The 576,716-nt window shown below is 44.1% G+C and overlaps 2 protein-coding genes and 1 long non-coding RNA gene across 8 annotated transcripts; 2 read left to right on the top strand and 1 right to left on the bottom strand.

The window, feature by feature from the left end:
* The first annotated feature begins 110,513 nt into the window (after window positions 1-110,513).
* Window positions 110,514-347,724, top strand: TP63 (tumor protein p63). 5 transcript variants are annotated; one of them, XM_007502469.3, is made up of 14 exons: window positions 110,544-110,917; window positions 174,860-174,988; window positions 184,646-184,778; window positions 263,622-263,876; window positions 307,593-307,779; window positions 309,414-309,529; window positions 311,197-311,306; window positions 312,217-312,341; window positions 316,361-316,443; window positions 318,767-318,903; window positions 336,004-336,161; window positions 338,304-338,448; window positions 339,879-339,972; window positions 344,197-347,724. In XM_007502469.3, exons 1-14 carry the CDS (start codon window positions 110,643-110,645, stop codon window positions 344,491-344,493), a joined length of 2,244 nt encoding a protein of 747 aa, XP_007502531.1. In that variant the 5' UTR covers window positions 110,544-110,642; the 3' UTR covers window positions 344,494-347,724. The 5 variants fall into 5 exon arrangements, with proteins under 5 accessions (XP_007502534.1, XP_007502531.1, XP_056663485.1 ...); XM_056807507.1 differs by having other exon boundaries at window positions 110,553-110,917; window positions 312,217-312,353; XM_007502470.3 differs by lacking the exon at window positions 339,879-339,972 and having other exon boundaries at window positions 110,562-110,917; window positions 312,217-312,353; window positions 344,197-344,340.
* Window positions 347,725-428,761: 81,037 nt separating this feature from the next.
* On the bottom strand, window positions 428,762-564,278 carry P3H2 (prolyl 3-hydroxylase 2). Of its 2 annotated transcripts, none has more exons than XM_007502466.3 (15): window positions 563,566-564,278; window positions 456,654-456,797; window positions 454,831-455,020; window positions 452,480-452,611; window positions 451,302-451,444; window positions 449,495-449,584; window positions 448,589-448,629; window positions 447,848-447,942; window positions 444,041-444,168; window positions 443,103-443,198; window positions 442,232-442,382; window positions 439,334-439,448; window positions 438,222-438,297; window positions 434,067-434,207; window positions 428,762-429,579 (listed from the first exon to the last, which is right to left on the bottom strand). In XM_007502466.3, the coding sequence occupies exons 1-15, from the start codon at window positions 564,061-564,063 to the stop codon at window positions 429,505-429,507; spliced, it is 2,115 nt and encodes a 704-aa protein (XP_007502528.2). In that variant the 5' UTR covers window positions 564,064-564,278; the 3' UTR covers window positions 428,762-429,504. The 2 variants fall into 2 exon arrangements, with proteins under 2 accessions (XP_007502528.2, XP_056663739.1); XM_056807761.1 differs by lacking the exon at window positions 563,566-564,278 and adding an exon at window positions 533,755-533,931 and having other exon boundaries at window positions 428,764-429,579.
* LOC130455870 (uncharacterized) lies at window positions 534,206-546,962 on the top strand. Its single transcript, XR_008914067.1, has 3 exons — window positions 534,206-536,900; window positions 543,001-543,111; window positions 544,665-546,962. It is a non-coding gene; the product is annotated as an uncharacterized LOC130455870 (long non-coding RNA).
* Window positions 564,279-576,716: the final 12,438 nt, after the last annotated feature.

The raw sequence follows: 576,716 nt of genomic DNA, 5'->3' as shown, positions 1-576,716 counted from the left end.
TCTTGCCTTCTCTCTACTACTAACATCTTTCCTCAGAGAGAGAGAGAGAGAGAGTTACCCTCCCCCCTCAAGCTAGAACTGGTTTCCACTCACACTAGAGTCAGTTGGGGAAAGACAACCAACTTTATTCTAACTGATTAATTTGGGAATAACACAGGGAAATGGCTGTGGGAAGAGTTTTGTGAAGAAAGAAGGAAAGGTGCCCCTATTCTAGCTATCCTTACCTCCCACCTCAAGTTGGGGAACCCAGGCCTTGGCAGACTTGGAACCCTGAGAGATGCAGGCTTGCATGGCCCTGGTCTTGGGCCCCTGGGCACTGTCCAGACCCAGAGCACCAGGAGCTGTGAGTATTGTCAGCTCCTTCCTGTCTTCTCCACTGGCCACTTCAGTTGGGAATCAATAGGGGGTAAGGGTGTCCAATCACCAGGAGAATGATATAAGTCTTTCCTCAGGAGCAGTCTCGACCAGATCTTTCCTTAGGCTGTCTCAGGATTGAGGGAGAACTAGCTGCTTCTCTCTGACAGAAACTCTTGCTCTCCCAAGATTCCAGAACATCTCTTGGAGCACCTCCCCCACTGTGGCTGAGGCTCCATCAATTTCCCAGACTGTAACTCCAGTTCTAGGGTTTGAAACCTCTATCACAAGGGGAATGATAACAGAGAACAGATTAAAGGAGGCAAGGGTTAAAAGAAAAATAGATTTTTGAGACAGGACAAGTATAAAGATAGAGAGATGAGGCAGAAAAAAAGCATGTGAGATAGGGGCAGCTAAGGGACTCAGTAGATAGAAAGCCAGGCCTAGAGATGAGAGGTCCTGGCTTTAAATCTGGCCTCAGACACTTCTTAGCTTTGTAATCCTAGGCAAGTCACCCCAATTACCTAGCCCTATTACTCTTCTGCCTTGAAACTAATACTTAGTATTGATTCTAAGATGGAAGGTAAATGATTTAATAAAAAAAATATGGAATAGAGGAAAAATGTAATTAGTGATTATAAATGTTAATGTGATGAGTTCATCATCAAAATGGAATTAGAAAGCAGAATGAATTAGAAAACAGAATCCAATAATATGTTGTTTGCAAGAGACACACTTAAAACAGAAAGATACATAGAGAAAGAAAACAAAAGACTGGAGTAGAATGTAATAAATCTCAGTTAAAAACAAAAAACAAAAAAACAAAAACAAAAACAAACAGGGTTAGCAACCATGATCTCAGATAGGCAAAAGCAAAAACAGAGCTAATTAAATGGGATAATCAGGAAAACCACATTTTACTAAAACGGACCACCTTGAGAAATAAAGGATTATCAATTTTTAAACAAGTTTCTCTGATGAAGATGTTATTTCTCAAATGTATACTGACTATAGAACTTTCAAATTTCAAAAACTAAGAGTCATTCCCTATATATAAATGATCAAAGGGTATAAACATGAAGTTTTCTGAAGAAATCAAAGCTATCTGCAGTGATATAAAATACTCTAAATACCTGCTGATTAGAGAAAAGAAAATTAAAGCAACTCTGAGGTACCATCTCACACCTATCAGAAATGATAAATAATATAAAAGATGAGGGAAAAATAGGTACATTAATAAACTCTTGGTGGAGTAGTGAACTGGTCTTTTGCCATTCTGGAGAACAATTTGCAACTAGACACAAAAGGCTATAAAATTATGCATATCCTTTAATCTAGTAATGCCTCTACTAAGTGTGTATCCAAAAGAAAAGAAAGAAAAAGTAAAAGGAAGTATATTGACAAAATATTTCTAGCAGTTTTTTGCATGGAGCAAAGAATTGGAAACTGAACTGATGCTTATCAGTTGGGGAAAGGCTGATTGTGATGGAATTTATTGTGCTTTGGGAAATAATTAGGGGAGAGTGGTATCAGAAAAACATAGCAAATTTATATGAACTGATGCAAAGAGAAGTGAGAAAAACCACGAGTTTAGTTTACACAGTAATAGCGATGGTGGAATGCTGATCAACATGAAAGACTTGGCTACTCATATCAGTATAATAATCCAAATGATCCCAAAGGACTCATGAAAAAAATGATATTCACCTCTAGAGAGAAGAGAGGTGATACCTTCTGAGTGCCAACTGAAAGACAATTCTTTCTTTTTTCTTGAAGTATGGCTCATATGGAAATATGTTTTACATCATTACACATGTCATTTTGATATCATATTGCTTGATTTCTCAGTTGGTTTGGGAGGAAGGGAGAAAATTTGGAACTCAAAATTGAAAAAAGAATGCTAAAATAAATTAAATATACATATATAAACTTACACATATATACAGACATACATATCTATATGTACATGATTTAAAAAGTTTTAGAAACCATAAAAGTCTATATAAATTATTATTATTTGAGGAGGAGGAGGAGGAGTCATATTTTAGCTCTAAGGTCTCTTCTAACTCTAAATATTTAATACACTTAGCCATTAAATACAAGATAAATGGAAAGAAGTTTTCTGTTCTGAAGGAATTCACTTCAGGCACTCAGAAATGAACATGTATTTCCAATGTAGTCTAGACAGAGCTCAGTGGGTGTATGCCTCTGTTGATCAGAAAACAATATATAACCAAATAGAGTGGTATGGGCCACCTTCCAGCAAGTACTTGTGATAAGGTAGAGCCCACGCATAGAATACATGGGCCAGATGGATTCTTCCTCTGTCTGAATGGGGTATTGTGAAGGGGGATGATGTAACAAGACTACTGGCCTCTCTGAAAAAAGACCCAAGATAAAAGATGTTATCACCTACCAGCTGGGATTTCCCTTAGGGTGAAAGGGGAGGAATAAAGGTGATTTCTGAAACCTCTCCACATAGATAGATGTCCATCTACCCAATTCATGGATGTGGAAATATCCGTTCTTCACTGTCCCCCCCCAAAAAATTTGTTGACTTAAAAACTAGGATCTAGGGCAAAACCCTATATATTTATGACTATGCAGATGAATCTTGGAAAATAATCACTCCCAATGAGATACCCCCAATGGGTAACTGTCTAACGTTTTCCATGATTGAGGCCCAATACATACAGTCAAAGAAGATGATTCATTTATGGGGAAAAAAATCTAAGAGAAGCTTAGAGAGAAGAGGGGGGAAACAACATCTCAATGCTCAACAACAAATATGGAAAGTGTAGCTTTCTCACTTTCAGGCCTCTCTCCAAGTAAGAATGCCATAGGTCAATGAACAATGGGGAAAGAAAGGGAGTAAAGTCTCACTACTGACAAAAGACACAGTGTTCATCATTTGACATCACTGCTGGAATGACCTACAGGGGTCAATTATCTGTGCCTTTAACTCCTAGTAATTGCTCAGACCCCCCTCCCTATTTATGAGGCTGGGGCAAGACTGAACCCATAAAATATCAGGATAAAGAAGAACCTCATACTTTAGTTAGAGAAATGGGGAAGAAAGAGTCTACGACAATTGAGCATCAGTTTTTGATCTGAGCTCTCACATCTGGAGGAAACCTTCCCTCTCCCCCAACTATCTAGGCAGCCTCTTCCATGTTACGACCAAGCTCGTATAGTTAAGAAAAATTCACCTGAACAAATTTTCAAATACCTAAATGGACTCGTCATGAAATAGATGTGGATGCTACCTCTGCCCATGCCACTCACTATTAATTCATTCTTTCCCTTCTTATAATTCTCCTTTCTGTTTTTCTTTTAAGTTCTCCACAAGGATCTCACTCCACCCCCCATAGCATGTGAAAGTCTTCCTCACTTCCTCTTGAAATCACAAACAATCATATGTGTTTCTCTGACATTTCTTGTAAATAGCATATTGTAGGATTCTGGTTTTGACTCCTTTTGGCTATCCATTTCTCTTTTATAAGTGAGTTCATCCCATTCATCTGCAGCAGGGAGGCATACACAGAATAAAGGTAAGAAAGGGGTTGAAGTAGAGACATGTAGATATGTCAGATGAAGTAAAACAAAGCAGAGTTAGCAAACATGAGTTCAGAGACAGAGAAAGCAAAAATATATCTAGCTAAAAGAGATAAAGCAGGAAACTCTATCTTTCTAAAAGGTACCATAGACAAGTCATATCAGCACTACACATACATGTACCAAAAGGTATAGTATTCAAATTTTGAAAGGATGAATTAAATGAGTAACATGAGGAATGAGTAAAACTACAATAGTAGGGAATTTCAGCATTCCCTTCTCGGAACTAGGTAAATCTAACTATATATGAAAGAAGTTAAGGAGTTGAACAAAGTTTTTTTAAAAGTTAGGAATGATAAACATTTGGAGAAAACTGAATGTGAATAGAAAAAATACACCTTTTTGGCAGTACTTTACAACTACACAAAAAATTGATCATGCATTTAGATATAAAAACCCACAGCAAAATTCAGAAAGGTAGAAATATTGAATGCATCCTTTTCAGTTAATAATAGTGCAATAAAATTAAATTCAATAAACATCTTTGAAAATATACATTAAAATTAATTGGAAACCAAATAATCTAACCATAAAAAGTATGAGTGACTCAAAGAACAAATCATAGAAACAATCAATAATTTCACTGAAAAGAATGACAAGTGAGAAAATATACCAAACTTTAGGAGATACTGTCAAAAAAGTACTTAGAGGGTATTTCATATCTCTGAGTGCTTACATCAATAAAATAGAGAAAGAGTAGATCACTGAATTAGATCTTTAGATAAAAAAAATAAAAACTTAGAAAAAAGAAAAATTATGAAGCCCCAAATAAACACCAAATTGGAAAGTCCTGAAAGTCAAAGGACATATTAATAAAATCATTGAACAATTACATAAAACTGAATGTTGGTTATATGAGGAATAAAATAAAATAAACCATTGGCCATTTGATTTAAGAAAGGAAAGAAGAAAACCAAATTACTAGTATCAAAAATGAAAAAAGTGAATATACAACAATGACGAGGAAATTAAAATATTAATGAGGAGCTATTGTGTCCAATTATATGCCAATAAATCTTACAATCTAAGTTAAATGGATAAATATTTACAAAATAATACATTTCCCAAATTAACATAAAGGGAAATAGAATATTTCAGGGGAAAAAAGATGATTTGAACAAGCCATAAATTAGATCCCTAAGAAAAAATTCCCAGGGCCAAATGGATTTACAAGTGAATTCTACCAAAAAATATATATATATTTAATCTATCCAATTGTATATAAACTATTTTTGGAAAAAAAGGTGAAGAAATAGTCATATCAAATTACTTTTATGACAAAAATATAGTACTGACACCCAAAACAGAAAGACTCAAAACAAAGAAAACTATAGATCAATTTTCCTAAAGAGTATTGATAGTAAATTTTAAGCAAAATACTAGCAAGGATTGAATGGCAATATATCACAAGAACCATACATTGTGACCAGATGGACTTATACCAGGAATGTAAGGCTAATTAAATGTTAGGAAAATATCAGCAGAACTGAACATATCAATAACAAGATCAATAGAAATTATATTATTAGATGAATAAATACAGAAAAATCCTTTAAAAAATACAACATATTAAAAACACTAAAGAGCGTAGGCATAATCACAAAACACTTTTTTCACACAGTCAAATCTAAGCGATTGGAAAAATATCAACTGCTCATGAGTAGACTGAGACAATATCAAAAAGTTACAATTTTACTTATTTTAATTTGCTTATTTAGTGTCATACTAATCAAACTATAAAAAATGAAGAATTAACAACAAAATTCACCTAGAAGAACAAAATGTCAAGAATATCAAAGTGATGAATGGGGGGAAATGGTGAAGGAAGATGAACTCGCCATGCCAGACCTCAAACTATAATATTAATTTTAATTATCAAAATAATCTGGTGCTGTCTATGAAATAGAATGGTGGATCAATGGAATAGAATAAGTATACCATATTTGGTAAACTACCATAGTAATTTAGTGTTTGAATGACCAAAGATTCAGTCTATGGATATAAGAATTCACTATTTGGCAAAAACTACTGGGAAAACTGGACAACAGAATGGCAGAAACTAGATATAGACAAACATCTCACACTGTATTCCAATATAAGGTCAAAATGACCTTTTTGGATACATGATTTAGATGTAAAGGATGATATCATAAGTAATTTATGGGAGTATGAAATAGTTTGCCTCTGAGATCTATGGATAAAAAATATATGACAAAACCAGAGATAGGAACATTATGAAATATAAAATAGACCATTTTGATTAAATTAATCTAAAAAAAGTTTTGATGAAGCAAAATCAATTCAATCAAGGTTATAAGGAAAGCAGAAAATTGGGGGAAATGTCCATCAAGTGTTTCTGAAAGAGGCATCATTTCTCAAATATATTGAGAACTGAGTCAAATTTATGGGAACAAAAGTCATTTCTTAACTAATAAATGATCAAAGGATGCGAACAAGAAGCAGAACTATCTATATTCATATGAAAAATGCACCAAATCAATCTTGATTAGAGAAATGCAAACAAAAACAAATCTGAGATACTTCTACTAGCAGATTGGTTACTATGACAGAAAAGAGAAATGGTAAATATTGGAGAGGAAGTGGGAAAATTGGTACACATGTACTGTTGGTGGAGTTGTGAACTAATCCAATCATTCTCGAGAACAGTTTGGAACTATGATCAAAGTGTGATATAATCATGCATATTGATCCAGTAATACTACTACTAAATCTTTATGCTAAGGAGATTAGAAAAGGAGGGGAATGGACTTATTTATATTAAATACATATGTATATATTTATTTATTTATAATAGCTCTTTTTGTGGTGGCAAATAATTGGAAATTAAAGGGATGCTTATCAATTATGGAATGGCTAAGTATGATTATAATTGAATACTATTGTGCTATAAGAAATGACCAGCAGGATTCTCTAAGGAAAACCTAGAAATATTTAAATGAATTGATGCAGAGTAAACTGAGCAAAACCAGAAGAACGTTGTACAAAGTAACAGAAATATTTTTTGATGAATAACTGTGAATGACCTAGCTATTCTCAGCAACATCATGATCCAAAACAATCCAAAAGGAATCAAGATAAAACAATGCCATCTGCTCTAAAGAAAGAACCAGTGGATTTTGAATGGAGAATGAAGCATACTATTTTTACTTTATTTCATTTTTTCTTGCACATAATGATGAATATGAAAATGTTTTATATTTTTAAATATGTATAACCTATATCAATTTTTTAGCATCTCAGGGAGGGATATGGGGAAGGAGAGAATTTGGAGCTTAACATTTTTTAAAAAGTAAATGTGGGGGCAGCTGGGTAGCTCAGTGGATTGAGAAATAGGCCTAGAGACAGGAGGTCCTAGGTTCAAATCTGGCCTCAGACACTTCCTAGCTGTATGACCCTGGGCAAGTCACACGACCCTCATTGCCTAGCCCTGACCACTCTTCTGCCTTGGAACCAATACACACAGTATTGACTCCAAGACAGAAGGTAAGAGTTTTAAAAAAAAAAGTAAATGTAAAAAATTATTTTACATGTAGTTGGTGAAAATAAACCATTATTAACACACACACACACACACACACACACACACACACACACACATATATACATTTATATATACACACAAAAAAAGTAAACTGGGATGGTGAAGGACCATGAGATTCAATTTGAGAAATCAACTGTGTTTAATATAGGAAAAAATATACCCATATTCAGGATTTGGTATAATGCCTGTCTTCAAATATCTGAAGGATTATGGGTATTAGACTTGTTTTATTTGCTACTAAAAGACTAAACCAGGAACAGCATCAAATTTAAGCTTGATATTAGGAAAATAACAACAAAACCCTTCCTTCTAATTGGAGTTGTCCCTAAGTAAAATGGGATTCCAATTGAACTGGTGGGTTCCTTCTGCTTGGAAGTCCTCAAACCTAGATTGGGCCACACTGTTTCAGGCAGTCTAATAAGGTTTCCTTTCAAAATATTTTGAAACAGATGGCCATTAGATTCCCTTCCAAGTCTCCGGTTCTATGATAAGTGAAATATCTGCCACCCTCAAGGAGCAGTACCAGGGTTTATGCACAAATATCCATAATGCCAAAGTTATCAGATAAATTAAATCAAGTGACCAGAAAGTACTCTACATAATATCTGAAGAGAAAGGTCCTTATTCTCCAGAAAAGAGTGGAACTGTCAGGGAAGGCTTCCTATAGCAGGTCCAGCTGGAATTGGATTTCCTTTCTTTTTTTTTTAAGTTTAGCAATCTGGGACAATTTCCCATGATCCAGAAGGATTTCTTTGGGAGTCACACTGATAGGATATTCCCCATAATGGCAACCCAGTGACAAGGAGGTTGTTGTTCCCATTAGCTCCAATCCATATGTCTTTGAGGTCTAAATTCTTTTCCACTATGACATTAGAAATGGATGAGGCTAACATGTACTGAGAGTTATTGTGAGATCCATTGCTCTCTGTAAACTCAAGAGAATGCACAGGACCCTGGCTCCCTACTCTGGACACAGGACCCCTGGGGACATCCAAGTAGATCATCCTTACCATTGGTTGGACACACTATTTTCCATTTTTATCCCACTCTTCTAAGAAGAGGGATCCAGAAGGAGATGGAAGCAGAAGTAGCCATAGCTCCAGCTGAGTGACCACAGACAGCATAGCAGATGACAAACAGATGACAGATAAGAGGAAGGGCAGTGATGAACTGGCCTCAGAAGCTAGGAAGGTGACAACTAGAACAGGTGCTGGCCTACTTACATAGGCAAAGCTGCTTTGGGGGGTAGGGTGGGCCAAGGTACAGATGGGTGGGAACAGACTACAGCAGGTGTCAGGCCTGAGGGGATCTGGGGTAAAAAATGGAAAGGGGCTGCAAAGCCCAGATGAGCCATGTATATCTACTTCCAGGCACCAAAGCCTTGGCAGAAAGGCAGGCACACCATGATCTGAGCTCAGGCAGCCTGAAGGTGGAGTGAAAGTTGATTTATAAAACTCAAATTCCATGTGATACCACATTGAGGATTCACCAGTATTCAAGGTCTTTGTGTCACCTAACTAATGCTATTCAGGACATGCACTCTTGAATATTCAGCATCTACAGTTATTTCCCTTCATTTTACTCCAGTCATTTCCCTTAAATGCTGATCCGATCTTGTAGCTCTCCTACTTCAAAAATGCTGTGGCTCCCATAGAATTAAATATAAACACTTCATTTGAAACCCTTTCCAACCTGGCCCCCACCTGCCTTTCTAGCCTCATTCTATAGGTTCCTTTAATTTTTAATCCCTCCTGTTCTCCACATAGAACAAACCAACATGTGTCTACTTTGTTTTGTCCTGGCCATCCCTCACCCCCTCCCAACCTGCCTGGAATTTCCTTGTAATCTGATTTTCCAAATTCCTCATTTTCAAGATGTAATCTTAGCACTAACAACTCCAAGAAATGGTCTCTGCTCTCCCCATCCTCCCATCTGCATTGTAGGACCTTTCATTTTAACCTTGTTCTGATTTTGGCTGTACTTATATGTGTGTCTGTATGATTTCATCTGATATAACATATCCTCCTGGAGGTTAGAGACTATTTCATTTTTCTCCTCATTTCCCCAGACCCTAAAACTGTACCTTGTAAATAGTATATTATTGAAAAATGCTGTTGTGTATAATCAATATCAAAGTGCTTGCCTTCTTAAGAGGAGGGAGATTTTGGAAGTCTCAGCTTCATAAAATGAATTTTAAGACATTTTTATATTAGAAAAATAAATAAACATCAATTTAATTTTTAATTGGTTGTTTGACTGGCTAATTAATTCAGAGCCAATGATGAAGGAGTCCTAGATGCTCAGTAATCATTAGAATCTTTACTAACTCATGTATTTTCCATTTTTGTTTTGCCCATAAGATCTTAGTTGACACATGTCTACCTACAACTTTTTTAAAAATTCTATTCATGTTGCATCGAGATCTACATAAGCTCACTTGACCCACTGATGACTAGGAGCTTTAGAGATGATGGCTTGTCAAGGCCAAATCCAACTCCCATATTTGTGCCCTTGATTCCTTCCTCTCCCATCTGCTTTGAGAATGTCCCTTCATTCATTCCCTCTCTGTCTAATTGTCAATCTCTCTTTATCCTCTAGCTCCTTTTCTGATGCCTGTAGATAATCTCGGATCTCCCCTACCATTAATAAAAGCAATACTCAACCTTTCCACCCCCTCAAGCTATTATCCTAAGTCTTTATTTTTATAGTCAAACTCCTAGAAAATGTTATCTACATCTGTAGTCTCAGCGTCCATTTTCTTACTTTCTATTCATTCATCAGTGACTTACAATCTGATATCCATCCCCACTCCACAACTGAAATGGTCCAAGGTTACCAAAGACCACTTTATGCTAAGTACTGTGGCCTTTTTTCCCCTATGATCATCCTTCCTGACCCCACTATAGTTTTTGATCTTGATGATCTCTCCTTCTAGTCATTCCCTCTTCCCCTGGGTCTCATAATGCTAACATACCATAGTTTACTTTCTACATGCCTGACTAATAATTCCCCAGGCTTCTTGGATGGCACCATGACTTTTCATGTTCCTACAATATCCATGGGCTGATCCCCAAACTATCCCTGAATACCTTTTTTTCTTTATTCGATAATTTCATCAGTTCTTTGAACACAGCTATTATCTCTTTGAAGATCTACAACTCCAGCTCTTTCCTCTATCCTGAATTTCAGTCTTATAACCCCAACTCCCCAATGAAGGTACCAGGGGTAACTTAGCTGAACATGTCTAAAACCAAATTCACTAGCTTTTCCCTTTCATCCATCCTTCTCCCCGCTTTCCCTATTTCTTTTGAGGTAACTATTTTTGTTTAGTCACTTGTGTGTGCAACCTTAAATTCTTTACATGTCTGAATGCACACAAACATATGCACATACCTATATCCAATCAGTTGACATATTTTGCAAACTTTTCAACCATTCTGAAATTTCTCCCCTTTCCCTTAATTACACTTTAGGCGTTTTGGTTCAGAATCTCCTTACTTTTTGCTTGGGGTATTCCAATATCCTTCCAATACTTCTCCCTACATTCATCACTGCAAATTCTATATTCCTGAAGTTTAAGCCTTACCATGTGATTTGCTTGCTCAAGAAGATTCAGTGGCTCCCTGTATTCTCATAAATAAAGACTCCCTTGTTTAGCATTTTACACTTTTCTCCATCTGACTCACCTTAAATCTTACTAAGAGGATTGCACATCCCTCACCATCCCTCACCCTACATTCTAACCAAACTGGAATGCTTGCAGTTCATCGCTCCTTTATTCCATCTCTTATCTCTGAGCTTTTGAACAGACTCTCCTCCAAACCTGTAATGTCCACCCTCCTCTCCTCAATCCTGGCAATGTCTCACTCTTTTCAAGCCTCAGCCAAGGTGCCTCCCCTTCAAGAGACCTTTGGTCATGTCCCTCAGTTATGGTTCAGTCCATCCCCATTATTGTGTATATACTCTCAACATACTTCTCTGAGGAAGAGGATATGTACGATGCAGAATGGAAATTCCACTTTTCTATTCATGTTGCCAGTGTCTACCAATAGTGCCTCTGACTGTCAGTTAGAGGTTAAACCACTCTACCAGTTATAATAAACACGTATGGAATTCCACGTCTAATGCACTTAAATGTATCCCATGTACACAGATGTAGGACACAGTAAAAAATAGCAGAAGTTAGAAAAGAAGTAAATACCAAGAATATTGGGCATTTACAAGAAGGACTGGCCATTTCTGTCTAGTAGTAAGAGAACAAATGCTTCAAAGGAACAGCATTTTCTTGGGCCTTGAAGAAGAGAAAGAGTTTCCAAGATATGAAGATGGTGGACCTGACCAAGAGGAGGAAAATACGGAGGTGGGAAAATCTAGGGTGTGCTCAAAGAACTTTGACTGCTTCTATAGAATAAATCTGCAAAAGTCTGGCTCCTGAAACCCTGAGGTTGGAACAACAGAAGCAAACTTCCCATTTAAGAAATGGGAGCTTCTGCCTTGGAACAAGTTCTACTGGTTTCAGGGTTGAGAAGGGATGGGTGTATTCTCCAAGTGATTTCTCCTCCTTGTGAGATGAAAGCTTCTTACTAATTGGGTCACAAAGAAAAGACAACTCAATTTAACTAAATTGTTGGATCCAGTACCCACCACCCAGACTCAAAGTTAACATAATTCTACCCTGATTCATATAATGCTGTTCCAAACAGCTATCCCCTTTCCCCCTCCTGGATCTTTCTCCAGATTTCACCTCTTTCTGCCCGTCTCTGTAATCAGATCGAATCCAGTAACTGTCCCTTCAGTCTTCTTTTTCATAATTTATAATTCATGTGCTCAGCATTCTGTTTCTGTACAAAGTTTACCCCTAGATGTTGCCACATCAGGTTCCCACCTGCCACAGTCTCCTTCTTTCCCTGGGGCTCCCTAGAGCCAAGACATTCCATGCCAGCTATGTAAACTGAGATCCCTAACGTGAGGCAGCCAGTACTTCTGTGGTTAAACCACTGGACCACCTTGAGATTCTTTTGGTTTGCGGGAGTATGTGTGGGTTCCAGATTTTTCTGTGTCAGGTTTAGGGTTTGGTTTTGCTTCTTGGTTGGTAGATATCCACACACACACCCCCCCTTTGGTTCTTTTTTTTGGAAATGTGTAACTGGATAGTCTTCTTCTGTGCTTTTTGGTAGTGGCTGAGGAAGAAGCAGAGCATGGACTGATGATTATTTTCTTTCAGGTGAGCCTAATGCTGGTAAAACAGGACAGATTTCTTTCCAGAAAGATGTCTGTGCATTCCTATTCTGGACTGTCTAAAGATTTCTTAAGTTATTCATCTGAGCAAAAATTTGGTTCAGGTTTTGAGTCTTCCTTGAGGCACAGAAATTTCAGATTCTTTGCAACTTCATGTGTTGAGAAGAGAATGGGGTTCATTGGGAATTCTGGGATCAATCAGAGTTATTGCTTAATTTTTGGTTTCCTGGGCTGTACTTGATGACTCAAGGTCATAAGGAAATTTGGAGTTCTCCTCCCCTACTTCAAAAAACTTCTTCCTGGAATTGAGGGATGCTCTAGGGGACATGTGGGCTGCCATTGCCTAAAATGATACCTCTTAAACCACACCCAGCATTGAGAACTGAGCCTGAAGATGTTTTTTTTGTTTGTTTTGTTTTGTATTTTACATAATAGAGATAGATTTGCACCAATCCATTCACAAGCTCTCATTTGTAAGAGTTGTCTGAGTTAGAGAGGAACCAGGAACATTGAACCAAGCAAAATTCATTCATATGGTTTTGTCATATTTTCATCTAGTCCTGTGGATGTTCTCTTCCAATGAAAAGTAGCCAGGTGGAATAATGTATGCAGTACTAGACTTGGAATTAAGAAGATCTGAATTCAAAACCTGCCTCACAATTCCCTTATTAGTATGATGCTGAGCAAGTCATTTAACCTGAGTTTTTCTAATTTGGAAAATAGGGTTAATAATAACATTTACCTCTTCCTCACTAGATTGTCATAAGAACCAAATGAGATAACGTAAGAAATACACTTTGCAAGTCTTCAATTTCTACAAAATGCTCATTGTTGTTGTTATTGTTATTAATACAGCATCTTTACCACCACCATTACCACTACCACCATCCTCATCCTCATCCTCATCATCTTACCAAATTGCCAGCATAGGACAGAGAGAAGGATGGAAACCAAGTTTCCCTAATCCCCAAAGTGGCAATCTCTCTGCTCTCTCTCACTGCCTCTCTCCATGAATTAAACCTGATTAAATGTATCTCACCTCCTTAAATATGTCTCCATATGGTGTTGAAGTTTAAGTCTATGGAGTAAAACAGTACAAAGCAAAACAAAATAATCTCTTTGGAGTTGGAAAACCTCAGTTTAAATTTTTCCTTTCCTCTTTGCAAACTGTAAAATGTGGGATGAGTTCCTGACCTTCTCTGGGCTCCAGTTTTCACAGCTGTAGAATAAAGGGATTAGATTCAGTGACCTCCAAGTCCCTGCAAACTGCAGAGCAATGAATATTCTAAGTCTCTCTAGGAACTAAGTATTTTCCTTTAACCTCTGTCTTACCAATATTAAGCTCTTTATGCTTGAGATTCAGGTCTTTCCTTCAGTCCAAGGGAATTTTTCTTTTCTTTTCTTTTTCTAAAGCCTGAAACCAAAGAAGCTTCACTCTGGATTTTTTGGTCATTTTTTGGTCAATCTCGTGCCCTGTGATATTTCAGAGCCTCCAAGATGAGTGGGTCTATTGGACAACCCCCCTCTCTCCCCAAAGAGTTTGTAGCCTCTATACGACCTTGTAAATGAATTCCAAGAAATAATGTGTCCATGGCATTCATGGTCCCACATGTAGGCTAGAGATGTGTAACTCCCCTGGGAGTGAAGCTCCTTCTCAGGTAGTAGACAAACCATTCCTCCCTGATGCTGGCATCAATGCCTTCCCGGTTGGTTGGATATGAACGAGTTGTAATTTTCTGGCTTTAATACCCAGGCCTATGTTCATGGCAGAAGGAGAAATTAATAGATATCTCTCAATGGAGTAAGTTCCCCAGAGCGGGAGGGATAACCTCAGTGGCTACTTCCTGCCTCCCATCCTTTCCTCATGTGTGCAAATCTGATCAGTGTTAGTATTTTGTGATTGTGTCTGTGTGGGCCACGGCATCTTCTGTAGGACCTTGGATTTCTCCACTCAGCTTCTTTTCTCTGTGATCTCATCTCATTCCTTCCTTCTCAGCATCTTCTCTGGGAGGAGGCGATCAAGGATGCCTTTCTTTCATTTCCATCTCACTCTTGCCATCATCAAATGTCATTTCATGGAAACCCTAGAGGTGACAAGAAAGGTTTGGGGGCCCAAACTATTCTATGAGCAACAAGTTCCATGACTTCTGGGAGCTTTGCTTTCTCTTCCTAAAGCCCTACCCTACAGAGTTATTGTTCACATCAAATCAAGTCAAAGGGTTTGAGACACTCTACAGAGATGAGTTGCAAACTTTGACCCTTTCCTGTCTTATATGTATGTATGGATGTATGAATCTATAGACATATATATGCCTGTCTTCATGCACATACACACGTGTGGATAAACATTGCTCTTCACAGATGCCTAGCTGAAAGGCAGCTTAGAGAACATGCACTGCAAACTTGTCACTTCTTCTCTGAAAAAACTGAAAGCCAAGGAGGTGACTTGCAACTTTCCCAAGGAACTGGAAGGAGCTAGAGGTCAAACCTCTAAATTAATAAAAGGGAGGGGGGCACAGAGAAGTGAAACCATTTCCCCAGTTTCACAGAAGCAACACACATTGGGAATTTGAACCCAAGACATTTTAGGTTTTGTTTCCAAATATAAAGCATTAATTTCCTTTCTCAACCCTTTCCCCCATCTACAAGGGAGGGGTGAAAGACAGACGGAAAGGAAAACCCAAAAGGAAGTCAAGCAAAATCACATACAAAACATATTTCCAGTTCTGCATATTCACCTCACCAGTTCTCTATCAGGAGGTGAGCGGCATTGTTCTTCCTCTGGTCTCTGGTGTCATGGTTGAACACCAAGTATCATATTTCTTAGGTAGTGAAGGATTTTTCATTTTTACAATGTTGTTATTGCATTAATTGTTGGCCAGTTACTACTCATTTCACTCTTCATCAGTTCACAGAATTCTTTGGCTATCTCTTTGAAATCATCTTTTTCTCCTCAATTTACAGGGTAGAGTATATTTCATTCTTATAACAGTATACTTCACTACATTCATATGCAAATTGGTCAATCATTGCCCAATAGATTGGCTCTCCATTAATTTTCTTCCCTTCCCTTGCTCTTTCCTTCCTTCTTTCTTGCTTCCTCACCTCCTTCCTTCCTCTCCTCTTTTTCCTTCCTTCCTCCTTCTCTCTCTCTCTCTCTCTCTCTCTCTCTCTCTCTCTCTCTCTCTCTCTCTCTCTCTCTCTGTCTCTGTCTCTCTGTGTCTCTCTATCTCTCTCTATCTGTCTCTGTCTCTCTGTCTCTCTCTCTCTCTCTCTGTTTGTCTCTCTCTCTCTCTCTCCCTCTCCCTCCCCCCCCCCTCTCTCTCCTTCCTTGCCCAGATACCTTTTTCTAACATACTATAATGAACCAGCTCAATCCAACTTTTCCTTCCTTAGTTGCTTGCCACCAGCAGAAGAGATACCATATATATTGGTGTCATAGGGGCTATGCTACAGGATTATCTGGGAAACAAATTCTGCGGAAGTTTCTCCATAATATGATACTTTTATGGATCCATGAGCTCATCTGTGTGGATTAAAATGTCCAGCCCAGCATCTGGGTGTCCAATCCCACACTTTGTGCCACTCTTGCTCATGTCCTTCCATGAGGCCTCACAGGGGAACTAGCCAACATGCTAGAGGTTATACTTAAAATTTTTGTGAATTCCCTCACATCCCTACTTGCTCCATAGGGAATCCTTTGCTTTTCAGCTGCAGAGTTCATAGACAGGCATTCCTGGCTGTGAATCTGACTGATGGGCATCTGACTGGAGACACAAATGAGACTAGAGTGAGGTACTGTAGCAAGGATTTATTGGAAGGAAGAGCAAGGTGGGTGCCAGTCGAGGTGGCTGTAGAATCCCAGGAGTGGAGGGAAAGGAGAGGCAAGGGGGAACCCAACAACAGCAAAGATGGTTGCTAAATCTCCACCTGAGTGGAGAAGGGTGTAACCATTTATAGCCTAGGAGGAATTGGGGTTGTCAGGGATGAGATAACCTGGGTTGCCTCTATTGGCTGTCTCTGGTCAAGGTGAGCTACCTGGATTAGGTTCATTGGATGTCCCTGAGGAGGTAGGGATTCTCAGTCTCTGGGGTTGGGGGCTGGTTCTCAGGTTGATGCTGAGCCAAGCAGGACCAGCAAAATTAACAAAGTCTTGGGGCTCTGCCAGGTTTTGCTGGGGCTTTGTCTCATGGTTTGGGCAGTTGCTGGGGATGGGGGAGGCTATTGGTTTTGGTAGATGTTGGGGGGCTTTCTGTTCTGAGGCCTGTCATCCCCATCTTTTGCTCTAGTGCACCCTTCCTATTCTTCTGTCTCCTTTCATTATGCCTTATGAAATTTCTTTTCCATTTTATCAAAACATCCTTCACAAAAGGCCTGTTCCAAGGAAATTGCTTTGAATTTTCATACATATATCCATGCACACACTAACACATAGGCACAGACATGTGTATATTTAAGTGCATGTATATGTGTACAGATATAGCTATATAGAGAAAAAAAGATCCAAATATCTCTCTCTATACACAGGTTCACACACATATAGACAGTTTACATTCTGTTATTCTTTGTGCTGGTTATTTTGCTTCATCGAATATCTAGATTCCACATGTATCCCCTTCAGAACCATTACTTCTCCAAGCAACTAGGTGGTATGGTAATGAGAGCACTGACTAGAAATAGGAAGACCTTAGTTCAAGCATAACCTCACTTACTAGCTCTGTGATGCCAGAGTCACATAAAATTTGTCTGCCTCAATTTCCTCAAATGTAAAATGGTGATGATAATAATATCTACTTCCTGAGGTTTGTGAAGATCAAATGAGATAATATTTGTAAAGCTCTTCGCACAGCATCATAACAGATGCTTAATAAATACTGTTTCTTTCCTCCCTTCCTTCCTTCCTTCCCCAGATACCCTTTCTCACATACCTGGACTACCCAACCCAATCCTCCCTCTCCATCTCCATTGTTCACTTCTTTTACCTGCCTCTACCACGAGAACCACCATTTAGATGAAAACCAATTCTCCTTTTTCCTCAAGTTCTTTGCACACTCCTTCCACTCATCATAGCCTGAAGTCTGGCTTTCTCCTGACGACAGTTCATTTCATAGCACAGCTCCAGGGTGAACTGTCTTTCATCTTCTTAGCCCACAAGATTAAGGGAGGAAGCCTTGCTCTCTGTTGCTATTTCCAAATTGGTCCTCAGACCTCTTTACTCAATAACTCTTCTTGGTCCAGGTGGGCCTCGTCCAGTTTCATTGGCCTATCCTCATCCTTCTCTTCATCATTTAGCAATTTCAAAGACACTCTCATACCTTCAGCACAGTGCTTGCAGCGGATTCCTTCCTCTTCATCCCCAAATAATTTGGAATGAGAAGACAACTGGCTGTATAGTCAAGACTGGTTGGAATCCAAGTTTATTCTTTTACCATCTGGGTGAACTTAGGACAATCCCAAACCTCCTGAACCATTAGTCTTCTCAGGGGAAAGTTGAGAAATTGGTACTAAAAAGTCTTTCATCCCTTGTAGTTCTAAGTTTCAGATACTTGGTTACCTGAATCTTCATTTACAGCCTTTTGACAACCCTCCTTCATGGAACTTTTCGAAAGGTAAGTGCTCTATGGCTTTTCCCCTTTTTGTCTATGCTGGTTAACTCTACCTTTTTCACAGTGAGAAGTGACTTCATTCCTGTTTTTTAGAATGCAGTATGACCCCAAAAGATTCCAGAGGACTGAGGCAGTAGCACACTACCAACCTCTGATCAGTTGAGGTTCACATTGTGGCCTACATTTTGTAGCTGGACAACATAGGAATTTGTTTTGCTCGATGACGTCTATGTTATCAGTTCCATTTTTCTCTTTTACTTTTTGAAATTGTGAGCACTTACTAATTAAAGAAAAAAACATAACTTGAAAAGAAAATATTGAATACTAAAATAGGCTGCCTCCTCATCAGTCTCTCAGCTCTTAGGATCTCAGCCACCCATAGGGATGGCCATGCCTTTGGTGTATCCATCCTCAGAGACAGCTATACCTTCTAATTACCAAAATGCTGTCTTGGGCCATATTGTTCTTTTACCTACTTATTCCTTTTAAACTCTGCTTTGTTCTTGTTATGGCCTCTATTTCCTAGACTCTTCTCCTCCAAGTTTTATCACACTCCTGATTTTATTTTTTCCCATTTTAAACCTGATCCTATTAAGCCACTTTGATAAAGCAAGGTCCTAAATAAATTCCATCCTTTAAAATCCTTTGGCCATACCTGATAATTTTTTAATTACAAGTCACTCCTATTTCACTGCTCTAGGGAATTCATTTTGGGAGGGGTGGATCTCTGATTTTCTCTGTGTTCTCTAATCCTAACTTCTTTGACTAGTAAGTCTTTTCTCCTCTTGTCACTCACCAAAATCAACCTTTACTCCTTGCTCTTCCATAAATGAACTTATGTCTGACTTCACTTAGAAGACTGAGGCCATTAATGCACTCACTTCACCCTCTCTACTCCTCAAAATCCATCTAGCCTGGGGGAAACTGGGTTGCTCAGTGGATTGAGAGCCAGGCCTAGAGATGGGAGGCTCTAGGTTCAAATTTGGCCTCAGACACTTCCCAGTTGTGTGACCCTGGACAAGTCACTTAACCCCATTGCTTAGCCCTTACCGCTTTTCTGCCTTGGAACTAAAACACAGTGTTGATTCCAAGACAGAAGGTAAGGGTTTAAAAAAAAACAACACATAATCCATCTAGCCTATGTCTTATCCAAGGTTCATGAATCTCATTCTAAGTATTGAAGAGGCAAGGCTACCTTCACAGGGACCTTCCTTCCTTCTATTTGATCTCAAGATGAAGTGTGCTAAAATCCTCCTAATCACCCCACTTTCTCTCCTTGTCAGTCTTGCCTTTAGTACTGGCTCATTCCCTTCTATAATCAGGATCAAGTCTCTGTTTTCCAAAAATAAAACAAAACAAAAAACAAATCTTGACTCTGCTACTTTGCTTAAACTATTTTCTATATTTCTTCTACCATTCTCTGTCCACATTTACATTCATTGCTTTAATTTTTGAATTTCTTAAACAAATTGTGTCCTATCCCCACCACTTGATGGAAACTATTCTTTCAATAGTTTTCAACTCAGCCCAGTATTTAATCCTTCTGCAGCATCAGGCATTGTTGTCCAACCCCTCTCTTTATTTGGCTATTCTCCTTTGGCATCTATGACATGGCTCTCTTTTGCTTCTCCTTTTATTTGTCTCACTGTTCTCTCAGTCCACTTGGATGGGTAATCATCCATACTCTATCATCTGTACTCATCCCTCTTATTTCCTACTTTTGCCCATTAGTGATCTCAAAAGCTCCTGTGTTTTCAATCATCTCTTCTACACAGATAATTTCTAAAGTGGCATATTTGACCCATTTTCTCTTATGTGTTCTCATATTTTATTTCCATGTACCTATGGAGTTCTTCTCCAAGATGCCTTCACAGCTCTTGAACGTGACATATTCAACATTAAATTAGAATCTTCCTTTCAAAACCAACTCTTCTTCCATACTCCTTTACTCCTATTAAATGCACCTAAATGCTCCCAGCTACCACATTTCAAACTCTAGAATCTTTACTGGTCCTTCCCACACCAGAATTAATTGTTAAGTCATATAATTCTAGCAGTGAAATATTTCTGGAATGTGTTCCTTCCTTTCTAACCAAATGGCCTGCAGGCTAGTTTCACCTTTCATCTTCTTACACCCTGAATAGTAAAATTGTTTGTTAAATATCTCCTCTTTTACTGTAGGTCTAATCACTCTATTCCCATGATCCAAATTGATGTTCAATGACCCATTATGACTTTCAGCTAAAATCCCAACCCATAGCCCTGACATCTAATCTCCACAATATAACTGAAACTTACCTTCTCAATTTTATTTTATACTACTCATCTTCAGCACATTAATCAAATAGGACTGCAGACTATTCCCAGTCTTCTCCTGTCATCTCTCTTCTCTCTGTACAAAGAACTTGCCCTCCTACAATCTTCTGGAGTACATTCCTTCTTCTATTTCGGTTGGAGTCTCTTCCATTATTCCATAGATTCTTCTCTGATAGACACAGCTAAAAGTTATTCCCCACCATCTCATGTTTCTTAGTATATTATTTGGATCTTTCTCTTGTCCTTATTTCATTAAACTAAGTATCTTAAAAACTCGTAGCCACCTTTTAGGAAAGGAACTATGTCCCATTGCATATGGTTAACAGGACATTCATTTAGAGTTGCATAGTCCATTAAGGTTCATCTGGGCCAACTTTCTGTCTTCGGACAAAAATTAAGCTATCCTGAATCCTAGTATCTAAAAGAGAGAACTTTAATGAATGCTTCTTGAATTTAATTTAGAGTATTTGGTTAAGTTATAGGCACTGCATTCAAAGAATGATAGGAATTTTCTAGAAGGTCTCTAGAGTATAGTGTTCAAGGTAAAGAAGGACCTCCTGGTGATTTCTACTGAGATCTGTATCTGATGGGGATGGAATACTATTGTGTTGAAAGCAATGATGAACTAGAGGAATTCCATGTAAACTGGAAAGACCTCCAGGAACTGATGCAGAGTGAAAGAAACAGAACCAAGAGAACATTGTATACAGAGACTGATATACTGTGGCACAATCGAATGTAACTAACACTGATACTAACAGCAATGCAATGACCCAGGACAATTCAGAGAGATTTAAGAGAAAGAATATATCCACATCCATAGAAAGAACCGTGGGAGCAGAAACGCAAAAGAAAAACATCATGGTTTGATGGGGATAGGATTGGGGATTTGGCTTTAAAAGATTACTCTACTACAAATATTAATAACATGGACATAGGCTTTGAACAACGATATATGTATAACCCAGTGGAACTGCTTGTCAGCTCTGGGAGGGGGGAGGGGAGAGGGGTGGGAAAGAACATGAATCATGTAACCATTAAAGCAATATTCTAAATAAATAAATTTTAAAAAATTCTAGCTTTCCTTACAAAAATCTTTGGGTCTATAAAAACATCAAAGTTAAAACTCAATGAATGGTATTAAGTGGAGTAGGATGCATTTCTTCACAAGTTTTCAATTTCTCAGGCATTCAGCCCAGTGGGGATAGATTGTCTCTAAAGCACTTGCCCAGAGGGTCAACACCGGTCCATCATTCTGATTCACTCAGACTTTGATTCCCTGGTTCAAATATCAAGAAAGATTTGATGATGAGGACACCTGTCCCTTGGGATCAGAATCAGGGTTCCTGGCCAAATCCTGTCATATCAGGAACAGTAACTTGGAGTCCCTACCTATTTGGGATAGATTCAAACAGGTGTCCTCGAGATGAAAGGCCCAGGATCATATTACCAAATCCCAGTACTTGAGTTGATATCTGTCACTCATGTACCTCTCAAGTCAGTTTGTGGGACACAGAAAGATTTTTCTTCCACCAGATATCTGGACAATATAAAAAGTTCTACTTTCTCCATTAACCCCCTGAATTTCATCATAATTGTTCATTAAGGAATAAATAGAAGTCCAGTTTTCTAGGCTAAAGGAGGCAAGATGGCCTCCCCATTCTGGGTCACAGTTCAGCAAAAGATGAAATGCTGCAAGACAGATTTCTAGAGGATCACCCTTTTCTCTCTTTTGGAAGAATGGGAAACATATAAGAACATGGATACTTCATTTGTCTGGTCACCCAGGAGTTGTGGAATTTCCTGGTATTGCTGCAGTTTGAATATAGTGATACCTTGTTAGGAAAGAAAAGAATCAATCTGAAGTTGTGTAATACATATTTCTGTATACTGAATCATATTTCACATCTGATCTCAATACTCACCAATTCCCATTTTCACATCTGAATCTCCTTTGTTTTGTGGTAGTAGATACATTCCCAGATCTGAAGTCAGGAAGACTTATCTTCCTGAGTTCAAATCTGGCTTTAGGCATTTCCTAATTGTATGATCCTGGACAAGTCACTTAATCCTATTTATCTCAGCTCCTCCTCAGTACTATGAGTTGTAGAATGACACAGCAAATCATTTTAGTCTCCTTGCCAAGAAAATCCCAAATGGTGCCACAAAGAGTCAATCAAAACTGAACCACATTTGTTTTACTTACAAACATCCAGGGAGACAGACCTGATCTTTCTCAAGGCAGCTCTAGCTGAAATCTTAGGAAGGATTTTCTTGACATAAAGCCTTCCTTGGCTTCCTTGAAACTTCCCTGACTTCCTGGCTCTGCCTGATGGGGTCAAGCACAGTAAATCACATCCCTCTTCCAGTCTCATATTTATACTAGATGTTTATCTATCTTCAATTCATCTTCACGATATGAACTTTGAAGTCCCTTAACCTTTCTCATTGCACCCCTTTGGGTGTCTTCCTCCTTCATCATCTCTGACCAATCCAAATCTACCCATCAATGGTTCAAGTCAAATTTCCCTTGCCCTCTATCATCTTCCCTGTCTACTCCATTCTGAGTGCTCTCTTCTCAGAATTCCAGTGTACTATAGTGTACCATTTCATTTTTCTCCAACTTAACATGGTTGTTAATGTTTTCCCCTTAAGGATATTGTGACAGGTATACACAGATAGACTAACAATTCACGTGTTCTTGTTCTCCATGGATTTTAAGATGACTACACAGAGGTCTCCCACATCAGAAGACGGGTATGCCATAAAGGATGTGAGAGAGAGAGCCTAGCTAAGATTTCCAAAAGATGAAGCAGTATGGCTATAACACATGAAGGAGAAAAAGAATTATTCCCGAAACTGTAAGCTCACTGAGGATAGCATTAAAGTCATCTGTCCACTTCCCCTGCCTTTTAATGGAATTTAGCACAGAATTGCAAACAAATAATAAGGAAAAAATTCACTAGGGAGCTTCTTAATGAATCCATACCAAAATCCAAAGATTACTGTGCAAAATGATGACTCCCCCTGATTATTTCTCTTTTATCCATTTAGCTTTGTACCTCATGACCTCAGGAGGAGGTTCTGCATCCCCACTTGGTCCCTGGCTGCCATTCCCTTCTTCACCCTCCTCCTGCTTCCCCATAGCCACTGGCTTGTAATAAAGTAAACACTTCCCAGCTTGTTTGTTTTCTCTCAGAGTTGGCAGAAAGCAGCATTTTAATCTGAGTCCTCCATCTCTTATTCTATTGATCTGGCTCCAAATTTATTGACAAAGAAAGGCTGTCTCTATATCTCAGTAAGAGATGAGAGTGGCCCATTAATTGTTGACTCAGAGATTGCTGATTTCTTTAACAACTTGTCAACAAATCAGCTTCCACTTCAATGCCCAGTGTTTTTCTTTGGCAAACATCAAATTGGAATTTGTTTTTAAAAAAAGAGTATGCTAGGCCAATGAGTGGCTGTGAGAACTGAATGTCACATTGGAACAGTGTCATGTGGCTTCCTTTCTCCCCCAGACTGGAGGAAATGTGGCTTCTTTCAGATCATGAAAGTCAAATTGAAACCATGGCTTCTTCTTGGCTTCCTTGTTTCTTCTATGGGATTAATTCAGCCAATATTATTCAGCAGAATATTAAGTGAATCTTTCTTTTAAATCAATCATCATACACTATATTAGTTTATTATATTCTTCACTGGATAGACAGATAGATGCTAGCTATATTAACAAAGGCCAGAAGAAAATGAGTATCTTGCAAGATGCAACCAATAAAACTACCAATTTGAATACTAATAAGGGAGGGACCTTAGAAATGTTCACATCTCCAGTTAGGCCCCTGATTTTGCAGAACAGAAAATTGAGTTCTGGTAAAGGTATGACTTATTCATACAGCATATTGGCTACCAAGTCAGTCATGGAACCCAGGGCTTGGGATTCCTAATCTGATATTTTTCCCCAAACAAAACAACGATTGCTTGTTTCCTAAAGTGATCAAGGAAAAGGAAAATAATCCATACGTTCTGAAATACTTAAAACAGTACATTCTGTGGTGGCATGGAACTACAAATTGAAGGGGATGCCCATCAGCTGGGGGTTAAGCAAATTAAGACATTCGATTGCGTTAGCATACTGTGCCATAAGAAATGGTGAACAGGTTAATTTTGGAGGGAAAAAACATGGAAAAACCTACATGAAATTATGAAGAGTTAAATATGTAGAACCAATAGGAAATTATATATAGAAACAGAAATATTGTTTGAAGAATAACTTGTATATATTCCTCTGGAGAAATAATTGATCAATAGAAACAAGCAAGATATAGTTTTGTATATACACATATCTTGTTGTTAAATGATAACTTCTCTAGTGCAGGGAGAGCAGAGAGGGAGATACCTGGAAACTTAAATGTGATAAATTAATTAATTAAAATGTGAAATTATATATATATATATATATACATATATATATATATATATATATCCACAATACCGTGTTTTCCTCACTGACTTCTCTTTGATTTTCTCCAATATGAAAATACTGTAGTGGTGAATGAAATGGTACCTCCTGGCCATCAAGTGAAGAGTCATGTTTTTCTCCTCCAACATGGCATCTCATAAAACCGTCCAACTAATCTAGCGTGGCAATCAGCATCAGTGGAGAAAATTCCCACAGGGATGATCATCAAATCATGAATGTGTTTGGTATTTGTGTGGTACTTACTATTGTACAAAGCACTGGGCTAAGAACCCCAGTTCTAAGAATGGTTAAGGAAGATAGTCTACACTCCCAAAGAGCTCACATTCTGAGGAGAGAGACAACATATAGGGAAAGTTTCTGCTACAAATCAGATGAGAAGGTCCCATAGTCCTCTGGACACAGAAGAGAAGCAGAAGCTCTGATCTCTTCATTTACATCATTAGCTCTGCCCAATCACATTAGTCTCTGAGGCTGTAGTTACAGAAACTTTTTTTTTCCCTAAGTCTTTAGTAACTAAAGCTATAGCACCTGCAAGAATAAGTCTAGGCTGCATCTCCACATGGACTACTTCCCAAGCAGATACTTAAGAACACTGGTCTCAAAGCCTGGATATTCCCAAGGTTCTTAGGACCAGCATCTTGGGCACTTCCCTTTAGGCTCCAAGGGGAAATGAAAAACAATGGATCTTTGATAGCATGTAAACTTTAGCCTCCTCTCAAGTCTCCCTCCAGTGTTCCATGGTGGTATGGAAATGCTCTCAGCTCTCAAAGACTACAGCGTAGCTCAAACTATTGGGCCCTACAAAACTGGAAAGACTCTAAGTAGAAGCCAGGCAACAGAATGTGTGTCTATTATCTAAATAGTCATAAAGGTACCTTTATGGGCAGCTAAAAACTGTGACAAATATATAGTTGAGAAGGTTGTGTATGTGTGTTAAAGATTGGAAGATTTGGTGAGGGTCTACTGGGGGAACAAAGTAAACTCATGAGAAATAGATCTAATCTCGGGTTGTTTTTGTTTGTTTTTGCTCGTGCAGGACTTCAAGCACAGCGAATACTATCTGAATCTCAGTGTGCTGGGTAAAAGCACACTTGGGTGGCCATATCTTAGGTATATTCCCTAATGTCCACAGACTGGCCTATTTAAATTCAGAAAAGTTATCACCAGGTTACCCAGAGGATGGATTCCTCATCCACACAGCCTATGAAGCCAGGCTGCCAAGGGGCAAGGGAATTGTAGACAGCTTCCACAGAGAGAAGAACCCAAATTTCATGATGAAAGCCATCATACTTAGTCTCTGTCTGTCTTGACCTTTCAGTAAGTGTTCTGAATGGCAAGGAAGACTCACTTTCCTTGGTTTTCCAGGAATTCTTCTGTACAAAACCTGTTGACAGCCCTAATACCAGACCAAAAACAAACAAACCTTTCCTGTCCCCACTGCTACAATGGCCCAATGGACATAAGTTCATAGTGCATGTTGCTGGTCTGAGGACGAAATCTCTTACCTCCAAATCTCCAAATCTCTTACCCTAACCCTTTAGAAGCTCCCATATCTGGTAGCAGCCAGAGATCCCCTGGGCTAGCTTTGAAATCCCCTCTCCACTTTACTCTTCCTGCACACTTTTACCACACGCCCTCTCCATAGCCATCCTCCTTTGCGGCACAGAAGCTGGACAACACAGGAAAGGAAGAGAAAGGACACATTCACCACCACTTCCATGCACCTATCTACACAGCCAAAAAGAGCCTCCCTCTGAAAGAAGACGACAAAACCAGTAAATTCCCCTACTAGAACCCTGAGCCTTTGCCCATGGAAAGACTCTTATGCATGATGATTTTGCACCATGGAACAGAATTCTTCTTTCACAACATCATGGTGTTGGGGGAAGCAGGAGGGTCCTTAATAGAATAGGGGCCATTTGCTAGTGGAAGGAATGCTGAATTCATAATAATCAGAGTAATGTTGTGTCTAGTTCTAAGATGGCAACTTTGACCATATTGGCAAAGCATTTCCTTTCTCTGCACTTCAGTTTCTCCGTCTCTAAAGGGAGGATGTTAGACCCAGTGATCTCTAAGGTCAGTCCCAGTCCTCCGGTGCTCTGAGACTCTGAGATTCCAGAGGAATACTGATTACTGACTTCTGGCCTTCTTGCTCTCTTCCTCCATTTGGACACGATTCTATAGTTAATCATTCATTCACTCATGCATTCATTCAACAAGTGAATATTATTATGTACCAGGCACTGTGCTAGATGCTGCTGATATTAAGCCAGAGATGAAGTAGCCCATGCTTTGAACAGCTTACAGTTTCACTGCATGAGTGCTGGAGTGCCTTTATCTGACGGGACAGGGATGAAACCTGCTCCTCTAACTGGCACTCCACAAAAGCAGCCATTCTTGTCTATTGACACCTCTTCAGGCTAGAAGAAAAACTAAAGTACGAGCACTGTTTTCAGTGACATTCTCTGAGTTCTCAGTAAGTTGTTTTCAAAAGAAAATCACCCAACGTACCCGCAGAAAATTACCCCTCCTCCTCCTCCCCCCAATATTAATGCTTTCTCAGATACTTGGGAAGGTCAACTTTTCAATTTTCTTTTCTAGACATTCAGGTATTTTAGTAACATCAGATTTTCTCCTCTGACTTGACTATGTCTCTGCTTATATAAGCAAAATCTGTTTTGAAAAAAGAAGGTGCAGAGGAAGAATTGACATTTTGGTTCATTCAAACAACTGGTTAGTTTCTAAATATAAAATAAGAGCTGGCAGTTTGAACTTTTTAATTCAGTTAAATTATTTCTTTCTTTTGGACATTTGCCTTGTGCCTGTGAGTATAAGGTAAATCCATGAATTCCTGTCATTTTTCCCATAAAGAAGTTCTAAATCTCAATCATTCTTCTAAGTTATTGGTTACTCCCTTAGGCTTCATCAGTCAGCACCATGTCCATTCCCATTACAGGGTACAGAATCCTTTCGGTGGGGCTATGAAGAGATGGGGGCCCTTCATCATATTTCAGGTTGGGAAGGGATTTATTCACCCAACCCGCACTCTCATACACTTAGAATCATTTGAAGATCTTCATTCCAAAAGGTCATGGAAGTCTGTCTGTTCTCCAATTTCTAGTCAGAAAATTAAGTCAACTCTTCTGGTCCATTCTTTTAAAGGAGATTAATAAGAATTAGAGCTCGGTGAGATATTTGGAATTGTCCAAACCATTTCTTTTATAGATGAGAAAACCAAGACCAAGAGAAGAGAATTAATTTGCCTAAAATAACATCATTTGAAACATGGGATTTGACTATAGGTCCTCTGACCTGAGACCTAGGGCACTTTGCCACTCACCACATCTGGGTGCCTTTTGGGGAAAACATTTTCATTCATTCTTATTTCTCCTCTTGATTAGGATGTGTTTGAGAGTCAAAACTCAGACACATGTCTTATTTGGTACGTTATCACTGGCTGGAATCTGGAGCGATTTTTTAAATTGCCGAATATGATGGCCCTTTTCAGTCTTTTCCTTTTTTAATTTAAGATTTTTGCTCCATATCTCTTCTGGTATATAACCTGTAATGGATTTTCATGACATTGTATTCTCTGTATCTCCTTCTTACTCCTCTGATTTCTCCTTAAATCTTCCTTGTTGGCTCTTCATCCAGTTCACCTTCCTCCTCTGTAGGTGGTTCCCAAACATTCTGCCCAATACTCCCTTCTCTGTCCCCTCTATCATCTCTCCTTTAGCTATCTCTTCAGCTTCCATGAGTCTAAAAGTAATTTCTGTATCGATGACTTCCAGAACTATACACCTAAGCTATCTATTTTATGATCTTTAATCTCCCATCTCCAGGTTCCTATTAGGTATTTCAAATTAATGTCCCCGAGGCCTCTCAAACTGAAGACATACAGGACAGAGCTCATTGTTTTTCCTGCCAAAACCAGCTCTCTTCCAAACCTTTCTATTCATGTCAAAGGCACCATCATTCTTTAAGCCTGCCTCACTGGGTCATTATGAGGATCAAATGAGATCATATTCATAATAGTGCTTAGCTCAGTGCCGGCCTATGGGGGTGCTTAGTACATGCTTATTCCATCCCTTTTCTTCTGATGTTTGCAACCATAGGATGATCTGATATGTACAATCCACCTCAACTAAGAGATCTGGCCATTAAAAGTTGTGCTATTTCTGCCTTCACGACATCTATAACAACTAACCTCTTTCCCTTGAACAGTTACTCTCTCAGTTCAGGCACTCATCCCTTCTAACACCATTATTGAAACATTCCGCGCGCTCTTTCTGACTAAAGTCTCTTCCCAGTCCAATCTATCCTCCATCCTGTTGCTAAAGACATTTTCTCTAAGTGTAGGACTGATGTCTAATTCCCTTGCTTAGAAAACTAAAATGGCTTCACAAGATCTCCAGAATCCAATATAAATTCCTCTCTTTAGAGTTTAACAACCTGGCCTCTATTTCTCTTTCAGTCTTTTGGATATATTGCTTGCTTTCCTGATTGCAGGATGTTTCCGGTAAACATTTCTTCTCTCTCTTTGCCATAGAATACTTCTTTTTTAATAACGTCAGTAATGTTTTATTTTTCCCAATTACATAGAAAATATTTTTGCATTCATTTTTTTAACTTTTTGAGTTATAAATTCGCCTCCTCTCTACCAAACCGGATATGTTAAACAATGTAATATGGGTTATACATGTGCTATTACACAAAACATTTCATATCCATCATTTTGCAAAGAAGACATATTAAATATATTTTAAAAATAAAATGAAAAATGGCATGATTTATTCTGCACTTAGACTCCACCAATTCTTTCTTTGAAAGTGGATAGTATTTTCCATGAGCCCTTTGAGTTTGCCTTGGATCACTCACTGTATTGCTGAGAATAGCTAATGCATTCACAGTTGTTCAGTATACAGTATTACTGTTACGGTGTGCAGTGTTCTCCTGGTTCTTCTCATTTCATTCTTCATGAGATCATTGAAGTGTTTCTAGGACTTTCTGAACCTCTCTTGCTCATCATTTCTTAAAACACAATATTACTGCATTATAATCATATAACCCAAGTTGTTCAGCCATTTCATTCTCAATGATCTCTCAACTTCCAATTATTCGCCACCACAGAAAGAACTACTATAAATATTTTGTCCAAGTAAGTCTTTTTTTAAATCTGTTTGAAATATAGACCTAGTCATGGTATTGCTGAAACAAAGAGAATACAAAGTTTTATGGGTCATTGGGCATAGTTACCAATTGCTCTCTAGAATGGTTAGATTAGTACATAATCCCACCAACTCTGCATTAATAAACCAATTTTCTCACGTGCTCCCCACTATTTATTATTTTCCTTCTTTATCATATTAGCCAATTTTCTAGGTATGAGGTAGTTAATACCTCAGAATTGCTTTAATTTGTTTTTCTCTAATCATTAGTGATTTTGTACTTTTTTTTTTCCTTTGTGACTATAGATAGTTTTGATTTCTTCATCTGAAAACTGCCTGCTGATATCATTAAACCATTTATCAATTAGGGAATGATTTGTATTCTTATAAATTTGACTAAGTTCTTTATATATTTTAGTAAATAGGGATTTGTCAGAGACATTTGCTGTAACATTTCCCCCTACCCCAGTTTTCTCTTTTCCTTCTAACTTTGGTTGCATTAGCTTTGTTTGTGCAACAAACATTAAAAAAAAATTTTTTTTATGTAATCACAATTGTGCATTTTACATCTCCTAATGTTCTCTATCTCTTATTTAGTCATACATTTTTCCTTTATCCCAAGGCCTGAAAGATAGATTTTTTTTTCTATGCTCCCTTTATTTGTTTATGTTCCCACCCTTTATGACTAAATCAAGTACCCATTTTGACCTCTGGGTATACAGTGTGAGATATTGGTCTATACCTAGTTTCTGATATCCTGTTTTCCAGTTTTCTCAGCAGTTTTTCTCAAATACTTAGTTTTTGCCCCCAAAACTGAAATATTTCAGTTTATCAAACACAGTTGCTATAGTTATTTTCTACCATGTATTGTGTATCCAATTTATTCAATAAATACACGACTCTATTTCTTGGTCAATACCAGATCTTTTTGATATTACCATTTAAGAGTATGGTTTGAGATCTGGTACTGCTAGGCCTCATTCTTTAACCTTTTAAAAAATAATTATTCTCTTTATATTCTTGACCATTTGATCTTGCAGGTGAATTTTCTATCTCTATTAATTTTTTTTTTCTGTACTTTGATTGGTATGGTATTTTAAGTAAATCAATTTATGTAGAATTGTTACTTTTATTTTGACTCAGTCTATCCATAAGGAATTAATGTGTTTTTAGATATGACTTTATTCATGTGAAATTGGTTTTACAATTGTGTTTATATATTTCCTGGATTTTTCTTGGCAGGTAGACCTACCATATATTTTATATTGTCTAGTTATCTTAAATGGAATTTCTCTTTCTATCTCTTGGTAATTGATTTTGTTTGTAACATATAGAAATGTTGCTGATTTTTGTTTTATACTCTAACTTTGCTCTAGGTCTCAATTATTTCAATTATTTTAAAATTTTATTCTATAGGTTTTTCTAACTATAAAATCAAAGTGATGGTTGTGTTTTCCATTGTCTATGCTAATTCCTTCAATTGTTTTTCTTATTGCTGTAGCTAACATTTCTAAGAAAATATTGAATATAAATGGTGATAACAGGCATCTTTGTTTTACCCCCAATTTTATTGGGAAAGCTTCTAGCTTATCACCATTATAGATACTTATCATTTGAAGAAATGCCTCATTTACTAATATGCTCATAAAAAATTTTCACTTTTATCTTTATGCAGATTGTCCTCCACACCTTCTTTACCCCTGGTTTAAAAGGAAAAAAAAGAAAAAACATTCCTTCCCCTTTAAGACAAAGCTTCAGTACTACCTTCTTCATTAAACCTTTTCTGATCATTCTCTCCTCCCACCCTGCTTATGCTTATTCTCCCAAATTACCTACAGTTTTATTTATTTGCAATTACTTACTTTATACTGATTATATATATATATATATATATATATGTATGTATATACACATACATATGTGTTTCATTTGCTTAATTTGGAATGTAAGTCCCTACCTTCTGAGTAGAGATTTAGTCACTCTTTATACTTATATTTCCAGACTAGCACATTCATCTTGAATTTTGTCTTCTCACTGGGCTTCAATTCCTCTGGAAGAGAGAGTGAGGCTCATGATTTTGCAAAACTGTGCAAAGCCAGGGATTGTGAATTCAAGTCCCATCTGGGGTGCCATCTGTATTATAAGGGGAGGTTAAGTTGTAACATAGGGGGTTTGGCCTTTCAATATTTAGAGGGGGAAAGAGAGGAGACCCCCCTTCTCAAAATGGGGTTTAAGGGAGACAGCTTAAGATTGGCTCAGAGAGAGGAGAGGGGTGTAGTCGAGGCATTGCCGTAAAGGCAGAACCATGAGGGTTAAAAGCCTCCTCTTCCTCCCCAGTTGGGCTGCATAGTCGTGGTTGTGGGTTGAACTGTGTACAACCTGCACAGCTATGTGCTCAAGGTTGGAATAGCAGCGGGGGGGAGGATTGATAACGTCTGTGAGAAAGAAACTGTAAGGTTGGAGTAGCCAGCAGAAGACTGATAAGGGTTGTGAGAAATTATGAGAGGCTGTGGGAAAGTTACTTCTCTGTCTTTGTTTGGAATCTTCTCGGTTCTTCCCTGTGCCTGGCAGGTAATGTCATGAATTCCTATGAATATGCCCAATTATTGGTTCCTGCTGTTGCTGGGCGGTAACATTATATCTTCCTGTGTGTTAACCTATATATTGCTTTGTTTGAACTCAATAAAGGGTCGTTATACATTTTCTGTTAGCGTCCATTCGTCACTTTGTATGTTCGTTACCCCACGCAAGGTCGCACGAAGGTTGGCCACCTTTCAGATGAGCCTCGCAGAGGGGGTTTGAAGATTTTCCTCCTTCTGCCTTCCCTCCTTAGCAAAAGCTAAGGATTCACTCCCAGATTCACTCTTGTCCCTCTTGCCCCCCGCTCCACTAATTGAGACCAAAGTGTCTCCCCTTGATCTGCTCACTCACACTCAGCTTGGGGAAAAGTTAACTATTTTTAATGTCAACTCAATCAAGGTAATACAAAGGAATAACTAGCATGGAAATAATGGGAAAGGGAAGTGGGGAAAAGAGGTCCCTGTCTCTAAACCCTATCCCCTCCCTCTTTGAGTTTGGGGGGAACTCAGGCCTTGGCAGCCTGAGCCCCCTGAGAGAAAGTCAGGTTGACTCACCCCTGGGCAACAGGAGTTGAGGTAAAATCTGCCCAAGTTTCTCTTCAGAAAGTCTCTTCTATTGGAAAGTGTTGGGGGGAAAGATTTCCAGTCACCAGCAGGAAAAGTGGGTAACCCTCAGGATAAAGTCTTTTCTTTTTTACCCTCTCCCTTCAGCTTCTCAAGACTGAGAACAACTCCCTTACTAACTAGAGTCTTTTCCTCCTCAAGATTCCAATCCCTTGGAGCCCCTTCCCCATCGAGGTGATCAATTTCACATACTCTTCAGTCTGGCACTTTTTCTTTAGTGCCAACCTCTGTCACACTGTGCCTCACTAAAATTAAATTTCTGTAATGATCAAGACATCTCTTATCAAGTCATTGGTCTTCTTCAAAGAGGAAGGAACAAGAACAAGAAACAAGAACTCCTAGCCTAGCAGAGAACTAAATCTTATTTACTTGTTTATTTATTTATTTTGACTTAGAATTTTTTTTCTCTTTTTTCTAATAGTTCCAACTCTTTTCTATGCTCTGTAGTGTTTTGGTGGAAAGAGACTAGATAATATTGTTATTCTAGTCATGAGATCTTCCATATGACCATATGGCTTCAATTTTAGGATTCATATTTGTAGACTTGGAAGGGGACTCAGAGCCTATGTAGTCAAACTTCTTTTGCAGACAAGAAAACTTGAACCCCCAATGGTGAAGTATATTGGGAGAACCCAGATTTGATCTAACCCCTAGTGACAGATGAAAAAGAGAGAGAGGGAAGGGGGCAGGGGGAAAGGAAAGACTCAGACATAGAGAAACAGATACAGAGAAGGATCAAGGGGAAGATATACAAGCCTAGATCACTTTAAAGTTTCTAAATTACTCTTCAAACTTTGTTCCATTTAAAGCTTACTACAATTTTGTGAGCAAGGACTTTAGCTATTTCCCTTGTTCTTTGAATAGAAAAATGAGGCAGAGAAAGTCTAAATTATCCACTTAGTCACTCAGCTAGCGAATATCAGAGTTAGGATTTGAACCCAGGACTCTCATGACATATCCAGAAAAATCACACTGACTCTAATCTTATATACACACTGAATCTACCTCATATTTATTTGCTTAGGCTTCTTTTTTCAGACTTTCTATTTCTTATTTCAGCTCATAAAATAGCCTAGGCCCATTGCTTCCAAAAAAAGTATTCCTGACTATAAGTCATTTAAGGCAAAGTAACAATTTGCCAGTCTTACATATGAGCTGTGGGAAGGGCCAGCCTCCCACAGGGAATGGGGTTTTGGAGGTGGGATGGTGTCAGAAAAATGATGGATGGGACACAGCTTTCACATTTAACCCACAGCACAGGTATCATAGGATAAACTGTTCTGCCTTGGCCATAGTCTGTATGTTGAGAATGAAACTGTGTGCCAAGTAGATGTGTGATCATGAGGGTATAAAATAAAGCCAGAGCGCAGATTTGCCAGAAGTTTTTATGCCTAGAAAAGAGGGTCCTATCTATCTAAGTGGGTATATAAGAATCCTTAAGTTTAATTTTGTAAGTGGGCTCTCCTGGTAATATCCTAGGGGGACAGGGTGGGACATCTGTATTAACCCTGCAAGCATGTTGCTCTCATCTATTTTTCCTGGGGCTAAGTAATAATAATAATAATAGAAATTCCAATAATAAAGGGATGTTAATAAGGAAAGTCACTTAAGAGGGTTTCAGTGGGTGTTTCCATCCTTCCTGGGGGCTGCTTTGCAGTCCCTGGTTCCCATGTAGACCGTATCAAACAGTGTGGTCTTTGATGGCTCCCAGCACATATGTATCATTTGTTGTGATTCTTGTGAATTGGGATGGGGCAATGATGATTCCATAGTTTGGTTGTTTGATTGAATGATCATGGCCCTTCCCTTGCTCCTACTGATAGGGGATAGGGGGATGGCCATTGTCATCAGGGCTTCCTCAGCATCAGGGAAGAACCTCCCCAACTGTAGGACAGGAGGTGGTACTACCCTCATCTTTCCAGTCCTCATTGATAATCTTAGGTGATTCAGAGAGCCTCTAAACATTATACTTTTTTAATTTAAAACAGGATCATTTCTGTTTATGAAACCATTTTCAAGCAAATTGGAATTGTTATTCTACATGATAAACATAATCTACTAGGTCAGCCCACATGAATAGAGGGGAATTCATTGTGTTTGCTGTTTTCTAAATGCACAAAGACCATGCCAACCTGAGTTGGGAGTAGCTGTCCTCATTACTTTTATGCCAGTGTATGGGACACAATCCCTTTACTGGGGATATTCTTGAGGGTTCAGATACCTAGAAGCATCTCCAACATAACTGATAAGCTCAGGAAGCTGACATCCTTAAGGAGGCTTTTCCAACCCATGTTATAAGCTTGAGGGACAGCCCTTGAGACTCCCCTTTCACTGGATCTGTTTACAAGTTGACCTGAGGAAACTTGGACCTCCCATAAAATTAAATCTCCATATTCTTCTACTACCCAATTCAAAAGAATGTTTAGATCGGAAGCAAATCAAAGGTCAAACAAGTTTCTAACTTTAAAAATACATTTTCTAAAATCCCAGTTGCTGGGTGGCTCAGTGGATGGAGAACCAGGTCCAGTGATGGGAGACCCTAAGTTCAAATCTTGCCTCAGTTACTACTTTGCTGTGTGACCCTGGGCAAGTCACTTGACCCCCATTGCCTAGCCCTTACCACTCTTCTGCCTTAGAACCAATAAATTCCAGTTGTTGGAATGGTATCTTCTTAGCTTCCAGTTATCCTGGAATGTTTTCTCTTCCCACATGCCCTCTATGATCCTCTTGATGTTGCCATTGGGTGGATAGTGCTGGAAAATGTAAGCCACTTTTCATTTTTCCCTCAATAGCTGTTCAACATGTTCAGGTAGGCAGCAGGCAGCACAGGGGAAAGAATGCTAAACTTCCAGTAAAAAAGACTTGAGTTCTTGAACCCACTCATTCTTTAAGACCCAGAAATACCCATATTGCTTTCCTAAGATGATGAGGGGAAAAGGAAAATAATCTATATGTTCTGAAATATATATAGTAGCTTTCTTTGTGGTGCCAACGAATTGGACCTCGAGGTGACGTCCATCAATCAGAGAATGGCTAAACAGGCTGTGGCATATGATTGTGATGGGTACAACTGCACCATAGTGACGATGAGCACATTAACTCTAGGGGGAAAAATGGATGAAGAGCAAAACAATAAGAACCAAGAGAACACTGTGTGCCACAAAACAGATATTACTTGAAGAATTTCTTGTGTATCTCTATCTCCAGAGAAAGAATCCATAAACAGAAAGAAGCAAGACGTAGTGTTTTATACACACACACACACACACACACACACACACACACACACACACACATAACTTTTTTGTCAAATGATGCCTTCCCATTGTGGAGAGATATGGGAGGGTGGGAGGTATCTGGTAATTTCAGCATAATAAACAAACTAATTAGTTGAAAGAACCTGAATTCAAATCTTGTTTTTAGTTCACTAGCTTTGTGACCATGGGCAAACCATATAACCTCTCAGCCTTAGTTTTGTTATCTATAAAAGAAGGGTAATAATTGTTTCCACTGTCTAGGCTTGTTGTAAGTATCAAATTAGTTTATAAGTGTGTTTTGTGTGTATAGGAATGTTTAAACTTTAAAGAACTTAATTCGAGTATTATTTTTTTAATCTTTACCTTCCATCTTAGAATCAATACTGTGCGTTGATTACAAGGCAGAAGAATAGGAAGGGCTAGGCAGTGGGGGGTAAGTGACTTGCCCAGGGTCACACAACTAGAAAGTGTCTGAGGCCAGATCTGGACCAAGGACCTCCCATTTCTAGGCCTGAGTCTAAATCCACTGAGTCACCTAGCTGTTCCTTCTAGGGATTATTGTTGATCTTACAATTACTAGATTGTGACCCTAGGAAAGTCAATGAACTTTTCTTTCCATTGTTTTTTTCACCTGTAAAATGGAGATGAAAATAGTAGGTATCTCAAAGGGATGTTATGAGGCTCAGAAAAGATGACATGTGCAAAGTGTTTTCTGAAGTGTTATATGAATGCTAATTACTATTATTTGATTCGGAGTTTGTTATGAATCATTATCATTATTCAGTCTTACATTTATTTTTTTTTCTTTCATTGGCTTTCTTCACAATGCCTTCTTCTTCATGTAAGGTATTGAAAACCTGATCACATCTACTCTCCTATAGACCTTGACATCTTGAAGCATAATTAATCACAGGGCCTCTACTATACTACTGCTGACTGAAAACCATTCCTTAATTTCCTCCCAAGTACTAGCACTAGAGATACAAGGACCAAAGTGGAAGAGTCCCTGACCTCCGGGGGATTACTTCTAACAGCAGATGGATATAGTTATATTAAACATAGATATACAAGGTGGTGGTAAAGACATCAGAGATATCTTAGCCATTGATGTTTCAAACATACTACCATTTCCACTGACTTCTGAATGTTAAGGGTTCAAGAAGTCAATTCCATCTCTAGATATTCAGTTGTACTGTCTTATAGAACTACTCTAAACTGGATACATTGCCTTCCAATATTTCAATTATCTAATAACACATTTAATGAAGAGGAAATAAGGAGAAAATATCTATCTGCATATTCCCTTCTACAGAACAATTTTCAGCTTACCAAATCTCTCTCTGACTCTCTCTCTCTCTTTCTGTCTGACTCTCTCTCTCTCTCTCTCTCTCTCTCTCTCTCTCTCTCTCTCTCTCTCTCTCTCTCTCTCTCTTCTCTCTCTCTCTGCTCCCTTCCCTGTTTTCCTTGCACATGTGCATGCACACACACACACACACACACACACACACACATATGCACCCATGCACCACAAATGATACCAGGGAAGAGATGTTACATCTATCATCTCTATTTTATAGGATCTAGGGCAGGAAGGGGACTGTAAGGGATAAATTTAGGGGTTTTGACTAATATACTAATAGTCACCAGGGATTTAATTCAATCCCAATAAAAGTATTCAAGTCAGTTTTGGAATTTCATGGTGGTTTAATTAATATAGAGGGAAGGAATTAAGAAGAGAGAGAGAAAGAGGTGTAAGATTTCACCAGTCTAGCCTAAGCCAAGGGAAGTTCAGAGAACTCAGGAACGAGACCTCCTCTGAAGATAAAAAACTAGCTTGGCTTCATAAGAGGATAGTGTTTTTGGAAAGGTAAAGGGAAAAAAAAACACAAATTAGCCTAAACTCTGAGAGAACTCAGGGAAGACACCTCACTTAACCCACGCTTCTGAACTTCTCCCAGTCACCTCACTAAGGATGCTCACTGCCAAACCAGGACAAGAGCTGCAGGCACGCCAAGAGGCCAAGACACCAAAATGCCAAAACACTACCCAGCACAAAGAGCCAGATCCATGTACATCTCCTCAAAACACCCAGAGAGAGACCCACAGATCAACACCTCTACCACCAAAGAGAGACCAGCAAGAGGAAGTGACCTGAATATATAGACTTTTTTTTTACATCACTTCCTGCGTCTCACATGTACCAATGGTAGCTTAAGCTTGACTTAGGACAGCCCAGGGGGTCTTTCAGTTATTTCTGATTTGTCACTTGCTAGCACATGTCTGTCATAGACCATCCTCCTCAACACTGAATCCTTCAGTAGGTGTGTAGACATTCCTGTTTGTTAGGATTTTTAAAACTAAACAGGGCGTAGAAAATCTAAAATTCACAAGCCTTAGGAATGAACAAGTTAATCCCATAATGTTATAATATTTTATTTATTACCAGCATTATTTGGACAATAAGGAAATTTAAGACCATAGAAAGATAGTGACTTGTCCAAGGACATAAAGCTTAGCAAGAACTGGAGTCATGATTTGTCTCTTTGACTCTATGAATTGGTTCAGATGAAGGATCTGAAATTTAGTGAATTAGATTATTTTAATAAGGTCATAAAAGAAATAAAGATTCAAGATTGCAACCTATGTCTTTGGGCTCCAAGAACAGAGCTTATTGGATATACCAAGTAATCTCTCCATCTGGTAAAGAAGGCCATTAAATACCTGCCCCACCTTCAGTTGTATCCAACAACTATTAGCGAGCACCTCTTATGAAGCAGACATTCACTGAGTCTCAGCAACATTGCATTGATGTGAGCCATTATTTACTGCAATAAAACAGAAAACAGACATAGATGGGATTTGCTCAAGGCCACCTCTGGCTGATTGATGGGAGAGGCACTGCTTAGACATTAGGCCTCTGCTGAAAGACTCTCATTCTGGGATCGTTCCCTTCTACTCTCTCCTTGGCCCCTCCCTGACTCCTGCTCTATATACCATAGAACACCCAACTAATGGTGGGAATTATGGGAAATTTTACATTTATACCTTTCCTAGTCACTGAGAGCCAAGCTGAAACAGAGACGATATTCAAGATGAAAAGTGAAGAGTGAGGGAAACTGAGAGTTGACTGAATTGTCCTACCCTGCTGCAAAAAAAAAAAAAAGTTCACTTGTATATTTTTTCATATTTATGTGGGCTTTTTGTGAGTCAGCTCAGTTGTCCCAACATGTTTCAGAGTCCTACTTACCATTTTCAAGATACTGCTAGCCCCTAGACATCGACAAGAAGATGCTCTCCACTGCCAAAAAATCCCCATGTAAAAAGATCAGTAAATGACAAGAGTTGGAGAAATACAGTGACACTTCATTTATGCTAAGTGAACACATGTGAATTCAGGTATATGTGATTGGCCATCAAGAAATGTAGCTAGAGAAATAAAGAAGAGAAAACTTTATTGTTATGCACTAGATCCAGGCCATTTTCCCAGGCAACTTGGAGTCTCCCAGCAGTGCCCCCAAACACCCTTGTCGCTCTGAGAGGCATTGGTTGACTCATTGCATTGTTTTGAGCAGCCATGGCTCCAGCATCAGTCTTTGTCCAACATTCTCACTTGTAGGAGGTGTTGTCTGAGTCAGAGCAGTGTTTCTTCTTTGTTTCATTGCATCTGTGTGATTATTAGTGGCAGCCCTAAGGTGCAAGTGTGGTGATGCTGGTGGCTCTGATAAGCTATGGGAAGGTTCTGAAGTCCCTGATTAGTCAAGAAATATTTGTTGAAGGAAGGGATCCCCTATTATGCATGATTTTCAACTTGTGCAAGGGGTCATGGATCATATTGGTGGCTGAAGACAAGGTCCTACTGTATTACCAATCAATTCAGCTGTGGTATGAGGGCAATGGGATTGGAGCAAAGAGATCTTGGAAGAAGCTGCCCCTAAGATGACCCATAATGGACAACAGGGTTGGGACCAATTGGATGGTTGGCTGGGCTTACAAGTTTGGATCCTCTGTAGATCAGAATATCTGCTCCAGCTCACAATCCAAGAAGAGAAATCATCACTGCTCTACATGCTAACAAGAATCCCCTTTGCAGCCGAGAAACAGTGAATGGGGACCAGAGGGGGGTTATTGAAAGGGAGTCTGCTCCAACTCTTTCTCTACAGATGAGTGAATAGAGGCCAGAGGTGGGAAGTGTTTTAAGGGATCAGTAAGGACAGTGAGAAGTGAGGTATCGGGATAACTTCTTTCATCTACTTACATCAGACAGTCTGGCAGGTCTTTGTAAATATCTGTTTCATATCATAGAATCTTAGCATTAGAAGGGACCTTAGTTCTTCTGGGAACTTCCATTCAAAGACAGTGTCCAGGTCAGATAAGTCCTCATTCCTCCTTGGGCCCCACTCCTGACTTCCTGACCCTTCATGCCCTGTGCCTGGTATCACATCTCTCCATTGCCCCTTCGAAATCATTCCCCCAGATTTCAGGTTGTTTTGATGTTATGTCTTCCCTCCTTAGAATGTAAGCATCTTGAGGGCAGGGACTATCATCTTGTATTTGTAATTTCCTGGCTTAGCACAATGCCTAGCACATAGTAAGACGTTATTAAATGTTTATTGATTTGACTTGATCTGACCTCAGGCATCATCTTATTCAACACCATTTGACAGATGAGGTAACTGAGTTTCAAAGACAGTAAATGGTTTCCCAAATTCACAAGCCAAATAGAAAACAATGAATAGACTTAACCTTTGACTCCAAATCTCGCCTTTTTCACTATAACTTTTTGCTTCCTGCAGTTTTGTTGGTTTATTTATTTATTTTGGGGCTTTGCCTAATTCCTTCCTGTTCTCATTCTTTCAGGCCACACACTACTATGGAAGACATTTTTGGAGTCAAGAAAAGCTCCATTTGAACCCTTCCTCAGATACTTACTAGGCAAGACACTCAACCTCTGGCTGCCTCAGGTTCCCCAACTGTAAAATGAGGATTATTTAATGATCAAATAAGTTACATAAAGTTCTTTGCAAATCTTACAATACAAGATCAATTCTAGAAAATGTCATTAGTAATTTGGTAGAGAACTACAAAAGAACAGTCCAGCTTCTATAAAAGGAATCCATTGATTCCTCCTTGGAATGCTTGAGAGAGCCAACCCAGCCTAGAGAGCATGGGCCACAAGGGGCTTGGTAGTCTGTCCCTTGGTGTTCTTTCCATGCCTTTTATTTGGTTCCCAAGCAGCATTTCCATGGGGAACTTCCTGCAAAGGCTTACAAAAGTCCTTTCAGACCAGTCACAGTTGCATTTTGCTAGAGTCTTCCTGGGCCAGTATCAAAATGGTGGTGGTTTCCAGAAAGGATCTGGAAGACACAGATACCATGCATGTCATCCACTTTCAGCCTCTACCTTTAATGCTGAGAATAGGGCTGGTCTTTTGAAGAAAACTCAGGTAGGTGAGATTTCCTCTGGGAATCTGCATCAGATAGTGCCAGCCTGCAAAATCCATTAGCCACCAGTCTGTGCCATCCCCCTGACCCCCACCCATCAGTGAGCCACATTCACATTCTGGAGCAGGGTAGCTTGCAGCAATGAGCTGACTCAGATGTGGTTTTTTAATTGGAGTTAAATAGCAGGATTCTTTAGTGAGGGTAGGAGCTAATTAAGCTTTTCAGTCATCGTTTGTGGAAACGTTGCTAGATTCCCATCAAGTGCTGAATAGCCCCCAAATTAGTTTGAGGGGCATATATGTGAGGTGGGGGCAGGTGAGGTTCTTTTTGAAAAAAAAAATTAAATTATTTTCCCTTCTTCTCTTCTCTTGTTAGGAATATTTGAGCAAAAGGTTTTTTGTTGTTGATGATGATGTTATTCAGAGATAACTGACTCTTCACGACTCCTTGGACCAAAGCTATCAAGAGATTTTCTGTGGAAGTATATTGATTTGTCATTTCCTTCTCCAATGGATGCAGTGGATCTTTTGCAGTCAATTGTGGTTTGTCCAGCATCAAGTGTTTGAGGTCAGATTTGAACTCAGGTCTTCCTGACTGTAGGTCCAAAACATTATTCACTGAGCCACCAGGTGCTTTTCTAGTCAGACAGAGGTTAAGTGACTTGCCAAAGGTCATGAAGAAGGAGGTGTCTGAGTCTGAATTTGAAGATCTGAGGCTTTCTGACTCCAGGTCCAGTGCTCTTAATCATGAAGTTACAGGTTAATATTTAGAAGCATAGATTTGTCAAATCATGGAACTAAGAGTGGTCTCCTTCCTTAACTAATCAATCGCTGTCCTTTACAGATAAAGAAACTGAAACGAAGAAAACTTATGTGACTCACTGCAGACACAATCTGGTTAATTGCAGAACTGGGAGCTGAAGCATCATGGGCCAGTTGGTCCAGGGCTGAATTCACAGTGCAGACTATTTATCAAAACAAAAGTTGTTGAATCATAAATGTTGAGCTTTCAAACACAACACCATCCAATTCTTCATTTTTCAGAGGGGAAAAGGAGGCCTATGCAAGGAACTTGACTTGCTCGAGATCATACACATAGGAAGTCTGAGTTAGACCTTCCAGTTTCTAAGCCAGCTGCCTTTTCACTCCATTGCTTCTTCTCCAGAACCTCTGAGGGTTTTACTTCCTAAAGACCCATTGCTTACCAGACAATGTCAAGAATTTTTTAAATTTGGAAAGTTTAATGAATTCCCTTCCTCTCTCCTCATAAAGTTTGGATTCGGCTAAAGGAATATGGCCTTTATCCAGACATACTGAGTGCATTCTGGGTACATCCCAAGGAAAGCAAACAAAGCTGGGTTTGTTCACTAGATGGGGATAGGACAGCCGGTGCTAGGTGCCAGGCTTGTCCTCTTTGCCCTACCCCCTAACTGATACCAGTAAGGATCTTTCTGGGTATTCCCAAGTCTGGAATAAGATATGATAGTGTAGATATCTACAGGCCACTTCATTTAAAAAATTATGAAGAAAGGCAGTTTCTCCCCTTATTTTTTGTACATGAGAAAGACCAAACTGATCTAATAGGTAGTACTGCTATGGAGGAAATAATAATAACAATAATTAATAATAATAATATTGATGATAGTTATAACTAGCATTGATATAACACTATATGGTTTGCAAAGTACTTTACAAATATTATCTCAGTCAATATTATATCTAATGTATTTACTATTATTATCCATTTTTTTCAGATGAGGAAACTGAAGTGAAATGATTTGCCTTGGGTCACAAGACTACCAAGTCTTTGGGGACAGATTTAAACTCAGACCTTCCTTTTCTGGCTCTAGGTCTTAAGATCTTTCAACTGTCAACTTTCAACAGTAGACTGTCAAGGAAAACAAGAATAACTTACCCATCTAGCCTTGTCTCTCTCTGACCCCTCCCTTCACTGTGCTAAACAGGCCAGTTATCTTTCAGCTCCAAGTTCACTTTCCCACAAAACCTCCCCATAATAACTTGACACAATAGTACAGTGTCCTGGATTGGTCCCTCATCACTCATCAATCATCCCTTCATCACTCAGCATCACACTATTTCTCTGTCACCTTAAAATTCTTTTTTTAAGTGATCCTTTCATTTGCTTTCTTCTTCTTCATCTTCTTCTTCTTCCTCCTCCTCCTCCTCTTCCTCCTCCTCCTCCCCTTCCTCCTCTTCTTCCTTCTTCCTCTTCTTCCTTCTTCTTCTTCTTCTTCTCCTTCTCCTTCTCCTTCTCCTTCTTCTTCTTCTTCTTCTTCTTCTTCTTCTTCTTCTTCTTCTTCTTCTTCTTCTTCTTCTTCTTCTTCTTCTTCTTCTTCTTCTTCTTCTTCTTCTTCTTCTTCTTCTTCTTCTTCTTCTTCTTCTTCTTCTTCCTCCTCCTCCTCCTCTTCTTCCTCCTCTTCCTCCTCTTCTTCCTTCTTCTTCTTCTTCTTCTTCTTCTTCTTCTTCTTCTTCTTCTTCTTCTTCTTCTTCTTCTTCTTCTTCTTCTTCCTCCTCCTTCTCCTCCTCCTCCTCCTCCTCCTCTTCTTCTTTCTCCAGAAATCATCATTATTTTTCATTTATCTTGTTTTTCCTTCCACTTTGACTTCTCCCCATCTGACTAAACAAAAGAGGTTTCATAGGATAGTGCTTCCAACTAGTGGAGGCAGAGTACAAATTCCACCTCATCCTAATTGCTGTGTGATTTCTTTGGGGCCGAGTTTCCTTCTCATAAAATGAGGATGTTGAATTAGATTTGCTAAAAACAAAACAAGGAAATAACCCTGCTTTGACAATTCCATTCATTCTATTGATTATCCCATTCATCTCCTTTTTTTCTAAGAGTAGATTATATCAGATTCTTCCTTTCCCCACTCCACATTTTTTTCCTTTACTTCTTTCATTTTAGTTTCTGCCATCATCATCCTGCCAAAAGAATGTTCTCCTTGGTCATGATAACCTCATAATCTCCAAATCTGACATTTTTCCAATTCTCCTGAGTCTCTTTGAAGCATTAGAAAATACTGATTTAACTCCTTTTATGGATCTTCCTTCTTCTCTTATCTGCTAGGACACATATATCTAGGTTTAGTTCTACCTCTTTTACCATGATTCTCTTGTCTTCTACCCTAGTTCTTCATCTTTAATCCCACTTCTTCAGATGAATGCCTCCCAAAGCTCTATCTCTAATCTCTTTTGACACTATTTTCAAATTCTGTTTCCTCTCTTTTGTCTATTCCATTTATTTCTGACTTTAACTATTAAATGCATGCAGATATCACTTTGAACTATTTCTTTAACTCTGCCTTCTTTTCTAAGATATAAAGTTATGTCTCCATTTATCCTCTAGACATTTTGATCTGAATGTCCCATCAGTGATTCAAACTCAACATTTCTCAAACTCAGTAAACCTAGAGATGTTGTTATTATTAGCTTTTCTGGGTGGTATGTCAAACTGTTGACTCATTCTGTCCAACTTGTGTCAACAATGTGACATGGCAGCCAGAAAAAAAAAAGTTACTCTATTGTCAGTTGCCTTAGCAGTGCTAGGTAGAGTGTCCAAGTTAGTGAAGCTAAAGTGATATTGGACTCAAGCCTAATATGAGCACAGATGGAGGACAATGTTTAAAGGAAGAGCACTGAGAATATGGACAGTATCCAGACTAGAAGTGATAAAAGGACTAGAGATGTGACGTATATGGACCTCTGGAAGTAAATAGGGACATGGAACTTAGGGACAGAAAATAAAATGTGGATGCAGGAGTGGATAGGTGATGTCTTCCCTTTCATATATGAAGAGCTTTCATATGAAGGAAAGATGATTAAAATTATGCCTTTGTTCTAATGGATGGAGAAAACCTACCCTCAATATCTGGAGATACTCCCTAATAAAATGATCCATGCCAAAGTGGAATGGGTTTCCTCAGGAGGTAGGATATACCTCCTACTAGAGGTCTAGATGGACACTTATTAGACATGTTGGAGAAGACATGTTTCATCAGGTAACAGTTGTTAGACAATGAAGAGAGACCTTCTGCCTGGATCTGTCCTGTTTTGTCCTACAGAGGATTTCACTGTTCCTATTAGTGTCACCAACTGTTGCCCAGTTGCTCATTTTTGAAGCCTTGATGTTAACTCAAAGTCTCTCCTCTACCTTAATTCTGAAATTTCATTAGTTATCAATTCCTGCCAATCCTCTGCCACCAGCCTAATACAGAACCTCAAAACCACCAGCCTCAACCATTGGAATAACTTCCTCAGTTTTCTCTGCCTCTCTCTCTGTTCTCTCCATCTCTTTCTCTACATGTTCCCATCTCTGTTTCAATCCCTCTTTGTCTTTGTTCTTCTCTTTCTGTCTCTCTCTCTCCTCCTTCCATCTTTCCTCCCCCATATTCTCCCTTCAAACCATTGTTGAATTAATTTTCCCTCTACTACTCAGAGACTATCAATTGTTCTCTCTTTCCTGGAGAGTAAAGGTCCTATTCATTTGCCTTTTGTATAAAGTCTTCCCCAGTCTGTTGCCATGGTGTCATTTCTATTCATGCTGTGTACCACATTCTGACACATACCCTATAGGTCAGTTAATAGAGACCATTTTTTGCTCTTCAGACATACCCTAGACCTGTGGTGGTTAACCTATGGCATGTGTGCCACAGACTGCACTCAGAGTCCTCTCTGTGGGTACACTATTGCCCACTAGAGTTCATTACTAGAAAGGCAGAGGGACTTGGGCAGAACTGCTCCCTTCTCCCTCTCCACCTCACCTGAGGACATTTTTTTCACTTTAACTGCCCCTTTGCCAAGCAGCCCAGTGGGAGAACTTCCTCCCCTGTTTGGGGTAAGACAGCAGGGGAGAGCAGGTGTGATGCAGCACACAATCAGGGGGGCATGGCACTTGGTCTCTAAAGGGTTCACCACCACTGCCTTAGACCTTCATACCTCTAGACTTTTTGAATCTTGAGATATAACTAGTATTTCATTTTTCACTTGAACATGAATATATGAGTTGGGAGGCAATGGCACAGAATATAGTTCGATAGGAGGAAGATCCTACATTGGCTCTACCCTAGTATAGATCTGTCGATTGGCAGCTTTAGTGGGAAGAAATACCATTTCCTTAAGCATGAGTACACCTAGAGATGTCAGCAACATATGGTAAAACTTAAATTATTAACATTTATTGATTTATTCTTACTATTACTTATTCCTAGAATGTTCTTCTTTCTGCTTACAGACAAAGGCCTGTGGGGTTTGTAGCCATCATTTAAAGTCCAATTCAAATGGCAGCAGCTCCAAGGAGCCTTTTTTTAATAATTCTCTTCTTATATAACCTTTTTCTTTCTTAAATGTTATATAGCAAAGTGTTTCACACTTATATATCAACTTATCTTATGTTAATTTGTATTCTAAATACCTTTGCCTTCCAAATTGCCTAGGGGTGTGTGTGTGTGTGTGTCTGTCTGTGTCTGTGTCTGTGTCTGTGTCTGTGTCTGTGTCTGTGTCTGTGTGTCTGTGTGTGATCATAGATGGTGATGTACAGTGGACCAGGTCATTTCTGCCCTTGGAGTCCTCCATGCAGGGAAAAGTCACACATCCTGTACATGAAGATAGGTGATGTGTGGTTTGTGTCCCCATATTGGTAGTAAACTCTTTTGAGGAGAGGATCATAATGTGATCTGAACTTTGAATGTTCCCCCAGAACCCAGCACGTCAGTATTTCATATTTTTTTTGTAATTCAATTGAACATTGGAAGAACTTAGACTTAATGTCATTAGGAAGGATCTAATTATCCTCGAACAGCATCAATGAAAAATGCATTAGCACATGCATCAGCTTTGAAAAGTCAGCCTTTTTGTTAGGAGATAGTTGTTTGGCAGCTACCGATGGTCAAACTGACCATTTGTGGGGGGGGGGGGTTAGAAAGAGTATAGGGAGGAGGACGAATGGGGAAATAATCCAGTTGAACCCCAGAGTTAAAGGGGATCATTGGAGACAATGGGTCATAAGGCTACCAGTCTGGTGTTCCCACTGCTAAATTTGGAGCCCCAGAACCTGTGTTGGAGTCCCATCTCTTCTACTTAACCTGTGTGATCTCGAAAGAGTCATTTCCTCATCTTCTTGGACTCAATTCTAAAAGGAGGGGGTTGGGCAAGATGATATTTCCAGTCTGCTCCCACTCGAGGTTGGTGATTCCTGACTCCTGAGGGCAGGATGGTTGCCCAGTGCCCTGAAGGTTCTCACAACACTTTCTTAAGCAGCTACTTCAGGACGGTAACTGGCTTTGTAATGTTATCTGGGAAGACTCTGGGTGTGGCAAATCAGGGTCAGGGTCACCTCACTGTGCCAGTGATGGGCTAGAAAAATGATCGATGTTCTTCATTGAAGGTGTCAGCTTCCTGGGCGTTGTGATATTTGTGTTATAGGACAGGCTCTGAAAGTAGGTCAATCTGCCCTGCTAAATACCTGGCTCCTTTGAGGAATCCATTCACAACCCCCACCCCTGGCCCTTTATACACACACCCATCTCTATTTTGAGTTCACTGGGAGTTAGGACCCATTTATCAGAGCTACAACATGCCCAGCTCACTTTGCCGTGGAGTCAGTGACTGATTATACATGATCACTAGCTGAGAAAAGATGAGGCCAAGCCATACCATGAGATGCATATGGAGACAGGCTCCTTTATGCCTTTATATCAGGGCATGATATGGTAGCTTAAAGGAAGTCATGACTTTTGGCTACTGACGCACTCAACATTGTATAGCTTTTCCATTGTCTCCAAGCTCCAGGAATGGGTCCCAATCCCCTGTCAGGGAGGGGTTGAGTTAGGTACTATTTGACCAAGTGGCTGATCCACTATGGGCTTGGGGAGTGGTTTGGCATAGTCAGGGAAGGTGAACCTCAGTGAACCCAGGGGACGGTCTGATCAAGAAGGATAGATATTAGCAAATGTGCCTCAAGGGCCATTTCAAAAATTCAAGAATGGGCCACAGACTGATTACCGGCAAGATGTAGAAACAAGCAAGGACAAAGCTGGAGGGAGGAAAAAATTACTGCTCATCTTGGGAAGAAGCTCTGTTCAACTAGCAGATATGTGTGGGGAGGTGGGGCACAGCCTAGTTCCTGGAAGAGAAGAATGGTGTGAATCTGTGTTTCCTCCAATGGTTCAGCCAGGGAGCTTTGCCAGGAAATGAGGCAAGGACTCTGTTTGGTCTCAGTAAAGGATGATGCAATCAGTTGTAGCTGATCTCTGACCTTCCAGATCTCACCTTCCCTCCTATAGTTCAGATTCTATAAAGAGAAGGTTTTACACTGGCTTCACTTGCTTTCCCTTCCTTGCCTTCTTTCCTGTCTTCCCCATGTTTCTCCCAATCTCTATTGCCATATACTTCAGCAATGCTGAGATATACACTCCACTCTAGTAGAGCTGAGTAGATTTCTCTTCACATAGTTGAATATTATTCACAATTGGTTGACTACAAAACCTTGAATGAAACAAAAGGAAGAATCTGAGACATTCACTCCATTTCAGTGGAGTAAAACTCTAATAATCAATCTGGGCCGACTCCCACAGTGCACACTAGTATTCTCACAGAGTCTCTGGGGGATGAGTTATTAGAATTCCCTCAGAGTTCTAAGGATCACCCTAAGGGAGGGGATTTCTAGCACTATTACTCAAGAGCCCCCACTAGTGTGCTTCCTACTAATTATTAACCCTTAAGTTCAATAACTTTTAGGAAAGGTATTTTGGAAGGATGCATATCTAGCAAGGAGAATGTTAAAAATAATCACATCCCACATCAAAGCAGAGAAAATTATCTTCTTGCTTCAAAAGGTTGTGATGAGAATGGACTCAAGCATGGTAGTGGGAGGAACTCATGTGCCAAAGGTGTAAATTATAACTTTTGGTTTCTAGAAATCCTTTGGTTCCTTTGTGAAGACCTCATGAAATTGTACTTCGGAGTAGTTCTCATCTCCATTAAACTGTGTTTTCTTTGAGAATGTGGGGTGCTGATTTTTTTTTTATTTTGTGCCCCCTTATTTGTATCCTAAGCACTTGACACAGTATTTGTCACATAGTAGGTGCTTAACACTTACATCTCTCTACTGATGATTCTCACATTTACTTATTTGGTCCTAATCGTTTACTCAGCCCCCAGATTCACATATCAAACTGTCTTTTATATATCTCAAACTCATTGTTCTGTAGACATCTCCACATGAGCAAAACTAAATTCATTATGTTCACCTCCAAGCCCGCTCCCCTTCCAAATGTCAATACTACTGGTGAGTCCCCCAGCTTCCTCACCTCTGCTCCTCATTCTCTCATTTTTCCCATATTCAAAGTTTTGCTAAGTCCTTTCAATTTCTCACTACAACTTCTCTCACATATGCCTTCTTCTCACTGTCATTATCCTGGTGTAGACTTTCATCACTTCACACCTAAGATATTGGAAGAAACCACTCATTGGTCTCCCTATCTTAATTCTTCCTATTCCAGTTCTCCTCCACTGAAGTATAAGTTAATAGAGCATAGAGCCAATTGTTGTGTACTATTCCATCACCTGTAGTGGTTTGCTATCAACTGATCAGATACAAAATTCTCTGGCATTCAGAGATCTTCACAACCTGGCTCCCTCCTACCTTGTCAGTCTTCTCACCCCTTGCTCTTCACTCCACCTACATATGCTGAGATCCAGTGACACTGGTCTCCTTGTTCATTGAACAATATGCTTCACCTCCCAACTCTGGACATTTTCACTGACTGTTTCACCTTCCTGGGATAGTCTTCTCCTTCTCTATGCCTCTTGGGTTCTTTGACTTTCTTCCTTTTTGGAGAAAAACTTTCCCTGATCTCTCTTAATGTTACAGTCTTTCCTCTATTGCTTCTGTCCAGTTAATGCTTCTATATTTTGTTTATACAGAATCATTTAGACTTGTCTCCCCAATGAGATTAGAATTCTTAAGTGCAAGAATTGCCTTTTTTCTTTCTTTGCTTCCCTGGCTCTTGGCATAGTGCTTGGCATATAGGGAATGTTTTGCAAATGCGTTTGACAGATAACAATGACAACAACAATGATAAACATTTATGCAGTGTTTTAAAGTACAAAGTACATTTTATACACATTGTTTCATTTAAGACTCATGGAAACTGAGGCTCTGAAAAACTTATGATTAATGCAAGGTCACATAGCTATCAGGTGCCACAAAATCTGACGACATGCCATCCTTCATGAATTCTTCTGTCTCTCCTGCATCTTTCAGTGCCTTGTGCAGAGTTGGATACATTCAATTCAGATAAACAACAATTTTAGCACCACCTACAATACAAAAGGAGAGATGCTAGACTTGTGATGGTGAACGTATGGCACATGTGCCAGAGGGGGCACTCAGAGCCCTCTCTATGGGCATGCACACTGTTGCCCCAGCACAGAGTTTGACAGAGTTTGTTAGTAGAAATTCAGATGGATGTGGGGCTGGCCTGTTCCCCTCCTCTTTTCCACAGGTGCCTGAGGACATTTCTCATATCACCCTCCCCTCTAAAAGGTTCACCATCATTGTGCTAGGAACTGGGGATATGAAGTCAGCAATGACCTAGCTTCACAGAGTTTTGATCTGCATGGGGTTAAAGAAGATCGTCCAATGTGTACTTTCTTATAAGCAAATAGAGATTTGAGTGACCAGAAAAGAATCTCCTGGAGAACCAGTGGAGGAATGACTGTCAGCTGAGGAAAATGAAGAAAAAAACCTACAAGAGAAGGATATTGCAGAATTGAGCCTTAAAGGAAGCAGAGGATCCTTATGGTTAGAGATGAGGAGAGATTTCACTCCAAGAATTGAAGAGGATTTTCTTAAGTTTATGTAAATGGGAGGAAATCCTTTGGGTTGCAAAAATAGCAAATAAGGAGGTTTGGACAAAATGTTGATTGTGATAACAACAACAACTTGAAATAAATCTATGAAAGTTAGTGTGAGCTACATGAAAGAGGACCTTGAATGCAAATTGTATTTAATCTTGAGACAATAGAGAGTCACTGAAAGTTTTGGTCATAGAATTATAATTTAAGCCTATCATGAATGCCTACTATTGTTATTATAGGCTGGCTGGGGGGGGGAGGGGTGAGAGTGAATAAACCTAAGCCAAATTTTCCAATGCTTTGCTTACCTTTTATTGATGAAGGTAAAAATGTCTCTTTTTGCATGATACATTTGATTATCTCATGCTATTGTGATGTGAGACTATTGGATCATCTCTGCTCAGGCATCTTATGTAGGGATGTTATTAACTCCGAGCCCCCTATTCACATCTCTCATGCTGGCATGTAGTCATATTTTAGAGAAATATAAAAGGGAGGACTTCTAGGGACAGGTAGCTCTCCATGCTTTGGAGATGACCAAAATATTCCAAATCTATCAAAATATTTTCTTTGTATACTCTGTCACCCAGGGCAAATAGATTTGGGGTCTTCTGCAGGTATAATGATAATAATAACTAGAATCTATATAGTTCCTTAAGGTTTACAGACTACTGCACATATATTATCTAGTTTGATCCCCACAACAATAGAGGTTATCATCTCCATTATTAGATGAGGCAGAGAAGTATTAAGTAACTTACACAAGTTCACACAGTTAATAAGTCTTGGAGGCTGAATTTGACTATATCCTGCATTCTTATCCTCTTCATCATTTAGCTTCTATTTGATATTTAATGATATAAAGGACTTAATTGTTCTATCTCTCTAGAAGTGTGAAATTCTTAGCCTCACCAACACTATCAAATTAATAACATTAAAAATTTCAAGACATTTTATTTATTTATGATCATTTATTCTTTACAGCAGCTTTATAAAGCTTACAGTAGATAATCAAGACATTTCTACTTCCATTTTACAGATAAGGAAACTGAGGCTCAGAATCATTATCCATCTAGTAAATATCACAGACAGGGCTAGTACTCAGGTCTTCTTAGAATATGGTCCAGGTACTAAGTTACTAGGCAAAGGTCTTCGTTGTCCAGGAGAATTCTGGAACCATTTCAGGAAATTCTTGTCAGGATTATCTCCCCACACCCTTTGGAGTCTTCCAACAAGAAGATTAATGCTCAGGGAAAAGAAGGAGGCTTCTTCAGCTCAGGCTAATTCTCTCACAGCCGGCCCACGTTGTGGAGGCTTTCCATTCTGGATGGTGCCAACCCAATTTGAGGCAGGGAGGAAAACAGGGTAAGTGGGAGGCTGAACTAGCTGCTCACAAAATGCTATTGTTTTCTATTGTTAGTGTTCCCTCCTATTGTTTTGCTTATTCAAATGAATTAATTGCTTCAGCAAATTACTCAATTCAGGAATTGTGGCTTTAATTTCCTAGAGTCAAGTGTTCAATTCTAATAAATTATCAGTTCCTGTTGATACTATAATAGTATATATAGTATCAGTTTAAGAATGGTTACTGCTATTTGATACTATAGCTGTTTGTTTCTAGAATGTATCTAATCACCCCACATATATGGGAAACCCAAAAAGGGAAGAAACAATGTTTTAGTCATCTCTAAATGTTCTCTGTGATTATTGCTAACATCCATTATTTTTTTTAAACCCTCACCCTCCCTATTGGAGTCAATACTCTATTGGTTCCAAGGCAGAAGAGCCGTAAGGGTTAAGCAATGGGGGTTAAGTGACTTGCCCAGGGTCACACAGCTGGGAAGTGTCTGAGGTCTAACATCCATTACTAATAAATGAATAAAAATGCCTGAAGGAGACCTCTAAGCCCCCATAGTTTGCAATGTATAAATAACTAGCTTTTCATTAGCTCTGATTTCTTCTAGGCATAAACAAATGAGCAGTATTACCCAACAGGCAGTAGGAGGTGGTGGAAGAAGCTTGGGCCTGGGAATCAGGAGCCATGATTTCCAGACCAAACTCAGTCACTTGTAATTGCCTTCTCCCTCTGTGCCTGTTCTCCAACCTGTCAAATGTAGGAGTTTAACTAGATAAGCTCCACGTTCCCATCTAGTTCCCAATCCTTTATGTACTGTTTCTCTCATACCCAACATGCTTTGATTCTCTAGAAATTAATGAGGGCAGGAAAACTGTGAGGATGACAGAGAGAAGAAAAGAAAATGTCAATTTCTCTTTTGGCTTCCCAGAAGGACTCACTATTTCCCCAATGGCGATGGAATAGAGAGGACACAGGGCTATGTATGCAATGAAGAGACTCGGGATGGGAAGTGAACCCGTTCACTTACTGACATGGCCCGGTGCTACCTTGGCAGGAAGAGTGACAAATTTAGAATCTGACCACCTGAATTTTAATCCTGGTTCTTTTATTTGAGCAACTGTAGTTTATAATTTCTCCTCATTAAAGCTCACTTTCCTTCTCCATAAAATGAGGCACTTGGACAACACAATTACTTTTTCTAATTAACTAATTTCTTTGTTTCATAAAAATATCCAGGCAGCCCCCTCCCTCCTTTCCCTCTCCCCATTAAAGATACATCATTTGACCAAAAAGAAGAAGAAAAAGACATTTGTTTATATAAAATTCTGACATTGATTTTTATTTATCAGTTGTTTTTTCCCCTCTGGAGGTGGTCATACACAAGTCCTTCTTCAAACAATATTTTTCTTTTAGTTCTCATTTGACTCTTCATAACATCCTATAGATCTTTTCATGTTTATTTTTTCTTCAAAATTAGCTTGTTCATCATTTCTCAGGATAGAGGAGTATTCCATTACCATCATATGCCCAAACTGGTTAGCAGTTCCCCAACTGATAGACACCACTTCAGTTTCTAGTTCTTTCCCATCACAAAGAGAGCAGCTACTATTAATATTTTGGAACATAGAGGTTCTGGTTTTCTTTTTCCCTTATCTCCTTAGGAAATAAACCTAATAGTATTATTGCTGGGTCAAAATATATACACAGTTTTATAACTCTATGAGCATTATTCCAGATTGCTTTCCAAAATGGTTGAATCATTTCAAAATCCACTAGCAGTGTATTAGGGTCCCTATTTTACACACTCCTTCCTATGTTTATTCTTTGATTCTTTTTTTTTTCATTTTAGTCAATCTAAAATGAGATGATATCTCAAAGTTGTTTTGATTTTCATTTCTCTTAATAATAATGACTTAGATGATTTTTATATTATTATATATAGCTTTGATTTTTTATCCAAAAACTATCCATTTATATCTTTTGATCATTTATCAATTGAAGATGGCTTATGTTCTTAAGTATTCAACAACATTCTCTGTATATTTTAGATATGAAAACTCTACCCAAGAAACTGTCTATATTTTTACTTCCCAACTTCACTTCGTTCCTTCTAATCTTGGTCCCATTATTTTTATTTGTACAAAACTTTCTGAATTAATGTGTTCAAAATTCTCCATTTTCCAATTTATACTGCTTCTATCTCTTGTTTATCCATAAATTATTCTCCTTTCCATAAAGCTGATAGTAATATGTTCCAGACCTGGTTCTATGGTCTGACAATGTAGTCTGTATATACATATAAATCTTTTGTCTTTTTTTAATTAACAAATTTTAATTGTCACTTTTTTTCCTTTTACTCTGAGAGACTAAGAAAGAGGAAAGACAGAGACAGAGAGACAGAGAGAGATTTGTAACAAAGTCAAATAAAACAAGACTTCCATTAACTCTATCTATAACTTTATGTCTCATCCTTCACCCTCAATCCATCGCCTCTTTTTCAGGAAGAAGGCAGAATGCTTCACTGTCATATCTCTACAATTATGATTGGTCTTTGAATTTATCAGAATTGTTAAAACTTTGCTTCAAATAAAACATGAATGGTTTTGTCCATACCCTTATTTTAACTCTGTGTGAATTCTTTTTAAGTGTGTTTCTTGTAATTAACATATTGTTGAATACTGCTTTCTATTTCATTCTGCTTACTGCTCCCCATTTTACGTGTTTTCATTTCCATTCCCATTCATAATTATGATCATTAATTATGTATTTCTTTCCATAATGCTCCCACTTAGTTTTCCTTCTATTTCCTTCTTCCTTTTAATAAAGAAGAGAGTGGTGATCTAGGAGTGAGCTCAGCAGGAATGCTTTAGGCTTGGTGCAATCTGCTTCTGTTCCTCTTTCCCTCACCCACAACCCAGTAATAGGTTCTTGTCCTTCCTTTTCTGTCAGACATTTCTTTCCTTTCCACACTCCTTTGCTAGAGTTTATTTTGCTTAGAAATAACTAAGTATTCCCTTAACTGGCTCTTTTTATCCCCATTCTCTGCTTCTTCTGCCAAATTTCCTCATTAATCGAAATGTATTTCTATAGTAAATTGTGTATGTGTTCTTCTTTCCATTGACCAATTAAGATGAAAGAGATGTTCATGTTACACATTCTCCACACCCCAACTTCATTGTGCACCCCATTTAGGGAAATTGATTTGCCCCATTATACTTCTTCCCCCCCAATGGAGTATTCCTTTCCCCCTCCTTTCCAATTATACTTTTAAGAGTATCAAACAATAATAAATCATTTTTATTCCCTCTGCCTTATTATATTCTCTATAAAAACTGGATATGATAAGAGTTCTAAGGGGATATACATATCGTGTTCTTATAGGGTGTAGGGGCTGTCCAGGGAAAACTAGGATCTATGGTTTGAGGGCCTGTTGAGCTTTTTTCAGGGAGTCTGCTCATCTATCTTTTGTAGCAGTTAAAATTAGTTTCTCTGCTACAAGTATGATATTTTTAGAGGTTTATTAAAGATTAAGAATTAAAAGAAAATACAAAATAAGAAAACACGAATCTAGGCCCAGAGAGCCAATTCACAATCACTCACATCTTGCCTGCTAGGTAGAGAGCCACGTGTGCTCCAAAGCGGAAGTAGGAAGAGATAGACAGTAGGCTTTACTGCCAATTTAAATAGAAATTTTGATCTTGCCCAGGTGAGGATCTCAGTGAGATTAGAGGGCATCCTGGGAAATAGATCATGGACTTCTGGGGATTGAAGTCCGGGGTTCAAATCTCCATTTTTACACTTTGTTATCCATCCTTCATCCAAATCTTTCCTGTGATTCCAGGAATCTGTAGCATGTGCAGTGGTCATGTGATGGTAAAACCATCTAATAGGCTAAACCAGATGCAGGGCTTCATACCTATCAGTGAATTATACGGGATGTCAATCCCAAGCATGTGAAGATTTCCTGGAGAAGAATGGGCAGATGAGAAAAATTTGTTCCAGTGACCATGAGGGCTTAGAGCTCAATCAGACATTGAAGATGCCAGTCATATATTGCATACAACCCCATAGACAGTTATTCTAACCTGCCTTGTCCCCGGACTTTGATGACTCTGAAAAAGAGATTGAGACTGTGCAGCTCTACCTCATTTAAATACAATGTATGCCCAAGTCAAGACATCAACTCAAGATGCCATTGCTCCTCTTTGGAAAGGAAAGAAAGACAACCAACATCGCTATTCTCATATTAATAGGTAAGCATTTAATTTTGTTCTGTCCTTTATAACTACTTATGTTCAATTTTGATCTTTCTCTCTATACTTCTGCTTGAATTCTAAGTTTTTTGCGTAGCTCTGATCTTTTAGTCAGGAATGCTTGGAAGTTCATTATTTTGTTAAAGATCCATTTCCACCCCTTCTGCACTCACCATATCTGCCCTGGATTCATAGTACTACTCTGGTTAAGTTATTCTTGATTTTAAGTCTGTGCCTTCTGGAATATCATATTCTAAACTCTCAATTTCTTTATAGTGGTGGATATTAAATCTTGTGCAATACTGACTGTGACTCCTTTGTACTTGAATCCCTTCTTTCTGGCTACTTGCAATATTATTGTTATTTTCCTGGAAGCTCTTGATTTGGACTACAATGTCCCTGAGAATTTTGAGGTTTCTTTTAGGAGGGTTCTTTTAGTGGATTCTTTTGATTTTTTATTTGCCCTCTGATTCTAAGTGGTTTAATTTTATGATTTCTTGAAATATGATGTCTAGATGCTTTAACATTATGCCTTTCAGTTAGTACAATAATTTTTACATCGACTCTCCTTGATCTGTTTTCTAGGTCAGTTTGTTGATGTTAAACAATATCTTATATTTTCTACTATTTTTCAATCTTTTGATTTTTTTCATATTTCTTCTTCTCTCTTAATATTCTAGACCTTTCTTTCTATTTCCCTATACTGGTTTGGATTGCAAAAAAAAAAAAGTGACTTCTAAAAAATTGCCCAGTCTTGTTTTTGTCTGACACATTTTCTAGATCTTTGTGTTAGATTGTGGGAGTAAGCCCACTTCTTCCTGAAGCTATGCCATCTTAGCTCCTCTCCTATAGGGTGGTTTTCAGCTAAGACTGGTTAGACCAGATTGCTTAATAAAAAAAAAAATCACTCCCTCCCCCCTCCCATGCTGCCTTGTGGATGCTCAGCTGAACCACTAACCTTTTTTCTGACAATTGACTTTTCCATAACTGATGGAGAATTCTGACTCTGACTTCTCCCTTAGAAATATTCATTTGGGAGCTATGTCTCTAGAAGAGATGTTCTTAAACTGGGGTTCATGAATACCCGAAAAGTTCATAAAGAGATTATAATGACTCTTTGAATTTGTATGGTGAGAAATATATCTTTATTTTCACTAACCTCTAATGGATGTTTAGCATTTGCTTCATATTAAAAAAAAAAAGCTATTTTGTAAGATAGTCCTTTGACTTTACCAGACTACCAAAAAGGATCAAAACACACACACACACACACACACACACACACACACACACACACACCAATCTTTGCTCTGCAGAAAGCAGTAGTAAGTGTGGATATTTTCCACTCTGGCTTACTGAGGTGAATGGAATTTCCAGATTTTTATTTTAAACAGATAAATGTTTAAGGTCCTATGTAAGTTTTCAATGAGTCAAATTATTGCAAAGTAGGTAGATGAGTATTGTGGGCAATCATGTGCAAAATCCTAACCACTCTGCTTCTCTTCTCCTTCCAACTGCCCCAGGCATTAGGGAGGGGAGATTGGAAGACAGAGAGATTCCAAACACTTTGGTGGTAGCAGGCCAGCATCTGCCAGGGAAAGGTCCTCCAAGGCAAGGATTCTTCATCTTTTATGTGTCATGCATTTCTGTGCCAGTCTGGGATGCCCAAGGACTCCTCTCAAGGAGATCTTAGAACATTCATAATTGAATAAAGTGCCAATTTTCAGTTAGAGGTTAGTGAAAATAAATTATTTATTTCCCACCATGCAAGTTCATGATTCCACTGTAGTCTATTCAGGTAATGGTCAGGTTAAGAAGACCTGCTCTAGGAGATTCAGAAGGAAATGGAGCTTGGAGAAAAGGCCACAATAAAATAGAAATCCTGAGTCCAAAGTGATGAAGACTTTGGAAATCGGAATGCTTGAGTATGCTGGGAAAGGCTTATTTGTATGTAAAATATCAGTAGCAATGAGGTCTAAGTCATGAGTTTAGGTGATACATACCCAGAATTTCTTAATTAGAGGGGAATACAGGAGCCATTTTATATGCCTCTCCTGAAATTGAATTCCCTTTATAAAATGTCCCACTAGCAGTCCTCTCACTCTGATTAAATACCCTCTAATGATCAGGGCTCCAATGATAACCCATTCTACTTTGGGACAGCTTGTAAATGTTTTTCCCCTTTAATTAGGTCTAAATTCATATTCATGTATTTTTACTTTGCTCACCTCTTTAGGAACTAACATAATAACCTGAATTTCTTTTCGGCTCCACATCCTTTAAAACATGAAGCCAGCCATCAAGTCTCCCAAGTCTTCTCTCCCAAAAGCCATTTCTTCTAAGCAATCCACAAATGTCATACACTCAAGATTTGCTACCATCTAGGTTGTCTTCCCCTGGAAGTTTTCCAACTTACCAATGACCTCCAATGATGCTGTATACAAAATTGAGCACAACACTTTAGTGAAGAGTGACTAGGGGAGTGTAATGAGTATTGAATTCAAGACAGTTTTATTAAGCTTCTAATCTATATCATGCACTGGAGTAGATATGGTGGCCAAAAGACCCCACCTTTCAGGACTTAAATATATATATGTATATATTTATTTATTATATTATTAATTATTATAATATTATAAAATAATATAATTATATATTAATTATTAATATTATATGTTATATATACATATAAAGAGAGAGATCATATATCCAAATGAGTAGAATTTTAAAGAAGATATTTAAACTATATATTATTAAAATTATCAAGGCATTTATCAGCCTCTGGCATTGACTCTTGGCTCTGATTTATTTCCTATTGATTAATGACTTAAACTAATGAAAAAAATCAGATTTGTTAATGGCCCGAAGTTGAGAGGGACAGCTATCTAACTCCCCCCCCAAATATTTTCTGCCTTGACTACTGAAGAAGTCTAATGGAATTCAAAACTTTTGAGTTCTCCTATAACTATATATTTGTAAAGAACAGAAAGAAAGAGATTAGAAGAGTCAGTAGTTTCTTTAGGGGGCAAAAAAAAAAGATCTGGAGGTTTTGATGGTTGACAATGCTTAATGTGAGGCAATATGGCAAGGAAAAGAATAATGTTATTCTAGGTGATATTAAAACAAACATAATGGCCTACGAGGCTCATCTCTGCCCTCAGTTATCTGGGAGTCTGGATCTACCTGTGTCTCGAGGTGGGTACATAAGCTAAGAATGCCTTGAGAGCCATTCCAATGCTTTATTTCCCATCTTGCATTTTCTTTTAATGTTCATTCCCAGCTAAGCATTTTGATATTTGATTCAAGGTTCATACCTGGTCTGATCGTAGATTACACTGAACGGGGGCCTGAGCCAAATGTAATCTTATTTTTAACCCAAGTGAGAGGAATCTCAATTATATGATGTGTGAAAAGGGATTTGCAAATCTTAAGCAATTCATGAATATTATTTTTTATTCTCACATACCACTGGGAGTCTGGCTTTCAGCTGCCCCATAAATGACCCCACTCCATCCACCAAGAAGGAAAAGAAAAATGACCTCTAGCTGTCTTGCTGGATTGGGTGAAGAAGCCATAATTTCCAATGAGCCCCAGGGCTTCCTGGCTCCTCATTCTTGGCTTCAGCAGCACCTCTCTCTGTGAGGAGCCCCACCCCTGAGGCACAGGACAGGATGCTCTTTGTGACACTATCATGTCATATAAGGCAATTAGTCTCTTAATGGAGTAGTTGTCTTTCACTATTAATCTCCATCTGGCAGGTTATATACATCAGACTATGCTCTGTACAAAAAAAAAATGGACTTTGAAGAGATTTTTGTTTCTTTCTCCAATCTGGGAATTCCATGAATTCTTAAGATCTGAGGGCAAACAGTGAAGTCTTGTCTTTTGGAGACTGTAAGGACCCAAATCTGGATAATGACTCTCCTGCCAGAGTGATAATAGATTTATTCCATTGTCACGCTCTGTTTGGGCTATATAAAGCCCCAATTTGACTAAACCTATCCATAGTGTTTCCCTACATCCACGTTAGTTATACCCAGATATTCAGTTAAATTCATGTAGTATTGGGAGAAGATAGACAGGGAAGGATATGTGAATGATGATAGATCCAAACGATTCTCCCATGGGACTTCCCCAAACATTCAATTCCCAAATTTCTACTTCATAATTTCTCTCCTTATTCTAATCCCTTTAGACATCAACCTAGAGAGTGATGTGTAATAGATTTTGAAGTAGATCCTGCCGGTGGTGGTACTTGCCATCTAATATCATTATCAATGACTTAAGTAAAAGCTTAGATGACAATTTTTAAAGTAAAAGAGTTATATTGATTTGGATAGCTCCCATGATGGATGACAGAGGGAACCAGAAGACTGGGGAAACCAGTTAAGAGCCCTTTGCCTTAATTTCCTCAACTGTAAAATAGGATAATAACAACACCTCCCTGGTAGGGTTGTTGGGTTGTTGTCAGTATCATCTGAGATGATAGCCATAAAATGCTTTGCACGGTACCTGACACATACGGGGGGAGTTACAAATGCTTATTCCCTTTCTCCCTCTTCACAGAGACAGCATCGGAAATGATCTTAAGAGGTTATAATGTTAAAACCAAACAAAGATTAAACTGAGAGTGTATAAATAAATATAGTTTTAAATTAAGATTTAAAAAAGAAACAGCAGAAGTATCCGTTAGGAAAGCATGGCTAAATAGCAGAATACATGGAAATTATCCATGGACTATAGTGATCTCATTAAGTCATCAATCTGATATAATAGTCCATACACCAAATGCTATCTTAGGCTGGCACTTGGTTAGAGAACAAGGAATATTGTTGCCCTCTTAGTCTCAGTCAATCAGTCAAGAAAAATTGAGAGTAGGGACAGTTTTTCACCTTCTTGTAACCCATGCTTAGCACAATGCCTGGAAGAGAGTAGGTACTTAATAAATTATTTCTGAAATGAAAATTGAATTAGAATACGCATTTATTATGTGCCAGGTTCTTTGAAAATTGCCAGAGATCAAGAAAGAGGCAAAACATGGCCCTTATTCTCAAGAAATATATGTTTAATGGGGGAGATAATATGCAAAGAATAATGTATATACAAGATATATTTGAAATTGAAGAAAGGTTATTTCCAAGGAGAAAATATTGGGTGACTAAAGGTCTGGGGGACTGGAACACTATGAAAGGCCCATGGTAAATGGTAACATTTGAGCTGAATATTTAAAGGAACCTGAAATTCAAGACATAGATTGAGATGAGAAAGCATTCTAGCCATGGAAGATAGTCAATACAAACAGATGGAGATGGAAGATGTAGTGTCATTTTGGAGTTATTGCCAGAATTTCTGGATCATAGAAGAAATAGATGAGTCAAGTGTAAGAAACTTAGAAAGTAAGAAAGAGATCAGGTTGTGAAGAACTTTTAATTTCCTAAATATTTGATTCCACCCTGATCTTACAATAGTTAGAATATTGGGCACATCACTGAATCCTCCGTTTCTCTGCTGTGAAATGAGAGATAATTCATTTTCTCCACAGGCTAATTGTTTTTGTTTTGATTTTTTCCCTATCACTAAGTTTTACATTGTTTTAGAAATCTTTTAAATATGTGGTTTTATGTCAATAAACAGATAAAAAAAGTATTCTAAATCTCTCATACTTAGAAAAATGCTAATTAAAAAATCTCTGAGGTACCACCTTACACCTAGCAGACTCACCAATATGGCAGCAATGGAATGTGATAAATGTTGGAGGGGATGTGGCAAAATTGAAACCCTAATACACTGCTGGTGGAGTTGTGAATTGGTCCAACCATTCTGGAAAGCAATTTGGAACTATATCCAAAGGGCTTTAAAACACTGCCTGCCTGTTGATCCAACCATACCACTCCTGGGTTTGTACCCCAAAGAAATAATAAGGAAAATGACTTGTATAAAAAAATATTCATAGCCTCACTCTTTGTGGTAGCAAAAATTGGAAAATGAGGGGATACCCTTCGTTTGGAGAATGGCTGAACACATTGTGGTATCTGTTGGTGATGGAATACTATTATGCTCAAAGGAATAATGAACTGGAGGGATTCCATGTGTACTAGAAAGACCTCCAGGAAGTGATGCAGAGCGAAAGGAGCAGAACCAGAAGACCATTGTACAAAGAGACTGATACATTGTAGCACAATTGAATGTAACTGACTTCTCTACTAGTAGCAAAGCAATGAACCAGGACAATCTGGAGAGACTTATGAGATGGAACATTATCCACAGCCAGAGAAAGAACTATAGGAACAGAAAGGCAGAAGAAAAACATTTGTTCGATCACATGACTCGATGGGGATATGATTGGGGTTCTGATGTTAAAAGATCATTCTACTGCAAATATGAATAACATGGGGATAGGTTTTGAGCATTGCTACCTGTATAACCAGTGGAACTACTTTTCAACTTTGAGAGGTGAAAGGAAAGAGTTGGGGGGGGGGGAACGCAGTGGGGATCATGAATCATGTAACCATGGAAAAATATTCTAAATTTAAAAAGGGGGGGGAAATGTTATTTTGGCACTAAACATGCCATTCTCTTCCTTCAGTTCGTTTCACTGCATCCACTAATGAAAACGTTTCCACATTTCTTTGAATTTCTCATTAATTAATTTTCATTGCACAATATTATCCCATTACTTTTATATTCCAAAAGGTCTTGCCATTCTCTAATTGATGGGCAACCACTGAATTTACAACTCCTTCAAAGTGCAGAGTTCTGCTATGAAAAGTTTTTCATATGATGGAACATTTTTGTTTGTTTATTTTTGTTTTTCCCTATTTTGAATTTCCTTTTAATTTAATCCAAATAGCAGCATCATTTTGACAAAAAATATTGGCAATTCTGCCACATTCTTTTTTATACAGTTTTACATTTGTATAAAAAAACAATCCCCAGTTCTACCAAAATGCATTATGGGTATGCCTGTATTACTACAGCTCCTCCAATACTGACTTCCTCTTAGTAAGCATTTTTGCCAGTTTCTATACTACCAGGTAAAACCTCAAAGGTTTCTTAATTTACATTTCTTTCAGAAACATCATTAGAATCTACTATTATAATAATTCTTCATTTATAATTCTTCAGAAAACATTTCCAAATCTTTCACAACTTAAATACTGGAGAATGACTGTTGACATTCTATACTTTTATCAATTCCCTGTAAAGCTTAGAGATAAGATTTTTACCTGTGATATTAGTTGCTAGATAGAGAATTTGTTAAACATTTACCAAAAGCTAACCTCCATACTGAGAACTGATGATACAAATGCATGTGAGCAAGACTGTCTTGCCTCCAAGGGTTTACATTCTAATATGGAAAGGCAAAAAAGAAATGCTAAAATGCCAAATTTTCCCCTCTATAGTTTCTCTTGTCATTCTGTCACCATGGATTTTATTTGTGAAAAACTAATATTTTTTTACTGAGCATAGATTTCTATTTTTTTCTTATGATCTCCTCTGTTTCTTACATAGTTAAAAATTTTCTGCCTTTCTGTAGTTGCAAAAGATATTTTATTTTGTCTATATTTTTTAAAATATGACAGATTATATCAAGATATACATTTTGAGCTTATAGGAATATATGGTGTCAATTATTGCTCTAAATCTAATTTCTATCCAATTATTTTACAGTTTTTCATGTACTTCTGAAAACAATGTTCTATTCTTGTGTTTACTCCTGTGGTTTGGATTGTTCCTGTTTCATGCTTACTTAGTCCAAGTTACTTTTCCCTCCATATTTAAATCAGGGCCAAATAGTTTTTTTTTGTTGTTGTTGTTGTTGTTTCCTGCTTGATTAGAGGTCTAGAGCTACTGCTTTCAAACTTTTTCCATCATTTCAGTGTCTGATAGAAGTTTGGTCCTTGCCTAGACCAAACAAAATGATGTCATGGCAAACATGGGAAGGCTGATTGTAGAAGACTGACATATGTGTATCCATTCTTTTTGGCCTACCAGGTGGTTGGGAGGAAATTTTTTTCCCATTAGCTACATTCTTGGAACTGGCTGCATCTTGAAAACTGCCTGATTGAGGCGGAGTCAAGATGGAGGCTTAAAGGCAGTGAAATTTCAGACCTCTGAAGGCCCTTCCATACCGATTAATAACTAAATGCCCCTAGGGGGCTGAAAAACAGACCTAACAACAAGACAGAGCCAAGGAACCCTCCTGCTGGACTCAACTTAAAAGGTATGCCCCCAAAAAGCCTGAATTTGAGAACACTCGGGTTTAAGGGGAAGGATGAAGGAAGATCCCAGGACCCCTTCCCCACCTACAGCACTAAGCTTCCAGTGGTGGCTAGAACCTCTGGGCAGGCAAGGGTGCTGATCTGGAGGGAGTACCTTGTGAGCAAAGCTGTGCCAGGCTCAGAGTGTTGAACACAGGTGGTGGGGAAGCAGTTGGAGAAGAAGCGCAGAGCAGGCAGCCTAGTTGAAGCAACAGAGAAACTCTATATCCCCCCCCCCCCCTCCCTGAGGTTTTAACCTCAGGGCACATCCAGCTCCACAAGTTCAACTCAGCTGGACTTAATCTCATCTAGCCCTCAGAGGGCAGGGAAGCTCAAGCTCCAACACCCCTCCCCTACAGAGTGTGCTGAGAGATTTGATGACTAATATCCAAGGGTGAAGGCTGACAGAAAAGCCAAAAACACATAATGAGAGGAGCACGAGTGCAGGCAACTATAGGGGGTAAAGAAGGAGTACATATGAGCAAACAACAGAAAAAGAAAAAAGAAATTACAACTGACAGCTTCTATCCAGACAATGAACAAAGAGCAAATGGAACAGAGAAGTATGAAAGAACATCAAGCAAAAAAAAACAGAAACTCCAACAAATTGGACACAGGCTTTGGAAGAACTCAAAATACAATTAAAAACACAATTAAGAGAGGCTGAAGACAACTGGGAAAAGAACTTAAAAAGCAAGATAAATCATCTGGAAACAAAAAACAGTGTCTTGAACATCAAAATTAATTAGCCTGAAAATGAGGCAAAGGAGATTACCTCCAAAGAGAATCAGACCAGAAGGAGAAGGATGACCAAAAAGCCAGGGATGAAATCCAGTCTTGAAAAACTAGAATACAACAATTAGAAGCAAATGACTTCACAAGACAGCAGGACACTATGAAACAAAGTGAAAAAAAAAAACTGCCTGCTTGATCACCATTAGGACTTTTCTTGTATTCCTTTCTGAGAGTAAAGGACATGACATCATGTGCTAAAGGAGAAAGAGTATCTCCTTCTCCCCCTACTTTAAGACTTGCATCCCTTAGAAATGGGCCTGAGATTTTGACTGTTTCCTTCAACAATTTCTACTCTTTTTATAAAAGCTGAATTCTAGATTATTGTCTATTCTAGATTAATAGAGCCATGAGGAACCAGGAATCCAGAAATCAAAACCAGACATTGTAGCTAATTCCACAGTGAACATGGGAAGGCACTAACAGTGCAACTTTGGACTTGAACTTGGTGGGATAATACTATATAGGAGTCAAGACAAATTGACATTCTAATCCCTTCTTCCCTGACCAAGAAATGGTGGTGGTGTGTGTGTGTTGGGTGGAATTATAATTACTTTTATGTAGAGGGATGATTATATGTTTGTTCTTATATTTTTAAATAAATGGAATTGGGGTCCTAATTACTGGACCTCTAAAATGAGAAGACACAACCAATGAGTACTCAAACCCATGGAACAGAAGAGATAGGCAGTAGCATGTTCAGAATACTGGAAAACCCAGGATTGGAGAATTAAAATGTAATCTAACATGACTAATCCTGAGGCAGTAGGTGTAGAGTCATAAAACATGTTACTTCAGAATTACAGAATTTAATACTTGGAAGGGTCTATAGTTTCTTTTTAGTATAAGCAGTGCATGAAAGGAATTTCCAATATAACATTTGGGATAAGTGGTTGTTTGGCCCCTGCTAGTAAGACTTCCTAGAAAAAAAATGCACCATGTCTTGAAGAAAAGCTTTCTACTTTGTATAGCTTGATTTCTTAGGATTACTTTTCCTAACATCAAAACTTAATCTACCTCTTTTCAATTTTTCCCTATTGTGCTTGGTTCTGGAGTAGTGACAAACAAGTTCCATTCTTCCTCCATATTTGAAGAAAATTTTTATGGCTTCCAAGGTCTTCTCTTCTACAGGCTGAACAGGCCCAATTCAGCCAATCAATTCATGTGACACTTATGTTGGTCAATACTTGTATTTCTTAAACAATAGTACCTAGAACTGCACCCATTATTCGAGGTGATCTCTGACAAGATTAAGTTCATTGAGCTAGAATGTGTAGGCTACTGTCTTCATTCCTTTTTCTTTTAGTTTGAAAATCGTAGGTCTTAATCAATGATACTAGTAAAACCTAGTTCAATTGCACATTGGCTACAGGAGGGGGAAGAAGAAGGGGAGGGAAAGAATATGAATTTTAACCATGGAAAAATATTATAAATTGATTAATTAAATAAAAATAAATGAATAAATAAAAAATTGTTTCTCCATAATCAAGGGAGCATGATAGATTATGTCTTGATTTGTTTTCTGTTTCTATCATAAACAGAAAGAGGAAGCTGTAATTTCTTTAGAGGAGATTCCCCTCTTCCATCATTTCTAACTCAGGAACCACTTCTTCTAACCTAGTGAGAGTCATTTTCAAAATAGAATCCCTTCCCATTTCATGGACATAAGTAGGGTTGAAGTTATCAATGAGAGAAATTATTAGCTGCTCTGATTTGGGCAGAAGAGAGACCTGGGAATTGCTTGGACAGTTTAAATTCTCCATCAATGCTCTAAGCATAATTTCATGACTAAGCCAACTTTGAGGTCTTTTTCCTCAAACTTCTCATCTATTTGGACTTTATCTTTAGATGGTTCGTAGTATAATCGAGCTCCAAAATAATTTTGTTTTGCCCTTTATTGTCTTTTACTCTAGTCTTTCTCCTTCTGGCTCCCAGACAATCTGCTGAAGACACACAAGTATTGCTGCTCCTCCTTACTTCTCTTCTTTCTTTGGAATAAAAGCTACCCATTCAGATCAAGATATAATCCTGGACTTTATTCTATCCAGTCCAATATTACCTGTGAGATCAATTTACCTCAATTATCAAGTGACCATTTTATTATGCATCATTGTGTCATCACCGATAATTACTATTGTTTATTGACTGTATTTTGAGCATCTGTGTATACACATTGGAAGTCAGAGGTTTTACTTTCTCATTTCTTCGATTTTTTAACTCCTGCAAACGTATACATCTATCAAGAGCTAATCTTCATCCTTCTTCCTATCTACTCTTAATGACACCTAACTTGGAGGATATGCTTGGGTAGTGCCTTTCCTCAATCATATTTTTAGTTCAATTTGTTTTCTTCTTTTTGTATTACTTTGTCAGGACGCTAAGCAAATACATTCTTACCAGCCTACATTAGGTGCATTGCCTCCCTGCTCAAGAATCTGTCATCCCTGTATTTTAAGTCATGCTTCTGAAGTCCAAGTCCCATTCGTGAACACCACCTCCTTAGACAGCTGTTCATTTCCAAAATTAATTTTTCTCTTATGCATTCCTTGCCATCAATGGGCAAAAGTAAGTAAAACACAACCTGTGGCCATCTAGTCTTCACCCATTTGCCCAATTCTTTGTCATCGTTGGCAATGCTTTTCAGTTTCCTTCTGGCGTTGACCTAGTACCCACAGGGATCGCTAGAAGTAGGAAGCCGTCATATTGATTAATCTCAGGAAACTGTGTTACATCATAGGGATGAATGCACAGCTCCTTTTCTGGGACTCCACGAGGAAAACGGGTCTCCCTACTCTCCCTAAGCTCAGGTCAATGATAGCTGCCTCAGTGTCCATGAACTGGGAATCATTGACTATTCCTTCTTTATTCTTCTGTTATGGGATAGTCTCACACATATAAGCCATGACTCTACTCTAGGTGGCTTGTACTTTGATCGACAAGTACCTGGAGAATCTTTAACTCCTTCTTCAGAAAGAGCATCACATCACTTTGGAAATGCTTTCTTTACAATTCTCTTTTTCCTTCTCTTTCTCCTCTTTCTAATTCGGTTTTACCTCCAAACCCCTGAGAAAGATCAACATTTTCCCTCTTCCACCTCACAGGCTTTATGGATTTTGTCTTTAAACCTCTGCTCGCTTTCCTTCAGGAACATCTCATTCTTGCTCAGTAAGAGGGTCGAGGTAATCACAAGTCCTCTCACTGTCTGCTCCAGGAAGGATTCAGACTACACTGGGAACCTCAAGAGAATGGATTTCTCAGTCATATACAGAGCCTTTCTAATGGAATTTTCCTGTGTGGAAAGGCTAGGGAAGCCACCCTACCAAATCCCACATCTGACCAATCATAATTCCATCCTGATGATGTGTAACAAGAGAGCCCTGGAGAATTAGATGCAGAGACACTCTGGAACTTCGTCCTGACTGCTAACTACACGGCTAGAGAAAGCACTTCTTATTTGACTATATACCTGCAACTGGTAGGAGTGTCTTCATAAAAGTTCCAGTCCAACTTGGTCTATTGTCTTCCTTTCTCTCCACTTTGACTTGATTTCTTCACTGATAGATGTGGGTAAGAAAAAATGCTTTGCAAAAGAGAAGTTGGGGGTCCCCCTCTTCAGGGATCTGTGAAATATCTCTATATTCTTGGTCTTGGTCACCCCATTTGTTCTTTGTCATTTAGGTGAAGGAGAGAATGAGCCAAAGGAATCAGTAAGTAAGAATCCACTGAGAGGTGTGTAGCCAATGTAGCTATGATGTCTCAAGGAATAAAGAGAAACCTTCAAGAATCACCATGAAGACCAGGCCAGTGTTTTCAGAAAGACAAGGAAAAATTGGGTGTTGGTGCTTGATTTTGACATGAACTTGATGGGGATATATAAAAAAAATCAGCTAAGTGGGGGCAGCTAGATCGCTTAGTATTTAGAGAGACTGGCCTGGAAATAGGAGGTTCTGGGTTCAAATCAGGATTTGGGCAATTCCTAGCTGTATAACCCATGACAAGTCATTTGACCCACATTAAACCAATCCAAAGTATTGAGTCTAATATGGAAGGTGAGGGTTATAAAAAAAAAAAAGAAAAAGAAATGAACTAAGTCTGAGCCTAGTCATCCCAGTGAATACATATACCCAAAATACTGGGTTTAAATAATAGCATTACACAGCCACATATACATACACACACAACATTACCTTGTAAAAGCCACTCACTATTTAATGATTAAATGGAACTAGGGCAGTACTCACTGGCATCTAACAATAGAAGAAGTGGGCAAACATGGTCACTGTGGGCTGGAGCTAATTGCGTTGGAGAAAGGACACCACAAGTCTTCAGGCAACCCTACAGGTATATGTATTAATTGCTCCATAATAATAATGGTCTTTATTTATTAAATGTATCCATTTAATTTCAATTTATTTTAACATAATAAATTGAATTAAGTAGTTATTATCATTATCATCTTCATCATCATTTACATAGTTCTTAATACAGAAGTTCTTGACAAATTTGATCTTCACAACAAGTATGGGGGATAGGTATTATTATTACCCACATATTAAAGAGGAATAAACCAAAACAGATAGAAGTTAAGTGACTTACCTAAGGTCACACAACTAGTAAGTGTTGCAGACAGAATTTTATCTCAGGCCTTCTTCACTCTTAGTCTAGTGTTCCATCCACTAAAGGTTATATAGATTCAGTTTTTCTTTTCCTTTTTTGTAAACCCTTCTCTTCTGTTTTAGAATCAATACTGTGTATTGTTTCCAGGAAGAAGACTGGTAATGATTAGGCAATTGAGGTTAAGTGACTTGCCCAGAGTCATACAGCTAGGAAGTGTCTGAGGTCAGATTTGAACTTGGGACTTTCTATCTCTAGACCTACCTCTTAATCCACTGAGCCATCCAGCTGCCTTTAATATTTAACCTTTAAATATCTCCAACCTTAATATGTGAGAATTTCCACAACTACCACGACTTTTGGAAATTCATTCATGACTTGCTCAATTTCTTTCTTTCTAGGAATTATATCTCAATTATGCAACAAGATGACATGAAAATTCATAACAGAAAGACTTAGTGGATAAAGAATATCTGCTGTCCAAATTTCAAACCTTTTCAGAAGGGACCACCTATAGATTTTCTACATTAGTGAGGATATATTAAACAGATAGTCCATATGACCAATGAGTTGGAACGAGTCTTCAACAGGAACATCAGTTACATTCGATTGTGCCACAGTGTATTAGTCTCTGTGTATAATGTTCTCCTGTTTCTGCTCCTCTCGCTCTGCATCACTTCCTGGAGGTTGTTCCAGTCTCCATGGAATTCCTCCACTTTATTATTCCTTTGAGCACAATAGTATTCCATCACCAACATACACCACAACTTGTTCAGCCATTCCCCAATAGAAGGGCAGCCCCTCGTTTTCCAGGTTTTGGCCACCACAAAGAGCGCAGCTATGAATATTCTTGTACATGTTAAATAAAACATTTCTTTATTTCTCTTGAGACAGTCATGTTTTTTAATCATTGCTTTATCTGCAACCATAAACATGATTTATTATTTTTAATTACAAAGTTTAGAATTCCTTCCAACCATTTTCACTTTGTATCTATGTGTTTTAAATGTTTATATATGCACCAAATTGTTGTGCCATTTTTAAATGCTTAGTTCTCTTTATTTTTATTGTGTAATTTAATCCTTTCACATTTAGCGTCAATCATTACATTTCTGTTTTCTTCTGTGAATATATGCATTCTCTTTCTTTTATCACCAATAATGCCTCCTCCCCCATTACCCAAATTAATCCTCAGTACCTTGGGTTTACTTTACTATCATCTCTATTTTCCTCATCTTATGTTTTTATTTCTCAGCTCACATATAAACATAGTACCTATGCTCTCCAGGTTATCATCTCTATCCTCATTTCATCATATTTGATTCCATTAATTTATAATTCTTCTTTCAAAGAACAAAAGTAATAGTAACTATTAGAATTATTATTGTTATTAAGACTCATCATTCCCCCATTTTTTACTCCTTTCCACTTCTAGGATGCTCTACACTTTATTATTCTGGATGGAGATATCAAGATGCATAAATATTCTAAAATCATAATCAGGAAACCTGATCTCATTTATTTATTTATTTAGGTTTGCTTTGGTTTTTACCTCCTGAGGAGAAAAACTTGAACAGATGAAAAAATGTCATTATATATTTAAAATGAAAACCAACTCATTTCAGAGAAGAGGGAAGATGAGAAGGGAAAGGGAATCAGCATTTATGAACCACCAGGCATTGTGCTAAGGGGCTTTACAAATATGATCTCCTTAGAAGCTGATTGACCATGGAGTGGTGGGCAACAAAGAGGGAAGAGCAGCTGAAACTTGAGAAGAGTTAGGGATTTTATGAGGCAGATGTGAGAAAGGTGTGAATACTAGGCATGATGAATAATTTGTACAGAGCCTGGGAGGTAGGAGGTGGAATTTGGGGAATAGGGAAGAGAAGTGTTTTGAGTGAGGAGAGTCCTTACCTTCCATCTGTGCTAATACATTTTCTTTCCAGAAAGTAAATATTCTTTAACTTTACTGTCTTTAATCTGTAAATTTCATAATTTTTTCACTATTTAATAAAGTTAGAAATTAAGTAATGAAAAAGGGTATGGTGCCCGAGTCCTATAATTGGCTTAAAGAACAAGGATTGATACTTTTACAGTAAAGATATGCTTAAATGAGCACCTCTCTGGGCATAAATCCCTTTTATAAAGTTGCTGGACCTTTGAGTGGGAGGGGGTGGTGTAGGGGTAGGTTATAGAAACAAGTGATTGAGCATGTTCTAGAAAAAGTGGACAGCATAATGGAAATGGTTCTAATGGTAGCTTTGGGAGAGAAGGCATTTATGTCGCAATAATTCCATTTTAGAGTTGAGTAATTGGAGATCAGAAAGGAAAGATGACTTACTAAGCACGTAGCTAGTATGGAATAGAACCATCACTCAAAATCAAACTGGAGATTCCATCGCCAGTGTCTTTCTCTCTGTGACACTGGCAAAGATCAGAATATAGTTACTGACCACCAAGTGGTCTTCTAAGTGCCAAAGTACCCCATCAGAGTTGAGCTGCTAGTCTCTGAAGACTCAGCTCTATTCCTTAGACTTGGCCAAGACCACAATAATACCTTTTGAATCACCTGGATTCATTGCTGAGTAGAGACCGCTATAAACTCTAGATAAGAGCCTAGGTTCCAATTCCCTTTTTAACTTTCTTTTAGAGTTGGCATAAATAGCAAAGGGTTGGGGGGGGGTGCGTGGTCCTGAGATAAGCTGAAATCTATCCAATCTTCCACATTTATCAGGACTCTCTCAACCCCTTCCCCATCTATAGACAGCTGCCCTTGTTAGAGAGCATAATAAGGTCTCAAAGAACATTGGCATGCATTGATTGTGAGAGGTGCCTACTTATGGCCTTTTGACTTCAGATTTATAGTAATTCATCATAGCATCACATGTCTCATTGTTGACCTAGGAAAAAGCCAAAAACTCATGGTTTTCTTTTATTAGAATCTGGAGGGTTTCTACCTAAAATGGTCCTGAATGTGCCCTGGCTGTAAATGAGGATTCAGAAGGAATAAGACCATAGGGATGTTGGCAATTTAGGGTTTTATGAAAGGCAAAGTGTCAAATAAATAAACCAATCCTTCAAAAATAGCTACGTTCAATTCATCCTCTCTCCTAATCCAGTACCCTAAAGGTATCTACTAATATACCAGACACAGCCCATATGTAAGAACATTGCTGTCCTCACTGAGTCCTTCTTCAGGAATTTGGCAGATCATTAGGAATGTGTCTAGAACCTAGGATCCATCAGTTCTAGTACTGAGTTCCAGGTGAAGCCATGTCACTGAATTAGAGAATTTTGGAAGGGGAACATAATTTAGTGGCCAACTGCCCAACCTAGACCCCCAATAATGACCTTGACAGTGCTTCAGAGAAATAGCTTCCAGCTTCTGATAGTTTCCTTCAAAACTCAGTCTTCCTTAATCTTCCATCCATTAGTCCTTTCCCCTCAAATTATATTATCTGTTATCTATTATATTATTCACAAAATATATATGTGTGTGAGTGTATAGAGTTGTTGTTCAGTTTTTTCAGTTATGTTGACTTTCATGTTGCCATTTGGAGTTTTCTTGGCAAAGAAACTGGAGTGATTTGCCATTTTTTTCCCTCTAGCTTAAATGACTTATCCAGGGTCACAAAGCTAATCACTGCCTGAGACCAGCTTTTAATAGCCTTCAATAGATGATTAATAAAGGTTCATTGACTAACATACGGGTTGATTGACTTTTTGAATTACAGTGATTGGGAAATTACTACCTACCAAGTAAACCTTTCTATGGTAGGATCATTCTCATTATTAGAAATTTTTCCTCATATTGATAGGGATATAGACAAGGTCTATGATTCCACTGGATTAGACAGCACACAGGTGAGAAATCACCCTTTGACAATACACCTTCTGTGCTACCTAATGTCTTAAAGAGTAGCCTGGAGAACTAAAAGGTAGAGTGATTCACTCAGGGTCACACAGCCAGTATGTGGCAGAAGTCTTTCTGACTTAGAAGAAAGTTCTATAGCCAATATACCATTTTCACATAGCAAACCTAAATTTGCCTTTCCATGCATTTCCTTAAATTCTACCTTCTGGATGCCCTTCAATTGAGGAATGGCTGAACAAATTGTGGTATATGTTGGTGATGGAATACTATTGTGCTAAAAGGAATAATAAAGTGGAGGAATTCCATGGGGACTGGAACAACCTCCAGGAAGTGATGCAGAGCGAAAGGAGCAGAACCAGGAAAACATTGTTCACAGAGACTGATACATTGTGGTACAATCAAAGGTGATGGACTTCTCCATTAGTGTCAATGCAATGTCCCTGAACAATCTGCAGGGATCTAGGAGAAAAGAAACTATCCACAAGCAGAGGACAAACTGTGGGAGTAAAAACACCAATGAAAAGCAACTGCTTGACTACAGGGGCTGAGAGGAAATGACTGAGGAGAGACTCTAAATAAACACTCTAATGCAAATACCAACAACATGGAAATGGGTTTGAATCAACAACACTTGTGATACCCAGTGGAATCGTGCATCAGCTATGGGATAGGTTGGGGGGTGGCGGGGAGAAAATGATCTTTGTCTCCAATGAATAATGCTCAGAAATGATCAAATAAAATAATGTTTAAAAAATAATAATAATAAATTCTACCTTCTGAGACTAAAACAGACCAGTTTTAATCTCTTCTCCTTCCTAGGTTTTCAAATATCTGAAAACATTTACAACATTCATCTTGAATGATCATTTTCTAGATTAAATATCCCTAGTTCATTTCAATAACACTCACATGGCTGTTCCCCACTAGATTCTCCCCACTTATAAATGACATCCTAAATATATGGTACCCCAGACTGAATATAGGACTCTAAATGTGAGCTGATGAGAACAGATGGACTCTCTTTTTCTTTTTCTTGGAAACTATCATTCTCTTCATGAAGCCCAGATTGCACTAGGTTTTGGTGGCAGTGGTGATGATGTTGGTGTTGTTATTGCCAATCTACCTTGGTAATTTATACTTATCTTTGAGTCTAACTCAAGAACTTTTTTTTGTATAAGTCATGATCTGACCATATTTTCCCCATTTCATAGCTATGAATCCTATTTTTAACTTAAGGGAAAGATTGATAGTTATACATATTAGCTTTATTAAATTTGACCAACTGTTCTATCCTGGAATTTGAAGGGTTACATTTTGTGATTTGCCTCTATAATCCGGTGTATAATTTATTCTCCCAAACTTTGTATCACCTGGAAATTCAATAAGAATGCCACATGTGCTTATATCTAAATTATTCAGAATGTTGAACATCACAGACACAAAGGTAGATTCCTTAGATACACCATTGAAGACCTTCTAAGTTAATAAATTTTCTGATGATTTTCTTTGGGTCTGGTCACCCAGCCTAATCCAAATTATTTTAATTATACTGTCTTCTATAAATAACACTCTCCTTTTCCATGAGAACGCCATGAAGCATATTACCAAATACTTTGCTAAAATCTAGGTAAAATATATTTATTGAATTTTGTAGAACATTCAGTTCTCTATTTTAAATTAGTGTATTTATGCCTTTGAAAAATAAGAAAAAAAAATAATCTTGAATGATGTTGGCTTGCTGGAGTAAAGCTCTGAGTTTAACACCCACCTCCAGGACATTCCTAAGATAAGGACAGAGGAGAATGGTATTTTAGGCCCTTCATCTTATTACTTTAATTTATGTAAGTGGAAAGGGTGTGTGTGTGTGTGTGTGTGTGTGTGTGTGTGTGTGCAGAATTGAATCATTGAATCATCTGAACCTAATTAAAATTATAATGACAGCCTTAATCAAGTGATAATACTTCAATTCATCTGAAGTTTTTCATTGCAATGTATTTTCATATCATCTCAAGGTGGTTGTGCTGGGTTTTTTTTGAATAGTACTTAGCCATGTTTGATTTTTAATAATTCCAGTTGGAGTTTTCTTGACAAGAGAATGACAATAATGAGACATCCTATCAAAATCTATAGGATGCAGCCAAAGCAGTACTCATGGGAAATTTATATTCTTGAGTGTATGTATTAACAAATTAGGGAGGGTAGAGGTTAATGAATTGGACATACAAATTTAAAAAAAAAAGCTAGAAAGTGAAAAAATTAAAAATCCCCAGATGAAAACAAAATTAGAGATCCTACAAATTAAAGGAGAAATTAATAAAATTGAAAGTAGAAGAACTATTGAAATAATAAATAAGATGAGAAGCTGGTACTTTGATAAAAAATAAAATAGACAAAATACTGGTCAATCTAATGAAAAAAAAAGGAAAGAAGAAAACCAAATTAACAGTATCAAAGATGGAGTTTTATTGACAAAGTTACTGGAGTGGTTTACTATTTCTTTCTGCAACACATTTGACAGATGAAGAAACTAAAGGAAACAGATTTAAATGGCTTGGCTACTGTCCCATAGCTAGTGTCAGGGTAGGATTTGAACTCAGGAAGAGGATGAGTCTTCCTAATTCAAAGCCCAGTGCTCTATCCACTGCTCCACCTACAGGCTAAAAGAAGTATTATTAGCTCCTTGAAGGAAGAGCTTGGTTTTGTTTGTTTTTTTTGTCTTTCAATCCCTAGTACCCAGTCTATAACATAGTAGATACTTATTGAGTGTTTCTCATTTAACCACCATCCACTCTTTTTTCTTCTCCTTTTTTGTCTTATCTTCCCCCATTAAATTCAAGTTACTTGAGGGCAGGAATTATCTTGCTTTTTGCTCATATTGATATTTCTCTAGATTTAGCACAGAGCCTGAAACACAAGAAAAGTTTAATAAGTACTTAATTCCTTGTTTTGATTAATTTCCATGTTACAGATGAGGACACTAGCATTCAAGAAGATCAAGTGACTTTGCCAGTCATGCAGATTATCAGAATCAGAGCTGTAATTAAAACCTGGATCTTCTGCCTAGTGGAAGCTCATACCACACCACTGACTCTCCTGAGGAGTACTGCTATTATTTTTTGGTTTCCTGAAATATAGTACATATTTAAATGCTTGGGGATTGATTGATACACAAATATTATCAGTTGGACTCTAGCCTGGACCTGCAATGCCAGCTTCAGAACTGGGGCATACTCAAAGGGAACCAAAGACACTGTACCATTACACTCCCAGGCACATAGCCCAGAATACCTCATTGTTGTTGCTCACTCAAGCTTCCAAATCTGGGCATTTTCACTAACTGGTCCCTATTCCTGGATTGCTGTCTATCCTCATCTCTGCTTGCTGTCTTCCTTGACTTCCTTTCAGCATCAGTTAAAGTCCATCATCTTTCAAAAAGCCTTTCACAGTCCTCCTTGGTCCAGTGCCTCCCCTGAGATTATCTCCAGCTTCCTCTGTCTATATCTTGTTTCTTTGTACATAGTTGTTCACATGGTATCTTCCCCATTTGACTATGAACTCCTTGAGCCCAAAGATTGTCTTGTATTTCTTTGTATTCTCAACAGTTAACACAGTGTCGAGACCTTTAATGAAATTTCTTGTCTCATTTAATGGATGCTGAAAGAGAGGAAGGCATAGAGAAGAAAGGATGTAGCATCAGATGGGAACAAGGTGAGGAATGCATTGGGTTAAAGATTTCTTTCTCAGCAAATACCATTTCAAGTCAGCCTATACATAGAGGGTGTACATAATCCTTCCCTCAGACTCTGAGAAGCAATGGCAAGTACTAAATAATGTTGGCTATTTCTATTGAATTCTATGTTTACAAAATGTTTCATATACATGATTTGAGATGAAGCTCGGAGTGGTGGAAAGAGTACTGGATTTAAAGATATAGGACCTGAGTTTGAATCTCAGTGTGGTTATATGATAGGAACCAATACATCATTAGTGTTGAATGAACTTCAGTAACCATCTACTTTGACCCTTTTGTTTTTAAATAAAAAACAAGGCCCTGAGGGGTTAAGAGACTTGACTAAGGCCATACCGCTGGAATCATACTGACCTCAGAAGCCATATCACCCAATCTTTCATCTTATGGATGAAGGAACTGAAGCCTGGAGAGATGAAGCAACTTCTCTGAGGGAGGCCACACAATACAAATCAGAGGTGAGATTCAAATCTAGTTCCTCCACCTCCAAAGTCTGTTAGGAACACTATATCTCATCAGCTCCTGTGTGATATCGGCAAGTCCATTTACCTCTTTGGGCCTCAGCTTCCTTCTTGGGGAAGGAGTCATCAGGGATCTTATTTGAAGCTCACATGCCAGTTAAACGGCTGGGTATAATCTCAATAGATTCTAAGTCCTTATAAAGTCTACTTAGAGAATGAAGGTTTGCTCAGTTTCTGGCTTATGAAAAGTATCTAATAAGTAATTGATGGTGGTAAAGGAAATGGATACTCAAAGAAATTAAATGACTTGCTCAAGATCATACAAGCAAGAAATGGTCAATGAATTGGGATCAGAATCTTGGTCTTTTAGACTAAGTGTAAGACTCTTCCCTGCAAACTATACTTCCAGTTCTCTTAGTGGCAAGATATAAAAGGAGAAAAAATAGCAGAGCAATAAGGGGTGGGAAGGGAGGAGGGTTGGTGTTGACTCACTTTGGCATAGAAAGGAGGGAAACGTGTCTAAACAGAATTAGGAGGCTAGCCGTCCACGCTGGGGGGTTCTACACTCAAGGCCTTTCATGGGGCTGGATCAATGCAGGAAATGACTTTCTCAGACTCCTGAGGGAACCTTTGGAAGGAGAACCTGCTAGCCAAGATTGGGGCTCAGTGCCCGGAGCACCGCCAGGGCCAAACCCCTCAGATCCCTGCTCTTGATGAAATGGTGCAATGCTCGGGGCAGTGAGCTCTATAATTAGGGAGTGGAGCCCAGAGCAGCAGATGACTACAGCTCAGTTATAATTACAGTACAATGCACTGCACTGTGAAATAACCTCTGCAGCCAATGATTCATCAGGCCCACAAGGAGTGAATCTACACCACCAGGGCTGGGTTGGGCGGCCTCCTCATCAGGCTGCAGGGATGGGCGGTGGGCGGCCTCAGCTCTCTGGCTTCCCAGTCCAGTTCTGCTGGCCCAGTGTTCTCTTGGCATGCTCCTTCCTGATGGCGGAGTATTCGATTATAGACCCCACATTGTCTTCTGTGGACTCACGTAGATTTGGCTGCTAAGCCGGCACCTGAGCAATATTACCAGGCCAGAGCCTGGACGCTGGGAAGGGCTTCCTCACAGGCTGAGAATGTATGGCTCGACTTCTGGACTATCTAGAAAGAAAGGAAGGAAAGAAGGCCTGAAGCTTTTGTTAAGCACCTACCAGGCGCCGCCAGGGACTGTTGTTAAGCACTTTCCACATATATAGTATCTCATTTTATCCACATGACCCTGGGCTATTACATCATTCCCATTTTACAATTAAGGAAAGTGAGGCAGAGGTTCAGAGATTTGTTCAAGGTCGCCTAGCAGTAAGTGATTGAGGCTGGATTTGAAATCAGGTCTCCCTGACTATAGCCCCCCCCCCACTCTCCACTGCACCCACTAGCTGCTAGGAAATGCATTGTCTAGAGTAATGCTGTACACAGATAATGATGCAACTGTATTTAGAAGCCAGAAGGATTGGAAAGTCCCATATCCCGGGTCAGGCTGAAAGGCCGGCCACAAGCTGGTCCCTGAAGCCATTCCAGCAGAGAAGTACAATACTGAGACAAAGCTCATCACGGAGCCCCAAGCGGCTGCAGCATCCCAGCCCCATCGCTTACAAAGCAAACAGCCTTGGCTTCTCTGCCTGGTTTCAGGCTAGCCTCTCCGGCCTTAGCTTAGTCCATTAACAATCATTCCCTTCGTGGAGATGGGGAGTCACAAGCTTATCAAATGGAGGATCAACAGGGGATGGAATTGTGCCACCCTCTTGTTGTACACAGAAAGAAACAAAGGCCCTCCGTGGGAGACCCTGATGTGGCTCAATGGATAGTGCCAGGCTTAGAGCTGAATACCATATTCCACTCCTCGATCCCCCTACTTATGCCCAAAGTGGAGGGAGAACTGTACTGCCCCTTGGAAACAAGCCTTGGAAAGTTACCATGACATCACCCTCGCTTAGAGAGAGCAGTCTGGTGCCATAGTCTTAAGTCAGAAGACTGAAATCACGTACTACTTTTTTCAACCCTCACCTTCCGTCTCGGAGTCAATACTATATATTGGTTCCAAGGCAGAAGAGTGGTAAGGGCTAGGCAATGGGGGTGAAGTGACTGTCCCAGGGTCATACAGCTGGGAAGTCTCTGAGGCCAGATTTGAACTCAGGACCTCCCATCTCCAGACCTGGCTCTCTATCCACTGAACTACCCAGCTCCCCCTTCATACTATGTCTAATAGATATTCTTTCTGAGACTATGAGTGATCCCTTTAGCCTCTAAACTTGTTTTCTTAACTACAGGATAAGGATTGGAATGGGGCATGTGATTCCATTGGACCAGGACAGTCCCAGGGGAGGGAAGGCCCTTTACCAATTCAGATGGGCACTTCTTTGCTATTTAGAGAGTTTACAAAATACTTATTGGGTCAATGAGCTGCCTGGGGTGACACAGCCAGTATGGCCCAGAAGGAAGATGACTTTCTGGCGGTGAGGTCCTCTCTATGTCCATTATACCATCTGGGTCTCCTTCTGCAGAATGGGAAAATTCGAAGGCATGTGAGATATGTGCATAGGGTGCTTTGCAAACTCTAGGCATGCCAGAAATGCCAAATGCTTGTTAATATTATTGACTAAGGACCTCGATTGAGTGGGGAAGGAGATGAACTTGGGGCCCGAAAGCACAGAGGTCACTGAAGTCCCAGCTGTGCAGATGCTGGCTCTGGAACTGAGGCCATATTCCTTAATCTCTGCTCTAACACTAGGGAGAGTTCCCGAAGGGGTGCAAACCTGGATGGGTGGAAAGTATTTCCTTTCTGAAAGCTTCCAATACTGGTCAAATCACAGGTCTGACATAAAAATTAATAAATTCTTAAAAATGCTTTGAGAAGTATGACCCAAAGGAGCTCAAAGTTAGAGTTGAAAGGCACCTCACAGACGATCTAGTTTGATTACCTCATCTGTCAAATGCAGAAACTGAGTCAGAAAGTTTAAAGAACTTTTCCAAGCTCACACAGCTTATATCAGAGGCAGAATTTGAAATGGCCTCTTCCTGACCACACAAGTCCAGAATTCTATCCACCATGTCACACTTCTTCTAGTTAAATAATTTGGCCAGACTTCAAAATGGGAGGTCCTGGGTTCAAATCTAGATTCTGATATGTCTCACCTGTGTGATCCTGGGCAAGTCACTTAGTCCCCAGTGCCTAACCTGTCCTTCTATTATCTTTTAGAAGCAATATACATTACTGATTTTAAGACGGAAGGCAAAATTTTGGGGGAAAAAATTGGCACTATCTGCCCTAGTAGAACCAAAATATGGGGGACTTGAGTGAACTACAAACTCAGTACGAGTCAACAATGTGATATGACAGTCATAAAGTAGGGTGGGGATAATTCCTGGTCACCATATCCTGGTTTGATATAACCTGGGGTATGGCATTCAGATGTAGGCATGACTTTGTAGCAATGACAGTAATAAAAGTGGTGAGCATCCCAAGAAATGTGCCAGAAGAGACAGGTAGGTGACTCAGTGGATAGAAATGGGAGGTCCTGGTTTCATATATGGCTTCCTAGCTGTATGACCTTGGGCAAGTCATTTAACCCTCAATGCCTAATCGTTACTGCTCTTCTGCCTTGTAATCAATACATAATATTGTTTCTAAGGATTAAGGTAAGTGTTTTGATTTTTTCTTTTAAGAAAGGTGATGAAGTTTTGGTGGGTTAAGGACATCTTGCCAATTATATCCTGCCCATAGGAATGGCTTTACATCAGTCAGGACATTTTCCATGGGAATGCCTTACAACCTGTAGGTAGGGGCTTTTATCATCAATATTCTTGTAGACTCCTCCAGCTCCTTTACCCCAGATATCTAATCAATTGCCAAATTGTCATTTTTCCTTGAAAACAGCTCTAATATCCATTGCCTCTTCCGTATTCTCACAACTACCACTTTATTTGAGACCCTATTCTTATCAACTCTCACTCGAACGATTCCATTGGACTCATCACTCTTCTCAGTTATCTTCCAATAAAATCCATCTTCCATATAGCTTTGAAAGTGATTTTCCTAAAGTGAAAGTTGCACCATACCATTCCTTTTCTTCCTCGATAAACTTCAATAGTTTCTCATTGTCTCTGGAATAAAACCTAATCCTCTTTGTGACTTTCAAAGACCTCCAACTACTTCTTCTCAACCACTCTCTCCAGTCTCAGCACAAATTGTTCCAATACCACATACTATGGAACAATCAGAATGACTTGGGTTCACTCATAACCATCCATTTCTCCTTTCTCTGCTCTTGGGTTGGCCATCTCCCATGATGGAAGTCAATCCCTTCCTCCCTTTGGAGAATCTCTTACTATCTCTCCAACAGCCTAACCCCTGTGTTCTACAGTAAGCCCTACCTCATTCCCCCAGCTCTTAGCATTATTCCTTGCTCAAGTACTCTGTTTATTCTCTATGTGCATCTGTTCCTTCACTGGAGGATGCACACACATATGGAAGTTGTCCACATGTGTGTATGTATTAATCTATATTTTACAGATGATAGAAAGGGAGGCGGAAAAGAAAAACACTTTGATCAACATTTATTGATTGATTAAGTACCTACTGTGTGCCAGGCATTGGGCTAAGCACTTTGTAAACATTCCATTTGAGTAGAAGGAAACTGAGATTCTAAAAGCCCAAATGAATTTCCAAGTATGACCCAAATGGTAAGAGTTTGGATGTGAGCCCACGTCCAGCACTCACAATTCTCCCAGGCTGCCTCTCAAAAGCTCTAGGTGTTGATGCCCCGGAGAAGAGCAAATCCAAGGGGCCAGGCTTGAGCAACCTCTTTCTGATTCTGAAGGCTTGTTGTTTGAGAAAGGATCCTGACTTGTACTTGATCCCAAAGGGGGTAGAACTGAGAACAAAGGCTTCATGAGGAAGGTCCAAGATGTTAAGGACACTCAAACAAGACAAGCATACTTGATGTTCCCCAAAACTCGAGCAGTCCCTGAGCAGGACAGGCTGAGTCAGGGGGTAGCTGGCCCCTCTCAAATGAAGACTGGCTTAGGAAGCCTTGATCAGACTCAGGTGTTTCCTGTCATCTGAGATTTCCTCAAAGGTGATGCCATAAAGTGTCTGCAGTCTGCTTTTCTCATACATAAACTGGATGACATTCATGCAAGACAAGCTTCAACACTGGCAACTCTTTCATCATTTTAGTCCTCCCAATCCTCCTGGACATCAGAACATCTGGACCCCTGAATTTTAACAGCTAAAGGAGGGGCTAATGCAGCTCTCCCCGTCTTCTAACCGACTTGCCCCTTAGCCCTGTAATTATCCCCCCTTTATGGGACTGCAGGAAGACTGCAAATCTATAAAGAGAACAAAGTCAGTGTTCTCTGGTCTTCATTTTCTGGGAAAACAGAGGTTTCATCTTAGGCTCCCTGAGGCAAAAGGAAACCCAGGTAACCTTCAAACATAAGCTCAGGAGGCTGGTCCAATCACTGAAGTGCTTATTCACACTTGCTCTGGTGTTCTAGAGCCCAACCCAAAAGGGTTCTGTTTAATAAGGCAGACGACGGGAACAAAGCATGACAACAGAGGCTCTGCCCAAGTCCTGGGAAGTAAATGAAACCAAACTACAACCAGAAAGTGAGCTGACTTCATCAAGGCAAAGTTGGTGCTCTCATGTCTCTTGTTTTACACTCTTGGCTGGCCTATCTCTTGATGGGTGTTTTGCTAAAATTCATCCCTGGGGGGCCTGCAGAGAGGGTGGACAGCACAGCAGATCAACATGTCCATGATATCTTCATGAGAAGCGGGAGTCAGCCGAGTTCCATTTCTTGAGAGGCAGGGCAAGACTCGAACCCAAGAAATCCTGCATTGAGATCCCAAATTTAAAATCAACCATGTGACCATGCACAAGTCTCTCAGAGTCTCAGGCTTCTCCTCCCTAAAATGATTGCAAAAATAACTGTGTTTTCTGCCTTACAGGACTCTTGGTATGACCAAATGAAATAATGTCATCCAAGTGCTTTAGTGTACCTCAGTTATCACTCACTGGTGTCTTACTCAGCTTCCAGAGCTTGTTGGCTGGGCAGGCTTACAGTTTCCAGCGATGGTCATCTGAAATCCACAAGGAACTAGCCTCTGAGGCTACGGCCATGTCAGTTCTATGAAAGCTAACCTCAGGTCTTTTGATCAGGTGCCAGGATGTTGGTCTTATCTGATTGATCATGCCAGTGGCAATTGCTCACCTCAAAGATTAAGCCATCCATAGCACACACTGGCCATCTCAGGGAATCCATAAATGGTAGCATGAAGCAGTCCAGCAGGTAAGGATTTGTGATTAGAGGACCCAGGTTCAAATCCTAGCTCCATTCACTACCTGTGTACCCTGAGACCAACCCGTTCTCCTCTCTGGGCCTCAGCTGACTCCCCTGTTTTATTTATTTGTTTGTTTTTATTTGTCACATTAAAATTTTCAGACATCTCCCTCCTTCCCTCTCTTCCTTCCTTTTTCTTCTTTAGTCACCCCCCCCCCAGAGGTGGACATACACAAGTCATTCTTCCTACAATATTCCTATTGCTATATATAATGTCCTCTTGGTTCTTCTCATTTTCCATTTTTCCATTTTTCTAAAATTCATCTAATTCTGCTAATCATTTCTTCGGGCAGAATAATATTCCATCACATCATATGCCAAAGTTCATTTAATCATTTCCCAATTGATGGACATCACTTTAATTTCCAGTTCTTTGTCACCACAAAGAGAACTGCCATGAATATTTTAGAACATCTAGATTATTTTCTTTTCTCCCCTATCCCCTTAGGAAATCAATATAATAGTGCTATTACTGGATCAAAAGATGTGCACAGTTTTACAACTCCTTAAGCATAATTCTAGATAGCTCTCCAAGCAGTTGGTGCAGTTTACAGTTCCACCAGCAGTGTATTAGAGCTTCCAGTGTCATTTTGCACCTTTGTCATTTTAGACAATCTGATAGGAGTGAGATGATATCCTGGAATTGTTCAGATTTGAATTTATCTGATCAACAATGATCTAGAGTTATTTATCATCTTAATTTCTTTATCCGCAACTGCCTATTACTATCTTTTGACCATTTATCAATTAGGAGCTAGCTCTTTTTCTTATAATTTTGACAAAGTTCCCTGCATATTTTAGATCTCAGAAACTTTCTATACATTTTCCCTAATTTTTTGCTTTCTTTCTAATCTTGGCTACATTAGTTTTATTTGTGCAAAACTTTTTTAATGCATTTCATTCAAAATATCCATTTTCCATCTCACCATGCCTTCTCTCTCTTTTGTTTATTCACAGATTCTTCTTGTATCCCTAAATCCACATTCCCTATTGTTCTAATTTGTTCTGATATCCCCCTTTATGTCTAGATCATGTATCCATTTTCATCTTCCCCTGGATATTGGACTGTATCTAGTTTCTGTCAGACTGTTTTCTAGTTACGTTGAAGAGGTATATATTGCGTGTCTTTTATATTCCTTTTTCCCCCTTTTAGCTCCATTTTGTGTTCTGGAGTCTTGGTCGGTCGTGCTTCTTGCACATTCAGTGGGTGTAGGGCATGGATGTAAGAAAGAGGAAATAACAAGGATCAAACCCTGCTTCTAACACCTCTTCACCAAAGGCTGAGTCCTTGTCCAACAAAGTCATATTTAACCTTTCTGTGCCTCAGACTTTTCACTTGTAAAATGGAGTTGATCATAATAGTACCTCGATGGCTTACTTCACAAGGGTACTGTGAAAAGCAAAGTAAATAACAGACTTCACATGTTCTATAGGCACTAACTTAGCTGCTTAGTAGGGTGATGTGTGTTGTCAGAAACGTCAAAAGTCCCAAGTCATATCTGAGCCAGTACTTCTAAGAAAGGAACACTCCACTAGTGGCCCAAATGGTACTTCAGAGGGGGAGGTGGATCTTTCTGGAAAGGTGGGACCATTAAGCATTCATGAAGTACCTACTATGTTCCAGGGCTGTGTGAGGCACTGGGGATAAAAAGACAAGAGTAAGACAATCCCTACCCTCAAGGAGCTGACATTCTGACTGGAAAAAAGGGAAAGAACCTCTGTCTTCTGAAATACTGGAAACAGAGTAGATATAATATGGATACAATTAGATAGATCAGGATCAGATAACTGAGCCAGAATACTAGGAACCATAATGTATATTTTTGTAGCACTTTAAAATATACAATGTGTCAGCACCATGAGGCAGTATTATGCTATGGAAAGACTTCTATCTTCCTAATTAGAGGACCTGATTTCAAATCCTGAGTTCACCATTTACCATGTGACCTTGGAAAAGTCACTTAATTTCCATTTACCTCAGTCTCCTCATTTGGAAAATGAGGAAGTTGGACTAGAAGACCTCTGAGTTCCTTTTCAACTTGATGTAATTGACCTTAAGTCTCTGAGTGCTGAAAGGCTCATCCCTGGCCATGTAGCTAGAATGAATCTAATCTGGGATTCTTGGATCTTCCATCTAAAGCTTTCAGAGAGGATGAGGGGGATGAGCACCAGAGAAATGGCTCTTCAGTTTGGCAATTAAAAACTCTTTAGTGGATTTTGAGGAGGGTGGCTTTAGTTAGATGTTGAGAGAAGAAGACATTGTTGTGGGTTTTGAAGAAGATGAGAAGACAAGCAATTGAGGGAGCCTGTATAAATAGATCTTTCAAGGAGTATAGTAGAGAAAGGAAAGAAAATTGAAGAAGCAAAGAAGATGGTTGGCTTAATGAGGGTTTTGGTTTGGTTTTCTAGAATGGGTGAGGCATCAACTCATTTATAAGCATCAAAGAAAAGGCAAATAGATATGGTGAGATTTCAGGTTTTAGAAAGTATAGATAAAAGTGGGGTGACCGGTTGATTGTAGGGTCCAGGGATGAATACAATCAAAGGAAAAAGTTAAGGTGGCTGGCTTTGGCAAGAGAAGACTGGCATCTTCTCTAGGGACTGGACTGAATGAGGAAATAGAAAATTATTGTACTTGGGTTAGGTGTGGTAAGGTAAAAGAGAGAAGAGTTGAATGGCTAACTTCAATTTTTCCCATGGAGTATGAGATCAGCTTTTCAGCTAGGATAGTAGGGTGAGTGTATACCAAGGAAGGATTGAAAGAAGGTGAGATGGCTTGGGCCAGTAGCTATGGATATTGGAGTAGAAACTGAAGTAGAAAGATGCAAAAGGATAACCTTGACAAAATGAGAAGGTCATCCAAGGTATGTCCCTCTGCTGTCTTTGTATTATGGTTCGCCCAGAGAAAAGTTCTTCACATCTTAAAAAAATGATTACCACTAAATATCAATATTATCATTGGGCAGTGAGGTGGCACAGTGGATTGAGAACCTGTTCTGGAGTCAGGAAGACCTGATTTCAAATTCAGCCTGAAACTTAATAGCTGTGGGATCTTGGTCAAGTCACTTAAATGTGTTTAACTCAGTTTCCTCATTGGTAAAATCAACTGGATAAGAAAATGGTAAGTTACTCCAATGTGTGCCTAGAAAACCATAAATGAGGGCCAAATGTAACATATATGCCTGAAAACACCTAACCAGCAAAAGTCTTCTTAGGACACTCATGAGGTCGCCTTACCCTAAAAATGGAAATTCTAAATTATTTTTGAGAGTTCTAGATGTAATCTACACGATGATAGGCGTATCTTCCCAGACAGAGCTTTTGTCCCAAGTGTCCCAGCCATAGTCCCAAACCCTAAAATGTTATGATGATCATGAGTAGGTATCATTATATTTAGTAGAATGAAAACTCCAAAACTCCATTGCCCTCCTGGAGGAAAACTGAATGCAGAGTAAGTGATACATATCATCGACGTGCTTCTCTCTGTTCCTTGCGTTCAATCGATCTCGAACAATGAAGAAATCATTATTAAGGCCCTACTATGAGCCAAGCACTGGGCCACTGTGAGGAGAACAAGTTTAACAAATGCACTTATCACTTCTCCCTATAAGCTTACATAAAACTCAAATAAAATGTTAGAATGTGTATGTTTTTGCAGAGCTGTTTTAATGTCAAGTTTAATCTAGAGGAGATCAGCAGAGCAGCAGTGGCCATTTTATATACCTCAGCAGTATTCCCTGAACATTAAACAGAAAGAAGAAAAGAGTATGACTGATCAGTGTCCCCTAAACGCCATCAAATAATTGAGAATGAAGTCCACAGGGACAATCATTATAACTCAATTATTGGGGTTGGGTGGGCAATACTTTATTGGGTCTTTGTAGGAGAGCTCAAAAAATCCCTACCCAACTAGAGAAGGGTCTTCCCAATCAAGTCTTTTCACTATTTACCTCTTAGTTGAAGGGGTCTTGGAAATACAAGAATGTAGGGCTGGGTTGAGTTCTCTGAAAAAGGTCTTCCCCTCCCAGTGCAGGGCAGAGCCATCCCTAGGCTCTTGGGAACAGCTGTGGGATTCTCAAGTGGAAATGAAGATGCTTCACATGGATTGGACAGGATGGATGGCTTAGAAGGCAAGCACCCTTGGGGGTGCGGCAAGAGGGAGCACCATAGAGCCCAGAGAGCTATAAGCATACTAGGGGTCAAGGGTTGGGGGTGGTATTTGGGGAATGATGTTAGCCCTTGTCAGACACTAGAATGCCAGCTGTGAAAGGGAGGCAGTAACTACAGCCACCTACACACACTTTTCCTACTTTGATTCACAACATAAACCAGTCCCTTTGTGGGGTGATGGTTCACTGGTCTTCTCTTGGCTGGGTCAGATCTTTCTGAATGCACTCGTTCTTTGCAGTCTTGTACTCATCTTCCAACAGTTTCCCAGAACAGCCATTTTTCTTTCTTGAAATCATTTTGAAGGTTGAGGAAAGCACAGATTGATGACTGTTTGTTGCCAGGGTGGCCAAACCCCATGTGACACTACCATTGACTCCTTTCCAACTTCTGCAGGTGAATTTCCTGCATTCGTTTTCTTGCATCGCCTGCTGAATCATGCTTATTTTAGAAGAAGTAAAGTGACTGACCCCTCACTTCTTATTACATATCAGTATCAGAATCAGTAAATCAGAAATCAGGGATTAGATGATATCTCATAAAATTAATAATTAAAACAATAATAATAACTAACACTTATATAGTGCTCACCATGTGCCAGGCACTGCGTTAAGCATTTTTCAACTATATTTCATTTGATATTGTTGTTCTTATCCCCATTTTATAGGTGAGGAAACTGAAGCAGAAAGAGTTTATGGGATTGACTCAGGGTCGCACAACTAGCATCTGAGGCTAGATTTGAACTCAAGGATTTCCTGATTCTAGACCCAGAGTTCTATGGACTATGCCATCTAGAGGTCCAGCCCAACCTATCACTAAGAAAGAAACTTCTCAATAGGGAGTCCTCTGGACCCGTGGCCTCCTAATGGAGCCCATTCTAGTTTGGGAGTGGTTTGCGGGCTTGTTTCACTCTGATATGAAGTTTGTAGAGAAGCTAATGTAGACTGCTCCTAGGTCACTCCTCTGGGGAGAGAGAGTGGGAAAGAGTGAGTGGACCTTGTTGCTGGACATGAGCAGGGTCAGCTTTCTCTCTCTCAAAAAAAAAAATATATATATAACTAATAACTAACCAACTAACTATTACAGTTAGGTAGTTAGTTGGTTGGTTAGCTAGTTAGTTAGTTAGTTAGTTAGTTAGTTAGTTAGATCCCTTCTGTCTAACTTCCATATAACACCTTACTCAGGCTCCCATCCTAGATTGCTCCCTCATCCTCACTCCACGGATCCAACTCCTTGCCACATCTGCCTTGACTTTTTAGCTCCATGATGTCTCTTGCCAATGTGCCCCCTTCCTTCCCTCTCACAGCCATGCCTTGGGACAGGCTTTCATCTCAATAGCCTCTTAACTGCTCTGCCTGCCTCAGGTTGCCCCCCACTCCAACCTCCCCTCAGCTGCCCAGATGATTCTTCAGAGGTGTAGGTGGGCTCCGCATGTTCCCAGGTATCTCCTAGATCCATTAGTATGGCCTCTGTTTGGCCCTGGAAGCCCAGGCTCCTTTCTACCTCGCCAGTCATTTGCTACCTTCCCCTCTTCACTCTAGCACCCAGAGAGTGACCTACTTGCAGTTGTGCAAACTTAACACTCCATCTGCTTGTTCCCGCCTCTGCCCACTCTGGCCCCCTGGTCTGATCTTCTCTTCGCCCTCAGCTGTACCTCTTGGTTTCTCTGGCTTCCTTCAAGGCTCTGTGCTAATTCCCCCTGCAGGAAGCCTTTTCTGAGTCCTCTCCCCTCTGGACACCTTCCCCTCTCATGTTACTTTGGGCTGGTTGGTTGTCGTCCTTTGCAGTTGAAGAGGGCCAGCTGGGCTCAACACCCAGTGTGTCCAACTGGAGCTGATCAGACTGACGCGGACGAGGCCCAGAGAGCCCACCTTCCTTGTATTCCCTCTGTAGTTATCTCGTATGGATCCTGTTGTCTCCTTCGCAGGAACATGGGAGCTTTGGGAGCAGAACTGGGCTCTGGTAGTCTTCCTTTCCTTCTGTCCTGCAATCTCAGCCTAGTGCCTGGCACATAGAGGAAATGCGGAACAAATGCCAGTTGACTGACTGAAATGCATCCTCAGAAATCTCTTCCGGCTCCAAATCTAGGATTTTGTCGTCCCACAATCCTGTTGAAGGTCCTCGAATTCATGCCTCTTGAAGACTAGATTTAGGAACTCAGGAGATTTAAGCTGGAAAAGACTCAAGAGAGACCTGACAACTGTTTCCAAGCATGTGGAAGAGGGGTTGGGAGCCCTTCTCGGCATATTCCTTCCTAAACTGTAGCCTGAAGAGGTGCTCTGGACATGCCAGAAGTGAGGAAGATGCTCTTTTTGCAGCTCAAGGATCCAGGAGCTCCCGAGGCTTTGATGGTGTCAGGTTGTTTATTGTTGTTCTCCATGAGATAATCTTCCATTTGATCCAGAGAGTGTCAACATATTCCCTAAAATGATTCTTTCCAGGGTATAATTTTTCTCACCTCATGGTATACTCCAATAACAATATTTTTGGAACCCTTGCCTTCCATCTAAGAATCCATACTAAGGATTGGTTCCAAGGCAGAAGAATGCAGGTTAAGTGACTCCCCCAGGGCCACACAGCTAGGAGTTGTCTGAAACCACATTTGAACCCAGGACTTTACATCTTAAAACCTGGCTCTCTATCCATTCCAAAAACAATAATTTACATCAGCCTAGGAAGGGCTATACAAACCCAGTAGATCCCATGATCTCACTTCCCATGCTTAATGTCACCCTCACTGGGTGGGTCAAGGTTTCCCATAAAGCACCGAATTCTGTGATTCATTGCCCTCATTTAGGTCATTTGTTTGGCCTCAGGTTGAAAAAGAAAAAAGAAAAAGAAAAAGATCTTGTTGGGTTACCTTTCCCAGCCCCGCCACTTGCTGCTTCTGTGTACCCAGACCTGAAATATTATCTGGAGAAACAGGCTTTTCTGTGAAGTGCTTTGTGGGTTATCTGAAAATCTTGCTCTATGAATCCAAAGGTCCCCCTATCTTGTGGCCATTATTCTTATGAGAATTTTCTTCATCATTTGGAACTTGACAAATATCCAAAAATGTAAACATGGATTGATTCAAGAAGAGCAAAAGAAACGTGCTTAGGAACCCAGGGGCTCAACTGGCTGGAACTGAGATGTTTTTAAACATATATTTATTTTTTAAACATATATTTAAAATTTAACATGGTAAATCCAGCCCCACCCAGCTTGTCTGGGTCTCCTCCTAAACTTCCTTTGTGTATTTCTTTAAGATTCATTGGCTCTACTTTCTTTTTTTAACCTTGTTTATTAATTAATTCGTTTTACTTGAGGTTAACCAGATCCATGTTTAGCTAGATGGTGCAGTGGAGAAATGTTAAAGTCAAAGAGTCCTGAGTTCAAATCTGACTTAGGTTTACTAGCTATGTTACGCTGAACAAGTCATTTCACTTCTGTTTCCTTCAGTTTCCTCGTCAGTAAAATAGGGATAATAAAAGGGCCTAGCTCCCAGGGGTGTTAGAAGCAAATAAGATAATTATTATGTATTTAATACAGTGGCAGAGACAAAGCAGGTGCTAAAGAAATGTTAGCTATCATTGTAATTATTGTTGCTGTTTGCCATTCACCACAGCGAGATGATCTAGGGAAAAGAAGTCTGAGTGATGGAGGGAAGGGGCTTTATCCCCTGAAATGCCCATCATTCAAAATGGAATTGCCCTTACTAGGGCACAGAAAGGATGCTTCCATGACTCCCAAACATGGCCTCTGATGGCTCATGTTAGTAGAGCAGCATCAGGGTCCCTAAATGGCCTGGACCACTCCCCCTTTCTTCCCTCCAGCGCCAAGAGGTCTGTCCACACTGGAAAGGTGTTAGGATGGGCCCCTTAGAGCTTACAGATAATTGGGAGCACCTGGAACTCGATGAGTCTGGCATGCCTATTCCTTTGAAGAATCCCCTGGGCAACTGTGGAGAGTTTGGAGTAGAGTCTGACTGGAGACAAGGAGACCAGCTAGGAGGCCACTGCAATCAACAGCAGGAAGAGGTGCTGAAGGCTTATCCTAGGCTGGTGGTTGGGAGAGTGGAGAAAGGGGAAGACGTTAACAAGGGATGTTGTGAAGCTCAAATGGACCAGAGGTGGCAAGAGGTTGGCTAGGTGGAGTGAGGATGAGTGATAAATCAAGGCTGAAAGTGAGGTTAAGAACCTGAGTAACTGGAGAGATAGTGCCACTCTCAACAGTATTAATGACACACTCTTTTTCTGAGGATAAACTGAGGCACAGAGACTTGATACCAGAATGGCTACCAGGACAGGCCCTCAAAGATCCAAAGAAAGATGGGGATTGACCCTGGTGGATGGAGGAGCCACTCCAATTAGATCAGAATTTGGGAGCACTCTGGCATCATAGATGGAACATAAATATCTCCAAGGGTTCAAAACCCACTATTGATATTTACTATATGTGTGATCTTGGGCAAGTCTCTTAACTAATCTTGGGCTTAGTTTCCTCATCTATAAAATGGGAGGATTTTACCAAATGACCTTTGAGGCCCCTTCCAGGTCTAAATCTCTGATTCTTTGATTAATGGCATTTCCCCTAGGCTTGCTGATGGAGCCTTGCTCCTTTTAAAAATAAGAAAAATGAGAGCCAGAGAAGACTTTACCTAAAGAGCTGGGATTCCAGCCAAAATCAGCCTCACTAGAGAACTCAGATGGCCCTGAATTCAGGGACTTGGGCTTGAGGGATACTTCATTTACTTAGCTAGAAATTCCTTTAAATTATCCTCAAAGGAAGTTGACTTTCTGTTTCTTGTTCTAGAAAAGTTTTGAATCTCTCCTCTTCTCCCTAGGCAGAATGTCACCACCCTGTTTGAGCTCTTGTCTCCATTCACCAAGACCTTTGGAATCTCACCCTAACTTCTATCCCTCTCCCCTCAGTGTCTTAGGATATTCTTGCCTTCATCACCTCTGGCCAGATGTACTACTGATATTTATTCAGTTCATGAAGTTTTGAACACTGCTTTGTATGTATTGTGAAACACATTGTAGACACCCCTAAGTGCCCCCACACACACCCTTCCAGAATTTCCCCTCCACATACCTATCAAATAAATATCCTGAGAGTACATTTTGGACCACATCACTCCTCTACACCAAAAAAACCACGTGGCTCTCTCTTCCGCCTCTACAAAAGCCTTTCAAGACCATCTCTGTGGCCCCAACCTCATTTTCCCGGACGATAATTCATTATTTCCTAAAAATAGTTCGCCTAACTTTCAGCCACCTTCTCCTATGTATTGCTCTCCACAGATGATGTTCTCTCCCCATTTCTGTGGCTCTAAACAGGCTGAACCTCAGCCTCTTCCACTCTGTTGCTTGGAATGCCAGTTCCCTTTTGAAGCTCAGAACTAAAACTCCATTACTGAAGCCTGGAGCTATTTATGGTCCTTCTGAAAAAAAAATAAAAAACCTTGTATTGATTTTATAGATCTTAAGGTATCGAGCCATCTGTTTACCTTTCATCCCAGCTGTAATTCCCTCTAGAGCAGGGGCTACTTGGTGATTTGGTTTTTATACCTAGTTCCCAGCCTAGTACCTGGCATGGATTCAATTCTTTTAAAAAATGCTCAGTGAAATGCTTTGGGCATTTTCTAGCAAAAAGGAGCTCAAATAGAGACCACAGAGTTCTAAATGTGTGTGTGAAGGAGAGGCTCAGCCCCAGCTGTCTCCCATAGATCTCAGACAAACCACAGGGAGAATGGGACAAGGAAGGAGGATGCCCTGCATTCTATCCCCCACCTCCTCACATGCTTCCCCAAGATTCCTAACAATATTCTTATTTCATTGGCATTCATCAGGCACCAGACACTCCCAGACGAAAACCTACTGTCCAGACAGGTTGTCGTTAGCCTGTCTCCATTCTTATGTCTGGGCTTCATACTAGGGAAGAACAGAAGAGACTCTTCAGCACCTGTTCTGTTGTGATGTGCCAAGAACAACCTGGCAGGTGGCAAAGGGGTGATGGAGAGAGTATACATTTCAGCCAATGGAAATTGGGTTATGATGTAAAGAACTCTTGGTTTGATGAAGGAATCTGGGCTTTGTCACTTCCAACCTATGTGGTACTGGGAAATTAGTGCATTGACCAAACTACCGAGTTACTACTAAGTACCTCCTCTGCCAGGCACTGTGCTAAGAACTGAGCCCACAGAGGCAGAGGCAAAAGTGAAAGAGCACCTGTCCTCAAAGAGCTTATGGTCTAATGAAAAATTTAATGTGTATACATTTGGGCATTCATATAATCAACACCTTGAAAAAATTTTGATGCAACCGTGGCAAGGGAGAAGGAATCAGAAATGGAGGAACCAGGAATTCCAAAAGGTAGAAGTTAGGAGGGAGTGCAAAGATCTGGAGAGAGGAAATGGGATCTTTTGTGTGCGGGAGTATAGAAACAAGGAGAATGGAAAGATAGGAGGGACTTGATTGGGAGGGAATTTAATTCCCAAATAATAGGCATTCCACATAGTACTGACCAGCATATGGGAAGAGGAAGACATGCCCCCAGAACTCAGAGATGCCTCCATCGTAGCCCTATACAAGAACAAAGGCTCACAAGCAGCCTCTGACAACTACAGAGGCATCTCACTACTCTCCACTGCCGGAAAGATCCTCGCCTGTGTTATACTCAACAGACTCCTGTCATCTGTTTCAGAGCAGAACCTGCCTGAATCACAATGTGGCTTCTGACCAGATTGCAGCACAATCAACATGGTCTTCACGGTGAGGCAAATGCAGGAAAAATGCCTTGAGCAGAACCTGAGTCTCTACATTGTCTTCATAGACCTGACAAAGGCGTTCGACACAGTGAACAGGGATGCATTGTGGGTGATCCTCAGCAAGCTCGGCTGCCCAGCAAAATTCATCAAACTGATCCAGCTCTTTCATGTCGACATGACAGGGGAAGTCCTATCTGGTGGAGAGACTTCCAGCCGCTTCAACATCTCCAATGGCGTGAAACAAGGCTGTGTCCTCGCTCCGGTACTATTCAACCTATTTTTCACCCAAGTATTACGACATGCTGTGATGGATCTAGACCTGGGCGTCTACATCAAATACCGACTGGATGGCTCGCTATTCGACCTTCGCCGCCTGACTGCAAAAACAAAGACAACAGAGAGACTCATCCTGGAAGCTCTCTTCGCAGATGACTGTGCTCTCATGGCCCACCAAGAAAATCATCTCCAAACCATTGTGGACAGGTTCTCCACCGCAACAAAACTGTTTGGCCTGACTATCAGCCTCAGCAAAACAGAGGTGCTGCTCCAACCCACACCAGGGAGGCCAACGAACCAGCCGTGCATTACAATCGACGGCACGCAGCTTTCTAACGTCAACACTTTTAAGTACCTGAGCAGCACCATCGCCAACGACGGGTCCCTAGACCACAAGATTAATGCCAGGATCCAAGAGGCCAGCCAGGCACCCGGGCAGCTGCTCTCCAAAGTCCTCCAACACAGAGGTGTAAGCACTGCAATGAAGCTCAAAGTGTACAACGCAGCGGTCCTCGTCTCGCTCCTGTACGGTTGTGAGACATGGACACTATACCGGAAGCACATGAAACAGCTGGAGCAATTCCACCAACGCTCCCTCCGGTCAATCATGAGGATCCAATGGCAGGACCGAATCACCAATCAGGAAGTCCTCGACAGAGCCAACTCCACCAGCATCGAAGTCCTGGTCCTCAAAGCCCAGCTACAATGGTCTGGACACGTCCTCCGCATGGACCCACAGCGAATACCAAGACAGGTATTCTACGGTGAACTGTCAGCTGGACTCAGGAAACAAGGCCGGCCAAAGAAAAGATTCAAGGATCAGCTAAAGTCCAACTTGAAGTGGGCTGGCATGACACCAAAGCAACTAGGACTCGCTGTCTCTGACAGAAGCAGCTGGCAAGCCCACATTAACCATGCTGCCATCACCTTTGAAGATGAGCGACGTCGACGTCTTGCCGCTGCGCGTGAATGCCGACACCAGGCCACAACCACACCTCCCGTAAGAACTGGCGTCCCATGCCCCATGTGCCACAAACTGTGTGCCTCAGCCTTTGGACTCCAAAGCCACATGAGGGTACATCAATAGATGAAACTGCACAAAGACAATAGTCATTCTCGATCACCGAGAGACTACTATATATATATTTGATCCTGTAAGTAATAAAGAGCCAGTCAAGGTTATCAAGTGGGAAGTGGGAAGCAGTACGATCAGACCTGGGCATTAGGAACATCCATTAGTCTGCAATATGTGGCATAGATTTGGATAGGGAGAGACTGAAATCAAGGAGAAGAATGAGGAGATCAGAAGACCTGATTTGGAGAGACAGAGCAGTGTCTGAATGGTAAGAAAGAGTATAGATGATGTTTGGGGGAAGTGGAAATGATCAGTTTGGCAACTGACTGGATATATGGGATGAGTGAAAGGACGATGCCAGGTTTGTAAACCTAGGTAAGTGAGAGTGAAATGATTCCCCCCTAGAATAATTGGTTTTGATTTGAGAAATTTTATTTAATTAATTGATTTAGAATATTTTTCCATGGTTACATGATTCATGTTCTTTCTCTCCCCTTCTCCCTCCCCACTCCCATAGCAAATGAGCAGTTCCACCGGGTTTTACATGTGTCATTGATCAAGATCTATTTCCATATTATTAATATTTGCAATAGAGTGATCATTTGAAGTCTACATCCCCAATGATATCCCCACTGAACCATGTGATCAAGCAGTTGTTTTTATTCTGTGTTTCTGCTCCCACAGTTCTTCTTCGGGATGTGGAGAGCTTCTTTCTCATAAGTCCCTCAGAAATGTCCTGGGTCATTGCATTGCTGCTAGTAGAGAAGTCCATTATGTTCAATTGTGTCTCAGTGTATCTGATATCTCTGTGTACAAGATTCTCCTGGTTCTCTTCCTTTCGCTCTGCATCACTTGCTAGAGGTTGTGCCAGTCCCCATGGAATTCCTCCACTTTATTATTTCTTTGAGCACAATAGTATTCCATCACCAACAAACACCACAATGTGTTCAGCCATTCCCCAATTGAAGGGCATCCCCTCATTTTCCAATTTTTGGCCACCACAAAGAGTGCAGCTATGAATATTCTTGTACAAGTCTTTTTCTCCATTATCTCTTTGGGGTACAGACCCAGCAGTGCTATGGCTGGATCAAAGGGCAGACGGTCTTTTATCGCCCTTTGGGCAGAGTTCCAAATTGCCCTCCAGAATGGTTGGATCAATTCACAACTCTACCAGCAATGCATCATCAAGACCAATCTTTCAAGAGTAATTGGGACAGTTAGGTGGCTCAGTGGATTGAGAGCCAGGTCCTGACATAAAAGATCCTGCGTTCAAATCCTACCTTAGACATTTCCTAGCTGTGTAACACTAGGAAGAACTGAGTTCAAATCTAGCTTTCTAATTTAGGCTTAGACCATGTATTAGCTACTCATATCAACTGTAAAATGGGGCTAAACAATAGCATACCCCTCTCAAGGTTTCTGGGAAGTTCAAATGAGTTAATATTTATAAAACAGTCAGCACCATGCCTCGTGCATGGCAGGCCCTCAGTAAATCCATGTCTACTCCCATCTTCACTGCTACAAAACCTAAACTTGGCTCACTATATAGGAACTCACCTCCATTCACTTCAACCCCTCCAGTGATCTGAACTTTCTTTATGGGATCTCACCGCACTTTACTTCGCCTTATCTCCATTCATGCCAGCAATGACTGATGAATGGTGTTCTGTGCCAAGTGCTGTTCATGTTCCCGGAGCTTACGAAGGGGGAAATCAAGTAGCTCCAGCTCTCAGGGAGCTGACATTTCATTAAGAGATAACACATATACAACAACCACCCCAATGACAGCAGCAGCAGCAATGATTGACTTCGATAGCACGCTCAACTTTGCGAGGCGCTTCATAGGCCTGCCCTCACTGGAGTCTCCCAACATCTCTAGGAAGCATGTGATCCAGGAATCATTGACCCTATTTTATAGATTATGAAACTAAGTCTCCGGGACACAAGTCCTCATCCATGGTGTCAAAGTAAGAGTCAGATGGAATGTGGCTTCTTGGCTATTTATCCAACAAGTAATAGGTGCCCCGTTCGGAGGTAGTCACAGTGCGATGAGGTTCCTTCCAGCTGGGGAAAGCCTTATCACAGGCTGCTGGCAGGTTTCTGAGACTGCAGGAGTCTATCTTTGGCTTTATCTTATTGATGTGGGAATAGAAAGGCAGGCCCTGACTGGGATATGGGAACAATAAAAGCAGAGCCCACTCCTGCTGTGGAGAAGCTGACCACGACCACATATGGACTTCCTGGGGTTCTGTTTTCATCCCCCATGAATTTGAGATTTGATGAAAGAAGGAACAGAGAAAGGAGCTAGGAGTGTCCCGTGAACAGCTGCTGGTGTGTTCTGGGCCATCAGCCCCCACACTGTGCTTGAGGACAAGCTGTCATTAACAGGGTCTTGGGTTCATCTGGCTCTGATGGAGAGTCTCTCGCCATGCTCCAAACTCTTAGAGTCCTTCGGCTTTTTTTGGTCCCATCTACTCATCAAATGGATTCCTTCCTTTGGGATATATATGGAGCGTTCTCATTGCCGCTCAGTATAGGAATAGCCATCGTGGGTTAGTGGAAAAGTTATGGACTCAAAGGCAAAGCTTCTTGAGTCAAATCATGACGCCAACATTTAACACGTTGAGCAACTTTAGCCAAGTCACATATCTCTAAGCCTCAGTTTCTCCATCTATAGTATGAGGTATCTGGACTATACGATTGATGTCCCTGGTACCTTTAAATCTAATTATCTGAAATAGGAATGTGGACGGAGGCAGGGAGGAATTTCCTGACCTAATCACCCACCTCTCACTGTTCCCGTTTTACTTGATGCCTTAGCTTTAAGTTTCTTTCCACGAACATCCACATCAGTATTGTGGAAAATGTCACCCAGAAGTTCTTGGACAATAGGGAATGGGGCCATGACCAAAACCAGTGCTTGGAACATCAAACCATTGCCAGTATAGGCTAAAAAGTCCAGCCTCCACACATACCCAGCTAGCGGAGGGTACCCTGAAAATGGCATATGGAAGTTAGAATACCTCAGGGTGATCAGAGAGTGCAGAGATGGGGACTTTGAATAGCTCAGGGAATAACACTAACTACTGGAACACTTTTGGGAGACTGGAACAGTCCAGATTTCCAGAAGTTCCAAGGTCTGTCCCATTCGGTCCTGAAATGCCTCATAAGGCATGAAGATTTAGGACAGTAAAACTCAAACATCGATGAGCGGTAGGAATTTCATCCCCAGGAAGTTCAACACAGAAATGCAGGGGACCCAGGGTGATAGAAAAAGAGCCAACATCCCCACCCAAAAACACAAGAAGGAGCAGAGCCTGCCTGCCTGGACCCAAAGCTGCAATTCATCACTTAAGAGGAAAAATAATTTTGCATTAGGACTACATAAATACCTAGAATTCATGAAGCAATAATTAAAATTGATGAATAAATGATAGACAGATACAGAAAAGTAGACAGAATCCTTCCTGGATTCCTGGAAGAAAGAATTGGAGGGATAAATAGGTCAGAAGAGAAAGTGACAAACTAATCAATTAAAAGACGTCCTTAAAACTAGAAGAGACCAAAGAGCAATCAATGACCAACTGTTGAGAAAGCAAGCAAGAAAATATATATGTATATTTTAAGTTAAATAAAATGTAAAATCTCATTTTTAAAGAGAGTTGTAAAATAGATCAAAGAAAGATAAATGAAGAATTATTTTCCTTGAAAACTGGTATTAAAAAAATCCCTAAATACTCTTTTTTTAAGGAATCGTATAAAAACTCCCTACATCTATTAAACCATAAATGAGAGTTCTTAGGTTGCAATATTCCAGAAAGCAAAAGCTATAGGTTTACAAAACAAAATAGGTGATCATATGAAGCTAGGTATATTCCAACAGAGAGAAAAAATGGTTTTTAATAGAATAGAGAACTTTCAGACATTGTTTTAGTAAAATACCAGAACAGCAAAGGAATATTGAAATTCAAACACATGAGTAAAGAGAAACCTACTAAAGTGTTTTTGAGTTATTTATTTTTAAATATGATATGTAACCTATCATTCATATATATGATTTATCAGTATATACTAAATTATAAGAAATATGCTTTTTCAAAGGAAACAGATTCTCACATTAACTATGTCCAAAAATCTGTCTCGTTCTTTTTCCTCTCCCTCCTTCTCCTCCATTTCCTACTCAAGAACATAGGTAATATGATATTTCTCTGTTCACTGTGTTGTGAAATGACACATATTGCTTACACTAGAAAAACATTTATGGAGGAAATAAAGGGAAGAATGTTATGTTTCTATCCACATTTGGACTCCTTCTATGGTAGTGGATACCCTTTTTTCATCATAAATCTCTAAAGTTGTCTTGGATCTTTGCTTTGTTTGATAATAGTTAAGAGATTCAAAATTGATCATTATAAGTTCTTGTCATTTCTGTGTACAATTTTCTCCTGGTTCTACTCACTTCACTTTACATCTCTTCATATAAGTCTTTCTGGGTCTTCTGTGATCATCTTGTTTGTTATTTCTTATGACATAATAGTATTCCTTTACTTTCATTTATCACAACTTTTTCAGCCATTCTCCCATTGAGGAACATCCCTTCAGTTTCCAATTCTTTGCCACCAAAAAAGGACTGCTACAAATATTTTGAAAATACGTCGTTTCTTTTCCTTTTTCCTCAATCACTTTAGGAAATAAACTAAATAATGGTATTAGTGGGTAAAAAGGCATTCAGAATTTTGTAACTTTTTAAGTATAATTCTAGATATTGTTTAAAGGGCTCTGTGATGATGTGGTCCTAACATTTTAGTAAGAAGAGAAAATATGTATAACTTCATTATTTTAATTCATTAAAGGAATATTAAATTTCAATAAGAAAAATGGTTGTCCTAGGGGTAGGTTCTGTTCTGAAGCTTTTGAGAGAGGAAAGAGAAAGAAGGGTGAAAGAAATACACTTGTGTGGAAAGAAGGAAGGGATGCAACTCCATATTTCTAATCATCAGAGTTCATGAGAATATACAAACATGGAGATAGAGGTAAATGCTGTAGGCATTAGATGAACTACACTCTCATCCTTATTTGACAAGTGAGGGTTGAACACACGATTTAGTAAAGAAATACAAGTCTAAAAAATGGAAAACAGGTAACGATAAAGGTGGGATTAATAAGGAAGATAATATAAGGGATGACAACTGCAAGGAAAACCAACATTTTGATCATAAGGGATATTAAAGGAGAATAAAAATATTATAATTTTAAGGAGGGCCCCAAAACAGTGGAATGCCTAGGTAAATTGTGGTATTTTAATGAAAGGAAACATTATTGTGAACATAAGCAATGGTGAAACCGATAATTTCAGAGAATATTGGGTAGTGCAAACTGATGTAAAATAATCAGAAAAAGAACAATTTGCATAAGTACAACAACAGTGAATAAAAAAGTCAATAAAAAGAACAAAAAAACTTTGAAATCCTTAAGAGTTATGATCAATGGAAGGCAACTAGATGGCTCAGTGGATAGAGATGCAGAATTGGAGAAGGTGGGGCCTAGGTTCAAATGTGACCTCAAATACTTGCTAGCTGAGTAGCCCTAGACAAGTCATTTAGTCCCAATTGCTTAGCTAGCCCTTACCTCTCTTCTGCTTTAGAAATGATATAATTCTAATACAAGGTAAGTTGTTTTTTTTTCCTTTTAAACATTATTTTATTTTGTCACTTTCAAACAGTATTCATTGGAAACAAAGATCATTTTCTTCCCCCCTCCTCCACCACCCCTCCCATAGCCAACGCACATCCTTGATTCAAACTCATTTCCATGTTGTTGTTCATTTAGAGTCTCTCCTCAGTCTTATCTCCTCCAACCCTGTAGTCAAGCAGTTGCTTTTCCTCGGTGTTTTTACTCCCACAGTTTGTCCTCTGCTTGTGGATAGTGTTTTTCTCTTAGATCCCTGCAGATTGTTCAGGGACATTGCATTGCCACTAATGGAGAAGTCCATCACCTTTGATTGTACCACAGTGTATCAGTCTCTGTGTACAATGTTCTCCTGGTTCTGCTCCTCTCACTCTGCATCACTTCCTGGAGGTTGTTCCAGTCTCCATGGAACTCCTCCACTTTATTATTCCTTTTAGCACAATAGTATTCCGTCACCAACATACACCACAATTTGTTCAGCCATTCCCCAATTGAAGGGCATCCGCTCATTTTCCAATTTTTGGCTACCACAAAGAGTGCAGCTATGAATGTTCTTGTACGTGTCTTTTTTCCTTATTATCTCTTTGGGGTACAAAACCAGCAGTGCTATGGCTGGATCAAAGGACAAACAGTCTTTTAGCCCTTTGGGCATAGATCCAAATTGCCCTCCAGAATGGTTGGATCAGTTCACAACTCCACCAGCAATGAATTACTGTCCCCACTTTGCCACATCCCTCCAGCATTCATTACTTTCCATTGCTGTCATGTTAGCCAATCTGCTAGGTGTGAAGTGATACCTCAGAGTTGTTTTGATTTGTATCTCTCTGATTATCAGAGATTTAGAGCACTTTTTATGTGCTTATTAATAGTTTTGATTTCTTTGTCTAAAAACTGCCTGTTCATGTCCCTTGCCCATTTATCAATTGGAAAATGGCTTGATTTTTTATACAATTGATTTAGCTCTTTATAGATTTGAGTAATTCGACCTTTGTCAGAGGTTTCTGTTATGAAGATTGTTTCCCAATTTGTTGCTTCCCTTCTAATTTTGGTTACATTGGTTTTGTTTGTATAAAAACTTTATAGTTTGATGTAATCAAAACTGTTCACTTTACATTTTGTGACTCTTTCTATGTCTTGCTTGGTTTTAAAGTCTTTCCCCTCCCAAAGGTCTGACATGTATACTATTCTGTGTTTACCCAATTTACTTATAGTTTCCTTCTTTATGTTCAAGTAATTCACCCATTCTGAGTTTATCTTGGTGTAGGGTGTGAGGTGTTGATCCAAACCTAATCTCTCCCACATTGTCTTCCAGTTTTCCCAGCAGTTTTTGTCAAATAGTGGATTTTTGTCCCAAAAGCTGGGATCTTTGGGTTTGTCATAGACTGTCTTGCTGGGGTCTCTTACCCCAAGTTTATTCCACTGATCCTCCTTTCTGTCTCTTAGCCAGTACCAAATTGTTTTGATGACCACCACTTTGTAATATAGTTTGAGATCTGGGACTACAAGGTCACCTTCCTTTGTATTTTTTTTTCATTATTTCCCTGGATATCATTGATCCTTTGTTCTTCCAAATGAACTTTGTTATGGATTTTTTCTAAATCAGTAAAAAACTTTTTTGGAAGTTCCATGGGTATGGCACTAAATAGATAGATAAATTTGGGTAGGATGGTCATTTTTATTATATTGGCTCGTCCTACCCATGAGCAATTAATGTTTTTCCACTTGCTCAAGTCTAGTTTTAGTTGTGTGAAGAGTGTTTCGTAGTTGTGTTCATATAGTTCCTGTGTTTGTCTCAGGAGATAGATTCCTAAGTATTTTATTTTGTCTAGAGTGATTTTGAATGGGATTTCTCTTTCTAATTCTTGCTGCTGAGGTGCATTGGAGATATAGAGAAATGCTGATGACTTATGCGGGTTTATTTTGTATCCTGCAACTTTGCTAAAGTTGTTGATTATTTCAACTAGCTTTTTTGTTGATTCTCTAGGATAAGTTTTTTTTAATAAATTAATAACTCTGATCAATGCATGGATCAACCATATCTCCAAAGGATCTAGAGTGAAATATATTACTTCCTGGTAGGGGTAGTAATCTCAAGGTGTAGAAAGTGACATAGATTTATGGGCCAGACAATTATGCAGAATCTTGTTGCTGAATTATTCTCATTCATTGCAAGTATTTCATTATGATTTTTCTTTTACTTTTTTATTAGAGGATATCAGTAGTTATGCTAAAAATATTTTGTAAACACTCACCTTCTCTCTTAGAATCAATATTAGGTATTAGTTTCAAGGTAGAAGAGTGATAATAACTAAGGAATTTGCAGTTAAATGACTTGCCCAGGGTCACACTGCTGGAAAGCATCTAAGACCTGAAAAAATATTTTACTGCAAAGGAAACAGAAGGAAGTTCAAAAAGAACTATACATCATTATTATTATTTCAAAAGTAGAATGTAAGATTTGTTGCATATTTTTTAAAAACTGTTAAGAAATAGCAACTCATGGTTTCAAAATAATCTTTTTGTTTGTTTGTTTTCTGCCATGTTCATGGAAATAAACTTTTGGGTCAAATGTCTATATATATATATATATATATATATATATATATATATATATATATATATATATATATATATATATGAAGATATATTGATGTCTATTTATGTGCTCACCTGATCCTACTGCTTTCTCAAACTCTGGTCTTGTATCTCTTTTCCCTTTTATAGTCAAACTCCTAGAAGAAAAGTTGCTTGCCTTTTGTTCTCCTGGTCCCAGTTACTTCTCAGTCCTTGCTTTGGCTTGTGAGCTCATTGCTCAACAAAACATGCTCTTCAAAGGTACTAATGAAGATTTTTCAAATATCAAACTTATTGTCCTTTTATCAGTCTTCATCCTTCAAAGCACTGTACTCAATTGGCCACGCTCTCCTCCGAAACTATCCCCTATTCTCTGGGATTCCGAGGCATTATTTTCTCTCTCTCTCTCTCTCTCTCTCTCTCTCTCTCTCTCTCTCTCTCTCTCTCTCTCTCTCTCTCTCTCTCTCTCTCTCTCTCTCTCTCTCTCCCTCTCTCCCTCTCTCTCTTCTCTTCCTATGGGAGTATTTTTCTCTCTTCTCTACTTTATTATCATCCATATTCTACCTCTTCACCATGCATCTCTCTTGCCTCCATTTTTTGTACTTGGTGACCTCATACACCCTCTAAATTTAATTCTCAGCTCTGTGCAGATGGCTCCCAGCTCCCTATATCCAGGCCTATTCTTTCCCCTGATCTCCAGTTCTGCATTAGCACAACTTGGTTTACTGAAAAAGTTCAATGGGGCAGGTAGGCAGCTCAATGTATTAATACACAGGCATAGAGAGAAGAGGTTCTGAATTTAAATTTGACCTCAGACACTTCCTACTTGCATGACCCTGGGTGAGTCACTTAATCCCCATTGCCTAGCCCTTACTGCCTTTCTGTCTTAGAATTGATTCTGAAAGAAAGTGAATGTTTCAATAAAACAAACAAAAACAACCAATATGGAAAGCCCTATGTGAAATTATGGAGCACAATATAAGCAGAGAACATTGGGGATTTTAATGTAACAAATACATTAATCAATTTTAAAATTAAAAATATCTTTAAAAAAGACAGACAGAAACATACGTACACTGGCAAAGAAATCCCAGAAGGAAAATAAGTGCCAGCAGAGACTAATAACTCAGACACCTGCTGATATTTCGATCAGAGCTCTCTATTGTTTCCAATTGGATGTCTCAAGACTTGTGTAACTCAACATATCCAAAACAGGACTCATCACTTCATCCAAATCTGGCCTCTTTCAAATATCCTTCTTTTCTGTGATACCATCTTCCTCCAGGTCATCCTCAGAGTCTTCCTCCACTCTTCTATCTCTTCTTCCCACATATCTAAACACTTGTCAGGCTTCAGCCATTCTACCTCCATGGCATGTCTCCCATCTCTCTCCTCTTCTTCCACATGGTCATTGTCCAGTTCAAGCCCTCATGAAGTCTTGTCTAGACTACAACTAGTCCTCCAGTCCATTAGTATATCCCTTCTCTAGTCCATTCTCCATTAAACTTTGAAAACCATCCCAAACTGAAGACATCAATCCCTTGACCAAAAGCCTTTTGTCTCTGCCTATTGCCTCTCCAATAAAATACTTTGTCAGCATTTCCTTTAAAGTCCTGGACAATGTGACTGGAGCCTACCTTTACTCACTTTAGCCAAACTAATATTCTTTGAGAAACTCCGACCTCTGAAGTCCTGCCTTTGAGTTTTTCCACAAACTTCCTCCATTTCTTGGTTCATTCCCTCGTTTCTTCTGCCTTTAAAAATCTCCAGCTTCCTTCAAAAAAACAGCTCACATTTCACTTTGGGAAACTTTCCTTTATCCCCGTAGTGGTTGGCATTCTGTCCCTTTGTCAAAATAGCATGCGTGAGTTAGTACTCTGTCTTCCACAGCAGAATGTAAGCTTCTTGTGGTCAGGACCACTTGTTTTGTGTCCTTGTATATCCTCTAGGCTTAGAACAGTTGCCCAAATATTTGCTTAATTTCCTGTTTTCGGTGCAAAGAGCTAAAGGAAGGTGGAATCATTGGAGAAAAATCTTAGGTCTTTTTTCTTTTTTTCTGCAAATTGTCAGCACCTGACATGCTACACAGCATATAGTAAGTATGTGGTGAGTACTTATTTAGAGTGGGTTGACTTGGATTGGGCTGGCCCCCCTGAAATAATAGATCTTTGCCCATTTGATCTGTGCATAGGGAGCAATTCGCTAACCATGCATGTTAGTTTGAGGTCCTCAGGAGGAAGAGTAAGTCCTCTCTCAACTCTGCACCACCTCAAATCGCTCTTTTTTCCCTTCCAGGTTTCCTAACTGCCAAATTAGGAGGCTGCACTAAATGTGCTCCCAGATCATTTCCATCTCTAAATTCTTCGCTCCTGTATTCCTATGGCTCATCTAATTATCGAGGATCCCCTCTCCTCTGCTATGGGAGCTCCCCATTACCATGGTGCCCACTGGAATGGTCCAATAACACACTGAGATGAGTTTTGTTTGGCTTCATATTGAATGACTTCTCATTGGCGTGCACTTGCCCCCAGATTATTTCTAGGGCACAGTTAGTAGAAAAGGTCCGTCAATGGACACTATTTTGAAGGAAAGGGAAAAAGATTGGAACTGGATCCCTTAAGGGTTTTTTTTTCCCTTTTTCTCCTCTTCATGAAGACTGACCTGCTCCTGGGAATTCTCTTTCTCTAGCCTCTGGAATCCCAGGCTGTAACTTGAGATCCATCAGCTCCTATGTATTCAAAGCCCTGTCATCTATCGCCTGCCACTAAGTCGTCAATATTTGCCAAGTAGAAAAACAAAAAGAAGGAAAGGAAAGCGACTTTAATGCCAATTAACAAATCTATAATTAATTAGGAAAATGATCTTCCCTACAAGTTCTGCATATTGTAGTGCAAGCTGTTGAATTTGGCGCTGGCTCAGGCCTGCCAGTTTGTGGGATTCACAATTCACAGATGTTAAGAGCTATCAGGCTGAGCGTGGGAGGAGAGTGTCAAGCTTTAAATAGTTTTTCCCTGCCATCCTGGCTGAAGGAGCAAAGAAAATGTTTCCCTGTGGCACCTTCCAAGCCCAAATTTCCTCTAAGGAAACTTCTCCTTTTTCCAGGGAGGTTGCCCACCCGCCCGCCTGCCTGGCTTAGAAGGTTGGCATTTGCTGAGGTCAGCAGGCTCCCAGGTGCACCCTGGGGAGGGAGGGACAAGCAGCGGGGCCCGGAACTGGGACACTGGTGACACTCAGTCACTCCAACTCTATTTTCTTCTGGTGGAGTCAGTTTTAATTTAGCTCCTGATTCATATTTCATTCACTCCCCAAAACCACAAACCCAGAATAGGTCTGCCGAAGTCGCACACGGAGTAAGAGTGACAAGGTTACTTGGACTGCTCATTTCCTTATGGTAAATGTTCCCACATGGGGCAATATTTTGGGGTTCCTCTCTGCGGACCAAGAACTCACTTCAGAGACAGTCCCGTTGGTTTTGTTTTATTTTTAACCACATGTAGGCATTTGCCCTTTCAGAAATTTGGGGAGATTTTTCCTGAACTTCCAAGGCTTAGTGATTGATATATAGACTTGGCCACTTCTGTAGCCCTGGTGGAATTTTGTCGCTTCAGAGTGGGAGAGAGGATTTCAAACACTTTGGTATCTTTGTCTTTTTTTTTTTGGAAAGAGATGGGAGCAAGGAGCCAACTACCCAAAAGGCGAGAATTAAGAAGCTAAGGGTAGATTTTTTTTTCCACTTGTGTTCCTAGAGGATAATCATGGCTTCTATATTTAATGCGATCAAGGAATTTTCCAGTCTTTGCCATTTGAGATTGTGACCACAACACACGTTTGGCTGAAGGGGAAAAAAAAGACTGAAGGAGAAAAGAAAGTGGGGAAAACAAAGAAAGCTAGACTTCTGTAAGTGACTCCATTTGAAGCCCAGATGCAGCCCCAACAGGACGCTCGCTGAGGCTGAATCTAATCAGCAAGAGGCAAAAGCAGGTCATCTGGAGCGGAGTGGACACAGCAAGCTGCCCCGTTCCAAAAGTCCGAGCTGCTGAAATTAAACTCTGATGCCATTCCAGCAGCCAGCCAATCCCCAGAGAGATCAGAAGTTCAGAGATGCCACCAAGTTCCCCAGAGCAAATGTGGCTTCTCTACGTCAAGGGCTGGAGAGAAGATGTAGAGACAGGAGGAAAACAACACTGCAGAGGATGCCCAGCTGGTAAGAGAAGGCTGTTTGTGATGCTTGAGTCACCTGATGAATCTCATTGGCCATGGCCAAAGGCAGCCCCACCTCTTGGCACATGTAGGACAAGGGGGCCCGAAAGTTCTCTATCTCATAGCAGTTGACCTGCTTGCCTTGAGCCTTCTGGCTTTATCTCTCTATATATATGTGCATATATCTCCTAGGCATATGTGTGTATATCATCTCTCTTTCCCTGCTTGTCTACGCCCAAGAGAGCTGGAAGAAATGAATGTTGACCCTTCACCGTATCCCACCTTACCGTGCTGTCCTGAACCCTTCATCCAGCGGTGAGTTTCAGAGTATTGGAGGAGCTTTTAGTAGAGTTCCAGTGGAATGCCTTGTGACGGGATGAGCATTTCTTCTGCTTGGGGGAGGGGGGACAAAACCAAACAGGACAGAGCAGAAAGCCTGCCCCTTCTGGCCCAAAGCAGTGATGTGCTCCGGGCTTTCTAGCTTACTTGTATTCTGTCGTGGGCATCCTTTGTGGTTTCCTTTTCCGGGAAACCTCCAGAGGGAACAAGTGGTGATGGGTACAAATGAGATGGCCTTCTGCGCTGGCTTCATTAATTAGAATCGAGTTTGGAGGGATCATCGTTGGGTTTTTTTTCCCCTTGATTTCTCCCCTTCTCCCCAAAGCTCTTAATTCCCCAAGTAAAGTAGATCCTGTTGCCCGGGGTGGAAACCCTGAGGATCATATTCTCAGTGCAGTCGTCAAGTCAGAGACCTGGAGTCTCATCTGCAGGGGAACTGGTGAAGTGTGATTTAGCCATGGTTCCCCAGAGCATGCTTTGCTTTATCCTTTGGGCTGAGGCACTTGAAGCAGTAGCCTGCCCTCCTTTTCTTGGGTGGCAGACATTAGCTTTGTAAGCAGCCCGAGGCTTACACCTTATTATCTGCCTGTGACTCTCCCATGTCCATAGGCAGGGATCTGCTTAGAACTGAAAGGGAAGCATGCAGGATTCTCTCTCTCCCTCCCTCTCTCTCCCTCTCTCTCTCCCTCGCTTTCTCTCTCTCTTTCTCTCTCCTCTCTCTCTCTCTCTCTCTCTCTCTCTCTCTCTCTCTCTCTCTCTCTCTCTCTCTCTCTCTCTCTCGTTTCGAATTGAACTTGGCTATTTTTAAACTTGCAAATGTAATCTGAACAGTGTTTTTCCAGTCATAAAGTTACAGGGAGATATTCAGGTCCTAGATGGCAGGGCCGAAAACTGAATTGGAGTTAGAGGGAAGGTTGGGTTTAGAGTGAGGCTGGACTGAAGACGGGCTGGGCTGTTTCCCCCAAAATAACTTCCTGAAAGCAGGCTGAAGCAGGGGAAGAGCCAGGCTGAGGAAGGGCGACTTGTCATTCATCAGTACTTCCCCCCGGAGCCTCTGGCCCAAGCTCGGAGTGGGAGAGCCTGGAGCCCGCGTCCAGGCAGGGCTTAGTTTCTGTCACCCAGGCTGCCAGCTTAGGGCAGCGCTGTGATCATCTTCCCCAAGTTTAATTTGTCACCATGTTTGACACTAACGAGGCCTCAGCTGCTCTTCCTGGTCCACCCAGGCTTGGTGAGGGAAGCTGTGGGAGTGGAGAGGCAGGCCTGGAAAGGGGGCCTGGCAGAGGCCATCCTGCTTGGGAATAGCAAGGAGTGTTCATTTCTCCCCTGCCATCCACTGCAAAGACGGATAGCAAACTTGGGCTTGAAAATCCCCCCCAAAATTTCCTGGTGCTCTCTAAAGTGGATGAAGTCAGAGGGGAAAGAGAGAGGGGAGAGATCATCCCTATGTTCCTCTCTCTCATCCCAGTCTCACTCTATCATTCGGCTGGCTCTACTGAGATAAACTCCCCAACATCGGCCCCACCAGTAAGAATCCTGCACGGAGCTTGTCATCAGTTATCCCCAGCTCGTCCTCAGAAGAGCCCTGGGGAGTACATCCAAATATTGTCTCCATTTTACAGATGAGAAAAACGATAGAAGGTCAAGTGGTGGCACAGCTAGTGTCTGGGGCAACACACGGAGCTGCCACAAAGAGAGTAGCTTGGGTGGGAGGTGTGCTTCTCTGAGCATCTCAACACCTTCCTGCCTTCCTTAGCCCATGGTCTGGTGAGGAATAGCCCTGTCTGGCAATTGTTGTTCAAGTGACCAAAAGGAGCAAAGAAGTGCATTAACAAGGGGCTTGGCCTCAAGAGGAAGGAGGGTATCCATTCAGGAGTCCTCACTGCCTCTGAGTCTTCATTTCAGGATTTCAGACCCATCCAGAAATGAGCCAGGCCCCTCTCACCATTGATATCCCAAAGGTTACAATTAGTTAGAAATGATGATGAGGGGGCAGCTGGGTAGCTCAGTGGATTGAGAGCCAGGCCCAGAGACAGGAAGTCCTAGGTTCAAATCTGACCTCAGACTCTTCCCAGCGGTGTGACCTTGGGCAAGTCACTTGACCCACATTGCCTAGCCCTGACCACTCTTCTGCCTAGGAGCCAATACACAGTACTGACTCCAAGATGGAAGGTGAGGATTAAAAAAAAAAAGAAATGATGATGATTTCAGGATGATCAGAGAAATCTGCTGGATCTGGAGGAGTTTAGGGTCAGGGAGAGCGCAGAAGTATTTGTCTTCTCCTGAAAGCAGATTCTTCCCCCTTTCCAGGAAAATGATTTTGTGTGACTCAAAGAAAGAACAGCGAAACAATGGAGGACTAAAGTAAAAGTACATCATTCTAGGAGTGAGTAAAATGTCTCCTGAAGCTAGGAGGCCATCTCTTTGAAATGGTGCTCAATAAATACTCAGGGATCCATTGATGCTCTGTTTCATGTGATCAGTATCTCTATGGCAAATCATCTGAGATTTGCCATATGTTCTCCTTTAATGGTCAGATGAATGATTTGGTATTTGGGGCCAGAAACTGCTAGTTTGGCCTTGTTTTAAGGGTCCTGTGAAATGTCCCCAGCAGAGACATTTCTGATATGCTGGTCTGTCTGGGATGCTGAAGGAGTGAATGAATTGGAGCTGGTCATTCCCATCAGCCAGAGGCTGCAGTTCTCAGTTTACAAGACCTATTTTAGGAGAGACCATGTTGAATCACTTCACAGCCACAGTCACCTACAGTGTCAGATTTGTCTTTTCCTGACCTTGGCTTGATAAAGAATATTGAAAAGGAAGAATGGAAAACCCAGGGTGTTCTACTGCTCCTCGGACCCCATGTGCTTCTCCTCCCTCTGGGAAGGGCCACTGGGGGAGCTGTCTGGGGCCAATGATTAGGAAGGGTGGGTTGTCATGTCTCCAAACAAGGCCACTTAAATGTACATGGCTGAAAAACAATGAATTTTAGCCCCCACATATTGGAAGTCAGAGGGAAGGTCTCGCGACAGGCTCTGCTTATGGTGGTCTATGGTGTCCCATGACCATCCTTAGCAACTTTGATGAGAACATGGTGAAGAGGATGGTGTGCTTTTACCTATCAGAAAACTCCTTAAAAACCAGAAAGGCAAATAGGAGTAAGGAGCCGGGGTCTACTTACTCCTCCTGCAGACCAACAACAGTGAGCAGTAGAGGAAGAGACTCCGAAGAAAAGATGGTATAAGAACATTTCAGATAAGGAAACAATTTCAGTCCATCAAAGCTCTCCCCAGCTTGGGCATCAACTCTTGAAATGGCCTTCTGACTGCTCAAGTGGCCTTTCATCTGCTTCGGATCCACTCACAGGGGGTCGTGGGGCTCCACCCTATCGCTCCTTAGGATCAGGAATGATTTTTGGTTTGCCCTTCTATCTCCAGCACCAAATGGGATTTCATAATCATGGGATGATTAACTGCATGTGAGTGGCTGGGACCGATTTCCCAAGTAGGGTTTTACTAAAGGGAATCTGGGTCATGGTGGGAAGCATACTGGATGTGGGGTCCAGGGACCTGTGTTGCAAGCCAGTTCTGTTCCTTACTCTCTGTGTAACCTGGAGCACGTTAGCTAACTTACTTCTCTAGGACTCAGTTTCCCACCTGTAGAATGAGGGGGTTGAATGAGATGCCCCCCCCCAGGAGGTTTCCAGCTCAAAACTGATGATCTGCCATTTAATTATTTTTGAGCATGGTGTGTCCCTGGAGTAGAATACCAGCTCTTCAAGGACAGCGTCTGTCTCCACCCCCATCCCCACCCCCATAGCTCTAGATCCTCAGGCCAGGATCTCCTCATGGAGGCCTTGATGTGATCATGAGTGCTTAGAGACTCTGGCACAGGAGCACTAGCTCAAGCAGATTCTAGCAAAGCATAAAGGGTTCAAGAGTGAGTGCCATGACGGAGTGCAGGTGCCCTGATGAATCGTAAATCCTTTGACTGAGGCCAGGGGCAACTCATCACCAGGCTGGCTTCAGGGGAAGGATTGGGCTTAGCCAGAGCTCACCTCTAGGAATCTGCAGGAAGGATAAAGAATATCAATGGCTTTCAGTAATGGGAGGAGGAGCATTGATGAAATCATAGACCCAACAGTGCCACCAGGGTACTCAACACACAGGATCCATTGACTGTCCGGGTGTGTATCCCAATGTCTATGCAGTCTGCTTTTCCATTTGGCACTGCTTTAGTGGAATGAAGCCAGAGCTCCTCCTCTTCCTTCTTCCTCTCATTTCATGTCTAATATATGCAGAAACTGGGCAGACTGAGACACAGTGCTTCTTGTCAGAGCATTCAAGTTTCTTAATTCATGGTAATGATCAGAATATTCAATGACTGAGTGACTTTGGAGATCGTTCTGGAATCCAAATGAACAGAGCAGCCAGACCTACCTGAGGCTTGTGAAGGTCAATGTCATCCTCAGTATTCTTGGCAAAATATATGAAAATGACTTAAGTTGAAGTCCTTCGGGAAACCAAAAATGGTTATGGCTAAATGGATGGAATAATCAGTCTAGGGGAAAACAAGGCATCCTGACTTTCACCTTTGTTGGGCGGGATCATGCCAGACAAGCATGCAGCCCTCTGGGACGTGGGTAACAGTAAAGACTTGTCTTTCAGAAACAGTTAGGAGAGCACTACAAAGATTATAGCAAATAATAATAATTGAAGGAATAAAAAGTGAAGTTTCAGAGGGGAGAGAACTGCACTTGTGGACAAGAAGACTTAAGCTGAAATCTTGTCTCCTGTGTTTACAAGCTGTGCAATTGTAGACAAGGAATTAAACCTCGCTCAGCCTCAGTTTCCACATCCTGTAAAAATGAGAAGAATAACAGCATTTAATAGGGGATTTTTTCTGAGACTTGAATAAGATAAAACAGATTAAATGCTTTTTAAATCTTCAAACCCCGGTCTTCCAAACCCTGGAACCAGCTCCCTATCTACTAAGTATCTGCCTCTCTTGATTTTTCTCTATGGTGAATATTTTAAAAAATGATTTGTGATATAAGTTCCCAACACTTTGAAGCAAACCTGATTCAAATAGGTCCCTTGGCTATAAGACCCAATAGCTTATTTTGTTTCCCAGGGGCAATCATGCAATCCCTTGGAAGATGGTGGTTGTTGTGAGCCATGAATTAAGGGAGGAAATCAGCCACACAAAAATCAGCCAGACAAAAAGTAACTCAAATCCAAGATGCCATCCTTACTCAGTTCTGCCCAACTCATGGATGATTTCCAGGAACATTTCATTTTCAATATGTTGGTAAAGGTATCATGGTGTAATAGAAAGCATACTTCAGTTTTTGTCTAAAGGACCTGAGTCTGCAATCTCTTAGTAATGACTCAATGTGTGATCTTGAGCAAGTCATTCGATCTCTCTGTACCTTGACTTCCCTATTTGGAAGGGAAGGAGGGAGAGAGAAGGATTAAGGAAAAAAGGAAGGGAATATAAGGGAAGGAAGGAAGGAAGGAAGGAAGGAAGGAAGGAAGGAAGGAAGGAAGGAAGGAAGGAAGGAAGGAAGGAAGGAAGGAAGGAAGGAAGGAAGGAAGGAAGGAAGGACAGTAATGGAAGGACAGTAATGGAAGGACAGTAATGGAAGGATGGGAATGGGAAGGAAATATTGAAGGAAGAAAGGAAAGGAAAAAGGATGGAAAAAAGGACAGTGATGGAAGAATGGGAATGGAAGAAAGAAAGAAAGAAAGAAAGAAAGAAAGAAAGAAAGAAAGAAAGAAAGAGAGAGAGAGAGAGAGAGAGAGAGAGAGAGAGAGAGAGAGAGAGAGAGAGAGAGAGGGAGGGAGGGAGGGAGGGAGGGAGGAAGGAAGGAAGGAAGGAAGGAAGGAAGGAAGGAAGGAAGGAAGGAAGGAAGGAAGGAAGGAAGGAAGGAAGGAAGGAAAGAAGGAAGGAAGGGAGGGAGGAAGGAAGGAAGGGAGGGAGGGAGGGAGGGAGGGAGGGAGGGAGGGAGGAAGAGAAAAGAGGCTAGTTCTGTGTATTAATTGATATAGGAAACTTTCAGGTGAGGAAATTCCTTCTAAAAATGAAGGTAGGTATATTCTTTGTAACATTTAGTCTCAGAGAATTTTTTAGAAGTGACTTGCCCAGAGTTATACATTTTGGGAGCATAAGAGATGGAGCTTGGGTACACAGTCAGCAATTGGTCTCCTTTGTCATTCTCCCTCTGTAGGAAACTGTGGTGCTTCCATTTTTATGGGTTGAAGTCATGTCCAGGTGACCTTTGGCAATAGTTTTGTCTGAAATGAAATTGTGGCTTCAGGACTGTTTATCTATCTAACTCTCAAGCATATTTGGGAGTCTGTGTTTGTGGGGTAATGAGAATGTATGAAGATTAAGCTTTTTGGTCTGAAAGGCACCATCAATATTAGCACCTCCAAAAATAATTAGGGAGGCAGGCAAATAGAAAGTTAGATAGATAGATAGATAGATAGATAGATAGATAGATAGATAGATAGATAGAAAGATGGATAGACAGACAAGTTCACATGTATGTGCATGTCAGTGTGAACATGTGTGTGCTTTGGGTCAGTGATTTGCCTATAGTAGCAGCATACTTTCAGTATCAGAGAAAGAATGCAAACTCGCACTTTAGTGTCTGTTGTTTTACCCTCTAACCACTATTGGACCCTGCCAAAAGAGAGAATATTTTGTTTGCTGATCATCAAAAGGGCAGAAGTCACTTCAGACTCATTTGTCCATATTCCATCATCACACTGAGCATTTAAAACATCACTTTGCATCCCTCCCCTCAAAAAGAATGGGAAGTTTATTATGTCAACATGATACCTATTTTGAGTGTCTCAAAATTCAGTTTCAATGAAATCTGACCATACGTGTAGAGAACCACCAAAAATAGATTCCAAAAAAGTTTCCTTTGGTCACCAGTTTAGGAGAATGGACCCTTTGAACCTAAAATGCAGATTAGTATTAAGAATGTGTCAAACTGTCAAGTTGATACAGAGAGAATTGATCAAAAGAAAACCTCATTAGAAATCCACTCCTTTGTCATAATTGAAGCATATTGGAGTCTATAGGTGGGGACAAAGGGCCTAGGCTTATCATGACCCCCCTCCCATCAGGATGTTAGCTTCTGAGTAGGAACAAAGCCAAATATGCCAATGCTCCCCCCCTCAAAAGTTCAGCCATCTCTGCAATGTGAAATTGGGTAGCCTCCTTTACTTACAAGACAAATGAATCTTGAAGTGACAGCTGCCCTTCCTGAGCTGGCTTTTAAGTGAAGATTCACATCTCTGAGCAGCCACAGCTTTTACAACTCTGAGTGGTCCTGATGGGGGTTAGGCCTCCTAGAAAGCATCTGCCAAGGAGTAGTCCCAAACAACAAAGGTAAGATGAAAAAAACAACAACAACACTGTAATTATCATCAAAGGCCAATGACTCTGGTGTATATAATTAGCCACTTCCCCAACCACAAAAGTTACTTTGTTCAGTTGAAACCAGACAGAGGATGGACAAGAGGATATTTACATATGGCATCACTAGATTTCAATAGGAAATGGTGATCATTGACATTTATGTTTAACCTCAAAGCTCTGACATCTTGTGGACCATCACAGTGGGATCATCATTTATTGCTAAAACATTATTAAAACTCTGTCCAGCTTTGTGGGATTTCCATTCTCATGGTCTGATCCTCACTTATTGCTTTGAAATCTGTATGTGTGTGTGTCTTATTTGCTTTCTCTTTCTTTTTCTACCTGCCTCTGTCTCTGTCTCTATCTGTCTCTATCTCCCTCTCAGTCTCTGTTTCTGTCTCTTTCTCTGACTTTTTGTAGTTCAGAACAAATTCATTATATATAATATACATATAATAAATATATAATAAACAATATAATATAATAATATATATAATAAATAAAAGAAATATTCGATCTCCACTTTCACTTTTCCTGTCTGCCTCCCCTATTCAATTCTGATGAATGAACTAAATCTGCCTGCCCTGAACAGCTATCAGCTAGAAATCTTATTAGTTGTCAATAGCTTCCTCACACTAAGAGTTCAAGGTGGCACCTAATGTCATGAGAAACCTGAAAAGGCATTGCAAGCCAGGAGAGCTGGGATGTCACCTTTTTGATGGACTAAGATTCCCTTATCAGTGTAGCAATGCTGGCAATGCTGTGTGTTGAATAAGTAGTCACACAGTCTGAAACCATCTTCAAAATGTATCATGTAAGGAAAACTGCATAGTGGACAGAGGCCTGGATTTGGAGTCAGGGTGGCCTGGGTTCTAATCCTGCCATAGGTGTATAGTAGTTGTATCACCTCTTGAAAGTCACTCACCCTGTCAGTGCCCCATAGACCTTCTAAGACAATGTGAGAGGTAAACGGCTCACCTTCATTGATGATAGGAACTTCTACATTTGAGGCTTCCATCCACATTCAATCCATCTACACATCATATCACAAGGACCGCAACCTTCCTCCTTTCCAACTCTCTGAAGGTACTGTTTTCCTCCATTATAATGCTCATTGAGGGGACAGATAGTCTGGTTGGAATATAGGAAACATGTAAGAAAAGCAATAGATAGATAGATAGATAGATAGATAGATAGATAGATAGATAGATAGATGGATGGATGGATGGATGGATGGATAGATGGATGGATGGATGGATGGATGGATGGATAGATAGATAGATAGATAGATAGATAGATAGATAGATAGATAGATAGATAGATAGATAGATGGATGGATGGATGGATGGATAGATAGATGGATGGATGGATGGATGGATAGATAGATAGATAGATAGATAGATAGATAGATAGATAGATAGATAGATAGATGGATGGATGGATGGATAGATAGATGGATGGATGGATGGATGGATGGATAGATAGATAGATAGATAGATAGATAGATAGATAGATAGATAGATAGATGGATGGATAGGTAGATAGATAGATAGATAGATAGATAGATAGATAGATAGATAGATAGATAGATGGATAGATAGATAGATAGATAGATAGATAGATAGATAGATAGATAGATAGATAGATAGATGGATAGGTAGGTAGATAGATAGATAGATAGATAGATAGATAGATAGATAGATAGATAGATGGATAGATAGATAGATAGATAGATAGATAGATAGATAGATAGATAGATAGATAGAGACAGATAGATAAGTAGATAGGTAGAGAGATGAAATAATAATTCTATCCTCCTACATTCTCCCCATTGCTGTAAATTTTATAATTGCTGATACATGTATAGCATTTAAAGGTTTTCAGTGCCTTTCACCTAGTACTAATCTGGTCCTTAACATGACCCTATGAATTGTGTCCTTCACTGATAGCTATTTTGCAGTGAAAAAATTGTCAAAGGTTTAATGACTTGCACACAATAACACAGCCATTAAGTGTCTGAGGCAGAATTTGAACTCCTGTCTTCCTGACTCCAAGTCCTTTGTTCTACCTAAAGCACATCATTTCTCTAGCAACTCAAGATAGCTGATGCTTCAAGGAAGCTAAGCACTCAAGATTTTTTCCTCATAGAAATAAAAATGAGAAGCAACATGCCTAACTCATGTCTTTGAAGGGCAACCTGTTTCTAGGATTGTTTTAAAATAATATTTAAAAAACCTTTTAGTATCTTTGGAGTGAAATGATGGCTTTTCGAAGTATCCTCATGAATGTCAAATTTCACTCCCTCATTTGCCTCTGGTCACCATCATGAATGCCCTCTTTTAGAAAGGCACCCTTTCATCTCCAACAGAAATTTTTGAAACTTTCTCCCAGTACTCTCCATTCTGCTAGAAGAATAATGTGATAGGAAGCAGAAACTGTATCTTCATGTTTTCCCTTCAAAATACTTCCTATTATATTTGACTAAAAATAAGGTTTCTTCTGCAAAGAGTTAGTCTTCAATAACTAAATAAAAAAGAAAATGTCCAGAATCCAGAATATTCCTATCTACTCTATAGAAATGGAAACCACATGACTTTCTCGCTAACACCCAAATTGTAGTTGTAGGAAGAACAGCTGCCATAATGTAAACAGCATTTCTTTTGGCATCTACAGTCCTAGGTTCAAACTCCTATTTTCATATTTGTTATTTACTCAAACTTTGGCTTTGAGCCAGTCAGTTGACCTTTCTTGGACTCAGTATCCCCATCTAGAAAATAAGGAGGTTGGTTTCAACAGGTAAAGATCCTTAAAGCACGAAAAAGGCAAGCCTATGACATCTTCACAATGTACTCAGTCACCACTGCACTCTCTCTTGGGCTCTCTATTATCGCTGCTCCTTGGTCTGTGGTTTTTAATTTCCTAAAATTATGTAGCTTTTGATGAGCATGTCAGAAGGTGGACAGCTTGGGTGTGAGGGCTGAGCTTCTAATTTAATGAGACATTTGCGTGAGAAGGGAAAGCTTCATTTGGGTATGGTGAAACAGCAAGTCTTATTTAGAAAATATCAGATAACTTGGATCCATTGAAGAGGTGTGAGTCTTCCAGCAGAAGGGAATTCTGGTAAATTGTCTCTTCTCTGCTGAATTATTAGTATGGATTCTTGTCACCCTGGGGGTGGAGAATGCTGCCTTCTAACTCTCATTTTAGGTCAAGTATAAATATTTATGGATTATTGTTTATCTACTACCATCTTAAGCCTTCCAGTAAGGTTCTCCTTGCAAGCTTTATTTATCTTCATTTTTATTATTTATTTTTAATTTAATTTTTTATACTTTCAGGGGGGAAAATTCCATCTTTCCTTTGTTTTTAGGAAAGAAGGAAGTACCACTCCTTGTCCCCGACATTTAACAAGGACTTTCAAAGATCTTGTTGTTTTGTTTTGGTTTGTTTTTCCATTGAATCTGGTTTTAAGCTATTTTCCTGAAACCAATAGAAAAAGTTTTATGACTGATTGCTATATTCAATTGGAAGGGGAAACCTTGAGAGGAGTGGACTCATCCCACCTAAGGTCTTCAGGCTCTGGGAGAGCTCTTGGACTAACTCCATATCCCTGGGCTTATATTCCTAAGAGGGGCTGGCTCATTCCAGCTGGACCTGCTCCCCAGAGCCTCAGTGTTTGATTTATTGTTTTGTAGATTATCTCTGGACTTAGGAATATAATGGAGAAAAGATTACTAATATAGATTAAAGTGAGAAGTGTATTAGGGGTCTTATGAGAAGTTTATGTGCATGTATGTATATGTGTATGTATGCAACAGCCAGTTAAACATTCACCAGAACAGCCTAACTCTTGAGCTTATGCTTAATGTGAGGTAGAAGAGATTCAGGGTGATGGGTGGCCTCTTCCAGCTCAGATGTGATGAGTCTGCAAAAATTGAATGATTGTTCTCATCTTGTAATTCCTCCCAATGAGGAAACTTTTTCTATTTTTGTAAACTGAGGTACCTGCTCCTTGGTCTTATACTACTTCCTGAAACACTGAATGGTTTAGGAACTTGCTCAGTATCACAGAGCCAGTATGAGGAAAAGTTGGGATTGAAACTTCAGACTTTCTTCCACTTTGTGGCTCTCTGTCTTTAAGCCACTTTACTCTGAAAATCAAAATAAAGGAAAAAAGTAGAACCACTCAACAGTCCCATGTTACTATTCAGTAACAGAATGATCAAGACAAAACTCTGTTCTGGCTAGTCTATTTCCTTCCAATTAAAAAAATAAAAATTAAAAGATTCCTATCTTGTATTCCATGAATTATTAAAGGTAGATAGATAGATAGACAGACAGACAGTTAGAGAGAGAGAGAGAGAGAGAGAGAGAGAGAGAGAGAGAGAGAGAGAGAGAGAGAGAGAGGGAGGGAGGGAGGGAGGGAGAGAGAGAGAGAGAGAGAGAGAGAGAGAGAGAGAGAGAGAGAGAGATAGATAGATAGATAGATAGATAGATAGATAGATAGATTATAGATAGATGGAGATAGATGGATGGATGGATAGATGATAGATAGATAGACAGACAGTTAGATAGATAGATAGATAGAAAGATAGATAGATAGATAGATAGATAGGAAGATAGATATATGATAGATAGATAGATGATAGATAGATAGATAGATAGATAGATAGATAGATAGATAGATAGATAGATAGGAAGATAGATATATGATAGATAGATAGATGATAGATAGATAGATAGATAGATGGACAGATAGATGGATAGATAGATAGATGGATAGATAGATGGATAGATAGATAGATGGATAGATAGATGGATAGATAGAGCATATATCAATATAACTAGCTTTGTCAACCATGTATTTTATTTTATACATTTAAAAATATTATTCTGAAAAGGGATCTAGAAGCTTCTCCAGACTGCTGCCAAAGGGGTCTATCACACACACACACACACACACACACACACACACACACACACACACACACAAAATGGGAAGGACCCCTCTTTCTAATTATGATTAATTTGAATAGTTCTAGATTTTTCTAAGGCATTTTCATGATGGAGATGTCAACTTGTGATTCCAAATTTCAAAATATAGGGTGTCATGAAAAATACTGCCTTATCTTCCTTTATTTTCTTTGGTATCATTGTTTTTATTCCTAATAAATTGTACTGACAATTCATCTCTTCTCTTCTCTTTTCTTCTCTTCATGTCTTTTTCTCTCTGACCATCTCTCTCCATCTCTTTCTCTTTATATCTGTTCCTTTATTTGTCTCTATCTATGTTCTCTGCTTCTCACTTCTCCCATAGATCATATATTTTTAACATTTTGTTTATACTTTTTGCTTTTACATTATAGTCACACTAAACAGCCATCCTTTCCTCCAATTGAAGCCTCCCTTAAAATAAGAGTCAAGATGACATTTAAGCACGATTATCTGCCATCACAACCCAAGTCTGACAGTTCATCCATACCACATTCTAAATCCATAATTCCCCAAACCAAGACCTTTGATGGTCCTCTTGTTACATGCTGGGGGGGGGGGGGGGGAAGGGGCAGGCAGTGGTATTTCTGTCCTTCCTAAAAATAAAAAAGAGGATGGAGCTTTCCTGAAGGCATATAAATGAAGGGAAATGATGCTTACAAAGGCTATCTTGCTCAAAGTTTCAAGTACTTAGTAGATAGGAGAAAATCCCCAAGTATTTCTATGTAATAAAAATGAGAGTTTAAAGACAGCATTTTCCCATAGTGACAATAATTCAGCAGGTAGAAAACAGGGACAATTCACCAGAACTCCCTTCCGCTGGAAGTCACATCTCTTCCCTGGATCTAAGGTATCTGCTCTTTCCAAATAAGAGTTTCCATTTCATCATACCCAAATGAAGCTTTCCCTTCTCACACAAATGTCTGAGGCTGTCCACCTTTTGAAGCTCTCATCAGAAGCCACATAATTTTAGGGAATTAAAACACCATAAACCAAGGAGCATCAATAATAGAGAGCCCATGAGAGAATGCAGGGATTACTGAGGACATTGTGAAGATGTGATAGGGTGACTACTGAGTCATCACTATTGAGTCCAATGTCCTTATAGTGAAAGATACACCATACAGGTATCTCCATACAGGTATCTCCATACACCATGCAGGACTGAAGAGAATCCCTGGGGAGAAGCAGAAATCTATTGATTTTCCCATTATTGACAATTGTGTTGCTGTGTCCAGTGTAGGCTTTTTGAATTCTGCTTAATTAGTTTTGGGTCATGTCCTATGTCTTTGCACAGTCCAGGGAATTTTTCTCCATTTTTGTTATCCTCTATTTGGATGCACATGTCCCTCCTCTATAGTTTATTCTCAAGTTTCTTCCTTATTCAAACTTTCTATTTTATTTCCTAACACACACACACACACACACACACACACACACGTGCTTACAAATGACTCTTTCCCTAATTACTTCTTAGGTCAGTAATGGAATCACAAGGTCAAAAGCAATGGATTCTTTTGGGACTTTTTAATATAATTTTCCAAATTAGTGCATTTCACAGATCCACCCTCACCACATTAGTAACCCTGTCTTCCTACAGCTTCTCCGGCAGTACGCTGCTAAGGTAGCCTGTAATCTGCCACATTTAAAGGCATGACACAAAATCGTAGCTATTTTAATTTACATTTCTCTGGGAGTCATTTAGAGAAACCTTCCAAAGGCTCAGTTTAATGGAAGTTATTGTCAAGGCATATCTGAGAGTCCTAGGACTGAAAGCCTAATCTATGTCGTTTTCCATTCCAGACCCAAAGTTTTGTCTAGATGTGTCAAATGTTTCAAAACAATCTTCTGATGGATTGACTTTATTTCTTCTTCCCTCCCATCCCTTATAACCCTGTGAGCTGGAGAAGCTGCTAAATATAAGTCTGAGTGGGAACTTAGCTCTTCCTCAGAAACATTTCCTCAAGAATACAGGGAAAAAAGAACATTGGCCAGGAGATTGAAAATTGGGGTGAATATTCTAAAAGGGCTCTTTTTTGGCTTGACAGTAAAGATGGTACCGCCTGCATACATCAATTCCCTGTTGAAACACTTTTCACCACCCGCATAGCTGAAATTGCCATCCTGAGTCCCAGAGGAACTGTGGTTTATTTGGGTTCAAGCAATAAGAACCCTAAAATTAAATCACCCAGCTGGGCTGCTAATGCTGCTCATAGCTTAAACCTTTTGTTTCCTTTTCTTTATTAGGGCTTGGGCCAAGAGGAACTCTAAATAACAGTATTTGCCCAGTGTTCAGTGTCTTCTATGAGGGCTAGCAATAATATGCCCGAAGTGTTGAGGTGGGAGTCAAAGAGACTGAGTTCAAAGCTTGGCTCTGCCACTATTCACCTGGGTGATAACAGGCAAGTCACTTGCCCTCCCTTTTCTGATCAGCCAAATGAAGGGGATGGGTTTAATGGACCCTAACCAATCCTAGTCCACGCTGAGATTTAAAGTAGGATCCCATGTTCCCAAGTCAGGAAGCACAGAGTCATCCAAGGCTATGTTCAAATGGCCAAAGATACATGTATCCAACTTGTACTTTCTGCCTTCAGACATGAACTACTCTTCATATTCATGCATCCCTTTCTAGAGCAAAGCAGACTCCTGCCCAGGAGAGGCTCTCTGAAATCACTGATTTCCCCCAAAGTAACCTGGATAGTTTCAGGCTTGAGCTTATTACTACATATATTCAGAGGATCCTCGCAAGAGGCCATCAAGTTCAGCCACTTTCATTTTACTAATAAGGAAACTGAGACAGAGAGGCATTAAATGACATTTCTCTAGTCACACAGCTAGTTAAGTGTCAACAACTAGTTAAATGTTGAAAGCTGAAATTTGAACTGAAATCTTTGTGACTCCAAGTCCATTGTACTCTCCACTATCCCACAATACCTCTCCATGGACCTTCTCAATGCGTATTTGAGGAATATCCTCTATAATCTGCTTTGCCAGGATGAGTTTTACCCAAAGTCGACACTGAATACTCACTCCTTAGATTTGGATTCTAATCACAGTATGCTAACATGCCAAGTTCTAAAACTAAGTGTCTTATTTTATTTACTCAGAACTGAGCAGAAAACTTTTTGCCTTCTCCCTTTGTCTGAGAAGTATGTCCTCTTAACATGATTAGTATAGCAGAGGAAATCTAGTACGATATAGTACAAAATATAGTACAACCCTTTCACAATCTTCTAGGGTCTAAATGTATAGTCTGGGGTAAGAGAAAGGGAGGAAGGGTAGACTGATGTTGGAGATGCTGAACATGGGATGATCATTCCCTGTCCATGGTATCCCCCCAAAGCAACTGTGCATATGAGAGTAGGTGAGAGACTTGGCATCACAGAAGCTTACAAAAGTTAGAAGTGATAAAACCATGAGACCTCAGAATGATCTGGTTCAGTACCTTTATTTGACCACTGAAGAAAATGAAGTCTCTGGGGGAAGGAGACGTTTCTAAGGTCATATATGTTATAATTAGCAGAAACATTATTTGAATTTTGGACCTCTGGCTCCAAAGTCTGGGCACTTTCCACTGTACCACAGAACCCCTGGGTGAGCTCCTGCCTATACAGAAATCTCTGAATGGCAATAGAGCTCTAGTGTTAAAGAAACTCATTATTTCCTACGTCAGTTCATCACATCTGCTGTTCATTGTCATTGTTAAGAATTATTTCCTTGACACCGATCTCTCTGAAAATTTCGTTAAACCTTCCTACATCTGACCTCCAGGATGAGCAAAACAATCCCAATCTCTTTTCCACAAGATAACATTTCATGTACTAGAAGACAGTTTTCAAGGACCTTGACACTTCTCAATACTGAATGTCATCAACTGCTGTTATACATCCTCCGCAGGATGTGTTTTAGATGTCCCATCATTATAGCCATGCTCACTGTTCTTCCTCAAATGTGTCACCAAACCTGAATACTGTATAGATTTGGGCATGCCCACAGTCAACATGGAGATTATTGGTGGAGCTGTGAGAATTCATGAAGTTAGATCTAGTAATGGGGAAATTGGAGAAAGAAACATCATTCTGGGGCTCACTGAACAAAAAGATGGAACCTTAACCATAAGGATAACTCTGGAAATGGCCAAAGATTTTTTTGGTTTGGGGAACTACCAGTAAAGACACTCATTCTACCATTATGAATACTGTACACGGTAGCTTTGGTTATCCACCATCCAACCTAAGTCTTGGATAACTTTGGCCTTCTCTTTTCTAGGGCACTTGAACAGCCCCCCCCCCCCCCCACAATAGAGATTCATAAATTTGGCTCTCTCTTGTCTTAGGTTCTTAATAGATAAAATGCTCAAAGAGGGCATGGACTATGTTTTGTTTATCTCTCTATTCCTGAAGGGAACCATTATTAACCTGCATCTTGAAATAAAAGGGTCTCAGGAAGGCTATTGAGTACTAGGCATATTTTACTACGTATTATTGTTTTAAAAGTGACCCAGAAACAAAGAATCCGCCTGAGGATTCACTTGGTCCTGCCTAAAGTCAGCTTGGCACAGCTCTGTTTGATCTGAGGCAGTCATGATTTTAAGATTTGTAAATATTCTGCAAGACTCCCCATGTGCCTGATTTTCCCAAAGGTTTTTTTTTCTTCATAAACCATGTTTAATTTATAATCAGATGTCTGTCTGGATGGCTATAACCTTTATGTTTTTTAGGGGATTAAACCTAAATGGAATTTTAGCCTCTGTTGTTTTAGCTCCAGAAGGAAAGAAGAGTCTCAGGTCTTTCATGTGGTCCTTTGTGCTTGGGGGAGAAAATGGTTGAATTGCAGCCCACCCTCCACTCAGGCTGGAGAGATTAAAGAATCAAACGATGATTAGCTTGTCTATTTGGATGTGTTTATGTTATTCTCGGTAAATGCCATATCACTAATCTCCCATTTATTTGTGTGGACAACTTCATGCCTTTCAGCTCCTAGTACGGAAGACCTATTATCCTTCTGCCAGCAAAATGACTTGCAGCCCCAGACCTGTTGAAGTCTCCCACCAAATGTGGGCAATAAATATTTACCTAAGTTGAAGGAATGTTAATACTAAGCTTTGAGCTCCCACTACACCCCCCTACACTTTTTAATTTAGCTCAATCATCCTAAGGAAGAAAGATCTGACAGTTGCAGGCCTTGGTAACAGTGGAATTAAAAATAATGGGGATAAGGAACTTAAAGATTTAGTGGCTAAATAGAGGATGATGACATGGGGGACTTCTTTGTCACTGGATGTTGGACAAAAAGTAGAGCAGGAATGGGATCTCCCAAATCCCAGGAATGAGGATTTTGCATTGGCTCAAGCCAAACTCAATAGAAGATGTCTAGGAATTTTTTGTTGTCTAAGAATATCCTGATTTTCCATCTGTATTCCTAGATTTGGACCCAGGGAATAGATAAAAATGAAAATCACAATAGTGGGTAGAATTAACCTTTTGTTATGTCTGAGTGTTAATGAGAGAGAGGTGCTCTTAGAAGCCTGGACTCCTCACCTGGAAGCTCATCTCTGATGATTATAATTTCCTTCACTTCTTTATGGACATTAAGCTGGTGCCTCCCTGGAATGGCCATTCAAAGTGAAGGGCAGCTATCCCTTGTTAGGCAGAAGTACTTTGCTAGAATGGTTCCTGAGCCATGGCTACTAATTGTCAAGAAAAATTAAGAAAGAATCTCTAGAAGTTCCTTTGAAAATCAGGATGACAGGAGGCAGCAAGGTGGCTAAATGGATAGAGCACCGGGCCCAGAGATAAGCATTTCTAGGTTTAAATCTGGCCTGAGAAACTTTTGAGCCATGTAATCCTGGGCAAGTCACTTAACTCCCATTGCCTAGACTTTACCACTCTTCTTCCTTGGAACCAATACTTAGTATTGATTGTAAGACAGAAGGATCATTTTTTGTTTGTTTGTTTAAATGAGAGAAGTTTTGTATACTAGTAAAGATATAAACTTTTTTACAGACAGTGATGAATTGGATTCATATGTTCATCTATCCATCCATATTCTCATTTATCCTTCCTTCTATCCATTGACCCATTCATCTCTCTGCCAATCTGACTCATCTATCTATACATCTGCCCACTCATTTATCACTCTGTTCATCTATTAATCTCTCCTCTATTAATGCATGCAATCATCTCTTTGTCAATATAGTCATCCATCCATTCATTTATTTATCCATCAATCAACAAATATTATGAAGTATCTTCTATCTGTCAGACCCTCTACTTACATGCTAATGGAGACTCAACAAGAAGAAACACATGTAGTAAGAAAAAAATATATACATAGAAAAAAATCTCTTTAGTAGCTCAGTCCAAGGTAAATTGGGTACTAACTGTTGGTAGGAAAGATCAGGAGAGTCTTCTTGCAAAGGTCATGCCTGAACTGTTTCTTGAGGAAATAAAGGGATTCTGGCATGTGGAGATGAGGAGGCAATGTCTTCCTCATCCATCCCTCTTTCTACTAGTCAATCTACTCATCCATCCACCATTTAAATTAACTATATGTCAGGACATGCATTAGAGTAAATAAGCATGGAAGATACAGAGAAAGACAAAATGGACAGTTCCCGTTCTCAAGAACAATTTGCTCTAATGGGGACACAACAGGCAAATAAATGTAGAAATATCTTTCAATCAATAGATAGATATAAACATATCAGTGCATAGTCACATAAAATATGTGTGTACATATATGCAAACATACAGATTTGTCCACATGGATACATAGATGTATAAATATATCCAATTATGTAGTTGGGGTGGGAAAGAGGTATGAAGAACAGAGAAAATACCATTCTTTCTCTCAAATAGTAGACAATCAAATGAGGGGGAAGAAATGGAGTAAAATTAAATTAATTAATTAAAGGAAGGAAGAAAAGAAGAAAGGAAAGAAGGAAGGAAGAAAGGAAGGAAGGAAGAAAGGAAGGAAGGAAGGAAGGAAGGAAGGAAGGAAGGAAGGAAGGAAGGAAGGAAGGAAGGAAGGAAGGAAGGAAGGAAGGAAGGAAGGAAGGAAGGAAGGAAGGGAGGGAGGGAGGAAGGAAGGGAGGGAGGGAGGAAGGGAGGAAGGGAGGAAGGGAGAAGGTATAAACAGTACAAGTTTGAAGACAAGGGACCTCAATTCAAGTCTTGACTTGCTACATTGATATATGTTACTAATTTTCAAGTCATACTTATTTATTAGTCTGCATGATCATGGAGAGCTGTCTAACTACCTTAGGCACAATTTCTTCATCTATGAAATGAGATAGTTGAACTCAATTACCTCTGGCTTCCAAGAGCCCTTCCAGTTCCAAATATATGGATCTCAGAGGAGATGTAGAAGAAGGACGTCGCCTGATGACAGAATTAAAAGAGAGATGGAGTTTAGAGGAGATTGGCTTGGAATGTCCTCCATAGTATAACCAGCCTGCATCCTTGCCACTTATAGTAGAATATATGAGTGCATCAAGGCCCAGTCACATAGGGGTCACAAAGCCACTGGTTTTTGATAGGCTACACAAGAAGAGTTGCTGACTCAATTGATCTTTAAAGGAAGTGATCCATATCCAGTTTCTTTCTTCTCTTATCTGCTAGACTAGGACCTAGCCCTAATGAAGTTGGGTGTGAGAGATGATAAAGCCAAAGTAAGCCTGACCTTTGGGTCACTGGCTGACTCCTCTCTTTTGTGTGTTTCTTGAATAGAGAAGACTAAATCACAGTCACTGCCAGATATGTACAGTCATCGTGAGCTGGAGAAGTCAGAGCTCTTGGGTCCCTTGTTTGTTGCTGGCTAGTTTCAAGGATGTTTTCTGAACTAGATAGGATGACTGCCAACAGGATAAGAGCTCAACTTCTGTCCTGGCTTGCCAGATAAGGACATGTAAGAATAAATCTGGATATTCCAGAACTGAGGCTGAATGTGAAAATTACCAATTTACCAACCTAGCAAACTGTTTCATTCTCTGATATTAATATCACAAAGTACTACGAGGGTATAATAGCAATGATAATCATTGTGTTCAGTTTTTCCTTAATTACACAGTGCTTTTAGATGAGAGTCTTCTAAATTAAACAATATGATTCTCCAAAACCAGCTAGTTAAAGAACAAATGGTAGAAGCAATTAATAACTTCATTGAAGAAAATGACAATGGTGAGACATCCTTTCAAAACCTATGGGATGCAGCCAAAGCAGTACTCAGGGGGAAATTTATATCCTTGAGTTCATATATAAACAAATTAAGAAGGGTAGAGGTCAGTGAATTGGGCATGCAAATTAAAAAACTAGAAAGTGAACAAATTAAAAACCCTCAGATGAAGACTAAATTAGAGAGATCCTAAAAATCAAAGGAGAAATTAATAAAATTGAAAGTCAAAGAAGTATTGATTAGATGGGAGCCTTCTGTAGCTAGAATTTCTTCTATGTAGAGAGAAAAAAAATAGCCTTCCTATACCTGGTTCATCTTATATATAAAGTACCTTATTATTTTCCCCTGTGGAAAGATCCTAGAAAGGAGTTAAAATCGAAGCTTTAGGTTTTTTCTCCAGTACTCCATGATGAATGTATAATGAGCCAAAGACTGTAAAAAAAAAAAACAAAGTTTAAACTTTCTCTTAAGAATCCAAACTCTCTTAGCACTGAAACTGGATCATATGTATGGAGCCAGAATGTGGGGGTCCTTTATTGGAAAGAGTGTCAAGTGTCCTCGGCCACTTTAGGTTTTATAGCCATTCTAAGATTTTCAATGGGGCCCTTGCCCAGTTGGAATCCAATCAGTCCCAAGAGCTTAATCCCTTCGGGAAGCTCTACACCTGTTTAGAGCTCATTTGCTTTGCTTATGAATTAAGCTTGCTTGTCCTATCTCAGGTAAGAATGGAACTCAATGTATTTACATTGGGCAGGCACCATTAGGAAAATGGATGGGGACCCAGAAGACTCTCACTGTTTGGGTTTATATTCATCAGCATATGTTCTCTGTTGGCATATCTTCTATGCCAACTAGATTACAAAATCCTAGAGGAAAGAAACTGAGCTTTTGGAGGCTAGTAACGTGTCCATGTGAATATAATGATAATATGAATATATCCTTAGAGATCTCATTTAGTGCTAAGAAGGCTGCAGCCTTCCAGCTGGGCAAGGGCCCCTAAAGAAACACAAATCCTCTGCCCAAAGGACTCCCATTCACTGTATCCACTGACAAAAAATAGCAACTAACTCCGAATGTCAGTAAAATCATCTAAAGCAGACTCAAATATTTCTATGTCTGGAGAACTGGGCCCTTTAAGGGGGGAGGGGGTCATCGCCATACAGACTGCGGAAACATCCTCAGACCTTTACACATTTAAGGAACTGCATACATTAAGCTTAAATCAGACCAGACACCAGACAACTAAAATAGCTAAGAGGCTGCTGACTTGGGAGAATCTTGAATAAGATTTTAATTTCAAATTATCTATATTTTCTGCATTCTGTACTTCATGGTAAACACTTGGTGAAGAAGGAATAAAGATTAAATTCAAGCTAAAAACCACCTCCTACCTATTCACAGCTCTCTACAAAATGACTTTAGGTTTTCGATTGGTTTGGCATATACTGATAAGCTTACTTATTGTTTTTACCCACAAGAATAGAAGTTTCTTGAGGGCAGAGACTGTATCATTTCTGTTCTTATATTCCCAGTCCCCTAGGACAATGGAATTTTAAGCAATCGGTGTTTGTAGTTGTCAGGGGAAAACCTATTGGTTTTGAAGTTAGAAGTCCTGGGTTCAAATTCTGACTGATATTACTACCTATAGGGTATCACTATGTTTCTTTGGATACTTGCTATTTTCTGGCAAATGGAAAATGAAAAGGTTGAACAAAATAGCCCCCAAGATCCTTTCCATCTCTAAATCTATGTTCTCGTTAGCTGTGCTCCTAAAATGGAGGTAGTACCGCTTTCTTTTTAACTTGACTTCCCTTCTTTTGCTTTTAAGGAAAAAAAATCTTAGTTAGAAATATCTTTTCTTCTGTCATCCATGTTGGTTTATTCCAACTGAACCTCTGCCCCAATTTTCTGGTTCTCATCTGAGGTTGGACAGAAAATTTCAGTATTCTGGAAACTACTTGAGGGTAGGTATTATTTCTTTTTGTCTCCATATCACAGTGTCTAGCACAATGTTAGCACTTAAAAATTGTTTGTTGACTGGATGATTCAAAAGAGGGATCGATATACTAAGTCCTCTAGTTTTTAAAATCTCATCCTCATGAGAAAGCCAATTTCTGTATGCCTGTAATATCAGCTCCATGCATTATGCACTCTCCTTCTTTTAGGGAGTGGCTCTTGTAATGTGGGAGACCCCTGGAAAACTCCCTACATCTAGACCACTTCCCCCCCCATCCCAATTCACCATCTTAGAGATTTACCTGAGGCTCTGAAATGTTAAGTAATTTGTCTGTTTCAGAGGCAGAACTTGAAACCAGATCCCCTTTTTCCACAGCGATGTGACCTCTTCACTTCCAGCCCATTGGGCATTCTATCCACTGGTCAACACCGCCTGTGTCTTTAACATCAACTGATCACAGTTGTACATTGACTGGGGCTAAGAAGCAGCATGCTCCCATATCTTCTTTCCAAAAGAATGTTCAGAATCTCTTATTTCAAAGGCAGAGCACTGTCGGATTGCCCCCAGCTCATGTTGCTTGGATTGAATGAACACCCCATGGAGATGTGGACTGTTTTAGTTCCCAAGCAGGACCCATGAGAGGATATCACTTGCTGGCTCCCTTTGGGATGTGGGTCTTCTCTTTATACTTGAACATGAGGTCATCCCTCCAGTCTGGCCATTGGACCCCCTTGCTCACTGCAACTGAATTTAGAGAATTTCTGTCTTGTATGACCTGAGATCGCAACCACTCCGCACCTGCTTGGAAAGAGTTAGAGCATCTAGTGTTCTCACCAGGGTGAAATGTTCAGAACTTCAGCCATGCCACTTCAGAAGGGAGAAATAGGCTGTAAATAAGGTTTTCTATTAAAGGCTTAGAATCTATTACGTTCTGAACATCTGCAACTACAGCAGCTGGAGCAAGAGCAGCAGTTGTTGAAATGCCCAAATTGCTCATGACGTCATTGGTAGCAGTTCCTTCAGTGTGGAAGAATCTTTGGGTACTCCTTCATTTTCTTTAGAGATGACTCTGCTTCCCCTAAAAGGGCTGCTCCTGGGTATGGACAATGCAACTGGTGCTGTTAAAGACCAGTTTATGGGAGATGATGACCAACTGGGAAAAGGTTTGATTTTGGCTTTGGTTCACAGTGAGCACCCAAAGGCCACAGGATCTTCCACAGGAAAGTCTTTGGAAACAACAAATATTGCCCCTTTGTTTCTCTAAATCATTCAGGTATGACAAAATTGTGTGTGTGTGTGTGTGTGTGTGTGTGTGTGTGTGTGTGTGTGTGTAAGAGACAGAGAGAGAGAATGAGTGAAGAATAGCAAGATCTCTTCAAAAATTCCTGAGGATAATGGAATTGGAATTGGAAGAGGGAAAATTTAAGATTTATCAAATCCAACACCTTCATTTTAGAGTTGAGGAATTTGAGGCACCAAAAGTGCTTAAGAGAATTGCCCAGAGGGGGCAGCTGGGTAGCTCAGTGGATTAAGAGCCAGTCCTAGAGACGGGAGGTCCTAGGTTCAAATCTGGCCTCAGCCACTTCCTAGCTGTGTGACCCTGGGCAAGTCACTTGACCCCCATTGCCTAGCCCTTACCACTCTTCTGCCTTGGAGCCAATACACAGTATTGACTCTAAGAGGGAAGATAAAGGTTTAAAAAAAAAAAGAGAATTGCCCAGAATCAGAGAGTTCCAAGTGTCTGAGGCAGGTTTTGAATGCAATTTTCCCAGGATTCCATCTCCACTAGACCATGCTTTCTTGGTGGGAAGTGGAATTGAAGCCAAATCTACACTCCATCAGCATGTGCCAAAGGGAGAGGGCAGTGGACAGGAAATGCATTTCTTAAGAACTAGAAAAAAGCATTTTTCTAAGAATTTGGTTTAAAACCAAAGCCCAGAGGAAATGAGAACAGGGTCAGAGTGATACAAGTCATAGCTTGAAGAATATGAAGTTGGAAAGTAGCTCAGAGACCATCTAATCCAAACCCTTTACAGATGTGGAAACTGAGACCCAGAGATGTTTGAGCAGTGATTAAGTGTTGGCGATGTGTTTGATAAAATAGTAAACAGTATAAATGAAGTGACCCTGCCCCCAAGGCACTTAGATTCTACAGGAGTAACAACATGGAAGCATAAAAAGAGATTCATCATATTTTTGGCCAGGACCTGGGATTTCCCTGATTTCACTTTAGACAAAACTTCTAGTGAGAAAGTTCCCTCTCTCCAGGGAGGTGAGCAGCTACTTCACAATTTCTAGTCACTGAGAGATTCATGGGGGCAATGGAAGGAAAAAAGACTTTCCCAGAGTCACAATCAGGGCTGCCAGAAGGACTTACTTGAATTCAAGCCTTCCTGCTCTCAGGCTTGCTTCTCTATCCGGGAAAAAACACTGCCTCTCTTTTACAAATTTATAATAAAAACAAGGTCATCTTGATAGACATTCAGATGTATCCAAAACTGACCGTGATACCAACAGGTAGTGAGCAACCCAGGAAGGACTGTAACTAAACTTGACTATTTCCAAATCTAGTGTGCCAGAAAAGGAAACTCTGAAAGTGGGAATGACTGAGGACAAAACAAAAATTATAGGCAGCAAGATGGCCTAGTGAGTGGAGCGCTGGATCTGAAGTCAGGAAGAACCAAATGTAAATCTTACCTCCCATCATGACAAGTCACTTTTATTTTATTCCCTATCTATAAAGTTGAAATAATAATAACACCCACCTCCCAGACCCATTAGGAAATTAGGTGGTACAGTAGATCGAATGCCAGGCCTGGAGTCAGGAAGACTTCTTCCTGAGTTCACATCTTGCCTCACACATTTACTAGCTCTGTGACTTTTTGCCTCAGTTTCCTTGTCTGTAAAAGGAGATGGAGAAGGAAATGGAAAATCACTCCAGTATTTCTGCCAAATGGGGTCATGAAGAGTCAAGCAGAATTCAAAAGCAACTGAACAACTCAGGTCCTTTGTGAGGATAGGATGAGAGAATGTTTTTGAAGTGCTATATTAAATGCTTGCTCTTTATATGAATTAGTCAGGAAAAAGGAGATATGGTAAACTCCTGGCATGAGATTGTACAAGCAATAAGATGTTCTGTTTATAAGCAAAAGAAATGAAATCAGCCAAAGAAGGGAATGGAAAAGAATAATCATCTCCAGGAATAGGAAGAAAGAGAAAAAATGGAAGGAGGAGAGAGATCTTGAAAGAAGTAAACATGGAAAGACCAACCTGAGTGGCCCAAGAAAGAGTGAAGGGTTTCTAACTCAGTGACTGTTCTAGAATCTCAGTGGCTTCTGTGTCACATGTGAAAGTTGGATCTGACAGCTCCTTTCCTGGCTTTTATCTGTGAGGTCAGCCAGTTATTAAAATTAAAAAAAAGAACTGTAAAAGGCTCTTGCCAAGTGTAGGGTAGACGAATGATGGAAGAGAGCGACAGAGGGTAGATAGAAATGCTCAAAGAAAGAGATAGGGAGACAGAAGATAAATGATAGGTAAAGAAGTGACAGGTGATGAATTATACATTGATATATAGTAAATGATAGCTAGAGAAAATAGACACAAGATTGAGAGATACCAAGTTAGAAGATAGATGGATGTTAAATAATTGATCAATAATATGTAGATGATAAATATAAATAATAGACAAAAGTTAGACAATAAAAGATAGATACATGGCAGAGAGATGATAAAGAGATAGAAGATAGAAAGGTAGATAGATAGCTAGATAGATGATAGATAGATACCGCCTTTTGAAAGTACTTGCTATATATCAGGAATTTTGTACATAGGATCTCAGTTCTAGCTGGAGAAGGTGTTATAGGTCAGCCAACCCAGCCCTTTTCCATTAGTGATGAAGTTTCACCCCATAGAAGTAAAGGAAGTTGCCCAAGGACCCCCAGGTAGTAGATGGCAGAGCTGGATTTGAAACCAGGTCCTTGGACTTCCGAATGAGGGCTTGTCCCTGTTGGCCCTTTCCCCTTCCATAACTGTATAATTTTAAAGATTACAAAGCAGAAAGAAAGGGCAGAATTTATCAGGAAAGAAATTTAAAAACAGCCCAGATATCAAGAGAATTCTGGATTTGGTGGCAGGAAAACTGAAGTTCAGTCATGTCTCAGATGATCAATAATCATGCAACACCATGAAGGTTATCCCAATAGCTCCAATTCTCAGTTTCCCCATTTGTCAAATGAAAAGCAGAAGAGACTCTTGAGAATCAAGTGAAATTATTTGTGTAAAGCATTCCATATGGAAAAGCCTTTCCTTTTGTCAACAGGGGACCTGGAGCCCTGAGAAGTTAAGTCCAGGGATAAAGGCAAGTGCAGTGGCTTCTGAGGTTCTTCCCTCATCCCCATCCCCAATGCTATGTCTCTGAATCTACAGGGATTCGTCCCCATTGGCCTCATTTCTTCAGTAAATTACCAAATGATCTCCAAGGGATCTTTTGGTTCCAAATGTAGGATAAAAGCATAAATGAGTGGGGTGTGTGTGTGTGTGTGTGTGTGTGTGTGTGTGTGTGTGTGTGGTTGGAAAATTAACAAATAATTTTGAGTCAAGGAAGAAATTCAATCGGTGCAGGGAAAAGTCCAGGCAAAATGGGCTATTTCTCCCTCCCGGGATTTTCCTCCTTCAGCCAGCCCTTCTCAGCCCTCCCTAATAAGTGCTTTAACCAGCACCTCCCCCTGGGTTCCCTGCCCTCCAGACAGGGCTAGCTCCCCTCCTTAGAATGATTTCCCCACCTTCCCTTTTGTCCTAGAATATGACATTTCAAGATTAATTCCTGTGATTGACTTTCCTGTCCCTGGAAGCACAATCAATTAAGGTGTATTTAAGTCAACCCAACTCAGCCTTTGAAGGAATGTATTTGATGCTGCACTGAGAGAATTGTGGAGTGAATTGAGGGAGGGAGAGAGAGAGAGAGAGCAAGCTCTCTGGAGTGACTCAGGAGAGGAGGGAAGAGTCATCATCACCTGGGGGCTGGGGGCGGGAGGCCACAGGAAGGGGGACAGAGGGTGGGGGAGATTCCAAAAGCTTTAAATTATCCTTTTGTTGTTGATGGGTTTGTTTTTGGAGGGGAGCAGCTATGGTAGGTCTTGATTTTCAGCAGACCTCTGTGAGGCAGATCTTACCATTATTGATCCCATCGTGTGGATCAAGAAACAGAGTCAAAGAGGTTAAATTGTTCAGGAGTCAAAGGGCTAGTGAGGAAGAGAAAAGCAGGATTTGAATGCAAGTTCACCAGAATTCAGGGTTGGTGATGGAGCTCGGTGGACACTTTTTAGGATCAAGAGAAAGAAAACATGTTTCTTTCAGCCTAACTCATTTTTTGCCCTTTGCTCCTGTGACAGAGTTATACGTGACTATCGGTGGTGCAGGGTTGAGGGTGGGCTCTAGTTCAGGAAGGCGTGGATTCAAGCCCTGAATTGGACACATATTAAGGACCCACTATGTGCCCGGCACAGGGATAAGTACTCTGTGATCCTGATGATGGTGCCTCTTAGTGACCCAAGTCACTTTCTAACATGCTAAGTAGCTGCATAGGGATTGACTTCCATCACTGAAAGGAGTCTGTCCCAGGCAGGATCCATGATATGGTCCCGAACCTCAAACAGCCAACAGTAAAGGACTTTCTGATACTAACCAGTCATGGTGAATTCTGACCCAATTTCCTTAGAGTTGACCCTCCTCTAAAGGCTAATGAGAGAACCCAGAGATGAGGCCCTTGGCAAAGACCCAAAGGGACAGCAACCAAAAGGACGTTTCCCTCCTACTGCTGGGTTACAAATTCTCAGCAAACAACAGGGAAACGTGTCTTCTGGAAAGGTGCACAGCTAGGCTGATGAAGAAACGAAAACATGATGGAAAATGTTCTCTGCCCCCTCCCATTCAGTCCTCAAAGCATCCCCGTGGAGCAGAACTGGAACTAGGGCAGTACATAGGGCCTTTGTATAGGCCAACGAAATTGAGAGGGCAGAGTTCACAATTCCTCTCCTTCATCAACATTTAGATTGGGAAGAGCCCTCAGAAGTGATCTAACTCAACTTTTCTCATTTGACAGAGGAGGAAACTGAGGCCCAGAGGGGGGAAGTACTTTGTGGAACATAACAGATGAATAATAGTAAAGCCTGGATTCAAATCTTCATATTCCATATCACTTTTGCCCCTGTATTACCCTGACTCACTGGTTCTGATTCTCCCAAACTCTCATCCCTTTGTTCTGTTTTTGTTTGGCCTTCCTCCTTCTCTTCTGCCCACTCTCCTACAGGCAAAAAGCAGAATTACATGTATGTGGTCAGGACCCTTCACTGACCTTCTGAGCTCTTTGAGGAAGCTGCACTTGCACTCACCATACGCTAGGCTGCGTATGAGGACAGAACTCGGCCTCCTCATCATAGCTGGTACCGGAATGCTCTAGGGTCACTAATGGCCAGTGCTACCTTGGAAGGAGGTCTCCAGTGCAGTGCCTCAGGGATCAGTTCTCTTCTACTTAACAGTGATGCATGACTGGCATAAAAGGATCACATGGTCGACGTTTCAAAGCATGTCGACTTCAAAGGGACAATTGATGTTCTTCGATGAGACAGTCAGGATGTCCAGGCATCTCAAATCTTAGAAGAAGGGGCCAAAGCTCCTAAGATGAACTGGAATGGCCATTTATTGTTCCATTCGGCTCCATAAATCGCCTTTGAGTAGGCAAGATGGACAACAGTTTCTGGACAGATGTTCTCAGTCTTCCTAGACCACTATCTCAATGTGAATCAGCCATGTGACATATTTTTGTGATGGGGTGAATGAGCGTGATTTTTCAGCTGCTATAAGAAACTTCAGAGCTCTCTGAGCTTTAGGGAAGGCACTGACAAGCTGGACAGCATCCAGAGAAAAGAGATCCAAAGGCTAAAGACTTGTCAGGCCACACCCTATTCAGAAGAAAGCCTAGAGCAATATGGAAGCATCACTAGATTGTTCACCCAAGACCATGCATGGGCCCAAATTCCAGCTCTATGACTTACTCCATGGGAGACCTTAGGCAAAGCTCTTCCTCTCTCTGGGCTTAGATTTCCTTACAATTAAGATAAGGAGACTGGACTAAAGGATGGCTGGGGTCACGTTTAGGTCTATGCGTTGTTCACGCCTTCCAGAACCTTGAACATGTTTAGTCTGGAGAAAAGATGACCGAGGCAAAGCCTGAGAGCTCTCTCATGGAACTGGGAAGATTAGAGCATGGAAGAGGATTAGGTGAGCCTGCGCCCAGAGGGCAGTGAAGAAAATCTCAAGTGTTAGAGCTGTCCCAGAGTAGAATGAAAAATCTGGGGATAGAACAGATTTCCCCTCCCTGGAGGTCTTCAAGCAAACAACTTGGGGAGGGGAACATTTAGAGGGGATTCTACTGCTACAGGGTACTCAAGAGCACCTAAAGGACCTGCCAACTTGGAGATTCTATGTACCACCACAGTGGTAACATGTATCTTTTCACTCTGAAAGAATTCGGCTGAAAAGCCTCCTTTCCCTCCCCACTCACTCCCATTGCCCTGGATGGCAAGTCTTTGTTCCAAGGAGGCCAGCTACCATGGCTTCCCCACTGCATCTTGGGTAAGTGGAGCTCCTGTGACAGAAGCCAACTCATGAGTCTGTCTGGGGCCACAATGGAGGAGAGAAAACCCCTTAAGGAAGAAGCAGCCCATTCCTAAACTGGTTGCCTTCTTTAGGCTTTGTCTGCCTTCCCATTAAATTCAACTTCTAGTTACTTCCTGCATTTGACCTGCTGTCCTCTGTCACCCTACAGACTGAGTTCAAATCATATCCCTCCTTTTTTCCTCATCCCTCCCAACCTTTCATCAATCTGTCAGTCAATGAATCAGTCAGCAAGCATTTATTAAGGGCTGGGATGCAAAGAACAAAGCAGTAACAGCCTTTGCCAACAAGTAACTAAACAACTGAAAACCGGCAGATCCATTGGCAGAAGCAAGACATATGCAGGTCAGAGACAGTGCAAGAGAAACTTGGGGGTCAAGGAAAGCAAAGAAATTGAGGGGGGGAGAGAGAGTGAACCAGGAAAGACTTCCCTCTACAGGAAGCAGTGATGTGCTCAATTCTGAAGGGCAGGGAGGTAAAGAAGGACAGAAAGCTTGGATCCCTCATGGGAGAACATGGCATATAACTCTTTCCCACTGTGACGCCAATCCCAGTTGAATTCTAGATCCTTGAAGGCAGGCCTTTTAGAACTTCACCCCAGTACTACAACTTATATAATCTCAAGTGCCTAATAAGTCACCTTTTTTTTTAATTGAATTGGGTAAAAAAAGAGAAGAGGAAAATATTTTGGAAGGAAGCAAACAATAATGCTAGGTATGATCCAAAGCCACCAAGGGGATTCTTGAGACTTGGATCTCACTGTTGGAAAACATCCTTGCAATGTCCTTGCAAGGAGAAATTCTATCCCAGGAGGTAGGCAGAGGGCAAAGTTTGTGTCTTTCCTAGATAGGGAAGAGTCATTCCAGAGACTTGGTTCCTGAAATCTTCTTGATACTCCAATGTCATATATCCTTGACTAAGGAGAAGTAGCCACCTACCCTTGAGGTAGTAAGAGATCAGCCACTAAAGCCAGGAAGGAGAGGCTGGTATCTTTTGGAGTGCTGGCTGACTCCTTCTGGATACCCAGGAAGGACTCGAGTGACTGTAGAAATTTTCTCCAACTATCACTTATGATGCTGTGGGAAGTCCTTCTTTCTCCCCACCCCTAACTTCACTCAAAGGGATACTCATGAGCTGATTCAAGGCATGATGGTTGTCAACACACTTCACAGTAGACACTCTGGAACTCAGGAGTGGCAAAAAAATAAAGCAGCCATGATGGAGGAAAGTGACCCTTAGCAGCTGGCTCTGGCTGGGATTCTAGTTAAAGAAGAAAACTGCGTGCTATAAAAGGTATCATCTGCCCTAGTATTCCTCCTTCGTTGATCCCTAATTCAGGCCTTCTTTTGTTATAACCAAAATAGTTATTCTCTTGAAATAGTCACAGGCTTGAAAACTATCCAGAGGAAGCTTGGTCAGGGCAGTGCAAGATGAATTTGGAGAAGAAACTGGAGATGTTGAACCTGGAGAAGTGAAGATGTTTGGAGGGGCATGGTTACAGTTTTGAGTGTCTGACGAGTTGCCATTTGGAAAAGAGATCTGATTTCATGCGCTTTTGTCCCAGAGATAGTCCTAGAACTAATTGTGGGGAAGTGTGGTACAAAGATAGATTTCCCATCAATGCAGAGAAAGAGTTGCTAACAATTAGAGCTGTCTAAAAGTTAATGGATGTCTCAGGAGGAAATGGGTTATCCCCAAATTGGAGGCATCAAGGAAAGGCGAGAGACGCCATGTCTTTAGATTGTAGAAGATATAGAATAGATTCTTGCTCAGTTATGGTTTGGACTAGATGGACTCTAACAGACTATATAATGGAATGTATTTTCCCTCCCCCTTATTCTTCCCCTTCCAACAACCCCAGATCTATCTCTCTATTGAAGCCCCATTTCTACATGTGTGAGGTACAATTATGTTTTCATGGATAGACAATGAGGTTAGTTTATTCCCACAGAAATGAAATCAAGATGTTAAATTCCCTCTTCCTAGAGGCTCCCTCCCTTCCTTTCTTTCCAAATTCACCGGTCAGACCTTAACTCGCACCCATCATATGGCAAATACACCCCCCTCCATTACACTAAGTTCAAAACTCTATAACATTTAGTCAAGGAAAGAAACCCAGAGGTCAAGCTTGACCCTGATAGCATTATACTGTCAGAGGAAGATCCAGGTTGCCAGGACCCTTAGAAATCATAGAGAAGAGCCCCTCCCCACCTAAGTTTGGTCTCATTGCTTTGAGTAAGGGGGTATCAGTGAAGGCAGCTGATTTTAAGACTTGGTAAAAATATAAAGACTTTCCAGCCCACCTATACTTTGTTTTTCCTGACTTGTTTTCATTTGGTTAGGGATGACAAGTCAGTCATTCTAATCCAGATTCCATATGTCAGTGTTTTTTCTGGAAAATGGCCATTATTATAATTATATTAAAGGTATTTTTAATCTATCCTGTGACTGCTATTACTGTCACCTAGAGTTGAGTCAAACTTTCCAGTGCTTGAGATTGATTACAAGACTTCTAAAGAAATATATGCATCTTCTATTGTTCTCAGAAATGGTACCTGTTGCAGAGTTGTTGTTTTAAAGATGGGTTGTTGCAAGAGAATGATGACTGCCATGTTGGCTCTTGATTTCAGTGGCCTGGGTTCTACTTTTCCTCTCGCCATTGTAGATCACAGTCCTGATAGGCATTTTCACTATTTTCTAGTCTACCTCTTACTAGTTCTCATAGAAGACTCTTCTCCAGTCAGTTCTTCCTGTATCTCGAGGAAACTTGCATAATACTCAGGTTACCTACCTGTTCCCTTATTTTCATACCTGACCTATTTCCCTTCAGATTCTATGTGATTTCGCTCTTTAGAACTCTTTTGTTGGTGTGTGCCATCAGTGGAGGATCCCTTCATCTATGGATTGGACAAGAGCACTGCTGCAGGGTCTTCAAATCCTCCAAATGCTCTGATTCTACCATGGCCTTTACTTATTGGATGGACCCGGTGCAAACTAGAGGCCATTTGATGCCAGAAATTGTTCTGCTCAGTGCTCTTTGAGTTGTTTGGGATGGAAATATGACTCGATCAATGTTTGTCTGACAAGGATCTGAGGGCAATCCCAGACTGAAAGCTCAACATAATTAAACCAGTGCAACCAATGGTATGGAAACCAAGGGAGCAAAAGGGACCTGGGATCAAGTTCTTTCATTCAGTGCGAAAAGGGGATCTTACATCACAAGGAGCATAGATCCTGAGACCTTTGCCTATATCAGATGATAACTGGATATATTATGCTCTCATCTGGGCACCACAGGTTAGGAATTCATGGAGGAACTGAAGTTTGCAGAAGAAGATGACTGAGATGATGGAGAAGAGCCTTGAGTCCATGCCATATTCAGGTTGGTGGGAAGAGCTGGGCATATTTGACCTGGGGAAGAAAAGACTGAGGATACCCGAGAGCTGCCTTCAAGCACATGAAAGGGCTTCATTTGGAAGACAAGTTAAACTGACTGTGTTTGACTGACTCCAGGGGGCGGGGGGGAATCAAGCAAAGAGGTAAAAGTTTCAAAGAGGTCAATTTTCATTCACTTTGAGGATAAAACTAAGTGGCACAATAAATACATTACCGGGCCTGGAGTTGGGAAGACTTGAACTCAAATCTGGCCTCAGGCATACTGTGAAACCCTGGTAAAATTACTTCTCTCAATTTGTCTCAGGTTCTCATTTACAAAATAAATTGGAGAAGGAAATGGCAAACAATTAGAGAATCTTTGCCAAGAAATCCTTGAGTGGGATTACAAAGAGTCAGATACAACCAAATCAACTGAAACACAGCATAGGACAAAACTTCCTAAAAATCAAGAGTCAAGAAAGCAGAATGGGCAACCCTGAAGGTAGTGGGGTCCTTCCTGTAGAGACATGCATGCAGATTCTGGAGGCCACTTGCTGGACACAAAGCAATCTACTACAAATGTGGGTTGATGTAACTGGACTCAGAGGGTCCATGCAGCTCAGAGATTCTGTGTGTCTGTGATTCTGAATGTCTTTAGTTCATCATGCTGCAGCAATGAGATGGAACATCTCCCAAGGACCATGCGGTTGTTTACTTCTTGGTTTTCCTACCTCTATAGCCCCAAGTACTTCTGCCACAGTCTTCATCCTACCCAAGCACAGTGTGGAGATAACCATGGGTTCTTGAAGACTCTGCTGGTGGAACATGATCTGACCGCACCAAGATGGATGGGCTTCCAGTGCAGGCTTGGTGGTCTAGTGAACTCCATCTCATGCTAATGAGGGTTTCTACATTGTCTTTGTATCCCCAGAGCATGAGCCAATGTTAGTCAATTAGTCAACTAGCTTTTAATGTCCACTATCTGCCAGGAATTATGCTAAGCTGTGGGGACACAAAGAAAAGCCAAAAGCAATCCCTATTCTCAGGGAATATACTATAGGTGCTTAATAATTGCATATTTGTTGAATGATTGATTGATCACCACCAGCTCAAGTCCTAGTGCATGAATCAGGAGGGAAGGGAGAATGCCACTACTGATGGAGAAGGTATGATGAATATCAGAGGATAGAAGAAGGAAGCATGCACAATTGCAGTGGCTACTCAGTACCCATTTTTATCATTCCTTTTTGTTTTTGAAAGAGAAACCTCAGCTACAAAATAGCTTCTATTTTGGCGGGGAGGTTTCACTGGCATCTGGGTCAATCAGGGAAGCCCTCATGTAGGGAGTGGTGACTAAGTCAAACTTTGAAGAAAAGTAGAGGCAGAGATGAGGAGTGAGCCCTTCCCAGGCCCTGAAGCAACCTATGGAAAGATAGAGAAAAGAAATGGAAGATTTTGTGGGAAGGGCAGCAAGAAGCCCAGTGGCATTAAACTGGAGGGTACCTAAAGGGGCATAATGTATAAGAACATCAGAAAAGTAGTTTAGAAGCAGGCAGGAAAGGTCTTTACCAAATCTGAATTTCTTAAAGGTAATAAGTGTCCCCTGGAATGTTTTGAGTAATTAACTGACATAGGTCAGACCATGCTTTAGGAAAATCACTCAAACAGCTGTGGGGATGTGAGGAACCAAGCTGGGTGTGGAGAAAGACTTGGGTCAGGAAAATAGCTAGGAGGCTGGTGAGTAAGGAAGGGTCCAGGCTTGATGTGATGGGAAGCTGACCTAGGGTGGTATTCCCATGAGGAAAAGGGAACAGAGAGGAGAGAGGTTCCTAATGTGGATTCTTCCTCAGTAAAAATGAGGCAATCAGACAAGGTCTCTTCTGAGGACGTTTCCAGCCCTGGATCTGCACCCTCCCATGATGTGAGAGGGTCATTCATCTTCTCTGCTTTTATCACAAAAATCCAAGCCAGGCGACTCTTTTCTTGTTGTCTAGCTGAGGCTGTGGGTCATTATTTCTGGGTTTAGAAGATGTGGGGTTACACAATAATGTCTTGAGTTCTAGGGATATAGACACCTATGGTAGCCTTCAGTAGATGAGGTCTTTGGAAGCAGCAGAAGAGAGTGGAAAAAGAAGGGAGTTATCTTCCAGGCTGGTCTTCTGGAGTGTTTTCATTTCTGGGCCTCCATTTTCTTTTTCCTTACATGGCTTTTTGTCATATTTTCTCCTTGGTCTTCAAGCTTTCCCTCTAGGAGTTAAATGTTTCAAGCTAACATGGAGAAGTCACTGGACACTGGAGGGAAGATTGATTAGCCCTGTAGCTCAGCTCGCCAAAGTTTCATTTGAATCCAGCTTCTTTTGAAGTCCCAACAATTGCATCCTGTAACCCCTGGGGTTCTCTTGGGGTGCTGGGATGAATCATGTCCTAATGTTTTAGTCTCTTATTGAGCTTAGGAGTAGGAGTTGAATATAGCAAGCTGGAATAAGTCCAAGGCCTGAAATGTTTGTCTTATTCCAAAGATGAGCAGAGGTCAGAAGAATGGGACCGTGCAAGAAAATGAAGGGTTCAAGGGGAAAACAGTGGCTTCTTTGCTACTCTGTGCCCCTCCAGATGTTCCAGACTAATTTATAGGCCTTCCTATCAATAGGATAGGATAGGATAGGATAGGATAGGATAGGATAGGATAGGATAGGATAGGATATATATAGGATCATAGGGAGAGGATGCTGTTTGCCCTCAAGAGGGAGGATGGTTTAGGAACAAATCCTGTGGCAGGGAGGGAATTAGAAACAAGGCAGAGGCCTCTAGAACTTTAAAATCATCACCCCAATTCCAAGGAATAATCCTAGGATGAATGAATTAAAGCTTGGGATGTATCACTTAGGAGCTATCTAAACCTTCCCCCTCCTTTGACAAGGCAGGAAAGTGAATCTCTGAACAGTTAAGAGGCAAAGCAGGAAAGGTAGCTGGAAGAGCTCAATTCGCACTTTTGTCATAATTTCGCAGCTCCAGAATTTCTCTCTAGTATCAGATCCAGCCACCTGTACTACACAAGTCACTGGAAGTCTGCTCTCACAGTAGAGTGTGGTCTGGAGAAGATCCAGGAGAAGGATGGAGTTTTGCGACTATGTGTGCATGAGACCCACTCTAATTAGACAGGAGGGAGACCAGATCACTAGAATAAAGGATGGCTACCATCTATGAGACTTAGAGCAAATCATTGGCCTTCTTTCTCTAGGCTTCCATGAAATGAAAAACTGGCTTTGATGACTATGTGGTCTTGGTAGATCAAGGCAGAAAATTGATGTGGTGCAAAGATCATTGGACTTGAAGTCTGGAGGACCTGGGTTCAAATTTCTCCATAAGTTGCATAATTCTGGGAATTACCCCACCACCTTCAGTTTCAATTAATTCATATGGGAATCAACAGAGCAATGAAACAATATGCATTATGAGATTTTCACATTTTTTCAAAAGTCTCTAGCATAGTGCCAAGAAGAGCCCATGTGGAGTTGGCATTAAGTCTTGCCAACCATCTCTAGACTCTACTAAATCAACATCAAGAAGGAGAATGGAAGTGATTTGTTCTGGATCCCATACCTTGTAGATATTGAAATCATGTGTCTTGAAACTCTGTCCAACACTGTCCACTGTGCCTTTCTGCCTCTTGTTCACTTGGGTGGCTGACAGCTTGCCTCACTGGTAGACATCAAAGAATCACTGACACCTCTCAAGGGCCATTGAATGATGCTGCTGCTGCTGCTGTTGATCTAAGAAAGGTATCTACTGTAGGGGACAGACCTCTGGACTTATTGTCAGAAACACAAGGCAGTAAGTCCTTCTGGCTTGGACTAGCTATAAGGCTGAGCAAATCAATTTGCCCCTCTGGGCATCATTATCTCTTTTAAGAAAATGGAAATAACCGCTTCTTCTAGTTCCCATCCTAAAAAGTTGTACATACAAATAAGAGAAGTGAGAGCCAAATTTGATCATTTGTGTAAAGTCCAATAAAAATTTTAGCTAATGTGATTTGACACACATTTTTCATTTAAAACATAGTGTCCAATATTTTTCATTCACAGTTAACTCAGAAAAGTAAAGTAACAGGGGCAGCTGGGTAGCTCAGTGGATTGAGAGCCAGACCTAGAGATGGGAGGTCCTAGGTTCAAATCTGGCCTCAGACACTTCCCAGCTGTGTGACCCTGGGCAAGTCACTTGACCCCCATTGCCTAGCCCTGACCACTCTTCTGCCTTAGAACCAATACACAGGATTGACTCCAAGATGGAAGGTAAGGGTTTAAAAAAAAAAAGTAAAATAACACCAGAATCCTCAGTCATCTATTGTGATCCTTTCTGGGCATTCTCTCAAAGAATGGAAAAGCAATGGGAAGTGATGAGAAAACAGGGTCAAGGGATCTGAGTTTGAATTCTGCCATGGCCACTTACTGGTATTGTTACTTTAGACAAGTTACTTACTCCTACTGGTTCTCCTTTTTCTAGTCTGTAAAATGAGGAAATAGGACTCAAGAAGAGCAATCATACACACCCACCAAAATTGTGACACTCCAAATTATAACAGGCTAGATCAAATTAAAATTAAAATGCATTGGAAAACAAAATAAAAATACAGTAGAACATAGATAATGCTACTATGTGGTTTTCTAAGTCAATGTGCAATTTCTACTTGAGTTTGACATCATTAGACTAGAGGGTCTCAGAGGACACTTCCAGCTGTAAATTTGAAATATTCTTGTGGAAATTGTCCACAAAACCAACTAATTTGGAGGGACCATCTGCTAGCCCCAATCCCAGTGAACACCAGTAGTCCTTATAATGAAGTCCCTGAGAGAGTTAGGGAAACTCATAATAGAGACCCCTGTTTGGAATTATTTTATATGTCAAAGGATGCTTCTGTTTAACTTCATAGTAGAAATGTTAGAAGGATGTGCTTTCCCCCCATCTGTCTTGCTTTACTCCATTTCAATATCTAAACTGTTTTAAAAGCACAGGTTGTAAAGAGGAGTCCCTTTTACCTGTCCAGATCTGAGAGACAAGTCCCTGGAGTCTATGACCTAGCAGTGCTAGAAGGGTCTCTCTCTAGTGACGGGCTCACAAAGGTTCTCACTTAATTGTGATTTTTTCCCTTTTTCTTGTTTTCATGGTTTCTCTCAGCAGATCAATGTCACACTAACTAGATGAAATGTAGACGCAGAAGTAAAATCTTCAAGCTTTGCCCATGCTCCTGGAGCAATCCCTAGACCAGGATCATGCTGCCACATTCTTTGTGGTCATGTAGGAAATTACATAGGCAAACCTCATCAGCGAGGACTTGAATAATGGATTCATTATTTCCTGGCATCGGAGAGTCACAAGGGACCTCAGACCATTGAGTTCAGTGACTAAATTGTTGTAGGAAACATCTCTATGACATCTTTGTCAGGTGGTGGCTCATCCATCACCTGGGTGAATGCCATCCGTAACAGGAAACAGACTCTTTCAGGGATTATTGTTGGACAGCTCTGACTGCTGGAAAGTCTTTCCTGAAATCATACCCCAAAGGGTACCCTCATATTTCAGGTCTCCTAAATGGTCTCTTCCTCCAGGCTCTCCAAGTTCCTATTCCTATGTCACCAGTGTGACTAGGCCTGCTATTGTCCCACTCCAGCAGTTCCTTTAACTTTTACTTATCTCTAAAATGAAATATAATGCGTCCAAAGGGGGCTGAGAGCCTTTCACAGTCTTTCTCTGGACCACCTTTCCAGACTTCTTGGGAGTTCTTCTCTTTCATGTAGCCTATGGCCTCCTCAAACTGGCCTGCTTCCTGTTCCCCATACATGATGTTCCATCTCTCTCAACTATCCTTTCGCCCAGTGGAGTCTCTCAGGACAGGAACATGCTCCTTCTTCCTCTGTTCCTTGTAGGCTCTCCAGTTCCCTTCAAAGCAGAGACCAACTGTGCTTCTTATATGACATATATCTTAGTTGCTAGTGATTCTTCTCCAATTCTCCATCTGTGGATTTAACCTGTACAATTTTGCAAGGTTTACATATTCCTTTTTCCTAACAATTTCACTTCTTTGAAGCCCAGGCTGCTTGCTTTGATCTTTGATATCTCAGTCACAAGTCAGCATTCAACTTACTAAAATGGTTTTGACATGGAAGAACACCTTGCTGAAATTTGAATATACCATCTCTATTCTGATAGTTTGAGATGATTAACAATTTAACTTGGCCTGTGATCCTTTTTAATTTGGAAAAGCAAATACTCTTTGATGCCCAGCTCCTCTCCTTTGTACCTGCACCAATAGTTGTCATATTTGTAACCTTCTCCCTACTTCTGGAGCCACCAACTTTGCTCAGATCTTCATCAATTATTTCAAATTCAAACTACTAGCCACTGACTGTTCTCTTTCCTTTCTCTTCCATTTGAGAATCATCATTAATAGAGCAGTCAAACAATTACCCTAAAGTACTCCTCTCAAAAACTCTAAATGACTCTAGGATGAAAGAGAAATGTCTTAATTTGGTCTAAAGTGCCCAAAACACTATGGCTCCCATCTCCTGTACCAGTCTGATTTCCCACTGGTTCTCTTCATCCATGCTGAGCCTCAGGGAAATCAAGCTACTATCTATTCCCCAAACTTGACATTCCATTGGCCTTCTCATAAGCGCCCCCCCCTCCATGCTCCGAGTATACTCACGTATTACCTTCACCTTTCAGAATCTTTGTCAACCTAGAAGACTCAGCCAAGGCACCAACATGTGCTTAGCATCCTACTTCTTCATCCCATCCCTAGAAGTGACAGTGCTGTCCTCCATTTTCCTAGACCACTTTCCATGATCTCTATTATACCTCCAACTGCTGTCTACATATTTATGGATGTATTGGCATCTCCCACAATCAGGTGGATAATTCTTTGAGGGAAGGATACTCCATTTTATATGTTTTGTTCCCAGCCTCTAGCAAAGGACCTTGTAGAAAGCAGGTGTAAATAAATGCTTGGTGAATAGCTTGGGGTGTTCTTTAGAGAGAGTGTTTGGGCTGGGAGAGACCTTGGAGATTATATAGTCTACACCCTTCATTTTCCAAAGGAGAATAGTGAGCCTCAGAGAGGAAAAGACTTGACAAAGGTCACACAGCATTTTAGTGCACTGAGAAACGGTGCTAGAATTCTTGTTCTAGTGTTTATCCTTCCAACTGCACTGTACTCCCTTTGCCTAAAATGTGCAAGTTGAACAAGGCATTTTAAAGGCATTTCACATATTTTGCTTCAACGGAAGACAAATGTCTATAGCTAATGACAAGAGAGAGACACTCATTTCATTAGAAAGTCCCTGAACAATCAGAAATCTTTGGGAAGAGTCTGTCAGTGGAAAGATTGCCTCACTCTAGAAACTGTCTCAATTTTATTAAGTTGTGTATAGAAAGGGCATGCATATGTGTACACACATATTAGTGATCAGATAACTTGGTAGGTATACGGGTATTACACTTGTGTGAGCATATGTGCAAAATCTTGATTCCCTGGGAATTCCAAAAGGTTAAGTTGTTATTGATGGCTGTAGTGCTAGTGGTAGGAGTGGTGGTCAATTATTTCAGTCTCATCATGACCCCATTTGGGGTTTTCTTGGTGGAGATACTAGAGTGGTTAGCCATTTCCTACCTTGCCTCACTTGACAGATGAGGAAACTGAGGCAAGCAAGGTTAAGTGACTTGCCCAGAATCACAAAGCTAGTAAGTGTCTGAGTCCAGATTTGTAATTGGGTCTTCCCTACTCCAGGTCCAGTTCTCTATCCACTGTGCCACCTCATTGCCCAAAGGTAGAAAAGTGACACTGATAGTTGGTAAAATTATAATAGGATCACTATGGCAGAGAAAAGTCACATAGTATATGCGGACTAGATTTAGGGCATTATACAAGCTAGCATCCTTGGCTCTTCAAAGTCTGGGTCTCAATGCTCTTAATTTTATAATCATCTGGTTACAGACGTGCTTCTTTCACCCACATTGAGAATCCAACTTACCTTTGTGACCAATATTGAGATTAAACAGCTAATGTTTATAATAACCACGATTTCAGTTTTAGCCCAATTTTGCCTTCTGTATACAGACACCATTTTGCTTTCTGAGATGAAATAGCTGGTTTGTTTCAATAGATGTTACACCTGGGGGCAGCTGGGTTGCTCAGTGGTTTGAGAGTCAAGCCTAGAAATGGGAGGTCCTGGGTTCATATCTGGCCTTAGACACTTCCCAGCTGTGTGACCCTGTACAAGTCACTTGACTCCCATTGCCTAGCCCTTACCACTCTTCTGCCTTGGAGCCAATACACAGTATTGACTTCAAGATGGAAGGTAAAGGTTTAAAAAAAAAATAGATGTTGCCCCCATGTGGCTGTCTCGTAGTCCAATAGGTGAGCAGATCTGTTCGTTTTCTGAGCTACTTCACGTGTAAGTATTTGGTTTCTATCATAATTTCCTAGGCGCCTTCTGGATCGTGATCAGATAGAGCAACCCGCATTCAGGTCTCATTTACCATTTGCCATTCTTTTAATCATTTTGCCATGTACTGGCGTGGCCAAAGCAGAGGTCCTACATTGGTCCACCTTCCGCTGCTAGCCTTGCCATATGTAAGAGTGGCCATGCCTCAGCTAGCACCATAAGCCATCCATTCAGTCCCAGTGAGGAAGAAGCAGGTAAAATGACAGCATGATAAGATTTTCCCTAATTCGGTAATAGCATCTAGCTTAAGAGTTGAAAGGGACCTCAGGGGCTTCACTCATTCCCATTCTACAATGAGCAACTGAGCTCCCAAGTCACATGGGGAGCAAGCATTCAAAGGGAAGCTTGGCCCCAGGTCTTTTCACTGCTCTAATCATGTTCACTTCAAGTGACACAAATGGCCTTTGTGTTATTCAACTGATATTTTAAGAGTCCCGTGAGTCTGCAATGCTCGATGACTTCTTTCCTCCTAAAATGTAGGATGAAAGCCCTTCACCAGATTATTCCTTTGCAATCTCATGTGTGTTTTACGGCACCTTCACCAAGAAGCTGGTCTACCCAGTGGACACTTCTTCCTAGAACAGAGGCTCTTCTTCAGTTTTGCCAGACTCTTTGGTAGTCGTAATTAACCCTTTATGGACCCTTTATGGCATCACGTTTTCAAATCATTGAAGAAAGAACAAATCTCAAAGTGAGTTTTGTGGAAACAAAGATTTATGTGTTTCTCATCGAAGTCCACAGACCCCCTGAAATCTATCCAGGTACCCTTTGAAGATCCTGGGACCTCCAGGCTAAGAAACTCCACTGCAGAGGGTTGAGTGTGTCTCAGATACCCATGTGGCACTAAGAATCTCTGTCCTCCGTTCTATTTGTTGGAGGCTCGCTCCCCCTGCTTTTCTGATCACAATTATCTTTTATGAAGGCCAACCTCCCTGAGCAGAGGCCATCACTGGAAAAATGCTACCTCCTGGCTTTGGGTCACCCACAATTATGATACCTCACAAACAAGGAAGTCCCATGATTCTACAAGCAAATCCTCGACAAGCACTGCTATCCCAAAGATGCCAAGATTTGCCTTTGTTTTTACAATCAGCTTGGGGTTATTCAAAGCTCAGCCTGATTTCAAGTGAAACAAAGCCACCCAAGAGGACATGGCCCCCCATTGTGTGTGGCCCCCTTCCCATTTCTAGGGTCTCTCCTGGGATGACAGAACAGGGAGTAGACACGGCTAGGCACCCAGCTCTCTGTGGATCAGCAAGCTCAGTCAGGAACTAGCACCCTCTCCATTATCCCAGAAGGAACTGGCAGGAGTGAGCACCAACCTCCTAACTGCTCCTTGGAGCCCAAATCCATCCTGTCGATACATCGTGCTCTAGCGGCGACCTGCCAGTCACTCTGGGTTGGGGTTGGCATGTTTTGGTTAATGATAATGAAATTAAGCCTAGTAATGAGGACGTGGATGGGTGGCTTACCTGAGGCAAGACCTACTAATTAGCAGGTTGTTCTGGGGGAGGGTGGCAGGCACACTCTCTTCTGACAGGTGAGGCTTTTCACTCCTGTAATTGTATGACTTTTCAAGGGTTTTGCTATTCAAATTGGGCAGACATCTCTGTGGGGAGCCTTCAGAAGCAGGGATGGCATTTCCCCCCAACCATCTCATCGTTCAGATGAGTCTCATTAGTGAACTTCATCGAATATCACTCCATTCAAATCTTCACCGTGTCTGATAATAGCAACCAGATTATTGTCTTGTTCTATTAGAACTTAATATATAATAAAGCCATAGAAATAGGAAGCCTCCAAGGATGGGAAGCAGGAAGCTGCCTGGGTTGATCCAGGGTCACTACGCATTTGAGGTATAACCAAGCGTGAAGAACACCAAAAAAGAAGGGGAGGGGATATTGAGGCAATGAACCCCAACAGCAAGCCCCATGGTCCCAGAGAGCCCCATCCTATGGCTCAAAGAAGCCCTTTACAACCAGGATTTGGAGTGGTGGCGGCTTAATGAGCCATGGAGGGAGGCTGATGTGACGTTTCAGATATCACTAAGTTGGTGGAATGGGCCTCCTGCCTGAAATGCCCCATTTGAAGAGAGCAGCTTCGATAACAAAGTGGGAAGCAGGAGGACCTCCGAGGCCAAGCCTTCACTGAACAGGCAGGTCCACGGAGGGGAAGTGACTTACCCAGGTTTCTACAGCTACTAAGTATCTGAGGCAGGATCCAAGCCCAGGTCTTCCTGAGCCAAATCTAGCTCTCTCCTACTTTGCCATGTGTAGAAATCCCAGGATCTAAAGAGAGGGAACGGGTAAAAACAATCAGAAGGGGCTTCAGGGACCTCCATGAACAGTTTACGTCACCATTGTGATAAAGCAGCAGACAAATAATGCTTGTTCGTGATAATCATGCTGTTGTGAGCATATTAAGAGAAGGGGAGGAAAGAGTCCAAGTCTCTCACTTTGACATCGGCAGCCTCTGGGATAAGAACAATAGAGAATTTAGACGAGTTGAGAGATTCACAAGCACTGTATAGCTATTATCTCATTTTATCTCCCAACACGTAGGTGACAGGGCTCTTTTCTGCTGTGATATCACTCTGTGCGCTCATGCATGCAGGTCACTGAGGTCCCAGTGACTTGTCCAGATTCAGTGAGCAAGTATCTGGGAAGAATTGGAACTCAGGTCTTCACACGTGAAAGTCCAGCTTCCGATCCACTGTATTGCCTTGCTGCCTCTGGGTGCTACGGTGTTCAGTTCTGGGCACCATATTATGGGGAAGACAAAGATCAGGTAGAGCGTGGCTAGATAAGGGAGCCTGGAATGGGAGAGAAATGGCGACTACAACCTCCAACGATTAGCTGCAGGGACTGGCGCACCATTGTGTTTTGCCTGAAAGAGAAAAGATTTGGCAGCTCAGTGTTGGGCATCTGTGAGCCCTGTGAGCATCTGTGGGCCCTCATGGGGAAGAGAAATGACCCTCGCTCCCTTCGGCCTCCAAGGGAAGAATTGGACCAAAAAGGAGAGTCTGAAGGGGGACAAGTTCTGACTTGCTGGTAGTAAATCCCATTCTTACAATCAAGCTGTCTGGAAGTGAACTGAGTTCCCTTGGGCACCGAAGGGCACCTTTTCACTGGAGGGCTTCAGGCATGAGAGAGTAGACCAATCAGCCCATCAGTCATTCGTGTTTGTTAAGTAGCTCCCATATTCCAGGCCACAACAGGCTGCTGGGGACCCAAAGCCAATCTCCCTCTTTGGAGAGTTTCCATTCTTGTCTGTGTACGATACAAGGGCATTGCGACCAGCTCCCGACTTGACTTGTGTCCTTGAAGGTTCCTGAGGTTCTTTGAAATGGAACTTGGTGGGGATTGGGAGAAAGAGAAGGAGCTATGATTTCTGTTTCCATGTGCTGATAACATTTTAATTACTGATAACATTTTTTCAAATGTTTACCTTCCATCTTACAATCAATACTGCCTACTGGTTCCAAGGCAGAAGAGTACTAAGAGCTAGGCAATGGAGGTTAAGTGACTTGCCCAGGGTCACACAGCCAGGAAGTATCCACAGTTAGATTTGAACCCGGGACTTCTAGTCTCTAGGCCTGGCTTTCAATTCACTGAGCTGCCTAGCTGCCCCTGTATTGATAGCATCTTTAAATCATTGCAGGGAACAAGCTATTCAATCCTCCCCAAACTTTTTTGAAGCACTATTTATGGAGGTAAAAAAAAATTACTAGGGCAACTCAGCCATTGATAACCATAAACTAACCTGATACAGAAAGAAATCTGGAGTGCTAATCTGCTACTTAAAGTCCTTGAGCATTTATCAGGCTCTTACTACATCTGAGCACTACGGGTTTGTTCTTATTAAGTAGTTTCAGTCATGTTGGCTCTTTGTTACACAAGGTGGGGATTTATGGCAAAGATACTGGAGTGGTTTGCCATTTCCTTCTCCAACTCATTTTGCAGATGAGGAAACTGAGGCAAACAAGGTCAAGTGTTTTGCCCAGGAGCATCCAGCTAATTGTCAGAGGCCAGCTGTGAACTCAGGGGGATGAGTCCAGGCCTGGTGCTCTATCCACTGGGCCACTTAACTGTCTTTTGCATAGCAGTAGAAATATGAATACAAGCAGAAAGATACTCCCTGCCCTCAGAGAGCTTACACTCTAGTTGGAAGAGAAAGCATATAAAACAGAGAAGAAAAGTGAGAAAGTACCCGTGAGGGCTGCAGTGTAGAAACTCCAGAATCTGGAGTGGAGCCTAGAGAGAAATGCAGCTTTGGCTGACCTAGGCACTTGCTTAAAATGGAGGGATTTTTTTTTAATTCATAGGCTTTATATATTTATAGGTTATATAGGTTTTAAAATTTAATAATAATGGATATTAGATTTAAAATTATATGTACTATTCATTTATTTTCTGGGAGAATTGTTGAACATTTATAATCACACCTCATATTGCACTGTATTATCACATGAGCTCAACAAGAATGCAGTAGAAGGTTCAAGGAATTACCATTATTACTACTACCACCAACACCACTACTACTACTACTATTACTAAAACTACTACTACTACTACTACTACTACTACTACTACTACTACTACTACTATTCCTATTACTACTCCCTGGCATTTAAAATTTGCAAAGGTCTTTATGTTCATTCTTTCCTTTTTGCCACAGAGCATCCTGTTTTAATTCTATATTCACCTATTAAACTTTTGATACTTCTTTAAATATCTAAAAAGAATCCCTTATTGGCAAAATGGAGAGTGATTTTAGGCTATATTTAATACTTATAAGGTTTTTTTCCTATTTTATTAAATAATTAATTAATTACGACTATTTATCCATGGTTACATGATCCATGTTCTTTTCCTCCCCTCCTCTCTCCCCCATCCCAGAGGTGACAAGCAATTCCACTGGGTTATACATGTGTCATTGATCAAATTCTATTGCCATATTATTAATATTTGCAATAGAGTGATCAATTAAAGCCAAAATCCCAATCATATTCCCATCGAACCACATGATTGATCCTATGTTTTCCTTCTGCGTTTCTGCTCCCACAGTTCTTTCTCTGGATGTGGATACATTCTTTCTCATAAGTCTTCAGAATTGTCCTGGGTCACTGCATTGCTGCTAGTAGAGAAGTCAGTTACATTCAATTGTGCTACAATGTATCCATTTCTGTGTACAATGTTGTCCTGGTTCTGCTCCTCTCACTCTGCATCACATGGAAGTTCTTCTAGTTCACATGGAATCCCTCCAGTTCATCATTCCTTTCAGCACAATAGTATTCCATCCCCATCAAATACCAGAATTTGTTCAAACATTCCCCAAACGAGGGATCTTTTGCCACCACAAAGAGCACAACAATAAATATTTTTGTACAAGTATTTTTCCTTATTTTGCTTTTGAGTTATAAACCCAGCAGTGCTATGGCTGGATCAAAGGGCAGACAGTCTTTTAGCGCCCTTTGGACATAGTTCCAAATTGCCCTCCAGAATGGTTGGATCCATTCACAACTCCACCAGCAATGCATTAATGCCCCAACTTTGGCACATCCCCTCCAATGTCCATTACTTTCCTTTGCTGTCATGTTAGCCAATCTGCTAGGTGTGAGGTGGTACCTTAGGGTTGTTTTGATGTGCATTTATCTAATTATAAGAGATTTAGAACACTTCTTCATGTGCTTATTTATGTCCCTTGACTAAAGAGGAGGTTTTAGAGGGAGTTGATCTAGCAGAGGAATCGTCCTTAATGCCCGTTCTGTGAAAGCATGAAAATTGGGTTAAATACTGTGCAACATTGCTCATACTGTCTTCTCAGAGATGTTCCTTTTTTGGATTCCTCAGAGTCACTGAACTTTTACTATGGCTCATGGGACAGGATCCTCAAGGTTAACCATCTAACTCTTTGTTTATCATCTTTTGGCCCCAAGCAGAAATATAGAGAGCTGACCCTGCCAATAGACAAAAAAAATAAAATCAGAGTTGTTTGAATCTTCCATCCTTGGTGATATTTAAAGAATCAAAGGATAGAATTTAACTCCATGAAGAAATATAGGATTTTTAATTGTTTGCTTATTTATTTTTACTATGTAAGAGAAATTTCCTATTTCCTTAATTTCCAAAAATGGAATTTTATTTTTTCACATTAGAGAAATGATAGAAATAGGTGTGTTTTTGTGCTGTAGGAGGAATTTAAATATGCTCAATAGTAAATCCTGGAATTTTTCTTCCTTTAAAATCCCCTAAATAATGTTATTCCAAGTCCTCTCCCAATATAAGACTATTCATGAACATGTTTCATCTTTGCCTTGATATGTTTTGATAAATACCTAAGTTGTGAGAACATTTCTCTTCCTTTCTTCCCATTTCCACTTCCATTTCCTCTCTTCCTTACTCTATCCTTTAACAGGACAGAGTACATAGATGAAATAATTTGTAAAGGTATTTAATAAAGAATTATCTTCTCTCACCAAAAATTTTATGGTAGAAGAATAGTCAATTTATAATTCTGATGCTTAAAAACAGAGACTTTAAAAAATTGTTTTAACATGTTATAAAACGAAACTTTTCACATAAATATTTTTTTCCCTCTAGGCCATTGACCCTAGAGAGAGAAAACATTCTCCTTCCTTTCCTATGGCAAAAATTAGAAACAAGATAATTACCGACTCTTCTGGCTTATAACCCCCAAAGGGAAGATTTCAGGAGGCACAGAGATGAGTTTGCATGACCTGGGGATGGGGACAAGAATGGATTTTCAGTTTAGAGTCATAGATCCCATCCCACCTCCACTCATGACTCACCTCAAGACCTTTGTCAACTCACTGAAACTGATTGCTTGTTTTCTCCATTCATGAGATGGGCATGCGTGACTGCTCTGTCTTAAGGAAGTAACGTGGGGTCCTAAGAGAAATTCCTGATGATGAGTTTCATCTGCTACCCAGTCACTGTGTGTAGCACTTTGCAGAAAACCCAGCACACTTTCTAAATGTTGTTTGATGAACTCAAGTCAATGGACAGCTCTGAGCCTCAGTTTACTCATCTATAAAATGGGAAAAATATCACTTTTACTGCATGTTTTCCCAGGTGCTTATAAAGTCATTGGAGGAAATGTTTTTCTGACCTTTGTAACTTTTAATTGTTGTGTGTGCCAAACTTACCCTCCTTCCATCATTTTCAATCAATTAAGAGCATTTATGAAATATTTGCTGTGTTCTAGGAATGGTGCCAAGCTCTGGGAAAAAAGAAAAAGAAAAAGAAAGTGAATACAGTCCTACCTTCATCCTTTCATCTCCAAAAGGGATGATAACACAAATATTATACTTATAAAAATAATAAATACAAAATTAGCATAATATAGTGTGATGGAACTAGTCAATGGGGCTGGGGAGGAACAGGGGAGAAAACTTCAGGAAAGTCTCCATGTAGAAGCTGGACCTGAATCTGAGTCTTGAAGGAAACCACACATTCCAGTACACAAAGGTCAAGTCTTTCAACTTACTGAGCTTAGCGTGGGCTATCGCCGAGGCAAAGGCCTGGAGATGGGAAATGGAGTATGTTGCATGTAGAATAGCAGGTCTGTCTTCATGGCTGGATTATACAGTTCATAGAAGATGGGAGGAGGAAGGAAACCAAGCATGTGTCCATAAGTGTTTTGATAGGCAGGACAGTCAGATTAGTACAGCAAATGTCTCCGTGAAATAGGTCTTCTCCGGCAGTCAGGAGTTCCAGGGCATAGTGGCACTTAGCACAGTTTCAAAATGAGAAGAGCCTTCCTACTCAAAGGGGCAACGTAGGGCATGGCTTGGGTTGGACTTTCAGCTAGACGAGGGCAGGGAAGAATCTGGGGGAAGAGAATGAACCCAAATACTTTCAGAGCTCCCCAGTTATTTCCATGAGCATTTCAGATGACAAGTTCTAAAGCCCTTCTGAAGTCATTTAGCTGCCTCCTTCCCCAGCTACTACAAAGTCCTTGGGCTACGATGATGAGTGAGAACAAAGGGCAGACATTGATGGGGGCTGTTTACATGGGCTCAGGATTTCCAAGATTTCAAAGTGTGACACCAGGCTGGAGGAGAGGAGGGAGATTGCGGAGAGGGAGGAGGTCCAACAGAGCCAGGGGAATTCCAGATGACAGTATGGCCCAATCTCTTGCTTGTCCCCTTCTGCCAAACTCCTCCTCCTTCTCCTCCCGCACAGCTGTGGGCTTCATTAAATAGTGATGCCCACAAATCACAGCAGTGTGCAAATGTAGAGCAGGGGGAATTCCAGTCTCCTTCACTTTGCCAAGTTCCTAGAGTTTTAACCGTGTACTCAAACTGCTCCCCCTCTCCTCCCCTCCCCAAACTATAAATATCTTCAATATATCGAGACTTTGATTTTCCCACATAATAGTATTTGTTCTCTTGGTTGGCTAAGATACCGCGAGAATATAAGGGAGGATGGCCTAGGAAAATGGGACCTTGGGCTAAGGGATTGCAGAGGGGAGGAGGAGGAGGAGGAGGGTTTGGATAGAGTCTAGTTCTTGGCTCTGCTGCCCCCCTGGGTGACTCAGGGCAACTTGCTTATCCCTCATAAAGCCTGCATTTTCCAGCTGTATCTGGTGTTAGCACTTCTCATCAATCCTGCTCACACGATGGCTATCCAGTGCCCACACAGGCAGAGGGCACTTAATTGTATTTGTCAAATAGAATCAAACTGAGGCTCGTGGCTGATAGACAAGGTGTCTGCTGCCTGGAGGGGAGGGGGGTAGAATCAGAATCTCCCTCAGAACTCATGAATGGAAGAGAACCTGACTGTGCTTTAAGCAAAAAGGACCATAGTGGCTAGACAGGAGCATGGGAAGGCTTATGGGACCCACTGCAAAGAAGGGTAGGGCAGGGCCAGGCTCATAATGAACCCAATGGCACATTCATGGCAAGGGAAAGAGCAATCAATCTGCCATTCTGGAGACATTGTGATGGTTTCACTGAAAAGATGGAGAATCTAAAAGCCTCCGGTCTTATGAAATTCTAACGCCTCCTCCACTTAAGAGAAATAAGGAAAATGTTACACACACACACACACACACACACACACACACACACACACACACACACACATACAGAGCTAGATGTGTGTGTGTGTGTGTGTGTGTGTGTGTGTACAGAGAGAGAGAGAGCACTCTTTTTTCAGTAACAAATTTATTGGGAAAAGAGATAGACAGATGACTGAACAAATAGATAAAAAGAGATGGATAGATAAATAGATATATCAATAGATAAAAAGAAAGAGGTGGATACATAGATAAATGGGTGGATAGATAAAAAGAGAGAGATAAATAGATTAAAAAGAGATGGATAGATAGATAGATGGATACATAGATAAAAAGAGAGATGAATAGATAGAGAGATGGATAGAGAGAGAAATGGATGGATAGATAGATAAATACATAGACATAGAGAAATGGATGGATAGATAGATTAATAGATCAATAGAGAGATAAAGACAAATGCCCAAAGCATATATAAGTATCCCTTCCACATCATGGGGTTTAGGGGTCCAGTGTCCCCATGATCTGGAAAATCCATGTAAAATTTTTCTGACTTTTGCAATCTTTCCACAAACTTTATCTTTTTACTTATTTTAACTTTAAAGGATAAATTGTGTCTTTATGGTAGTAAAAGATAAAAAATGTTGCCTTTACCCAATACTATACATATATTTCATGGACTTCTGAGCTTCTGGACTTTCTCTGTGGTGTCTGCTGTCCTTCCATGTCATCTGTGTCTTCTCCATAACCCTCCCCAAATTTCCACTTAATTTCTTATGCCAACTCAAGATAGATATATCAAAATCACAATGTGACAGAAATACTTGTATATTTGAATATGTGGGAATTATCGATACAATTATCCACACGTGTTTTCTTGTATTTACATCTGTTAATCCAAAGAGACAGGCTGTATGGTAAAATATAAAGGACAATAATTTTCAAAGTAAAAATACCTCCAACACCTATATGCAAAAGTGCAAGGTACATAGGTAATAATATTCAAGGTGAACTAGACCATCAAATAAGTACATATGGGTATTTGTGGATATGTATGGATATGCATCTATATACTATATGTTGACATACATGTGTGTTCATTCATTCATTTATGTATGTACACATATTATTTTAATTCTCTCTCTCTCTCACACACACACACACACTTCCCATCAGTCCTTAGATATAGTCCATTCCTTGGCAAGAATTTATCATTTCATTATCTGAAGCAAGTATTGGTCTAGAAATAAGAAATCCATTCTTCAAGATCGTCTCCTTAGCCCAATGTTCACTTCTCCAATACTCCATTGCATCCTGAACCCCCACTTTAAGTTGACAGCATTCATGAAAGCACCTCTTGTGCCTTTGCATTGTTAAGCATTTTCCCCAGGGTTTTATACTTCCTAGCAATCTTTTCTGGGTTCTTCCTGTTCATGTCATGTGTCTTCACATGGATAACCAGAAGTCGGTACTAATCATTAGGTCTGACAATTCTCATGAGGCTTTCTGTCTTGCCCCGGGTACACACACACACACCCTGGAAAGACAGCATGCCTCCTGGTTATTCCTATCTGGATGACAGGATGCTTTGTTACTTCTCATTACGGTGTCATCAACCACCAAAACTCATTCTTTTTCTCAGTAGCAATATTTGATGTCTTCTCTTTGACCTCACTTATGGATTCTTGTTACCAACCCATGCAACATGGCAGCCAGCTTTCTTCCTAAAGGTCTAGCACCATCTCCAAGAAGCAAAAGTGTCCTATCACTTAGTTTAGCCGCAAGGATACCATGTTCCTTCATCCTGTCCTTCTCTGTCACATTCTTCCACCCTACAACTTCCTGACACAGGCTAGATATTCTGCTCTTCTCCATTGAAAGTTTTTCCTCATTATTTTACTCTTAAAGCAGAGTTTCTGTTCTTTCTAAGAATGGCAGAGTTTCTTCTACTCCTTTCACTTACTCCTGGAGGGATAAGAAGATTTACACCTTCCATATGTAGTATTTACTTGGCACTGGAAGAAACAAACCCAGATTAGACTCTATAGATCAGAGACCAGGGAGAGTGAGCCTCAGTGCTCTCTGACAAACTCCTTGATACAACTCCAGAAGCAGACAAGATGGTGGATGGATGATATTCTCCTTTTCAGTCTGTTTTTGATTCCCCCTTTAATGTTTCTACTTTGAGCTTTATTCATTCCATGTCACTTGGACACAGGCAACATTTGCTATGCTGATGGAAAATAAAGGATTCTCTAATTTTAATTGGAACCAAGTGTAAGAGAAGTCTGTCAATGGCAGATATTCCAAAGCAATGTAACACTTCAACAAAGTGGAGAGAGAACTATCCAATAGAGACAGGAACATTAAGAAATTACATTCTGTAGTTCTGGGGGGTGAAGGACAATGATTCTTTTGGGGTAGGGTTTATTTGTGAAATTTTGCAGGCTTTTTGGAGTTCTATAATTGAAGGATGGCAATTTGTCCTCCAAACAAGCAAGTCTTCCTTGCTATTCTTTGTATGATCTGTCTGGATCAATATGTTCATGTTCCCTAAAGAGCATCCTGCCGCAATTTCTGGTGGTGACGACCTGATCCTAAGTTGTCGTCATTCTTCCTCCCTTTACTAAAAGCAAATTGGAATGATTAAATCATTTAGGAAAAATAAATTCAGGTTGGAATCCATTGAAATACAGCAGAGGAGACCTTAATAGTTCCATCAAGTTAGTCATTAACAACCACAGAATTAAGTTCCTCATTACAAGTAATGGGATGTTTCCTAGTTTGGTTCACCTGACAAACATTTTTCTTCAAATTCTGTTTCTATAGAATGGCATTGAGCCATCCGATGAATGTGACTATTTGACAGTTTGCATTTCTTTGTCCCTACCGAGGAGGAACATGAGGGCATTGGTTTCGAAATAGAAGGGATCTGAGAGGCCATCTGGTCCAATCTCCTCATTTTATAGATGAGAAGGGAAGTGACTTACTTGCCTAAGGTCACACTGATTGTAGCTGTAGTGTTAAGTTGGGTCCTGTGGACCCATAAGAGGCAGAAGAAAGAGTTCCCTTAAGAGCTGCCCTCCTACATTTCTCCAATCCAATAAACCTTTATTGAGGACCTAGTTTGAGTCTGATGCTATGCAAGATACAAAGAAAACATGAAAAATTGACCCTTCCTTCAAGGGGATTTTATTTAAGTACTTTCTGGAAGGGTAAGCATATACTTCATCACCTGAGGAAGGGATCAGGCAAATATTTTGTAGGAGGCACCCGCGGGTTGATTGTGGAAGGCAGCTGAGAACTGTAAAAGGCAGAAATGAGAAGCACATTCACAGCATGCAGGAGCAGCCTTTGCATAGGTTGGAATGTAAGAGATGAAATGTGGATGTACATGGAACAGCCACTGAAGTCATGTCTGAAATATGTGACTGGGGATTAATATGAAATAACCCAGGAAGAGAGATGGCTATCAGAATGGAAAGGGATGGAAATACCAACCTGAGTTCACTTTTTTTTAATTCTCTGTGGTACTCTTAATGGTTAGGGTTAGGGTTAGGGTTAGGGTTAGTCCTCGTAGCTCTCCAGCTAGCCTGCCCTTGAGGATAGAGACTGTGACTTAATCAACTTACCCTATAATCCCCAGCAAAGCATCTAGAATAGAACAGTACATATGCTACCTAAAATATAACAGGTAGTCATTAAATACCAGTCCATTTACTGGATAGCATCTTTACTAAGAGGTTTATTCTGTTCTCCAAGTTATACATGTCTAAAATCTGGGACTTCACATTCAGTAAAACTGCCAAATCTGAAATGTTTTCTATTGAGTTTAAATCAGATGAAGAATGTTGATACACTCTTTCTCCTGTCCTCTCTCCCTCCCTCCCTCCTTTCCTTCCTTCTTTCCTTTCTTCTTCTCTCCCTCTGTCCCTCCCTTGCTCCTTCCCTCCTTCCTTTTTCTTTCCTTCCTTTCTTCTCTCCTTCCTTCCTTCTTTCCTTCCTACCTTTTTGTTTAATTGAATAGAGATCAGTCAACAGAATTAGCATTAAAATATTAGAAAACACTAAACACAGTGCAACTGTTACAAGAAAACAATAGATAGCACACTAGCCAGGGAGAAAGGAAGAACTAAGTTCAAAATCCTGTACTTAACAATTACTAGCTGTGTGGCATTGGGCAAGCATTTAACCTATTTTAGCCTCAGTTTCCTTATCTTTAAAATGGGGATAATAGCAACACCCACCTCAGAGATTTTTTATGAACATCAAATGAGATAATACTTGTAAAGCATTTTGCAAACATTAAAGTACTCCATAAATACAGGCAATTATTATGATAAATGCAAGACTAGAATTAGCAAAGAGCTTCTTATAGAATAAAAAGCAGAGAGTTTTTCATTTCAAATGAAGGGGGATAAGAAAAAAATGAAGAGAGACAGTGAAAAGCACAGAGGAGAGCCATATTTTTGTATACATTCTTTCATGTCAGCAGTTTCTGCAATGTGATGCATAGAAATGAATAGACTGACTGAAAAGAATGTCTGTCAATTGCCCAGGATTGCTGAGAAGAATGGAACCTGCTAACTATTCGGTGATTTTAAAATTCATAAGTCTCTCCAATGTTTACTTCAGAAGAGGACATGCTTTTCAGTTAAACAATGCCATTGAGGACATAATGAAATGGGCGATATTTTAAAACACACTTCAAAGTCCTTGGGTAAAGATTGATTGGGGTTTTTTTTCCCTTTCAATGTGAATTTGTGAAGGTAGGAGCTTGAGCAATCCCAAAAAGAAGGCTTGTTGGCATTCCCACATTGGGAAAGCTTCCCATTGTTACTCTACAGGGGAATATAGAAGTAAAGTGAAGAAAGAGAGCTCACCTCCAAGCATCCAGACATTGGGAGCCCAGCCTTCAAGTCTCCATCAGTATACAGGTTACTGGACTTAAGTCAATCAGCTAGCATGTGGAAACGTGTGTGTGATAGAAACTGTGTGAAGCTGTAGGAGTACAGAGAAGAGAGAGAGAAGAGAAGAGAAGAGAAGAGAAGAGAAGAGAAGAGAAGAGAAGAGAAGAGAAGAGAAGAGAAGAGGAGAGAAGAGGAGAGGAGAGGAGAGGAGAGGAGAGGAGAGGAGAGGAGAGGAGAGGAGAGGAGAGGAGAGGAGAGGAGAGGAGAGGAGAGGAGAGGGGAGGAGAGGGAGGAGAGGAGAGGAGAGGAGAGGAGAGGAGAGGAGAGGAGAGGAGAGGAGAGGAGAGGAGAGGAGAGGAGAGGAGAGGAGAGGAGAGGAGAGGAGAGGAGAGGTGAGGAGAGGAGAGGAGAGGAGAGGAGAGGAGAGGAGAGGAGAGGAGAGGAGAGGAGAGGAGAGGAGAGGAGAGGAGAGGAGAGGAGAGGAGAGGAGAGGGGAGGAGAGGAGAGGGGAGGAGAGGGGAGGAGAGGAGAGGGGAGGAGAGGGGAGGAGAGAAAAGTTCTTGTTCTCAAGGAGCTCTAAGACTAATATCTTGAGCATTGGTTCCCCAGCATTTGGAACAAGCCTATGGGCTCCAGGAGGGTGAGGGTTGTGGGGCATCAAAAGTGGGGGCATGTCTTTGGGGAAGAGTTTGACAGAAAGTCAGAGTCGCTCAAAGCAAAGGGACATGTCTTTGTAGACTGCCAAAGTTGGTCAGAAAATCAGGACCTGACAGGATCAGGAAGGGAGAGAGAAATTTTGAGCTATGGATGAAAGCAGAGAATCAAGAAGAAAGGAAATAAAAGAGTCCAAGAAAGCAGGACCAAGCAGTCTCAAAAAGCTGGCTCCAATTTCATCTATGAGTTAGAAAGCTCTGGAGATGTTTAACCAAGAGAGCCTACTGTATTTTGTGGAAGGTCATGAAAACACTGGGTGTGATTTGTCTCATTTTACCTTGGATGCAGCTCTAGTAGAACTGAAACTGGTCAGGAATGTCTCTTGAGATATTAGTTTTCTGCTACTGTCTCTTTAATAGAGACAGTTTAAAGGCAAAAACATTATACTATAATTCATAGGAAGCTTGGGGAACACAATCTCTGGTGATCAGGTTCCAAATATATATTCTGAGACTGATCAACTCAAGCTTTTCTCCTGAAATTAGTCTCTTGGCTACTCAGTCCTTGTCTCATTCACTCAAAAAAATATTGATTGAACCCCTACTGTGTGAAAATAGACAACATTCCTCAAGATAACAGAACCTTCTTCTTTCCACTCCTATCATGACCAAAGGGGAGTAAAGGACCACGGTGGAGAGGAATGAAAGAATTGTAGTTTTTAAAGCATCTAATAGCTCTGGGACTCCAACTTCCTTCCCAGGGCAATCTGAGGACAGTTGAGGCCTCAGGCCTTGGGTTTCTCAAACATTCTGTGTTGATTCCAAGTTTCTATCTCCATTCTACCACAAACTTCTCTCCCTGCAGTGCTGTGGGGCCCTGATTAGCTGACGCCTTGATGGATTCCCTTGCTCCATTTAACTAGGTTTCTCTCCCTCCAGACAAAACAACACCCATTTCTAAGAATAACAGAATGTCAGAGAGGAAAAAGACTGTGGAAGTCATCTGGTCACCTTGTTTCTAAAAGATGAGGAAAGAGATGGGAGTTTGGTAAAGTGGTAAAATGCCCACATGTTAAAAAAAAATGAAACGATCAGAAAGACCAAGAACTGCTTTTCAGGCGCTGAAGAAAGCATCAAAGGATCTCAACAAGCTGTTCCTAACACAACCAACCAAACAACCAAACAAACAACTCTCAGGGACCATGTGGAAGATCGCTGCCAGTGACTCCAATAAGAGGAATTGATGCTCAGAAAGCTTGTGCATTTCAGCTTCCAAACCAGGAAACTGCCAGGGATGTCCATAATGGGCAAATGGCTGGAAAAGCTATGAGAAAGTGGGGATCCTACATAGACATACATACATACATACAAGGGAGAGACAGAGACAGAGAGAGAGTCAATTGAGGGGAAAGCTCTGAATTTGGTTCAGCCATCATGGGAGGAACATGGATTTCTCTAAGAAAAGTCCCCTAAGAATTCATATGCTTTGACTGAGCAATTCCATTGTTGGGCACGTACCTCACGAAGGTCAAAGGCAGACGTGCCCTCGATGCATGAACATACACATAGCAGGACTTTGTTGTAGTTACCCAAAAAAGAACACAGGAAGCAAAGGAAGAGCCCGCCCCTTGAAGGCTGGCTGCCCACCCTGGAATGTGAATGTAAGCAGTACGGCATCATAAGCTATGATGAATAAGAAGAGTCTGAGAAATATGGGAAGATTTACATGAACTGATGCAAAGTAGACACAAACATATCAATACGGATTGTGACCGAACGAATGCAAATGAAAAGGAAAACTAAGGTGAGCCCTCTACAGATGTACTAACCGATATTGGGACCATAGAAAAGCCAAGGAGTGTGGCTCTCCTCTCTCCTGCGTGACCCAGGCAACTGTGGGTTCAGAGATTCTCTCTGACTCACAGAATGGTTGCCTATAGGTTGGTTTTGCTTATAAAGAAAAGTTGAAAAGCAGAGGGGAAAGGCTACAAAAGGCTGTGAGTATGACTTTTTTTTTTTTAAAGCATCAATAAAATGGCCATTAGAAGGGAAAAGGAAAGATGATGTCATCATTTTTAACTGATCTTTTTAAAACATTTATTGAGAACATTTTCCCATGGTGACATGATTCATGACTTTTTCCCACCCCTCTTGGCTCCCCCCTTCCCAGAGCTGACAAACAATTCTACTGGGCTTTACATATAGCCTTGTTCAAACTTCTTTGCGTTATTCATATTTTCACACATGTGAAGTCATCCATCAGCACACACATGAACACTCACACATGTATGTACATGCTGCATATAAATAATGAGCTGGGTCCAGAAGTGCCTGGAGGTCTTTCCTGAGATGGGACAGTACCGTGTTCTTTTAGGGATCCCAAGCTTTGCCCTAAAACTGAGGACCATGTATTTGAATGAATGAATGAATGAATGCCCATTTCTTAAGGACTTGCTATGGGCCAGATGTGGTGAGAAGCTCTGGGGATAGAAAAGTCCCTTAAAGGCCTTGCCCAGCCCTTCCCAGTCCTTTGCCTGAGTTGAATCCACAATATTGATTCTACAATGGAAGATACAGGTGGGGGGGGGGGGGCACATGTGGACTCAGTTTAGTGGGAAGAGACAATAGGTACAATCAGGGAAGCAGAGGGAGGCAGGCAGAGAAGGGAGGGCAGCACCTCATGGAAGGGGGCTTCTGAGCAGTCTAGACTCTAACTTGTGAGCAGAACCCTTGGACAGTAGAGGCTGGATTTGAGTTGGAGTCAAGTGAGATGGGACAAGGGGAGTGTTTGCTGCTCTGGTAGGAAGCATCAGCCGTTGGGGATACGGTATGTCTGCACAGGAGAGCCAGTCCTGCCTTCAGGGCAGCAAGAGGCTCTGGGGAGCTCTGCCAGCTCCCATCATTAGTCCTGATGAGGGTAATGATGATAATGACCTCTAATGGCTTCACCTGAAACTCCAGCAAGCACCCAGTCTGGCTCTGCCCCCACTGGAGAAGGGCTTCCCAGCATGGCTCAGGTCAGCCCCATCGTCCATCTGGGGGAGACCTCCAGTGGTCCCCCAGGGGTCGGCTCCAGACGGGCCAGAGCCATTCTCTCCATGTGGGCTCCCTCCAGGGCTTCTCTGTTTTCTTGGGCCATCTGAGGAGGCTTCAGAGGCCCTCCAGGAGGCCCCTCTGGGACAGTGTCTGGAGAAGAGTTGGAAGGACCTTCCAAAATGAGAACGTCCCCTCTTGTAGGAACGACATCCTGGACACAATGCCATCATGGCCAGCTTCATGAGGCCCTGGAAAAGGAGGGAGGAAGGGAGAAAGGAAGGAAGGAAGGAAGGAAGGAAGGAAGGAAGGAAGGAAGGAAGGAAGGAAGGAAGGAAGGAAGGAAGGAAGGAAGGAAGGAAGGAAGGAAGGAAGGAAGGAAGGAAGGAAGGAAGGAAGGAAGGAAGGAAGGAAGGAAGGGAGGGAGGGAGGAAGGAAGGAGGGAAGGAGGGAAGGGAGGGAGGGAGGGAGGAAGGAAGGAAGGAAGGAAGGGAAAGAATGGAGGGAAGGAAAGAAAAAAGAAAGAATCAAGAGGAGAGGATGCAGTCAGGGGGTGAAGAGCTTGGCCTAGAGACAGGATTCTGGTCCTGGGTTCAAATCTGTCCTCAGACACTTCCTAGCTGTGTCAGCCTCAGACCCTTCCCCCCCATTGTCTACCCTTTATCATTCTGCCTTGGAACCCACATACAGCAGTGCTTCTACCCAAGCACACGTCACTCATTCAGGTCTCGCTAAAAATCTGAAACCATGAAAAAGATCCCTCTGGAGGACTTCTATGCAGGCCTTCCTCAGCCCAGTGAGTGCCCTGATGGGGGGGTGGGGGGCTTTGGATGGGGGACACCTGAGGTGAGTCAGGCCTTCCTGCCCCTCCCCAGCCCAGTGACTGATCTCCCACCATTGGCTTCCTCTGAAAGCTGGCGGAGTCCAGAGATGCTGGACTTGGTGCTCTCTTGTTAGGTGGGCCGGTGCTGGGGAGAGTGGCTGATGGCCCACTAGACATCAAAGTACAAAGTGCAGCCCACAAAGCAGAGGCAGAGAGAGAGCCAGAACTGGGCACTGAATCCCCTGCAGAATCCAGCCTGGACACCTGGGTCTTCCAGCCACTGTGTGACTCTGTGTCCATCACTTCCTCTCTCTGGGCCTCAGTCTTCCATCAGTGATTCTGTGGGACTCTGCACCCATTGCTTCCTCTCTCTGGGCCTCAGTCTACTCACTTGTCAATGGAGAAGTTGGTTTCTCTTGCTAAACCTCTGAGATTCTACATTGGGTGGATCTGCTTGCTTGGGCTTGGGGAGCCGAATTGCACATTGAGGTAACAGGCTAGGGGAGGCCCGATTTTCCAGAGCACCTTCCAGAGGAATAAATGAGGTGGGCTTGGTTTTATCTTTGGCCCTGCTGGCTCAGTCCCTTCCGCCAAACGTGCCCACGAGCCTGGCACAGCTGAGTTTTAAGATCAGAATTAGAGCAGAAGCCACTTGTGCAGAACACAAGAAGGGCCCCGACGTCATCAGAGGCAGCCCCCTCCTTTTACAGATGGAGAAACTGAGGCACGGCGCTCTTCCCTCAGTCACGGGGTGCAGCTCCCTGAGCCCCCGCTAGAAAGGCTGCCCTCTTCCGCCTGGCTCTGGAGCTCCTGCTGCCCTCCTTCAGCTCCGCTCCTGAGAGGCCCGGCTGGACCACGATCCCCGCCCCCCGCCCCAAGCCGGGCCATTGCCCTAGGCTGATGGCTGGAGGGGCCCAGCCTGGGGTCGGCTTGCCTTGGGGAAGGTGGGACCGGCTGCGCCCAGTCCCCCGGCAGGGCCGCCCCCTCGGGGTCGCTTCACGGGCTGAGCCAGGAGGCTGGTCCGAGGGGAGGGCAGGTGCGGCTCCGGATCGGGGCTGGGAGGCCGCAGGTGCTGCCAGTTCAGCGGCGGAGGCGGAGCAGAAGGGGAAGGAGCTGCTGCGGCCGGCCGGGGCGCCCCGTGAGTGCCCGGCATTGGGCCTCTCAGCCAAGGTGAGTGCAGAGTGCCGGCGAAGGGGCCACAGCTGGGCCAGAGGGAGGAAAGAGGGCCAGAGCCCGCGGGCCGGGCCGGGGCACCGCGAAGGACAGGGTGGGGCTGGGGCCCGTCGAAGCAGGCGTTGTGTCGGCGCGGACCTGTAACCAATGTGATGGCTCACAGTCGCTGCATCGGGGAGGCAGGAGCACGTGGGAAAACCCATTTCCCAGAAAAGGAGACTGAGGCTTGGGAAGAGTCAGCCGGGGAAAGCGGGACGGCCGGGTGGCCCTCTGGCCTTCTCACACGGGGGGTCATGAACGGGCAAAGCCTGGACTCCTGCTTGGGATGAGCTGAGTCCTGGGGGGGTGGGGGGAGGGGGCGAGAGGGCCGGAGCAGTGCCTCAGCTGCCTGACTAGCTGTGATCAGGCCCTCCGGCAGTCCGCTCATCCATCAAGTGGGGCCCAGCGTCCCTGGAGCTGCTCCTCTGGGGGCCGTCCTAGGCCTCGGGGGAGAGGCTGCTTGTGAAGGTCTTGAGAACAGTGAAACCCTCTTGATGGAGGACTCGCCATTGTCCGGCAGGTCCAGGGCTGGGTTCTTAGCAGGAGTTGGAGATGGGGGGGGGGGGTGTCTGCTCTTTGTCCCGTTCTAGACTCTGCCCGGAACCCAGACAAGGCGGGGTTCCAAGCTCTGAGACCTGGGGCTGCGGGGCAGAGAACATCCCGGAGACGGGCAATGGAGAGCCGGAAGGGGCCGCAGAGGCCTTCCGAGAGTCGGGCCCTCTCCCATTCCGAGGTGCTGAGCGGCCCACAGGAGGAGTTTCATGGCTCCGGCCAGAAGCTCGGGTCCAGGGCCTCCCCGGCCTCAGGCTCCAAAGGGAGAAGCTGCAGAGCCTCCCCTTGGACCCAAGGTGACTCCCTTAGCATGGATTCTGCCTCTGCCGGACTTTCCCATCCCAGAGGAAGGCAGGAAGCCAAGCCTGGTCTTCCCCCACCAGATCATCCCCAAAGGTCAGACCGGCTGAGGTTTCCCCCTCTAGAGCAGCCTCCCCTCCGGAGAACTTCTGTTCCTCCCCCCTCCCCACCCAGAAGGTCTCCTGTTCCAGCTCCAGCCCTACATGGATCCCGCCCTGCGTTGCTGTGGGTGTCTCTGAGGAAACAGACCCACCCGGGTGGGCTTGTTGGCCCCAAATTGGCCTGGAACCTGGGAAGCAGGTTTGGCCTCCAGACTTTGTGGAACCACCAGGAGGGGAGGTCCAGGCTCCTCTCTGCGCCTCCGGGTCCTTCCCTGGGGATGGGAAATGGCCCACCTAGTCCAGAGCTTCCTGGGGGAGGCAGCACTGGAGCACCTCCCAATGGCGGCCATAGCAGACATGGCCAAGGTGGTGATGGGGGAGCTCATTCCAGACTAGGAGGAGGAAATGGAACTGCACTAAAGGGAAGGGCAGGAAAAAGGCTGGAAAAGAGCATAGGAGAGAAGAGAGAACATGCAATCTGAAGAGCAAGAAAGGTTGCCCCAGGGGAGGGGCCCCAGAGGCAGTGGGGAAAGGGGAAGAGTCTCCAGCAGGAACAAAGATCTAGCAGCGAGGTGTGGGGAAGGGAAAGCACTGGATTCAATGTTTAGTCCTGGCTAATGGTAGAGGCAAGAGAGCCCTGGGGGATGGAGGGGGAGAGGGAGGTTGAGGCAGATTCTCCCGGCCCCTTTCAAGTATTGCACAAGCCCGGGACTTAATAGGTGTTTGTCTAATTGAATTTATGACGATAGCAGCAATGGTGGAACGTGTCACTAACACGACATCGGTCAGCTCCTGGCACGGGCCATCGAGGGACATCGGATGGGCGGGATCCCCTGGGCGGCATTGTAGACAGGATCCTTGTTCAGGGAACCTACTAGTTCCTTCCAGCTTTCTGCTTCTGTCATGCTTTATCTTTGTCCATTGGTTTCACCAGCATATACAGCCTCTTGTCCTAGTCTTAGTAACTTCTGGTCCTGAAGACCTTCTGGGACCCCTGAGGAGCCAAGTGATGGCTCCCCCAACGTGTCCAAGGTAGAAGGGGAGGCTGGGGCTCCTTGCCTCCAAGGGCCGCCCCTTCCCCTGACCAGTTCAATGTTTTTCATCATGAGCCAGTTGTACTTTGCAAAGTCTGATCTGCATTCAGTCTCGCGACACTCGGGTGTAACCCTCCTTGGCTTTGGTTTCTCTTGAAGGTTTGTGGACACGCCTGCCCATTTCTCCTGGAAAGAGAGTTACTACAGGTCCACCATGTCCCAGAGTTCACAGACGAGCGAATTCCTCAGTCCGGGGGTCTTCCAGCACATTTGGGACTTCCTGGATCAGTAAGTACTAGAGAAATAAGACAAAACATGGGTCAGACCCCCGACAGGGCCCCAAATGTCCGCCATTTAGGACACGTTCCAACCACTTGGGGTTACCAGATGAAAGGCCGATTTTCTTCCAAGTAAGAGATCGTCCTTGTTCAACAGGAGATTGTCTCCATGACCGCAGGGCTGTTAACAGTTGAGCAGCCAGAGTATAATCTCCCAGAGGACAGGAACTGGTTATTGTTTGTCTGTCCCTGGCTTAATACTTGAGACGCTTAAGAATATAACAAACCAAGGAGAACTCAATTCCCTCTGACAAGGTATTTAGGTATTTCCTCCACTAGCACAGCTTGTCCAATAGTAATTGTCCTGAGTAGTTTTGTTGCAAGAATTCGAAAAGCCTGTGGCCAAGCCTCTCACTCCTGAACTAGGCCAGTGCCCAGGTAAAGGACACACTGTCCATCCCTGACTGGACTGAACCCGTCTTCAGCGTGGTGCAGGGCCTTCTGGGGTCCCTTGGGAGCCATAAAGTGTCTGTCAGTGCCAATGTCCTGGAGAGGACTCCAGTGGGAGCAGTCAGGTTTCAGATGATCGATGATAATGCCTTAAAACAGGCAGACTCCCTCTCCAACTTCATGGCCTTCTGATCAGCAAGGGTTCTCGTCCCTAGTTTCCAGAAGGAAATTTCCTCTGAGACCCAATAGGACCAATTGGAAAAGAGAAAATGGAGGGCAGAAATGGAAACATCAACTCTAAACTGGCTCTTAGTGTATCACCAAACGCATAGTACCTCCATCTTTTCCCGGACCTGTTGTGATCCCCAGTGCCCCTCCACATCTCCCATTCCCCTTCTAGACCTAACTTCTGCTCTTTTTGGAAATGCCTCTCCTACCTTACTAATGTAAATGGGTGAATGAATGAATGAATGGCCCTGGTTGAGCTCCATGAATAGTCAGTTACCTATGTGCCTGGGGACCATGTGACGCCATTTTTAGGGAGCCTCCAAGATCACTCCCCACTCTGACTCTTGAGGTTAGAGCAATCAGTTTCATTCTTTTGGCTTAACATTGCTTATCTCAGGTAAAAATCAAATTAGACCTGGGATTCATGAAAATGCCCCCCAAGACACACATCCACACTCCCCATGGTAGTTGAGGGTTTCTTGTGTATTGTGCAGAGGGCAGATTCGATGGGGGAAAGGGCTAGTGGCTGGCAAAGGATGGAGTGGGCATGATCTTGGAGGGGGTAGTAAGAGGTGCAGAAAGGGGGGAGTCTGAGTCCTTCCTTATTTGGCCTAGTAAGGAGCCAGTGCTTGGATCTGGGTGGACGATGGAAAATTCACGTCCGGTGCTGCTGCTGACAATTCTATTGAGAGATCTGACCTCTCTACCTCTGCCTCCCTTGGTCATGAGATGGCCCCATGGATGAGCTCACCTTCCTTGGGTCAGCGGGAAAACATGTACAATCCCAATGTGCTAATGGAGGGCTTGGCCTCTGCCTTCTCTGCCATGTTGGTGATCAGGCTGACTCCATAGTTAATACTAGGAACATCTGCAAACAATGACAAAATCTCCCCATTTCAGGTCAGACGGTGGCCATTTTAGGATTTCTCCCTGACATTGTCTTTCTTGTCTGGACTTCTAGTGTCCTCGTATGTAAGTCAGAGTGAAAAGGAGTCCATAAACCTCTTTGAAGTTCTAGAAAACAATGTGACAAGGAAGAAGCAATATGCTGTATCACATGACCAGAATACCATACGATGTACTGTTGGTTCTAGAGCTGGAAGGGATTCCGGACGTCTAGGCTAACTCAAACCCCATTTTACAGATGAGGAAACTGAGGCTCAAGAAGATTATACCTTAGCTAGGATTTCAAACAAACAAAGAAAGGCCAGTATATCAGCCAATAAGGGCTTGGACCCATTGTCAGTGAAGCTCCTTTCCCTGGACCTCACAGTTCCCCTTGCTCTTGAAGGGAGATCCTTCAGAAAAGGTACTTTCCTTGATCCTTTTCCTGAGCAAAACTTAATGAGTGGCAGAGAAGGAGTGAGAAGGAGACGAAAGCCGATGCCCAACCCCAACATTGGGGCTGATGTGCATCTAGTCAGGAGCCCAATTTCATCCTTGTTATTTTTAAGATAATGACGGCTACATCTTCTCCACGGTGGCCAGACTTCTGATCATCTCCAGAAGGGAGGAGCTGAGGGCCCTCAAAGCCTGGAAGGCCAGGGAAGACCAGCATAAACATAGCAAAGGAGGCAACTTTCCAAGCCTACGAGCTACAGAGACAAGTAGGCAGAGCTCCTCCCCTGGAGTTCCCTATCCATGGGAAATCATAAGTCCAGTCTATATCCTATTAGCTAAGGGTGGGAATAACCTAGAAAATAACTGTGACCTACAGCCCAGTGAACTACAAAGTGTGTCCTGCTGACACTGAGCCTGGTGGCAGGAACGCATTCTCACAAAGCCCTGCCTCAGATGACAGAAAGACAGCCATGTGAAAGGATGCTTAGCCGTTTTCTATTTGGCCCCAGACGGCCCAACTGAGAAGAGAAGGAAGTTACAAAGAAGGCAGATTAGGCTCTCAGAAAATCAGAAATTCCTCCAATGAAGGCCGTGGCAGAGGGCCTGCAAGTCCTCTTTTCTCGGGAGAGATGACAATGCATTGGTGTCTGTCCATTCTTGATGAGTCTTTTGGCCTTCCTCCTCCTCCCTGTCTTCTTTCCTGTAGGTCACAATTGCATCGGCCTCAACCATATCCATCTGTTTTCCCTCACTTTTAAAAACTCCATGACTAGCTGCTTCCTTTGAAAACTCCATTTTCTAGGTGTCGTCCCTTGTGCCTTCAAACATTAGCCATCATCAGAAATGTTCTGTAGCCTGCTTAGATCCATCTTTGCCCATCAGGTCACCTACAGATAAGGAAACTAAGGCTTCTCGCAGGTGACAGCTACAACTGTGTCGTCACTGAGATCTGAGACTCAAACTCGGGCCTTGGTTCTCTAAAACATGGCCACTCTTCCTCTTTGGGAGGGAGTATTTCCTGACATCATATCTAAAATTTGCCTCTTTGGAACTGTCAGTCATTGGCCCTCTGGGACCAAAAACAATAGATTGACTCCCTCTCCCCATCTGACTGTCCTTCCCATTACTGATGCACAGTCACCATGGCCTTTGGCAAAAGAGACCTTCCCATGCTCAACATCCTCCGTTCCTTCTACCCATCCTCAGATGACACACCAAAGAGATTAGTAAATAGCCAAGCATGGTCTGGACCCCAGATTCTTTGCTAGAACTTAAAGTTGAGGAATTCCTAAGAAAGGAGCGAGTGTCATGTGACACCTCACCTTAGTCTCCCCACCTTCTCATCACTGGAAGAGTCCACATTCCATTTGAGCCTCTTCCTGGAGCTAGCCATCCCACTGACTGGCATGGCACCTCTTGTGCTTTCCCTGGTCCCATGGTCCAGTGTGCTGCCCCAAGGATGGAGGACCTGCTCTTCCTTCTGGCTACCCACACATCATAACCTCAGGGTTGCCTCTGATGGCTTGGTTTGTCAGGTCTCCAGATTTTAGATGTCATAGCATGTCCAGGGAGCCCCACCCAGCCCCACCCTGCTGCTGCATGGAATTTTCTATTTTGGTCCCAAGTCTTCGTAGAGACCAATTAGAATTATAGTCTACCCGAGACTCTGGTCCCCTTGCAGCAGTATCCCTTGGGAGCTCCTTTCTCCTTGCCATGTGGTCCCACTTTGACTTCTACCGTGTAGAAGTATTTTATGAAGTCAAACCAAAGGTTTTTTCTTCCTCTTATCCCTCTTCTCTCTTTGAGTCAAGTAGCCTTTGTTCCTACAGAGAGTAGAGAGGGCAGAAGTCTGGTTGCTCTTTGCTAAAAGAGAAGGGAAGGGACCCTCTAGGTAAGTGATGATTTGGTTTGGATCTCAAACACAGCAGTCATTAAAATAGATCCAGTCCAGCAGAAATCAGAGTGATGAAGCATCTGTGGGCAGGAAGTCAGAATGAAATCATCCCAGAATCCGGAAAGGAACCTTGAGCACCTTGAGTGATTCTAGCCTACTTGGCCAAGGCTCCTCTTGAAGGCAGCCCCCAAATGTGTAAGCCAACTTCTGGCTGCAGACCTCTCCGGAGAGAGTCTCTGCTATTTCAGCAACATTCCTTCCTCTTTTGGCCAGCTCTGAATGTTCAAAAGCGTTTCTCTCCCTCCAGTCTAAATGCCCTCTTTGCCCAGGACTCCTGGTTCCACCCCCATTTGCTCCTTTCTGAAATTGGAAGTGCACAACTGAACGAGGCTAGAAGCCCTCTGAGGTCCCTTCCTGCTGGCTGCAGATTAGTGGACCGACAGACATATGCAGAGTTGGAGAAGTCACTTCCTTTTCTTGGCCTCCTCTTCCTTCTCTGTAAAATGATGAGGCTGCATGACATCTGAGGTCTCGTCTAGTAAATAATCATCAACTCCCCTCTGTAGGCCTCAGTTTATTCTTCAATGAAAGGAAGAGTTTGGAGCAGATGGCCCATGACATCCCCTCCAGCTCTAAGTCTAGAAACCTCTTCCCAATCCCTGATGCAGACTTAGGAAGTGGGGTGGGAGTCAAAGAATTTCGACTCATCGTAGCTCTATGTGGTAGATAGTACCTATTTTCCAGGTGAGGAAACCGAGGCTTAGGTAAGTTAACTGACTAGTTCCATGGCCAGAAGACCAAGACCCAGCCCCAGTTTGTTTTCTTTATGGTCCATCTTCTGCTCAGTTTACAGTGATTGAGTGGGCTCTTGGACCTCTAGCATTACTTGCAGATCTTTCAACTTCCAATCACAGAAGATATTCAATTGCTTAGTCTCTCTTTCTCTGCCCCACAAGGCCAGTGCAATAATTCCCTGAGATAATGATAAGCAGAATAACTCACATTTCCCCAGCACCTACTCTGGGCCGGGCTCTGTGCTAAGCACATCACAATTCGTATTTCTTGATCTTCCCAACATCCCTGGGAGGTGGGGGCTGTCAATGTTCTTATTTCATAGATGAGACAAACTGAGATGAATCGATTTGCCCAGGGTGACATAGCTAGGGAGTGTCCGAGGCTGAATTTGAATTCAGGTCTTCCTAGCTCCAGGCCTGCTACTTAGATCATTAGAGGTATCTATTCTACCTAAGTGACTTAATGCCAGCAAGAGTGGAGGCTACCCTAAAGTTTATTGTGAGGATCAAATGAGATAATATTATTAAAGCGTCCTGGGTTAATGCTTTTCCTCTCATTGGAATTGGTCTGGAAGGTGTCCTAGAGATCAAGTCTAACCCCAGTCACTTACTAACAATGTGAACTTGAGCAAATCCCTTAACTGCCATCTGCCTCAGTTTACTCAACTATAAAATGGGGATCATCACAGCACCTACCTATCAGAATTGTTCTGAGCATCATCAAAAGAGGCAATATTGGTAACGTTCTTAGCACACAGTAAGTGATTAATAAATCTTTATTCCCTTCTCTTCTCCCTTCCCATCCTCTCATCCCAACCCTTCATTTTGTAAACAGGAAAACTGAGGCCAAAAGATTAGGCATGAATCATAGCACTAGAGAATCTGAGTGTTAGAAAGCACCTGAGACTATATCTAGGCCATACCCTTCTTAAAGGAATATCCAGTAAGACATACCTGAAGTGGTCCTCTAGTCTCTACCTGATTGGCAGTTTCCAAGGACAGGACACTCAGTACCTCCCATGACAACCTAAGCCGCTTTGTTACAGCTCTCAGTGCCAAGCAAGCTTTCCCTTTCCCTGATTTCACATTTAAATTTCCATCTTTACAACGTTTGTCCATTGGCCCATGCATTCCTCTGCCATGTGATAGCCACTCCCACTGCTGGGACACAGCCCCCATTTCCCATGGCAAGGTGGTTTTTCTCTAAAATAGATATTCCCCACTCCTTTTACCCTTCCTCATATAACCTGCCAGAGAGATAATTCCAAGCCTGGGATTAGAACCCAGGTCTTTGGACTTCAAATCTAGCTATTCTTCTGCCCTACACCCTGCAGGCCAGGGTGGAAGCTGTATCAATGCAGTGTGGCATAGCTTTCCTTTGGAGGGTGAATATTATGCTGGGGTAGGAGGAGGGACACTTCTGATGTTTTTCTCCGGGTCCCTGGAATACAAAGTCAGTTTCTCCAATGATCAGTGGTATTCATGAAGCATCTACTCTGTGTGAGGCTCTATGATGGGTGCTTAATAAAGACCCAGTTCCCTGTGGACCTTGGTAATGACCTAGAGACTAGAGATTCAGAGTGTCTCTGTTACCTGGCCACAAGGAAGACTCAAGAGACCACTCCATTCAGTTCCTTCCTTTCACTTTAGAATAGTGAACACTAAAGCTGCAAGATGGGCTGTGCCTTGCTGGGTTCACAAGTGTCTGAAGTTGAATTTGAACCCAGGTCCTTTGACTCCAAAGTCCTCACTCTTTCCATGCCCCTCATCTATCCGCATGGACGTGGATCCTTTTTTCTCTTTCCATTCCTGAAGAGCCTCCATGTTTCTCCTGGAGAACCACACAAAGGGATGAGCCTATTGCTAGAACGTCATCATTAAGATAGTAGTGATAGCAAGCATCTTAGAAGTTTGAGTCCATCACCCACCTTTGACAGAAGAGAAAAGCAAAGCCCAGAGAGAGGATGTGACTTGCTCCAAACTCCCCAGGCCCAAGATTTGAAACCTGCCACTAACAGACATTTTCCAATGGGTTTCTTGGCTATAAAAATGGTGTTATGACATCATTTCTTATAGCTCAGCTTTCTTTCTGCGTCATCGATGAGCTCCTGGAGTGTAATTCTGCTTCTTGTACTTCCTCCTTATCCAAAGATTGAATATTTAGATCAGGAAAAGACCTTTAAGGTCAGAAAACCCAATATTTGACAGATGAGGAAACTGAGGTCCAGAGAGGTCAATGACTTGCCACTTGCCAATGGTCATGTGGCTAGTGAGTAGACAGGTTGGAATCCGTGCTCAAGCACCACATGGCTGCCCTTGCCTATGGAAGCACACAACATCAGATTTCTATTCAGTAGAATTCAGAGGGAGGAATATAGAGGAGTAGAGACTGGAAAACAGAGCCAATGTAGCAAGGAAAGGAAGATGGCAGGGCAGCCTCATGGGAAAGAAGCTCTGGGGCTGGGCTTCGATCTCAGGCCTCTCATTCCTTCCCCTCAGACAGCTTGGTCAAGTCACGAGTTTGTCTATCTGTCTAGAGAGTGAGCTGCCCCTGCCAGGATGCTGCAAAGGCAGAGTCCCTTTTCCTCCCAGCCTTGGATCTCCGGCATCCATGCTGGGAACGTGGTGGCCGAGCCTGTAGTTCAAGAGCCTCCTGAGGCCAGGGCCACCCATTTCAGCTGGGACACCGCCCCCCCTCCCCCGCCCCATCAGTCCTGGGATCTCTCATCAGCTCTGATGCCAAACTCAAACACTTTCTCCGTTGTTGTTTTTAATGATACTCATCCTGATCTGATTAAACTGTTTAGCTGTGGCCGGGAAGGTATGGATGAGTCAAACCCTGGATGTGGGGAGAACGGGAGTGGCCTGTAGGTGGGGACAGCTGCTGAGTGACACACACTCCTGGCCAAAAGAGCATGAAATACAACACACCCCTCACTGGTGTTGTGTGTGTGTGTGAGAGAGAGAGAGAGAGAGGGAGAGAGAGACAGAGAGGGAGAGAGAGAGAGAGACAGAGACAGAGAGACAGAGAGAGAGAGAGACAGAGAGGGAGAGAGAGAGACAGAGAGACAGAGAGACAGAGAGAGAGAGAGACAGAGAGACAGAGAGAGAGAGAGAGAGAGAGAGAGAGAGAGAGAAGAGAGAGAGGGGGAGACAGAGAGACAGAGAGGGAGACAGAGAGAGAGAGAGAGAGAGAGAGACAGAGAGAGACAGAGAGAGAGAGAGTGTGTGTGTGTGTGTGTGTGTGTATGTGTGTGATGGACGGGCATCCGCCCTTACTGGACAAAGAATCCATTGGGTACATTAGCAGCTTCTCTCCGATATCAAGTCCAAATCTTCTCTGTAGCTTTGACCCATCACTCCTAATTCTGCCAAGCAAACCTATTTACTTCCTCTACCTGTTTATACTGGGCAGCTAGCTGAGGCAGTAGAAAGAGTGCTGGGCTTAGAGCCTGAAAGACCTGAGTTCAAATGAGGCATGGAGACCTTAGTGGTGTGACCTTGGGTAAATCATTGAACCTTATTTGCTTCAATCTCCTTCTCTGTAAAATGAGCTGGAGAAGAAAATGGTGAACAGTTCTAGTATCTCCAACAACAACAACAACAACAACAAACCAACCAACCCAAATGAGGTCAGGAAGAGGTAGAGAGGACTGAACAGCAGCAACAACTCCTCATTTCCTGGGTCATCTTGCACCCCCAGTTTTTCCTTCTCTCATCTAAACAAATCCACTTTAAAATGGAAAGGCTTTTGTTGATGGTTTCCAAAGGCCTCCCTGCCAAAGCAGCTTGGTCACGGGTTCAAGTGTCCTGGGGCCACTCTGAACTGTTACAGCTGACAGTAGCCCAGAAAAAATTGGCCAAGTCAATGAGTCAGTGAGCATTTATCATGCAACAACTCTACTCCAGACACTGCTAAGTGCTGGGCAAAGACGGGGCCTGCCCTCTGACAGCTAGCAATCTAAGGGAGAGAAGTAGATGGGCCCAAACTTGGTAGGCTCCTTCCTTCCAGTCATTTCCCGAAGCACAGCTTGGAGTTCCACTGAATTACAGCCAAGGTGCATTATTTCTTTCCAAGGAAGAACTTTCTGAGAATGTAGGATCATTTGTTCATCAGAAAAAAAGAAAGGGGGAAAAAAGAATTGGAAAAGGAAATGAAAATTCTTTAGGGAACTCAATGGTTTACTCCACAGCCCGTGTGTGTGATTCATTAACAACCCTGATCTCTGAATTAGGCTTTAAAAAACACATATGTTGGTTAGTAATGGTCCTGGACTTGGGTACTCGTCTGACTATACATAGACATGCAATTAAACTAACAGAGACAAGGAGAGCAAGAGACAGAGGCAGAGGCAGAGAGATTTTCTTCCAAGCATGATTCTAGCAATTGCTTTTCTAAGGAAGCTTCTATCCAAATACAACAAGGTTCACGAAGAGTGAGCCAGTCATTCTGTGAAATCTTTGCCCTTTAAATGATCGATGAATTAGATCATGGTATAATGAGATTTTCAGTCTTCCATAGCTCCCTTCTGCTCTAGGAGAGATTAGCATGGCGGAGAGCTAGAAATAGACAAAGAGGGAAGCAGGAACAAGAATTGTACTAGGTTGGGCCAACATGAGTCTTATTGGAGGGAATATTTAAATGGATGCAACCCCTGCTCCATCTGGATATTTTTAGCACATTTTAATGCATTTCCTCGACTCTAAACTCTAGCGGGGAACATTTCCTTTTTGGCTCAGTGTCTTGCACACAGTGGCTGTTTGGCGACCTCCCTTCCAAATCTCAATGCTAGATGATGTAACTTTTTTTTTTCTTTTTCGTCAACATAGGAGGTAAGTCACATGGAAAATTTACATTAAATACGGTTCTGCTTGTGCTTGAACTCATGAGACATCATGAGAATTTCATGGTTTTCTCTGTGTGTTCTCTCATTTTTATTTTCTTTCCATTTCTCTCTAGGCCAATATGCTCTGTACAACCCATTGATCTGAACTTCATGGATGAGCCAACAGCCAATGGCACCACCAACAAGATTGAGATCAGCATGAATTGTATCCGGATGCAGGATTCGGATCTGAGTGACCCAATGTGGGTGAGTGGTAGAGAGGGATGGGTCCTTTCTGTGCACTCTTCAGTTCTAGTCATCCAACCGTGACCTCTGTGAGAGGGGGCAGATGACTCGGGAAGGGGAGTACTATTCCTAATAATGAACATTTCTATAGTGATTTAAGGGTGGCAGAGCTTGGCATTGACCTTCTCTCATTGAGCCTCAGAATAATCCTAGGAAACAGAGTCTACAGCTTTCATAACCCCCATTCTATAGAAGAAGAAATGGAGGCTAACAAAGAGGAAGTTATTTGCCTGTCCTCCCGGCTAGTAAGTGTCAGAAGAGGGATTATAATTGAGGTCTTCCTGACTTTGAATCCAGCACATCCCACCCCTCCTACGGACCTGTTTTCCAACTGTAAATGAATTGTACCAAAGGTAGGATGCAGGGTTTAAAGAGGCCTCATAGATGATCTGGTCCACCCCCTCCAAAGCCAAGTACTAGAAAAGCACAAACAATAAATAGCAGAGTCTAAATCTGCACCCAGGTTCTCTGACTCCAAATCAGTGCCTTTCAGGTCCTGAAGGAAGCTCAAACTTCAATTCAAAAGAAGCAATATTGTGAGGCTCAAATGAGATCATGTGGGTAAACATTAAACTGACATAGAAAAATGAGTTTATATCATCATAATTGATCGTGACACCTAATGAAAGATAAAATACAATATGGAGAATCTGTTCAAGAGTAATTTATGGGGGGCATTGAGTTCCCCACACTGAGAAAGCAGACTCCCTACTTTTGACTCCCTCCAGTCAGTTACCAGGAATGTGTCTCCTTCTTGAAGATGTTTTCTTTCCCATGCTCCTCCTCTGCTGGTTGCCCCCTTTTCAAGTCAACATTTCTGAATTTCTGGTGGTTGATCCTTGCCTCCACCAGTAGTTACATATTGGCTGAAGGAAGTCATTTTTTGTGATTTAGGATTATTTTTGCTTGCTGTTTATTAAAAAAGCTAGAGATGGTGTGTGAAGGAGGGTATGTAGGTCTGTGCTTCCCAGACAGCTACCACACTTTCCACAGCCTGTGCCCAGAAGGGTTAAAGGAGGTATCCAGGAAATGGGTACCAAGTTACCCAATCTGTGGTGCCATTGAGGATTTTATGTCATATTGACTTCCTTTCATATGTGATGGTCAAGTTCCTTCATTCCAGTTACTTATGTGTTAGTCCCAGTGCTTAAAGGTTCGGTCACTTCCCTCATTATTGTTCATTTCATGCTTCTTGATTGGTTGAATGTTTGTAGTATCAGGGCTGTGAATGGGCATTTGACTTCGATTCGAACTCACATTTCAGGAAAGTGGTAGTGGTGGTTGTAACTAATCATCATAATCACAGAAAGGAAGACCACTATTTCATTGGAATCTTGTCTATTTTGCAATATTGTGAATACATGTACGGGTCATCTCCGGAACAATGTGCTGTGTCCTTTTTTCAAAACTTAGTGCAAACATTGCCTCTGCTAAGAAGGCCTCCTCAGATTTCCTTTGGAAAGTAGAACCATTGATTGAGAAGTGATTGGAGATGTTATGTAATTTAACTAACTCATTTTACAGAAAAGGAAATTGAGGCATAGAGAGAAAAATGACTTAGACTCACAGGATCAACAGCTCTGGAGTTGCAAGGGACGTGAGAGGGTATCTAGACCAACTTCCTTATTTTATAAATGAAGAAGCTGAGGTTCAGACACAATAAAGGATTTTCTTAAGGTTGCATAAGTAGTAAATGGGTAAAGCTAAGACTTGAACCCTGGATCACTGACACCAGTTAACACTCCTCTCTTCTATTTCTCCCAGGACTGGGTGTGCACTTGAATTGTCCTCATTTGTACTCATGTCTTAGCCTTGTGATTAGACTATAAACTCCTTAAGAACATAGTCCGGCTCATTTTTCATCTTCATAGCTCCACCTCCAAATAGGGATTATGTATTTAATAAATGTCAACAGAAAAGAACCCAGGTTGGCATGTCCCTTGGAAGAAAGAGCCCCAACTCTTCAAACAAAAGGTCTAGAATGAAATTCTGCTTCTGATGATACTGTTTGTGACATTGGGGAAAAACCACTCTCCTCTCTGGGTCTCAGTTTCCCCATCTATAAAACCATGTGGCTGACCTGGCTGGTCTCTGAAGTCCTTCCTACTCTCAAGATGATAATCCAGTGATGTTTTCAGAATAGGATTAGATCTGTCCAAATGTGCTTTTATTGACCATCTTCTTTGGGAAAAGGCATTCTTCTCCAGAAAGTCTCTTTACTGGCTGGCTGACATTCTCCTCTAGGTCCTGCCTCGTCCTTTTGTTTACTGGGGCAAAGAGCCTCCACTTCTCTGCCTTTGTTCCCTCTCATGCCATACAGGTCAGCTCCCCAATGTTTTTTTTTCTTTCTGGTGAGAGGAATAGGAGGGGGGTAATTCCTGTTTGACAAAGCATGACCATTGGATGTCTTCTGTGTGTGTCAGAGACTCACAGCTTAAGCTGCCTTCCTTCCTCCCCCAGCTTTCTTTGGAAATACCCAGATTTGCCATTTTGAGGTCCATGTTTTACTCCTATTAAAAAAAAATACAATGATATCCAGAGGAAACCTAGTGAAAAGATCAGGACTTCCCTCAGATCAGGGCCTGAAGAGTCTCTCCACCATGATGCTTGGGGACAAATGTGACAGCAGAGGGCACAGCATAACCAGAGGGAGCCGAAAGGAGAAGACAAGGGAGGTGGCTAGCAGTGCAGGCTTTGCTCCATGTGAACTTCCTAGCCAATGAAGGCAGATATGAGCCTCAGACTCTGGGCTGCCCTATTGCCCAAAGACTTTCTTACCCACAAGACATCTGGCTACATACATGTCAAACTACTCGCCTCCTACACACTCAATGATCTGCTACTCCCTGCCCATCCCATTCCTCCACCTTTCATGAATGGATTGCTTAAAGATTCAATTAGTTGGCTTGGGGTTGGCCATGTTAAGTTTATAGTACTTTGGCTGGTAGGTGGCTAGCGGACTAATCTCAGAAGTACTAATGATGAGGCCATTCGACGCTGATAATGATGGAAGCTCTCTGGCTAAATGAATCTCTCAAAGCACCCGGCCTTTGTGTTTGATGTATGTTGAGGGGGGGAGGGAAGGAGGAAAGGAGGGGACCGGGCACTAGGTGACCACCAGATGTGGTACGGGTTTATATTTTTTGTGGAGGAGAATAGAAGATCTTTTATCTTCACGTTTCTACCTTGGGGTCCTGCTCCAGGGGGGAAAGCATGACATTTGGAGTCAGAAGATCTGAATTCTGAAGCCTCTGTCACATGCTGCATGTGTGACCTTGAGCAAGTCCTTTAAATTAGGTTTTGATGAGTGACCTTGAAGGATCATCCTCACTCTGAATCCATGGTCCTTTGACTAAGACAATGAAGGTTATAAAGCTAATACATACATATATATATATATATGTAGCCAATGAAGGCAGATATGAACCTGAGACTCATGTTATTTCTGGGTACCAACATGGTATTTTACCCATAATACCTTCCCTAGAACTGCAAATTGGATCTCAAACTAGCCATTAAGTCACTAACAGGGCCCTGAGGGAATAAGAGCCAGGGTTAACACTCTCTCTTTGGGGGGAAGATGGATGCTAGTAAAGGGTTCCTAAGTCGGGGCTGTGTTCAGCCGGATGTTCTGGGGAGGTAGGAAAAAGGGGGTAGATGAAACCTTACTCCAGACCTCTTGGCCTACTCCTCAGTTTTGCCTAGAGCTGCCCCCTTGCATCTGTCTGTCTCTGCCCCGGCCCCATGGAGTGCTATCTCTTCCTCAACGAGGCCTTCGCTAAGCTTTGGGACCAGCCTACTCGCCCAGGACCAGTAAACTCTGGGTGAATCAGTGGGCTCAGTTTCTGCATCCTTTCTGCTGGGATGGCAGTGTGATGGCAGGGCTGGTGCTCAAGCTGGCAGGGAATGGACCGGACTTGAACCAAGCAAATGAGAACCATCCTTTATGTGTAATCACTAACAACCCTGCCTGGGACTGCGGCTTTTTAGTGACAAGGGCGGGGACAATTGCTCCTTCTCCATGGACAATTTACCTGAGAACAAGAGGTGTCTAGCTCATGTTGAAATCACCTATGTTCCCACACAAGATCCACAGCCCATAATTCACTGGGATCCTCTCCAGGCAGGAGGCTGCTGTCCTCTGGGACTCTCCTGTGCTCCCAGATTTCTCAAAGCTTCTCGCCATCTTAGGATGCAGTAGGAATGTTCTTCGTTTTCAAAAACCAGTGAAAGCTCAGCCCAAGCAGTTAGATGGGCCCGGAAACTGTGCAGTCTCAAATCTAAGAACTAAATTCTGTTTAGCTTCTGTATAATGTGCAAAAATTGGGAACCCAGCCAAGCTTTTGCCCAATTTTCCAGAAATATGATTCTGTAGGCACCGCGAGGCATGTCAGAAATTTTAAGAGAGGGGAAAGAAAATTGTGAAGCTGAGAAAATGATTTCTCATTTTAACGAACTTGTGACATAGCTTTCCCCTCTAGAAACTAGGCACAAAATTAATGGCTTGGCCATGCTTTGCTGCCATTAATGATAACAGTGATGGCACAGCAAATGGATTCCCCATATTTCTCTGTCCCATGCATTGGTATTAATACTCTGGAGTCATCAATGAGGCAAGGGGAAGGGGACAGGAAGCAGGGCTTGGCCAGAGCCCCTGCAGATTTTAGATGCTTCAGCCTAGAGTCTTAGAGGCTACAGGAATGAGTACTAACTCCCTCGCCTCTGGGGGAGATCTCAAGTTCCTTTTCCTCCCTCTTAAGCATGATTTCAAGACTCCTCAGCATCTTCCTTCCTCCCTGATTAAGCAGGCACTTAAATCTGACAATGACTCCCTTAAAGTGATCAGCCCAGAAGGGAATGCGGTACACCAGGCAGAAGCTGGCTTGTGCTGCGTCCAATGGAAATCCCATCTCCCCTTGTCAGGACACTCTATTTCTGCTAAAACACGATAAAATCTGCTTTGAACAGCAGCCATATCCATATCACACTGTGGACTCAGATCGAGGTCGTAGTCTGCTCATTCTCTTTGGTAGTTTTCCCGTGAGCTCTGGCTAAACCCATCCTTCATCTAGTGGGTGATGTGGGAGTTGGTGAAGGACGACACATTACCGAGGAAGAAGCGGGATTCCGCTGGGCTCTCCCTTCTGATCTCTTTCTCGACTCCTGGTGCTGTTACCCATCCATTCTCTCTAGCTCTGCTTTGGGTCACCTGGACAGTTGGTAAAGATGTCTTCCATGTATCCGTTCAAAGTCTTTGTGCCCATTTGGACTTTTGACCAAACTGGTAGGGGATCTTGCTGAGTCCAGAAGCGGACAGAAAGCTAAGGAGGACCCGGGTTCAGCCTTGCAGAACTTATGCCCAAATGGAGGCAGAAGATGGATGAAGGCCTTGGGAGTTAAGACGAGAGCTGTCCTCGGTCACTTAAACCATTGCCTTGTGGAAGAAGGTTCAGATTTGTCCTTTCAGGGCCAAGAAAGCAGAGGGAAGTAGGATAGGGGAAACCAGACTTGGTCCACAGTATGGCTGCCGATGGTGTTTTCTCCATCAAAGGGCCATACCATTTGCCCCTGGACTATATCACATGTCTTATAGCACCAAGGCCTTCAGGACCATGAAAATCTCAATGTAGGCCCCCCTCCCATCCCCAGTCCTTGGCCCAGGTACAAGAATCCAGTTATACCTCCCATTGGGAGGAGGAGAAAGGTCTTAACAACAGAGGCAGACGAATTCCAGATAGAGTAAGAAATTTCCAGATCCAGCTCAGATATACACATATGTATGGGTTTGTGTATGTTCACACACACACAACTAATCTTTCCACTAAGGTCAAATCAACTGCTTTTTAGAAATAACAGCTAACAATAATAGGGAACATATAGTGTGTTTAAGGAATATGATTTACAAATGGTATTCCTTCACAACAACTCTGAGATGCAAGTGACATGATTCTCCCTATTTTTATTGCTGAATAAACTGTGGCAGAGGCTATGTGACTTACCTAGGGTCACACAGCTAGGTAAGTATCTAAGGCAGGACCCAAGTCCAGGTTTTCCTGATTCTATGTCCAACACTTTGTCCACGGCATCACCTAACTGCTTCATCTCAATCTGGGTTCTCCATAGGCATCTCGAGCTCAAAATAGCCTAAAAGGGTTCACTAACTTCCGCCAGTCCCTCAGACCCCCACTGAAAACAGACAAGAACCCTTTCCAAGAACATCTTTCTTCTCATTTTCAAGGACATCAACATTCTAACTTCACTAGCACCTGCCCTATGACAGCTAAAGCATCATGCATTTAGAAGAAGGGAAAGAAGGGAGAGAGGGAAGGAGAGAGAAAGGGAGGAAAGGAAGGGGGGGAGGAAGGAAGCATCTACGGCGTCTGGCACTGCAGAAAGCATCTCATTTAATCTTCACAACCCTGGGAGGTAGGGTAGGTGCTATCGTTTTTGCTATTTTACCATTGAAGAAACTGAGACAAGCAGAGGTTATGTGACTTGTCCCAGATCACATGGCCTCTAAATGTCAGTCCAGATGAGTTTAGGTTCTCAGAGACTATCTAATCTGCTTCCTTCATTTTACAAGTAAAGATGGGGAGTGAGTTGTCTAAAGTCGCCCACGTAATAAATGGCAGGGTTTGAACCCAAGTCATCTGGCTCTTTCCCCTTTCCCAGGCTTCCTTCCACTTGAATAGATTTACCAACTTACAGTCTCCTTATTGAACCTTTCTCTGACTGTCTATCAGAGAGTTACACGTACCTCCTTTAGCCATTGATTCCTATGTCCTCATCTGCCAGGAGAGAGCCAAGGGCCGGGGAGGAGAAATGACCCGGCCATTATTTCAGAAAGATGGAAAATGGGATTTGAACCCAGACCTTAGATCCTAGAGCCCTGATCACAAATGAAATCTACGTGCCCCAAGATTAAAGGCGCCCTGACCTGACCTGGGGCTCTGCATCATTATCTAGGATGGGGTTTCTCTTTAAACGTCCTGGGCCTTCGGCCTGTGTTTGTGTGCCTGAGCACAGGCTGACCTCTGAAGATAACCCAGATAACACTCGGGCAGCTGCTGGCCGATGCTTAGTGCTCCGCAGGGAGAGGCGCTCCTAAGTATGGAGAGGAGCTGCGTAATTACAAAGCAGCCCAGACACAGCTCCACAGCAGAGCTTTCAAGGCTCTAATCTGCCCGCTAGACTGGGGTGTCCATGGAAATGGAGGGGGGGGAGCCTCAGTAAAGGTGCCACTTTGGGGCTGGCTGCAATGTAAACACCCAAAGGAGGCCAAACAAGAGCCCATCTCAGAAGCCCAAAGCCTTGCCCTGTGGCTGCAGGAACCTTGCTCAGGCCCTCTCCGGATCTGAACCGTGGCCTCGGGCAGCACCCAGAATGCGGTGAGCCCTCCCCAGCGTGGCCTCTTCTGACCGCTCCCCTTCACCTCAATTTTAGACAGTCAGGTTGGCACGTGCCCTGCCTTTCCTGTGCCCGAGCAGAAAGAGCCAGGCCCCTCTGCCAGAGCTGGCCAATCCCCACTCCCTGAGCCAGAGGATGGCTTTGTTGGGTTTCCTTTGAAAGAAATGGGCGTGAAGTCATGGCACAGCTGGATTTATCACGCAGCGGAAGGAGGAGTCTCGAAGAGGCTGGCAGCCCCTCGGCTGACCACACGTCCTTCTGGCCAAAGCTGCCCTCTCCTTGGAGGCCACCATGCTTTACAGAGTGTTTCCTATTTCCCAAGAACTCTTCCAGGGCACAAGAAGGAGATGCAGGGCAGCTCTCTGCACTCTGAACGATTCCTTCCACCAGAGCCATGAGCAACTCTGGTAACTTGTTCTTGTAAAAGGTTCCCTCGCACTAGAGAGCACACTTGCCCAAGCGCTCTGTGCCAGTCACTGAACCCTGTTCAACATACCCCTAGGAAGGCCCTTGTCCGGAGAAGGAGCCAGGGTGCCCAGGAGTTAGAGAACCAGGCTTGGCATGAGGAAGATTCATCTTTATACATTCAAGTCTAGTCTCAGACACATCTTAGCTGTATGACCCTGGCTCAGTCACTTAGCTGGGTCTCCCTCAGTGTCCTCCATTGTAAAGGAGCTGCAGAAAGAAAGGACAAACCCGTCCAGCATCTCTGCCAAGGAAACCCCGAATGGGCTCATGGAGCCTTGGCCACGATGCCCTGAGTGTGGCTATGGAGGCCGCAGTTGTGTCCAGGACCACAGAACCCTTCCTGTTCTCATAGCTCATCAGCTTTCAGGAAGAAGAATCACCACCAGGGCCATCTCGGAGAGCCTGCGGTGACGGACACCAGACAGGTAGAGGGGAGAAGGAAGGGCCCAAAGGCTGACTCCTGCCTGGGGAACCCGGGGAGGCAGGGATCAGAGGTGGCCTCACGGAGGAAGCACTTGGGAGGTGAGCCTTGTAGCCTTGACAGGAAGGAAGAACCGGTGGGCAGAAAGGCTGGCGAAGTCCCTCATTTTGCAGAACCCAGAGGGCAGCCCGGTGGCCCAGTGGATAGGCCAGGAAGGCCCGGCTCCAATCCACCCTGTGACCCCCCCCCCCCCCAAGTGCTTTCATCGTGTATGCCTCAGTCTGTTCCTGGAAGAAATGAGCAGAGAAGGCAAAGGCAAACCACTGAAGGGGAGGCCAAATGGGGCCCTGAGGCGTTGAGCCCCGAAGAATGACCAGAAAAGGGTGCTCCATGAGGACACTAGTGGCCAGCAAGTTAAGGGACTTGCCCAGGGTCTCACAGCCAGAAAGGATTTGACTGCATGTTCCTGCCCAAGTCCCAGAGCCCAAGGCCAGCTTTCCGTCTACTTTACGCCATCTCTCCGGCTCACAGAGGACGCCACTCCCTGCCTCTGGCTTGGCAAAGGTGATGGAAAGTGCGCTTTTGTGGGTGGAAGACACAAGGGGTGGCAGTTCGCTATGAAAGTCACTCGGGTGTCCCTCTTTTCCTGGCTGGCTACAGTTTGGCCATCGCCTTCCTTCCATCCCCATCATGGAGCCAAAGGGACTGGAAAGCCAAGCCAAGGCTTTGTTCCCCACGCGGGACCTCACCTGAAGCTGAGTATGCATTTCAGACCTTGAACAAACAGCTCGTTTCATAGAAAGAAGCAGAAGACCCTCCCTAACCCCCCCCCCCCATTTTTTCTTCCTTCTGGAAATTCACAAACATCACTTGACATCCCTCTCCAGGGAGGGGCTGTTTGCCTTTTGCTTTGGAGTTGGCTGGTGGGGAATGCGCTGCCTCGGGGCAGGTGTCTGCCTCCTCTGAAAAGAAGTCCTCTGGGGAAAGTGGGGAGGGGGCGGGTTCTGGGAAATGGGAGCCCCGGGGCTGCGCTGCCTCACACCTGTCTTTAGTCCAACCTGGGGGAGGCTGCCCAAGACTGTGTGCTCCCTGGGGTGGGCTGGCCAGCCCAGGGTCCAGGAGAAGCCCGGGAACTTGACTGCGAGAGCACAGCCAGGCCGCCTTGGCCCCTTCCCCCCTGTGGCTCCTTCTCGCCACAGTCAGTCCTTCCGACCCCAAATTCCCTCCAATAAGCGTCTAAAATAACCGCGACCAGGTCCGTGTTTCTATCGGCCAGCCGGGAAATCTCTCGTGGGCTCCCAGCAGCCTCCTTTCCACGGGGCCGAAATGGCCACGTGCTGTGTGCCAGGCACAGTGCTCAGCTCATTGCAGGGGACGGGAAGGGTGGCCGAAGCCAGCCCTCGCCCTCCAGGAACTCCACTGATCAACAAAGGCATTCTGTGGGGTGAATGGCCACCTCCAGGCAAGAGGCAGAGGTGGAGGGAGGAAATGGCCTGAGGAGGGCCATTATCTTCCTGGGGGCAGGGGGTGCTTTCCACAATACTCCCTGATAAAACGTGTGGGAGGGGGCCTCAGAGCTGGAGCTCTTATGCTTCCCCATAAAGGCCCTTCCACCACAGACTGGCCTTTTGGCTCTGCGGAAGATTCCACTCCAATTCCAGCCCTCCTGTGCAGGGATTCTTTCATCCTCTCCTGTAGGTACTCTGTAGCTATGCCGTCGTTGGCATTTTTCTCTTCCTGGAGGGCTGGGACTGTGTTTTCTCCTTTTGGTGTCCCAGCCCTGGGCCCCCTGCCTGACGCATAGTAGGCGCCTTAGAAATGCTTTTGAATTGACCTGGCAGTGTCAGAAAGGGGGGCACTTTGGCTGGCACTTTCTACCTGGCAGAGTTCGTGAATGGATGCTCCCACATGGGAGAAGCTCCTCTCCTGGCTACGGCTTCCCCTGGCCGGCTGCCATCAGTTAGGCTGGCAGGACCTCTAGGGCTTCACCAGCCTCTCTTCGCCAGCCCTGCAGTTCGAGGCAGCCTGGCCTAGGCATGGCTGGGTAGAGACTTGAGAGCAGGACCCCGGGTTCCTGGAATGGGGCCATTCCTAACCCCCAGGGTGTGTCAGGCTGACAGTTTTCTCCTCCATCCCATCCCCTGCTCCCTGGCCTTTCGTTTTCGTGGCGTTGTTGTTGTTCTGGTGGATACAACCACGGCACCACAGACTTCTGTCTGAGAAGAGCATGTCTGCACTGCCGCCTGGTTGGACACAGGCTGTGTGTTAGGATGGCTGAGCCCAAGTACCCCTGCCTGGCCTCCATTGTCTGCGAATGGCCTCCTAGTCTTGGATGAAACAGAATTCCTTAACAGTCTACAGTAGCAGCTTCTACTGCTTTCTCTTGGTAAACAAGCCTTCTACACAGGTGAAAGCTGATGATCACAAGGTCCGTTTTTGTCCACCACACCCTGGTAAAGTAGAGAGTAGGATACTGTATATTATAATGTTTATTATCTTCCTGTCACAAATGGGGAAACTGAGGCACAACTTAATGAGCCGAAACTCAGGAAAGAAATCCTCCATTTTACCTCCCAGTTGCATGCTTTAGATTCCTATTAAGCCAGGCAACTTGCTATATTATTTTTTTTTTAATTAGCACTATATGACCTTATAAAATTGGCCTTTAAAAAATTACCTTTTTTGTGGGTGGATGGGTGGGGTGTCATGGGATTTTCCACCACTCCAGCTTTATTGGCACATCATGAATTCTATTTCCTGATGACAGGAATAGAAGACTCCTCTTTCCTGCTTTCTATATTTTTGGTGTGAAGGGGAAAATAGCTAGCAAGAGAGACTTCTTTCATTCTAATGACTCCCCCAAATTTGCTTAAATGTTCTTTCTGTTTCCCCCACTCCCTTCCTTCTTTCCTTTCTGAAGTCCTTCATTCACTTCAGCAAACATTTATTAAGGGAGTACCTACTACGTGCAAGTCAGTGATCTGCAGGTACCAGAGAAAAGCAAATATTCCATTTGGTCACAGGACCCTAAATGCTGAGCTCAGGTTAATTCCCAGCCAAGGCTTCCTTTGACTCTTGAAGTACCATGCTGCAGGGCTCCCTGGTCTAGAATATCCAGGGTTCCCACCCTCTGTGCCATTCATATGCACTCAAATCTTCCAGAACACAAAGTGACTCACAGAGCTCTTTGGGAAGCTGGCTCAGGGCTCACTACATAGAACCCAACTTGTTCTTTGGAGACCAAAGACTTTTGATTTTCTTCCTAATTATCCAAAAGGTACATTTGGATCTTCTTTTATGTGACTGTTTTCTCCACTCCCTTTTGGAGGGAAAAGACACACACACACCCAGCGGTGGATTTTTCAATCAAGGAGATGAATACTTCCTAATCAGGGTTTTCCACTGAGGAAAGGGACCAAGAAAGATGAGTCATCGCTGAGGTGAATACTGTCTGGGCTGCTGAAAGGAGAGGGGGCCACTGGTCCTGTCCTCCCCCTCTCTCTTCCAATAGGCTGTGCCCACATCTGCCCCAAATGTCCCCGAGGCACTCTTCTTCCAAACAATTTCTCGTCTAACCAGTTTGTAGGAATGTCTTTCCACAGACTGTCTCCTAATTCAGATTTCTTTTGAAAATTAACCTTTCCTAAAAATGCATAAATCATTTTTTAAAAGAAGAAACCCATTGTGAATGATTTCCTCCCAGCTTCACATTCATGGAGAAAGTGAAAGAAGAAAAAAGACACTTGAAATAAACAAAAAGCCCCCACAAAAAGAGAATCTCCCTTTCTTTTAATTTTTGCAGAGCTAAGATGCTGTTCCTTGTCTAAATATATGTCTAGGGCTTATAGAGATTCTGCTCGTCCCTCAGAGATATATGCCCTCCAGATACTGTCCTGTCTCTATCACTTCCATCCCCCCCTTAAAAAAACCAAAGCAAACCAAACAGTAATTTGAGGATAATAGAGGACATGGATGATTTTCCTTTAAAGCAAAGGTTCTTAAACTATTTCATGTGATGGATCCCTCTGGCAATCTTGGAAAATCAATGGGGCCCCTTCTCAGAACACTGAATTTAAAAGCATAAAAGAAAATACATAGAATGAAACAGGAAACGATTATGTTAAAATAAAGTTATCGAAATGGTAAAAAAAAATTTTTTTAAGAAGTTTATGGAAGGAAAATTAAGAACTCCTTTAAAGGGATGAAGTAGAGTCTAGAGCTTTGGCTTCTCTCAAGTCTACACCACAATCTTAAAACAGATACTGAGTCCTTATTTGAGAGGGTCATGATCATAATAGAAATGGAGGGGAAACATGGCAAACCCTTCCCCCTACACACATTTTTTTTTTGTATTTTTAGAGGAGGAGGACTTTTCTGATCTGCTTGATCCTCAATAGCCCTACCCTAATGCACCCACACCCCAGGTAATGAGTCATGTTAATACTTTATTCAGAAAGGGCTTCATTTCAAAATATCAAAAAGAAATCTGAATTGGATTAGAACCTGGAACACAACTTGAGCCAAAGTTAGGTTGTTTTTTTTTTCCTACATTAAGTAAAGAGTGAGATCTTTCCAATGTTTTATAGGGTATCAGAATGTTGCCTTTTCTAGTTAAAACTTATTTTAAAGAGTATCCTTGTTCATTTTTCAGCCAGTCTTTGGTTTCGTAAAGAAGTCAAGGATCAGAGGATTTGGAGATGAAAGAAGACCAGATCATATGGTCTACCTGTTTCATTTAGTGCCAGTCCTCTAGTAAAAACAGAGAAACTGAGTCCCAAAGGAAGATATCAGGCTTCTAGGGTTCAAGTCATCAAAAAATCTCATGTGATCCCTTGGGCATCAGAGATTCTTGCTGGAGAAAAGCATTAAAAGCTACCAGATTGAGGCAGCTAATTGGCTCAGTAGAGAGGCAGACCTGGAGATAGGAAGTTCTGGGTTTAAATCTGGCCTTAGATGTTTCCTAGCTGTGTGACCCTGGGTGAGTCACCAAATTCTAATTATCTAGCCATTACCACTCGTCTGCCTTGGAACCAATAAGTAATATAGATTCTAAGACAGAAGGGAAGCATAAATAAAATTTTTTAAAAGTACAACGTCAACAAATAATACTTAATGATTCTCTCTCCCTTTCCCTCTCCCTACCATTCCCTCCCTCCCTTCTGCCTCTATTGTTGTGTGTGTGCTCTATTCTAAACTAAGCTACATTGTTCGTCTTACCCATTTGAATGTAAGTTTATTCAAAGCAGGGCCTGGGCCATCTATTTGTCTTTGTGTCTCTAGGACCTGACCCAGAAGAGGTGCTTCTGCAGAATGCTTATTGAATTGGTACATTTGTGGGTGTGTGGTTACTGGCAACTTTAACCCTTAAAACATAAAACTCCTCTGTATGTAAACCAAAGTAGAAGACATAGAAGATGGAGGGGAATTGGCTGGATCCCAATCAGAACTAACAAAACAGTGGGGGGGGGGGGGGGGGGGGGGGGGCAGTCTACCAGCATAAGGTCAGTTGGTCAGTGTTTCCTGTGATCCAGGCTTGGAATACAAAGAGACATATACAAGTCCCAGCCCTCAAAGAGCTCCCGTTATTATGGGGAAGACAAACATGGAAATAATGAGGTCCATAGTAAATAAGTAAAGAATGGTTGGAAGAAAATCCCAGAAGGGGACACATTATTAGCTGGAGGGCCAGAGAGATCCTGTGCCAAAAGAGAAGTCTGTGATGGGTCTTGAGGAGAGGGAAGCTCAGAGAACAGAGACTGGTGTGCTTGTTGGCAGTCCCCCCTAAGAGTCTTCCACTTTTTCCAAAGGCAGAGCTGTAACTAGTCCTAGGTGACTAACACTTTGACCTAGGAGACTAACAAAGGAGGAAAATGCTCCTTTCCTCAATTCTGTGTGCTTCCTGTCAAAGTCATCCACTGGCCTACACCCCTGGCTCTACCCTTTGAACAATGTTTATGAGGGGACAAGAATCAGTCTGTCTTCCAAAAAGGTGGGTCACCCCTGCCCCAATAGGGCTGTATTGTTCTCTGCATTCTTGTCATACCCAACAGGGCAAGTAAAATTGCACAGCAATTTCTAGTATAGAAGACTGTACATAAGTCCCTTGTTGAAGGGCTAATGTAGTCACTGAATAAGAAAGATACTCCATGCAAGACAATATTAAAAATAACGTCTCATGTAAAGTCATCAAGTCACATCATCACTTCCCATATGGAAGGAGTGATGGTCCTAAGTTCTGGAAATGCACCCCCAAGCAGAAAGAATACCAATCCTCTCCTGCAAGGAGTTTATGTTCTAATTAGAGAAGACAGTCCATAAAAGGGAGCTGAAGGAAAGAACTACATATTGGATCAGAGTACAGAACATTTGGAGAGTGCAGAGGGTAGTCAAGAAAGGAATGGAAATGTGGCTGGTTTGGGAATTCTCTTCCTAGCACAGTTTCTGGGAGGTCCCAACTCCATTCATTGGTATCTGGTAAAGGAAAGCAATTTATTTGCTGCAAGGTCTATTCACTCAAATGAAATACAATCCATTGGGGACATAGTCTAGTCTTTCTGGATTTGGAATACACTGAGAAATTCAAATTCATTTTGGATTAAAGTGTTCATTTATTTATACTAGATCTATGATCTCCTTAGTGGAGGAAACTTCCAGTGAGAAAACTCCCTTCACCAGTACATATCCACACCCATACACTATTCTAGGTGCTTCAATATAGCACCATCAATGTGGAGGACTGTCCTTATTCTCCAGAAATGACTTAGTAATGGTCAAAGAGAAAAAAACTCCTTCCAAGTCATAGAATCTCAGCAAATGAAGAGTCTTCAAAGTAATTAGTCTTCTTTTTAGCTAAAAAATTCCTTTTTTCATTTAGAGGAGAAAAGGCAGAGAGAGAACCAAGCATTTATTAAATGCCTGCTATATACTTTGCTAAGAACTGTACAAATATTTCATTTGATCTTGACAACAATCCTAGGAAGTAGATAATTAATATCTTCATTTTACTATTAAAAAACCTGAAAAAGAGTTTAAGTTATTTGGCCAAGGTCACATAGCTAATAAATATCTGAAGGACTGAATTCAAGACTGTTTGACCCTCAACCCAATGCTCTATTATTCATACAAGATCAGAAAAACCTCCAAAGTGAAAAAACCCATGACCTCTTGAAGCATTTGAATCCATGATGGGATAAAAAATAGTCAATAGCTGTTCTGTTTTTCCCTGACATCTGGGAATTTATTGCAGGAGGTGATCTGCAGATTCTTTCAATTTCTATTTTACCCTCTTGTTCAAGAATAACATGTCAGTTTTCTTTTATAGTTTCTTGTAATGGGATGTCTAGGTGTTTTTTGTTGTTGTTTTTTGTTTGTTTACATCATGACTTTCAGGTAGTCCAATAATTCTTAGATTTTCTCCCCTGGATCTATTTTCCAGGTCAGTTGTTTTTTTTTTTTTCAATGAGATATTTCTTATTTTCTTCTTTTTTTTTTAATTTTTTTTCCATTGTGTTTTATTATATCTTGGTGTCTTGTGAAGTCATTAGCTTCTGTATGCCCAGCTTGATTTTTTTTAAAAAACCCTTAGCTTCCATCTTGGAGTCAATACTGTGTATTGGCTCCAAGGCAGAAGAGTGGTAAGGGCTAGGCAATGGGGGTCAAGTGACTTGCCCAGGGTCACACAGCTGGGAAGTGTCTTTGGCCAGATTTGAACCTAGGAAGTCCCGTCTCTAGGGCTGGTTCTCAATCCACTGAGCTACCCAGCTGCCCCCTCAGCTTGAATTTTTAAAGACTAATTTTCTTCCATGAGACATGTGGTCCTCCATTTCCATTTAGTCGATACTATTTTTCATGGGACTCTTTTCTTCATTGGATTTTTGTCTTTTTTTTTTTCACTTGAATAATTGTGCTTTTTAATCTAGTTTTTTCACATTACTTTCATTTCTTTTCCCCATTTTTCTTCCGCTTCTTATTTGTCTTTTGACTTACTTTTTAAGCTTTCCCAGTGCCTAAGACAAATTCTTGTTTTTCTTTGAAGTTTTGTTTGTAGTTAATTTGTGTTCACTGTTGCCCATTGAATCAGTGCCTTGCTCTTCTTTGTCTCCATAATTTTTTTTTTAATGATTAGGGGTTTCTTTTGTTGTTTGCTCATTTTCCTTGTCTTTTGTTGTTCCTGTTGTTGTTGTTTGTGGACTGGGAGTTCTGAAAGCTGCTGACTTTGTCTCCTCTGCTGATAGCTTGCTGGACTCAGAGCATTGTGAACCATTTTGCCCTGGTACTAGGGATTTCACCACAGCCTGGAAAAAGCCAAGTATTGTGAACTTTGAGGCCTCACTTCAGGCTGTTGCAAGGGCTTGTAACTTCAAGGGATAGGTGTTGGGTGCTCTGCTGTTGGCTTAGGGAGGGTCCTGCAATCTCAAAGTTGACTTGTTCCTAGGCTTGGCACAGTAGGTAGGGGAGTGGTCAGCTCCACTCCTCTGCATACTGTTTCATTTCCAGTCCCCCCTTATCCCATGAAAATCAACACTCTCTGTTTATGTTTCAAGTTGTTTTCCACAAGAGAACCCCCTCACTCCATCTCCTTGTTAGTTTTGTGACTCCTGTCATTTTGAGGCACCATTTTAAGGTTGGTTTGAGAGTATTCTCAGAGTGGTTCCACCTTTCACTGATATTAAGCCACCATCTTGGCTCTACCCTCAGTTTTCCTTGACATCAAGCCCAGTTTTATCCCTTTACAATTTTCAATCATTCCTCTTACCTCTTGCTATTGATTCCAAGAACAAATTGAATGCTTTTTCCATATGACTATTAGTCAAATCCTTCAAGATAGCAAGAAGCTTCACTCACCTCCTACTCCCAGCCCTTCACTCTACCAGTTTTAGCAACCTTCAACAAATCCTCAGATAATGTCATCTCTAGGTCTTTCCCCAAGAAGATTGCCTATCTCTGGATCTCCTCTATCTTGTCTTTATCCTTAAAATATGATGCCCATAGATGGGCATAGTAGTCTTGAAGTTGTTTGATAAGTGCAGGGTATAGTAGGACTATGGCCTCTCTTCTCTGATATGTCATATCTTCTTGATGCATTAACTTGGGTGGGGAGGAATGGGGGTAGAAGCTAGGTGACTCAGTGGATGGAGAGCCAGGCCTATAGATGGGAGGTCCAAATCTTTCCCAGACACTTTCTAGCTATGTCACCCTGGCCAAGTCACTTTATCCACATTGCCCAGTCCTTATTTTTTTCTTCCTTGGAACCCATACACAATATTGATTCTAAGACAGAAGACAGGGTATTTTAAAGCTCATTAGCTTTTGGATACTGCCAGCTAACACTTTAGAATGAATTCTGGAGAATTAAATCTCTTGTGTTGTCACAAACTGTTGTCTAGAAATGCCTTTGCATATTGGTATTTTGAACCTGCATAAAATTTGACATTTATTGCTATTCAGTTTCATCCTCTTAACTTTGGCACACGTTAATAACTGATGTTTTTCATAACAATAGCTGGCATTTATGTAGTTAATGTTTTCCATTTTGCAAAGATTCTGAATACATTACCTGATTTTTGCCTCCTGAATCTGTCAACTCTTGTGTGAGCTTCATGCCAGATACATGTAGATTTTATTAAATAATCCTTCCTTTAAATCAATTGTTAAAATGTTGAAGAGCTCAATTCCAAAAAGCAGGCTGATTCCTAGATCACGACACCAGAGATCTCCTTCATGCTGACACCAAAACCTTAATGACCATTCTGGAGTCCAGCCCTTGGACCTGTTTGAGAGCCACTTGGCCATGTTATCATCTAGTCCACATCTCTCAGTCTTATCCCAATGACAGCATGAAAGCTACTGTCAAATTAAGTCCATAGATAATATTTCTCCAGCATCCCCCTTAGCTACAGAAAATGAGTTTAGGCTGCCATGACATGTTCTAGGTCAAGCTATGATAGACTTTCAGTGATCATCAATTTCTTGCTGAGAATGTTCACAACCCATTGCCCTTTAATGACATAGTCTAGGAAGTTGTTTGTTTGTTTGTTTGTTTGTTTGTTTTTAATAAAAGTTAGTCTTATGGAATCCTATTTTAACAGCCACTTTTTTCTCTGTTTTAAAAATTAGAACTTTAAACTCTCTTCAGTCCTTACTGTGGTTCTCTCATTTTTCTTCTTATTAACAGAAACCAAAAAACTTCTGTTTTCATATCATACGTATTCACCTTGATGAAGCATGTTGTAGTGGTTAAACAGGCAGTCTCAGAGACAGGAAGGTCTAAGTTCAAAAGCTACTTCTGACACAGATTGAGTATGTGACCACAGGAAAATCCCTTACCCTCTCAGGGACCCAGATAACCCTGCAGTGAACTAAGTTATAGAATGGTTGATTCTTTGCATAGGTAGGAAAAAAAAACTAATAGGGAATTTTGCATGTTATTGGCATCACAGCTCCAGAAGAAGAAGAAAAAAAAACTATCTGACCTTCACCTTCATCCTGATCTGGATCCTCCTTTATCAGAAATGGAGCATATGTTCTGGAATTATTTTCCCAGCTCCCGTTTGTACTGTCCAGTCTGGTCTCCAGATCTTGGCCACCACAATTCTCCTTAGGGTTCTAGGGATAGCCTTGAGGGATTGGACATGATCTTTCTGGTACTCAGTTCATGAGCCTTCATAATGGTATCAGTTGATATCAATTAGTTAGCCAGAATCTATTAGATTTTAGAAATGAATATTTATAATGTTAGTAGAGTTGTATAAAGCATCATCTCAAAAATCTGTGACACCCTAGACTCAAAGAGAGTCCAGAAGAAAGTGAACTCAAGATTTAGAGACCATAAGTGAACAAAGGGGCAACAGCTTCTGGTTACTGTTAGTTCTCATCCCTCCTTCATGGGGATCTCTATGAGGTTCCCATTTGATATGATGTAAACTATTCTAGTAGATTCCTTTTAGAGTCTCATATCCATCTTTCCATTTCCAATCTGTTCTATGTTCCCAGTGAAAGTGCTATCACCTGGGCTCAGCAAGGTGGCTCAGAAGATTGAGTGCTAGGCCTAGAGATAGGAGGTCCTTGGTTCAAATTTGCCCTTAGACACTTCCTAGCTGTGTGAGCCTGGACAAGTCACTTAATCCCCATTGCCTAATTCTTCACACTCTTCTGCCTTGGAACCAATACACATTATTAATTCCAAGATGAAAGTCGAAGGGTTAAAAAAAATGTACTGTCACCAGCTACCACTGGACTAGAGATGGCAGGATACCAATAGGAAAAGTCCAAGTCCTTTATTATCTTTGACACTTATACAATGTCCCCTTTTGACTTTGAAAAATATATTCCTTCAAGTTTCTCTTGGTGACATCTACTATCCACCCCCTTTTTCTTTTTTTTTTTTGCATATCATTTTAGACCTTATTACCCCAACCTCTACCTATGAATTACTATAATAGTTAATATAAATTTTGAGAGTTACAAATAACATTTTTCCATATATGAATATGAACAATTTGATCATATTGCAGCCCTTGAAGAAGAAAACTTATTATTTTTTCTTTCCCCTCCCTTTCTTGTTTATCTTTTCATGTTTCTCTTGATTTTTGTGTTTGGATATCAAACTCTCCACTTAGTTCTGGTCTTTTCTTTACAAATGCTTGAAAATCTTCTATTTTCTTGAATGCTCATACTTTCTCCTGGAAATATATATTCAATTTTGATGGGTAGGTGATCCTTGGTTGAAGACCCAATTCTCTTGCCTTTCTGAATATTATATTCCAAGCCTTGCAGTCCTTTAATGTGGAAGCTGTGAGATTTTGTGTAATCCTAGTTGTTGATCCTTGGTATCTGAATTGTCTCTTTCTGATTTCTTGTAAGATTTTCTCCTTAGCTTGGAAGCTCTTGAATTTGGCAATTACATTCCTGAGGGTTGTCTTTTGAGGATTCAGTATAAAGGGTGTTCTATGAACTCTTTCAATGCCTATTTTTCCCTCTTGTTCATGAACTTCAGGTCAATTTTCTTGGATAATTTCTTTTAGTATGATGTCAAGATTTCTGTTTATTTCTTGGTTTTCAGGTAGACTAATGATTCTCAAATTTTCTTTTCTAGACTGATTTTCAGGGTCCATCATCTTGTCAGTGAGATATTTCATGTTTCCTTCTATTTTGTCAGTCTTTTAATTTTGCTTTAATAATTCTTGCTGTTTTGCAAGATCATTGGCTTCCAGTTGCCCAATTCTGGTCTTTAAAGACTGATTTTCCACTATAATCTTCTGGTTTTCCTTTTCTGTTTGATCTATCATGTTTTTCATGGCTTCCAGCTGTTTAATTTTAGTCTCTAATTTATTTATCATTTCATTTGATTTCTGGGCTTCTCACTCCAGTTGGGAGTTCCTGTCTTTTAGACTGTTATTTTCTTTTTGAACTATTTCCCAGTTTTCTTGCCAAATCACTTCCTTCATTCTCAAAATCTCAGATTTAAATTCTTCCAGTGCTTGTGGCCAATTTCCATGTCTTTTTTTTGAAAGTTTGGATGTATGTACTTGTTTGTCATCCTCTGCTCGTTCCTCTGTAGTCTGGATTTTTTTTCCATAAAAATTATCCAGGGTCAATACCTTCTTCTTATTCGTCTTGGTGGTTGGAAGTTGTATTTTCTGGGCATTGATTGCCATTACTATGCTGGTTTTTTCCTTCCCTTTCCAGTCAGAAGTCTGAGTGAGGAGGGCAAGGCTTTCTGTGTATGGAGCTAAGGAACTTGGTTTTTGCTTCATGCCACCTCTTGAATCTCCATGGCTTCTACTGTGTGCCACACTCTTCCACCTCTTTGGGGTCTCAACTCTAGCTGGTCTCTGGAGTAAGTCTTTGATGGTCTTAGTCAGCTGCCAAGGACCTAGAGGTGGCCCTTGCTTGCTCACTGATTCTAGCCCACTGACTCTGACTCTGGCTCCATAGGAGAGGTGGGGGAGAGTTAATCAGCTCTCATTTTGGCGGGAGCTATTTCACTCCCTTATTGCATGGAAATACCCAAATCCCACATACTTTCAATGCTGCACCCTACTATGAAGTCCCTTTGTTCATCTGAATTTGTTTTTCTTTTGGGGTTTTTTTTTTGGCCTTTTGAGGTAGTCTATATTGGTAGGTGGTAAGGAGAGGAAGAGTCCTGTTTCTACACTGTAGCCATGTTAACCAGGAAGTTGACTTAGAAAAATATAAAAAGGACAAGTACTCTCTTCTTCCTCCCCCAAAGTGATTCCTTTTGGAATTTCCTGGAAGGCTTCCATCATAAACTGCTAGGACTCAAATCTCTCCTTTTTGATATAGGACCCCAAAATCATGACTAGATTTCCTCAAACAATAATGCAACATTACACATATTCAGGGCACAAAATCTTATCACTTGAATAATTAAGAGGGGCAGGAAAATTGATCAACTAACTCAATAATACTAAAACTTAAAAAGAAAAAAATAGTCAGGCAAAACCAACAAATACATCTATAATGGATCCAGTACTGGTCATTATGAGTTCAGTGGCTCTTAGAGAACTTTTTTTTAACATTATTATCATATTTATGTGTATTGGCCTCCTGGTTCTGCCTATCTTTGCTTGAATCAGTTCATATAAGTCTTCATCTAATAAACACAATTATCTATTTTTTCTAAAAGTATTGATTCTGTCTCTGCAATTATTCCTCCCTCTTCTCTCTCTTCCTTGCTTTCTTTTTCCTTTCAATACAATTAGTCCATAATTATCTACTGAGAACAAACACCTACATGGTAGCCAAAGTTGGCACTGATTGGTCCATTTCTCCACTGTACTGTAGGTTGAAGGGCCCCAAATAAAATTTCTTAGAGAGATTAGATCACAGGTCACAGATATCAAATTATATGCCTATGTACATATAAACAAATATAAATTTGTATATAGAATAGCTAATAATGGATATAATATAGATATTTTATTATTTATTATATATATAGGTATTTACATACAATAAGCTTATAATTACAATGTAGGTATTATAAATGAAAGGCACATTACATATACAACTATAGGATTATATCTGAATACAAAATTGTTATTAGATAATATATGATAGACACATATATATATTGAAATGTCCATAAATATCTTACAACTTTACTCATACAGATGATAAACCAATGTTTTAACTAGCCTTGTCATGACTGAGCTCCAGCATCCATAGGGCCAATTCTGAGGGGTCAGCTTCCTTCATAATGGTTTGAAATGTCTGCCCCAAATGTTCTGTCTATAGTCTGAGCTATATATTTATAGGATCACAAATTGAGAGCTTTAAAATGCACATTTAGGCATGTACACACACACACACACAAACATCTGGATGTGTCAAATGAGAGAATTTGCTTTGTTAGATTATACCGGTTTGTAATAGTTTTGTTTTGTTTTGTTTTTGTTTTTGTGGATTTTCTCAATGTAGGGAAAAGGTATGTGAAAAAAAAAATGTAATTGAAAATTTTTTATTTAATTTAAACTATTTTTCCATGGTTCCATGATTCATATTCTTTCCCTCCCCTCCCCCCATAGTCAACGAGCAATTCCACTGCGTTTTACATGTGTCATTGATCAAGATCCATTTCCATATTATTGATAATTGCATTAGGGTGATTGCTTAGAGTCTACATCCCCAATCCTATCCTCATTGACCCATGTGATCAAGCAGCTGCTTTTCTTCTCTATTTCTACTCCCACAGTTCTTTCTCTGGATGTGGATACATTCTTTCTCATGAGTCCTCAGAATGTCCTGGATCATTGCATTGCTGCTAGTAAAGAAGTCAGTTACATTCTCTTGTGCTACAGTGTATCAGTGTCTGTGTACAATGTTCTCCTGGTTCTGCTCCTTTCACTTTGCATCAATTCCCAGAGGTCCTTCCAGTTCACGTGGAATCCCTCCAATTCATCATTCCTTTGAGCACAATAATGTCTCATCACCAACATATACCACAATGTGTTCAGCCATTCCCTAATCGAAGGGCATCCCCTCATTTTTCAATTTTTGGCCACCACAAAGAGTGCGGCTCTAATTATTTTTGTACAAGTCTTTTTCCTTAGGATCTCTTTGGGGTATAAGATTAGCAGTGGTTTGGCTGGATCAAAAGGCAGACAATATAAGTGAAAATTTAGAGCTGAAAATTGAAGAATAATATTTTTTTTATTTTAAAAATTTTTCAGAAAAAAAAAAAGATCCTGAGAGGTCATTGACCTCAAACTCATCCCTTTCCAGAGGAGTAAATAGAGGCTCAGAATAGTAGTTTCTTGCCTGTGATCACAGTTATCGGCACATTGCTGCTTCTTTTACAAACCAGTGTCCATTAATATCAAAAAAATTAATATATGGGACAATATCCCTTTGCCAGAGTTTTTGTCCTTATGGTAATCCTAATGGTGTCTTTTAATGGCGGCTCTTTTTCTGAGCAGGAGTGAGAAGCCATCAGACGCCCTGCCTAGATAGAACAGCAAGCAGATGAGTCACCAGAGGCCTGTTGGACTAATAGGGATTCTTCAAACAATCCTGCTATGCTAAGAACAGCTAATGAGGACAATAATTATCATAATTGCTTACAGTTAAATAGTGCTTTAAGGTGACAAAGTGCTCTGCCCTGTGCATTGTCCCATTGATTCTCACCAGGACTCTGGGAGGCAGACAGTCTGCTTTTATTTCAGGTCCATTTAGGAAGAGGGAAAACTGAGGGAGTAAAACCAAAGGATGAGTGAGACAGTCCATAAAGGGAAGAAGCTTGCTCAAGGTTACCTGGTTATGAGAGGATGGAGCCTGTGTTTGAACTAGAGTGAGGACACACTCAGTGCAGAGCTCTCTTCCCAAGGCTTTGCTGCTTCTCACTTAAATAAACAGGCAATTAGGTTGAGAATCCAAGTGTCAGTCGACTTTGCATTCCACCAATAGCGAGTGTCTTGCTCCTGGCCTCAAAGGGAGCCCCATTTGGGTTTAGCTGAAAACCTGCTTGGTCTGGTTTTTCCCCCATGCTTACAACACACCCCACCCGCTCCTTGTGTGGAGAAAGGTGCTGCCGAAATACCTCCTTGGCTCTCTCCCAACTCCGGGTTGCATCAGTCTATTGACACGCCATACACTGGAGCATGGAAAACTTGTTCCAGACCAAAAGGCCAGTGATTAAATGGTGGGTCACTGGCCATGAGTGTGGTGGGGACTCGGGAGCTGAGCTTGGAGAGGAGGTCAAACCCTGCTTCTAACACAGTCGGTTAGAATTTGGTAAATGCCTGCTATGTGCCGCATTTGCAGGGAGACATAAACATGCAAACACGTAAACAAAGAAAACGTGTGAAAAGAGCAAAAGGCAGATCTGGCTGAGAAAGGTCATATGAGTACAGACTTTATCCAACAGGCTTATCAGAGAGGGGCCCCAATTTGGGGGGGGGGAGGGGGATCTCGAGACTTGTATTTCAATATAACTAATGTTCCGTGTAATCAGATGAATTTTGTTTTGTACATTTAGAAAATGGATTCGAAGAAGGGATCCATAGTCTTCCCCAGACTGAACCCAAAGGGATCTATGACATGAAGGCTAGGGACCACTAATAGGGGAGGGAGTACTTATGCCTTGAAGGCAGAGCTGAGGAGGGAGGGGACTGTGCAACCCTGCACACATCTCTTGGCCTTCTTGAGCCTGTCTCATCTGAAAAATAAGGGCAATAATCGTACGCCCTATTGGTTATCCATGGGAGATCGTCTCACGGGCTCATTGGGAAGTTCACCATCACCATGGCAGTGCCATATAAAAATGAACTGTCGTTGGGGTGTTACAAGAGTCAGGAAGAGCAGAGTGATCTGGGAGCTAGAGAGCTGACCTGGAGGCCTGTCCTTCTTGATTCTCATGCCTTCTTCCTTTGGACTGTTGGCAGTCCATCCTTTCCATAGCTTGTTCTTGGGTGAACATGATGTCATGCTTCTTCCTCCCTGAGACCATAAGGTCCTGGGCCCCACAGGGGGGTCTTTAATCTTTCTTTAAGGTTAAAGGGCACATAGTAGGTGCCTTGTCGGTGCTGGAGGACTGACTAAGACTAGGCTGAATTCCTGCCTCTGACAACCCCTGGCTGTGTGATGGTGGAACAGTCCCTTAATTTCTCAGTGCCCTGGGCCCCTCTTCAGAATGGCAAGTCTCCTCCTCTGGGACCTCTGTGCTCTGTGACAAACTCAGAGGCCCAGAAAAAACAACTATGAGTGGTTCAAATAGAATCATGAGAATTGCTACGTCCATGCGCACACTTTTTCTACCTACCTGGGCATTCCCAAAGAGAATTTCCTGGCCCCCAGGCTATGAGAGCCATGGCTAAGTATGGTCTGGCAGGGCCCCATGGCCAAAAGGGAGGCAGAATCTCCTGCTTCCTGACCCAAACTGGCTCATGTGGCTCCTGGTCACTGCCCCCTCCCCGGCTCATCCTGTGCTGAAGCCTGATAGGCTTGAGGAGGTGGCAGGGGGGAATGGCGTGGGGGGGAGTGTCACTGCTCCTGGGACCTTGAGAAGGTCTAGCTGGCTTGGCAGTGTCACCCATCAGGATTTCTATCAAGGCTAGGTGGATAATGCAGGGCCTTTCATCTAGTCCCTGACAGCAGCTGGGCTGCCCTCCCCCTTACCACAAGGAAGCCCCCTGAGCTGGGAGGTTGCTCCTGAGAAGGCCAGAGCCAACAGGCAGGCAGGCAGGAGGGACTTGCTGCTGGCCCCCCACCCCCTGGGAGGGTCCCTCCCTCCCCACTTATCTTGATCTTAATGCACTGGGCCTTGGGTACACTTTCCCCCACTGTGAGTGTTTGCATCTGAGAGAAGAAAGAGATTTCTACTGTACTTAGTCAGGCATTTACTGTCTTTTAAAAAGTCTCTCCTGGCGTGGCCAACTCCCTCCCTTTGAGTAAACCTCATTCTTGGGTTTATTTTGAGAGACAGAGACAGAGAGACAGAGACAGAGAGAAATTGTTCTTCTAAAGCTCATGGGAGATCAGGCCCAGAAACAGTAAATGCTTCAGACAACTTTGAATTATTAGGGCTCCCAGGCCAGGGACACAAGTGGGCTGGAGCTGCCCAGGCTGGCTTGCTTTTCCCTCCATTCAGTGGAACTTGCGCTTGTTAATTCAACCAGTCCAGCCACATTGGCAATCCGGGATTCTGACTGCAGAAGCCATCCATGTCTCAGGAGATGCACTGAGGAAGAGAAGGGCTGTGCTGTCTGCAAGGATGCTCAGGAGCAAGTCCGGTCGCAGGGACAGATAGACCCCAGGATGCTGAGATCGGCTGAGAGAATGCCATGCAATCATGGTTATTGATCCTGCAAGTTCCCCCTAGACCAGGGGAACATGGCCAGACTAGTCATGCCAGGTGCAATGAAGAGTCAGAGGCCCTGAGTTCAAGTCCAAAGGCTGCTACATAGAATTTATGTGACTTTTACCTCTCATTTATGAAAGGAGATGACCTCTGAGATCCCTTTCAGATTGTTCTGGGTGTGAGTATTCCAATGGGAAAGGGGGAAAGTGTGGCCAAGGATGGTGGTGTAAGTGTGCTCCCTTCACATGTTAGTACCTGAAAAGGGGGAGTCCCTCCTCCCCAGATGTCTAGATCTGGCTCAATGTCCTATTTACCACATACTAATGCTAGCCTGGTTTGTCAGAGATCCATTGCATAAATGTTCTGACCTCTTTGTGAGAACCTGGAAAGATATTCTGGACCTAGAACCCCTTCCTTTCCCAAGAAGTCCAGTGGAATAGGAAATTTGCCAAGCTCTCCACGTGCCTAATGAAGCAAGCCTTCCGCAATCTCCCTTCTCTCCCTTGGCTCTGTTATATCCTGTGATACTTCCCTCTATGGTTGTGATCTCTAGATCTTGAAGGCACTAATAGAAGGAAAATGAAGCCAATCAGTGTCCACTGTAAATTGGAAGAGGCTCATAGTCTGTAAATTCAGCAAATGCTAATGAATTCATGGTTGAATGCCTAAGATTGCTTGGCTCCTCGGTAGAAAAATTGGCTTTCTCCTAACCAAATAACATTTCTTTTCAAACCTGATTTCTAATGCTTGGCAGAAGATAAAAAGAGGGGCAGTGCATGCAAGAGTACATCCTCAATTGCTCTGCGACAGAACGCTTTTTTTTTTGTGGGCTTCCTTTGATGTTCTTAAGTTAAGGGAATTAAAGGTAGAGTGTGAAAGGGAAGGAGGAATGGAATGTAGCTCAATTCTCAGCAATCCTGGGATTACCATCATTTGGTCAAGTGAACCAGCCCTGGAAGCATTAGAAAATCCCTGCACCCTTTGACAAGGACATTCCTGTTCCTTCTCAAAGGATCTTGGGCTTCAGAGTAAGTCAAGACCTCAGTTGCCATCTGGGCCAGCCCCAGTCAGCCCCCCAGGGAACCCCAGGCCACATTTTCAGACCCACAACCTTAAAACATATTGTATGATCTTGAATTCTTCCCTCTCAGCCACTCCTCCCACACTCTTGATGTGCCAAATCCCTATAGAGTTCCACCAGCAAAATCTCTCAGACTTCCTCTTGACTTCCCCGGCCATGACCTTACATCAGACTTCTTTCATCTCTAGGCTCAGCTGTTGAAAATTCTTCCCAATCAGTCTTCCTCATCCCCACTTCCTTTCCTTCTTTTATTCATTTCATCTTTTGCACAAGTCATACAGGAATCTTCCTGATGTCTGGAGGTAATTGTATTATTGTCTTGCTCAGACTCGGAAATGAATTACACACTCCTTATCATGGCATTCAAGACCTGCTTAAATAGGGCACCCCTGGAACTTTCCAGGCTTCTTTCACATTATGCCTCCTTGTGAGTCCTGTGTTCAGCTCAAATCACAGCAGCCTCATTCTTTGATCGCATCTCCTACCCTCGTCCACTTTCATGTCTTGGAGCACACTATCCTCTCGATCTAAACTGGAAACCGCTCTGCTTTCACCAAGAATCGACATCCCTTCCCTCCTTCACAGCCCAACACCTGCATCCCTTGCCATGATCCTCTCCTTAACTATGCAGCTAGACCTGACGTCTCCTTGGAATTGGCTGGCTGAGGCCAGGATCTCTAGACACAAATGGAATAATCTTCTAACTTGCAGGGTGGTTATTTGTCTACCAGCCTCTCATCAGCCACTGACTGGATTATAATTTTGAAAACAGGTGGTAAAGAAACCTTAGAAAGAGGATCATGGGGAAGTTTAAAAGTCACCTCAGGGGTCATCTATCCAAACCCCAAATTTTATATGGGAGGAAACAGCAAGAAAAAAAAAAAGAAACTTGTCCAAAGTCTCATACTTAGTATCAAAGATGGGATTTGAAACAAGGTCCCCTGACCCTGAGCTCACTGTTATTTTGGCTAAGTGGTACAAGTAGCAGCGAGGTGACTCAGTGTTCTCGAGAAAGCATCAGATTTGGAGTCAGGAAGACCTGACTTCAAGTCCTGCCTCAGGAGGCTTAATGTGACCTTGGGTAAGACATAACCTCTATTTGCCTCAGTTTCTCCATCTGACAAATAGGGATAATCCTGAACACCCAACTCTGAGGGTTGTTATGAAATGAAAAAGACATCATGTATGTAAAGTGCTTCAAAAATCTTAAAGCACTATTATTAGTATTACTTTATAGTATGAGATTGCCTTTCTGTGTTACTCTAGTTGAATTGATTCATCACACATATTCAAAAATGAATGATGGTAGTGTACCTCAGTTTAACTATAGATATTATCGAAGGAAGGAAGGAAGGAAGAGAAAAGAAATACATTTTCATTCTACCATGGCAAGTCTTTATTCTAATATCAAGGATCCCATCTCATATCTGGTTAGTTATTATTTCTTAATATGACTTCTTAATATGACTATCATCATCATCATCATTACTTTTTTCCCTCTTTATGCTTAATAGAGCTAGGAACATGCTACTGTCCTGTTACATATCTTTTATATAGGTCCTTTGATGAATTTTTTATGTGGGTAGAGATAATATAATTAAAATATTGGTTTATAAATTCATCCCCTATAGACTAACAGCATAATTGGGATAACTCGAATAACCAACAGGATGATGGGAGTTCTATGTATTTCAACCCAGCCCAGTATGTTTTTTCCCCCATTGGATCTCTAGAGTTTGAATGATTTTGTATAATGTTTGGAGATTATAAATAACTGTCATGGCAAAATCTGTTAAAGATGTCATTTAATTTCTGTGAATCAATGCTATGCCTGGAAAATTGTGGATAAAATTTTTATTTATAAGACTTTCTGAGTACAGTGCAGTAAATTGTTCAAATCTCAAAGATACTTTGGGCCTTATATTGATAATATAAATATTATTCATTTGTTCATTTATAGAAATAGAGAAGGGGGCAACTGGCTGGCTCAGTGGATTGAGAATCATGCCCATAGATTGGAGGTCCTGAGTTCAAATCTAGTCTCAGATACTTCCTAGCTGTGTGACCCTGGGCAAGTTACTTAACCCCCATTGCCTAGCCCTTACCACTCTTGTACCTTAGAATCAATACTATGTATTGGTTCTAAGACAGAGGGTAAGGGTTTATAAAACAAAATAAATGAAAAAATAAAAACCAAGAAGTTCTGATGTGTAATTGTACCTAGTTTATGATGCCTTTCTTGGCATTTTATAGTAATGAGGCCACCAAAAGTCAGAGACAGTTGTTAGCTCATGGACACAGAGTTATCAAGTGTCAGAGTCAGGATTTGAACTCAAATATTTTAACTATTAGCCTAGTACTCTTTCTTTCCTTTAAATATGTCATGCTTCCCATTTGGAGTTATTGGGATTTTTTAAACCAAGAATCCTTTAAACCCAGCCAAGAGACCACCAAAGGGAGAAGGTTCCCAGATGTTTGTCCTGTGATTGCAATTACTGCCTCCCTTTCAAAGGATCCCAGCATTCTTCTCCGGAGACTTTGACACTAAAACATTGGACATATCCCATCTCAGGCTCTTCTTGCCTACACTGAGTCTGCTATCCACCATAGCGGCATCCCAGCATCTCACTGGAAGACGTCTTAGGCCCCATAAATTCTGCGGATAAAGTGATTCTCAAGGTACACAGTTGATTCCTTGGATCCAGTTTTGCTCAAGTTAACACAATGAGCAACAGGGAATAGGAGGAGGTAAGAAGTCCACTCTAATTTCCCTAAGGCAAAAATCACAGGATTGCTGCTTCCCCTAAATCTCCGAGACATGGGCTTTACTTGGTAGGTTCCTGAGGCAAATCATCTGATCTCTCTGACTTCAGTTTCTTCATCTGCAAGATGGGGAAGTTGGACTCGATAATTTCCAGGTTCCTTCCAGTTCTGAATCAGATGATGCTACAAATGATCACAGTTTCAAACTGGTGAGGACACCTAGCCCAGCCCTCTCATCAGACTCATCAAGAACCTGTGATGTCCTTAAGCACCCATGCTCAAACAAGACCCTCAGGCTTCTGGCTCCAACCCCAGGGCTTTCTCCACTGCCTTCCCATCCTCAGGGTTTCAAGACGTGTGTGTGTGTGTGTGTGTGTGTGTGTGTGTGTGTGTGTGTGTGTGTGTGTGTGTGTGTGTTTTCAAGGAATGGAAACACCTTTCAGCAAGACAATTCACAATCCCTCTGGTTTGTCCCTGAAGGGCTTGGAGAGTGACTCTAGACTTAGCAAGGCTGGTGCACTTACAATAGGCGCATAGACTCCTGTTGTGCCCATGGTCGATGTCTTTTCAGCCTGGAAAGACCTGCTACAGCCTTAGCTATGTAAGCCCCAGAGCTGATCTCCTCCTTCCCCTCTCCTCAATGCCCTTTCCCTTGCTGTCCTTCCTGATGACAAGGCCACAAAGAGCTGTAATGGAAAAATCACTTTCTCTTTCCCTGCCAACATTAAGTCCTCAAGACGCTAATTGGTGGAGAGTTTATCATCCCTAGATCTTATCTCTTCATCCCCAGAGAGCAAGAATGCCAAGCCCCTCCCATCAAATTCTACACTTAGAGTCAAGAAGACTTCAGTTCCAATCCTGCCTTGGACTCTTAGCTGCATGATCTGGGGTAATTTGCTTAAACTCTTAAATTAGCACCTTCCTTCTAGGGTTTTTGTTATGATCAAATGAGATAATGAGTATGTGACACTCGGCAAAGGTTAAAGTTCCTTTGTAAAAGTTGCCACCATCATCCCCATCAACATTATTATCTGACACCAAAGTTAAAAGAAACATGGACAGTTATTTGATAGAGTGGAAGAAGATTGAATTTGGAGGTAGATATTTGGGATTCTCTTGCCCAGCTCTGCTCCTTATTTGGTGTGGAACCTTAGGTGGCTCATTCAATCACCTTTGACTACCATTTCCACATTTATGAAGTGAGAAGTTTAAAGAGTAGCAGAATGGAACAGTAGAAAGATCCCTGACTCTGGAGTCTGAGGTCCTGGATTCAAAAGTTGCCTCTCCTCTATACAGCCTGTGTTACCTTGGTCAAGTCATATATCCTCCTGAAGCCTCAGTATCCTCATCTGTAAAGTGGCAGGGTTGGACTAGATGATTTCTAGGGTTTCTGCTAGCTGGGTTCTCCAAGATGACTCTAGGCTAATAAGCCCTTAAAGTGCCTCCTAATTCTGAATCAGTGAATCTATTTTGTAAATGGCCCCCAGCATGAAATTTGACCATGTTGAAAAAGGCTCTGACCATGGGCACAACATGGCCTTGCTAAGTCTCCAGTCAAAGACCTTCTGGACCATGCCAGAGCAATGGCAATCTGCCTCGATGAAACTTTGCTCATCTTGAAGTCCTGAGATGTTTTGGTCATCGGGAAGTAAACAGGTGACAGTGCTGAAAGAAATATGCTCTTTAGTTGGTTGGCTTGGGGATAACAGTGTTAAGGGAGAGACGAATGAAGTTCTGAATGTCCCAAATCCCACTAGACCCCCGAACCATCCTCCCCATATGAGACCCTCACTGAGTTCTTCTCTCACCAGAATATTGGAATGCTAGTTCTTTGCCTGGCATCTTGCTCAGTAACGGGCAGAAATGGAAGCTCCCTTTGTCTACTGTGGCAATACACACGTGTTAGACCAAGTGGATGTTGGCAAGTGCCTGAGAAAGGACTAATCTGCAAATGTGAGTGTGCAGGGGGGAGGGAGAAGAGTGAAAACATGCAGCTGTGATGAGTGGCTTAAGGAAGACAGCTAAGATTTAGGCAGAGCCAGAAAGGAAAGGCAAGATTCCAGCAGCAGCACATTAGCGTGGAAAGAAGGCCTAGGGGTCTCCAGAATGACATGAACAGAGGTCCAGAGATGGTCACAATTGACAAGAGAAATGGCAACTGATTTCACTTTGCTAGACTGGAGAGGAGCACTCGGAGGAGTCTAGGAAAGAACTGTGAGCAGGGAAAGTGGGCCTTTTGAATTTATTCATGAATAAAAAGTAGCAGTGGCTTCTGGGAAAGAAAACATGGACAATCATTTATTAGGTTATTTTCCACTTGTTTTTTCTATATTTATTTTTATATCTTTTCTATTCTGAGTTGTTTGTAGATTGAAAGTTATTTGTGGAGGGGTAGGATCTAGGAGGTCAAGAAGGATGGGAAGAAATGAACAAAGTCTCTGTTTCCTCTCTTCTTCTAAAGAGTAGGAATTCCAGGGCAGCTGGGTAGCTCTGTGGGTGGAGAGCCAGGCCTAGAGATGGGAGATCCTGGGTTCAAATCTGGCCTCAGGTACTTCCTAGCTGTGTGACCCTGGGCAAGTCACTTAACCCCCATGGTCTAGCCCTTACCACACTTCTACCTTGGAACCAATACATAGTATTGATTCCCAAGATGGAAGGTAAAGGTTTTGATTAAAATAATAATAATAATAAAAGAATAGGAATTCCCTCACCCATGGTGCTAGAATTCCAGGCCTTTTTTCAAAATTGGTGGCCAGTCCTCTGGGAATATCCCTTTCCGAATTTCCCCAGGCAGGTCCTCAGATGCTAGATTTACTGTATATTGTCAGACATGCCTTCCTGTGAGTCTTCCCTCTTTGTGGATCTCCCGGACCTTGTAATTCTCAAGCCCAGCATGGTGGAATCAGGAATGACCATTGGAGACAGCTAGGTGGCTCAGTAGATTGAGAGCAAGATCTAGAGACTTGAAGTCCTGGGTTCAAATCTAGCCTCCATCACTTCTTCCTAGTTTTGTGACTCTGAATAAATCATTTAACCTCACTTGCCTGGCCTGTATCATGCTTCTGCCTTGAAACCAATACTTAGTATTATTTCAAGTTTTTTGATTTGCATGTCTAATTCATTGACCTCTGCTCTCCCTAATTTGTTAATATATGAACTCAAGGATATAAATTTTCCCCTGAGTACTGCTTTGGCTGCATTCCATAGATTTTGAAAGGATGTCTCATCATTGTCATTTTCTTCAAGGAAATTATTATTGTTTCTATGATTTGTTCTCTAACACCAATTTCGGAGAATCATATTATTTAATTTCCAATTAATTTTTTCATTTGACTCTCCATGTACCTTTACTGATCATTATTTTTATTGCATTATGGTCTGAAAAGTTTGTATTTATTATTTCTGCTTTTCTGCATTTGTTTGCCCCCTTCCATGTGCTGCTGAAAAGAAGGTGTATTTCTTTTTGTCCCTATTTCTTTTTCTCCATATATATATTAACTCTAATTTTTCTAAGATTTCATTCACATCTTTTACCTCTTTCTTATTTATTTTTTTATTTGATTTATCTAAATTTGATAGTGGTAGGTTCAGGTCTCCCACTAGTGTAGTTTTACTATCTATTTCCTCCTTCAATTCTACTACTTTCTCCTTTAGAAATTTGCATGCTATACTTATTATTGATTCTAAGACAGAAAATAAGATTTTACAAGTGACATTCTAAAAATATAATGACCTATACAACCTACCAGTCAGGTGACCCAGTGACTCCCTTCTGAGGCAACCCAGTCTACCTTGGATAGTCCTGAATCCTTTTTTTTTTTTTACTGAAATCAGGCCTGAAGTTGCAAATGTTTTTGTTTTATTGCACATTCAAGGGATCTGGGTTCAAATACTACCTAAGTGATCATAGATAAGTTCCTTTTCCATCTCTAAACCTCAGTCTCCACATCTGAAAAGTGAGGAAGCTGGCCTTTGAGGTTCCATCTAGCATTAGTCCTGAGATCCTATAATCATCACATCCCATTGGCTTTTTGCTCCCTCAGAAGACCCTCAAGTTCAACCTGGGTCTGATTTCAAATGTCTGTGATAAAGAGGAGATTCTAGATTCCTTCACATACCAGGAGGAGGTGTTGTTTCTTCTCAGCCTTTTAGGATGGGGAATATTATGCCAAAGGACATGAGGAGGAAGACATTCTAGGTATTGGGGCTGGTATAACAAAAACCTGGGAGGCAGAAATAGCCCGAGTTCCATCTGATTTCAGTGAAACATATTTGGAAGAAGTAAGCAGTGTGAGCTGAGACTGGAAGGAAGGAGGGATGCCATAGTTAGGGGCCCTGAAAGCCCGCTGAAGATATGAGTGTGTTTCCCAGGGTGTGCTACTCCCTGGAGATGAGAATGAGGCAATCCATGCCCTCTGGAAACCAGTGGACTAGATGGTGGTTAAAATGCTTTCCAGGCTTCTATCTGCAGGAAGCCTCCCTAGAGTGTGCCTTGAGGCCTGGTCTGGGGGCCAAGTGGAGTAGGAACCATCAGATTCTTCCTCGTGGGAGCAGGTGATAGAAATGAGGAGGAGTTCACCAAAGAATTGATGAGAAGAGAGGGCCTGGCTAAGTGTGAAGAAGCATCTGAGCTATGCAGCTTTCCTTGGTGCATCTTGGCGGAACCCTGGACTGAGGAAAATGGTGGCTCATTGACCCGAGTGGAAATGGTTTGTGATTGTCCATGCAGGCCTTTCAGTTCTAGAGATGGAGAACTGAGAAAGAAGAGGTGAGGGCCATCCTCAGGAACACTGAAAGATGCTGAGGCTGATGCCATGGGTCAGAGGTTCTCACAAGTCAAGGTAGGAGGGTTCTCCCCAGGGTCTTAGTCAACTCTTTTGCTTTACAGGTGAGAGATTAAAATGTTGTGACTTGCCCAAGGTTCTACAGCTAATAAGCACCCAAGATGGGATTTGTAGCATTTGAACTCAAGTCCTCAGACTACATAGTCAATATCTTTTTACCCCTTTCTGCTAAAGTGAAGGAGTGTGAGGCAGGAGTTCAAGTCTACCAAGGAAGGTGACCAAGAGTCATAGAGGTAAAGGGGTAGCCATTCAAGGATGCAGTCATACAATTCTCTGTTGTGTAAAGAAGGAAACTGAGTCTTAGGTGAAGGGACATTCTCAAGGCTATATGGCTAAATTAAATATGGGTCATGGTGAGGTCTTGACCCTGGATCTGACCCGAACCCAGCCTCTCTTTATTCCACCATGATCCCTTTCAGCAGTCAAAGATAACATATCTTTGCCTCTAATTGCACAGGGTGTTAAACAGCAGGTAAGGGAGGAAATCTGTCCTTGCCAGAAATGCTAATTGTCTGACCCCCTGAGTCTGAGCTCGGCCTCTGTCTCCCTTGTGATGCTGACCAGATCCCTGAGCTGCCCCTGACAGGCCACACCACAAACCATTTCATTTGCCAGGCAGGGAGTGGCCATCCAGCCGACCCATAGGGAGGCCTTTCTTGGTTCAGGGCATCTTTAAGGGAGAAGATGGGATGAGCAGGGTGTGGGGTTCACTATTCTCATTTTGAAGGGATGCTTCCCTTAGCACTGGTCAGAATGAGCTGGAAATGACCCAGGTCAGCCTCTGACCCTTCTCTACCCTCCCATCCCAAGATGGCACCCTCCCATCCCCCAGGACTTTAGAGAGAGTCCATGAGAATTCCATTTCCTTCAGCCTTTTCCCAGGGAAATGAAAGGCACATTCTAACTCCAGGGAGGGACTCAGAAGGGATCCCCCAGAGTCCTGAGACCTGGGGCTTGTCTCTGGAGCTATTTTCCCCCTTGGTGAAGGCCTCTGCAGGGCTGTCAGTTGAATGATCTCTGTAGATAATGGTGTCTTACAAAATCAAACCCAGGGCCTCCGTGGGCCAGAAGTTCTGGCTGAGCCACCTTCTACCCTAGGCCCGCCTCCTCAGTTACACCACTCTTTAATCAGCCTGTGAATCAGGCTTGGGAAGCTGGGCTGGAGTCAGGTCATCTTGTCTGTATCAGTAGCAGCCTTGCTGAGCTCAAAAACGTTGTTGGTTTTTTCCCTGCTAATGGGAAACGTGGATCTCCTGGTGAAGTTTGTAGGTAAACCAGCCCCCTTCCCCCCAATTCCTCCTTTCTAGTGCTGGTGCATGTGAGCAGACACACAGGCCCAAACAGACACACACCAACTACGACAAAACCACAGAGCCACAAAGAGTGCATTCCCAAAGGGTGGACTGTTAGACAAGCCGAGCCGACCTCCCCTGTGCACGAATGCCCAGGATAGGATAGGCTTTCAGAGGGCCACCGATTTCCATCTCCCCATTTTATCACACACTGAGGCTCCTTAGTCAGGAAGTAGTGTTGCCACATGGGGCTCCTAAGCTGTTACTTATTGCCAATTGTGTTCTGAGCTTTGGGGGAACAGGGGTTGGAGTAACCTCTGGCTGAATACCTCATTCCTCTGCAGTCTTGAGCTTGAGCTCAATAGCATCGTTGGGTTAAGGAGATAAGAGAGGTCTAGTTCTGGAAGGGTTCTCATTCCCCAACAGTTCTAAAGCCCTTTGTTTACCAATGAAGACAATAAGGCCCAAGGAGGTTAAGTGTTAGATTTTCTCAAAGGGTTAAGTTTGCCCAGTCACACTTAAAGGACAGAGGGGAGGGGAGATTTGAATCCAAGCCTTCACAAGGCATCTTTTCCATCACTTGGCTTCCAAACTGGAACTTAATTTGACTTTGCTTTATATATCTAGGTCCTGACTAGGGCAAATAATGAACCCCTCGAAGTGGTCACATTATTCAGATCCATACTATACATTTCCATTGGGCTGGAATCAATGCACATATTTTACATAATTATAGATTTGAATATTATATATTAAATATGTTCATCCTCAACAGAGTAGATGACATGTATCCTTGTATCACCAGAGCATGGCACACAGTAGGTCCTGAATGATCCTTGAATGAACTGGATGGGATACATTCTTTTTTTCTTACTGAAAGTAGGGAAGAAAAGGTCAGAGCAGCCTTGCCTCTGCGGTTGTTAGAACAGGGATTTCTTTCTATCAGGTTCAAAATGGGCCATGAAGTCCTTGGCAAGATTGCCCTGATTTCCCTGCCCCACCTATGTCCTCAATTCTAACGCCTGGCAAGGGCCGGAAGGTTTCTGCCAAACAGTTAGGTGTTACTGGTTTCCATTTTCGCCTGTTGCTGACAAACTGTCGCTATCTTTTTGTTCTGACTTTGGGACTACCTGTAATTTTCTGTGTTGCTCAGCCAAAGGAAGATCTTGCCTAACACTCCCCTTTCCCACCAGCTAAACCAGCTACTGTAGGAAAGGATGTCTATTAGGGGCTCGGAGAGGTTTAGCACAGTGTATAGAGAGCAATCTGGGGTTGGGAGGACCTGAGTTTAAATCTGGCCTCTGATACTTCCTAGCTATGTGATCCTGGCCAAGTCACTTAACCCCCATTGTGTAGCCCTTACTGCTCTTGTGTCTTAGAACTGCCATCACTTCTAAGACAGAAGGTGAGAATTAAAAAGTGACCGGAAGCCTAGCTGGGGAGTGCAAGCAGGGATAGACCAGCAATACCACAGGAGAAACTAGCGCACTTCAGGACAGGAAAACAATGGCAGTATGTGACCAGCTTCTCATCTCAGCTCTCTGAAGAGCATTAGGGTGGCCAGAACCCAGGTGTGAAAGGAAGTGGGTAGCCTGCCTGCCTGCACAGGCCACGTGGTTAGGCTCTTGGGGCCTCTGCTTTGGTTCTCTCCAAGGCTAGTGGAAGCCTCCTGGTCGCTCAGGCCACCCCCTCCATCCTGTCACCTGTAGCAGAGTGGCAGCTGCCTCGGGGCATGAAATGCACTGCCTGGTGATTAGTGCCAGGTAACGCCACATACTTGCTGAGACCAGAAAGAAGAGAAGAATGTAGACTGTAATGGAAAGTCCGTGTTAAAAGGAGGCAAAGGGTAATTTCTTATTGGCTCCCAGCCAGGACTCCAGCATGAAAGTTCCTCTGGTCTATTTTGCCTTGGGATTCTTGGAAAGGGGGTTAAGGGAGGGAAGGGCTGGAGAGGATTTATGTAAGAAAGCTGAGTTGCCTCCAAAACTAGCCTACAGACACAGCAGGGTCGCCCCCACTCAACTTCCCATCAGTGCCATGGAAAGAGAAGGATAGCAACTGGGAAAATAAAGCCCCATTCCCAGGGGTCCAGAGACCTACAAAACCCCTGGTTCAAGCCTGAGAAGAGTCAGCTGGCAGGGCTTGGGAAGAAGAGGGATTTGTTTCCCCCTTTGCCAACAGCAGAAAACAAATTGCTATTGTATAGACAGACACGGGCACCGAGAAGATTGTGCTTTGCTCAGGAGGGAAGGAATGTTCCTTTGAGACATCTGTCATCAAAGTCATCCTCTTCCCTCACCCTCACACCCTCCATCCCCTCGCTTGCCAAGTCTCCTGGATTCTCTCACCATCACATCACCCAAATCCATCCCCTTCTTTCCACTCACACGGCCACCACCCTGGTTAAGCCCTCATCACCTCCTGCCAGAACTCCTGCCCAAGCTTCTTATTGGTCTCCCCACCATGGCCCCCAGGCTCCCTCTCTACATATTACACCAAACACACATGCACATATATGTGCACACAAACACACATGCATAGTGTGTGTATATACACAAACCACATGTGTGCAGATGTTCATGCACAGAACTTGTGCATGCATATATCCATGTATGCACACAAAGACATATATACACATATTGTGTGTATACACCTATAGGCACATACATATATGCATGTACTTGCTCTTATTGCATGTCCATACAAACATACACAGGTACATGCATACACATTCAGAAAAACAGTCACACATATACACAAATACATATGTACATATGCACATGCGTATACACTAACACACACAGGCACACATGCACCCACCCACAGCCTCTCTCTTCTGACCCTCTCTCAACTGTCATATTCCTATATTCTCAAAGTGGAACCTGATTGAGTCCCCTGCCCTTGCTCCAAACCCTCTAGTGGTCTCAGGTATGGAAGCCCCTTGAACCAAGAGAGATGCAGCCCAGCTAGGACTCAATAGAAATGCTCAGATGTTCACTAGCTGTGAGAGTCTGGACAAGCTGCTTAATTCTCTGAACCTTAGTTCTCACATCTGTTCACTGGGAATAATGCACACTTACATTGTGTTAGCACGGTGACTTAGAGCAGGGCTCCTTAACGGTTTTTGTGCTTTGGACCTATCAGGCAGTCAGGCAATGCCTAGGAGCTTTCTCCTCAGAATAATGGTTTAAATGCTTCAAATAAAACCACAAGATTATAAAGCAAGGCAAAAGTTGGTGAAGATAATGGTCTTTGGGGGGCAAATGGTGGCTCGGTGGATGGAGAGTCGAGCGATCCTATATTCAACTCCGGCCCAGACACTTCCTAGCTGTGTGATCCTGGACAAGTCACCTAATCCCCATTGCCTAGCCTTTACCCCTCTTCTGCTTTGGAACCAAAATACAATAGTAAGGGGTTAAAAAAAATAGAATTGAAGAAAAGAATGGACATCCTCCCCCATCCAAGTTCAGGGACCCCTAAAAATTAGCCAGAGACTCCTTTTGGGCTCCAACTGATTTTGATGGGTTTCCAGGTAGAAAGGACAAAATGGCAGAATGGGAATCAGAAGGAGCTAGATTTGAATCCAGCCTCATCTACTAGCTGTGTGACTAGTAAATCACTAAATGTCAGCCTCAACTTCCCAATATTGTTGTGAGGATTAAATGGGCTAATGCTAATATACATAAAATGCTGTAGCATTGAATGTTTATTGTCATTGTTGTTTTATACTTTGGCAAATGTGAAGGCGCTATATGAGAGTCACTTGATGATGGTGTCCTCCAAACCTTCTTGCTTCTCTTCCATCAGATTAATCCAGCATGATGTACAGTTAGTAATATGCTGGGTTCACCGTTGCTTAGACTTGGGTTCCAATTTCATCACCTCTGTCATTTGTGAGCTTGCTGGCCTTGGACAAGTCACCTAACCTCTAAGGGATCCAGTAGCTCTCTGGAATTTCTGTTAGGCTTGGAGGGAATCTGGTCATCTTTAGAGAAAGGAAGTTCACATGCTGAAGTTCCCTAGTCCTTCCTTTATGGACATCTTCAGTCCTCTGCCAGGAATCTCTCAGGGGAGTATCCGCCTCCTGACCCTCAGGCCTAAGCCATGAGGGACAAAGAGCTCAAGCTGCTGAGCTGGCAGGTCCTTCCTTAGGCTTTGGGGGACTAAATGGAGCAGGCCAGGGTGCTAGACTATAAGTAGACCAAAGGACAGTGGATTGGAGGAGAGAGCCCTGAGCAGTCAATATGGCCAGATTTAGAGTCAATGTTTGAGGTCTCATTTGGGAGGAGAACATATAGGGAATGACTCTGCATTCCTTGTATGTGAATGGATGGGAGCCATTTCTCTAAGCTTTTCTGTCCTCCAGATCATGCCCCCCCCTTAGAACTCCTCCCCAATGATCACTCCTGCTGAGATAAAAGAACTCTGTTTGCAAGGTGAGAACAATTAGCCGAGGGTTTCGAACCCTGAGACCTGAGATCAGAAATCTTGAGAAGGTTCATTAGAGTCGTGGGTTGGGATTCCACTGATAGCTGCTTTGTTTCCTTAGGTAGCTCACTTTTAGGGGTCTCACTTGTTCCTCTGTAAACTGAGGGGGAAGCACTCCATCCTAGGATCCTAGATTTTCAGACAGAAGTGACCTTAATCAATCATGGAACATCTACCATAGGCCTGGAGATTCAGAGACAAAGCCTGAAACAATCCAGATCACAAGAAGCTGCCATTCCAGTCCAGCCCCTCACTGGATCTAGATTACAAGATCAGAGTATTTTAGGGAAAGCAGGAACTTTCTATTTTACAAATGAACAAACCGAGGCCTTGAGAGGCAAAGACACTGAGCCAAATTTGTAGAGGCTAGCCAATTGAACCTCAATTCCAAATTCAAACCCAGCTCTCCCATTCTCCAGTGCTCCCAGGGAGGTCTCTTCTGGCCCTGGCATTGCCCATTCTCCATTGGAAGGGTTCTTCAAAGTTTAAAACTCTTGAAGTCAATGACCCTCTTGGCCTTCTCCATTCCACTGCAGCCTGCTCTGCAGTATGGTGGATTGGGTAGGTGTTGCCTCTGGCTGCCTCTAGCTTTAGATGTGGCATCCTATGGCCTCAGAGTATGTCTTGGTTTTATCATTATGTCTCCTGAGGATGCTTTCATTCTCACTTTTTGAAGAAGGAACCAGGATGTAGAGCCTGTCTACATCAAAACTCTCACCATCTGTAGGACATCTTAGAAGGTAACTCAGCTGTCCCTGAGGCATGACCCTGCTCTAACACAACTCCTCTGTCTGGCTCCAAGTGATGGCATACCTCTAAAGCTGGGCTCCCCTGGGGCACATTACCCTGACTTCATGCCTTGCACACAGTAGGTACTCACTAAATGTTTGCTGAAGTTGCATGTAAACAGACATCTTTTGAAGCACAGATTGCATCTTTAAAGAAATCACTGAAAAGAAAATGAGATGATGTATTTGATAGATTCCGTTAACGGATCATTTTTCCTTCCTGCAAATCCAACTTCTACTTGAATCAGAGTCTGGGGGAGGGTGGAATGGAAGGGAACTCTTAACCTGAGAGAGATCAGGGCTTTGAAAGCTGAATGAATTCTGTTGATCTTCCATTAGCTTAATAATAGATGGCTTTTAAAATGCTTAATTGAACTTGTCTTGCAACAAACTGGAAAGTCCCCATATTTCTTCACTTTCACATGGGATCTGCAATCTCCAAATCCTGTTCTTGCCATAGTGAGATTGTCAGACTGGCAAATTTCCTATTTGACTGTTAGTTATTATGGATTTCAGATAGTTAGCTTGGAGTAAAAGGCTTCATTTTTCTCTCTTCCATTGCTTCTAGGTAGAGATTATACTAGATTTATTATTATCTTTTTTTTTTACAGGAAATGCCTACTGAAATGTAACTTCTTGTGAATGTCTTAAAATTACTCTGATCTTAAGTGGAATTAAGGAAAGTTTAGTGTCCAGAATTAGGCTGGTGAAATCCCTGTTGTCCTCTGCCATGCTGAAGCCACATACAGAACAGGGTATCGAGATCAGAAAGATCTGAATTTAAATCCAACTTCAGACACATACTAGCTGTGTGATCCTGGGCAAGTCACTTAACCCTGTTTGCCTCAGTTTCCTCATCTATAAAGTAAACTGCCTAAGGGAATGGAAAATCACTCCAGTATCTCTGCCAGAAAGACCCCAAACTGGTTCACAAAGAGGCAGGCATGACTGAAATGCCTGAAAAACAACAGTGATGTAGGTGTTACATGTTGGAATGGCCATTGACAAGACAGAGTATCCAAAGGAATGTAACCAAAATAAAGAAGGCTGCTCAAAACCATGCCATTGATGGGATTGACTCAAAGAACTGGAACGATTTAGCACTGTAAAGAGGAGGCAAAGGAGGGGCATAATAGCTTATTTCAAGTATCTGGAAGACTATCTCACAGAGAAGATCCATATTTATTCTCTTTGTCCTCAATAGACAGAAGAACCACTGATCAAAGCTATAGAAAGGTCCCTTTAGACTCTGTTCAAGGAGTAACATTCTTCACCAGGCTAACTATGGATAAAGGAAATGGATCATCCATAAAGGGAGTGAATTGCCCATCACTGGAAGCCATTGAGTAGTCTGGAGACCACTTATTAGAAATGTTGGGGAGGAGATTCTTATTCAAATAAGGAATTCTTCATTGAGAAGATGAACAAAGGGGGCTAAAGGGGCTCCAAAGTCCATTCCAGTTCTGACATTCTGGGATTCTATGCTTCTCTATTCTTGATTTTAATGAAGGGTCACGTTTCCCATTTCTGGAAGACAGTCTATTGCTCATTGCTCTTCCAAAGTGACTCCCTTCAAATTGTTTTCTGAATGGTGCATCCATCCATGGATGCAGTGAGATTAGGAACTATGTTCTAGAATATGGCTGATAGCTAGGAAAGTGAGTCAAGCTTTTGTTAAAACCTGGGGGCTTCTTTTCTTCCTATGCTCTAATGGAATCTACCACTCCTCCTTCTGAATCCATGTCCTAACTCCATTCAACAGGCCCCAACCCTGATCCCCAACACTCAGCCGTCTAGAGGAACCTACTGAAAGTAGCCTCTGCCCTCTCTCCCATTTATAGCAGCAAAGCACCAAAGGACGACCTGATTTGAGCCCAGCCACATGGTTAGATAGTATCAGAGAGAGGATTTGAAAGTCGCAACGGGATAGAAGTTGCTTGAGGAAAGAAATCATTTTCCCATTTTTCTTTGTGTTTGCCTAAAACTTCTTCTAGAACTCAAGGCCCAGGCATAGAATGCCTTGAGTGATTCCTTGGTGGAGAAGTGTGACGAAGTTATAGATATCATGGGCCATTGGTCTGGAACTGGGAGAGGCCTAAGAGATCATTGAATTCAACACACTTCCTTTACAAAGGAGGACATTGAGGTCCATGATGTTTAAATGACTGCCCAGCTACTAAGTGTTACAGGGAGGGTTGGAACTCAGTTGGTATCCTGCCTACTGTAAAGGACTCAGTCTACCTCCATTAGCACCAGCAGTTTTTTTGGCAGTATCAGCTGCCAAGTTTTGAGTAAGGAACACTCATCCCCAGCTCTCCTTTCCCTTTTCCCACTTCTTGCGGTCACCAGGGTTATAGCCAGAAATGAGATCCTGTTCTGTTTTGCCCATGAAAGACCCACTGGTTTCTTCTTGGGGCTCCTAGGGATAGAGATTACTGACTCATTGGGGTCTTGGAGAAATATTGGATTGAATGGCATATAAGCTGTCTCCAAGCTCTAAATCTGTAGCCCTAGCCAATGAGACTTTGGTTTTGAACCAGGGTACAGATCTGAGACTTCTGCCATTTAAGCTTGTAGCTCTGGGCAAATCTTTTAGCATCTGTGCATTCATTTGTCTGTAAAATGGGTACAAATGCTCTTCTGACTCACCCAGTTGTCAAGAACATGAAAATGCCTTGTTAAAACTTGAAGATCCACTGAGATGTGTTTGCAGAGAAGGAAGGTACCACACTAGGTTGTTGACTCCATCGCTGGTCTTTCCTAAATGCCCAGGGACTTCACATTTAACATTACATCTGAAAATGTTTTATGGCTGGAAGGAAAATAGCCACATTGCAGTGCATAGTAATCCTAACCCCAGAAAGGGAGCAGAACATGTGGGTTATTACTATTTCTTAAATAAATGCTTCCTGGCAAGGCAGATGTCAGGCTGCAAACCTCTCTTGAATCCCTACTGTGTTCTAGATATTAAGCTAAGCCCTGGGGCTATGAAGAAAGACAAAAGACATTTCTAAGAGGTCACAGTCTAGTGGGGAAGCCAATGAACAAATGAGGGGGACATGGTACACTGGACTCAGACCCGTAATCAGGAAGACCTGAGTTCAGAACCAATCTCAAACACTTCTAAAAGTATGACCCTGGTTGAGGCACTTAGTTTCTGTTTGCCTCAGTTTCTTCATCTGTAAAAGGGGGATAATAACCACACCTGCCTCCCAGGGTTGTTGTGCAGACCAAATGAGATAGTCATTGTAAAGATCTTGGCACACAGTAGATACTATAGAATTGTTAGCTATTGTTGTACAGGATACAGGGGAATAATCAGCCAAAGGAGGCTATCCCAAAAAGGGGAGATTGAGAAAAACTTCCCATAGACGATGAGATTTTGGCTGAGACTTTAAGGGAAGCCAAGAGGAAACGCCGAGGAGGGGAGCATCCCCAGGTATGGGGAACAACAGACAGGAGAGATGTCCCGAGGTGGAGAGGGAGTGATTCATCAGAGAAAAAGCAGAAAGGCCAGGGGCACTGGACCAAAGAGTCCAGGGGGTGAAGACATCTAAGGAACTGGAAAGGGCTGGGGAGGGGAGAGGGCGCTTGGTTATGAAACACACTGGGCACCAGACAGGGAATCTTTATGTTTGATCCTGGGTGTGTGAGAGAGACAGAGACAGAGACCAAAGGCAGAGAAGGTGAGAGAGACAGACAGAGATGGTGAGATCTGAGCTTTAAGAAGAGAACTTTGACAGTTCTGTGGAGGGCACATAGTAGTAGACCAGAGTAGAGACCCTTGAGATGAGTGGCCCCAAATAGCGAGGAGAGCCAGTATCAGGAAGATGGCATGTCAGAGAGACAGAGAACACATAAGAGGCATTATGAAGGAGGGCAAATTTACAGATTGGATGGAGCAGGTCAGGCGTAGTGAATGAGAAGTCAAGGACTACACCCAGTTGCAAATCTGGGTGACTGGGAGGATGGTTGGTGTCCTTGAAAGTAATAAGCAATGAGAAAACTAGATGGCCAATCCTTGAACTGAGAGGTCTTGGGTTCAAATATAACCTCCAACACTTCCCAGCTGTGTGATCCTGGGCAAGTCACTTAATCCCTGTTGCCCAGCTCTCAGTGTTCTTCCACCTTGAAATGAATAGGCAGTATTGATTCTAAGATGGAAGGTGAGCTTCTTAATGTTGATGTTGGGGGTGGATTTAGGCGAGTTAGGAAGAGGATTGGGTTTGGTGGAAGACAGTGGGTTCTGGTAAGTTTAAGATGTCTACAGAACACTGAGTTCAAAATGTCCAATTGAGCTGGAGTAAGAGAGTGGAGGTCACAATGTGGGTTGGGGCTGGAGAAAAAGATTGAAGAATCATCAGCTTAAGGATGGTCATTGAATCCATGAGAGCTGATGAACCCAAGTGAAATTGTATAGAGGGAGGAGAGAAGAGGGCCAAGACTGAGACTGGTGAGACCCAATGGGTGGAGATTGACCTGGATGGAGATCCCCATGGTTTGGGTCTAGAGAATATTGTCACTCCCTTCATCTTCTTTGAGGGTGTTTGTACATTGCCCATAGGTCATTTCGGGCAGCTAGGTAATGCCATGCTTGGCCTGATGTCAGGGAGACTCATCTGCCTAGTTCAATCTGGCCCCCTAAGTAGGTGACCCTGGCTAAGTCACTTACCCCCATTGTCTAGCCCTTACCATTCTTTTGGCTTGGAATCAATACAAAGTATGAATTCTAAGATGAGAGGGAAGCATTTTAATGTATGTGCATATGTATTCAGAAAAATTGAGAGAGAAATGTTTTATATATATGAACATCTATAAAATCTATACACACCCACACATGGGCTCCATGAGGTGAGGAGACCCCTACCTGTTCTCCATCCCTGTTCCTCTACAAGAGAGGCCTGACTAACATCCACAGGGCGCTACTACAACACGATGTCATCCTTCCCATTCCCTACATTTTCCCATCCTGCATCTCTGCTTTGGGCTTTACAAGACCTCAGAGACACGTCAATGGAGCTCAAGGATGTCGTGCATTCCCTGCCCACCCCTGATTCTCCCTGGGTGCTTGACCCGTGTCGGGCTGAGCTTGCATCCCCTCATCAGTAAGATCTGTAACAGGTAAACCGTGAAGCTTCAATCACGAAACAGATGTCAAAGCACTTAGCAGACTTGAAAGTCCCCTAGAAATGTCCCTCAGTTTTACTGCTGGGGCTACGGAGCCATACTGTTCAATAGAAGTGAGTCCAGTCGCATATGTTGGGTAATTCCCTCTCTAGTTCCTCACCCTAAATTCAGGGCAAGGAATCCTTCCTCTCCCAAGGACTTCAAGAGCCTCTTGCTCTGCCCTTTGGTTTTACACCTGGTTAATCTGTGGCTTCCAGAGAGAGGGTCAGTGACTCACTCAAGGTCATATAACCAGCATGTCAACAGAAGACTGCTTGATTCTGGGACTAATAGTCAAATCCAGAGCTGGGAGGGAGGCCAGGCAGAGTGAGGATCTCACCTGGAGCACCAGAAGTATATCCTGGAAGACATAAAGGTTACCGAAGGACTGGCAGCTGCTCTGAGGGAGGGGAGGTGGTCTGGAAGGGCAGAGGAAGAAGAGTGAATACTAGAAGAAAGGAAGGTTCCCAGGACAAGACCCCAGTCAGTCCCCAAACACTGGAGGGAAAGACTTTAATGTGGAGTGTGGCATCTGATGGCAGAATTCCATCTCCATATATCACAGCACCCTGAGCCAAAGTCACAGCTGTCCAGCCCTAGTTACATCTCTGTCTACCAGCATAGATTTCTTTCAGTAGCAAATGATTTCAAAGTGATACCAATCCTGCCTGGATGTGATTGACTTCCAGGTGATTATGCAAGAGGTCATCAGTCATTCTTCTTCCAGCCCCTTCCAACCCTCAGAGATGGTCTTGAAACCTGTCCTCTATGTGGTGTCTCCCTTTAGGATGTGAGCTCCTCAAGAACAGAGACTGGCTTCCTTTTCACTCTGTATCCCCAGCAAGCCATAGTCAAGGGCTTTGCACATAAGACATGTACAATGATGCTTTCTTCATTCATTCATTCATTCATGCATTCATTCATTCATTCTTTCAAAAATAAAAGAAAATGGAATTAAATAGGACATAGTTTTAGATAGACAGATGTCTTCTTGTCACATGATGCCTTCTCTGGTGGGCAGAGGAGAGGGAAGGAGGCAGCTAACTGGGTGTTTTAATATAATAAAAAAAATAATTGTTTTTAATCCGCTGGCAGTCCATAGTTCACTGAGGATCCTCTCTCTGAGCTTGCCCTTGAATGAGTGCCACGTGGGGCGACGCAGACTCAACTGTCCTTTTTCTCAGGTTAGAGGAATTTCTAGAGCTCCCTCTCCAAACTGACATGGTCATCGTTGACCAGAGTGGCCTCCCCCATGCACTGACATCAATGGAGGATAATCTATGCATTGCCCAGTAAATGTCCCTTTCTGTCACTGGACCAGCATCTCCCAAGGAAGTCATTTTGGGAGCAACACTGAGCACAGCCTTTACAAGAGGAAGTATCTTGACTTCATGGTTTATCTTGCTGCTCTTCCTGGGTGCAGGACATACTGGAAGCTATGAATCATCCCGCCCTCAAGTTTTGTGGTTGATTTGACTTCTGTGTCTCACATCCTAGGCATATTTCAGGAGTGACACGGAACAATTCCTGGTGGAAAGAAGAGTGGACTTGGGTTCCGTGTTGGACCAGTCGCTTCCACTGTTGGATGTGTCAGTTAGGAATCGCCATTGTCCCTGCACTCTCTAGCTCCCAGATTGCTGGAAGGGGCCTGAGGAGGTCATTCCTGGTGGATTGTCACCAAACCAGTGTTCATCAAGTGGCTGCCATGAGCCAGGCGTGGTTGGGGAATTCAGAGACAATCACTGCCTTGACTTCCTCTGCTCGCACACTCCTTAACTCTTCCAAAGCTGTCTGGCTTCTACCCTCATCACTTCATTGAAAGCCTCTCCCAGGTTCCCCATGGCTTCTCCATTGCCAGATCGGAGGGTCTTTCCTCAGTGGCAATTTTTGGTTAGCCTGAGCTAACTGGTGAGTCTGACAGGTGACAGTGTGGACTATCGTCTCTGGGGCTTTTTCACCCTTCCTCCTGATTCCATTCCTCTCCCCTTTGCTGGCTGCCTGTGTTTGCCAAGGGCCTATCCTAGGGGCCTTTTCTCCTTCTGTTCTTCTGTTTCAGTAACTTCATCAGTTCTCGTGGATGTGTGCGTGAACATAGAGCCCTTTCCCTCCACTTACCCAGCTACCATCTTGGTTCAAACCCTCATCACCTGCAGGCCAGGGCCAGGGTGAGGCAGAGATTTGGATTTCTGACTTAACTTCCCCTTATTCCTCTTTGGCCTATTCTGGCTTCATTGATATGGAGGCACAATTCAGTTATGGGGAACATTGGGGTAAGGAAGCAACAGCATCTATTGCAGTCCTTGCTACTAGATGGCTCTTGGGAGGGGAAGAGCCTTTTCTTGGACTTGACTTCCCTCCATTGGTGAGAAGGTGGTAGGTCCAATGGTGATGTCCGCCCAAGTCTTCTGCCTCCCATGTGTTGGGTGGATGATCCTCCTCTGCTCTCCCCCTTCTCCGCCATTTTTCCTTTCTCCTTTCACTGGTCGCCCCTGGTTTTTCAGCCTCAATTCTAGCCCCACTTCTTCATCTCAGCTGCCAGAGCTTTCAAAAATGCTGTAGTTTGGAGCTAGCCCCATTTCCCAGCTAGCCAGACTCCTCCAATCAGCAGAGACTTCCTGTGCCCCTAACTAAAAAGGCTTGGATTCCAGAAGCGGATGTCCAGGTCTTGATCCAGCCTGGTGGACAGCACTCTCCACCTGAAATTTAGAATTTCTCTGTAAGAATTGAAGAGTATTCAGCGAGGAGGGCAGAGATTCCTCCAGCCTGGCAAAGGGCTCCTGCAGTACCTGGACCCAGCCAGGCACACACATAGCCATTAGCAGGTGCTCTAGGATACAAGAGCCACACCCAAGCTACTCCTGCAGCCTCCTTGGGGATTCCTCTCCATTTCACTCGCTGAAATGGCCTTCCCTTGGGTCCCCCCAAAGGACACTCAGGATCGTCTCTTTTCAGCTGGCCATCGCCCGTGCATTCCCCTCGTATGTCTGCCCTTTAGAGTCTTCTCTTCTTTGAAGGTGCCACTCGAGCACCATCTGCAAGAAACCTTTCCTGGAAGCCCCAACTGCTCCCAAAGGACCTTGGAATTAGACAATTTGCAGGTACCATCCGGAGTAGGGAAGACTCATGTTCCAATTCCAACTCAGACATTCACCGTCTGCCTCAGTTCCTTCAACTTAAAAATGGAGACAATATTTAGACCTGTCAAGAGGATCAAATGAGATATTTATTAAGTACAAAGTGCAGTGTCTGACACATAGGAGATGCTATATAAATGCTAGGTATCAGTATTATTTTTAAACCCTTACCTTCCATCTTAGCTTCAATATTATGTATTGGTTTCAACACAGAAGAGTCATAAGGGCTAGGCAATGGGGGTTAAGTGACTTGCCCAGGATCACACAGCTAGGAAGTGTCTGAGGCCGGATTTGAACCCAGGACCTCCCATCTCCAGGCCTGGTTTGCCATCCATTGAGGAGCCTCCTCGCTGCCCCATGTAGCTTCACTTTTTATCCCTGCATCTCTAGTGCCTAGCTAGCCCAGGGCTCCCTCATCTGTAGCAGACATTGACTAAATGCTTTGGGGTTGGGGTTGATGGATAGAGAAGCACACACAGTATCTACGCCATGAAAAGGACAGTCTGTGTGAAGGGGGTGACCAGCTGGAGGTGGGGATGCAAATAGGGCTCCTAGAGGGGGCACCCCATGAACTATCTCAAAAGAAACTAATGATTCCAAGAGTTAGAGGAGAGGAGAGGACAGCCCAAGAAAAGCATGGCGCTAGGGGATGAAGCTGTGGTTGGATCACTTAGTGGCAAGATGGCCTAATAGAAGGTGCCATGCCTCTTTGACTTTAAGCCACTGGCAAAGGGCATTTGAGGTGCTAAGATATCATTATCTCTATAGCATGATGAGGAAATGGAGGCTCGCAGGGAAGCAAGGAGGTTGGTCCATTTTCACACACCTGGTGAGCCCCCAGCCCACTCCTAATTCTAAACTGAGCCCTTGTTTTTGATAGGCTTGTTTGATTGTTTTTAAATCCTTACTTTGTCCTAGTATCAATTCTGAGACAGAAAGGCAAGGACTAGGCAAAAGGGGGTAAGTGACTTCCTCAGGGTCACATAGCTAAGAAATGTCTGTATTCAAATTTGAACCCAGGACCTCCTGTCTCTGGGTCTGATATTCTATCAACTGAGTCACCTTTCCATGCTTGAAGAGCTATGTTGACTTTCCTGTGCTTACTGCATGGTCTTGGACAAGTCACTTCCCTGCCAGCTTTTCTATGCTTGGAATGATTTCTCTCCTTAATTTATCCCCTTTAAGACCCAAGTGTTCTTCAAACCCAGATCAAGTGGTACCTCCTTCAGGATGCTTTGGCTTATCACCCTTCCCTCCAACTGCCAGTGCCTCCCTTCCAGCCTGAAATGACCTATAGGTTGCCCATAGAATCCCCATTACAAACTGCTAAGGGATTGGGGCTAATGTGGAGCATCTCCTGTGCCTAGCAAAAAAGCCATGCGGATACCAAGGGTGGAATAAGTTCCTGTTAATAGATGGCAACCTCTTAGACTTGGTTTTCTTATCTCTAGAATGGGGTCAAGCTCCCTGAGCACTCATTATCTCACCTGGTTGTCTGTGATGATGAAATAGGATAATGGACGTGCTTTAGAAACAGCACACATGGCAGATCCCTTGGTTCTTTTTTATTTTAGCCCTTGAATCATTTTTTTTCATAGTCTGTGGCTTAGGGGTAACATAGTTAGCCTAAATCAATTAAGTCCCTGGGGAAAGAAATCTGGAACTTCTTCTGGAATTCCTAATCTTATTGTCCAAAGAGCAAGTCATTGTATAGAGGGACTTTTTGGTAATTAGAAACATTCTTATAAATGAGAAAAAATAATATAAAGCACATTTCATATAAAAAATGCAGAACTTTGTATTTGAAGTCCTGGGGTCTGGGTTCAAATCCTGAACCTTCAACTTCCTCTTTAAGCACAAAGAAGTTGCCTAACCTCTGCATTTCAGTTTCCTCAAATGCCAAATAGACAAGTCTGCCTAATCTTCAGAATGACTTAACAGTTGGAATTGAAGAGAGAGAAAAGTAGAAGCCAATGCATGCAAAGCCTAAAATTCTCTAGAGCATTCTGGGTAAATGTGGAGCCCTTGACTGGCAGCTCCCTGGAAAAGCTTTGCAGCTTGCTTTCACTCCCAAGTATGTTGGAGGAAGTTTTTTCCTATTTTCAGGAACTCTGGGGAAAACCTTCCACTGGGTGCACTGTGGACTTTGTCTAAACATGGCCAGGTGGAATTTTACTCTGAGACCATGTAACATGGTGGCAGGGGCAGAGGAGAGAAAGCAGGGGCTGAGCTAGACATCTTAGAGAATTACAGCAAACACTTGGAGATCACGGAAGGCATTTAATGAGACCATGTGGTCATCAGTCACTCAACTCAAAGCCCAGGGCAATGCCCCTGCGTACCTGGGGAGGCACATTTACAGGACCCCATTGGTCTCCCAGCTCTTCCTACTCATCCTTGCAACCCCTGGCATGCCAGCACATTGTGGTGGCTGACCCCATGGCACAGAGTGCTTTCCATTGGGGGGTGGGGAGGGCACTAGGAAAACCTGATCGTGGAATAATAGAGGCAAGAGATATTCAGAGAAATAAAAACCAAGTCTGGCTGGGGGCTTCTGGGGGGCGCTCACTCCTGAGGGAGGGACTGATCCCCCCCAACTCGGACCTACTTTCCCTATTCCCTCTGAGTGGGTCTGTTCAGATTGAAGCAACAGGCTGTAGTTCTCTGCTCTATGCTGGAAATCTCCCCAGCACTTCATGGAATCTGTGGTGGAACCGCCGGCTGGCCAGAAGAGTCAATGGCTGGGGTTACCATGGAGCCAGGAAATTGTAGTCAAGATGTGTCCCCTGGCCCTGAACACCCGGCAGCTGTCCAAAGTGGGGGCAGCTTCAGTCCGAGGACGATGCTATAGGCAGAAAGGCAGGAGCTTTCCTTTTTGCTTTGGGTACCTGTATGTGGAGATTTCCTTTAGTCATTCACTTTCACGGATGCCTGCCACTGGCAAAACTTTCTGGTTTTTCTTAGTTTCTTTTCTTAAGTTTGTACTAACTTTCACAAATCCCTCAGATGAATTAGTGGTGATTTTCCTTCCTTCCTTCCTTCCTTCCTTCCTTCCTTCCTTCCTTCCTTCCTTCCTTCCTTCCTTCCTTTCTCTTTCTCTCTCCCTACCTCTCTCCCCCTTCCCCCTTTCTCTCTTTCTCTCCTTCTCACTATCCTCTCACCTATCTCTCTATCTGTCTCTCTCTCCTCTCTTCTTCTCTCTTTCTCCCTCCTCTCTTCTTCTTTCTCTCTCTCCTCTCATCTTCTCTCTCCTCTTTGTCTCTGTCTGTCTCTTTCTCTCTGTCTCTCTCACTCTTTCTCCCTCTCTCCCTCACCCCAAGCAAGTGAAAGTTACACCTCTCTCTTTCTCTCTCTCTCTCTCTCTCTCTCTCTCTCTCTCTCTCTCTCTCTCTCTCTCTCTCTCTCTGTGTGTGTGTGTGTGTGTGTGTGTGTGTGTCTGTTTCTCTCTCTCTCTCTCTCTGTCTCCTTCTTGTTGTTGTTTTTTTCTTCTTTTTAAAGATTGGTGATAAGGAATTCTAACCACTTAATGAGATGGGAGAGGCCTCACTCCATTGGAGTGGAGGAGTCCAGGTGGAAGTTTGATGGATTGGACAGGTAAAGTGAACAGTCCCGCCCCTTCATGCCTATAGTTGGGTATATATAAGGAAACCTTAAATTATGCAGGAGATTGAGAGCAAGCCTTGAGTCCTGTTATCTTCCAAGGAGAATCCTACTTCCAGGGTCTCAGAGGGGGTGGGGGGGTTGCCAAAATCCTGGAGCCAGAAGAGCGGACAGCGACATTGATCAACCTCCCTGCTAACATGCTGTACCTGGAGAACAATGCTCAGACTCAGTACAGTGAGGTAAGGGGGTGCTGGGGCTTTAGCATCCAATGGAGAGATGCTCTCCGAGTTGGATTTCTCCATGTATGTGTCCTCCATATCTCTCTGCCTAGCTAGAGAGACCGAGAGCAGCACTCGGGACTCTTGTTCACCCCAATCACAATTGGAGAAAGTTGCTTCTGGAAATTTCCCTTTGGAGAAGGCTTCCTGGCTTAGATGGAGCCTTTTTAACCTGGGAAGTTGAGGAGGAATAGGATTGAGTCGGTATTTGTAGAGAAACAGATTGCTGGTTTCCCTGGGCTGCGTTTTTCTACTCTCTTTATGAGAAGGAGCTGAGCAGTCAGAACTTCTTTGGCCCCAAATGTGCCCAAAGCACCCAGGTAGAACAGCTGTCACCCACCCCTGCACCCACCGACACGGGTGTGATTCCCAGACTCAATGCTCTCACCGCACCTTAGGCATGTGAAAAGCAATCAGATTGGCGAATCCATTGCAAAGTGGTGAAAGTGTGGAAGGCGATCTCATCTGTTCTAGTTGATTCGGATCCCGGCCCCGCTTTGTCCCAGAGGACTTGGGATCTAGCACCGACGTTACCTGGTGGCGGCTCGGAATTCCACAGGGCAGTGACAGTCAAGACGGATGCCTGTCTATTGATTGAGATCAAACGTTAGAGTCGTGCTTGTGGAGAGATAAAGAATGACCCGCTTGTATCTATCATCTAGCCCAGCACCAGTAACATCCGTTAAATAGTTGTGGATTAAAATGATTGGGAGGGAGGGCTGGAGGAGCCCCCCAACACACACACACACACACACACACACACACACACACACACACACACACACACACGCACACACACCTCAAGGGCTTGGAGGAAGCCTCCTGGGGTGGAGGGAGGTCTCACAACAAGATTAGTTTACATTCCACAGAATAGAGCAGCTGTGTTGACATTAATCAGATTTTTTTGTTGGGGAGGGGGGGCTGGAGAAAGAGTTCAGGGTTTCAGACAAAAATGCTGAATGCTCCATGGTGGCAGACAGACAGGCCTGGCCACTTCCATCAAAATAAAACATTCTGGGCTACTTGGGGGGAGGGAGAGAGAAAGCCAAAGTTGGCACGGCTGGCCGGGGAGGGCTCATTGTTTGGGCTGCCGCACGGACACCTGAGTTCTGGAAACTCGATCGGGGACATATTGAGCGAGTGAGACACGGACTTGGGAGCTCTGCTTCTCCTTCTTAGTATGGCCTTGAGAAGCTGACTCTCTTCTTCCTTCCCCGGGCGGGAGAAACACCATCCATTGGTTGGCTCCAATTTTGATGGTCATTTGAAGTCTAATAGCTGATGGTTTTGAAAAGGAATTCAGCTCCCCGTGATCAAGCACTCCTGGCTGACCAAGTCTGTCCCTCCTGCTTAGCAATTAAGTCGATCCACACCCGGGCAAAAGGAGGCCAAAGTTGCCGTTTGTATCTTTTCTGAGACCGTCTGACCCCCAGTAAGATGTTGTCAGGTTATTGTTCACGCATGGTCACACATGCAGTATTTATAGCCCCCAAACCCACGGCTTTCCCTTTTTTAGGTTGGATGTGTGTGGTGTGTGCTGAGATGGGGGGGGGGGGAGGATGGACATGACTTGCGTAGAGCTTTCTTGAAGAAAATAAAAATGATTTTTGGAATCTCTAGTGACAGTTTCCATCATTATCACTGTCGAGGATTAGGTAAGATCAGGGGAAATCGAGATCAGATCACTGGGAAGTTAAATATTAAATTCATGAGAGAGACAGAGAGAAAGAGGGAGAGAGGAAGAAAGAGGGAGAGAGGCAGAAAGAGGGAGAGAGACAGAGAGAAAGAGGGAGAGAGACAGAGAGAAAGAGGGAGAGAGACAGAGAGAGAGAAAGAGGGAGAGAGGAAGAAAGAGGGAGAGAGACAGAAAGAGGGAGAGAGGCAGAAAGAGGGAGAGAGACAGAAAGAGGGAGAAAGATCAGGGAAATCCATCAGCTCAGTGAACAAAGTGGATCTAGAGGCATTGTTCCCTTCCACAGGGTTGAGCATGGTCATAACATCAAGGGAATTAGAGGCAAGCCTTCTGAACGTCCCGCTTGCTTGTAAAAATGCCATTATGGGGCTCGCTTTATGGGACTGGACTCAGAGAGGGAGCCCCCATCAGCCTTCAGGGAAATTCTCGGGATCCGCCCAGAGCATTGCTAGGTCTGAGCTGGCTTTGGAAAGGGCTTTGTCTTGGCCCTTCTCTTTTGGAGGGTGTCTGAAAGAGGACGTTGGGGTACATCGTGCTCTCTAGGCTGTGGTGCTGCCCAGCTCTGAAGAGCAAGCTTTTAGGCAAAGATTTTCTTCAATAAAGGACTTTTGCCAATAGCAATGAGCCCAATGTCTGTCTCTGCAGTGGGCGGCGAGTCACCAATTTCACCCGGGTGCGATTAGCGCGCTGAGAGCCGACTTAGCTCACAAACCAAAGGTGGCAGTTACAAAATTCCCTGGGACCCGTTTCGAGGTCATGGCTGATGTTGGGAAGCCCAGAGCCAGGCATCCAGAGAAACTGGCCTTGTCTTCAGGAGGTGGCATGAGAAATAGGCTGAATAGTGGACAGAAAGGCCACGGGCTTCGATAGGGGTTAGACTCTGGACCCCATCGCTTCAGTGAAGCTACGTGACCTTGAGATATGCCGGCCTCAATTTTCCCATTTGTTAAATGGACGTTTGCTACAGCCCAGGTGTGTTGCCAAGAAAGTGCTCTGTCCACTTTGGGGGCCTCAACAAAGGGGACGTTACATCAGGAAATCAATAGACTTCCTAATGCACATCATCTCTTTCAATGACTCTGCAGGAGCTTATAGTTTAGGAGTTTTGTTCGGTTGTTTCATCCCTACACATACATGAATTTAAATTTGAGAAAAGAATAGCCAGATAAGGACTCGCCTTAGAAATGTGTTCATGCTGTCCCCACTGAAACTCCTGGGACTAAGGCGCTAGGAATGCTGACTAACAGGGGAAAGACACCAAGTCCAAGGAAAAGCAGGATCATCCTGCGAATGGTGATTGGGGGCTGCCTCGGAGCATCTCCCTCTGACTGCTGGCAATGAAAGGAGGGCAGAGAGGGGCTTCCTAGCCTGGCCTTCGTGGCCCACTCTCTTCCTCCCCACCAAGCCCCCCTGCCTCCCCCCTGGAAGTCAAAGCAAACCTAGGGAATGTTGCAATGGAACAGGAAGGCAGCCGTAGGGGAGAGGAGCACGAAGGCATGGAATGTTCTGGCTCCTCCGGGATCCTCTGCTTAGGGGATAAGCAGAAATCAGATTTGGTGCTAAAGTTAGAGGAGAAACAATTTCTGCTTAGTTTGTAAGGGGGGCAGATCAGCATGCGAACAAAGACGCATGTTGGGAGAAGATTTGCAGTGTTTGCCTGGAATTCTGAGACATTCTCAAACTCACAATTAAGCGTTCTTGTCACCCTGGGGTGATGGGGGAAAGAAGCAAGGCTTTGCTGACAAAGCACACGGATCCTGGAACTTCACGGGACTTTTGCTCTAGTCTGGCTACACCTTTTATTTGGCAGATGAGCTGGTGACTCTTCCTTCCTGAATTGTCGGTGTCTCTGTGTATAGAAATATCTATGGATCAATAGAGATAACATAATAAAAATAGAATAGCTAGAATGTATGTGGAGCGCGTTAAGGTTTGCGAAGGGCTGGATACTCACTGTCACTCTCTCTATGCAAGCCGAGATCAGTTTCTCCAATTTACTGACAAGTATTGCCTTTCCTGTTTCCAAAATAAGCAAAAGGAGCTTCCGAGGCAATGAGTGACAAGAGGCAGAATTTGCTTCTAGGTCTTTGCTGGCTCTAATTCTAATAGTTCAGATTCATGCTCTTTTCTCCTCTCTCCTCTCCTTTCTCCCCTCTTTTCTCCCTCTTTTCTCCCGTGTGTCTGCATAAACACAAAAAAGGATCATGGTTCTTGAGCGTGAGGGAAAGGAGGACCTCAGGCCACTCAGTCCAGTCCTTTCATTTTGGAGAAAAATCAAACGGAGGAGGGAGTTTGAATGACTGGGAGGGATTTGAATCCAGGTTATCAGACCCAGCCCTCTTTCTTGCAGATGAAACTTGTGTCCAGTTTACAGCACGTCCAAATAACTCATTTCTGCTTAATTACAGTTATTGGCCCAATCCAAAAGCTAAGGGTAGTGGCTCTGGGAATGTTTCCAAAGCTACTTTGGATCTTGGATCAGAGGGACACCATGAGGCCAAATGATAGTCATTTAATGGTGCGTGAAGTCTTTCTAGGTAAAGGAAAGGGCTACTTCCTCTATGACCACTGAGCAAAGAGTTGATCTAAACGAGCTGTTCTCACTTTGAAAATATTCCCTGGTTTTCTCCTGCAAATTAAAAAAAATGATCACTTTGTAGAGAAAGAAGAGATAATTTGCAGTTAGGAGTTAGGTAAAAACATCTGCCTGGGAAAGGAGATGGATGGGGGTGACATACAGCAAATGCACAGCCCAAGGGACCCACCTGACCCAGCTTCTTTTTGAATGATTGCCTCGTGAATAGATTTTCTATAGATCTAAGGCGAGGGGACGGAAATGAAGAATTCCATGAGGGTGAGAGTTGCCTGGGATTCAACATCTGCTTTGATAGATTAAATTCTTTCTCTGCTAATGTACTATCACACACACAACAACAACAACTCTTTCTTTTGTTCTGGAATTGAGGTTTCCATTTTTGCTTTGAAATAAGGTGCTGCTTGTCCCGCTTTCTTTGGAGGAGGGGTCGAATCCGGCCGAGGGATGGTCTATATACTGTCAGGCTTGGAGAAAGCATCTGTTGGTTTGAATGAGATGAGTGGTTTGGAGTTTTGGCGTGTTTTTTCCCTATTTTGACTATGACAAGGGATGATAGGGATGGAGATAGGACAATGGAGATAGGAATAGATTTGGAAATCGAGGAAAAGAAAAAAACAGGGCGCAGAGGAGGAAAAGTGTCCTTGGAAGTTGCTGGGAAGCAGCTGTGTATTAGGGAAGAAAAGGATACTCAAGGCCCCTCTTTTCCATGTGCCATGCCCAAATGAGCTGCTCTCCGAGTTTCTCTGTCCCCATGAAGAGAGTCTAACCGGGGGCTCCCAGAGAAATCTTGCTGCAGCCCAAAAGTTGTGCTGCTGAAAGGGGAACGACAGGGACCGTCCTCGAGGCATGGCCGTTTGTTCTGGGTAACCCAGAGGGAGAGAGGGAGATCCAGCAGGCGCCACTGAACTGGACGGCTTAAAGGAGAATCCTCTCCTTCTAGAGACCGCACATTCCCTCGCCCGTTACCCATTCTAATCCTGCCATTTTCCTGGTGTCAGTTAAGCAAGCAGTCCTCTAAATATCTGTTTTCTTCAGGAGCTCAGAATGACAGCTTGAAGAGAAATCACATGGACAGAAAGTGAGTGGTACACAAAGCCAAATATTCTGAGATTAACCTTTCTTTTTACTATGCCGCACTGCTACTACAGCTTATCTGTCTTCCATGGTCCAATTACCATGCTAGGCTTTAGGTGTTCCAATACTGAGACAGCCAGTTGGTTCAGTGGGTATAGTGCTAGGCTCAGAGTCAGGAAGATGTGAGTTCAAATCCAGGCTCAGAAGTGACCTTGGGGAAAAATCACTTTACCTCTTTTACCTCAGTTTCCTCATCTGTAAATTGGGCCAGGGCTGTTGTGAGGATCAAATCAAATGAGAGAGTATTTATAAAGTGTTAAGAACTGGCACATAGAAGAGCTTCTCTTGTTGTTGCTATTATTATTAATATAATTAAACAAAGAGTTGGCTAAGGAGAGAGATGCTGAGATGGCAGACCGCACTTCAGGCTGGTAAGAGGGCTGGGGAAAGCAGAGAAGTGTTCCTGGAGATGTAATCCCTGGAGGGAATAAACCTTGAAGGATGGAAGAAAAGGTGAAAATAAGGAAGGATATTCTAGGGAAATAAATGTCTGAGTGTGTGTGAGGGTGACAAATGGTGCATTAAGTGTGAGATGTAGCCAGTGGACCTTCCCTGCCAAGTAGTAGTTTGCTTTTCTAAATTTCTCTCATGCTCCCCTTTGCCAATAATGTTTTGTATCCTTGAAGTCATGGCTTAAAAAAGGAAGAAAAAAAGGATTGAATGGAAAAGGAGGTTGGACAAAGAGGTCTCAGACAAGGGAAGGGAAGGGAATAAGCATGGATTACACTGTGCTAAGTCCTTCATCAGGACACCATTGGATCTTCCCAACCCAGGGTGATAGGTGCTATTTTTACCTTTATTTTGCAGATGAAGGAACTGAAGCAAAAAAAGATTAAGTCATTTGCCCAGGTCAGAAAGCTAGTTTCCAGGGTCGAATCTGAATTCAGGTCTTCCTGACTCCAGACCCAGCACTCTGTCAATTATCTACTGAAATGGAAGGCATTCATCAATAACATGATAAAGTGGTAGAATTTATTGGGTTTTACACATAAAAATATCCATCTAACTGCCTACACCGCCTTCTAGACTGAAATCCAATCATTCATTTATTGGTACCCTTAAAGCATTTACTCATTCAACTGAAAGCCATTTTTCTGACAGTTTAATGTAAGTTTCTGGAGGGCAAGAATTGTTTCATTTCTATCGTTGCTATATTTTTTGGCTTCATCTTTCTCTTCATCCCCAAAGCTGAGCATCCAGTTCTACCCCCAATTTGAAAACACTTAATAAGTGTGTGTGTGTGTGTGTGTGTGTGTGTGTGTGTGTGTGTGTTGAATTGACTTATTGATGTCTGTGAACATTCCATGAGAGATTTCATAGGTAGAAATAAAAATGAAAAAGTCCAGTGGGGAAGGCTGAGTTCAGAAATGGGCTGGGTACTACTAGGTCAAGGAAAGACTCCATTTTAGAGGGAACTGGCTCTCAGAAAGATCGTAGTAGCCATTGGTGGTTCCCTGGCCCATAACGCAGATCCAAAATGAATCTTGTCATTCCTTTCTCTTGTTGGACCCTCCAAAAGCAGCAAGTGTATATTAAGTCATGAATTTGACTGACACTGGCAACTCCTGGCCTTGAGTCATTTCGATCCTATCCCTGAGAAAGTGGCATCAGCCCAGTGCAGAGAGGAAAAATCTATACATTTATTTCCTTTTGTCTTAACCTTACAGGCAGTTACGTACAGAGAAAGAGATCCATGATCAGGCTGTATCTCTAGAAGAGGAATAAGGACCCAGACAACACAGAGTGGGAGAGAGGGGAAATAGAGGCTTTTCTATTTGGCAGTTAATCTTATTTTTTTATTTTTTTTAAACCCTTACCTTCCGCCATGGAGTCAATACTGTGTATTGGCTCCAAGGCAGAAGAGTGGTAAGGGCTAGGCAATGGGGGTCAAGTGACTTGCCCAGGGTCACACAGCTGGGAAGTGTCTGAGGCCAGATTTTAACCTAGGACCTCCCGTCTCTAGGTCTGGCTCTCAATCCCCTGAGCTACCCAGCTGCCCCCTGGCAGTTAATCTTTATTTATTGATAAATTGAGAAGTCTTTGAAATGGGAGACATCCACCAAGAAGATGGTACTGTGGTAGAGTTGATTGGGTGTTACCCATAAAAGATTTAGCCAATGAATAGTGATAAATTTCATGATTAATAGTATAAAAAATCCTAAGCATTGCCTCATTGCCCCAGAGTTTTAGCTGACTACCTACTCAGGGATAACTTACTCAGATGGCAGAGTGTTTGCTTAGCAAGCAGCAGGTGAAGATTGATTCAGAATTTTGCAAAACTTTTCCAGCAACCAAAGTCCCGCCTTTCCTAGACAGGAATCATCACCTCCTTCCAAGTCTACGATTAGATGTTCGGTCTCCCAATTCACCCAGCAATTCTCTGTACCATGTCTCTTGAAGATGTTTACCAGGTCTCCAATGAAATGATTCCCAAGATGAGGAACTAGTAACTTTGCAAGTCAGCCTAGTCCAGCTCAGATTGCTGGAAAATTCTAGAACTGCATCCCCCAAATGTTCATGACTGTGCTCTCCTCCCAGTGACCCCATGGCTGCCCTATGCTTCTCCAAAGACTACCATCCCTCAGTAATCATATTTAAACAATCTTCCCCCCTCTCCCTCACCTGCCACTTGTCCCTTGTGATGCCCACCCTCTTCAGTGAGTCCTTCTCAGCCATGGTTTCAAATTCTCTCATCATGCTTGACACTTATTTTGAAACTTGTTCTAGGTTATAAAAGTACCTCAAAGGTTGGGGTCCACAATTTAACACAGAGCTCTGGGAAAGGGGAAGGGAAGAAGCATTTACAGAATAACTGCTATATACTGACATAGAGCATCTTATTTGATCTTCACAATAACTTTGCTAGGTAGGTGCTGCTATTATCCCTATTTTGCAGTTGAGAAAATTGAGGCAAACTGATTTTAAGCAACTTGCCCTGGGGCACGCAGTTAGTAGGTGGCCAAGGCTTCATTTAAAGTCAGTTCTTCCTATCTCTGGGCCCAGCTTTCTGTTCACTGCACTACCAGCTGACTTTAAATAGGGTTCGAGCCGTCAGGTGCCTTTCTCCAAAGTTAAAGCTATCTTTGGCTGTTTTTCATGGTCGAAACTTCCAAATGATGACTCACATTGGACCTGGACTCCATTATAATCCCATTATGTCTTTTTTCCCCCCATATGAACTGCTATCTGGCCATATCTCCCACATGCTGTATTTGTGCAGGAGATTTTTTTCCCCCACCTAAGTGCACTTGCCCTATTGGGTTTCACCATCTTGGGTTTATCCCACAATTTTCACCTGTCAGGGTGATTTTGAGTGTGTCTTCCAAAGTATTTGCTATCCCTCCCAGCTTTCTGTCATCTGCAGACCTGATAAGAGCGCCTTCTTTGTCTTCATCAAAGTTGTTGATGAAAACACTGTAGAGAACTGGGCTGGGGAAAGTGTCCTGGGGCCCACCTCCCTCCAGCCTGCCATCAGGCCATTAATCAGGGCTCTTTGAGGATGTTTTTTCAGCCAACTCAGAATCTGTTGGCAGCAGGATATTTCAATACCTTTTGCACAAGGGTCACGTGAGACTCTGAGAAGAGACACGCATGTCTCTGCCCTACCGATACAACAGTCCTAGGGGGCTAAGCTTAATTCAATGACACTCACTCTTGATGAGTCCATTCTGGCCCAAAATGAAGGGACTGAAGATCCTTGGCTGGGAAAAGACCAGACAGTCAGGGAAAAGGCGAACACGACTGTCTTTGACTTTTTAAAAGTTCATCCCTTGGAAAGAGATTAGAGATTGCTTCTGCTTGGTCCTAGAGGGAAGAACTTGTTTTGGTGAGGAGGATGGAAGTTGCAAAGGGACATATTTTACTTTAGAATAAAAGGGAAAAACAAGAAATCCAATTAGTCACATCAACAGAGAAAACTTATTAACAGATGATCCAAAGCAAAATAAAATACTTTTGGGGGGGATGGGTTTTCCCCTCTATAATACTCCAGCAAAGTTTGAGTGACCAACCATAAGCTAGAATATTATACGAGGGGCTCTACACACAAGTACACACGAGGACTGATGACTTTTGCAGTCCCTTCCCATTCTGAGATTCTCCACTTCTTTCCCCTCCAACCCGACATGAGTGATGGCCTATTCTCCCATTGCCATATTTCTGCTATGATAGAGTCTCTCTCACCAATTTTAGAAAGCCAATTTTATAAAGATTTCTGTTCAAATGGCCAGGTCACTTTTCTAATTGCCCTTTCCCTACACACTAGTCCTGGGTCCCTTAGTAATCGGAATGAGCAATCTTCAGCTTTGTTCCCAGAAAGCTTTCCAGTTTCTTACTCCTTATGACTTCCTGGTTGTCTCCTTTCCTGTCCATCTCACCATTCTTCTGCCTGGTCTTCTCATGGTTTCCATAATTCTAGTAGGTCATTTGCCTCCTTCTCTTTCCATTTTCAACAGAAAAGTATTCTGGATGGCCTGTCCAATCGGCTCTTATCAAACACATGTTTTCCTTTCCTCTGAAGATATTCTTTATCTCAACTAAGCTGAAACATCATCCAGTCAAATTCACTTTATTAACTATCTATCACATACCAGATAATAGAAGAAGAATTATTTTGGATAAGTTCATTAATATAGGTGGAGAAAGTAAATGTGTTTTCTTCCATATTTGGCAAAGTGTACATCAACCAATTCTTTTTAAGGGAGTTAAGTGTTGCTTTTTCACCTTAGATAAAAGGATAGAAAAGTCATTTCCTTGGATCCATTGATAATGGTGAATGATGACTAAGAACACAAGAGAAGATGAACAGAAAATCCTAATATGGTAAACAATTTGAACCAGAGATGTTTCTTTTTTGTTTCTCTGAATAAAGGAACTTGAATGAGTTCATTCTTATCTCAAATGAAAAAATGTTTACTGGCAATTTTTTAACAAATTTGTACGATTGAGATATTCTCATTTGAGACATTGAATGTCCCTTTTGACTTTGACGTTGACAAGTCTTTACCCTACCAATAAGTTCTCCTCTTTAGCATACTTTGCCACTCCAGTATTGCTAAAGTTGCTAAAGAAAAGCAAGACATAGTTTTATCCCAGACTAGATGTATGTCGAAGAATAAACATGGACCTTCTTCCAAGAAATGAAGACTCTGCCCTGGGTCCTTCCAACCTCATTTCCCATGAGTCCCTCTTTACTATATTAACACTCTTGAATATCCTTGACTCAACTCTTCTATTATATTGAGCCCCATCTGCTTTTTAATTTAGAAGAAAAATCATTCTCAGTCTTCCCTACACCTTTGTCCAAATTGGTTCAGGTTAACTTTTCCCAGGATGAAGTAATCTCTGATTGGGTGCCACTCTGTGCCACAATTATTGTTTTGTTTTGTTTTTACCAAATTATAGGATTATCTATCAATTCAGAGCCTTATTAAAGAATGCTGGTTAGTAATGGGTGGCAGCTAGAGAAGATTAGTGGCAGAAATCTAGCCATGGAAGGTTTTTGGACATGGGCATGGGGTCAGTTCTGAATTGTCAGAATTGCATCTTGGCTTAACTTCTTGAACGATCATAAAGATTTCCTTATAAAAACCCAAAGCAGGGAATTTTGATTCAAGTGGCCGAGTGATGCCAGAGGGGGAACTTATGAAACATTTACATCAGCTCATCTGGAACCACTACAAAAGAAAGCTCAAAAACTGCTAATGGGTGCCATTTAACAGAATGTGCCCCAAAGCTGGCAGGACTTCTCTACCTAGATACTACTTTTTTCTTCTCTCTGTTTTTTGTTTTTTTTTTTTAATTTGGAAGTTGAGTAAATCCCAGAAGGGAACATTCCCAAGGCTCTACTTTCTCAGGCCACAGAAACAAAGGGGACTAGGCCTTGTCAAATCAAATCAGCCTAACGTACTGCTATGCCATTGAAGCTATCCAGTGGAATGAAAAGGGAAGCCCATTCTTCTCAGGTGAACGTCCAATGCCTTGGAAGGGACCTGATTAATTTTAAGAGCTCTCCAGTATGACCTTGGATCACCCTAATGCCAATGAGCCTACACATGAATGAGGTGGGAAGGGATAAAGTGAGGAGTTCATTGTTTGGCCTTTGGTCTGAAACATTCCTCAGGAGACAGAGAATAGCTGGGAAGCCTTGGGGATCAGTGTCAGTAAGAGTTGCAAAGAAAGTCTCCTGAGGGGTTTGGGTGTTTCTGTTTGTCTGTCTCGCTGCCTGTGCCTCTGTCTAGCTCTCTCATCTCCTCCATTTCCTGTCTTGCTCCTCTCTCCCTTTTATTTCTTCCCAAAACATTGATGAGTTTTGAAATGTGAAGACTGCATTATTGTTGTTGTTGTTGTTGTTGTTATTTTGGAGTGACCAGATAGTTTGCTTTTTTATCACGGAGAAATCTGATATCTCGCACTTTTAAAGGAAGCCTTTGGAGTCTGTAGAGCTGGGCTGAAATCACCCCTCAGGTCCTGAATGAGCTTCTGATCATGAACACACTTCCCTCAGAATTTTTGAGCTTTGGCTCTTTCTAGAAAATGGAGCTCAGAATACTCCTAACTCTCTCCCTTAGTGATTTGTCAAAGCAGCCTCTAGTTAGTATGGGAAGGGGGGGGGGGGGTAGCCTTCTTGTCAACTTCCTGTATTAGATGGGGAAACTGAGACAACCCATGGAAGAAATGTGTCCAAGGTCACATGGTACTTAATAGTAAATAAGGGGTAGAAGCCAGTTCAGGGGGAGGCACTGTTAGGTATAACACATCATATTCCCCAGGTACGGGAATCCCATCAATCTCCTCCAGATATTAATTATCAATTAAAAATTAAACTGGAAAGGGTCTTCCTTTCAATAATCCTTCAAGTGGAAAACATTTGAAATATTTCTTCAAAAAGCTGCAGCTACAGAAAGAAGCTGCTCCAAGAACAGGCATAGACCAGGCAGCCATCACACTAAGTGCTGAGCAAAAGAGATGCTGCTTTGACCAGCTGACTCTACAGCACGTCCCCAAAGTCTTAGTACAGCTGGATCCACTAACGTGTGAAGCTGCACCGAGACTTTGGGGCCATCCTGTGTGTGTCCAGAGCCTGGGTTTGGGGTGCCCAGCCTAGTTGTCACCGGGGTTCCCCGGGGGACTCCAATCCCTTTGCTTGGTCCTATGCTACATAAACGGTCTTCCAGTCATTCTCTTAGCTCTATTCTACGGACGTGGCCAGATTGCTCTGGGTAGAGAAACCTGCTGCTCTACAAACACTTGCCCATTCTGCTCTCCTTTTATGACATTATTATTAGCGTATCTTTAAAGAATGATTCCTGAGAAATCTTTAAACTGGTTTCTTTCCAAGAGAAATGCTAAGTTTGTGGCAGCAGTTACAGAACCGAAGGATGGTTTTGGGGGTGGGGGGGGACACTGGGCCAGAATCAAGGCCATGAAGAGACAAGTCCCTTTTGGGAGGCTGCCTTGTCTTTTGCTAAACTGGAGCCGTCCATTTGGGCTTGTGGCTGAAAGTGACAGCTTCAGGAAAGCGCCATCCTGTCTAATTAAACCACAGAGTAAATCACCCCAAAATGGCTAATTGGCAATTATGACAGGAAGCCAAGCAATTGAGGAAGAAGACAGAAACAAATTCAAACCAGAACTCCCAGTTAGAGGGCAGTTGGGAAAGTGAGATTGTACCAAAAGAAGGTTCTTGATCTAACTTTTGGGAATCTCTTTTCCAGTTCAAATTTGGGCATGAGATTACCTGGCTCTGTGGACAAGTTTTGAAAATTGTGGGAGAGGAAAGCCAGGAGTTCTCACTCCCCAAGGGAGACGAACCCATTTATTACTACATCCAAAAAAAAAAAATCCTCTAAGCTGGCCCTCGTGATCAGGGCTTGGTGTTAACCTCTTGGCTAATTTGGCAGAAGGTCAAATACATTAGAGGGAAAGAGCCCTACTTATGCATCTCCCATGAAACTGTGCCTTAGTCCCCATCTGTTTCCTGGTGTCAGCCTTCTTTTCTGTCATGGTCAATAAGAAGAATCGTCAATAGAAAATGAACAATTACATGACCACAAAGACTTGGGTATTTTTGCTGTCCTGGATGTCGAGTGCAGTAGATAAAAGCATGGCTTTGGCAGATATATGCGTGAGTGTGTTTGTTTTAAGGAAGTTAAAGCTCATTAATAAACCTCCCAGCTAGGTGTGAGCTACAAGGTATTACTCACTTCTGTGAGAGTGACAGGACTGGCTAATCTTCTATCTGTTCCCATAGAATTCAGCTGCTGAGATCACAATTCCCACAGAACAGAACTAAGCAACAAAAAGACTGAGCTGAAAAGTCATATTGCTACATTTGAGCAGGAGGAATGTGGACAGGGAGAACCAGGTTGAGAAAGCTGATGTATTCCTGGCCCATTTGTTTTTGTTCTGTCAAGATCCTTCATTTCTGAAATGAATGTTTCTTAACGAGATTTGGGATGAAGAAGTGAGAAATGAAAATAGATAGAACGCTTGATTTGGAAATGGAGAACTTGGGTTTAAATGGTACTTCTGGGTGACCTTGAGCAAGTCACCTCCTTGGGCCTCAGTTTTCATATCTGTAAAATCATGTTGGATTAGATGAGTACTAAGGTCAGTCTCATTTTGAAATCTGTGACTCTGTGGCTTTAACATTTGTAAATCGTTGGAGAATCAATGTCTTTATGAGTATCGTTGATGAAAGAAATTTCAAGCTGGAATGGCTCTAAAAGGTCAACTGATCCAGTGAGGTTGATTCCAAATGGTAACAGGGTCATTAAATGCTATATATAAGGATCCCTGCCATGTAGCACATTGACTTAGAAAACCACACATGAAGATCACCCAGATTCTATTCTATTTTTTTTTATTTCTTCTGTCCAGTATTTTGCAATTACATTTCAGCCTGGTTCTGCCTCCATGGGAGGATTGTGGGCTATGATGCCACCCAGCTGGACTTGTGTTCCATCCCTCTGATCCAGTTCAAACAAGACCAAGTCCATTATCGAAGCAAGAATTCATTCTCTAAATGGCCTTGCCTTTCTTCAGTCTGAGGCCTCCAAAGAGAAAGAACTATAGCTACTAGTTGAGAACAATTATCGATCCTGTAACTCCAGCTCAGAAACAATCTGAAACTCCCATCTGGTTCTTAAGTGTAGAATTTTATGGAATGGACTTAGTCTGATGTTTTCTTTGGGGACGAGTTTTTGTGCTCAGTTGGATTGACTTGTGTTCACTTTTATGAGCAGCTGAAGTGCTTTATTGGTTCAAGCATCCACTGGCAATATTTCCCTCTTGTATTAACCCATCTCATTATTTATTTTGTAAAAGATTATCAACACTTTCTTCATTTGTCATTGTTTTCTAAATGCCCCTAAATTTTTTAATTTAGGCATTAAAAATGCCTAAATTTCCTTATCAAGCCCCCAAATGTACTAAGATATCGAGATGATTATCTTAATAATAGGCTCATTGCAAGGGCCATAGTGTTTTAGGACTGGGCACAGAGTTGTTGGCAGAGTACCCAATTTGTATGTTTAACTGTGGCATCTACTCCCCTTTCAAGAGGGATGACTGGCTGAACATGTGATCATGATTAACCTTCTTCTCCTAAGACCTTCTTCCTTCTGTTAATCTGAATTCTATCTTACAACAATGAATGCATTCTATTCTTACTATCATTTCTTTAGTTTTTAGAATTGAGCCTTGGGTTTTATTTGATATAGGAGAGTTCTGAGAAACTCACTTCCAGAGCAAATAGACTCCTTTGAATCTTGGTCTCAGAAAGTCACAACTAGAATTGTTTTGCATTTCCATCTCTTACTTGTTTGTTCAAACTTTTACTGTTCTATTAGAACAAATTGAGAACATGATCATCACATCTTTGATTAATCTGGAGAGTTTGGAGCTGTTAGGTTTCACCTCTTGGTCCCTAAACTGCCTCCTATCTTCCCTCCTACTCTTCCTTCCTTCTTTTCCTTCTCTTCCATCCTTCCTTTCATTTTCTTCCTTCCTTTTTTCCTCCCCTCCTTCTCTTCCTTCCTTCCTTTTCTCTTCTTCCTTCCTTTTTCCTACCCTCCTTCTCTTCCTTTTCCTTTTCTCCCTTCCTTTTCCCCCCCTCCTTCTCTTCCTTCTTTCTTTTCCTTTTCTGCCTTCCTTTTTTCCTTCCCTCCTTCTCTTCCTTCCTTCTTTTCCTTTTATTCCTTCCTTTTTCCTTCCTTCTTTTCCTTTTCTCCCTTCCTTTTTCCTTTCCTCCTCTTCCTTCCTTCTTTTCCTTTTCTCCCTTCCTTTCCTTCCCCCTCCTTCTCTTTCTTCTTTTCTTCGTCTTCCTTCTCTTCCTTCCTTTGTCTCTTTCCCCCTTTCCCTCCCTCCTTTCTTTTCTTGCTTCCTTCCTTGCTTTCTAAAAAAGAAAAAGCAAAACAATTCAGCCCTGCGCTTGATTTCAGTTATGTTTGGGATCTGGTTTTAACCTCAGTATGTCTCGCACTTCCTGGCCTTTCAAATACTTTGTCTCCTATTTGTTGACACTGTTGTCCACCTGGTAATCGGAGCTCGCTGCATGCCAGCCAGCTTTCTATTTATTTGTCTGTCTGAAGCCTGATGACATTGAGGCTTTTAGTCCACCCCTCCTGAGTTATGGAACCTGATCCGGCAGAGACTCTTAAACACTTTGTGTCAAAATGCGGACCGTGTCTGAGTAGCCTTTCAGCCTCCCCCCTCCCTCCCTCCCTCCCTCCCGGGCTGGCTCAGGGACCCGATGCCATCCCCATTTCGAATGAAATTCATTGTTTTGCTCCCAAACCAGCCTTTACAGTTTACTTGCTGGATCCCCCAGTAAGTGGCGGACCCCAAGGGCTGGCTGACTGGCTGGCGGGGGATCGTGTATCCTAGGCTGCCCCCTAATCCTGTTAGAGGAGGTCGGAACGCGCGGAACGCGCAGGTAGATATTCGGGGACTGCAAAGGCTCCTTTAAAGTGGGGCTTGTGTGCAGGCGCAGCGCTCAGGGAGAAAACAAACCCCCATTCCTTAATGCAAGGCAGGTGGTGTAAGAGCAAAAAATGACAAGCATTTAGCCCTCGGGCGGTGCTTGTGGAGGAGTCCGATCCAGTGGGGGCAGGGAGGGGGCTAGAAAGTGGCAATGCTCCACAGCTCCCCAGAACCAGGACTTTGTCAAGTCAGGCCACAAGGAGAGGGGGAGAGGGGCTCTTCCGGCTCCAGAATCCCCCCTCCCCCTATCGGCTGGCTGAGACACAGAGAGCAGAGATGACCTGAAAGCGAGTGCTGAACCCATTGTTGCTCCCTTAGCAAAGGAATCCCTTGTCTCCCGCTGGAGGGGAAATTATCTTCGGGATGTGGCCGGGTTTTAGCCAGGTGGCCAAGAACATTGGATGTGAAAGGATCGTCTTGGGACAGTCACTTGTCCCGGACTGCTGCCATCCAACCCCACAGAAAAGCTGAGGATGAGCGAGCCAGCACTGTTAATCATCTCTGAAAATGGCGCCAGATGACTTTGGTAGCCCAGCCAAGTCAATGTCACGGACAGCCCGTGTGGGTAACGTCGTTAACGGTAATCATCAGCCCCAAAAGGAGCTTGCGTGCTCACTGTGTTCACCTATGAAAGCAGAGGCACACATCGGTTCAGAACCAATTGTACAAAATCAGGAGGGTCTGCAGAAGGCTAAGGCTTGCCAAGCCCCTCACAGATATAGGCTCATTTTATCCTCACAATAACCCTGAGAGGTAGATGCTATCCTGATTTTACAGATGAGGAAATTGAGACTCATAGAGATCACATGACTTGCCCAGGGTCACACAGCTAGTAAGCCGCTCATGTAGAATTTGATTTTGGGTCTTCTTGACTCCGGAGCCTCCAGCTCTACCCACTGTGCGGCCCAGCTGTCTTTTAAATATGAAAATCCTAATAGTCGACTCAGGATTGTTACTATGTGAACACTGAAAAAAGATAGGATGAAGGAGGCAGTAATAGCAGCCGTGTCTGCAGTGCTTTTACGGGGAGATCTGATTTCATCCTCCCCAAACTGTAATGATAAATCCTGGTGGACCAGTTTAAATAAGCTTGACCGGTGAGAATCGACCTGGAACCGTGTAAGTGAAAGAAATGAAGAGTGCATGTAATCTAACCTCCCCATTGAAAAATCAAGGAAACTGAGGCCCACTGGTTGTATAGCTAGTCAAAACTGAAACTAAGGAGCCAGGTCTTTGGAGTTACTGCCAGGACTTCTTTCCACAGTCCCTCCCCTGGCCCACAGCCCTGTAGGCGAGAAGAGAGAAGAATAAAGGGCCTCAATAGCCTCCTGGGCCCCCAGAACCTAGGTGTGATTAGAGGCCTTTCCTGTAGAGAAAGTTTTTTTTTTTTGGGGGGGGGGTGGGGGGGAGTGACAACTTCCTGAGACAAGGCGATGTCCCGATTGTTAAAGCACATTTTAAAAGATTAAGCTTAAGCTGTCTTCTCTTCCCCACTCTATTTTAACCCAGTTTATCCTTGGGTGAAGGGCTAGGTCAGTCCTTCTAAAACAAACAAACAAACCCCTAGACTTGGTTATCAGCCCCCAGGCAATGGAGGGGGGGCTGGGATAATGACAAAAGGAACTTCAAAAAGTCCATTATCTCTCTGTGAGGCTGGGGAAGGAGGGAGCCTGCTCTCTTGTCTGCTCAGAGCAGACCTTGGCCAGTGAAAGGACTCCAGGTTGGAGTGTTCACTGAACACAGATAGTCCCTTTTCTCCCCAGCCTGAGAGAGCTGGCTCAAAAAGACCTGAGGACAGCTTCCAAACCATCAGAGCAAAAGCAGGATGTCCTGACCCTCAGGACTGCCCTGAACCAGTGCCCTATGGGCTCCTGAAAAGGTGGGAGGAAAGGCAATTCTTTCACAAAAACACACTCCTAATTTTAGCTCTCCTTGGAGAGAAGACTTTTTTGTGAAGTGAACACACCTATGTCCAGCCTGGAGCATGCACTGTGCCCGAATGAATATTGTCCATGAGCAGGAGCTTCGGTAAAGCAGGGAAGGACTATTTGAGCCTGAGACACCCTTTTGCCACTCACTATAATCTGAAGCAAATCTCCTCATCTCACCTAGCCTTGAGGTGTCCTACATCCAATTTATAGGAATGAAAGGGATCATTGATTCTTACCCTAAGGGAGGAACGATGTCAACAAGAACCCTGGTTCTCTACCAAAAGTCTGTCTTGATTTCTTTATGTTTTAGAAATGATTCTGGACTGCCTAGCCATAGGGTCCAGGATCCACACATAAAGAGAAGAACCTCTAGAATCCATAATCTCTCCGCTCCTCTCTTTTTGGATCTCACCAGCTTGATTTTTGTCTGTCCACCAATCAATTGACCAACAGACACTTAATAAACATTGACTATGTGCCCTTCACTATGCTAGATACCAAGGGTTGTGAAATGTGATCATGGAAATCCTCTTATACAATACTAATGATAAGAGGTCTTAATGATCATTGACACCGATTTGGTGTTTGGAAGTTTACAAAGGACTTTCCTTACAACAATGTTCCTTGATAGGCACAAGTGAAATGATTTGCTTAAGGTGAAAAGCAAGAGCCACCTGTCCTTAAGACCTGGGAATGAGCAGTGGAAGTACAGTCACTGAATGTTCAAGGTGGAGGTTCTCCATTCAGAGGCCATCCAGGACAATTTGTACCTGCACAAAAATGTTATTTTCAAACATACTTGGCCATCCAGCCTTGCTTAAAAACCACTCCCTTCCTCCTGAGATCTAATTATTGGCTAGATCTAATTATTAGGAAAGGTTTCATTTATCAAAAGTTAAATTTGTCTCTTTTTTATCTTACACCAATTCTTCTGTTTTCTGGGGTTAAGAAAATATTTCTCTTCCCTCTTCCATCAGAGAACCCTTCAAATATCTGAAAATAACTATCATTTTTTCCTCTTCTTGCAAGTGAGGAGGTTCCATTTTTAAAAGGTAGGCTCATAATCTTGTCCTATAAAAGAAAAAAAAATGAGGGGGGAATATTACCTACTATTTTAAAATCAATACTAAGTGTTTGTTACAAGACAGAAGAGTGATAAGGGCTGAGCCATTGGGGTTAAGTAACTTACCCAGGATCACAGAGCTAAGAAGTACCTGAGACCAGATTTGAACCTAGAACCTCCCATTTCTAGCCATGTTTTCTATCCCTTGAGTCACCTAGGTTCCTCTATAATTTTGTTCTTAAAGACTTATTCTTTAATGATGATAATATAGGCCAAAAAAAGAGACAAGGAAACAATATGAGACACTCTATTCTACCTATAAACAAAAAGGAATTGGGATTCTAATTTACAAATCTGATTTTTTTCTAAAAGAAATAACTTGCTCTTTAAAGCACACACACACACACACACACAAAAAAAAAAAAAACTGGGGGAAACATGAGATCCCAAAATTGTCTTCGCATATACACATACATAAAGTGGGGAAGGTGGTTCTTAGCCATCCTAAGTAGGCAAAGAACATAAATGAACGTTGGTGTTTGTCCAATTTCTTTGCTATTAAAGGGATTAGGGTTCTGTTGTGCCCAAACTTTTTCCAATAACAAAAACGAGGAAGTAGACAGTCACCTTTTGGTCTACCCAAACCATTGCTCAGATCTGTTTTAATGGTTCTCTCTCCGATCATGACATAATTGTGAGTTACTCGTGGTTATTGTTGGGATAAATACATCATGTTAAATCCACATGACTGAGGAGGATGAGCATCTGCTTATCTTCCCTGGGTTGCAGACGTGACTTTCCTAACTCCCCCATGCACTTTGGACTTTGGACAAATCTCTTGAAATCTCTGAGCCTCCGTTTCCCCTAGATTCCAAGAACCCAAAGGATTCTTTCAGCCTTATCCTTTGATAATACAAGTCTTAATTCCGATCATTCAACCTTTGTTCTAGTGGGTTTTCTTTGTTTCTTTTTAGTTTTAGACTGAAATGAGAGTCTCAAGCTGCCATTGTGAATTCAGAGGAAAGAAACCAATTACAGTGTTGTGCTGACAAAGTTCTTGGATGTATTATTGAGGAGAGAATTTAGGGTCCCCATTGGAGTTCTTGGGGAGTAAATAAAGTGTGTCCCCCATCTTCCAGGGGTAAAAAAGATGTTAATGAGATGCTTTTCAATAGCTGTGCTCTAGGTTTTATTCTGCATTTAACAGTGCAATTATTATTAACTGAATGTAATAATGATGGAATATAAGAACCACTTAGACAGCCAATGTTACATTTTGAGCTGGACCTTAATGATGGTGGCACCAGCTCTGAAGGAAACCTGAAAGAACGTGAGACACAAAGAAGATATGACTCACTCAAGTCAAAAGAGCCCAGGTCTTTTGCTCCCAATTTAGAAATCTCTTTACCATGGGAAGGATCATAGATTTAAGACAGAAGAGATTTTTGAAGCTACCTAGGCAAGATTTGAATTCAGGTCATCTGATTCCAGAGTCAAATCATTAGATAAGAAAGATGTTGTAGAGATAGAATCTCCAAGTCTAAGATATAAAATCATAGATTTAATTGTATACAGGAGGGTTCTTAGAAGTCACAGGGTCATAGATGTAGGGTTCAAAAGGGAATTAGAGATCATGTCCATGCCCTTCATTTTGGAGATGAAGAAAGGGAAGCAGTCACCCAAGAAGTAAGTTAGGGAGAGTGAGGCTTTGACTTTGGCATCCCAGAACAGAGAGGTAGAGGCTGAGATGAGAAGCAGATGAGAAAATCAGCTGGGATAAACCATCTCCGGGAAGTATAGGGCTGGGAGAGTAGGGTAGAAATATTCTAGCCCTTGCCTTTTGCTGCCTCACAAGTCACCTCCCTGAATATCCAGGGAGACCCTTGCCAGTTATATAGAGCCTTTCCTCCGGTTAACTATCATTGGAGCTGGATAGGAAGAGCTAAAGAGGAGGAGGGAGTGGTGGGGTGACTTGGAGTCCTGGGTGCCCTCTCACCCACCACCAGTTCTCTCTCTAGTGGGGAGGTCCAGGCAGGTGTGGCCAGCCCCAGGCCTTACTGAGGTAGCACTTCTGGCCCCCTTGGCCAGCTCCTCCTGGCCTTTGTCCTCTTATCTGACTCTGTCAACACTGCCTATCTGTTTTTAAATCAAAGACTTGGGCAAAGTAGGAAGCCTTGCCTTTTACACACATAGTTTGTGACCATTCATTTCTAAAATATTGTTTCCTGCAGCTGCTGGATGGCTGGTGTCTCCCCCCCCCCCCCCCCCCCCCCCCCCCCCCCCCCCCCCCCCGCCTCCATACACTCTCCCCGCCCCCTCCACCTCCCCACTTTAAACTAGAACAGCCCAAGAGCCCTCCAGGCTGAATTTTCTTTCTGGGCCTTTTGAAGTCTCTGGTGTGAAAGAATCTGCTTCCCTCTGGAATATTTTGGCTTTCCTTGTTGGGTTAGTTTGAGAATCCCCAGCTTCCTTCCAGGGAAGGCTTAGCTCACGGCAGCATTTCCTCCTGGGGCTCCTCAGCCACCATCAACCCTTCCTTCCCTACCATGCGCAGCTGGAATTTGTGGGTGTTTGTTTCACTACCTTCACTTTATTTCTCTGAAGCTCCCTGAAGGTTGGGGAGTGACTTGTAGTTGTGTAAATACGGGTTACTTAAATGAATCTGAGGGTTACATTAATTGTGCTTTCTCTTTTCATGGGTCACTTCCCTTGACGTCCTCTTCCCCTGGTTCTTTAAACTCCCGTTTTGAAGGACAGAATTGAAGAAATTAAAGATTTGGTTCTTTCTCCCTCTTTGTTTAGCCCATGGACTATCATTGTGCCAAATATTTTTTTTAATGTAATAATGTCAGAGCATGCTCTGGCAGCTTCCCATAGAAACCTCCAAAGAGTGTCTGGTATATAGTCAACATTGAAAAGTTGGCAGCTGGATGACCCAAGAGATAGAGAACTAAGGAGGAACAGCCTCTGGTTCCTACCTCCTACACCTAGCAGCCCTCTCACCCCATCCCTCAGTTCCCTTATCTGAAAAAGAAAAATAATCGTGAAGATCACTTTGCAAAAAAACCCAACGTGTTATATAACTGTTAAGTGGTGGTGGTGGCAACATCCTAACATTCAAATCCACTGATTTTCTCCAGCAGTGATGGTGCTTCATTCTAGAAGGTTAGGAATATTCGGCTCAAAACAGAAGCTTTCCAGAACAGTTGGTGCATGATTGGTGTTACCACCCCTCCTGTCCTTTTTAAACTGCCACTCTACAATATTAGGGGCTCCCATTTGGTCTAGGGAAATCCCTTTTAAGGAACAAACCTAATGAAGGAAGCCCATTTTCCTCTTAAGGTTTTTGGTTTCACTTTGGGTTTTTTGGAAGTGGGGAGAGTGATGAAATGGATGGATAGATGTACAAACCTGACTTTAGTTCCTAAAATGGTGTCCTCTTCATTTCTCCAATGTCAGCTATTGAGGATGGGGGGAGGGACTGAGAGACTTAAAGGATGGAGTCTCTTTGTTCTTACTCTGGCTGTCCAGGGAGGTGGAGAAGGGTAGTCTTTAGGCATCTGGGGGGAGGGGGAGCCCCTTTATCCTTCATGGCAGGGCTGATTGGTTCCCTAATTGCCCGTTGTAGTGAATGGAGCACGTGCCTGAGAAGGCAGGAGCTATCTTCTGCCCAGAGTCAGTGAGGAGGGGCTGGCCTATGACCCTCACCTTGAGCCCAGATCACATCCTCCTCAAACTATTGCTCCCTGGGGCCCAGAGGTGGGCTGTGATACCCAGGCAGAGTTCTGGTTCAGTGAGGGGGGAAGGGCAAAGGACAGGGATAGGGCAGGTAGGTGCCTCTCTCTCACCTGGCTTGTTCAGGGGGTGGGGGAGAATCAGAGCTTCTAGAGGGAGGAGACAGAGGAGGCAAAAGAAACAGCTGCTCTTGTCAGAGTGGGGATGAGTGTAAAGAGATTAATAGTTATTTAAAGAGCAAATGGGGACATGGCATTCGGCACTGGAATGTGAGGGTATAAATGGAATGGAATGGGCATGGTACTGGTAACATTTAGACAGATGGCCCCAGGACTGAATGGAATGGAAAAGATCCTGCCCCCTCCAACACACACAGAAACACACACACACTATAGAGATGTAAAATTAAGTAAAATGCCTTTCCCTTAAGAGATTTCAGGTCTTTTATCCAAGAGGTCCAAGGATGAAGTACTTATATTGAAACCCTGAAGTGGGCACTTTCTTGCTATCTCACTAAACTTTTGGGGGCCTCAGTATCCTTATCTGTAAAGATGAAGGTGTTGGATGTGGTGGACTCTTAGCTTAGGATCCTAAAGCCACTCACTTTCTCCTACTTGACGTCACACACAATAAAGGAAAGAAGGTTGTGTTGGGAATCAGCAAAGTGCCAGAGACACAGTCTTGGCTCTGATATTTCCTGGTTGAGGACCCTGATGAGGTCAGCTAACTTCTGGGAGCCCCAGTTTCCCCATTGTAGAATGCACATGATCATAGTTGCACTGTCTACTTTCTAGAGTTATTGGGGTGGGGGGAGGTGGGAAGAAGGCATTGTCAATCTTCCATTAATCACTTTCTAACTTTAAGGTTGGCAAAGACCTTTCCATTGGTGAGGTCAAGATTCTCACCTAAACCTTCCGAGTTGGTGCTGATGTGATTCTTAGTTTACAGATAAGGTCATTGAGGCTTTAAAAGTCAGGAATCATCCTAAATCCAATATTCCTACATTGAAGAACCTTGGGAGACCTGGTTGAGCTAAAGAAGGCATGCTGGGCACAATAGCAGGCACCAGTGGTACTTTTAATGAATGGGGAATGATTGCATGCCAGTATAGATAAGAGCAAAACACACAAGGGTCAGGAAGATCCAGATTCAAATTCCTGCTCAGAGAGTTTCTGGGAGTCACTTTAACTTCTGAGATCCTCTGATTTCTTTCAAATCAAATAGGTAAGAGGGTCTGTAACCCTCAAAGTTCTGCATAAACAAAGACCAGAGCATCCTTGGAGTCCAGGAGGTCTTGTTTGGATCTTACCTCTACTGATTAGCTGTATGGCCTTAGGCTAGTTTCTTAACTTTCCTCTTCTGTACAATGGGGATGATTAATGCCTGAACTACTTTTCTCCTAGACTTTGGCTAAAAAAAAAAAGAGAGAGAGAGAGTTCAGTGGGCTGGATGATTATCCAAAAGTCAGTTAATGATGATCACACCAATCTTCAGCCTCTCTGGCTGACATTATCCGTGCCTCTGATGACTGACTTTCTCTAGGAAGGCAGCACTGAAAGCCCAGGTTCTGAAGATGGCTAATGCCCTGTTCTCTCTTCTCTCTCTCTCTCCTGGCAGCCGCAGTACACAAATCTGGGGCTCCTGAACAGTATGGACCAGCAGATCCCAAATGGTTCCTCATCCACCAGCCCCTACAACACGGATCATGCCCAGAACAGTGTCACAGCTCCCTCACCTTACGCACAGCCGAGCTCCACCTTCGATGCCTTGTCACCCTCTCCTGCCATCCCCTCCAACACAGACTACCCGGGACCCCACAGCTTTGATGTCTCATTTCAGCAGTCCAGCACTGCCAAGTCAGCCACATGGACGGTAAGTCGGCGATTTAGTCCTTCTGCCCTCGCCTCCGCCTCGGCGTCCCCTGTCTCTCTCCAAGGCTAGGTGCTCAGTGAGGATAGAAGGACTATGTGGCCAGGAAAGGGGGGGGGGGTTGTGATGGCACTGCAGAAATGCCTACATTTTTACACAGTCACGTACACTCAGGGATCTGTTTCATCTTTGCCCAATGGATTTTGTTCTAAGAGAAGGGAGGCTAATGCGCAATCCAGCACGCTCTTATCCCCAACCCAATGGAAGTTCCTTGAGGGCAGGGTTCGCTTTGGTTTTGTGTTTGGATTGTGTCCCCACTCCTTAGCACTGTGCCTGGCATGTGGTCATTTCTTAAATACTTCTCAGTCGATTGATTATCTATGGGTTAAGGTATTAGCTGTCTATTCTGTACAAGACACTGAAGTAGACCTCGAGGATAACAAGAATAAAGGGAGAAAGAATGCCGGGGTTCCCTGCCATGTATATAAGACGTGTCATCAGTGATGGTGATTTGTTGGGCGACAATGAGGATTCCTAAAGCACTTTCCTATTCACTGGACTCCTTTCTCCCAGATACTCTGTCGGGTAGGTTATATGAGCTTTCTCGGCATTTTACAGATGAGTAAATAGAGACTCAAAGAGGTTTGCCTGTGGTTAGGAAGCTGGTAAGTAGGGCAGCCAACACTTCAATATAGCTTTCTCTGAGAACCGGACCATCTCTTTGTTCTGCAGTTCCTTGTATTCTCCCTATACATGCATGAGGGAGGGAAGGATCTGTGAATTCTACAATGTGCAACACTCCCTCCACCATGAACATTTCCGCTCATCTTTGCCTTAACCATTAGGGAATTCAATGGGTAACAGATATCAGATCTAGGAGGAACCTTAAAGATCTTCTGGGCCTACCCCCTCACTTTACGAATGAGGAAACTGAGGCCCTTGATTGAAAGTTCAAATAAGTAGTCACAGTCAGAATTAGATTTTAATACATGGTATCAGTGACCAAATACACTTAAAAAAGCAACAACACCCCTCACCCTTTCCAACTCACCCTTTGTTTGAACTAGCAATGGGCCGATCAATGTTCACAAAATTAGGTTGAGGTCTCAGTATTTTTTTTCCCCGATTACTTGAAAGAATCTTCTTTATTGGGACTGATCCTTTGGGTATTCACCAGAAAGCCAGTATCTGTCCATCTTCTGGCTCATATCGTGTCAGTCTTTGTTCTGTGTCTCTCACTGTCATACAGGAAAGCTCCAGGCTTCACTTAAGGAAGCCCAAATACACAAGAGAATGACTAGCAGCACCTTCCTTTCAGAGACCAGACATGGTCCAATATCCTAGAGCATCTCTTGCAGTCCTGTGTTGTGCCTACAAAACACAAACATCAAGCTCAACGACATGTATGTGTGAATCAGACTCTAGAAAACCCCTGATTCAATGAGGCCAACTGGAGCTAGAGTTTCTAGGATCAAGGTTCTGAGTGATACCTGGGCTCTCCAACAGGTTGGTCTGCAAAATCAAGTGATTTTGTCTCCAGTCAAGAGTGTAGACCGTGCCCATTGCCTGGGCTTGTCGGTATTTCTGGCAGGGAGGGAAGGGGTTCATTATTGCCTGCCAGCTGAATGCCTCTACCCCAATATGAACAAAAATGTCTATGGATCTTACGAAAGCTGGTTCAAGGCACAAAGTCCTTCAGCCTCTCTTAGTTCCAATTCTCTTTCCCCGGCATTTCCTAGAAAAGCATTCCATGAAATAGATTTAATTTTTAAAAGAGGATGGGAGATAATGACTGAGCCTGGAGAGATTCCATTCTGTTTGTTCCAAAAGTGATGGCGATGAATATTTATGTTGTGTAGAAATGCTGGACCAGGAGGTCATAACTTGCATATTTATTAATTAAACTCACCATTCAACATACCTTTACAAATTTACTATGTCCAAAGCCATCCAAACCCACCAAATACCTACTTAGTACACAGTCAAAGCCTTGATCACCCTCATCCACCTAACAATAATATGACAGAGTACATGGAGCATTGGGCTTGAGTTCAGGAAGACCTAAGTTCAAATCCAGCTCATGACACTAGCTGTATAACCCTGGGCAAGTCACTTAACTGGTATCTGTGTTAAGATACTGTAAATTGGGCATAATAATAGCACCTACCTCCCATATTCATGAGGATCAAATGAGGTAATATTTATAAAGTGCTTATCACAGTGCATGGCCCATATTAGATACTTAAAAAATGCTTAGCCCCTCCCTCTAATTATAATCATAATCATCCTAGTAATAATCATTAGCATTTTTGTGGTTAGCTAAATGCTTGACATATATCATTTCAGACTTTATAATAGCCCTGCAAGGTAAGTTTTATAAGTATCTGAGAGAAGCTAAATGACTTATTTAGGATCATGCAGCCAATAAGTTTCTGAATCAATATTTGAACTCAGATCTTTCAGACCCCAAATCCAATACTATCATCTCTAGCTCTGAGATGTCCACAGTGGAGGCAGACAAGCATCACTCCTTAGGCATATGTGCTTTCCTTAGTTTGTGTGAATGAATGAGTAACTTGATTGCAACTTAACCTATCCCAGGGTCATAAGACTGGACGATATATAGCATGGCTTGGGTGTCAGGGGCCAGGACTTTCATATACTGGCTGCTTAATAGAAGAAAGAAAATCCCTCCTCTGTGTGGCACTTTTAAGTGTCTAAAGCCCTTTGCCCATGGCAGATCTATGAAGCAGGGAATCTGGACTTATTCAAAGGTACCATCCAAAAGTGCCAACTCATCTGAGCTGCTAATGATGATTATTTTTTTTTAATGAAATTTCCCCCAGAAGCAGGGAACCGACTTTGGGTAGCCATCATGGATAGGCTGGTTTGGATGTACTTCCTTTGGGCTCTTCTTTTAAACCAGCAAAGGAAACAAATCTTGTTTGGGCTGCTTTCATGTCTCGTCAGCATCTCTCCACATGAAATCAGCGTTTTGGAAATGCCCTGGCTTCCCAGACTGAGGGATGTGCAGTTCAAAGAGACCTCTCTCCTTTTGTGGTTGAAATAATTATTTTGATTTAGTTCCTAGTTCAACAGAGAGGTAGCATTTTATCCAGGCTGCTGCCATGGGAATTAAATAATTGCTTTAAAGTAATTACAGTTCTGCAAAGTACTTCATTTTGCCTCACAGTTCAGGTAGGAGGCTAGCTCTAGACTTCTGTCCCTTCACCTCCATAATACTAACCCAAACCCATTCCTTTATTAAAAAAAAAAAAGTGGAGGAGTAAGGATCCTTTTTTTCTCCCTTCTTTCTCCTCTCTGTCACCTCTCCTTTTTTCTTTCTTCTTATATCTCCTCCTTCCCTCCTTCTCCATCCTCTCTCCCCTCCATTCCTTCTCTCCTCTAATCTATTTTTTTCTTTCTTCTCTTTCCCCTCATCTCTCCTTTTCCCCCCTTCCTTCTTCCTCTCTCCTCTCCTCCTTTATCTCTTTACTTCTCCTCATTTTTCCTCCTTCTTTCTCTCTATTAAACCTCCACTGGACTTTAGAAGGAGAGTTTAGGAAGTTTTTTTTGTCCTTTTTATAGTTCAAGGATAAGGTTCTTGACTTTAGATCCTCAAGAGGCTGATGATGTCTATTATGCAGATATAGAAATTAATGGAAGATATTGATTTAAAAAAAAATTTCAGAGTAGAGAGGGGACATTGCAGACCCCCTAAGTCTAGCTACAAGTAAGCCCAGGAGGGCACCCACACTTTGACTTTTCTTATCAGTAGTATCTCGAATTAGAAGGGCACATAGAAACCCAAAATCTGAAAGGAAAGAGAGACAGAGAACATTTAGTTCAATGTATGCCTGAAGAAGTTTCCCCCCTGGGATGTGCTTACCAAATAGTACTTTAGTCTCAGGTGGATGGGCCTCAGCAACAGAGCTTTTACTTCCTCTCAGAGCTTACCTATCACAGGCTCTGGCACTTGGTACCAGCTGGACTGATTAATTCCTGATACAGTTCATGTAGTTCTGCATGGCTTTGATCATTAGGAAGCCTCAATCTCTTTAATATTCCTGAGATTTCAGCTTCCTTTTTTGACCTCCCCACATTGCTCCTAGACCTAGAACTCAGTTTCCATTCCTGCCCAATGAGGGAGTTTAAGATTGCACGGGTATTTAGGGGACATATTTAACAACCAAAGAAATAAGGGTGACATCTTCACTCATTTGCTGGAGGGACCACTAAGCCAAGGTCAGTGGAGAGGCAGCACATCACAGGCATGAGTACAATTGCCCCCCCTCACCCCCAGATGGAATTGTTTGCTGTTGGGGACCTCCTTGCCAATAAGAGTCTTGAGAGCATTCTTCTTGGCTGGCTTTCCTTTTGGGGGCCAGCTTTACCTTGGAATCTGCAGTCACTGACAAAAGCCAGTGTGAAAGTCTGGGAAGCTTTTGCCAGGGGAGCAGACCATTGCAACAGAAGCACCATTGATCCCCTAATGGGTCCCATCCATGCATGCCCCTTGCATTCTCTGATGCTGGCAGTCAGGAGCTGAGCCTGACTCTTCTCTCCTTAGGCTACCTGGGAGCAGAGACCCCAAAAGCTGATACTAATACTCCCCTTTCACAGAATCTGGTGGGGAGGGGACTGAGAGGGTCATCCAGATGAGTCTCATCCCAAAGATGTTATGTGCAGGCAGACTTTTCTAGGAGAAAAGCCTTTTTTGGCAGCTGTCTTTCTTTTAGTATTCTATGGAATGCCTTTCACATGGGCCTCAATATATCTATCAGTTTTTCATAGAGCAACTCAGGACACCTGAGTCCAATCTGGACTTTTCTTCCTCTGGCTGTTGGATGTTGGATCAAGCCTTGTTTATAGGAATTTGAAATTTGTTGAACCACCAGGAATCATAGCCCCCACCAATGCTCTTTGTGGATAGAGTCAAGGTCTGTCGCCTCTCCTTACCCAAATACATTGCCAGGTCTCAGCTCCCAGCAGTATGGAGGATGGATGGGAAAATGTTGATAAAGTAAACTCTCCAAGGACAGGAGCAATGTTAGCCTTTTGCTGTATCCCCAGCATCTAGCATGGTGTCTGGCATTAAAAAAAAAAAAAGGTACTTAATTATTATGGGGCAGCTAGATGACTCAGTGGATTGAGAGTTAAACCTAGAGACAGGAGGTCCTGGGTTCAAATCTAGCCTCAGAACCTTCCTAACTGTGTGACCCTGGGAAAGCCAATTAATCCCCATTTTCTGGCCCTTATTGTTCTTCTACCTTGGAACCATTGCAAGTTATTGATTCTAAGATGGAAGGTAAGGGTTTAAAGTAAATAATTAATGCTTGTAAATTCATTGATTGAAGTGCTGAGCAAGCCTCACCTTAGTAACTTCCACAGGATTGGCTGTCAGTCTATTCCCTCCTAAAACATGCATATTTTGTACATGGTGGCTGGGTTTAGGCTCATGATATTCTTTCCCACTGGAACGTAAACTCTTTGAGGTCAGGGACTGTTAATTTCTGAACCAGGATCTCTATTGCTTACCAAATTGCATGGCACAGAGATTCTGAACCTCTTTGGTTTTAAACATGTGTTCTTATTTGCTCATCTGAAAAATGAGGGGAATAGATTGCCAGACCTCTCAGGTCCCTTCATTCTTGATGAGGTGACCATCTACACTGGACAGAAAACAATATTTCCACACCAGGAGTTCCTACCAATTACATCAGAATGCTAGACCAAAACTCCAAAGAATGGCAGCAACAAGAAAAGACAAAAAACCCAAAAGCCTTTAAAGGAGATCTAAATTAGTAGCCTTTTGGGAGACCCATGAATATCCCTAATTTTATCCTCAGGATGAAGGGAAGGATCAGTTATCTTTTAGAACTTTCTCAAAAAAGTGAAAGGAGGCTAGAAAGAGCACCTAAGAGAATCATTACTAAGTTGTCAGTTAGAGAATTAGTCTGTCCTCTTTTAATAATCTTAGGGATTTATTGTTCGTGGTATTAACTGAAGCTGGCATTTAAATAAAGCATAGCTACCTACAAATGGATTTTTTTTGTTCATTTTCTTGTACTAAATGACTTCCTTACCTTTTAATGGTTATAAAATATAATTTCATAGGGGAAAAAAATTACAACCTGCAACTTTAGCTCCTTCCCAAGAAGGCAGAGAGTGGGGGAATGAGGGAGGGATCTTAGTCATCAGACATTTTATAGGATGCTGTAACTAACATTCTGAAATTGGCCCAAAACAGCAATAAGAAAAGAGCAAAATGATTTGGAGAACTTCAAATACATTTTCTCAGTTCCCTGGCTGATAGTTTATTTTTAATTGGTACATATATATATAGAATTGGAAGAAAATCATAGGGAAACTGAGGCATAAATATGTTGCAAATGTCTTGTTATTTTTATTTTAATAAGCCAGAGAAAATAGAATGTATCATTAAATGTGGCAGGGATAACTTAAAATCAAAATGAACCAATGGCTATCACTGAATGTTATTTATCAAGGATTGTAGGATAAATGCTTGGAGTGAATTCCCATCTCCTAGGTTCATATTATCTTCCAGCTGAGCTAGAGAGTAGGAGCCAGTCAGATACCTGACCCTCAAGATTGTTTTCCCTATCTGGAATAAGAACTCCCACTGAGTTAAGTGGAGACGAATGGGTCAGACTTTCTCATGACAGATATTTAACCATTGGTGATCCAGAGTCTAACCAGCAACTCTAAAGTTCCCTCCCACATCACCTACTCTGATCAAAGTAACAATTAGCAAAGACATTAGAGAGATAACACCCATACCCATTTAGAGCATTGTGATGGTAATGAGAGTCAAAAGCAAAGAAACCTGTTAGGGAAAGAACTCTAGTGAAATTTCAATGGCGGTTAGAATTCAGTAAAGGCAGCTAGGAAGAGCTGAATGAAGATGCTCAGGTCACTGAACCATGTCATTCCCCCATGATGAACAGACCCTAGATGCCTGAGTATCTATATGCTGTTCATCAATGCCTCTCCTCTGCTTTGGATCATTTCCCATGACTCTTACCATCTGTCCATCAGTTCCCTTTCCTAGTGCTAAGTTAAGGGACAAATTGGACAATAAATCCAACCAGGAAAAATAGTAGACAGTAATTTAGCACTTGGAAAACATATAGCCTCTTGGAGTATCCTAGAATGAGCCATTTTACTTGGTTCAAACTTAGAACCAACCACCATCAGGCTGAATTTTGGAGTCATGGGATGTGAGTTTGAATCCACACTCTGACATTCACCATTTGTATCACTTTGACCCTCATTCCTCATCTGTTTGGACCTCAGTTCTAAAATGAAGAGGTTAGAATAGATGATCTTTAATAGCCCTTCCAGCTCTAGATTTATGATTGATTACCTGAGAGGCCCAAGAACCTGTGCCTCTCCTTAAGAAAATGATCAGGTTTGAAAATGACCAAATAAAATAATGTTTAAAATTTTTAAAAAAAAAGGAAAGAAAGAAAGAAGGAAAATGATCAGGACCCCTGGGAGAGCTGTCCCAACCCAACTTGGGATTTTTTTCAGAGCTACTTTTCCAGGGAAGAATTTTTATTTCTTGCTCATTTAAAAAAAATGTTTAAGGTTATTAGAGCTAGAAGGGGCCATCTATCTAGTCCTAACCAGTCATTTTACAGATGAGGAAACTGAGTTATTTAATCTTTATGAAGTTACATGTCCAAGATCATACTGGCTCATTTAATTGCAGATTGGGATGTAACCTAGAGACCATCTAACTTAATTTTGCAAATAAGAACAATGAAGTTTATAAAAGTTAAGTGACTTACCTATGGCCATACAGGTAATAAGTAACAAAGCTCTGAGTTGAACTTAAGTCCTCTGACTCTCTGTCTAGTTCTGATGATTCCTCTATGCTATACTGCCCTCTCAAAGAAGCAAGGGGTACAGGGGCAGCAAGGAGGCTTAGGGGACTAAAAGCCATGCTTAGAAATGGGAGGTCCAGAATTTAAATGTGGCTTCACTTCCTAGTTATGTGTCCTTGGACAAATCACTTAACCCCATTACCTAGCCTTTACTGCTCTTCTGCCTCACAACCCAATACACAGTATTAATTCTAAGACAGAAGTTAAGTTTTAAAATAAAATAAAGGGGACAACTGGGAGGTTTGGTGGGTTGAAAGACAGACCTAGAGATAGGAGGTCCTAGATTCAAATCTGGCCCAGACACTTCCTAGCTAGGTGACCTTGGGCAAGTCACTTAACCCCCATTGCCTAACCCTTACCATTTTTCTACCTTGGAACCAATACAGTGATCCCTTACCTATCATGGGAGTTACATTCCAGAGACCTCTGCCATATGTGAAAATCCATGAAATAGTGGTGATAAATTTATTTCATTATTCTTTGATGGTAAGCATCTTCCTCTGGAGTGTGGCTTCACTGCCAGAAGCCTTGGAAGGCACAGGAGGTTGGGGTGGCCCAAGGCTTGAAATAAATTCCAACTTTTACAAAAACTTCACAAAACCCCAACACCGCAGAGCCACACTATGTACAGCCATCAGACGTCGATGTGAAGTGGCCAAGGAGAGATGCTGAATGGTTGGCACAAGGTGGGAGACCAAACAGACAGAGGCTACAGTCACTGAGCCAATCAGCGCCCAGGATACAGAACATGGCGCTGTGGTTGGTCACCTTTCATTCCAACAGCCAATAGTGTGCCGTGCACAAATTCACCTTGGCAAACTTAGCGGCGTAGTGAATTCCCATAGTGTACAGTACAGTACTCGTCTGCAAAATCTCATCATATAGCAAAAACTACCCAATACAGAATTAATTTTTTTCACATACCCATGATGTGGTGAAGCCGGGATGTAGCGAGGGATGCCTGTACGTATTATTGATTCTAAGGCAGAAGGTGAGGGTTTAAAAATATAAATGAATAAAATAAAAAAGCAGGGGCTAGGAGGCAGCTGCAGGCATTGTGAAGGGAGAGAGCGCTGGGTTTGGAGCCAGGAAGATGAGTCTGGATTCTGTCATGGGCACGTTCTTGATCTGTCACCTTGGACAAGTCCCTTCACTTCACAGAGTAGTTGTGGGGATGAAATGAAATAATATTGATAAAGCTCTCTGTAAACCTTGTATTAGTGTGATATAACACAATGTCCATCTAATAAACCCCTGCCAGGTGCCAGGTTGGTGCTAAGCTCAGGGCTACATCAGAGGGAGAGACAGTCTCTGCCCTCCAGGAGCTTACACTCTAAGGCTAAATGTTTGCTGTGGTTATTGGGGTTGTTACTAGGACCCATCGAACTGGCATTAAGGTGATTTATGCCTCTTTGGATAGTGAGTTCGTGCTACCCTCAGGATCTGAAGGCAACAGGCTATCATAGCCCCATCTGACATTTCTCTGTGTAACTCACAGAATTTGAGGAGAGAAACATCCTTACCATTCCAGAGAGGCAGTGGACAGAGTCAGGAAGACTCCAGCTCAAGGGCTGTCTATGACCCATCCTGACTGTGAGGCTTTGGTCATGGCCCTTTGCCTCTTAGATTGTAGAGAATTATAGAGAATGTTCCTACCTGCACAGGTAGAGAGGGTTTCCTCATCTGGGAGGTCCTTGTTCCAGGGAAAGTGAAGGTCCAAATCTGTCCCTGATCTCATCCAGAGGTGAGCTGGGATACCTTAGGATCAACTGAGATCCTGTCTGTCTGGTACTTACCCAACACAGTGCCTGGTACAAGGCAGGTGCTTAATAAATGTTTGGGCCTCCCCTCAGGGGGTAGCAGGTCTCCTGGTGTGAGTGGGGCAGCAGTCGATTCATTCTCTTGAGAAGGCTCTTTGGAAAAAGAGACCCAAATGCCTTTCCAGAACTGAAATTCTGTCATTCTAGAACTTAGAACATTTCTTTGAGGGACATCCCTGGGGTCAGTATCTCCATTTTACTGGATTAAAAACTGAATTAAGTGAAATGTTCCCAAATTGTCGGAGTTGAAGCCAGGACCTTCTGTCTCTACATCTAGCCCTCTACATATTATACCATAATATACTTGGGGTCCTCAGACCTGGGTGCAGATCCCAAATTTCTTCTTATAGAATGGGAGGCCCTTGGGGTAAGATACTCTTTTTTTTTGTCTTTATATCCCCTTTGCCTAGCATAGTGATTAGCATAAGGTAGGTAGTTAATGGATGTTTTTTGATTGATTATGTGATGTTGGGAAAGTCAGTCTCTCTCTGAGCCTCAGTTTCCACATATATAAATTTTATGGGTTGAATGTCATCTTTAAAGATTCCCCGTCCCCCCTTTTTATCCTAAATCTGTGATAGCCTCAGAACCAGCAGCATCTCTCCAGGTCAGGTGAGAAGCACAATTAATTAAAAGGTCTTCATTTCAAAGGACTTCTGTAGTTTGGGTTCTGTTTGTTTGTTTTCTTATGTGATGTTAATTATAAAGAAAAATGATTGTTGAACCTTTTGGGTCCTCCTCTCTGCTGGAGAAAGACATCTGACAGTCTCCTGCTAGTGCATCTATTTAATTAGAGCAGAGGTTTGAGGAGGACTCCTGGGTCCTGGGGCAAGTTACTGTCTCTTTGCCAATCTGTTAAATGGGGGTGATAATACCTCCTTGCAGTGCTGCCATAAGGCTTAATTAAGGCTTGTGAAGTGTGGTGAGCCTAAGCAGTGATATAGTAGAGAAGGAAGGGCAATAATATATTATTATCTCAGCCTGGCTTCTTGTTTTCTTCTTCCTTTGTCCAAATACATACATATGAGCACATACATATGTATGTATGTGTATATATATATATTATATATAAAGTAAGAGCAGAAACATTTCACATAAGGTGTGAAAGAAATTCTTTCATAATCTACCTGGATGTGTGTGGACACCTCAAAGCCAAGCCAAGTGAGAACACTGACCTTAGGTTAATCAAATACTTTCACTTCAGACTTGTCAAACCTTATCACATTTAGTTGTGGCAGTTGCTGTTCCACCTAGGCGATTGTATTGGCAGAAAAAAAATAATAATAACATTCATTATAATTGCCATCAGGTTGTGATGAAAGACAGAAAAGACGGAAGGAAGGAAGGAAGAAAGAAAGAAAGAAAGAGAGAGAGAGAGAGGGAGGGAGGGAGGGAGGAAGGAAGGAAGGAAGGAAGGAAGGAAGGAAGGAAGGAAGGAAGGAAGGAAGGAAGGAAGGAAGGAAGGAAGGAAGGAAGGAAGGAAGGAAGGAAGGAAGGAAGGAAGGAAGGAAGGAAGGAAAGAAGGAAGGAAGAAAAAGAAAAAAAGAACTCATTTTTCTTAAGTGCTTTAAGATTTATTTCAAAGCATTTTCCTCAGGACAATCATGTGAGGCAGGCAATATATGAAGAATCGGAGTCTTATTGGTGACTTCCCCAGAATCACACAGCTTTGGGGCTGTTTGAACAGTAGGTGCTAATGGTTTGAAGTCAGCCTGCAGGAGGTCAGTACTTCAGGGCTGTGTGTTGGGCTGCAACTCCATGTTATTGAACAATTTTCTCAGAGACATAGATGGCATGTTTATCAAATTTTAAAGAAGCCCAACGCTGGGAAGAAAGGCTGAGGAGCAGGCTGGTGCTGTGTGAGGAAACCCATGTGTAATCACCAACCAGTGGAGTGATCTTGGATAAGATAATTAACTTATCAGAATCTCAGTTTTCCCACCGGTGAAATGGAGGCAATATTTAACACCAGATGACTGTGCAAACAGTTCATGCTAGTTGTTCAGAGTAGCAGAGCTGATTGAAATCCATGGTGGTTGGTCCTATGCTCTGCTCTCTATCAAGAGGCAAAGTGGAATAAACACAAGCCATGTTGACCATCAGATTTGGGCTTGGATTCCACTTCAAAAACTTGCTAGCTGTGTGTCCCTTCCTTGGTCACTTAGAATTCCCTGTCAAATGGGGGCAATGATAACTGAGACTCCCCTCCCTTTCTTCAGGTCATTGTGAGATAACGTGCATCAAATGGTGGCAAACCAAAGCTTAAACCGCAATGTCAGCATCAGCTGTGATGATTGTTGTTTAAAGAAAAAAATTAAATCAAGTGACTTCTGTTTGAACATGTAAATGAAAGTAGAAAGGGAAAGGGAGAGAAAGGAGAGACTTCAATTTAGATAAGTGTTGCCCTAGGGTAATGGCCAAAGAGTATATTTCCAGGAACTCTCACCCAGATCAGAGGGACATCTCAACTTAGATTTAGCTCAGAACAAACAAATCAACTTCCTTTTCACATTTAGTAATGAAATGACCAGTAACTAAAGAATCCAGGCTGTCTCCACTTTTTTTTTTTTTTAATCTCTATGGTCCTAGATACTAAAGACTTAAAGTTAACAGAATCCCCCCCCAAAAAAAAAATAAAGATGGAAGACTGAATTGCTGCTCCTGATCAAGACTTTATTATTAGGGTGGGGGGATAATTATCTAGTATTTTCTTCTTTAAATATAATTTCTCCATTATAGACAGGACCCCCCCCCCCAAATCAAATTAATGAAGCTTTCAAATATTTCTATTATGCCATCTAAACAGCTGAAGAATTCTCTAAGGATTTGGGGAGGAGTCATTGGAGAGTCTCTTGGTATTAGAATCTTACGGAGGCTGGGGGAAGAAAATACTTTGCTGTCCAAATGTCAAAGTCCATTCTTTCCCCTCTTCTCACCATTTCCTCCTTTTTCTCCAGTTCTCAAAATTGAAGGGGAAAGGACTCCCCCAAGGGATTTTGTATTAGTTGTTGGGAAGCAGCAGTAGGGCTGGTGAAGCCACTCCTCCCTCTACCTCCTTGCCTGTGTCAGGAGCTTGAGACTCTTCTACTGAAACCCTTTGTTGAGGCGTTTGGGAAGCTAGCAGTGAAGTTTGACCTTGAATATGCTTATAGATCTGAAATGGAGAAGTGAAAGGTAAAAGGCTGAAAAATGGGCTCTTCCTATTTTAGACAGCTCTAGTCTGATTTTTACAATAGACTTTTGGAAGAAAGATTTTGTTCAGTAAGAGGAAAAAGGTTGTAATAGGGATGGTGATAACATTTATTTAGCAATTTAAGGCTTGCTCAGAGCTTTATAGAAATTATCTCATTGAATCAATGAATCATCACAAAAATCCTGAGAAAGGCTATTATTTTCCAAATTTTACAAAAGAGGCCAAGAGGTTACTTGATTTATACTGTGTCACACAGCTAGTGATGAGTTGATGTCAGATTTGAACTCAGCTCTTCCTGGCTCCCAAGTATGGCAATCTATCCACTACATTGAGGGATAAATTCATAAAGTGACCACTTTCCCTCTTTCCAAACCCTTCGTATGTTTTAATTGCATCTCCCTGGAATCACTGGCTTCAGATGTAGAGAAAAGCCTTTCCTGAGCCTTGTGGCTGCTCTTCAGGGTTCTCTCTCCATCTTCCTCACGTTCTCCTTGACAGATTTCTCAGGGAAAGAGAAAGGGATTCCAAAGCCCTCTTTTGATGTTTGACTTCTCTATGGCTTGAAGCCATCACTCCACACCTCCTGGACCTCAGTTTATCTTTAAAATAAAGAGGTTGGACTAATGTCCTCCAAAGTCCCTTTGACTGTCTGGGTTTACTTGATTTAATGCAATGGAGTGTCCCAGCTCAAAGAATTGAAGATGCCTTCAGGAATCCATGTGAATCACCATTCTGCTCAGTTTGGAAACATACCTGTGAATTGACCATACTTTAATATGGCTGCATCATCAGCCTTGAAAAAAGGGAATGTTCAGCTCCCCAAAGTTCCTCTGAGGTCATCATTCTCAGAGGCTCAGAGTCTTTGTTTTAGAGGATCCCAGGTAATGAGCAGGATGTGTTCTTCACCCACTCCTGATGTATCAACAGTGCATCTGCTACTCTAAACCCCTTGTTTTACAGATGAGGACACTGAGGCCCAGAAAGGGGAAGAGACTAGTCAGAGATCACCAAGTTAGTCAGTAATTAAGCCCAGATTTACACCCAGATCCTCAGGCTCCAGGTTCTGGTTCTTTTCCTTACTCTGGCAAATCATTGAAAAGATGAATTTATTGAGCTGTGTCTTGGGCCCTACCTTACTCAGTTTACTCTGTCACCCTTGGCTGATGGGGATGGTTGTTTCTTGGTACAAAGATCTGCTGAAAGCCCCCTCTGTAGGTCTGTTGCTGAAGTGGAAAGGACTCATCCCAAGAGTCCTCCAAAAAGCATTCTGCTGCCCTAGAATTCTTGAGATGGAAGCACCTTCTTTCTGAGATTAGGTGGGCACATTCCCTTGATGGGGGGTCAATAGCCTTCTAGGATATCCACTCCCCACTCCCACCCCCTAGTGCTAGCACTGCTAGGGACAGATGCTTTGGTAAAAGTAAATCCACTGAGGAGACCCCGGCATAGAACTTGTCCCCTGGGCACTGCCCATCTGAGGAATGGATCAGTAGAGCCATTTCATCAAGCTAGGATCGTGGGCTAGTTTGGCTGACAGGTTTTTGTTTTTTAAATAGCATCTTTAGAGCTTAGTTTGGAGTTAGCTCCATGATGCAGGGGGGGTGAGCCATGGAATTGTTATTATCTTCAGTGTGTAGACCTGGTTAAACTTTAAGGCCATAAATCTCATGGCAAGAAGATAGGGGCATCAGGGGACACCTGGGAGTGTCAGAAATGCAGTTCTTCAAACTCAAGGGCCTTTTCTCATGACTCTGTTGTAATAAATTTTGAAAAAAGAAAATAAAAAATGAATTATTTAAATAAAAGTAATTAATATTGGTAAAGGTTGCTTTTAAAGTTTGCAAAGTATTTTGCCTACATTAGCAAATACTATGGGTATTGTTGTACCCATTTTACAGATGAGGCCATTGAAATTCAGAAAAATGATGTGACCAGCTAAATGTGTATTTCAGTTCAAGTATTCCTTATCCAAGGCCAACATCCTACCCATTATGCAACATTGTGTTTTCAAGATATACACAGACCAGCTCATTGGGGCTATCAGTAGTAGGATTGGTGAAGCCACTCCCCTTTAACTAGTCAATATTTAATTTAAATACATTTAATTTTTAATTTAATTTATTTTAAATATTTTTAAGTTTCATTAATATTGTATATTAATTAAATATATAATAATATAGTATAAATAATATTAATATAATAAGATAAAAACATAAAATTTAATTTAAATAAAAATCCCTGGCTATATCTGGCTCCCCTTTAGGAAATATTTAATTTATATACATTTAATTTTTAATTTATTTTAAATATTTTAAAATTTCATTAATATGGCATGTTAATTGAATATATAATATATTATAAAAATAATATTTAATATAATAACATATAATGGAACAAAAACATGAAATGTAATTTAAATAAAAATTCCTATCCTCTGGTCTGGCTATATATCTGGCTCTCCTTTAGGCAATTTTTAACTTAAATACATATAATTTTAATTTAATTTATTTTAAATTTAATTAATATTGCATATTAATTAAATAGATAATAATATTAATATGATTATATATCATGAAATAAAAACATAAATTGTAATTTAAATAAAAATCCCTGTACTCTGGTCTGGCTATATATGATTGAAGGGAGCTGCTTGAGACTCATAAGCATATGGACGGTAAGGAGGGCATTCTCCATGCTCCTCCCCAGAGCTTACACTAGAGCCCCTCAAGACCTGAACTCAGGGGTAAGGAATAAAAGTTGCCTTTCTTTATGTGGAAAATAGAAGAGGGCCTCTAGGGAGGGGAGGATGCTGTGGGCATGAGGCGTTTTCAGCTTTCCCCTCCAAGATTTCCGGCCCCTTCCTGGATCCCATTGGCCTGGCACTTTGGGGTTGTTACATTGGTCTCGTGCCCAGTGCTTATGAAATGGACAGCTCGGGCTCCGTAGAGGCCAGGATCTCAGACTGGAAGGGAGGATGGAGGCCATTAATGTGGACTCCACTGGAAAGTGTTCCAGTGAGGGGAAGCCCACTGAGGCAGCCCATTCCAATCCAGATCTTTGCCACTTTCCCTACCAGACCTTCAGACACTCAGGGAACACTGCCCTATCCACCCTGAGTCCTCTTGACTCCAGGCTAAATATCTTCAGTGCCTTCATCCCATCTCCATATGATGTGAAGCAGAGGTTCTTGGTGCTGCTGGCTGCCCTCTGCAACTCTTCTAAACTGTGGCACTCAGGAGGAAGCACCCAAATCCAGGCAGGTTCTGACCAGTGTGCATTCATGTAGGACCACAAATGCCCTCGTGGTACCTCAGAGGTAAGAGATGCAAGGACAGGGGCAGAATGGCCTAGTAGGATAGCATGCTCTTCTTGGAGTCAGTAGAAATCTGGGTTCTAATGCCCCCATGGCACCTACTGACTGAGTGACCTTAGCTAAGTGATTGCTTCTTTCTGAGCCTCGATGGGCAAGGAGTTAGTTACAAGGAGAATACTAGTCTGGGGTCCATTTCTACAAAGTAGCTCCATTCTTCCTAGTCCTTGACTACAGGGGGACAGAAGATCAATTCCACCAAGGGAGCACCATTCCTATTGAAGGGAATTGGGAAGGAGAAGCATCTCACCCTTCCAATACTGAGACGTGAAGGATGCAATGATGAGTCTATAGGATAGACTGACTCCTGGATCCAACACTCTCTGTCTGAAGGAATTCTAGTCTTGACTTGGCCTTAGGAAAGTCCAAATTTGTCAGTGGAAATAACCAGGCAATACGGGATTATGGGAATTCAGAGACCAAAATTATTTTTTTTTAGCAAAGTCCCTGGCACACAGTAGGTACTTTAAAAGGCTTGTTTCCTTCACCAGTGTGAGCAACAAATGAAAAGTATGGAAAGCAAATTCCATGGACCTTTGCAGAAGAGAGAATTCTTTTGGCTTGGCCAATCAATAAAGGCTTCCTTGGAGAGATGGCATTGAAGCTGGGTTTTAATAGGATGGGAAGGAGGGTTTAGTAGCAGGAATTCTAGGCACGTAAACAGAATAGGCTAGGCAGAGTCTTAAGTAAAGTGCATAGGATGTGGTGGGGTTGAGGAAGGGAAGGGAAGGGAAGGAAAAGGAAGGGAAGAAAACAAAACAAGAGAGAAGGGGTGACTTTGGCTAGAAGAGTCTTTGGAAGTCAGAGCAGCACAGAATCACTGAGCTCTAAAGGACTTCGAAGCATCAAGTCCAAGCCCTACCCAAAAGTGAACCTCACCACACCCAAAGGGGTCAGTGCCAGAAGACCTTCCCTGAGGAGCCCACTCCCTCATTCCAAAGGAAGCACATAGTGTTTGAGGGAAGCTCTAATCATGGCTCTGGGAGATTCTGGATTGTACCATTTAATCAGTCAAATAACAAGCATTTGATGATGCCACCTACCATGTACCAGGTATTGTGCCAAGTTGAAAATGAAGGGGCAGCTAGGTGGTACAAGGGATTGAGTGCCGGGCTTGAAGTCAAGAACCTGGATTCAAATCTTTCCTTAGACCCATCCTCGCTGTGTGACCCTAGGCAAGTCACTTAACCCCATTTGCCTAGCTTTACTTTTCTATCTTAGAGTGGTTACTAAGTAAGAAAGGAAGGATTAAAAACAGAGAGAGACAAAAATGAAACAATCTCTGCTGTCAAGGAGTCCATCCTCACACAGGCATTCTTATCCTCATTTTACAAACTAAGAAGCTGAAGCTCAGAATCTGGATGGTTTGCCCATGGTTATATGGCTGGCATCAGAAGCAGGATCCGAACCAATCCCATCTTTATTCCAAGACCAGCAGGATACAAACCAACATCATCTTAATTCTCAGTCCAGCACACTGACCTCTGGAAGGCTAGAAATACTAGCCTGAGGATAAACTATGCAAAGCCTTGAATGCCAAGTGTAGGAACCTGGACTTGAATAAATAGTCAATGAAGCTCCATCATATGTCCCTGTTGAGAAGAATTACAGGATCAAACCAGAAAGATGAATCTGGCAACGGTGTGGAGCAGCCTGGCATGGGGGTGGGAGAAGGCTAAGAGCAGAGAAACCAATTATACCAATGCAAGGGTTCAAGTTTTATGTGCAGAGGGTGGCACCATTGGGAGGCATCGGCAACCATCAGCTGGCCAGACAGGGATGGCAATACAATGGCACCAAGTTCATAAAAACAGAGCAGCCGGGGGATACAGGGACTTGGTTTTAGAAGTCTGTGGCTTATCGTTTCTTTCTTTGTTTTGTGAAAAATGTCCTGATTCCATTTTACTCTGCTTTGGGCCACACTCGGGAGTGCCGTGGCCCACATGTGGTCAGAATGTTGACGAGGATCAGCTACGTGACCAACCTGAGTCATTTCCATTCTCTGGACTCCGCATCCCTGTTCTGTGTAAGAGGAAGGTGAGGCCACCTTCTGACAGTGGTCAGCAGTAGATGCAGCCATGGAGAGAGAGAGAGAGAACCTGGAGAGCAAGAGTCAGAGAGCTGAAGTCATTCTACTGAAGTCTGAAGCTGGAACATGAGAGCTTCTGTGTGTGTCCGTGTGTCCATCCTCATGGGGGGGTATACGTGGGGCGGCGACACCGGAAAGAGGATACCAGGAGGGTCTCAAGGCCACTGCACCGATTCTCACAGGAGGAGAGGTTTCTAGTTGGATTTTGGGCTTTATAAACAGCTACCAAAGGCCATAGAGGGAGGAGCCTTGTCTGAGGGCGCCAAGGTGCAGAATTGGAACCCACGTCTCTGGCTTCTCTTGTCCTCTTCTCACCCCCGCAATACTGTCTCTCTCTGGAGTAGGAGCTCAAACAGCTCCCTTCCTCCTGTTTCCCATCTCGTCCCTGAAAGTTAGTACTGGGGGCAGTGAGGTGGCTCTGTGAGAGGGAGCCAGGCCTAGAGTCAGGAGGGCTTGTGCTCGGCTACTTCCCAGCTGGGTGATCCTGGACCAGTCACTTAACCCCAATCGCCTCCACCGCAGGGCTCTTCCGCCTTGGAATGAAAAGCCAGAATTGCTCCACAGGCCATAGGGAAGGGTTTACCAAGAGAAAAGAAAGGGGAGCTAAAAGTGGGGCGGCTCAGGAAGACTGGCCCGGCCTGCCTCCCTCCCCCACCCCTTTCCCTGGAGCCTCCCCCAGGGCCGAGGACTTGTGGCCAGGCACTTGGGCAGGCTGAGGCTAGAGGCAGCCGGGCCACGGCCTCCCATAGTCGCATTGCTGCGCGCTGGCCCTCGAGGTCTCCCCCTCTGGAGCCACACGAGCTCTCTGACTCCCGCTCGAACCCTCGGCAATGCTGGGGAGAGGCTGTGGTCAGCCTTCTGCGCTGAATCATGGCCATGAGCTAACGTCTCCTGCGGGATGAGTCAGGCCTGCCCAGGGAGGGGGTTCCACGGGGAAGGTGGGAGCCCTTCAGGCCGCCCCGCTTTGCTCCCCCCATCAGATGGATGGCCGGCCGGAGCCCCGAGTGTGGGTGTGCGCGGCGGGCGGCGCTCTGGGAGGGAGCTGCAAGAGTTAACAGAGCGCCAAGCGGGGATTTGGCCCGCGGGGCTGCGGGCTAAGTAGGTGAAACGCTGTGTTTGGGAGAGGAAGGTTCTTGCAAAAGGCAAGATGCAGCTTGCGCGAGAACATCTGCAACCGACCCATTCTGCAGGAGCCGGGGCCAAGGCTTGTTTGTGCCCTGACGCCTGTCCCGACCTGCCTGCCTGCCAGCCCGAGACGCTCTAACCGCTGGGCGGGCGCGGGAGCCGGGAAGGGGTGGCCACAGCCCTCGGGGCTGGGCGGAAGCCGGCTCTGCCCGGAGGAGAAGGGAAGGCGAGTCCCTGCTGGGCGTGGGGCTAGGTGCGCGCCCAGTGACCCCAGGGACAGCCTGAAACTTCCTCGAGGATAAACCGTTGTCCGCGGCTGCTAGCGCCCAGGTCAGATGGGCCTGGACGGGGCTGAGAAAGAAGAGGTTGAGCCAGACTCCTCTCCTTTCCGCGTCCAATCAGAGGCCCCGGAGCACCAAGAGAGCCGCTGGGGCTTGCAGAGGCGCTGCAGCAGGGCAGGGAGTAGACGCTGCTGCGCTGCTGCCCAGGATGATTGAGCTGCTCACTTGGCTCCCCTTTGCCCCTGGCCCCGGCTCACAGCCCTCCCATTCCGCCAGGGATGAACGAGGGACAGCAAATGGCATCCATCCCCAAGGACAGAGGAAGTGGGAGCCAGGATGGGGATGGGAAGGGCCTCCAAAGCTCAGAGAACGCTGGGTGTGGAGTCAGGGAGGCTGGAATCAGCCCCTTAGCTAACAGCGTGACCCTAAGCAAGTCCCCTACCATTCCCTCACTTGTAAAAGGCAGACTCGGAAGTGACGGTATCCAAAATCCCTGCCAGCTTAAATGGTCCCTAGGTTGAGGGTTTGCCAATAAAACCAGTGCCCTCCCCCCGCCAGGCCTCAGTTTCTCCATCTGTCAAAAAAGAGTCTGATCCAGAGGATGTCTAAAGACCTCAAGAGGCTTCCCTAGCATCCCCCCCCCCCAGCTATCCCTGTATCCACATACAAATAGACACACACTCCTTTGGGTGCCTATTAATCAACATGTATGCACAGTAATCACAAAACAGATCACCTGATTGTGCTCGTATTTATTGACATTAATGTATTTGTAGATGGGTGTGTTGTTTCCCCTGAGAGGAGTTAGCTAACAGACTGTTAGGTATTCAAGGCATGTGAGGCATATAGTATTGCACCCATTTTAGAGATGATGAAATGGAGGCTCCTAGAGGTTGGGCGATTTGTCCTTGACACCCAGCCGGTCAGTGCCAGGGGCGGGATTCCCGTTCCTTCTCCAAGTCTCCCGCTTTTAACCATCTTGCCATCCTGTCATGCCGCCTCTCCTCTCAGAATCATCAGTCTCATCCCCCCACCCCAAGTTTCTTAAGGCAGAAGCAATGTCTCATCCACCTCTGCTGTGTGCCCAGCCTTGTGCCCAGCTTCATGCCCAGCTTTGTGCCCAATCTTGTGCCCAGCCTTATTCCCAGCTTTGTGCCCAGTATTGTGTCCAGTCTTGTGCCCAGCCTTGTGTCCAGTCTTGTGCCCAGCCTTGTGTCCAGTCTTGTGTCCAGCTTTGTGCCTAGCTTTGTGCCCAGCCTTGTGTCCAGCTTTGTGCCCAGCCTTGTGCCCAGCTTTATGCCCAGCCTTGTGTCCAGTCTTGTGCCCAGCCTTGTGTTCAGCTTTGTGCCCAGCCTTGTGCCCAGCTTTGTGCCCAGCCTTGTGTTCAGCTTTGTGCCCAGCTTTGTGCCCAGCCTTGTGTCCAGTCTTGTGCCCAGCTTTGTGCCCAGCCTTGTGTCCAGCTTTGTGCCCAGCCTTGTGCCCAGCTTTGTGCCCAGCCTTGTGTCCAGTCTTGTGCCCAGCCTTGTGTTCAGCTTTGTGCCCAGCCTTGTTTCCAGTCTTGTGCCCAGCCTTGTGTTCAGCTTTGTGCCCAGCTTTGTGCCCAGCCTTGTGTCCAGTCTTGTGCCCAGCTTTGTGCCCAGCCTTGTGCCCAGCCTTGTTTCCAGTCTTGTGCCCAGTCTTGTGTTCAGCTTTGTGCCCAGCCTTGAGCCCCAAAGGCGGCAGACACTGTTCTGAGTCTGTGGCACTGAAGTGAAAAGGTCCTGCTCAAGGCCCAGAAATTGGATTTTCCTCTGCTGAGTAGGAAGGCCCCTTCGGAAGGAACTTGGCAGAGCTCAGAACCAGGTGGCCGGGCCTAAGAACAGGGACTTTCTGAGGAAGCTGAGAGAAGCGCCCGGGGTGCATAGCTCAGAGAAGCCGGAGCGTGACGTGCCATCAGGCAGAGGTGAGATGAAGAAGCACGGTGCTGCCATGCCAATGCCCCAGAATGTCTGATAGAGCAGACTTGCCCCTAGGCATGTATAGCAGGCAAGGAAATGGAGCAGGAGAATGGTCTCTGGTTTGGGAAGCAGAGGCCCTGGGTTCAAATTCTGCCTTCGTCCCTTGTTCACTGTGTGACCCAAGGACAGTCGCTTTAAGTCGCTGGCCCCCAGGTGTATCATCTCTAAGTGGGAGGGCCTGGACACGGTGGCTCCTCAGTCCCCCCTAAGGCATCTAAGATCATGGGAGCCAGGCTCTCCTCCAGAGAAATCCAGTGATGTGCCAGGATGCCCCAATGTGAGGGCTCTCCATTGATTTTACCTCGACTCAAGGCTTACGTTTAATTCCATGCTTGCTTGCACAGGCATGTCCACGTCCTTCTGGGCACGCGCCAAGGTGGCGCTGCCTCTGCTATCCTGGGCCCACCATCTTTGGGCCCAGTTGCCTCTGTGGTTCATTGAGCAACACCTCCGTCTCACCTGGGTGGATTCAGCCAGAGTTCTAAAAACATGGGCGACCTGGCCTTGTTTGCCTTGGAGCCACATCAACCGGGCGGGCTTTGAGGAAGCAGCCCCAGTGCCGGCCGTGTTCTCCGCTCTTCCAAGAGGTGGCTTTGTGGGTGCTCCCTGGTGGGCTTCCCCCCCTCCCCAGTGAAGTAGTTCTGAGTCTAATGAGCCCTCGGTGTGCCATGAGGAGAAAAAGGGGGCTCTTCACGCGACACGCTTGGTTGGATGGGGCTCTGTCACTTACTAGATGCTTAGACCTTAGACCCGTCACCTCATGTCTCTAAGACTCAGTGTCGCCTCCCTCCCCAACAAATCTGTGAGCTGGCCCAAGAGAGGCCTGCCGAAGGGCCCTCCTTGGTTCTGGTCTGCCTCCCATCCAGTGGCAAACTTGCCCAGGGTTTCCGAGGGAGTCCGTCGATCATTGCCCATTAGACAGAGAAGAAGAAGGAACTGAGGACCCGTCTAGGCTGAAAACATCAGCCTTGATGGCAGATCCAGGGATGCCCCCCCAGTAGACATTAGTTTCCTCCATTCTCCAGTACATTCTATCTACCCTCAGACCTGAACCATGACCAACTCTGAGAATTCCTTCAGAAAGACACGAGCTAATTCCCACCAAGGGCTCTCCAGTCCTTTCCTCGCCATGTCCAACAGGCACTCATCTCTGAGAAGAGCCTCCCCTTAGAGCTGGAGAGTCAGAGCAAATGAGGCTTGATGGCAAAGCTAATATTGAATCATGAGTGAATGTTTCTCCAGCGTGCAGAGGGAGAGATTACTGCCTAGCAGATAGGATGTGCCTCTGCCATGAGGGCAAATTTTGTCCAGAAAATGAGCTTAGCCTGGTTGAAATGTCATGGCTGCGTTTTTGTTTGCTAATTAAAGGATTAAATGGGCAAAGACTTGGAGATGACTGTCAGAGTGCCACAGAGAACTTTGAGGGTTGGATCTAGCCAGAGGTGAAATGAGCTGCAGTTTAGACTCTGTTCCAATTACTGTCTAGTTGTACCTTGAAAAGAATATGGATGTTCTCTTTCTCTCCTCTTTCAATGATGGAAAAATGCGTGTCACACAATCTAGTGGAAGGAGAGACAGTGTGGTTACAGAACACATTAGCAACCTCATTCTTGGCTGCTTGCATGGCGCTATCCTTCACAATTAAAGCGTGAAGCCCTGAATTAGACTATGTTTAACATTAGAGTAAATGATGAACAAACAATGTTTCTTAGGTCAGAGGGTGTATTTCAGCCAATGAGGCAGGCAGACATTTTTTTTCTTTTTTCTCCCACATCAATGAGTCCCTCCAAAGGGAGAATTCTAGATCTGGAAATGATCTCTGAAGCCATTTCTGAAACAATCTCTCCATCTCCAGGAGATGAATTCCCTCTATGACATCCCTGATCCAGTGCCTGGCACATAGTAGGTGCCTTCTAAATCCTCATTGACTGACTGACTGATTTTCTACCCTGTCAATGATCAAGAGAGCACTACTTCACAAGCCATGCGCCATCTGCGTCCATTCCCATTCTATTAAAAGAACAATAATGGGCTGTCAGGGGAGAGTTTTAGTGGAGGGAAATGTGAAAAGTAAATGTAATTTATCAGTAGTGATAAATTTACCTTTCCATAAAGGGAAGATCTCAAGCACGATGGACTTTGAATGGGATCAAATGGGATGTCTGCAGCTACTCTCAGTCCCAATCACTAAGATGCCACACAAGTTGGGTAAAGGGCATTTCGCAGTTGGACCAGAGAGCCATTAGGGGAATGGAGAGACCCTGCAGGCTCGTGTATCAGCAGCCTCTCATGATGAGATGGGTCAGGTTTACTACTTCAGTGGAGCAACTCCTCCCCAGCCCCCCTCCATTGTTTTCACCCCCAGTTCATTCCAGTGATGGTGCCCATTTCCAGTGAAATGGAATCATGCAATTAGGGGGTTAAGAAACAAGCTGGCTGAGAATGAGGCCACGCTTTCTTAGATGAGGAAGAAAAGGGGGTGGAGTCCAAGTCAGGGGAAAGCCCAGAGGTCTGGGGTAGAGAAAATCTGGTACAAGTTCGGGACGGCGGATTATTCCTAGGGTCGGTCGTTCAGGATTGCTGTTGCCGGCTTCCTCTATTCCTCCATCGTTACACTGCTGTCCATTCCAGAAGACACTTTAAAATAAACAGGCCCCAAGTCACCAGGCTCTCTGCTGCGGCCCCACCCAGCAGGAGGAGGCAGGACACTCTAAATACTATTTTCTCTCCAATGGGATGGGAGAGAAGCAGCTCAAGACAGTTGTCTTTTTTTTCTTTGTGCTCTAATCTATTTCTTACGGGAATGCCATCATTAAAAGAGGAGGTGTTTTGACTTGCAAGTAACAGTCTGTGCAGGAGGAGCCTCAGGAACAGGGTGAAGACTTCCCGGGAAGTCTTCAAGGAAAGCTCTGACTAGTGTGGCCTTCAGAGATGGCACCAAGGCTTAGAAAGAAGCAAATGGCCTTAGAGACCCGACCAAGTACCAAAAAACCCAACCCCAAAATGCAAAATCCAAATCAATGACATCTTGATTGCTGAGGGAGATGGTTGATGGACTGCCTACCAGTTCATTAGCTCACTCATGCATGCTTCAGAGATTTACTCAACAGTTTTTAAGTACCTACTTGTTGCAGAGCATAAGCCGTAAAGTTGATACTATGATAAGAGACAGAAAAAGAAGGTGAGCCTGTATTTGTTATTATTGTTTTTAATAAATGAGGCTACGATTAGAAAGAAAAATCCCTGGCTCTAAAGAAGTTTGGCACTATGATGGAAGGAGACAAAACATAAAAGAATGGCCAGCTGGAGGGCAGATGGAAAATACTGGAAGGCCTAAGAGGGCTGAGGCAGTTTTGGGGTTTTGTTTATTTTCTTTAAGCATAATGTAGCAATGAGTAGAGGAGAAGGAATGCTTGACTTGGTCTAATAAGTTCTGGGGTTCAAGGGCTGTCCTAGACATTTACTGGCTATGAGAAAGTCAGGTGTCCTCTCCATAAAAATGGATTGAATGCCTTCCCTGTCCACCTCCCTTGTAGGGCAGCTCACAGAAGCCAGTGAGCTGGGAACCAACCATGCTATAGATAGAACTCAGCCAACCATTCCAATCTATAGGAGCTTTCACAATGATTTATGACTTCATATCTCTCCTGTCTTCACTCTATGCTAGTAACAAAGAGTCAGATGACCAAGTGTTGGCTGGGATCTTTGCTATTCCTTTGTCAACTGAGGTCATGTTTTGTAATTGCAAAGAGATAGAGGGAGAATGAAGTGGGATCAGGATTACCCTCCCCCAGTTTTTATTATGCCAGATTTCTTCCCCGACCCTTTTCCCAAGATGCTTCTCTCTATGCTGTCCTAAGGGAAGAGGGACCACTTTTGAAGGAGAGAATGGTTGACTTGAGATCCTCAGCTGTGGGCTACATTCTCTGCCCTCCGCACACCAGGGTTTACGTGCTAATTCAATTGAACAATCATGTATTAGATTAACAGGGTCCCTACCATGTACCGGGTAGCAGGGGTTGTTAGGCAATGGGGCCAGGACGAAAACCAAAAAGAAGGGCACTTGTCCTCTGGTAGGTGCATCGTGCCAGCAGCAAAGTCCTCCGCAGATAAATGGGTCTCAAACATTTCAAGGTCTAAAAGGAGGGCGATGCATTTACTTTGTGTCCCCAGTGCTTGCTCAGTATCTGGCTAATTAATGACTAAACACTTGGCATGTGCTGAATTCTTCATAAATGATGTTTGACTGACAGGAAGTATTTGCTGAAAGCTGGAGTAATCAAGAAAAGCCCAGATATGACCCCTATTGGATTATTTACAATGTTTGGGGAGGAGGGGAAGAAGGAGAACCTCTGAATGGGAAAATGTCAGAAAAGAATTGTCACAGAAAGAGAGAAAATCAAGTTAAAGAAAAGAAGAAAAGCCAGAGAAGGGAGAATTGAACCTCAAAAAGAGAGAGGGATTCTAAGAGGCAGAGAGGAGAAAAGAGAAAGAGGCTGTGCAAAGATCTGGAGGTGAGAAATGGCAGCCAAAGATCCAGGCACAGCGACCCATCTCATCATGAGAGGCTGCTGATACACGAGCCTGCAGGGTCTCTCCATTCCCCTCATGGCACTCTGGTCCAACTGCAAAATGCTTTTTATCCAAGCTGTGTGGCATAACTTAGCGATTGGGACTGAGAGTAGCTGCCGACATCCCATTTGATCCCATGTGTAAGAGGGGATGGCTCGGTGGGGAGGGCCAGATGGGCAAATGGAGTGAACATTCTCAGAAGCTGCAAATGGTGGACCTTTGGCTTGAGGCCTGCTTTCCCAATTACGAGCTCAATTACTGTTATGTAAGGGCAAAGCCTTAATAACAGCCCAACACCTCACACCCAAAGAATGCGGGGAGGGCTGCAAACAACAGTCTCCAAATAGCCCTGGGATGAACCTGCGGGTTTCTTTTTTTTATGTGCCCCATTTTATAGACTGGGAAACCAACCCAGGACTGTCCACCTAGACTAAACAAAGCCCAGCCAGGTCTCAGGACGGCTCCCGTGCTCTTTCTCCCCCTCGCATTTCCTTTGGGGAAAAAGAAAACAGGAGCCGAGGAGAAGCGAAGGCTCCCCGAGTCCCTGCTAGCACCGAAGATTCAGCAGGGGCAGCGCCCAGGAAAGAGGGCTGGGTCCCCTCGGTTCCCAGGAGAAGACAGAAAAGCCATGCTCGGGTGCTTTGGGTTTCCAAACCAGCCTCACCCAACCCTCGGCTTTCAGCCCTCCCGGGACACTTGGCCGAGAAGATAACGACGACCAGAGAGGCCAGTTGCCCTTCTCCGGGGCCCAGGAGCCCCCAGCCCCAAGGGAAGCCTCTCCTCCTGAGCGATGCCCAGAGGAGAAGGGCCCGCTGGCCACAGAGCAGGTGTGCGCACGATTGTTTTTCTCTCTTCAAATAAAAGTCCAAGAACAAGTGGGGTGTGTGAGAGTGCGTGTGTGCCTCACAGATGAAACAGATTGGGGAGCCTCCGAGACATGACAATACATGTAAGGTATGAGCAAGACAAGACCAGAGGCGCCGGGAAGCTGGGCTACTGTCGAGTGCTCCGTTGAGACTTGTCTGCACCCCATGGCCCGCGGCATCGATGTAGAAATTGGGGACGCTGCTACTCGCTCCAAAGCCCGGCCTGATCAGACCTGCCCGGCGCGGAGTTTGGGGCAAAAAAAAAAGTGTTTGAAGTAAACAGGAAAATTACTCACCTAATGATGTGTTTCACTGGCACTGACGGGCTTTGAGAGCCTGACAGATTGCACTTGGGGGTGTTGGGGGTCTGGCAGGAGCTGGGCGGGTGGAGGGGGTGATGAATGGCGCGCGGGGAGCTACAGATTCCCGGCACCCCGTGCCGGCCCTTAAAGCTCGCTGGCTACGCCGGAAGTCCCAGCTGGGGCGCCCCGTCGGGACTGTCTCTGCTATCCACAAACGGCAGGGCAAGTTCCCGGTGCTGCGTGTGTGCTGCGTGTGTGTGCGCGTGCGTCTATCCCCAGGCTGCCGCTCCCTGTCCTGCGGGCAGGTCAGGACGCTCGTCCCCCCAGGGCGTGTGCCCTGCACTCTTGGGTTCTGTCTGCTCTGATGGCAGCCAGACGTGGCTGTGTGAAGATGGGAGGAAGCACCGCAGGCTTTCCCCTTCCCCGAGAGGATCCCTGGTGTCTTTGGCCACCTGGGCTCCCCTAGAAGGGATCAAGGAGCCAGACGAGTCCAGTCCTTCGGCCAAAGGGCCTCGGACCCTCCAGGAAGGACCTAGAAATGAGCCAAATAAGGAGCCCTAAGACGGTCTCTCTAGGATTCTCCCTTCCACGGCCCCATCAGTCTTCCCATCTTTGCACTAAACGGATCCACAGCCCACAGCTTCCAATCTTGGCCCCAGAACATCCCATCTCCTTGTCACGGGTCAGACCCAGCAGAGAACCCCAGGGGCCCCTCGTCCTCGCTGCCTCGGACCCCGGGCTTCACGTCCTCCCAGCTAGCAGGGGTCAGCTTTGTGTCTCCTGTAAAAAGAAGAGGAAGTGCTTTGGCAATCGATTCCTTCTGTCCCCCAGAGCCACGGGGCCCTCTTCTGTCAGTGCCCCCCTTAAATCTGCCCACGCTGCCCCGCTACTCTGGGGAGGGGGGGGAGGGGGAGAACCCCGGGGACGGGAGATGAGGAGCTCCGGGTGTTGCCGCCTGTGTGTTTCTGTCCCTCATCCGAAAGCCACTGAATCCAGTGGACGGGCCCAAGAACTGCCTCTGTGTCCTGGCCTTTCCAAGCCAGCACCTACCTCCTGGGAGCTCTCTTTGTCAGCTGCCGCCGCCCAGGCTCCCCAAATCCTGTCTGATGGGACTCCGGAGAAGTTGGGTTTGGGGGAGGAGGGGGTGGTTCAGGGGTTGGGTGGCCACGAGCTCCCCACGCGCTGTGGCAGCCTCTGCGGCCTCTGCGGAGCCTCTGCCCGTTCGCCTGTGAGGGGCTGCACTTCTGGGTCTGCAGGGACAAAGGGGAGCCTGAGGGCTGCTCACTGGAGGGGGAGTATCCAGGGGCAGAAATATGGCCAGGCTTAGAGACAGAGGCTTGGGTTCAAGTCCAGCCTCTGCCACTTCCCAGACGCCTGGCTCCCGGCCTCCGTCGTGTCCCGACAAGTGGGAAGTTGGACTGGATCGTCTAAGACATCCCTTCCAGTTTGAACATAGAGCCTGTGACTACAAGTTCAGGGTTCGTAGATTCCAAACATCCTACATGAATGTGGGCTCGCGCCCATGTGTGTGTCATGTGTGTTGTGTCGTGTACATGTGTGTGATTTATGTGTGCACACTGACAGATGTGCATCTGCGTGGGTGGGTTGGCGGAGATAGACTGAAAGCCCTCTGAGCGCAGAACCCCTTTTGCTTGGCTTCCGCCTAGGCCAAGAGAAGTCCCCGACAAAAGGTTGACTGACTGGGATTGGGCATGATTGTCCTCATTTTACCGGCTGAGGAAACTGAGGCTTCCGGAGGAGGGACTCGCTCTGGCCCCGCCACCCGGAAATGTGAGGCTGGAGACAGGAAGGGGGTGTGCCAGCCGCTTCTGCGTCCTGTCCTGGTGCGTAGAAGAGAGCGGGGTGGGCGCGGCTTGCATGTCGTCCTCCTTTGCTAGAAGAAGCGACCAGAGAGAAATGGGAAAACCCCCCCGAGGCCAGGGGCCAGCGGCCTTCCTCTGGGCCTTCCAGGTGGAGTTCTGACTCCTGATCCTCCTCTGGAAGTGGGCCCCTGCGTGGCGCCTGCCCCTTCCGTCCTCCTCTGGCAATGTGGCCAGAAGAGTCCGGGCAGCCGCCCTACGGATCAGCCTTTCCGTTGTGGCTCCCCCCAGCCCGCCGCCATCTTCTCCACCTCCTTCCCTCCTTTCTGCCTCCGCTTTTCCTTCCAGGAGCTCTGGCGGGGGTAGGCTTTCCTCGCGTAGCTGCAGTGGGACGTCACTCTGGAGAGCCCATCGGCTCCCGAGGCGGCTCCAGAGCCGGCGTGCTTTCCCCCAGCAAAGCCCAGCATGACGGAACACGCTTCCACATTTCCACCTGAAACAAGTGAAGTGTAAAGCGGCAGGGAGCCACGTGAGCCCTCCAGACAGGCAGTGGCGCCCCCCATCCCCCCCCCCCCAAGGAAAGCCTTCTTCGGGGAGGGCTTGGATCCCCCTCGTGGCAGGCCCTCGGTGGGTCGGAAAGCCCCGAGCTCAGTCCTGGAAGCAGCCCCTCCGCGTGACTTCTTTTTCAGCAGATCCGCTCTGGGGGGGCAAAGACAGAATGAAGGCTGGATTAGAGGAACTGAAAGGCAAATCGGATCTAATTTATTAAGTTACACCTCTCCGCTCCACTCGGGCCCAAACAATGCCCACAGCTCCCTTTTCCAGCCTGTTGCCTTCCCCTACGTGGGGGGAAATAAAGAGCCCGGGCAGCATGCCTGGGGATGGCCCAGCCCTCTAGAGAAGCACATCCGGAGCTTGGTCTACCAGGATGCCTCCATGCCAAGTCCGGGGGTGTTGGGACCCCCTAAAAGGACCCTGGCGGCGTCTCCCGATCCCCTGGCTGGGCCTTGGCTTGTGTAATTCTTTAGTGCCTTCTGTGTTAGTGCCCCTGGGGTTCCGGGGGTGAAATGAAGCCGTGGCACCCTTAGAAAGCTCCCACCCTGTGGCAGAAGCCACATCATGGGCGGCCCAATACGAAGGGGTTTCACAGAGAAGGGAGTTGGGGCGGGGATTCCAGCACCTGAACTAGAGCAGGAGAAGGGATGAGGAAAAAGCCAGAGGTAGGAAGAGTGAAGCCCTAACAAGCAACAGAGTTCAGGGAATGAAGGAGAGGAGAGAGAGCATTCTGGGGCTGGGAGGTAGCCTAGAATTGGGAGGACACGAAGTTAGAATCTGACCTCCATCAGGGACTAGCCATGTGACCCTGGGCAGCAGGTCACTTCAACCATTACCTCAGTTTCTTCCTCTGTAAAATGGGGATAATAGCACCTCCCTATGGGGCTGGTACATGGTAAGTGCTATAGAGATATTAGCCATTATTGTTGTTATTTTCAGTCAATAAGCATTTTGTAAGCCCTTCTTTTGTGCCAAGAACTCTTCTAGTGCTGGAAATACTAAAAAGGCCAAAGCAAAACAAAAGCAAAAACCCCCGAAGGAAACCAGAGAAGCCAAAAGGCCTGGGTGAGGAGGGAGAGCATTGCAGGCAGGGGACTGAGGAAATGGTGCCAATAAAGAGAAGTGCTGGAACAAAGAGGCCAGCCTAGCGGAATGGAGATGGTGGTGATAATGCTGGAGGGGATGGAAGCATCAGGATAGGCAGAAAGGGACCCAGTAGTGGAGGGCTTCTGACAGTCCTCCTCCTGGTGACAGGCCCCTCTGGTCCTCCCAGTGTGAGCTTGTTAGTTGGAACATTCATCACAAGGGATGGTTATCAAGCAGCTTCTTTTCCTTCCTCTTGGACCTGGGTGCAATCTGACTGCCACAGAGTGGGTACAAAGTGGCTCTTGTACCTGGGTTTCCCTTTAAAGGTCTCTTCTTCACCACTGTAAGCCAGGAATAATCACAATCTTTTGGAATGATCCCAAAGATGCATCTCTGATGTCTGGTCCAACAGTGACCAGGGAGAAGCTTTTCCATGACCTCCCGTTCCTCAGTATTATACCAAGAATGACCTGTAAGAGACTCAACCATTTGTTTATCTGTGAGGGGGTGCAAAACTTGGAAAATCTTGGTGCCATCCCTCTGGTAAGGGAAGCAGAAAGTTCTCTTAAATCCAATCATGATGGAAAGATTGTGGACCTCTTTTCAAGTCAATCCCATCTCTGGAAATGATTACGGTTGTCTCCAAGCAGGAGTAAATGACTTCTCACTGCATCTCAGTTTCCTCTTCTTGGGTTGGGTCCCTCCAGGATCCTACCATCACCTTCAAAGGAAGCCCCACTGAGTACACAGAGATGCAGAGCCAAAACACACACACTCTCTCTTTCTCTCTCTCTCCATCTCTCTCTCTCTCTCTCTCTCTCTCTCTCTGTCTCTCTCTCTGTCTCTCTCCCTCTCTCTCTCTCTTTCTCTCTCTCTCTGTCTCTGTCTCTCTGTCTCTCTCTGTCTCTGTCTCTGTCTCTCTGTCTCTCTGTCTCTCTCTCTCTCCTTCCCTCTCCCCCCCCTTTCCACTGTCACTGTCACTCCATGCTTTCCCACAGGCTACCCACTTACCTAAGCTACTCTGTGGTTCCCAAAGCCTTTCTGACTCCAAATCCAACTTTTATCCCTGTCTCATACTGCCTCATTATGGGGGAAAAGGGGAATGTGACATCTATGAGGCAGGACAAAGAGGCTGGCTAGGTTTGGCATCCATGAGGATGGACTCTGGTCCTTTGTTTTTCCTCTTTTTATTTGCTTTGCTTTGTAGATGGACAGGAGTTTGAATTTTGGCTCTGCCACTTGTTATCTGAGTGACCTTAGATGAGTTACTTTCTTTAATCTAGACCCATTTTCTCCATGATAAACTGATGGGATTGCCCTCTAAGATTTCTACAGCTCTAAGGCTCCCTTCCTCCTTCCTCTTGCTGCCCCCTCCCCCAGCACAGAAGAAATCGAGCCACGCACACTTCCATCCACTTAAGATCTAAAGTACACCATGTTTAACCTGGGCTGGGGAAGACAAGCCACATTCCAGGTGTGTAATGGTCCAAGCTGCACAGGGCTGGCGCATGGTCCCCTCAGGGCTGCCGTCCCTTGGAGCTGCTGCCCCTATTCACAGTGGGACACGTTTCCCCACCTCCTACCCCCAGGAGCTAAGCTGAGTGAAAGCTGGCCCAGTGGCAGGCGTGTTGCATAGGGAGAGGGAGGGAGGGAGAGACCGAGAGAGAGAGAGAGAGAGAGAGAGAGAGAGAGAGAGAGACAGAGAGACAGAGAGACAGAGAGACAGAGAGACAGAGAGACAGAGAGACAGAGAGACAGAGAGACAGAGAGAGACAGAGACAGAGACAGAGACAGAGAGACAGAGAGAGAAAGACAGAGAGAGACTGACTCCAGGTCTGAGACTGTCCAGTCACTGAGCATGGGTTTAAGTGAAGAGGGTCAGGAAGGACAGCAATAGAGGGACTCCTAGAAATAATGGAAATGGAAAATTGGAAGGCAGCTGGGAGCAAGGACTGGACAAGTTAGGAAGTGCGGCCCACAGGGCAAGTCAAGAGTAGGGAAGGCCTGGACAGCTGGAAGCAGTAAGGGGATTTCTTCCCCTCCCCACTCCCCAAGAGGAACCTGGAGGACCAGGGCAGAGGATACTGTGGTCTGAAACTTCAGGGTGGGGCAGCACCCACCCCTTCACAGCTGTATTATCTGCTAGAAGCCAACCCTGAAGGGCCAACTCCTTCTCTAGAAGGTGTGACTGCTCTGCCTGGGGCAGACTCATTCTCTCCCTGGACACTGCCCCTAGAAACATCTCCAGCACCCTCAAAAGCAAGCTGAGGTTTTCCGAGACCAGGACTGAGCTCCTGTCTGAGGCACTGATCCACTCAGGACTCAAACCCAGGACAGGTGCCGCCCTGCAGGGTGTACAAATGCAGGTCTATCCCGAGTTTCCAGAACACTGATTTTCATTCTTTAGCTTTTGTTTCTTTTTGTTTTCTTTAGCTTAATTTGGGTTTAGAAAATCCATCCAGAATTAGGTCCTGATGTCCCCCCCTTCACCCAGACACAATTAGGCTATGGAGACCTAGACTGAGCAGCCTAAAGAGTTGTTCTCAGGTCCTGGTGATCCCTGCTCTCCAGCTCACAAGTACAAATGGACACAAAGCCAATCCATGGAGCTCTAGATTCCCTGGCTAGAGGGCAGATGGGATGCAGAATCTTGTCCAGCCCTGCCCTCTCAGAGTGACCCTGGACAAGTCCCTTCACCTCCTGGCCCCTGAGTATCCCCTCTTTTAAAGAGGTCCCAACAAGACCTCTTAGGGCAGTAGTCGAGTCTCAGTGGAGGCAAAGGATGGAATCCTCCAGGAGTGACTTATTGTTGGCTTTGAAAATGGTCCCCTGGGCCCCTTGCTTTTCAGGCCAGACGGGGAAAGAAGCAAAGGGTTAATTTACCGCCTAAGGAAGAGAAATTATCCAAACTAAGCAATTCTTTTCCTTCTTCCCCTCTTCGAGCTTTCAAAATGCATGCCCAGAGGCAACCATCTCCTCCCACCCCCTTCCTGGCAGCACCTCCGCCTCCCCCTCTTCCTGCAGTCCCACCCCCTTCCTCTGCCCCACCTAGCAGAGTAGAAGAAGAGTCAGGATCCTGGGGCGGTTAAGGGAGTGGGGGTGGGGGATGGGACTGTCCTGCTGGCTCTCTCTCTCCATCAGGCTGACCTCCCCTGGGCAGCCAGCAGTCCAGTCAGTGTCCGCAGGGTGCAGAGGCTCCCCGGGCTCTGGGATGCTCCTGATGCTTCCCCAAGGGCTTCTGTGACCGCCTCGACATACACTTCCCCCCCCCCCCATGTCCCATCCCTCGGGTCATGTGGAGCCCCAGCTCTTGGTGGCTAAGCGGCAGCCAGCAGCCAGCGGGGCCCACCTGCCCGATGTCAACATCTGTGGGCGCGGCCCAGAGGAATGTGCCGCTCCCAGCCCGGTGCAGCCCATTAATCCCCAGCACTGACAGGTGGCAACAGGCGGGCGGCCCCTGGCTGGGGCTGCCAGGGAGGGCTTTCCCCCTTTTCTTTCTTCCTTTTCTTTTCTTTTTCCTTTTTTGTACACTCATCACCACAAAGAAGCCTCCCTCCTTCCTGGGTCTGGGTACCTGCTGGCGGCCTGTCTGTCTGCCTGCCGCAGAGACTGAGTGGGAAGGAAAGAGTGACCCAAAGGGAAAACTTCCAGGGGAGCCTCAAACCTGACCCCCAAGCCCAAAGAAGCCCTCTTTAGGGCTCTCAAAAAGACCCCAGGACTGGGGGTGGGGTGGGGTGGATTGCCTAGATCTTTCCTCATGGCAACACTGAAGTGAGAGGATTACAAGTATTGTACAATAGGGAAACTGAGGCTTGAGTAAATGACGGGCTTGGTTCCAGTCACCCAAGTATGAGAGAGACACACACGGTGTGTGTGTATGTTTGTGTATGTGTGTGTGTGTGTGTTTTGGAGGGATTCACTAGAAATCCCAAACCACTGAAACCCCAACTTTCTCTTCAGCAACTCATGCAGACTTTCAGAGACCTGGAAGAAACAGGTTGTGCCTCTCATGGGCAGAGCATTTGGAAGCTGTTCTACAGCAGAAATGGAAATGGGGGTTTTGGAAGCCTTGAAAACAAGTTTGGGAAAGAACAGAGGGTGAGATGGGGCAGAGACCAGTACCTCCCCCCCACACACACACCCTTACAACACACACATACACAGATTAAAGACATAGAAAGTGTAAACAAAGGAATGGAGGTTGACTTCCCAAGAGATGGGTCTTCTACTTGGAAATTATGAACTGGGGATGGGACGTTGGGCTGAGGTTTCCTTCATGGTCTGGGCACCTGATTTCTCTGCTCTAGGAAATGCCCTCTGCCAAAGCAGGATGGTTGGCACCTTCTCTGCAATGTGGAATTTTCTGGAGCCCTGAGAACTGGGGCTCCCTTAGTCCACATGGCCAGTGTGAATCAGTGATGAGACAACATACCATCCCTCTAACCACAACACATGCTACCTCTAAATGGGATGTCTCCACATTGGCAAACTAGATAGAGCATTAGAAATGAACCCACTGCAGAAGTCTTCTTATCCCCCCTTTCTCCCAATGCTAATTCACTTTGCAGCTTGCAGTTCCTAGAGTAACTTCAAGCAATGTTAGCGCCTCCCCCAAGGAGGACAGCACTCTTTTCTGCTGGAGAAATTGTGCAGAATCTGTTCAATTGAATAGTTAGTTTTCCACCCCTTCCATGGAGGTATAGGTGGGGGGGGGGGGGCAGGGAAGAGGAACTGATTTTATTTTTCTTTCTCATACACCTGTTCTTTTCCCCTCCCATTTGTTCCTAAATGAGCTTCCCAGATGGACTGATTTCCTTTTCAGAAAGCCCCAGAAATCTTCTCTTTCTTTCTTTGCCCCGCATGACAACTAAAAAGCTCAGAGTACCTGGGTTCAAGTCCTGCCTCTGAACCTCAGTTCCCTGATCCTTACAGTGAGGTTTAAAGTAATCTACAACAGTTACCTTGTCTACAGAAAACAGAAGCAATGCTGCCCCCTGCAAGCCAAGAGCTTCCCATCCTTTGGACTCCATCTACTGGGGAGATAGATAACTTAAACATCCCATTGGTCTGAAGCCAATGCTGTCAGTGGGCCAAGAGTCAAGCCCCTTTTCTTAGAAGTCTCAGAAGCCCAGATTGTAAGACATCACTGAGGCTAGCAGGCCATCCATCGGGAATCCTTTTCCTGCCATCCCCAGCAGGCTGGGGTTCAGTAGGCTCTGCATGAAAATCTCCAAAGCTTAGGGATCCTACTAGCTCCTCGGGCAGCCCCCTCTGCTCGCCCGGGATCAGTGTTAAGCTTATGTCAAATCTAAATGGACTTCTTTCTCATTTCCTCACTGCTCCTGTCTGTCCTGAACCAAAGAATGAATCAGATCCTTTGGACAGGTGACAGACAGCCTTTTGAAAATTGGAAGAGAGCTGATAAGTCTCCTAGCCCTCAACTCACAATGCACCCAAGGCTTCTCTTCTCTGGGTGAAGCATCCCCAGTTTCTTCAGCCAATTCCCACCTGGCTTCTTGCTTGTTTGCCCTTTCTGAGATGGCACAGCCAGGGCTGAATTCAGGACTCCTGATTTGGTCAGGGGACAATGGTTCTCTCCCTTCCTTATTCTTCCTCATTATCTCAATATAACCTTAAGTTTCCTTGCTTTTCCATCCCTTCCCACTGTTGACGTATTGAGCTTGAGGTCCACCAAGTCCCTTGAAAGTTTTTTTGGACAATCTTTTTTCAGGTGTGACATCTATTCTCTGTTGTGGTTGGGAGGAGAATGACCTTAATTCTATGAGGTAACCCAAAAGAAATGAATGTGAACAACTTGGGGCTTATTCTGAAACTTGTTTACCTTTCCTAGTCAGACACAAGGGGCTGGGTGGGAAGCGCATCAGTATATATATATTTTTTTAATTTTCAGAAACATAGCCTTGAGTATTTGTGGGATTTGTGTATCAGTTTGCTGGGGATTATGGTATTTTGGGAGGCTATCTATAGAATGTTAGGGAATAGAGAGAAATCCCTGATCTGGAGACACTTTAGTTATAGTTGGTGTTGATTTCATAGAAAAATACAAAATACAAAAGGACCAGAAATTAATCAACTGATAAATAGGTATTTATGAAGCACCTACTATGGGTCATCCCTTGCGCTAATGGAGGGAAATACTATGAAAGGTACATAGGCCCTCCCTTCAAGGAGCGTACATTCTAATTGGGATCACAGCATGCATGGGAATGAGAACAGCCTAGCTAAATAGCAGGACTCCAGTCCTATGATTGAGGGGGTTTGATTGCACAATTCTTGGTTGATGCCAGTGTTACAAGTGGGAGGTGGGCAGCCCCAAGCCAGGTCTCACTTGAGTTTCACAAACAATAAGAACCATTTCCTTCAGGAGATTCTGAAGGGGTAAATGTTGGAGTGGGACAGTTTGAGTTTTTTAAAGCTCCTTTGTTGGCACACCTTTGGGAGGAGGGGGGTGTTGAGAAATTAGGCAGGTGTCTGCTGATAGGAGCTGGCATGGGGCTAGATGAATTGTGTTGCTGCATTACCAGGGTGGGTGCCAAGGGCCTGTAACACAGATATCTACTCAGACAGGTGGTGGGGGCAAGAAGAAAGACTCTGGAATGCTTTGAAAAATTTTTTTCCTTCTCATTTTTTTTCTTTTTCCTTGAAACATGCTATTAATAAAAGATCTGAATTTACTCTCATTCTTAAAAATCTCCTGTAGGGTCCTTAGCTGAACATGCCATTTCTTTAGGGACATTTTCCCCTTTACCTCTCTCCAGATTCTAAAATCAAACCAAACTTAAGGAATTCATTGTCCTTTATTATTATAATATCCCTTGATTTCATATCATTTCCTCTGTAATTCCTTATTTTCCTTGAATTTCTTTACTCCACATTTATAGCTTTACTATTTATATGTAATTGTTATGTGTATTTACTATTATACGTCAAAGAAGTTGATATGAGGAATTGGAGACATTTGCTCATTTTGGTGACCCTCTTCTCTCTTTGGAGAGAGCACAGATATCAGGTTTGCCAAAGTGGAAACAGAATGGAGGACCAACCCCAAACCTGGCTCCCCAGATTCTGGCAACTGACAGTTTTGGCAATCTTTCATTTTGGCAAGTACCAGGGGTGGGGGTGGGGATGGCAAAAAGCAGGGGGAAAATGCTCCCTCCCTAAATATATGTCTGATTCAAACACAGAACTGCTTTGTCAGCACCCTGGTGGTTTCTACAGTCATTATGATTTAGTCATCGGGATTTAGGACCCACAGTTTACAGCAGAGATGGTTCCTCTATCACTTCTACTTCACTGAGTGAACTCCCCAGTTTATGCTCTCCAGTTGTCCTTGTCAAGTCCATTCCATGATGCTCCAGCTCTTGAGTTGGTCCAAGTACCCATTTTTCTAAGCTAGAGCCCACACTGCATGTTGAATTGGCCATTTATTTATATGCCAAGGAGGTAAAAGGGTTTTTTTTTAGTCTTTATATGTCTTTAAAACAGAGTCAATGACAGCTACTAGACATACCATGCCCAGGCTGAGGGCCATCGGTCATACAAACACAATGATGAGATCATTCTGTAGTGCTCAAAGTGCTTGGGTTTAGAGGCAGAGTGCGAGGCTGGGTTCACTAAAAATCCTCACTGCTCTTTATTCCTTTAGTGACTTGTGGCAAGTATTTTAACATGTCTTGGAAAAAACATATATATGTTGGCCGTAGTTTTGCCATCTATAAAAATGTGGTAGTTGGATTAAATGACTTTTCAATTCCTTCCAGCCACTGGCCTTTGCTTTATGGACCCAGGATCTCGTTCTGGTTTCCCATCATGCCCATCCCATCCATGCAGGACTGATGGTTACCATCTTGATCTCTAGAGGCTACAGTAAAGATCACTACTTGTTAGAGGCCATTCCCCAGGCTCCTAAGTGCTGCTTGGGAATTTTCTTTCCTCTCTTAGTTATGGTGGTCCTAATGCCTTATCCTTCACAATCCAGTAGACCTAAAATGTATTTAGGGACAGAACAACAGAGTGAGGAGAGCACTGGCCATGGAGTCAGGAGGACCTGCCTCTTCTCCACACCAGTCTGGGACCTTAAGCGAGTCCCTCAACCTCTCAGGGTGCTGGACAGCTCTAAAAGGCTAGAATCAGAGCAGGGAATTGTCAGAGCTCACTTGGATGAAATCACAGACTGGACACCCCTTGAATCATGGACACAACAAAACATCCAAAAGTATAACCCAAATAATGCATGCTAATTTTCATACATATGCAAATAAATGCATTTAAATTCTCCTTGGTGTTATTTTCTAAAGGGTGCTTTGTTATGACAGCAAAATTGAAAGGCCAAATATTAAAACATGGGCTACCCCTCCTCCAGGTCTTGTAGGGCTCTGGCCTGGCTCCCCTGGGCCTCAAAGGCAGCTGAACAGTCTGTCTTGCCCAGTGCCAGAGTCCAGACTGGGACCCTAGCCTCTCTCTCCAACCCACTCCTATCAGAGAACCAGGAATAGGAATGATCCAGTCTAATCTCCTCACTTTACATAAGAGGAAGAGGAGTCTCCCAGAGAGGTGACTAACAACATGCTCAGGCTCACACTGCCTCCAGGGACATCCTTTTACCTCCTGGGGACACAGTCCAAAGTCCCAAATTCAGACCTAGCAAGGATATTCTCTTCCCTAGGCCCAGAATCAGGAAATCCCTTGACTTTAAATACTGCTTCAGACACTGTGTGTGACCCTGGGCAAGTCACTCAACCTCTGTTTGCTTTAATCCACTGGAGAAGGAAGTGGCAAACCACTCCAGGATCTCTGCCAAGAAAACCCCATGGACATTGTGGTCTACAGGGTCACACAACTGAACAAAACAAAAGGATCTTCTCTCTGTCTCTACCCTGGCCCTTGCCAAAAAAAAAAAAAAAAAGAAGAAGAAGAAGTGTCCTTTTAGAGGAGAGTGAGTGGGATGCTTGGCTCTATGTGGAAACGGGGCAGAAAGGCATGAAATGACTTGTCAGAGATGGCTAGAAAGTTTGTAATGGTGGCCAGTCTTTGTCCCACAGAAGGTCTGACCCCTGGCTTGCCTTTCTTTTCCAAATGTAAAAACCAAAAGAAAACTGAACTTCCTCCCCCACTCCGACATGGCTGGATATGACCTAATCAGGCAGACCTCTGGCTTCTTTTCTGCAAGTTTTTCACGTTTCAGTAGGACGGCCCACTTCCAACTCCTTCCTTTTTTGGTATTTTCCTCCAGCATCCTGCCTGGCTTCTCTATTATCCTTCCTCCTATTCTCCGTTGTGCCACCTGCAGACAGACCACGACTCATTCCCTTCTTGGACTGGAAGCCCTTGGAGTCACAGGGCCCCCTTTCAGCTCTGTCCATTCAATGTGCAGTAATCAGAAGGCACTCAGTAAACCCAAGAAGCTCAGTCAGAAGCTGGTCATCTGGCCTAATGTGGACTTGAACCACAACACACCTGACACGGACCCCAGAAATGCCAAACAAACAGGAAAGCCCATTGCTTGGCCTAAGCCCCTGCAAGCCACTTTGGAGCTCATTCAGAAAGTCAGAACATTAGAGGAGGACCAATTTGAGGGCTATCATTTGGCAAAAGCAAGGAGACGATTCTGGAAACTACAGACGTCCTGCCCCAGCAAAAGGGCTTGGGAACCCCAACGGAAAAACGGTGCTTCAAAGACAACATGATGCCTCCAGCACCCAGCTTGGCTTCCTAAAGAACATAAGGAATGCCACACCAGGCTGATCTCTTCTGGGTTCTGCCCAAGCAGCCTGGTGAAGCGATGGAACCATCGATTCCTAGGATCTCATTGGACAAGAAATATATGCCCAGTGAACTGGGAATGAGGTCTAGGAAAGCAGACTTCTGGCAGAGTCTATGAGCTCAGTGCAGGAAGTGTTTGGATTCCCCATTGATACTCTTCACATTCTCTCCTAGCCTCAATGGGGAATATGTTGACCAGTGAGTTTTAGAGTGGGGTATCATATAGCAATGGAGGACAGGCTCATCAGTTTAGAGCAGAGGATCATACATTTGGAGCTGGAAGGGAGCTTGGATACCATTGAGTTCATCCCCTCATTTGACAAACTAGGAGACTAAGGCAGAAAGAGGTTAAGTTACTTGGTCAGGGTCACATAGCTAAGTAAGTGATTGAGATGGGATTTGAACATAGATTTTGCTGGCTTCAAACCTTGTGCTTTATCTCCTGCATCACTCTGATGTTTGAGGATTATCCTTTTAAGGATAAAAGACCAGCAGAGGAGAAAAGAAGGCACTGACACTTTGGGGAGCCAACATCAGAATTCAGAGTGACCTTATGGAGCTGAAGAAGTAAATGACAGAAAACCAATCCCCTTAAGACTCCCTAGGCCAAGCCAGGAGTGAAAAGAAATCTCTAGAAACTTCAAAGACAAAAAGTGGCTCTTTGGAGAGGTGAAGGAGAGAGAGATTCCTGATCCTTAGAAAACAAACAAATATTCGCTAGTGAATAAGACTAGCAATCTGAATTGAGAACATTGAAAAGAAAGCAAAGAGGGGGAGGAATTCTACTGTGGTTCTGCCATCTACTTATTACTGTGGAGATGTTTAATAGAGAGAGCACCTCCCACTTTAATTTAATTATCAGTGTAGGAGGGAAACTTACAATGGGCTCTCTCATGAAGTAGGATGGGCTGCTCTCCAGGTAGTGTGTTTCCTCTTGTCAAAGGTCCTCAAGGGAGACTGGATGACCACTGGTTGGGGTTTGGGTTGGAAGGGATGACCACCAGGTTTCAAATCTTCATTTCTATCAGTGTGTGGATTATGGAACCAAATAATAAAGAACAATGAGGAGAGTCTGGAGACTTACACGTTGGGAACCTGGAGTATTTTAGAAAAGATATAGAAATTGGGACAACTGAGGAATTAAAGCTTAGGTGACTATGCCCTCTCTTACCAGGAATAGCTAATCTACAACATTAGGAGCATGGATGGTCCAAAGTGTATTCCCCAGTGCCACCAATGTCAAAACAAGAACAAGGCTTAAGTGACTTTAAAACAAAGAATAACTCAGCCTCTGTGGTTCCCAGTGGCATACAGGATTTCTTCTTCCTTGGGAGGACCAGGGTCTGGGGAAGCTATTCCCAAATGCTTTGGGGGAAGAGAGAAGTTACCTAAGAAAATAGTCAATTAGCAGCAAACTCCTGTTTCCGATTAGTGCATGTGGCTGTCCTTCCTCTTGGGATCTTGGATTTTGTCTCATCTAATGATAAGGGAGAATTTTCACATATTCCCTTGTTAATCTCATGTGGTACCACCACTGGCTAAGCCAATGCTTGATTCTTCAAAGGAATGATATTTGTAAAAAAGATTATAGTTTGGAGGAACATGTTAGACACAGAATTCCTAGAGGTGTGCCCAGAGAGGGTTCTTTTTTCATTAAGCCTCCTTGAGTTATTAGACCTCAGAGCAGTCCCCTGGAGTGATTCTTATCCACAGGTCTTAATGACCTCTCATAACACCCAACATGGTGACTTTTCTTTCCTCTAAATATTTTGTGTATGTGTTTTGTGTATCTTATCTGTCCTGAACTCAGAGCAATTTCTTTGTCCTCGGGTTCACCTCAGAGGCTCCATTCTCAATAGTATCTGGTTGGTTATAGATTTTACCACTCTAAATCTCATCCCACAAACTCACATAAGGGTTCATTTTCCGGAGGAATCACTGAAGAATAAAGACCATTTGGGCCATCTCTTTGTCTTCTTCATTCAACGTCCCCCCTTCCCTGTTAAAATGTGTCTTTATTTGTACAATTTGTGGCTATCAGCGAGAAACCTTCAACCTCAGTAAATCACTATTGAGACTCACTTAGGAGTTTCACAACTGGGATTTTTGGGTTCATTTTTGGCCTGCTTCCCATGTCCTTGGGCCATGTAAAACTTTTTTTTTTTTTTTGCTGTACTTAATCCTTAGCCTTCAGGCATGTAGAACTGATTGTGCAATGTGCCCCTAGCATGGAGTGATTTTGAAACTGAATTTTTCACTGGAACTGCAGCACTCTTTCAAAGAAAGGAAGGAAGAGCAGAGAATGAAAAGGCAGATTCTGTTTCAGCCGGGTAGAAATGGGCTTTCCAATGGAGCATCCCCTGTCAGAGAGAAAGCACAAAGCATGGCAAAGCAATCTTTTGTCCTCTTGGCCCTCTTCTCTCTTGCTCGCCAATGTCTCTTCCCTGGAACAGGATACAGCTGCCAACGTAGCATCAGAACCTATGTGCCTGTTTACTCTTTGTTTGGATAGCTGTTACCAGGCACATGGCTCATGGAGAGTGGTGCCAGGAACTGGGTGGTTGCACCTCTGCATCACCCACTGGCTGGAATGCAATGATTTGGACTGGGCATAGTAGGAGAGAGATGCCTTTTAATTTATGATAATGACAACAATGATGTGCATAGCATGCTGTGAGTGCAAACCACTTTACCTACATTATCTCATTCAAACATTACAACTTCTATACGATAAGTATTGTAGTTACTATTAGCCATTTTATAGATGAGAAAACTGAGGTTAAAAATAATGTGTTTGACCATGATCACATGGGCAGCATCTGATTTAAATCTTTTATCTATTACATGAGTTGCCTGTCCTGCATAACTTCTGTCATCATTTCTAGTTCCGTATCTCTAGGCTTATGCTACAGAAGTTCACCTATTTTGCTCTCTCTCTCTATTTCTCCAGTATTCTACAGAGTTGAAGAAACTATACTGCCAGATAGCAAAGACATGCCCCATCCAGATCAAGGTGATGACCCCTCCACCACAGGGAGCTGTAATACGGGCAATGCCTGTGTACAAGAAGGCTGAGCATGTGACAGAGGTGGTCAAGCGCTGCCCCAATCATGAACTGAGTCGGGAATTCAATGAAGGTAAGGAGATCTCTTTTCAACTAGTTGTTTTAGAACATGCCTATGTCCTGTAATCTGTTCCTCAAACCCCTTCTGTAGTTTGTCATGCCCCATAAAAATTCCATTTTACAGGCTATCTGGAACCTTTCTACCAACCATTGGGGATATACCTAATGTCTGGACCTTTCTCCTATAACAGAAAAGTGTGAGGAAAGTGTTGGTTAGATCAGATAACAAGCCATTCAGGCCTGAAGCTATAGGAGACAAAGTGGAGATGGGACAAATAGGAGAAAGGTCAATTGAGAGGCAAGAGGAAAAAGAAGTGGAAAATAAGGGGGGAGGATGGTAGATTGGAGACTTTAGAATAGAATAATTTCTAGAAGGTAAGGGGAATATTTCTGAAGAGCAGAATTCAAAGGAAATAAATTAAAGACAGAGAAAGAGGAGAGATGAGAACAGAAAAGTTTAGAAAAAACAGTAAGTAGAGGAAAGGGCAAGTGAGTGGGAGAAAGTGGGTGTGAACTCAAGAGAAAAAGAAACTCAGTAAACCAGGAGTGGATAAGGGGATGGATCGCAGAAGAGACCAAGTAAATAAAAGAGAGAGCAAGGGTGTGTGCGTGTGTGCACATGTATGTGTGTGTGTGTGTGTCTGAGAGAGAGAGAATATGAATGCAAATGCACAGGTAGAAAACAGTGTGAGGAGATGGGAGTGGTGGGGAGGCATTAGCAAGAGGATCTCAGAATGCCACCACCCAGAAAATTTCTTCTGTACCAAGTCTCACTTGGAGTCTGCCAGGATCTGTCCTGTAAGGGAGACCAGGCTTTGTACATAGGCCCTTCAATTCTAACCATCGTTATTGATCCAACCTCTTTATGCTCACTCTTTATATTTTTTTTGTCTAAAATTGTAAATGCTCTCAACTGAGCCTTCTTGGATTCCTGCAGATGGAGAGTGGTCCTGCCTCCTGGAAATCCAGTTGTGGTGTGTGTGTGTGTGTGTGTGTGTGTGTGTGTGTGTGTGACACATACCCATGAGGTTCTCAGATTTACACTGAATACTATTTTTTATTGGCCCTTCCCTATTTCTCTGTCATAGAACTCTAATCTTCCCTTCTGGAAGAATCTCATCTCATTTACATTCAATACTAATTCTAACACTCGGTTTACTGGAAAGAGACATGTTAACCTAAAATATACTACATTATTGTCTGGCAATTGGGGCCCTTTTCCAGGCAGAACATGGACAACAATCTCTTGGTGAAAGTCATTCTCTTTGGATTTTAACCTAGAATTTTCCTTTTCTCTCCCCTCCTTTGGAGCTGATTTTTTAATTCTACTCTGTAGCTTGGGCCAAAAATGTATCAATGACTTCTTTGAGCTTCCTTGACTCTCTAACCATTGCATTTGGAAATGATGGTCTCTTTACCCCAATATCAAATGAATATTATATAGATCTATCCCCCTTTTCAAAACTCCATCTCTTCCTCTTAGAGAATGTAGTTCTAACAAGATATCAGCATCTTCCAAGAAAGTCTCCCTCCCCCCCTCTATGTACCATTGCTTAGAATCCCCATTTTCTGCTTATATCCAGTCCTCACCCTCTTTTCCTTAGGAAAGGCAGCTAATGGTATTCTATCATATTCATTTCTTTGTAGGACAAATTGCCCCTCCTAGTCATTTGATCCGAGTAGAAGGGAACAGCCATGCCCAGTATGTAGAAGATCCGATCACAGGAAGACAGAGTGTGCTGGTACCTTATGAGCCACCTCAGGTAAAAACAGATCAGGTTGGGATAGGTCTAATGAGCAAGTAGAATATAGTGGTGGAAGTGGGGTGGGTTTCACTAGCACTAGTTCTTCACTTTTTTTTTTTTTGGTTTTGACATTGTTCTTGAATGTAAATTGTAAATTATGTTTCTCTTCTTTCCTCCTCTCTATCTCCCCCAAAATTTGTATTCTCTAAGTTGGTTTTAAATTCAACTGTTAACATTGATCATTGACCCATACACACTTATATACAAGCAAGCATTTTAGGATAAGTCATAGTCATATTTTATGTTAAAACAATATTGATCATTTGTCATTATGTTTTTCTAAAAGGATAAGGTTCCCATATGATACAGAAAGGAATTCCAGTATTTATGGTGGTGGGAAGGAAGGACATTTAAATTTGTTATATCAGTGTTCATGTTGTTAGTCATCAGGCAATTGGATGCCTTAGTAAATGGTGACAAGTCTGGCAACAATAAAGTAGAGGTTCCAGCACAACACTTTTAGGTGTACATTCTAGTTCACTGCTCATTAAATTTCTCTGTGTATGCAACACAAAGGTGACAGGAAACACCATTTCTTGGAAAAACTCCTGAGAAAGGGAGGGGCTTATCTTTTATTTTTATTTTAACATTTTTTTCTTTATTTTATTACAGTGACAAATCTACACATAAGTTTTCCAAGTTTACATGATTCATGTTCTTTCAATCCCCTCTTCCTCCCCCCCCCCCCAAAGTAATTCCACTGGGTTATACATACATATACTACATACATATATACAAAACCTATTTCCATATTACTCGTTTTTAAGTGAATAATCTTATAAAAACAAAGCCCTAAATCCTATACCCATGTAAAAATCTGATAAATCATGTTTTCATCTGCATTTCCACTCCCACAGTTCTTTCTCTGGATGTGGATACATTCTTTCTCCTAAGTCCCTCGAGATTGTCCTGGGTCATTGCTTTGTTACTAGTAGCAAAGTCAGTTACATTCAATTGTACTACAATGTATCACTCTCCTCTCTGTGTTCTCCTGGTTCTGCTTCTCTCACTCTGAATCACTTCCTGGATGTCTTTCCAGTTCACATGGAATTCCTCCAGTTCATCATTCCTTTCAGCACAATAGTATTCCATCACCATCAAATACCACAGTTTGTTCAGCCATTCCCCAATCGAAGGGCATCCCCTAAGTTTCCAATTTTTGTTACCACAAAGAGAGCAGCTATGTTTCTACAATGAGTTCCATCCCCATTTTTTAAAATAAGGATTAATTTTTTTTTTTAGTTCTTATCTTTAGAATCAATACTGTGTTTTGTTTCCAAGGCAGAAAAGTAGGCAATGGGGGTTAAATGACTTTTCCAGGCTCATACAGCTAGGAAGTGTCTGAGGTCAGATTTAAACAGAGAACCTCCTGTTTTTAGGCCTGGTTCTCAATCCACTGAGCAACCCAGCTGCCCTCAGAGAAGGAGTTTTGAAACCCCTTCCCTTATGTTTTTGTATCAATTCTAAGACCAAAGAGCAACAAGAGCTAGGCAATGGAGGTTAAGTGACTTGCCCAAGGTGACACAGTGAGGAATTTATGCTCGGATAAGAGTCATCAAATGCAAAGTTCAGCTCACATCCCTGCCAATGACACCCACCAATGTCATTTTTCTCTCTGTGTCCAGGTTGGCACGGAATTCACAACGGTCTTATACAATTTCATGTGTAACAGCAGCTGTGTTGGAGGGATGAACCGCAGACCCATTTTGATCATCGTCACACTGGAGACCAGAGAGTAAGTGCCTTAGGTAGACTAGTTATCTTGGGTCTCAGCATAGGAGAACTGGGCAGCAGGCAAGCAAATGGCAGATTTTCTCTCTACCCAGCTCAGCCAGTACACTAAAGTCTTCTTTCTGATGGCTCCCTTTGTCCAATAAACTCTATACACAAATAGTTTCATAAAAGAAAAAATAGAGAGCTAGGAGGGTGTGCCCAAGTGGGAGGGGGGAAGAGGGAGAAATTGTTTTATCCCCTCCCACCCCAAATTCTTGACATTTGACTACAATTGTTTCTTATTAGATAGTGTTTGTTTTCCCTTTCCCCTAAGGCATTTAACAGTTTCTTTGAGTAAGTCTGCCTTGCCTAAGGGGATCTTATCCAAAGACATCCACTGGCTTAACTCAAGTTTCCTTCACAATATGTAGCTAAATACAGCTGCTCCCTTTCTAGGCTCACCACTGTTCTTTAGACAACAATCTGAGAGTGATTTATTAATATCACAAGCAACTTTTAAGCCTTTTGGTGGTTTGCCAAGTGCTTTAGCCATTTAATTCTTGGTAAGGGCAAGTATGTTATAGACGAGGCATCTGGGGCCCCTTGGTGACCTCTGTGGTCCAAGAGTGGGGCCACATGAATGGGGTGCTCAGCTCAGGCACTCTAAAAATGGTGCTGAAGGCAGGACCAGGACTCTCTTGGAGCATGAGCTAAAGAAATGTTACAGGCAAGCTAGAAGGTATTGTGGTTCAGTGGGATAATGGCTGAATGTAGCCAGAGGCCATGGGTTCAGATCCATCTCTAACCCTGAGCCATCTGCAGAATAGATGGAAACTGGGCACCATGACCTTCATGGCTCCTTCCAGCAGAACTCCGATGCTGTTCAGTTTGAAATCTCTGAATGTTCTTCCTCTTCCCTCTCTGGTTCCCAGTGGGCAAGTCCTGGGCCGCCGTTGTTTTGAAGCCCGCATTTGTGCATGCCCAGGTCGAGACAGGAAGGCAGACGAAGATAGCATTCGAAAGCAGCAAGTCTCAGACAGCTCAAAGAACGGTGATGGTACGAAGCGCCGTAAGTAGCTGTTGCGGGGCATAGGCTGGTTCCAAGACTCATTTGATAACCCAGGAGGAGAAGGCTGGGCATGCTGACCCTCTGACTCTTGGGTTAATCCAGGGGGAGAAATTCCTTGCTGCCACACACCCAGAAGTAGCCCTTGTTTTCAAAGCAGAATTGCTAATCTGTTCAGACATGACAGAAGTCCAAACATTTTACTGTAGGGATGTGGAAACTGAGACCTAACAGGGAAATGGGACTTGGCCCAGACAACACAATAGGAAGACTAGAATGCAATTCCAAATCTTTTGCCTCTTCCTGTACCCTGCTGCTTCATTTTCTCTGCTTATAAACTCAGGAAAGAGAGAAGCATTCCCTTTTTGTTCATTCTTAGGCTCAGAATCATTGCCCTATGCCTACAGCTCAGAGATGCACGCGTGTAATTATAATTGTTCTCATTTTGAGGTTAAGGGCATTGAAAGACTTCCCTCTGGGTGCCTAAAGGGGGTTTGGACTCTGGATTCCTGATCCCAGCCTAGCATGCTTTCTGACCACCTCACAAGGATGCTAACTGCAGGGCACTAAATGAATAAGGGCTGTTGTGATGATCATCATTACTATTAATGTGCCCCTTACAGCTTGCATGAGCTTAGGCATACTTTGTATGTCACCATTCAGAGTCGTGCCCAGCTAAGGATCGAGATCTTTTATCTCTACCAGATTGGCTATTCAGGAATGGTTATGAAGGCACAGTGAATGGGTTTTCCTGAGTTCAAATCTGGCCTCAGACACTAGTTGTGTGACCCTAGACAAGTCACTTGAACCTGTTTGACTCAATTTCCTCATCAGTGAAAAGATCTGGAGAATAAAATGGCAAAGCATTCCAATATTTTTGCCAAGAAAACCCTAAACAAAGACCACAAAGACTCAGACATGACTGGACAATAATTATTATTATTATATTGGGGGGGGGGGTATTGGAGAGAGAACCTTTGGGGTAAGAAAGCACATCAATGCTCATCCTTGAAATCAGACAGGGGCCCAGCACAAAACCATCCTCAGACCTGTGCAACTGTCTTGTGCAACTGGGTTGACAGATACATTCTGACATTTTGGGAAAAAATGAAACCAGAAGACATCAAGTGGTTGTATACAAATGAAAGGGTATTTCAGAGCCTTCCTTAGAGAAGAGAAAAGAGAGTTGGAGAAAGAGAGAGTTGAAGGTGGTGATTTAATAGAACATTAAAAGGCAGCAACAAACATTATTTCATGTGATATGTGCTTGCGTTGCTTGGCAGTGCTCATGCTTGCTGTGAAGATCATTGCAGCTTCTAGATCAGCATCCATTGCAGAGGACACAGAAAAAACTAGAAAGCATTTGATAAGCATCCAAATTAAATCAACATCTACTTTGATACTGACTGACTAAGAAAATCAAATAGGCTCAGGGAGGACTAGGGAAACTATGGTGGAGAGTGGATTCAGGATGAAAAAGGAAAGAGCCCAAAGGCATCTAGATTACTCAGAAGCCTTTTTGGGTCTTGTAGATGTTCTTCTGGGGAGCACCTAGGTGGTGCTGTGAAGTGAGAGACAGTGATGGGAGGTCCTGAGTTCAAAATAGACCTCACACATTTCCTAGCTGGGTCACCCTGAACAAATTACTTCAACCTCGGTTTCCTAGCCCTCACTACTCTTCTGCCTTGGAACCAGTACACACTATTGAATCTAAGGCAGAAGGTAAGGGTTTAAAATTTAAAAAAGGAAGAGAGGCTGACAGCATTAGATATGGTAACAGTTAGTGGACAACAACCTGAAAAGAACAGCCTAAAAATGATTGTTTAGAGATAAAGTTGTCGTTACAGAATTTGCTATTTCAGCATAGTTAGATGTTTAAATAATTACAGCAAAGTTCAAAATAAACATAAATGTCAGGGAAAGGATAAGAGACAAAGGCATTCCATGAAAAGATGATAAATTGAGAGCTGCAAAGTACCACAAATGCCACTGAGGGCAAACCTCTCCTTTCACAGTTAAAGAAACTGTATGTTAAGAGATAAAAATGACTCATCCAAAGTCACTTAAATATTATCAGGCTGTGAACCCAAGTTCTTTACCTCAAAATTCAATGTTCATTATTTCCCCCTACCACACTAACCCTGACTCTATCTCTAAACAAAACTACTTAAATTAGGTAACAACCCTGAAAAATGAGAAACCATAAAGTAAAGGCAGCAATTCTCACTGTAATGTCAGAGAAAGGATGACATTCTCACTGTAGCCATTCTTTAGAGATGTTGAACTTTCAGGAAAGAGTTGCCACAACATGGAGGCCAGAAGCCCAGAAACTGTCTCAACCAGCATTTGTAGAGTAAAATGGAAAACATCAAACATCAATATGGAACAGATCTATTGACAATTCTATAGTGTCTCCAACAGGGACATATTGTAATGCTTCTTATATCTTATATCAATCTTATATCTTATATCTTAATCTTAATTCTTAATCTTAAATCTTATATCAAAGAGAGGTAAAATAAATATAAGATCTCACTATTTTTATTATTTCATTTTTTTTTCACATGAACACAGAGTGTGCATGTGTGTGGGGGGGGGAGGGGTAAGGGAGCCCTTGAAGGTTCTCTTTTGTGTAAAAAATATACAAACCTTTCACAAATATGAAGAAATACACCATTTTGACTTTGGGAAATCCTGAGTATTGATATCAAACAAGATACAATCTCAGGTGTTTTTCAGTGTAATGGAGTTTGAACCAAAGAATAATTCTTTTTTGTTCTGTTTGTTTTTAATTTTAATGTGGGAAGTAGAGTAATAATGTAATTATAAATGGTTGTTGTTTTTATTTTTTTCCCTTCATACTCAATGAAAACCAAAATGACTTCACTATGTTGGGGTCAATGCATGATGCATCTAACTGTGGTAGACAGACTCATACAAGGCTGGACAGTTCAACTACAAGTTGGGTACAAATAGCTCAGTTTTCATCCCAAATGTTCATATGGGCTACTTGAAGTTGTAAAGACATGTTATAAAAAAAAAAAAAGGATATTGGACATATAAGGTTGCTGACATTATTTCAGTTCTCAACCTTGTGTCTTATTTACTAGTTCCCAAAAAGTGGCATCAAGATTCTCAGTTTAGTGACTAACCAAGATATGGTTTGTGTGAATCCTCAAATAAGAGGCAACAGGGTATAGTGAGAAGAGTTCTTTATTTGGGGTCTGATGATGTAGATTCAAATTTATCAGCACATCTTAGGGTCCTAAGTCATTTTTTCTTCTCTGAGTCTGTTTTCTCATCTCTGAAGGAAACGACTTGGATTAGATAGCATTGAAGGTCACTTCCAGTTTATCATTAATGGTTTTATTGAATTTGTTCACCTCTGTTTGCTTGAGTTTCTTCAATTATAAAATAATAATGTTGGACTAGATAATCTCTAAGTTTCCTTCCAGCTTTAAGTTCCACTTACTGATGACCCACAACAACACTTTGTCTTTACCTTTTTGTGTGTGACAATATCTCAGTATTTGGTCTATTTGTGTAATAAGAAAGGAGGAGAGCTAATGCCCACCTCATTCTGACACTTCAAAAGTATAGAGGAGTAACAAAATGATATATGAACTATTTTCTGCTGATTTAAAATGAAGGGAATGCTCTAAATTTAACCGTGGAAAACCTATTTTCCCATTTTTATTGCATAAGATCTAATTATTATAAAGTTGTCTTGAACATAGAACTTTAAGGTTTTCAAGGTGCTTTTATGTAAACTCTATCCTTGTGTCCTCATGCCAGCAGGGCTATCATTTAAATGACAGGTCACTTCTTAGCATTCCAGGCTTATTTTGTTGTGGCAAATTTTGCACTGGCTTTTTTCACGAATCAATAAAAATATTTGACAAGAGGGGATATCTAGTGTTATGCTGATAATTGTTACTGGTGCCCATCTGTTTAGTGGAAGCATCATTGCCTTAGAGATGTGCTCAGAGTCCCTTTTCCTTTGCCCATAGCTTTCCGACAGAATACCCATGGCATCCAGATGACTTCAATCAAGAAACGTCGCTCCCCAGATGATGAGCTTTTATACTTACCGGTGAGTGGAATGGCAGAAATAGTTCTCTTTTCTCCCAGCATGGGTTCTAAATAGGAATTCTTTAGCAACTTCTGATTCACTGGCCAACTTAAAAAAAAAAAGTATATATTAAGTGATGTCTATGTGTGAAGTACTATGTTAAGAATTAAAGATAAAAAACAAAACAAAACAAAATAGTCCCTGCTTCCAAAGAACTCGCAGGCTAAAAGAGACAACACAAATAAGAGGGTTCACTTCTAAGTTCAATGGGTAGGCACGGTGGTCCTAAGGGCAATAGAGCATTAAAACTGATGGTGGTACATTTTCATTGGAGTCAATTCTATTGAGTGTATATATACATATGCGTGTGTGTGTGTGTGTGTGTGTGTGTGTATATTTTTTTTTTACTTCTGAGGTTGAGTCATACAACCTCATTGGATTGTTAATTCCTTGAAGGGCAAGGACTGCCTTTTGCATCTTTTTTATTTTTTTTTTTAATTCCCAGCACTTAGTAAAGTGTCTGGAATATAGTAGGCACTCAATAAATATTTATGGATCGATTGCTAGCATCAAAACTTTGGTTTTAATGACTGGTCATTTGGACTAATAGGATGAAAGAGGGGAAAAAAGACGTGCAGGTAATCTAAACTAATATAAAGTCAACATTTTCCTAGATGCTAATGGGCTTTGTTTGGGAATATATCATGTGGTTTGGTTCCATTCTTTAATTCTCCTCTCCTCAGATTTATCACCCTTCCTGTGCTTGGTTTAAAGTCATAATTAAAATGGATTTGAAGTTCTATATGATAGTGATAAGACATGGTCTAGAAATGGGCCAGATAACAAAGAGAAGCTAGATCAGAATAAAGATTCAGGCAGAGAATCCATAAAGTAAATAATCCAATTGGTAATAATCGAGAACTAGTAATATGAAGGTTTATCCAGGACTTATTTCTTTTTTAGTATAAATTTAGTACCTAAATCACTAAAAATGGTACCACACAGGGAAAGCTCTTAAGATTCTGACCTTGAGTGAAAAGTATATTGCACAGCTTTGAATGTAGTGTCCACCCTGCCAGGTCAGTGGATTATCCTTTAGAATAGTTAGTGCTCAGTCATTTGAAATCTCCTTGTCAGAGTTGAAGCATGAATGCCATTCTAGAAAACTTGAGACCTAGGGAGAGGTAAGCAGTGGGATTTGATTGGGAACTGCAGTGAGGTTGAGGCCAAAGAAGCCAGACAGGTCTAGGTGTGCCATACTTGGGCTGAACCCTCCCTTAAGTCTCAGCTTTGTAACAATCAGATGTAATAAGCAGATTCATCCCAGAATGAGTTTTTCAAGGTCTCCACAGCAAAATTTTCCCCAGGTCTCACACTTACGGTAGCCAACATGATCAATTACAAATATTGGCCCAGACCATTGAGATATTAAAACATTTAAGGTGGGTGTAGCTCTTGAGGCCAATGCTACTAAAGGAAAAATAATCTCCAAACAAAGTTACTCAAAAGAAATTAGAATTCCATTCATGGAGGTTTAAGATAAAGTCAATCCCATCAGATTAAGTTTTTGGAAGGCATTACATGGGTTGGGTTTTCTATAATAAGTTTATAATCCTAACCATGTTTTGTACAGGTTAAGAGTCTGCAGACCATTTTTGAGCAGCCTTTAATGTGTTCAATTTATGGAGAAGATAGACTAGAATGAATAATTGAACAAAGATCATTTACAAAGAGGGTGAAGCATGGAGGGAAAATTTAAAATCAATCTTAACAAGGTTAAGCCAATGCATTTTGTAAATATAAACACATATATTAAAGCAGATATGGGAACACAAAAAGACAAAGACAATGGGAGAGTAAAAGGTTTCTGGTTGGTGTGAAATGTCAAACACGTGGAGATTGATGAAACACTAGCACAGTTCAGGAGTTTCCCTCTGTTCCCTTGGAGTGCCAACAATTGGTAAAAATTGAGGCTTTCTTATTCTGTTGATTTTTCTTTGATTCTTAAAAACTCAGAAGTCTATTTTTCCCTTGCTAAGAGCTGGAAGTTTGGTTATTTTCAGTGACAGGTAAATATCAAGCACTTGATAGCTGTCATATATCCATTATTTTGAGCCTCACAGCAATCCTCTGAGGAAGCTATTATAGATGCTATTATCCATATTTTACAGAGGAGAAAACTGAGGTTCAGGAAGTTAAGTGACATCCTATAGTCACATGGAAGGCAAGTGTCAGAAATGAAATTCAGAGCCACAGCTTCCTGATTCTAGGCCCAGGACTCTGTTTACCACACAAACATCAGATTCCTCCCTAATTGCCTTCTTCCTCCTATCCTCATGCCCAGGTTCGTGGCCGAGAGACTTATGAAATGTTGCTGAAGATAAAGGAGTCCCTGGAACTCATGCAGTACCTACCCCAGCACACCATTGAGACCTACAGGCAACAGCAGCAACAGCAGCATCAGCACCTACTCCAAAAACAGTGAGTAAAGCCACACACTTTGCTGTCACTTAGAACAAAAACTGAGAGGCAGAGGAGGAAGCCTCTCAAGTCTGTAGCCCCAGATTTCTGGGAACAAGGAGGTATCACAAACCAAAGGGGTGTCCCTGCCAGTATCAGTGCAGAAGAGGTTGGTTTGGGTCCTGATCTCAGTGGTAGCACACCCTGCCCAAATACAATCATACTCTTCTCACTTATTGTGTTAGTAAAGGCAAGGCAAGAATGGGGTTGGAGGGACAGCTGGGTGGCTCAGTGGATTAAGAGTCAGGCCTGGAGAAGGGAAGTCCTAGGTTCAAATCTGACCTCAGATACTTTCCAGCTGTGTGACCCTGGGCAAGTCACTTGACCCCCATTGCCTAGCCCTTACCACTCTTCTGCCTTGGAGCTAATACACAGTATTGACTCCAAGGTGGAAGGTAAAGATTAAAAAAAGAAAGAAAGAATGGGGTTGGAATTGGGGGTGGGGTGTGGACATATTCTTCTGAAAAAGACTTCCCACCCATGTCCCACATCCTGGGATGGGTTTTTGCTTTGGCAGTTATGAATATGAGTGAAGAGAAATTTGGCTGAAGGTCACAGGTATCCATACCCTATCACATAGCTAGGGAGAGTATGGGAGAGCAGGGTGCTCTGGTACATGTAGTCTTGCCCTCTGTAGAAAGGGCTGCAGCTTCCTTCCATCAAAGAGGGAAGAGCACCTGAGTTCTAGTTGAGGGTCATCCTCTAGTACAGCCCACTAATAACTGGAGAAGGTCCTGGATTCTGTTGAGGACAGTTCCTGTCTTAGCAGTAGGTCAGCAGGCTAGGAAACTGAAACAACATGGTTCTGAATTTCACCAAAAGTTGTATTCTCCCTCCACACACTGACAAGAACTGAAAACAGAAGTAATCATGGGGTGCAGGGTGAGGATATGAATGTCTTTTATGTACTAGTTCTTCTTAAGTTGTCTCTTTCTCTAGGATAGATCAATAGTAGAGTTTGGGAGCATGGAAGAACGTCCAAGATACACTGGTCTAGACTCTTCCACCTAAAACAAATGTCACTCAAAGGGAGAAAGTCTCTTGGCCAAATTCATGCCAAAGCCAAGTAATACAAGAGCTAAGACTAGCCTGGAGGTTTGACCAACTGAATGGGAGGAGGTGGTACAAGGATCATTAAGTTCTTAATTATGTGGCAATCAAATATCTGTGGCTCTCAAGTAGAGTGCCCAGTCCAATTGTTCAATTGGAGGATAACCCACAGAGGATCCATCAGTTCCCAGACAGATCAAAGGGCCAGGCAGTTTTAAGCAATCAGTTGAAGGGCAGCTGAGAGTGTCCAGGGGTCTAGAGGAGTTAAGAAGTGAAGGAATGGCAGGTTATTAGGCTCAATTAGTTTTCCATCTCATCTGGAGGGTTGTATGACTGATTATCAACTCATCAAAGCAATAATATCTATCATGTCACTCTCCTGCTTGCCCACTTGGCATGTGGTCTGGGAAGCCTGGGATTTGGGGGAGCAGGGAAGGCAAGGCAAGGAAGATAGGGTATTCTTCTTGATGTCCTGCAGCCTGGATATCTGCAGCACTCAGGCAAGATATCTTTCATTCCTGTGTTAAAGATGGAGAAAGAGAGTCCAGAGAGTAGGAGGGACTCACCCCAAATCCTAAAGATTGGTAGTCACAAAAGAATTGTAATTAGATAAGAACTAAGCCTTTGATTTCATGGATAGTGGGAACTTACAGATGAGAAAACTCTCTTTGGTACCTTCTCTCCAATGAATTGTCTTAGAAAGTATCTAGAGGAGTGGGACATCTAAAGAGTTACTCAGAAAGCAGGTATTAGAGGCAGGTTTGAATTTGGAACGTCATTTTTCTGAGGCCATGATGCTGAGGGGATGAGTGAGAACCAAAACCAGGTCTTCTTTCTCTGGGGCCAGACATTTGATCCATGGTTATAAAAACATGTTGCCCAACTGGAAAGTGTTGGGAGGAGAGCAGTCAGAATGGTGAATATCTCCTAAGATCCGCTAGAGGAACTGGGCATGTTTTGCCAGAGAAAGAAGGCTTAGAGGCACCCACCTCACAGCTTTTGAGTGTTTGAAGGACTATTATGTAGACAATGGAATTATTCAACTTGGCCCCCAACAGGTAGAATCAGTCACCAATGATACCCATTTCAGAGAAGCCAAGTGCATCTTGTCTTCAGAGACACTTCCTAAAGACCAAAAAGCTAGAGTAGAGAGGGACCTCAGAAGCCCTCTGGACCAGCTCTTTTATTTTACAGATGAGGAAACTGGGATCTAGGATTATTTAATGATTTGCTGAAATAATTAATATATCATTAATTAATTGGCCTTTATCCTATTACTAAAAGCCAGGTCTACTAGCTTCCTCTCTAAACTAAATTTGGCTTCCAATGCATAGATGACATTTCCTCATGCAAATGAACCTTTGCCACAGCCACATTTTGCCATCATGTTAGGGAATGTATGCCAGCCAAGCTTTCCTAAATCATTGGTTTGCACTTTGAGATTTTTACCAAAGGTTTTTAGCTTGGGGCTAAGAAGGGAGACACACAGCTAATAATAAGAGCACAGAAAGCAAATTCAGGAACTGAGGCACTGTTTATCTAAGCACTGGGAAGGATATTTACTTACCCTTTCCCTTGATGGTATCAAATGCCCGAATTTGGGAGCCTACACCAGGGCTGAATCCCTTCAGTGAAAGGCAACAAGTGAAAAGTAAATAATTCAGATGGGTTTGTGAAATTCAAACTTAGTTTTGTTTACCTCCAGGCAGAGAATAATAAAGTATTTAGCCTAAGACAATTGAAGGCTTTTCAGGATAACAAATGTAAACAGAAGCAGCCTTTACTGAGTTTCCAAATTGTTCTTCCAGGCAGTGCAATTTAGTTAGATTGGGTAGCCCAACCCGGAGAGGAATGAATATTCATTTGTCTTCCTTATTGATAAAAGGGAACTCTTTTGGGGAGATGCTATCCAGTAATTGAGGATTTTTGTATTCCTCTTACCAAGCCTGGAGCTAGTCACTGTGAAGAAATGGGTGATTGTTAATAAGCTGTTCATATATAATCCACTGAGTTCTCTTATAAGCCGGACAAACCAATGCTGGCCAAATTTAACCGAGGTGGCGGGGAGACAGAATTCATTTTAGTAACCTTAGTCCACAGAGCCCTTGGAAGAGGATGCCTTCCTTACAGTCTGGGGTTCTAGCCTTCCGGGTTTGTGCTTAATGTCTTGGAGCAGACTTGGAGCAGACTTCTTAATAACCTTGACTATCTATTACTGGATTTGAGAAAAAGTATTATACCTCAACAACTCTTTGTTAAATAACTGCTCTTAAATAAGGTTTACTAAGCAGGGTATTGTAAATGCATTGTCCCTGTTTTCTACAAGAGGAAGCTTTGCCTCAGTGAAGATCAGTGACTTGCCCAGAATCTCAGAGCTAGTAATCACGGGAGCAGAGATTAAACTTCAAACATCTCCTGACTCTAAACTAGGAATTCTTTATGCTGCACCATGCTTCATCTTGTTTCCTCTCTTTCCTCCTCCCATCTTCCATCTCTCCCCCTCCCTCAGTTATTCCTCTCTCCATACTTGCCCTCTCCCTCTACTCTACCTCTCTTTCTCCCTTTTCTCCCCCTATTTCTTCCTCCCTTTTCTCTCTTCTCCTTTCTCTCAAGCTTATATTTTTTCCCCTCTCCTTTCTCACTCCAAGTATATGGGAAGACAAAATCCATGAGGGTAGAAGGCATCATTTATTCCAATCACTTCTTTTTACAGCTGGGAATTCAGAGGTCCACAGAGGGCAAACATCTGGTTCAAGCTCACCCAGCTATATCTTGGGGACAAGGGCAATCAAACATAAGTGAATCTTTCATTCTATAAATGATGAGATAAGTAAAACAGTATCTTTAGGAGACTTACTCATCAGAGCTGTCCTACATAATTACTGTGTGGTCTCTGCCAGGTCACAGAGAGCTTCTGGATGCCCTCCTCCCTCCCAAATCCCCCTCTCAGAGAGAGTCAGGCTAAGAGACTTTGAATGTATGACTGCACTGATGTTTGGTTTTCCCTGAGCTCAACACTCTGCCTTGGTTCCCTGGGAGTCCCTTGGTATTTAGAATGTGTGCTCTGGGAGCACAACCCATCCCTAATAGACCTGAAAAAGTGCAAGGTTGGGTTTTCAAAGTTACATTTCAGCTCCAGATGTACCTAAACCCTTAAGGCTGTAACTGAAGTGGCTTTCTGTCTATGTAGGGGTGGTGGCCACAATATCCAAAATAAAATCTCATTGAAGAATCAGTTCTCAGAAGAAAGGTCTCTGGGCAAGGTCTAGGCATTGGTGAGAGAACAAATCCACACTTGAACACCTGGGTAGGACTTCTGGGGCTTGAGGATTCCCTGAAATTACCTTGGTGCCACTTTATCACTCAACCCAAGAAGCCTTCTACAGCTTTTTTGGAGGGCATATGATAATAATCTCACTGGGTTCATCTACTCTCCTCATCCCCCACCCACCCCTTTTCCAAGTACGGAAGAATTTTGAATGGCTTCAAGACATAGAAAAATGGGATTTTCATTATATTAATTAGTTGGAGTAAAATGATAATGATAAAGAAGAGAGCCTTTTGGAGACCCAGAGACAAGAAGGCTAACCTTAGTCCCTTCTAAGCTGTACCACCCTAGTCAAGTCTGATTCTCAGTTAGTCATCTCAGTTTGTCAAATGTGGAAAATGATAGCATTGGGCTCTGGGGTCAGTTATGTGTGTAAGGGAAGCTGTAGACTTTAGAGTCTCTATAAATGTGAAGAGCTACTAATCAGAACATTAAGAAGATGAGTAGGGATAGCTAGGTGGTTCAGTGGTTAGAGAGCCAGGCCTAGAGATGGGAGGTCATGCATTCAAATCTTACCTCAGATATTTCCCAGCTGTGTGACCCTAGACAAGTTTCTGGATACCTGTTGTCTAGCCCTTATTGTTCTTCTGCCTTGGAACCAATACCCACTATTGATCTTAAGACAGAAAGTAAGAGTCTAAAAACAAACAAACAAAAAAGGATGAGGAGGGCTTTCCCAGCCAAGAGGAAAGAAGCATGAAGGTTGAAGGGAGGGCTTCTTTAGTGTGTCCTCTTGCTTGAGGAACAGGATGGAGTGTGCCTGCTGTGCTCTCAGTTGTAGCTAGCCTGCTTGATGTCTGATCACTGGGTTGTTGCAACAAAGCTCCTAGAAAGGGCATTTTCATCAGCACACATTTCATAGAAAAACATTGTTTCCCGGTGAAGGAAAATGAGTGACATCTTTAAACTATATGCATGGGCAACTCAGGCACCTGAGGCTTTGTTGGGTGTGTGTGTGCCCTGAGCTCAGTGACAGAAATCCCTGACTTTACATGTCATAATCTGGTTTGCTTGATGTGGACAAACTAACATTTGCTCCAGGAATTATGTGCATGAGCATTGAAATGGATATTGGAAATGAGATTTTTTTCAGTGTTATCTGCTAAGTCTCCCAGTGTCAGTGTGTACTGTGTGTTGTGGGCTTTCAAGTGTTTGTCTCTGATGTCTAATGCCAATCTCTAGAAAACTTATATTATTAAGGTTTTTGGGGGGGAGGTTTTTTTTCCAGCTGTTCCATTTTCATGTAAATCCCCCAAAGGTGTCATAAATGACTAGAGCAAGGAATATGGAAATCTAAATCTTTGACAGTCATTTGAAAAGAATAAATCAGCTTGGAAAATGACTGTAATAGCCTGCAATTTCCTTAGGAGAAATAATACTGCTTTTGTTCTGGGAGGAAATCAGTTCTGTGCCCCCCTTTTAAGTGAAGTGAAATTAGTCATTATATTAAGGAAGGGAGAGGCAAAGGAGCATATTTTCTCCTAGGTAGTGGTGAAATATTTGCAATGCAATTACATCACTTTGGTTTTCTCCCATTTTCTTTCTGCTTGATCATTTATCCTCTTTTGCAAACTATTTGTTCTTTCTCCCTGTCTGTCTGTCTGTCTGTCTGTTTCTTCCCTCCCCTCCAAAATCTTCATGACCAATGGCTGTTTAGTTGAATGGATTTCATCTTTCTACCAACTTTACACAGAAGGACATGAGGCAAGACTTGGGCAAGACCAATAGGCCTGGGGTGGGTTGCAGCTTTCATTTTTGTAGGGAATATCCACCTAGATGAAGCCTCTGGTACATTGGAATATGAGAGTATTAGACATCATGTTAAGGTCCTTTTTTATCAAATTCTTGGAGATGACAAGGAATCCCATCCAGTAGATGATTTAATTGAATGCTTTCAATGGATAGAATGTTGACTTTTGAGAAAAGAATGTGATCTGTCTGGGTCATAATACCACCTTTGCAAACTCATGTAGGTTAACCTGACTGTGTCTCAAGCAATTCCTCTGGGACCTCTCAAAGTAACAGATGGATAGTCATATGTGTTGGTGGAGGGAATTTCCATTTGAGGAATTCCCCAGGCTGATAAAGTCACAGAACTATGAATTGGGATGGTAAAACCAGGCTCATTCTCTAGTTCTGGAGTTCTACTCCCCTCAGTCTTGCCCTGTGCTTTGTAAGTCTGCCATTTGCAATCTCAGAGAAGATCATAAGACCCTAAATTTAAAGGGGGAAGTACACAGATGTCTTGGGAGATCATCTAGTCCAGTCTTCTCAGGATTAAATTTATTTTGACCCAAAGAAGTCATGTATATTTGCTGAAGATACCAGGCAATGAGAGGCTGGCATGTTCTGTGCAGAACTTCACATTGAGTACTTTATTTTCTAAACCATGTTTTGGATAACTAATTGGATGTGAAGAAGCCTCTTGGCACACCAAAAATCAGGCTCAGTATTACTGATGGTGGGCACTCATGAAATAGGATATATATATATATATATGCATATATATATATATACACATATATACACACATATATAACCTCCTACTTCAGGCAACAGGCAAAAATCAAACTCTGAAATAGCTAAAGGCTATCAGGAAGCACCCATGAAGGGTGACATTAATGGCTCTTGAATCCTTCAGACTACTTCTTGGCAGTGAAAACGCATTGAATTTTCCCTTTTTATTCTCTTAATTCAGTAATTATAAACGCAGTATATGAAAGTGGTACTAAATTCCCCATCATGGTCTTTGGATCAATAAAATGAATTGGCATTTATTTTTCTTAAGATCGAGGACAAGTTTTATTTAACTTAACAAAACCACAGAGGAGGCTTGTATTTGAATCTCTCACAAATCAGGGAAAAGGTCCTCCACTCTCTGGAGCCAATCCAGTGACACCTCCCTCCTGGGTGGCACCACTGGATTTCCTTTGGAATGTCTTGCTCGGAGTGGATGCTGTAGGAATATTAGTTGACATGAATTAAGTTAGCAGCATCCAGCCTTTATCTGAGCTTAGCTGAAGCACTCACCTATCCTCACTTGGAATCTTTAGGAAAGGGAATGGAGACCAGCTGTGGTCTTCAAAATCTCTCCGACTTCCTTAGAAAACGTTAGTCTACTGCTCTGTGCCACACTTGGGGCAGTAAATCAAAGGGTTAATTAGGCAGAAGTTGCTTGTATCTGGATGATCCAGAGAAGGGTCAGCCAACAATGTGAGTAAAGGGATTAATCCCTTTCTGAGGAAGATTTCTCCACCTTCTTCTGGGAACCCAGACTGCTCATTAAGTAGAGCTAAGAATGGTGTGATGACATAGCCCACAACAGATAAGATCCGGATTTCTTCATAGGCTTAGGTACCCGGCTCTTGTCCAGGCTTTCTCAATTATCGTTCCTATAGAAGGTGGAATAATTGGGGCTGATGACATTTTACGTGTTATTAAATCTCCCTCCTTTGCTTCTCTCCCTACACTTGCCAACACATTTTCCCCTGGAGTCCACTGGAGGGGAGAGGGCGGGGGAGATTTCTTCATCTCACCTTCCCAAACAATGGTCATGAAGGTAGGAGGTGCATGGCTTTCTGTTTTCATTTGAATTCAGTTTCCACTGTCCTAAGCCTTCATCTTTTCTTTTCTCTGGTTCCTTCTCTGCAGTCTCCTTTCCGCCTGCTTCAGGAATGAACTCGTGGAGCCCTGCAGAGATGCTCCGAAACAATCCGAAGTCTTCTTTAAACATTCCAACCCCCCCAACCCATCAGTTTACCCATAACAAAACACCACTTCTGCCTTTTGGAGTGTGCTAGTGGTGTGTTCTTGTATGTGTTATTCATTCGTGGGAAGCAGGAATGGAGAAAGCTTTGGCTCTGAGATTCAAAGCTACTAGTGAAAAATGAGTTCCCAAGGGACTCCCAAGGGACATCTACCCCCTAAGACCTTTTCTGCTGAGCCCAGCATCTAGCACACACATGCTCACTGACTGACTTATTGACCTCCTCCAAGCCAGAAAGCTGGCATTGGTTGGTCAGGCACCACGATGTCCATCTGGGATCTTCTCTGTTTTGCATGTTTGGGCTGGGACAGGGTACAATGTTTGGTGGGATTCTTTTCTGTTATTTTCTGTCCTGTAAGTGGCATATACTTGGGTGCTTTTGAGCTGGTCTCAATCTTTTAAAAGCCTTTTTAGAAGACAAAGAAAAATCATGTTTTCCAGATGTTCTCATTGTTTTTGTGTATAAATCTCCAGCCAGTGCCTGAGTGGCTCAGTCTGGCCTGTCTAATGCTGGTCATGGAATACAATGGTAGTATGAGCCAACTAGGATGTTTTGAGTACCACACTGCGGGGCAGAGAGAGGTTACGATGACCGAAAATAGCTTAGCTGTTGGGTCCTGATCGCTATCCCTGAGAAAAGATGGATCATTGATGTCCTTCCTCCTTGCCTGGTTGGGGGTTCCCAGGAGTCATTCTTAAAGGTCTGGGATCCTACCCTAGGTCTTCTTTAGCATACAGTCTTCTTCCATCTGGATTTTGAAAGACCTTCCCGAAATATTGTTTTTAACAGTCCAAATGGGCAAGTGCAGCCTGAGATTTTGTTCAAAAAGAAGGTTGGTCAGTTCCTGGAACCACAATGCTCCTGGTTGGCTGGTCACTTGACTGATGACTATCCCAAGCAGTTTCTCTGACAGAAGGTCTAAAGGAACCTCTAATAGAGAAGGGTATTTGAATTGGGACTAGAGCCTCCTGGCCCTTCCAAAAAGGCCAGACACGTTCAGTATATTTATCAATTATATTTTTCCAGGAAGCTTTGTGTGTTGACAAATTGAAAAACAAGCCCTCCACGGGGATCAGATCCCTTCCTATCCTGGAGTTGGTAGAAAGACTAGCTTTCTTTTTTTAAACTTTAAATGAGCAAGGGTTTAAAGAATCACAACATTTCTTATCCATTTTAAAGATGCTTTAAATGAATAATTCTTGAAGACTTAAAACGTCTCCATTTCTTTTCAATCCCCAGCTAGTTGCTTTGTGTCCAATACAGAGCTGTCTTATGAGGCTGTTGCTATCAGTTGTGTGATTGTTAATTTTCAATAAACTTTTGCATCTTGGTTTATCTCGAGGATTTTCTTTGCGGTCTCTCTTCCTTAAAGGTGCATGTAGACTTTCTCATGCTCTGAGAACTATGCCAGTCCTTGAAGAAGCAGCCTAAGTAGACTCAAGGATCCAGAGCTGGCAAAGGATCTCCGATGCTTTCTGGTTTAACCCCCTCATTCTGGAAATAGCGGAACTGAGACTAAGATAGGCTAAATGATTCACCCAAGGGCACACTTAGGATTGGAAAAGGAAGCCCATGAATTCAAACTCAGATCTTTTTAACTCTAAGTCCTTCACTCTTATCCACCATACTTTTTAGCTTCCTCTCGGTACTGAACCATTCTGCCAAAATAAAATGTACAAATTTACCAGAAATTGAAGCTGAACTCTCCAGTCTAGAGCAGAAACTCTTTAATGACCTACATTATTTTCTCCTCCATTTTGATACCAGACCCTTAATACCTTTTTGTTGTTTTTACTTTTTGTTGTTTTGACTTTTATTCTCTCTCCAAAGACAACTGTCAGGAGATCAACCATCCCATCTACCATTTATTCTAGTCCTCAAAGATGAAGTTCATCCAGGGAGGGTGATTTAAATTCAAGGGCCATTGGGTACTCTCATATTCTCCTCTTATTTATCTTAGGACGATTTTGCTTAAGTGAGGAACTCAGCATTGATTAAAATCCTTGGTACCTAAGAATAAATGAAAATATCTTGGGTTTGCTAGATTCTTCTTTTATAAAAGTTCAACTTGCCCTTTTTTTCCATGTAATTTATATTATTCTTTAAAAAATGTTTCCATTGACTCAGGTCCTTACTTAACACATACTTTATTTTTTTAATGAAAAAAAAATAGACCTGTAAGGGCTAGGCATTTGGGGTTAAGTAACTTTCCTAGGGTCATGCAGCTACAAATCCCAAAATGTACACAATGGCATATTTCCATTTCTATTTTAGAGTCCAAGGGACTCATCCTTTTAAATAGACATACCAACAAAATTCTCTATTCATTTATCTAGCTGGTCTTTGCAATTGTTAATTGGTGATCAATCTTTAGCCATAGGTTGGTCTCACAGCATGCTTACATACATATGGTCATTTCATTGTCCTACATTTTCTACATGTGCCTGGTTTTTCAAAGCTTGGCTGGGCTGGGTGTTTTGGACCTGGCCAATAAGGAAGAGAATGAATGCCATCAGAATAGAGAAACTTTAGCAAACTCAAAGGGTCCTTATTTTATTATATCCCCTTTACAGCCACTTCATCATCCTTCCCAAATCCTTTGGAGATAGGTCTGTGGCTTGTTCTTTTTCTCTTAATCTTAGCCAAGGTTTTCAATATGACCTTCTGCTGAAGACCTGAGAAGGACAAAAGATTAATGGAAATATATGGAAGTGGTCCTAGAAAGGGAGCCATGGCAGCCTCTCCCTTGGAGCAGCAAAGAGATCTGGATGGAATAACAAGACCAGGACTAAACTAAACTGCCTTTGGCAAAACTATGAAGTATTTTAGGATTTCTTATGAATCTCCAATTTTTTTTTCCCCATTCTGTATTACTTGCCTTATCCCCCAATCCTGAATTCCCAATCATCAATGCCTCTCTATTCCCTTTTCTCCTTAGCTACTGAGTAAAAATTTGGTTTTTTACCTCTTCCCTATTTATCAATATTGCATTCAGGAAAGGATCTCATGAATTTAACCCACATTCAGGCATCGATGACTCATAATATTTTCTAAATTACCTTCATGCTATTATTGTATCTAATTCTTGCATAGATTAAGAGAACATGTGCCCAAGCCACCGTTCTCTGGTGGTAGAATTTCAATCATCAGTCAAACAAAATGGTAGAGAAATGGGATGTGGGAGATATATGTGTGAATGCATGTACACATATATGCATGTGTGATTCACATTTTGGCTCTCTAATGTCTCACCTGAAAACATACCTGGCAAAAGCTTACTTGATTTTCTTTTCCTTTTCCCACTTTTTCATTCTCACCCTAATTCTATCTTTCCATTCCTTCCTTCTATCTTTCCTTTCTCTTTCTAAGCCCTATTTTCCCCTCCTTCTCTTCCTTAGTCTATTCCTTCAATTTTGTTTTTCTTCCTTTTCTTCCCTTCTTTTCTTCTTATCTTAATCCCCTTCTTCCTTTCTTTACCCTTTCTTCTCTCACTTCCTTTCATTTATCTGGATTTCTCTTCCCTTCCCTTCTACTTCCTTTTATTTTCCTTCCTTCTTCCTCTCTTCCTCCTTCCTTTCTTCTCTTCTTCCTTCCTTTTTCTTTCTTTTCCTTCCCTCCCCCTTCATTCTCTTCCTCATTTTTCCCTTTGTTCTTCATTTACTTCCTTCTCTCCTTCCTTTTCCCCTTTTTTCCTCTTTCCTTGCTTTTCTCATGGTTCTCAACATCTTCCCCTCCTCACCCTCCTTTCATATCTTCTTTCTTCAGTCAAAATTGTAATACCAGTCAAGTTTTGCTTCTTCATTTGGAAGGGCTCCCTCATGCAGCTCCATATATCTAAGAAATTAATTCACAAAAGCAGTTCATGGGGTAAAATGGTAGAAATGCCCAGTACTCTTAGAGGAAAGTGCTGCCCCTCATCTTCCCCATTTTTCTTCCTTTCCACTTCCTCTCACTCAAGGAAAGCTGAGATCTCATAATTTCTTTACATTTTTTCATATCCTATAAGACATGGGTCATCCAACCCACCTTCCCTTAGGCAACTTCTCCTGGCCTCCCAATCTATAAAGGTTTCTATCCCAAAGGACAGTCATTAGCTTTGTTGAATTAGAGGTGATTGGCAGTCATCCTATCTTTTCTCTTCATTTACCTCAGTTGGACTCTTATTGCAAGATGCCAAGTAATCAAAACACTGCTTCTGTTTCTGGCATTACTATTTCAAGAATAAATGAGCTGTTTCTGACCTCTTTCTCTGAATGTATGTTTCTCCCTGTCTCTCCCTTTCCTTTTCTCCTTCTCTCTCTCTCCCTAACCTCCTTTTTTTCTCTTGTATCTGTCTGCCTCTTTCCTCCTTCCCCCATCCTTTCTCTCTTTTCTTTCTTTTTCTTAATTTATTTTTTTCTTATCTCCATCTCTGTATCTCTCTATGTCTCTGTATTTCCTTTCCAGATCTTATTCCTCTTCTCTTCCCCTTTCCCCCTCTCCATTCTACTTTTCTCTCCCCCCATTTCTCTCCTTGAATCTCTCTTTTCTATATGAAGAGTGATATATTCATGATTCCTGGTATACCTCACCTCTTGAAATTGCTTCTGCTGATTTTTAAAAAAAATATTTGACAGCTTTGAAGCATACTCTGCTATCCTCATTCACTATATCACCCACATGGTTGGCTTCCTGGATCCCCTGTTGGCCTTTATGGAATGTAGGATATTATGTGATAAAAGATTTATGGCACCTCTGGTCATTCTTTCTCATTGCCTCTTACCTGGGGCATGGCCAATATTACCTACCCTCTGCTCCACCCCCATAGGTACATGGGTGCTATTTTTTTTAATTGAACCTCTGAGGTAATTTACTCCCCATTCCTCAAGTCAGGAGTATGTCTAGCAATGTTCATTGAGTCTCTACAGTGAAAAAGAGCTCATGAATTAATGGGTCTGCTTCTGTAGAAGTTCAAAGAGAGGTATTACCACCCAGTTGGTAATTTTTCCTTTTCTTTATTCTTAGTTATTTTTTTTTCTGACCTACTGATATTCTAGAGAAAGTTTCCTTTGACCCTAATTGTATTACCTTCACACCATCACACCAGGCAGGGTAAAATGATGTTAGCAATATATTTCCAGAATCTGTTAATAGTGAAATTCTCCAAAATCACCTACAAAAGAGAGAGAAACAATACCTAGAACATCAGCTCACTGATGCCTCACCCACTTCCCCCCCCCCCCCCGGTCACAGTTTAGTCTGGACTCTTAAGATGGCTAAGGCCATTATTGGGTGTCTAGTAACAAAGTTAGCCTCTCTAATTCTGGGGAAGGTTTGCATGGTTCTCCTTTGCCCTGAGTCAACACTGCTCATCCTTACCTTCATTCATTCCCTAAATTAGCCCTGTCCATTCTTCCTTCCTCCTCCTTCTTCTCTCTCTTTTTCTCTCTCCCTCTCCCTCTCTCTCTCTCCTTTTCCCTTTCTGTCTTACCTATGTTTAGGAATCAGTTTTCTGGTTAAGTGAAAGAGAATAAAAACTCAAACTTGTTTCCACAAAGATTTTGGAGGTCTCTCACCCCCCCCCCCCAAAGGCAAAGGCATGTTTAGTCTATGTGGGAAATACTCAGATGTGGAAACTCCTTCTGTAGGAAGGAGGTGCAGTTAGTAGATGTCCCAGGCAGGATTCAATTGTAATATTTAAAATAGGTAGAGACATAAACTGTAGCAGTTAAAAGAGTTAAGGGTATAAACTGTAGTGAGTTAAAATGGTGGAAGATATAAATTGTGATAGATATAAGAGAGGGTGAGTAAATTTGACCGCAGAAAATATGTTTCACTACAGTGTCTTGGTTTTTAAATCAAATATAAGGTGGTCGCCAGGGAATATATTCCCAAATTATTCAATATACCCAAGTCAACTGGGTTTTATAGAGATTTTAATTAATAATACAATGAGTAATTAAAGGAAAGAGAGAAAAAGGAAATAAGTATGAAGGGCCTTAAGCCAACATGGCCTAGACCTGAATCTTAAGAGAGAGAGATCAGTCAGTCAGTCTTTTATCACTCACCACAAGATTTGTCTTAAGCAAGGATGTCTGGGGAACAGTCTCCCCAGAGGGAGTTCCAGCCAGAGTCAGCTTCCCAAGGGACTTCTTCTCAAGAGATCTTCAAAGGGTCTCCTCCAAAAGTATCTATCTCTAAGGAATCTAAGGATCTAAGGAAATCCAAGGATCTTTTGCTCAAGAGATTCCTTTTCTTATATAGGTGTTTTTTCCCCATGTCACCTCCCTTAAGTTCTTCCATCTACCAATCACCGTAGATGTTTTCTAAAAGACAGCCCATCTGAATTCCAGCTAAGTCCCCTCAGTAAGTCTGAACCAGAGAAAACACTGCTGTGTCAGACTAATCCCCTCAGTAAGTCTGAACCAGAGAAAACACAGCTGAGTTGACTAATCCCATCAAGAGAAAACCTGCCCAACCTTTATAGGTACCTAGCATCCCATTGTATCAATTCTAAAACCAGGCATGGCTCAAAGAACTCCCTGCCTCATCATAAGCATGGGTCCAGGTACTTTCATTGTTTAGCAAGGAGTTTTCTCCCCTAAAGCAGTCTTAAGTACCGGTGGAGTAGAGGTCCTCCCATTTCTGATCCTGGCCAGTTCTCACATCAAAATGGGGAATGTTTTCCAGTAGGGAATTGTTCCAATGGAGGATTCCCCAATGAAGAAATTTTTAACATTCACAAGTCTGAGAAATTTCAAGATTTACACAATCCCAGAGCTTCCTGATTCCAAGTCCACCACTCAACCAGCCATAATGCCAAATTGCTTTTTCAGGCACACTGGGAGCCCATTCACCTGTGTGTGTATATTGTGTGTGTGTGTGTAGCATGCACATATACATGATAAAGGGGAAATATTTCAAGAAGTATATGGACTCAGAAGAGGGAAAAAGACATCTTTATTTTTCACTAATCTCAACTGAAATTTGGCATTTCCATTAATTATGAAGAAACAAAAGAAAATACCATTTTGGGAAGGGACTATAGGCTTCACGAGATTGACCAAGGGGTCCACAAAAAAAAAAAAAGAAGAAGTTAAGTAGCCCTGATTCAGATATGATTTCTTGGAAATCATTCTCCTCAAGGTTAAATTGGATTTTCTAGTTCAGTTAAAGGTTAACAAAGTTCTATGGACAGAACCCTGGAATATGAGTAAGAGGGTATGACTTTGAATCCTGATGGCCAAGTCCCTTACCTGTCAGATCTTCACTTTCCTTCCCTGTAGAATGAGAAGGTAAACTAGGCAACCTCCAAGGTCCCTTCTCCTATGATGACCCAACCTGCAATATTGATTACCAATAGTCATGTACTAAGTCAATGCTCTTAGCATGTGAGAGAAGTGGGAAACTATTAAAGCTCGATCATAGCTACATTTCTTAAAATTAGAATCACTTATATCTTCTAGTCCTAAACCCAGGGGATATATTAATATATGTGTTAACATAATATATACCTTTATATGTGAGTGCACATTTTTATCATGGTTTGCAAAGCACGTTAACTAAAAAACACTGCAGAAAAGACACTATCGGTATAATTGTACCCAATTTAAAGATGGGGAAGCGGAAGGCCAGAGGTTTAGTGATTTGCCTATAGTTATATATTTTGTAAGTATCAAAATAGGATTTGGAGGCAGGTCTTCTTGATTCCAAACCCAGTACTCTTAAAGTTGGTGGTCTTTCAGGTAAGTCCACCATTTTGGTTGACATACCGGTTGAATTGCAACACAGAAATAAAGCTATAGGATTGGGAAAGGGGAGAAGGCAGGGAGAAGAAAGTAGAAAGATCCTTGACTTCCTAACCTTAGATTAAGTTGCAGTTTAAGATGTTAATTTAGTGCTATAATACTTCAGGAAGGAAGGTCTTCTGGGTGGAATTGAGGCAGGATGAAAGAATGTTGGACTGGAAGTCAGAGGTCATTATTCTGACATTTACTGACACTGTATCTAACAATTAATTAGTCCATCCGATGTGCTTTGTTTACCTTATAGCCCCATAGAAATAGGAGCTGTTGCTATTTTCCCCACTCCATGAGTTAGGAATTTTTTTTTTCAGAAATAGCCCATGCTCCTGGGATCTGAGATTTCAGTCAAGTAGAAAAAGACCAAGAAGCTTGCAGCTCATTATTGAAAAGGGAAAGCTTCTGATAGGAAGAAATAGTGGCTGACAAGAAGATTTTTGTCTGCCTTCCTTTCTGGGAAGCTAGCAAAGCAGCCACTCTCCTGGGGAGAGATATTATTGGTATTCTAGAATGCTTTTCCAAAGGTCCAAGATCACAGCAGCTGAGAAAGTTGAATTCCATGTTAGGACCTTTACATGGCAACAGAAAGTGCAGTCAAATGCCCAGAGGTCAGCTTTGCCAGCCATTTTCTGGATATTTTGAATGATTCAGGAATCAATGGAATGCCCTGGCTGGGACCCAGCATTGGCATCTTTGTGTCATTCCTTATCCATCACTAGGTCTTTGCCCCCATTGCTTCCCTTACATGTTGAGTTTTGGGCAACTTTAGAGGAAGCAGTGGAGGGAAGAATGGGAGAGAACTGATGAGAAAGGTGTGGTATAGATGCTATGCTCTGGGCCTTGGAGGAACATCAACAAGCAATGAAATGTATCTTGAACTAATCCCTTGTTCCTGTCTTCCAACTTCCCTGTTGGAGGTATAATTCCAATGAGGCATTTCTTCTAGCCAAGCAAAAGGGTAAGTTCATACCCTTCCCCTACCAGTCCTTGAATGGTACTATGCCTTCAGCCTATCCCAGCAGTTAGCTAAACTCAGCAGAACCTGGGAATGCCCTGTTCTGCTTTTCTCTATTACCCTCCCCCTCTCCTCCCCTCCCCTGGGCTTTCCTCTCATGCCTCTACATTTTTATTCCAGGACCTCAATGCAGTCACAGACATCCTATGGTACCAGTTCCCCACCTCTGAGCAAGATGAACAGCATCAACAAACTCCCTTCTGTCAGCCAGCTCATTAACCCTCAGCAGCGCAATGCCCTCACCCCAACAGCCATCCCTGATGGCATGGGAGCCAACAGTAAGAGCTTTTATTTTGGCATCATTTGAAACACAATGCATGCTGTTATTGCATATGATTGAGAAGTGGGGCTGATATGGGGGAGTGAGAAGAATCAAGGAGCAAGAGAGCTGGGTGTTATGAGGAATCATATTTCTAAAGGATACTCATCTGTGTCACTGTGGGTTCTCCTTCCACTAATTCTAAAGACATCAATTGTATTTCCTTAGCGTCATACAATCATGAATTTAGAGGTGGAAGGGACCTTAGAGCCATCTAGTTCAACCTCCTTATTTTATAAATGAGTAAACTGAGGCCTGTGGAGGATAAATGACTCACCCAGGTTTATACAGCCAGTAAGCATGAGAGGCAAGATTCAACTCAGCTCTGATGAATCTAATTGCATCATTCTCTCCCTGGGATACCTAGATTCATTCTATCCTGTGTATTGCTTTTCTATGTTTTTCTCTAAATCCCACAAAGAAAAGCAACCCAGGGCTCTGGATAGGTGAGTTTCCCCCTAGTTTAGGTGGTTCCATTCCTACTTGAATTAGAGAAGTCTGAGGGCACCATCATCTTTAGATTGGTGTTCCTCTGCCTTGCTCTCATCCTAAAAGGACTATCCCTTTGGGATAGAAGAGGAAAGATGAAAGAAATTTAGCAACGTGAGAAGGGCTGAAGGAAGAACAAAAGTAAATTTGGAGGCAGCTTAGTTAAGGAAGAGCGGTAGGAGCCAGCACACCTGGGTCCTATCCTAATTTTGCCAGTAACTATAGCCAACACCTAGGAAAAGCCATTTTGGCAAGCCATCTTACATGATTTGGGTCTAGATTCTCTCCAGCTTCCCTGCTAGTGCAGACACTCAGGTTTATCACAATACCAGTCTCTTCACGTTATTGTCTCACATATGGACAGAAGGAAACTTGGCCAAAGATAAGCATCCTGAGAAGTCAAGGAAATTCATTCCACTACATTGGCCTACTGAAGATACTCTATTTGAACCTGAGAAGAACTGCATGAAAACAACCTCAGACAGAAGAGACACTGAACAAGGAATCAGATGCCATAGCCTGCCTCAAGATAGAGGTCACCACCATCATAGCTCCATTCCTTGAAACCTAGCAGTTGGCACACAAGGATCTCACTGGATACTATGCAGCAGAGAAAGAGTAGAGAGGATTATTTACTTTAATCTGAGGTCTAATGCAGCCCTTTCATTTTCACCAAGTCCAGAAGTAGTGATTTGCCCAAAGTTCCACAGATAGAGTAGCAGAAGCAAGACTCAAACTCAGTATTCCAAATTCCAAATGCAGTACCACATTGCCTCCTAATATCTCTATCCATCAGTCTACTTATCTGAAAAATGACGGGATTTGCACTCTAGGCTCTCCCAGCCTCAATCTTCTAGTGTAGCCTGGAGCAGGGATTGGAGTCTAGAAGATCTGGTTTTAAATCCTGCCTCAGAAACTTCCTGTTTTGGTCATGTGACTCCTGTAGGACTCAGTTTCCTCATCTTTGAAATGTCCCCTAAGGTTCTATCCAGCTCTCAATCTAAGATTCAAATTCTCTGCTTTTCCCTGTAGATTTTTAGTGTCCCACTATCTGATCAAACAGTCCATTGTCTTTCAGTAAAAGGTTGTAGTGATCCCTTGTCTACCTCAAGACTTCGACAATGGATCTCAATTGGGTTCATAAAGACATATCTCCTGATGGGTGCCTGATAGTGTAGGGGGAGGAGGGAACACTGTTTTTGCAATCAGAAGACTTGGGTTCAAGTTTTGCCACTTAGCCTTACCATATGTGTGATAATAGTGATAATAGACAAATGTCTTCAATAATGTGGGTCTCAGTTTTCTCTAGAATGAGAGAAGTGGGTTATATGACTTATGAGGTTAATATCTCTAATGAGATAATATGTAAAAATATTATGAGATAATATTTGTTCTTAGTGCATTGACTGACACATAGTAGGTGCTTTATAAATGTATACTCCTTTCCTCTCCCTTCTGAGGCCCCACTTGGCTCCAGAGCTACAATACTAATTTACTTCTATGGGTCTCAAATTCCTCACTTATCAAATAAGGAAGATGGGGAGGGGTTTGGAATATTCCAGAGTCATGATCTTGTCAAAACCTTTCTACTCCTTCCTCTTTCTTTGATTAGTTCCAATGATGGGCACTCATATGCCAATGGCTGGAGATATGAATGGACTCAGCCCAACCCAGGCACTGCCTCCTACCCTTTCAATGCCATCCACGTCCCACTGCACACCACCACCTCCCTACCCCACAGACTGCAGCATCGTCAGGTGAGTAGCTAGCATCCTCTCTTTGGCATGGGTGTCACTTGGTATGTGTGTTTGGGGAGAGGCTGCCTGGGCTTTTTGCAACAAATATACTGATAGAAATCTGATGGAGAAGCAGCTATGCCAATTATCTAGCCAAGAAGCATTTATTAAGTGCCTACTAGGTGCTGGCCCTAATTGTTTTGTGCAGAAATAGCATCTTCTTCCTTGATCTGGCTCCTATCATCCAAAAAAAGAATTGGTTAGAGAAAACCCAGACACCTCTACTTTAAAAGGATACCATACTGGGTTGGTCAATAATCTTGAGTGTCTACAAGCATTTATGTAGTAATTTCTAAGCATTGGGCACTGTCCAAAGTACTTGGGATACTAAGAAAAGTATGAGAATCCCTGCTGTCCAGGGGCTTACAATGTAATGGGGGTAGATAACATGCAAACCACAGAGTATAAACAAGATCTACCAGCAAAGGGAGGGACTAGCATTAAGCAGGGGTCAAGAGTGTTTTGCTTAAGATGTAGCTAGGAGGCCAGTCCCTGAATCAGAGTGTGTGGTGGAAGTAAGGAGGAAGAAGCCTGGACTGGTTCTGAAGGATTCTTATCACCCATCTACGTGTTCATTTTCATTCATCCACTCAACAAGCATTTGTTAGGAATGAATGGATGAATGAGATGTGTGGCCATGGGTTCTCTGTACCCACATCCCTTGTGTCCTCATCCACTTTCCGCTGACACCTCCCCAGTTCCATGTGGCCACTTGGCAGCTGGGGGATGGATTTTCTGAAAGAGCATTTATTTACACTTGCTAGCTTGCTCTCTTTCCTTTCCATCCAACTTCATTGCTCATAGCTCTGTCAGCTGGAACTGCATAGGAGGAGGGAATGGACCTGGGATTTCATTTCAGTAGGGAACTCCCCAATGAAGAAACTCCTTCTGCCAAGGAAGGTTGCCCAGAGCATTGAGAGGTTAGGTGGTTAACACAGGGTTGGCATCTACAATGTGTCAGGTAGGACTGGGACCTAGGTCTCACTAGCTCTGAGGCCGGCAACTCTCTCTCTCCACTATTGTATGCTGCCTCTATCCATCAAGAATAGAAATCAAATGAATCCCTTGTCCATATCAATGTCCAATTAGGTGCTCTGGCTAGTTGCCTGGTTTATCTTATACCTCTAGAGGTGAGGGGGTTTCCCAGAAGGCTCACTCCATGAAGAGTTAGATGATTTCTTACTTTGGTACCCATAGACCTGAGCTGGAATTCCATCTTAACTTCTGGCTGGCTTCTACCTCAAATTCCACATTGAGATGTCTCTTTCTGCCCCCTCCCAATCCCCAGCAGTCCCCAAAGGGTAGAAGGTTGGGGTATTCTTTATCTGGTGGAGCAGTCGGGGTGAACTCTCGTTTTCTGTTTCCTCCTTTCCCCCCCTTCCCCCCTGCAGTTTTTTAGCAAGGTTGGGCTGCTCATCCTGTCTGGACTATTTCACGACCCAGGGGCTGACCACCATCTATCAGATTGAGCATTACTCCATGGATGTAAGTAACTGTTAGACATATCTTTCAGTTCTATTTTCTGTTCCCACCCACCCTCGGACACCTACCACCTGTGTCTTGAGGTTCAGAGCACCTCCAATTTCTCAGGGAGTTTTTCACTCTCCCAGAACCATAATAATGATGACAGATAATAATAACAAGGACAACAATTCACATTGGTAGAGAGCTTGAAGGGTTCCAAGGCTCTCCAAATGTTATCTCAATCAAGTCTCAAGACAACTAAGAAAAATAGGGGTTATTATTGTCCCTATTTTACAGATGAGGAAACTGAGCTTCAGAGAAATCGAGGCATTTCAGTGGCTAGTGAGAAAGGCAGGATTCAAGATCAGGTCCTTTGACTGCAAATCCAGGTCTCTCATCTACACTTTGATATAGGAAGACTAACAGGAAGCCAGCTTTATCTGTCAGTGGCCCAGCAGACAAGTCTCCTTGATTTGTAACTATTGAGAGAGAGAGAATGCACATGAAAAAATGGTAGAAGTCTCCCATAGAGATGGAAGCATTGAGATGTCCTCTGTCACAAGGCTACAAGGCAGAGATGGAGATTAAGCTCAGGGAAGTATAGACCAAAGGCACCGGTGCCCATCAAAGGATAAGGATCCAAATGGTTCTCCCTGGTCCTTGCTGCCTCCAGTTATGCAGGCCCCCTCTCTGAAAATTCCTCCATTCCTGGCTCACCTGCTGCTGCTTTCAGTCTCTCATGAAAAGCTTTGATGGGGAGGCTGCATGGAAGGGAAGCTGCCTTGCTTTCGCTGGTTTCTCTTCTTTGGCTTCTTTGCTCTTCTCTTGGCTGCAGCATTTTTTGGCTGGAACTTCTTCAGGTTGTTAGCTACCCAGGTCTTCCTCTTTCTCCACTGTCTGCAGAGCAGGCTGCCCCTCATTTTCCTGCTATAGAACACTGAGTTTGGGGCAAGCTTAAGGTCCTCATATTCATGGTGTCTGCCTAAAAACAAAACAAATGACCAGGAAGCTGGGACTTTGTGGTCCCCAACCTTGACACCAGAAAAGCTGTTTCTCTTCTAAGTCTATCTAGAGTGCTGCCTCTAACCATCACCTAAGTCCACCTTGGCTCCTGCTCTCTGATAGAGGAAGTGGATCTGAGAGAGTTAGAAACTGAAATTATCATTGGTAAGACCTGGACAGGAAGACCTAGTTTTATTTCCACTTTCATAAATTAATCTCAAAAAAGAAGATGATTTTAAATAATCCTCCCTGGTGAAAAACAAGAGATTGGGACTAGATCACTTCTATCATCTTTTCCAGCTCTAAGACTATGATTCTATGAGGAAGGAAGAAAGAGGGAATAGGTATTCATTATCCCCATTTTTTAATTGAGGAAATTGAGGTAGGAAGAAAATAAATGAGGCAAATAGGGACTCTGTCACTATAATGCTGAACCTAGAATCAGAAAGACTTATATTCAAGAGTTCAAATCTGGCTTCAGACACTTACTAGCTAGGTGACCCTGGACAAGTCATGTCATCCTATTTGCCTCAGTTTCCTCATCTTCCAAATGAGCTAGAGAAGGAAATGACAACTGACTTGAGTATTTCTGCCAAGAAAACCTCAAATGGGGTCCCTAAGAGTTGGATGTGACTGAAAATGACTCAACAACAATAAAAGAGGACAAGTGACTTTCCCTGGAACACACAGCTAGTTGGTGTTAGAACTGGAATTTGATAGCACAGATCTGCAGACTCTTCGTATTGTCATTTTTCTATTACCAGAACTGCCTACAGCCTGAAACTGTTGGAAAGGGTTGTAAATGTATATATGTGCATGTGTAGGGTGTCGGGGTAAGTGGGAAGGAGGCCTAATTTGTTAACTCCCTCCACTCCCTCCCACTTTTAAAAATCCATTAAGTCAATTTGGCTCTACAAAAACCAGTTAATCACCGACGGTGGCACAAAGGTAAAGATTTTTCTTTTATGGCGCCAAAGAGAGATTCAGTCTAAGAGACAATTTCCAAGCAATGAGAGGGGATGAGGACCAAGACACAAATGGAATTGAAAGACAAAGTGTAATCCAAATCCCATTATTGTTAGGAAATTATGTGTCCTATTGCAATGGTTTCCACTGTGCCAAAACCTTAGAGTTAAAATAACTTTTGGCAAAATCTTTGCACTAAAATTCTCTAAAATTATTATTTTGATACTGGAAGAAAAGCAACTTCAAGTTTATTTTAAAATGAGGGGGTGGGGCAGCTAAATTGCTCAGTGAATAGAGATCAAGGCATAGAGATGGAAGGTCCTGGGTTCAAATGAAAGCTCAGATACTTCCTATCTGTATGACCTTGGGCAAGTAACTTAATCCTCATTGCCTTTCCCTTAATGCTCTTCTGCCTTAAAACCACTTTTTTCTAAGATAGAGGGTAAGGGTTAAAAAAACAAAACAAAACAGAACAGGGCAGCATCACACAGACAGAGAAACACTGCTCCACTTGATCATGTACAGAAATTGGAGTCAGGACCACCTGATTTTGATTCCTGCCGCTGACACATTCAGATTCTATGCCCCTGAGAAATTTTCATCTTAATCTCTCTACATCTCAGTTTACTCATTTTAAAAATAAAATAATGTATGCCTGGTATTCTGCACAATTTGAAGTTATGTAGAAAGAGCAACTCTCATTATCATTATGTGTACACACACACACACACACACACACACTCCTCTGCCCTAGTGAATATTTGAGGACACTGCCTAGAGTGTCTCTAAATTCTGACTTCAGCTCCATCTATTACTCAACCAAGAAACAATGATTAAAAAGACAATCTGTTTCAGGCATTATGCTAGGTACAGAGAGTACAAATGGAAACGTCCATTTAGATAATATCCAGAGCTGCTTTACTGTTTCTCTACAGCCTGTCCTCTAAAACTGTCCATGGAAAGTTTGGACAGAAATATTCCTCCTTCTTAGGCATTGCTGTCCAGCTCTAATTGTTACTTAGTGTTTCTTGACATCAAACCAAAAACTACCTACCTGCCGCTTCTACCAGGTTCTTTCCTCTAGCTTGAGATGACCAAGTCTATTCGCTCTTCCCAGAACAGTCTTTCAGATTCTTGAAAAGAGCTTTTATGATGTTCTTTAGGAGAAATCACCCCCGTTCCTATATGGCATCAGCTGGAGGGCTTTGATCATCTTCAGGTGGTCTCCAGTTTATTAGCATCTCACCATATAGTTCCTAGAACTGAGCACAATATTCCAGATTTTCACTTGTTTCCTGGCAGTGTTGAATGGAAGCATATGGAAGTCTGGGTTTAAAGAAGTCTAAGAAAAATAAGGGCTAGCATCACTATGTCCTCCAATGATTTGTTTGTATGCTCTCTACTTAGATCCTAACATATTAGAAGAATCACATGTTAAAAGCTAAGTCCTGGAATCTGGTTTCAACTCAAGCTCTGCTTTGACTTTATCTGGATCACTTGAACAGATCATTTCCCTCTCTGAGCCCCAGTTTCCTTATCTGTCAATTGAGAGGGTTAGATCAGATGACCTTGGAAATCCTTTTCATATCTGTACACGATCCCATAGCAGAGCATTACATTAACCTTCAAGGAGAGATTTGTTACAACAGATAATGGGGAATGGATAAGATTGGTAGACTGTCTTGGGAAAAAAATGATGATTCTATGGAATTCAAGGAATTCTTAGCTAGCAGTTCATTCTTAACCAAGGAAGATTATGAAATTTTGGGGAGAATTACTCCTCTAAGCCCATTAATTGAAAACAATTGTTTTTACGTAGCTAAAAATAGCATCACATGTCCTCCTTGCATGCTTCTGAAGAAGATTTGTTGTTGTTATTTCATAGCATAAGATGCAATGTCTGAAAGCCATGATGGCAGCCTGCCATGCTCTACCTTGGTACTGGCATCAGAGGCTTTGAGCAAATGGCTGACCTTACCTGAAAAATGAAGGGGTTGTTGGGTCAATAACCCTTTGATGGAACCTAAGTAATCTGGCATCTTTGCCCTTGAGAAGCAACATGATATAAGAGTGAGAACAGTGGATTTGGAGCCAAAAAGATCTGGGTATAAATCCTGCCTATTACTCTTCCTAGATAGGCTACTATCTGGACTGTGGTTTCCTCATGTGTAAAATGAAGAATGAATGGTTCACCAAGTAGGATTAAAGGGCCAGGGCATCTTTCAGCCTATGATGATGTGATGCTACAATTTACCCACTTACTCCCCTCTCTGACAGGATTTGGCAAGTTTGAAGATCCCGGAGCAGTTCCGCCATGCCATTTGGAAGGGGATCCTGGACCACCGGCAGCTCCATGACTTCTCCTCACCTCCTCACCTGTTACGGACCCCTAGTGGCTCCTCAACAGTCAGTGTGGGCTCCAGTGAGACAAGGGGTGAGCGGGTCATTGATGCTGTCCGCTTCACACTCCGCCAGACCATCTCCTTCCCTCCCCGGGATGACTGGAATGACTTCAACTTTGACATGGATGCTCGTCGCAACAAGCAGCAGCGTATCAAGGAGGAAGGGGAGTGACTGCCTATTCTGGGGGAAGTCCCCTGCCCACTATCTGGCCCAAACTCTCCTCCAAGTCTCCCCACCCCCAATGCAGTACTGGATCTCCAAGTGCTCCCTTAGACCAGCCTCTTCTCCCCTCTCTAGTCAGTTTGACCTTCTCTTCATGAGAAGAAGAAAGCCATTACTTGCTTTATTATGGTAGTTACCTCTACCCAGCCTTTGGGTCTTCAATTGTTCCAGCTTCCATACCTCCATTCTCTGGCCATCACAGGAAGCAGTGGTATGGGAAAAAGGGTACTTTTGTTGTTGCTTTTTGGTTCTTGGGATATTTTTCCTCGACCCTTTTGGCAAAGATGATCTTTTTTTTTTCCTTATATACTATCCTTGGTTGGAATTGAATCTTTGATTCAAGATGCTATATAAATACATAGTATGTTATATATATGTATATATATATATATTGGGGTGGGGGAAGGAGATGTGGTCTTAATTTAAAGGAAAGGAAAACGAGTTGCACTTAAGGAATGATTTTTGATCTTTTCTTTTTCTTTTTCCTTCCTTTGAGATGGCTCTTATCCATCCTCAACATCAGAATGATAACGTGAGTGAGCCGCTGACACATAAACCCTAGTTGCTTCCCTACATGGCTTAATGCCCTTCAGGCCCTGAGAGGATCCTCATGTTGGGCCCACTTCTACATGTTGAGATCACACAGCTGATGGGGCATCCATGAACCTATCAACTTCCCCTACCCCTGGCAGCCACATGACTTGGCAACCTTTGTTTGGCTCATACTCTGTCCACTTCCAAGAAGAATGGCACTTGCTTGGGGCAAAACTGTCCTGAGGCTTATAGGGAACCTCTTTAGGCAAATTCAAGTTATTTCCCATAAAGGAGAAAATGTTTTTAAGTGCCTTGAGGAAACAAGCTTATGTCTCTGATGGGGCCCAACATGGCCGGGTATATTCCTCATTCATGCCTAGGTTGGCACTCATTTTGGCTCACATCATTTCCATGTAGGACACCTACCTACCACCCAGTCCCCTATTGCCTCCATCTCAGACTAGTAGGGACAGGGCTAGGCCATTCCATTCCCCAGATCCCAGAAATCTGATTTTCACCTCAGGCTGCACAGATGTGCTTTTTTTCTTGCTGTTCATCAACAAAGTATTTGTTTAAAAAAAATCAGCTCTAACAGTTGTCCTGTAATTGGCTGTTGAGAAGCTTCAGTTTTCCCAGATGCTGCATCTGTTTCACCCCCCGACCCCAGGTTTTACTACCTGATCACTCCATATAACATTCTCTCAAGCCTTTCTCGAGCATGTTTGGGTGGAATCCTTTTAAAGGAGCCCAGAAGAGCACCCTGGGATGGACCAATCCTGTTGAGTATCTGTTAGACCAGAAACCTAACTCAGAGCAATCCCTTCAAAAGACAGCATCCTATCATTCTCCTTAGGAACATTCTAGGCCTGCTTACAACCTAGGTGGTAAATAGAAATTGGGATTCTTTAGTTCAATGTTCCGGAACCCTTCTGATCAGGAACAATGCATGCCCAGGCCCACTGAAACTTGCTCTTCACACTATCTGCCCTGGGCTTCTCTTGACACAAAATGGTCTACTTTTCTTGACTTCATAACAATCCATTTTGTCCATGAGGGTGGCTTCAAATTTTCCCCTGGCTTTAAGTTAGCCAAAGTTGACATGCTTCTTGAAGGTGTTGAGCAACGACTAAACTCTCCCACTCTCTGGTGAGTTTCTTCCAACAGAGAAGCTAGATATTGGCCTGGGGGGAACCCAGCAGGACTCCCCTCTGCCAGGTGAGATGAGGCTCTGTCCCCCCTGAACCCCCAAACCATTTCAGAAGTGCTGTCTTTGGCACTCCATTTTATTGGGAAAGATGACCTTAAGAAACCCATCTTTCTCTATTACTTTCAGTCAGCATTAGATTTCTCTTTGCTGTGCATTCCTCTTGGCTTTCAATCAAGCTGTCCCTGCACATTAAACTGCCTAAAAGAAAGAGGAAAAAGTCCAAGCAGGGGCTCCTGAGACCCCAAACACAAGAAGAGGTTTGTGTATAAAGTGTATATACTTTTGTGTGCTTGCAGAAAAATGTATGTTTTTGTATTTGGGTTTTTTTGTATTTGTATTTTTTCATCTCGGGATAGCGGACCTTCCAGAACCACAGATTAACCCTCTTTTTAAAATTATTTTTGTGAAAAGGCCATGGAGACCTTGACCCACCTAATGCTGGAGTTGGGCAGCTCCAGGTCCTTTGGTACCTGATGTGAAGTGGCTGGCCATAGGCAGAGGATGATCGCCAGAGGGATTTTCCCACATCAGGGAGAGTGAGTCCTAGATTTCAAGGCTGGGCTATGCTCCATAGAGCACTATGGCCCCAAATGAATGGGTCTGAAAACATTAAACCAAGTCATCACTTAGTACCTTTGGGGAAGAGAAATGACTTCCTTCACAGCCCCGAGTGTTGGCCCCTATCACAAAATACTTCTTACTTTTAAATCCCAGAATTACTCTCATGTTGACCAAAGAACTTGGCTTCATGGGCAGAACCCAGGAGCCAATCCAGAGATCCTTACCCATTCCTCAGATCTTGGGCTTGGCATTGACCCAGGCTAGGCTCAGATACCTGAGGTTGAGGTATATTTGTGTGTATATTCAGAATCATTGGGGGGGGGGGTAAAGTAGGGACAGGGTACTGGGTGGGGGAGGGAAATCTTCATACACCCAGGAACTGAAGAAAACTTGGGTTGGTCCAGCCCTTCCAAGGAAGGATTCCAACTAGAGCAAAGGGTTTTCTTTGGTGCTGGGATTGTGGGTGGATCATTAATTTCATCTTATTCTGCAGATTCATTTATGTATTAGTCTCTCAATGTCTTCTCATCCCCCCTGGTTTCTGAGCAGCTCAAGAGGGAGAAGGACTAAGAGCCCTATAGCAGTAATCATTAGGATTTGTTCAACTTTTGTTTTTATTCATTTTTGTATTTTTGTGTTGTTTGTTGTAAAAAAAACCAAGTTTCAAATGTCTCATCTTTTTTATACAATTTTTAATGTTTTTTGGAAGAAAAAGAAACTACTGATGAATGAGGTATTGGATTTTTTTTAAGTTCATATATGTATATATTTTTTTTTTCCCAAAATTCTTTCTTGTGTGTGCTCAGGGTGAGCAAGTGCGAGAAGCTACGGTTGCCCATCAGGACATGCTATCAATAAAATCATGCATTGAACATGGATCCTTCTTGCTCATGTGTCTTCTATCCTTACACTACTGGAGAAGAGTAAATCTGAAAGTTCCAAATGGTGTCCTATCTTTGGGCAATGATATCACTGCTAACTATTACAATATCACATCTTATGATGTCACACCCCTGCTAAAGAATTATCAGTGGCTCCCTGCTAAAACTAACCCAAAGCAATTAAGATAGAAGAATTTAGGAAGGATTTACTGCATGAGATGCCCAATGTTATGTGCTAGGAGTACAAGTTGCTAAGGGAACAGGATTTAGAACCCTAATTTTCTTACTTCTAGGTTAATATATTTTCTGCCTCACCACAAGAAAGTTTCTACCCTTAAGGAAATTACATTTTAATTGGGGAGGAGGTGTTGGGGGATTTAGAACAGGGAGACTTTAGATAGTATTGTGGTGGCCTAGTTCCTTGCTATCTAAGACAAAAAGGTTCAATGATTAGTCCTGGGGTTGGAGAGGTGGGCAGGACTGAAGTAGATTTCCATTGAACAGGAGATTTTCTGAAAGGGCATGGTCAAGTGGCTGTAGGAAGTTACAAAGAACACTTCCTCCCCTTAAGATTGAAGTTGATTATTTTTAAGAGTTGCTTAGAGACTCTCCATGTTTGGGTGTGCCTTGAAAGGGTAGAAAATGGGTTACTACCCAAACAAATCCTGAAATTGTCTATATGCCAAGGGAATGTCAGTAGCAGTTGCCACATATCTAGGAGTGGTGTCACTGAGTCCAGAATGGATAGGCTCATGTTGCAGAAGCTCTTAAAAGTCTAATCTTAACTCAACCATTGACTAGTTCTTTAACCTTGAAGAAATCAGTGGCCTTCTCTGTGCTTTGAATTCCTCAACTTTGGAGTAAGGTTGATCATTGGAAGGAGTGGTGTAAAATCAATGTCACTGGAGAAATCGCCTCTTGGAGGACCCAAGACCCCTCATTTCTGATAGTTTCTATTGTTTTCCCTTCTGTACCTTCATAGTGAGCTGCCATGTTTTTTGTTCCACCCCCCCCCACCCCCAGCTCTTCAACAACATCATAACATTTCTCACTGCCAAAGAAAGGAAAGACAGAAGTGGGGCTAAGGTTCCTCCACCTACCATTGAGATGGTGGATCTACAGGTTGGAGGGAGAGCTGCCCTTGGATCACAATGAGAATGATTTAAACTAGACACTTGAGAAGAAATAAGCTGAGTCACAGGATTCTGACTCACTAGAAAAATAAAGGCAATGGTGTGGTGTAATTCATGAAGAACCAGAAAGTGACTGATTTTGCTTAATTCTCTCAGTTTCATAGAGTAGGAAATTCAGAGGTCATTTAGTCTAACCCCCTCATTTTACAGATGAGAGAATTGAGGGTTTTTTTTTAAACCCTTACCTTCTCTTTTGGAGTCAATACTGTGTAGACAAGGCAATGGGGGTCAAGTGACTTGCCCAGGGTCACACAGCTGTAAAGTGTCTGAGGCCAGATTTGAACCTAGGACCTCCTGTCTCTCAATCCACTGAGCTACCCAGCTGCCCCCAAGAATTGGGTTTTAAGGAGACCAAGTGATTTGCCCAAGCAGTGGCAGGTAACATCAAAGCTGAGATTTGAACTCAAATCTCTTCCCATTTTGGGACTGCCTAAATTTCAATCCCCACTGGGCCACTGATGACCTGTGTGATCTTGGGCAAGTTGCTTCACTTCCCTTGGTATCTATCAAAGTCGCTTTTAGCTCTGGGTGTCTGTGTGAGAGAGAGTGTGTTGTGCGGAAGCCCTGGAAAGCTCAGTTTCTTCAAACTTCAACACTGAACACCACTTTCAGGATGACAGGGCCTCTAAGGCCCCTTCTACCAAGTGAAGATCTTTTCCATAGTGTTTACCAATGTATTCCCTCAATGAGGCAAGGCTGGTGTGTCTAGGATGCCTTCTAGTCAGTCATTCCATAGAGCTGAGTCCTCCTCCCCAGTCCCATTCACAAGGGAGCCTCATCAGACACTTCCCACACAGGAGTGAGAAGGCCTCAATTCAACAATCTGCATTTCTGAGGCAGTCAGCATTGATACATCAATGCCTTATCTCTGTTGGCCACCTTCAGGTGACTGGTGGCAGTCAATAGAGGTTGGTTCATTCAATAGTCTTTCTTTTCTGGCCATGCATAGTCTTGTAGGACTTAGAAGTGTAAGGATCCTTAGAGATCACCCATCCATGGGAATTCTTGAGTCCAATCCCCTCACTTCATTAATAAAGACACTAAGATGCAGAGGGTTCTTGTGATCAGTCCAAGGTCTTAGAGGTAAAAAGTGACTGAGCTGGAACTTGAACACAAGTCTTTGACTCCAGAACATAACCCCAACACCTGCATTTTACAGATGAGGCCCCCGAGCCCTGAAAGCCCCAAATAAATCGGAGATAGATTCAAATCTAGGTTTCTGATTATCAGTCCCAGGGCTTGAGCCCCAGTCCATGGGAACTTGACCTGACTGCTCCACTCACAGCCTCAACCTTTTTACCTTTGCTCCTGGGCTGTAATACCTGAGTAGATTGCTCATTGGCCATTGTCTCCTGGCCAAATGACTGCTCTATAATTATTTCCATAATTCTCTTGAGTAATTTCAATTTCTCTTCCACACATGGAACAGGTTGGGTGACTCCCCAGTGAAGAAATGAGGGTGGTAACCTTTGGAAATGCACAAGAAATTGAAAGAGTGAACCAATTTGAGCAGAACATGGTGGGGATGCATATATCTTGGGTGTCTTTCACTCCAACCTCCTCATTTCAGGGGTGAGAAAGAAGTTGGCTCAAAGAGGCTCAGGGCCTTGTCTATGGTCCCACAGTCCACTGGGCCCAGAACCAGTCCTCTGACTTTGCTTCAGTCCTTTGACTCCAAGTTAAGGCATCAACTGGATGCACCCTACTTCTTGCTACATGACCCAGTCCAGAGGAACAGAGTTCTCCAGCCTTTATTTTCCCCCTCTAAACTGAGAGTCTCTCTTTTGGATATAGCCAATCCTTCTCTGCAAAGGGATTGCCTAGAGCTCAGCTTTTCCTTCCCACATGCTCAATGCATCACTGTTGAGAGTCTCTAAGTGAGATCACAACAAGACCAAAGGAGTCAACATTGGGTCTAGAAAGGATAGACCCACAGAACAGCAGTGCTGAGAGGCCCTCACAGATCCTCTTGTCTAACCCCTACAACTAAGGGATACAAAATTGACTGCCTAGAAAGCAAAATTATATCCCCAAAATCACACATCAAATTAGTTCCAAAGTCAATCAATTGAGGGATCCAGGAGTCTTAGTCTCTAGTCCCAAGCAACTCAGCCTTCCTGGGAAGGGCCATTCCAAATATTGCTAACTACTCCAACATCTATAAAAATTGGAGAGAAGGACCTTGGATTCATTGCTCACATGTAAAGAGAGCATCTTCTATTGAGACTGATTGATTGTATCCTATCACATGCATTGGAGATGATAATCCATAGACAAGTCGATACTGTTTTTTGGGAACACAGAGAATTCCTGAATTTTTTCCCTTATTTTTATTATTGCTTTTCTTTTCTTTTGATTAGAATATTTGATTTTTTCCCTTTTCTCATTTCTTGTACTTAAGGTACATATAATAAATATTATTTTTTTATTCTGTAGTAATACAACTTAAAATATATATACCTGCTATAATGTTAATGTATACCCAAAAGTTTTAGACTGTGGGAACCTGCCATTTGATTTTACTTTACTTTATTTTATTTTCCTTTTTTTTATATTTTGAAATTTTTTATTTAATTAATTTTGAATGTTTTTCCATGGTTACAAGATTCTTGTTCTTTCCCTCCCCTACCCCACCTCCCTCCCATAGCTGACACACTATGGGACATGCAATTCCACTGGATTTTACATGTGTCATTGATCAAGAACTATTTCCATATTATTGATATTTGCACTAGCATGATTAGAGCAGAGGTCCCCAAACTACGGCCCGTAGACAACATGGGGTCCCCTGAGGCCCCCACTGCACTTCCAGAGTGGACACCTCTTTCATTGGTGGTCAGTGAGAGGAGCATTGCATGTGGTGGTGCCACAAAGCGCAGTGTCGCTCATGTACAGTACTACTTCAGTGACATAATCCTTTGTGTGGCAATGTGCAAAGGATTACGTGGCTGCACAATGGAAGATGTCAGCATGGTGAGTGGCGATCTGGGGGAGGGGATTATGCACTGTGTATACTGCACGAATTTAGGGTTAGGGTTAGGGTTAGGTCCAGCCCTCTAACAGTCTGAGGGACAGTGAACTGGCCCCCCTGTGTAAAAAGTTTAGGGACTTCTGATTTAGAGTCAACATCCCCAATTATATCCCCATCAACCCATGTGATCAAGCAGTTGTTTTTCTTCTGTGTTTCTGTTTCTACAATTCTTCCTCTGAATGTGGATATCGTTCTTTCTCATAAATCCCTCAGAATTGTCCGGGATTGTTAAACTGATGCTAGATTGTGCCACAGTGTATCAGTCTCTGTGTACAACATTCTTTTCTCTCTGCAACAATTCCTGGAAGTCATTCCAATTCACCTGGAATCCCTCCAGTTCATTATTCCTTTCAGCACAAGAGTATTCCATCACCATCAGATACCACAATGTGTTCAGCCATTCCCCAATTGAAGGGCAGCCCCACGTTTTCCAATTTTTGGCCACCACAAAGAGCGCAGCTATGAATATTCTTGTACAAGTCTTTTCCCCTATTATCAATTTGGGGTACAAAGCCATCAGGGGCACCATAGATTTTAGGAGACAGTGTTGGTTCTAGAGATCTGAAGACTGAGAAGTCTGACTAAAGACCCATCCACATCTCTTCATACCATGGTGGAGTGCTCTGTAAAAAATAGACTTGAATACAGGACTACAATCCCCACGAGCCTTTGCTCCACTTCCCCAGAATGCCTTGTAATCTCACCTGGGCCGAGATCGAGAAGGTATTTAAGCTGATTCAAAGGCTTTTGAGGCTCTCTTGGCTCTTTTTGGACTTCCGTTTTGGAGCAGGCAGTCTCTTGCGTGATGTGAGGTTATTTTGTCTAGGCCTCTGGCCTAGGCACATGTTTCTTACTTGTATATTCTTTAATCTTTAACCTTTAATAAACCTCTAAAAAATATAATACTCCTTGCAGAGAGAAACTAATTTCTACCTGCCTCAGTCTCCCCATCTCCCCTAAATTTTAATCTTTACAGCTCCATGTCTGGCCATCTAGAAGAAGCAGAGCAGCCAGCTTCCCCAGGGGCCATGGCCTGAGAGAAATAGTAACTAGTGCTGGCAGCAAGGTGTCACAGCTTTCCCAGTGTTAGCCAGCAGCTTGCCCAGGCTGATTAGGGGTCACCCAGGAGACTGAGAGAGGGGAAGGGACTTGTCTTAGATTCCTAGTTATCTACCTCTAAAGTCAGCTCTCCTGATTGATTACTTAGGTCTGGAAGGAACCTCAAGGCCCAGAGGTTCAGCTCCATTTTTTTTAAGCATTATGACTCATTAGGGCTGTCAGTCTGATGAAGCTTTGGACCCCTTCTCAGAATCATGTTTATAAATAAAATATAAAATAAGAAACATAGCATTATGATAGTGATAATCAGAGCATTTATACAGTACTTGATCTATGATCTCATTTGATTGTCACAAGAACTCTGTGAGGTAATAACACTGTCATACAGATGAGGAAACTGAGGCTAACTAATTGAAGTCACTTGCCCAGAGTCACATGGCTAGTAAGTGTCCAGAACTGGATCGGAACTCAAGTTTTTCTGACTTTAAGTCAAACACTATCAACTGAGATATGAATATACCATTGATTATGAAGGAAGCCAGAATTTATTGAAAAGAAAAATATATTTTTTTCTCCTCCAAGGTCAGATTGCTCTGCCCACTTGTTAGGGTAGGATTTGGGGTAAGGGAAACACAAGAGGAAAAAATAGAAATAAATCTGCTTTATTGTTTGGGAAGGGAAAGGAATAAGGGTTTCAGGATATACTTATTCTTATTCTTAAAACTAACTAAACTATATAAGCTATGTTACTAAACTAAAAACTTAACCAAATACCCCAATCTCACAGCAAGAGTCCAAAATCAATTAGAGCCAGGATCTCTTGTTGTTAGATGTCCAAGTAAGACTGATGCTGCCATCAGGCAGATACAGGAAAAACTCCTTCCTCAGTTTGATCACAGGGAATATCTCCTCAAGCCTTCATCTCAACTACTTCAGGAGAGAGGAAGGTCAGTTGGGCAGATCTTAACCTAGAGCCTTCAAGCTCAGGCCTTGTGTGACATGCCACTGTCAATCATTCCTAAGTTTACATTTCTCAATTTTTGCACAGTTTTGCAAATTGCAAACCTTTTCATCCTTTATCACATTCTCCACTATTGCACAAATCAAAAATCATGTTGGAAACACTATTTTGAATGTGTGCACAATCTCAAATACTTACCAGTTACATAAACTAAGAAATCTACCCAAAATAACAAACAACCTACAATCAACTTATTCTAACTTACACTAACCTATTCTAAGGAATTGTAACAAGGAAAAGGGAAAAGGAAAACAAGTAAATAATGAACAAGTACAAACAAAAGTCAAACAGAAGCAAAATCAAAACGGAAAATAACATCAAACAAAAGATGTACATAACTTCCATCCAAATATCAAACAGCTAAAACAGAAAACTGTACTACTATTGCAAAACATCTGTAAAAATAGACTTGAATCCAGGACTTCAATCCCCAGAAATCCTTGCTCCACTTCTCCAGAGTTCTTTGTAATCTCACTGGGTTCTCACCTGGGCCGAGAGCAAAATCATTATTTAGAGGGTCTCCGCCCATGGCGGGCACTCTTCTCTTCCTGGCTTCGCTGGCAAATAGACGCGTCTCATGATGTGAGTGAAATTTGGGTGGGCCTCATGGCCCACCTAGCATGTGCTTCTCTTGCTTGTATTTTCTTTAACCCTTGACCTTTAATAAACCTCATAAAAATAATACTCCTTGCAGAGAGAAACTAATTTCTACCTGCCTCAGTTTCCCTAAATTTTAACGGTTACACATCAACAATAAATTCAGAGAAAAAATTTTGAAAATCACAATGAACACAACATTGCATAAGTTTTACAATGAAAATAAAACCAAACAATAAACTCACTTATGCAAACACATGTAACAATAGATATTAGTGAGCTATGTACACAATTTACATATATAGTACATATAATATATTCATGTATGCTATACACATGCACATATATACACTTATGTACACTTCATATTTACACATGGTTTATATATAAATATACACTATAATAGAATTAATTTACAATCCTATTATATACCCTATTTACATATATTTACATATTTGTTTACAATTTTTTGATATGTGATGTCTTATGTTGTTTGTGCTGTGTAATGTATGATGCAGTGCAAGTCAGTATTGAATTTTCTTACCTCATCTCTCTTGATTTTATCCAACTAGTCTCTATCTTCAAAACTTCTCCTAACTAGATTTCTATACCTAAACTAAATCTAAGTATGTAATTACATATTGTTAGTAAATAACATATCTATAGCTAATCATAACATTGTTAGTACCCTAACTATACTGTTTCACTCATTTAAGTAGTGATTCAATGTAACCTAACCATGTTTATGTTTCGGGTTTATGTTTAATATGTTGTTACTTTTGCTATGGCATGTTGTTTTGCTATTTAAATGTCAATGTTACTGTTATGTAAGAGTTATGTTACTGTTGTATGCAACATACTTACCCCTACTTCGAATCTCCCTTTCTCTTCTCACCTCCTCTTGAATATCCTTCTGCATTTCTATAGCAATAAATATATTTGTGTTTGTATGTCAATAAATGCTATGTTATTATTTACTATAATACATTACCCAAAGTATAAATGCATTAGTCGATTTATCCTGTAATCCTCTTCATTGCAAATTTCACAAAGTCCTTTAAATTTATAAATTTTCAGTCTTTTATCAGAGTCCATTAATTCTTGAATTCTCCTCTTTATCTGCACTGTCCTCTTCTATCCTCTTCTGCAGGAATGGTCCTCTCCTTACTGATCTTTTTGACTGTAGACTTAACTTGCCTGATGATTCTATCTTTCTGCAATCTCTTCATTTCCTTCTTCTTCAATGATTTGTGCATTTCCATTATTTATACCATGTGCTGATTTTATATATGAACAATGATACGAAGAATCTCTACCCAAAACTTTTACTGAAGATGGAGAAACCAACACAATAGTGTAAGGACCTAACCACCGTTCCTGTGTTGCTGATGTTTTAGCAAAATTTTTTACATATACCTTAATCCAAAGGACTAGTTTGAATTAATACTCCCATATCATTTAATTCTTTCAGCTTTTGTTGTAAAACACTTAAGTAAGAAGTAAGTTGACAGTCTCCTCCTAAGAGAGATGTATAGACTGTCTTAAAAGTTTTTGCTTGTAGTTGAGCATGTCCAAAGAGCATTTCATTGGATGATATATGCACATCTGCTCTTGGCCTCATATGTAAGTAAAACAAAACAATGGGAAGAATCTCTGGCCATTTGAGATGAGTTTCAGCACAGAACTTCCCCACCATAGTCTTTATTTCCTTATTCACACGCTCCACTTGCCCTGAACTTTGGGGATGATAAAGCACATGATATTTTGTTGTTATTCCTAGATTTTCATAGACTCTTTTCAGGATGTTTTGAGTGAATTGGGATCCTTTATCGGAGTCTATTGTTAATGGAACTCCAAATCTAGGTATAATTTCCTTAATCAATACTTTCAACACAAAGCTAAGTGTATTTATTTGTATTTGAAGGAAAAGCTTCAGGTCATTTGGTTAATCTATCAACAATTACTAAGCAAAACTTGTATCTTCCAGCTTTTGGCATGCAGATGTAATCAATCTGCAGAATCTCAAATGGATAGTATGCTAAAGGTCTGCCGCCTAAACTTTTCTGTCTGAATGCTCCTTGATTGAATTTTTGGCAAACAGAAGAGCTTGAGCAGATCTTATTTGCTACAATACTTATTCTAGGAGAAACCCGTTGTCTCTCCAAGGTGTCAATTACAGCTTGAGTACCAAAATGACCTTTTGTGTGAATGGCTTGACACAAATAAGTATATAGGTCTTTTGGTAACAGCGGCTTTCCTGTATCTGATAACCATATACCATCTTCTTTTCTTGCTCCAAACTTCTCTTTCCATTTTTGTATTTCTGAGTCTACATAAGCTTTTTCTAGATCATCAGATTCTATAGTTCATAAGTTTATAATATACACTGGGGCAATTCTGGCTGCAAATGTGGCACTTATATCAGCTCTATGACTTCCTTTAGCAACGGAATCTCTTCTATTAGTATGCCTTTTACAATGGATTGCTGCTAGCTGTTTAGGCTTCTGGATAGCATCCAACAACTCAGTTATTATTTCTGCAGGAGCAATTGGTTTTCCTGATGCAGTAATAAAACCTCATTGTTTCCAGATCTTTCCTGTAGCATGACAAAACAGAAAAAGCATGAGAGTCTGTGTAAACGTTAGCACTTTTACCAGCTGCCAGAAGAAATGCTTGCTTTAAAGCGATCAATTCTGTGCTTTGAGAACTAAGGTTACTAAGTAATGATCCATACCAGAGTGTCTCAAATTCTGTGATAACTGCAGTACCTGTACATCTAATTCCATTACACAAATATGAAGATCCATCGTAAATAAAACCAAATCTGGATTTTCGATCAGAGTGTCTTTTAAATCCACCCTTGGCATATCCACTAGATCTACTACTTATAAATATTCATGAAATGGTTCGCCATTCTTTGGCAATTCAGGAAGAAGTGTAGCTGTGTTTAATATACTACACCTTTTCAATGTGATGTTTTCACTACCTAGAAATATAATTTCATACTTAGATATTCGTTGGTCTGAATATGCTTGAGTACGAAATTTCCTCAATAGCGCTTCTATTTGATGTGAACAGAATACCATCAATGGACATCCCAAAACTAACTCTGATGACTTTTGAACTAACACAATGGAAACAGCTACACCCCTTAAATAAGGATCTGTACCTGTAGCAATTGGATCTAGCTGACAACTATAGTATCTAATTGGACGACAACTTTGTCCTAAAGTCTGTGTCAGTACACCAGATGCAATACCTTTGGTCTCATTCACAAATAATTGAAGAGGTTTAGTATAGTCTGGGATTCCAAGAGCTGGTGCAGATAAAATCACTTCCTTCAGCTTTCTTAAGGCTAGCAGATGTTCAGGTTTGAGTTTCAGTGGTTCTGGTTCTGTATTCCTGGTTAGATTTATTAAACATTTAGTAATTTCACTATATGCAGGTATCCTTGTCTACAAAAACCAGTTGTCACAAGAATAGCTCTGAGTTGCTTCTTGGTCTTCGTTGCACTCAGTTTCTGGATATCAGCTATTCTTTTCTTAATGATACTTCTGGAACCTGCCAACACAAAACCAAGATGAGCCACTGAAGTTTTGCTTTAGAGATTTTATGTCCACATTCATATAATTCAAACAAAAGAATTTTGTTATCTCTTAAACACACTTTAGCAGATGGAGATGCCAGGAGGATATCATCTACAAAATGTACTATTTTACTTTTCTTGAATGATATTGTTTTAAGGTCTCTGTTCAAAACTTGAGAGAATTGGCTTGGGCTATCACAGAAACCTTGTGGAAGATGAGTGAAAGTGCACTGGGCACTGTCCCATGTGAAAGCAAAGATCTTTTGAGAATCCTCATGAATTGGTATTGAGAAAAACGCTGAACATAAATCTACAATAGTGAAATATCTTGCTTGACTTGGAATGGATGAGATTATAGCAACTGGACTTGGTACTATAGGATGAGTCTTTATTACATGATCATTCACAACTCTCAAATCAAGTATGAATCTATAGACAATTCTGCCATCTTGATCTAGCCTTTGTTTCTTTATTAGTATGGGAATATTGTAATTTGAGAAACACTGTATTATAATCCCTTGTTGAATTAGGGACTCAATAATTGGTCTTATTCCATCTATAGCTTCTTTACTCAAAGGATACTGAGGAACACAAGGAACTGGCCCTTCCTTGGTTCTCACTATTACTGGATCAGCTGATTTCAATAGGCCAATATCTGTGGAAGACTTTGCCTATAAATCTTCTGGTATATCCTCAGGAATAGGATAGATGGAATTCAACTCATTCTCTGCACTGACTAGATCTATGAACAGCAATGGAAAGGCCTTCAGAGATTCTTCTGGGAGTTGTAATGATATATCCCCAGTGTTAATACATCGAATCATTGCTCATAATTTACAAAACAAGTCCCTCCCGAGAAGGTTCATTGAACATCCTGGCATACATAGAAATGCATGCTTTATGTTTAATGGATCTAAGGTAATCATTTTAGGTTGTAATTTCGTTATTCTCTCTGGTTTTCCAGTAGCTCCAATAAGTTCCATATTACCAACAGCTCTACAATATTTAGGAAGACTTTGAAAAAATGATTTACTGGCTTCAGTATCCACCAAAATATCATATATCTTATCCCCTATAGTTACAGAAACATAGGGCTCAGGAATCTGGAGGTTTGAAGGTTTCAAGAATTGGTGCAAGCACAGTAACATCAGTAAAAAGGTTAGTCATTTCCTTTCCATTCAAATCTACATATGCTTGAATTACATGACTTTCCCAGGATTTTGCATCATCAGCCTTTATATTACTCTCATTGGTCCTCAAATTCTCTATCTTGGTATCATTGTTTACATTTACAATTTCATTATTATTTAGTTTATATTCTTCACTAATTTGTCTTATTCTACATTCATTAGGATTTTCTATTAAATTTATATTACAATGTTTTCTCTATATAATCATCTACACCAATTATATCCTCCTTTGATTCAATTAATTCATTTGTATCACCATGTATTTTATTTTCATTACTCCCAATTTCATTTATCCTCAACTCATTGTCAATTATCACATTCATTTCTTGATTCATAAGGCACTAACATTCTTACCCTGATCACCCATTATAACCTGGCTATATTTAGGCCTAGCTCCAGCATTTAGCCAAGACTATATAGTATTTAAATCAGGCTCTTGCTGTCCCTGGCAACAGGCATTCTGACATTGATTGGTATACCTATTTTGATGATTGTTATTAGAATTCCATCTATTATCATTGTAATTATTATTACACCATTTATTGTTTCTATTATACCCATTATTTTATTGTCTTCTAACCTGATTCCTGTGAAGATTGGATTTAGCTATTTCTTTATTGTAACAATGAAGATACTTAGTTTAATAAAATCAGGAATGTCTTGGGAACTCTAAATTATTCCACCCTACTTAGACTGTACTTTAGGGGAAGATAAAGTTGTAATCTCCTGATTGAACAATGAAGGTATTTAACTTTTACCTTATAGTGAAGCTAGAACTTTAAGCTAAGTCTATTTTAAGATCTTAATACAAAAAGGTGTTAAGTAACTATAAATGTTAAATTAATCACAAAAAGGTTAAGTAACTCACAAAAGGTTAGCTTAACAAAGAAGTGTTAATTAACTCTAAAGACATAATCTAATCAAAGAAGATGAGAACTAAAAAGAATGGGCATTTAGAGAAGGAGACATAAGAGTGAAAGGTCTATATATTGACTCATTTCCTCTCTCTGGTACCTTTTGTGACAGTTGGCTGATAGTAGTGTGCTGGGTCTTTCAGCATCTTAGCATGGCAATAAGTTATTGTCCGGTTCGGTGGTGATTTTCTGGCTGAGTTTCCCTCCTTTAATTTTCCAACTTTATCCTCTTAGAAGACTCTAATCTTCTTCAGAGACCTAGAGGTGGGAATTTTAAACTCCTGCTGGCACAGGCCATGCAGGAGAAATCCTATATCCTCTACCCTCCTTCTCCTTAAATTACTTTCCTCTATATTAATTAAATTACCATAAATTTCCAGACTGACTTGGGTATTTTATTTGGGATTTCCCCTGGAGGGCAATTAAATCTAGATTTTAAGTCACAACCCTAAAATTATCTTCACATTCCTAAATTTACAGTCCCTGTACAGGTGTCTAATATGATCAAACAGGAAACACCTTCTAGGGCCTTATCTTCTCACATTTGGTTTATAATTATTATTATACCTTGGCTGTACAGATCTCAATGTAGCCACAGCTTTTATTTCATTGATTTCACTATCTCTGGCCTTCATTTCTGCTTCTTGCAATTTCTGTTTTAAGGCCTCAACAACAGTATCTCTCTCATCATTTTTATTCTCCAAGTCAGTAATCAAATATGTTGCCTTTCTCCATAATTCCTCAAGGTCTAACTTTTCCCAGTCGGGGTAATATGTTTTTAAAAATTGCATGATCTTTGGGACAGCATTTTAACAAAGACCCTCTTAATATGTGCAATGAGTTTTCTTCCAGTGGATCCATCCCCAAATGCAGTTTCAGCTGCCTCAGTTATCCTTTCCAGGAAAACTTCAGGAGCTTCAGAGACCTTCTGTTTGATAGCCTCAAATTTTGACCATGAATTGGACCTTTTGGTATACCTTTTGGTATACCTCCAGGATTGCATCTCTTACCTCTACTAATGTTTCATAAACTCCCTCATCAGATGTACCTAACTTTAAGTCCTCTGACCAAGATTGCAATAAAGGATCTGTTCTTGTCTCCTGTATAAATTCTGTTCTTTCTCTTTTTGTCAAGACCTCTTTCATTAGTAGGGCAAAATCGTTAAAGTCAGGATCATACAAATCAATTGCTCTACACATCTCTTTAATTACCCTATTAGGTTCATCATTCAAAATAGGGGTCCTCTTCTTGATGGACTCAAGGTCTTCTGGGGAAAATCTCTTATGTATCTTTACTTTATGGACTTCATTTTGTTTTACCACTGGCATATCTCTAAGTGGGCATAAAGAAAGTATTCCTGCTGCTTCTTCTTTTTCTAGCCTATTTAAGTGTTTCCCATTAGCGTTTAATCTGTTGTTATCCTGTGCAAAGCCTTGATTCCTATTCATATTTATAAAGTGCTCAGTATATCAAGTTGAGTTTTCATTTGTACAACCATCATCTTCATGTCATCCCTTCTGAACCAGGCCACCAGATCTTTTAGACACAACACAAATGCACCCAGAGGCACGAGACTTATAAACAATACAGGCATAGATTACAGCCAGGGGTATATACGACATAATGTCACAGAGCTTTAAATCCATTACTGGTTTCAAGCAATCCATCATAAAAACAGAATGACAGTAACTAGGGAATACTACAAATGTCAAATATGGAATCTACAGTAAATAACGGAAGAACATTAACAGCATATTGGTAAACATGTCTACTGACATGCCAGCATCCATTGTAATATTATTGTTACAATGTAATTTGTACATATACCAAAACAAAGAAAAATAGATTTCAAAAATTCAAAACTGTTTTCTCCTCAAGATGGCTACTCCAAGATGGCTGCTGGGGTCTGTGGTGCAGCTCCAGGAACACCTTCAGCAAGGGTACCCTTAGAATTCTATGTAACCCCCTAAGCTTCTAGCTAGCTAAATACACAGTAGAATATTGCCTGATATTAAAAAAAATAACAATCATACAGTCAATAGAGTCTTCAACCTAGCTGGCTCAGTCAAACTGTTAGGGTAGGATTTGGGGTTAGGGAAACACAAGAGGAAAAAACATAAATAAATCTGCTTTATTGATTGGGAAGGGAAAGGAATAAGGGCTTAGGGATATACTTATTCTTATTCTTGAAACTAATAAACTATATTAACTATGTTAATAAACTAAAAACTTAACTAAATACCCCAATCTCACAGCAAGAGTCCAAAATCAATTAGAGCCAGGATCTCTTTTTTTTGCCATTTCTTTCTTTTTTTTTATTTAATATATTTTATTTGATCATTTCCAAGCATTATTCGTTAAAGACATAGATCATTTTCTTTTCCTCCCCCCCACCCCCCATAGCCGACGCGTAAGTCCACTGGGCATTAGATGTTTTCTTGATTTGAACCCATTTCTTTGTTGATAGTATTTGCATTAGAGTGTTCATTTAGAGTCCATCCTCTGTCATGTCCCCTCAACCTCTGTATTCAGGCAGTTGCTTTTTCTCGGTGTTTCCACTCCCATAGTTTATCCTTTGCTTATGAATGGTGTTTTTTTCTCCTGGATCCCTGCAAGTTGTTCAGGGACATTACACCGCCACTAATGGAGAAGTCCATTACGTTCGATTATACCACAGTGTATTAGTCTCTGTGTACAATGTTCTCCTGGTTCTGCTCCTCTCGCTCTGCATCACTTCCTGGAGGTTGTTCCAGTCTCCATGGAACTTCTCCACTTTATTATTCCTTTTAGCACAATAGTACTCCATCACCAACATATACCACAGTTTGTTCAGCCATTCCCCAATTGATGGGCATCCCGAGCCAGGATCTCTTGTTGTTAGATGTCCAAGTAAGACTGATGCTGCCATCAGGCAGAATCAGGAAAAACACCTTCCTCAGTTTGATCACAGGGAATATCTCCTCAATCCTTCATCTCAACTACTTCAGGAGAGAGGAAGGTCAGTTGGGCAGATGGAATCTTCACCTAGATCCTTCAAGCTAAGGCTCCCATATGACCCTTGGTCACATGCCACTGTCAATCATTCCTAAGTTTGCATTTCTCAGTTTTTGCACAGTTTTCCAAATTGCAAGCCTTTTCATCTTTTATCATACACCCAATCTCCTTGGTTGTAAACCTTTCATCTTGTCTAAACCCTTCTTTTATGTATGAGGAATCAGATGACCAGTAGAGGTGAGTGGCTCACCCAAGGTCTCTTGGAGTAAGAGATGGCAAAATCCTGACAATGGCAAGAGATGAACCCAGGTCCTCTGACTTCTGAATCAACATCCTTTCAACTACATCAAAGTTCCTCCTTCTCTGGGCTCTGGACTGACAAAGTGGAAGTGGGGCATTTGAGAGATATATTGAGAAATGACATGAATGTTTCAAACTTGGACCTGAGACTCCTCAATGCTGAGTTCCCTTTGATTTTATGCATGCCAGTTGCCCAGTGTCCACATACTACCTGGAGAGGGAATTCTGGGCACAGTCTTGAAGGTCACTGCTCTTCCAAGAAGGAGACAAGAAATGGCATTCTGGAACCAGACCTCAATTGGCTAGTCACAAAGTGGTCTCCCACTAGACACCCTGACACACACAAGAAGATGAGAAGATTCCCAACGACTTGGATAATGATATCCCCAAACTATTCAGCATCAGTAATACTAAATGGGAACTTGAAGGTGTCTTTAAATATGGTAAGACATTTGCTATTCAGAACAACATTTTCAGTTAGATTCTATTATTATCCTCATTTATAGATGAGGAAATTAAAGAAAAGAATGGTCATATGACTGACCCAGGGTCATGTATCCAGTAAATATCTGAGTTAAGAGTTGAACTGAGGCTGAGGGCACCTGCCCCCTCTCAGCAGATCTTTAAGTAAAGGTTGCCTGCCATATTGTGTGGGTAATGTTTTATTGTTTGGGTACCATGGACACTAGCATCCCTTCTAGTGTAGAAGTTATGAAGCTCTGCTGCATTCTACTAGGCAATGGTATCTGTAGAGAGATGAGAACAGCTAGGAAAACTTGATTTTGGAGAACCCATTCAGGGCAACAGGAGGAAGAGCTTTGTCTAGAGAGAGAAAGTGCTTAATAAGTGTTTATTACCTGACTCACTGACTGAGTTGGAAGTTCTATTTAGGAAACTATAAGGGACAGAGAGCATAGGAACAGATATGGTAAATGGGTTACATGATTCAGAAAAGAACTGGCATGCCTGTTAGGATGGTACATGACTAGGTTGGGGGAGGCAAGGAGAAGTGTATAAGAATTAATAAAACACATACTAGATTTTTACTATTAGAATCTGTGAGAAGGAAGGGAGGAAGGGGAGAGAGAGAGCCAGAGACAGAGAGACAGAAAAGAAAGAAAGAAAGAAAGAAAGAAAGAAAGAAAGAAAGAAAGAAAGAAAGAAAGAAAGAAAGAAAGAAAGAAAGAAAGAAAGAAAGAAAGAAAGAAAGAAAGAAAGAGAGAAAGAGAGAAAGAGAGAAAGAGAGAAAGAGAGAAAGAGAGAAAGAGAGAAAGAGAGAAAGAAAGAAAGAAAGAAAGAAAGAAAGAAAGAAAGAAAGAAAGAAAGAAAGAAAGAAAGAAAGAAGAAGAGAAGGAGGGAAGGAGGGAAGGAGGGAAGGAGGGAAGGAAGGAAGGAAATGGAAAATCAATCATACATTAACATTATCTATTTTCTTTTGTATTTTATATTGATTGCCTTAAATGTTCCCCAATAGTATTTTAATATAGGAGGGCAAAGGGAGCCTGAACATTTGACACTCTGGTCTGGATAATGAAGAGGCAATGAAGGACTAGGTTGAGGTGGACACCATGTGTAGAGAGATGTCATAGAGGAGGGTAGGAAATAGGAAAGTTATTGTGGAGCCAATAGCAATAGGGCTTGGTACATGATTAGAGAGGAAGTTGGAACAAAGATAGAGTCACAAGGAGAGAAAAAAAGAAAACATGTCCCAAGTTTGTAGAGCTGAGCAATGGGAAGAATGGTGATACATTCAACAGAAATAGGAACACTCAGAGGAGACGTGTGGGGCAGATTTGTACAGCATGAATTTGATATACTGATAGGGTTTTTTAATAGAGAAGTCTATCAAACAGTTGGTGATATGTAACTGACATTCAGAAGGAAGTGTAGGATATAATAATAATAAATGATAGTCATGATATAACATTTATATGGTACTTTAAGATTTACATGCTCTATGACTTAGGTGCTAATATTATATCCATTTTGTAGATGAGGAAATTGAGGCAGATAGGATAAGTGACTTCCCAAGGATCACACAGTTAAAAATGTCTAAGGTAGGATTTAAACTCAAATCTTCTAGACCTCAAGCCTTCAAAAATATCTTGCACACACACCTTTTTTCAAAGGTCCTAGTACAGTTTTATTTTAATAAGCTTAAAACTACACTAAGACTTCTGGAACATCTCATGTTTATTCACATTTATATATTGTATACATGTCTATACATATAAATGAATGTATACATACATGTATGTATGTAGGAATCACTAGTATCATAATCACTGGACTGAGGGGAGCTTGATGGGAACACCAAGAGAGCCTGTGAAGAGAGGAAACCTCAGGGATATGACTTGAGGACATGGATCCTTAGTGGTCCAATGATAAATGGTGATCCTGACAAGAAACCTAGGAAGGAGTAGTCAGACAGGTAGGAGGAGAAGCAACAGAGATTATGGTTATAGAAATCTAGGAGCAACAATATCCAGGAGAAGGAACTATGTGTGGGTGGGAGGTTGGGTTGGATGAAAAGAAGGAGGTAGGACACTTTAGAGATCATGGAAAACCCATGATAATTGCTTCAATCAAATTACTGTGGGATCAGAAGCCAACTTGTAGAGCTGGAGAAGTGAGGAGGAGGCGATAAAATGGAGGCAATGAATGCAAACAACTCTTTCTAGGAGTCAGATTGTGAAAGGAACGATAGAGGATAATACCTTGAGGGGATGGCAGCATCAAATGAAGGGTTTTTATTCATTTATTTATTTTTAAAATGAGTGATCCCTGGGAATGTTTTTATGCTTCCAATGACATAAGGAAGGATAACAAGGGCATGGGGGAGAGGTTGGCTTTGGAAACCATGGACAGGGAAAATGTGACTAGTAGCAATAAAAATAGCCATGGGATTTGGGGGAAAAAATCTCAATATAGGTGAACTGGCCAAATGTAAGTCTAAGACTATGGATGGGGCAAAAATGAGAGTAAGGTAGAGATGTCTGACCTTGAAGAATAGAGGAGTGGAATGACTAGAGAGCCTAGTGGGAATGAATGAATGTCTGGGAAAACAGAGGCAGAAGATGAGTTGGGAAGATAGGAATTTGTTAGTAGAGAAATTATATCTAGAGTACAAAATAATTGATATATCTCAGTTGTGACTGATAGTGATAGTCAAAAAATTATTATACCTCTGAGTGACTGGAATGAATGAAAATATATTGAGATGGGAGTGGAGGAGCCTGATCATTTGGGGAACTGGGATATTCAGGGAAATACCGAGGTGTATTTTGAAACACTCAAATATTGAGTCAGGGTTGGGGAGGAAAAAATAAACAAAGTATGAGACAAGATTTCATCTCCATTAAAATCAAGTGAACCTAGGAGCTGATAGATAAAGGCAACAAGGATGCAATAAGAGGTCAAAATATCTGAACATGTAATGTTCAATAGAAAAAATGCCAACTACTAACACTCACATAGCCTCAATAATAACAGAAATGGTCATTAAGCCCCTGAATTTTCCCATTCAACCCATCACATTTCTGAAGATATCAGAAAACAAGAATGGCAAATGTTGGAGGAGCTATTGGAAGAGAGTCACTCAGAGGAATGCCCCTTTGATGGGGCTGTGGGTTGGTCCAGGCATTCTGGAAAACAATTCAGAATGATGAACAAACCAGATAACATATCTGAGATATCATCTATGCATGTTTCCTATTCATTCACATAAGAATCCCCCTTTTTCTTGCCCTAATTATCCTTACCTGGACTACTATAATAATCATTAGCTTTTATATGGCTCTATCAAAGGTCCTCTAATTATCCCCATTTAACGTATGAGGAACCTGAGATCGAAAAGGGTTAAGCGACTTGCTCAGGATCCCATAGGTAGTACATAACTGAGGAAGGATTTGAAGTTTGCAAAGCATTTTACAAATTGATCTCATTCCATCCTCACAACATTCCTAGGACGGAGGTGCTATTTGTCCCCATTTGAGGATATGGAGGTAAGAGGAGTTCATTGGCTTGTTCAGAATTGTATAGTTAATTAGTTGCAGACAGAAGGTTTGAACTCTGATCTTCCTGACTACAGAACTGAATAAAATACTTAAAACATGCACATGCGCACATAAGGATTTGGGCCAGGTGATAATAGACTTCACTTTTGATTCAAAAAAAAACATTTATTACATGCCTACTATGTGTGACCCTGAAGCTAGAAAGGCAAAAAAGAATCTTTCCCTAAAAGGCATTTGTCATCAGCTAAAGAATGCAACATGGAGACAGAGAAGGACAACCAAAATGTTTTGTTCTTTTCTGTTTTGTTTGGTTTTAAGTTATTTGAGGTGAAGGAAATCTCTAAGACTGGGAGAATCCTGAAAGTCTTTTTGGAAGAGGCAGCCCATGAAGTGAGGCTTCCAAGAGAATTTGAGGGGGAGGCAAAGGAGATTAATCTTTCTAGGTATGGCAATAGCAATGGAGGTTGTGAATGGAAACATCAAATAGGTCAGTTGGATTAGAAGGTCAAGAACATGGTGGATAGCCAAATGTAATTACACTGGAAACTGAGGTCAGAGCCAGAATGGGAAGGGATTCAAACATCAAAGAACCTGGTGTTTTACCCTAGAGGCACTAGGGACTCACATATATTTCTTGAGCAGGAAAGAGATTTATGCTTCAGGAACATCATTTTGGAAGATTTGAGGAGGAAGGATGGGAAAGGGGAGAGCTTAAAGCGGAGTTTGCTAAGCGATACCAGGAGATGAAGTGTCTAATGGTTGTAGGGAAGACCAAGAAGGATTAGGACTCCTTTTTCTGTCCCAGTATATTCAAGTTAATGAGAGAGGGAGCAATCTGCCTCAAGAAGGTTGGCAAGGATACAGTGTCTTCTGGAGGAAGGCGATTTCTAGGAGTGCCAGGCCACAAAGAGATCTAGAATGTGAGGCAGTTCGTATTAGAGCTGGTGTTAATGGTTACCACAGTTCTCAGCAGGAGAAAGAAGGCATCCAGAACAACAAAACCTGAGCCCAAGCCAATGGTAAGGACCAGAGCATCAAGCTGGAATTGAAGTCTTGCATGGGCTTGGTCAAGGAAGGCCTGATGGGCCTAAGTCATGCTGCCAACCACTGGTCAGGTTTGGGTGAAACTCTGGATCAGAGATGTCATCATTGCTGGGAGCTGGGACCCCAGGATGGTGGATGACTGCACCACATGTCTAGTTATGGTCTCAGGGGTCACAGAGCCTATGAGAGTATGATATTTGGCTCTGAGGTCTCAACTGGAACAGGGTTGGACTACTCTAGGGGCAAGCAAGCAATTGCTCAACAGCCTGTGGAGTAATCAGGTCTTTTCTACCCTTTTCCAAGAAGCAGGGAGGGAGTGGCCTGAGACCTTGAAAATGTTGGCCAGTGACCCAACATGGAGCCTTCCTGTGATGGTAGAAAGTAGGGGAGGGGAAAGTCTTTTTAACCTCTGTTTTTGGCCATTACTAATCATGAAGCCCATACTAATCATGGATATTGGACATCTTATGCTCTACCTTTTCAGGCTGGGTCTGGGAAGAGCTCCAGCCAGGCAATGCGAGGTTTGGTGTGCAAATCACACCCTGAGAACATGGGTGCGGCCTCAGCCTTACTTCATTTGTGTTCTAGCCTGGATGCCAGCCCAGGTTTTCTGCTGTCACAAGGCCAGGAAAGTCTTCCCTGAACCACCCCATTGCTTCTTAACACCACCCAGGCCTCAAGGGAGAAAAGAGAGGTCCCACCTCCCAGTATGCCCTAGCTTCTGACATGTTACTTTTCAGGGTAAAGTCTTGATAAAACATCTCTGCATAAGGCTCCAGGGAGGTAAGGATTTGGGTCAAGGAGGGTGACACCCTCACCCAGGACCATGGCTGCCATACTGGGAAAGAGCTCCAGTCCTGAGCAGATCTAATCTTCAAGTTTTCATGCTACGTCCTTGGAGTCAGAGAAGGCAGGAAGGAAAGGCCCAGGGGTGTTGGCAGCTAAATTTGCAGAGTTAATCCCATTGAAAGCTTCTCCAGTGAAGTGAAATTCCTGGGGCCACAGTGTAGGCAAATGAGTTCAGCCTTAGCTGTCCAGGTCCTCTTTCCTAGCCTGGCCCCACCTCCTCCCTCAGGAAGTGAGAAGCAGCTAAAACTTGGCTCATGCTCTGAGTCCTCTGAGCTCAATGGAGAGGCAATGATCAATCCCCTAGTTATTCAGTGGTCTTTCTCTGAGTCACTTCTTTCCACAAAATTCCCCTGATATTTGGGAACTTCTCAAGAAGTCCCTGAGGAATGGGAGGGAGAAAGTTGCCCATGTAACCAATGAAAAATGATCAGAAGGCAGCTGGGGGATCACAAGAATTTCTGGTACCATTTTCAGAGCACACATCTCAGCACACCATTCAGGTACCAGCCACAAAAAGTGCTGTGAATAGTCCCTTGGGTTATGAGCTCTACTTTCCCCTGTTCCAGGATACAAACAATGTTCAGGTGGATCAGCTCACATTAGGGAACAACGGCAGCACCAAAGGGTTAGATTGTCTATGGACTCACTCATGGGACCAGGATCAGGAGTTGGCCATATTTCATCATCACATAACAGAAAGAGTGCTGGAACATTCCAAGTCCCGGATTCCATTATGATCTAGAGTTGACCCTGGGCCTATGGAATGTAAGCTCTTGGTTTGACTAAGCTAGAAAAGCCTCCCAAATTATCCTGGTGAGGAAGGAGGTGATTTCAAATCCTGCCTCTATGATTTACTATTTACCATATGATCGACCCTGGAAGAAGGATTAAATTTCTCTGAGCCTTAGATTCTTCCACCACAAGATGGGAGTGTGACAAGATGAATTCAGAGGTCATTTTCTTCTCCAAATCCACGATCCTAACAAAGACGGTCTTGTTTCAGACAAACTCAACACTGAGTAAAGTATCTATTATATCTGGGCCATTTTTGAATCCTACTGTCTCCATGGGGTCTCTCCATATTTTTTATTTCCGCACATCTGAACTCTGGTTGTCACCCCTCCAACAAACCTGGGCTCTGCTAAGCTAGTTTGGGCATTATCTGGTCTGGAGCCAGGCCTCTACTGTATCTCTTGGATATCTATTTGTCATGCCTTCCCATACTCATCTCTAGCTCCCTTCTATGTGTAGTTTTCACCCATGAGAATGATGTCATCTCCTTGAGAGCAAGGACTGTCTTGTTTGCTTGTATTTCTATCCCCAACACTTAGCATAGTTCATGATTCATCTTAAGTGATTACTTAATACTCTGTCTTTAGATAGGGAGCTTGGCCTTGTGTCAGAAAGACCTGAGTTCAAATCTTCCATCACATACTTACTATCTCTATGACCCTGAACAAGTCATTCAACCTCTTTCTGCCTCAGTTTCCTCATATATTAAATGGGGATAATAATAGGACCTATCTCATGGGATTGTTAGGAAGTACAAAAGAAATAATATATGTAAAGCACTTGGTTCAGTGCTTGGCACATAGTAGCCACATAATGAATGCCCATTTCCTTATCTAGTCTCCCTCCCTCCCCCCTCTCTTCATCTTCCTCCTCCTTCTTCTTGTTCTTTTTCTCTTCCATCTCTCTCTCTCTCTCTCTTCCCCTCTCCTTTTCTCTCTCTTTCTTTGTTTCTCTGTTTGTTTCTTTCTTTCTTTGCATCTATTGAATCTACTATGTAGAAAGGTAATGTGCTAGGCTCTGTAAACCTCAAATTTCCTTAGACTTATAAATGTTGGTAATTTCACCATTGGGATATTTCATACTTGGAAAATTTCTTACTGATAGTCTATTGGAATGGGAACCCCATTGGCATGGGAGGTTCTTTCTCTTCCCTTCTTAAGATTACTTTAGGACAGAGACCCTTTGCTGAACAATGGAAAGGACTTTGACCTATGCTTAAGCATAGAACAGGAATTTCTTTGAGTCTTGATTGATTTTAGAATTGATACAATGGAGATACTTGGAATAAATCTCCACCCTATTCAGTCCTAATAGGATTGAGTAAGGGCTGCAGCCTAGATCAAAATTTAATTATTCCAATCTCTACCATACTCAAGTTAACAGGATTTAGAAAGGGCTGTAACAAAGGAGTAAAGATTTAATCATTTGAAAAATATGACCTTCAACAGACATGTGCAAAAGCCAGAAACCTCTGGGCGGTCCTGGGTTAAGCGAGAGCCTCCATTGGCACAGGGAAATGGATGAAGAGTGATTGGTAGATGTGAGGACTGAGGGGAGGCAACTTGGATGGTGTCCTTAAAGATAGGAGGGTGGTTGATTTTTTGGTCGGTGTGGTTCCTGGGCTCTGGGGAAGCTTGCTCTGAAGGAAGCTGAAGGTGGGGGCCTCTGAGACTGTTTCTCCATTTTGGACACGTGAGTAATAGGGACTGATCTCTTTTCTTTGCCCCAGCTATCTAAGGGCTTGGGCCTTTTGGCCCAGCCTAAACAGAAGGTATTTAAGCCCTATTCCCTTCTCTCCCCTTTCTCTCTCTATATATATCTCTAATTCCTTTCTTGCTCCTATTGTAATTAAACTCCAAAAAAGGCTGACGGCTGACTTGAGTTTTTCATTTAGGAATTACATAGCTGATTCCTGGGCGACCTTAAATTAATATATATCAGTCTTTTAAAGTGATTCCCTTGTAACAGCTCTTGAGACATACATATTAAAAGGGCAAGATACCCCTGCCCTCGTGGAGTTGACATTCTACTAGGGACAGGGAGGATATACCATATACCCACATAAGAGTAAATAAGTATGCACACCCATACACAAAAGTAAAGATAATATGATCAGGGAGAGGATATTTGCAACTAAGGTTGGGGGAGGTCAGGAAAGGCCTTGTTGATGGGGCTGTAAGATTTTACATTAATATCCAATAACTCCAAGTATTATATTTTATAAAGTTTTAATCACTTGGAGTAGAAAGAAAATAAACTAAAAGAAACAGAAGTTCAAAACTATCTAACAAAAAGTAAACCCACGTATGTAGATTCTCCTGCCTGGCATAAAGCCCCCTTTCCCAGGCAGATCAGGGGAAAAGAGAGAAAGGGGCATGGTCACACACAAATTTTATCTCCAAAATTTAAGTAAGTAAGGTGAGAACTAAAGTGGGATGCTGGGAGTTAGAGTCCTGGAGAGCAGATTCTAATCATACAGGGCATATGAGTTAGACTTTAAAGGAAGCTAAAGAATTGAACACACTGTTAGAACGGATCATTGTTAGGAATGGGACACAACTTCCTGGATGTAGGAAAGGAAATAAAATTAAAATTTAATAACAAGAAGTACATTTAGTTTGGCTACAATGCTGTGATGGCAGATAATAAATTTCTGGAAATGGGAGCTGGAGTTTGATCAGAGAAGACCTTAAAAAAAAAGAAAGACTTTGTAATCGATGAGAGGCTAATTGAGTCTCAGCCTAGTGAAGATTCTGGTAGTTGTAAGAGTCTACTGTATTGAAGAAGGGAGGCAATTAATGCAGAAAGCCAAGTAAGAGACTATTATGATAGCTTAGACAAGAAGTGAGAGGAGCCTAAACTATAAGTATTAACTATGAGGAGAGAGAATAGAACAGATGCAAGGCACGCTAGGGAGCTCGATATGAGAGATCATGGATAAACACTTGTAAGATTGTGGCTCTATGATCGTTCAGAGAAACAAACTACCCATGTGGTGTACTAGTGGGGGATCAGGAACCAAAGCTTGAAAGGTCTAAGAAAGGGAGGGAACAGATAAGTAGAAGCACCACTTCTTCTCCCAGGCAGACCTGCTTAAGGGAAGGTGAGATCGGATCTATGTCCAGAGCTGAAAGGCAAAAAGGAAATCCCCTTCAGTCTCTGGTTTTTGTTTTCTTCCCTAGATGGATATAATTTTCATCCCCTTAGTACATTTGAAGAATGAGATTTTCAGTTCTTCTGAATCAATAAGATCTATTTATTGTTGGAGATTCAGGAATGGTAGGTTTAGGGAAGAGGGAAAAATAAGAAGTCCCTAATTCTATTTCAACCAAAATTCCCTTCAGGGGTTGAGGGCTTAGGTCTGGGGACCTAAATCCCTGAGGATGTTGTGGAATCAGGCTGGTGTAATTTCCTAATATAGAGAGATACAACTATTGAAGATATTAAGGGAAAATCTTCTTGGGTGGATAGTCTCTTATCTTCCCCAAAGGGAAAAAGTCTCTATCCACCACAATTGAGGAAGGATGGCTAATCTGATTTCTTCAGATCAATGAGGGATCACAGCAGGTTAACCTCAACAAGTTGCCCTTGTCCCTTTCATTTCAGAAGAGAGAAAGAACTGCTTTCCAATTGTCAATCTGCTCTTCTTGGCTAGAGGTTCTAGCCCCATCCCCCATTGTCAGTAAAGTTTCATTTCCTTTCTTCATGAGGTTTCCTTGTAAATCAAATCCTTGAAGTGTAGTCTGTCTAACTCTCATCCACAGTGGGCAGCAATAGCCCAGTTTTGGGCATTATTTCCTAGACTCTTATAACGTCGATTTGTCCTTTCTTGTCCAAGAAGATGCTCTGAATCCTCCACATGTAGGATGTTGAGCTACATATAGAGCAAGGAATGTCAGAAGTTTCTGCTGATCTACTGTGGACAGCACTAAAGGGTTAAAGTGAAGATGGACTGATTCATGGGACCTGGAGCAGAGACAGGTCCATCAGTCAACAACAATTAAAAAAAATAAACAAATAACAGCATTTCTTAAGCACTTACTCTGTACCAGGCATTGTGTTAAATGCTGGGAATAGAAGTATAATCATAAAGACAGAAAGTGCTGCCCTTAAGGAGCTTGCATTTGAATCAAGGAAAACAATGCATAAAAGGGAGCTGAATAGCTGGCGAAAGGGGAATGGCGGAAAAGGTCCAGAGTGAAGCCTGGGTAGGAAAAAAGACGAAGTCCACCTGGGCCCCATCTCCTTTAATGAAGGTTCTGGAAGGAGTCTTCCAAATAGAGGGTAAGGTCTTAAGAATAGAGGATGCTTGCAATGTATGGATTCCAAGAAAGATATATAGGTTTCTGGGGCACAGTCTGGAGAGAAATAAGAATGGATATCATAGTCTCAACAATGAACATTCTTCATCTCCTTCATCTTCTCTTTGATGGTTAGCTCAAATCCTTTGATTAAAAATATTTAGGAGGCTCTGTAATGTCCTGGTCTTCATGCAACTTGTACAATGTTCCTTGCCTAAGAGCTTCTCCAGGGACTTACCATCCCTCAGACATCCCTTTCCTTTGATCTCAACTCAGAAATGGATCTTTCCTATGTTTATCATAAATATTTCACAAACAATAATTCTCCCTGTTGTAGATGTCTCATTTAATGTTAATGATTAAAGAGGGGCAGATAGATGCTTTAATGGATAGAGAGCTAGACATTGGAGATGGGAGATCCTGGGTTCAAATGTGACCTCACATACTGGCTAACTATATGGCCCTGCACAAGTCAATTAACCCCATTTGCCTAAATCTTCAGCCTTGGAACTAATACTTCATATTGATTCTAAGACAGGAAGTAAGGGTTTTTTAAAAATGATTAAAGAGTCATAAATGTTTTTAGATATTGACTTCATTTATTTTCATAATTTTGAAACAATGACTTTAGGACAGCATTGTGGCCTCCTGAATCCAATGCTCTTCCTAATTAATATCGATAAGCACAATGAGAACTTGCATTCTCTCCATCTTTCTGTGATTGAGAAGGTGTGGTTGATGTCATCTAGTTTTTGGAAGCCTCTCTGTTCTCCATTACCTTTATCAAGTACAGACTGGAGATATGTGTGGATTACTATTATATTGGCATAATTAATGATGGGAAAAATCAGACACATGGGTTGATGTTCCCTCAATTGCCTTTCCTTTGGAAATGAGATTCCCCATTTTTATACCCCTTTGTTATCCTCCTCCTTTCTCCTTTTTGTTATCTTCTCCTAACTTAGCTCGAGTGACCTTAAAATTGTGTCATCTCCAAACCAAACCTCTTCTGTTCCACACTCAGTTTATATTTGTGATACTCCAGCTGCTTTCCCCATCTTTGTTTCCTTCAGTTCCATTTATACATGCTTGAGAAGCACTTATGATTCTATTACGTTGAGGCCAAATGCAGTGTTTGCAGCTGTCCTCAGTGGTGAAAAGAAGTTTGTTATAAAACCTTAAAAGAGCTTTTCCTTCTCTATCAATATTAACAATCTAACCATGTCTGGACCCAAGCAATATGGTGGTGCTGTGTCCTCTCCTGAATCTGCTCTAGGCCATGGGTATCATTTTATGTTTTCTCACACTCTAACTTACCTCTTACCTCAGCAACCCAGGAAAGTTTTACTTCAACAGATTCGCTCATGTACTCAGTTTCCACTAATGACTCTCAGAACATTGCAGTAATAGAAAACATAATTCAAAACCTTTTAACAATTGCAACTCAGGATGAATTGACAAAACCTTTAAGCAAGCTAAGCAAGCATCAGTTAGAATTGTTCTTTTACTCTACCCGAAAGTTGAAACTTAAAATCATTCAAGTATAAAGCATTTTCTGGTATTGCTGAAGAGATGTTTTACATTTCACTTAAACTCTGCATTGACTTTCTCTTACCATTGTGGTACATGTCTTTGGCGAACCAAGCCCTGGATTGGCCTTACCTTCCAGCGAGAGGTCAGCTTCTCCAAGAATCCTAGAATAATTAGACAAATTTGAAAGTTCAGTTGGCATTGGATAAAGACCCAAGATCTCTACAAGATGTCTTCTATGTACCTGTCTCAGGACTGACATTTGGTCATTTAGGTTTGGGGGAAAAATATGAAGTGGAAAGAGCTGCCAGAGAATCAAGCCAGATTTTTAATTCATTAGACTCTGATTCCTAACCCTTTCCCACATCAGACTCCTAATGCATCTATATTTTAAGTGTAAGATGGGAACTGACATCATGAGGAAGGGTCGCCTGTACTCCTTATGAAAATTCCACAGTTACATGATACCTTTTGGAAGGTAGAAGAGAATTGATGATGGAGACATTCCTTTTTCAGAAGTATGTCAAATTACTAGCTCTTCCTGTTCATGGGGTGTATGGGGTGCTCAGGGAGGGGTAGTATCTCTAGTATGGAGGGCTTGTCGTGCCCTCCTAGGGCAGCTCTCCAGCCTCTGACCCCCACCTGACACCCAGCTCTCACTTGTGGCTCCCAGTAGCTGCTAGCATGCGGCAGCGGCCACACCCTGGGCAACGGCTTCGACAGGCCGGCCAAACCTTGTGAGGGTAGCCATCGGGTCGTCGCCAACCCCTGGTGATCCAGGGCTTTGCTCACCCAGCATGTGAAGACTGCTTCAGCTGAACAGACGGAAGAAACCAATAAGAAGGTTCAACGGCTGAGAGGGCAACGCAGCAAAGCACTGTGGAGTGCTCAGGGCGTGTTGGAGCACAAAAGACAACACGGCCATCCAATGCAGCTGAGGAAGTCTCCAGGTGTAATGACTTTTTGTGCCACTGGACCCAGGCTTCCAACGCTGAGAGAGTGGGACTGTCTCTGTGCATCGACTTTTCCACTTAAATCTTCACGCACAAGTATCTTTGTGCACACTCATCTATCCTAACCCCATCCACCCTCTTCAAGACCTGTGGCGATGGGGGAGTGGCGACGCAACAGGTGGAGGTGACCACTGGCAGTTGTAGTCACGATCCTGCACGTAGGCGGCCCAAGGACCAGTGGTCGCTCGGCCCTGTAGGGCAGCAGGGATGTTCGGCAGCATCCTGGGCGACTGAGCAGCCCTCTCTAGGACAGCACTGCTCACCCTAATCAAGGGAGGGGACTTGAAAAGGTGTCCCAAACATTGCCTGCCCTACAAACACCCGGTCAGCACACCATGGCTGGCGGGTCATCCCCTTTAAGCAGTCGAAATCAAAGAAAAAATACAAAGAAACTCCTACTAGGAGCATGGAACATCAGAACATTACTGGATAGAGAGAATACCCCAAGACCTGAGAGAAGAACAACTCTAATGGGTAAAGAACTGGCGCAATATAACATCGACATCGCAGCCTTAAGCAAAACACGCTTACCAGAAGAGGGATCACTCAGTGAACCCACCACTGGATGCACCTTCTTCTGGAAAGGTAGAGCCACAAATGAAGACAGAATCCACGGTGTTGGCCTGGCCATCAAGACCAGTTTGCTCAAACAGCTGCCAGACTTGCCTGTGGACATCAGCGAGAGGCTCATGAAGATCTGTCTGCCTCTCAGCAAAGTCCGGGATGCCACAATCATCAGCGCATATGCCCCAACACTGACCAGCACAGAGGAGACCATCGAGCAGTTCTACTCTGACCTGAGTGCCGTCCTGCACTCAGTGCCCACAAATGGCAAGCTGATACTACTGGGAGACTTCAACGCCCGTGTTGGCCAGGACCATGAAAGATGGAAAGGAGTGCTCGGCAAACACGGTGTGGGCAAAATGAACAACAATGGCCTACTGCTACTCAGCAAATGCTCAGAGTTCAAACTCACCTTCACGAACACTGTGTTCAGAATGGAACAAATATAAAACAACGTGGATGCACCCACAATCAAGACATTGGCATCTCATTGACTACATCATTGTATGCCGGCAAGACATCCAGGATGTACAGATCACCAGAGCCATGAGAGGAGCTGAATGATGGACAGACCACCAATTGGTTAGAGCGACTCTTCAAATGCACATTGCGCCTCGCCATCCAAAACGCGCCCAGACAGTTCGCGCATTTTACAGCATGAGTCGGCTTAGAGATCCATCTTATTTGCAAACATTCCAGTCCTGCGTGGACGACAAGCTGTCTGCCAAGGGACCACTCACTGGAAGCTCAACAGAGAAATGGAACCAGTTCAGAGATGCAGTGAAGGAAACATCAAAGGCAGTCCTAGGCCCAAAACAACGCAACCACCAGGACTGGTTCGACAAGAACAACACTGCTATTGAAGACCTATTGAGCAAGAAGAACAAAGCCTTTATGGAGTGGCAAAATAACCCAAACTCTGCTCCTAAAAAGGACAGATTCAAGTCTCTCCAAGCCACGGCGCAGCGTGAGATCAGGAAGATGCAAGACCGATGGTGGGAAAAAAAGGCAGAAGAAATCCAGCGGTTTGCTGATATGAAAGACTACAAACAATTTTTCAGTGCCCTCAAGACTGTCTATGGGCCATCAAAACCCACCACCACTCCCTTGCTATCCTCTGACGGTGACACTCTCATAAAAGATAAAAAAGGCATCAGCAACTGGTGGAAAGAACACTTCAGTCAGCTTCTCAACCAACCCTCTTCAGTCGACCAAAGCGCCCTTGACCAGATCCCTCAAAACCGCACCACTGAACAACTTGATGTCCCTCCTTCAATAGAGGAAGTCCAAAAAGCCATTAAACAAATGAGTGCAGGCAAGGCACCTGGTAAAGATGGGATCCCAACTGAGGTGTACAAGGCCTTAAATGGAAAGGCGCTCCAGGCATTCCACATAGTGCTGACCAGCATATGGGAAGAGGAAGACATGCCCCCAGAACTCAGAGATGCCTCCATCGTAGCCCTATACAAGAACAAAGGCTCACGAGCAGCCTGTGACAACTACAGAGGCATCTCACTACTCTCCACTGCTGGAAAGATCCTCGCCCGTGTTATACTCAACAGACTCCTGTCATCTGTTTCAGAGCAGAACCTGCCTGAATCACAATGTGGCTTCCGACCAGATCGCAGCACCATCGACATGGTCTTCATGGTGAGGCAAATGCAGGAAAAATGCCTTGAACAGAACCTGAGTCTCTACATTGTCTTCATAGACCTGACAAAGGCGTTCGACACAGTGATCAGGGACGCATTGTGGGTGATCCTCAACAAGCTCAGTTGCCCAGCAAAATTCATCAAACTGATCCAGCTCTTTCATGTCAACATGACAGGGGAAGTCCTATCTGGTGGAGAAACTTCTGATGGCTTCAACATCTCCAATGGCGTGAAACAAGGCTGTGTCCTCTCTCCGGTACTATTCAATCTATTTTTCACCCAAGTATTATGACATGCTGTGATGGATCTAGACCTGGGCGTCTACATCAAATACCAACTGGATGGCTCAGTATTCGACCTTCGTCGCCTGACTGCAAAAACAAAGACAACAGAGAGACTCATCCTGGAAGCTCTCTTCGCAGATGACTGTGCTCTCATGGCCCACCAAGAAAATCATCTTCAAACCATTGTGGACAGGTTCTCCACCGCAACAAAACTGTTTGGCCTGACTATCAGCCTCAGCAAAACAGAGGTGCTGTTCCAGCCCACACCAGGGAGGCCAATGAACCAGCTGTGCATTACAGTCGATGGCACGCAGCTTTCTGACGTCAACACTTTCAAGTACCTGGGCAGCACCATTGCCAATGACAGGTCCCTAGACCACGAGATTAATGGCAGGATCCAAAAGGCCAGCCAGGCACTCGGGCGGCTGAGCTGCAAAGTCCTCCAACACAGAGGTGTGAGCACTGTGACGAAGTTCAAAGTGTACAACGCAGTGGTCCTCAGCTCGCTCCTGTACAGTTGTGAGACATGGACACTGTACCAGAAGCACATGAAACAGCTGGAGCAATTCCACCAATGCTCTCTCCAGTCAATCATGAGGATCCAATGGCAGGACCGAATCACCAATCAGGAAGTCCTCAACAGAGCCAACTCCACCAGCATTGAAGTCATAATCCTCAAAACCCAGCTACAATGGTCTGGACACGTCATCCGCATGGACCCACAGCGAATACCAAGACAGGTATTCTATGGTGAACTGTCAGCTGGACTCAGGAAACAAGGCCAACCAAGGAAAAGATTCAAGGATCAGCTAAAGTCCAACTTGAAGTGGGCTGGCATGACACCAAAGCAACTAGAACTCGCTGCCTCTGTCAGAAGCAGCTGGAGAACCCACATTCACCATGCCGCCGCCATCTTTGAAGATGAGCGACGTCGACGTCTTGTGAATGCCGACACCAGGCCACAACCGCACCTCCCGTAACAACTGGCGTCCCAGGCCCCATGTGCCACAGACTGTGCGCCTCAGCCTTTGGACTCCAAAGCCACATGTGGGTACACCGTAGATGAAACTGCACAAAAACAATCATCATTCTCGGTCACCGAGAAACTACTATATATATATATACAACTATGTGTGAAGAAATTATGTATAAGATACATTAGATATTGCCTACAGAGGAGGAACACTTAAGAAAAAAAGGATGAGGTAAGATTTCTCGTAAAAGGTCATATTTTTGCCTGGAATTTAGCAGGGAAACCAATAGACAGAGATGAGAAGGGAGAAAATACCAGGCATAAATACAAGTCAAAGAATATTCTTGGCATTGAGATGGATGTTTTCTGTGGGGAAAAGAAGGTCAGTATTGTTGAATCACAGAGTATCTGATGGGGTGTAAGATTTAAAAACACTGAAAAGGAGGGCTTAGAAATGACTCTGAATGCCTGCAAGATAAGTTTAGGTTTGCTCCTGAATTTTAGTATAAGCTGTAAAATCCAAATCTAAATTCTTTCATACTGTTTCATGATATTCCCACAACTTTTTGTAAACTAGTGGATTCCTTAAACCAGTAGCTGGGTTATTTCTATTTATTAAATAGTAGAATATTAGCTATTTTGGTTTCTTTTGTGCTATGTAGCTAATTTGGTCCTCTGAGCCGACTTTTCCTGTGCACCCACCCAGGTAAACTCATCTTAGACTTCATTGACTTCTCTACCTTCCCCCTCCTTTTGGGGATTCTTTGCCACTAACCTCACTTTTCAACTTTCTTTTGTAAATTGTCTTTCCTCATTAGATCATGTGCTCCTTGAGGTCGGGGACTATCTTTCTTTTTTGAATTTGTATTCACAGATGCCTGGCACATACATAATAGTGTGAAGATTGGATTTTGCTATCTCCTGATTGTAACAATGAAGATACTTAGCTTTTTCTTTATTGTGAAGATAAAATTATAATCTCCTGATTGTAACAATGAAGGTATTTAGCTCTTCCTTTAGAGTGAAGCTAGAATTGTAAGCTACAATCAATTTTTAGATTTTAACTACAAAAAGATGTTAAATAACTATAAAAGGTGAACTTACCAAAAGAGGTGTTAAGTAACCCAAAATTATATAATCTCACTAGAGAAGGTGAGAACTAAAGAGTGGGCAGTCCTAGAGAAAATCTAACCAAAGAAGATGAGAACTAAGGAATGGACAGTCTTGAAGAAAAGTGTATGCTCTGATTGGTAAATGTGAAAATTTAGAGGAGGTGACACAAGAGAAAAAGGTCTTTAAATAGAGAGAAAAAAAGATTGAAGAGGACAGTCAGTCACTTGGGCTTGGAGTGAAGGATCAGTCACTCAGAGCTGAAAGGATGATGGACATTCATTTAGAGATTTGGGTACTGACTCAGAGGAGAGACGGGAAGGCAGACACCCAGACTTATTTAAGACTGTCTCCTTTAGTGAGTGAAAAGCTAACTTAGTGACCGCGCCTTTATGGAGGTGTGAAGCTTCCAGGAAAGTCCCAACTTCTAGAGTCTCTCTTCCCCTGGCTGGGGCTTAGAAATGCTAACTGGTATCATAAGAAGCCAGAGTTTTCTCTCTCTCTCTCATTTTAATATCTTCCTTCTATTGTAAATATTGTAAATAAACTACCATAAATTCCATTTATTTTAGTAATTTATTTTGGGAATTAGAAATTAAATCCCTAGTGACCACCAAATTAATTAATATATTTCAGTCTCAACCACAATTAATTTTAACATAATAGGAATTTAGTCAATGTTTATTAACTATTGATCAATCTCATTTTTAAAGCAGTACCAAATTCTTTTTGGAAATTTCTGCTTTGTATTATACTTTGAGACATAATGTTGTGAGATTACTTTCATTCCTACTTCTATTAATGACTGAAATGGAGATTCTTGACTTTTTTTTGCCCCCATCTGAATTATGCTATTTTGTTAATCCTTTGGTGGGGTATGTAGAGTGTTCAGGAAGGATTAATACTTCTGATGTGAAGGCTTGCCAAGCCATTTTCAGGGTTTCTTTCCTCCTTTGACTGCTACCTGCCACCTATTTCTCACCTGTGTCTCCAAGAAGCTATAATATGTGCAGTGGCTACACCTCAGTAAACTGTCTTAGTTGATAAACTAAATCAAGTTGAGGATACCTAACAGGTCTCAAATCCATCAGTGATTTAGGAGTGTTTATTTCTAGACATATGAAGACTTCCTGGGGCTGAAGGGGTAGATGAGAAGAATTTGTTCCAATGGCTCCAAAGGTGGCTGAAAGAAGTGCTGTGCAGTGCTTAGATCTTGGACCGACATGGAGGAAGCTAAGGTCTACATCCTGAGTCATGACCAATCATCTTGACTTTTGTCTTGCCATAGGACTTGGATGACTGGAAGAGAGTGAGGCTGATGTGCATGCAACTCTGCCTCACTTAAATACAATTTGTGCATGAGTCAAAAGACATCAACAATGAGGTCATTTTCAAGAATAGACTACATCCAACCAACAATCAATCCTTTGGTAGTTTGATTGATAAAGAATTGAATAAGTGAAGTAAGATAGGGAATATTGACATTTATCCTAGCCCTGAGCAATGAATATTTTTTCCCCAAAGAAATTATATAGGTTTACTTCTATAAATAGTGATTTATAATTATGTTTATACAGTTTATGTTTGTATTTTGGAAGTAGACTCAAATATTTTACACATTCTGTAGCTATTTTAAATAGAATTTATCTTTCCATCTATTCCTGCTCAGTCTTATTGTTATTAAATATATGCTAACAATTTATGTAAATTTATTTTACATGATGCAACTCTGTTAAAATTACTAATTATTAAAAGTATTTAGTTTAATCTTCATGGTTCTTAAATTGTACCATTAAGTCTCCTACAGAAAAAAAAAATTATAATTACTTTTATTTGCCTATTTCTTTTTCTCTTTTTTCTCTTTGTATTGCTTTTGCCAACACTGTCAAGTAGAAATGGTCAGAATGGACATTCCTGTTTCACCTCTATTATCAGAAAGTATTTATTTTCATTGCATATTATGTTATTTCTCTATGTTAGATATATTATATTTCTGATTTTAAAGAAAGGACCACATATTCCTAAGTTTTTAGTGTTTCCTTTTAAAGAAATGACTATTCTATTTGTCCAAAATCTTCTATATCAATATAATATGACTTTTGCTCATTTTGTCAGCAATATGGTTAAAGGTTATTGTTTTCCTTACATTAAAACAATTCTGAACTGTTATTATAAATCTAACCTTGTTATAGAATGTAGTCATGTGATATATAATATGTATTTTTAATTTGCAATATATTTAAAATGTTTCCATCAATATTCACTAGAGATATTGGTCTAGAGTTTTCTTTTTTTTGTCTTTTAAATCTCTAATTTATGTATCAAGATTATGTTGAATAATGAAGAAATTTGTTAGGATTGTTTCTTTGGAGATTTTTTCTTTCAATTTAGTTTAACATTGGAATTAATTGTTCTTTGATAGTTTGATTAATTTACTTTTGAATTCATCTGTTTTTGAAATACACTCCCTACCTCATGAAGTTAATTAATGATTGTTCAATTTCTTCCTCTGAAATTGAATTGTTTAAATACTTGATTTCTTATTCTGCTAATTGGATAGTTTATATTTTATGAATATATATTGATTTCACTTAAATTGGCAGTTTTATTGGGTAAAGTTTCTAATGATATACTTTAAATCCTAACTTCTTGTGAATTCTCTTTTTATTATTGATTCGGAAAATTAGTTTTTCACTTCTTCATAATATCAGTCAATAATTTATGTTTTTCCCTTATGTTGTTTATTATGTTATATTATTATGTAATTATGTCATTTCCCTTGAAAAACCCTCAAATTTTAATTTAAAAATGTATTCATTCAATTTTGTTATATTAATTAATTCAAATTTTAAAATATTCTTAATTTCAAATGAAAAGGTTTTTTTTCCATTTTTGTTCATATCTTCTTTGATTTTCAGAAGTCCTATTGTGTTATTTAATTGAAACATTTTAATTTGTTGGGTTTTTACTATTTATGACTCTATTCTTTCTTTCTTTCTTTCTTTCTTTCTTTCTTTCTTTCTTTCTTTCTTTCTTTCTTTCTTTCTTGCTTGCTTGCTTATGAAAGTGTTTTGAGGTATAAATTTTTTCCCCTTAAGAATGCTTTGGCTATATCTCCAAAATTTCTATGCATTCCATCATTGTTGTCATCTTTAATGAAATCATCTATCATTTCTTAGACTTGTTTTTTTACTCAGAAATTCTTTAGGATCAAGTTCTTTAACTTTGGTTTATTTTCAGTACTTTAAACATCCATTTTCATGACTATAGTAACTTTTCCTTCATTGTGGAAATAAGATGCACATAATATCTGTTTTTCTACATTTGTTGAGCAGGTCACTAACAAAACATTTTTCAAAACCCTATGTATTTGGGGGCAAGGGGAGGTGGCAGCTGGGTAGCTCAGTGTATTGAGAATCTGGCCTAGAGACAGGAGGTCCTGGGTTCAAATTTGACCTCAGACACTTCCTAGCTGTGTGAACCTGGGCAAGCCACTTGACCCCCATTGCCTAACCTTTACCACTCTTCTGCCTTGGAACCAATACACAGTATTGTTTCCAAGACAGAAGGTAAGAGTTTAAAAAATAAAATAAAAAATAAAAGGTTTAAAAAAACCAAATCCTATGTGTTCTAATCCTTCCTTGACTGCTTGTCTCTCTGCTTCCACACCCTCTCTCAGCTAAGATGTCTCAGCAACTTCTCTTTTGAGATTCATTCTATTTGAATTTTTCACTCTATCCAGATTCTGGTGGCAGTTACATGCTTTCCCCCAGGTCCTTCATTCTCCCTTCTTTTTCCAAGAATTCTATGCCTCCACCCTAACTCTAGGAGATTTCAATATACTTGCTGATGTGCCCTCAATCACTGGCCTCTCTCAGTTCTTCAGTCTCCCCATCTCCCATCACCTACTTCTATATCTTAGCCATACAAGGGATGGTCATAGCTTTGATCCTAACATAAATCAGCCAGTCAACAAACCTGCCATGTGCCAGACATCATTCATAAGTGTACCAAGTCAATGAACACAAAATCTTAAATTTCAAAATATGATCTTAATCTTCTGTCATTGTACCTATCTCTATCCATTACTCTTCTTAAAATTATTCATTATCCTTTCCAGAAAATCCAATTCTTTCTCCTCTTATAACTCTCCCAGATGATCATGTGTGAGCTAAATATTTTCCATTCCCAATCTTGACTTGGTAGTTCACATTATACTGTCTCCTACACTCAAACCTCTTATGCCCTTGGTCTGTGGCAACTTGTGCCTTGCCCCAAGCCCAGTCTAGTCACACCTTTTGTATTCTCTATTCTTTTTCCACTTTGTCATGCCATAATTCAGTACTTCAAATATGCTGACCAGGAACATAACCAGTTTATATTATATGATGTCAACTGGTAACTTACTGCATCAAGATAATCCTATTATCCTCTCTTATTAATTCCTTATCAAATTTCTAAAGGGGAATACTCCCAACCTTCTCTTTTCAAGTCTCCTTCATAGCCATTTCAGTGTCACCCTCAGCAGAGGATGCTTTTTTGAGATAATGGAGGTTACATTTAGTAAGTCCCATTTTCCCCCTTCTCTATTTCGAAACCTATTGGCATCATCTATAATTCTCTTTCTTTATTTCATTTTCTGATGAACTCTTGGTCACTCTACCTCTACTCTTTAAAAAAACAAAAACAAAAACAAAAGATTTACTTTCTGTTTTAGAATTAATATGATATGTTGGTTCCAAGGCAGAAGAACAGTAAGGGCTAGGCAGTTTGAGTTAAGTGACTTGTCCAGGGTCACACAGCCAGGAAATATCTGAAGTCAGGTTTGAACCTTAGGACCTTTTATCTGTAAGTCTGACTCTCAATTCATATTGAATCATCTACCTGCCCTTCTACCTCTACTCTTGATTCCATCCTTTCCTATATTATCTAGAAGGTTGATCTCACAAATATCTCTCAATCTTCAATGTCTCCCTATCTACCATTATGTGGTTTGGTTCCTATACCCATTTCTCTCTTATTCTTAAAAAAAAAAAAGCCCAATTGACTTTACCATTCCTCATATGATCACCATGTACCTCTCCTTCACTAACTGATTTATGAACTTCTTGCTAGCTGACTTCCTGCCTCATTAGCCAACTGAAACTTCTTCTCTAGAGGTACCCAAGATATCTTAAAAACCAAGTTTGATGAATTTATCTCAATGCCCATATCTCTTTGTTTCTCTTCTGAAGCATTTGGTATTCTCTATTTTCTGGGTTTTTGAGGTACTGCTCTCTGTGTCTGTCTTTCTGTCTCTTTCTCTCTTCCCTCTTCTTGTCATCAGATTACTTCTCAATCTCTTTTGATGTATAATTATTCAAAGCCCATTCTCTCACCTTAAGTATGCCCCAAGACTTCTCTCTCTCTCCCTCTCTCTCCTCTCTCTCTCTCTCTCTCTCTCTCTCTCTCTCTCTCTCTCTCTCTCTCTGTCTCTCTCTCTCTCTGTCTCTCTCTCTCTGTCTCTCTGTCTCTCTCTCTGTCTCTGTCTCTGTCTCTGTCTCTGTCTCTCTCTGTCTCTCTCTCTCTCTCTCTGTCTCTCTCTCTCTCTGTCTCTCTCTGTCTCTGTCTCTCTCTCTCTCTCTCTCTGTCTCTGTCTCTCTCTCTCTGTCTCTGTCTCTGTCTCTCTCTCTGACTCTCTCTGTCTCTGTCTCTCTCTCTGTCTCTGTCTCTCTCTCTGTCTCTGTCTCTGTCTGTCTGTCTCTCTCTCTCTCTCTCACCTTTATCAACTCCCACTGATTTAATTATTTCTACACAGATAACCCCCAGCTCCATAAGGAACCCTATTCTCCTTCTTGAGCTTTATTCCCACAACATAGACCCATAGAAATTTTCCTCCAGACAGCTCGAACTTAATAAGTTGAAAACATAGCTCACTTCTTTTTCTCCTATGCCCACCTGGCACCTTGACTGCTGGTAATTTTTCCGTACGGCAATGTCATCTTCTATTATACTCAGGTTCACAAACAACATCCCCAAAATCTGTATTTATAAAACCTTCAATAAGTGATTGTTTTAGATGCTACAAATACAAAGTAAGGGAAAATAGTCCTTGCCTTCAAGAAGCTCACGATCTGATAGACAACATAATATAAAAAACAACTACATGAAATATATACAGTGTAATTGGAGATAATCTCAGAAGGAGGCATTAGAAATAAGGGGAGGTAGAGAAAGGTTTTTTGAAGAAAGTGGGATGGAGTTGACTTAAAAGAAAACCAGGAAAGCCAAGGAAGTCAGGAGATGAGTTGAAGAGGAAGAAAATTCCAAGCAGGAGAGATAACCAATGAAAATGTATGTAATCTAGAGATGATATATATATATATATATATATATATATATATATATATATATATATATATATATAATGTGTGTATGTGTGTGTGTGTGTGTGTGTGTGTGTGTATTTAGAAACAGCAAGGAAGCTATTATCAGTATAAGAAGATTAGAAAGGTAAAAATGGACCACATAGTTTTAAAAGTTAAACAGGGAATTTTTTTTTCTTTGACCCTGGTTGTAACAGGGATCCATTAGAATTTAATGAATGAGTATGGGGAAGGACATTCCAAGACATGAGCTTTGGGAATGTTGATTTGGGCGCTAAGTGGAGGATGAATTTCAGTGGAAAACAATTAAGTTAGGGACCTATACCAGGGTGACAACAAGGTCACAGGAGAGAAAAAGCATGAAAGGGAGTTGCTATGAAAGCTGAATGGGCAGAAATGAGCAATATATTACATCTGGGGGTTAAGAGAGTTAAGAGCCGAGGATGACACCCAGGTGGGTATCTAGGGAGAATAGTGGTACCCTTGACTAAAAGACTGTCTGCCCTTTGATCCAGCCATTGCACTGCTGGGCTTTTACCCCAAAGAGATAATAAAGAAAAAGACTTGTACAAGAATATTCATAGCTGCGCTCTTTGTGGTGGCCAAAAATTGGAAAATGAGGGGATGCCCTTCAATTGGGGAATGGCTGAACACATTAAGGTATATGTTGGCGAGGGAATACTATTGTGCTCAAAGGAATGATGAACTGGAGGGATTCCATGTGAAATGGAAAGACCTCCACTGATGCAGAGTGAAATGAGTAGAACCAAGAGAACATTTTACACAGAGACTGATACACTGTGGCACAATCCAATGTAATGTGTCAATGCATTAGTGTCAATGCAGTGATCCAGAACAACCTGGAGGAATTTACAAGAAAAGCCACTATCCACATTCAGAGGAAAAACTGTGGAAGTAGAAACACAGAAGAAAAACAACTGCTTGATCACATGGGTCCAGGGGATATGGCGGGGGATGTAGACTCTAAATGAACATCGTAGTGCAAACACCAACAACATGGAAATAGGTTTTGTTCAAGGACACATGTAATATCCAATGAAATAGTGCATCCACTATGGAAAGGGTGGGGGAGGGAAGGGAAGGAAATAATATGATTCTTGTAACCAAGGAATAATGTTCTAAATTGACAAAATAAATTAATTTTTTTAATAGCACAGAATACACACTATTGAAAAAATAAAAAAAAAAGAATATCGGTACCCTTGTCAATACTGGAAAAATGGGGAAGAAGTTTTGAGATGTGTGTAGGATATCCAGTTTAAGACATTCATTAGACATTATGGAGATATCGGGAGGAAAATTAGGGCTGAATAAAAGAATATAATAATTAGGAGCACAGAGATGAGCATAGATTGCATGGAAAATGATGAGATCACCAAACAAAATGGGGGGGGTGGAGAGAGAGGGAGGGAGAGAGAGAGAGAGAGAGAGAGAGAGAGAGAGAGAGAGAGAGAGAGAGAGAGAGAGAGAGAGAGAAGAGAGAGAGAGAGAGAGAGAGAGAGGGAGGAGAGAGAGAGAGAGAGAGAGAGAGAGAAGAGAGAGAGAGAGAGAGAGAGAGAGAGAGAGAGAGAGAGAGAGAGAAGGAGGAGGAGGAGGAAGAGGGAGGAGAGGGGGAAGGGATGGGAAGGGAAGGACGCTAAACATAATGCCTTAGGGAACAACCAGGAGTCATGCTCCCATTGGAGAGATCCTCCCCATCTTATATTCAAGGAAGGAGCCCAGGGCAACCATGGCATCATTTCCCATCCAGCTGCAGTATTTCATCATGTCCTGTGGGATACCCTTCCCCCTTCCCCCCCACTTGTAGCTTCTTGTTATCTGTTGTCTTCCTGTACCACTACCCCCCTACACACAAACATACACCCTACTGTGAACTCTCTGAGGACAGAGACCACTTTTTGGTCTTTCTGTACATTCAAAGTACTTAGCCCAGAGCCTGACACCTAGTAGATATTAAGTGCTTCTTGACTGACTCAAGGCCATCATCAATGTGCTAAGAGTCAACTAATTTCCAAAACTCTGTTGTCCTCAGCTCTTCACACTCAGCTAGGCCACATGGCCACTAGTCATCAAAGAGTAATTTCTTCCCTTCTGGATATCTCTTGAACCTGATTTCTCTCCACTCACAAGGCAGCTACAACCCTAGCCTAGTGATCTCTCACTTGGCCAATGGCAATAACAATAGCCTGCAAAATGATTGATAAACATTTTCTCATTTTAACCTCACAATAAAGCAGCTTTATCCTTATTTATAGATGAGGGAAATGAAGAAGAGAGGTCAGGTGACTTGTCCAGGATCATACAGCTAGGAAGTATAAGAAGCCAGAAGGAGACAGCGAGGTGATACCATGTATGGAGGAGCCCCAGAGGAAAGGAGATCTGAGTTAAAATCCCATCTCTTGCGACCTTAGGCAAGACGAGCATTCTCAACTTGGATTTCCCTTATCCGAACTCTGATTAATGATAGTGGCTACCACACAAACCTGTGTAAGGATCAGAGGAGATGATATACAAACTTCTATGAGTATGAGCGAGGGATAACAAGAAAGGTGCTGGTTCACTGATCACAGCCGCTCTCTCCCAGGGCCATGCCCACAGAGTGCTCCAGAGAACGCCTCTCTCCTTGCTATCTGCAGACTGGCCGGGTGAATGGCTTTGGTGGCCCATCATCTTTGGTTGGTCCTTTTTCTTTTCTCCCTTCCCTGGCGCTGGGACACTTGGGCTCTCGGGCAGGGCCCTTAAGCAGAAACTGAACAGGGATCAGAGAGAAGCTGCAGCTGGAGGGGCAGACGGGAACTCTGGAATAGTGAGCCACACCTCGCTCGGGGCGGCCAGTCCTCCGATTCTTGGAAGGGGCAGCCCCAGGGCAGGATGGGAGGCCCAGCCCCTTCGGGAGGTTGACTCAGGCTGGGGCCAGAATGCCAGACAGGTTTAATCTCCTTCCTGCCGCCATGTTTCTGCCTGTAATGAGATGGTCTCTATGTCTCCTTCTGGTGCTGAGGAGAAGTGGCCTGACAAGGAGATGCCAGCTGGGGCTTGGGAAAAAGCAGCACTTCCCAATAGAGAAGGGGGCCCCTGCGGTGGAAGGCCTGGAGGCCTGTATGTTAGGTCTCTAGCCTCCTTTGCTTCATACTGTTCCATTCATCTGGCACTGAATAAATAGCCAGACCGTGACTCTTCAGGAGGGCCTCCTGGGTCAGAGAAGGACAAAGAAAGAGGAGAAACAGACTGGGTCCTGGGGTGAAGCTGAAGAGCCAGGGAAAAGGGCCTGGGTCAACCTCATTCAGACTCCAGGCCTGGCGTCTTCTCTGGAGTCAAGACCCTTGATGAGGAGGTTGGGGGAGTGGGAAACTGGAGAGGAAAAAATGAGGAACGATTCCCTAGTGGGACCATGTTTTCTTCCACTGTATCCCAATCCATCCTAATAAACTCACTTCCTCCTCTGGGTGCTAATACCTGGCTCTTTTTACAGATGATGGAACCAAGGTTCTGAGAGGTCAAAGATGTGACCAGGAAGGGGTTCAGTCAGGACAGAAATCAAGAACTGGGGTATCAGGCCAGGGCTTTAGCAGGCTCTGATGACAAAGGGTGTTTTTGTTGTTGTTGTTGTTTTTGTTTCTGTTTTCTAAACCCTGCCTTCTGTCTTAGAATGGAGACTATTGGTTCCAAAGCAGAAGAGGAGTAAGGACTAGACAGTAGGGATAAAATGACTTGCCCAGGGTCACACAGCTAGAAAATGTCTGTGGCCAGAATTGAACCCAGGACCTCCCATATCCAGGGCTAGCTCTCCATCTTACTCAGCCAAATGATTGCCCTGCTGGTAAAGTTTTAACAATTGGCTCTCCAGAAAAAAAAATGTATGCATGATGAACCTTTATGTTTAACAGGCATTATTAATTAATCTTTTCTCCATCACTTTCTTAAATCTAAGCATTCCACAACACAGCAAATCAAGCCTTTGTTGATATCATCTTTATTTGTTTGTTACATTAGAATTCACAAGTACCCCCTTCCTCTCCCCACTAAAGATTGCATCATTTTATAGGAATAACAGCCACACACACACATGTGTATATATATATATATATATTTATATATACATACACATATGGATATAAACCTAGACATACATATGAAATCATCCTTCACTGCTTTCTGAAGTAGAAATGATCACTCTAAGCTTGTCGCCATTGGGCAGGCTCTGCCAGGCACACGGGAACATCATTGTAGGAACACATGCTCCAATACACATGAAATCAGCTCAGAGCATAGAGGCAGAGGGACAAGGGGAGGGTTGGCATGCTCATTTCCCATTTGGGAATGACTGAGCCCAGTCTGGAAAAATTGGTGCCACTGGGGCAGCATGTGACAGGACAAGCCAAAGGGAGCAACAGAAAGGTTGGGGAGAATCTGACAAGACAATTGCTGACTCTGAGGTCAGCTCTATGGCTACCATGACACATTCTCTATCCATGTAAAAATATATTTCCACAAATACATATATACATAAGTGTGTGTGTGTGTGCATGTGCATATACATGATCATGTGTGTGTGTGCTATTGGATAAGAAAACATTGATTGGGCACTTGCTGTGTACCCAGTGTGGGGGATAAAAACCAAGAACAAGTGGGAGGACCAAGGAGCTGTGTAAAGATTAAAAATTAAGATTGGACTAAATATAAGAGAAATGTGGTTAGTAAAATTATCACTCAAGTTAGAATGACTTTATAGCAATTTATTTATAAAATGTAGAGGGAAAGAGTAAGGTAGAGAGATAATGGAGAGAGTAGAGAAGGTCACACTAGATAATTACTCCTACCCTGTTCGAACCAGGCAGTGCTTGTTAACCCTCCAAGAGAGAACCATAAGTTGGACGTTCTGGTGATGAATAAAGCAAAGGTTCCAGCCACAAGGCCTCCTCCTAGATAGGGGGGCCTCTCTGGAATCTAGTCCCTTCAGGAGTCAGGAAAGGAGTCAGCTTTTTCACTCACCCACATGGTAGTCCTAAAGGAAGATCCATGAGCAGTCCAAGGTCCCAAGCCAGAGCTCCTCCAAGGTCAAGTATAAAGGTAAAAGAGATGGTCACAGGAAGTTACAACTACTTTTAAAGACCCTTCTTTGCACCACTTCCTATGCTTTCCTTCCACTTTATGTGGACCAATCCCAGCTTTAGAATTTTCTTAGGAATGCTTAGGGGGCAGTCAATTATTTCTGAATTGTCACCCAGTTTATCATGTTGGTTGAAGACCTCCTCCCCATTAAGGAAATGTGGGGGTGTATACGCTTCTGGTAATTAAATCTAAAAGTGGGCAAGGAAGAATTAATCTCATCTTCACAATTCCCCCTATGATCCTTTGGGAGACTAGTCTTCCCAATGGATCATTTGACATAATCATCTTGTACCTCTAAAAATCTTCTAACTACAGGTGCAAACAATATTGCACCTTCTAAGAGGAAACTACAATAGTTAGAGATAAGAGGTAATAAAAAAGAAAGAGGGCAAAATCATTCCAGCTGATATACCTGAGTCTCTTTGGGTTATATCTTTCACTGTAGGCCTACTTAAATTAGCTGTTCCTGTACAGATTAAGATGAAAGGTGGGCCACCTCCTTCCATTCCTCAGCACCTCTATCAAAAGAGGCAATTGAGGGAAATACCCCAGTAATAAACTCATTAATTGAGCAAGGAATAATAATCTCATGCAAATCTGAACATAATGCAGCTATTTTCCCTGTTAAAAAGCCAAATTAGGCCCAGTTGGAAAAATTATCTATAGATTTATCCAAAATTTAAGGGCTGAAAATAACCATGTCATAAAAAAGGCATCCTGTGGTTCAAAACCCAAACACAATTATTTCCTCTATTCCTAGTACAGCCACATACTTTACTATAGTGAAATTGTGCTCAGTATTTTTTAAAATACCAATTCATGAGGATTCCAGGAATATATTTGCCTTTACCTGAAAAGGTTCCCAGATGACTTTGTGTCAGTTGCCCAAAGGGTATGTGGAAAGCCCTCTTCTAACAAAATTTGAGACAAGATACAGATAATATCAAATTTGAAAACAGTCATTTAATTCAATATGTGGATGATTTGCTCTTGGTCTCACCAAATGCCACAGCATGCCAAGAAGATAGCAAACATATCCTTTTACAACCACATAAGAGGCCACAATGTCTCAAAAGCAAAGGTTCATTCACCTACATGGTAGTCCTAAAGGAAGATCCATGAGCAGTCCAATGTCCCAAGCCAGGGTTCCTCCAAGGTCAAGTTCAAAGGCAAAATTGTTGGTGTCTCCCCAAAGTAGAATATTTAGGGTTCACTTTAGCTGCTGGTGCCCATTCTATTTCTCCTAAATGCACTGAAAATATTCAAAAATGGAGCACTTCCACCACTAAGAAAAAGTTAGGAGCAATGTTAGGAACAAAAAGGTTTTTGTAATCAATGGATCCCTTGCTATAAGGAAATGACTAAGTCCCTTATAGAGCTAACAAAAGATTCAGTCTCTGAACCACTTAGATTAGAGCCAGAACACCTGCCAGCCTCATGAAATTTATAACAGGTTATCCTGTCTGCCCCTGCTCTAGGCATCCCAGATTATTAAAAAAAATAACATCTTTTTATGTACATGAACAGAGAGGGGTGGATTCAGGTGTTTTAAACCAAACTTTGGGCCTGGTTCAGCAATCAGTTGCTTATTATTTGGCCCGACTGGACCCGGTAGCTTCAGGAGCACCACAATGCTTTAGAGGCATAGCTGCCAGAATTTTATTAGTAACTAAAGCTGCTGATTTAGTATTGTGATACCCATTAACAATAATGTGCCCACATGAAGTCAAAGCTTTGTTGCTAAGGCTGTTGCTAAAAATAACAGGTATTTTCTGATGAGAGGCTTACAAGATAATCTTGGTAGGAAATGAGAATATCACGTTAAAAACACAGTACAACTCTTATGCTGGCTGCCACCTTGCTTTCTGATTTACCAGTTTTCGGAGAACCATTACATAGCTGTGCCATGGCTGAAAATCCTTGATATAATCTCCTGGACATCCCTCTAGACAACTGAGATCTAGTTTTATTCAATGATGGTTCTTCTTTTATAAAGGATGGCATACATTATACTAGAGCTGCTGAAGTCACAGAATTTGTCACTATGTGGTCAGCTTCACTGCCCTCAAATATAAGTGCTCAAGATGCAGAAGATAAGATAAGATCTCAAGATGCTCAAGATACCATCCTAAAACATGTCTGTATAATTGCCAAAGGAAAAAAGGTGACAATTTATATAGATTTCAGGTACACATTGGGAGTTTGTCATGGAGTGGGTATGTTATGGATTCAGAGAGGATTTTTAGCTTTAGCTGGAAAATATATAACAAATGCAGACATTATTAATCAAGTTCTTTCTCGACTCCAGCTACCCAAAGCCCTAGCCGTAATTCATTTCTCTGCCCATACAGGTGGCACTGACCCTGTCTCTAAAGGAAATGAGCAGGCAGATACCACTGCAAAGCTAGTGGCCATAGAAGGTTCTGAAATGATTTTAACTTTGACAATAAATAATGAATCAGATTTATCACTTTCCTATAATGAAAAGTAAGTGGAAAAATGGAAGCAAAAATTTAATGCTAAACAGATTGATGGAGTGTGGGTGTCATATGAAGGAAAATCCCAGCTCCTTAGAAATTTTCCTCACCAAATATGCCAATCTGTGCATAAAAATGATCACTTTGTCACCTAGGTAATTGTAGACTCTGTTAAAAGAGTATGGATAGCCCCTGATAGTATTACTATAGCCTCTAAAGTATGTGCAGCCTTCCCCACCTGCCAAGCATATAACCAACATGCCTTTCATGGAAAAGCTTTTGTTGGGCTCTGGCTTACAAACCTTTTGAGTATCTTCAAATTTATTTTGTCACTATGCCTAAGATCGGACAGTATAAATTTTGTCTAGTCATAGTTGATCAACTGGCCAGATGACCACAAGCATTTTCTATTGCCTGAGCCACAGTGGCTTTTGTTGCCAAGGAGATCTTAAAAGAGATTATTTCTCACTTTGGCCTGCCTGCATTATTGATTCAAACAGAGGAAGTCATTTTAATGATTCAGTTTTATCTCAGGTATATTCTTGTTTGGGGATAACTCCCAAATTCCACGTACCATATCATCCTCAGAGCTCAGGCCATATTGAAAGAATGAACAAAATGTTTAAAACTATGATTGACAAATTATGCACTGAGATGCATTTAAAAGGTCTAAAGGTCTCCCTCTAGCTTTCTTTTATCTATGAAGCAGGCCTAGAGGAGATCTACACATCTCACCATTTTAGATGCTTTTTGGATGTCCCCCTAAACAGGCTAAGCCTTTTTTCTTCTGCATATACATCAATATTAGGAGGCTATATTTCTATTGCTTCCTATATACAAGAATTGCAGAACAAATCGCGTAAACTCAATGAATCAGGAGCTGCGATACAAGCAGGACCAATAGATTTTTCATTTCATGATCTAAAACCAGGAGACAAGGTATACGCAAAGAATTTCCAGTACACTGGAGCAACTCAGCCTAGCTAGGAAGGTCAGCTTCAAATATTGTTAACTACTCCAACAGGTATTAAAATAGGAAAAAATGGACTCTTGCATTCAGTAACTGTGTCCTGTTGCATATATTTTATTTATGGATTGCTTGTTTTAAGATTTTATTTTGTTTGTTAAGTTGTTACACTATGTCACTTTAAGGTACTGTGTTTTGACAGCTAGCTATATGTGCTGTTATATTGTCTTTATTTGTACTTCCCCATATGATTGGACTGGAAAAAATACCATTGTAAAAGTACCTTTGAGTTATTTGTAACAAGAGGTAAGAGTCCATTTAATAGCTAAAGTGAAGTGCTATAGCACTGTTATAATCTCCACTTCTGCATTTATAAAAACGCAATGGGCGAGACATATAAAGACATGCAATATATGGCTGTTACAGTCTCATCCAGGAGGTGGGAAGGTTTTCCTAGGGGGCATGGCACCTCTGTATGGCTCTTGAGAAGGGAGAATTACACAGGTAGCCTAGTGGCATCTCAATATATTTTTTTAATATTTGTAACTCTTCAGCTTACTCTACCCCTCCACCAGAATGATCTAGATTCTTGGTGACATTTTAGACCCAAAAGGTTTTCTGGGAAGAACTACTATACTACTGTTTAAAAAAAAGTTGCTTTCTTAGTGAAAATTAATGTATCCTGAGTTGATTCATGCGTTTGTCAATATCCTCCTAAGGGGGAATTGTATAATTGTCATAACATTCTATTTTTATAAAAGTTTTTCTTGTTTGAGAGTAATTTTAGGATAAGAAACTTTCTACCTCCCAGAATCCAGGAAGTGAATTTCTAGGAGAAGGCACCATGGAGAAGCCTGTAGAAACCTCACACTGCACCAAAAGATCCAGAAGGAACTTTGGGTTGTAGTGGAATTGAACTGTGGGGGGTTGAATGCATTTTTTTGAATGTACACTTTTATGCCAAAGGAGATTGTCCCCTAATTGGCTTTTTGTCGCTGTGCCTAACAATTATTGGTTTTGTTCTTTCCCTTTTATCCCCAAATTATTGCAATATTATGTTTACATGATCCATTGGGGAGAGTAGTCTCCCAAAGGATCCCAGGGGTAATTGTGTGATTAGAATCTGTTACCCTAAAAAAGAAAACAAAAAGACTACGATTCCCAGCAGCTCACTCTCTTACTGTCATTATGTGCTTCTGTAGACGGGATATAAATTCTGTGGAGTTCTGTCTTTTGCTCTCTTTTCCTCCTGTGGAGGCAGCTATAGACATGGGGTTTTCGAGCAGGTAGAAAAACTTAGTCATGTGGTTCTATTTTGTTAGATATTAAACTTTATAAGATATAATACTTGAAGTATTGGACATTAATTTAATTCCTATAGATACCATCCTAATGGGGCAATAACAGCTACTAGTCAACTGAAGAGGAGATGGAAGGCAGAGTGGTCCAGGTGTGATGGTAGGGCTACAGATGGACAGAAGGCCTGGAAAGGTATGCCCATAGACAGGGGACCCAGCCCATGTAGACTGTGGGTGCTGTCCAGCGAATCTGTGGGGAGGCCGTGGAGGTGATTGCCCAAGTAGAGATGCTGTGGTTAATGATGTCCAGGGAATAGATCTTCCAGTTTCTACTTTGTGGATCTGCATATACACATACACAAATGCATGTATACACACAGATATTTGTATAAAACATACACACCAACTATGTGTATCTATACTCTAATGATATAGAACATCTTATATGTACATACATATCTATAATATTTTCTCATACGTGACATATGCTCATAAAAGTATAATGATGAGGATGATGATAACTCACATTTGTTTGGTACTTACTAGATACTAGGAATTTAGTTTTTAAAACAATCTTGGTAGGTAGGTGCTAATCTTAACCCCATTTGAAAGATGAGGAAAGTGATGCAGATAGAGCTCCCCCTGGATCACCCAGCTAGGAAGTATCTGAATCAGGATTTGAACTCAGGTCTTTCTAACTCCAGGCCTACCATTCTACCCACTGCCCCACTTAGCTGTCTCAAAAATTGTAAGTAAAAGAGACAAATTTGAACATAGATTCTCTGATACCAAAATCAGTACTTTTCCTGCTATTTCTAATCTCCCACTGAAATCCAGGTCTCCTAATCTGATTTTTTACCATAGTCTGCGTGTGTGTTTATTGTGTATGTATGTGTATATATGCCTGCACACATGCACACAGGTGGATAATGGGGGCCCTGGACAATGGATTATCCATCACTGACCCACAGTCTACATTGGGAACTGGAAAGGTTCTAAAGTGTAGGGTCATCCCATTGCTGGTTTTTTACCCCAAAGAGATAATAAGGAAAAAGACTTGTACAAAAATATTTATAGTTGCACTGTTTGTGGTGGAAAAAATTAGAAAATGAGGGGGTGACCTTCGATTGGGGAATGGCTGAACAGATTGTGGTATCTGATGGGGATGGAATACTATTGCGCTCAAAGGAATGATGAACTGGAGGGATTCCATGTGAACTGGAAGGACCTCCAGGAAGTGATGCAGAGCAAAAGGAGCAGAACCAGGAGAACATTGTACACAGAGACTGATTTTGCTACTGGTAACAATGTAATGACCCAGAACAATCCTTAGGAACTTATACCAAAGAAAGTTTTCCACATGCAGAGAAAGAACTGTGGGAGCAGAAACACAAAAGAAAAACATAGGATTGATCATGTAGTGCAAAAGGGATGTGATTAGGGCTTTGACATTAAAAGATCACTCTATTGCAAGTATAAATAACAGAGAAATAGATTTTGAACAATGATTCATGTATAACTCAGTGGAATGGCTTTTCAGCACCGGGAGTGGGGAGGGAAGTGGGAATCATGAATCATGTAACTATGGGAAAATATTAAAAATAACTAAAAATAAAATGCAGAATCACAGGTTCACCAGCAAAAAGTCTTCCTTGGTGGAAGCTTGGGTGGAGGACTTCATGTCTAATGTCAGATATTGGAGACAGAACAATGTCCCCCTGGCAGATGTAAAGCCTTGGAGGTGCCGCCCTAGATAGGAGTGATAAATCACAAAGGAGAGATAAGTCTCAGATGAGATCGAGGGTGGGGTGGAAACATGGTTAAGCTTAACCAGAATCAGAAAGTCAGAGGCTTGGCAGAGACCTTGGCCAGCCACATCCAACACTCATCCATGGCCCATTCTAATGTACCTCTGCTTGCACACCTTCAGGAGGGGCAGCCTTCTACCTCTCATGGCTGCCCATTCCACTTTGAGTTATGTCTAAGTGTTGGAAGTACCCTCCCACCCCTAATTGAACCTAAATGTCCCTCTTTGCAATGCTAGCTCATTCTTTTGGTTCCAATTTATGGGGCCAAACAGAACAAGTCTGACCCTTCCTCTTCTAGGACTGGTCACCTTACAGATAGTTGTATAAAGACAGCCCTCCTGTTGCCCAGGGTCTTCTCTTCTCCAGACTCCACAACATCCCCTTCATCCAATCTATCCCCAAATTCTGACACCGAAGACTTCACATGCCCCATCGACCTGAAGACATAACATGGAGAGAGGGAACCTGATCCTGACAGGCAACTTAGAAGTCCTAGGATGGGGCCTTTAGAGTGGGAAGGGATACCAAGGGTCACTCAGGTCAGCTACCTTCTTTGATGGATTGATGAAACAGGATTGGTGATATCTGATGACTTGCTCAGAATTTTTTGGGTAACAACAGCCAGGGCTGGGATTAAAACTTAGGTTTTCTTACTGCTGACCCTAGAAGGTCCCCCCTTTAGAACATCATCTACATTATAGCTTGAAAGAGTAGATCCAACATTCATCCACAAATCTTAAGACCTGGCTGTGAGTCCTGGCTTCCCCAATGAACATTTGGCTTTAGCAAAGAGCCTTTTCTAGAGATTTCTTTACATACAAATAAAGAAGCCAAAGTTTTACTTCCTTTATATGTATGTCACAACCTTTTGGGGCTACTTCCTTGATATAGCATTTGTGGGTTAAAAGTTGAGTCCCCAAGTGGGTGACTATCTCAAATACAAGGTATTCTGTGGCTGTATATTCCTAAAAGTATGATAGCTCACAAGCCCCCACCACTGTACTTATCTTCAGTAATCAGCCTTTAAACATGAGATTGGTTCAAAGCAAAGGCATTTATTGAGATAGAAAAGCAGCTACAAAATATCCCCCTTTCCTATAAATCTGGAGTCAAGTCTCCTGCATAATCACATAGTATCAAAGGGAAGAGAGGGAACACTTGAAGGAGCCCATTCAAAGGGGATACCCAGGGCCAAGGTAACCCACGCCTCCACTTCTATAAGGCCCCGATGCCCTTAGTCTTCTTCTAGCAGTCTCCTGGGAACTCTTTTTGGGGACATTTTGCTTAGCAGAAACCCTTGGGCCTTCTCCCTTCTTAGGCTTGACTTCTGATTACTGAGACAAATATTCTCTTGAGTTTATATTGTACTCCCTTCCCTGCTGCCAGGTGTACACTCCTCAAACTTTAACTGACAAGATTCTATTTGTTTTCTGCTGGATGCAGTATCTCCTCATGAGTGAATAATTATTTCAAGTTTCCATGAAGATGAGGAGAGGAAGGAATTTTTGCCATCACCACACCCAGGTAAATAGTGATTCCCTCTAAAGGGCTGCCTTCACTCTTTCTACAGAAGGTTTTCCTTGCTTCTAGGGCTTAGGATCCTCAGAGATTTCTAGTCTTAACTTATTACCTAGAAAGGATGTCACAATTTCGGAAGGACCACAAAGAATCTGAAGAAGTCTTGAGTCTTCAGCTAACCAAAGGTCAGAATGCTCTGGATCAATCAAGTTTCCAAAAACAACAACCACAACTAAATGCTTTATTTAAGATTATAATCTCTTACAGTCTAGATTCCCTGACCCCTTGTAATAGGTGATTGTGTCAGCTAGGCACAATGTTCTGATCAAATCTTCCCTCCTACTGACTACAAGTAAAAGATTACAATGGCTGTCTCACCTCCTAATAGAATCCTTGGGAAGAAAGCACGTTGTAAACCAGAAACAAATCAACTAAACCCATATACAGACATACATACATATTTTTCTTTTCCTTATTTTTTTGCAAACACTGTTGGCTGCAGAGATGGGAATACTGATGGCAAAGTTTGGAAATTAGTCGGCTATTCAAAAATTGGGTCTTGAGATTGAAAAGCCATTCATCCTTCCATTTCTCTCTTCCTTCTTCCCTGTTCACCATCCCTTTTCATCATCAAATATGGCACAGGGAAGCCATCAAGGAGTAGGAATGTGATGACTGTAATGAAACTCATGGCTAGGCTCCCTAGGACCTCCTACTCCTTCAACATCTGGCCAGAACTTCTTCCCCTACCTGGAGCAGTTATGCATCTGGCTGCTGTGCTTTCACTGACAAAACTGGGAGATCCTGTCGTCTAGTTTCTTGCCTGTTCCAACGTCAGTTGAACCTCCCAATAGAGTTCACAAATTGGTTTCAACAGAGCTGTAGTTGGTGATTCAGGTACTTAAAGAGAAAAAATCAAAAGTGTGGCAAAGGAGACGTTAAGGGAAAACAAACATACAGGTTCATACCAACAGAGGGATCAGAGGTGGACTAATCTAAGGAAGAGCTCATGTGGGTGGGGTGGGACGTTATGGGACATCATACAAGCATCAAGTTATTTCCTTCCTGTTTGAGTTCACCAAAAGCTCAATTGTCCCTTCCGTCCAAAGGAGATCAAGAGCTATGAATGTCCACACTGGATTTCACTTCCCTGGGGAAAGTCTCAATCATTATTCCCAATCACCAACCCTATTCAAAACAGAACCTTGTTCATGAGATAAGTCACCCAAGAGAAACTGAGGCATGTGATTTTCATTTGCAGGTAATGATTTCTGGATAGCCTCAACATAAGGGTGAAAATGAAAAAGAAGAACCTTCTTTTTAGGTGAATGTTCTGAAAAGGTCAGCAGTTTGGGGTTGTGGAGAGAATTGGAATTCAAAACAGGGCGTCAAACTCTCCAACAACTCTCTCTTGAAGGGAACTCATTAGAAGAATCTAGATTCAGAATGGGGAAGGGGGCATAGAGGATTGGCATCATTGACTCAGTGTGGTGCTTGTGCCCATGTGTCTCAAAGCAGCCCACAGTCAAAAACTGCTGACTTATGAGGTTCCCTTCACCCTTACGGAAGAGTTCAAGGCACTGGAAAATCCCTAGTCCCCATAAATCACTGCTGGTTAAGTTGCCTCACTCAAAACCCTATAGGCAGCGGCAGGCTCTCTCCCATAAATCAATGCAGTCAGCCTATCCAGGGCTGCCAAAGACACCATCTTGCCTCTCTTTCTTGACATGGCCTCTTGAGGTTCTGCCTGGGTAGATGGGGCTGAGGAAATTGGCAGCGCTATGGAACCGTCTCTGGAAGACAGCTGTCACCCTGTATCTAGCCCAAGGGAAAGCATGAGAAGAGGAGTTCGGGGAATGCTTAGTCATAGACCATGGTCATGGGCTTCACCAAAACCAGAGCTCTATTTCCCTCGAGGGGCAAGTGAGTCACCCTGCTAAGATGAGCGCGCTGGAACCAAGGGAGATGGATCTATTCCCCACTGAGGGCTGAGGGGAGCTTATCTCATTTAATTTATTCCTCTACGTGCCTTTGGGTGCAATTAGATCAGAACATCGCTACTTTATTATTCACTATTATTCACACTCTAGTCAAGATAAAGGACTTGGCTCCTTAAATCACACACTTGGGTTTGGAGCAGTTAATGGGTGAGTGGTGATAGGGATCAGAGCCTGAACACCAAACCCATCTGTAAGGAACACGAGCCTCCATGTGACCAGCTAAGCAGGTAGAACCAAAAAGCACCTGGCCAGAGCTGGCTTTGTTGTGGTGGCAATGAAAGCCTGAGGTGCCTGTCCCCACATGCTACCTCCTCATCTGGCTATGATCTCTCCGTGCCCACCAGCATATTGGGGGCAGTCTGAAACCTGGAACGTACTGGGGGAACTTCACGCTGAAAACACACTTCTCCCTGGAACTGGCCAAAATGGCAGCTCTAGTCCTGCTTCCTTGTCATTTCCTTTAGCCAGGCCCTGGCCTCTTGCAGCCAATGGCTGTTCAGGTGGCTCTCTTTGTGAGATTGAACTGTCCAAGGGGATCCCATCATGAAAGGGAGCTCATTGTCTCTTTGCTGGATGCTTCACGTCCTTCACTATGAAAATATCCTACCTAACTAATTCCAGAACATTTGGAGCAAGAATATTTGGATGCTCTACATTTCCATTGACCTATATATCTCATGATTTATTCTGAGAACTCCAAATCTAGAGTCTGAAGCCTACAGTTCATTGGAATCATTGATTATCCTACATAGTACTTGTGTGACCCTGGGCGAGTCATTTCCTTTTTCTGGGCCTCTTTCCAAGTCAGTAAACTTGTAAGGTATTAGTAATCGATCTCCAAAGTCCCTGACAACACTTCATCTGATGATCTGAAAATGTGCCATTGTAGTGGATGGTACTAGTTTGGTGCCTGGATCAGCTGGCACTCTGGACAGTACAGATATTGGCACACCAACTCAATGGACCCATGATGGATTGACGCCCATGTGTAGCCAAAGTAAGGATGGACTAGGAATCCTTTTCCTCTTTTTATTTTTTTACGTGTCTACTTTCAAAGGTGACTGAAGAGACACGTGACACCTAGTACCCAGAGACAGGAGATGGCAGAGTGGAGTTACAAATAAAACTGATCTGGGGGCTCATCGCCAACTTTATAAACATTTGTTAGTAAAGAGAGAGACAAAGTTAGAGAGTGAAACCCTTTCAAGGTCTAATTCTCCATTTGGCTAGCTAAGGTGGTGCCAACAGAGACCAAAGCCCAGAAAGAAAATGCCAGCCCCAAGACAGATAAGGAAGCCAAGAGAGCTACTGGCCTTCCTGACCTTCCTCACAATCCCAGACAGCCCCATTTCCCTTTCCTTGGCCAATGGCCAATGATGCCCTTGCTACGCTAGTGGTCACACATTGATTGCCCAAAGCAATTAGAAAGTATGCGATGCTTAGGAACTTTGATTTAAAGCTGGAGGGCACCCATTCATTTTTCTGATGAGAAAATGGAGGCACGGTCAGGTGAAGGGAAGCGATGTTCTGAGCATCACACGGCCAGCCAATGTCTAAGGTAGGATTCAAATCTCAGTCTTTCTTACTCTGAGTTCCATACTCCATCCACGGCTCCACCCGGCTAGATCTTAGAATTTTAGGGCTATGGTTTTAGGCTGGTGACTGGCACACAGTAGAGTAGGTGGAAGGTGGAGGGAACACATACATAAGGCACATAGTAGGTGATTAATAAACACTTGCTGATGGATTGATTGGAAAGGACCTTAGCTTCAACATACAGTTCTGACCCTGCCTTTTAAGGCTCTCCCCAATCTAATACAACCTACTCTTCTGAACTGATTCTTCTTATTCTTTCATGACTTCCCATTCCAGCACAACCAGAATGATCCTCAAAGCCAGTACGTATGCCAGGCATGTCCGTGACTAAAATGTATGCAGTCACTCCTTCTCAAAATCTTTCCGATTCCTCCTCTGCTTTCAAGGGCGCGTCCATCCACAGAGCCTTTTGTGGCCAATCCCCGGAGTTGTGGTCCTCGGGCTTCCTGCCTCCTTCTCTTAGATTTATTCCTCTGGGAACATACTGTGTCCCCCACCGCAGCCCTTCCTCTTCTAACTCTCTCCCACCTGAGCTTCTGGAGGCCAGATCCTGCTGGGCTTTCAGTCTTTGCATTCTCAGGATCTGATATAGTTCCTTGGACACAGCAGGGGCTTCATCAATAAATGCTCATCCAGTTTGGTTCTATGCAAAGTTGGATGGAGGATGACTTCAAGCTAGGTGGCATCACCCATCACACTGGCAGAGCAGGGAAGCCGCTGTCTGCCATCCACCTTTGGGCCTGAGGGGGGCAGAGAAGCTTGTAGTTCTCACGGGTTCTTCATGGCTCAAAGTGCCTCTGCTTGGACCCAGGCCTTGTCCTGGGTCATGCTCAAGTGGTCAGTTGTCCTTTTTTGCTGCACAAATACCTTTTCAATGATGCAATGTCCTTTCACTGACTCCAGAAGCAGTGGGTTCCAGCCACTGAGGACACAACTTTGCATCTAGCACCTACATCTGGCCAGGATCCCAATTCCTTCAGGAAGAAGGAGAGGCAGGTAGTGCCGCCTTAGATCCCTCTACGGTGTGTGTGGGGAATGCAAAGAAAGAAGAGGGACCTGCAGGGCCCTCAGTATTCCCAAAGAGAAGTTTCCAGATAACCTTGGCTGGTCATTAGTCTGTCCTTTGCCATATGCCTTTGGCATTCTTCCCTTTCTGGGATCTACTTATTTCTGTATTATTTCAATCAATACTTACCAAGCAGCTACGGTAGGGAAAACATTGGTGATAGGATGACCCGTATGAAATGGCTGTTGTCCTCCAGGAGCTTATGTTCCCCAGAGATTGTCAGGATGGCAAAAGTCATTTTCAAGGGAAGGGGAGTTAAAACTAGTGGAATCAACACAAATCTTCAGCAGGAGGAGACCCACCCTCCCATGGAGCTTAAGGGGAAACTATAGAGATAGAAGGGAGAAGCAAGGATCTCCTAGACTTCAAATCCAGAGGGAGGAGATGAAATATAAACTGGGACGATGTGAATGAAAGACAGATAGTGTAGGAAGGCAGGAAGGGCAAATATGGAAGCCAAGAGGCATCCGTGGCTGTGTGTGTGTGTATTATGCAGGCACAGAGATATCTCCCTACACATGCCAAATCAATAGTGGGCCTTTATCTGGAAAGAGCCTGTGACCAGACTGTGGAGGGCTCTCCTCACCAAGCTGAGGAGACTACTTTTATCTGAGAGGCAAGAGGGAGCCATCAGAACTTTCTGAGGAAGAGAGTGACCCAGTCAGAGGCTTAGAAATCTCTAATTGGCTGCTTCTTGGATGATGGATTGGAAGGAGAAGAGGGATCCTGGATTGCATTCTACTTGCTCAACCTCTGCCTCTTGGAACTGCTGATTTTTGGTCTCTCTCTTTCTCTGTCTGTGTGTCTCTGTCTGTCTGTCTTTCTCCCTTTCTCCCCATCCATCCATCCATCTATATCTATTAATCCATCCATCTATCCTTCCATCCATCCACTATCTCTATCTATTCTTATATCCATCCATCCATCTACCATCTAACTATCCTTCCATCTATCTATCCATCTATCTATCTATCTATCTATCTATCCATCCACCATCTAACTATCTATCTATCTATCCGTCTATCTATCTATCCATCTATATCTATTAATCCATCCATCCATCTATCTTTCCATCCATCCACTATCTCTATCTATTCTTATATCCATCCATCCATCTACCATCTAACTATCCTTCCATCCATCCATCTATCTATCTATCTATCTGTCTGTCTCTGTCTATGTATCTATATGCCTATGTATCTATGTATCTGTCTATCTATCAATCAATCAATCAATCTATCTATCTATATGTCTGTCTATCTATCTATCCATCCATCCATCCATCTATCATCTATCTATCCATCCATCTATCATCTATCCATCCATCCATCCATCTATCTATCTATCTATCTATCTGTCTGTCTGTCTGTGTGTCTGTCTGTCTGCCTGTCTGTCTGTCTGTCTCTCTCTCTCTCTCTCTCTCTCTATCTATCTATCTATCTATCTATCTCTCTATCTATCTATCATCTATCTATCTGTAAAGAGAGGTTTTTGGATGTATATACATACATATAAATAGGCTCATAAAGTATATCTATTTATCTCCATATATATCTACACACACAAGGTAGATATGCACATATGTGTACACACATGTATATGTATACACCACATGTATGTGCCTGCCTACATACTACAGGCTATACGCTGTATATGTATATACACAAATGTATATAATCTAAGCATCAGGAACAATAAAGGAGCCTCTGGAGGTCCAAAGACAAAAGATCAACCTCATGTAAGGTGCTATTATTCCAAGGAGGGAGACAACATGAAGCCACATAATTCACCAGAGAAGAGGATTAATATATAAATAAATGAAGATGGTTCTAGACTTTGGCCAGCCACCTTTCTCAGAGTCCCATGCCTCAGCTGAGCTGTCCAGGGTTGCATTCTGTGGCCCTTCCTGCTGAGTCACACTGCCTGTGGGTGTGGGCCCTTCGATTCCATGAAAAGCCTTCAGTTCCCGTATTTTAATTAGCATTCTAACTTAGACTGTGCCTAGCGGCCAGTCTTTCAAGATTGCAACAAGATGGGGAAATCGAGGAAGCCTGATATGGCCCGAGGCTTTCTAACAGACAAGATCCGGAGACTAGATCTTGTGACTTTCAGATGACTTCATACACTCTTTTTGCTCCCAGTTTCCTCCATCTAGTGGGTTCCCACCTCCTTGGGCCTTGAGGGGAGGCCTAAGAGAGGTTCTCAGCTTCCTGGGAAGAAAAAGGACCACGGAGTGAGCCGGGTGCCTGTTCCTGAAGAGGACCTGGATAGGAAACACCAGTGACCCTGGGCAAGTCACTTCGTCTAGAGCCCCTTCCCTCCAAGATTGTGGTGAGGATAGGATCTCATTTAGAGAATATTTGTAAAGTGTTTAGCAATCTCAGCCTGCTAAGGAAATGCTGGGATCGGCTCTTCCTCTGTGATCTGCACTCTCTGGCCCCCAAAGAGTCCCATCCAAGGAGGGGAGAGAACGCCAGGGCCAGTGCCAAGAAGGAGCTGCTGGAAAAGAAGTGAAGAAGCAAAGGAACAAGGAAGAACACGGGTAAGAACAGACCAGAAGCTCCAGTGTATTTGCCAGGATGACAACAATGGGAGAAGCCAGATTCACCCTCCTCAGACCAACCAAGCCCTATCCGGGTTTAGTCTCACTTCTGTTTGGTCTGCGTGTTGAATTAGAATGAACAAATGAACAAGAGCTGTGTTGTTAGGGCACCCTGCCTGGAATCAGGAAGACCTGAGTTCAGATCTGACCTCAGAGGCTCACCAGCTGTGAGACCCCGGACAAGTTACCTAATGCTATATGCCTCCACTTCCTCATCTGTAAAATGAAATGGATAAGGAAACGGCGAACCACTCCAGTATCTTTGTCCAACTGAACCCTGAATAGGGACATGGGGCGTCATACACCACTGAGAAGTGACCAAAAAACCACAATGCTACATTGTTTCTTTTTTATTTCATAACAATTTTCCAATTATGTTTTATTCTAGTCTAGAGGGAGTTGGGGGGGGGGGAGGGCTCCTGGTTTACATCACTGTTCTAGAAGACTTCTTAGTCTAGTTTTTTTTTAATTTGACTTTTTAAAATCTATATGTCAATAATTATAAATATTCTTCGTAATCTTGTGATTTTATTCATGCATTGAAAAGGAAGGGGGCCTTAGCCTTTACCAGATCACAGTTAGAAGGAGATCCCAGGAGGGAGGAAGAGTGAGGAGTCCCCAAGGCTAGAAGAAGCTGACAATATTCATGGTTAAAGGGGATTCCTCCCCAAGGAGCTCCTTCCTTCAATCATCCCAATCCTAGGTGCTGTGGATGGTGATGAACTGGAAGACGATAAAGAGCAAGAGCCAATGGTTAATGTGTTATTATCAAGTAGAATGATGTTTATGGAGTCAAGACCAAAGAGATAAGCTGGCAGAAAAAAGAAAGAAAGAAAGAAAGAAAGAAAGAAAGAAAGAAAGAAAGAAAGAAAGAAAGAAAGAAAGAAAGAAAGAAGAGAGAAAGAAAGAAAGAAAGAAAGAAAGAAAGAAAGAAAGAAAGAAAGAAAGAAAGAAAGAAAGAAAGAAAGAAAGAAAGAAAGAAAGAAAGAAAGAAAGAAAGAAAGAAAGAAAGAAAGAGAAAGGAAGGAAGGAAGGAAGGAAGGAAGGAAGGAAGGAAGGAAGGAAGGAAGGAAGGAAGGAAGGAAGGAAAGAAGAAAGGAAGGAAGAAAGGAAGGAAGGAAGGAAGGAAAGAAGGAAGGAAGGAAGGAAGGAAGGAAGGAAGGAAGGAAGGAAGGAAGGAAGGAAGGAAGGAAGGAAGGAAGGAAGGAAGGAAGGAAGGAAGGAAGGAAGGAAGGAAGGAAGGAAGGAAGGAAAGAAGGGAGGGAAGGAAGGAAAGAAGGGAGGATGGAAGGAAGGAAGGAAGGAAGAAAAAAAAGAAAATCTAAAAAGAAAACAAATGAACAGTTTCTTCCCTCCTGGAGCTCACAGTCCCCTGGAGTCCATTAGGCAAGCCACATCAACACTGACTAAAGCCTGAGAACATTTACCTGGTACTGAGCAACATCCCTGGGATATGGATGGATGGAACCAGATGAGCAAACTCCAAGACTACACACACAATATGTCACAGAGTCATTGAATTCAAGGGTGGGAGACCATTTCCAGCTGGGCATGGAGTGGTCACAAGGTCCCACCTGGGGATATTGAGCCTGAGGTGGTTGTGTGCTTAGAAGGAAGCTCATGATGCCAGGAGGGGGCATTTGCCATAGGGGGGACAGACTGGGCAAAAGCTGGCAGAGATGCTCAGTCTGGATCCTTCCCTAACCCAGACCAGATTCTTCAGACTCCCTTCTCTGCCTGAAAAGCCAGATAGGGCTGGAAAGGAGAACCTTGGAGAAGGGTGGTGGTGGTGATGATTAGCCTTTGTGGCCTCAGGAAAACTGATCAAGAATGAATGAGAGTAGGAGGCAGTTGGGTGGCTCAGTGGATGGAGAGTCAGGCTTAGAGACCAAGGTCCTAGGTTCAAATCTGGTCTCAGACACTCCCCAGCTGGGTGACCCTGGAAAAGTCACTTAACCCCCATTGCCTAGCCCTTACTGCTCTTCTGCCTTGGAGCCAACACAGTATTGATTCCAAGATGGAAGATGAGGGTTAAAAAAAGAATGAATGAGAGCAGCCCCAAGGGACTGTGGGGTGGAGGGGAGGGGCAAGGTGGTTCCTTTGCCTTTACTTCCAGACCTTCAGTCTGAATGTGAGGGAAACTTCAGGCCAGAGCCCAAAGTACAACGCCATCTTCACATGCCTTAGCTGAATTTTGAGTTTTGTTGTGCATTCATTCATTCATTCATTCATTCAGCAGGCTGCTCTTTGGACAGTGAAGGGCTTGGATTGAAGGTTCTCTTCTCGGTACCTCGGAACGTCCATAGATTCCTGTCCATCGCTGTGATGCTGAGAGCTCTGGCCCTCTGGGGAAGTCAAAGGGCTCCCAGCTACACCCAGGGCCCATCGGAGGGCCCCGTCACCCCGGGGAGGCCTCCCCACCCTGAATTCAGCCGGGACAACCCTGGCCTTGGGCTGCCTACAGAATGTTTGGCGGGAGCCTGGCGGCACTCAGATCGGAGCTGAGCTTGGGATGGCGGGTGAGGCGCCAGGTGGCGGCGGCCCTCGGGAGCCGAGGAAAAGGCTGGAGGGAGAAGAGGGGCTCCCTAGAGCCCTCTGAAGACGCTCTCATTCCGAGGAGCCCCACACGGGCCTGGGAGGGAGGGGGGAGTCAGGCGGCTGACTGGGGTGCGAGTGGAGGGCACTGACAGGCCACGCGTGATTTCCGGGCAGGCCAGGAAAGAGTGCCGGACCTGAGAAACAGATTAAGGTGAAGCAAAGGTGTCAGCAGCCTTCTGCGCCTGGGAGAGTTTTGTGTCCCACTCTGCCCCCCCCCCCCCCCCAGCGAACCCCACCACTGGCCTCGAAGGCAGCTCCGAGCTCGGTGCCAGGGACCCTCCTGCAGGCTGTGCGTGTCCACACACACAGACACATGCACACAGACACACGCACACACAGACACATGCACACACACATGCACATACGCACACACGCACACAGACATTCACACACAGACACAGACACACACAGACACATACATGAACACACACTCACACAAGACACATACAAACATGCGCACACAAGACACATGCACATACACACCACACACATGCACACAGAGACACATATACACACACATACACACACGCACACATGCACAGACACACATGTACACACAGACACATACAAACATGCGCACACAAGACACATGCACATACACACCACACACATGCACACAGAGACACATATACACACATACACACCACACACATGCACATACACACACGCTCACACACAGACACACACATGCACACAGACACATACACGAACACACACAGACACATACAAACATGCACACACAGACACATGTACAGACACACCATGCACACGCACATGCACACACAGACACATGTACAGACACACCATGCACACACACATGCACACACAGACACATACACACACGCACGCACACACACACGCGCACGCACGCACACACACACACACACACACACACACACACACACCCCAGCCTGCCTGGTGACGGCTTCCCAGGAGCCAGGGAATGACATCAACCCAATTAGCTTTCATTGCACCCACCTGGCGCAGGGCTTGGCCAAGGCTCACCTGCAGCTTCCCCCAAGCCTGGAAAAGGCCCGCAGGCCGGCCGGGCGGGGTGGGGAGCTCTGAACGCGACCTCCAGCGGGAGCCTCGGCGCCCAGAGCCCCGGAGCCGTTCCGCCGGGCCAAGGAGCCTGCGATGGCCGCGGTTTGGCCTCGGGCCCTCGTTGCCCCGGCTGAGCCGGAGTTTGGTCGCGTCTCTCCCCGTGCCCGGGGCGTGGTCAGGGCCGCGGCGTCCCGAGGATGGAGAGAAGAGGCTCCTGGGAGGGAGGCGCCGCCCCACTTCCCTGTAGCTGTCCCTTCTCGGGGGGCCAACGAGCCGCCCCCCGCCCCCCCTTAGGGGACAGGAAGGGGGAGCCAAGACCTCCGCGGCTGCCCGAAGGCCGGGGCTCTTGGCTAACGCAGTGCCCCCACAGGAGTTTTTCCCCCAACCAGGAGGAGGCCTCAGCATTGGTGAAGCGGTTTCAAATCCTGCGGGCTGATGGATGACGTCAGCCCCTCTGCCCGGGGTGCTCAGTGCCCCGGGGAGGAGGCCACACCTGGGCCTGCCCGCCGAGCCCCTCCTCGCGCTTCTCCAGGCGGCGGCCTTTGCGGAGAGCGGAGCCTCCCCACCTCCACCCTCCGACCAAGGAGTCGTGGACCGGGGGTCCTTCCGCCGGGCCCATGAACGTGGCCTTGCAGCCTTTTTCTACCTGCCAAGAGCGGCTTCTCTGTATCTCTCTGGGGTTCATTGGGGCTCTTACAAGCCGCTCCTGAGAGGGGGGCCAAGTGCATGGCCTGGAGGAAGCGAGCCTTCTTGCAGCAATCTGCCGCTTCGGGGGTCCCGAACCCCAACCGAGAGCTGGCAGGGCCTTTGGGAGTCATTCCACCTACCAGCCCCCTCCCCCGCCTCGCCGTTTTGTAGATGAGCCACGAAAGCTCTGAGAAGGAAGGAACTTGCCCAGCGTCCTCTCAGCATCTGAGGTAGCAGCATTCGAATCCAGACCCTCCTGATCCCAATGCAGATGCACAGTCCACTCCCCCGCCTCAGGCTCTTTGCTGCTGTGGGGTGGAGGGGAGAGAAAGCTGGTTTCCAGGATCGTGGGAGGGACCTTCATGCTGGTCAAGCATCCTTGCCCACGTGACCAAATGAGGCCACACAAGCCAGTCCCAGGCACGGACAGGCACGGGGAGATCCTGGGCAGATAGTCCTCTGCAACACCTGGCCTGGGTGACTTATTTACTAAAGAGCCACCTGCTGACCTTTGGCCTTGGGACCCAGCAGGGCAGGCACCAGGCAGCTCAGCCAGCTGGGAGTGGGCCGGGACCCTCGTCCGCTGCCCTGAGGCTGGGGGATCCGCCCCACTTAGCTCCTCACTCCTGCTTCCTGGATCTTTTCTCCTTGTAGACTGTCCAAGGATCCAAGACCCCGCCCCCCCCCCCCCCAGGCCATCTGCGGCGGGAAGGGTGAGCCGTGATCTCACCGACAGTCCTGGTGCTCTCTGACTCAGTTTCCCAGCGGTGACTAACACCAGGGATCCTCCCACCGGGGTTAACTGTGGACCAGCACTAAGGCGGATTCCTTATCCTAGGCAGTCCCTGCCAGGCTAATCACTGCCCGGAAGTCTGGAGGCGGTTGTTCCCAGCCCGGGGTCTTCATTGGCTGGATTCTCCTTTGCCTTCACTTTGGCCAAGTCATGCCCCTTCTCTGTCACCATTTCCGCCCTCAGTGCTGGTGGGAGGAAAGGCTGGCCCCAAGCCAGCATTCCCTCCCCTCGGCTCACTTGTTCTGACTCACGACTTCAGTCCTAAAGGCTCCTGTTGAACTTTTCTTGCCTCTGATTTTTCCTGAGGACCCCACAGATTCTCTAGTTCAATTCATTTTACAGATCAGGAACTGGGACCCAAAGGGGGGAAATGACTGGACCAAGGTCACATGGGTAAAGTAGAAGAACTGGGACTTGGGGCCGGAACCTCTAACTTCAAGCCTAGGTCCTTTTTTTTCCCTTTCCTATCTTGTAGCATGGCCCCATTTCCTTGACAGGTGGCTCCTCCAGGCTTCAGAGTGATAGGAAGAAAGCAAAGCAGAGAACCAAGAATGCCCATGCCAGTTCTTCCTGTGACCATGGACAGGCTGTGTAGGTTCTCTGGAGCTCATTTTGATTATCTGTAAAATGAGGGGTTGGACCTGATGGACTCTGAAGTCCCTTCCAGCTCGGGGATACTGTAATGTTGTGCATGGATAGGTGATGCCCCTTGTCACACACTCCCTGATGTAGGCACCTTCAGGACAAGCTATACTCTGTCGTCTTACATGGTTCCTGATGCATCTCTTAGTGGGATGTCTTATCTCCTTTGCTCAGTAATAAAACCTGGGAAAGCAGCAAGCCTAGGCGGCATCCCTGTATCCCACTCAGTGCCCAGCCTGGCCCAGAAAAAGGTTTAGAAAACTCGTTGTAAGCTCCCTGCAGACGTCCTTGGAAGGAGCACGAGATCGCAGTGCCCTCTGCTGCTTAGCCAGGATTCCACAGCCTCTTCTCATGAACACGAGCCGGGTGGCTTATTTCTAACAGGAGACTCTATCATGGGCTGTTTTCTGGAAGGTTTAAAGGACCACACATACACGTCCCCGAGGCTCTCTCTATGTGTATCCGTGATGGACTAAAGGACACTTTTTTAGCACTGGGAGAGTGAGTGACGCAGAAGAGGAACTTGGGTTATAAGAACAATTGGAAGAGTATCAGAAAAATATGAAGTCTCCTTTCTTCCCGAATGGTGACTTCTCAGCTCTGGGACGCCTCTACTAGTGTCTGAGAAACGTCATAGTGGTACCTGTTCACTGGGGAGAAAAGGCCCATGTTTCTATTTATTATAGCTGTCAGTGACTTCCAATTAATTATCTTGAGTTTGTTTCTTTGGTTTTAGAATTCTGTGATCCTCTGAGACAAACCAAAGATGCCCCGAGAAGTCACCCGATCAGGCTTAGAAATCCCCATCCAATGTACTCTTTGCTGTACAACATCTTTGGTTCAGTTAGAGACAGAGAGGTCCGGTGAAATAACCATCAGAACTCTACAGAGCATGACAAGCTCCGATCTTTCCCAGGGGCTCTCTGTGCCACCAACATGGCCTCTCCTCCCAGTGATTCTGATCACTGCCTGTCCAGGTCTTTGGCAACTCTCATTCATGTCCCTCATAATTTAACAACAGACAATTGCCCTACCATGCTGGAAGCTTTCCTCAACTCTCTTGTCATCATGAAGATTCCAGTGGAATACACGACTGGTTCACTTGTGACGATCATCCTTGCCCCTTGGCATTTGACCATGTCATCTTTTTTGATCATCCATTGCTTTGATGATACCTCATGATGATTGCATTTTCCCAGAGCCTCACAAGTTCTCTCCTCACAGAAAGGGCTAAATAAATACTTGTCGAATAAACAAGTGCATAAACTTTAAAAGGACTTGGTACGTGATTGTATAGGAGAGATGAGGGAGAGGGAAGAAACAAACATAAGACCAAGTTTTCGAATTTAGCAAGGTGAGAAAAATGGTGGCCCCAAAGATAAATATTGAAGCTAGGAGAAGGAATGGATTTAATGGCTCAGCTTTAGACATATAGGTTTTGAAAGGCTAGTCAGATATCAGTGGACTTATTCTGTGGTTGGTAGAACATATGAATCAGGAGCCCGGGAGGGAGCTGAGCACAAAAGAGAATAAAGACCTGGGGAACTCCGTGAGTTTATTGGTGTCGTATTGGAAATGAATGAAATCTCAAAGGCAAAAACCAAACAAACACGTAGAGAGATAAATCACACTTTTCTGGGGTTCTCATGAATAAGTTCTGATTTGGGGCTGTTGCTTCTTGTTCCCAGTATTTATCTTTCCACAGCCTTCTGAAGATTTAAAGATTCAGGGGTTCAAGAAGAGAAAACCTATACATGATGAATGTAACGTTTTCCCTTGGATTCAAGAAACTGACTTCTCTCAAGTACAGAAGAGACATAGATAGTCGTTTGTCTGATGAAGCTCTGGGTTTGTAGTGGGCTGCAAGCTCCTTTGGAGCCAGCAAGGTGCTATGGCTACCAATGAAGCTCTTAAGGCCTTGGGCTACATTGAGAGAGGTCTGGCTTCCAGGACTAAGAGGGTGAAGGGCCACCCTTTGAGTTCTGCTCTGGTCAGACCTTGCCTCCAGGACTGGGTTCAGTTCTGGGGCACGTGGTTTAAGAAGGGCTTGGAGAGGAATAGCCAGGAGGGCAAAGGACCTTGAGTCAGAGTTAAAGAAAGAGCAATTGCCTAATTGGAGTCTTAAATCAGGAGAAGAGAAGCCTGGGAGGGGCACAAAGGCTGGCAGCACCATCCTATGGAAGAAGAATCTGACTCGTTGGTTCAGTTGGCCTCCTACAGAAGAACCAGGAAAATGGGTAGAAATTATAGAGAGGACAAGTTGGCCTTGATGTCAGGAAGCATTCCCTATTTCTTAGACCCATCCCAAAGTAGCCTGGGCTTCCTCGAGAGGGGCTGGGCATCTCCCCCACCTTCCTCTGGGGGTTAGACCAGAGGGCTGCTGAGGTCCCTTCCAACTTTCAATTCTTGGATCCTGTAATTGGGTGAGTGAAGGATTTGGAGTCAGAAAACTGGGATCTGAAGCCTTGCTGAATGAACAAAGACCATGAGATCTGCCACTTCTCCTGCTTTTGACCTAACATGTTCTTGGGCAAGTGACTCTTCTCTGGGCCATTGTTTCCACATCTGGGAAAAGAGAGTTGAGCTCTACACCCCACTTGCCTCAACTCTTCTGGCAGCTGGTACTAAGAACGCCACCGGCATGGCATTCAGACCTACATCGACCCCTGGCTAGCTGTGCTGGGGGCAGGTAACTTCCTCTCTCTGGGGCCCAGTTTTGACGCTTGGCCAGATGAACATAGACTCGGTCACTTGGAGCTCCTTCTGTCTGGAGCACAGCCATGGTTGGGCCCTCACAGCCCCCCCTTCAGTTCTGTGGGTGCTTGCAGAAATTGGCCATGTCAGTGTCTCCAAGGTGACTCTTCAGGCTCTTTGCCTTTCTTGAGATGCTTCTGTCCAGTGCCAAGCTTTCTGTTGAATTCTCACCAGCACTTATGAGAATATAGGACTCATTTAGATTCCATAATGTCAGTTTCTTAGCATTGCACCCATTTTCCAGCAAGGTATTTAAGTGGCAAATGACTCTACGAGCTATGACTCCCCAAGTCCTCAAGAGGACAAACGGAAATAAAGAAGACATGGTTTTACATAGCCATATCTTCTTGCTATCTAATATACCTGATATCTAACATATCAAATAGGAGAAGAAACCGTCAACCGTATTTTAATGTAACAAACAAATTAGCTAATTAATTTTTAAAAAATTATAATCCTCAGGATGGACCTTCTTTGAGGTATGCAGAGGCCAGAATGGCTGCTCAGCCCAGCCCAGTCTAGGCAAGGGGGGCTGGCACCGCTGAAGAAGTTCCCTGGGGCTTCAAAGAGAAGCCACGGTACACGGAACATCACCTGATGTACCTTTTTATTACCTCAAGAGACAAAATTCATTACACGGGAGCCAAGAGTCTGCAAGAGAAATCTGTAGTGTGTGAGCTCAGCCTGCGGCCTGGAAGTTCAGAGAGACTCTGAAGGGCTGGGGAGGAAAAGTGAGGGCACGTTGGAACACAGCACTTTAATCATCTTGCAAACTGGCAGGAGCAGAGAGTGAAGGAGCCCTTGCTCTTTCTGCAGTCAGCTGGAGAAGGAAGGTCATGGGGGAGTCGCCTCTCTCAGGGACACCAAGGCAAAGGCTCTGCTACCTTGAGGCTTTCAGAGAATTCTAGAATGTTAGAGTTCAAAGATTCAGAGAGAATTGTGTCTGGCACCTCCTTACCTTACAGATGTGGAAACCAAGGACTAGAAAAATGGTTGGTCAAGATTCAGACCTTCGTTTCTTCTTTCCCAGACCTCTATTTGTTCCACGACCCAATGTTTCTTGGTGCCAGCCCAGTCTTGGCAAGGAACCTCAAATTTAGCCCAAATGCTGGTGTCTTGTCTTATCTTGTCTTTCTTTCTTTCTTTCTTTCTTTCTTTCTTTCTTTCTTTCTTTCTTTCTTTCTTTCTTTCTTTCTTTCTTTCTTTCTTTCTTTCTTTCTTTCTTTCTTTTCTTTCTTTCTTTCTTTCTTTCTTTCTTTCTTTCTTTCTTTCTTTCTTTCTTTCTTTCTTTCTTTCTTTCTTCCTTCCTTCCTTCCTTCCTTTCTTTCTTTCTTTCTTTCTTTCTTTCTTTCTTTCTTTCTTTCTTTCTCTTCTTTCTTTCTTTCTTTCTTTCTCTTCTTTCTCTCTTTCTCTCTTTCTCTCTTTCTCTCTCTTCTCTCTTTCTCTCTTTCTCTCTTTCTCTCTTTCTCTCTTCTCCTCTCTTTCTCTCTTTCTCTCTTTCTCTCTCTCTCTCTCTTCTTTCTTTCTTTCTTTCTTTCTTTCTTTCTTTCTTTCTTTCTTTCTCTCTTTCTTTCTTTTCTTTCTTTCTTTCTTTCTTTCTTTCTTTCTTTCTTTCTTTCTTTCTTTCTTTCTTTTCTTTCTTTCTTTCTTTCTTTCTTTCTTTCTTTCTTTCTTTCTTTCTTTCTTTCTTTCTTTCTTTCTTTCTTTCTTTCTTTCTTTCTTTCTTTCTTTCTTTCTTTTCTCATTCCCTTCCCTTCCCTTCCGGTCCTGTCCCGTCCCGTCCCGTCCCGTCCCATCTTAGAATTGATGCTAAATATTGGTTGGAAGGCAGAAGGATGGTAAAGTCTAGACAATGGGGGTTAAGTGACCTGCCCAGGGTCACAGAGGCAGGAAGGGTATGAGGCCAAGGACATCCCATCTCCCACTCTGGCTTTCTATCCACTGAGCCGCCTAGCTGTGCTTGTTGGTGCTTTTTCAATAAGGCACGGTAACTCCACAGGGCCCAGGGAAGATCCCTTTTTTGAGTGACTAGAAACTTTCCCAAAGTCCCTGCTGAAGCATTAGGGATAGGGTCTAGGCCTGTGGATACATTGGAATGGGGAATGCCTAGAGGAAGAAATGGCACTTCACAGCCCAAGATGGTAGCTTTTCTTTAACAGCTTCCCAGAAGGACAGAAGTTCAATGCCTTGTCGAGGGTCAGGCAGTCAGATGGTGTCAGAGGCAGGATGGAACTCCAGGGCTCTCTCTGTCTATCTCCTACACCCCGCTGGCCCTGGTGCTGCTCTAACACTCCCATGTCTGGGCCAAGAGCAAGTTTAGTATGATGGAGGCCCGGCCCACGGGCAGGTAGTGGAAGGTCTTCTTCCCAATTCTGAGCCTCATTAGCTGGTGACCTTGGCTGCTCTGAGCCTCGGGTTCCTGTCTAGGAATCAGGCCCAAGGGGATTTGCAGTATAGCCCTGATAGCATCAGTGGCAGCCTTGAAGAAGATGCATCGAAATCAGAATGCGAGACGCCAAGCTCTGGGCAAGTTTCAAAGGAATTCACCCATTAAATTTGCCCTGAAGAGGAAAGAGAATGCGAGAGGGGGACGAAAAAAAGAAAGAAATTCCATCCACTCCAAGGCTGTAGGGGTAGGATCTGCCCAGCTGTCTGATTTTCACCGAGGAGAGCCCAGGTGCTCCCCATCCCGAGCTTGCCGCGGGGGACAAGCCCTTACTCAAGGCCAGGAAGATTTTCATCTCGCTTCTGTTCGGCGAGAAGAGCTACCCCTGTTCTCTGGGGCCTCCTTCCCCACCTTGGGGGTGGCTGGCTGATGCTCACCTGGCTATTCTGGGAGGCAAAGTCAGCCAGTAAGGATTTATCCAGTTATTATCCTGTCTGAGTGGGGAAAATGGCACCTTCTTCCTGCTTTGCTGTATTTCAGCAAACTCTCTTTGCAGCAATAGGACAATGAAACTCGTTCTCCCGAGAGAACTGAAGCAAATAGACTTTATTCATGAGCAAAGGAGAACAAATAAAACAATATGTATATGTATATAAACACACAATACATGTATGTTAAGTAACAAACAATAGCAAACCCAACAACCACACAGGCTTCCTACCCACAACAGGCTCTCCTAGATTCAAGGGGTCCCAATTAGTCTCTAGGCATGTTCCAAACCCATGAGTTTGGGATGCGAGTTCAGATGCCTCCACTCAGTCCCTGTCCATGAGAGAACTTCAAATATTGGATTCAGTAAAAGTCTCCGAAGCTTTCCTACTCGTGGCCTAAGCATCGCCTAGTTGGGTCCCCTCCAAGCTAATCTTCCAGATGCTCCATATATGTCTTGGGTGGTCTTGGTTGGTAGTTTATTGTTTCCTCCACTGGAATAGCAGCTCCTTGAGGGCAGGGGCTGTCTTGCCCTTTTTTTGCTTCCCTGATGCCTCTGTTAACTGTCTCCACTGCAGGTGTCTATTCTGTCACTCTTGCCTTATGAACCCTTCCTTCTGCACACATATAAACTTGGCTCTCTGGTCTCACATGGAAATAGGAGTATAAAGCTGAAAGTAGCTCTCTTTGTACTCATAGTTTACCTGTCTTTTCCTATCTCATTTCTTCTCAGTTTTATGATGTTCCAGAATCTCCCTTCTCACCGCCTTGCAGTCATGGTCGGCCAATGTCTCCTTCCTTTCTTGGCTCCATTAGAATGTTCTTCATTCTGTGGCCAGGCTAAATCTCAAGCATGGGCCCTATTGGCTTCTCAAATGGGACACAAATATAATCCAGGCTATACAACATTGAGAAACAACAACAGTGCTGATTCCAGACTTAGAAAGTTCAGATCAAACTGACAGCCTGGAGGAACAGAAAGTTTTCTACCTAATAAATCAGGTGACAGAGATGAGAATTCTTTTCATCTCTCTTGGACTCAGTTTCTCTCTATGTAAATTGAAGGGGTTGGGATAGGCATTCTGAAACCTTCCCTAAGTCTGCTTTCTATTATCTGAAGTTCTTCTTTGAGATGTGATGTGTCCTCAAGGTGTGCAGAGGCAAACTGGAAATTGTATGATTCTTTGTAAAATGTTGACAACCTGGGATTTTAGGCGTCGTTGTCTACCTGCTTCATCTATTCCACCCAGCAGCACATCTATAAGATAAGGACCATCTTAACTGTCTTCAAGTCTCAGATTAGGAATGTCAAGAGGGACTAAATTGTCTTAGCCCCTTTGGACCCAGGAGGAACAACATCCAGCTTCAAACCTTCTTAGACTCTTCATTGTTATGTAGGCAGGAGTCAGAGGACAGACATTTGTCCAGTCTTCTACACTTTGCTTTGTCTTTGTCCCTGGATTTCTGCTCACACTTAGGCAATGAATTCAATCCCCCAGGGTTTAGCCCAACCCACTTAAATTATACTTCCCTCCTAAAGGAACTTAAACATCCCTCTTCATCTAAGGTTTATTGGGATTTTCATAACGTTCATTAAAATATTAACCCAGGGCAATCTTGGCTAAAGCTCCTATCCCTCCTCACCTTCCCCCATTTCCTTACATCTTATCACCACCAAACAAAGGAACCAAATTCAGAAGGAATTCTTTGTGTCACCCATCTTCACAATTCATTCCTGACCCTGGGTGCTTTCTAATTTACAAAAGGAAAAGGGTATTCATGTGCTTTTCATGGTTTTTTTCCCCCCTTTGAATGCTTTTTTCAATTAACAAGCACTTATTTCTCTTCCCCCTACCCCCAATGAAAAATCTGAACTCTTGTAACAAATATGCCTATTTAAGCAAAATCAGTTCCTACATTGGCCACGTCAAAAAGAGAATAGCTCCTTCTTTTCCCTGAGCACATCCCTGCTCCCTCAGGGGTTGTAAAGCATGCTTCATCTCTGATCCTTTGGAATCACAGCTGGTCACTGCATCCATAGAGAGTTTGTTAGTCTTGCGGGTCTTTCCAAATTTACTTTAATTGTCATTGTTTACTTCTGGCTTGTTAGAGCTATTGACCATTGGGTTTTTCTTTCAATGCTCTAGCATTTATCCATAACAACAGTGTTTACTGAGTTGTGAAAAAAATAGATATATTATTTATTGAGAAGTGGAAAAAGATGGGACATCAATAAGTAATTGGACCCTATGGCTCAACTACTGGGCAAATACTATAAGGATGTCTGGAACAGAAAGGAAGGGACCAAAGACACCAAAAGATTTTCTTGAGAGATCTAGGAATTTTTCAATTGGTATTTCATTTTCTGTCTTCAGATGTTCTAGACCATTATCTTCTATTATTTCTTCCATGATGGTATTATGTTTTATTGTTCAACCATTAAAAAAATATGATTCTTGGGTTAATTCTTTCCCATCCTGGATTCAAGATCAATATGTTGTTGTTGTTGGGTTTTTTTGAAACTCTCACTCAATACTGTGTATTGGCTCCAAAGCAGAAGAGTGATAAGGGCTAGGGAATGGGGGTTAAGTGACTTGCCCAGGGTCACACAGCTGGGAAGTGTCTGAGTCCAGATTTGAACCTAGGACCTCCCATCTCTAGGCCTGGCTCTCAATCCACTGAGCTACCCAGCTGCCCCCAGTTACTTTTTTTTTATTGTTTTTTTCCCCTATCTCAAAAGAGGAATCCTTAATCATATGTTTGAGTTTGGGGGAGTGAAGAGGGACAGAATTTGCAAATAGCTAATATCACAATGAAAGGGAAAAAGAAAAGATTTGTTAAATTATTTTTATTATTATGAATTTAAACATTAAAAACAAGATTTCCTTATAAAAAGAGTATTGTCTGTGACATCACATGAAGTTCTATTACACATATCTTCTTGTTTTAGATATATATTATATTGAACTCAGGGGTTTCAGCCATTCTCTGCTTGTATGTGCCTTCTTCTGAATTGACTTTTGCTCTCACCTCAATTGCAGTAACTGTGATCATTCACTCTAGATCCTTAGGTACAGTTTGGTGGCCTCTTTTCTACTGGACTTGACACCACTGATCTAGAGTTTTTCCTCTTCATGGAATCCTCTCACTCAGCCATTATGGCCTACTTCTTGTTTCTCACATTTCACATTTCCTCCTTGGGAATTTCACAAGGTTCCTTAGAAGGCTATCCTAGCACCATTTTGGCTAAAGCTCCCACGTCTCTCCCATCTTCCAAGGTTTAAAATCTTTTGGAGAAATACCAGGAGAAAAAACTTGCCAAAACCCCAAATCAAGAAAGTGGATTTTTTTAGAGAAGGTTCCATAAGGATGCCTGTGGAAGCTACACACTGCATCCAAAGATCCAGAATGAGCTTTGGGATATAATGAACTGAACTGAAGGGGGTTGAACATCCTTATTCTGAATGTAAACTCTTATGCCAAAGGGGACTGCCCCTAATTGGTATTTTGCCAATGCGTCTGTCAATCATTTTTTGTTTTCTTCTTTTATTTCCCTCTTATCTCTAACTATCGTAGCTTGCTCTTAGAAAATGCAATATTGTATGTAATTTTAGCTAGAAGATCGTTAGAGGTATAAAATGATCCACCGGGGAGACTCGTCTCCCAAAAGATCATAGGGGGGATGGCATCCCTTTCCCCTCTTGGATTGCCGATCCAGTTCAGCCCATTTTTTCACATGCCAGTGCTGAGTCCATGAACATAAATAAAAGGGTGTGGGTGGAGCCCACCTGGCCCACTTCCCTGAGCAGGCATGCGAGAGGGATGGAGACTTGTGGGATGAGCTACACGTGGTCAGACTTAGAGTAAGAAAGAGTCTTTAAATCCATGTTCATCTACCTTTTCTATTTCAAGTGATTATTAATAAACTTTATGGGAAGTAAGAACTTGGAGATATTCATTTCAATCTAACAGCACCACGTTAAGAATTTTCAGCTGAGCCCGTGCTTTCAAGGCTCCCCCTCCTCACCTCTATCTTTTGGGTGGACCGGCTTCCTTCCAGGCTGAGTTCCAGCATCATCAGTAGTCAGAGACCTTTCTGTCTCTCCCCCCTTCATGCCTCCCATTTACCCCATGTATGTCTATTCGTGTCAGTTGGTATCTTGATACACTCATCGACACATTTAGAGTGGCATGGTATTTCTCCCTACTAAAATGCGAATTCCTTGAGGGAAGAGATTGTTTTTACTTTGGTTCCAAGAAGAGTTTAATAAATGCTTGTTGGCTGACTGACTGATGGACGGACTAGCACCATGACCAGTTACTGCACTGATATGAGTTCTCTTTGTAGTGATTTTTCTTAGAATGCCCTATTTGGATAAGTGGCTCTCCGGATCCTGCTGCATTTACTCAGCGGCATTTTTCTACATCATCCCAGATTCTCTGAATCCATCCCGCTCACCATTTTTTAATAGTGGAAACTTGTTTTTTAACAGGGAGTTGGGGGATGTTCAAGAGACGTTGGTATCAGGCGTGTCTTCAGGGGCAGAGAGTGCAGGACCCGAAGACGGCAAGGACTGCTAATGTCCCTCATTAATCCGTCCCCATAACTGGCTCGTATCTTTGTGCAGATTTGCAGTCCCGAGGGAGTTCTCCACCTTCCCTTTTGGCATTAATTAGTTCCCAGAATCAAAGGAATTAGATTCCTTCTTTCCAAAGACGAGTGTGTGTGTGTGGTTGTGGGGGGAGTTCCCAGATGCTGTCAGCAACCCTAACTAAGGAGCGAAGGACATCCAAGGAGCAGGGGTATGACCTGAGAATGCAGCTAAGTCTTCACGATATATGGTAAAATGCCAGGAAATTAGAGGCCAAGAAGAAAATCCTCCTCTTAAGGGGCATCTTCAAGGATGTGAATGGCCGTGTGGGTAACGGTCAGCCCGCCGTTGAGCGCGTGGAGCTCGCTTTTGCCTCATTTCCTTTTGTTTCAGAGGTCCACAACAGGGCGCCTCCTGGGCCCAGCAAGTACAAAGAGCGCCGCGATGGCGCGCAGGGTGCCAATTTAGCAGATGCTGACGGATCCCAGCGCCCCATGAGATGACAGCAGCGGGTCAACCACCCTTCCCTTAGCTCCTGGGAAGAAGTGGTGGGCGCCATGGATTGCCGCGTTCCTGGAGAGGCCACCCAGCCCAAGATGTCATCTGTTCCCAGAGCTTGTATTGGAAACACTGACTCGTTGGGGCTCTGGAGGGAGCTGCTGTGGGTGGCCGGGGCCTGGGAGGGCCCCTCATCCTCGCAGGGGAGATAAAACGAGGCTGATACCATTTACCAGATCCCACTTGCACGTTGGAGGGTTTCCCAAATGGCTCCGCTGCTGGGAACGCTCGCCTTTCCCCATCTCCAGATCTATCGCTGCCAGTCACTTCAGCCTCGTTAATGCTGTGGTATGAAGGTGGGGAACTGAGGCCTCCAGTACCTTCCCCTTTGACGTCAGGGAGGGACTCATCCCTTGAGGCTCTTCTACATGAAATAGCCCAGCATTTGTATTGCAATTAAGATGCTCAAGTATATATTATTAAACTCTTCTGATTCATCCCGTGGCTTCTCCTCAGCTGGAGAGCAGCCAGGAAATGTTCTGTCTATGTTTATGGGGAAGACAGGCTGACGATGAAATCCTCCCTCCTTAAAGAGGGAAGCCTCTGAACCCCTCACCTGTAAAGTGGGGGCCCCAGTGCTTGCCTTGTCCGCAGGTTTGGGGGGACTCCAGTGAGGTCACCTTCCTGGAGGGGCCGTGCAATATCTCTCCCTGAACCCTTGTCACGCGGGATAGGTCTCTGGGAAGTGATGCCGGTTACGAGCTGTGTTCTAGAGGATGCAGCCCAGAGCCACGGAGAAGGGAGCGCTAGGCTGCCCCTCCTGCCTCCCACCAGCATCCCAGCATCCTTTCCTCTTGCCTGGCCTCGTCACTCAGTGGGGGCTGTCCTCTCCAGGGGGACCCCTGAGGTGAGCCGCCTGGCCATTTGTCCCAGGACTGGATAGACACTGAGGATGTCCCCACTCTGGAATCCATTGATTCCACCTGCCTCCTGGGAGAGGACGGAGACCCAGAAATAGCCGCAGACTCAACATGGCTTTAAAAGATTTTTAATTCATCCATCTTTTACCTCCAGAGACCTTTAGCTAGGAAGCAGGAATCTCGATCCTCGTGCCTGCCTAGCCACGCCGTGCCCGAAGCCTTGCCCCATCCTTGGGTCAGCCTGTACGGTCCAGGTCGCGTTCGTAGTCGCAGTAGCTCTCCAAGACTGCCCTTCCTGGGAAGGCCACAGGAGTGGCGGGGAGCAAGGACAAAGCCAGACCCTGAAAGACTCCTCTGGGACCAGCAAGCCCTATGCTGACGGGATGTGGGCCCAAGGAGTCCTTCAGGGCAGAGGGAGCAAGCCAAGTGCGATCGGTGTTTTTGTAACGGGTTCAAGGTGCCGAGACGGCTCAAAGCTGGCCGAAGCAGCAGATGGGCTGGGAAACAGGGCTGGCTCCCGCTTGTCACTATTTCAGGGTGAGAAGGACCTTTCCTGCAGGAATAGGAAACACGGCATGGGGTGAGAGGAGGAGAAAAGTAACGCGAGACACGAGACGATGGGACTCCGGGAGGGAAGGGGACAAAACGGATCCAAGAACCCAAGCCGGAGTGCCAAGGCAAGTCGGCGTCCGGAGAGCCTTTGCTTTCCTAGTTTTTCCTCCCCAAAGAGAAAGGGAGCAGAGCTCGGGGTACGGTGACGTTCAGTGAGGCAAACCCAACCCGGCTGTGTGGCTGTGTGGTCGGGTGACAACCCCTGAATGGGGACTGGAAGATCCAGGTTGCAATTCGAGGTCTACCCACTGGTCGTGCCCGCGGCACCTTGGTCAGGCGACCTCAGTCTCTTCATCTGCGAAGGGAGGTTGTCTGGAGAAGTTTCCCCCAACGCTCAGTCTGTGTTCCTCTGGTGTCGGGACCCAGGATTCCTAGGACGCCCGTGACTGCTCGCTCAGGCTCCAGGACCTGCTTGCTTTGGAGAAGCCCAGGAGGGTTCAGACGAGCTCCTTGGTCCCAGAGAGGATGCCCGGCCACCTGCTCGGCCCCATTTTCCTCCTGTAATGTTCAGCTGAATGGGGTCCTTGTCCAGAGTTTGGGGAGAGGTGGCTACGATTATGCTCACGTGGGCTTATTCAGGGATCAAAGGCTTCTGGGTCGGCGCCTTTTCTCTCTGCCTCTCTCTACACTCTTGGAATTTTCACTTTAGGCAGGAAGACTTGGGGGGGGGTTGAAGGGGCTCCTGGGGCCTCTGCTTTCACACCGGGGGGTGCCAATGAGCCCTGTTCCTAAGCACTCTTGGGGCTAACCAGCTGTGCAGTTGGGTGGAAGCTTGCCCACTCTTGTGGATGCTTTCCCCAAACTATCTCCCAGCGTCTCTTGCCTTCCCTAGTTAGTCCCTTGTTAGGACCATTCTTCCTTTGCCTCTCCAGCCACCCTCTTCTCCACCTCGGTCTGCTCGGGGCACGGGTGCGCGTCTCCTTACACCCAGGCTCACACCCCCCCACACTTCCCTGTTTGTCTTCTGCCGAAGCCCTGGACAGAGCCGAGCCCAGAGTCAGGGAGACGGAGCTCAAACCCAGCCTCAGACACTTCCCAGCGTCGTCGCTGGGCGTCTGCCCGCCTCAGTTTCCTCAACCATAAACTAGTTCCCAGGATAGTCACGAGGGTAAAATGAGCCTTTGTGACTCCTAAGCCATCCGTGAATGCCAGCTCGGGTGGGGCTGAGTCAGCTATTATCCAGTCCAGAAGGAAGACCTTCCTTGCTTTTGCTGTCCAGAGGACCCGGTGCTGATGCGTCCTGTCCTGAAGACTCCCTTACAAGTCCCTCCTTTCACTATTTGGAGGCCGTTTCTGATGGCGCGGCGGGCTGGGTGGCCCCAAGGGCTCTGCCCTCTCTAAACGCAGGACGTTGCCTCCTTTGAGCCTCCTCCGTGAAGGGCTCCTCCCGTGAGGCCCTGCTCCCGTGAGGCCCTGCTCCCGTGAGGCCCTGCTCCCGTGAGGCCCTGCTCCCGCGAGGCCCTGCTCCCACGAGGCCCTGCTCCCACGAGGCCCTGCTCCCGTGAGGCCCTGCTCCCGTGAGGCCCTGCTCCCACGAGGCCCTGCTCCCACGAGGCCCTGCTCCCACGAGGCCCTGCTCCCACGAGGCCCTGCTCCCGTGAGGCCCTGCTCCCGTGAGGCCCTGCTCCCGTGAGGCCCTGCTCCCACGAGGCCCTGCTCCCACGAGGCCCTGCTCCCGTGAGGCCCTGCTCCCACGAGGCCCTGCTCCCACGAGGCCCTGCTCCCACGAGGCCCTGCTCCCACGAGGCCCTGCTCCCGTGAGGCCCTGCTCCCGTGAGGCCCTGCTCCTGTGAGGCCCTGCTCCCACGAGGCCCTGCTCCCACGAGGCCCTGCTCCCACGAGGCCCTGTTCCCGCGAGGCCCTGCTCCCGTGCCCCCTTTTCCATGGAACTGGCTCAAACGTGAGAGGAGTTTCTCCCTCCCCTGAGCCACCCAGCTGCCCCCGCGGGGCTCTCCAGCTTCTCTGTGTGTCCCTCCAGCACTTGGCACAAGGAGACTTGCGTGAGCGGTAGCCCCTGGCACATGTCTGTGGCAGGAAGGACTGAGACCCCGGACACCGGCTGTTGGAAGAGTTTCCCTTTATTGAAAGGAGCGGACAAAAGCCCGGAGTGTGGTAACCAGGGGACCCCCCCAAGCTGGTGAAAGTGACGGGGAAATTGCCTGCAAGTGATGCAGCCCCCCCCCCCCCCCCCAGGAGAAGGCCTCGGGCAGGGCCTGAAGGTTCTGGAAAATACAGCCAAGACTCCGGCTGCGTTCTCCAAAGCTGGGAGCCCTCTGTGCTTTGGCCTGCGATGCTCTGGTCGCTCCTTTCAGCGGCTCAGAGGACAGAGCATGAGGCAAAAACCCACGTTCCCATCCTGCCTCCTACACGTATCTAGAGGTGTGACCCTGGGCAAGTCCCGTGACCCTTCTCAGCCTCCCCGCCCCCATGTGTAAGGGGCGGCGATGAGGGCGCCGGACGCCCGGCGGCCTGGGAAGCTCACATGAGATCTCGTACATCATCGCCTCCATCCTGTGAGCGGCGATTCTCGGCATTCCCTGGAGGGCCCTACAGGGACGGCCTGGGAGATCCTTAAATGAAGGCAGGGAGGGTTGATTTTCCTCTGACATATCTGGAAGGCGGGGATTGCGCTGGAGGGCCCCTGGGGGGGGCTCTTGGACTCTCCTGGGGTCCCCAGCACGCAGAAGGCACTTAGCGCGGGATTGCTGATCGACTCATCGTTCTCTTAAAAGATGCCCTGATGACACGTGATGGAAAACTGAAGGAGTGGAGACAAAAGGACCCCAGCAGCCCCCAGGGAGGCTTCGCGGCTTCTTAGTGACCCGTTAACTTAGACCGAGACTCTGTACAAAAATAAAAGGTTCTCATAAGATTAGCGTCACTCAATAAATAGTGGGTAGAAGACTCTTAGGGGCCGGCTCATAGTTCATCTTTGGGGTTGATACTCTGTTCGTGGTTCCACTGTCGGATCATCTCATCAGCCTGTAGCCGCTCCTGGAGGAGAGAGGACAGGAGCTGCCGTTAACGTCCGTGCACGGGCCCCTGCTCCATCCCAGCCAGGCCCGAGGACCGGACGCTCCCTCCCATCCTGAACCGGCCAGAGAAGCTCGGAGGCTGCCGGGAGACTCCTTTCTGCTTCATTTCAGAGGTGTGCGTGTGCACGTGTGTGCGCACGTGTGCGTGCATGTGTGCTCACAAGTGTGTTGCGTGCATGTGTGCTCACAAGTGTGTGTGCGTGTGTGCATTCATGTGTGCTCACAAGTGTGTGTGCGTACATGTGTGCGCTCCTGTGCATGTGCATGTGTGCTCACAAGTGCGTGTGTGCATGTGTGCTCACAAGTGTGTGTGCGTGTGTGCATGTGCGCTCACAAGTGTGTGTGTGAATGTGTGCTCACAAGTGTGTGCGTGTGAATGTGTGCTCACAAATGTGTGTGCATGTGTGCTCACAAGTGTGTGCATGTGCATGCATGTGTGCTCACAAGTGTGTGCGTGTGTGCGTGCATGTGTGCTCACGTGCGTGTGCATGTGGATGTGTGCTCACAAGTGCGTGTGCATGTGTGCTCACAAGTGTGCGCGTGCATGTGTGCTCACAAGTGTGTGTGTGTGGGGAAGAGCTCCTTGTGAGTTCTGAAGGATGTAGGGCACGTTCGCCATCGTTATCACCATATTTCATATAATAGCAGCATCGATGCACCCCTTGAAGGCTCACAAAGCGCTGTACAAAGGCTCACTCGCCTTATCTTTACAACAGCCTGAGGAGGCTGTTCATCTCCCCAAGGGCTAAAGGAGCTGCCCAGAGGACTGTCTATGGCTGGACTTGAACTCGGGCCTTGTGGACTCCAGGGCTAGCCCTCTGGGCACTCTGGCCCAGCCTGGCTGCCTCCATTTTTCTGCCTTTTCCTTGGACTCTCACACCCGTCTTGAGTTCTGTCCTCTGGGCCTCAGTATCTCCATCCTGACAGACAGGGACCCGAGCCCTGTTGTCCAGAAGGGAGCCCGCGCCTCGGATGATCTGCCCGGGCAGATGCCAGGGGCTCCCCCCACTCAGTGGCAGCCGCGGCGGGCTGGCCGACGTCTTGCTGATGGCAGATGGAGCGGGTGATCTTCCCTAAGAAAGCAGTGACTGGGCGAGGAGGCACTTTTGCTCTCAGAATCAAGTCTGTGCATTGCTATCCTGGTCAGTAAAGGGGGTGTCTAAAAAGAGCCCAAGAAACGGTGCCCCCAGGGCCCGGCCAGTGGGCTCCCAGGGCACCTGCTCTTACCCAGGGATCCCCTTCATGGAATGGTGAGAAAAGGAAGAGAAGCAACAGTGCTGAGAAGCGGAGTGGAGGAGCGGCCGCTGGGCGGCTCAGTGGAGGGAGAGCCAGGCCCAGAGAGGGGAGGTCCTGGGTTCAAATCTGGCCTCAGACACTTCCCGGCAGGGTGACCCTGGGCAGGTCACTTGACCCCCATCGCCTAGCCCTGACCGCTCTTCTGCCTTGGAGCCATACACAGTACTGATTCCAACTGGGAAAGGAAGGGTCGAAAAATAAGTGGAGACGGAGACGGAGGATCCAGGAATGGTTTCCTTTCTGGCTCTGTGATAAGCCCGCGGCCACCCCATTTGCCTCCCCAAATCTGGGCTTCCCCGCAGGCCAGCCTGGAGCCCGTAGCTCCACTTCTCCTTTCTTTCTGCCCAAGCACTGGCTCCCAGTGCCGGCCACCGCCTGGCCTTCCCCGGCTGCCTCCGGGGCTTGGCCCTGTCCAGAGGCGAGCGAGTCCCTACACCCGACTAAGAACGCTGCCCACTAGGGAGCTCCGAGCCCCTGGGCGGTCCCCAGGGCGCTCCATTCGCCCCTGGGGGGAGGCGGAGATGGTTCTAGAGTGCCCCCCCCCCGCGGAGGCGGAGATGGTTCTAGAGTGCCCCCCCCCGCGGAGGCGGAGATGGTTCTAGAGTGCCACCCCCCCAGGCGGTTCTAGAGAGCCGGGTCCCCCCACGCCCTCTCAGCAGAGGAGGAGAGGGTTCTAGAGTGCTGCCCCCCCCCGCCCCCCGCGGAGAGGGTTCTAGAGAGCCGGGTCCCCGCAGGCCCTCTCAGCAGAGGAGGAGAGGGTTCTAGAGTGCCCCCCAGATGGTTCTAGAGGAGATGGTTCTAGAGTGCCGGGTCCCCCCACGCCCTCTCAGCGGAGGAGGAGAGGGTTCTAGAGTGCCGGGTCTCTCCCCCTCCCCCCCAGATGGTTCTAGAGTGCCGCTCCCCCAGGTGGTTCTAGAGAGCCGGGTCCCTGCACCCCCTCTCAGCGGAGGAGATGGTTCTAGATTTCCCCCCGCCCCCTCCCCCCCCCCCCCCCCCCCCCCCGCGGAGATGGTTCCAGAGTGCCCGGTGACTGCGCCGACCTCGGTAGGGCTGCTGCCGCCCCGCAAGATGCAGTGCACAAGTCCCGTATTGAGAGCCGTAATGGCCCTCGGGCCGTTCCTCTCCTCCTAGCTTCCTGCCCCGGCCGTCCCGGCCCTTTCGCCACTCCTCAGACAGTCCCCCGGCCTGGAAGCCCTCCGGCTGGCCGTCCTCCGCGTCCAGGGCCCTTTAAGGTGGCCGGGGGGTCTGTGCTCCGGTCTTCCCTCGCGCCCCATCCAGTCCCCGGCACGCAGGCCGTGCTTGGCTGCTGATGTGCCCAATCCAGAGGTCAGGTTCGCCGGCGCCCCGGGCCGCCCTCAGCAAGAAACGCGGGAGCGTTGCCCACTTCTACCACTAGATGGCGCTGCTTCCCGCCAAAAGAAGGAGGAGAGCGTCGGCTCGGGCAGCCCCTTTCCATCGCGGAGGCCGTGTGGCAGCCTTTGGAGCGGGAGCAGAAGGGCAGTTGCTATGGCAGGCGGCTGATTCACCGCCCTCGAAGGGAAGACGGGATCTGAGCAGCTTTGGAAGAGGGGCTGCCGGGGTTCCGGCTCTCCTCTGCGCGGCCGGCCCCTTCAGGGATGCAGATCGCGGCTCCTCCACCCTTCCCCAGGCTGGGTCCCTCCGGCCAGCCCCTCCTCCTCCCCAGGCTGCCCAGCACGGTGGCCCCGCTGACGGGCGCCCTTCCCGGCCTCACAGAGGCTCCAGGAACAGCCCCCGGGATGTCTGCACTCGGTCCCGGGTCCTGGCCGGGCTTCTCTGCAGAGACAGCAGCGCCCGGTCTCCCCCCTCCATGTTAGAGCCAATACGGGCCCCAAGGCAGAGGAGGGGCGGGGCAGGCAATGGGGGTCAAGTGACCGGCCCAGGGTCTCACTGCTGGGAAGTGCCCGAGGCCAGATGGGAACTCGGATGGGCTGTCCCGGGCCGGCCACCTAGCTGAGCCAGAAGGGCCTCTTAAGGTGGGTCCAACTCCCTCCTTGTACAGATCGGGACACTGAGTCTAATGGGCTCCTCCGGGAGAGCTGGACGATTCCAACCCGCCTCTTCTTCCGAGGAGGGAAGAGACACAGTGCGGTGTCAGGACTTTCCTCAGAGTGGCTTTGCTGGGAGAAACACCCACATTCGCACCCAGGACCCCGGCTTCTGGCACGCTTCTCCGAGAAGTCTGTCCAGTCACAAAGCTAGTATCAAGGTTGGATCTGAACTCGGGTCCAGCCTCCGCTCGGTGCTTTCTCTGTGGCCCCGAGGGCGGATTCTCTCTGGGGGAACCAAGGCCCTACAGACGGAAGCCCCCTGGAGGACGGCCCCGGCCGATGCTGTTGGGGCGGTGATCTAGGAAATGGGCTCTTTCTGGGATTTCTCTCCACTGGCCATGCACTGAGGAGGCCCTGCCGGGTCCTCGGCACCAGGCGAGGCGCCGGGCAAGCCTTCATCCCGCCTTAGGGAGCGCACAGGCAGACACGCATCAAGCCCGTCTGGGGAGGCGGAGGGCCGTATGGAGGTGGGGCGCTCCGGGAAACCGCTGCTGGGAGCCACTCGGGTCTGGGGGGGGGGTCTGAGCTGGCCAGGGGGGGCCCGAGGAAGACTTTGGGGCGGCCAGGCGCCCCGGAAGGAAAGTGAGGAAGGGGGGCGGGGGGCACCCAAATCCATGACACACACGTCTAGTGCAGGAAGTGTGTCTAAGGGGAGCCACAACTGAGCGTCCTGAACGAAGGCAGTAGGGAGCCACAGCAGTGCCACGAGCAGGGAAGAGGTCAGACTTCAGGAAGAGGGTTCTGGTCGGGCTATGGAGGACGGAGGAGCCCCGAGGGCCCAGCCTCAGCAGCAGCTCTTTGCTTTGGCTCTGTAGCCTCAGCACGCTCACTCAGCATTGGCTAAATCGACCCGGAAGGAATGAAGCCCGCTTAAAATCCCCGCGTTTTGGCTGTCCTGACCACGCGACCCTCACGCAGTTGGAAGGGAAGAGAAGCGTTTCTCACACTTTCCGGTCTGCAGCGTCCCTGGAGGGGGTCCCTTCCTGGAGAATCCCCCCGGCTCACGGACGCCATGAGACGGGCCTGTTCGAGGCAAGCCACAGCTGCCGCAGACCCTCGCAAGCATCTCCGGGGAACTTACCAGCTCCCTGTACAACGGGTCCAAGGTGAACCAAAGAGCGACAGCACAGCGCTGCCCCTTGGTCACAGCCTTCACGCCATGAGGGTTCTCTCTGCCCGAGGAAAAGCTCACCATCCGGCCACATTTGGGTTTGATGGAGGCCTGGGGGAGAAAGCAAGCAAGAATGTTGGCACGTCCCGACCATGGACATCCTCACCCATGAAAGCTCCATCCTGGCAGTTTGGATGTGAGCATGGCCAGGTTTGCGATGCGGCCGGGGTCAGGACATCCCTGCTAGTCTGCAGGGAGGGACGTGAAGCCACGTCCGATTCACAGGATTCACTCTAGCGATTCTAAGAGAGCTGGCACCCAGGTGAAGTGACTGCCCCAGGCTCTCCTGAGGAACAGCATCATGGATGTTTGGCCTCTGGTAGCTGCTCTGCACACCCTCTCCTGAGGTGCTCAAGAACGTGCTCATCCCTCCGCAGACCTCCCTTCTCCCTCCTTCTCAGCTCAGAGCCTCGTCTCACATTTTACAGGAAAAACAACAGAGGGGCCGTTTGCCACGAGCTCTCTTCTCCGCTCTTCCCCATCATCTCCCAACAGCCTCCTCCTTCTCCCCGACACCCTGACTCCTGCCCGAAGCCAACGCCTCTCTGCAAGAGTGACTCGATTCCTTCTTGTGTCCTCAAGCGAATTGTCCTCTGCCGTCCCCGCTCTTCCACTCATGTCCCATCTCGCTCTCTACTGGTCATCTCCTGCTGCCTGCAAACGTGCCCACGTGGACCCTCCTTCCCTCTCACTCTCCTGCCCTTCTTAGCTGGCCTCCCCAGAGTCTCCAGTAGAGGCCTCCGAGTTCTTTCCTCGCACTCTCTTCTCCAACCCCTACAATGTGGCTCCCAATCTCGTTGCTCCAATAAGCGATCTCTCTCTGAAGTGAACAGCGAGGTTTAGCTGCCACATCCAGTGTCTCCCTCTTCATTCTGGACCTCTGCAGCCTTGGCCGCTGGCGACCACTCTCTCTTCTCTGTGGGATCTCAGGACGCCGCTCTCTGCTGGTCCTCCTCCTTCCTCTCTGCCCATTCCTCCTCTCTGTCCTCCTCCAGATCCCACCTCTCCCTGTGGGCCTCCTCCAGAGTTCTGCCCTGGACCCTCTTCTCTGCTACGTCCCACAGGGGAGCTCAGGGGTGCCAATGGATTTAATGACCATCTCTGTGTCGACTTTCCTTCCTCAAGGTCTCTGTGACTTCCAGTCTGGCATTTCCAGGTGCTTTTCAGACATTTTGAGCTCATTCTCTCTCCCCTAAGCTCCCTCATCTCCAACTTCTCCATTATGAAGATGGCGGCGCCACCTTCCCATGACCCAGGGTCACCCTCTAGGGCTCTCCCTGGACTCCTCACTGTCTCTCACCCCTTATCCAAGCTGGTGCCAAGACCGGTCAATTTGACCTTTGCAAGAACGTTTGCCTATGCCCCCTCCTCTCCTCTGTCCCTGCCTCTGCCCGACTGGGGCAGGTGCTCGTCCCCCTGTACCTGGGTCACTGCTCATTCCTCTGCCCACTCCAGGCCATCCTCTATTGAGGCACCAAAGTGATTTTGCCAGAAGTGCAACTTTGACCTTGTCATCCCTCTCCACAAGGAGCTCCGGGGGCTTCCAATCATCTCCAGGATCCAAATTAAGATTCTTGGCTTGGCATTCAAAGCCCTTCATGAACTGGCCCCCTCCTGCCTTTCCAACATGTTTGTGCTTTACTCCTCACCATGTACTGTTCAGTTCAAACGTGGCTGCCTTGTTATTCCACAAACAAGGTCCTCCATCTCTTGATGCCCTCCTTTCTCTGGCTGCCCCCACTGCCCACAGCGCTCTTCCTTCCCTGCTCTGTCTGCCACCTTCCCTGGCATCAAATCTCCTATGTTAGAGGAAGCTGTCCCAAGCCCTCTCAAGCTAGTCCTTCTCCTGGCTTCATTATTTCCTTGTTTATCCTGGAGAGAGCTTGTGGGATAGGATTTGTTCTCTTGTCATCTCCCCCACAGACCGGGGGCTCCTTGAGGGTTGGACGATCTTTGCCTCTTCTTGTATCTCCGCTGCTTAATTGAGTGCCCAGCACACAGTAGGTGCTCAATCAAAGTCAGCCTAGAAGCCCAGGTTCTGGGGATTTTACTCTCTGAACAAGTATCAAAGCAGGAAGCCTGGTGCTCAAGATCACATAGATGGGAAATAATTGAGCCAGGATTTGAACCTGGAGCCCCAGAGTTATTTTCTTCAATAAAGTCAAATAATTCTCAGTTTTATTTCTTTAGTGTTTTCCAATGAAATTTAACCCAGTTAGATGAATTCCCACCGTGGGAAGCAACCTGTGAAAAACCCATCAGAGTGAGGTGAGGAGAAGCAGGAGGATGATTTATAGGATGACCATAAAATATGCAGGAAGGGGTGCAGAACAATTTCAGAGCCCTGGTTAAACCGAGGACCAGGCTGCTGCTCAGAGTCCTGATGAAAGAAGCTTCCCAGCTCTCAGGAACATTGTCACTGAAGCCCAGTGATCTCAGAGGCCATCCGGTCCCCCTGCTTGCTGCCCCATTTACAGATGAAAACACTGAGGCCATGCCAGGATAGCCACTTCCTGAGCACCACAGGCAGCAAGGGTCAGGCCGAGGGACTGGTCTCTAGTACCTGGCACTCAGTAAGCATGCATGTAAGCAGTTCTTGTGGATTAACTCATCGACTGACCTACGAGGTACAACGCTGGTAGTGCGATGAATAGAACTCTGGGCCTGAAATCAGGAAGTTCTGAGTTCAGATCTGGATTCATCCCTTTACCAGTTGCATGACCCTGAGTAAGTCAATTCACCTATTTGCCTCAGTTGTCTCCTCTGTAAAATGGGGATATTTATAATACCTCATAGGGAGGATCAAAAGAGATATTTGTCAAAAGCACATTGAGATGATGTTTCGGGTGATGTGATCCAAACTGCCCCTGAACTGTGAGCACGACGTGGGAAGGAATAAACAGGGCTCCAAGCTGGACCCGATCGCAAAACCCTTCCCTCGTCTCCAGTGAGGTAGGAGCTTTACCAAACGTGGCCACCAGAGGGAGGGAAAGCAAAGAAAATGTTCTCTCGCTTTCTTTGGCTTTTCGCTCTAGTCGGTGCCAGGACGCCTCCTCTGTGGGTCCGATACCCTCGAGGGCTCCGTGACGTGCTGCGCAGGCTTCGGGCCCTCTCCCAGGACAGCGGCGGCAGTCCCGAGGCTTTAGGAGGATCGCTACTGTCAACAATGGGCCCTCCGAAGCCCCGTCCTCTGGGCCAGGCTCTCCGCAGCGTGCCAGGAGGGTCTGCAGGAGGCCGATGGCCTCGGGCCCATCACAAGGTCGTGATCCCTAGCAGGACTAGGCCAGCACCTGGGGGAGCCAAGAGGCTTGTCAGCTCTGCCCATCCCGGAGCGCGGGATCAGGGACACGGAATCGCTGGCCTCTGCTTCTCTGCCGAGGGTCCGTAAGAGTGAGGGGCTCCTGTGTTCCGAGGTGCCGGCCGGCCCACGGAGGCGTTGGCTGGTCTCTGGCTCTGTGCTCGGCCCTAGGGGACCTCTTGAGAGCCGGGAGGACTTCCCCACCTCAGGCCACCACTGCTTCCGCCAGGGCCATTAATATAATTGACAAGGTTATATCCCAGAAGGCCATGGGGCACATTCGGATGGGGCTCCGAGACTGATGGACTTCAGGCGTGTTTGGAAACAACATAGCAGAAGCCCTGGGACATCGCGGGGCTCCCCAAGCTCCGGCAATGGATGACTTGAGTGAGTCATTTGAATTTGGGGGGGCCTCGGCTTTCTGTTAGTAAAATGAGGTCGTGGGACACAAATCATCAGCCCGTTTATCGACAAAGCCCTTTGTCACTGGTCTCCTATGGGCCCGGCCCTGTCCTGGATGGTGACGATGTACAACAGGTACGATGAAGCCCTTGCCCTCAGGAAGCTTCGGTGCTGTAGGAGACGCCGCTAAAGTGGCGCCAAACGCTTGCTTCCTGAGCTCTCAGCTTTCAGCCCTTCAACACCGGAAGTGTAACATTCAGGCTCCGCCCCGCCCCGCCCCACCCCCCGGAAAGCAGCCAATGTATGAAGTTCTAAGAAGTGGGAGCAGCCAGAGAGAGAAGGAGGTGCAAAAGGAGGTGACTTACCGTCACAGTTTTGGAATCCATTCCCGTGAAGATAAACTCGCCCCCTTCGAAGTCTTCATTCATATAGAGAATGGCACTGCGGGGAGAGACAGGCTCAGGTGAGACGGGCTGCCACCATCACCCATGGCGCCATGTCTGGGGCCTGGAAAGCCCCCTCCAGGCGAGTCACGACATGCCTGTTACTGCGGAGAGTTCCCAGAGTGAAACCTTGGGCTCCCCTTTGAATCCTCATTCATCCTCGTCTAGAATGCTCCGTGTTTCCCTGCATCGTCTGGTTCTCTCACAGAGGTTCCCCTTTCCTCACTTGTGTGGCACATTTACAGCCACCAGTCCTAGGGCAGACACCAATTGCCTTTAACTGGCTGATCTGCAGGCCTCCAGCCAGTCAGTAGACCAAACACTCCTCCCTTCACTCTTAAGAGCCTTTACAAGGTGGCCCTTCCAGCCTCTTTGATCTCCTCACCTTTTATTGCCCTCTGGATGCTCCCTAATCTGCTGCTGGTGCCTCCTGCTTTGCCTCAGAGAGGAGGCTCCAGTCTCTGCACTGGCTGCCTTCCCTGCCTAGAACGCCTGCTCCTCCCCTCCACATTTTGGGTTCTTTGGCTTCCTCGAGGCACCATTCAGGCTGTGTGTTCTGCGAAGGTCTTTTTGAGGTTCCAATCACCTTCTCTTCCCTCTCTTCAGTTCCTTAGCTAGAACTATTTCTTTGCTGTCTCTACCATTATAATGTGAACCTCCTGGGGGCAGGGGCCAGGCACGTGCCTCCCTCGGTATCCCCAGATGTCAGCACAGTGCCTGGGAGCTGTCATATGAATGCTTAATAAATGCTTGTCACTTCATCTGATCATTCTTTTAGATTTGGGGCAAAAATGGTGACAACCGGACTTTGGCGATATTGGAGTAGCCAAGGACTGCTGTTGTTTCTGCTTCCTCTAAGCAACTTTCCTCTTCTCTGACCAATTCTTCTTTATTGTTCCAATGGGCTCTGTTTTCCCCATGAGTCTGGGATGAAGATTACCCAGCATTCTCTGGTGCCACAGAGATGAGAATGAGGCCTGGAGCTCTCTGGTAGTTACACATGTGTGCACTTGACCTGTAATCCCTGGTTGTACCTGTAATCCCTGGAAGCCAAAGGAAACTCCTTCCAGCATTCATTGGTGTCTGAATCCAAGAAGCAGTTGTCTGCATGGATGGGATGACTGAGGTCGTCTCTGCTTTGTGGCTGATCTGCCGAGAGAGGAGACCAAGGAAGAGTGAGGCACTGGGTAATGGGAGTCGGACTGCAGAAATCTTTCCTTCTCTACTCTCAGCTGTGTCGCTGGGGATGGGGCAGGGAAGAGACCAGTTAGAAGTGACAATGGGGCAAAGCTGGGATCCGGTCTCGGGCCAGAAGTTACCAGATGGGAAGGGCTCACTGTGTGGATGTTTCCAAACCACCACGAAAGAGTGCACAACTTCATTTTATTGGCCAAGCCAGGGGTTTTGTGGAAGTTCTGTAGGGGATGAGGAAGGAAAGGTGAGGACAATCAAGGCGTCTCTGCCTTGGCAAGTGGCTTTCTGTCCTCCCCAGAATCCAACGAGGAGGACTCTTCCTAACTCCTTTCAAGTGAGAGGGAATGAAGGCATAGATAGCCAACACTAAGAACCTTCTCTGTGTCAGATCCTGGAAAGACAAAAACATGATCCAAGTCTTTGTTAGATCAGCTGGCTCTCTGCAAGGGGGAGAAGAGGAAACATGGAAGGAGGATAGGCCAGGGTGGGGAGAGACCTGTGGCATGGAGATTAGATTGGGGGTGGTATAACTGGAGTAAAGGAGTCACATGTGAGAGGTGCGTTGAAGGGAATAAAAATAAGGAAAATGGATAACAATTATTCAGCATCTACTATGTGCCAGGTATTATGCTAAATATTTACAATTACTATCATGTTAGATCCTTACAACAGCTTTAAGAGGTAAATGCTATTATTACTCTCATTTTACATATGGGGAAATTGAGGCAAAGAGCATAATTTATTTAATCAGGGTCACATAATTAGTAAATGTCTGAGGCCAGATTTGAACTCAGGTCTTCCTAACTTCAACAAGGTACTATCCACTATGTCACCTAGCTGACAATTGATTAAATATCTGAGGTGAGGGTAACTGAAGAGTTGAGGATGAGACCAAAGTTTTGAGCTTGCACAATTGGCAGAATGATGCCTTTATGACTAAATAAATTAATTAAAAAATAAAAACCCCAATTAAAAAAGATGATGCCTTTATGTGTATTAAACAGCGAGGACTGGGGTAGTATGGTATACACTTGCATATGTGGTGGAGAGGTAGATCATGTCGTCTATTTTGGACATGTTGAATTTGAAATGCTTATAGGATGCCCACTTGGAGAAGTGTAAGAAGAGGCAGTTGGTGATATGAGACTGGAGGACAAAGCAGAAATTAGCCTTGGCTAAAGAGCCAGAGGACATCTCTACAGAGAGGATCCTGAGTTCAGAAGAGAAGATGAGATTGCCGAGAAAAAAGAAGAGGGGTAAGGAGAGAAACTCACAACTAGTGGTTATGACTTGGATGAAGTCCCAGCAAAGAAGTGTGAGGAGAGGTCTGCCAGCAGGAGGAGAGCTACAAAGATTTGTGGCGTCCCCCAAATGGAAAGAGCATTCAGGAAGAAAGGATGCTTTACATTGTCAAAGCCTTCAGGAATGTCAAGGACGAAGAATGAGAAAAGATCATGCCAGCTGGCAATTAGGAGCTGATTATTACCTCTGCAGAAGACAATTTTAGTCAACGATGAAGCTAAAAGTCAAATTGCAAGGATTTCGGAACCAGGAGAGGAAAGGAAGTGGAGGCAATGAGCGAAGAGGACTTTCTCAAGGAGTTCAGCCAAGAAGGAAAGGAAAGAAGTAGGATGATAGCTAGAGGGGATCAAGGGAAGATTTTGTTTGTTTGTTTTGGCCTGAGGATAGACATTGGTTTGTTTGAGAAGTCAGGGAATATGTGTGTGTGGGGGGGGGGGGGGAGACTTCCAGAGAGAAAGTGGGGAATGCAAAGAGGATAATCAGCTGGAGAAACCAAGAGAAGATGGGTTACAAGTCACATAGGAGTGGTTATCTTGCCCCAAACAGCTACTTCCTGAGTGAAAGGGGTGAGAGAGAGAAGTTAGCAACAGAAAGTTTCTGAGTGGTGGCAACAGAAGAGAAAAGAGGGGGGAGCTGGCAACAGATACTCTCACATTTTTCAATGACATGTAAGGCAAAGTCCTCAAGTGAGAGGGCAGGGGGAGGGATGCTAGTGAGAGTGCTGGGAAGGGATGAAAGGGTTTAGAAAATTCAACGGGTAACTGGGGGAGTAAACCAACCAAAGAGGTATAAAAGGATTGCCTTGGGACAGGGAGGACCCAGATGAAAGCAGGTATCATAAATTGATAGCAGACCCAGGAGGTACTGTTTCAAAATCGTCTTTGGCTTCATTCAGAAGCCACTATATAGGAATGAAGATGGTGTATTCTGGGGAGGATTCGAGGTTGAGGCTTGGACAAGGGGCAAGGGATTTGAGAGTAGAGAATAGTGTATACTTGCATTCATGGACCAAGGGGTTGAAATAGGGAAGAGAAGAGAACCTAACCAGAGAACCAGAGCAGGAGTGGGGACCTGGAAAAGAACCAGAGGCAGAGGGATGGATGGGAGGTCCCTGTGAGGACAATGAATAGTGTTAGAAGTCATAAAATAGGAAAAGCTTGTCCAATAAGAGATTATCATCAAATAAAGGGATTCGAGAGTTCATGCGCAAAATCCATTTGTTACTGGAAAAACACACAGGGAGGAAGAAATGTCCCAGCTGCTTCTTCAAACTTTGTTGAACAAAAATAAGTGGAAAAAAGGAGAGAAGCATTTTTAGGAAGAGCCGCTCACTTTTAAAGCCTTCTGAGCCCCAGAAAACCGTTTACAGCTCATTTTCCAAGACACTTTCATTTAAAAGCAAGAGAAACCACCAGGTCTCGGCCCTGATACCTCACCTGAGAGAGGTGTTCGGCAAACCAAGTGAGTGAATGAGAAATACAGGGTGGAATTCAGCCTGAAGTAGGACGCGACGATCTTCCGTGCCTTCTCACTGATGTCATAGAACAGCCGAGCACTCTTCAGGGGCACTCGACCTTCATAACCAAACTAAAGGGAAACAAGAAACCACGGAGTTGCCCGGAAAGAAGGAAATCCAAATATGGATGCTGCATCCATAAGAGATGTGGAGCTGAAATGACCACTAGAGGTCATCTAAGCACTTCCTCCCATTGACAGGTGAAGAGCACGAGGGCCAGGGAGGTTTTGTGATTTGCCCACAATGAACACAAGGAGCAGGAAGCTGAGCTGATTCCAAAGCAGGTCATCTGACTCTAGATCCAGGGCTCCTTCTGTTACCCTACCTGCCTCTCATTATCTTGTTAGATAAAAGTGGCTGAGGTGGCCAAGCACTGACCATTTACCGTGTTAATATCTGTCCCCTGGCCTGAGAACTGCTCTATGGCCACACGTGTGAACATGAACGGAATCTTATTAAAAAGAACGAAAGGTAAAATTTTCAGGGTGTTTCAAGGTTTGTAAAGCACTTTACATACACTATATGATCCTCATGGCACACTTATATTATCCCCATTTTATAGATGGGAAACTGAGGGTAAGTAACTTACTCAGCCAAACTTCTGGTAAGTATCTAGGACATTAATTGATCAATGATGCTACACAGACACTTTCCAGGAGAAAGTACCAGGAGATGTCTGTTGGCTTCACCAGGAGAGGGAGAAGCACATTTTTCAGACTTTTCTCCACGGATCTCTCAAAATTCCCTAGAGCCTTCCTTGGGGGTCTCAGTCGGAGGAGTGAATCCTTTACCTTGAGGGCTCTTAGGATGGTGGCACCTTCGAATTTCTCATTGGGAGTGAGAGGAGAAACTTCCCCTTGGTACCCACTACCAGCAAGCATGATTCTCTGAAAGCAAAACATGGAGATGGAACAATGTTAGAAAGAGTGGTGGTGCTACCTCCTATGTGCAGGGCTTTCTCTTTCCCCATATGTCCTCCCTTTCAATCTTCATGGAGCCTCTGTGGAGGTAGGCAGAATGGAACCATGGCTCCTTCATGGCACATCTTCCTCACTCAAAGATCTGGCTCTGTGGGAACCACAGAGTGTCAGAGCTGGCAAGCATCTCCATGGGCACCCAACCTCAACAATAATAGAAAAGGAATCTCCTTTACTAAATCATACCCTCCATCTCTGCTTCAGGACCACCAGTGAGGAGGCAGCCACCATGTCCTGAAAAGTTTATTCTACAATGGGACAGCACTCGTAGCCAGGAGGATTTTCCTCACAGCTCTTGGGAAATTTTCACCCATTTTGCTGGCTTTTCCATTCAAAACCAAGTGGAACAAAACTATTCTCTCTTCTGCTTTTCAAGTACTCAGAGATGGTTATTGGCTCTTTTCTTTCTAGCCTCTGACGTGGTACTCCCTTCTTCTTCTTGGGGCTAAACATGCTTGTTTCCTTCAAGTGATACTCATGTGACAAAGCCCTTCACCATGCTGACCACTCTCTTCTGGAAGTCTTCTGGCTTATCAGAGTCCTTCCAAAATGGTGGCCTCCAGAACTGAATACAAAACACTTCCCCTGTCCTTTCCTACAAAAGTGGTCCAGGATAACCTGCCTGGGCCCTGAAGGACTTAAGATTGAGCTGAAAGGTCAGGGAGTGAAGTGAGCAAGGAGTTACTGAGCTCCCCCCTTTACTAAAAACAGATGCCACCCCTCCCCCCATCGCTGGACGCATGAGCTCTTACGCTGGCCATGCTGTGGAGCTCTTGGCATTCCTCCTCAGATAAGACATTATCTAGCAGCATCCGCTGGGTTCCGTTCAGCTGCTCCGAATTGTAGACAAACTTCACGTGGCTGTAGAGCAGTGGTCCCCCTGCAGGGATAGACATATGTTGGACAAGCCACATTGGAGCACAGGGCAAAGGGGTGAGAGGCCTTGGAAGTACAGGCAGGCTCAGAGCTGCTGCTGGTCTGGGTAGGTGTGGGCACGTGGAAAAAGGTGGGCACTGACAAGGTTCTTTTTTTATTTTTTCTGAATCAGAGAAATTCTAGATTAAGAACAGCCTGGAATTGGAATAGACTTTGGAGAGCATCTGCTCAGTCCCATAACTTAAGTTGAATCTGGTTGGTTACCCCCCTGTAGGCCAGAGCTCATGAATTCTTTCAATGTCATGGAGTCCTCTGGCCATCTGGTGAAGCCTATGGACCTACTCAAATACTGGGCTTAAATATATTGAATAAAATACACAGGATCACAAAGAAAACCAACATGGAAATAGCCCCCCAAATATTATCTACAAGAACAATCAAATAGGTGGACCCCCAGATTAGGAACTGGATGGGGTAGACAGAGGCTTGAATCCTAGACCTGGAATCAGAAAGACCCGAGTGTGAGTTTTGCTTTAGACTCTTCCTAGCTAGGTGTTCCTGGCCACATCATTTCACCTTTTGGCCTTAGTTTCTTCATCTGTAAGATGAGAATAATTATAGCATCTTCCTCACAAGGATGTTGTGAAGATCAAATGGAAATAATGTCTAGAGAGTACTTGCAAAAGTTAAATGCTATCTATGTGTATATCTAAATGCTAGCTATTACTATTTTTACAATAGGCAGGAAACTCATTACTTGAAGTGAATTCCATTCTTGGTTAATCTTCCTGATGAGAAATTTTCCCTTAAATTGAGACAAGATATACTTTTCTCCATCCCTCGATCCCTCCCTCCCTGCCTTCACCCATCCTTCCATCCATCCATCCATCCATTGCTCTATCAATCAAGCTAATGAAGATTTAAGCATATTTCCTGGAAGGTTGAGACCAGAAAGCCAAACATAAAATACGTTGCTCTCAGAGAGGTTCCTCTGTCCCTCTGCTTCTTGGCTTGATTTCTAGGTCCCGTGTCATCAGCCTCTGGATGGGCCTGGCCATCTGATGGCTTTGCTCCCCAGCCCATAAACTGTGAAGCAGGCAGAGCCTTGTTAGCTTGTTTGCTGTTTCATGATTAAGGATGTATTGGTTCATCTCACTGCTTGGCCTCTGAGCCTGTTCCTCCCTTTAGAATGCCCGGTTTCTTCTTGAGTCCCTGCTAATGGGGACTAGTTTCTTGCTTGGCAACTTTTTCTAGGTCTTCTGTGTTTCCCAGAAGAAAAGGCTTCTCTTAAACTGATCTAACTTCAGTTTCCAGGGGAAGCCAGGAGGCTTAGTGGACAGAGTACTGGACCTGGAAACAGGAAGAGTCATCTTCACCAATTCAAAGGTGGCCTCAGACACATCCTAGCTATGTAACCTTGGCTGCCTCCGTTTCCTCATCTGTAAAATGAGCTGGAGAATGGAATGAAAAACTGCTCCAATATCTTTACCAAGAAAACCTCAGAAGGTTCACAAAGAGTGGAATAGAATTGAAAAATAAAAACAAAACACAACTTGGGTGTCCAGCTTTTCTCCCTTTTTGAGTCACGTATAACCACATCTTCAAGCCCCTCTGCTTTTAACATCGACAACATAACTGCCTGCGCTTCCTTGAATTCCTAGGGATTTGGATCTGCCAGTCTCTTCCCCCTTAGTTAGACTAAAGAGATAGGCAGATGGCACCACGACTGGCTCTACGGAGACAAGCGTCTCTCAAAGGCTCTAACCATTGGCTAGTATGAGGTAAGGGGATCTCCTTGATTTCCTGCCCTGGCATTCCCTAAGCCTCAGCAGATATTCCTCTCGCACCGGGACTCTGACCTGGCCTTCCCCTCTGCTCCTCAAACCCGACACTCCCGTCCTCCTCACCCCTCACGCCTTCCTTGGGGCTCATCTCTGCCTCAGAGCCCCCGTCTCCCTTGAAGGCTCATCTTAGAAACCACTTCCCTGCCCAAATAAAGCTTCTGATCTCCCCAACTGCGCCCCCCCTTTATTCCCATTGTGTTTAGTCCATCCCTGGGTCCACACTGCCTGGTATCCTCTCTGCCGCTGACGCCCTCAGGGCCGCATCCTGTGTGCTGGTCCAGCTCTTTGTTCCCCAGAGCCCAGGAGATTGTCTTGAGCAGACGCCGCCAGCCCAGCCCAGCCCTCGGAGTGCCGAGGAGGCATGTGCGCCCCACACCTCGCGCGGCTGCTCTGGAAGATCATCAGACCGAGAAACGAACGCAAAAGCGGTCCAAGGAGTTGTGGTCGGGGATGGCTTGGTTGGGAGCCGGCCGCCGCCCCACTCGGCAGAGCCGTGGCCTCGGTACGTGCCTGGCCTTGCTTTGCTGGCCTCAGGCAGGGAGAAAGAGGTGTGGAGGGGAATCATTCCCCCCAGTGAGGCTCAGCCAGGCCCAAGGGCTGTGGTGCCAGCCGGGCTGCCAGAAGGGTGGCCGAGCCCTGCGGCCAGCAGGGACGGGAAGGCTCTCGGGCAAGGGCCTGCTGTGCCCCTGGGGAAGCCACTGAACCTTGCTGAGCCTCAGCGTCCTCCTCCACAAAATGGGGATAAGCATACTGTCTGCCTGGCTCAGAGGGCCCGGCTCAAAAGTGCTTCATAAGCCTTCGTGAAAAGCTTGCTCTCGGCGTGACCCCAAAGAGCACGCTGGAATGCACCGGGGCCCCGTGGGGCCGCTGAGTCAGCGGGGTCTGGCTGGGCCCACATTTAGCATTTTTCTCCTCCTCCTCCTCCCAGCTCTGTGACTCCTTCTCTCTCCCCGAGAAGCCTGCGGCGTGCCACCCTCTCCCGACCTACCTGCTTCCCAACGCTCCGGAGAAGCTGGCGGGCACGTTCCTGGAGGGGGTGACGGAGCCAGGAAATGGGGGCAGGATGTGTTCTGAGAGCCTGAGAGCCCTGCCCGGATGCGGGAGGGGCCAGGAATCTCCCTGGAGCAAGGATGCTGGGGAAGCCCACTGGCCCCCTTCAGGGAGGCCTGTTTGGATGCGGGATCTCAGGGAGGCACTGGCCACGCTGGACCCTCTTGTTTTACAGAGGAGGAAACGGAGGCTGCACGAGATGGACTAAAGACTTGGCCGAGCCCACATGGCTCCAGAGTGTTGGAGACTGACTGTGGACTTCCTGAGCCCACGCCTGTCCCTGTCGGCTGTACCCCGGGTCAGAGCAAGAGTCTACGAAGGCACGAGGAGCTCCGCGAGACTCGCCAGAACGTCGGGGATTTGGAATGTCACCATCGGGAAGACCATGCAGCCGTCTCTCCTCCCCCAGAGGGCGGTGGCCCTCTTCATTCTCTCTCCATTCCCACTCGGCTGGCCTGGATCTCCCTCCCTCGGGACCTCGTCTCTGGTCTCCCCGCCTTGGCCCAGCTCGGCCCGGGATAGACTTTCTTCCTCACGTCTGCCTGTCCCCACCTCTTTCATGGAGCCGATTGCCCGAGCTGGAAGTAAGTGCTCCGATCTCCCATCTCCCTAGAGAACTTTGCCCCCTGCTTTCTCTGCCCCCCTCGGACACCAGCTTGCATTTGATTCATGTCTGGGCAGGCCCCATCTGTCTGGCTGCCTGGGAGCTCCTTGGGGACCGTTGTCTTGTTCTGGGCCTCCCCCGGGTTGAGCCCGTCCAGTGCAGAGAGGCTGCTCCCCTCCACTCACCCTCTCGAAGGTCCCGATCGATCCCGGGCACAGGCTGCTTTCCCCCAGACCACTCAGGAGCATCGGCCGCCCTGTTGCCAGGCTCGGAAAGGGTCCTTTGCCAAAGGGAGAAAAAGATGGAATCTCATTGGATTGGAAGTGGGAGGTCGGAGCTTAGACCCATGAGCAGAGGATCTCCTGCTCCTGTGGCCCCTCCAGGATCCCCCGTTGCCAGGGACCTCGATGGCCATCCTTCCTGGGGCCAGCCCGGGAATGAGCCCCCCGGCCTCTGCTGGCTTAGACCTGACTCGATGCCTTCCTGCCTTGCTGGGCTTGTCAAAGCAAACCAAAGCCTTCTAATGGCAGAGAGTTTGAGAGTCAGCAACGGCCCATGCCCTGATCGGTCTGGTCATAATGGAAAATGGTTCCCAAAGCACGGAAAGGAGCCTTGACTTCCCCACTGAGGCCCACCACCTCTTGGGGCTTCGTTTGTGACCGTCCCCACTAGGGCTGGCTAACGATTCTGCCCTGAATCCATTCTCCCAGCAGCTCCTGGGCCAAGTCATTGAGGAAGTTCCATTCTCAAAGCCCCCGAGAGGGAATCATCCCGTGAGAGGGGTGGCGCGTTTATCTGTCCCTCAGGGCTCTGATGTACGCCTTCGCATCTCAGAGCCCTCATTTTTCTTGAGGTTGGGATGCCAGCCAACCCACCCCCTCCCGGCCCCACCAAGAGGCAGCTCGTGCTGCAGGGAAACAACTCACTGGGTGTCTTCTTGCCTTCCTCCATGGCTGGTCCAGTAATTCTGGTGTAAAGGGCAGGGCGTGGGGAGGAAGGAAAAGCATCACGTGATCACGGATAGATACATCTTCGATGCCATGGACAAGGGGGGCTTCCGAAGAGCAGATTTCCTCTACTAATGCCTATTGTAAATGCCCAGCCCTTTAGCGCCTCAGAGAATTGCCAAGGCACTTGAGAGTAAAGTGGTTCTCCTAGCTCTCACAGCGTGTGCCAGAGGTGAGACTTGAACTCAGGTCTTTAAGAGTCTAAGGCGAACCCTGTCTTCTCAACCCCATGCCGTCTCCCTTTCACAAAGACCAGAAAGAAAACAGCTCCACATTCTGCACCGCCACACAAAGCCAATCGGTGACATGAGCGCAGAGGCTGGAGTTTGTTTTAACACGGAGGCTGTCCTGAGGGGTAATGACGTCCACGACGTGAGCCTGATGAAGCTCCGGGCACTCAATGACGAGTCATCGTTGGCCCCAGTGATGGGACAGAAGGGAGGCCACCAAGAGAAGCCACCTGGGCTTGTCCCCACTTCAGCACCAGGATGTGTAAAGAGGCTTCATGGCCCGTCAGACAAGGCTCCCTCTAGCTGACCTCTGAAACACCCCCCAACCCCAGGAAGTTAGTCCTGGGATTTGGCATGGGAACAACGGTGCTGGAGACCCTGATTCTAGCCCTGAATCTGAGCCCAGGCCCTTCTGGGACCTACATGGATGTGGACAAGATGTTCGGGCTCTCTGAAAGGCATCAGAACGTCTCAGCCTCCCTTCCAACTCCCGAGCGAGCAGTGCTCTCACTTCGGACAGCAAAGGAGCGCGGCCAAACCAGGCGACATTCGCCATCGCTTCCCCTCTGGCGTGGCTTTCCTGTTTTGTTTTTACCTGCTCGGTGTAGGGAATGCCCAGGTTGGCCACGGCCGACTTGATGAGCTCAGATTCCAGTTTATATCTCTTCATGAACAGCGCAGCGTCCTGCAGTCAGAGCAAATGTAAGTGTAGGGCACGGGACGAGCGAATGGCCAAATGGCCAGGGGACCCACACATTTCATCAACATAGCGAGGCACGTGGGCGTGAAGCCATCAGTGCTGAAGGTTCACCTCTTCCCGGGCTTAGTGGAGATGCTGTGGCTGCCACCCAACCGATGGGAGTCAGCTTGACCTCGATCCTGTCCAAAACCTGTGATGTCACTGCCCTGGAGACTCCCCACCTCCCAGACCTGAAGCACACGCTGCAGGAAACCCATTCCCGTGGGGCCATGCTGTCACGAGGAAGCTCACCAGACTGGGCTAGGCTGGCCCTTGGCTTGGGGACCATGGAATTTCTAGGCACTGAAATGACGTGGGTTTGTGAAAAACAGAACTATAGAGCGCCCCCTTCTCTGCATGCCTGTGAAGCAGGTGAAAGCATCACTTAGAATTGGGAGGGACTTCAGAGCCCAGTTTCCTCCCTTTACAGATGAGATAACTGAGGCCCAAAGAGGATAAGTGACCTACCAAGGACCACAGAGCTAGGAAAGATCTGAGGTCCTATTTGGCCTCAGGTCTTCCTGCCTCCAACCCCAGCACTCTCTCCATGGGGCCACCTAACTGCTTCTTCACCTCCAGTCTGATCTCAGCGAGAGGGGCCAGCCTACACAATGAACCAAGAAGTAAGCTTCTGACTTCCAGATCAACCTGCTGAAATCTCCTGTTACCCCTGATCCCACCCTCCCCCCCCTCGCTAGGGCCTGGGCTGTCTATGCCACCTGATTGGCTTCTGTCTAAGGAAAAGACCCCAAAGCCTCCAGGCTAAGGCAAAAGCTGGCTCGCTAAAGATGTCTCCTTGTATCTGGAGCCTCAGGGGAACCATGGAGCCCTCTTAGCTGGCTCCCAATCTTCTGGTCTGCCTTGATCTCAGAGATCTGGGAATTCTGTGGTTTCCCGATTTTTCCTTCTTTTTTTCCTTTTCCCATCTCTTTGCCAGGAGAGATGTTCACTTTCTGAAAAGCAAAATCTGCCCTTTGCGTCTATCTGGACTCCTGACTTCTAGCTTGGCACAGCCCACAGCACCCAAAGGAGGCTCATGGAGTCATGAAGATGAGGACAAGTAAGAGGGTGTAGACAGGAATGAGGACCAGTAAGAGAGTGTAGACAGGAATGCCAACACTTGGAGACCCCAAGGTCTTAATAACTGAACTGATCAGTGAGTACAACATCCAATTGAGAGAGAGGAAAAGTCAGGGGTCACTGCTCCTCTGACCTGAGAGAAAGAAACTTGGGGAAGAACCACTGGCAGAAGGCTGAAAGCAGCCTCATTGGTGGGGACAGAGGAAGTGATGGAGAATCAACGGCTAACTGGCATTTGAATGGGATCCAATGGGAACGGAAACATTTTGATTCCTATATCTTTGAGCCAGATGTCAAGGGGGCCACCGACCTCACGGGGCGGATCAAGTGAGATCCAATATTTAAAGTGCTTTACTCATTAAACAGTGATGTGTGAACACGATGACAACAACAACAATGACTATTCTACTGCTCCTACCACTAGTACTACTGATATTACCACCACTACTAGGACGGCCACTACCATTACTAGCGCTGCTGCCGCGGTTGCTACCTCTACTGTGACACCCCCCCAAGCCACGGTGCACAAAATGCCACAGCCATTGGCCCTAACAGCCACAGCTAGTGGAGACGCTGGGCTCACCTCCCTAGCTGGGATGATGCTCGGGTCCGTGCTTTCTTCCAGCACACTCTCGTAGTATCTCACGTTGTCCTGCACATCCTCATCGTCTGGGTGGAAGAGAAGGTAGGACTTGGCACATTCCAGGGCTTTCACGTAGTTGCCAACTAGGGGAGAGAGGAGGGATGGTATTAGAGCCGACTGGAGGTGACCCGAGGAGTCTGTCAGAGACACTGAGATGGCAGGGAAGAGAGAGGGCTGACGACCATCCACGAGAAGACATGAAGACAGAAGCTAAGGGACGCCAGGCAGAGGGAGAAGCCACTGGCCTGTCTTCCCTCCAGTTGCTGGTCCTTTTCCCTTCCTGGAATTACACTCCATTTCCGGGTCTGTGTGGGTTGTTATTTTCATGTGGTATCACCCATTAGACCGAGAAGAACGCCTGGAGATCAGAGACCACATTTTGCCTTTTTTGGGCATCAGCCCTTTGCACAGTACCTGGGAAATTCAGCCCACAAGCAGGGAGTAGCTGCTGATTTTTACCAGACCTGCTAAGTACTGGCACCACCTAGTGTAAATGGAGGTGAGACCCTGGGAGGACGGGGACCAGGAAACGCCTCCTGAAGGTGATGGTGATATGTGAGCTGGAAGGCAAAAGGAACCCAGGGAGGCTCAAGAGGCAGGGTGAGGGGCAAAGGGGGACAGAGGGATGATTCCAGGGAACCACGAGGAAGCCAGGAGAGCTGGATTGTAGGACAAGGGGAGAGGCATAGGAACAAGAAGCTAGAAAGGGCAAAGGAACATTGGATGCCAAAAGACGTTCTCTCTAATGCCTTTGGCGAGGGATAGGGCAGGGGGACGAGGTCTGTTCCGGTTCAGCTTTAACAAAAGCACCGTGGGAGCCAATGAGAGGATGGGTTGTTGTGGGGGGATGAGGCAGGGGACCAAGGGGAAGGCTATTACGGTAGATCAGGAGAGAGTTCGTCAAAGACAACACGGCTGCATGAGGGGAGAGGAGAGCTGGTGTGGAAGATGTGTGGAAGGCGAGCATGGAAAGATCTGCCATCTGATTGGACGGGAGGGATGATGGGCTTCATCCAAGTCTTTAAAGATAACAAGTGGAGTTTTATCCACTGAGTCACCTGGCCATCCCATCCCGCATCCCCCCACAGAGCCTCAGAGAGGAGCGGAGCACATGTTACCTTGATAATAGGAGAACTGGAGGTAGTCGTAGTGAAGGGGCAGGAAGTTCTCAATGGGGGACGGCTGGCCGGGCCAGGTAGCGAGCTCCCTCACGCAGTCATGCTCACACATCAGGCGCCGGGAGTAGAGACCTTGGGGGGAGGGGATGAAAAAGCCCCGTGAGAAGGGAGGGGATCTCCACACCCCATCTGTGCACTGCTCATTTCCTTTGGGAACCTCTTTGGCCCCTCCCCCCAACTGCTCTCTGGCCTCCGGCGCTCCTTTTGTCTGACAAGTTTGGCTTTTCTGCCCTTTCTCCTTTTCAGCTTCGGCGCCTCTCCTGAGATCGGGGACGTGTCACTGACCCACCATTTGATCTGGTCAAGCCTCCCTTTTCACCTTTAAAATGGGCATAACACAGCTGCCCATCTTGGCTGAGCATGCCCTGACGGGGACCCTGGTCTGGTCCTTCCACTCAGCACCACACAATGGCGCCTGCCGTGGAAAGGGCAGGGAAGATGCTGAACAAGTCAGGGACAGCACTGGGACTTCTCCTAAAATGAGTCCAGGAGTAGCTGGGTGGCCAGAGCCAGGCCTGGAGAGGGCAGGTCCTGAGTTCAGATCTGGCCTCAGAGCTTCCTGATTGTGTGACCTTGGGCAAGTCACTCGACCCCCCCAGCCTAGCCCTTAGCGCTCTGTTGCCGTGGAAACAATACCCAGTATTGAGCCTAAGATGGAAGATAAGGGTTTAAAAATAGAAATCTGATGTAGAAGATCAAATAAGTTCTTGAAGAATGGCCGACTGGCTGTCGGCACTCCCCTCACAGCCCTAACTGCCTCTCTTCACAGCCCCCCCTTCCTCTTCTGCCCAGGGGCCTTGTGGCTAAGCCTGAGCCTTCCATGTCTCTTTCCGCCGCCGTCCTTCCCTCCTCGGCCCTCTCCCCAGGCTGGGCCACTTCCAGGGTGGAAAGCTCCTTCTCCCCAGCAGGAACCTGCTCTGGCCAGCCAGGCCCGGGGCCAGCTGACCCCTGGCTCCCCCCCCCAGCCCCATGATTTGGAAACAAAGAAGGTGGGCTCCCCGTCTAATGGGTTCCCTTTCACGGGACGCTCAGATCTCTGACGGGCAGCGGAGGGTTCTCCCGGAGGACCTTGTCCGGGGAGGAAGAGAGCAGGGAAGTCGCGGACCCTGCTTGGGACCCGCAGACGTTAGGGTGGCGGCGTCCCAGGCTTCCTGTGACTCCAGCGGGGTTCCCAGCCAGTGGCCCCGCCGGAGGGCTGCCTGTCCAGTCTGGTTCCTCGGTCCTCTCCGCCCGTCCTATTGGATGCCTCATTGTGGCGTCCGGGCGGCCTTGTATTCTTGCCAGCTCCACCAGGGGAATGCTAGCTCTGGCCTGGCTCTCCCAAGGGGAGGGGGTTCAAGGTGGGCCTGGGAATGGCCAGCGTGCCTCCAAAGTTCACCATCAGCCCGGCAGCGGCGGGATGACGTCCAGCTACCAGAACTCTGTTTTCCCTCTTCAAGCCTCTCCCTTCCATCTTAGAATCAATATCGTGTCTTGGTTCCAAGGCAGAAGAGCAGCAAGGGCTAGGCAATGAGGGTGAAGTGACTCACTCAGGGTCACACCACTAGGAAATGTCTGAAGTCAAACTTGAACCCAAGACTTCCCATCTCTAGGCATGACTTTAAGCCCGCTGAGCCACCAGCTCCCTCCAACTCTCTCTTTTTAAACTCTTCCCTTCCGTCCTGTAATCAATACTGCCTATTGGTTCCAAGGCAGAAGCCCCCCATGACTCTTGAAGTCCATTCGCCGGGTCAAGGGACGGTGCTTTGTGTTGGCGAAGGGGGGGGGCGGATGTCCATGGCTACACAATGACAGGGAAGCTCATGATACTTTGGAGTATTTTAGAAATGACAGCAAGGGACTTCGCCACTGTCTGCCCCCCTCCTTTCCTCTTCCCTCCTGACCCCCACCCACAACCAGGCGGGGGAAAGGGATTGTTGCAGGAACATAGGAGGGCAAACATGGGAGTTCTGAGGTGGAGTCGGCCTCGTAGGGCCTTGGGCAAGTCACTTGTCTCTGAGCTTCTGGTTCCTGATTAGAGAATGAAAGGGGTTGAACGAGATGATCACATACATTTCGTCCCACTCTAAGCTGTGTGAAATCAAGATCTTTTCTACAAAAGTACAGCCTCAGCCCTGAAAATGGCACCTACCAAAGGGAAGGAGGAATTGTTGGGTATCGTCCCACATGATAGGCTGTAGGTAGGGCATGTGGATTCTTCCATCAACTCTTCAGACCTTGGTTCCCGCATTGATGAAAGAGGAGGGCCCAAGGTTCTTCTCCACGCCATTAGTCCCTCCTCTGAGTCTTACCTGCGAGGACTTCGTAGAAGCCATCGGTCTTCATCCGGTGGTCCTGGTCATCGTGGCTCTGGGACCACTCACACAGAACGCGGCATTGCCTGTCTGCTTTGAAATAGTCCTTTAAAGCCTGCTCAAAGGCCTCGATGGCCAGCTGGAAGTGGTCATCTTCATAATGTTCTACTGCTTCTCGGTAGTGTTCCTGTAAAGAGACACCCGTTAGCATCGTTGGCAAGAATGACGAACCATTAAAGGGGGCGAGATCTCGGGGGTGCGTCTCTTGAGGCACACGAGAAAAGCAGCTTGTGCTTTGGCTCGGTGGTCTTCTGTAGTATGGCGATAGGAGACTACAGATTCACATCAATGGCCCTGAAGTTGTAGTGAGGACCTCCTGGACCACCAGACACCCAAGAGCTGGGCTTCCGCTCTATATCCTCAGACGCGTCCTCCTCAGATCTCACTGAGATGGAGAAGGGTCACTGACACTCATTATCTTCTCACACACCTTGTCATGAGAGGCACTCATGTAAATGGGAGCCAGAGTCAGCCTTGGGGCTGGGAAGTCCCTCGTGGACACCCGGCCTCTGAAGCTGTATCCGGAGATACAGATGAGCTGAACCCATCGGACCTGTCAATGGCCCACGAAATTCTCTAAAACTAGGAACTTCACCTTCTCTGAAAAAGGAATTCTCCAGATCCTAAAATCGCTGGGACAATCTCAGGTCAACACTTGTCTTCCCACAAGGAATACTGTCCCTCCAGCTCCCGGGTTTTGGTTCTAAACGGGACTCAAGTCTCTGAAAAGCCAAGTTGTCACAAGATAGCCACCTAACCAGAAAAGGGAGTGAACAGGCCCCATCCGAAGAGCAAGGCCAAGTTGTAAGCAATAGATAGCCAGTGTGCTCTCTTGATAGCCATGCGATTTCAAGAGAGGTTGATGACGCCCCAAGCCTGTTGGGGATGGGAGAGGCTATCCCTAGGAAAGCTCTACCAGAGAACATGGGCAAAAGTCCCAGAGATGAGACTGGATGACTGTCCTAACACTGATGCCAGTGCAGTCTCTAATCTAATTGCCCTACGAAAGCAAGAAAAGGGTTGTAATGGGCTCACTAAGCCCTCTCATTGGGTGCTGTAGGTCTGGTCCGGAGGTCACCATGACAGTTTATGAGAGTTTAGAGCCTTCGTTAAGCTGCTCCTCCAACAACCTCCCAGTCACAGAGGCCAAGATTTGGTGTTGGCCAATGTAATGACTTAATTTTCAGCTCTGGGCTGAAGCCCAAAGAAACCCGGAGGATGATGCAAGTAGTCATGAAGACTACAGATCCTTCTAAGAATACTTTTTTCAAATGCATAAAATAAAATAACGAAGATTACTAAGGAAACCAATTATATTAAAATAACAGCCATGGGTTTTTTAACCCCAAATAGTTCACAGACCAACCAAGTTAAAAAACAAAATTGGAAGAGTAAATGGTGCCCATTTTGGTCAATTTTTAAATTTTTGCTTCATTTATATTCTCTTATTTTCAAGCCTACCCTCTCCCTTCGTGTCCAACCACCACTCTACAGGACTCATAAAAACTTCCCCCTTAAAGACAGATTAAATGGGCAGCTATGTAGCACAGTGGATAGAGTGACAGGCCTGGAGCTGGGAGGAACTGGGTTCAAGTCTGGTCTCAGACACTTCCTAGTTGTGTGACCCTGGGCGAATGACTTAACTTTATTGACTTAGAACTTTCCCTTCTATTTTAGAGTTGATACTAAGACTGAAAGGAATGACAGATTCCAAGCTCTCTCTTAGTCTTCTCCCTCTTCCTCCCTCCTCCTCTACTCACCAGGTGGGGTTGGGCTTCTCTATCCACCAGTTTGGCTCCTGCCACCGTTTCAGACTTCCCATCATGAGAAGGCACAGCCATGTGCTCAGGATTGGCCATTAAAAAAGTATAGGCTGCTTCAGCTGCTTTTTCCATCTGGTTCATCTAGAACAAAGCATGAATGGAAAGCAGATCAGTGTTTGAAATGCACAGGGCTCCCAAACTTGGTACCAGGGGGCTGAGCAGCCCAGAGAGAACTCCCCAAACTAGCGGAGGGAGCCACAATTCTTGGGTATTTTCCAGGGGCATTATTGTGGCAGATCCCAACAATAGTAGCTGTTACAACATCTTGCCATTCAGCAATCTATGATCCTGATTACAGGGACTTGGTCCTGACTTTCTTTCTGCTCACCGGTCCTTTGGAAGTTTGTCTGTTTCTGGAAAATTCAATTCATATGCTTGTTTTACACTTTGTGTCTGAACAGTGCTGAGAGAGAGAGAGAGAGAGAGAGAGAGAGAGAGAGAGAGAGAGAGAGAGAGAGAGAGAGAGAGATAAAGACAGAGAGAGAGAGAGAGAGTCAGAGAGTGAGACAGACAGAGACAGACAGAGAAAGAGACAGACAGAGAGAGAGAGAGAGAGAGAGAGAGAGAGAGAGAGAGAGAAAGAGACAGACAGAGAGAGAGAGAAAGAGACAGACAGAGACAGAGACAGAGACAGAGACAGAGACAGAGAATGAAAGACAGAGACAGACAGAGAGACAGAGACAGACAGAGAGAGACAGAGGGAGAGAGAGAGAGAGAACTTCTCCAACTCAAATGCAAGTTTGGGACCTTTTCCTTTACCTTCAATCCTGAAAACAGGTTTGTGATGAGCTTCCAATTGCTCAAAGCATGAGCATGAGGGTGGAACTGGAGGATGTTGGACTTTGAGGGGGATCTAAATAGCATTAATCAAATGTTATTCAAAATTTATAGGGAAGGAATGAAATAATGGACCAGTTTTATAAGGGTGCTTAGGGGTCCCAGTGAATATTACCTCCTTATTTGTATGCCTAGAGCAGTCAACTTGGCTAAACATTCCAATGGCTCCCTCTTGGTTCTTCTGAATTCTTTAAGTCCAAATGAAATGTTGTCCCTTCCATGAAACCCTCTCTGAGGATAACATCATTCCCCTTTGGACCTCAATGGCTTATGTTCTACTGGGGTAGTAGAAGGTAGGCAGAAAGGCAACTACCAAAAAATGTAATTTGTGGAGAGACGTAGCAATGCCAAATGGGAATATAATGAACAGAGCAGCAGAAACCTAGTTGATGAGAGATGAGTTGAAATGAGGAAAGAGTACATCCCAGGCATGGAGTGTCACTTGTGTGATGACACCAAGGCAGGAGACTCCAAGGGGAATTCATTCTGGGAACAGGGAGCAGGCACATCTGGCTAGAATATGGAATGGATGAAAGGAGAAAGGAGAGGAAAGTGAAATAAAGGTGAGCAGCTGGATCGGCTCCCCAAAATTTTGGAAATCTTTATATGTTGGGATTAAGGAGAGTTGTTGTTTTTGTTGTTGTTATTAAGTCATAGAAGTGAGAGGGAATCACTGAAGGCTCTTCTACAGCAGAATGGAATGTGCTTTAGGAAGACTATTTTGGAAACAAAGGACAGATTGTCAAGGGGAGACACTGGCAGGAGGGCTACTGAACAGGGAATAGGGAAGGAAAGGTATGAGTTCTAATACAGTGCCTACTCTGTGCAAGGCACTTTGCTAAGCACTTTTACAAATATTGTCTTTTTTGCTCTTCACAACAACCCTGTGAGGCAGATGCTATTATTATTTGAGAGTTGAGGAAACTGAGGCAAATTGAAGTTGAATGAGTTGCCCAGGGATACAGCTAGTCACACAAGAGGTTTGAGAAAGGAAAAATGGCAAGATTTCCCAACAGATTAGATATATGAGTCAAGAGCAAGGAATCAAGAATGACCCTGAGGTTTCAAGCTTGGGTAACCTGAGGATGGTAGTGCCCCAAGCAGTGATAAGGAAGTTCAGAAGGAGGAATCTATGAATGAAAATAAGTAAGTTCTGTTCTAAGATGTATCAAAATTCAGGTGATTATGGGAATTCCCTCTGAAAGCAGTCCTGTACTGTACCTTAGGTTATGAGATGTGTACATAAGTGACGATTCTTATTCAGAGGAGATATATTCTAAAGATCTTTGAAATGGTGACATTTATGAATGTTATACAGTAACTGGGCCAAAAGGAGAAAAACCCTTAAAAAGGCAGCCAACCACATGGTAAAGAGGGAGAACTGGGGATAGAGGACTGGCTGAGTGCCTGGAGATTTGGTGGCATGGGTTGACATGGAAACAAGTCAATATTTTAAAGAAGGAACTTTGTAATAGTCCCACACAAACAAACACATGCCCTCTAATATTGAGTGAAAAATGTCTAGTCTTGGAGTTACTCATTTGGGGAAATGATCTGTGAGATTTTTTCTTAAAATGGAACCTGGGCTTCTATATAATTGGCTTCTTTTGGACTCCTATATATTATGTGGTTTGTGTTTAAATTCATAATTCTGAGGAGGAGTTCAGAGTCTTCACCAGACTGCCTAATGACTCTAGGACTCAAAACAGAAACAAACATGAAAAAATTAGATTCCCCGACCCAACAGAGCCAAACAACAAGCACCTAAAAAGTCCCACAAAGTCGAGGCTGGATTGTTTCAAAAGGCTTTGATGACAGATAGACCTTGACCCTGTTGCTCTTGGCTATCCTAACTGCTGGGAGCCATCAGGCCATGATGCCTTGACAGAGTCATATGTGGTAGCTGAAGAGACCATAGAGTGATCCGTGGCAAAATGTGATTGGCCACACAGTCCTCCTTTACCTGACCTCTTTCATCAATGCCCCTTACCTATGAATTGACATGAATATCATTCCCCCTAGTCTCAAAAGGAATAATGCAAGAGCAAAACACCTGTACCCTAATTCCCCAAAACATCACCAAAAGACCAGACATTCAAACCCTATCCCAAAAGATATCATGGGTTAACTTTTACTTAGGTACATAATTCCCAGCAAAACTGCAGTTACAAGCCAAACCCAAAACATTCCCACTCACAGACACTTATTCTCATGAAGCCAGCACACAAATCAATCATAGAGGCCCATACAATAAGTACAAGTACATCAAGCTTCAGTATCCCTCAGTGACTCAATTACACAAATCAGTAACTCAAAAACTCCCTAGTAAGAACCTTGAAAAATGATCAGTCTAAATTTGAATTATGCTCCCAGTACCCCGCAACCTCAATGATATGATTGTTGAATTGTCTTTTAAAGAATTATTAATTATTATTAATTATTCCATTTTATTAAAAGCAATAAGTAATTTTCCTTGATTGTTTGTAAGCTCAAAACTTCTCACAGGGTAATGAGAAAATTATTTTTTTTTGACAAAATCATTTATCTTTTATACTGTCTGTAATCACAATATAGGAATATAGAATGTTAATCAAGTGATTTGTTAAAAGTTAATGTATTACTTTTCCAATTATCTCTCTTTGATTATGTGTATTTGAGTGCCAAGAAAATGTATAAAAATAAAAACCAGGCATGGGGATGGTGGAGCAGCTATCAGATGCAAAGCAGCCCCATGGCCATAATGATTAAGCTGTCTTCCCTTTGTTATTTATTTTGACTGATTGTTCACCACCTGTTGGGAAAGCCTGGAGTCAGGAGTGAGGCTGGACCTTGCCCGTGGCACTTAACTCTAGAGGACCAGCTGTCCAGTCCTTTCTCCAAAGGAGCCACTGGACTGCCATGGGGCAGGATTGGTGCGTCTGAGTTCCTAGAACAGCTTTCTTTTGCAGTGCCCAAGTCTTCTAGGAGGTGGGCACTTCTTGCACTTAGAGGAAAGCCAACCTTGGGACCTAGAGTGAGGCCAAGGAAATTCCTTCTCCATTGGCTAGTCATTGAGATTGTGACCTCACTTGGGAAACCCAGGGCAGCGGCAGGGTCTGTCAAACTGGTCCCCGTGTCACTGAGAGTGTTTGACTTTGGGGCTTGTGTTGGCAGCAGGCTAATTCTCCAGACCAGGGTGTTGGGTCAGGGAACGCACTCATTAAAGGCGTGCACACACATGCTTTGATTAGCGGGCAGCTCCAGCCCACAGTTGCTCAGCAATAGGTTTCAGCTGTGGCCGCTCCATCCAGCCACTCCAAGTCCAAAGAAAGGAGCGAGTCACGATTCATGTTTCCAAAGTAGAAGTGACTGAAGCGAAACAGAGAAAGGTGGAGGCCACTGAATTCACCAAGGAGAACCAGAGGGGCTAGTGCTGAGGCCCTGGGGAGCTGGGGAGAACCTCCCTCCTTCCCCCCATGGAATGTGAGGGAGAAGGCAGGAGGGCCTGCCTCCACCAAGTCTTGGGCCATTTCATCTCTGACTATGGGCAGCTGAAGACAAACGTGGCTTCGTGCCAGAAGATCATGGCGAGATGGGGCAGTTGCACAACATGGAGGTGAAACAGGCTGAGGGTGCAGTGCCTGTGGCTGCCTGAGGAGAGAGGGAAAACAGCTCTCCTCCAGCACACATGGGCTTTTTGGTAGCTGGAAACAAGGGGTGTCAAGGCCAAATTCTAGCCCCCTCTGCCTTTTCTCGGGGTCCCGGTGTTGTCTCCCTGAGCCTCTGGCAGTGTCCCTCCTAGAGTCTGGCCCCTTGTCCTAGAATCCCATGAAAAGTCTCAGGAGGGAGGACTACAGAGGATCTCGACTCCTATTCTCTCATTTTGGAGAAAAAGGAAACTGAGGCCAAAAACAATGGGGAGGGGGCAGAGAGACAGAGAGAGACAGAGACAAGGACAGAGAGAGACTGAGAGAAGCAGAGGCAAAGAGACAGAGGGAGCAAGTAGGAAAGGAGAGGGAAGAAGACAGAGAGGTAAGGAGACACAGTACTCTGCACAGACTGATATACCTAGTGGGCAGCAGAACCAGGATTTGAATCCAGGTCTATTGACTCAGTCTCCGGGGTTCTTTTCATTTGCCTAGGCTACCGGCAAGTTACTGAAACGAATTCCTATTTTAGCCATGTCTTTTAAAGCCAGTTCAAGTTTGATGATGGGGGTAGCTAGGTGGCTCAGTGCAGAGACATAAGGTCTTGGGTTCAAATTGGACCTCAGATGCTTCCTAGTAGTTTGACTCTTGAGAAGTCCCTTAATCTCCATCCCCTAGCCCTAACGGACTCTTCTACATCGGAACCAATTCACAATATTGAGTCTGAGACAGAAAGTAAGAGTTTTTAAGAAAAGAAGTTTGATGATACACGAGGCATATGGAATGAGCAGTGCCTTTTACGGCGTGGTAGCTCCTCCTCTCCCCTCTCTGTCTCAGTTACCATCCCTGTCCCCCACAGCTCTAAAATATCCTAGATTCAAGGCAAATGGGACTTCAGGGGTCCTCCAGTCCCACTCCGCCATTTTCTAGATGAGGAGACAGAGCCAGAGTGGAAGTGACTTGCCCAAGATCTGATAAGGAGTCGATGGTTGAACTTTCACTAAAACCAGCACTTGTAACTGAACTCCAGGATGACCCAGTCAGAGGACAGGCTCCGCATGGCCCCAAAGAGCCAGGTACACTTGCTATGCAGAATATTTTGAGGATGAACAAAAGGGGAAATAGTCTACGACCATGGACTCCACCAAAATGCATACAAAACTTCGGGAGCCCCTGATCTTGGGACTGAGAACTGGGAGAAGCCTCAGAAGCCATGGCTCCCACCTTGGCTGACCCAGATCCATGTTCCTGAAGAGCAAAATAAGGCCCAGAAGAGGGGAAATGACTTGCTTAAGGCCATGCAGGTGGTACCTAGTGGAGGTCGGATTTGGACTGATGTCCACCAACACCCAGTCCAGTTCTCCTTCCATTATTCCATGTGATCTCATTTTTTCAACAACCTACACAGGCGTTCTTAACATTTTTAATAGCCTGAACTCCTTTGGCAGCCTGGTGAAGCTCTTAGACTCTTCCTCAGAGCAATGACTTTAAGTGTAGAACGTCCTGCAAAGGAAGCCAACTCCATAGAAATCCGAGTGTCCGAGCTCTACTTGTCGATTCCAGGTCAGAGCCTTACAGAGGACGTCATTCTGCACCCCTTTGGACATCTCCTAGTTCTACTTTTTCATAGCTTTAGATTCCCAAGATTTCGATTGTTTTACCAGATGTTACTCCCTTTTATGCTACAAAGGAATGGAATTTTTGCCTCAGTCTACCACAATCTAAACTTGTGCTATTGGCACCCGACCCATTACAGATGGTCAAGCCCATTCAAGTCCACCATGTCCTAGGAAGTTCAGCCCCCTTGGCCCATGCTGGCGGCAGGACTTGCTCTAATGGCCACTTCCTTTCTGAGGGACCCACAGGTTTCTCTGAGATTCTCATTTGGATATTTGCTCACTTCTACTAGGAGAAGGAGGTTTCATTCACACCCAAGTTGCCCACATCAATTAAATCATGAATCACGACCTCCTTCTTTCCTCCAAAAATAACAGACAAATAACTGTGTCAGGGCAAGTAGGTGGATCAGTAGATAGAGAGCCAGGCCTGGGGATGAGAGGTTCTGAGTTCAAATCTGGTCTCTGATGCTTTCTAACTGTGTGATCCTGGGCAAGTCACTTAATCCACATTACCTAGCCCTTACCTCTCTTCTGCCTTGAAATACTTAGTATCGATTCCAAGACAGAAGGTAAAGGTTTAAACAAATACTTGTTTAGCTTTTGGCGATGGGATTCCTAAAAAGGAACATAGCCTTGCCCTCAGGGAGCTTCCATGTTCTGGGAAATATGGCATGTACACAAATGACCCTATGCTAAGCCACTCAAGAAAGCCATTCCTGAGGATTAGGGGAGCCCTAAGAGCTGGGGGGTATCAGGAAAATCCTTGCACGGGAGCTGGCTCCTAAGCTGAGCAATGATGGAGGCCAAGGAGCCGAGAAGGGGAGTCCAGAGACAGTGGTGGGGCTGTTCCGTTGGGAAGCACCAGGTTTGCTGCCGGGGTGGGCATTCAATTTCACAAGATGGCAGGGCCCAGGGTCTTCATCTCATCCTGTTCATTGATTCCTAATTCAGCGGGACATGGTGGAAGTTCTAAGAAAAGTCGGCCCCTTCCCCATGGTAGACTTTCTTAGCACCGGCTCAGTTTAGACAAGCTCTGCTATGGGGGAAGGAGAAGGGTTGGCAAATCACGCAGCGAGCAGAGTTTACATAAGGGCAAACGCTGACCACGACCCCTAGCTGGAATCTCTGCAGCTTGTCCGTCGGCTGCATTTTTCTAAGAGTGACCACGGAAGCTCTCAGACAGTTCTGCGCCCTCGAGCTCGGGGATGCTGGTCCTTTTAAGCTAGGGTTTCTCCAGCACTTGTCTCATTCCTCAGAAATGTGCCCGAAGAGGGCCCCATTCATCATCTATACCCTACTTGTTATCATTAGTTAGGAAGCCCAAAGGGAAAATGGAGTAGGATGTTAAAAGGACCTTCAAACGGGGGGATGGTCCCCAGGCTCTGGAAAGAACGTTCCAAAGACAAGCCCAGCGTCGTCATCTGAACCTCTTCCCTGGACGAAGCCAGGCTTGGAAAATCATCTTGTACGGGTCAACAGCAGACAATCTCATGGGAGTCTGCCAAACCAGCCCAAGATTAATCTTATTTTAGCCAACTGCTGGCCAGTTCCAAGTAATGAAACTTTACAGAAAAAACTACACGTCATCGAATTAGAATTTGAGGGCTATAAGAGACTTCTGAGATGATCTACTCCAAACTTACTTTATTATTATTTTTTAAATAGCCATTACTTTCTGTGGTATCAATTCTAAGACAGAAGAGTGGCAAGCACTAGGCAACTGGGGTTAAGTGGCTTGCCCAGGGTCATATGGCTAATAAATGCTTACGGCCAGATTTGAACCTAAGTCTTCCTGACTCCAGGACTGGCTCTCTGTCCACTGTGCTATCTAGTTGCCCCTCAAAACATATTTTTAACAATAGGGAAACTGAGGATTCTAATCTAAATCTAATCTAATCTAAACCCTAATACTGTTCTATGGAAGACTATAGAAATGTGTGACTTGTAAAAGTACAAAGCATTTAGAGGCAGAACATCCATGTCAAAGCCCATCTTTGTTTAATGATTATATATATTTATAATATAATTTATACATATGATACAATTCATAATATATATCAATAATGGTTCTCTACTTTGAGCATCATTATGTCTGAGTTTAAGGAACTAGCCCTAGGGCTCTTCATCTACCAATGTGGATAACAAAGTGCTTATAGGATTTGACATTGCAAAGGAGAAATTATGAAGCCTGGCTATGAAGAAGGTGGTCTGGGAAATGGGACGGGTGAAGAAGTCCAGATCGATAGTCTGTGTATCCCTTTATAGGTCTAAGTGATGATCAGTCAGATGATGAGTGAGTTTGAAAGGAAGAGAAACAGATAGAGACAGAGAGAAAGAAGCAAAAACAACAGAGAGAAAATGAATTTAGTGAATTATTTACTTTAATATATGTTGGGCCTTGAGCTCACCACATCAAGGACAGATGTTGGCACATTGTCTACTCTGTTACTAACCTGCTTTTAAAGTGTCCCCATTGATTTACTAGCCGTGTGACCCTGGACAAGTCACTTAGCCTCTGTTAGCCTGAATCATTGCACCTGTAAAGTGGGGATAATAACAGCAAGGTTCTCACTGGGTTATTGGAAGCAATGAATGGGATAGCATTTGTAAGGCACCCAGCACAGATACTGAGATGGAGGAGATGCTCTATAATTACTCCCACAGGACCATGAGAGAAAGAATCCTTCACAAAAAAAAATAGGAACTGAAATTTCTCAAGAGTTGTTGGCATAGGTGATGTTCCTCATACACAAAATCCTATCGCTCACTTTGGGGGCTTTGCACAGGCCTGAAGTGCTTTGGCTCCTGCCCTCTGCCTCTCACCCTGACTTCATTTAAGACTAGTCTTCAACAGCACCTTCCCATGCTCTGCCTAATTCCCCCGGTGTTGGTCCCTCCGTCTCTGCTGTGTGGATGTGTTTTGCGTGCATCCGTCACACTATGGTACGGAAGGGTTTCTCCCCTCTCCCCCTACCTGGAGGATGCATGCTCCTTGAGGGCAGGTGGTCTCCTCTTTGTACGTATTTACAGTGACTAGCAGGATACCTGGCAGGAAACACCTCTAAGAATGTTCTGTGATTGATTCCCTCTGAGACTACCTTGGATTGGGAGCAGGTGCCTGGGGAAACCATTACATTGGCCAGTGTCCTCTCTCCCCTCCAAGGTCTCATGGTTAAGCGGCTGCCCAGGAGTGGCTTCTGGGCCTGAGAAGGGAAGCCAAAGCCCAGTCTGGTTCTTGCAGCTGATCACTGTACACCAGGGAGAAACCACTGTCTTCCCAGCTATCCTGGGCTCTGGTGGGCTTTATGGTGGGGGAACAGAGACCAAGATCTTAGAGAAAAAGGTCTTATTTGGGAACACACACACACAGTAAGGGAATTTAGAGGAGTAAGGGAAGGCTGGTCATCTGTAAAGTGCCTGAACAAAAGTTTTACACTTTGAAAGTTCAAGTCTACTTAGGGAATATTGAATTTTTCCCCAAGTTTCCTGGTTTTGAGAACTCATCCTTAAAGAAGTAGCTAGAAAACTACGCAGACCTCATTGGATCCCATCCCTCAGTTTGGACTTTGCCATGTTGGACTTTCCTAGTGAGCCATCAGCCAAGAAGAGGATTCCCACTGAACAGCAGGAAGATGATCCTATCTTTTAAATTGGCATTGATAAATGTTAAGTGACATGTGTTTCTAGTTAAAGAGCATGTGGATGGGTGGGTTGTGGTCTGTATTGTTTTTCAATTTGACAAAAGAGTTTGGGACCAAATTGCTAAAACCCATTCAGACTGAATGGAAGGATAAGGACCCCTAATCCACATAAAAGAGGACCCCAGATCTTTTCTGGCAGGGAGAAGCTTACCTTGGCTTACTCAGCCATTGGGATAGAAGATGGTGGCCACAGACTATCTCTCATTGGCTTCCAGCTACTGTTCTGGAACCAGAGAATCCCTTTATCTTTTAGTGTTGTCTAATTGCTGCTTTTTAAAAATATGTACATTCCATCTTAGAACCAATATTACATACTGGTAGTAAGAGCTAGGAAATGGGGGATGAAGTGACTAGCTAGGAAGTATCTGATGCCAGATTTGAACCCAGGACCTCCTATCTCTAGGCTGGGATCTCTATCCACCAAGCCACCTAGCTGCCTCCTGCCTTATTATTGTTAAGGTAAAGTTCACTTGTTAAAGACCACAGAGTTACCTGGGTATAGAGTAATGGATGATTGTTTTTAATGTTATAAAAGTTATATTCAAGAGATCCACTGATTGGGCATATACACCAAGCAGGCCAAAGATAAAAAGAAAAAAATATATATATATATATGTATACTTCAAAAGATGTATAGCAGCCCTTTGGAAAGCAGGGCAGAACTAGGAACAAAGTCAGTGCCCAAAGACTGGAGCATGGTTGAACCAATTGTGCAGAGGGATACGAAGAATACTGAGAAGCATGATGTAACCTCTATGAGTTGATGCAAAGAAAAGTAGAACCAGGAAAGGTCAATAAAATCGATCGATGATGCATGTTGGGGAATGATAACGACTAAGGTCATCCCCAAAGAAGAGAGATGTGAGGAGGCACCTTCACCAGAGCCCCCTCCATGCCAGCCACTCAAGTCCTTGCATTTCAGTGTTCATATTTGTAAAGTGAGGAGGCTGGACTTGATCTAAGATCTAAGATCCTTTCTGAGTCTAAGTCCATGATCCTCTGATGTTATAGATATAATAGAGAGAGATCTAAAGATAGGGATGGTGAACTCTAGGCATGAGACACAGCATATGATTCCAGGTTCTTTCAGTTACTGGTTAGTTTTATTGGATGATCACCTTTTCCTTCCCCCAACTTGTTGTGTTGGTCTTCAATCATTTCAGTCATCTCTAGCTCTTCGTGACCCTTTTGGGGGTTGCCTTAGCAGAGAAGTGGTTTGCCATTTCCTCCTCCAGCTCATTTTACCTATGAGGAAACTGAGGCAAACATGGTAAAGTGATTTTCCCAGTCTTACACAACTAGTAAATGACTGATGTTGGGTTTGAATTTGGGTCTTCCCAACTCCAGGTTTGGTGCTCTACCCACTGTACCACCTCTTTGGCCTTCTCTTTCAACACATACATATTTTCAAAATTATTCTTTATTTCATTGGATTGCTCCCAGAGTGAGGGAGGGGAAGTTATGTTCTGACACATGAACATGATACAAATGCAAAAGTTATGAACAAAATGATTTTTGAAAGCAGGGTCTTGATTGTATCAATTCTCTAGAAAAAGGGAATCATGTAATTTGTCACTAGGTAACTCCTACTGTATGCACAGGCCTCTTTCCATTTCATGGTATTACTGTGAAAATTCAGAGTGTTTCCATTTTTGTGCCTCTGTAATGACTACCCCAGAGAAAGTGAATCTTGGACATCCGAGGTTGCTTTTGATTTTTAGAGGAAGGTTCCCCCATTTTCTTTCATCTTCTCCCTCCCTCTGGTACCCTCCTTGTGTCCCTAAGACAGAAGGGCTGCGAGCTATCAAACAGGACCTGCCAAGGCTTTAAGACCTTCCAGAGACATTGGCCATTTGGTACAGTATTCATTCAAAACAATAATTTGTAATAGGATTTTAGATACTATGATGGGGAGGGAGAAGATGCTATAATCAACTCCCCTCCCCCACCCCAGGACCTCTCAGATCCTCTCTTTCATCAGGGAATGGCAAAGTCTGTTTTTTCACTTTTGTTTTGTTTTCTCAACAAACAGCAAACAAATTGCTCCTCTCTAGAGTACTGTGTGTGATTACAGAAGTCAGAGAAACAAAGGCGATAAATGACTTTTCCAGGGTCACCAGGTAGTATGTGTAAGAGACTACTTGAAATCCAGGCTCCTCTGACTCCCAGCCAGTGATGTTTATGCTCCAGCTTGCAGCATCTCAGCAAGCATCTGGAAGTAAGAAGCCAGCCAAAGGAAGGCATCCCTAACCTTGGAGACCAGTGTGGAAGACCAAGGTGTTATTTCTTATCCACAAAGGCTCCCCTCCCTGTGGATGAGTTGGATGTGACAAGATGGTACCTAGAGAGTCAACAATTGTCCAATGTGAGTCAAAATCTCGGATGGGATGACCAGTTGGCTCCCAGGGTGTCTACCTTCTGGACACACTGGAGAAATGGTCCTGGAGGAAAGAGAAGGAGCATTTATGTGGGCTTCTGTGGTAAGGCAAGGATGGACCTCATCCTAGGAAACCACACTTGGGGGGAGCTGAGTCATCTGTAATGTGTGGCCTGGGCTGATAACACACAGCCTGTTGGGCTAACCACCCCTCTCTCCCAGCATCTGCCTGGTTTTCATTATCTTCATGGAGATGGATGCCGGATCACTCCAGTGGCCAAGCAATTAATCTCTTGCCTGTCATGACTTCACTAGAACCACCAGCCAACTACATGGCAGCCCCCTCCCCAAAGAAGCCATTGCAGGCTCCATGCGCCCCACCCCTAACAAACTCTACAACTACACTTCATCGTAGCCTTAGAACTGGATTCCCAAATATCCCCTGGGAATCAGCTGCTGAGCAGCTTTAGCAAGTCTTGAGTAAGAGTTGACTCCGCATCTGACCATCCTGGGGGATCCCAAAGTCCCTTTAATCTATGTCTACATCATTCCCCTAACAACTAGGCAAGCCGCAACCATATGGTCATGGAATGAGAGCAAACAGATGCCACGAAGGCCAAGAGGGAGCTCAGAAATAGGAGTCCGAGTCTGCTTCTTCTGTGGGTGCATAGGGAGGAGAAGCACCATGAGGACTGGGGCTGGGGACCATGTTTGATGATGATGTGCTCCTGAGGAATAGCAAAGAAGATGGGTCCGTCCTGGGTCCCAAATGGCAGATAATAATAAGAGGCCTTGACCAAGCCCTCCCCAGTGCCCTGTGGAGCTGAGAGGGACAGACGATTTGCCATCTGTACTGGTCCACAGGCTGCCTTCATCTCGGAGTGCATGGAGTGCGATTTTGCCTGATTCTCAAAGAAAGGGAGAGCCCTGGGGATTCATCAGAGAGTACCAGTTAGGTAAATAGCCGTCTGTCAAGAGCTCTTTAAAAAATGCCCGTGTCTGCTGGACAAGCATGTCATTTTCCAGATAATTGCTCTTCAACAGAGCACTTGGATGAAAAGTAACTCGTCATCCAGCACAACGACCATCTTTTAATCTAAGCAAACCACTGATTACACTGAGATCCAAGAGGAGACGTTGTTTTTATTCAAGGAAAAGTACTGCCTTTGGCCACAGAGGAGCCCAGGCCTGGCATGCCAGGCCTCCATTGTCAGACACTCAAAGGGCGGGTTTATTTGTGGGAAGACAATTTGATCCGTACAGCTGCCATATGGGAGAGTACAACACGAGATAGAAATACAGGGCAGAGCTAGAGAAGCACCAAATCTGTTAATCCCCAAGAGCCAACTGACTTCCTGTCTACAATATCCCCCGGGATTCTGACAGCTTCAGCAGAAATGATTTTCGCCATCCAGCCTTGGCCTGTGGCACTGTCTGGAGGATAGCTTTTCCAGGTGGGGGCGAGGAAGCAGATGGTGCTGTGCTGCCAGGGCTGAGCATGAAAACCCTTCAGGAAAGCAAATGAATTGTTGCTTAGTGCAACCCATTAAGATTCAGTCAAATCATCACCTCATCATGTCATCGGATAAAATACGGTAATTGGGCAAGGAATCGATTGTCTGTGGGGAGGACTAGCTAACCCTGCCATGTGCTGCCTCTCCTCAGCTATCTATTCAACAAAGAGAGATGTGGAAATATATGGCAGGATGTGGCATCCATCCAGTCATTCAATTCAACCACAAGATTTGTTTAGCACCTACTATGCACTGGGGTGTTGGGGACACAAAGACAAAAATAAGACCATCCCCACCTTCAAAGATGGCACATTTTACTGAAGAACACCAGGCACCGAGATAAGAAAATAAAAACGATCTGCACACTTACATTTTTAAAAAGTAGTATATTGGAGTGGCCTTACAACTAGTGTGTGTGTGTGTGTGAAGACACATCTCTTGGAGGCAGGGCATTGGACCCACATTTTGCAGAAAGCTCAAGACTCCAATAGGTGGAAAGGAAGAGAGTACGTGGAGGTACTGGGAAGTAGCTTCTGCAAAGTCAGACAGGAATATAAAGTAGAGAAAGGTGAAAAGGAAATCTATGGCAATTTTGGCTCATGTTCCTGACCTATTTCCCCATGCTCCTTGCTTGGGAATTGGATAGCCATTCACCAGAAAGAGTGTGGGGAGAAAGCCTTGGGAAGCCCAAGATCCAGCTTGTCTCTGAGGCTTTCAGGTAATAGGGTGAGGCTGTAATTGAGTCAGCAGCCTGTACCAGCTCTCAGGGTTGGGGCCACCATTGCAGAAGAGCACCAAAGACCATTGGGAGATAGAAGATGTAGCAAAGTGTCCAGGCCCTGACCTGCTCTTCATCTTCCTCTTCCTACCTTCTTTTCCAGTAAGAAAGCAGTTGATTATGAATCTGCTGGGTTGAACTTCAGGAAAATGCCATGTTGAGCCCCATGTCAGAATGAGGGGTTCCCTGCCAGTCGCTGAGAGACCTGATATTCATTTCAGTTATGGCCCCTGAAAGTCAAACCTCTGGGCTCTGATCCTGGAGACCTCAAGAACCTTGTCTGAAAGCTTACAACCTCTCTGGGCTTTGGCAAGTCATGGCCAGTCCTGTTTTTAAAGGGGGTATGGCTGCAAAGTCCTCTTTCTGTCCTTGCTCCCTTTGGACTCCAAGTCTAGTACCCTCTGATCGTATCATCCAAAGGAACATAGAAGTTGTAGGCTGGACGTTTCCAAAGTTTCTCAGTTCAAGTGTGAGGAAAGAGAAAGTAGAGAGCAGTGGCAAGACTAGATCATCTTTGGGGGAGACCAAAACCCAGAGGACTAAGCCCTGGCTATATCCCAGGCCAGAGGCTTAAGCAAGCCTCAAGGACTCAGTTTCCTAAACACATGGGAGATCTTTCCTCTGTCTTTGACTTCTTTGGGAAATATCCTTAACAATGGAATCACTGGGTCAAAGAGTATATTTGGCTCTTCTAATCCAATTTCATTTTCTTTTCCTGAACAGTTTTGGTCCTCAAGTTCTACATATCTCTCCCAAATCATTCCTCTCCTCTGCTTCACCCCCTTTTCCTCTTAGCCAGCTGCCTTGATTCCTACTTCTCCCCATTCATTCACTTGAATTCTGGCCATTCCATCCTTAGATAGGAAATGGAGACAACAAAGATGACCGTATCCATACTCAGCTCAGAAAGGAGAGAGGCAAGAAGCAGCCAGGAATGAATGTCTGCCCTCTTGGTTTGGGGCACCGACTGTTTGTCCAGTTCTGCTTCAGTTCCCAGGGTTGGGTGTAGGCTGTTGTTCCCAATCTAGTTGCACCCAGGACAACAGCTCCATTTTTAGCTCCTCTGACATTTTGATTTTGCCTAGGCTGGGCATACCAGGGTCCAAGATGCCAGGAGGCCTTCTGGGTACTTTCTATGGGTGCCAGAGCTTCTGGAGCTGTGACATGACTCATTTGGCCTCCGGGGTCTCCCAGCGTGACTTGGGGTCATAGAAGCTGGCAGTCCCAGGGTTGTTCATTGAACAGATGAGGAAACTTACACATAATCGGTGATAAATATTTCTTAAATTCAACTCCCTAGGATACTAATACTATAATACTATATTATATATTTACAGATAAATATGTAATAATGCCTGACCATCCCCACCCCACTCCCAATTCAAATACTCCAGTAACTCCCAGTTTCCTCCAGGATGGAGGAACACAAGGTGGTGTTTTCAGCCTTCAGAGCCCTTCCTAATCTGGCCCTTCCCACTTTCCCATTTTCTTACACTGGTCCTCCCTTCAGATGCTCAGTGATCTCTTGACCTTGTTGATCCTCCCACAAGACACTGCTTTCCCCCATGCTGGGGAAGCTTCAGAAATGTTTGGGCCTCGACGCCCATCTCACCTCCTCCTTCCAGCCTCCCTGGCTTCCTTCAGGACTTTGCTCAAATAACCGCCCCTGCCAGAGGACTTCCTAGCCTTCCTTGCATCCACCTTTAGGACCTTCTTTCCCTCCCTTCCGTACAGATCTTACGTCTGCATCTTTGTTTTCATGTCGTCTCCCCCCATTAAAGCGTGAGTGCCTTTGGGCAGCGACTCTCGGTCTCCCCAGCTCCTAGCCTCACTGGCCCCTTCATAAAAGTGTGTTGACTGACTAGGGGTGGGGGATATGGGCCACGATCCACGTAGTGGAAGGTTTGCACCGTGGAGGAAAGCTTCTGCTCATGATTTCCCAGAGGACAGAGGATGAGAGCTGAAGGGAGACCGAGGCAGTCTTGGCAAGGTCGAGAGGCGCCCAACAATGGGAATGCTTTAGAAGGGAAGGTGGAGGGTCTACGCAGAGCCTGGGGCCAGACCACGTGTTGGCTCTGGTTGGGATTCTTGGCACATGTGGGTTGGACAGGGATGCTTGCCGAGGAGGTCCTTCCAAATGGAAATATTGGGATTTGGTCTAATGACTTCACATAGACTGCAGGGTGGCATCATCCTGCCCTTCCTCCTGGGGAGTAGCTGAAGATGGTTCATGCTATGAATCTCTTCTCCATCCCTCCTTTGCCTTCTTAGTTCTCATTTTCTCCCTGCCTGATGGTGATGCTTTCAGAGATGGGTTTCTTTTTCTCTTAGTTGGTTTCACTGGGTAGATCTCCTGCTTGTTTGTCCAATGGGGCCTGGGGGTCAGCAGCTACAGAACATGTCTAATGAGGAGAATTCCTAGTGGCTTTCCCAGCCACCACCTAGGATCTGGAACAAATATTAGATTTTTCAATAAAAATCTCTCTAACAGAAGGGGGCAGCTGGGTGGCTCAGTGGATGGAGAGCCAGGCCTAGAGCTAGAGGTCCTGGGTTCAAATCTGGCCCCAGGCTCTTGCTAGCTGTGTGACCCTGGACAAGTCACTTAACTCCCATTGCCTAGCCCTGACCACTCTTCTGAACCAATACACAGTCTTCATTCTAAGACAGAAGGTGAGGGTTAAAAAATGTGAAAAAATAAATCTCTCTAACAGAGAAAACAGTAGCCCACATTAAGTTCTTTGGGCGGAGAGGGAGTATTGTTTAAGCTGAAATTCTTTGCCTGAAAAGAACTTTCTTTCGCAATCATGAAAGATGCTCTACGCAGTTAAAACATTACCGTGGCTGGTTCCTCTGCAGCTGGCCGTTGGATAATTCCCTTGGAAGGGGTGCTGATCTCCTGGGGAAGTGAGGCACACAGCGCTGATGGCCTGTCGTGGGGATCTGGGAAATGGACCCGAATATTGTCTTAAAGGCTCTGAAGCCCTCGGAATCAGTCCATTTGGGAACGTTTGGTGCTTCCATGACCTGGGAGGCCCTCTGAGGTAGCCCCTCCTTTTACAGGCGAACAAAAGGAGAGCGGAAGAAGTCCCGTGGTGAGCAGGCACCCAGAAGATGGCCCCAGGGCCCTCGGCCTCTTTCTGATTGGCTTTTCTGGTGTCCCATCCCAGGTCATGAAGACTTGGAAGATTCTCTGCATTTTGATGGTTGCAGAAAGTTGTTGGATAAAAACAACAGCGATACCAAATGCCGAGCTCGTGTTCATCTCTAAACTCTTCTGCCTCTGGGTCTGCCCCATCGCCTACCTCTTTTCCTATTTCTCTAACTATATGTTGGGTTCAGAGCAGGTTGAGCCAGTGTCCTTGGATGGGGAGTCCAGTTGTCCTTCGGTCATATATCCATGTATCAAGAGCCTACCCCAGAAGAGGTCATTTCTTGTTCTTAAAACCCTTACTTTCTATCTTAAAACCAATAGTGTGGATTGGTTCCAAGGCAGAAGAGAGCTAAGGGCTAGGCGATTAGGGATAAGTGACCGGCCCAGGGTCACATATTAAGAAAGTGTCCGAGGTCAGATTTGAACCCAGGACCTTTCATTTCTAAGCCTGGCTCTCTATTCTTTAAGCGATCCAGCTTCCCCAGAGAGTTCATTTTCTAACATCCATCCAAGCCACCTCAGCTGCTCTCTCTGGGAAAAAAAATGTTCTTTTACTCAGTTTCTTATTACAAAGGACTGGAAAGTTCCCCAGAAAATATTTTTTAAGAGCAGATATTGTTTCCAGAGGCAGAACAGGGTGCCCAGGGGATCCTGCAGAGATGCTGGCTGTCTGCAGCCAAGTTAAGTGTGGCAAATCCATCCACATCCTCACCTCCACCAAGATCCAAAGAGGCTGCCAGCAACAATCTGGGAGATGCCTCGGGGACTCTTCAAAGGCCTTCAATTGTGGCTCTCCCTTCAGGCCACCCCCTGCCTGACCACGATGCCTAGTGATGTGTTTACCACCAACCCACAGGGCCGCACCACAATCCATGTAGCCTGTGGGCAAAGACACCAGTGCTGGTGGTGGGATCACCCTGCTTTTTCTTGGAAAGCCCGGGCAAACGCTGCTGGCTCACTGGCCAACCGATGGAAGGGGAATCGCTCTGCCAGGACGTTTCCTAAAGAGCCGCTCTCTGAGGCTGAGGGAATCCTTTCCATTTTTATTGGGGCCCAATGACTCGAATTCCCAAACGTGTAGGGAGCCCCTACTAGACACATGGGTACCGAAGTGACAGAATGAAGGCCTTGAAGGTCAATATTCTGAGGCTCTCAAATATAACCCCAGAGGATGGAGGTGGCTTTTCCATTGGTTTGGTGAGATATGTGGCCAAGGATGAATGGGACTGATGGGCCCTCGCACACTCCCCGAGGTACCCAGGGTGAAATCTAAGCAAGATGGTGTTGGGCTCCAGCTGGAAGAGTTCCCAGACATGGTCCTTCGGCCTATTGCCAAGCCAGTCTATTGGATAGCATCAAGATTCCCACTTATATCGACAACAAAACATGTTTTTTCTGAGCTTCTTGACGTTCTTAGGCTCTCACTCAAAATACATTCATCATTCCCATGGAAACCGAGGGCGAACAAATGGGCTTGATTTCACATGGACAACTAAGGCAACCCCAGTGCTGCCAAATCACCTCCTTCTCACCAGTCACAGATAAACGTCTGTCCTAAAAGGATGCCCATCCTGCCATCACTCCTCCTTTCCAACATGCCAGCAAGCCATTAATTTCTTATAATAAAAATGGCGCCAACCAACAATGAAAACTTTAAGTTTTAAGCTGGGAATAAACTAGATTCATTTTTCCCCTCAAGGTGGGGACCCCTAAAACCAGCTATGTGGTCCTCAGAAAGACAAGGAACCTCATTCACCCTTGTTGTCCTTATCTGCAGAATGGGTGTAGGAGATCATCACCATCGCTAGGATTTATATAGCCTCGTTTGATCCTTACAACCACCTTGAGAGCTAGGTAGGGGCTATTATTATCATCCCCCCTTTTTACAGATAAAGAAACTGAGGCAAATGGCAGTTAACTGAACAGTCCAGGTTCACACAACTGGTAAGTGGCTGAGGTTAGGTCTTCCTGGGTCAGGACTATCCACCGCACTGGCTCGGGCCTTTGTCCTCCCCATCATCACCATCAGGGACCAGATTAAGCAAGGAGGCAGAGATTACAGGTGAGACACATTGCCGCAGTGCAAACACTGAGCACCTCCTGGATACCCAGGAAGACTGGAGTGTTGGCTCATCTATGTTTCATGGAGTGGCAGGAGAGAAATTCCTCTATCACCACGCAGGCTTCAAAGCATCCTGGAGAATGGCAGCCTCCAACTGCACGAGTTCTCCACCCTGTGAGCCCCCCCCTCCCCAGAGCGCCGGCCCATAAAAGCCAAGAGCAGCATTTGCTCCTGGCTCTTCTGCTTCTGAACCTTTACTTGCTGTCTCAGGATCAGCCCCAAGACAAAAGAGGGCAGCGGCCACACAATGGGGCTTCCAGGACTTGCCCAGGTTCCCCGAGGGTGGGCTTGGAGCTGTCCGTTGTGCTGCTCAGTGGCCCCCAAGAAGAGCCCTTCTCTGTGGCGCTCCAAACAGTCGCCATCTCTGGCTCCTATGGAAATCCATCCGGCTTCCGAGGCCTCGAAGAAGAACAAACCCCTGGGGGGCTGCAGTGAGGCTTCGGGGTCCTCTCGGGGGTGTCCCAAGAATGCCATCCAGGGAGTCTAAGGAAGATGGTCCGGCCACCATGGTGTCCACCAGTGCAAGAACACAGCACAGCACGATGGCTGGACAGAGATTTGCCCTCCAATCTTGGAGGCACCCAATAAGAAGAGGAGAAAAGTGCTTCTCCAGAAGCGGGTCCACACCAGCGGGTCCACAGCGCTGTGTAGGAAGCCTACAAGGCGTTCTCCCTACATGATCTGATTCTAGTCTCAGCAGTTCTCAGGAGAAGGCACCAGAGGCGGGAGGATCTCCATTTTACAGATCAGGAAACTGAGGTTGAGAGAAGTGACACAACTTGTCCAGGATGCCCTAGCTAGCCAATGTCGGGGCAGGATTTGAAGCTGAGGCTTCTGCCTCTTAACACACAACTCTATTCATTCAAACTGTCTGCTTTACAAGACTGCTAGGAGAAAGAAAGGTGCCCCGAGAGCCTCGTGGCAAGCAGAGTCAGCAGGGAAGGCTCCATGGAAAAGGCGGTGCTTGGGCTAAGTCTTGAAGGAAGAGGGTCTATGAGGTGGACTCGAAGAGAAGGTGGACCTCAACATGGTGGGCAGGCAGTACAAAGGTGTGGTGGCTGGAGATGGCGTGCATGTCGAGAAGAGAGAAGGCTGGATTCCAGAGGGCATGGGGAAAAGGAATGTCCCATGACACTGGAAATACTGATTATTTTCTTCCTCTTAAACCATCCTCACAATGGACTTGACCAAGTTGGCTTATTCTTTTTTATTTCGGCTAGTTTGAACCCAGGTTCTCTGTCATCAAAGCCCCAGTGCTTTCTAATGTAAAGTGACAACTGGATTGCTTCATGAGTTTGCTTTTATTTAAATGTAGTTTTGGGCCAGAATGTAAAATTAGTAACACATCATCATCATCATCATCATCATCATCATCATCATCATCACCATCATCATCATCATCACCATCACCACAAGCTGAGGTTGTGAGGTCAGAGGAAAGGCCACCAGAGAGGCAGGAGTCTAGTGGCCTGTTTTCTCTTTTCTTCTGAACTGGGAGAGAGCTGGAACAAATCTTACTTGCTGGTTACTTCCCAGTCTACCCCCTTCCCATGGCTCACTAGGTAGGAAAGGCCACCTCAGCTGGATGGTGCAGTGCTTAGAGCAATAAGACTTGGATTCATCCATTCAGATCTGGCCTCAGATACTTACTGAATGTGTGACCCTGGGCAAGTCCCTTAACCTCTGTTTGCCTCAGTTTCTTCAGCTGTAAAGTGAGAATAATAATAGCCTCTCTTTCCCAGAGTTATTGTGAGGATCAAATGAGGTACTCTTTGTAAAAGTCTCTTAGCAGCAGAGGGCCTAGAACATGGGAGTTGCTATGTAAGTTCTAGCTATTATTGTAAGGCTCTATTGCAGTACCATTTTTAAAACATTATCTTCCATCTTAGACTCAATACTGTGTATTGGTTCCTAGGAAGAAGGGTGGTGAGGATTAGGCAATGGGGTTAAGTGACTTGCCCAGGGTCACACAGATAGGAAGCATCTGAGGCCAGATATAAACCCAGGAGCTCCTCACTGTCTCCAGGACTGACTCTCCTTCCCCTGAGCCTAGCTGCTTTCTGTAGCACCATCTTTTCCTGTTCCTGTTTCTTTCTCCATCTCCCTCCCTGATGTTGCAGGGCCTTTGTTAATCCATCCATGGTTATCCCAGCCTGCTCAGGACGTGCCAGATGGGAAACAGCTAACCAAAGAGCCCACTGTGTAAAGAGAAATGAAATAGTTCATGAAGGAGATGCCTTTAGACAGCGAGAAGGCCCAGAGCAGGTCAAGGAGGTCAATGCAATAGAATCGGTTTTTGCCAAGGAGAGAAGAGGAGCATCAAAGCAGAAAAATCCATCAGGGGAGAGTATCAGTGAACATCTGCACAGATTATTAAAATGCCGACAAGCAGGAGAATGTGAAGAGCCTGCTCTGGCCCAGCCACTAGAGAAACAGACTCAAAAGAAAATGGTTCTTGCCCTCAAGATAGCTGCGTTCTAATACAGGAGAAAGTCTACTCCAGTAGAAAGCATGAAATACTGGGAGGAAGAGAACAGCCCACGTGGCGAACTGCGTATAAAACATGATACCTTTACATCCACCAGAGCCTATGTTGTTATGCAAAAGAAGCTATCATCAATAATCACACCTGGAAAGAGTTCCAAGATATGCATTTTTCTGTTCTGGGAGGAACAGGAGAGAAGAAGAGAACTCCAGAGGGAGGGAGAGACAGAGACAGAGAAAGAGAGAAAGAGGCAAAAGTTAAAGAAACAGAAAGAGAGAGAGAGCTAGAGACAGAGATGGGGAGAGAGAGAGACAGGGAGAGAGAGACAGAGAGAGAGAAAGAGAGAGAGACAGAGTGAGACAGAGGGAGAGAAAGAGAGAAAGAGAGAGAGACACAGAGAGAAAGAGAGAGAGACAGGGGGAGAGAGAGAGAAGAGAGAGAGACAGAGAGAGAGAAAGAGAGAGAGAGGGAGGGAGAGAAAGAGAGAGACAGAGGGAGGGAGAGAGAGAAATAGAGAGAGACAGAGAGAGAGAGAGAGGGAGGGAGAGAGAGAAATAGAGAGAGACAGAGAGAGAGACAGAGAGAGAGAGAGAGAGAGAGAGAGAGAGAGAGAGAGAGAGAGAGAGAGAGAGAGAGGAGAGAGAGAGAAGAGAAGAGAGAGAGAGAGAGAGAGAGAGAGAGAGAGAGAGAGAGGAGAGAGAGAGAAGAGAAGAGAGAGAGAGAGAGAGAGAGAGAGAGAGAGAGAGAGAGAGAGAAGAGAGAGAGACACAGAGAGAGACAGAGACAGAGAGAGAATGCTTATGGAGTTCAAGACCTTAAAGGTATCTTTAAAGGGAGAGCCTTAGAAGCCATAGTGTTTTCCAGATACTTCAAAGAAATCATGATGTCTTTCAGGCCTTTCCCTCATAAGTACCCTTTTTATTTCTGTCCAAGGCTGATCTTTCCTTCTCTTTTAAAAGTCAAATATTTCTAATTTTGTAAAAAGGCTCCTTCTGTGGGTTCGACCGCAAAGATTCCAAGTGAGATGGGGTCAGGGCAGGTTTGGGTCTCCACCTGGAAGTCTGCCCAGGCTGAGGTGTTTGGTTCCCTCCCCCCATATGAATGGGGCTACTGCCCCAGATCTGCCTTGTAGAGGGATGTGGGGATGTGTAAATAGAAATTCTGTAATAACCCTGAGGCGGCACTTTGTCCAAAAATGTTTTCCTGGTAGCCTTTGGAGCTGGTTGTGCCAACATCTTTCTGCCTCTTTTTCAGACAAGGTCCAGAGTGACCCCCTCCCATAGCTGCTGGCCCTTCCCATCGGCTCTCTAACTGAAACCTGATGTGGCTCCTTGAGGAATTCTTCACTGGTTGACTGCCCCCTCCCCCAAAGAGTCTCTAAAGAGGTTCCATGGACATGGGAGGAGGGACATGCCATCACTCTTCCCTCTCACCTCTTAAAGTAAATGGAACAGTTCCATATGTTATCACAACCAAGGACAATAATCCATGGCTGTGAGAAGGGTCCACGTGGCTCAGCTGAAGCCTAAAGGGTCCCGGACACAAACCGGTTCAGCATGTCCTCCCTTCTGGCACATGAGAAGCTCTTCCTTCTAAGCTTCCCCCTTGCTTAGCAGATGGAATGCACGTAAGAGATTCTCTTTGGCTGATCTGTTCATGGCAACTGTGATCCCATATCTAGTACTCTCCCACTACACAATGCTCAGACACTTACTGGTTGTGAGACCCTGGACAAGTCACCTAACCCTGTTTGCCTCAGAATCCTCATCGGTAATGAGATGAAGAAGGACGTGGTGAACCACTCCAGTATTTTGCCAAGAAAACCCCAAACACGGGTACAGAGGGTTTGGCACGACAGAAATGACTGACAACCTGCGATGTTGCCCCTCCATATGTGAATAATTCAGAGAACAAAGATGCAGTTAAAAACCTGGCTTGATCTAGAGATCTAATAAATAGAGAGAAACACAGATAAGAGGCTACATGAGGTGATGAAATGGCTGGAAGGCTGGCCTTGGGGACTTGGGTTTGAGTCCTGTTTCTGATACACACCAGCTGTGTGACTACAAGAACATGGTTTAAACCATCCTAGGCTCTCAAACAACTCTCTAAGCCTCTGAAATATAGGGAGTTGGCTGATGTCTGTTGGTGCAGGGACTCTACAGACCTCATACTAATGAAATTACATTTGCAAAATGAGAAGAATCAGAAAATGAGAGAGGCAACATTGCACAATAGAAACATTGGATTTAGAGCAGAAGGAAAGGAACAAGCATTTATTAAATACTCATGTGTTCTGTAAGAATTAAATTTAAGAGACTGGCTGGGGACTAATAATCTTATTAAATTATAAGTAGGAAGGGAAAAAAGGTCCTTGGCTGGCCAACGTATGGCTGCCATTTTGGGCCTCCCCCTACACTGGCCATGGATCCAGTCAGCATCATCAAGAGGCCTGCCAAGACCTCTCTTCCTCCTTGCCTCACCTTTATACGAACTCTTCTCCACCTACTAACGCTCACTTCACGTCTCGGGAGCCAAGCTTAGCCTTCCAATGAGCTTGGGCTGCCCAGGGACCAGTGCCTGGGAGATGGCTGCCTTCCTCCATTTCTCTGGCTGTTGTTCTGTCCTCATGACTACCTTTATTCGATGCTTTTCCTCAGTCTTTGCTTGGGTCCGAGATCAAACTCAGGCCAGGTAGCCACAGTCAAAAAGGGGGAATGGATCAATTCCCTTCTCCCTGTTCCGGCACTGGACTAACATCCCCTCATTTATCCCTGATACCCCAGGAGCCATTATTGTCCCCATTTTGCAGTTGAGGCCACTGAGGAAATCCAAGGTTAAGCCACTTGTGCAAGATCACACATGGAGGAACTAGTGAGACCTGATGGAGCTCAGCTCTCCCTGACGCCAGGCTCAGCACCCTCCTGGACGTGCCACCCCGCTGCCTCCAGGCCTTGGGTTTGAGTCCCACTCCTGGGATTTCCTCCCAGGGCGACTTCTAGTCAGTTAATTCTCATGAAAGAGTGTTTCAGAGTGGAAAAAGAAAGGGCTGGTTTCAACGGCTCTAGTTGAAGCTCCTCTTCTGAACTTACAATTGTGCGACAACCGGCAAAGCCTCAGCCCTTCTGTGGCTCAACAGGCATGTCTAAAGGAGGATAATCTCATCCGCAGAACCCGGGTCAGAGGAGGCGCTGAGGTCCAGCACGGAGCCGGAATGACCTTTGAAAAATGCCATCTCCGTTTCCGGCCTTTTGTTGTTCTCCAGGAATCCGTTTCCTCATCTGTCAAATTGGGAAGTTGGAGTCGATGCTTTCCAAGCTGCCCATTGGTTTTACAGTCCATTATCCTCGGTGGCACTCACTAAATAGCAGTGTATGTACAAAGGCACCCCCGGGGAGACCCATGTACCTGCATAAAGGGGAACAGGAGCCATCATCCAGATGTTGAGAGGCCACCCACCCAAGCCTGAGAAATGTGCTTGTTTACACAATGCCAAGTGCTCTGAGACTCTCAAACATCCAGATGTTAGTACTGAAAAACAAGGACTTGGAGCTACCCTTGGAAGGCTGGCCAGCCTTCCTTTCTTTATGGGGATGTCTTGGCGTGGTATAGACAAAGACGCAGCCAGCAAGTGCTCAACCAGTTCCCTTTCTTGTATTTCCCCTCAGGCCATCAAATGAAAAAGAATAATGATTTTAATGAACTTGCTTTAGTCTGTGTTTATTTTTCTGGCATTTCATTCAGTCCGGAGTGTTGGAAATTAAACTGGCCCATTCCATTTTCCATTCACTGGACTTGGTTTTTCAGTCTCCAGAAAGCACTCTGTTTCTACACAGTTAAAATTATTAGATCCAAACCAAAGTGATTGACCCTCTTAAAAAAAAAAAAAACAACTTTCTTCCACGATTACCTTTTGTTTTCCATTAGAATTCCCGTTAAAGCACTGATTTCATTGCTGGCTCATGCAAGTTCTCTTATTTTCCCCATCACAGTGTTCTTCCCCGAACCCTGCATTTTCCATCTACAATATCCAAATGGTGGACATTTACATTCTTAACGTGTACATAACACCACATAAAATGTAGATGATGAATTCAATCCAATAAAAAAGATTTAATAAGGGCTTCCTTAACGCAAAGCACTGTCCTAGGTGCTGGGGATATAAAGGCAAGACGAAAATCAGTACCTGTCCGGGAAAAGCTTGAGGAAATGAGGAAAGTAAACACCTCATTATTTGAGGCTACACCAAGAATCCGAGTCTAGAAAGGCTTCCCGTAGGAGGGAGCATGTCCTCTCAACTTGGAAGGAATAGAGCTTCCAAGGGGAAGAAAGGAGGAAGAACATTCCAGGCACAGTCAGGACCACGGAGGGGAGGAATGCTAGATTTCACTGGCATTGACTTCCATTTCCATTTTATTTCCCCACATCATAAATGATTAGATGGAACTGGAAAGGGGCAATGTGCTCCTAATAAGATAATTCTCATTCTAAGATATTGTATTTTATATATTAATTTTATTAATTTATATTAAATAATAAATTTATTAATTTATATATTATAAGAAAAATCTTCAAGAAACTTTTAAAATGAATTTTAGTAAACCAAGTTATATTTTGAATAATATAAAAGTTTACTATTTAAAGGCATTTCAGAAAATCATATCATAAAGCCAAAATGGATCTTATTATGAAAATAATCACTTCCTCATTGGCTCATTGGAAAGGTTAGCTTGCCAATATGTTAGCATTTCCTGAAGCAGGACACATCTGCACCATATAGGGGGAAATGATAAATGAACTTTCCTTCAAGGACACCCAGAATCATAGCATCTTGGTTGGAATTGACCCCAGAGACTCTCTAGTTCAACTCTTAGCCATTCTGGATAAATAAGGAGAGAAGTACATGCAAGGTTTTATCTACTTTTAGGGATGGACTATCAGAGTAAGACAGCATTGTTTCCAATTTCTCTCTCCAAGGAGGGAAGCTCTTAGCAAAATCCCCAAGTGACCAGCCAGGCTCAGCTTGAAGACCTCCAATGGTGAGAAATTTCCTACATCTTGCAACAATCCATTTCATCTTGGACAGCTCAAATTGTTAGGAAGTTTGTTAACATTTGTTTTCCATATATGGCTCTCAAACCAGGCTCTAGTCAACTCTCGCCATGCATGATTCCTGGTTGTCTCTAGGGTCAGGAAGAGTAAATCCCTCTCCCCTCCCACTTGGCAGCCTTCTCAACACTGAAATCAGTGATAATGCTCCACAATATCTCTCGGCTAAAAATAGCCACTTCCATCGACGGATCCTTAGACAAAAGAAAAAGGGTGAAGCTCTACTGACCATCTCACTAACATTTCATAGTTGAAATGAATTCTTTCCCACTTTAGTGCTCTCCAAGATCTCCGTAATGTGGGGATCACCTGGAATGTAAGCTTTCTCTAAGTTCCCTCTACAGTGTTGTATCAGTAACTAGTTAGAGGATTGCCTGGAATTGTTGATCAATTGTTTCAGTCGAGTTCAGCTCTGATCCCATTTGGAGTTTGCTTGGATATACAGAGGTACCAGAGTGCTTTGCCATTTCCTTCTCCAGCTCATTTTATAATTGAGGAAACTGGGGCAAACACGGTTAAGTGACTTTCCCAAGGTCACAACCCTATTAAGTATTTGGAATACAGAGAGCTGAGTGACTTGCCCAGAACCATACAGCAAATAAGTATAGAGAACCCTGAGAGTTAACTTGGTCAGGGTTATACATTTACTATGAAGCTGGGCTTGAACCAGGTCATTCGCATCCTGGGTGTATCCACACTCCACCTCTCTGGCTCCTTCCTGTAATTTGTTTAATGTGATGCTGAATATTTTGAGGTTTCATCTTCAGTTAAGCATTTAAGCCTAGCCAAGTTCCAGGCACTGGGCAAAAGCAACCCTTGCTCTCCAGAAGCTTATATTCTAATAAGGAAAAACATTTTCAAGCTTCTTTGAAAAGGTAGCAGAGAAGGGGCAGCTGGGTGGTTCAGTGGATGGAGACACTTCCCAGCTGGGCAAGTCACTTAACCCCCATTGTCCAGCCCTTACCACTCTTCTGACTTAGAACCAATACACGGGATTGATTCTAAGACGGAAGGTAAGGGGTTTAAAAAAAGGGTGGCAGAGAGATGTGAATTCAGCCAGTTACCTGAGGAAATGGGTGTGGGGGCATTTGGATGGAAGGGGAAGGACATAGTTTCTTTTTTTTTAAACCCTTACCTTCTGTCTTCGAATCAAGACTGTGTATTGGTTCTAAGACAGAAGAGTGATAAGGGCGAGGCAATGGGGGTCAAGTGACTTGCCCAGGGTCACATAGCTGGGAAGTGTATGAGGCCAGATTTGAATCCAGGACGTCCAGCTCTGGGCCTGGCTCTCCATCCACTGAGCCACCCAGCTGCCTGTTCATAGTTTCTTGGTTCTAGTTTTCCAGCTTTTCCAATGGAGTTAGATATCCCACCATCAATCTTAGTGGCGCAGGTGTCTCCTTATGGCAACGTCATGACTGCTTCTTTCTAGCTACTTATTGAATGTGTAGAACTGTAGATCTACTCACTGAGCCAAAAAAGTAAAATCAAAGCAAACCAGACATTCAGCCACAAATTCCCTACCTGCCACATTTTGTGCTTGGCTCTCTTTTTAAAGTTCAGAAAATCACCAAAACTCCCTGTTTTACGTGCCGCTCTGTGTGGCGTCTCCAGCCCTGCCCAGCTGGGCTCCTTCCAACTTGTCCAGTCATTTGACAGTTTACTCCCAGATTCAAACTCTTTGATCAAACTCTGATTATTAGAACATTTTGAGAGATTCTTCAAAAATGGTCCTTTTATATCTTTTGGCCATCATCCATTGAAGATCAGCCTTGCCTATATCTATGCCAACTCTGTCCCCCGATGACCGTCCCCCAGGGACTGTCCTCCAGTCTTACCTCCACCTCAAGGTTTCCTGGGTTTCTCTCCAGACTCAGAGACAGTCCCAGCTTGTGAAGGCCACCCTTCTAGAGTCTTTGCACAAGCCAGTGTCTTCCCTCCGGAGACGACTTTCCATCGACACTGGACGCATCTTCTAGGACCTTGCTATTTCCAGGCTGTCTCTCCACAGCGGAGGGATGAGCGTAGGGTAGGGCCTGAATGAATGCTTGTAGACTGATTTGGAGAAGGAAATGGCACATTACGCACTCCCTTTGCCAAAAAGCCCAAATGGTGGACACCAGTGAAACGACTGAACAAGACTGGTGGCGTTTCTGTGGATTATGCAGGGAGGGGCCGTGATATGATTGCCAGCACACCGATAGAACAATCCTTATCTTATGCATTCCGGACCGCACTGCTCATTTCTTGCTCCCCATCAGTGCACATAGACAACAGAAACTTCCTTCTCTTCTTCCCATTCTTCAATCTGCGCTTACAATGCCTTTGCTGTGCCACAATATAGTTAGCAGTTCCCTAATGTTGGCCATGTGGTTCCTTTTCCTTTTCTTTTTAACTCCTACAAATCAAACCACTAGAGATGCTTTGTTTTGTTTTGTTCTTCTTTTAGTAACATTTTTAGGGTGTCCCCATAGTAGTAGGAGTGCCAAAGTGAATGAACAAACAGCCAGATTGTTTGGAGAACCAATTTACAGTCCCACCATGGGTGTTAACATTTTCTTTTTGCTTACTAAGTTAGCAAAGATGTTTTTTTATTGCAATCCCCTTTGATGGAGTTTATTTAATTTGTACTCTGATTATTAGAACATTTTGAGAGATTCTTCAAAAATGGTCCTTTTATATCTTTTGGCCATCATCCATTGAAGATCAGCCTTGCCTATATCATTTTGTGTCCGTTCCCCATTGATTTTGGTTGCTATTTTTCTATCAAGCATATTTACCATCAATATTATTCATGATCTACTTCTTAAATAAAACGTGTTTCATTTTTGTTTTGTTTTTTTGTTTGTCCCAAGCCATACTAATTTTACCTAGCAAACACAGGCTAATTGTTTTCTACAATTTCTTCCATTTGTCCAACTGATATGAATCTTTGTTTATAAAAGTGAAAGTTGTTTTTTACTATAATTTTCTAATGGCCTACTTTTCAAATAATTAATTCATTAATCCAGCTGATGTTTTTATTTGTTTATTCTCATTTTTTATGTAGTACATGGTGTGAGATGTGGCTCTACTCTACTCATTTTTCCAATAGCTTTTTAAAAATTCAATGAAGATTCTTTTTCCCTAATGTGTGTTTTTATCTTAAGTATACCAAATAGAGATCTATTCTGTTCTAAGTGCTAAGTCTGGGTTGTCTCTTCTAGTTCAGTCCTCTTTGCCTTTCTAAAAATCTAATTCCTGACCATTTTTACCATCATCACTTCATAGTGTGGGTTCAAATATGGCAGGATAAAAAAATCCCATTTTCATAATTTCCCTTTGTCTCTTTTTAGCATCATTTTGTTACTCTCTCCAATCCTGCCAGGTTGTTAACTGAATTTTTTACAGGCATTCCATGAAATATAGTAATTAATTTGAGTCATCCTGACTTTTTTCCTGTATTAACCCAAACCACATATGTGGTAGAATACCCCGATTTCATCATCCCTTATTTCTCTAAAAAAAAAAAAAAGAGTTTGGTCTTTGTCTTCCTGTGGATCTTGGTCATTTCCTAGGAGGCTAACGCTCAAATCTGTGATATATCTTATATTGGGAACTTTATTTTTCTTTTCATCAATGCCTCTTGTTTTCCTTTGGTAATGACTAGAAAAGGTGATGATCATTATGGCTTGGGCGTCTATTTCTTGATCTTGCTAAAGAGTCATTTCTTTATGTATTCACATGTTGATTGAATTATTCTCTGGGATTGGACCTTTGAATTTTTTGGTGTAAGACATGCCCAATACATGTCCTCTTCCACCAATGTGGCTCATCAACCATTCTCCAGACCACAGCCTAAGAGAGATGCCAGGGACACTGGAAGGCCAATAACTTGCTCAGGGTGACACATTCAGGATGTGTCAAAGGCAGGATTTAACTCACGTCCTCCTGACTCAGAGACTGGTTCTCATTCTCCTCTATCACACTCCCTTTCATTTATCATCACCATTTTTTTTACGCTCACCTTCCATCTTAGAATCAATACTAAGTATCAGTTCCAAGGTGGAAGATGGTAAGGGCTGGGCAATTAGGGTTAAGTGACTTGCCTAGGGTCACACAGATAGGAAGTATCCGAGGTCAGATTTGAACCCAGGACCCCTTGCCTTTAGGCCTCAATATCAATGCACTGAGCTACCCAGCGGCTCCCTCCATTTTAAAAAAATTGAATATCCTAGGATTTAGGCAGTGTGACTATGAGAAGGTAATATGATGTCTTGGATAGGGTGCTGCTCTTGGGATGAGGAAAACCAGAGTTCAAATTCTACCCTAAAGTCTGCTAATAGTATAAGTTCCTTAACTTTTCATAGTTTCAGTGTCCTTAGCTATAAAATGGGGATGGAAGCACTTAGATTTTGGTGAAGGTCCAATAAGATCAATCGAAGTCATACATTGGTAGCTGACAAAGTGCTCTAAACCACTACTGATTGGAGAAATGCGAACCAAACAATTCTGAGATATCCAGTCATACCTATCAGCCTGGCTAACATGATAAAAGGGCAAAATGACAACTGTTGGAGGGGACATAGCAAAAAAGGGGCACTAATACACTGTTGGTGGAACTGTGAGCTGATGCGACCATTTTGGATAACAATTAGAAATTATTCCTGGGGAGTTATTAACTCTGTGTATATAGCCTTCTATCTCCCAAGGACATTGGGGGAAAAGGAAAAGACCTTCTATGTTCCAAGATATTCATAGCAGCTCTCTCTGGGGTAGCAAAGGACTGGCAATTGAGAGAACGTTCACCAACTGGGGAATGGCTGGACAAATTATGGCATATGACCAAGATGGCATATTAATGTGCCGTGAGATACAATGAGCAAGCTAAAAGTCTTGGAAAGATCTATTTGAAGGAATGAAGAGAAAAATGAGTAGAGCCAAGAGGATATGACATCCAGCTACAGAAATAATATTTGAAGAAGAATCTGTGAATATCCACGTCCAGAGAATGAACTGGAAAATAGAAACATGGAAGGTGCAATTATTTCCTTACCCCTATCTGTTTGTTGGGTGATACAGTGCAAGGTGGGGAGAGAACCTTTCAGGTACCTGGGAATAAATTATAATCAATAAAGAAAAGAAAAGATTCCCATGAGATGATGCCAGTTAAGCACTCTGCAGTCCTTATGACAAGTGAAACACTAGCTTTTCCCATACAATCTCCTCTCCTAGCCAGTCCCAGTTGGCCCCATTATCCCCTCGACTCATTTTGTTCCCAAAGCTCGAGTTCTAATTTCTTTGTCATGCCTTGTTACTCAAGCTAGTGCTTCTATGGTGACGCTGACCTGCATGAACAATGGTGGTCAAGAGTGCCCTTCCATCCCTCCTCCACTCAAATGGTCTTTGAGACTTGGAAATGCAGCGCCATTTGGAGCTCAGTTTCTCAGAGACGGACCTCCTGCTCCTTCACTGTGTCAGAGTACTTGCGTGAAAGGTGTTCCTCTAGCACAGCCTCCTAATCATCCATCAATGGAAGGCCATTTGGACCACAGTGAAGCGAACGTCTACCACATTTTCAGATGATGCAGAGCTGGGAGGGACAGCTAACAAGGAGGAGGACACTCAAGACCCAAAGAGACATTCCCCAAGGAAGCAAGATAGCGAGTGGATGGAGCGATAGACTGGTGTGACGTTTCGTCCGTTCCGTCACGTCTGACTTTCTGTGAGCCCATTTGGGGCTTTCTTGGCAAAGATGTTGGTTTTCCATGTCCTTCTCCAGCTCATTATACAGATGAAGAAACTAAGGAAAAAAAGTTAACTTATCTGCCTCGGGGCACATAGCCATTAAGGTCTAAGGCAGGATCTGACCTTGGGTCTCCCTGACTTGGTGATTTCCTAAGGCTGATGTTCTATCCACTGTACCACAGGGATTTTGGAAGATCTGACTACGAATCCTGCCTCAGATGCTACGTAACCAGCACAAGTCACTTACCCCCTGCCTACCTCCATTCTTCCATCTGAAAAATGGGAATACCAATAGCCCCTACCTCCCAGGGTTGGTGTGAGGATCAGAAGAGAGAGGCAGAAAATGCATTGCAAATTTGAAAACATAGAAATGTAAGCTTGAGTTCTTGCCCTTCTGTCAAAGGCTGAGCGCGATGGGGCCAGTCTGATAAGACGCAATCTAAGAGTCATACTGAAGCCACTCTTCCATAGTCATATAGTCACAACAGAGCCAGGAGTCACCCTGAGCTCTTCCGACTACTCAGACTACAACAAGTTGCTTCTGACATTTACATTCAAATTTTAATTGTTAAGTTTGACTCAAACTCTACTGATCTTTAAAAAAATTAATGGCTTTCTGTAGGTAGTTAAATGGATAGGGTGCTGTCCCTGGAGTGAGGAGGACCTGTGTTCAAATCCAGCATCAGACACACATAAGCTCGATGACTTTGACTAGTCACTTAGCCCTGTTGGAAATCGATCACTTCAGGATTCTTAACAAGGAAACAGCAAATGAGAACACTAAGAGGAGGACATGCATGATTGGAAAATTACTGAACAAAACTAGAATCAGGGTAATTGCCAGAAGAAGCAGATAAAGCCTACTCCAGCAGCCCACCCCAACCTATTTTCCCAAAAAAACAAAAACAAAAAAACCATTCTCTGGAGGCAATGCCACATTACTCATTTCCCTAAAAGGAAATCTTTCTTAAAGACATAGCTGCTAAAGCAAATCATCTATTTCATACCATTACTATTATTTTATAATCAACGAATACCATTTTACAATTATTTCATCCCATGCAGATAGCATATACCTTTTATAAGAAACCAACCCTCCTTCTTCGAGACAGGATTTTCAGTCTGATATTGTCCTCCCTCTCCCCGAAGCTGACCCCACAGAGCCCCTTCCCAGTCTTTGTCAAACATCCTTTTACTTACTGACGCCTTCTTCCTCCTCCCCCACTCCTTCATAGCCCAGCAGGCTGTGCCATCCATTCAATCTCTAACCAAAACATTTCCCTCTGCCAGCTTTGATCTCTCTATCATCATTTCACTGAGAGGGTAACGACTGGCCAAGCACACTGGCGTTTCTCTTGTTCTCTTGAGGCTCTTTCTTTTAGGAGCTCTTCTCTTCCCCACCCTTTCTTTCTGGGATGGAAAGCATTTAAGGATCTCTGGATAATTGTTGTTCTTCCCAGTGAGAGCTGCTCTGCCCTGAGAGAGTCCCCTGCCCATCACCCCCAGCTTGGATGCCAAAGCATAATAGCCCGTCTCTTCCAGAGTCTTGTCTGGGGTTGGGGTGGGCATTGGCTTTAGGTAGCTGGGGCAGCTCTCCTTGGCCAAGCCTGGTGGGATGATGGCTAAATAGAGGGAGGATTATCGAATAGGGTTCTCAGAATGGATGGAAGACTCGGGCTTTGTCTATTGTCTGAGTTCCAAATGAAAAATACCATTTTTAGAAGTTATCCAGATGCCTGGTACAAGGGATACCAACAGTCTAAAAAAGGGATCTGCAATGCTTTTTCTAGAAGTCTTCATATTTGTTTTATTTTTTAATTTAATTTTATTGATTAAGAAAAATTTTCCATGGTTACATGATTCATGTTCTTTCCCTCCCCTCCTCCCCACCCCCCTGGGTTTTACATCACACATTTGTTTTGAGAGGACCTGATATTTGGCACTGTGGAGATACAGCTCTAATTCTTAGAGAATGTCTTCCCCCAATTCTGCTCAGGTTCTAATTATGGTTAAGAATTCTCTGTGCTGCCCTTTGGATCCACTGAAGTGCTTCCCCCCCCCCCCCCCCCACCTAGAATCTTTTCTTGTCCATTAAAAAACTCAGAGGTTTCCCCTACATGTTTGCTATCCTGCCCCGCAAATCCTCAACTTATATCAAAATGCTATATTTGTGCCTCAACTTATAGGGCAAAAATGCTGCAGTATTGATCACTGAATTATATCATTAAAGTGGAGGCGAAAGGCCAAGAGCCATCTGTGGACCTGGGGGGATTTGGGAGCAACCCAGTTCTCATACTGGAATATCTTACTCTTACTCGGCTGTTTTCCTAAGCATATGTTGCTAATTAGGGCAATGAGGCTCCCAGGTTTTGCATTTCAATTATAACGGGTTCATCATGAAGTTATCCAGCACACGCTACAAAACACTCTGAAATGCATTAAAAATAATCATTGTGCTGCTCCAGCCAATTGGACCAGCCTCATTTTCCAACTGGTGATCTTGTTTTATTATCGTTCTATGGTCATCCTTTCTTTGATTTTCTAGCTGTCAGCATTTCACAAATCAGCTTCTCTTGTTCCGACTTCCCTTGTTAAAACCCTTCGGAGCCCTCCTCTCCCTGTGGCCATCCTGCCATCTCTCTAAATGAAGAGCAGATCCCTCTCCTTCCCACCTGTCTTTACAACCATCTCCCTTTGGGCTGGCTCAGCTGAACTTCTCATTCTCTTACACTTTTCCAATAAACAATTCCCTCAATCTTCCCAGTGACTTGGGGGTGGGGGAAGAGAAAAACTAATAGAAACAAGATAATATTCTGACCTCCAAGGCAAATCCTATGAAAATAAATCCCCAGGGAATGAGTCAGGCTTTTTTTTTGGGAAGGAATCCCATGGTAGCAAACAGCTTCTGAAGGAAATACTTCCTGGAGATTTTTAAATTACAGAGAGCAAATGGCTGTCAAAGTTGTTCAAGATCAAAGTATCTGGCAAAAATTGTGTCATCCTGGACGTACATACATCGTGGAACTGAGTTTCAGAGAGGCTGGAGACAGAAGACATAAGTTGTACCAATGAAGGCTGCTCTCGGGACTTCCTTATATTGTTTTCTGCTCATCAATGAAAACCTTAGTCAAGAAAGTTCTAACAGTGAGAAAGGAGGGATTCTGCCCCAACTCTTACAAGAAATGGATCTGTTGGCCCATTGGTGAGTGGATTTCATTCACATAACTCAAGGCAGTCAATGTGGGCATTGCTTGACTACAATGGCTTCCATCTGGGAGGGAAGGGGGGAAGATGTGACCTTGTGGTCACTAAGAATTCAAAGAAGGAAAGGATGGGCAACAGAAACAACAGAAATGTGGGCATATTTTTAGTGTATTTGTTTGGGTTTGGTGGAGACTAGCTAGCCAATAGAATTGGCAAAGGCCCTCTGCAATTAGAACAGGTCCTTACCCATTAGATTATGAGCTCCTTGAGGACAAGGACTATATTGTGCCGCTTTTTGTATCTCCAGAGCTTAGCCTACGACAAAGAAGGCACTTGATGAATGTCAACTGATTCAATGAATGATTCTGACATGCACTGGCTGCATTAATGACTTTGGTATCTACTCTTCTTAGTCTTCCAAGTGTTCTACGTGCTTGCCTCAGTTTCTATTTCCAGCCTCATCTTCCACTTTTCTACTTTTCCAGAATTATTTCCCACAAGGTCCCTTTATGCCAGCTCCACTCACATTCAGACTCCTTCCCCGAAACTGAATCATACTTTCCAGTCTGTCTGTGTTCTTTCCTTTACCTTCAAATACCCTCATTATCTCTTTCCTTCCAACTCTGCCTATCAGAATTTTTTTTTACTATACTTACTATAAATTCCCATGGTGCCTCAGTTGACATCATCAATTCATGTCATTAAACAGCCCCACTTTTGTTCACAGATTTTTTAAAAATAAGTTGCATGGATTTTATTGAAAATGGTTAAGAATAGTTACTAAAGTCTCAGATCTTGTGATGATGCCAATGATCCAGTCCCAAGCATTTCGATATAAGAGCATTTCAAAGGCATGCCATACAAGCAAGTCACTTAAGTATTAGCTTATGTGTTCAAATAAAAGTGAAGCCCAAGTGACTGACCAGCCTGGTTCATCCACCCAGTCCTCACTAGCTGTTGTGAATCCATTCCACAACTGACACTTCATCACCATTCAACTGGTCTTCCCACATCTCCTAGGAATTCTGAGATCAGCAAATTCACAGAACTTATGGAAAAGGTCCATTTGGAAGAATGAGGTTTAGATTAGGTACAATGGCATGTCTAAACCAAAGAGCTACTCCAGGACAACTCCACTGGCCTTTCTTCTTCACAGTGCTCCAGGGGTCAGTCACTACCCACCATGCCCAGAGGTAGAAGGCCTGACATAAGTTCACAGATCTGTGCATCATCTACAAGTCTCTAGGTAGGAATGGCGCTAGGAAGGGCTCACCCTATTTTTAAACATATATTTCTATGAGCCTTTGTTGACACTGAGCCTTTTCCATGGTTAATCCTGCATCCCACAGCTGGGTCCACATTACCATGCAAGCTAGATCACGTATCTTCTAATAGTTACATGACTTAAGAGGGAGGATCTCTTAATTTTTTTTAAAGGAATAGAGAGAGTTGCGGGGGGAGGAAAAGGAGAGAGGGGAATTGATTTGGAAACAGAAGCCCGTTTTTCAGCTGACATTCCATTGATGACTCAGAGAATAACGTGAGAACAGAACCTGGCATTTGTTTCCTTGCAAAAAGCTATTCTTTGAGGATGTGTTAATCACAAATGCTGGAGAAGGAAGAGACCTCATAAGCCACTTCTTTCTTTCTCAAGACAAGCCAGGATCTGTGCCTTGCTGTTTCTTTTACAACATATACGCTGCGTTTATTGTGCCAAGAATGGGATCAGATGCTTTAAAATTCACATTTTATGAGAAAAACTACAGGTTAAAAGTTTTACAGAACCAAGTGACTTTGTGGCCTTCTCTTGTCTGTTTCTTGCTCTCATATTTCTTTATGGAAGAAGCAGCATCCACGAACTTTGTTAATGGGGGCACCCTCCACCAAATTGCCTTCATATCCTGCTTAGGCAGTACTTTCAGACACAATCAATTGCATGTATGTTGATCATGAGCCTAGGGAGGTGCTAGGTCCTGGGGAGACAGTGATGGTAATGGATCCATCTTTGGTGTCTAGGAGCTTTGGTTCTCTGGGGGCAGGATGACTGGTGTTTACATAAAACAAAACACAAGTTGATGAGAAAAAAGAAAGATCTGAGGAACTCCAGGCAAACTGCCATATGAGTATGAATGAACAATTTCCATTGGGTAGGATTGGGGAAGTCTCCCTGGAGAAAAAGGTGTTTGGTTTGGATCCTGAAGGAAGAGAAGAATTCTGAAAGACACAGATGAGGAAGAGGGAGCCTTCCAGGCACAGAGATGGCCTGAGTGGGCTTTTCTTGGCAACAGGGGGCCTGTTAACTTGAGGGAACCTGCTCATCCTGTCTGGCTGGAACAAAGAGTGAATGACTGGGGATCACCACAAAAAAGCACCTGGAAAATCAGGGCACAGCCTATAAGGTCCCATTTTCTCCCAGAAAAACAAAATGGAAAGCTCATGGGTTTAGAGAAAGGACAGGAAGAAGAAATTCTGAGAAATGAACTGATCCAAATGTTCCCATAAAAGCCATCCTAGTAATAAATGTCAATGTTATTCTCAGAGTTACAAGATCAACAACAATTAGTTCCAAAATGGATTCGTTCAAATAATGGATCTCCTAAAGTTGTCATATCTATATTCACATTCATACTATTCTAGATGATAATCTTCCAAAATATGGTAATAGGTTCCAGCCCATTGGAAATGTATGTGGGCATTTGAATGCTCATCGAGATCTGGCTATACTCACCAACCAATGGCTACTCACTGGTCACTACATATTAAACGCCATCCTATCGATTTCCTTCCAGGATCTCACCAAGTAAAGCAGCACACATTTTTGAGTGCCAAGAACTCCTGCCATGGTGCCTAATGTCATAAAGGGAGGAATGCAGCTGCAGGCTCCTGAGGCATTCTTCTGATCACAAGCTTACAAGACCATCAAATATCAAGAAAGGCAACACTGAAAACAATCTATTTGACTGCATGAATAGATTAATTAAAGAATTCCCAAGGGCCTTCTATGTGTAAGGAATTGTGTTCCGGGAATACCAAGAAAGCCCAGACAAAGTCTGCCTTATATTCTATGGGGCAGAAGTAGCCAGAGAAGGGAGTTCAGGTCAGAGAAGTCACAAAGTAGAGGAAACTGTTGATATGCTCTTTTCAAAAGTGAAGGCAGTGCTGATTTGATGATCTGAAGCAGGAATATCCTAGTGTTTGCTGTGTCAGCCTGGAGTTGACTTTCCTACTCTATCATTTTTTTTCTTTGAAGGTTATACAGGCAACAAGACCAAGACAGACCATCAAATGAACATTTTGCATCCAAACAGTTGACTGGAGGGGAGGGTCCCTGGCTCTCCAAGGGAGCATAAACTGGGGTCCCTCCCAAGCTGGGGAAGGTCATCTGAGGACCAAACTAAGTTCAGTTCAGAGAGACTCAGCATCGGGTTGACTGGAGATGGTAAATATTTCTACTCCAAAGGCCAGTGAAGACAAGCTTCTAAGTGAGATGCAGCTATGGTTGTTGCCTTTAGTGGAAAGTTTGAAATCTGTGAACCCCGTATGACAAGAGAAGACCGGGTCCAAGATGGAGCCTCAAGCTCTCTGACAGATTCTTTGCCTGACTCCAGTGGCTTTCCTTTGGGAGCCTGACATCATATCACCCCTGAAGATGAAAAAAAAGCTGTGGACAGTCTTCTTACCCTTCTCTGATATGTAACAGCCAAAGGAGTCAGACCTCCCCGGATGCCAGTGGGCACCATGGCAGAAATTCTCCACATGCACAAATCGAGATCACAAGCCCACCTGAATCAGTCCCCCATCATAGTAACATTTCACAACTGCTGGGAAAGATTCCAGGGAAAATTCTGACAATCTGGGACAGGACTATTTCCAAAGCACTCACATTGTTTTATTGGTTCTATAAACTGGGATGTGTTTCAGTCACTGCTAGAAGAGAGAGGTCACTTCAGGATGGCTGCCAAGAGTGCCAGAGTGCTGTTATAGAATCTTCTACCTGGACCATCACAGTGGAAAATGGGACACTCATTACATTGCCATCAAGAAAAAACTGTGTCATCCTTTTCAGACTGATTGTGCTTTCCATGAAGAGATGGCAGAAGACAAAAGGGGACTTCTTTGGTGGTGACATGGTATCACAGCTGTCATCTTCTCCATTGGGGGCACAGGGACTTTAGAAATGGTTTCCCATTGATGGATGGTGATGACTCATCTGTACTGGTTCATTTCAGCCCCACTTATTTTGAGTGGCTCAAAAAGGTACAAATAGCCAGAGTCAAGGGTGCCATCTGTGATTAGAGGATGGATTGTTTCTCTGCTTTTGCTTTTGTTTTCTGTCCAAAATGAGTAGCCCAGATAGTAACCACAACCCTCCAGTGAGTTCTTAATGATTTTGTGACAGAACTGACCTGATCTGGATGGTAGAGCATGAGCTAAAGTTCTACAGACTTCATGGGAGACTGCTCCTAGGGTAGCTTTGCCAACCCAATTTTACCCAACTTTCATCATTAAACTAAGGGCCAGTGGTACAATCAAATGCAATGGACTTCTCTACGAGTAGCAATGTAATGACCCAGGACAATTCTGAGGGAGAAAGAACACTATCCACACCAGAGAAAGAACTGTGGGAGTAGAAACAGAAGAAAAACAGCTGCTTGATCACGTGTCAATGGGGATATGATTGGGTTCATAAACCGTAAACGATCACCCTAGTGCAAATATCAATAATATGGAACTAGGTCTTGTTCAATGACACATGTAAAACCCGGTGGAATTGTGCATTGGCTATGGGAGGGGGTTGAGGGGAGCAGAGGAAAAGAACATGATTTTTGCAATCCTGGAAAAATACTCTAAATTAATCTAAATAAAATAAAATTTTATAAAAATTAAAAAAACTAAGGGCCAGAGATTCATAGTGTGTGTGTGTGTGTGTGTGTGTGTGTGTGTGTGTGTGTGTGTGTGTGTGTAAACATAATATTATGTATTTATAACCAGAAAGGACATCAGAGATCACCTACTCCAACCCCCTTATAATACAAATGAAGAAACTGAGGCTTAAATGACTTTCCCAAGGTCACACAGACCAATAACTTTCTGATGCAGTATCTTTGTCCCCTCAACAAGTTTTCAGTGGTCATGGCTACACTCTACGATAGTAAGTCAAGGGCTCATAAGGTTGATCAGGCAGAGCTCCATTGGGCACCTCCCTCTCCAACAGACAATTGAGGTCTTAGATGAGCCTTGTTGCTCATCTGGTCCACCAACACCTCCATTTTATAAATGAGGAAACTGAAGCCCAGAAGCTTCAAGAGGCAGTCCAGGCCACCTGGGTAGTGAATATCTTAGCAAGAATATTCTCTCAGTTCCTCTGACCCCAAACCCAACACTCTTTCCCTTTCTCTCTTCTTTCGTCATTCCTAAGAATTCACCCAGAAAGCAAATTAATCCTGGGTGCAGTTTTCTTGCTTGTAAAAATCAAAATCTCAGTGCAAAGCAGACTCTGAGACAAGCCATCTGGTTCTCACTAAGTTCAATTATACCCTACAAACATGGCCTTGAGCCAGGGGCTCTTTGAGTTTCCTTGTCTGACCTGCAAGGGTTGAGGGAGTCAATATGTCCTCAGCAACTCGCATGGCCCCAGACCTGGGCCACTACGATCCAATGAAGGCCTGCTTCTTTTTACTCAAGAAACAAAATTAAATCATTTCTTCTAATTGCTTTTATATGACTTTATATGCCCAAAGGGATCAGGAAAGGAACAGGCAGATTTCCCTACTGGCTCCCACAATCCGTTTTAATTCCTAAACCTAAAATGAGAGTGTAACCAGAACACAGAGATCCATGGCCACAGGAAGTTCAAGGTTTTGAAAGTTCTCCACACATAAAAAAGGCGTTATTTCAACTTTACTTCCTTACTCTTTTAACATTTTATAGATCGCAACACTATTAGAAAGGGAGCTTCTTGCCTTGCAAACACGCATCAACTCTGAGCTATCCAGAGTCCACTCAGGGTGGACATGCCAGTGCTTCTCTGTTCTGCCAGTCAGTCAACCTGACATGGGAATTGTTCCTCCAGAAACTCAGGCAAACTACTATCAGGGAAATTCCTTTGCTCCCTTACATCCTCGTGACTCCTAGCTTAAAACATCTACTGACCCCTATAGGACCCTGGCATGATTGTCCTCCTTTGATCCTCCTTTAGATCTAAGATGGACAGAGAGATGCACCTCCAGGCTACACCTCGATCCTCTCAGGCTACATCTCAGACATCTGTCTGTCCCCTAAAACCAAGGAATCTTTCATGAGGGTCATTCCCTATGTCTCCAGGCAGACCCCAGTCAGATTGTCCTCCTCCAAATGCCTGAGTGGCTACCACTCTAGAGTCATGTCCACACTGTGACACAGCATCTATTAAAAGAGTATAAAACCCCGGAATTGATAGGTTCTGGGAGCAGCCTTCCATCTTGCTCTTCCACCTTGCTGTCCTCCTGGCCATTCTCAACATGACTTTCTAAATTACTAAATTTCTCTTTTTATTTTTAAGCTAAGTTTTGGAGTCTTGCATTCTTGCAGAAAGGTATCCTTCCCGAGCTCCAGGGGTGCACCTCTTCACCCCCACAACAAACCCATCAACATTTCTTAAGTGCTTACTCTCTGCAAGGTAAATGCAAAATCTACTCCAACTCAGCTCTCAAGAAACTCATGTTTCCATGGAGCCTATCCACTGCCATCAAGTGGAAGGGGAAGACCTCCTTGCACACAGGGATCTAGCATTTGATTCTGCTGGAAAGATCCCAAGGTGGCTTGTCAGGGCTTGGCACTGTTTCATCCTGGGGAATTCTTCCTTGATCTCAATCATCAAAGTGCTCCCCCACCCTCAGAAGCCCTTAGATCACATTCTAGATCCACTAATCTTGGCTAGTGATTACAGCTATTATAAGATGAATGATGGTTGTGGACCAAACTCAGCCCTTTTTTCCTAGTAGGAGCAGGAGGGTAAGAGAGAACACATGAGCAGATTCAGAAGCAGCTCAACAGTGTCAGAGCTCCGAAAGGGACTGGATCTCTTTTCTGGCTCCCTTCTCCTGTGCAGCAGGTCCTGCCCTTCCTTTCCCTTCCCTTCCCTTCCCTTCCCTTCCCTTCCTTTCCCTTCCCTTCCCTTCCTTCCCTTCCCTTCCCTTCCCTTCCCTTCCCTTCCTTTCCCTTCCCTTCCCTTCCCTTCCCTTCCCTTCCCTTCCCTTCCCTTCCCTTCCCTTCCCTTCCCTTCCCTTCCCTTCCCTGCCCTTCCCTTCCTTTCCTTCTCCTCTAAATGGCTTTATAAGTAGGCCTCTCCTTAACCTGATTTTATTTATTCTTTAATAAAGACAGACAGAGAGAGAGAGTCAGAGACAGAGACAGCAAAAGAGACAGAGACAGAGACAGAGACAAAGTCAGAGAGTGTGTTTGTATGTTGGGAGCGGGCTGCATCAGTGTTCTATACAGACTTGCCCACGTCCTCACTCTTGGCCACTTCCTTGCTCTATGATGCTGGATAAGTCACTTGAGCTCTTCCTGCCTCACAGTTGCCTCAAAAGGTTGCTGTGAAGGAGAGATGAGATCATCCTTGTAAAGTGCTTAAACAGTACCTGGCACATAGTAGGCACTTATCAATGCTCCTTCCTTTCTTTTAATTCTTTTCTCCTCCTGTTGACGCCTCTTGGGGATTGTGGCACATCCCAGGAATGGGACACATGGGGGAAGATGATGACTGGATCACTGAAGCAAGCCTGGCACCACTGTGAGCTCTGTTTCTATGTCAGTAGATATTAGTCCAGCAAGGTCACTTGAGTATGAGTGTCATCTCACTTCCCAGCAATCAGAAAACAAGGACCATCATTCCCAAAGCCCTGTATAGACTGCCAAGTGCCTCATATATAGCAACTCATGGAGAGAAATCAAAAACTCCAAGCAACAACTACCTTGAGCCTCAGGCTTGCTCCAATTCCTGAGCAAACTCTGAATGTGTGAGCCTGAGGAAACCTCTTTTGTCAGCCATGGAGAGATGGAAAGGTGGACCTTCTGGTCTGCTGGACACTGAGAGGAGAGCAGTCCCCTGGCCATTGCACTGCCCACAGGAGTGGAGGAACTCTCTGAATCCACACAAAGGCCTTAGGGATCCAAGGAAGGGGGCTCATTCTACAGGCACTGATGGCTAGGTCACCTCATTTCTGGATCTTTCTCCCATATTCCACCCAAGTCACAAACCCTTCCCCACTGAGTGTCTGAAATGCTGTGGTCAGAGCTTTATCTCTCTTACAGAATCATGAATAAAAAGATGAAAGGGTTCTCAGAAGCTGTCTAGGCTAGTCCAAAAGCTTCATTTGACAAATGAAGAAACTGAGTCTCACTCAGGTCATATGATTTATCCAAGGTCCCAGAAGCAGTATTAGAAGCAGAACTTGAACTTAACCCTTGGACACAAGCTTCAATACCCTCTTCATTCTATCAGACCCCTTCCTATAGCGTATAATTGGAATAACTGTGGAATAGACATGGAGGATAATCATTCCCTTTGATCATTTGTTTATAGTATAGTTGATCAGATGGGGCTGGTAGCAGGTTTGGGTTAGAAGGATCCAGGTAGCCTGGGAGGCTAGACAAGGGATGTCAAGATACTCATGGCTTTAACCCTCACCAGTGCTCTACCAAAGACCAGCCTTTGTTCACAAATGTTCTATTGTTCTCCTCATTCTATGGCTGGATTAGTGAAGGGTTAAAAACTGGCAGGCTCACTGGCAGGCTCAGAGACCTGGAAAGGACCTCAGACATGACTGAGTCACCCCTTTCATTTTCTGGGATAGAGACACTGAGATGACGGATGGTTCAGTCTCTTCCCTGGATCACAAGTAGGACATCACAAGACTATTTTAATGCATGGGTGGCAGCACAGGGTTCCATGTGAAAGTGTAGAATGAACTCTAGGAGTCTCTTCACATTGCTGCGTTCACTTCAGAAGCAGGTTAGGCTGCTTGAGATGTGTGCCTGCTAAGCCCTGCCATCTTTTGGCTCCGTGATGATGCTTCACCTTCAGAGAGTTCATTAGGAAAACAATGTCATGGCTATAATTTCCATTGCTCTTTCTCAAAAATCTTGATTTAATTAATGTTTTCAACTAGAAGGTTCCCCCCAAACTATGAAAGCCCCTGAAACTACTAGCCCCAAGGTCAAGGCCAATCATTGAAGCTCCATCAAACAGGAGTAAATAAAGAACAGTCAACGGCTTTTATCTCTGGCCAGCAAAATTTCCCACAAGAAAAACAACAGACTCAATTAGCCAGAGCCTATTCCATGATCTGATTTGTTGACAACGTAGGTGGTCTTGGTGAATCCAGCCAGAGGCAAAGAGGGACTGCCTGGGAAAGAATAATGTTGAACTCAAAAAACATCTGAGAAAACTTCTCCAGCTTGACCTGGGACCATGACAAGGGAGAATGAGGAGGACCTGGTCATCAAATGCAAATAGAACTTTTGTAATAAGGGCTTTCCCGTCCCTTTTTGGGAAATACCATCAATTTTCTGAAGAGGCTTTTCCTAGAACCTCCCCCAAACCATAATGCGCCCAGGGGCTCAGTTGATAGAAGTACAAAGACTCACGGGGAACCCCAGGTATCTGAGACTCAGGGAAGGACAGTAGAGCTGAAACAATTTTTCCATGAATGTCCTTTCTGAATTGAGACCTACCCTTACCTGGATTCCCAGGGCCCCCCAAAATGATGCCCTTCTGGCCCATTTCATGGTTCGGTTCATGGCCCTCATAACCTCACAGATTATTATCACGATAGCCTTCTGGTGGTCCTGCCTGCCTCAAGTCTTTCCCAACTTCAATCCATCCTTTCAGCCACGAAAGTGATCTTCCTAAAGCATAGTTTGGACCATGTCACCTCCTACATACCCTGATCAGTAAACAAACTCCAATGGCTCCCTATCACCTCCAAGATCAAATATAAAATCCTTAGTCTGGCATTCAAGACCCTTCATCACCTAGCTCCTCCTACCTTTCCAGTCTTCTTCCACTTTATTCCCTGGCATGGATTTTTTGATCCAGTGACACTGCTGCTCCACCAGCAAGCCCCATACATCTCTTCTGGTTCTAGGCACTTTCTCTCTCTGACCCCACTTCCAATCTGGAATGCTCTCCCTCTTCTGCTCTCACTACTGATCTCCCTGGCTTCATTAAGTCCCAGTTTACATCCTGCCTTCTCCAGGAAGCCACATCCAACCCATCTTAATTTCAGGACCTTCCCTATTTGTCCTATGGGGTGTTTAGGTTGTTCAGGGAAGACTCAGCTCCTGTGTGAGCCCTTCTCATTGGTATCTGCCTTCCACCCTACTAACCTTCGGCACCAAGAAGTCATAGCACATGGATGGCTGGACTTGGTCCAACTGGTTCAGCAGATGGGATGAACTAGTTTGAGGAGAATATGCAGGCCTCAGACTCACAGATGAGTTAATGGGCATTCTGGCCCAACCACATGGAATGGACAGATGATGAAAGTAATTTGTTACAATGGCCACACAGGCAATTAAAGCAGGAAATGTGGAGCCCTTAGAGCTTGGTCATTCATTGAAGACCTCAAAGTCATTCACTGCATTCCGAGCCATCTCCAGGCTTCCTGACCTTGTCCTGCCACTGGACTTCAATGAATCCTGAAGAGAGAGTGAGTCTAAAGACTTTGGGCCACTCTGCCTCCCTTCAAACCAATTCACATGCAAGTCAAAATATCACTCCCCACCTCTTCAAAACCAAGGTGAACCTGTTTATCCTGCCTAGAGCTTGTTTCATCTCTATTTGTTTGCCTGTTGACTCCCCCATTAGACTGTAAGCTCCTTGAGGGGAGGAGCTGCCTTGTCTGTCTTGGAATCCCTAGAACATAGCACAATGCTTGACACACATTTAGGCTGTTAGTCAACATTGACAGACTGATTGATGGCCCTCTGAAGAGCCCAGAGTGCACACGGAAAACAACTGAGCTGATGGAAGGAATACAACCCATTATGATTGTGAACCTATTGGCTAATAAGGCACATCCTGGGCCTGATGTTCAGTCTTTGCGTTACTCTTTGCACAAATGTAATGGCTACATGCATGTGCACACACACACACAAATACCATGAGACTGAATAGCCAAAGCAGCCACTTCTCCTAGAAACTCTCTTCTAAGGCTGGGTCAGTGCACACAAAATAAAGTGAACAAGAGGTGGTGTGGGAGGGTACTTACTGGTTACCAGGACTCGCCCATCCCATACCCCACTCTCAGTGGAATTTCCTTTGAGTGAGAGTAAGCATTAGAAGGAGAACATCAACAAGACAACAATCATTCAAACCCAGTACAGTGATCATAAAGAGGTTCCAGTCCTCCCTCTCTTTCTCTGGCTCTCTCTGTCTCTCTGTCTGTCTCTCTCTGTCTCTGTCTCTGTGTCTCTCTCTCTCTGTCTCTCTTTCTTTCTCTCTGTCTCTGTCTCTGTCTCTGTCTGTCTGTCTCTATCTCTGTCTCTGTCCCTGTCTCTCTCTCCTCTCCTCTCTCTGTCTCTCCGTCTGTCTGTCTGTCTGTCTGTCTGTCTGTCTGTCTGTCTGTCTGTCTGTCTCTTCCTTCTCAGGAGGGGGCAGGTCCTTGTCCAGTTTGACCCTAAAGGAGAGATATGAGCAGACACTTCCTTTCCCCCCTCTGAAGTGAATGCTGTGGGTGTAGAAAGCTGCCTACATGGCCAGATCCAATTGATAGATTACGTTGTTGTTGGTTTTCCCCCTTATTTAAAGGATGGATATTGGAACAAAGGGGGAGAGGACTGGGGAAGCTCTGTTGGGAAATGAAGATGATAGGAGAACAAAGATCTCAACTAAATGTTTCAAAGAAAGAGGCATTGAAGTACGCAGAGACACATGCATAGACGGATCTATTGATTTATTTTCAGGTTAGTTTGCTTAAACAAATAAACGACAGCTGGGCCCTCCCCAAATTCTTTCCAGAGAAAAACTCTCAGAGTAGCCTGGCCATCGGAGCAGGCACATTCTCAAGATATTTCAGCAACCCACAAGAAACACATCCTTAGTCATTCGCAATGGGAAGGCTCTTCCCCAGATACTTACTCCCTTCTGGCCATGATAAATGAGCTTGACACATGACCTCCTCACTTTAGCGAAACACTAAGGAGAAACAACCTGGCCCAGAACCCAGAGAGGGACGACCCCACTCATTCTTTCAGTCAAGGGACCCTTTCTCGGGTACATGATCACTTCGAAGCTGTCTGTTGCTCTTAGCCACCAGTGGGGCAGCAGGAGTAAGAGGAATCAGATAAGTGATTAAAGGTGGATTAGAGTTCCAAAGTCTGCCCTGGGGCTTCCTCCCCCATAGTTTGAAGGCCAAGGCACTGCTGCTCAAATGGGTCTTTGTCATATATGGCAAAGAAGAGGATTGGGAACCACTGGTATTAATGAAAGAGCTCTGCATTTGGAGTCTCAGGCCCTGGATTCAAATCCTCCTTCTGCCATTTATTGCACCTGTAAACTTGGCTAAATCACTTAATCTCTGAGAGTCTTAATTTCTTGACTAAAAAATAAAAAAAATAAGTTGAATTAGATGATATCTGCTGTCCCTTTCATCTCTAAATCTATGGTCTGATAATTAGCACAGAACTTGGTACACTGCTTATCCCTTCACCCTATGATCCTACTTAAACTATGTCTTTATGCCATTGCTATTGTTAATTTTGAATCCCACTCTAAAGAAGAAAGCCAAGTGGTAGAAGGGCCAGTAGAAAGGACAGAGAAGAGGGCAGCTGGGTAGCTCAGTGGATTGAGAACCAGGCCTAGATATGGGAGGTCCTGGGTTCAAATCTGGCCTCAGACACTTCCCAGCTGGGTGACCCTGGGCAAGTCACTTACCCCCCTTGCCTAACCCTTACTGCTCTTCTGTCTTGGAACTAATACTCAGTCCTGATTCTTGGGCAGAAGGTGAGGGTTTAAAAAAAGGGTCAGAGAAGTCAGCCAACTCGGACTTTAAACTGGGCTAGTTTATGACTGTGTGGTGGACAGCAACATGCTGGACTTCTCTGATTTCAGTCAAAAGAGAATGGCTGCCCCCACGTTGACCCAGGGGAGAGGCTGTGTTTGAGGTAGAGAGATGACCTTGGACAGCTCACTGGACTATTCAGGGTCTGAGGCAATTTCCAAGAATAAGTCCCGGAAAAGGCACAGAGCTGAACTGGGAGAGGGAGCTTCCTCCTCTGGGAGTACCAGAGAAATCACAAGTTCAGCCCCTCTCCCCTCTCATTACATTGATGGATTTATGAGCTTCTCATGGCAGGCACTCTTTCTCTTGGTGTAGTTCTAAATCTATCTGCTTCCCCCACATGCCACAGAATTTGTTTTCATCTTCACCCAAAAATCTTCTCCAGAGGAAGCCCTTCAGCACAGAGCCCACAGCCCCATTGGCTGCCCATTCCTCAGGAATGGCCTCTTGGCTCCTCTTCTGACCATCCATCTGAGGATGATACCTCCTGTGCCCTCTCGAGAGAACAAAGCATCTCTACATATACTGAGGCTTCCTCCTGTCTGGGCCATACCAGCCCCATCTTTCCTCCTTTACATTCCAGGCCCAGCCCGTTGTCTGGCTGCACCTTCTGCTTAAGGTCAGTGAACTCTCAAAGGGTTGCTCCTCCATCCTAGGCTTGCTCCATGGAAACACAGGAAACTGAGCTAAACAAGAACTCTGGGGCCTTCCTCTACTGGCAGTTCTGCTGCTGTCGGGCCATTTAAGTTATAGAGAGGTTCAATCCTTCACCAGAAGGAAGGCGATGCGACCATCAGAAACCTTCCACGAGCAAAACAATTCTTATTCAAAGAAGTTGTTGCTTTTCCCTCCCCCAGAGGAGTGGACCTTGTTTCTCTCTCTTCCTTCTTTTTAATGGACATCATTCAAAGAAGACGAACAGAAGTGACCCCTGGGAAAATTCCTGGACCTTGCTGTCACCAGTGTTCTTTTGGGGAAAAGCAGCCAGAATTTAAAGTGGAAACCAAGAAAACATCCCCAACCCAGGGATTCTGGTCTACCACTTAGACAAATGTTACTTGAGAATCATTCCGCCTCCCCCAGAGGTTATCTGCCAGGTTTCATCCCACAGCGCATTCTTGAATCCACCGAGAATGGGAGTTTCATGAGCCAAATGCCAAGGAGACAACTTCAGCTGCGGAGGAGGATGGAAAGTTTGGGAGAACAAGGCCGTGTCCATGAAGTCAACGGGAACACCATTGAGAAGGGCGAGCCTCCCTCTTGGAAGTACGGGTGAGTGCAGGACTAGAGAGCAAGGGGCGCTCTGAGGAAAGCCTCCCCTTGGGAAGACGGACGTGCACAAAGGAAAAGCTCCCATTCCACAGAGGACCAGCCGTGGCAAAGGCACCAGGCTTGGCTCTTGCTCTCTCTCATTCGATGCACTCCAAGGAAGAAAGCTGCTGTAGGGAACGGCCCGTCACGTTCCCGATGGCGTCAGGGCTCCACAGACCGCACTCAAAGGGGAGCTCCTGAAATGGCCCCTTTGTAGGATTTGTAGAGAAAGAGGAAAAGGCCTTCCCTTACACCCGTGGCTGACAGAGGAGTTCAATGGGTGCCCCTTCCAGCCGGGCTAGCAAAGATGGCGGCCGTGCTGGCATTCTCTGAAGTCGGTCTGGCAGCTGTTTCTAGATGCTCATCCCTGTGATTGGAGAGGGCTGCCCTGGGGGCCCAGATCCTGGAGGGAAAGCAGTCTGAACCACATTGGGGACCCCCAGGCCCTCTCCTCCCCTTTCCTCCCAGTTACCCCCATCCCAGCGTTAGAACAGGGACACTCACTGGGAACCCGGCTCCTCCTTGGCCATGCCTTAACTTACCTCCAATGCAAGAAAGGAAGCCTTCGCTGGTGACCTTTGAAGGCTGCCTGCTTCTGGAATGAAGCCTCCCCAGACCTGCACAGCCTTTTGGATTCTCGCCTTTTGGGTCCTGCCCACCAGCCAGGAAGATCAAGCGTCGGGGTCTCAAGAGAGCATGAATTTGGGGGCACAAACAAGCCCAGAATTTAGGCTCTACAGACCAGCAAGGTGAACCTTAACAAGTGTGGGAGGATAAACTTCTCTCTCATTGGGCTACAACAATCATAGATTAAGCTCTGACTATTTTCCAGACACCACGAGAAGCACCAAAAGGCAAAGCCAAGGAGATTCTGGCTTCCTGCCCCAAGACCCATCCGGGGCTCCCCTCTCCATCACGTGGGGTCCCTATCGCCCTTTGGTGTTTGGGTTGGACCTTCCCCAGGGCAGGTCCTGGGCCTGGTCAGTCACTGCTGCGACGCCCCAGCCAAGGATTCTTGCATGAATTCAGGGAGCAATAAGAAAAACACGGAGAGTGCCCTGTGGAACTTCTGTTTGTATTCCCAGCATCCGGTTCAGCTCCCGGGGCCTGGACAGTGCCAAGAACTAAGGAGAGAGACAGCCCCAAAGGGCTTCAAGCACTGGGCCTGGAGGCAATGAGAGAGGTTCTAGCTGACCATAGCCTCAGGCTGTGTGACCATGGCCAAGTCACTTATCCTCTGTTTGCCTCAGTTTCCTCCTCTATAAAATGAGCCTTGCGAGACTGCAACGAGAGGGGGATGAGATGAGCGTATCTAAAGGCTACTTCGCCGATAAGGATCCGTCTTAGCGTTCTTGTTGTCCCCAATCAAGCCCTCTGCAGTGCGCTGGATGGCCAGGGGGCCGCGCCGGATGGCCAGGGGCTTTGAGGCTACACCGGCGAGCTGGAGGGCTGCCAGAGGGCAAAGGCGGAGGCGAGGCCCTTCCACAACGTCTCTAGGATGGGAAGGTAGCCGGATTCCGCTGGGCCCGAGAAGGCCCACTTGGAGGCGCGAGAGGAAGCCCCAGAGAAGCTGCCCGGCAGGGCTGCTGGAAGGTTTCCGGAGGGAGCGGCCAGAGGGGCGGGGCTGCTCCGGAGGCGGCGAGTTCCTGACACAAGGCGTTCCGTGCCGGAGACCACGTGGTCAGGACGTGGGAAAGAGGATGTTCGTTCCGCTGCGGCCGGCCGTGGCCTCTGGGGTCCTGCGATTCGGGGAAATCGTGCCGAACAGGGGCTGCGGCCAGAAACCGAGGACGAGGCTCCCCCAGCCCGCTGCCCTGCCTCCGCCCGCACTGCCCCCTCGGGGCCGCTCTGTACACCCGAAACGCCCCGTGACCGCAGGAAAAGGGCAAAGCGACAGAGAGGAGGCCGGCAGCTGGGCTGCCTCACCGGAGGCTCCCGTCGTCCTGGAGGAAGGAGAGCTCACGCGTGCGCTGGAGCCAGCCGTGAGGAAGGAGCCCGGCCTCGGGGGGAGGGGCGAGGAGCAGGCGGTGCTCCCTTTCTGCCTCTCCGATTCCACGCCCGGATTCCATGGGGCCTCTTCGGGCCAGGACACTGGCACAGGAAGAAAGCCACGCAGACAGGAGTAGCAGGGGCAGGCGGGCGGCTGGAGCCCCCGAGTCCTGTGCCGGGTCGGCCGGGGCGACCGAACGCCAGAAAGACTGGAGCGACTGTCCACAGGACGATGGAGGGACACCAGAAAGGCCCTGTTGTCACACAGCATCGAGCAAGGGGTTCGAACACTAGAGGAGGCATCTACTGATGGGGAGAACGGGCAGCGGGTGCTCTTGCCAACAGATAGAGTCCTGGCCCTGGAAGGTGCCTCCGCCTTACCTGACCGAGCCTTGTCGCGGCGGGGAGGACGAGAGCCCCAGCCTCCAACCTGCATGGGCTGCACTTGTTGCAGGATTCCCAGGACCTTTATTTCCATCTTGTCTCCTGATGCTTCCCACCGGAGAGACCTTAGGCTAGTCACTACTAATCAGGGGTCCACCGTTTCCTCATCTGCTCATCAAGGGGGCTGGACCAGATGGCCTCGGGGCTCCTGTCCAGGTCCAGTTCTAAGATGCCGGGATCAGCCAGGAGATGAATGGGTGGTCCTGATCCCATCCCAATGTTGGGTGGCCAGTCAGGCTTCCTGCAGGGAACTCCCTCATCCGGGTACTTTCATGTCTCCCCGTGCTGGGTATTTGCCTTCTAGGGAGCAGTCAATGTTTATAGGAAGGACCTTGATTCATGTACTCATGGGAGAGCTGAAAGCCAGGCAAACACACGCACAGGCACACACATGTACACACATGAATATACACATACATACCAGAAAATGAAAAGAAACATCTGACACCCCACACACTGCCTAACTGAATCGTGGAACACATCCACCAAGGTTGGTCTTTGCCAGCCAGACTCATTCAGCAGAGTGTCCCCCTGTGCAGAGAAAACGAGGGATGGGGAATGGTCAGGTTGAAAAGAGAGGGCCAGCACCATTATGGCCAGCTCAGGTAGTGAGGGTTCCCTGCCATGAAGTGAATGCAAAAGGAGGCAGTGTCTGATGGGCCAGAAGGGGGTCTACACTAGTTTCCCTCTCAGCGCTGAGCAACACCAATAAATTGTGAAGAACCAGAATGGTGCTGAGGTTGCTGACTCTTCGAAGCCAACTGAGCTCCCACCTCCAGCACCGAGAGCACGGGATTCGGGGAGCCTTCTTGCTGAATGGGGGCAGCTGGGGGACTGAAGATGGCAGTTAAGGAGAAGGACAAGCCTACTGGCCCTTGGCCGCTAGCACGTTTCCCAAGGGAGGCGGCACTGTTGCCCGGGAACGCTTCTGTCCCATTTACTTTCCCGTTGAGGAACAATCGGAGAGGTGTCCCTGGGATTTCCTGCTTGGGGGTCATGGGGATGAAGGAGGAGGGCTGCCCTGCGCCACTTCAGCCCACACTTGAAACAAAACTCTCTAATGTCCAAGTCACTTTCTGTGTTCCAGGCGGCTTCTGGAAAGATGGATGGAAGAAAGGCAGGATGGAAAGATGACACGACAGCTGCAGTCTGAATTTCCCATTGACTAGATGGCAAGAACACAACCTCCCAAAGGTGGAAAAAATCCCTCCCTACAGGAAGCATGATGTGGCCTTGGATGGGCTCGAAGAGGAAGGACGCCTCTTGTAAATGGAAAACATGTTCTCTGATGAATTGTGAAAAGCTTGTACAGGTTAACTCCGGAAGCAGAACTGCTGTGGACCAAGCAGGCTGGACCAGACAACGATACACATGGCCAGCAGCCAAGTTTGGAACAGAGGAGTCTCAGAGACCAGCCTTTGCCTCCACTGAGGACCTGCTAGGAACATCATCTCAGAGCGTGCATACAGGGAGCCCACAGGACAGAGAAAAGGAGACCCAGAGGCTGGGGAACAAGCTGCAAGGCAGGAGGGGGCAGGAGAGACCTCTGAGGCTGGAGCTAGAGGGTGTGGGGGTGTCATTCAATTGTTTCAGTGGTGTCTGACTCTTGGAGACCCCATTTGGGGTTTTCTCTGCAAAGATACTGGAGTGGTTTGCCATTTCTTCCTCCAGCTCATTTTGCAGATGAGGAAACTGAGGCAAACAGGGGGAAGTGACCCTGGATTAAGGCCATATTTGAACTAAGATGTTCTTGGCTCCATGCCAGGAGTTCTCTCCACTGCACCATCTTGTGTTCTAGGCGTCAGAGGACCTAGACTCAAATTTCCATTCTGCTCCCAAGACCCTTTTCTAGGTGTCCCCTTCTGGACGATGAGAATTGAGTTCAGTAAGTTAAGATTTCTTCAAGCCGGAGATTCCATGGAGTCTGATGCAAACTGCCTTTCTCTTTTCATGCTCTTTAAAGAGCTGGGCAGCTATCCATCTGATCTCAGCGATGTGGGCAGTGAGAATGGGTAAGTCCTGGAGGTTTGGGCCAGACAAAACTCTCTAGCAATGAACAGGGGAGCTCTCCTATTTCCCCCAGTACCTACCTAATGGGGGAGCAGGGAGGGGTAAAAGGTTTGAGGTTTTTGCTTTTTTTGAAGTTGGTTTTATTGATGATTTTTGAATCAAAGTCATTTCTGCAAATGCCACAAACATGCACACGCGCACACACACACACACACACACACACACACACACACACACACATGCTGGTAGGGCGGAACATCAAGCAGGCATAAGCATCTGAGATGCTCTACAATTGGATCTTGCCCACGACCTTCTCGATTCACTGATTCCGAGCACAGGAGGATTCCTCCTCAAGCACTGCTATAAGGATTCCTCACCTTTTAGCTTCTTCTTTTGCTTAACCCCCCTTTACTTTCCTCTTACTGATTCCAAGACAGAAGAGCGCTAAGGGCTACATGAGGATAGTGAAGTGACTTGACCAGGGTCACACAGCTAGGAAGTATTTAAGACTAGATTGGAAATCAGGATCTCCCATTTCCAGGCCTTACTCTCTACCCACTGAGTACCCAGCTGCCCCCTATTTTGGCTTCTTCTAAGAGATTTCACTTCCACCGACAACAGGTTCCGCAGGGTATACACTCTTCTTCCCGCTAGGCAGCATTTCTTTTGTGCAAAGTGTGACCTCAAAAAAGACCCGACATTCACGCACCAATCTCTTCCCACGACTGAGATTCAGTAGATGGGGGCTCAGGGTCATGTGGGAGAATGCCTCTCCCCAGGACTGGCCATTGGGATGCTTCTTGCATCTCTGTTAGCCATCACACCCAGAAAGGCTCCTTTGATGCCTCTACTAAGAACTCAACTGAACAATGAGAGATCACCAAATGGGGGGGGGGCAGACGGGGCCGGGACGTTCCTGCCCTCCACTGGCTTCTTCCCTCCATCCTGGCTGACCTGCCTTTCCCCTACCAAAGCTCACTGCACAATCCTGCCTGTCGCACCCCCTTCTCCCCACCTATGGGGGGCTGCCCTCCCTTCAAGGCACCATCCAAAGGCTCAGGAGCCTTCCCTGCTTGCAGCTGCCAGGGGGCTTGCTCTGACTCCCATACCTTAATACAGAAGTACTTGCTAGAGGCTCTTCCCATCCAGACCTCTGGGGAGGAGCCAGAAGCACTGATGGTATTTCTTTCCAGAGCCTGGGCGCTGCAGGAGCCACTCTTGTTTACTTGGGAAATGGAGTCCATAATCTCTTTAGCAGAGTCAGGTTCCAGGTTCCCATGGCGGGAGGATTCAAGCAGGCCCCTGAGCTCCTGGAGGATGGGCTGAGTTTTACCTCTTTGTATCCCCAGCACTTAGCAAGGTGCCTGGCAGGGGCTTAATAAATCCTGCCTGGCTGGAACCAGAGCTCTAATTGCCATCCAAAAGGAGGCAAAAAGCTGGCTGGAGTGGGACCAGCCCAGATGGAGTGAGCTATGGAGGAGGAAAGATGCTCTATTCTCCCCCCTCCCCCGGGCCCTCCCCTCCAGAGATGGGGGGGAAGAAGGGAAGAAGCATGCACATCACACCTACTGTGTGCAGGCATTGGGAGAGAGGGGCTCAGCTTAGCCCCGTTTGACAGCTAAAGAGAGAGCTGGGCCCAAAGGAATTGCAGGAATGCTAGAAATAGCCCAGTGAGAGAGGGGAGGAGGGTGGAGATGGGAGAAGAGACAGAGAGAGGGGGACAGAAACAGAGACAGACAGAGACTGAGAGACCTCTAGAGAGATATGGGGAAGATAGAGTGATTGGGAAAGAGACACAAAGTGGGGGAGATAGAGATGGGGATGACCTCTAAGGTCCTATCAAACCCTAAATGCTATGGCTTACTCCAAGTCTATGAATGGCAAGGGACAGGAGAAAGGAAGGAAGGAAGGAAGGAAGGAAAGAAGGAAGGAAGGAAGGAAGGAAGGAAGGAAGGAAGGAAGGAAGGAAGGAAGGAAGGAAGGAAGGAAGGAAGGAAGGGAGGGAGGGAGGGAGGGAGGGAGGGAGGAAGGAAGGAAGGAAGGAAGGAAGGAAGGAAGGAAGGAAGGAAGGAAGGAAGGAAGGGAGGGAGGGAGGGAGGGAGGGAGGAAGGAAGGAAGGAAGAGGAAAGAAGGAAGGAAGGAAGAAAGGAAGAAAGGAAGGAAGGAAGGGAGATATGCTAAGGGTGGGGTTACCTCTACCTGAGAAAGCTCCCTTTGTCACTATATGTTAGCTTTTCCAAACTATTGATTTGGAAGGGTATGAGGAGCTGGTGGGCAGATAAAAGAGGCAGCTGAAATTTCCTGAATGATTAAATTTAGCATTTAGAAAGTTAGCTACCTTTGCTAGAAAGAAAGGCTAAAATGGGCTAGCTGTTCATATTTGTACATTACTTTTAAATCTTTGGACCTTCTACCTGTCTCAGGATTGGATTCTTTTCACATTGAGGTGGAATTCCAATTATTAACACTATTTAAAAACACTGTGTGGTACATTCTAAAGGAAGTTGATTTAATCCCCTCTAGTGATTTGCTAAAATCTTGGCTTTATTCCCATTACCTAGCCCTTACACCAGTCTGACTTATCAGAGTCTTAAGAATGAATGATAAGGGACAGAATGGCTACTTCATAGCACTGATGCCCCTTGTTTTCATGGTAAGCCTTCTGTTAGATCTGACAGGATGCCCGTTTTCTAAAAGGGTTGATCAAAGAGATATATACTCCAAAGTAAGAGCCCTCTCTGCCTCTCTGTCTCTGTCCCTCTCTGTCTCATTGTCTCTCTCTCTCTCTCTCTGTCTCTATCTCCCTGTTTCTGTCTCTCTCTGTCTCTGTCTCTCTCTCTGTGTCTCTCTGTCAGTCTCTCTCTCTGACTCTGTCTCTCTCTCTGTCCCTCTCTCTCTGTCCCTCTCTCTCTGTCTCTCACTCTCTGTGTCTCTCTTTCTCTCCTCCTCCTCCTCTCCCCTTTCCGTCTAAATTAAGCAGCTGGCTCCAAGGTCCAGAACTTGGGGAATTCTTGCTAAGGCTCCAAAGCACTCCCTGCCTTTCACAAACATTTGTTAAACAGCTCCTAATAGAAGTTATGATAAACATTTCAACAGCCCTTCCAGCTTCACTAATCCATCTCTGGGAAATCTCTCTTAGTAGCAGCTTTTAGTGCATCGGAAATACACCTCTCTGAGACTGTCAGGACCTGAAGTGGCAGGTTTCCTCCTCACTCCACACCAATGTACCCTCGACAGGCTCCATTCCCAGTGGCAGGGAGGGACAGGGGCTCGGGGTTGGTTTGTTTTAGCCATTCCAACGTCACCCAGATGTTTACTCAGTAAATGCCAGGACTGGTAGCATTCCGGCTGCTTAGAGTAACACTGAGCTGTTATGATTACGGCCACAGAAAACAGGGGGCTCTTTTCGGGCAGAACCGGACCAGGATTTCTCCCTTGGAATGTACACGGTTGCTCACAATGTAAAACAATTATTCGTCCCCCCCTCCCCCTTTTTAGGTTCATTCCTCAGGACGAATAAGCTAACTCTTTGTTTACAGCTCTCTGTTGGGGTGAAAACCGGATAACTAACGGAGGACTCATCCACTGAGGGATACCCTGTGTTTGTTCGTTATCAAGTACATCTAATTCATCTTATTTTCCTTAATCAGTGAAATAGTAAGTAGGGATCGAGCTCCCACTTGGTATTCAGGTAAAGGGGGGACGGTGAATGGGATAACGACTGTCTCCTCTCTGGGCATAGAGGGGAATAGGCTACCCATTGTTAAAGGGGATTCAGACAAGTAAACTACCAACTTGTCCCCAACTTACATCTTTAGGGAGTTGTCTACACCGAGATGGAGAGTGCTGTACATCCTGGGATGACCAGGCTAAGGGGCAGAACTTGATCTCAGGATCTTTCCTACTGGAGGCTTGATTTCCTCTCAATTACTATTCAAGGCTCTGCCATATGGAGGTCAGCTAAGGGAGGGGAGAGTCTTAGATCTGAAGAAGGGAAGACTTGCTGGACCTTTGATAGTGAACTTTGGGTTTACAAGAGCTGGTGCATTGGAAGAGAATCACTTCTACTCCATTTGATCCCCGAGGGAAGCAAAGAGAACAATAGGTACATGTCCAAAAGAAAATGTAGGCACATGTTAGTCAGTTAATAAAGATTAGATATAAGGAAATAATTCCTAGGAATAAGGCATTTTGGGTCACCCGATGTACGAGAGAGAAGACGAGACATTTTCTCTGATCCCCCACAACCTTTCATACTTCTCCAAAATAGAAATCATGGAGAGGAGATAAAGCAATTGCAGCTGTCTCCCCATTCTAAGACACTAAAAATCCAATCAAGCAAAACACCCAGGTTAGTCAGCACCTGACCGACCACCAGGCACCCAGAGGGGCTGCAGAAACCAAAGGAGAGTCTTGCAATAGGATTCAACTCACAGAGCCCACTTTCATTAAAATAAAAATGATCAAAGGGCAGAAGCTTCCTCTTCCTGGACTGCAATGTGGCAATATTCAGGACTGCTTTAGAGCTCAAGCAGAGAAATAAGCAGCAGAGACAACCACCCCAAAGAACAACTGAGAAGACAAAGGATTGGGAATGGAAATATACGGAAGCAAAGGATAATCTGGAAGGAGAGAAGCTAAAGGCTATATGATACTAAAAGAATAGATGGTTTCTGTGTAAGCAAAACATTGGTCTCAGATAGGATGTGGAGGATAAAGGGTTTAAGGATTTAAGATTCTCCGTCTCCCAGAAGAATATAAATCAAAAAGCTGGAATTCCATAATATGAGAAAACTTCCAGATCTTCTGAACACAGAAAACAGAATGCCAATCAAAGTAATCTACATATTAACTGAAGAAGGGGAAATCCCATGCCCTAAACTTCAAGACACATAGTGGGTAAATTGAACAATTCCAATGACAAGCATCAAAGCCTGCAAGTGGCCAGGGGAAAGACCTTCAAATATCAAAGGAAGAATATCTGAATAAAACAAAACAATTCTGGTCTTCTGAACCCATCAGAAACTGTAGGGGGGAAAATGAAATAGCGTGCTCCAAAGAGCAAAGGAGCTCCAAGTGTTACCAATATTGACAAATTCTATGGATTTCAACTTAACCATTGGTGAAAGGAGGTGGATATTCAATAGAAAAATGACTTTTAATTCATACAGGAGAAATATAATATAAGAAAACTGTAGCAAGTGAGGAAGACATGGATAATGAAATAAATTACAATAGAATAAAAGGGGAAAAACTACAAAGAATAGAAATTGATGGAGTAAGAAATGATAAACAAGCCATAACAGACAACAAATAGAAGAATGGAAGATAAAAAACACTAAAACATACTATCTAAAAGTGAATCAGTATGTATATATGCATGTGTGCACATATATGTACATCCACCAACAAAGAGAGATGAGAGCAAGAATATAGAACTAATACCCAAATCAAAAGTTAATAATAAAAGGAAAATATCCCCTGTTGACATTGAGGAAGAAGAGATTCTACTAGAGAAGTAATGAGAAGGCAAAGAAAGAGACTGAAATGGGGGAAAAGAAGTGGAACATTTTGTTTCTGAGGTGGGAGGGAGTCCCACTGGAGAAGAAAGATAATTTTTGAATTGAAAAGAAGGAGGTATAAGCTCCAGGTACTTGGTGCTTAGAGAGTATACCAATCATACTTCTTAAAAGGAGAAATCCAAGCTCCTAAGGACAAATGATATCCAGAAGAGTAGGAGAACATAAACTCAGAGAGGAGATTTCATGGCAAATGGGGGGAAAATAACACATGGAAGGCAAAAGGTAGGAAATAAATGCAAATCATGGACATAAGAAAATTTCTATCATAGGGCAATACTTCTATTCTCACTATCACATACATATCAATGAGCCATAACAGAAAATTAGGGGATAAATGTGGACAAAATGTCCACTTTAGGTGGAATAGGCAATAACATAGGATCTGTTTAAAAAAGGGAACTCAATATGGGACCTTAGAAAATTTTATTACATGAGGAATTCAGATATCAATGGAGTCAACACTAGAAACAAATGAAATAAAATGTAAATTTAACTCCCATAACTTTAAATGTTAATGGATTAAATAATCCAATGAAATGAAAAAAGTGACTAAATATGAAAACAAAATCCCACAATCTGTTCCACAGAATAACAAATAGGAAAAAAAGAGATATTCACACATGAAGAAATATACTAAAGGAAAAAAGAGAAAGGTTAAATAATACTTACTATACATCAGATGAATCAAAACAAAAATAAAAGCAGGACTAGCAATCAAGTTATCAGATAAAGAAATACCAAACATATACAATATAAAATGAGATAAACAAGGAATGTTGTCCCCAAGGGCAATGGGTTTCCTTGAAATGGAGAAATTCTTTTGAGTCATCTTCCAGAGAAGCCTAGATGCCCAGTTGTTGGGGATGCTATATAGGAAATTCTTATACAATTCTGCATTAGATTAAATGGCTATTGAAGTCTCTTTCAGATCTACTTTGTTTCTGTGTATTATTGTGTATCGGGACAGATGATAATAGATCCAATAACACACTCTTAAAAAGAGAGAAGTCTTCAGTGGTGATGGGGTTTGGCTGAGATTTGGGGTATGATCTATAGTAATGGGAGAGAGAAAAGCTAAAAGATTCTTTACCCCTAGCCCACCCCTATATCTCTTACCGCCAATACCATGATATATAAGCTCTCAATCCCCAAATGATCACTCAGGATAACCAATAGCCAGGATCAAGAAGGCAGAGTCAAACACAATGGGAAGAGTAATTATAAAAAAAAATCTCACATGGTACAGATTTGAAAGCTGGTGATGGTCAGGAACAGGAAATTATCTGCTTACAGGAAGGCATTAGGCAGAGGAAAGACTTCAAACATGATCAGACAAAATGTTTTCAAGTTAAGTGACATATTTGAGAAAATTAAGACAGATGTGCTGACTGCATGAATAAAGGAAGTACTTGGAAAGAAAAGGCAGCAAATTATATTGAGAAAATATTTTGTGGACATTAAGGTACCAAAGACATGTGAGCTTTCCTGCTTATCTTCACCATCACCATTAGCATCATCCTAGAGTCCTGAACTTGGAGCCCTTCATTCAAGACATGCACACTCCACTGATCCTTTGAGTCTCCCTTGTACAATGAGGGGTTTGGACTCCAGGCCTTCTGACAGCCCTTCCTGCTTGAAGTCAGCTATGATCACTAGATCAGTGGATCTTAACCTGAGATCTGAGAACATGTATGGGGAAAACCTTATATATTGTTAATAACCTCTTATAGACATTTATCAATTTCTAATTTACAAAGGAATCCATAGGCTACACTGGATGGTCTGGGGGGGTTGATGACTCTTGTGTTACCAAGGGATGCAACCCACACAAGTAACTGCTTTCAAAGAAGATTTAAGAAAGTAAAGGCTGTTTTATTAAGATAAATAAAAAGAATCTCTGACAGATAAATAAGGCAGTCATACCCCTTTCGCTAGATTGTTGGCATTATTCAAATAAAATTCTCTTCAAATACAAGAAGACTGAAGACAAATTTTAAAAGTATTACAATTGCTATGTCATAGGAAAAAAACATATCAAGGGAAATATATTTTAAAGCACTTGCCAAAAGGCTGCAATGTTTACATTTGGCAAAATTTCCTAAGAGTGAGCCAAAGTTCAGTGAAAAAAAAAAGTCTCTCTGAACTAAGCCACTCGATCATCTGAGCCCAACTTTCTGTGCTGAGCTCCAAATAATAAGGGATTGATATTGACCCCAAGAGGAGAATAATGATTCAATTGATAGTCATCCTGGAGACATGACAGATAACATGAGCACAGGTCACCTAAAGAAGATCTAACCAGGCACCTGAGCAAGCAGTTTGCTAATCTATAAAATGAGAAGTTTGGATTTGGTGCCCTCTTCCAGCTGGCCTTCTGTGATTTTAAATTAACTGTTGTAAAACAAAAAGCCTTCATGTCAAGCAGGGCATTTTCCTCTCCTGGCCTTCAGCTATTACTTCACAAATTCTAGAGTCTGTGATTTCATCAGTTTTTCTCTTCCCACCATTGACACAGAATAAAGTCCCTCTAGCGTGGAAAAAAATAGTCAAATCATTCTGTGTCTCTGATCCATTCATCTCCCTTTAACTAATCTGTTAATTTATGCCTCTGAACTTAGGAAGGTTGGACTTTCCTAGATGAGAGCTATACAATCTTCCATAGACTTGGGTTCTAAAGACTCATCCACAAACTTTCACCACTTCCAAAACCTTCCTTGATTAGATAACATGACCCAAAAAGTCACCCTACTATAACCAGGATGAGATAGGTACAAAATGTGTGGCCTTAATGGCTCCTTAATTCTCACATCTTTTGTTTTCAAACCTACCACAGAATTTAGGAATAATTGACATTTCTGTTTCTTTCTTTTCCTCTTCTTTTTCCTCTTCCTCCTCCTCACTTTCTCCTATAATTTCTTTCTCTTCTTCTTTCTTTTCTTCTCCACCCATCTCTTCATTCCTTTCCCTTCCTTTTTCTTTTCTCTTTTCTTCCCTCCCTCTTTTTCTTTTTTCTTCCTTTTCTTTTGTCTTTCCTTTCTCTTTTCTTCTTTTTCTCTTTCCTTCCTCTTGCTTTTTCCTTTTTAATTCTTTTCTTTTTCTTTCCTTTATTTTTTCCTTTTCTTTATGCTTTTCATTTTCCTCATGTTTCCTCTCTCTCTTCTTCTTCTTTCTGCCTTTTTGCTTTGCTTCCCTTAACAAATTGAAGCCAACACATAAAAGATGTAAAGGAAAATGCCCATCTCAGTACAAATATAAGTCTCCTCTAAAAGAGCTTTCACTAATTGGCAATAGAAGTTTAAACACTAACTATAAAGACACAGGCACTCCCACATTCCTAAAACGAGAATGGAATTTGTTTGCAAATCTGTACCTTTCCTAGACCCCTGGAGGATTAACAGACACAAGTCTCTGTAGTTTCAAAGAGCTCATAGTGTCAAAATATTCTCTTGAAAAGAAGAGAAAGGAGGGAGGGCGAAAAAAGAAAAGCAAAGCATGAGCTTGAGATCTTAGGAAGCATTCAAGGATGCTGAGAAGGGAAGTCCATTTCAGTGGTCCTTAGTTTCTTTTCTCTTTTCCTTTCTGAATAATTCTTTTTAAAAATTGAGAAATGAAAGGCTAGAAAGCAAAAGGGCAAAATTTATCAGTTTTGATAAATTGCCTCCCTAACTGATCTCCTGACATGGTCTAGGGATGCTCTCTGGGTATCTTTGTAGGACTCTTTTCTATCTGACCCCAGAGCTTGTAGCTGACCAGGTGGGCAGGCACTCAGGTCAGACCTGGGGGAAGGTGTGATTCGATCTTGTCTCAGTCCATGTTTCTTGGACTATGTTGTCCCTTGTTGGTTCAACCTTAAATTTGCAGCATCACTGGTTTTTAGAAAGTTCATAAAGGGAATCAATATTTTTTTCCTACAAAAATGGAAATGCTTAAGGGCAGGCATCCTTAATTGTGAAATATTTATTTATGTGCTTTGGCAAACCTAGGCTTGGGATTTTCAGGGCCAAGAGCGCCCTGCTCCCTGGAATTGAGACAAGAAAAGAATCTTTCCAAAGATGAACAAATGAGAAGACCAAATGAATACTCTACTAAGTCTTCCCCTGGCTGCATTCCAAAGATTGCTGGCCATCATTTTCAGGAATAATGTGCTATCCTTCATTTATAAAGACCATACAAGTGAGCTTTGCCTTTTTTTTTCCAGGGGTGGTGATTAATTTGCTCTAAGCCATCCACACTTTCTCCCTCAGTCCATAAAAACATATGGATGTGCTAAGACAGTTACCAGGGCAAAGGACCAGTCATCCTTGATCGTAGAGAATGATGGAGCTAAATGTGGTTTTGAATTCCCCACTTTGACCTTGCTCATCGACTAAGTGAGTTAGTCCTCAAACCAAAGTCATGAAAAGTCCAATCAGAATTGGTTTGGCCTAGAAAAAGCAAAGATGTAAAGGCAAAAAGAAATATTGGTGGTAAAGGGAGCAGCATATGGAACTAATAAGGCACCACATGGCAGAAACATAGGCCATCCCCTGTGATTTCTGTGTGATGTTGACCGTGTCTGCCCTTTCCTTCTCTGGTCTTCAGTTCTCTTCTCTAAAGAGGACAATAAGCCCAGGGCCTTCCACAGAGGAGGTTCGTGAATGCATACCAAGGCCTGGACTCGTCAGCCTTTGGGTTGCTCTGACTATTCTACAGCACTTCAAGGAGAGTCAAGCCCTTCTGAGCCAGGGAGTCAGTCCTGTCCTCTCCCCTCTGGTCCTTGGATTGTTTTGGTCATGGCCGACTCTTTGTGGCCCCATTGGTGCTTTTCTTGGCAAAGACACTGGACTGGTTGTCCATTTCCTGGTCCAGTTCATGTTTAGTGAACCATGACTGCACTCAGGGCGCCCATTGGGGGATCCGACTCTGAGCCCTCGGAACCAGGTGTGGGAATTGGGGAGATGTGCATCTGTCTGTGTGTCTGTGTGTGTGTGTTTCTAGTGTTCTGAGCTCTGTGACACCAGGGTATTACATAAGGACAGAAACTCTTCCACAGTGACTTTGAGAGCTTCATGTTCTTCTCTAAGGTCTTCAGGATCAGAGTTAGGAAACTGGATCTACTTTGTGACCCAGAAATACCACTGTGAGGGTGTCTTGAAGTGATCAGGCCAGAAGGAAAGGAAGCTTGATGTTCTAGCAGACCAAGAGCATCTCTCTTGGTGGCCGCCAAGAACTAGCAATTGAAGGGATGCCCATGATGGGAAATAAGTAAAGAAGTCACGGCACGTCGTCACGGGGAACTATGACAGCCCCTGAGGAATACAAAGAGGGTTAATTTTAGAGAGACACGGAAAGATTGACCTAAGACTGAGGAGTGAAACGAGCAGAACCAAGAGAACCATCTTTGGCTTGAAGAGTGACTGGTGTATGGATGGGCACCTCCAGGGAAAGACCTCATGAATGGAAATGAGTAAGAAAGAGTTTTCTGTACAAGCGTCTCTGGTCAAATGGTGCTTCCTGACACGGGGGGGGGGGGGGGGGGGGGTTGGGGGGGAAGGGGAATGTCATAAACAAACAAATCAATGAATTTTTAAAAGAAAGGTGTCTCCTTGCCCTGCCCAAGTCCTGTCCTCAACACACACGCACACAAACACACACGCACACACAGAGTTAAGAATTCCTGAGCTAGAAACATTTCAGGAAAAACAGAAATGCCAGCAGGAGGACTGTGAAGTTCCATCTGGAGATGGGAAGATGGGCTGTCTATCCCTCCTTCCTAATAGCCAGCGGGGCTTGGCCAAAGCCCGGCACCTAGTAGCTACTTAATGATCACTCGTGTGATGTTAACACGTCCCTTTAAATATATCTTTGGATGTATGAGGTCACGTGATACTGTAAATCTTGAAATTTCTCAGACTTGTGAATGTTAAAAATTTCCACATTGAGGAATCCTCCATTGGAACAAATTCCCTACTGGGAAACATTCCCCATTTTGATGTGAGAACTCGCCAGGATCAGAAATGGGAGGACCTCTACTCCACCCATACTTAAGACTGCTTTAGGGGAGAAAACTCCTTGCTAAACAATGAAAGTACTTGGACCCATGCTTATGGTGGGGCAAGGAGTTCTTTGAGCCATGCCTGTTTTTTAGGATTGATACAATGACATGCTAGGTACCTAAAAGGGTTGGGCAAGTTTTCTCTTAATGAGATTAGTTGACTTAGCTGTGTTTTCTCTGGTTCAGACTTACTGAGGGGATTAGTCGACACAGCAGCATTTTTTCTGGTTCCGACTTACTGAGGAGATTGGTCAACTTAGCAGGAATTCAGATGGGCAGTCCTTTGGAAAACATCTACAGTGATTGGTAGATGTAAGGACTTAGGGGAGGTGACATAGGAGAAAACCCCCATATAAGAAAAAGCAGAATCTCTTGAGATAGAGAATCCTTTTGGAGGATCTCTGATGAGGATCGCTTTGGGAGGATCTCTTGAGAGAGGCTCTGGAGAAGGGAAGCTCTTGGAGGACAATCCCTAAGGAGGTCTCGCTGGAGCTCCTCTGAGGGGACTCTGTCCCTCTGGAGGCTCTGGAGAGAGGCCCTTTGGAACAGTCTCTGGCTAGAAGGCTCTTTAAGGAGGACTCTGGCTGGAACTCTCTCTGGTGAAGTCAGCAGAGATGGAGCTGGCCTGGTGTCACTAGAATCCTTGCTTAGACAGACCTTGTGGTGAGTGTTAAAAGACTGACTGACTGACTGATATCTTTCTCTTAAGACTCAGGTCTAGGCCATGTTGGCTTACGGCCCTTCATACTGATTTCCTTTTTCTCTCTTTCTCTCTTTTCTTTAATTCCACATTTGTATTAATATCTCTATAAAACCCAGTTGACTTGGGTATTTAAATAATTGGGAATATTTCCCTGGCGACCACCTTATATTTGATTTAAAAACCAAGACACTGTAGTGAAACATATTTTCTGTGGTCAAATTTACTCACCCTCTCTTATATCTATCACAATTTATATCTTCCACCATTTTAACTCACTACAGTTTACAACGTCACTCTTTTAACTGTTACAGTTTAAGGCCTTCAACCATTTTAAATCTAACAATACTCAAAACAAACATGTGAAGACAATGCTATCATGACCCCACTTTTGGCAGATGAGGAAACTGAGGCTGGGGGTGCCTGGGTGACCGCCCACAGTCACAGGACCACGACCTCAGCATTCTCTATTTACTGATGGAGCCAGAGCTGGAAGGGATGGGAAAGACCAGAATGAGTTGAAGTGAGTCATTGACCCCATTGGGAACTCTGGCTTTTATGGCACTCAGACAGTCCCATGTCCACCTGGAAAGTCTTTGGGAAGGGTAAAAGGCATGATTGAACCTCCCTGGAGCCATTGGCCTCAGCTGCCAGGGAGGCCAACTTGGGACCACTTGAGATTCCAACATAAATTCCATCCATTGATGCCCTCCATGGTTCTCCTTCTACAAACCCAGAAGGCCTCAGGCTCTAGGAACCCAACGGAGTTGGGTCTGACCACAGCCCACCCCTTTTCTCTTCCTCTGGAAGAAGAGCCAACCTTGGCTCTTCCCAGTGTGCCCAGGAGCGTGTGGGCTCAGGCTTTCGCTCCTCCTGAGTCCACACAGCCATTGGAGGTTCTCTCCCTTCACTCTCTCTCCTCTTCTTTTACTCACTAAAATGATATGTAGCCACACAGTATTGTATGACTAAGGCTCTACCCTTACTGAACATGTGTGTATATATTTCATATATGTCATCCACCTAAGGCACATGTGTGCATGTGTGCGTGCAGGTTTCCATTCTGCCTCGTGCCTTCCTGTCTCTATTTCAATATATTGCAGGTGTGCCTAAGAAGTCAAATGGGCATTTTGGGGGAGTCTTGCACAAGCGGGCAGATGGTCCAGAAAGAGAGAAAGTCCACAAAGCGTCCAGCAGCGGGGCACTCTTGTCTAACGTCCACCCCCTCATATACGGTTTCTTTTTCAAAGCTAAACTTGCTAAAATCATTCAAGTTTGCAAAAAGCACACAAAAGCCCAACCCAGATGGGGGGTGCTGCGCCCTGACCCGAGGTGTAGAAGGGATACATGTGGACATGCTATACACGTGGACACACATGGAAGGCAGAGGCAGAGCCCAGCTCATGGCACAGTTTCCCCAGTGGTGTATGACGGCTCTGTCCTCGATTGGCCCACATGATGGGAGCGGCCATTCCCCGGCTCAGGAAGGGCCTCGAGAGGGAACCCTAAACCTTCCTCGGCCATCCGTCCAGCCGTGTCTCTAGGCTCCTCGCCTCCCTCACACACTCTTAGACTCCCGGCAGAGCTTCCCTGGAGCATCCTATTCCCTTTGTCGGCAAACACGAGCGCGGTGTGATCGCGGCTCCACCTTCCCGCAATCCCCAGCAGCTGACCGGCGCCACTGCGGAAGGCGGACCCCGGCCCAGGCCTTCTTGGTCAGCTGTTCCTTAGCATTACGGAAAGGCGAACCCAGAGGAAAACAAGGTCTCTCGCGAGGCCTGACCCTCCCGATGCCGGCGCTCCAGAGGCTTAAAGGGTCTCACGTGACTGAAAAAAAAAGCCCCCCAACATCGTGTCTCCCCAGCACCCCCACCCGCACCCCTTCTTTCCCTCCCCAGGAAGGCCTCCTTCCTGAGCAGGGCAGGAAAGGGCAGGCCGCGGGGCGTGTACTCTGAAGGGCCCCGTGCGGGTCCTCCCAGGAGGAAGCGCGGGAGCTGTCCGAAACACCAGAGAGAGGGCGGTCCGTCCATTCGAGATGAGGAAAACAAGCCGTGCGGCTATTTTGGAACTGGGAAATGCATCCATTCTCCAGTGTTTTCTCCAGTCTAAAAACAGCATCCTTTGTCCGTCCTCCTCCTACCACAATGGGTGGAGAAGTAGCCCTGCCGGGGGCCAAGAAGGATAGAAAACATCTTCAAAGAGTTTCAAAGGTCAAACGGTCAGCTTAGCCAATCAGAAGTGGGACAGGCTTCCCTGGCGACCCACGTGACCTTCCCTTCCAGATCTGTCATTGGGGGATGGGCCAGAGCCACCGAGGGCCAAGGCGGCCAGAAATAAGACAACGTTTTTCCAGTGGACAACATGAAAGAAGAACCTTCCATGAGAAGGTCGTCACTGAAGGTCGGAATTGTAATAAGTCAAAAAAAGGAAGAAAAAAGAAAAAAAATGGGTTAAATCCCACTTCTGACACGCCTAAACTGTGGGGCCAGAGACAAGGCCCTCATGTCACTGTGCCATGAAGCAGCCCAGACTTGGCAATCTCCTGAGCCACGGAAAGTGGCCTCTGCCTGGGAAGAGGCCCTCCTGATGGAAGGGACGTCCTGCTCTGAAGACAACAAAGAAACGGGGATCTTTCACATAACTTCCCCCCACCCCTGCCCCCCCTCCCCCCTCCCCTCCCACCCCCGTTTTTTTGTTCTTTTTTAGGTCACGAATGCCTCTGCCATCTTTCCCACAATCATGTTGCTAAATGCCCAAAATAAATCCAAAGGATGATGGGGAAAACCCATTCTGAAGACAAAGACAGTAGGACATGAAAAAGAAAAATCTCACCAAACCATGGAAAGAACTTTGGCCAAAGAAATCTCCAGCCACGTCCTTCTGGGAATTTTAGAATCGCCATCCTCCCCCCTCACCTGCTTCAAAATGTTCCATTTGACATCCTTTTTAAGGCAGAAAAATTCATGTGGGAGCAGGACAAAGTAGGGGGACAAAACTCCAGCACAAACTGTTCTAGGTTTATTTTTAAACAGGTTTTTAAGTTTGTTTTCTTTAAAAATTCTCATCTTCCCTCTTAGAATCAATACTGTGTATTGGTTCCAAGACAGACTAGAGGTAAAGGCCAGGCAAGGGGGGTTAAGTGACTGGCCCAGGGTCATACAGCTAGGAAGTGTCTGAGGCCAGATGGGAACCCAGGACCTCCCATCTCCTATGTGGCCCTGGCAAAGCCAACCTCTCTGTGTCTCAGCTTACTCATCTTTAAATTGGTAAAATGAATGAACCCAGTAAAAAGTCTTCACGCCTTGTCTTGAAGACACAAACCAAGCCTGAATGGCAGCGACAGGTGTCTCTCGACTCAGTCAGAGAGAAGAGGGGAAGGACAGTTGATGAAGACTCCCAAAGGAGCACAGAGGGCATGGAGGGCAGCTTGGGAGAGAAGAGGGGAAGGACAGGCGAGCAAGGCTCCCAAAGGAGCATGAAAGGAATGAAGGGCAGCTTGGGAGAGAAGAGGGGAAGGACAGGTGATGAAGACTCCCAAAGGAGCACAGAGGGCATGGAGGGCAGCTTGGGAGAGAAGAGGGGAAGGACACACAAGGAAGGCTCCCAAAGGAGCATGAAAGGAAGGAAGGGCAGCTTGGGAGAGAAGAGGGAAAGGACAGGCGAGCAAGGCTCCCAAAAGAGCATGAAAGGAATGAAGGGCAGCTTGGGAGAGAAGAGGGGAAGGACAGGTGATGAAGACTCCCAAAGGAGCACAGAGGGCATGGAGGGCAGCTTGGGAGAGAAGAGGGGAAGGACACACAAGGAAGGCTCCCAAAGGAGCATGAAAGGAAGGAAGGGCAGCTTGGGAGAGAAGAGGGGAAGGACAGGCGAGCAAGGCTCCCAAAAGAGCATGAAAGGAAGGAAGGGCAGCTTGGGAGAGAAGAGGGGAAGGACACGCGAGGAAGGCTCCCAAAGGAGCATGAAAGGAATGAAGGGCAGCTTGGGAGAGAAGAGGGGAAGGACACGCGAGGAAGGCTCCCAAAGGAGCATGAAAGGAATGAAGGGCAGCTTGGGAGAGAAGAGGGGAAGGACAGGTGATGAAGACTCCCAAAGGAGCATGAAAGGAATGAAGGGCAGCTTGGGAGAGAAGAGGGGAAGGACAGGCGAGCAAGGCTCCCAAAGGAGCATGAAAGGAATGAAGGGCAGCTTGGGAGAGAAGAGGGGAAGGACAGGCGAGCAAGGCTCCCAAAGGAGCATGAAAGGAATGAAGGGCAGCTTGGGAGAGAAGAGGGGAAGGACAGGTGATGAAGACTCCCAAAGGAGCATGAAAGGAATGAAGGGCAGCTTGGGAGAGAAGAGGGGAAGGACACGCGAGGAAGGCTCCCAAAGGAGCATGAAAGGAATGAAGGGCAGCTTGGGAGAGAAGAGGGGAAGGACACGCGAGGAAGGCTCCCAAAGGAGCATGAAAGGAAGGAAGGGCAGCTTGGGAGAGAAGAGGGGAAGGACAGGCGAGCAAGGCTCCCAAAAGAGCATGAAAGGAATGAAGGGCAGCTTGGGAGAGAAGAGGGGAAGGACACGCGAGGAAGGCTCCCAAAGGAGCATGAAAGGAATGAAGGGCAGCTTGGGAGAGAAGAGGGGAAGGACACGCGAGGAAGGCTCCCAAAGGAGCATGAAAGGAATGAAGGGCAGCTTGGGAGAGAAGAGGGGAAGGACAGGTGATGAAGACTCCCAAAGGAGCATGAAAGGAATGAAGGGCAGCTTGGGAGAGAAGAGGGGAAGGACACGCGAGGAAGGCTCCCAAAGGAGCATGAAAGGAATGAAGGGCAGCTTGGGAGAGAAGAGGGGAAGGACAGGTGATGAAGACTCCCAAAGGAGCATGAAAGGAATGAAGGGCAGCTTGGGAGAGAAGAGGGGAAGGACAGGTGATGAAGGCTCCCAAAGGAGCATGAAAGGAATGAAGGGCAGCTTGGGAGAGAAGAGGGGAAGGACACGTGAGGAAGGCTCCCAAAGGAGCATGAAAGGAATGAAGGGCAGCTTGGGAGAGAAGAGGGGAAGGACAAGTGATGAAGACTCCCAAAGGAGCATGAAAGGAAGGAAGGGCAGCTTGGGAGAGAAGAGGGGAAGGACAGGCGAGCAAGGCTCCCAAAGGAGCACGGAGGGCATGGAAGGCAGCTTAGGAAGCAGGTAACATGAGGAAGGGAACTGCTGCTTGGGAGCCATTTTTAAATCTCTGGCATTCGATGTCACAGTCTTAGAGAACTAGAGCTAGGAGGGGTCTTGGCAGCCATTTCGTTCCGTCCTTCTCCTGCCCTATTGGAGATGAAGCCCTGAGGGTTGAGGCGACTCATCTGAGGGCACATATTTTTTCAAAGGTTGGATTTGAATCTGGGTTCTATGATCCAGGGTCTCCCCCACACTGTACCACACTGGCGCCATTTCCCAAGTGTAGTTTAGAGCCTGCTTGTCTGCCCTACACCCTTTCCTCCTCACCCCAACGCCCCTTGGGGCTTCCACCACTTGTGGCTAGTCCCACCACACTGGGTCACCGAGTCTGGCATCCCTGACTTGTTGCGAGGGCCCTCCCTGAGTGGGGAAGCTCGTCCCCCCTCTCTATCTGTGCCTGGGGAACCTGGCCAGACCAGGAGGCTGCCCCTCTTTGTGTGGTCCCGTAAGAGGAACCCTGACAGAGCTGTGTCCCAGCGGCCAGCGATGACCACTCCTCTGGGCCATATTTAGCCTGCGTGGCCAGAGACCACACCAGCTTTAAAATGTGGAACAAAATAGAGATGAATCCTGCCTTTGTCGAGTCGGCCCTGGGCGAGTGGCAGCGCCTCCCCGTCGTCTTCGTGGGGAGCGAGGGAAAGGCTTGTGGCTCGGGAGAGCCTGTCATCAGGGGGAAGGAATGCGAGGGCAGCGTCTCTGGGGTAGGTAAACCCTTCCAGCTGCCTGTGGCCAGGCGTCAAACCTGTCTGCTCTCAAACCTCCACCTTCTCGTACAAAAATAGATGGTGTGTTTGGAGTGTGGAGACATTTGGAACGTTCCCATCGAGGATGGTCTCAGCATATCCAAGAGATGGAGAAGCATTTGGGAGAAGAGTGTGTCGGGGTGCAGAAACCAAAATCAAGTCCTGCTCGGGGGGAGCCCACCGGCTGTTGGAGGAGCCAGCTAGGCACAAACAAACCAAGTAGGTGGGAAAGGAAGGCCAGGTAACATGGGAGGGGGCAAGAACCAGCAGCTGGCTGCAGTCAAGGAGGTGGCATTTGAGCTCAGCCTTAAAGGAAGCTGGGATTCTGAGAGGCAGAGATGAGGGGGGAGAAGGGGAGAGGGAGAGGGAGAGGGAGAGAGAGACAGAGAGACAGACAGAGACAGACAGAGAGAGAGGGAGAGGGAGAGACAGAGACAGAGACAGAGAGAGAGAGAGAGAGAGAGAGAGAGAGAGAGAGAGAGAGAGAGAGAGAGAGAGAGAGAGAGAGAGAGGGACAGAGACAGAGATAAAGACAGAGACAGAGACAGACAGAAAGATTCTACCTCGTGTTTACAGGACTCTCATTCATGGACTCCCCTTCGAGGCCAAGTGGCCTTCCCGCTGTTCCTCTCTGCCCCTCCATTGTTCCATCCCCGACCTCTGGGTGGTGGCCAAGCCTCTTCCTCTTCCCCTTCTCACCTCCGGCTCGATGGCCTTGGCTCAGAGCAGGGACATCTCATCTCTCCTGTCTCAGCCCTTCCCCGCGGAGCCCCTGATAACACTCTCCCCAGTCCAAACTGCCTTGGGTCTCTGGGTCTGGGTCTGTGCTCCTCCTCCACGGGCAGAGCCCGCTTCTGTGCCTGGGCGGCCCCGGGTGTTTTGTCTCTGTCCCGGTGCCTAGCACGGGGCCTGGGATACTGCAGGCACTCAAATGCTGCTTAGGCCCCCCCAAGCTCTGTCATACGGCCCGCGTCCTTTGGATGCCAATTACGGCCGCGGCCCCAAAGGGGAGCCTCCCTGGCTCAGGCTCCCACAGGAGCTCCCCCAGGGCGTGGGCCACACTCTGGACCCCCTGCAAGGACAGCTGGGGACCCCGCAGCTGCGGCTCTGGGCAAGATGTGGGGCCTATAAGAGGTGAAGAAGCCCTCCTGGGAGAGCGGCTCGGGGAGTGGGGGGGCACCATCCAGAGGTGCTGCGTCTCCTTGGCCAACACTCAAAGGGTCTCAGAGTGGACCATTAAAGAGCCCCAAAAGGCTGCGTCTTCTTAGGATCCCCAAATCCTACGTGGGGTGGGAAGGCCTGGAACGTCCTCATTGGACAGACCAGAAAATGGACAAGAGGGCGTGCGTAAAGGCCTTGTTCAAGGTCCCCTCGGAAGGCCACAATGAGGGGCGTCGAGGTGGCTCAGTGGAGACAGAGCTGGGCCTGGAGACAGAAGGTCCTGGGTTCAAATCTGCCTTCAGATGCTTCCTCATTGTGTCACCCCCAGCAAGTGACTTCTTGCTTAGCCCTTCCTGATAGTGTGCCTCAGAACCAACGCAGAGCATGGACTGGGGTGGAAGGAGGGTTTGAAGGGTAAATGGACGTGACGAGCCGCGGACCCGGACCCTGCCTTTGCCGCTTGTTTCTGAACAACCAAACAAGCAGCCAGTGACGCAGCCACTAAGCTAAGGCGCAGCGTGCCACAAAGCCGATGCAGCTCATCCTGCGCTACAAGGGCTGGGCAGGGTGGGGCTGGGGGCGGGGCTGGAGCAGGGTGGGGGCGGGCCGGGGCGGGGTGGGGGCAGGGCCTGGGCAGGGCTAGGACAGAGGAGCCTTTAAATGGCCTTTTCCTGCCAGGCTTGGCTCGGGGGAATTGACCTGAACTGACTTGGAGCAGGCCAGGGAGGAGAGCAACGCCGGCGCCTCCATGAGCACATCCCAGCACAGGAGGGGAAGTCCTCGCTGGGACGGCTGGCGGGCCATCGGAGCCGGAGAGGGGGGTCCAAGGAGGGCCTGGCGCCCCCTCAGCCCTGCACGGAAGCCTGGCCAGAAGGAAGCCCTCAAAGTTCCCGCCTTCTCTGCCAGCCCCGTCCAGAGCGGCACAAGCGCTCTCTGACGGAGGGTGAGCCGGCCCAGGGGGGCTTCCCCATCCTCCACTGCCCCCCTCTCTCTCTGGGACTTGTCATTCCTCATGCGTGAGCAGAATGAAGATGAGGCAGAAGCCAGGCCTGGATTTGGCGGTTCAAAGGAGCGATGATCCAGGAGGTGGCCAGGTGACCAGCCAGCCCAGGAGATGGTGTGCCTTTGAAGCAATCCCGGTGGGCAACCTGGTGGAGGTGGAGCGCATGTCCTGTGGACAGTACGACACACAAGACCCCAGAGAAGCAGGCGGCAGGCCGAGGCCGCAGCCAGCCAGAGCTCATTCCCCAGAGCTTCGTTTCTGCTTCCATGTGGCCAGGCCCAAAGGCCTTTAGTGAATGAATGAAATGCCTGCGAGCCGCTCAGTCCCTTCCTATGAATGAGATCCCATCTTGGGTCCAGAACGACAATGATGAAGCTCAGAGAGAAACACAGGATGCAGGAGGGACACAGGAGAGACGCAGGAGAGTCGCAGGAGGGACGCAGGAGAGACGCAGGAGAGACGTAGGAGAGACGCGGAGGGACGCAGGAGAGACGCAGGAGGGACGCAGGAGAGACGCGGAGGGACGCAGGAGGGACGCGCGAGGGACACGCGAGGGACGCAGGAGAGACGCAGGAGGGACGTGCGAGGGACGCAGGAGGGACGCGCGAGGGACACGCGAGGGACGCAGGAGAGACGCAGGAGGGACGTGCGAGGGACGCAGGAGGGATGCAGGAGGGACTCCGAGGGACACGCGAGGGATGCAGGAGGGACACGCGAGGGACGCAGGAGGGACGTGCGAGGGACGCAGGAGGGACGCAGGAGAGACGCAGGAGGGACGCAGGAGAGACGCAGGAGAGACGCAGGAGGGACGCAGGAGAGACGCAGGAGGGACGCAGGAGGGACGCAGGAGAGACGCAGGAGGGACGCAGGAGAGACGCAGGAGGGACGCAGGAGAGACGCAGGAGGGACGCAGGAGAGACGCAGGAGGGACGTGCGAGGGACGCAGGAGGGACTCCGAGGGACACGCGAGGGATGCAGGACGGACACGCGAGGGACGCAGGAGGGACGTGCGAGGGACGCAGGAGGGACTCCGAGGGACACGCGAGGGATGCAGGAGGGACACGCGAGGGACGCAGGAGAGACGCAGGAGGGACGCAGGAGGAACGTGGAGGGATGCACGAGGGACGCATACGCTCCCACCTGCCCACCGTGACTGAGGGTCCCGAGCAGGGGGGGCCTGAGAGGGGAGACGGGACCAGCCCCCTCAGAGGCTCCTGGAAGACGCTCCTGGGCGGGCCAAGGCTCCGCTCCGCCACTTTGTGAGGAGGCCGCAGAGCAAGGGAGGCCCTCGGAGGACCCAGGATGGAACCCGGGATGTTCACTCCCTCCCCTTGGGGTCTGCAGAAGCTCAGGTCTGGCTCGCCCAGAAGGGCCGGGCCTCTTCCCTTATCTTCCCTTGACTCAGTTACCCTCAGTTACTCTCCGGTCAGGAGGACCCCTAGGTGGTGCCCTGGGGAGAGCCCGGCCTAGAACACTGGGCCTGGATCCCGATCCCACCCCTAGACGTTACTGCTCACACAACCTCGTTGGCCTCTTACTCTCCACCGGCCTCCGTTTCCTCACCTGTAATACGGGGGAAGGCCTCGGAGGCCACTCCAACTTCCTGCCTACGGTCCTGGCATCCCTGGCCCTGGTTTGGGCGCCATGTTTCCTGAGCGTGCCCATGCCCAGGGCTTTCTTGGTGCTGAAGAATAGATATCGGGACGGGAACCTGCCAGATCCCATAATGCACTGCGAGCCGGGATGGATGGGGGAGTGCCGGAAAGGGGAGGGGCCTCTCTGTGAGGGGGGAGAAAAGAGCCCCCCACCAACCTGGCCTTGCTGGATGGGGCCCCTACCAGGGTCTCGTGCAGGCGGGCTCACCACAGGCCACGGCTCTCTCCCCGTGTGGCTTGGTCAGTGCTCCAGTTGTCGGGGTCAAGCCAGGGCCACGGACACAGAAGTTCTGACAAGGTCCCGGCTCTCTGGCTGGGACTGCAACAACCAGTGAGAAGAGCTTCCGCCCCAACCCCCCCCCCTCCACCCCGGGAGCTTGGCAGGATCGGAGCCGTTCTGGGGAGCCTCCGAGACTGGCTGGCTCGCCTGGAGCTGAGGTCAACCCTGTTCCAGCCCCAGCAGACCACGTGCTCAGCTCTGGCCGGAACCGAGGCTGGAGCGCCCCTGGGCTGCCGCCCTGCCAGGCCCTGCACACACACTACAGGTGCCGGGAAAGCCGGCCATCCTGGGGGCCGGGGCCCTCAAGCCATGGGGGAGACGAATGCAGGGAGGGGAGGGGAGGAGACTTTGGAGTCAGCCCCTGGGACTCAGGGTGGACAGCACCAAGGAAGGCTGGAGATATCAAGGAGCCGAGGATGGGGGCGCCCCACCTGGAAGGTGAGGAGGGCAGAGGCCCCAGAGGGGGCCCTCCAGGAAAAAGAAGCTTGCTGCGAGGGAGCTTCCTCTTCAAGCGAGTCCTCCCTCTACGTATGCTAAGCCCAGAGGTCCTGAGGGCTCCCCCCCACCTCGGACACCTGGCCACGAAGCTCCGTCGGCCCACCCTGGTTCCCCCTCTGAGGCTCGCACCCACCCAGAGCCTTAGGGTGAACAGAGGACTTCTGGACGTGTCGCAGACTTCACAGAGAAGCAAACTGAGGCTGAAGGGAAGCGATTGGCCCAGAAATCCAGTTAGGTAGAGCCAAAGGGAGGATTTGGATCAAAGTCCTCCCTGACGCCAAGGTCCAACCTCTTGGAAATGTCCAACAAGCCTGACAAGAGGGAAAAGAGGGGACCAACAAGTCATCCTCACTCTCGTTCCCTCGTAAAGGTCTCCGGCTGGCCTTGATGGTTCAAGGAAACCTCTCACTTGAAGATTTTGGCACCCTGGGGCACTGCGGCCAAATGCTCTCAGCCTCAGTTTCCCTCATTTATCGATTGAGCAAGATGGACCATAAGGACGAAGGGCTGTTTTCTCCCTATGATTCTCCACCGTCATCCTCCGAGAGGGACTGTGCCACGGCATCCTTTTATCTGTCTCTCCATTTTGCAGATGAGGAAACCGAGTCACAGAGTATTTAAGTGGCTATTTAAGTCACTCAGAAATAGAAATCAGAGCCAGGCTTTGAACACAGACCAAGGCAGAATAAATATAAGGAAAGGCAGGACAGGAAAGGACAGGCACGTGGGGAAACCTTCATCCCAACAAAGCATCCTGGGCCAGACGCAGGGGCTCAGAGGAAGCGGCTGTTTCCAGAGATTTGGACTCAGACTGGAAAGGAGATCCCCGTGTCCTGTCCTGTATCGTCCCCCACAGAAGTCAGCCAGAGGGACCATCACACACCCAAAATGAGCACCCCAAAGGGCTCAGAGCTAACGAAGGGCCCCAGAGAGAGGTGAGCCCCCAGGAAACATGCAGAGGACCCCACGTCCTGCTGAGCCACAAATTCAGAGGCTCGAAGCCCGGAGCTCCGATCGCTCTCGCGTGGACGCCGCTTCCTTCCTCCTCGTGTTCTCTACCACCCTGCTGCTCACAGGGCTAACTTTACAGCAATCCCCACCAATCCACAGGGGCTCACGGTCCCTTCCCTGTCCTGTGTGGAGACCCAGAGGCTTTCCCAGTCTTCCCTCAGGGACAAGGCGAGCCTTGAGCTGGGATGGTTTTCCTGTTCAGACCCAGAGAGTTGATGGCAGTGAGATGCTGCTTGATTCTTCTTCTATTTTGATTATATTTTTCCATGCGTGAAAAAAGAAGCAAATCACTTTTATATTTTATTTTGTGGCATTGAACACTTCATCTTCCCCTCCCGGGGATCAGTACCCCAACTAGCAGGACTGTGTCTGCTCAGGGATGCTTTCCCCTACTTAGCTTTCAACAAACAAAGCTCCTCTTGGTCCTTCCTTGGCTTTCTCCACCAGCATCACCCATTCAGTATCTCCCAGGCCTATGGCTACCCCCCCCCCCCTTTCCTGCCCCGATGACCATCTTCTAGACTTGCTCTTCCTGTTGCAAGCACTGAGCCTTGGCACCAGCTGAGTGGACAGAATCAAAGTCAATAAAGAGAAACTGGAAGATTTTATCTCGGAAATCCCAGGCTACCATGAAAGTGTGTTTCCAAAGTTGTTGAAATGACCAGGAATAACCGACACTACAACAGAAACCCCCTCCAAGCTGTTGGGCAGAGTCTAATTCCCTGGAGCCAAGAACTGGTTTCCCCAAAGATAAACTGAGCTTGCCACAAGGTGTACAAAAAATGATAGAAAAAGGATCTTCTTCCAATAGTCCTTCAAAATTGTTGTCCCCATTTTGTAGGTAAGAAGATTGTGTCGGGGTGGAGAAGCACCCACCTCTCTCATGCTCCTGGGTTTGACAAGTGAGAGTGAGGATTCGAATCCAAGACTTAGAAGGCCAGACTAGTGAGTGTTCTTCCCATCATACGCTGACCTGTTGACCTGGATAACTTATCAATCAGTTCATCAACAGGCATGGATTAATCACATACCTGGTTGCAGGCCCTGTGCTAAACTCTGGGGATATAAAGGAAATGGGAGTTCCATCCCTGACTGAGAGGAGCCTTATGTTCTCATGGAGGAGACAATGCCAAGGTGGTAACAGGGCTGTTCTCAGTTGGGGCACGGCCATATGAGAAGTGATTCACCATGAGAAAGGCGAAGACCTAAAAGATCCATCCCATGAGGACAACGAGGTGACTCAGTGGATGGAGAGTCAGGCCCAGGTAGGAGACTTCCTGGGTTCAGTCTGGACTCAGACACTTCCTAACGGCATGACCCTGGGCAAGTCCTTTGATCCCCTGGCCCAGCCCTTCCCACTCTTCTGCCTTAGAACCAACATGCACTGTTGATTTTAAGAGGGAAGGATTTGAAATTGAATCATTCATTCCCCAGGACTCAAAGCCATCTCATGCCGAATTCCCTCAGGTAGAGCAGGATCAGAAAGGGAGCCTTCCTAGAGAGATGAGTCAGACTCCAGGAAGTCCTCTGGAAGTAGACTCATACCAGAGATGTGCAGCGGTGGAGAACACGGTTACCATGGCTGGGAAGGGGGGGAACCTGTTGGGCAGGGATCTGACATCAGGGGTCGCCAGGACGAGACTTTGGGGGATGCTTCGATGAAGGAAGAGAACCCAGGATGTCCCTCATCCTCTCCCTTTGGACTGGCACCGCTCCAGGTCAAGCTCATATTTCCTTTCATCTCGATTCTCCTCATCTAGGAGGCCGAGAACAGGCGTGAACCGCCTCCAGCCATTCCCTAAGCCTAGTCTATCCTCACTGGACAGCCCTCTGCCAGATTCACTGCCCTGAAGGACAACTCTGGTCATCCCAAGCCTTAAGAAAAGAAAGGAAGGAAGGAAGGAGGGAGGGAGAGAGAGAGAGAGAGAGAGAGAGAGAGAGAGAGAGAGAGAGAGAGAGAGAGAGAGAGAGAGAAGAGAAGAGAGACAGAGAGAGACAGAGAGAGACAGAGACAGAGACAGAGAGACACAGACAGACAGACAGACAGAGACAGAGAGGGAGAGAGACAGAGACAGAGAGAGACAGAGAGAGAGAGAGGGAGGGAGAGACAGAGAGAGAGGGAGAGAGACAGAGACAGAGAGAGACAGAGAGAGAGAGAGAGAGAGAGAGAGAGAGAGCGAGAGAGAGAAGAGAGAGACCGAGAGAGAGAAGAGAGAGACCGAGAGAGAGAGAGAGAGAGAGAGAGAGAGTGAGAGAGAGAGACAGAGAGAGAGGAGAGGGAGGGGAGGGGAGGAGAGGAAGAAAGTCAAAGCAAACCTCCCCTCTGCTGACAGAAGCAAACCAGACTCCTCATGTTGGCCTTCAGGGGCCTCCCTGGTCTGACCACCAGCTGCCTGTCCAGGTTTAGCAGTTAGTCCAAGGGCAGAGGCTGATTTCCCATCCCCAGGACACTGGGGTACTCTCTGAACAGGAGGTTGTGGTTCCAAGGTATGAGCCCGGGGCTTTTGGCTCTGCCCTATGTCAGACGCCAGGACAGCTGGGAAGCCCTGGATCAAAGTCATTCCTCATTAGTAACGTTATCATGATTAATTTTGCATTGACTACCAAAAAACGTATGGCAGGAAAACCAGGGTGAGAACTCGCGTAAGCCCCAGTCTAGACAGCTCCCTGCCAGCCTCCCATCGCCTCCTAATCCAGTTTAAGCCTCAGAGCCAGTCCCTGCCCAGAAAGCCTGGGCCCTCAGGCCAGAGCAGTGATTCATAGCACATGGGTGCCGTGTCCAACACACCTTGTAATTCCCCTCATGAGGGTTGGGAAATTCAAGAGCAGCGGTGGAGGGTGCTTCTCCCAACCCCACGAGCGAGTGAAGACGCGCCCAGGAATGGCTTCTGGACAAGGTCAGAGCTGGGCACGCCAGACAAAGAAAATGGGCTTTGAGAGCTCAGGAAAAACCATCTATGGAGACTTTCAGAGAGCAAAGGCCCAGAGACTCGGGGCTGGAAGGGGTGTCGAAGGCCAGCAGGGCCCATGGGCTCTCTTGTGAGAGGAGGAGCCATGGCCGAGAAAGAGGAAGCGATTTCCTAAAAGTCATTTCATGAAGAAAAGTAGCCAAGAGGAGCTGGGAGGCACATTCCCTCCCCATATTGGATAGAGGGGGTGCTGCCTCCAGCCCTCTGCCTGACCAAGCTGAAAGGCCACAAGGGGCCCCGTGCTGGAGTGGCTCTTCACCTGTGGTCTGCGAGCCTTAAACAAATACAAATGTACTGCCACGACTGTAGGTCAATCGAATTGGAACCTTTGTAACTTACATACCTCATTTTCCACACTGAAGACATGGCTCATGAGAAGGGGCCCAGCGGCTTTCCCAGACCTTTGGGGAAAGCGGGTCCCCCTCCCTGCCCCTGTCTGTCTGTGTCTGTCTGTCTCTCCCTCCCTCCCTGACTCTCATTGTCTCTGTCTCTCCCTCCCTCCCTGACTCTCTGTCTCCCTCTCATTGTCTCTGTCTCTCTCCCTGTCTCTCCCTCCCTCCTTGACTCTCATTGTCTCTGTCTCTCTCTCCCTCCCTGCCTCTGTCTGTCTCTCTGTCTCTCTGTCTGTCTCTCTTGCTTTCCTCTTTGAAGGTAAAGGCATCAAACTGGCTGTGATCCCACGTTAACAGGGTTCAGACGATGCCAGGGACAGGCGTCTTGGCTTGGGAGTCGGAGGAGCTGGCTGTCCGCCTCAGCTCCATGATGGAGCCATGAACGATCTGGGGCTTTAGGACAGGATTTCCTCCTCTCTGGGCCTCAGTGTCCTCTCATGACAGGCGAAGGCTGAGGACCAAATGGTCTTTGCAGTCTCTTCTGCCCGAGAGCCCGAGTCCCGCCAGGCTTCTTGGTCAAACGGCAGCCCCTCCAGCTTGCCTCCGTTTCTTTTTCCTTCTGCACCCGGGACAGGGTGATGCTGTGCCTGTTTCCCCGCCAGTGTCTGCTCTGGGCTCTGAACGATGAAGCCTCTGTGAGCATCCACGGATGGGGAGTTCGCCATCTCGCTCTGAGGCGTCTCAGATGGCCAGACAAGAGCCCATCAAAGCACAACTTCCGTCTTTAACTAAAAAGGAGAACCCGGCGCGGCGAGCACAAAAACAGAACTTTCCCATCCATCGACAAGTTTGTTTGCGCACCTACTATGCGCCGCCGGCCATGCAGAGAGTAAAGTCCGGGCTCTGCCCCTCGCGGAGCCTCCCAAAGGCATTCTTGACGAAGGCCAGAAGAGCTGCCTAGACGTTCTGGGCCAAGCCGCGGCACCGCGGCACTCCCAGGCCTGAAAACGCCTCTCCTCCCTTGGCTCCAAGGCCTGGCCACAGTCTGCACTGGCAGCCTCTGTGTGGCAATGGCACGTCTCTCCTGAAGGAGCGCACCCCAAGAAATGTTCCACACCTCCCATTCATCTGTGGAGGCAGAAGGGGCTAGACCCGAGTTCGAATTCTGCCTCTGATCTGGACTAACCCCGTGACCACAGGCAAGTCGCTTAACACCGCTATGTGAGCCCCTGTCTCTTCACCGGCCATACACGTCCACAAAGGGAGGAAATCAGGCCCGCCGATGCCTTTGTAGCCTTTATGATGGCACAGAACTGTCAGCTCTGTCCCTCCCCCCTGCCACAAAGCTCCTGAGACCAGAGCTGGGCCATGTCTTGCCTTTGTGTCCCTCCAAAGAGTGCAGCGCCTGGCCCATGGGATGCTGGCAAGAGAGCTCGCCCCGGAGTCGGAGATTCCCTGAGTTCGGATCCTTCCTCTCAGGGTCCCCCTGAGTGCCTCTAGGAGCTTTGCTCACCCGTAAAAGGAAACGCTTGGCCTGCGTGGCTCTGCGCTCCCTCCCGGAACCAGATCCCCCATCGCCAGCCTGCATCCAAACAAAGAAAGTGGCCCCAAAAGGGCACCGAAAGGCCGTGCCAGCCGGGCCCTTTTAAGGAGGTCCAGAGCCCCAGGAGGAGGCGTCCAACCCTCAGGCTCTGAGCATGGCCTCTGGACAGCAGCCGCCAAAGCTCAGGCTCCCCAAGGAGGCCCCAAGGCCCCGAGGCTGCCCCTCCCCGAAAGCTGCTGTTGGGATTCCTTCCTCCCCAGTAACAGACTTGGCACTTTGTGGAGGGCTGGAGCAGCCTCCAGCAGGCTTCAGACAACTGGCCAGAGCCCATGACAGTGGAAGGGGGGCCCCGGGCAAGCAGCCACTCAGCCCCCCTTGAGCCGAGCTACTTGGGGGCACAAAGAACAAGGGTGGGGGTCCTCAGCACGCATGTTGGGTCCTGCAGAGGTCCCCGCTCCCCCTGCCACAGGCGGGTGGATGGGAGAGCCATTGGCCAAGTGCCTTGGAGCCAGATGCAGCTCTGGAAAACAACGGCTGCAGCCACTGGGAGTAGCAAAGCCATCCCGGGAGTTCGTGGCCTGTCCCCTGGATCCCTGGAACAAGAGCTCTTCTGGGGAGCCCGAGTCTCCCCAAGTTCCACAGTGGCTCCTTTTGGTTTTCAGGGAGCCGAACTGTGCGAGGCACAAAGAAAGCGCTTCATTCGTGCCTCCCATTTGTGTCGATGGGTTGTAGCCTGTGTGCGCCCAGTTCAATCCTGGGCTGGTGCCTTCTCACGGCGAGGCCAGAGGTCTGCAGACAAATGTTGGCGTGATAAATGCTCTGTCGTGGCAGCAGGGAGCTAAGCCCATGGATTGGACCCGAATAAGCCTGGCTGTTGTCCCAGTGGGACAAGCGGAAATGTCCTGTGGACGGGGGCTAAGAAGGGCTTCGTGCCTGTCAATGAAGGTAGCTGTCTGTTCCAGAGTGAGAAGAGAATCCACTCCAGACAGGTGGCTGGCTTGGCCAGGAAGCTCCACACAGGAAGGAACACAGGACGCAAGCTCAGGGGAACCAGGAACCGGAACAACAGCTCCGCCACTCCTCGTGACCTTGGCCAAGTCCTCCACCAGATTCTCTAGACAGGATCAAGCTGTCTTTTGACCGTGGCAACTCCCCCCCCCGCCCCCCCGTTCTTGGTCCCAATCTCTGGTGGGACCAAAATGCCTTAAGAACGTTATGGCGCACATGCTCTTCCCCAAACCTTGCCTCCTCTCCGAACATCCTCAGTTCCTTCACCAGATAACGCCATGATCTGGAGGCCCCTCCACCGTCCTGGTGGTCCTCCCTTGGACAATCTCCAGCTTATCGATGTCTCCCCTACACTGCAGACTTAGTGGACCTCCTATCAGTCCAGGCAGAACAGACGAGCGGCTCTATTTCAGGAAGCTGTTGTTATTGGTCTGACCCTCCTGACGGATGGGGACATGCCTGGGGTCACATCTGGATGGCGTCAAACCCAGCAGAAAATGGCAAAACCATCAGCTCCCCAAGCCTGGCCGCCATGTTTCTCTTTAGGCAAAAAGAGATGTCCTCAGTTTTCTCGGCTGCTACGTCCCACTGCTGATCCTCATGAAGCTTTCCTCAGACCTTTTCTCCATCAAGCTGTTCCCTAGACAAGCTCCCAGGGCCAGCTGAGGAAGCTGACCTTCTTTTAAACCAAGTGTAGTTTTTACTTGTCCTAATTAATGTTATCCTTGCTGAGAGGCAGGCCAGGAGAGTAGAGGGAGGCATCCTGGGAGGTGGGATGTCCTGGTTTCAAATCCCACCTCTGACACATGCTGTTTTGGGGGTCCCCCAATACCCCCACTGACTCAAGCATCACTCTGGGACTCTGCCATCTGCACTAGGAGGCAGGGATCCCCCATTGGGAGTTCCCATTCCACTGAAATCACAAGCCCAGGACAAAACAAAAACAGCAAGTCTCATCTCCTTGAACTTCTGGAGGAACTGAATTAATGACCCAGACCAGAAATGAAGACCAGACCACTGTCTGGATTCCGTCTGCGGGTGACGGAGCCCCACATCTCCCTGGTCACTCGGCGTCCCCACACAGACCATGTGAGGAGATCGGAGGCCAAACGATAGCAAAGCCAGGCTACTGGGCAGTCATTGGGGAGAGGGAGGGAAGGGAATGATTTCAAGGATGCCTAAAAGAGCCACTGCAAGTAATACAGCCCAACAGCCCAGCCCAAAGAGGAAAGCCTGGTCTCTGCCGACGCTTTGGACACGAGAGCAGAGATTAGGGGGTTTGGATGCTTTCTGGCTTTCTCCATGCGAGCATGTGAGCGTTTGTTTACTATGCTATGAGAGTCCTTTGCACTGTCTACACCACCGCACCCCCCCCCCTTTATTTCACCACTTTCTGGAGGTTTTTGCCTTCTGGGCTAAAAAATAACAATACTACAATGAAATGAGCTCGATTGGAACACCCTCGGAGTCTGCTCTGTTTCAGGCCATCAGATCTTCCGTTCTTCTCCCTCAGATGAACCCAGCAGGGAAAGTGAGCCCATTACAGTATGGCCTAGAAGGATGATGGAGGAGGACTAACCCACAGCAGGCTGTTCAAGCAGGAGCCTTTGGGGTGCTTAAACAAGTAGGTGTGCCATAAATTGGCCCATCAGCGCATGATGGTGGCGGGATGGAGAAGAGTGAAGAGAATGCATCTCTGTCTCTTCTGGGAAGCCCTGAGTGGATTATGTCCCCAATAGCATGGGACACGGGGGCTGGCTGTGCTGAGGGGCTTTTCCTCCCTCTCCAAGTACTTGTTCCAGGAAGTGTTTGGATGATGAAAAAGAGAGGAAAGGGCACATTCAGAAGGGAAGGTGGTCCCATGCAAGCTACTGAGGACAATCAAAGTGAACAGACGGGAAACTAAAGGGAAGGCTCAGTTTATTTCCCTTTAGTCTCTTGGATGATGTCAGCTCCAGGGACCTTTTGCCTTCTGGCTAACATCTGAAAGGGATTTGGTTGTGGTTGCAAATGATCACTGCAGATTTAAAGTCTAGTTTGTAAGGACCGATGAAAACAGGGTGGGCAGCAAAGCACCAGATGGCAAGTCAGTGACTTGGAAGACAAGGCAAAGAAGCCAGAGTTCTGATCTTAATTGGGTTCCACAATGGATTATTTTCCCAAGCAGACACTCAGTTTCCTCATCAATAACATGACCCGGTTAGGCCTAGGTTCTAAGGTTTCTTCTAGATCCCAAATTCTATGAGACTGTGATTAAAAAATCTATGGAGGGGGGGGAGCAGCTGGGTACCTCAGTGGATGGAGAGCCAGGCCTAGAGACGGGAGGTCCTAGGTTCAAATCTGGCCTCAGACATTTCCCAGTTGTGTGACCCTGGGCAAGTCACTTAACCCCCATTGCCTAGCCCTTACCACTCTTCTGCCTTGGAACCAGTACACAGTATTGATTCCAAGATGGAAGGTGAGGGGTTAAAAAAAAGTCAATCAGGAGTTTCAGAACAAAGACTGACAACAACAGCTTTCAGAAATGGACTCACCTGTCTCTTCTGTCTCTGCTCTTGGGAAGTCCACAAAGGACTCACTGAGAAACAAAGTTTGTTGACATCTACAATGGGTAATGAATGAGGCATTCTCCATTGTCTTCTATAGAGCTTAGGAATATGGAGCTTTACCCTTAGGAATCTGGGGGGCCTCCTCTCTGTGATAGAAGGTCTTGGCTCCTAGGCTGGATTTGAGCCAGGGGCTGTGCAGTGGCTCCCCTTCCACGTCTCTTTCTCTTTTACCAAGCTCTCTGTGACCCATCCATTTTCACTTTAAATTAATCAAGGTTAGCCCTTCTCTCTATATCAATCAATATTCCTTAATCATCCACACTGTGGCAAGCATGAAAGAGTCATTCCATCTTTTTGGCCGCCACATTTTTCATGGGATAATGACTTGTCCAGCCCTAAAACCCTTTGACCAATCCCCAAACATCCTTGAAACGGGGAGAGGGGAAAGTAGTAAGAAGAGGGAACTCGTGTGAATTCGGGCAGTGGAACATAAAGCATTCTATCTGCAAACCTTGCTGCCAAGTCCTCTTCATTAATAAGCCCTGGTTGGGAATTCTGGGGCCCAGTTCTAGTCCCATCGCTGCCACTGACTACCTATCTTACCAGACACATGTTGCTTCTTTTCCAGGGTCTCAGCCATGTTATTTGCACACTAAAGAGCATAGTAGATGATCTCCAAGTTCTCTGAAACCTTAAATATTCAAGCCAAGCCAACTCAACTCACCAAGGCTCTAGGGAGTGACTCCTCTGTTCAAGGAATTGTCTCTGGATCCAAAGGCAGAAAGAAAAGAAATCCTTACCTGCTAGGACAGAAGAGTCTACTGGGGAAAGGAGAATGGAGACATGAATACGTGCAAAGATTGGTTTGGGGTCTGGCCCCATGACAGCCTCTACCAGTCAGTGCACACCAGGGCAACTTAGATCTCCAACTTGGAAGTTCATGAGGCTGTCCAGGGCATTGGAATGGGAAGTAACTTGCTCAGGGTCACCCAGACTGAGTTCTGGTCCTTGGCCCCAGCATATGTGAGAATGGATCCAGACATGTAGGCAGGGACTAGAAACACAAAATGCTTACATCTGGGCTAAAAACTCATTTCAGAAGGGAGAGGATGCCAGTGAGTGAAAAGATCCTGAAAGGCTTCCTGTAGGAGTTGGCCTCTTACGCTGTGATTGTAATGAAGGGGTTGTGGCACCATGATGGCTTACTGCAAAAGACAAGCAGCAGCTACTTTTGCAAACTAGCCAATGCAGCCAGCAGCTTAGGGGGCTGCCAGTTTGGTGAGAGGACCAGCTACACTGAGGATGAACTTGGGAATTGGGGAAGGTCAGCCTGGAGAGCTAAAGTCAGTCAGTCAGTCTCTCTCCCTCTCTCTCTCTCCCTCCCCCCCCACTCCCTCCCTCCCTCCTTCCCTCTCTCTCTCTCTTCTCTTCTCTCTCTCTTCCTTACCTCATCGTGTATCAGTTCTAAAACAGAATAGAGGTAAGTGTTCCAGGGTCCCAGAGCTAGAAAGTGTCTGAGGCCTTATTTGAACATAGGTCCTCTGGACTCCGGACCTGGCTCTCTATCCACTGAGCCACTTGGCTGCTTTCTCTAACCTTTACCTTCTATTTTGAGGGATAAAGTCCTGAGGACTGGGAAAAAGGAAGGAAAAAGCTTGGAAAGGACAGTTATCACCAAATAATTGAAAGGATGCTGCATGGACAAGTGATGAGGTAGCTTTGGTTTGGCCCCAGCAGACACAAGTCAGAATGATGACTCGGTTGGACTAGATGGTCTCCTCGGTCCCTTCCTGCTCTAAGATTCTGTGATTCTATTACAAGGGGCAAAGTTCAACCTGAAAAGCCTGGCAAGACTTAAAAAAGAACAATGAGAAAGGAGAGAGGAGGCGGGGAAAATTCCACTGGGGAGCTGAACCAAGAAGGACAAAAGACAGAAGGCACCCGTGATTTTCCCAAACGACAAAGGCGAAATTTTTCCACCAGACAGACAACAGTGACTTTTGGCCAAGTAGACCTGACACATCATGTGAGTGAAAGTTCAAGGAGTAGTGGGAGAGAACAGGCAGCCCTACTCCGTGTAGGTTCTGCTGTTAAAGGTCCTTTAAATGCACACAGGTCCCAGCAGGATGGCTGAGTCACCAGGCTACAGCAAGGAATGCTGGCCGGGTCCTCCATTTGTTCTTCTTTTTACTCCCCTCCCCCCAACTCATCCCATTCCTCTCCATACACACATTGCTGTAAGTGGAAATCCTTAAAAGAAGGACTGGCAGGATTTGGGGACTGATTTATTTGAGAGGAAGTAGAGCTCTGAGGAGGAGAAGGAAGTCAGGGAGAAAAGCAAACAATACCCTTCTCCAGGACTGCCTTCTTCATCTCCTTCTGCTTTAATAAACCAAACAGGAATCCAGTAAAGATTTCAAGTGTTGACAGTTCCCGTTGAAAACTTCTCCAGTCGTTCATTTTATAACCTCATGGGGAAACCTGGAGGATGCGTATTTGCTGCTTCATAGTAAAATGAACATGGCCAGGAAAAGAACCAGTTATAATAACATTAGGAATAAAACCAGCTCTGAAAAGCTGTCGGAACGCTCGGCAATACAATGGCCAGTCATCATTCCAGAAGGCTCAGGATGGTCTTGAATACCTTCTGACAGAGGGCGGATGGGTTCTAGGAGGCACAAAGAGATAGACATTTTCAGGCATGGCTCATGTGGGAGTCTGGCCCATTGACATCAATGTTTTGTTCTCTTTTGTTGATCTTCCACATTTTCTCCCTTCCCTCTTTCCTTACTTTTGGATGGTGGGGAAAATGGAGAGGGGAGGTAATGACAATATACCTCCAAAAAGGAGTGAGAAAGAAAGAAAGAAAAAAGAGAGACAGACAGAGAGAGAGACAGGGACAGAGAGAATGAGAGACAGAGAGAGAGACACAGAGAGAAAGCATTATAGAGCTCCTCTGATGGTATCTCAGCACATGAGGTATTCTAGATATCTTGCTTCTGGGAAAATCACGATGATGTTCTATACAACTTCCTTGGTAGAAGCTAGTATATGTGTAAGCTTTCTGTGACTGGTTCTACTCTCCTAATCACGTAGTTAGGGGAATCCTTTTCAATTAGTTGCATAGCCAAAACTGACCTCCTGGGTTCCCAAAGAAGCCCATTTCATTTTGGTGGAATGTGCTCTCCACATAGTAGGTGCTATATAAATGTTAGCTCTTATTACTGATATTATTGAATAACTGTCATTTGAAAGGTCTTTTCCTCTTCCTGACATCAGCCCTAAATCAAATTCTTTGTGCCATTCCCTCACCACTCTCTATTCTCCAAGGTCAAGAAGAACAATTTAATCCCTATTCTACCTGAGATTCTTCAGTGAAGAGCCATTTTCCAGGCAGTTGGCATCTGATACATGTTGGCTCTTTTTCTAATTCCTTAGCCTTATAGAAATCCAAGGATAAGTCACTTAACATTAATCAACTCAGTTGTAACTATCTGCCAAATGAGACAAATGCAACTATTTCAAAAGAATACAATTGGATTAATTAAGAGAACACTTAAATCTGCCTTTAGCTCCTTGAGCAAGTGATTATTCCTATCTGCAGAGAACAATGATTATTTTCAGGCAATGTTCACAGGTAGCTCATGATATCCTCTCCCAATTACAGATGATGTCCTTTACTTGTTCTCTTTCTCAAGGGAGCTAATTGGATCTGTTATGTAATAGATTCATATACTGCCAAGGCAGGGCCTGCCCTTCGAAGTGTTGGGGTCTTTTGACTGGTGGGCTGTTGGGGGCAGATAATGAATGACTGGGACACAGCTTTTATTTTCAACCCACAGACCACACAAAAAAAACTGCTCTGCCTTTGCTGGTTTGATTTTTATTTTTATACCTTCTGGTTACACAGATACTTGGCATCAAGATTCATTTTCAACATACATGTTTCCATAGATACTAAAAACAAACATGAAGCTTAAGGAGATATTCAACAAAACACTGCTGCTAAGTGTGGGGTCAGAGGGTAGAATCAACATGGCCCAGTTTTAGGTATTTTTTAATATCATGCCTTCATTTTTCTAATGTTTCACTAAGGTCTCTAGGATGGATTGCCTAGGCTTCAGTTCAAAACAAATCAGTGAGGTGGAACATATTGCGTCTCCCAGAAAGGCAATTAATATACTAGCTAAGGAGATCTTGTTCCTGGCCTGTACATGGGGGTGGGGAATTCTGAGCACAGATTCACCAGTAGTTTTATGCCTAGAAAATAGGGTCCTATCTATGTGGGCACATAAGAATGCTTAGGTCTAATTTTGTAAGTGGGATCTCCTAGTGATATTCTGGGGGATAGAATGGGACATCTGTATTAACCCTACTAGCATGCTGATCTCATCTATTGGGTCTAGGGAGAGAATGATGATCATAATTCCAACAATAAGGGGATGTTAGTGAGAGAGAAGTCACAACAGGGGGGGGGGGGGTCTGAGTGGATGTTTTCATCCTTCCTAGAAGCCACTGTGCAGTCCCCAGTTTCCACCTGTGACCATGTCAGACAGCGTGGATTTGATGGCTCTTGGCAATACACTCACAACATTCTACTGGATTCTCACCAACATATGCCATCCCATTCATTCATCTCAAATCACAGATTCCCTGGTGAAATTGAAGGAGAGCTTGTTCCAGATATCTGTCTCTTCTAGCAGCCACTAGCTTCGCTCTTAGAGGATGACCTGTCTTCCTACTTTAAGCATTTTTAGGACATTCAATGAGATCCACTACTAACCTCTTATTCATTACTCCATATTTTGTCCCTGTGAATACCTATAAGAATAAGTACCCAATTTATAGCACATTTAAATCCAGTTCAAATCTACTCACCATATACAGTGAAAAGAAAGCTGCATCTGGAATCTTAAGACCTGGGTTCAAGTTCAATAGAAACTACTCTGTCCTTGAGCAAGATCCCTTCATATGGAATATCTCCCTGCCCTTATGGCTCCTTCCTGACTGGTGAGTCCCACCTCAAAGCTCCTTTGTAAAGAAGTGTCCAAGCCCAACTGATTTTTCTTTCACTCTTCTTCCTTCCTGTTCCTGACTCCACACTTTTCTTTAATATCTCATTAGCTCTCTCCTCCTTTTGGGGAGTGATTCCCTGCCTGGCCCAGCAGGGTTGAACTCAGCCATCAAGAGTACAATCCTGATTATATTTGGAGAATGGTTTCAGCTTATAAACCAACCAGGGAGGATTAATTAGATTCAGGTGTAGCTAGTGAGCTTTGGGGAATCTTAGCCAGAAAAAAGCTAGGGCTTAGGGAGCATCAAGATAAAGAAATTCCCATGAGGGAATTGTAGAAGGAGGAGGCTAGTGAGATTTTCTTAGACCTAGGGGTCCTGTGTTCCTTAATCCTCCCTTCCTACTCCTTCATTTGTTATAAAATAAATCCCCTTTGACTTTATCAACCCCTGTCTTAAAGGCCTTACAGCACACTGCTCCCAACGAGTGAGGTTATCAGCCTTAATTCACTAAGGGGTACCGAGGGTTGAAATAAACTTCAGCATCTCAACAATATCATCATCATCATCATCATCATCATCATCATCATCATCATTTCACCATCAATCAATCTATCAATTTATCTATTTAAAGAACCAAATCCATGGACACCAAGTTAAGAACCTTTGCTCTACAGTATTCTCATCTGGCAAACGAAGGGGCTGGATTAGATAGCTTCCAGGGTGCCATTTAGCTCTAAACCTATGATGATATTTAAAATATTCATTAAGCGATGACTATGTACAAAGCATTAAGAATTCTAATGTACTAAAGTAAAAGTATATTAAATGTATAATATAAGATATATGTTGTCAATATCTAGATAAGCAAATATAAGGGAATTTGATGAGGAAGTGTTAGCTCCCTAATAGATGTCATGATCAGTGCAGGTTTCTTCATTTTTTATCTTTTAAAAATATTTTCCCAATTACATTTAAAAATAATTTTTCACTTTTTCCTTTTTAAATTGTGTATTCCAGATTCTCTCCTTTCTTCCCACGTTCCGTCTGTGGATCCCTCCCTCCCACCCCTCCTCTCTTAGGGCAGGATTCTCACAGGAGGGAGCAACAAACAGATCTTTGAGAGAAGACATTTATTCTAAGACATGGAAGTAAAAAGGGAGGACCTTCCAGGCATGAGGAACAGCTTGGCCAAAGACCCAGAAAAGGGAGGTAGATTTTCCAGTTGGGGGGACAGTAAGCGCATTAGTTTCAGTGGAAATTCAAGGATATAAAGAGGAATAATGGACAATGATGCTGTGAAAGAAGGAAAATATGACTATGGAATGATGGGAATTATTTTAGTGTGCCACAATCCTTAGGCATTGTCTAGATAGAATTTTTTTTTCCCCAAAATTTCCAAATTTATTTTGTTTTTAGCAAAATTCAAAACTTAAAAATCTGGATTTATCCACCAAATATCAGCTCCAAAATACCCAATCAGCACCGGGCAATGGAAAAATCAGTGGCTCAAGCATTATTTTTATCTAAAGATGAATTCATTGTCACCACCCAAGCCTTCCCCTCTCTTCCTAATCTTTCCTGGTCTCTTCAAAGGTTTGCCATTCTCCAAGCTGCCCAGGCTAGAATGCCTCTGCCTTTGGGCTCTTTCTTCTCCCTCCCCTGCCACACTAGAGCAGTCAGTCATCTTGTCCTCTCACATCAGCCCTCCCACTTCTTTCCTCTGCTTTTTCTTTGCCCTGGCATTACCCTAGTTCAAACTCATATTGGACTAACTGAGGCTCAGGCTTCTAAAGTAAGGAACTAGTCAGTGTTGCTGAAAATTCTCTTTCTTTGGAAAATCTCTGCTTGCATTTTTAGTAGAACTGAGTGAATGCCTCTCCATGAACCTCTTTTCCATGTGGCTCAAGAGACTCAGGGTCATAAGACCTTTGGGCTTCCTTTGGTCCATACTGGCAGATGGCACCGAAGCCCCCCAACAGCCCAGAGTCCTGGGGAAATGGCTGTTTAAAAGCACACAGTCTAAAGAAGGCGCTTTCTGTGGATCTTGTTGGAGAGATTTAAATTCAGAGATAAATATGTCAATCACTGCACTTTAAAATTGGAATCTACTTGGGCAAAGAAGTGCTTTGTAGGAGGAACTTGACTTAAACATTGAACAGGTTTGACACATAAACCTCAGTTGGGCAGAAAGTATCCCGAAGGGAGATGGCAGGGCTGAGATGCAGGAAAGCTGCATAGACATGCATAGAAAGGAAATCAGGATAAGGTGGAAGTCACAGCTTTCTGGGAAGGGACCTGGAGGCACGCAGAACTGAAAGACTGAGGCATCTTACCCAGAGTCCTGTGAAACACCTGGCTAATAAGAGCAGGTTCTCCCTGAGTCTCCCAGCCCCCACCAAGAGTGAGAGCAGGAAGAGGTGGGAAGGACCAGACCCAGAAAGACCAGCACACCACTTCCTCCCCTAAATTAACTCTCCCCTGATTGTGAAAATGGAATTAATTAACACTCCCCAGATTGTGAAGATTACATTAACTCCTCTGATCATCGAAAGTGTAAACATCCCACTTAAAGATTAAGTGGCAGAGGTCTGTGAACCACGTGTGCAATAGCGGGTGACAAATCAGAATCAATCTGACTGCCCCCTTGGCAGTCCTAAGCAAAGCTTTAGCCATAATTGGTAGCTGTAAAAAGTGGAGGAAGGCACAGGACATGACGCAAAAGAAGCATCTTTAAAAGGAATGACAACTTCCAGTGAAGGAGAGTTGTTCCTGTTTGGAACTTCTGACTGCTCTCATTCTTTGGACTTCTGAGTTTGAGTTGGAGGCTGAATTAGAATCTCCTGACTGGACCTGAGACCCTGTACTTGGTGAGACTGTTCTAAAATCTCTCCCTTTGGAGTGACACGTGGTGAGTGAAAAGGCTGACTCCTTTCCTGGATTTTCTGAAGAGACCAGGCTCAGGAGAGATCTATGCTCTTGAGAGAGGCTCCCTGCATCCCCAGGACCTCTGCTACAAGGGCTGAGGCCCCTCCAGCTAGGGATAACTAGCCCTGCCTATTTTTGAGCCAGAGGTCAGAGCAAAATACTTAGTGCTTAGGCTAGATATCTTACCCTGTTCTCTCTCTGATTTCTCGCTTTGCTCTTTCTATATTTTAAAAAATAAATTGTATAAATCTTTTGGAATTAATTAAATTCCTGGACACCCTACTCTTGAATAGTCCAGTTATACTTTTATAAAAAAAAAGACATTTTTCCCCCTTACAGAACCCAGTTCAATGAGCTGAGGGGGACTCTGATTCCAATTTGGGTGCATCTTGCATGAGGACTCTAGGAAGACTCAGATCTCTACTTCCTTATCTTCCAGGCTGATTCTCACTCTGAATTCTCCCCCTTTTCCAGATTAAGCTAAACACCACTAATGGAACGTTCTTTCTAATCCATGGCTCTTTTCATCAGGTCACTCCTCTCCTCAAAAACCTTAGATACTTCCCTGTTACCTACTTTAGCCTGGCTTTGAAGACCTTTGCACTCCAGGTTCCATCTTGGGTTTACTCAAAAGGTCAGGTGGTTCAATGGATGGAGCATTATGGAATCAAGAAGTCAAATGGAATCAAGAAAACCTAGGCTCACATTCTGCCAACAAAGCTTACTAGTTGTATGACCATGGAGAAATCACTTAAAAACTCTGGACCTCAGTTTCCCCATTTGTAAAATGGTGATAGGTACCATCTATATCACATGGTCATTGTAAAGTTCAAATATCAAATATTAAATAAAAGATAATATATTAAGGAAGAGGGAACTGAGCATTTATTACACATTAACTATGTTTCAGACCCAGTGCTAAGTACTTCACAATTATTTGTAAGTTGTCACAATTCTTCAAGGTAGATGCTATTATTATTCCCATTTTACAGCTGAAGAAAATGAGGCAAATGAAGGCTGAATGATATGCCCAGGGTCACAAAGCCAGTAAATGTCTAAAGTTGAATTTGAACTCAAGTCTTCCAAATGCCAGACCTAGGACATTGTCCACTGCACCACCTGGCTGCCTTAAATTAAAAAGCACTTTGCAAACATGAAAGTCCATGTAGTAAATGTTAGATCCTGATTCTCCTAGCATTCTTCTATAAGAATCTAGTTGCTTTTCTGGAATTCATATTCTCTACCTTCTTCAGTAAATGTGGCTTTGCTCACACCATTCATTCAAGCCTGTAATAAATTCCCTAGCCCCATGGCCACTGGAAGAATTTGTTCTCATTTGCCCACGAAGTCTTTGTTTACCGGGATAGACATCTTCCCTAACTCACTGGCAAGTTTGAGACCTGTGGGTTACCCTCAACCTGGTTTAGCCAATGTGCTAAAATGATTTTACTGTCATGTGGCTGTTAGGCATGCGACAGCTTCTTGGAGCCACAGGTGAGTGTTGGACAAAAGGTAGACACCAAAAGTGGATCAGTCACTCTGAAAAGCTCTCGGCAAACCATCACACCAAAGTTTCTAGGTTCATCCCTGGAAATGCCCTTGAATGGTTTTTATTAATAAGAATTTTTCCTCTGGTATCATTTGCAGATGAGCTTCTTCCAAACTTCCACCTCTGTCTCACTAAAAGAGTAATCCATGAGCTTTAAACCAAGATGTGAACTAGAAAGCAAAGAGTCCTGGATTCTAGTTTTCTATACAACATCAATTAATTGTGTGACTGAGGCCAAACTGTCCTGGGCATTGTATCCACAGAAACTCAGGCAAATTATATCAGCGAAATTCCTTTGCTCCCAGAGGCCCTCATGACTCCCAATCTAAAACACCCGACCTTGGAGACTACTCTCCTTTGATTGCCCCATTGAATTAAGATTTAAAAAACCCCAAAATGGAGGCATTGAGAGGGAACCTTCAGGTTGTTTCACTTATGCTGTCTTGCTGGCAAAGGATTTACATCCTTGTTATTTCACTAATAAATCTTTCTTTTTGCCTTTGAGCCAAGTTTCTCAGTCTTGCATAATTGCAGAAAGGTATCCTTCCCGAACCCCAGGGGTGTCCCTCTACACCCCATAATAAAACCACTCAGCCTCTGGGAGACCCAGCTGTTTCCTTAGGAAAATGGGGCCAATGACATCTTCTAAATGCTGGAAGGGAGAGGACTTGAGGGAGGTGTCTTGATTTTGTAAGTAAGAAATCCAAAGATGCTTGAGTTGTCTTGAAGGAAATCAAGGATGCCAAAAGTCAGAGATTGGGGGCAAGAATGTTCCAGGCGCAGGGAACAGACAAATGGTCCACAGATAGGCAATTCCAATGAGAAGATTCTGTAATCCTCGTATCATTCCTTCTCATTTCAATTTTAACACGTTAACATGTCTATACAACCCTGTGGAGCTCATCTCTTAACAAATGAACCAATATTACAGGTCAGGGTTTGTTTGTTTGTTTGCTTGTTTTTAATTGAAGCTGTAGATTATTGAGAAGGAAAGAGGTACTTTGCTAATGCAAAGCTATTATTTTTCTATTTTAAATACAAAATTTAAAAACCATGCTCAAGGAAATCAATCACTCTCTCAACTGCTCACATCAAGGTAAATCTGGGGTATCTCCATGCAAGCCTTGGGACCTCTCTCTGCCCATTTGCTCATCAACAAAAGTGCCAAGGCAGGAGAAGATAATCTCCAAAATTCCCTTCCCTCTATACCCATAACTGGCATACATTTAGTAGTAGCTGAGAATTATACCCTCCCCACGCCAAGAATTCCACTTAAGGGAGGAAATGTAAATGAGAAAATGGATAACTTGCGGCAGAAAGTGCAGAGCAAGAGAAGGGAGCCTGACCTACTCTAGAAATAACAACAAACAGAACTCACTCAAAATAGCTGGTCCAGGATATTAAATTAAAGGAGCAGGGGGGAATGGGACCTTGACTTCATGGCTCAATTAATCTAATAGCTTTGCCGAGGCCCAGACAAGGTCAAAAACTCCTATTTCCTGATTTCCTGTAGGAGTTAAGGGGTGATTGAATTCAGGGTCCCCCCTACCCACCCCTCCACGGACCACATGAGCCTGAGAGTTTCCCACTCAGATATCCATTGGTTCCCAGACCATTACTTCTAGAAAGTGAATGAAATGAGCCACATTTCAGAGGAAGAAAGTATCCCGAATTGTTTTCCAAATGGAAACTCCACCATTTCCCCAGAGCTCCACCAATGTAATGGACTGTGGGACAACAGGATAAATGGAGATCTGTGGTCTGTCCTTGTGAAAGTTGGGGGCGGGGGTCAAGGTCAGAGAGCCTAGTCAGTGGTTTCCTCTCATTCGTTTCCTTCGGAGTCTGCAAAAGGAAAACAAAGACCACTTGGAAGAAGGCAGCCTGACGAGAAAGTGCCGAAAGGGAAACAAACAAGCGGTCCACTTTCTTTTTCAGGAGCTGAGAACAGTGGAAAGGGAAAGCTCTGTGCTGTTAGCCCTGGAGAGACCGTCTCAGTAGGAGAGAGGGGAAACCCCTTCTCCTTTGGGTCTCAGTCATTTCAGGGCACACAGAAAAGCATACAGAAGCCTGATTTGAAAACGTGTGAGTTATAGAAAGCACAGAAATAAGGAAATTCATAGAATCAGAAATTCCCAAAGAACAAAACAGAGAGAAGTAAAGAAACACAAAGGCAACAGAAAGTGGGCAGTGGTGGGGACTGCCGCAAAGTTCATTCAATCCAATAGTGAAGGGTCTGTAGATGGGGGGATACTCTCTGCACCTGAGCATAAACATTCAATTCAAATTCAATTCAAATCAATAAGCAACTGAGGCTCTCTCCACTCAAGAAGCTTACACTCCAGGTGGAGTGGGGTAGGGACAAAACGTGCATCCCGATGAGTAAACTCTAGGGGAGTTTAGGAGGAAAAGAATACAAACACTGGCTGAATAATGAGAGGCTTCCAGTGTGGAGTCCTGGGAAAGGCACTCCTAGGCAGATCTTTGAAGGACATCAGGAATTCCAAGAGGCAAAGGTACAGAAGAAATCTGTCCTAGGCATGGGGGATATCAACAAGAAGGGAGATGGCACAACTAGCATGGAGAACAGCTACCAGACCAGTGTGTGTGAGCTCACGTGTGTGTGTGTGTGTGTGCGTGCGTGCGTGCGTGCGCGAGCATGTGTGGCATGGAGGGAAATTAGAGGAAGAATATCTAGAAAGGTATCTCTTTTAAATATCCAGAAATATCTTGAATTAAAGATTCAGAGGGAAATAGAACTTTTCAGGATGGTTGAATCTCTTGGTTAATGATGATTTCCTCTTCCTCCAAGTTGGATTTTTCCAGATCCCTGTCAGAGCTCTCCATAGACAAGAACCTGTCCTTAGGCTTCTTAAGGCTTGATCCTATGTCACTAGCCCCAGCTGTCCATGGCTGTGGGCCCAGTGCTCAGGATTTAGCTTAATGAGTGCTTAGTGTTTGGTTGAAAGTAGTTAGAAGGGAGACGTACCATGGGGATTCTAAATGCCAGGCTGAGGAGTTTGTATCTTATCCCAGAGGCAACAGGGAGCCATTGAATACTCCTGGACAAAGAGGTCACTTGGTCAGACCAGATAAATGCCCTTTAAAATTCTTAAAGAGGAGACAATGGCTGGCACTTCTATAGGTATCCAGGTTCATGAAGCATGTAACAGGCAGTCTCTCATGTCATCTTTATGATAAAAGTCATTTTCATTTCACAGAGGGAGAAAAGTAGGCTTAAAGATTATGTTAAGCATCTACCCACATCGCTACTAAGTCTGAGAAGCAGGATTCAGTGTCCTCTTTCTGGATTCCAGGGATCCAGCCCTCTTTCCCTATGATCCGCTGCCTTTGGGTACAAATTCACTTAGGGGAACTACTGAAGGATCTGCTTGCATCAGAGGAAGGGTGAAAGATTGACACAAGAAGGGGGTAAATGGCTGAGGAATGAAGGAGATAATGTTGGCTGTGTCAGGCAGGGATCTTTCCAAGCTGAGTTTCAATTATGCCTTCAGGATTTCAGGCTAAAAACACTATTAGGAAAATCTTTTGTTGGTTTGTCACAGGATCCCTGCCTTTCTTTTGTAATGAACTTGGAGCTATTGGGCAATGATAAGATGGGGCTCAATATAGATTTTTTCCAAATAATAATTGTTTTCTGTGCATTCAGAGCTGGAGCACATCCACAAATACACTCTTATTTTACATAGAAATTTACCAGTACGGGTGGCACTGAACCATGTTCGTGCCTGAATCTATGTCGTTATCATATTCACTCTGGGGTTATTTCCCCAATTTGACCTTTCAAAAACCCTATCTGGAGGCCTAGAATGATAATAATGACAACAATGACAACAGCAACTAACAGTTACCCTGCGATTCTGCATTCCTAACATTATAGCTCCTAAGCCCCTACCATTAAAATCAGCCAGGACAGTTCTGAGGGACTTAGGAGAAAGAACACTATCCACATTCAGAGGAAGAACTGTGGCAGTAGAAACACAGAAGGAAAACAACTGCTGGATCACATGGACTGATGGGGATAGGATTGGGGATGTAGACTCAACAATCACCCTAGGGTGAATATCAATAATATGGAAATAGGTCTTGATCAATGACACATGTAAAACCCAGTGCAATTGCTCATTGGCTATTGGCTATGGGGGGGGGGGGGGGAGGGAAAGAACATGAATCATGTAACCACGGAAAAATATTAATTGATTAATTAATTACATTTTAAAAAAGTTAGTTGAGAGAGACAATTATCTCCTAATGGTGGCATTACTTAAGTGGCATGCTTTAAAAAACACAAGCAAAACATTTCAAAATATTTCTCCCCAAAATATATACAACATCCATGGGAAGAGTGGATCCAAACTTAGCATTCAATGATAATGGGACCCACGGGGGGATACACATGTGACAGGAGCACATCTCAGCTCCTGGGAGTAGAGTGTGAAGACCTACTGTGGAATATTCATGCAAATACCATTGTGTGGAGCAGTTCCACTGGACAACTTGGTTCTGTGCTTTTCTATAACAAGCTCTTTTCTCTACTGCTAGGAGTCTTGTTCCTTGACGTCCTTTCCTCTCAAGTAACTTCCACTCTATATGTGGGAGCCTCGGGGACAAGGTTGCATTTTTCCTACCCTTTCTGATCCACTCAAGAAACTGCTACATAATTCATCAAGATCCTGTCATGGTTTTGTAGTTAGTATTATGCCATTTTCTCCATTTAAGACCTCTTTATTTTTGACCCATCAATTGAGTTGGGCCAAAGGAGGAGGACAAGGTGGGGAGGGGAAGCTCACACATTCCCTTCTCTTACCACATGAGAAGTAGTGCTCTCCCCCCTCCTCAATTCTCTTTACTTGATGATGGTTTTAGGTAGATGCTTCTTTCCTTTTAAGAACTCTATTTATCCCTAAGCTATCCAGTGATTTTAGTGGGAATGAGTGTAGTATTTTATCAAAGGCTTTTTCTGTATCTATTGTTATAATTATATGATTTTTCTTGCTTTTGTTATTGATATGATCAATTATGTAGCTAGTTTTCCTTCTATTAAATTACCCATGCATTTCTGGTAGAAATCCTGTTTGGTTACAGTCTATAATCTTTGTGACGTATTGTCCTAGTCTCCTAGCATGTTTTGTTTAGGATTTTTGCATCTGTATTCCTTAATGAGACTGGTCTATAATTTTCTTTCTGTTTCTGCTCTTTCTGGTTTAGTGATCAGAACCATATTTACTTCATAAAAGGAGTTTGGCAATACACCTTTTTTCCCATGTTATTTTAAACTGTTTAATAGTAGGATTAGTTGATCTTTACATGTTGGATAGAATTCACTTGGGAATCTATCTGATCCAGAGTAGGGCCCCTTAACAGATAAGATTAACCTCGGGATCAGGACTCATTCTGCTTCTGTTTATGCCGTTCACTAGCTGTCAGACCCAAAGGATGTTGACCAACTTCTCTGAGCCTTAAATGTCCTCAAATATAACAAGGGGCACTTCAGCATTCACCTCATGTTGTAGCCAACATATGGTCGGATTTTCTGCACACTTTAAGATGGTGGATTCATATTAGTTATCACTCTAAAACATATTACCATTAAAAGGCAAGTCTCTCCTTCGTGTCCCACTTCCTAGGCTTCCCATCTGCTCTGGACTCTCTGCCTATGTGTCCATCTCTTCTCTGGAGAGATGCCCTCTGGCTCTCATTAAGGACCAGCTCCCTGTTTACTCTCTGGATGGCTTCCCGGGCCATGTCGGGACAGATATCTGGTCCTTGGCAGGGACACCACTTCATGAATCACTGCTGTTGATAATGTCCTTCCCTGGGGGCATCGCACTTGCAGCACCTTGTCTGCAGGTCAGCAACCACCATTCCAGTGTCACCTGGGACAGCCAGGATGTAAAGCCAAGGCGTCTTTCATCTGCATTTCCTGTAATACAGTTAGCTTTTTAAAATATATCCGTGAATCAGCAGTAAGCCACAAGGCTGGCAGTGAGCAAGCCCCACGTTCTGCAAGAAGTCTCTTTGGATCCCTCTTCATGCTAAATGCCTCCACTGCCATTCTGTCTCATTTAGGCTGTCTGGAGCCGGTTTGTGCCATGTCGTCTGCTTTTGGTTTCCCCTATTAGGCTGGGAGCTCCTTGAGAGCAGGGACTGCCTGGTGCCCTCCTTTGTAGCCCTGGCACACAGCAAAGTGCTTATTGACTAATTGGTTAAACAGATAAGCTCAGGGCAGTTCATAGCGTTCAGGCTCAGATTCTAGCTTGGGCATGATGAGGACAATTGATGGCTGATAGGTGGAGGGTACCATGGCTTTATCTCTATCAAATGTTTCTTCCTGCAAATTCACTGTCCTTGGCAGAAAAGTGTAGGGGTGTGAGTGTGGCACACACACACACACACACACACACACACACACACACACACACACACACACATGGTTCTTGCAGCCCCAGAGTCAAAGGCACACACTGCCTAGCACATAATAACTATTTAGTAGTTGATGAATTTCTTTACTTCAGAAGTTTTCTGATTACTCTCCGTTTCCTTCTCTCTTCCCTCCCCAGGACTGACCCAAACTCTAAGGTGCCAGCACACCTTCTCTTCAACCTGGGGGGTGGTAGAAAGAGGCATTCATATTTATATAACACCTATTATTAGGATATCCCATGTTGGGAACTGTGTGCTTTACAAATATTATCCCTTTTGATCCTCACAATGTTATCATTATTTTCATAGTTTAAGAAACTGGGGTAAAGAGCTGAAATGGCTTGTCTAGGGGCACATAGTAAATCTCTGGGGCTGCCTTTGAACTTGTGTTTTCTTTATTCTAGGGCAGCAAGTAGGCACTGTGGATACGGCCTCAGGTCTAGAGTCAGGAGAATCTGACTGAGTTCAAATCCAGCTTTAGAAACTTACTGGGGGTGGCTCAGTGGGTGGAGAGCCAGGTCTAGAGCTCAGAGTTCCTGGGTTCCAATCTGACAATCAGACACTTCCTAGCTTTGTGACCCTGGGCAAGCCACTTAACCCCCATTACCTAGACCCTACTGCTCTTCTGCTTTGGAACCAAAACACAATATTGATTCTAAGACAGAAAGTAAAGGTTTAAAAAATAAAAAGAAATTTACTAGCTGTGTGACCCTGACCAATTCACTTAACACAGTTGGCCCCAGTATCCTCATGTATAAAATGAGCTGAAGAAGGAAATGGCAAACCACTCTAGTATTTTTGCTAAGAAAACCCCAAATGGGGTCACAAAAAGTAGGAAGTGACTGAACAAGAACAATTCCCTTACTCCATCCTCTTTGCCACTGAGCTCGTTGACCTAAAGACCATCACTAGGGCCAACCGTCCTGTACTCACATCACAAATTTCATTAAACATTCCATTTTGATTTCCAAATTATCAAGGTTGAAATAAAAGGTTTCAAGTTCAGATCCAAGGCAACACCAGACAACAAATTGGGGAAACTATTGAAAGGGTGTTTCTGATTTTCATATTTCAACCTAGAATATCAAAACTCAGACACTTGGGGGCGGCGGGGGGTGTGTGCGAGATGATTTCAGGCTTAGAAAGATTTCCTCCATCACTGTGGATACTGAAACAAGGTCCATGTTGTGTTCCAACAGCTAGGAATGAGTCACCTTCAGCCAAGGGAAGCCCACTGCCAGAGAGCTACTGGACCAGGTGTTTATGTCTCCTCAAAGGGCAATCTGCTGGTGAGAGCCACAAGAAAGAGGACAAAGATACCCCACGGGTGGAGACTCCCAGGCCAGGGAAGTTGGTTCCTCTGAAATTGATCTCACTGGCATCCCCACCCCATTCCAACCATAACCTCCTGTTCAATTAGTAGCTTTGAGAAGCAGGAATTGAGGTGGTGAGCTTTCCATCCAGACACTGGCTGTTTCATCAAGTACATAAATCCACAATTTTCATGAAAGAGCTTCTTAAAACAGAGTTGACTCACCAGACCACACCTAAGGGAGTGCTCCCACTGAGGTGCCCGATGGGACTCATGACCATATTTAACTCAGTGCCTCCTTTTTGGCTGTTCCAAACTTGTGATTTCATCAAGTTGGAGGAATCCCTGAGTGTAACTTCTCTCCAGCAATGCTGATTCAGTCACTATTCAGTCATTTAAACCTAAGAGAATTACTTGGGAGCCCTGAGAGATCTGGGTGACTTGGGTCACAGTGTCTGAATAGGTTTGAAGCCGAGCTTCAGCTCAGAGTTTCTGGACACTTCTATTCATTGTGCTGTGTGTTCTCTGACTAGCATTCTGAAATAGGAGAAATCTCCCAGAAAACCTCTCTCCCCCTCATGGCTTCCCTTCTTACCCTTTCCCAACCCCCTATGAATAATAGCCAGTGATTTCCATCTGGGCTTTCCCTTCTCACTCTAAGTTACATGAAGGAGAGAGTGATGGAAACCAGAGGTGAAAGCCTTCTCCCTCTCTGGGGGGCCAGCTGATCTCCAAAGTCTGAAGCAACTTGTTTATAGAACCAAAGCAAAGCATAGTTAGGACACCTCCTCCCTGTGATTTATTTTTCTGAGATTCTGCACTAAAATGCTTCACTTTCTCCTGACCAGAGAGTGAAAACTGTATCTGGAAAGTACTCTTTACCAGCCAGCATGAAGGCAGCCTCCCTATCTCAGGACTTCTTTGGGACAAAAGCCACCTCTTCTATGCTGAGGGGACCTTGGGGGGGACTCATTAAGGAAGCCTCAATGTTGTCAGGTACTCAAAATCTCTTCTCCATTCAGCATGAACCCTCTTTTCAAAGATGCCCACAAAGTCATGGCTTTCATTTCAAATAAAGCAGCCTTCCTCTTAAGATTTCCCTCAGACAATTCCATCAGTTTCAACTTAGAAGTAAGTAAGCTCGGCTCAGAGGCGTCCTAGAGATCTCTAGGGGTTCCAGAGGTTGTCCTGACTCCCCACCCCTGGTGTGGCACTGGCTCTTATTCCTTGTCCATCCTGTGCAACTACTGTCCTAGCCTGGTTAGGGATAAAATGAATGAATCTTTCTACCTGAACCAAGGTTCCATCCAGCTCTCATTGAATCATTTCAGACCCTAACTCCCCCCTGCCTCTTCCTAATCTCCAACAGGAGGGCTGTAAATCCTCAGCAGGGATGGTGGTTCCGGAGGGGCACTCGCTTTTCAGAGCTCACAGTTGAGCAGTGAGGGATGGAAGCATCTGCAGGGGATTTATCAGTCCCCAGACTTCAGCATCTGGCGGATAACTGAGAGGCTGACAGCCTCAGCCCGGCCTTGCTCCAGGGAGCAGCTGCTCCATGAGAAAAGTTGCTCTTTACAGCAACGGAAAGAGAGGGGGGAGAGTCGGGGCATTCCGAGCCGGGGTCTGTAACCTAACACCCACGAGAATTCGGATCAATTAAATTCCCATCGGCTGGTGGATGTTCAAAGGTTTGGGAACAGATACGAGGGTGATTTGGTAGAAGCTGCTGCCAGCTCCCGTCAGGATCCATTAAAAAGAAGGAAAGAGCAGGGAAAGCTCAGCCCTCCTCACCTAAGGAGACAGGATCCAAGTCCATGCTGGCCCTTTTCTTGTTTCTCTCATTTGGGAAGGAAAGAGATGAGAACGTTCAAAGGCCTCTCCTAAAACTGGTCAAGCAGGAAGGGAAATCCCTTCAGCCTGTTGTTCCCCGGCTTCCCACCACTCAAATACTCCTCTTCAAGACCACTCCCCCCCCCCCCCACCCCCGTCCCCTGAAACCTTTCCCTGCAGAATTGGAGCTGGTTCAGTTCAGAGTAGCCAGTTCTCTCCATGGGCATTGGGGTGAGGCGCCTGTATTGTCGAAGGGCTTGGAGGAGGCGTAACGGATGAAGCTGGGGAGTTGGATCTTTTACAAACAAGAACTGGGGGCAGTGGGGGAAGACGCAGGAACCTCAGGACGGAGGGAGGTTGTCGAAGTCGCAAAGGAGGGGGCCCCAGCTAAGGAGGAAGGCCAGAGAAGTGGAAAAGTCAAGCAAGACAAGGGAGCGCGCTGACGGGGGTCCGTACCTGGCTGTAGGCCTGCTGGAGATAGCTGTAGGGCATCCTCCTCTGGAAATCACGCTTCACGTCTGCTGGGCTGCGGCTCGCGAACCGGGAGCTAGTCGCGCCGGGGTGCCCGTCGGATGCACCCGACTCATCCTCTTGCTCACAGCGCCGCACGCAGCGAGCCCGCTCCAGCAGGGCGCGCAAGAAGCGTAGCTCCCAAGCGGGGCCGCCACCGCGCGCCGACCCCAGGGGCGCTCGGGCCCCGCACTCCAGGCGGCAGCGCAGCCGCTCCTCTCGCAACCGCCGGCGGCTGCTCAGCGCCTGCTCCAAGTAGCGCACGGCTGCTGCAAAGTCCCCGTCGGAGAACGCCTCGACGCCGCGGTTGTAGAGCAGCTCGAAGGGCTGCAAGGCTCCCTGGGTGCCCGCCGCCCGCGCCGAGCTCCCCAGCAGCAACAGCGCCAGGAGTAGTAACAGCAGCAGTCCAGCCCAAGGGCTCCCGCGGTGACCGCCGTCCCGCATCCTCCTGCTTCCGCGGCTCCGCAGCTCCTGGCCACGGCTCCACTTCCCGCTGGCCGCTTCCCCCCCGCACACACGCAGTAGCGGCTCCTGCTCCACTCTCAGCCCAGGCTGCAGCTGCCGGCTGCTGTGGCTCGGGACTGACCGACAGACTGATAGAGTGAGCCCACGTGGGCTGCAGAGAGAAGGGGGTGGGGAGACAGAAAGAGATACACGGGGAGGGAGGGAGGGAGGGGGGGGAGAGAGAGAGAGAGAGAGAGAGAGAGAGAGAGAGAGAGAGAGAGAGAGAGAGAGAGAGAGAGAGAGAGAGAGAGAGAGAGAGAGAGAGAGAACACTAGGTGGCTTCTGTTTGTCCTGCGGGGCCAAGGAAAGCGGACACCCCCCGGACTGTGGGCTGGGAGGCTAGTCCTTCTCCTCCTGTGCTGCCGGGGCCGGGCGGAGCTGAGACTGGGAGCGCTGATCCAGGCAGGAATCAGCTTCGGCACTCAGCTCAGTTCCGCTTCGCTCCGCTCTGCGTTGATTCCTGCCCCGCACGCGCGCCTGCTCTCGGTGTCCAGCCCTGGGCCGTGGGGCTCTGCTCGGCTGCCCTTCGGACTGGGGCGGCCCGAATTGCGAGGACAGGACCCCTTGGTCTCCCTTCCAGCTCCCTGCGTCGCGCCTGATCGCGCCTGGATTTCTGGGTGGGGTTTTGCCCGAGAGGCTGTGCCAGCAGCAATGTAAGGACTGGCCTCTCGGCGTCTGTCTCCTGACCCCTTGCTTCGGTGGCTGTCAGGTCCTCCTACCTCTCCGCAGCTTTCTTCTCCTTTCCCACGCCTGGCACCTCCTTCCCACTTTCCCAGTTCAAAGTCTCACTCTTCCAGCCTAGGATCGCAGAGGACAATCTGTTCTACACAGGAAAGAGCCCCGAATTCGAAGAGAGAACCAAAGGGCAGTGGATGGATGGCAGATAGGGGACCATCGAAGCCGGAGTCGCCCCGTCCCGTCCCCCCTTCCCCCATTTACCGCAGTGAAGGGATTTGAGACGTCAAGGGCCATCCCGCTCATTAGTATCTAAGAAGATTTAAACCTCTCTCGCCCTGACTCCAAATGATCTGGAATTCACATCCCACCTTAGACATCTCTCTATTCCTGTGAGGTGAAGGAGTCTTTGAACTTAGCCTGTTCCTGATCGCTAAAAGTGAGAAGAGGAGACTTTGTGGTTATTCAGTCGTGTCTGGCACTTCCTGACTCCATTTGGAGTTTTATTGGCAAAGATGCTGAAGTAAAGGTTCACCATTTCCTTCACCAGCTCATTTTACAGATAAGGAAACTGAGGCAAACACGGTTAATTAACTTGCCCTGGGCCAACAAGTAAGTGTCGGAGGACGAATTTGAACTCACAAAGGCCTGGGGATCTACTAGGCCACCTAGCTGTCATTGTCTCCTCCTACAGAGGTAGAATCCGAGGCAGACAGTGGTCAAACGACCTGCCCTGAGTCACACACAGAGTAAGTATTTGATGTTAAACTTTTCTCTGGAGTCAGACCTCCCCATTCCAGTTTCAGTGCTTTCTCCATGGTGTCTCCTAACTGCTTTACTTACCACTATATGGAGGATAGAATAGAAAGTAGGACTCTGGCCTTGGACTGCAGAAGACCTGAGTTCAAATTTCACTTCTTGTACTTGTAGACTTTGTGACTCTAGGCCAGCTGCTTGATTTCTCATTGTCCCAGGCAGCATTCTTGAATGCAAAGATGATCTGCATTGGGAGGTCTTTCTTTACTGGGCTGTTCCTATGGCAATGGAATGCAAAGCCTGCACACATACCCAAAGGTGGAGAACGAAGGATCTGACCTTGGAGATACCCCCCAACCCCAGCTGGATGCAGGGAAGGAAGTAGGAAAGAGATAGAATTCAGAGGATGGAGGGAGAGAGTGGCCCTTCTGTTCCTATGACGGGATGGAAAATCTAGGTGACAATGACAGGAGCGTTTCATCATGGCCACTTTGGTTTGCAGCTTGTCAATACTCTTATTTTGGAACCAAATGGAGGGAAATGGCTGGTGAGAGGGCCACACTAATGAAGCTGTCTGCCTTCAGGCACCTTTCATTCTGCTGAGAGAGAGGCTGTATGTATATTGTAGGCACATCCCAAACACATACAAGGTGGTTTTCTCTAGGAGGCCCCAGCAGCTGCTGAAAGAAGCTTCATGGAAAAGGGGAGCATCTAGAGCAGGAGTGAGGAGGACCAGCACAGAAAGCCGGCACAGGCAGCCTCAGCATCAAAGGATTTTCTCAACTGCTAAGCAACAAAGCCACATCACTACAATGAATCGTGGCCAATATCTCCTTTGTCCAGCTGCCTCAAATCCCACTGTCTGTGAATGCAAGTAGCCCAATTATGGGCAGGTGGAGAGAGCTCCTTACACTTACTTGAACTGGCACAAATTTGTTGGAAGTGGGTATTCCAACTGGAAAGTTGGGGAATCCTCATTTAGATTCAGAGGCTACCAGAACAGCCCACAACCTTAGAAGTTACTCAGTTCAATTTGAGATCGACTGAGTGTAGAAACTGCAAAAAACTGGTGCTGGCATTGTATTCCCCTCATTTTCTAGGAAACTGGGGCCCAGAGGAGTTCAGCTATTTCCCCAAGCTCACACAGCATGATTATATTAAAACTGGGAATCTAACCCAGGCTTTCTCTCTGCAAGGCAAATCTAGTCTTTTTCTTTCTTTCTCTCCTTTCTTTCTCTCCTTTCTTTCTCTCCTTTCTTTCTTTCTTTCTTTCTTTCTTTCTTTCTTTCTTTCTTTCTTTCTTTCTTTCTTTCTTTCTTTCTTTCCTTCCTTCCTTCCTTCCTTCCTTCCTTCCTTCCTTCCTTCCTTCCTTCCTTCCTTCCTTCCTTCCTTCCTTCCTTCCTTCCTTCCTTCCTCCCTCCCTCCCTCCTTCCCTTCCTTCCTTCCTTCCTTCCTTCCTTCCTTCCTTCCTTCCTTCCTTCCTTCCTTCCTTCCTTCCTTCCTTCCTTCTGAATCTAAATGAGGATTCCCCAACTTTCCAGTTGGAATACCCACTTCCAACAAATTTGTGCCAGTTCAAGTAAGTGTAAGGAGCTCTCTCCACCTGCCCATAATTGGGCTACTTGCATTCACAGACAGTGGGATTTGAGGCAGCTGGACAAAGGCGATATTGGCCACGATTCATTGTAGTGATGTGGCTTTGTTGCTTAGCAGTTGAGAAAATCCTTTGATTCTGAGGCTGCCTTCCTTCCTTCCTTCCTTCCTTCCTTCCTTCCTTCCTTCCTTCCTTCCTTCCTTCCTTCCTTCCTTCCTTCCTTCCTTCCTTCCTTCCTTCCTTCCTTCCTTCGTTTATTTATTACTCTCACTTAATAAAATTGGATTGTCCTCATGTGAAAGCATCCTGTTTTCTCAAGACTCTTGCCATCAACATCAATCTAGGAATAGGAAAATGCATAGATCTCCCTGCCAAACTTCAAATCATCAGTGTCGCTCTTTTCTGCTTTTCATTAATAAATAATTTCTCAGGCAAGGGGATGTTCTCCATAGAGCCCTTTGGACCCTGAGGAGATTGTCTCCTTCCCTGGGTTTGATTGTATCCCAACCTGCCTTTCTGCAACATTTTTGTGGCCTGCCCACTCCTGAAACCAACTCACGCTTAGCTAGCCAGACACAAGCTTATGTGCAGAGAAGTCAAGGCACCAGGCTAGCATCACAAGCATCATCCTCGATGTCTCTCTCTCCCTGAGACATCTCTTCTTCTGTATGCAGCCACCACAAGGCAGGAGGAGCTGCCAAGTCCTTATTCATTGGGCCTTCAGTTTGCTTCTTGGTTTCCCTCTAGCTGGGAAGTGCTTGGCAAGGGACTTTCAGTAAGATGTTTAAGACTTTCACTCTTGCTCTTTTCCCAAATAAGCTTTACTCATTTGGATCATTCCACGCATGGACAAGCTCCAAGGCACGATTCTGACCATTTTTACATGGCTATGGAATCTCTGAGAGGATTTGTCATGGCCATGGTAGTACCCACTGGACCCCTTCCCTCTTTTCCAGATAAAGCCACCTGGGCACAATAAGCTTGCTAAAGTTTACCCAGGAGGTTAGAATCATAACCCTTTTTGATTGAAGCATATACAGAAGAGACTAATCTTCTTGCTTTCCTTCCTATCTTGTCCTTCTTAGAGATATGTCTTACCTTTTCCTCCTACATGTTTTGTGGAAAAGCCCAGGGCAGTACAAATAACCCATCCAGCTGAAGGAATTCTGAGAAAATAAGGGGTAAAAAAGAAAAGATGGCCCTCATATATCGGCTTCTAAGGAGAAGTGTTGGTAAAAGTGGGCAGCATAAGACATGCACATAGAAAAAGATAACCATCAATATCTGATAACTTGTCAAGAATCATTTTAGAGCTGGGTTAAGAGACACCCTTTTCAATGTAAGTCATGGTTTTCCTTCTAGATCATGGATGTGTGTAGCTTAGAATCTGGGACCACAATATAAGAGAACTTCTAGACATTATGACATCTGGAGATTTGAAATGGTTTCACAAATGGATGATGGAATCAGAGGATATAATTGGTGCCCCAAGGGGGTGAAAAAAAGGAATGACCATCATCTGGGAAGTGAGGAGAATTATGGAAGTGAGGCAACACAGATCAGTAAAAGGACCCCAAAAGGGAAAGTGAATCAAAATATCTACAGTCAAAGGGACAATAGCAGAGCAGCAAAGACATGGAAGCAAGGGTGCTGGAGAGTAGCACCTTAAGGAATGAAAATTATGTAACACCTGGGGAACACTTGCTCACTGCTGGTTATTGTAATTTTCTACAGGTTTTGATCATATTCCTATGATTTTCCTTAAACACTAAATAAACATGTTCCTCTTTGTGGCCTTGTAAGCTTTGGTGCTTGTAAGGTGACTCAGTGAGTATACTCTAGGTGTTTCACTAAGTAATAATAATGAGACAGAGAAGTGGTACATTTTTTCAATTACAAGGCTTGGGTTCAAATTCCAGCTCTACCATTCCCCATCTAGTCAAGCTTTGGCTAGTCACGTAAACAGTTTCCTCATGGATAAATGAGAGTATGGGGCTGGATGAAATCCAAGGTCCCTTCCCATTTTAAATCTATGGTCCCAAAACTCCCAAAGTACTTTGGGGTCTTACATTGGGAGGAAACATCTGACACCAGGATTATACAAATCTCCTGCATTATATAATAGGGCCAAGAATAAAGGAAATAGACCAGTTGATATTAGGGATTGAATTGTTGTTAAGTCAACATTTAAAGGGAACATTAAAAAAGTTCCATGTGGAGGAATTTGCCTATGCTTGCTGCCAGGTCATATTTGCTGCTGTTTAGGGAATCTCAACCACCCAGGAGGTGATTGAAAAGGGCTCCTGGACCCCACTTCCTAGTTCTTCCCCTCCTCCATACCATGAGGAATTTTACTAAAGTTCAAGAATGATCAAGTGTTTTTAAACTGAGGTCTGAGAACTTGTTTTTAAAAATATTTTTCTTCTTTTTAAATTTAGAATATTTTCCACGGTTACATGATCCAAGATCCCCCCTCTCTCCGCTCTTTCCTCCCCCCTCCTGAATCTGACAAGAAGTTCCACTGGGTTCTCCATGTATCATTGTCCCAAACTTATTTCTGTGCTATTCATATCTGCAGTAGAGTGATCCTTTAACATCAAAATCCTAATTGCATCCATATCACACCACATAATGGATCACATGTTTTTCTTCTGTGTGTCTGCTCCCACAGTTCTTCCTCTGGATGTGGATACATTCTTTCTCCTAAGTCCTCTGGTTTGTCCTGGATCATTGCATTGCTGCTAGTAGCAAAGTCAGAAACATTCTATTGTGCTACAATGTATCAGTCTCTGTGTACAATGTTCTCCTGGTTCTGCTCCTTCACTCTGCATCAGTTTCTGGAGGTCTTTCCAAGTCACATGGAATTCCTCCAGTTCATTATTCCTTTCAGCACAAAAGTATTCCATCAGCATCAGATACCAACATTTTTTTTTCAGCCATTCCCCTTTGTTTTCCAAATTTTCACCACCACAAAGTACAGCCATACATATTTTTGTACAAGTCTTTTCCCCTATTATCTCTTTGGGGAACAATCCCAGCAGTGCTATGGCTGGGTCAAAGGTCACATAATCTTTTAAAGTCCTTTGGGCATAATTCCAAATTGCCTTCCAGAATGGTTGGACCAATTCATAACTGCACCGGCAATGCATTAGTATCTGAATTTTGCCACATACCCTCCAACATTTATTATTTGCTTTTACTGTCATGTTGGCCAGTCTGTTAGGTATAAGGTGGTACCTCAGAGTTGTTTTAATTTGCATTTCTCTAATTACAAGAGACTCAGAACACTTTTTTATATGCTTATTGAGACTTTTTTATTTCATCATCTGAAAACTGCCTCTTCATGTCCCTTGACCATTTGTCAATTGGGGAATGGCTTGATTTTTTGTCAATTTGACTTAATTCCTCATATATATGGGTAATTAAACCACTGTCAGAGTTTTGTTCCTTCCCTTCTAAGTTTGGTTGCATTAGTTTTGTCTGTACAAAAACATTTTAATTTGATATAATCAAAGTCATTCATTTTATATTCTACAATATTCTCTATCTCTTGCCTGATCTTAAATTCCTTCCTTTCCCACAGATCTGACAGGTATACTATTCTGTGTTCATCTAATTTATTTATGATTTCACTCTTTACATTTAAGTATTTTTGATACATTTTGAATTTATCTTGGTATAGGGTATAAGATGTTGATTTAAACCAAATTTTTTACCATACGGTTTTCCAATTTTCCCAGCTGTTTTTGTCAAATAGTGGGTTCTTGCCCCAAAAGCTGGGGTCTTTGAGTTTATTGAACACTAGCTTATTGAGGTCACTTACCCCTAGTTTATTCCATTGATCCACCCTTCTGTCTGTTAGCCAGTATCATACTGTTTTAGTTTTAAAAAATATTTAATGAATATATTTAAGCATAGATTCCTTAATAATCCCATGTTTATTATATTATACATTTAAAAGTATCAATAAAAATTGAGGAGTCCATAATCTTCATCAGATTGCCAAAGGGTTCAGGACTCAAAAAGAATAAGAACTTTATATTTAGATTAAGAAATTCCTCAGGTAATGTCCAAATTTTTCCTTTCCCTTCCCAATGCACCATCTCCCCTAAGAACTTCCCTGACCAGAGTTTGGATATCTTTTCTCCTGTTCCTGAGGCAGTTGGTAGCCCAGAGGAGAGAGGTCTGGGTCTAGAGTGAGGGAGACCTCAACTTGATTCTGGCCTCTGCCACTTACTATGTGACCTTGGGAAAAATCTCTTAACTTCTGTTTGCCTCAGTTGCCTAAATTATAAAATGGGGCTAATAACACTTCCTGTGTTGGTGAGAGTCAGTTAGCTCAGTTGAGTAGGATGTGCTGCTAAGCACTCCAAGGTTGTGCCTTTGATTCTCTAACTGGCCACTAGTTCTTAAACCCTAGAAAGCCAAATCTGGAGTCAGATGAGTCCAAATCTAGCCTCAGACACTGGCTATGTGACCCTGGACAAGTCCCTTAACGCTGTCCCAGTTTCCTCATCTGTAAAATGAGCTGGAGAAGGAAATGATAAACTATTGAAGTGGGTCTGAAAACCCACATGGGTCAAAAAAAATGACCTTAAAAGGACCATTGCTTATTCCCACCTCCTCTTCACAGCAGCTATGTAAATGGGACTTGTCCTTAATGAAAATCATTCACTCTGTTGTGTGAATGAATATTATTCTGTTTTTTGCCCCCTTCCTCCTGTCATGTATCTGTCCTAAGAGAAAGTGTTGAGAGTTAGGAGATCTGCGTTCTAGATAAAAAATGGTGGAACACATTCACCTTGATGAAAGAGTGCTAAACCTGGAATTCATAGAATAGATGAGGGATGGGGCCCAAGTTTGGATCCTGCCCCAGCCACTTTCTCCCTCATTGCATCCCTTCAACTCTCTGCATCTATATATAACATGAAATGGTTGGACTTCCCAGGGACCTTTCAGCTGCAGATCTAGCATCTAATTGGGCTCCCTGGACAACCTTCCTGACTGGGCATGAATATTCCCAGGGAAGGAGGCCTCCTTTCCTCAGAAGGCAGACAGTCTCTTTTTCAGCAGTTCTCATCATTAAAAAGGGTTCTGATACATTCCACCCCACCCCCACCCCCATCAGTGGGACAGATGAATATTAGCAATGGCTTTGGCTTACCTGCCTTAGCACTGAATGAGCTCATTCACCTCTTATGGAATCCTGGGCCCTGGAGGACAGGGACTTCCTATATTGGCATCACAGAGGGTTGCTATTCAGGAACCATGAAGAAGATGTGGAAATGACTGAACTTTTATACACTGAATTAAGTTTTCCCCAACAAGTGAATTGATAATTTTGTAGAAAAGAATGATCAGGAGTGAGAAGCAGCTTTCAAGGTCCCCTGGCCCAACCACCCCTTTGTAGAGGTGGGGAAGTAGAGGCCAAGAGGAACAAGGACTTTCTTGATATCTCCGAGCTAGCTAGAAGTCGAGCTCAGATTTTGTTTTGATTAATGGTCAACTGCCTGTTACTCCTAACCATCACTAAGTATCTTCCAATTTGGGACCCTTATCCTGACTCCCCACTAATCATTGATCTGCTAAAACCACTGATCACAGAAGGAGTCACTGCTTGGAGGGATTCTCTAACCCTGAAGATTTTTGTGTACTAGTCACTCTCACTCACACCCTTTTTGTTCAAACAGAATCCTGGTCTGTTTGACTTTGTCTGTGATTTCAAGAAACTGAGACAGCACCTAAGACTCCATTGGCCTCCCTAGAGAACTTATTGGTTGTTCCATAGATTTTAAGCTTCTTGAGAAACCCCAGCACTCATAACAGTTCCTGGCACTTGGTAGGTACATACTAAAGTTCTTTTATACCTAGGAGGACAGACCAAGCTTTAGCTCTCCATGTGTGCACTATTCTAGGATAAGTAGAGGTCAGGCATTTCTGAATCCACCAATCAAGAGTAGGTTGAATTGGGATGTTCAGAGAGGGGTGTTAAAGTCCTTTAAAGGCTCAGTGTACTAAATCCATGGCCTCATCCACCATTCTAGATGTTTCTGTCACATACTTCTTCCCCTTTTCCTTCTGACTTATGGGGCCGATCTAACCAAATCCTTCTGGGCTACTTTTAAATTAACCTTGGAAATGCTGCTAATGAGGATTTTCCTCAAGTAAGTGTATTTGGTTGTGTGATTTTAAATGGAAGATAGCATGAAAAAGGGTTGGTGATCTACTTCTGGAGACTTGAATTAAAAGAGGAATTTCATCCCCCTCCATCATGGTTCTCAGACAACTGGGGGTCCTTCTTTTGTCCATGGCACTCCTTATCTCATTTCATCAATATTTGTGCATATGCTCCACTCCCCTTTGACCATAATAACTTGGGTGATGTAATAATCTAGAGCTTGTACATAAAGTCAGTCCCAACTGTATCCCATTGATTCCCATCCTTGTCCTATAAGGTGGGCATTATGATTGTATTAAGCCTCATTTCACAGAAGGAGAAACTAAGGGTCAGCAAGATGAGGTAAAATGGGGTGACCATAGGGCTAGATGGCAGAGGTGGAATTTGAGTAGTAGTAACAGTAGTAGTAGTAGCAATAGTGGAAGTAGTAGTAGTAGTAGTACTAGTAATAGTAGAGGTAGTAAGAGTGGAAGTAGTAGTAGTAGTAGTAGTAGTCTTTCTGACTCCAAATTTTATCTTTCATTCATTAGATCAAGATAATTCTCATGAGGGCAAGTTGCATGTAGGGAGGGATTATTCCATTTCTTATTCATGTATGAAGTCCCTGAATGATACAGGGTCATATATTTGGAGTTGGAATATATCTTAGATAGTAGTAGTAGTAATAACAGTAATAGCAGCAGTAGCAGCAGCAGCAGCAGCAGCAGTAGTAGTAGTAACAGTAGTAGTAGTGGAAGTAGTAGTATCAATAGTGGAAGTAGTAGTAGTAGTGGAAATGGTAGTAGTGATAGTGGAAGTAGTAGTAGCAGTAGTGGAAGAAGTAATAGCAGTAGTAGTAGTAGTAGTAGTAGTAGTAGTAGTAGTAGTAGTAGTAGTAGTAGTAGCAGAAGCAGCAGCAGCAGCAGCAGCAGTATTTATATAGTGTTTTAAAGCTTGTAAATATCCTATTTACAAATATGCCACTTTTATTTTCCCAATTGCTGGGAGGTTTTCTATCTTCACAATAACTGGAGGCTCCATGATACTAGTGTCCTGACCTTATAGATGGGGGACTGAGACTATAGAGCATATGAGGACCAACATCTGCATTTTAGAGTGGAGGAAACTGAGACTCATTGAGGTTCAGTGATTGTCCAAAGTGGCTCCTGATAGCTGCTAGCATGCGGCAGCGGCCACACCCCAGGCAACGGCTTCAACAGGCCGGCCAAACCTTGTGAGGGGAGCCATCGGGTCGACATCGACCCCTGGTGAACTAGGGCTTTGCTCACGCAGCATGTGAAGACTGCTTCGGCTGAACAGATGGAAGAAACCAATAAGAAGGTTCAACGGCTGAGAGGGCGACGCAGCAAAGCACTGTGGAGTGCTTAGGGCGTGTTGGAGCACAAAGGACAACACAGCCATCCAATGCATCTGAGGAAGTCTCCAGGTGTAATGACTTTTTGTGTCAATGGACCCAGGCTTCCAACGCCGAGAGAGTGGGACTGTCTCTGTGCATCAACTTTTCCGCTTAAATCTCCTTCACGTACAAGTGTCTTTGTGCACAAAAACGCACAAAGACAATCGTCATCCTCGGTTACTGACAGACTACTATTACTATAAGTAGTGTGTACCGTAGGATATGAACAGAGGTCTCCCTGACTTCTAACCCAATGCCATCTCCACACCATCAGGATGCTTCTCTTGCTCTTCATAGTCCCCAACCAATAGGTTCTCTTGCTTTTTGATCCACCTTCCTGGCATCTTCTTAGGAAATAGCTCCATGAGGCTCCAAGAGGACCTTCCAAATGTTCTCCAAAGATCCTGGAGGTTTCCATTTTCTGAAGTCACTTGGCCAGAAGCACAAGCTCATTTCTCCTTCTGTTTACGAGTCACCAGCTGAGCCAGGCTTCATCCCAGGATAGAGCCATCCACAGGAAGGAGTGTGGGAAGGAGAAAGCCCTCAGCCCTTTTATTTCCCGAAGCCACTTGCCTTTCCCAGGAATGACTGACTGTTCCTCGTCCTTTTCTGGACACTCTGAATGAAACAATTCCGGCTCCCCTCACACTAGAGCTCCGCATTTTCTCAGGTTTCCCACCAGCCAAACCAACACCTTGTTTGTTTTGATAATGCATCGCCTCAGCCCTCAGAAGCCCAGCACATATCCTTCATTCCTTTCAATGAAAGAAATACTTCTCAGAAGGCAACAATCCCACCGTGTTCTGCTGCTGTTGATGCTGGCGATGGGGGAGCTGCCTGGAAGGCCTTCTCATGTATAAATAGGCTCATCTGAGGACTTTTTTTACCCCCTTCAAAAAGCTAATAGGAAAAGTAAACCAGCAGCCAGATCAGCAGCAGAGGCGTGAAGAGAAGTCTCCTGAGTGGAAGGTTTTTTTTTTTCAGATCAAAGTAATATTGAGCTGGCATTAGAGATCAAGCCGGTGTCCAGAGGCCTGGACATTCCATTCCCCCTGCTCTTCTGAGTCAGTCTGCCCTGAGTCTTACCTTCATTCCTGACAAAGTCTTTAAGCTCTCAAGTCAAAGCCACCAGGGAGCAAGGTCCAGACAGCTCCTGACGCCCATCACAGTGTTGCTGGGGTCTGGATTTTTTCAAATTCTGGCTTAGATTTGACCTAGGGTTTTGATAGAGGCCTGGCCAGAGAGTGAATATATCAACCCTTTCCAGTGTTTGAAGATGAAATGGGGTGAGAACAGAGGGCCTGGAACTGAGCCGAGCATCACCAATGGGGCACGGCACCGCCGGGGATCAGAGAAGATGACTGGGAGAGAATGGAAGATTCCTCCTGTCCTGCCTCAGTGTCAGTGAAGGGGTTTGTATCCCAGAGCCAATAGGAAATGACTGACTATTTCTGAGAAGGAGAAGGGGCTGGTCAGACTGATGACAGTGGTGAATAAGATCTGATTTGTAGGTGTGCATTAGGTCCTTTGGTTTTATCATGGATCTAGGGAGGCACCGATGTGGGAATTCTATCCAGTGATGCACTCTGTGACCCGTCCTTGCCTGATCATCCCAAATGACATTTGTGCACTTCCTCCTATAATTCAGCCATTCCAAGATGGTAGAAACCCCCATCTTCATCAATGGGTCCAGAGAGCTATCCATCAGTTATCCTAGTAAGAGCTTTAACTACTGCCTTGGAAAAGGAAGGTCACTTCACTGGAGGCCTCCTCATTAAAAATGGTGCAGCATCAGAGGCAGAGGCAGTTTTATCAATGGAAGTCACACTGTGCTGCCTTTTAAATATCCTGGTATTTGACACCTACCCTAACAGAAGAAGTGTGGCATTGGAAATAGGACACTGGTTTTAGAAATTTGCAAGGCATGAGTTCAAATCTCCCTCCATCACTGTGTGACCCTGGGTATCTTTTTTTTTTTTTTATTCAGTTTCTTC

The sequence above is a fragment of the Monodelphis domestica genome, chromosome 8 (genome assembly GCF_027887165.1).
Source record: "Monodelphis domestica isolate mMonDom1 chromosome 8, mMonDom1.pri, whole genome shotgun sequence".
Lineage (NCBI taxonomy): Eukaryota > Metazoa > Chordata > Mammalia > Didelphimorphia > Didelphidae > Monodelphis > Monodelphis domestica.
The sequence above is the reverse complement of the archived record's forward strand: the minus strand, read 5'-3'. Positions and strand labels throughout refer to the sequence as shown.

Coding starts and splice junctions, on each gene's coding strand:
- P3H2 (XM_007502466.3), bottom strand. CDS start 564,063: ATGCGGGACGGCGGTCACCGCGGGAGCCCTTGGGCTGGACTGCTGCTG. Junction 456,798..563,565: donor TCCAGCAGGCCTACAGCCAG/GTACGGACCCCC, acceptor GCTTTGTTCTAG/ATGAACCAGATGGAAAAAGC. Junction 451,445..452,479: donor CCAGTTCTCCTATTATCAAG/GTAACATGTGCT, acceptor TCTCTCCCCTAG/TTGGCAACTACGTGAAAGCC.
- TP63 (XM_056807507.1), top strand. CDS start 110,643: ATGAATCTCATTGGCCATGGCCAAAGGCAGCCCCACCTCTTGGCACAT. Junction 174,989..184,645: donor ATTTGGGACTTCCTGGATCA/GTAAGTACTAGA, acceptor ATTTCTCTCTAG/GCCAATATGCTCTGTACAAC. Junction 316,444..318,766: donor ATGAGCTTTTATACTTACCG/GTGAGTGGAATG, acceptor CCTCATGCCCAG/GTTCGTGGCCGAGAGACTTA.